Here is a 451122-nt window from a genome sequence, read left to right on the forward strand (position 1 = left end):
TGAGCATCTTGTTGGCAATTAAAATTAGTTAAACTGCATCTTGAACTTCTGAAACACCATAAGAATACTAAGAATTTTAACAGACCAGAATGTAGTTTTATGGCATCAAAGATTAGAACTGTAATTCACACAATGAGAGCAATAAGATTTTTGGATGGGACTGGAAGGCAAGCAAAAATTCATGTTTTCTTGCTACAATTAATACAAAATACATCACTATAAAATTAAGAAAATGTTCCAAGACTGCAAAATTGTATCAAGCAGGGAACTGCCCCTTCCAGAATACTGAAGTCATAATCAAAGCTGTAAGGTACGTAATAACAACATATCTCCTACTGTGTGAAGTTCTGCCACCAGGGGAATCGTGGCTTCCAGACTGAACAGCATCAAAGATCATCAGATAGTTTTAATGGGAAGCATTACAGCTGTATCTCACTTCTGTTACCAGGTTTAAGATGTAAGGAGACGTTAGGAGGAAATTCTTCACTCAGAGGGTGGTGAGGCACTGGCACAGGTTGCCCAGAGAAGCTGTGGATGCCCCATCCCTGGAGGTGTTCAAGGCCAGGCTGGATGGGGCTTTGGGCAACCTGGTCTGGTGGGAGGTGTCCCTGCCCATGGCAGGGGCTGGGACTGGATGGTCTTTAAGGTCCCTTTCAACTTGAGCCATTCTGTGATTCTATAAGGTGAAAAGGCCCTGTCATCCTCCCCCAGGATTAGGGAGGCCAGGTTTGGCCTTGTCCTAGAAGCGAGCAAAAGGAAAGCAAGATGTGGTGACAACCTTGGAGAAGTACGGATACCTCTGATGCGTAATAGCAGCTGCAAAGTATTTTTTCTTTATAGAGTGAGGGCTTACCAGGAGCTGAATTATTTCTACTCCCTCATGCTGCTGACAGTATTCAGATTTACTGTGTTAGCCTTCAGATTTTACTGAATTGTTTATTTTATTCCATTCCTCCAGAAGGTGGGCAAAGAAAAAAATGACATCCTAGATGTCCTAGCTTTGGCTGGGACAGAGTTACTTTTCTTCATAGAGGCTAACACGATGCTGTTTTTTTGGATTTGTGATGAAAATAGGAATGACACCAAAGGGATGTTTCAGTTGCTGCAGAGCAGTGCTCGCACAGAGCCAAGGCCTTTCCTGCTCCTGGTGCTGCCCGGCCAGTGAGGAGGTTGGGGGTGCCCCAGGAGATGGGAAGGGACACGGCCAGGACAGCTGGCCCAGGCTGCCCAAAAGGATGTACCGCACCGTGTGGCACTGTGCTCAGCGATAGCAGCTGGGGGAAAGAAGAAGACAGGGGGATCGTTGGGGTGATGGCATTTGTCTCCCCAAGGAGCTGTGCTGCGGGGTGAGCCCTGCTCTCCTGAAGGTGGCTGTTGCAGGCACGTAGCAAGCAAAACCAAGCCTGACAGGACAGAAGATGCCCTCCTCCCATTGAGAGGGAAACCTACATGTAATTGCCAGAAAGACAACAAACAGAGCTGTGCTGAGCACTTAAAACACAAATTCACAGTATTAGTCAAAGTGCTCAGTGACCCATGGATGAAAGGCAGACTCGAAAACCCTTAGAGCTGCAGTTAAATTTACTGGCTTTTGGATGTACAATGCATGTAAACGCAAGGGCACTGAGTCACACTGGGCAGAATATTCAGTCTGGCTTGGAATTAGCACTCTTAACTAGGAATAAACAGCTTCAGTCAAAGGGTGAGTGAGTAAACAGTGCAGAAAGACTGAAGCATATCTGAGAGGGTCTTAGTGATAGTATGGCAGCAAAACTTCACGTGGTGTTAAGAACATGCCACACAAGACCAGTGCTAATAGGGGAGTGGATGGATCGCTACTTCCCAGGAAATCTGTCCCTAACATCAGCCACTCGAGGCAGTGTCCTTTATATTTAACCTTTTTCCAATATATAGGTCACTTCCATATACCTGCCAGAAATTATACATTCCTATGATTAAGTTTTTTGTTTTTACTTTCATGCATGTTTGAGATGTTACTAAGGTGTGGATTGCAACATCCTTACATATCCATTCACTAGAGACTACTAGCTCTGAGACAAACAGGTTAATGGTAAAACTCCCAACACTTACATCAAGGCATCAACACGCAGCAATCCAAATGAGAGGTAAGTACCTAAACTCCTTAATAAATGAATGTCATGGGATGATTCAGTTGCTTAACAAAACATCTAGAGCTATTTGCAACATGAGACCCCCTGCACCCCACCCTGGCCTCCAGCTACCAGGCTGGAGAAGCATGACTTTTACAGTCAGAGCAACATCTTAGATACACTATAGCACCTCTAAGGCCTAAGGCGCCTGTTTCAGCAAATGGCTCCGTTGTCCTCAATGGCACTAAGCCCGTATAACAGAGCTCCTGCCCAATAGTCATGTCTCAGAGCCCCCTTTGAGCTATAAATCAGAAAACATAAATAGAAATTAAAATCAAAAAAGGACAAAATAAACAATGTTTTTTAAAAAAAAGTATTTTATTTATTCACAGTACAAAAAATACTTTCTTTCCATGCCCCTGCGGTTTGTCTTGCACACACCCCTGGACCACACACACACACCACACTTTGGACACCACTGTCTTCGGTCTCATGCCCCACACTAACACTGACCCACCTCATAAGCACGTTTGTGTTTACAGGTGGTACATGTAGAGAAGCCAGCTAATTAAAAAGAAGTGCAGTAGCAAATTAATCCCTGGTGGAACAAACCATGCCACGTCAAGTCAGCGAACTGTCTCTGTACTTTGCAAGTAGTTGCAGGAGAAGTTGCAGAGGACGTAATAGATATATGATCAAATTTTGTAAGAGATGGAGCATTAGCCATAGAGGTGGTATAAATATATTTACAGAGGTAAATTTCAACAGGCACTCCAAAAAAAAGGTAGCTTTTTAAAAAAAAGGTATGTTTACCCACTACTTATTGACAGTGAACTATGGTAAATAGTTTGGTACAGGAAGGTGGGTATTAATTTGCAATTTAAGCAACTAAGAAAATACCCAGTTTTCTACTAAGGTAAGAACTAAAACTGAAGAGTTACAGATTCATCTGGACAGAAGTGTTTTGACTGAAGATCAAAACTACAGGTTAACGCCAGTGTTGTGCTTTTCCAGGGCCCCTGAAACTTAGTTCAAGGCATAATTTAAGTCTAGAAAATGTTACGTTAGGGTCACAGTCCATCCATTTAATGTTTCACACCCAACAGATTCCAGGAAGAGGTAGTAAAGGCATCCTTTAAGGAATCTTCTCTGATGTTAAGACCCGAGAAGCATGGCAGCGAGCCTAAAAAAAAGTGTGGGTAGGGGAGTGAGAAAGGAGAGAGAACAGTTTAATGAACTATTACACCATTTTAAACCATTAATTTGAAAAGTTTACTAACATATAAGAGGTTATATTTCATCTGTGATTTTTCTAGATAAAACTCAAAACAAATACAATTTTAAAAATTAAATCAAACCTTTGGAAGGAAGAAACACCCAACCCTACAAGACACACTTCCTTAATTACAGTGACCTGAATTCTAATGCTTTTGCCAGTAAGGGTAAGAGAGAGTGTGTGTCTTGCTGCTATTTCTGACATGTTCAGGGACAGGAAGCACTTAGATAATGTCTCATTTCAATATACAGCTGTTAAAGACACTTCAGCGGGTGACTCAGACAACAGTTATTTCATAATTTACACATAAAGTCTGTCCTTAAGTTTGGAGATGCTGAATAGCGTGCATAAGATACCACGGAGTCTGAACATGGATCCAGCAAATCGATTTGTTAATGTAGGAAAGTGGAAATTTAAGAAAAAGAACACATCTGACATTCAGCTGAAAGAACTTCAAGGTCCAAAGAACTTACAATGCCCAATGTGAATCATCTAGACAGGATTTATAACAAATGTTGACAGCTTGAACATATTAAGGTAATCAGAGCTGCATGTTGAATACTTTACATTCTAACTACTCTTAGAAAGCAGAACGTGCTAGTTCTAGTACCCAAGATGAAGAGACATTGAGTGGTTAGGCTTCAGTATCCATGTGCCTTTTTCTTCAACTATAAAATGCTGATAGATGTCACACAGCTTTATAAAGTTGAAATAGAAACACCCTGAATGTACTTTTGTGCTATGAATGCTCTGCATGTAACTTATATGCCTATGATAAGCTATTTAGAATACTACAAAAAATGCAAAAAAAAAAAAAAAGCCTAATTTACATAGGCAACCAAGTGCAAGCTTCATAAGAGATTTCTAAGCTGTCAGTTATATCAAGGTAGCACCCATTTACATGCAAAACTGTTCTGTTCTGGATATCCTAATGATTACTCAATTAACAGAGAATATGCAGAAAGTAGAGGAAACAAAGAATGAGGAAACTGAATAGGTGAAAACAAATCACCATGTGACCACACACACACTTGAGTCTGAAAGAGAAGATGCAGATTCTTGTACATTTTCTTACAAAAACTATTTCCTGAAATACTTACCGTTTTCTCTTCCAGTGTGAGGATGCCATCTACAGCAACTATCTGGTACTGCTTTTCTTTTAAGCCACTCACAAATCTCCGAAGTAGTTTGAGACCAGTACCATCGGTGCTTTGTTTTAAGAGTTTCTGCATTTCTTGAGAAGGACATCCCGGGTCAAACAGTAGTAAACATAAGGTTTTATTTTTCTTCTCTTCTATTCCAACAACAGTACGACTGTGACCTAGTTTCAAAACAGATTTTCAGTATTTTAGACACACATAAAATTCAATTTACTTGTTTGTAGCATACTATTTATTTTCAAATCAAGGAACATAATACTTGAAATTTAATAAGGTAATTTTAAGTATAGAGCAGACGTCAACATGCTGAGATCCTGCTCATGCCCAGCTTTTCGTTCAGTAAAAATAAAAGCTTTTTAATGTTACATTTACTTCCTAGAAGTTTAACAGTAAACAAAGCTAGGCCTTCAATTAAATGAAGATGGAACGTATGACGCTGCTCTGAATTGCAGCACATACAGTTGAAGATAGAGGATAGTAAGAAACCAGTACACTGTGATGCTGACCTTGATGCTGCAAGTAGACAGGTGGTCTGGAAGTACACACTACCTTTGTAGCACCTTCATTATCTGTAGAATAGTAACGCAAAATCCACTCAAACAAACGAGGGTGCGTACCCGCGGGACCAGTTGGTTTGTGAAAGTCAATAATTTGACACCTATAAAACATTTAAAATAAAAGCAACAGATACATTTGAAACAGGTTGTTTTTTTGTTGTTGTTGCTGTTTTTGTTTTAAATTTCACTTCAGTCCCTTCCTCCTACAACAAAAATATTTTGTAAACAACAGTAATTGCAGGCATCAAGTGGTAATTGTCACTATTTTTTTTTAAATAAATACAGGCTTAGAAGATATATACACGTAAGTACAAAGCAATGCAGTATGCACTGTTCAAGACCACAGTATTTACTCAGTGGCAAAGAATTACTCTACTCTGTTCAGCCTAATAAGCTTATGAAGTCTGCCAAAATTAAAACATTTGATTTTTGTAGAATTACAGCACAGAGACAAATTAAGAATTCTAAATACGCAAAGTGACTAGCTGAAATTCAGATTCTTCTTGAGACTAAACCTAGAGCGAAAGTAAGCTTTTAATATTTGATTTTATGCCTATGTGGCACAATTCCTCAACCAAGTCTCAATGACCAAAACAGTTAATTCAATTTACGTATCTGCGTAAGTAGATACATACATTCACACTGAAGTAGATACATAAATTCACAGTAGATACATCTTCACACTGCACTAAATCTTATCCACTTATAGGCAGTTTAAACATAAAGCCACTATGATGGCTTCTGCTTAATAGTTTAATTCTTACCTTAATTCTGACCCTTAAAAGATACATGCTTAATTATCACTTAAAAAAAAAAAAAACATCAGAAAAAGTAATACTTACTTTATCCTGAGACTGGTTAACAGTGAATAAATTTCACATGCTCCTATCCATGCCTTGGAACCACGTAATCTGTTGTTGAAGTGAGATGCCCCATGAGGATCAAAGCCTTCTTTCCAGGCATCTTCAATCATGGACTGAATCTTCGGTATACTAGGAATTAGTGCAGTATCTGAAACAGAAAAGCTTTTGAACTGTAGCAACAGTTACTGAAATAGCACATCAAACCCATCCAGCCTCTTTTGTAAGAGCTAATTGACGTTACAAAGATAACCCCCCAAAAAAACCCAAAGGTTAAGCTTCAGCCACATAATGCCTTGCCAATAGTCATGCCTTTGATTCTTTTCACAGTATGGTCTAGTGTCAATAGGAAACATTTAATGGGATACCCATTAAATGGTATAAAAATGGGTATCCCAATGGGTATGCCACTAGTAAGCCTTGTTGTATAAATGAAAGAGTAAAACACAGATCAATAGGTTGTCATTGAAGACGTGCAAAATAAGTAGTCAGGATTCTGATTAATACCTCTCAAGCAGTCACTATACAAGCTGTTTTGCAGCAGCGAGGAAAGGAGCATTTGGAAATTCCTGTAACCACAACCCCAGCCTTTGTCACCCAAAGATGAGTGGAAGTGATCTACTCCTGCTGAAAGCCAAACACGTCTCACATCTTTGTTTTCATTCTGATAGTACTTGCACAATGCTTCAATTACTCCTAGAAGAACAAATATGAAGTTTATCTGTAAAAAACATTACTTTTCCAGAAACAGATTACAACTAACTGAAACACAATATAAAAAGCAGCTATGAATTTTAACAGCTAAAGTAGGTTAGGAAGCCAAACTAAGTAGCAAACAAGCATATTCCCAAAGACAACCCTCATGCAGTAAGAGATTTTCAACTTCTGATGCATATTGCATTTGGGCCCTTACCTTGCTTCCAAGGTTTCACAAGTCTTCAGGTTCGATAAAGGATTAAAAATATGTCAAACTTAAATTTAATTATTAAACTAAGTTGTCACAGATTAGTATTATTTGCATCCTAATTCTAATCCTAAGTAATGAAATACTTTGTTAAAAACTGCTTTGGTCATCAAATGCATTGACTAAAAGCTACATGCTTAGTTGCTGAAATGCATTTGTACCTGAGGTTTTTGTTTTCCCATCATCTATACCAACAGCCAAACTTTCCATCATGTCAGCTTTTCTCTTGTGATATTCAAAAGGCTGCATCCTTCCTCTATCAACTTCCCTTTCCATATTCTTTAGGAATTGTTGCTTGTAGCCTCCAGAACTATCCAAGCCATACTGCCTCTGTCAGGGATAGAACGTGCATGATTAAAATCACATTTTAAAAATTCTTGTTTAATGATGTAAGAAGCTGCATGCACAATCAGTAACAATGAAAAACAGTGAACACTGAGACATAAGATCTTCAGATTTACGACCTTTTAGAGCTGAAGACCAAGCTTCACTCCTGACTAGAAATGCAGAGTTAGGACAGCTATCCCTGGAAGAGCAGACATCTCCCTGCTCCCCCTTGAGCTGACAGCCATAGGCAGAGGCAGTCAATTACCAGGAGGTAGCAAGTGCAGAAACCGATGCTATCAGTGCTGTCAAGTAGGAGACAGAGGGAATCTAGTGGTGGGGTACTCACTAAAGCAGATGATGGTGTCCAGAAAGAGGACAGCCAGGATGCTCAAGGCCTCAGGTACTCTGCCAGGTAATATACTCCAGGCTGTGTCAAAAGGCAGAGCACTAGAGCTGGGTGGGGTGCAGTATGGGGTGGCAGGGTGCCTGGTGAGAGCAGTGCAACACGCACAGGTAGCACTTGGCCCAGGGTAGCAGTAAAGTCAAGTAGCTTGAGGTAGGCATGCCTCACACCAGTGCCAAGATCAGGGTTGCTGAGAATTTGCCTGCAAGCCACTCCTGCACCAACACTTCAGCACAGTCTGCCTGACTGGCATTACTAGCTCACACCTGTGCATTCTTATTTTCATGTAATCCAGGAAACAAAACATAACAAATTCAACATGATCAGCTTCTAATGGCACATCTCTTCAACATTTTGCCATTTTGAAACATTACGGTACCTGTAGCTTTTTAAATTCTTCCTTCTCCCGCTTCTCTTCTTCGAGCCTCTGCTGCTTATCTTCTTCATGTTGGAGCTGTTGAGCCAGTTCTAGATCTCTCATGTTTCCACCTATTCAGGAGTAACGATTCAAGAACAGAGGACTTGATCAGGAGGTTAACAATACTTTGATGGATCATTTAAAGATTCTTTTCTAAGCAGACATAAACTAGGCACTACTTTTCAGAGAGGGATCCCACAGTGTATTAAGCTATTAGCAAGGAGTACTAAACAGGACTGACAACATTCAGTCTACTAAGACTCAGACTCCTGACTTCCACAAAACGTATGCAGAGTCACGGAGCTGTTGCTTGGCAAATAGTTCAAGTAACACCTCTACTATTAGTAAAACTTTTGTTTACTATGTTTCACTTAATTATTAGCAAGAAATCCTAGTTTCCTGAACATCACAGACCTATTAGCTTCTAGGATTGCTGTTAGCAACCTCGTAATGCAGTGACAAAAAGAAATAGGTTCAGAGGACTGGGTAAGGAATTTCTAGATTACTATTAGCCATGCATATAAGGCAAACTTATTTTGATTCCTTTACCTTATCACTATGACTGTTGAACAAGCATGAACATTTGGAGTAAAGAATTGAGTAAAAAAAAAAAAATAGACATTACCAAAAGGTATAGATTTTAAACTCTTTACATGGATATTTACCACTCTAAACCCTGTACCATAGGATCACTGAATGGTTTAGGTTGGAAGGGACCTGAAAGACCATCTAATTCCAACTCCCTGCCATGGGCAGGGATGCCTCCCACCAGACCAGGTTGCTCAAAACCCCACCCAATCAAGCCTTGAACACTTTCCAGGGATGGGACAGCCACAACTTTTCTGGGAAATATGTGCATAATCCTCCAACAGAGCTAGGAAAATATATGTAATACTGCTATCTTTTACATATTTTCCGCTCTAAGTTTTAGTTTTGTCTAACACATAGTAAACTTATTTAACAAGCATGGATAGACATACTTCTGCATATGTAGAGCACTTGGGCAAGCAATAATACTTAGTATAAATTTCATTACAGGTGTATTCAGTTCTCTTTTTATAGAAACGCTTACTCTACATTTTGTATGAAATTCTATACTGCAACATGCAAATACTGCAAATGCTTTCAAAGATTATCAAGCTTGTATCCTTTCACATACCTTCTGAAAAGCTATGTTCCTCTAGGTGTAAATCCACGTGTTCTTCAAGAAACTGAAGGTTTGTACAGGTAAGACTGCATATGGGACATTCGTATAGCTGTTCACCATTTCCCGTGTCTAAAAAAGAAATGCAGTTTCTTGCTTAATGCAATTCCTGGTTTTGTGTGGTTTTCTTTTTGAGAGAGAATCATCCCCCAATTGATATATACAGTCTAAAATAAATATACAGTAAGAAATTTTATATTGCCATTGAAATTCCTCACAGAAAGGCAGCACATGCTAAACAGCTATTACTGTTAACCATTTTACAACTCATAAATACCTGACAAGTCTGAAAACCTTTTCCTTCTATTAATCAAGTTTTATCCCATTTAACTTACCACGGTCCTTGTAACATTTTTATTTAGACGTGCCTAGTCTGAATTGTCAGATCTTTAATAAAAAGATCTGTGCTGTTGATGGAAGAATACTTAGAATAACATAGAAATAGGATAACACAGAAATAGAATAACATAGAACAGTTAAGGTTCAAACGAACTTATAGAAATCATTTCGTCCCTCAATTCAGGGTCAGGCCAAACAGGTTCGGGTTCTCAGAGCCTTTTCCAGTCACTTTTCAAGTAAGTTCAATGACAGAAACATCACAACATTGTTGGACAACTTGTTCCAGTGACTGACCACTCTCACAGTAAGAAGTGTTCCTGAGTTTAAGTGGTATTTCCTGTATTTCACTCACAGCCTGGCATCCTGTCTGTCACTGGTCAGCACTGAGACAAAGCCAACCCTATCTTCAGCGCTCTCTTTTTGAGTCACTTCCACTTTCTTAAATTCACAAAACGCAGGATGTAATATGCTTATGTTAACTTGTTGTGGAGAACATTTGCCCAAGCTAAAAGCTCGTGACTGGCTGGAAGGGAATTTGATGTTATAATAACCTGAGCTCACCTGCAACGTTTTGGATAACACTCCAAGTGTTTCAGGAACCGACATGAATGCATTATGTACGTTTAAAAAAAAAAACAAATAACCACCTTTAATACAGATATTTTGAAAAGAGAAGTTTGTACGTATGCAATTAACTTATTCAAAGCCTGCATTATTTACACCAACAGAAATAATATATAATCGCTACCTCCAGCTGAGAGCCGACCAGCGCTGCAGGCACCCCAGCACCCAGCCGGTTTCGGGGGCGATGCCCAACCCTCACGACCACCGCCACCTCCCTCAGCGGGTCCCCCCCATCCCCTCCGCCGCTCACCCGCAGCGGGGGCACCCAGCAGCCTCCACCCATGCGCTCCCGGCTCCCTCCCCGCCGCCTCCGGCCGGGCCGTAACTGAGGGCCGCCGGAGCCGCTGGCAGGGCGGGCAGCGAGGGTACCGCCGCGCCGCCTCGCAGGGCAGCGCCCGCCCGCAGCCATCGCACACCAACATGGCGGCCGCCGCCTCAGCGCCTCACAGGGGCCGCCGCCATTCCCCAGCGGGACGCCGAGCCCGGTGCCGCCTCCTCCTCCTCCTCCTCCTCCCGCCGAGGCTGCTGGGAGCGGCTGAGCCCGCCCCCGGGCGGGGCGGCGGCCGCCATCTTACGCCGGGAGCCGGGCGCCGTTTCTCCTGTGGAGGCGGCGGGCGCCGAGCGGCTGCGCCTCGATGGGTGAGTCCCCGGTCACCGCCTCGTGGGGGTGAGGGGCTGCGGGAGCCGCTGTGCGCCCCTGGCACGGGGCGGGCGTCCTGCCGGTCAGGGGTCGGAGGCTGCTGCGAGGGGAGGGGAGAGGGCAGCAGCTGAGGGAGCCGGGCTCGGCTCGGCTCGGCCGGGGGGGTCGGGCCGGTAACGGGGCGGTGCGCGACAGGTGGGGGGGGGCCGTGCTGAGGGCCTGTTTCCAGCCTGTGTTTGTTACTAAGCAGTCCTCGGTACTGCTGCTATTGCAAATAAAAAGACAAATCTCACTGTGGAAGTTGACAGAGACGTGTGGCACAGCTGTAGAAGTGTAGTTCAGGTGTTCTTCTGCATGTGGTCTTGTTGTGGAAGAATTTCATGCGACTGAGTTTGCTTGGAGTCTTGAACCGTATTTTTGACGGTTAATTATTCCTCAGGTGAAGGCTTCGGTTCTAGCTTTGAAAATTAACACTGGGTTATTAACAACCTTTCTTCAGTCAGTTTGATCATTTCGGTGACAGATCACGTTGTATCGCTTTTATCTTTCCACAACTGATGCGTCTGAAATGATGGGCAGATTCCCATCCTCTTTATACATCAAAAGAGACGTTAATTAAAATGAGTCAATTTTTTTTTAACTTAGAATTGAAAAGGGTATGCCTTTCTGGGTGCTGCTGACCCCCTTTTTTTCCGTGGAGTTTTTTCTGTATACAGATTAAAAGGAGACTTAGCATAACCCTTAGATCCTGCTTTGTGTTTGTGCAATTGGCATTAAAAAAAAAAAAAGAAGCAGTGCAGTGGGATGTTAAATGAAGCAGTAATTACTGCAGGTTTTCTTCTAGGATTTGTCCTTATTTTTGAATACACTTGATGTCTACTTTCTGAGAGGGAAAAACAAGCTCCTGGATTTGCTGACAGTTCCTTCAAATCTATGTCAAAATTCAGCAAAATAGTGTTTTTGCTTTTACTGTGTAAAAATTTACAGTTTGCTCATAAGACCAGTAACTTCATCTGGCACTAGGTTATGCCCTTTAATGAAGTGTCTGATCGCTGCGATGACCTGCAATTTAATCTGCAGTTTAGAAATGACTGTCTAGGCAAAGATTTTTCTCTGATTTCTCTCTTGGAGATATTTGTTGACGAACTGGATATCGCCAACAGCTACAGGTGTACATATAGGTGTTGCTAGATACTTCTGTAGCACAGGAGATGGCAGGTTTGCTTTCTTGTTGTCCTCTTGAAGTAATTCTTTCTCTTTAATAGACAACATGTCAAGCCCGGGGAAGGATAACTTCAGAATGAAAAGCTACAAGAATAATGCACTTAATCCTCAAGAAATGCGCAGACGAAGAGAAGAGGAAGGAATCCAGCTTCGGAAACAGAAAAGGGAAGAACAGGTAAGCACCTCCATGAACTGTTGACTGTTAAGTGCTTGTGAAGTTAAATTCACATATGTGAAAGGCCTTGACTAGATACTTCCTGTGAAGCAGAATCCAAAGCATGAGGTTTTCTGTGCAATCTTGGGGAGCACCAGGTACCTCTCTGTCAGATCATAAAGCAAAAACAGTGAGCCGAGGCCCTTCTAAATCAGAAGGGTACACGAGGAGATACGTGTGGCTTAAATTTAGCCTCTAATCTAGGTTTAGACATGTAGGACTGTGCTGAAAGATACCCTTGTATCTAATAAGGATCAGAAAACCTGGATTCCATTCTAGAGTTTGGACCAAAGATGTAGTGCTAGGGGTGAGGGCAGCTTTCATCTTTGAAGCTGTACTTCAGGTTGCTCAAGGGCTTTTATCAGTAGCCTAGTAAAGTAGCCAACAAATAGCGGTCTCTAGACTCTCTTTTTCTAATATTTGCAGCTGTCCTTACCGAATTATTAGTGATCCGAGTACATTATATAGTGTTATGGTTGGTGGTAGTTGCTTTTCCAAAATGTTTAGTAGTTTGTTGTCTGGAAAGTGAGGAATACAGTTTGCTTTTCTGCTTGGTCTAAAGTGGCAGACTTGTGTCTCCCAACACCTAGAGAGTGTCCCAGGCACTGATCTACAGTCTCCTCTGAGGCGGGAATGCTTACCTTTCTCCTGGGAGAGTGGTGCTACTGCTTGGAAAAAGAATTTGTATTAGTTGGGTCAGATAGGTAAGAAAAGGAAGTAGAATCCTACTGGAGTATTTACCTGTGAATGAATTCATCTGAATTGCAGCTTCTGGTGAAAGTTTTGTGAATTTTGTAATAAATACTACGTAGTTAAATTTTATATATAAATAAAGGGGTTGTTTCCCATGCTGGTTTTTGTAACAGTGAGAATGAGAATACCTTAATCTTAATCGTTAGACTAGTGTTGTCAGCAGTTTTTGCACTGTCAGGAACAAGTTTATGCAGGGAAAAGAGACTGTTTTGCTCCAGTAAAAGTTATGAATTGTAGATAGGCCGTGTTCCTAAACAAAAAACAGTTTGTTTCAAGCAGGATCTTGCTTGTCATTGCTGAATGTTAGAAAGAACAGCTGGTCCTCTAAAAAGAGGAATATTGTTTCTTCTTCCATTTGTGGATTTAAATGTAATTAAAACTTGTTTGTGTCCAGGATTCTGCAGTTGTTTAGTGCCTAGGTTTGTGCTCAATCCAGAAATGTGTTGAATGAGGGAGATAATGCTTTGTTTTAGGTTCCTGTTTGTATGGCTAGATGTAAACGTGGAGCTGCTTACTCAGTTTTGGGCATATGTGACAGCTGAAATGTAGGTATCTATAGGCAACTTTCAGGACAAAATGTTCTTCAGAACTTAGTAGGAGGTTTCACTATTATGCTTAGAAGTGAAATCTGAGACACTCCGTGGATTCTCATGTTTATTTTTTAAGGATACCAACATCATAGTCTCAGAATTGTTGATTATTACAGACTGTAAGTGTAGTAGTGGATTCAGGACTAAACAAAATAATAAATAGGTTTGGTTTCTGGAAGAAAACAGGGTAATGAATGCTATGTTTGCATGCCAGAAAATGATGAGGCACTCATTAAGTATAGCCTGTTAAACACTACAGTGCAGGTATGTATTTTAAGCATAGTCAGTTCATGAAGCCAAAGTGATTTTTGGACACACAAAACATTTAAGGTTACATAATTTGAAAGTTCACCTTGAAATTATACCATGTTTTCCTCCAACTATATTAAAAGTGTTTTATTTTTTCTAAAACTGTGTGCTAGATGTAGGTACATAGAGTTTAGACTTTCCCCCTTTAACAGAATGTGGTGTGCTGAAACACAGACTGTGGCTCTGCGTTGATGATTTCAGCCTACGAACTAAGTAGCTTGTGGAATACTATTTTCTGCTTAAATATAAATGCTGAATTATGAGGGATAAAACAATGGAAGACCTGCATCTTGCTTGCCAGAGTTAAAGAAGCATTTGGACTATGCTCTTAGTCATATGGTCTGAATTTTTGGGTAGACCTGTGTCTACCAGGAGTTGGGCTCGATGATCCTTGTGGGACCCTTCCAACTTGGGATGTTCTATGATTCTTTTTCCTACATTTGAGACATTTATAGATCTTTTCTAATTAAAAAAGAACTTAAGGGTTTCCCTGGAGGCTTACAGTGCTGTTTATGTATAGTAGTGTTTTTCTCCTTTCTGTTCTTCAAACTTTACTGTACCCAACCGTTTGCATGGATGAGTGGGAAGGTGAGTAGTTGAAACACTTTGGCTAATATTGGTGAAAACATTTGCTCAAGTATGTCATCAGTACCCTTTCTATGCTAAGTTTTGATATATTCCCAACAATTTTTTCTTTGTTCAGTTGTTTAAACGCCGAAATGTTTCTCTCCCGGGAAATGAAGAATCTATGGTAGAAAGTCCAATTCAGGATCCTGATGTCAGTTCTACTGTACCTATTCCAGAGGTAATTACTCTAGAATATATTTAGAATATTAGCTGTTTATGTGCTGTGTACTAGACCTAAGAAGTCCTCCTTTCATTTCTAGGAAGAAGTTATTACAGTAGATATGGTGCAGATGATTTTCTCAGATGATCCTGATCAGCAGCTCACAGCAACTCAGAAATTCAGAAAATTGCTATCTAAAGGTATGTAAACATTGCTTTTTTGTTTGTTTATTTCTATGTTGTTATGATTGCTAGTCATATAGAATCAGTTAACATGTAGTTTTGTTTCACTTTAAAATAGTTTGCTGATGCTTCAAGTGTTGTTTATAGCAAAGCATTAACAAATCCATTCAAACCTAATGGCTAAATACAAAAGACTTCATTATTCTAATGTTAAATTTTTCAGGCAAAGTAACAAAAGCAAGGATGCTTTGATTAAAGTGTCCAGGGCAGTAACAAACTACTCACTAACAGTACTTAGTGCTTGTGTCAGTGATTGAATTTCTGATTCTAGTTCTGTGTTTGAGGGGGTGAAAGTGATATGCCTGTCAAAGAATGGTGTTAATTTTGTTGTTCTTAAAATTCAAGACGTTAAATAAATAGACCAGCAGTCTTTAATGCTGGTATTTGTACAGTCTGCTGTACAAGGGTATGTTTGTTCATATAAAGTAGTATGTAACAGTAACTGCTGATCTGAGTTCCTGATTGAAGGAACAGTGTTGTAACAAGCTACTAACATGCCAATGGGTAATTGTGTGTGTTACTATTATTATACACAATAGGGTGTTTACCGAATTATAGCACTTCATGGAGATGATCCAGCAGTCTTCTGAAGCCAAAAATTTAGTTCTCTCTTTTGAGATTAAAATGATTGCTAAACGTTTATGGTAAGAACTTCCTGAGAATCATATTCTTGCTTTGTGTCGTACTGAAAAAATAATGTCTGTGGTCTTTTCCATTAGACTTACGCAAATATGTTTGTTTTTGTAATCTAGAACCTAATCCACCCATAGATGAAGTCATCCAAAAACCAGGAGTAGTACAGAGATTTGTGAAATTTCTAGAGAGGAATGAGAATTACACACTGCAGGTGAGTTTGGCTGGTACTAATTTATGGTTCGGAATGGGATTAGAAACACCCAGAACAGTTTTGGAAAGCATAATTAAATTATTTTTGTATATCCAAGCTGTAAGTTTCAGTTGTCTGAAGCGTTAATTATTGCCACTGAAATTGTGGCCCAACTTGTGAATTTCACAGTAGTCTTTAGGGTGATGTATTCAGCTGGTCAAATTCTTGGATGTGGAAAACAGGCTTTGCTCAAGAGAGTGGTGTATTGAGAGCATCAGCGTTGATGTGTGAGTGGAATCTGCTTTATGTTTTGGGTATAGCGTAGTACCTTTTTTCTTTCGTGAAATTTTAGCTGTAAAAATACATGAAACCAAAAGACTAAATTCTTAGAAGAAAATTAAATAACGTGTGATAGGTGTAATTAGTAATTGCCTATTTCTGGTAGCCAGCTAAATTGCACTTAGGCATGGTGCACGTGGATATTAGAACAAATAATTCAACTGTATGTAGCATAAACAAAAGGAATTTGTGCCAGTCAGTAAAGATTATGGTAGTTTCCATAGAAGAAAATAATAGTAATAACTGCATTTCAGTGGAAAGGAAAAAAGTTGGAAAAGTCACCTCTGCAACTCTCATGTCAAACTGTTTTCAGTGAATTTATTCTTTTTTATGCTGAGTTGTTTGAGATAGTATTCTTTCTGCTCCTCAACAGTTTGAAGCAGCTTGGGCTTTGACAAACATAGCCTCTGGAACTTTTCTACACACCAAAGTCGTAATTGAAACTGGAGCTGTTCCAATTTTTATTAAGTTGCTTAGTTCAGAACATGAAGATGTCCAGGAGCAGGTAACTGTTTCCTTTCAGTGTTTTGTAACTATAAAATCAATTTATGAATCTTTTTTTGTCTGGTTAAAGAGGTCTTGAGTTCCATTTTACTGATCTGGCTCCAGAAAGATAGGAATTCACCTTCAGTGTATTTTTTTCCCTCATGCTATTTTTTCCCTGTTTCTTTCAAGTCCCTTTGAACCTGTTTTTTATTTTATGTTACTTAATGCTTTGAAAAGCACCTCACTTCTCGTGCTATTTATAGGCTGAGAGGATCTAAAACACTAAAATACAAAAAATGTAGTAGAAAACAGTGTTTGTGGATTTTTTTTTCTAAGTTTCCATGCAGCTTAATTTCCTATATCCTTCTACCTTATTGTTTTACAGTCTTCATTAATCTTTTTTTTTTTTGGCTTGTTTGTTTTTCTTTATTTCTTTTTATGTTTAAGAGAGGCTGCAACTTACTGGCTTTTATTTAGCATGAGTTTGGAATGTTTGAAAATTTAAGTTAGTGATTTAACTTTTTTATTCCTTAAACGTTGTGTGCAGCTTTGAGCCAGCTTTAGTACATCAGTGAATGCATAGTGAGCAAATGTAACTATTGAAAAGATTTTATATGTTTTTTATTGAAAAGCATCTAAATCAGTGTACTTTCAGAACAGAAGACTCTGTTTTCTTGAAAGTATAACTTCAAATGTAGGTAATTTTTTTTGTGAACTTACACAAAGTCCTATATAAATCAGTAGTCTTCTGAAATTTTATAGTCAGAGTGATACTGCAGACTTTGATGATTCCATAGCATTTGCTGTAAAAATACTTACATTATCTGTAAATGTTGATTTGCAAGCGTGTATAAACTCACTTGGATGCTTTACTTTTTAAGGCAGTGTGGGCTCTTGGTAACATCGCTGGTGATAATGCAGAGTGCAGAGACTTTGTTTTAAACTGTGGAATATTACCACCACTCTTGGAGTAAGTATTTCAAATTGTTACTGATACGGGTAATGCTAAACTTCAACTTAAGACTTAAAGGTTCTTGCTAAATTGAGAATATTTCTCGTTTTATTTCTATGAGCCTAACATTTTGGATTATCTGAGTTTCGTGTATATCTTTAATTCATCTGTGACTAGAAGCTTTCAAATATCTGCAAAAAGAGAATAGTTTCATATCACTAGTATGAAGTTTCTGTGATGTGTGGAATTCTTTCAGAGTTCTGGATATGTAGACTGGGAGAGAGGTGGTTTAAGTCATACGTATGTTTCTGTGATTCCAGCGGGTTGTGCGGTAGGCTGTCCGCCCTGGCTTCCCTGCTCTTGTCCAGTAGCTCCAAGCTCCAGTCCTGCTGTCTATTTGGTTGTTGAGATGAGCTGTGTGGACTAGTTGTTACACCAGAAGGTTCCACTAGGATTATTGTTCCAGTATTTACTGTACACTTATAACGAGATGTAAAGGAGCTTCATTGCAGGGAAAAACTTCACCCAACACAAATACTCTTCAATTTATTCTTGCTTGAAATACTATAAAACATTTGTAAAATAGCTTAAAATTATCTTCCTCAAAGACTTAAGGGTTTAAAGATTTCAAACAATTTGGTATGTATCTGAAAGTGAACCTGATTTTTCAGGTATTGAATCTTTCACAGTCTATTCAGCAAAAACAGTAAAACATTAGTGTGTTTTTTTTTTTTTTTTTTTAGGTCTTTTAAGTTCTAATATTTTATGGATCCTTTTTAAAATTATTAATTTCATCTTCTGAATGAAAACATCAAAGTTAACTTGAAGGTGTATTGTGTTTCCAGATTCCCTCTCTGAAAAGATTAAACGATTTGCCACCTGAGCAGTGCTTTGCTTTATATGCATATATACTTGATTTAGGAATGAGACGTCCATACAAAATATTCAGTCCCTTCTAAGAGAATACTTGCATCATGTCAGCTATGAAGAGAAACAAACTGAAACTAGTACCCAATAATAGGATTTTTTTCCTGTTATGAGGCATTGTTGGTAATAATAGAAGAGAAAAAGACGTAACTTTTTCAATGAAAAGCGACTATTTTTTAATTAATATTATTGCATCTCTTTGACAGACTGTTAACAAATTCAAATCGTCTTACAACAACTAGAAATGCAGTCTGGGCGCTCTCAAATCTCTGTAGAGGAAAGAATCCACCTCCAGACTTCAGTAAGGTATAATGAAGTACTCATTTCAAGAAATCAGAAAAATGAAGATTTACATTTGTAATATGTTGTTAGACACAATCTTTGAATCTGGAGATAGACTTGATTTTATCTTGTCAGTGTGATCACACAGTTTTGTCCATCTCTTGTATCTGCACAAAATCATCTACTTTGACACCTGTCAGGCAAAAAAAATTAAACTACTTAAAAGCCTGAGATCTTACTTAGTCAGATGCAGGTAGTCATTCATTGCTATGAAATGATGGACAAGTAATTCAGCGAGGACCAAACCCCTTTGAGCTGTGTTTTCTCCAGAACTTTTTAGAGGATGTGAGTTATAACTAAAGCTTTTCTTCTTTATTAATTTTATGGTTGCTTAATAAGATGTGAGTTCATGCTGCAGAAATAAGGTATTTCTTGTAGTCACAGAGCAGAAAATTGAATTAATTCAGACTGCTATGATAGAGGTCATTTGCTTATATGCTCTCCACTTCCACCTCTCTCCGGTTAGGAAGGCAGTGATGTAAAGACTAGTAGAGGTATTAGCTTCTTATTTTGAGTATGAAATTAATTTCTGGTAATGTTAGTGACAATATAAGATAGAATTGAACACTGGATATTATGGTAGATTAGGCCAATATTAAATACTCATTAAAGGTAATTTGGAGAGAATGTGCTGAAAGTTAGGGAATAGTGATTACTGTTATTGCTACTTAAAAATTCTTGGAGAGAGGTTAACAGGAAGGGGGATCTCTGATGTCAATTAATCACCTCGCTATTGCTCTACCCAATTTTTATATCTGTAAGTAGTATTTTGTTCCAGTAGCAAAAAAGCAAGGTTTCTTGCTGCTTAAACCTTTTTAACCTTGTTGGAAAAAGGATAGCCTGTGGGTAGCTGCTAGTAAGAATAACTTCAATAGCACCAGCTGGATACATAAAGGAGGCTGAATTGTATAACCAAGGCAAGGTAAAGAATTAAGTTCTACAAAGAGTGTGAGATTGTGAGATTCATCTGTATAGCTAAAACATGTCAGGTTTCAACTGATAGTAAGATGGTCTGGTTCAGTTTGCTCCATATGTTTGTGTGGAGGACATGAGGGTCAGGGCTAACAGTTGAAATTAGGTTAGCCATAGCTTATTTGATTTATTCCAGTGAATGTTGATTTTACTCTGAGATTCTTTATGTTAAAACAACTGTAAACTGGTTATTATAAATAACCTCTGGTACTTCTATATCAAAAAGCATTGTTACTGTGAATTTCTATTCTCTAAGTGATTTTAAAAAAGGATCAGTAATTTCCGATCATCTAGTTACATGTAAAAGCAGGTTTTGTTTTAAGCCGTGCAATTACGTAGATACTACACTAGGTATATAAATAAGTAGTCTCTTAAAAACTTAGCCAATCCACCAATTTGATTTGGTTATCTTGTTTAATCAGGATATGTTTCACCTAGGTCCTAGTTCATTATTGAACTCATGTGCTTTGGCAGTAAATAGTTTTGCAGAGTTATTCCTTTTCAGAATGTTCTCTGAAAGATTAAAAATATAAAACACTGAATTTTGCAACATTTTTCTTTAACCTAGGTTGCTCCTTGCTTAAATGTTTTATCAAGACTGTTGTTTAGCAGTGACCCGGATGTATTAGCAGATGCTTGCTGGGCCCTCTCTTACCTTTCAGATGGACCTAATGATAAAATCCAAGCTGTTATTGATTCTGGAGTGTGTCGAAGATTGGTGGAGTTGTTGATGTAAGTCCCCTCTTCGCCATTAACTGTCCTATAGCGATATTAATATTAAGGAGTTCAAACTTAGTTTTGTTTTTTCACTTATAGTTTGAATTTATTTCATGAGGCATAATGAGCTTGATTTCAGTCTGACACCTTTTCACTTGCTTGCTAGGTTTCTTGACTCCTGGAAATTTTCCAGGAATCAATGAAACAATGAAAAATGCTTTCTCTAAAGTAGTCTTTTATATTTCAAAAAAAAATTAATTCTTCTACATAATTTTACTTACGTGGAAGAATAGGAAGGTGACAACTGAAGATGAAGCTTTAATTGTAACTAAATTTCTCAGCTCAAGTGTTTTAATGTTGTTATATTTTGTTTCCTTACCTTTCTAGGAGATGTAGTTGAAAGAATTTTTGAACTCACAAAGTCTAGAGGCAGGCTTGGGCTGCTTTTGAACTATTCCAGTATGTTTGTTTTATGGTTCGTTATTTTCCTAGAAAGGGAGACTAAGTTCCTGTGTTTACGTGGGGACTACAGAGTAGGTCAGAGATGGTAGTTCCCAACACTGACAGTTTAGCACAATTCCCTGTGAAAAGCTCATTTGTACAGCTCTCAGGAGAGGGCGAGGTTGCTTTCTCTTGTGTAGATGCTGTAGGACAGCTGAATAGGTTTTCTTCCCCTACATATCATATACTTGAATGTGGGAATGGGGGCTTCAGATACGGGTTTCTAAGATTATTGACTTACAAAAGGGGAAAGTTCTCTTACAAAAGAGGGCTGCTAAGTTTTAGTATACACTTCCTGTGGATGATGCAGGTTCCAGTATTGTATTCAATAATTGAGCTGGGTGAAGTGAGTCTGTTGAACAGATAAATTACTCTGTTTTGTCATTCCACAGAGGTTCCCCGTTCTTTGGTTGCATTTCTTAAACTTGGTTAAATAGGACAAAATAATGCTGTTTTCTCTATAACTAAAAATTTAGTACCTGAAGTAAACATTTGTTCACTGAAAATGCAAAATTATGCTGTAGCACTTGGTAATACCAAGCAATATTTCTCTCCAGGCATAATGATTACAAGGTGGTATCCCCTGCATTAAGAGCAGTTGGAAATATTGTTACGGGAGATGATATTCAAACACAGGTAAGACTAATTCATTAAAGAAAAATAAGTTGGCAGGAAGAAAAATGGTTACAAATCTTTGTATAAATTATTTTTTTTAAAAGCTTGCAATAAAATACACACCTAATACAGCTATTTGTGTGCATCAGTGAAGGAAACTCTGTCCAAATCTATGCTGTTAATTTGGCAGTCAGTTTGAACTGGTATTTTAATCATTAAATTACTGCAAGAATGAACATTTTCTTACAGCACTGTGTGCAGCAGATTACTTCATTTCTGTATGCAACATTGAATGCTGATTTCCGTTGATAAGGAAAAGAACTTTTTTCCCTTAGTTGGGATTCACTTTTCCATTCTAATTCCCTTTTTCAAGTATTCAAATGTAGTCAGAGTTCTCATTTTTTGGAAGCAATACTCATACTTGATTTGTCCTTGAATTTTGTATGTATGATACATGGTATCTATTTGTATGACAAACCGACTGATGCAATTTGTTAAATATTTATTTTTTAATCCTAAAAAACAGAATTGAGCTTGAAGCTATGCAGGAAAATTAAGGTCCTTTTTTGAAGAAAATTGTGCTTAAAAGGCTTATAGTACTAGAGTAGAGGGTAAATAATGAAATCAGTTAATTACATAATTTATTTTAAGCTCTTTGGGAGTGGACTTCACTAAAGACTTAAATAGAAAATATCTGTTGCTTTAAAAACAAGCGAGCAAGCAACTGAACAAATAAAATTTACAGTTCTTGGTGGTGTAAAAGTTGATACTCAAGTCTTAAACAGCCTTACATAGCCTTCCTGTCTTTATTCTTCTGGTGTTAACTTAGTTGAGGGCATTCTTTCCAATTTATCTATCCAATTGGATCGTCTATTCAAACACTACCATATTGAGCATTTTAATTTTGCAGGATGTTATCTTTCATACTTCTAAGTAGTGTAAATGTGTTGCAAAATACATTTCTTATGACGTTATCCATAACGTGATTTATATATGCATATACATACAAAACAATTTTCAATTCTCAAATTTTTCTAGGTGATTCTGAACTGCTCTGCGTTACCCTGTCTCTTGCACTTGCTTAGTAGTCCCAAGGAATCTATTCGGAAAGAAGCCTGCTGGACTGTTTCTAATATTACTGCAGGAAATAGAGCTCAGATTCAGGTATAGCTTGTAAAAGCATTGTTATACATTGTAATATACCTGTTATTAAAGTAATAAGCAATGTTACTTTAATAAAATTGGAATGTTTCACTGGACTAGTTTGTGTGAAAAGGACAATTCTACCAATTCCACCTATTGGGAAATGTTGAGCATTTGGCTGAAATTGGATGATGTCATCAGTACTGAATTACCTTGTCGTTAACTATGAAATCCTGCCGGTTTCTCTAGGTGTCTGGAATTTCCTGGAAAAAAAGGTTCTGTTTGACAAAAATGAGAAATCAGAATTGGAATACATTTAAGTATGATTTTTTTAATTCTCCTTGAATTAGAGATGAAAATGTTATACAGTCTCCAATTACAGAAATGGTCTTTTCTATGGAGATGACAAACCTGAATAAAATGGCCAAACTTTTGCTGAGATCAAGTGAAGCTTGATCTCCGATTCAAAAACTCAGATTTAGAGCTTATGTTACATGATTTTTTAACAGGTCTATCCAGTAAAAAGGTCATCAACTGTTCACCAGAGAGAAGCCAACAAATTGCAATGTTAGAGTAGTTAGAATTTCGGTTTAGCATTTCTAATCAGTGTGGTGCCTTCTAACAAAACAGCGTTTCTTTTGCTATGAAGAGGCATTACTGACTTCTGTAGTGAGCGTATTGATCTTCTTGCTCTTTGTATACTCAGTCTTTAGTAATTATTATTAAAAGTCCTCATTTTATCTCTTAGGCTGTTATAGATGCAAATATTTTTCCAATATTGATTGAAATTCTTCAGAAAGCTGAATTTCGCACCAGAAAAGAAGCAGCATGGGCCATAACTAATGCAACGTCAGGAGGAACCCCTGAACAGATTAGGTAAGATTGTGTATGTTTTTTTTCTGCCTAAGTACCTTTTCTGAGGCATTTTTTTTCTGCAATTGAATCCTAACAAACGAGCAAGAAAAACCTGCAAACTAATTTCTTGAAACTCTGTGTACATTGACAATCACCTAGAAGCTCAGAAAGATAAGTAGAATATACGCAGTAGAATTGATAAATTGACTGAAGCCATTTGGTTTCAGGGGTGTTATGCCTAAAGCCTTCATGAAGTTATTTTATAGAGTTTGTATTATGTTGTCAGACACAATTTCAACAGTTAACGAACAGTTTCAGTGTTTGGAAATTGAAAGCCTTCGGAGAGTTGTTTAGAAAACTTACGCAGTTGGATTGCATCTCTCTGTGGAGAGGCTTCAGCAAATTTAATGTTTTCTTTGCACACTCTAAAGTCACTGTCAATGTTACATTAAAGCAGATACCTGTGTTTTTTCCGAAATGGAGTTTAATTAAAATTCTACTCTCTGTGGCTATTAAAAATACTACAAAGAGTGGATTTCTTGAATAACCGGAATAAAATGCTCTCTAGTTTCTCTGAATGCCATTAACATACTAAACAATTTGAATCAGTAGTTCATCTTGAAATGACAGTATAAAATATTAAAATTTAAAAGCCTGAAAGTCCAGTTACGAATATGCATATCAAATTTTCCCATTAGGATAAAGTAGAGTATTAATTGTATTTCAGACTAAGGTTTTAGAAAATTTTTATTTCAGACTTTTTTTGACAAAATAATAACCAATGTGTGTGAGAGTAGTGTATCAGAATAAAAGTACTGGTTTATCAGTCCTCCTTCCCCCACCTCCCCTAACCCCTTTTGTTCTTCTGCTGTTCTAAAGGTATTTAGTAGCACTAGGTTGTACCAAGCCTCTTTGTGACCTCCTGACTGTGATGGATTCAAAAATAGTACAGGTGGCTTTGAATGGACTTGAAAATATTCTGCGTCTTGGAGAGCAGGAGTCTAAGCAAAATGGAATGGGCATTAATCCTTATTGTGCCCTTATAGAGGAAGCATATGGTAAGAAATTACTTACTTTAAAACTGCACACCTAAATTTCTATATTTTGGGTTCTAAATCCCTTATGAACCATTTTGAAATTTGTAGGTGAGTTTAATGTAATATTTCTTCTTTTCAAGCATAAGTGGACATTAAATGACTAAAAAAAAATAACAGCATGGTGGGAAAAGTGATTAAATACAGAAAATGTTAAGATGTTTTTGTCTGCAGTCAGTTTCTGAAATGTACCTTAAGTGAAACATTCTCAGAAATATTTAACGAACAGGTAGGTTTTCTAGTCTATTGGAACCATGGTTTGCAACACTATCACCCAATCCCAAAATATAGTTTAGTATATAATCCTGTCTGGTAGTTTCATTACCAATAGGGATGCGAGATCAAAGTTTGTTTTACTTCTTCACAAAGTCAACAACTTCTTAGTGTAGTAAATATCAGTACTAGCAAGAATCCACTTCAGATGATAAAATTACTAAGTTTGTTTTTTTGTGAAAGTACCTTTTTCTGTTGTTTTGTTTGTTATTTTTTTAAGACTTGGAGTTAAACCGCATATTAAAAGCAGATTATCAAAACTAAAATTGCATTTGTAGAATTTAATGACTGGATACTGCTGATTTAACAAAATTTATGTTAAAACTGGCTCCTAATGAATCCAGCATTATTTATGGAGGCTTATCTTGTAGTTTCTGACAAGAAAGGAATTGGTAGGTGTTTGTGTTTCAGTCAGCTAGAACTGTTAATAGCTGATGCTATGTTACATCTGACTAGATAGTACTAATTTTTCTGCAAAGTAACCAGTAAATCTGAATTCCCTGTTAAGGAGTTGTATTTCTAAAATCATGCATACCTGAAGAACATACTTTTGCAATCTAATGTATAAGAGGAATAAGTATTGGAGAGTTTAAAGGAATTTATTCTTGTCAAGATCTTGAGTCTGTTCAAAACTTCACCTACTGAATGTCTAGTTCCTTTTTTTGTTGTTAGTTGAGTAGGCAACTGAAACTGTAGAGTAGGACAAGTTCAGTAGGGGAAACAGCTGATGACATCACCCTTATTTCTTTGTCCTCTGTTTTCATTGGAAGGGTTTCTTACAAGCTCTTCCTAATCCAACATAAATGAAAACTGAGTTATCTTAAACAGCTAGAAAGGAGTTCTGAGTCCTAACCTAACTCACCTCCAGGCACTTTTCTGCCAGCAGAGCAGAGGTTATTCCCTCCAGCTTGCAAATGATAAGTCTTTGGAAAAGACAGCATTTTCAAATCATAGAACTAAATTTGAAAAAAAGTAACAGGCTGTGCCCAGAGACACCTCCATAACAGGAGATAGAATTTAGAGTTGTGGAAGACTGCAGGAGTAAAAGAAAAGAAATGGGGATTTTGGAAATTGCTACAGGAAGCAGTGTGTTATCCTGACTCCCTACTTTGCTTTCTTTGTACATAAGGAATGCTTCTTTTTAGAAAGGGTAGCTGCCGTCGCATCTTAACTGCTACTCATTTGCTATAGTTTTAAAACCAGTTTGAACAGCAGAAGGTGCTGTAAAAAATTAAACCTAGAAATACATGGGTTAAGGAATTCCTTAATTTATCCATTAGGATCATTTAGCGTGGAAGAAAAGGCATATTACTTGGCAGAAAGAATGGAGAGAGAGGAAAAAAGCAATTATGTGTGAAGATCATTGATATTGAATTAATTTAGATGGTTTGGGGTTGCCTTTTTATTTTAATGTGAGTACCACCACTAAGTCTTCATACTTACATTAGCCTTTGCATTCATTATTCTTCTGAAGCAATTAGATTTTGAAAATGTTTTGTTTTGAATTTAGGACTTGATAAAATTGAATTTCTTCAGAGGCATGAAAACCAAGAAATCTACCAAAAGGCTTTTGAACTCATAGAGCATTACTTTGGTGTTGAAGAAGAGGATTCCAGTATTGCACCTCAGGTGGATGAAATTCAACAGCAGTTTGTGTTCCAACAGCAGGAGGCTCCAATGGAGGGATTTCAGCTGTAAACTATTAAAGTGAAGACAAGCATAAAATGTAAACACATGTAGTTTTTTGTTTTTTTTTTCTAGAGGTCTTTTCTTTATGGTCAAAGTTAGAGAAGTTGAGTATGTTTTGCAGAAATAGATGAAGAAAGCAGCTCATGCACTTTTATATATTGTTAGATACAACTGTTCTTTGTTTTGTATTTGTGTTTTTTTTCATTCTCATATGTACAGAAAACAACCGTGAGTAATGCCTAAAGTAAAGCATTTAAATGTGATTTAACAAGAACTGTTAAGCTAAGACTCGGTAGGATTTTAGGCAGTGGTTCTGACTCTTTCATGTAGTCTCAAACTGCATATCAGCAATACAGTTACTGACAGTTGTGTTTTTGGCAGTAGGCTTGACTTGCCCAGTCTATCAAATCTACCTCTTGTATTGAAGCGAAAACTTTGCTTCAGAACTAAGGCATGAAATAAAGATGAGCTTGTAAGAAGCTGAATTGGAATGTGAAAAATATTTATTTAAATTGTGAAACTTCTTACATTATTTACTTTACAACACACTGTTGGAATTTATTTATAAAATGTATTTAAAGACATAATAGATATATATATAATGCTAATTACGCAATATAACAAACATATTTCTGAATCATTTGGGAAGAGAACTGTTTCAGAGGTTTCCAAATTGGAATCAGCGGAGAGCTTGCTTGTCATTTGATGTGTGCTCTGTAACTAAAGCTGCTAAATGGCATTAGAAGTTAGCCACAAATACAGTACTTTGCTGTGAAAGCAGTTGCTGTAGTTACCACAAGAATGCTGCAATTATGAATGACAGAGATGGTCATCTGCAAAGCTGGAAATACAAAGCAGATGGTTTACAGCTGTCTCCTGCCAAACACCACTTTAGTTTGAGAAACATTGCAATGTTTGCCTCTCTAGTAACAGTAGCCTCTTAAAAGTTGAGACAGTAGGTGTTACGTTTTTGACCAAATACTGCTACTGCCACTTGAATTGCTCTTTCAATTAGATAAGTCGGTTTTCATTTGGTTAGAAATACTGCGGTGAAGAATGAATAGAGAATCACTCCAGCTGAATGAAAACTTGTTGTACTGTAAATAGCATTAGGTGTGTGGACACCAAAACTAACTAGAAGTTACTGTATTCTAAATATTTAGGCTCTACAATACACAGTGTTTGCTGTTTAAACACTAAAAGAAACAAAATTCTAATATTGGTATCAACAGTTTTGAATACAGAAAAATGTATGCTGTGCTTGGACTTGCATATAGTGTTTCTGGAATATTAGTAGTATGTCTCATTTGGAGAAATTCTTTGGGTTAACTAAAGTATGTTTCTTTACCTGTAATTAATGTATTAACATCGAACTCCTGGGTTAAGTGAAATCTTTGGAATATGGCAGCATTTCATACTTCATAAAAAGCTGCAATTCAAACACCAAATTACTTATCCTATGGCACTGTGCTTGTCACTAATCAGTATCTTAATGCACTGAAAAATACAGGTTCAAGGTGGTATCATTTACCGTATCATTTTATATTTAGAATTTTTGTATGTGCAAGTTAAGATTCTAAGACGTTTCACTTTGATGTTACAGCAATATATACTATATTGTATTTGAATGTGGGACTTGAAGTGGATTTTTTAAGATTAATGGTCAGTTTTGACTAAGATGTAACTGGCAGGAAAGAAACCTCTTTTTGAAGTCTTTTTACTGGAATTTAGAGGTGTAAGAAGTGTGTATATAAGGAGTGCTGTTACTTCACAAACTCTGGATAATGAGATATTTTAGCAAATGACACTTTAAACCTAGATTTGTACAGCATACAACAATTTTGAGTAGTGTGATAATACTGAGTACAGCTGCCAAATTTTCAGATGTTAGATGATTGTATTTGTGCCCTTTTTATTCTTAGAGTTTTAGGATTTCATATACTGACCTTCCTTCCCCCCATTGGTTCAAAGTACAGGGTAGTGATCATGGAAGTCTACCAGGATTACTAGTAAGTGCTAAATTCCAATGCTCTTCTAGTGTTTAAAAAATATATAAAAATTATTCAGGTAACAGGGTATTCCATTGTGTCTAACAAACTTGTTTTGATAATGTTACATAACCAGCTGTGCCTGCTTTTATTTGGAGGACCCTGTAAACATTACATTTATAAGCCCCTCTGACTTAAACCAAATCTGAACTATAAAGATCTTGATTAAAAGACTTGAAAATTTAAGGAGGGGATATATGAAGTATTATATTTGTTTTGAAAAAATGTCTTCACTTTTGTGGATATATTAATCTGTGAACAGTTAGTGACTGCACTTTATGCATTTAGAAAAATATATTTCATGCCTCTGATATATTTAAGTGTAGTAGTTTAAAAGGGAACTAAAATTGATGGACTTTGGCTAATGAAACCATTAATTAAACTCAACACTTGCTTTACCCTAAAGTTAAATATATATATATATCATTAGTTATTCTTTAAACTATAAAATACGATATGGCCTTTCCTGTTTTATCATTGGATTTATTTCATATTTTGTTTAAAAGCACATTAATTAACAGTATAAAGCCAGAGATGATGTCTTACGGACAGCTCTGGTGTAGTCATTTGCACGTAGGGGTGTGAACATGATGTTGCCTAAGCAGATGAAAATAGGAGAGGCAGGGGAGTATTTGGGCATTTTATGATGTACTGAAGTGCCCCATTATTTACAAAGTTTGTTTCAAAATCCAGGGTTTTGGTTTAGGGGGGTCTTGGTATTAAAAGGGTACCACTTGTTCTGCTTAAATGTGAATACCAGCTAGCTAATCTATGCAACTATGCAAAGCATAAGATTATTTTTCAGTTCCCTACTCTTGATACACTGAATCATATCTAATTTCTTCATCATTGCACTTTTCTCTGAGGACTGGTTCATACAGCTTTTTAATTTTCTAGTATTTGCTTTAAACACTGTTGCTAGCAGCAATCAGAAAATAATAATAATGTTGGCACAGAAATAAGTTAGCTGTAGAACAAGTTTGCAACTGGAAAATATTTATTGTCGGTCTGTCTTCAAAAAAATAAAAAAGATGCACTATTGTCTTTCTTACTATTTCTCAGTTGGTTTAAAGTTATGAAATTTTACAACTGAGGACTTTTGTAATAGGTCTACCAATTGATATGTAAAGTTTAACTTCGACCTCAAGAGTTCACTGAAATTTCAAATGAGATATTTTAGTTTTATTTACAGCACAAGATCTTCATATAATGTGTAGAAACTAAAATACCTGTATTGACTTCAGATAGTAATAGTGCATCTTTAAATCCAGGCCAAAGGCCCATTACTGTAACAAAACACATGAGTAGTATGCAATATTGTGGAATGTTAAATCTACAAATACCATACAGAAAACAATAAAACCTATTTTGCAGAAGTTTATTGTATTTATTTAATGTTTTAATAAATGCGGCTTCTTAAAGTAGGAAAAAATGCAATTTTGAATACAACATTGAGGCAAATGAATTCAAAATGGCTGTTTTCTGCACTGTAAAGCTATGTAGTACCACCAGACAGAAACCTTCTTGGTTGGATATTTACAAAACATATTTAAACACATGCTTATATGATACTCACAGCCCTGTCTTCACATGCAGAACCAACCACTTGTGGGAATTCTCATGAATTTTGTAAGGACTTGAGAAATCATGGGATTACCAATCTGTTTCCCTTACCCTCACTTACCCCAATCTCCCTTCGGTATATAAAACTTGAAATGTTCTGGCTGATAAATTTGTTATGTACTTAGAATTGCATGTCTTATTTTTGCAATTTCAGTACTTTCATAGAAGGGCTTGGATTGGAAGGGACCTCAAAGATTATCTAGTTCCAACCCCCTTGTCATAGGCAGGGACACCCACTAGATCAGGTTGCCCAGGGGCCTCATCCAGCCTGGCCTTGAACACCTCCAGGGATGGGGCATCCACAGCTTCTCCGGACAACCTCTGCCAGGGCCTCACCACCCTCTGAGTGAAGAATTTCCTCCTAGCCCTTAATCTAAATCTTTTAGTTTAAATCCATTCCCCCTTGTCTTATCATTATCAGACTGAGCAGAGTTATTCCCCATCTTTTGTAAGTCCCCTTCAGGTACTGAAAGGTTGCAATAAGGTTCCCCCCAGACTCTTCTCTTCTGTAGGCTGGACAGCCCCAGCTCTCAGCCTTTCTACGTAGGAGAGAACTGCTTGGTCTTTGCTGTATTTAATCTTTCATTCCAAAAATACAACTAATCTTTCAGTAAGGAACTTTAATCTAACAGAGCTCAAAATCAAGCCTGAAAGAAGAGTTTTAGGGCAGACAGTGGAAACTAGGTCAGCCCATTACCTTCCATACTCAGGAAACTACCTCATCATCTTTGATATTAATTACTGGTTTTAATCATATGCAACAGGTAGGTACAGTATCTTTTAAGAAGACCTCAATTTCTTTCTGTGATCTTGTAATTACTATTGTTAGCTCCCTAGTGTGTGTAATAGTGCAGTTGCCCATTTATTGGTGAAATCCCTAACTGTTCTTGATAACAGTTAACTTTCCTTGTACAACAACATTTGGCACCTCACGTAAAGTTACTTCGTCTTTGACTCCGCTGCTAGCGCAGCCTCTTCCCGCCACTTGGCCTTCTTTGCCAAATTCAAGCTTGTTAACGACTCGTGACGTGCAGCAGCCTGCAGAAGCAAAGCACCTCCTTAAGAGTAATGTTGTGAATACCATCACTTGGGGAATGCTATCAGATCTTGGGAACCACCACCCACTTACTGCTTTATTTCCAGGGTAACAGGAACATTACCTGAGATTATGGCAGCTGTAAGTTGCTGCTCTTTGAATTTTCTCCATTAATTTCTCTCTGAATTACATCATTTCTAAATATGCTACATGTTAGCTAGCTAGCAATGTACTCACCTTCTTTGCTGAAGCAATCACTGCAAAACAGGCAACAATGGAAAGGCCAATCATGATGTAACAAGCTTTAACTCGAGCTTTGTTCCTTGCCCTGTCTAGCATCTCTGGCCTGCAATTAAAGTTTTTGAGTTGAATCATTTAAAAAAAAAAAAAAATCTCTCAAAACATCATGAACATCACCACTACAGAGTAAAAAATAAAGTAGCTTGTAAAGCAAGCATCTTTAGATTGCTATGATGTTTAGTTTTTTGCCACCCAAGAGCTTTGTATTTTGTGACCCTAATCCATTTCCAATAGAAAAACAACATGTAGTGTATTTAGGAACATTTTGAGCTAGGAAAAAAATGTTTATTGGTGTAGTAAGTATTTGCACTTAAATATTTGGGCTAATTGTACCAGAAATCCCACCTTAAATTCTATGTAAACATCGTGAAATGGGGGGAAGGTTATCTATTTTAATCTGATAGAAGAATACATGTATATGTGGTGTTAACAAGAAATGATGGAAGCAAGTTCCATGATTATTCAAAATAATCTTTATAAATAAATTGCTGTCGTACCTAACCTGTTAAGATGTCATCCTGTACACTGTAGGTTAGGGACTTTACATGCTTAGATTATGTGATTATAACAGTCTGTGTTGCTCTGAGCTAGAACTTTTAGTCAGTTCTTTAAAAAAGCCGCAGCTTTATTGTTTAAAGTTGGCAGCTGATGTCAGCCTGCTTGCTATTACAAGAACGCATACCTAAAGATTAATTTTCCTCATCATCAAAGGCAAAAGTAATGAAATCCGCCCTTGCTTTTGGCTGTAGTTGCTGTCAGAGAGGCATTCTGCAGCCCAGCAAGCTCTGTTGGTGCAGCTCCCGCTCACACAGTTTTTGGTTCCGAGTTTTTGGCTGCGTGCTGCTGAGCACCAGGAGTGCGGGACGTCTCCATATCACTACAGTCCTCACAAGGCTTTCAGCTAAGCCATCTCCTGAGCCAGGAGTTATACTTGGGAGTACTGTTTTTAGGATTTTCCAATGTAATACTGGCTACTGTGCACAATTTTCATATTTTCTTAAATTGACTTTATGTATGCACACATATATCCATTACTTCTCTAGAAGGCTTAATGGAATGGTGGAGGACAAGTCATGAGCAGCTATGCCACACTACCCCCATGCCCAACAACACACACACACACACACACGTTGTGTGTGGCAGGTTTCTTGTTGATAGCTGACAGTGCCTGTGGTTTTAAGTCACCACTTTTGTGGTGTACAGTGGTAAACACAACCTCTTTAAAACAAACCGCACTACAGATCAGTGCATAAAACCATTAATCTAGGATCCATTTGTAAGAACAAAAGCAAAACTGCAAATGTTATTAGTCTGGCTTATTAACCTAATCATATTTCATAGTACACTAATTGAAAATCTTCTGAAGCAGATTTTCACTTTCTCCTTGCTTTCTGCCTCTGCTTTAAGGAAAGCAGACCTTATTATCATCTCTAATTGCACATTAGGGCCTGTGTTACTCAACCCTTCATCGAGACTCTGGCTAAACCTGTGAATTCATAACAGCTCTTTGCTGTTTTTTTAAAAACATTTTGACCAAGGGCTACAGATTTGAGCCTTAGTACAAAATATCTTCAGTGGCTAGATTTTGTTTAAAGGTAACAGTATCTTGCATTCTTTATTGACAGTTAAACAGTGACACTGTTCAGCTTCAATGTCGTAAAATTAGCTTCATTTAGCATATTATGATGATTTTTAAAAAGACATCACTTGTGCAGAAAACAGAAAGTGGTGACATACCAGAAGCAAGCTGTTTGCATGTGTGTGGATCAGCAGAGGCATGAGCCTTTACAAACACCTCTCCACTATTTCAATTGTCCAGCCACTCAAAGCTTTTATAGCTGCCTGAACCTTTCCCTAAGGGAAGACTGTGGGATAAACATGGAGCAAGAGATGTCAGACCCTCTAGAAAGCTGCTGCCCAGCTTGGGAAACAGCAGCATTGCAGTCAGGAACAAACAGTAAGAGGAGCAGCTAGAGGATGCACTTGCTGTGCATGGCTCTGTATCCTGCTTGTGCTGAACCTACCACCCTAGGCAGGGACGTACTGTGATGACAAAAAGCCATGTCCCGGAGAGAGACACCATGGCAAGGCACCACAGCCTAAGAAAAAGGCAGCAGTTGGCATTGCAGGGGTTTCATACCTTCCCTTGGGGAACAGTAACTTCCACCAAGTTGAGGTGAGAAGCAGGTCAACGCAAGGCTAAGACCATGTCAAGTACTTGGTTTTCCTTGGATTTGCCTTGGGGAGGAAAAGATGTTTTTCTCATAACCTTTGTATCTATTTTTTTTTTCCATCAAATTCTTCTTCAAGCAATAATAAATTCTAATTTGGTTGATGTAATCATTCTGGGACTGTCAGCTCCCTTAGAGCCTTTATGGGAGCTATAAACAGAACACAGTTTACTAACAACTTCCTTCTCTGGTTACACATTAGGAATAAACAAAATAAACAAGCCATTTTATATATACACACACACACACACATTATCTACACAAACATACATGTGCACACAAACACACACATATATATATGACCAAGGCTATCTACCCGTGACCCAGTTCTTAAGCATAGACTCTGAGGTCTCCAATAAGGGATTCTTTTTCTTTCTAACCTATAACCTGCACAGGAAACTCTTCTGCCCTCTAATTTGTCTCAAAGCTTTTGGTATTGGAGCTGCTGGCTGGTTCAAACCCCTCGGAAAAGCTTCAGCTCAGGCACACCCCACCTCTTTCCCTTCGGCTCAGCAGGACCATGTCAGGACACTTACGGGATCCTTGGAGGAATCTCTTCTTCCGTCTTGAAGCGACCAGTCCAGAGGAGGATTTTTCTGTCGAACTTGGAGGGTTTGTAACTCGCAACCACCTTGTGAGCCTGCTCAGCTTGGAGATGAAAAACAAACAGCCCATGGCACCGAGGGAGCCTGCCAAGGGTGGGGTGGGAAGGGAACCCCTCTTCCAGCCCATTCTGGTCGCTGGGGGACTCAGCCGCCAGCGGGCATCTCCGGGGCTCTCCCCCTCCCTCCCACCTCACCTCTGGCCACCTGGGCCAGGAGGCGAAGAGAGGCGAAGAAGCCCCGAGCTGCCTCGCCCCACACCGTCCCCATCCCGCCTGGGAGCCCCGGTGTGACCGCGGCCCCCCGCAGCACCCCTGCCCTTACCGCGGCCGGCTCCGGGTCCCCGGGCGGGCCCCCCTCCGGTGGCGGCCGGGCGGCTCGGCGGGGCTGGCAGCAGCCGCCTGGGGCGGAGGCACGGCGGGAGCATGGCCGGGCCTGGCTCTGCACGGACACCGACACGGACACGGACACGGACACCGACACGGCCAGGGCTCCGCCTTGAGGGGCCGCCGGGGAAGCCGTCCCCCGAGGGGGGCCGCGGGCAGCCCGCTGCGAGGGGCGGCCCCTTGGGCCTCGAAGCCGGCCCCGAGAAGCCGCCTCTCGCCTCGCCTCGCCTCGCCTCGCCCGGCGCTGCCCTGCAAGCGTCGAGATGAAAACCACGCGAAAAGGGGGCCTCGGCGCAGGGTTGGCCCGGGTCCCTCAACACAGACCCGCGCCCATCACTGCCCCCGGGGGTCCCAGCACTGCCCCCGGGGGTCCCAGACCCCACACGACACGCTCTAGTGCTTATTTCAGTTGGAAAAGGGGGTTTTGGTGCTGTATTGTTTTGTCTGGGGGACTGGTTATGCATGTATTTGCTTTCAAGTCCTGGTCAGAGTTAACCTTTATTTCAAATAAAGACCAAAAATATCATCGGGGAAAATAAACAAGCAAACAACCGCAACAAATACTAAGAGAAAGACAAAAAGTCAGTGTAGAACTGAAGGCACGAGTCTGAAGCCTTGCATCGTTGGCAAGCCAGAACTTTGTTCCCTGTTTTCCAGCAACAGAGCCTGAGGTAGACAGCTCTTTCTGAAAGCAAGTTGTTGAGTAGAGAAAATCACAATCTTTTTCATCAGAATGGGTTCTAGCATCGTTGATATTAATCTATATATATACATATATATCTTTTGAACAACATTTCATTCTGGAAAAACATTCAAGAAAACTATTTTTTTTTTTTTTATTCAGTAAATAGTCCCGTGTTGATATTTTCTTACTCACACATAGTTTGCATTCTGAAATCATCAAAATAACTAAATGTCCTTATTATTGGAAAACCATCAAAGCCATTCCATTATCTAATACAAAAAAAAAAAATCCTCCCACATTTTATTTTGGAATTGAATTTCTTCCTGAAAACGAGCCATTATACATACAGAAAAACACGTTTCTTTGAGCCCTGTATAAAAGCCACACTCTGTCTTTCTCTTGTCTATGAAAAATACTGGTGATGAAGAACAAGTGCCTCTCTGCACACACACAGAGCAGCTCTGCCTTGTTTCAGAATGTCCTGAGGGAGACGGAGGAGCACCAAAAGAAACAACCTAGAGGATAAGACCAGGGTTATAGTCTGCCTGTAGCTCTTCTTCCAGCTCAGAGAGGCATAACATCATTCCTTGCTCCTGGAGACCCAGCTGGGAAGGGTGGGAAGATCCAGAACGGCTGGGGTGGGTCTGCTCAGCTCCACACACTGTGAGCAGCATCCCAGATCCTGCTCTTAGTCACTAGTAATGCTGGCGCCCTGTGCTTTCACTCATTGCTGTTCCAGCTGCAGTTGGCACAAGTGTAGGGAGGAAGCCCAGAGCTCAGGTAAGCAGTTCACAGCTGTTGCCAAAGGACATCAGAGCACAGAATGGTGCCAAAGATGAGGGACACCTGTGCTCCTGACATCTGCTGCTGCTGACATTGCTGCAGACATCTTCAGGGAGTTGTGCCCTGGAGGAGAGGGCTTGAGAAATTGGTGACCTTCACAGTCTTCATTCTCTCTAAGGATGTTGCACAGTTTCTGATACTGGCTTTAGAGGGCATTCAGTATTATTACAAGAAATAACATAAAACCATAATAGAGCAGCCTCCCACGGACGTCAACAAATAGCACTTCTATGCTTGACTTCTCTGGACAGCACTGTATTTGGGGACCATATGTCCTCTCCATCACTTTCAGAATTGAAAAACACAAAGATGGACGCGTTAGCACTCTGACCATTTGTGTTGGGTTCTTTTCAAAGTAAGAAAGCAGAGTGTGCCCTGAGCCAGAAAGAAGAGCAAACCTCTTCAGCCTACGCAGTCTGACCAATACAGACATTTAAAAACATACACAACACAGCTTGGTATCTCTCTCCCTCTCTCTTTTTCCTGCCAAGGCTAGCTAGTAAATCTGTTACATCCTCTCATCTAGATCTCATTGATTGTGCTTTACAGAGAAGATATGAGTAGCTGGAGAGGCAGACATAGCACACAGAAGTCATTAACAGAGGGGACTTGGTGGCACTACTGAAGTGGAGAAGTTTGTATGCAGTGGAGAGCTTCCTAGGAGAGGAGGAGGCATGGGATGTATTTAAAACTAGATCAGTAAGAAGAACAAAAACTTTTTTTTTTTCTTTTTTTTTTTTTTTCTTTTCATGCTTATTATTTTATGCTCTTCCCTTGGAATTCTGCCCCATGTGATGCCCTTCCTTAAAGATCACCTTTATAGACACCTTCATAGTGCTGTCATAGCTCTCCCAAGGCACTTTCCTCTATGTCCTGCAGGGGGAATCGCCCTCCCATGCTTGGCTGCCAACCTGAAGGACACTTGCAAAAAGCTCACAGATTTGCCAGGTGGAAGCACTGCTCAGGTAGGTGTGTTGCTGCAGTTCAAGGCCAACCCAAAGTTCATAGGGAGAGGTAAGGAAATTAAATAAACAAGCTCAATGTTAAATAACAACATGGCTTTAATCATCCCGTTTTTCGAGACATGATATGCTCACCACTTTTGAGAACAATAAATACACGTACAACGTTCTAGCCAAATTAGCTTTTCTAACCAGCTTAGCACTGAAAGTCACTGTGTGATGTAAGCTTCGTTTTCCTCTTTGAGGGAGAGACATTTTGCTGCACTGGCAGCCAAACTGTAGGAACTTTAACCTTAATCATACATAGCTTCGTATACCGAACAGTACTCATAACAACTGATGCATAAACAGCATTTATCACATAAATGTATGTGCATAAACCTTCATTCTTCTAATCAGCTACAGAAATAACATAACTGCTGAAATTTATATGTAATTTGGACTCTTGCCATTTAAATTACTTTAAAATGTCTTCACAGATGCATACAACGTATATGCTGACATCAAATAATTTCATTACCTGTGTCCATTGCTGAAATGTGATCCATAGATATTTTTAACAGAATCTTAGGAAAATCATATAGACATGGGTTGCAACATATAAACAGAAATGATAGAAAAACAGATATATTGTAGAAAACAATGTTTTATGTCTGTGTAACATCAAGTCTACTGAACTTCATTCTGGCTTGCCAGAGTGTCCAATTATTCCTGATCTAAACAAATGGACAAAACTGAAGAAGTTAGCATTCTTTCCCAGTAACACCCATAGAACATAAAACTGCAAACTATGATTTCTCTGGTCCAGGCTAGGGGTTTTATGAACACAGACAAGAGCTCTTCCCAGTCCCAGACTGGCACCACTGCTCTGCTGTTTAGTGTTTGAAGAACCCTTCCAGCCGTGGCCTTCTCAGCATGAGAAAGACTTTGCCATTCTTTGCCTTAGAGAGGCAGAACAGTTGTCCACTGAAAAATTCCTCCTTCTCGGAGTGTACCACTCGCACAGAAGATGCTGCGTACCTATAGTCACGGAGCCTCAGAGACTCTGCCAGTGCAGTTGACTGCAGTTCATTCCTGCATGATTTTGATGTATTGGAATAGTGCATTACTGTGTTCTTGTTGAAAATTAGATTTTTTTTTTAAACGTGTATCAAGGAAACTAAAATTCCCAGGATGCATTCATGTTGATTCTGGTCATTGCATTATTCATGCTAAATTGATGTTCATAAGTTTTGAACTGACAGCACACCTGGGGACATGCATAACAGGTCCTCTCTCTGCATGAGTCACAGGAGTTGCATGAGATGAATCAATGTGTCTCCTCTTAGTATAGGTAAAAAGTAGATGAACACACATTTAACTATAGAGCACCAGAGAAATCCTTCAATTTTTATATAGACCTATCTCTAGCTCATTTTCACCCTGGTAAATACACGGAATTTTGAAAGTTGCTGTAGCACACATCTGGAATAAGGCATGTAATTTTGGGCAGAGATTTATTTATTTATTTATTTATTTAAAGAAAAAGGATTCACATGTACCAAATGAAAATGGTTACTCTTGGATGTTCATAAGAATGGAAAGCTTATCTTAAAAGTGGAGATTAAAGGACTGAGCTTGTTTATCCTAGCAAAACAAAGGCTAGGAGGGAGCTCTGTTTGATCTGTAAAACAGACCTGGGTGAGAAGAAAACCTCCTTAACCAATTGGGCAGCAAAGACATAAGAAAAGGTGGTGTAAGCCCATATGTGCATGCCTATTTTTCTGTGAGAAGTAAAACCTTCCTAACACTTCTGCCTGGCTCAGAGGGCCTGTGGGTTGGGAGTGGGATGGGGAAAAGGAGGGAGATGCTGGACCCTGTGACCAGGCAAAGCCTTTCAAGCTTATCAATAAGTAACTGCTAAAGTGCTGGAGGAATTTCGGGTGGTCTGTTCTCCTTGGGGGGTACCGAAAGGAGGGAGACCTGAAAAAGGAATGGCTCACTAAAATAGCTTTTCATCCTCCAATATTTCAGCGCTGACCAGTCATATGCTGGACAGTCTTTTCCTGGACACACGCCTTACTGCACTTTTAGGAAGAATTTTCTCTTTTATTTGCTTCTGCCCAGGCACTTGAAAATGGCAGTTTCCATTTGCAGAGTTTTTCTCAGCTTTACAGGAGCCTGAGACGGTAGCTTGGGAACTGGAAGACTTTGAATCCAAGGAAATCTGGCTAACAGCAACGCTGCCTGCGCTCTTGGAAGAGTACGTGTAAATCATCTTGAGAAAGGCAGACTTCGTGTTTGTTTCTTGCTTGTAAATTATGATATAGCACTTAGGAAGAAACGTACAACAGAGAATCCCATAATTGGATATTAAAACAACAATGATTTCCACTGCTGGCAGGTATTTGCCAAACGTAGTTGCATAGACAGGGATAAATACAATCCATGCTATAAAGTAGATTAGCATGCCAAAGGTTATGAACTTAGCTTCATTGTAGTTCTCTGGTAACTTCCTGCCTTTAAAGGCAAATATGAAACAGATGAAGGCTAGAGCAGCTATGTAGCCCAACATAATCCCAAAAGCTACAATAGAGCCCTCATTACACTCCAGAATTATTGATCTTGGAATTGAGAAATTTTGCATTACGAAAGGCGTCCTAAATACTAGCCAGCAGGTGCAAATGATAACTTGAATCCCAGTGCAGGTGACCACAATGGGAATAGGTTTATATGCACATTTCAGGACATTCTGCAGCTTGGGATCAAAACTAAAGGCTAGTAAAATTTTTAGCGACTTTATTAAAATACATGAAACACAAAGTGCAAAGCTTATGCCAAAGAGGGATTGCCTAGTTTTGCATTTGAGTTCTGTGGGTTCACCTATGAAGAAGATGGTGCTTAAAAAAATGCAGAAGTGGCTGAGGAGGATAACATAGCAGACAGTTAAACCTCCGGATGCCTTTACAACCGGCGTGTTCAAGTTTTTAGTAAATATGATACTGATGGAGAAAATCAGCACAACCCCAAAGCTAGAGAGGAGGAGCAGGAAAATAGCAAACCAGTCAGTCCAGCTGAGGAACTGGATCGTCTTCCTGTAGCACGTAGTACTGTTCACAGGAGCCCAGTAGGTTTTGTTGTGGCACCGGTAGCAGTAATCCATATCTGAAAGCAGAAAAAAGGAAGATAAATTCAGAACCCACAGTAAATCTGATGGCTCTGGCTGCTGCTGACACAGTCCTGGCAGAGGAGCTGGGGCCCCAGGGAGCCAGCAGTGGCTAGCTCTGGAAAGACACAGTGAAACCAGGGTGGTAGTTTGGGATTGAATTGGTTGTCCACCCAGAAAGGAACTGTGTTTCTTTCATCCACCTAGTCTTACAAGAAAAAAATACTTTCTCTTCTCAGAGATTTTTTGAAATACAACAGCAAGAATAAACATTGCTGTAGATTATGCTTTCAAAGAGAGCTTTTTCTGTAAAATTCCTATTGCCCAATAGGGAGAAATTTCATTATTATTTGAGTAGAAAAGGGGATAAAAAGTAATTTCTTTCTGCTAGCTATCAATATTTTTAAAGACACCAAATTTCTTAATTTCTTCTCTCTCCTCTGTATTTACTCTCTGACATTTAAAAACTTTACTCACACTACAAATGAACCGGCAGTAAAGTACACATCGGATTTGACACTAGAAAATACTACTGTATGGTCATATCTGACTTCACAGTGCTCCTGTTTAAGATTAAAAAAAAAAAAAAAAAGTGCCAGCATGCAAAATAGTTAACTTCATATTTCCACTAGGCTGGCTGTCCTGCAGAAAGATATGGAAGCAAGGCTCTATTTTCATGTGGTCTCAGGAATGTCAGCCAGACTTTCCATCCAAATCAAGGATAGTGCTAGTCAACTGTAAAATCTGATTGTTTAAAGCTTGGTCTTCTAAAAGTATTTAAACCAAGTTTTATATGTTGAAGAGTGTTCTTCCCTTTCATATTTCTGAAACCAAGCATAAACAAATATTTTAATCTCATTCCAAAATTATACCCAAGGTTTCCAAGGCTCGTTATACACAAACCAAACAATTCCATTGATTTCTAAATCAGCTTTTATTTGGATCACAATTCTTTTACCTGTTTGATTGCTGTAATGGTTTTCCGGGCAGTAAACACATTCGTAGCAGCATGTGTGTGGACTTTCTGTAACCTTTTTCATCTGTCCTGGTCTGCAATGCTGGGAACATGTTGATCGAACCTTCTGCAGTGAGCAGAGAATGAAATATATATCAATCAGCTCAGGTGTTACTAATTACAATGAACTCTTAAAATAGCCCTCCAGTAACACTATGGTTTGAAATCTCTTTTTGTATCTAACATATTGTAAGGGAATCTGAAAATGATGTTGTAAAAAGGCAATGTAGGCAATGTTTCTTGCATTTTCTCCACACGCTCAAGAAGTGACAGGATGGGGCATTATCTACCTGATAATTTTATTATTTTTTTTGGCCCTACTTCAGTGTGATTTTCTATACCTTTAAAAATCCACATCCAGCTTTGAAACTAGAAGTTAGGCTTCTAGGATCCATATCCATATCCAGAGAAAGCCCAGAAGCCTCTGAGAGGGGAGTCGGGTGGACCACATCACAAGTGCGGTCCTGACACCCCGGGACATACACCCCAGCTCTGTGGGTGCATTGAACCACAGCTCTAACATGCCTCACCCTCAGCAGACCACCCCTGAATTTCCAAGCCCCACTCTTAAGTGTGTGATCAGGGCCTTCTCACAAGGCCTGAGTTCAGGTCCTTCTTCCAAAGACAAGTTTTATAAAATGGAGAAGCAGTCCTGAGGGACACTGCTGTTTCTTCTCCCTCCCAGATGGGGCTCACAAACAGATGGAGGCATTTCCTTGCCATCCTGGGCTGTGCCACAAAAAGGGACAAAATGTGAAGTCCTCTTCTATCCTCAGCCTTTCCTGCTGGCTGAGGCTTCACATAAAAACTATATTCATCCCACCCAGTGAACTGCCTTTCCTCTGTCCTATTAGCAGCGAGTGCTTTGCAGCACAGCCACATTCGGTTAGAGCTACACAATAAACCAAAGCCTTCACCCATGCACAGATGACATTACCCAGCTGGAACTGGCTGGGGCCACCCACCAGTCCTGTCTACACCAGTGCCAGGGCTCCAGATGGTGCTGCCTACCTCATACTCTTTCAATTGTGCTGACCCCAGCTCTAACAGGAGTAAATAATCAACAAGACTTTTTTTTTTTTTTCTTTTTTTTTTTTTTTCCCCAACATTAAAGTCAGCAGATATGAGTCTTCATGTACAAAACAAATGGTTGCCTTATGTAAGAGAGGGTACATTTATAAGTATTTTCCATTTTAAAACCCAATTCAAGATTCTGGAATAGCATCCTTAGGACAGATTAGCTTCGAAACCTCTCAAGAGCATTCTGGAGAAATAACTCAATTTCAAATCACTGAGCCTGCTTACAGGCTCAAGTACTTCTCAAAATATATAATGGTAGTTGAATATATCCAGAGAGGATGCTTCACTCCAAATGGAAAACATGAAAGTACATGAGAGATTTCTAGCTGACACATATTTTAGTTGTGACTAACAGAGGAAGAAAAACACATATGAAGCAAATTTCAGGTGTTATGTCAACAAACTGAAGGTTACCTTTAAGTTCAGAAATTCTTTCTTTTTCTCATCATCCTCAAAGATAAAGTCACCTTTCTCTGTGTCATATTCTGCCATAGTGGTGATTTCCATGTGACCATCAATTTCTTTCCAGAGAAGTACATCATAACTAGTTCTCATATCTCCTTTGGAGTCAAACTTGATTTTTTTATCATCATCGATGACTCTAACTTTTTTGAGTTCTTCAAGGAGCTGAACAGAAGAAATGATGACATATCAATATCATTTCAGTGGGATACACTCAATACTTTTAGATATATATGCTAATATCAAATGAAAAAAATATATTGCTTTTTAGGAGTGAAAAAAAATCTTAAAAGGGATCTGTATAACTGTTAATCTGACATCCTATACAGATTTACATTATTCTGACAAACCTGTTGGCTTAAAAAAAAAATACTATTAAGCACAAATAATCATTTCTTAATTCTATGCAATGTCTACAAATAGCCATGTTCATATTTTCCTTTCCAGCCTTGGAGGTTTTGGTAAAATGTTGGGAAAAAAAAGATTTTGCCTTCAGGAAACAATGGCCTTTGGGACTTCCCTTCTTGTAAAGAATGACTGTGAATGAAGCTCCTGTTGTTACTGTACTGTCAGCAAAGTAGATATGGACAACATTTCCTTCCAGAGTAAGGAAGGAAATTGGCAACCCAGACTTCTTCACCCAGACTTCCTCCCCCAGGGTCTGGAAATATCTACTTTAGTATTGTTTTCACCCGTGACTCTTATACTTATTGCAAGGTGGGACACCAAGTCGTGAAATGAACACTAAATGCCAGCTTGCTCAGATGAGGTGGTATACAATAACAATGGACAGCAAGGCTATATTTGATAAATCACAGGAAATATCAAAGCAAGCACTCTTTGATAAGACAACTATCCAGCTTAATGTTACAACCCATTCTGTACAGTAGGGTGAAATTTCTCTTTACATTATCACAAACAGTTTAAAAAGTTCTGTGTGAATCTAGAGAAGGAGAGATTAAGGCTCATATTACCTTCTCCCCATTGACAAGGAGACCATAAAAAGTCCTTCATTAGCCACTATGGCTCCTAATTAAAGCAAAGGCTTTATCCCTTTGCTAGCTTAACAATTTTTAGTAATAGGGGTTAATTAATGAGAAAAAACTCCAAGGTTTTGGTGAATGGCTGAATGTAACTGCCTTTTGAAAAGCACAATCTTACATAGATCTTTCTGTGATAGTCGTAGCATTTAAAGAAAATGCTGACAAATATATGACTTTAAAAGTCTCTGGCATATATATGTATAAACAAATCTGGCATGTGTTATTTTTTCAGATATAACATCACTTTTATGAGAGTTCATACATTCTCACTGCATATCTACAAATTTATGAAAAACGTAAGTGTGCTTTTAAATGATATTTCATTTTAGTTGAACATTGCAAAGTCTTGTGGGATTGAACAGGATTTTTTTATTGTTGTTGTTCTGTATCCTCAGGCTACTCATTTATTTTTTTCTCATCTCCACTTTTTCAATTTCCCTAAAAAACTATGGAAACAATAAAACTTTTGGAATACATCTTGAGCTTCAGACAGAAAGAGCTAATAACTAGCTACAGTATGATTTAATTGATATTTATTTTTGCATGTGTTTAATAGCAATAACAGTGCTGTTTCTCTGTATGTGGAGATAAGTGATAAGGATTAGTTGCATCCCTAGCTTTAAGTATGCTGATTTCTGAAGGGTTTTAGTTTAGTGTAGAGAAAATGTATTATGAAAACAGCACAGGGAGAATAACTCTCTTTTGGTTTACTTCATGAGTTCTAAGCCTCTTAACAGGACTTTTAATTTAGGTGGTTTGGGATTTAATTCAGTAATGATGAATTCAACATCCCCTGTAGATCAGTCCTGAATTTGTCCCATCTGCATTTACAAATTCATGTAGGAGTTTGATTGTTACTGGGTGTTTTTTTTTGGGGGGGGAGGGGTTGTTTGTTTTTTTTCAAATCTCCTATCTTGGTTTGACCTGCCCTGACCCATGATAAGAGGTCAGAGCAAGTCAGAGTGGTTCAGTAGATGTTTGACTTTTAAATGAACTTTTGTTTAATCCTCTGAGTAAAAGTGTGTAAAAGTGAATACTTCTGAGCAGGTTCTCAGGTAAAAGGTCAGGTCAGGTTTACTCGTCTGATTTTTCCTGTCCTTTTCCCACTCAGTAGAGTCTGATAACAAGTACCTAACCCATCTTAAGAATTGTGCCACATTTTCCTACCAGTCACTTCAATATAAATCAAGATCAGAAAGAAGAATGGTCTGTTGCTTTTTCAATTTCAAGTAAAGATTCGTTATAGAGGTATATAAGCTGGACATGGACAAACTGGGGACACAGAGGGGGAAATTGAAACTCTTTGGGAAACTCCTCTTCTGTACCATCCCTGTCACTCAAGAGCACTTGGTGCTGAGTGTTACAGTGGTTTGCAGCAACAAGGCCAACCATCAGTAGCAGAACAGATGATAAGTCAGCCATAGATTGACTATAGATTTCTATTCTATCCTGCACAGGTAGCTAGTAAGTTAGCAAGCAGACTACAGACTGGAGCCTTCATCCAAGCTGGTGCCTTCTCTGCATGCCCTTTAAAGGTGATGTGGGAAGAGTTGGGGTAGCTATTGAAGCCCAGCAGCTAACGATCCCATCCACATTGGTGGAGACAGGCATTTCCAGCTGCTGCTGCTGTATCCATGAGGAAGGAGATGGTGGGTGTGAATTGCAGTAATTCTTCTCTATCTATAGCAGGACACAGCCATAGCTTAGCACCTGGAGCTTCTGTGTCTGCAGGGGCCAAAACAAGGAAGGCAAAACTGGCTTTCAACACTGCAGCAATTGGCAACTGTTGCTCTGGCAGAAGGATTGTGATTTCAGTTGGCCCATGCAGTGGTGAAGAAAGGCAGGAACAGGAATAAAAAGGCATTTTGGTACAAGGACCAAGCCAGCAAACCCAGGAATGTGGGAGGAAAAATGAGAAGGAAGTTACGTAGAGAGAATGACACCTGAAAGAATTAACATCATACCTCCCAGGGAGTGAAAGCAGAGGGATCCTTGCAGTTTCTGTCTTTGCATTGCCCTTTAATGGCGTGAGCAATGGCATAGACTGCAAGTATAGTACTATGGATAAATCCAGGTTCAATGTTGGCATTCAAAAAGTCATCTCTCCAGATGTGTTGTTTATTCTCAACATTTTGCATCAGATCATCCTGGGATTGATTTGAAATGCACATTTGAAAATCATAATATTCCAGGTGTGCACAGACTGACAAAAGCATAATATATTCACCTAAAAACTTGTTGTTTTCAGTGGGCTTTTCATGAAGGTTCTTCAGAAAGTCTTGGAATGTGGATATGTCTCCACTCTTAAATCCAAATCCCACAACAGTTCCCAGCTGTCTGATATTGGGCATCGTACTGATTTTCACTGCTGTTGACCAGTTATCACTTGCAATCCAGATTTTATTTACATTTCTCTCAATTGCCTTCTTAAATAGCTTGAGCACGTGGAACTGTCTCATAAAGACTACAATAACATTTACTCTCGTTTCCTTGACAATCTTCTCGACTGCATGATCAACTTTGGTGTGAAAGGTTTTGTCAGAGAGATAGGCAGGCAGCAGTTCTTTAAAAGCTATGCAAACATTGTTTGACATGGCCTGGACCCCAAAGCTCTCCAGAGCAAAGCGCCCGTTGTCATCATCAGTGACTATTACTCCGATCCAATTCCACCCAGACTCACGGATCAGGTGGGCCATTGCTCTAGTCTGGTGGAAATCACTGGGGATAGTCCTGAAGAATGAAGGAAACCGGATTTTGTCACTGAGGATTTCAGCCGACGATGCAGGACTGACCTAAGGAGGAGAGAACAGTTAGGTTATGGAAGAGCTCTCCTCCAAAGGATGCTGAGACACCCAAAGCTGCCACGACTTCTTCATCCCACCTGACCCGGGGCTCCCTCCTCCCGTGACTAAGCATGACCAAGGTGCACCCAACTGGGGCAGAATTCCTCACCCTGCTGTTAGGATGCAGACCCATGCCTGGTACCATTTCCACTCTTTTCATCCTCATGCACCTAATTGCTTTGGTGAAGGCAGAGAATAAAACCTTTCAAAATACTTATGACAGGTATGCTGGTATAAGGATTTTGCTTTAATCTGTTGAGATACCATCAGCATGCTGTTCAAGACAACACTTAAAACACTAGAAGTGCTCAAATGTTGTTGGAGTTATTCAAATTTCTAGTACACTTACATTTTGCAGTATTTTTCTAACACTGAGTATATTATATTTCACCCACCATATACTTTCTCTCCAAAATTTAATTAGTGTATTTTAGAGGGGTCATAAGGTCTGTTAGAAGAGCCTACTGGAAAAAAAAAAAAAAGGTACTGAAGAATAATATAATCATTCTTAATTCTTTCATGTAAAGAAATTATTCTTTTTTTGTTTTGTTTTGTTTTTGTTTTTGTTTTTGTTTTCTCTTGTGAATGTAGCAAGAAAAAATATAGTTGGAAAGTTTTTATTAAAATCTATTTGCTTTTTGATACTTGTATAATTCCTTCCTTCCTTCTTTCCTTTTTCCCTATACTTGTGTTTCCTACATTGCTTGACAGTTCCTAAACAATAAATCTAAACTTTCCAAAATGAGAGCCACCTATTTGGAGAGATTGCCAAACTTAATGCTGTCAGCAGATTACTATCAGTATTAATCCCCTATTGATAATAGTCTACTATTGACAATGTCAGATGTTATAGATGAGAAAAATCTGCTGAGTCACCTTTTCCATCTCCATGTCACAATACATATTTGTTTCATCACTTGCCTTTTAATTAAGTTGAAGTGTGGCATTTTAATTTATATATCAACTATAGTTCCTATGGTGAATCTGGAGATCATAATTATTTCCTACAATTGCAGAGGAAAAGATTCAGTTAGAATTATATTTAGTTCAGATTTTAAGTATTTTGCAGGTTTATTTAATATGTTGCTACTTTGCAGTAAGATAATATATGTTAAATTACCATACCTAACTTGTGGCAGAAGATGGTGTGGAGGTGGATCTCCTGTTTCATTGTTGACAGCAAGTCCTGGCTTTGACCCCAACTTCTCTACAGGAGTTAAAGTGGTAGCAGAAGCACTGGCCTAAGTGCGAGCATGGGACTGTATGCACTAGTACTAGCACTAGACAGGTTGGAAATAGAGAAGGGTGTTTTGGGAAGGACCAGTGCAAATCTACAGGGTTGTATTCCTTCTCTTCTGCAGCTCCTTGAAGAGCAGCAGAACTAAAACTGTATTTTAGAGCAACATTTCTCTAAACATTTCCAGACTCCAAAATCCAATCTCTCACAGGCAGGAGAGAATTTCCAAATTCTGGCTGAATTAGATTGTGCCTTGGCTTTTAACTTGGGATTGGGCATTTTTATATTCACTGCCAGCTAAACTAGACACAGTGGGTGCAATTTGGTTGCCTGAACAAAGGCACTGAGTGGCAACTGAAGTACTCTAAAGTAACCATCACAGCAAAGCAGGACAATCCAGTGGTGCTGCCAGGCTGATAAAAACACAGTGCCATGCTTGAAGACCATATGGAGGGGTGTACCTTGGGCATATAAAACAGCCCTACCTGCCTTTGTTTAGGCAAGTGGATCAAGCCTTCCATTTGGAGTTCAATCTCACCTCTCCTGATGTTCTCAGGCTGAGTCAAATCCTGCTGTATAACAAAGATGTGACTCGCAATCCCTCTAATCAGAGCCACGTCTTCTTCTAGCCATGGTAAATTTGACCCTCTGTCCAAAATGAAATAATTCCCTCAGACCTACCTGTGGGATTAGTTGCAATGCCAGCAGCCTTGAAACTGCCATTGACACCTCAGAGTAACTGGCTCCAGCGACTGCCTTAATTCTTGGTATGTAGTCTGAATAGTTACACTTGAACTCTACAATATCCTTAGAAGAATTGAATTTAGACAGGAACCTCAGAGTAGATGCCATGGCTTTTGTAACTTCTGCACAGGTGTCATAGATTTCATAGCCCAGAGTAACTCCAGATAATAATGTCGAATTGTTGATCATTTCAATAGCATGTATCATTGCAAGTGTCTGAAGAAAAACTTGAATTTCGAAGCTGTCAGGAAACACACAAGTTTCGTTTTAGAAAAACATTTCTAGGATTAAGGCTGAAGCACAGTTTGTTTGTGTGTTTGTTTGTTTGTTCTTTGAGCATATCCTTTAGAATTTGACAGTTATTGAAAGAAAATTACATTTAATGCAATTTGCTTGGGTTTAGTGTACAAAACAAACAAACAAACAAACAAGTGAACAAAAAACCAGAAATCATATATTTTGTCTCACCTAAATAGAAAAACAAGCAAAGTCAAAAAAAAAAAAAAGTAAACTATGCTTGAATAAAAATGCTTTTCTGAAAAATTGGTGCTAAAACCATTTTTTTTTTACAGTATGTGAAAATTTGCAAGTGATATCAACAAGTATTTGTCAAAGCCAGTGAGGCTGTTGCAATTTGTTCCATCTGACCCAGCAAGCATATTTTTAAAAAATGAATTTATTTTCAACAAAAGCTTGAAGCAAAGAGATGACTAAATATTTCAGAATAGAAGAAGAAATTTCAGAGGTTGATGTCTTCCAGTGGTTGCATAAACATTCCTAAAGCCTCTGTAAACCTGACAAATTTAGTACAGCTTTTGTCCTCCCTGCCAGTGGACATGATAACACTTTCTTAATCAGAAATGTGCTACAACAGGCTGCCTGCAATGCAACCAATGGTCATCTCAGGTTAGGGTTTCTGAAGTTACAAGTCTTACAAACCAAAATAAATTTCAAATAGTCTTGAGACAACTTAAGACTTATTTTGATGTACATTCGAAAGCTGAACTCGCACATGACATGGTGTCTGTGTTTCCTATCCCGTAACATAATGTCGTAATTTTAGTACAAGATGTAATAACTACAGTGATTACAACAATTACAATCTAGTCAGCAATGTGCTATCACAGATTATAAGTGATCTGCCCTGTGGGGTGAGCTACATACTTCTGTATGTGCTTAGATAAAATAGAGAAGACTGCTTGTGATCAAACCAGCTGGTTGCAACTTCATAACAAATAATGAACTGCACAGCAGACTAGTTTAGACATATAGCCAAAAATTGGTATTTACAGGGCAATTAAATGATTGTTCAGCACAAACCTCAAAGGCTATTTGATTAAATATGAAGACTGAAATAGGATCAAATAATCATTCCCTTCATCAGACAGCCATAATATTTTCTACTGTAATTTTCCCATTCTTTGTCATTGTGTTACATAATTATTGATTTATTTGATGTCTAACGTCTTCTTAAAGACTGAGAAATGCAAGAGAAACAGATTTTGTTGATCTTAATATGAGAAGTGTAAGCCAGATGCCAGTGATCTCTTCTGTAATGTATGTAATTTTCATGTTACTCACCCAGCACAGTTCTGAATGACTGGCTTGATGGGATGCTCTTCTGGATGCAGCATTTCACTGTGAACTGCAAACAAGCCTCCTATAACAATGTCTCCTGGAGAACTGGCACCCACAAAGTCATCTGTATTCTGGCAAGAGGAGGCGATGTCAGCGCTGATCACAAAGCAGACGATCAGAAAGCTAAATATTGCCATGTTTCTAGTTCACTTGTTCACTACCAGCTTTAAGTCCATTAAGCTAGCCACAGTGCCAACAAGTGTTCCTATGTCATCTATAAACAGCAGCGAAAGAAAAAGTCTGTGCTCAAAAGTTAGTCACACCTCATAAGGTGCTTGTATTTGCTTGACTGACTCAGGCTATTTTGCTGTCACAGAAAGCGTGAGGGTGCAGGGGCGTGAGAGTAAAAGAGGGAGGGAAAAAAATAAATGAGTTCAGGAGGAAGTGCTAAACGTTGAATCTATTCTGCCGTGTCCAAAGATTATTGGACTTACATGTAATCTGAAAAATGCAGTAAGTATTTTGGTGTAAATTTGGGCTTGACTTGAACACTTTCCAGCTGAGTGCAGGGCAATGAGTCACCACATAACATGGCAGTGATATTACTGTGGTTAGGTCTAGTCCAAACAGTACTGCAAAAAAAGACCCTCTCACCACAGTGGGCTTCAGATCAGACTGTGGTCTAAAAACAGGCAAACAGGAAAAATTAAAAAAAATATATAAAAAAATCTACCTTTCTCTTTTTTTTTCAACCAATTTTATTTTATTTGTACAAAAATGGTTTGGAAAAGCTTATCTTCATGGTTCTGATGCAATGCAGCTTTCTGTGACTTCAGCCAGCTTTGGATCAGGTTCTGTATTACAAACCAGACTATGAAAGGGGGGAAGCACACTTTCTTCCCCCTCTGTCTGAGGATACCAGTACATGTAAGCAGCTCCTGTACCGGGGAGGATCAACCCTTCTCAGTGCCATCATTCCACTCAGATCTGCAGGAATTCCACTTGCAGAATAGGATTCTGTGCCAGGAAGGAACTGAAGAGAAGCAGAGGACATTCAACTTTCATAGACTCCAACCGCAGACATCAAAGAGAACCTCTTTAGGACAGAAACATTACTGATGCTGCTAAACAATACCAACTTATGTAAGAGACACAGATTTGACAATAACTCTTTTACTGATACTGGCTTTTCTATTTACGTATAATGTCTTCTTCATATTTTGCTTCTTTTGGCAGCATGCCAAAACAGTGTCAAAGGAATGGGGTCAGTCATAGTACTGATTGTCTCTGACTGTATTATAAGAAAACTGGCCTGTACCTAGAAATTTTGAATCAAGCTTTGTTTTCTTGCAAGCAAAACAGAGAAATGGGGTATCTGTTACATATTCTTTCTGATAAACATGATGCATACTATATAACTGATTTGGATTATTACGTTTTGCCTTGTTTCTCACTAGTTTCTTTGTAATTACAGTACCCATTTACAACAGAGATACTACTTGCAAATGCAAATGATAATCCCCAGTTAAGTCACCATTCAGCATCTTTTTTTTTTTTTTTTTTTCTTTTTTAATCATATAAAAGCTTATGTTTCTTTCATCTGCCTTCTTTCTTTCTGTGTGATATTCTCACTGCTGGTTCAGGGCAAACAGATGCTTGCATTTTTCTTAATGTGTCTAATGACGTGTGTTTATGAGGAGATTAGTATAGCAGTTTATTCTGCTTCTATACTGACTTGTAAAAATTCCATTTATTCCAAAATTATTCCTCTTGACTTATAGCAGCATAAGTATATTCTGATTCTGACCTTGACTTATGAGATCCACTTGCAAATATTCATGTACCTGTTTCTCTCCACCTAAGTAATTCTCACTCAAGCCTTGCTCCATATACTCAGGTGTTTCATTTTCCCTGACTTTGCATAAAACTTCCTCTAAGCTTTCTGCCAAATAATGCCTAATGTAGTTAAAGCTTGGGATCAGAACTAATCATTTTGTTAAGCAAGCTACAAGAAATATTAAGGTATATGCCTCTAGTATAAAGTAAAGCGTTTGAGGAGCTAAGTATTGCATTAAAGATTCAATCGAAATACAGTACTGATAATTTGAAACTTTACACTTATTATAATCTATGATTTGAAGCAGTAAATAAACTCTACTCTGCCCAGTCCCTAGAAAGCTATTAATTTGTATAGAGGAGGATTTTACCTAGAAAAAAAATCATTACTTGGTCATTCTGGAAAGTAGAAGTTGACAAAATAAACATTACATATAGTTAGTGCCTAATTTCATGTTATGTATAAAAACACAATGAAATGAGGCGTGCTTTAAATTCAACTACATTGGATTTGTGTCACAGTGTAACATATTTTCACAGGGAGGCATTTTTTTATTATTTATTTTTTTTTATTGTTATTGCTTGTTTTCAAGAACTACATCTCACAATTGTTAGTGGTGAGAAGTACTTCAAAACACTATTGAGATAGGTAAGCCTAATCGGGTACTGCAGAATTAACAGGAAGTGTTTGCAAATAATTTTTCATTGATTCTTAAGTACCGATAGAAATAAGTGTATAATACAAAATGTTATTCACTTAAAATTTAATTATAAAATTTAATTATTATTTAAAATTATTATTATAGTGTCAGTAGAATTTCACAGTTGTCTGCATAGGAGTATTTCTTTGGAAAAATATAAGAGGATGTGATACCTCCATAAGTCAAATGCAAAATAGCAAGTAGAATCAGTTGTAAGATTCAGGGGAATTCTTGATGTATCATCATGTCTAAGAAGCAGCCTTTAATGAACCATGGAAAAGCAGAAAAAATAAATAAATACCAAACCCAAAGATGTAATGAGAGTCACAGCTGAATTCTACGAGCCTTTAAAGGAACTGGTGGCATACAGAAATACTCTGTTAGGGTCATTGTATGTCCCAAAATTACCTGCTACCATGCCAGAATGACTGCTTCTTCCACCTGGTCTTTGGCTTCCCTTGGAGAAGGACCAGAATAGGTGGTTTTGAAGAGAGCCCTGCCAAGTTCAGCGTTGATCCAGCAGGTGACTTCTTGTGAATTTACAGTTAACAATTTTTTTTTGCAACAGTGCCACACCTTTGGCAAAGTCTTCACAATCCAGGATGTGCAAGAGAAGCCAGAGGGCTATCATTTGTAAGGAAGCTAATGCTGACATGAGTTAAGAGGAACCACCTCTTCTCACATTGCTCCCATGGAAATTATGAGCCACAAAATGAGGAAGCTAAGCCACAGTTTTAAAGCCCTGAACTGAGTAGCTTGTCCCCAGTTCTACCACTAACTTGTGTCTGATCTGCACAGACTTCCAACATAACTTCCCAACCCAAGCCTGTCATTTACAGTCAGGTTTCTGAAAACCTCCATCACTCTCTCAAATGAATTAGTACTGAAATGCCTTGAAACTCTAGAATTAACCTTCTATTGATGTATATCTTATCTGTAAAATGGCAGACAATATTGCCTTTCCATTTAGATCATAAGCACCATAGAATAACTACTGTCCTAAAGTTATGGTGAGCCCCCAGGTAAAGTGGGGTATTTTGATACAAGTAAGAAATAACATAATGATAAGGCAGGACAAAACCAGCTAAACTAAGACAAGTCCTTGCACTAATCAGTGCTACATTAGAGGAACATACCTTACACACGCATAAGCCTTAACCCCCTAGAAAGCTGTTCTGTACCAATGCCGGTGACTGCTGCCATCTCCCACCTACCCAAGAGATGACATGGCATCCCTTTGCTTTGGCCAACAAGACAATCCTTGGCTTGCCTTTGTTTGGGGGCAGTAAGCAGCATGCATGTAAGACTCACACATGGCCCACAGCTCCCTCACAGTCTTGCTGAAGCCCATGGGAGCTGCTGTGCTTCACAACCATAGATGAAAGGCTGGTTGAAGGCCAACATACTGATGAAAAAAAGAGTCAGCATGGAGCTCAATATATATTGACTATGAGTACTTTGGTACTCTTCAAAAACCTGAAATGCCAAGAAAAATAGTGTGGAACAGTTCTCCAAAATAAACACACACACACAAAAAAAAAAAAAAAAAAAAAAGTGCAATTGGAAACAACATTTGTTTCCTGCAGAGAAGCCATTACAAATGATTGCATAACACCTTCCAGGCTACCAAGAAGGTATTGTCCCTTGCGAAATCATTTTATTTTCAATTAATTAATTAATCCAGTTTAAGGAGATGTTATCTTTCAGTATCATGGTCTGCATCTATATTAATAAAGACATGAGAGAGCAGTGAAGTCAAAATACCACAAGGAGACAATATTGGTTGGGATTGCCACCTTTCTAGACTAATAGAACTGCTATATTTTACCCAAAGATTTTATATTGCACAGTTTTTGTGAAGAAAGTTTACACAATGGAGCAGAAATAGAGGCAGGTATTACATTACTTCATTTTTATTATCTTTAAAAAAATATCTACTAACTGAGAACTCTCTAAGCTTAATATCAGATAATAAAATTAAATAATAGAAAGGAAAATATCCATTATTTTTATTTGTATCCAATTAAAAAATAAATAAACATTACCAAAAAAAATCAACAATGAAATGGAGCTTGGATGAAAGCCAAACAACATTAATTCCTGAGAAACAAACTAACTCAATTTTCAAGTTCACTGGGTTTGTCCTCTGGAGCATGTCAGCTGAGCTGCATGATGGAGAGGACAAATCCTTTTTTTCTCTATTAGGTCACAGTATTGTAATGTGCCCCTTGACGTTCTCTGAAAGTTGGATTTCCTTCTAGTGTAAATGATTTGGTTGGAGTAGTTCTGGTAGACAGCTGAAATGCTGGAATATTTGCCTAGAGGAGGGCTACAACAGTGCCTTTAGCCTCCTGCCCTGACTGTTGGGGCAGTACTGAGCAGCCCCACAGTAATTCCTTTTACAGAAAGGATTTTACTCAATAGTCAGTGATGTGCATGTTCAGTGCACTTCTGCTGTTTATACTGCCATAGACCTATAAGAAACTGAAGTAGTTCTGGTTCAGCAGAGTTGCAAAGGGAGAAATTAAAGCTTATTTCTACAATATTTTGAGTTCAGAGTGAAGATATTAGTTTCTTTCAACTTCTCTAATATCTTAATATACTTAGATTAAAGTTCAAGTTAAATATATTCTTGAAATGAAAAGAAATAGCTATTCCAATTTTCATTTATTTTCTATAAATAAATGTTTTTTGTTGTTCGTTGTTTGTTTTGTTTTGTTTTCAAAATATTCTAGCAAGTCAGTTCCTATCCTACCCAACCAAGATAGTAATCAGCTGTGCAGGACAGATGCAGAACAATTTTTCATAAGTACAGCAAGGTAGTCATGACCCAGTTGATCAAAGCAACTTGATTGCAGAATTATTCACCAGGTTTAATTTTTCTCCTTTGCTCCATCTCCTCTTGTCTTAATTGGAAAACAAGTGAGTAAAAATGTCATTCACCTATTGACAATATAAACATTTGGGCCCAACCTGTAGTACAAGGGCCATCCAGAGGGAAAGAAAACCTCTAGCCTAGATATTTGGGCTTTCTCCCAAAAGGCTGGAGGCCTGAGGGGCAGCCCTTCTGTCAATGACAGCTTGCTGTTGGACAGTGAGACCTTTGCTACTTAAAGAAGGGGTCTGAGATCTCTTGGTCCCAGTGCCCCATACTCATTGAAATGCCACTGAGGATTTTTTTGAGAAAGTCCTGGTAGCCCGATAATCAGGCACCCTCCTCAGACAGTCATTATGTTCAGAAATTCCTTGGTGTGTACTGCTTGTGGTGCCTTGTGTATTATTCATATTCTAGAAATTCCCACATGCAAGAAAGTCAGGCTGGGAGTCATTTCACATGAAAATATCAGGAGCAAGTAGGTATGAAGTTGATGCTGATTCTCTCAGTGTTATTAGTAATGAACAAACCTTAAAATAGAAAACAAGGCTTTTAGTTTTTGAGTTTTAAAATATAAGTGGTTATGATTTTTAGATATCTTAAAATGAATTGGTTGTGGAGGATCTGAGGGTCTTAGCTTTGAACATAGACTCTTCATGGGACAGCTAGTTACCTAAATCCAAATAGTTGCCTTGGTGACCTTGTGCTTATTCTCACTAAATCACGTTTGCAAATAGTACTTAGCATTTTGTTTGCTTGTTTGTTTGTTTAACTCTTACAGTACTTGTCCCGTATAAGTTCCTCTAAAAAAATGTGTGTTTTTCTTCAGCTGTTTTGGAGCTGGTATAGATTTAATAATATTAAGCAGTAATTAGAATAAGAGAAATTAAATAGTACTGTTTTAGGAGCATGGAGTGAAAGTTAGGTAGACCCTATTTTTTAGGGAATGCCTTCAGCACTAAGAGATATCGTGGAATTATTCGCATTCACCTTGGCCAGAGCCTTCAATTATTCAGTGCAAATACCAGCACAGGAAAGAATGATAACTCATTTTCATCCCTTTCTCAACATACTTTATCAAGTACAATTCTGGAAATTATGAGTTTAAAAATCTTCAGATAGGAAAATAGAAAATAGGAAAATAGAGACCATGTTTCCAAAACATGTTGGCTGGCAGTATCTAGTACGATACACCAGGGAAAGAACTGTTTTTCACATAACCTGATTTCATGGAATCATAGAATGGAAGGGACCTTAAAGATCATCTAACTCCAATCCTTCTGCCATAGGCAGGGATGTCACCCACTAGATCAAGTTGTCCAAGGCCACATCCAGCCTGGCCTTGAACACCTCAAGGATGCCCCAAGAATGGGGCATCCACAACTTCTCTGGGCAACCTGTTCCAGTGCCTCACTACCCTTACAGTGAAGAATTTCCTCCTGAAGTCTAATCTAAATCTATCCTCTTTTAGTTTAAGGACATTTCCCCGTGTTCTATCATTATCCATCCAGTGAATAGTCCTTCTTCATCCCTTTTATAAGACCTCTTTAAGTATTGAATGGGAACTTAATTTCATAAAAGTCCCCTTCTTGTTACTGTCTTGAAAACACATACCTGAGCCAATACATATGTGTTTACCTTCTTCCAGAACACAGCTATTAGAAACAGGGAAAGATAAGTTAGGGTTTGACTGCATGATTTCCAGAGGTCCTTTCAACTGCAACTATTCTCTGATTCTGTGATAGTACTGCTTCCAGCAGTGTTTTGAGGGAAGGACTGGTGTCCATTGGTGCTGAACTATAGAAGAGATAATTGAGATTTAAGGCTTTTCTCAGTATTTATTACTGGCAATTGTAGGCAGTCCTGAGCTCAGCTGGCTCATCTTGGGGGACCCCATTTCAGGGAATCTATACCTCCTTCACTTCATACTGGAGACCAAGGTCTTGAATTGAGCTGTATGGAACTTTGAAGGCAAGCAAAGGCAGAGAATTACCTTATTGAAAGTAAATAGAGTTTGCCGCAGCTAATGTAGTTCAAGTTTGATATTTAAATACATTTTAAACTGACTCCAAAAAGTTTGGACACCATCTCTCAACTTTTTTTTTTTTTTTTTTTTTTTTTTTTTTTTTTTTGAGAATTGGTTCAAGGTTGTCACTGTCACCCTTTTTCTGGACTTTTGAAATTTATTTTCTCTTTCTTTTGAAATCTTAAAAGATCTCAGCTCACCTTACAAGGCTGAACTGTGTGTGTTATAAAAGTAAACATACATCTGCAAAGAGAGTACAGGCAGAACAGGTGACACTCGTAAAAATTCCTTTCAGATAAGGAAAAGAACCCCCAACAGCAAACCTGCAAGACACACTCTGGAGACTGACTTCAATCTTCAGAGTGAAAGACTGAGAAAAAAAAACCAACAAAGTTTCACAACTTAAGACTATTGGGAAATGTTCACTCTTAAATCTCATGGAGTAGCATTCAACGTTCTTTCTACAGAATATTTTACATTGTCAATTAAGGAGGGTTCATATACACAAAAATACTGCATAACTAGCTTTGGCTAAACAAGGAATGGGAAAAAAATCTGCTTGAAATTGTTCCTCCTCACTGACAATAAACTGTCTTTGAAGACATACCACAAGAATGGACAAAATCAGTAATCTGCAGTTACATCTTCACATGTGTTCATCTTTATTAAATACAGTACAAAGTAGTTAACAATACACAAAAATATTCTTTATCTTAAACTTTGTATTAAACCTCTTTGCGATCATCCAGCCTCAGAAGTTGTGGGTGGTAGAACGACTACCATTACCTTCATTAATGGGAAGCAGGAATAACTCGTGTCAACAGCTAATCAAAAGACTAAAAGAATTGGCTAGAATCTACCAAGATGCAAAGAAAAAGGCATCTGAGGAATCGGCTATGTGATTTTTGAAGCTTTTTAAGTTATATCTCTCCAGAGTAGATTTTCAGGCATTCAGTTCCCTGCAGTTTTCAGGTTCCCTCATTGTGACCAATATTGACAAAACCATCATTTTCACACTGAAAGAGTGAAATCGCATGATTTCATAATTAATTAATTAATTAAAAAATTAAAAAGAAATGCAGTTGTATTTTTGGTTGGTTTTGTTTTGTTTCATTTTTTGTTGTTTTCAAAGTTGGTATTTTTAAAAGTTTACTTCTTTTACCAATGTTTTGTAATAAATTGTCCCACTTTAAAATCTGAAAGGATAATCATGAAACTTTTTGCTACAAGTTACTTTAACAACTTCCCACGCTTCAACAGCAAAGAATTTTGTATCAGCTTTGTAATCCCAAGAGACAGAGAGCAAAAAGAACTTCAGAAGACTGAGACCACTGCACGTAGTGCTTCCCCATCTGTTTTGTTCTTATTTTAAAATCGGCATGGTTTCCTTCTTTTCATACATCAACTTTTTTGCATAGATTTCCATCACTCACTGGGAAATTCCTGTTTTCACTTTGTTTCTAGTGATTAGAAAAATCATATTTGTGGGCACCTTAAAAGACCAAAATATGAAGTCAAAAAAAAAAACCACCTCCTGATTTAAAAGAAATGACAGCTGTTAATTCATAACCAATGGCTGCCCGAGTTCTTGTCCATGATGTAATAATAACTTCCATATCCAGAGCAGTTAAAATCCTTCACCTACTTCTACTACACTGAAATGAGATTTATTACAGTTTCCAAGGACTATAGAATAAATGTTCTAGTTCACATGAATGCAAAATTCTTTAACATATATTTGTCTAAGAATTTGTAGGTGGGCAACAGGTTCTGGAGGTTTTGCTTTTTACAAGGTAATTTCATTATTATTTTCACAATAAAAATGTGATGATGGTGATGATGGTGGTGGGTTGCATTTCCATCAGTTCTCTGGCATGTAAGTCAGTAGACTCTGCGAATGTATTTATAGGTTGATGAAAGGTGATACATAATTACATGATTCCAAGAAGTGAGGCAGTAGGAAAGGGCACACAGGCACAATACCTAGTCCTATCTCATTAGCGAAAAAATAGGAAACAGAAAACAAAATTCTGTTCTGAATTACACCAGAGCAATTTACAACTTGACTCTGTGGAGGTGTCTTGTTTCCACTAGACTGCTCTGTATGCTCCAGGACTGAAGTGTGACAGACCTTCTCATGACAGATCTTGTCATGAGTACAACTTATTTTAATATAGTGTTTCTGATGCATCATTCAGTATATGTACATCAAATAGTTCCTTATTCCTGCCATCCACTGTCCTTCCACAGGTCGTGATCACACACTGATGATTCATGCTCATTGGTTGACTGGTTTAGAAGTAAAACAAATATGGTTTTGTTGTTGCTGTTGCTGTTTGATTTTGTTTTCAGGAAAAAGCAAGAGGTTACCATACATAAAAGAAGTAGACAATGAGATGTTAAGTTTGAATGCCAGTTAGATGCCGCCTTATTTGTATTTATATATTCCAAGATGACAATAATACTATTACAGGTTCTCTTGCACAAACAAACAAAAACCTTCATCTACAATCATAAGCGAATCTCCTTAGTAGGAATTATTATGCAACCTTACTTTTGATACTAAATGACTTGTCCACTAGTGGATAAATAAATCCCCTTCCCTACCAATACTGAGAAGAATTGCATCAAGAACTAAATTGGTTTATTAACAACAGAACACTTTTAAATAGTACATTCTCTGAAGGGAGGCATAAAGAAGAGGTGGATGAATACATGAACTTGATCTAACTTCTTCCCAGATGCCCAACATGACGTGATATCCTTGAGCCAAACAATGATGGTTGTATCACCTGTCCTACCTTTCATCAATAACAGAGAAATTCCTTTAAAGTAAGGTAACAAAAATAAATGCTCATCTTGGGCCTGTTCACCTCTGGACAGTGATCTCCACTAAGAATGGTGAAATCCTCTATAGCAGTTTGCACAGAAAATCCCAAACTCTGGCCGCAGAAGGTTGCAGATAGCATGCTTCTCCAGGTTTGAAATCACCCTGTGTTTTCTGGCACAGTAACCACGTAGTAATCAGAGAATACAAATGGATGAGACATTCAAAACTAGAGTAGAGGGCATCTATTTAAATGAATATTCACTTTAAAAATAATTTCATTCTCTGAGATAAGAGGATGAAAGCAAAACATTTCTGGTTCATGTTCAATAATTGGAAAATTGTGTTTCAGAGGATTTAACATAGATGCAACATCTCTGGCAATCTCTCTCCTAACTCCTTTTGCACATTTTGTACATGGTTTCCTCTATGCTTACATTACAGATAATAACCTCATTTGAAGACTAACTTAGGCACACACATTTTAAAAGTAATTCTTCAAACTGCCTTTCCAGGACTACTTTAATAGAGGATTTGAGGAAGTTCCTGTTGTTTCTGTAATCATTAATATGTCTATTGTGAGATATATAAAGTGCCAGAGGGAGGAAAAAAATGCACTTGTAGGTGTTTAACAAAAATCTCGTACGTGAACTTTTAGAGTTGTTTATTCTCATCAATACAACACAAAATATTTTGAAAAAGAAACATCATGTCCAAAGTTTCTCATCATGAATTTAATTCCCAAGAGATCTTTCTCATCAGGTCTAGCCCTTTTTCAGTCTGTTTTATTTATGTTCTTTCCCATTTGTAAACAGTGCATGTCTAAGTGCCTTGCTTTTAATGAAGTGTATCAGTAGCATTTGATTGGAATTTAGATAAATGAGAAGATAAATCCATCTGTTTTCTTGAGGTTAAGTGCATATATATGAGAAATTAAAAAGGTAACTAAATAAAGACACCAAATGCTGGTCTTTGTTACAACGTCTTATCATTTTGCACCCCAAAATAGACAGGATAAACAAATTTCTTTATGAGATTCCCCTTAATTTTGAAATAAAAATGTTATCATATAATCTACTGTGGAGTCCTTATAAAGAATAATAGGAGGATTGCATTGAAGAGTCAGAAAAATATATATATATATAACTACAAAAATAAGTTTGTCTTGTGCAAAAAAGAAGAAGTAGTTCTTCCCCTCAAAGATTTACAAGCTATCTGAACTCCAGGAGACATTTAACTTTATTTTACAGACACGGCAGGTGACTTTTCCAAGGGCAAATCAGACATACGGAAAGCAAGCCATAAAACCTGTCTTTTATAGCACCCTTTGCCATGTACCATCATAATAATCCACTCTTTTCTGGCAGGCAACAAAAATATCCCTGTCAAAGCTTTGACAGGAAGTGTGTGGACAGATAAAAGTTTGGATGAATCTCTGCTCAGAGGATGCAAAGCCACTGTAATTTTTTTCACTTTCAAGATGTGAATCAAGACATTTTACAGAGGACTTCAGTCACTCAGGAGCTGATGCATAATCAGCCTGCTGCAAGTGTCTTGCTTTGTCAGGATGTGGGTGCTGGAATGGAGACAGAGAAATACTTCAAACTGCGGTATCATTTTGGTACACCATGAATCAGAGCATGCAGTCATTCAAATTACTGTGGGACGGGGTGCTCAATCCTGCACAAATGTCCTGTTCACTCATTCTGTTTATAAGATACACAGCAAAGACCTGTCTAATGTTTTCACAACATTTAGCAGGTTGAACAGGTGCTGGTGAAGGTGTTCTAGGTAAAGGAGGGAACTAGCTGAGGCTGGCTGGGTCCGAGGAGGTATTCAGCCTCCTTCGACTCAGTGTGTTAAACAGAGTAGGAAATAAGCAAGACTGCTTGTTTAACGTTGGTTGTTTGGAAAGTGCCCTGCCTACCAGCAACCTGACCATTACTTAACATATCTGGTATTCTACCAAGCAGCACAAGTCAACTCAGATCTCTCTGTCCTCTGCAGCATGTGAGGCTCCACACAGCTCCCTCCCCCGGACACAGCTGGTTTTCTGCCCACTACCCAAGCCCTGATTGAAAAATAAAAAATAAAAGGTTAGTTAAATGTGTTACAGCAAGTGTAATATTGCACAGTATCTGTGTGAGATAATTTGTTCAAAGAAGGCTGCATGAATCTAATAAGGATCTTTTGCCAGATGCACGTTATCTGTTACAGCCATGAACAGGTCTGTGGTTCCACACTCAGTTTAGCAGATCTAGCAGCTTATTGCTGCACAAGGCAGAGAGAAGGAAAACAACCCTTTTTCAGCAGTGGTGAGCTGTCTGTGAAATGCAGTGTCTTATGGAGCTGCTTATGGGCTCTACCAACTGGTGATAGAGCCCTTGGGACCTGATTTTACATAAAGAGAATAGTCCCTTGACTTTAGTGTTTTGCTTCTCTTAACACCTATTTAGCAGTTATTTGCAGATAGGCTAGATATACAAGAACAAGTGTTGCTAATAGCGCTGTTTGGAGTATCTACAGAAACTCTCAAGACCACTTCTTCAAGGGTGAACATATTCTCTAACCTCAGCTCTATTCTTGGATCATTCCCAGAAAAACTGGAGATGTTTGTATAGCTGTCCAGATTAAAATTCAGCTGGCCTGTGACTTTTCTTCCCATGGATGCTGCCCACCAAAGCACAATGCAAATACACGAATAGTGAAGTGGCTGTTCAGTCCGCAAGCTTGTCGGAGCATGTACTTGTATGAATACAAACATTTTCTCACAATCTGGCAAAGAGAAAACATTTCCTCTGAAAAAACAGTGTTTTAAAACTAAGATAAGTAACCCAAGATAACTAACGAACCCTTGAGAGAGGTAAGCATAGGCAATTTTTACTTCCATGCAGCGCCTTAAGGTCAGGCTATGAAGTCCCCAGCTGTGGTTTGCCTCGGCCCCCTACAGACTGTGGAATCTCCCTGGGTTTGTAGAGGCTGGAGATACGTCAGCTGTGAAGGGGCTACTATAATACAGATGCATAATGATGGTTTGTTTATTTCGAAATCTGCTTGGAGAGGGGGTGGTGAACACACAGAACTATCAACTTCTGTACAAAAGAGAATGGTTTTTAAGTTACAGGTTTTAAGAGCAGGAAATAAGTAAAATGCACAAGTAAAAATAGAGGCAGACAGGTCTGGCTGTATCAGCTGGAGTGAGAGCAGAAAATACATTATTAAACATCACCATCTACTGGATGCCAACATCTCTTCCTTGCAAAGGGATCCCTAAGCTCCTACAGCGAATGTCAGGCAAGCCTCTGCTTTCACTGACCTGACACTGCTCATGCAGTTGCTGGCAGGCCAAGGTCTGTGGACCTTTTTAGCACTAAGATGGAAAAGCTTTTCAATGATTTGAAATCACACATGAAATATTCCGGGTGATATAATACAGACTGAAATTGTTGATAAAACAGAATGGCAACTTAAAAAAAAAAAATCCATGTTTTTGACCATTATCTGCTCACTCTCTTGGCTGCACAGCTACTCCCCAACCACATTTGTGTAATTTTGCACCATCAGAACTAGCAGCAGGGCTCACAGAGCTTGCTGGGGCACTCGTGCAGGTCGCACTGCCTTGCTGCAGCATCTGCTCAGTGAAGGATGCTCCCTCATTTCCCCACAAAGGTCAGAAGTCCCCAGCCCCACAGTTAAGTTCTTGTTCAAACTATTGGGAATTAAAACTGTTCCTAGTAATGAGTCGCAGGGAATCAGAAATGGATTTCAAAAGCATATTTGAAAAGAAATAGGTGTTAGTGCACACCAAATAGCCCTGACATCAACACCGTATCAGAGCTTCTGTGTAGTTCATTTTCCTGGAGAGGATATGAAGTGAAACAGTTTCCAGCACTTATGTAAATATCATGAAGTTACACGAGAACAAATCAATAACAAATTGTTTTTCTATTGCTTCATTTATCTTCAAAACATTTTTCAGTTAAACACACAGAATCCCTCAAGATGTTATTGGCAAGTCACACAGATGTAAATGAAGTTGAAAACATTTTTCTGCTGTGTGATGTGTTGGAAAAACAATAACAAGGGACACTGAAGCAAGATGAAATGCTGCAATACCTGGGTGCTGATATAAAAGTTTTTTCACATGTAAATCATAAACAAGAACTCTATTGTGCTACAGATCACATATATCTGAGCATCTTATCCAGATTGTTGAATTTTGGTGGGATTAAACCAATATAAAATTCACATAAAACCATGTGAGGCTTCCTCACTACAGACGTGGAAGAGAAACAGATTTGTGAGAGGATGATTTCTTCCAAGGGGTAGTGTGACTCGTATCAGTTATCCCTATGAGACAACCTTGTTTCTCCACTGGCTGCAAAGGGAGACTGAGGTGAGAAGATGGGACTCAGAAAACTAACTCTGAGGCAGTTACAGAAGATGTCTTCCCATAATTCCTGTCCAGGGACAAATAACATGATTGCAATTTAATAATAATAAAAAAGTGCAATTTTGAAACAGGAAAATAATAAAGAAACAGTTTCTGTGGATACTTCAACAGTTTTACTTCATAATTTATCTTTCATTCAGCATTGATGAGACCACAATTCTCAGTGTGCACAACACCAAATGATATTAAAATTCCTAACAATGCTCTAATGTTCATGCTATTATCCTGTATGTCCCCAGCTAGCCCAATTCTGCATCTGCACCCTTCCTTCCATCTCCCAAAGACCAAGATCACAAATCTTGGGTAAACTGTCCACAACAGCCATACAGGGCTCAAATGGGAGAATAGGATTGTCTAGCTGCCTTAGCTTTCGGTGTCTCTCCTTTGCTCCAGCAAAGAGCTGGAACACCTATTTCCACTGCTCAGGATTGGGTATGTGGATCTCAAAAGAGGTTGAGGTGGTGATTTTGTGCTGGGTTAGTCAGCCTCTGAATCCCAGGAATGGGAGAAAAAAAACAAGGAGGTTTTATCCCCATCTGCTACATTATTTGTTAGATGCTGCTCTACTCAGATGTATGCAGGGAAAAAAGTTGTTCCTGCTTCAGGAGGGTTAGTCCAGGAATCTATTCTGATTGTTAGATGGGCAACAGATCAAAACTTGAGCTAAATTGTGAAGATTTGTTTCTAGCATGAAAACCATTCTGAAAACGTCAGTTTTGCTGTTCATAGATGTTTGCTAGAAAGAACTCAGAGCACTTTTCTAGTCATGATACTAGCCTTGGAAGACAGGACACGGATAAGAATACTAAGTGATAATGAAAGCACTGTGTTTTGTTTATATGAAATATGACCTTTCCATCAGGATGAATGCTTCTGAGATTGCATCAAACAGCAGAAAACTAGGAATTAACTCCTTCAGGTAAAAAGAGTATTATAGAGTGTGATAGTTATTTTGCAAGAAACCTTTTCAGTTGCCTTAAATCAACACTTTCAATAGGCAGGTGTGACAACTTCTCACTTTTAAGGTTCAGTAAACAGAAGATGGACTTTTGATAGTTTGCTAATGCTGGATTAAGTGCTTCAGAATGCATTAGTGAGGCAAAGGCAATAGAGAAGCCAGGCAAATAAACATAAATAATAGCAAAGGTGTCACTGAAGGCAGAGCTGAAACGAGATCTGCTCATCAGACTGGTAAATGGATTTGAAAATGGAAGTGATGTGGTACAAAGAGAGGGGTAGGAATTGTCTGAAAGAAGGTGGAGGGGTGAAATAAGTAAGATAAAAGGTGAAGACCAAAGCAAGGGTAACTCTTCTAGTTCCAATAATGTAAAGGCATCATTATTTCTGAGGAAGTTACAATGAAAATTGTAAAGTGGCAAAAAAAATTACTTGCAGGCTGCAAATCTGTGGACAGCTCCCTGGGCTATTTGGCTGGGTTTGGCAGTCCATGTCAGGAGTTCCTCGGTGCCAGTAAATACCACAGATGTCCCACACCAGTATCTGAAATGTGACGTTTAAAACTACTCTGAGAACTCCCTGACTACAAAGCATGACACGATGACTGCTGAGCAGGTATACTCTGAGGAATGGAAAACTTACATGGTGAAACAAAAGGGCAAAAATAAGTTCAGGAAAAGAGAAAAAATATGTTCCTTTTCCACTCTGCTGTTCAAAATACTATCACAAATAAGATCTAGCCTGCTGGGATAGAGGAATATGGGGTGTTGGAAGGTCTTTCCTGTTGAAGGGAGATTGTTTGACACCAGTAAACATTTTTTGCTGACAGATGTTCAGGATATGATGTGACCTGCCCTCACTGGAGAGCTTTAAGGACCAGGGAGACAAACTGTTCTAGGAATCATATAAAGATACCTTTCTATAATCCTGCCTTGTTTTCATGGGAAGGGAGGGGCGGGACAATATGATTTCTTTCAACCTTTTGTCTTTTGGCACTACTTTCCATTACTGTGAAAATGATGCAGTATGAGAAAAAAAAAACAAAATTTCAAGAACACCAGCAGGAATGCTGTAGCAGAGGATAAGACACAAAACAAGCTAACCCAGACTTCATGATTGTACATCCTCACGACCATGCAAACCTACACACTAGTGCCAATAGGAGGGGCACGATATATCATGACAAGAGTAATAGGCTCTGCTGGGCAGCAATCCCTGTGACTTCGTCCCAGACACAGCAGCCATCTCCAACCTCGTGCACAGTAGACAATGTGGAGAAAAATATTTTCTTTAAAGCAGAGGGATTTGGTTATAATATTGCTGTATGAGTGAACAGTTTAAACACAAGAATTTCTCTTTGCATACTGGGATTAATCTTCCTCTGCTATTAATTAGTTTCATTGTCAAAGATTTTGTATGGAAACTTTTTAAAACAATTTGAGTTTATTAAAGGACACTGTCATATAAGAATATTTTACTGTATGTTACTTATTAAAAAAATGCCATATTTCTATTAAATACAGAGCAGATACTTTTCCTCACATATTGGCAGTGGATGATGTACTTTTCTCATGCAGGCTTTAAACATTATATGTTTACTTAGGAGCACTGGCTTACTTTTTTTTTTTTTTTTTTTTTTTTTTTTTTTTCCTTTACCGCTGCAAACATATGCTTGGTTTCATACAAAGCAGATAACACTACACCATAATCATTCACTGGCTTTGAAAGAACAAGTAGAGGAGTGTTTGTATGAGCCAGAAAAAGTTACTAAATCCAATGAGAACATCTATTTACCAAAATGGCTCTTAAATCATCAATTTTAGGTAAAGCTAATTAAAGCAGTTTCTGGCCCTCAGAAACAGCAGGAAGGGACTATAAATGGTCACTGCCCTAGGGTGCAAACTAGCTGGTCCCTGGACCAGACCCCTCACACAGTTAATCCCTGTGTGGTGATGGCTGGAATTTGTTAGTGTCATCAAAGATGTTCTGAAGAAATGGTAAGAGAGGATCCTGCTCTTACACAATAAATGATACATTTAGTTCTATATTACCAGGAAGACATAGAATTGTGTAGATTCATCACAACAGTTAGTAGCTGGGAGGTTTTATTATACTGTAGAAATACCAATCTTCAAGGGCCAGGCTCTAAAGTAGTCAGATCAGCCAAAAATCACAGAGAAGTTAAAGGGCCAAATGTGATTTTGCTGCAACTTCAAAACAAAGCTATCGAAAATAGAGGCTGAACTGTCTCAAAGAGTTATGCTGAGAACTGGTGCACGGGCAGAATTTTGTGCGGGCATAGCCATATGGACAATGTCAATATAGCATCACATATGAAGTAAGAAGGAGACGTGGTAACTGTGAAGAAATGTTTAAATAGAGCAACCAGTAAGGAAGGAAGTTTATTTTACATAGGTATGGGCAGAGGAGTAAATGGCAGCAGCAGAAAGTTCGTGCTAAATGTCATTTTTGACTCTGGGACTATCCCACAGGTGTTTGTCATTTCAGAAGCTTGTCGCTCATCCTTGTGAAGCCGTTTGAGGCCTTTGGCAGATATGGGCACAACTGTGGTTTTGTTAAATATCAATTCGATAGGTGATATCTGGTCTGCTGATGTATCTGTGCAGGAGTGGAAATGATAATATTCGATCGCTTTGTACCGCTGGTGGGACCGATGAGCTGAGGTGTGATGGAAGAGTGGAGATGTGAGAACAGCCCCTTGCAAGCCTCGTGCCTGTGACAGCCCAGCACTACCTCAGGGCTGGAAGAGCCTCTGACATTCATCTGGCAGCACACCCCAGGGCTGGTCACCACCACAAGCCATGCTGGAATCTCCCAGCCTTTATATAGAAAAGAGCACAGGGCCCGGGATTTTGCTCTGACGAGGACGTACTAAAACAGGGGATGCTGCAGTGGTGATGCTAATTTTGCATCCAGCTGACAGCTGTCGAGTAGAAGAAGCTGTTCCATCAGCATGTTATGGTCCCTGGCCACCTCTCCGGGTGAAAAACATACTGAAAAAAAATACTGAAAAACACCGGCACGATTTATTTGCGCAAACCCAAGACGTGCTGTTCCAGCACCAACAGTTAAACCAGGCAATAAAGAATCACGACGACTTAAGGAGCAGGTGCCGGGGGGGTGCCTCCTCCTCGGCCCTCACAGGCTGGGGACGAGCAGAGCCCCCCGGGGCCGCCCTGGGAGGAGATGGCGGCGGGGCGCCGCTCCCTCACGCCGCCGGCAGTTAATCATTAAGCCCCCCCCGAGCCTCCCCGCACCTCGGCGGAGCCCCGTCCCCTCGGCACCGACCTCCCCCGGCTGCCGTGAGGAGGGAGGGCCGGCCCGGGGGCACGCCTGCCCCTCCTCGCCTCCACTCAGGCTCCCGGAGAGCCGCTGAGGAGCCCATGGGGCGCGGCAGGTGCCGGTGAGGAGCATGGCCGAGGGAGCCGAGGCGGAGGGAGCCTTCCTGCGCCTCCCGGCCGGGCAGGACGAGCGCTACGCCGAGCTGCTGGCCGCCGGCTTGCTGCCCTGCGCCCGGGACGGGGCGGGCGCCGAGAGGGGGCTCCCCGAGCCATCCGCCATCAAGTCAGGTAAGGGGCCCGTGGGGAGGGCGCCGTTAAACGGGAGCCGCGGGGAGGTAGCGGCCCTAACGGAGCCCTCCCCGCCCCCCCAACCGGGCATCTCCGCTTCTTCCCTTCCCCGGCTCGCAGAGCTCCGTGCGGGCAGCGACAGCCTCTCGGAGGACGACGAGGATGGGGACGGCCGCGACGGCAAGCTGAAGGGCGCGGGAGGCAGCCCGGCGGCGAAGAGGAGCGTGGCGCAGATGATGAAGGACAAGAAGAAGCAGACGCAGCTCACCCTGCAGTGGTAGGGCCGGCCGGGCGCGGGGCTGCCTCTGACAGGGGGCTGGGGGCTTTCTGGGCTCACTGCCATCAGCCCCGGTACAAAGCAGCTCCTCCTTCCCCCTAAATTTCCGATTTTTTATTTTTATTTTTTAATTAGCAGAAGTTTATCCGTTAACAGAGATCTCTGTCACACCCGCACTGGCTGGGAAAAAGCGGGAAAGACCGAATTTATGCAAGAGAAAAATCACCAAGTATCGGCTTACTGCGCCTGAACCGACGGTGCAAGCATCCAGCAGAGACCTGGCAGGAGCTTACAAAGCTTCTCGTCCCGGGTGTGCGGGAACACGGTAGTAATCAACACATGGACAGCCGATTATACGTTATTTTGTTCCCGTAAAATCGGGTTATTCCTTCTTCCCAGAAAGGATAAGCCCAAAAGTCTTGAAAAATGCAGAAATGAAAAGTTACCTCAGGCTTCCCATTTGCAAATGGATGCTTTAATTACCTTGTATGTCCATGGCTGTTCGGCTTCCATCGTCTCACTATATATATTTTTACATTATATTCTACCATCCACAGACACCCTACCTTTATTTTATCTGGGCAAAAATTAAACAAATAGGAGGTCAAATTCTGCAGACTTCAATTCATATAGTCTTTACTAAAATAGTCCTGAAGTTAGGGAGCTAATATTGAATTAAATGGGAACTTGGTTACCAAGTACAGACTGTAAATTTAGAGTTTTCCTTCCATCTGAAAAACAAACAAGAATAATACAGATAGCCCAAATTTTTAATTTAGTTTACATCTGACTTCTTAGAGCAGACATTAAATTGTAAGGAATTGAGTCTTGTGAGTCAGTGCAAAATTATTTGGCATGCAGGGTTTATTATATAGTATTTTCATATATATTGTTGTAATTTGAAAAGAAACAAATTTATTACAAATCATTCTGGGAGTAGCAGATAATGGAGACTGATAAAGAAAAGAAACAGACAAGAGTGGAATACCTAGCTGTTACCAAGAGTTCAGTTAAAGGGAAGACAGACAATTTTTACTTGTTTTTAAAATTAAACTTTGATGACCTTCGCCTAAGCACTTGACTTTTGTAAACTGATGTGTAAAAGTGCATACCCTTCAGAAAATGTCAGATGTTTGATTTTCAGTATGGTTTGGTCAAGAAATAGCTTCAGGTCCAGTGTGGAAATTAAAAAGCAAAAGTAGGAAGAAAAGAGACATAACTCTAGGTATTAAAGATAAAGAAGGTGCAAGTTCAAGCCCCTGATCTGGTCAGAGGACAGCCTTAAACCCATTTTTTTCACAGTATAGTTAGTACTCATATTTTCGGAGCAAGGCTGCCTCTGAGGTGGTAGTCATTTAAATCAATATTATTTAAAGCAAAAGTGTATAGACTTTGAAAAAGGCTCATTAAGAATAAGGGACCTTATGTTTGAATAACATATATGTTTGTAATATATTTGAAAACCCCATGTTTTCCATGTTCTGTAACTACCCTAAGCATGAAATGTGGAGTCAGTCTCTTGTGCCTGTCTTGTTCATTAGAAACTCATCTGTGTGCTGTCATGGATATCTTCAGTAAAATGAAAAAGAGGGCAGTGCCATAAAAACAGAAGGAAAGTAAATTGGAGAGACATGATATGTTGCTTTTTACTCTTGCAGTTTCTTTCTCTATACAGGCTGGAAGAAAACTACATTGTCTGTGAAGGAGTTTGTTTACCGAGATGCATCCTTTATGCACATTATTTAGACTTCTGCAGAAAAGAGAAGTTAGAACCTGCTTGTGCTGCAACTTTTGGGAAGGTAAAGAGTAAAAGTCTTCATAATTCATTAGACTAATTATCAGAGATTCTAAAACTAATAGTTTGGTACACCTGTGTCAGGTACACCTGTTAAATTATTTTTATTTTTTTTCCTACTGCTAATGCAGATGGAGTCAAACTAATTACTACTATAACATATGGAAGGATTTCATGACAACAGCTTTAGGGGAATGAAACTGAAGTTCCCTTTGATTTCTCTCTCTCTTTTTTTTTTTTTTTTTTTTTCTTTTTCTTTTTAATGGTGACATTAATAGGGCTCATTCCACAGATCTGATATGGAAGACACTTTTAATTATACTAAAGGCAGTGTAAAGTGAGAAGTGACACAATAAGCAATATAAGAAGAGGAATAAAAATTAATAACACAAAGAGCTCCTGAATAAAAAATTGTTGATTCATCCTCTTTTCTACCCTTCCCTACAATTAATCCTGAAATCATTTAATGAAAGGGAGATGTGAACTCTCCGAATTAAACCCTGAGTGAAACAGGAAACCAAAAATGTTTCAAGGATCATCTTTTTTTAAACACTCCTGATCTGTTCATTGTTCATAGATAGCAAAATGCATTAATTTAATTAAATAATAATAATGGATGTAAAATCCAGTTAATAAAATAAACTTACTTTTTCCTCTCAAATTTGATATACTGAGAAAGTATATGTCTAATTTTCATTACATAGTTTCAGTACAAATGAGGAAGACTGTAGCTTTCCATTTAAACATTGTTTTGACCATGATCTAGCTTTTAGATCAAGCTATTAGTTCTACCTCTATTACTGAATTAGTTTTTTTACTTAATAAACCGTTTCCCTTAAGCATCATTTACAGGAAGAGTGGAATATTTTTAGGACACTAATCTCAATCTCAGGAGTCCAGTGACCAAACAGTTTTCTTGATTTGGATTAAATCACAAAACATGTTGTGTTTTTTTTTATATATGCAACATGGAGCATAACCAAAATTTCATAGGGTTTCAGAGCGGATAAGTATGTTTAAGCCTGTGCAGCCTTTTGATAGTGAAGGAGATAGAAATGCCCACAGGGTAAATATTTGCTTGCCTTAATCTTCAGATCACAATTTTCTAAACAGAAATCACTTTTTTAGCTGTTTGACTTTCAAAATGGAATACCTAGCAGCCAAATCTTTCCCTTGCTTCTGTTTAGATCCCTGAAGCGAAAGACACAGTTGTACTTTAGGGACCTGAATGGGGTAGGATCACAGTGAAGAAAACTAGACTTCATATTGTAAAAGGGAAAATTGAAAGGAAGAACAGACAAAAAGGGTGGAAAAACTGGGGGTATACAGTGAGATGGACAAGGATGGAAGGACCCCTGCAGTGTAAAACATGCTTAACTGTTTATGTTGTGGCTTACATGTCACAAATACTTATTCATGAAGTACAGTAGATTGCGTATTTATCCTCCGGTTTCTTCCATGAAGAGTTTGCTTTAAAAAAAAAAAAAAAAAGTATACCATTGTGAGAAATTAATACTGTTATTTTCTCTTTAGACCATTCGCCAGAAATTCCCTCTCCTTACCACAAGGCGGCTTGGAACAAGAGGCCATTCAAAGTAAGGCACAACTATCTGTGTATCCACTTACAGAATACATTCTAGGAATTAAATACATTTCCATGCCTCCATAATGTGTAGTAATTGGTAGAGGAGATATTCAGATGGAAAGTTGTTAGTGTTAACTTTCATGCACCTGATGAAACCGATACAGTGTTTGAATTTGAAAACATTACTGCAGGCATAGTTACTAAAACTAAACTGATTATGCTTCTAAAACATCATCATTTTCAAAGAGCCTTGCATTGGTTGCAAATAACGTGTCAAGATGTTATATATGTACATATATGTATAAAAAAATCATATAACATATTGTTACAGCTGTTCATCTTTCTATAAATAATGTGCTATTTAACTGATTTGCCTTTTGCAAATATGATAATTTTCAATCTGTTCTCTTGATAACAATAGTGATTTAATTCAAGGCACCAGAAAAAAGTATCTTCTTAAATTTAGAAGAAATTATATATTTGCACTTTGTTATGGATAATTTTTAAAAGCTCTAATCAGTACACAGTCTGTAGTGTAGGCATTTCATGTATAATGTATCCAGTTGATTTGTATATTTCAACTGTGGAATGTTAGGCTGTGGGAATAGATATTTATGCATCACCTATGGCAAAATATTTTGATAATTCAGGTTCTGGCATTATGCTTTAGGCCATGACAAAGTTAGTGTAAAACTGTGGAGAACAGTTGGAACAACATCCCTTACATCCACTGTCCCATCAGTGCCCTCATACCAAGACTGCTGAGGAAGTACTGCTGAACTGTCCCCAGTCTGACTTTTTTTTTTAATTTAGAATGCTCTTTCTTAAGGAAATAAAATAATAATAATTTAAAAAAAAAAAAATGTGGTGTATTGATGTAAAGAACATAGAGAAGTCAAAATAATGCTGTAGGGTATTGCTGATGTCAAGGTAGGAATTAGGTAATTTTAGGAAACCTCTGCCCTTGTTTGGGGAGTCACGAATACAAAAGTGCTATGTATTGCTCCAAACCAACACAGGTTCTGAGCTTTTCTTAGTGTTGTTCATTAAATTGTAGTTTCAATGTTTATTAATCTCTGTTTATTAAACAAACAAACAAAAATATGTTTAAACTTACTGTGCCTGTACCATTCTACATAAAATAAGGCTAGTTAAATAGTTTTATTCTTTTTAAGTAACTTTCAAAAAACTTTAAATTTGGGCTTTCAGTCCCAAATCTAATTCAGATCAGATCCTTATCTGTAAATGTCTATTGATTGCAAAATAGGTTTGTCCTAAAAATAAGACAATGCTATGAGGAGCAAATTAAGACAGGTATTGTGTCCAGCTTTCTATGTATACATAGAAGTCAAACATTTATTATTAATGCTTATATTTTGAGATATACATGCCTTTAAAAATGCAAGTAGGATTGTTCTCATGCTTAAAATTACAAATGTTTATGTAGATTCTGAGTAAGACTCAGGAAATTAGCCTTATAAAAGAAAGTATAAAGAGTTGATGTTTTACTAAAGCATAACTGGAGACCAAAAAAAATATCAAAGAACAACTTTGCTAATCAATAAGATAGAAAACTAGAATATTGGTACTAAAAAGAGAAAAACAGCCATTTGCTTTGTTTAGGAAAACTATTTTTGAAAGGCTTAGCCTTAAAAGACAAAGGTACTCTTGTCTTTCATTAGTCTATAAGCAAAACTTAAAATGAAAGGAGGCTGAAAGAAAAAAAAAAACTTACAAGATTGTGGTTTTCCTAAGTGCTTTGTAATATAATAGGAATGTCTGGAAGATGCACTGTTTACTTTTACAATTCTGGAGGGGTTGTTTCATGTTGTTATGCTCGCCTCTTTTCCTACCTTAGAAATATCAGAAATAAGCAGGTAAGACCACCCTATTTTTGATGAAGAATGCACTGGAGATGCTATTAACGAATTTTAGGTTTTGTTGTATATACAAAGATGGGAAATAATTTCAATTACAATTTTTAAAAGACATTATTTCTTTAGTATATCTCATACATTTATTTTAATAAATCATTAATAAAAACAAATCCAAAGGAAAGCCTACATAGAATGTTTTCCTTTCTATAATACAGGACAATTATTGTTTAGCTTCTGTCACAGTCTTACAAATTTGTAATCCATTGATTTTTTTTCAGGAAAAAGTAGTATAAAATCTATTTTGTAGTTGCTGAATAGAGAATTTTTGAGGAGAGTTACATTTAGAAGGGTAGTTTATAGGGGAAAGAGATTTAATGGAGTGTCTGCTGTGGTAAAGTTAAGCTATAGTTACAGGCATAAGCTACTGTAGATTTAGTCAGCTTTGCAGATGGACAATTGCTGTTGTGTTTAAGTTTTTAGGAGATCTGGCATTTATAGTCCCCAGGAATATTTGACAACCTACTTGTTCGTCAATGTCTCGGTTAAGTCTTACATTCATAACCCAATGTATTTGGAGAACTACTTTCAAGTCATAATGAATGAGAGAATACAAGGGGAAAAGTCTGCCAAATGCTCATTATATTTTTGATCTGACATATCTAATACATTGATAAACAAGATCCAATCAGGATCCAAACTTCCAAAAATGTCATGTATCTGCATAATTTAAAGTAAAGTACATGCTTCAAAACATGTTTTTGACATGGGAATCTCACCACAAAATTAATCGTGTCAGTGTAATTCAATTTTCTCCAAGACTATCACAGAAATGGGCAGCTTTTCTTCAGCAGATCCAATAGTCCTACTGACCTTGGTGGTATTATGTGCCATATTTTCATATGGATTAACTGTTCTTGAGCAATTTCCTCAAAGGGATGAGGCATCAGCAGGTTTTGTTTGAACATCTGGCATTTGTTTCTCCTTTTTTTTTTTAAACTAGGTTTTTCCTCAGAGACTTTTTGTCTGCAGTTCTCTTTTCCACTACAGTAGATTTACATTGTTCTGGCTGTGCAGAAAAGAGCCTCGTAAAAGGCACAAGTGACAATATCTCCAGTTCAGAGACTGAATACAGCAGCAAGTAGTCACAGAGAAGCAATAGTATAAGCAATAACCAGTATCTCTGATGTTGTGGATCATATCAGAACCATAGTCTCACTAATAAGGAACAAAGTCATTTCTGCTTTGGCCAGGTAGCAGTTAGTTGTACAAGTATCATTTATGGAAGTATTTCCATTAAATTAATATGTAAGGTAAGGGGCAGTTCCATTAAATGACTAGTTACTCTCTGCTTTTATCAGCTTGAACTCTAGATGTTATAAGCTGTGTTACTGGGACTGGTAAGAGACACTTCTTACTAGTGGTTAAATTCTACTTTTTTAAGCATGATAGTGGAGTGACATTGTTTTAGTTCTGTTGTTACTGTCGTTGTTTTGCTATAATATTAGGAGGAGTAGTAATAGAACTAACTATTCCTGACAGAGATGTTTAGTGTGGTGGCATTGCCTAGGAGGCAATCAATGTCCAGTACTCAGATGTTGCAGAAGCATGAAAGGAAAAAGACAATTACTTTCTAATGGAATCGTTATTCTTATAGTGCTAAGAAAAGCTATCTCCCTAGGAATAAAGCACCTTACTGCATACTGTATGCATACTCAGTAACACACTGATAGAGCCTGGCTGTGGACAGAAGAAAACAAAGAAAGTCGGTTCCCTCTTCCAACCATTCCAAGGTGACAGCCATTGTTTTTCTTCCACACCAAAACAAGTCCAAGCTCTTTCTAAAATTCACATGTACTGAACTTCAGAAAGCATTGCTGATCTAAGCTGAGACACAGGTGCTGCTCTAATGTGCAAGAACTTACATCAATGTTAGTTCTGAGCAGCATTTGTCATCTGAGGTTCTGGATAAAGGAGGGCCTTAAAATGGCTCTAATAAACACTTTTGATTACTTGAATACTTTTGATTATTGAGAACTGTCCTCAGAGTCTCTCTCCCTCTGTGTTTACATACAACCTATTTGCACAGAGTGCACACACTCATTTAAAGAGTTGACCAAGAAAGTACAAAAAACTAAACTCAATTTTGTTAGCAACACTACCCATGCTGCTTACTCCAGATTGCTGAATAGCAGGGGAAGACTTCTGTATCCCTGCTGAATGGCAGAAGACCCAAACGTGGAGCAGGTTCCAAATCCACCTTTTTGCATAGGCAATGTTGAACATGCTATGCTACTACTAGAATTTAGTTATATTTTTCATGGTACATGAATTACCTGGAGCAGCTATTCAGGAAAATGAGCATACTGCTCAGACCATACACACAGAAGGCTGTTTGAGCTCAAGTTACAATTTAATTTCTTTGTAGACTTTGATCAATGTTGAATCTTAGCTTTTATCCATGATGTCTGAAAACTATTATCTTATTTATTAGGAGTGATTTAGTGGGTTAATAAAACTGATATGGCAGCTGGCCCCATGATAACAAGTTATTGCAAGTCCCTGAACAGCTTAAGCCTATCATTTCCTTATCAGCTATCATTTCTGTCAGTGTATGCTAAAATCAGGACTACTAGCTACATAGGAACATATGTTATAATAAGCCACTGAAATTAAGAGAAAATTAGTTTAGTTTGTTCTTTAAAAGGTTTGTTACAAAAATAGGGAATAAGTTCCATATGATGACTGTTTTCCTTTTATGAATTATACAATAGAAATATGAGTGGAATGCACATATACTGTACATAAACATATAAATACACACATAAAGAGATAGAAGGTACTTGAAGATGTAGGTTAAATGAGTCTACTTCAATCAGCAGGGAGTAAAAAGTCTAAAAAGTCAAAAATCAACAGGGAGTCAAAGCTATTCTTCTAAGAACTTTGGAGTATAAGAGAATAAAGATCTTTATACCTTATTCCTCTGTGGAGTACTCCAGATAGAACTTTAAAAGTACAGATTATAATTTATTTATTCTTTTATTGTTTCTGTGTCATGACTGGAAAGCTGTACTTTTCTAGTACTAAAAATCCAAGGAAATTAGAAGGATAATTTCTGTGCCTTTAAGACACACTGAATAGGTACTGAAAAAAAATAATCTATTCTGCAGTTTAAAAAAAAAGTCACAGTGGTAAATTCTGATATCTTGGGGCATTCCAGAACAGGAACAAGTACTGTACCTGCCATCAGAAACCTGAGCATCCAAATCATACAACAATTCCTGTTTCTAGTCCAAATATGTTTATACTGAATTAGATGTGAATAATCTAGATATTGAATCCTAACTTTGTAAAGAGTTACTGATTTTCTTTGGCCTCTGGCCCACTCCAGCTTTAACAGCAGGGAATTCCAATTTTGTGGTGAAAGTGTGAAGTTTTATTTTTAGAATTTACAAAATGACATGTGATTGAGAGATTTGGTATGTTGGAATGAGATGCAGGCCACTGCTTGTTAACATAGCTAATTACAAAGAAATTACTCTGCCTGTAGCAATTTCAAAGAACTGGTCACAGCTCTATTTAGTTTTTCATCCCGTGCAACTTCAAGTTGAAATAAAAGCTATTATTTCAAAGGATCCATACTTACATATTTTTAAAACTTCTTGTGTCACATTTAAACTAACTGAATTTCCATGAAAGAGGAAAAAATGTTCATGCCTTTAACATTTTTGCCAGAACTCTGTCTAATATTTGGAATTTTCAGATTCAGGTGTTTGGCTCAAGTCCATCTGTTTAATACCCATAAATCAAAGCTGTTGGTTTAAAACCTTCAGGACTTTAATTCATGACAGAGATGACGCACTACTGTATCTGAGATGGAGGCCAACTGTCCAGCATTATGACATTTAATGAAAGGTCACATTTAATGAAAGGCATCCTAAACCACCTTGAAGTGTCTCTTTGATTTGATCAGTCAGCTCTGACTTCACTGGGTAAAAAGAGAACTGTACTGAGCAGATGGTCCTATGAGCTTCTGAGTATGAACAGATATTTTAAAATGCTCTGTTCACCACATCACCATTCATCAGAGAAATATGCTAATGGGGAAAGAAAACTAACAGTAGAGAAATAATCAAGAAACTTTTGGCCTTCCTAAGTGTCACCAGGTACCACTGTGTTCTGGTGGTGTTACGTATACTCATCAATTTCAGATGAACAATAAACCTGTGATGCCATAGGTTTATGCAGCCACTTTATGCCACAATTTCTTGGCTATAAAATCCTGAGTGCATCCAACAGACTGTCCAGAAACAGAATGACTCTTTCTGCCAAGATTTTCAAAGACACCTAGGCTAAGCAAACATATTACCCTAATGAACATCTCCTTAATTATCATTTGTATCTAATGCCTTTAGTCAGCATTGTACATGTAAAGCATTTGAGGTTTTTGTATTTATCTGCAACTATCCTATACAAAAGCAAGCAGAAAGATTGTGAATTTTTGTTTATTTTTGTTTTAAATGGGCATCACCAGGAACAGCAGAGATGAGCTGAAAACTCGTGTGTTCTATAAACTATTGGCCAGAGGATTTGTGTCTTAGGAGTAAACTTTGATGCAAGTCTTTGAGATGTTTCAGTGAAATTAGTGCAATGATGTTGCAATGTATGTTATGTTTGGTTTGCAAGCAAGGTACTTCAACAGCAAGTGGTACTTTGAAGCAGTTTGGTTAAACCTAACTGCTATGGTGTTTTCAAGATGACTTTAGTTAAAACCAAATGATCCTTAATATGCAGTCCATAACATTCTTAGACAAGTTTGGTTTAACTCCACTTTAAATGTACTTTGTTGAATTTATAAGACAGGGCCTATCACCCTTGATAGATGAACTCAAGCAAACTTTGCTATGACTGGAGAAGAAAGAGCTGCCCCCAGCTTGCTCTCCTGCCCTACTCCTGAAGGTCACTTCTTTTGTAGAAAAATCAGTGGAAAGCAGTATCTACAGCATAGCTAGTTTTCTTAGCACCAACCCACTCTCTTCAGTGTCTTTGGTTAAGATGTGCTCAGAAATGCAGAGGCTAAGCAATAAACATTTCCTTCTTTAATTTCTGTTTTTGGAGCAATAATCTCCAGGAGAGCAATGAGGGAAACAATTGATAACTGCTTAAGCAACTAAATAATGAAGCAGTCAGTCAGCCTACAACCTGAGAGATGAGTGGATGAATGAGATATTAACATTTCTAGTCGTAGGGGGCTGAACACTAATTTATAGGGGAGAAAATTACTGGGGAGTTATTTTTAACTGAAAAGTGCTCTGTAGAAGTCTAAACATAACAGCGGTAAGTCTGATAGATTACACCTGATGGATCAAACCCTTGCAACAAACAAAATAAAATGAAAGAGAAAACATGTCAGGGAAAAGAGATGTAACATGTTTCTGGGACATTTGTTCTACCAGAAACATTCTTGAAAGAGAGAAAATGTTTTAAATTTACAGAAGATGCTAGCCTTGAATTTTGGATCAAATCGTGACAATACTGTTTTCTATGAGACCAGATTTTTTCTGTCAGTGAAAGGAATAAGTGGAAACTATAAAGAAAAGCTTTCATGTAGCATCAAAAACCAATCTGACAGTCTGTTTTATGTCACACAGATATAAAAGCACTCCTTTTTTTTTTTTTTTTTTTTTTTTTTTCTTTCTTTCACAGGTATCACTATTATGGCATTGGCATTAAAGAAAGCAGTGCATACTACCACTCCGTGTATTCTGGAAAAGGCTTAACCAGGTACAATAACATAACATCTGAGACATAGCTTCTATCCCTACTTTAGAAAGATGGTCAATAAAAATGTAACTTTAAACTTCCCTGAGGAAATTATAGGACTCTAAATGATATCAGAACTAATATTGTTGTATATGTCAGTGACTGGCATTCACAGATTTAGGCAACGGTTTGCTCTCTAAAGATATTGATTTAATTTAACATCTTGATCTAGATCTTTTGCTTGTGTCTTCCAGTATGGCCCCATTGAAGTCAGAGTAGAGCTGCATCAGTTTACATCATAAGAGGATTTGTTAGTGTAAAGCAGCAAAACATGGTTTCCAGAACACTTGTCTCATTTTGTTTGCTTGTGTGTCACCCTCCGATTTCTTTCCCCAGGACAGCTTCCCATTATGAAACGTCTGGAGAACGGTGTGAAGCTGGCACCTGTGGGCAGGAGGGAGGGGTCAGTGTAGATTAATATTTACAGATCCTTTGACTGGCTAATATCAGTTTAAACCTAACCCAGGAAGCTCTAATTATATTTATTTAAGGGACAGCTAGCAGGATCAATACGTTACGATAGCTGCCTGTTGGTTTGCCAAAGATTAATAGTTCGTAAAACAAATGTCTCTGTTCACATATGGCTTGAATGACGGCTTTCATTATCTACAGCAGTGTGCCTGTATATGTGGGGACTCTGAGAAAAGAAAGGAATAAGGGTTTTTATAAACACACACAGAAAATTCAGTTGCTGGCAGATTCAGGTTATATCCAGAGACTTTTTCCGAACAACAGGGCAAGTGTAAAAATTGAGGGTAATGTTGCCAGTAATGCTGAAAAGGTGGGATCTTTCTACTGCAGGACTTAAGGTATAAAGGACTAGAATATGCCATTTCTCTATCCGTTATTTATCCAGAGCTGTAGTGGTGTTCCTGGTACACAGCTAGATGCAGTTTTTTCCGCAATGCAGCATTATCTTGAACAAATTGCTCATTTAATTGACTAAAAACAGTTATTTTCACTTAAAGGAATATAGTCACTCTTAGTCCTCAGCTTTACGTCAGACAGTTTTCATGAGTATTGAGTACATCAAAATTTTCATTGAGTATATCAAAATTTTCATGAGTACTTACTGTTCTGTCAACCCCTATTTCAAATGAAAGACTCTTACACACCTTTGAAAATCCCACCCTCTACATATCTGTATCTTTAGGCAATTTATGCCAAATCCACCAAAGGAATCATGTCTGGAAATTCCTAAAATTCGGGTAAGTTTTTCCCCCAAGAAATGTACAGATTTCTCTAGTTGTCCCTACAATCATTGTGAAGTGCTTTAAAAATGATCTCTAGAGAGATCAGAAAATAGATAAGTCAGAAGAGCATCTAAGGTGCATCAGTAGCATTCTCACAATGTGTAACAGCACTCTTGATGCTGAGGAACTGAAGCCAATTTGAATCAATCCATCCCAGACATATAAACTGTAAGACGTACTTGGGAAGCTTGTTCTGAATATTGTGCTGCTATTGTGCTGTGATTTCTGATACAGCCTTTATAAAATAGCTTTCTGCTGTACTGCTAGCATTTCTGTTTCACTAACCAAGGCAGAAAGAAATATGAGGAGAGGGACTAGATTCTCAGCTTATGAAGATAAACTGCTTAAGATTCACTAGTAAGGAACCTTTTAGTTGTGTTAGGACTTATGCTCTCATGTTGGAGGTGTTGAATTTCCAGGGTCCAGCAGACACTAACTGGTTTAGAACAGAATCTCAAATACTGACTCTGAACACCGTGGGCCATCACTGTGTTTGGATATGGCTATGTGAAGACAATGATGCGGTAGCCTGGGGTTAACAACAGGCTTCTGAAGAAGAAAAGTTAGGTAGTGTAAGGATTCAAAATAGAGAGTGAATGTGCCAGTTGCTGGATGCTGAATATAATGATCCATCTTAACCTCTGCCCTTTGCCTGATATCTGTTCTAGTAAGTAAGCTATAAAATTGGTTTCTGAGTCAAACTTGGAGCAGAAGTAGGCAGGGAAAATGTATGATTTGATGATGGTATCAGATCACACCATGCCTACCAGCACAAATAATGGCATATGGAGGTCTTTACTACAAGACTTGCATATTAGATAGCAGCTTGTCAAAAGATTAGAAGGGGCCTTGGTTTAGTTGCCTAAATATAGGCCTCTACTGCCATTTCAGATTTAATTGTCATTCTAATATTGATATTTAGGTAATTGAGCTGAGCACAGTAGTCCTTAAATGCAGGGTTGTCAATGCCTGAATCTTTAAATTCTGTTGTAAATTGACCTCCTAGTTACTTTAAATATCAAGCTTTGCAGTGTGAAAGGACCATACCTAACACCAAAATTGTTGGTGTACACATCATTTTGAGAAGCTATAGATAGTGATTAAGGCTCTGGAGGAGTAATGCTAGCAGATGCTGTTTAGTGTTTTTACTGTACATTCTGCGTACTTCATGCCGTACACGTGGAAATCCACAGTCCCTAACAAAAACATTTAGCTGTGAAGCTAATTAGCAGCTCACAGTCAACTGAGTTACACTTTCTTTCATGCTCATCTATCAACAAATCAGGAAATTCTGAAAGTAACATATGATGAATCATCGCATGATGTAAACTGTGCCTAGCCTGGGCAGGTGGAATTCCATAGTCCCTCTGCCTCTGATTTTCTTTTCTGTCAGCAGAGCATCTGAACAGTAGGAAATCACAATATTGCTGCTAGTAATTATAAGACTTCATATTGCCCACACTATCTTATCAGCTAGCAGAACAGGAAATGATGATCAAGCAAGCTGTAGTTATCTTGCGCATCTATTTTTAGACTTATCCTTTAGCATCTCTATCCTTACACACTGTCTAGTGAAGCAACGACAATTTAAAATGTGTGTTTTCTAATTTTTGCATTGAAGAGTTGCCTCATAGTCCAATAACGTCATTGGGAATCTCTGAATTGGACTATTAATAGCACAGTCACTATACTGCAACATATTTTTGACAGCTAATGAATCTTTCATCTCAGAAATGGATTTTGCCTGCATCAGAATAATACTGTGGTGAAAGAGAGTGAAAGATCATTAAATTTTCTTCATTTTTTTCCAATAAGCGTAAATTCTAGATTATTTTTTTCTATTCTGAGTTTTCTCAGCTGTATCAAGAACATTATGAATTTCCTGGACTCATGGACCTGCACCTATGATCCCCTTCTGATATTTGCAAAGTTGCAAAGATTCAGAGAAAAATAGCTGAAACTGAGTTTCATACTTCATTGTTTGTCGATGATCTGAATCTTCATGTTCAAAAGATATCTTCAGCAGGTTTCCCTGATACCCTCAGGCACTTGCATGGCAATGGCAGAAGTTAAGAAACAACAATTTTATTATCATTACATTTGGAGAAACCTAGTCATTTTTCCAGTTGACGTATTTTATATAACTATTTTATATGTATATATAGGTATGTATGTATGCGTATATGCTTGCACGTATGTGTGTGTATATATATGTGTGTATATATATATATATAAATAAAAATGTGCTTATGAAAAAGTAATTAATTATATTTATTTTCAAAGGTTCTCTGGAAGCAAGTTGAAGAATGAGGTAAGTGCTGTAGTCAGTTTCCTTTCACTTCCGTCATAATCAAAATAGTATTTGTGGCCTGTGGTTTTGTTCACATTCATTTCTTTTAAAATTCCAACAGTATCTTGCATTAAAGATTAGACTGCATAACCCTTTTTAATGATGACGAGTATTTGCTCTTCTAAATACTTTAAGAAAAATCAGATTAGAAGGCAGATTCCAGGGTTCATGTTCCAACCTATCTTCCCACAACTGCAGAAGTTTGTAATAGACCCTCCTACAAACAAAGGATCAGTGTCTAGTTTCTTAATTTTTTGCATCAATTAATTTTGTAGGACTTTTTCAGAATCTCATTGGTCTGATTGGAAGTGAGAAAATGCTTTTAATAAACTGAACTTTATACCTTTTCACCAGCACTATCTTTTTATATTTTTGGCTCATCATAACATTTTACTATGATCCTTCTTTATACTGCTTTTGATTGCTAGACAGAACAAACAGCAACTCTATTCACTTTTGATTGGCCTTATAGCCTTTCACTATACTTCACATTTTAATTTTGTTCTAAAAATATATATATATAAAAAAAAAAAATTGTAAAAGGCTTTTTCTAAAAGGCTCCAATTTTTATTGGAAATATCCCTTCTGTTGAATCCTAGAGCTGTGTGTGTGTGTTTCACGAATAACCTACAGTTTCACTACTTTACCCTCTGGGACAGTCACTGTCATTCTGGTCATATTTGTATTACAAAATGACAAATTCTTGCATTCCGATATTAATAGTTAAGGATTGCTCACAGGATCATTCTTTGGCACAGAGTTCAACTACAATGTATAGCCTGTATCCATACTATTAAACTCCTAATCCTACAAAACAACATAGTCACATCTCAGACACAATGCCAAGGAGAAAAGCCCCTAGTATGTAGTAGCTGTTGAAGCGTGTCTGGGAATTGTTGGCATGAGCAAAAACAAGGCCAGGAATAATACTGAATAATACCATTCCAATATTGTCTGGGAATATTTCCTGACTCCATTTAATTTACCAGACTAAATATAGCCTTTGTGATCAACTGATACACAACTGGTTTTCTCCTTTTTCATTTCCAGATAAGCAATTCCTAGCTGATAGCAGAAATTCTTATTGGTCCCTGAGAGTGTAGCTTTACTCTATTGATTTTCACCCCCTTTATTGCCATTATCTCTAAGCCATCCAGGTCTTTCTACGTGACCTCTTGGTCTTCCTCTTTACTGATGATTTCATTAGCTCATGTCAGCAAATTTAATCTATGAAATATTCAATGCCATCAGTCCCAAGTCTGATCTTTGAGAATCTTTACTTCAATTCCTTTTCAGCCCAGAGTTTTCACTGTCAACACAATATGTTAGCATTACAATTAGAGTCAGTTTCTTAAACATTTTACATTCTTCTACTAATCCCTATTCTCACCAGCATAACTAATCATTTCCCATAGTGACACCATGTCAATTATTTTAGTGAGGTTCCAGATTAGATCTGCTCTATTTTCCCCATTCAGATAATCAGCTATCTTATCAAAAAAATGATAGTGCTATGCTGGGGATATCCCCAACATATTCAAGGATTTATGAGCACTGCTAAAACATTTGTTCTTTCAGGGTTGGAGGATGAAAATTTCTGGTTCCCTTGGCATAAATGAATGAATACACACTTTCCTTCCATCTCACATGTGGAATTCTCAATCTATTTGAGAATTCACAGTCCCATAAACCTGTTTTGCTTCTGCCCCACAGTTCAGTGTGTTGGTCCTCCCAGAAAAAGAATCACAAAGAAGTCAGTGGAAATAAATGACAAAAGATATACCAGTATGAGGTTTCAATTGTGTAGCTTTATGTTGTCTGAAATTACTCAGACAGGTTTAAGAGAAAAACAGGCTTCTGTGGTCAAAACTGAATTTCAGTAATCTCAGTTTACTAAAAATTTGGCAAGATGCTTTCCATTAAAGTGAATAGGTGATATATCTTTATTCATTTGCTTGAAAGCATATGCAATTAGGTATTCCAGAAAGATTTACAATGATTGCATAAGGTATAATTCCCAGTAAGAACATAAAGACATTGAAAAGATGTTAAAGCACTGATTGTCTAAATATACTGAGTAAATGGCATTTGAATGAACACTTATTGAGTGCCAGGGACACTGTTTACTTCTGGTATGTTTTATCACGTTTTCTAGTATTCTCGCTGTAGGGGGAGATATCAGCAAATTCTTTTATCTAAACCAGTTAGTGCACCATTAGAGTCTGCATGGTTAATTAGGCAGATAATATTACTGTCATTATCTTAATGTTAAATGGCCATTAGAAACAGATGGCATTAAATTGAAAGGGCAAGTGGCAGTGGGTTAAAATATTAAGCCTAGAGCTGAGGCACAGTCATATAAGTCCATTAGCAAGGTACAAAACATTGCAAATAATCTTCTTTTAAGCCACCCACCACCATCACTGCCTTCTTTTAAAAGAACTAATCTCTTTTAATCAGACATTTTCATATATTTCATGGGTAATTGCATAATAAAGTAATTGAAATTACTCCTATTATTAAACAAAAAAAAACAAAACTCCTGATACTTATAAGCAATTACAAAACTGCAAAAATATTGATGTGAAGAAGTACTAATGCTTTTAAATTTCTCTAATTTCTTGGACTTAGAGTGTATATGTACTTAGATAGTAGATAGCACAGGCAAAGTTTTTTTACATAATGCAAGTACTCATCCTTGGCTATCTGTTTAGGTAGACATACGACCCTATAAAAATAGGGGGTTATATATATATCGAATAAACCAGGTACAGCTATAGTTTTCTGAATTCAGTGTTTGAGATAATTTCACATGAAGCCAGCTTCCAATTGGTGAGTTTTTGGGAAAATATTCTCTTTTGCACTCCTTTATGCTACATTTATCTATATACCTATTATTCCCAGTTAAGTGAAATCTGACTGTACGTAAAAGGGTAGCAAAATACCACTTCAAGTACTATTCAAATGTCTAGGGCATGGCCATAAATTCCATCCATTAGTACAAAAGGAATCTGCATAGAAGTAGTGGATTTACTGCAGGAATATGCAGCAGGCATGCTCAAGCCCCTGTGCAAGGCCTTGACATGAGAACTGGGTGGACTGAAGTGGAACAAAGGGTTTCAGCCAAATAGTCTTCTCCGGATTTGAATGCAATCCTATGAGAATAAGCATGATTCATTCAGTAAGGACAGCATGATAGTATAGATTTCATTGCTTCTCTTGAGGATGAGGGTTTCATCTTATATGGTTTTAGAGCTTAATAAGCATAATGTGGTATGCATTATTAGTATAACCATAGTAATATCATGTAACTACAAAATATGACTGTTATACTTTACGGAGAAAAAGATCAAACCAGATTCTGCGAGAGTATTGTTACAAAACTAAACGAAGATTGATTTACCTTATATTGCTTCTGGTTAATACATGCATGTACAAAGTGGCTGTTGTTTCTTCCTTGGCAAATTTCAGCTCTCCAAAGGCTCATATCTAACTATTCAAGATGTTTTCTCAGTCTGTAACTAGTACAAAATGTGTTTATGATATTTCAGAAGTTACAAGCCAAAGAGGCTAGAGAGGTGAACTCTAAGAACTGCAAGGAACTCTCAGATCAGCAGAATTTAATATGATTCAAGAAAAATTTGTCTTGTCTCCAGGTCAGTGTTGACAGTGCTTCAGCAAAGCAGCTAGAGAACATGAAACCTCTGGGAATACCATAGTTACTGACATATAAAACTGAGATCATATTGTTAATAACCACCCTTTCTATTTTATTTCTCTTTGTTGTTGTTAAAGAGTTAGCTCTAGCAAAATGATATATTCCTTTCCTGTAAGTCCTTTTGAAACTGCATTTCCTCTTTCCAGGCTCAGTCTATGACCTCTGACTTGGAACTTCAGGACTGAGTTGCTGTACAGGGCTCTTTCTATTGTGTAAATCTGTGACTGTATGTGCCTGTACTACCCAGGACAGTTTTATTCTGTTCTTATGGACAAAAGCAAAATGCTCCAAAAATGTTCACAGCACCAAGTCTAGTGTCTCTGAGGTGAATGGCCAAACTTTCGGTCATTTCAACAGATTGTGAGGAAGCCAGTTAAAATCAGTGTCATACCCCAGGAGGGCATGCAGCTCAGGATCCTGCCTTTTTTTCCTACAAAGCTCTTGGTACATATGTTTATGTGTATCTATTTCAGTACAGTAGGTGACAGAACTGGAAGATATTTTCTGGTGCTTCATATCAAGTCTTCCACAATCACAGATAGCTATATAATAAATACATCATTCAGTAATGTCCCTAGGCCCTACATACCATCACACCTATAATGCCATAAAATATTATCAAATTTTATGATAAACTAAAATAGTGGTTATTGTAATAAAACAGCAGAATCCACTACTGTAGTGCTATCAGAGAGCGAAGAGCAGATGAGATCAATAATACCACCAGTACCCTATATCCTTGCACAAGAAAGATACATATTCAGTAAAACTTAGTGTTGCTCTGAGGATGTCACAAGCCTATACTGTAGAGGAGAGTAACAGATTATATTCTACTTTAGTTTATAAACACAAGTTAACTTCAAAGCTTGTAGAATTCCATGAAGTAATGTGTCTCAAAGGCTGTATCATTCTGAAAACTCAAATTGGTAGAATTTAGGTCTAGGCACATCCTTAATTGCCTTTCTGAGCAGAAATCCAGATCTGGATAAGTATCATTATTTTGAAGGATGATCTGAATGTAAATATTCTGGAATGTTGAGAGACCCTTTAAACTTCACAAGTTTAGTATGAATAGTTTGACTCAGTTGAAGCTTTATTAAGTACTTCAATGTTACTGTTTTTCTCTCACATTTCAGGGTGGTTTCACTCGGAAATATTCTCTGAGTTCCAAAACTGGAACTCTCCTCCCAGAGTTTCCAAGTGCTCAACATCTTTTGCTTCAAGGGTGCGTTTCTAAAGACAAGGTAAAATATGAGCTACTTCTCTTCTAACTTACAGATCAAAAATTGCCACAGAATGTTTCTTCGTATCTTAGCCTTTGAGGTATTGACATGAAAGAGCCAGAAATGTCCACAATCAAACAGAGGTGACTGATTTATAGAGGGGGCAAACCTTTACTAACACCGATTAACTGGCTCTCCACTGGAAAGGTGGTTGAATTATTTACCTATTAACTGACCTAGTATTTTACAAACTGATGGTATGTAAGACGGGGAGAGCTAAACAAACAAATAACTCAGAGTTGTATTCATTCCAAATGCCTTTGGATTTAAGGTAAATTTTGTTCTGATTAGATCAGAACAAATAATTCACAACAAATAATTAGGTGAACTTTACACTCATTCATTAATTGTTTGAAAAGAATCAGTGAAAATCTGACTGTATGGGATTTTTGAGATTATCCTAAGGGTCAGTTAGAAGTATTTCTGTAGTATGTTCTATGTCTGACTGATTGCATATGTGTTAAGTCTGTGTTATATTTCTGATCTGCTAAATTCCTGAACTGTGCTAGACATCTTTCTGGTACAAATTGTGAACTCTCCAGTTTAAACACCAGTATGGGTCCTGATGGTGGTTGTCTTGAGATACGTTGCTTTAATGATTTTTGTTTTATAAGCCATACATTGCTTTTAAGTTTGTTCTGTAAAAGTAGTGAAGCCCGGGTTTCCTGATGTGAAAAACTAAACAAAAGGAGCCATCTGTAGAACACAGATCTTAGGTGGAAATCTTACAGGTTCTAAAGAAAGCCCAAGGACTGGTGTCCTCAATAGTGTACATCACCTGCTGCAGTAGACTACATTAGTGAGTTGACTTCTCTCATATATACAGTGTTCTCATAACACATAAATCTGAGTAGAATTTGAGGTTCCTACAGATCCAATACAACATTGTAAGAGAAACTGGATTTTACCCCTCCAGCAATGAACAAAAAGATAAAACACATTTTGTCTTCATTTTGAATTGTCAGTGTGCAGCTGCTCTGGTGTTGGGACCAGGTGACCCAGGGGCCCAAGAGAGCCCGTTGTGGGTGATTTCCTCTGGGAACAGACTTCTGGAATTACAAGGAAGCGTTGGGAAGAGAGATGAATTTATGTGTGTGTCTTCCTCTTTCTCCTTGTTACTTTTTCCTCATTCCTTGTTCTTACTTCCTGTTTTCTTTCTCTATTGTCATTCCCCTCACTCAGCTTATCTGGCCAAGAGTTATTGAAATCTCTCCCGCAGTCCACACTGTTATCCCTTTACTTACAGTCCCATCACTCAGTCCCCTAAATTAAGATTCATCCAAAATACTATGATTACAACAATATTTAAAGCTCTAACAGAGGACAAAAGTTAAATGACCTTTACAAGTCTTTAAAATCAAGGAAATGCCTAAGTGAACTTTAGATACTCCGTTGAAGCATCCACACATGAAGTTAGACTCCTTCATTAAAGGTTTTAAAAATTGTAACTGATTTTTCTGGAGATTGCATAAATGTATCAGTCTGCACTAAAACAAATTGATAATTTCTGCATTTTATGTTTCTGAAGAAAATAACCCAAAATTCAAATTTTTCATAACCCCCCCCCCCCAAAAAAAAAAGCCTCATAATGTTCTTGAATCTCAGCCTTTACCACTCTTTTTCAAAGACATGTAGCTACAAAAGCAGCTGTGAAAGCCAGCAAAACACATTCCAAAGAAATCTGTATGTGAGACCTATTGAAATAAAGCTGTACTAAATTCATTCAAAACCTGGGACTGGTTTGCTGGAGAAGTTCACAAACTGTAACAAAACTTTTCATGATTCTACACAGTAAGAATGGGTTTGCTAACATCCATCTTTCTTTCCTTCAAATATTTAACAAAACTCTTGTTTTGTAACTTACTACAAATTTTAGGACTTACTGTAATTTTTTACAAACTCTTGTAATATCTCTTCAGGGTTATTAAAATAAGGGAACACTCCAGTCAGATAAATTAGCCTGATGAGATGAAAAGGAGTTCTGCTTTTTAAAGTTCAGTTCGTGTAAGGCAGTGATTAAACTTTGACCAAATGACTGGCAGCTATTTTCTCATTTGTCCAACTAGATGATGTTTCAGAACACTCATAGACGCCTATAGTAGCCTAATGATTAACTTGCACTACTCTTTAGGATTAATCTTAGCTTTCAGAAAGTGAATTTACCTTGCCATCTGACTGGCTAATCTAGCTATTGTCTTACTTTGATATCCACATGTTCACATTGTATACAGGATTCAAATGCTCCAGTTCTGACAGTAACATTGAGACTTAGAGATGTGGATAAAAAAGAGAGATGAATGATGTCATCACTTCAAGATATACAGACCCTACTTGTAATTATGCATTGTAATACAGTTTATATTGTATGTTTAAATTCTAGCTACAGAAAGCTACAGATCACTGTAGCAAGAAAGGAGAGAGGGCTAAGAAACTGTTTAATCTTTCTTTCTTCCAAAATAGGTAGATACCCTTATCATGATGTACAAAACACACTGTCAGTGTGTCCTTGACAATGCAATTAATGGGAACTTTGAAGAGGTAAGATTGTTTGAATACACATTCTTGGTATATATGCACAGGCAGACAAGAAAGCATTGTTTATGTCCATGATTCTGGTTCTTTTAGATTCAGCATTTCTTATTACATTTTTGGCAAGGAATGCCTGACCATCTTCTTCCCCTGCTCGAAAATCCTATCATTGTTGACATCTTCTGCGTTTGTGACTCAATTCTGTATAAGGTAAGTTAGGTATTTAGTTCAATGGATAATCTCAGCCATAGTATAGCTTTTGTTTGTGAAAAATAATATCAGTTAGAATATCAGGATGCCATGTTATATAGTTAGAAAGATTGTCATACCCTCTCTAACATGTTTGACAACTACCTGTCAATGGGAAGAAATAATTAATGGCATAATAAAAAACACCTAGCAGTCAAAGGAAGAGAGTTGAGGCTGTTTAGCACCTACTACCTTAGCGTCATACATTTGTCATTCTTTAATGTACAAAAACAGGGGAAAAATACACAAAGGAAAAAAACAGGTATGTCTTAGAAACATATCAAGCTATAAAGTAAGAAGGTGATTAGCACTGAAGATCATAATTACTACCCTGGAGATGAGTCATTAAGCCTCATTTACTTGTAGAGGTTATATTGTACCTTGTGTTTATGAGGCTTTTCCTGCTATAAACCTCATGTCCCAGTAGATCAATACTAACTCTACTTGTAATAAATATGTAAAGTGACAGAAGAAGAAATACTGCAGGAGCCCGAATTAGAAAATTGATAAGGTAGAATTACTCAAAAATCATAAATCTATCATTCTCTCTCTTGTCCATCTCACCATTTCTCACTCATAATCATGTTAGATATTCTTGGCAGAGCAGCTGCCAGAAAGGAGGAGGAGTACTACTGTATTTTTATCAAAGCATTTACAATGCTGGTGGAAACAGATTTTTGGAATATAATCCAACAACTTTGTCTCCTGCAATAAAATGCCCCAGGAGGGAGGCCAGTTGGCAGAGTTTTTTGCCAACACAACTCCTCACTGCATTTAGCCATAAGAGATTTATTCTAAATCCTGAACACCTTCAGTGCCACATGCAGTATGGTAAAAGAATCAAACTGCTAATAGCTCTTGAGAACTTGGGAGATTACTGTAAGATGGGAGTGATAATACTTTATTGTCTTACCAGCACGCTGCAAAGAGGCATATATGAGGGATGGGAGGTATCTAGATATATAATAAATATATATAATAAAGATGTTCCTATCTAATAGTGTTGAGAGAAATCTGGACAGTAGGTTGAATGGCTTTATTCTGTATAAACTCCCTGTCCTTATCACTTTGTAATCTAAGTAGATAAGACATTAATGAGTAAATAGCCAGTGGAAGTTTGCTATCATTTTCTGTTACCTTTTTAAAGGTCCTTACAGATGTACTCATCCCTGCAACAATGCAAGAAATGCCAGAAAGGTAGGTATAATAACTCCATATTCTGATTGCTAGGCATGTTCCACGAAGATATAGAGTAAATAGCAGAAATTATATATCCTAAAGAAATTTTCTCACCATATTTATGTTCATTTTTATAACAGTAGAATGTGTATGACAAAATACTGTCAGCTTTGAGGACAGCTATAGAAGTAGAATGGCCTTAAAATGATAGACACTATTTTAATATCCCATTTCAGTGTCTTGTTGAGTATCTTGAAATATGTTTCTTCTACACTAAAACCCTAGAAGAGGCCCTGCACCTTCCCTACCCCCCCCACTACACCCCCAAAATAAAGGCTCACATTGTATAAAGATACTTTTTTTCCAGAATACTTCTCAGGTTTATGTCCTATGCATAATCATGATATCTAAGCATTATTTTCGGCAAGATATTAATAAGAGGATTGTTATAAATTACCTCTGAATCTTCTCACTTTTCCTTTTTTTTATTTGGAGGTTGTTATGTTTGGAGTTATATGTCTAAGACTTCAAGCTTCAGATATTGCTAAAAGTTCTTGGATTTCTTATGGTTTATTCTTAATGCTAGTGGTTTTCAACCTATTTCTATTAGCATGTGGCTTACTTTTTTTTTTTTTTTTTTTTTTTTTTCCTCTCTCAGAGTGGGTACATATCAAAATATAGTCAGTTTTAGTCTTATGATGATCAGACATCTGTTTCCTTTCAGGATTACCTGAGGAATAATTCACAGATCTGTCCAGAAGCCTGTGTATCACAGACTGAAAACTTTTTTTTTTTTTTTAATTAATGTTTCTCTAAAACATTTTTTGTTGTAGTTTACTGGCAGATATAAGAAATTTTGCAAAAAACTGGGAACAGTGGGTTGTTTCTTCTTTGGAAAATCTACCAGAAATCCTGACAGATAAGAAATTGCCTATTGCACGAAGATTTGTTTCTTCCCTGAAACGACAGACATCATTCTTACACCTAGCACAGGTAAAGAGAATAAGACTTATGCATCAGAAAATTGACAATTACATTCAGTTCATCTTGCTGGCTAGGAGATGTAATGCATCGTTTTAAATCTTCAACATTAGCCATGAAAGACATGCATCTTGTCATTTTCAGCACGTAAGAAAGAAGAGGACAGAAATAGATCTTATCAAGACATTCTGAAATTCAAAAGAAGTAGTAGAAAAGAGAATAAAAAGAGAGGAAAGACTGTGGTTATAGTGAATTAGTGTCGTGGGAACTTTAGGCAATCATATGATAAAGTGGAATTTTTGATATTTGTTCTAGTTCTAAATGGGAAAATATCAGATAATCCTTCACACCTAGCAAAGTTTCACTGTCTTGCCCATTATGTGAACTTACCTCTTTTGCAGTTTGACTGAAAGGAATGTAAGTGATAGGTAGCTGAGTGCTCCAACGCTAAGTTGGCAGGATACAAGTGTCTTCAATTGGGAGACACCTCATAGGATGGTTTGTTGGATTGTAGAAAAGGAAACAGTACCTTTCTGGGAGCTTAAATGCTAACAGCTTGGGCTTTTCAGAGTGTAGCCCTCATGAATAACTGTAGATACACTATGTATTCACCTTGAGTTAGTTTTCTGTTGTATAAATATTAAGACAGACTTGTGTGTGACATTGTGAAAGTGAGCTGAAAGGAAGGCACATTAGAAAAGCATTAGAATTCTAATGGAAGAGAAACATTATCACATTTGACCTATGAAATAGCCATGAAAAGACAACTCATGATTCTTCTCTGAGAATTCTTTCAAGCTTCTCAGCATTTTACTTGTTTTCTCTTACAGATTGCTCGGCCAGCCCTGTTTGATCAGCATGTGGTGAATTCCATGGTGTCAGATATTGAAAAAGTTGATTTGAATAGTATTGGCTCTCAGGCACTCCTTGCAGTCTCAGGGAGCACAGATTCTGATGGGGAAGTCTACAGTGAATGTAAGTCCATGGTGATATATTTGTAACATTAAAAGAAATCTATTCTTTCATTCCTTGCCATGCTACTCTACTTGAAGATGGACTGAGAAAGGGCACAGTGATACCGCATTTTCTGATCTAGCTCAGTGTTAACATTAGTTTAGGAAAAGCAATTTTTTGTCCTAGTATATCCTACAAAAATAGAAGCTTGCACTGGGAAGTCATCCTGGGTAGATGATTTTAAACAGTTGTTGAAAAAATATTTTTCATGTCAGTTGCTAATTGTAACAAAATCCCTTTTGAAGTTTTGTCTTGATCCTGTGGGGATATTAAAGATTATTGAAAAATGTCTCAAAAGTCTACAGTAATTATAGCTTAATTAAATAGATACTTGAGCTACTTTACTTTTTTTTTTTTTTGACTGAAAGTTGATCTTTAAAAACCCATACAATTATCTGTGAAGTGTAATAGCTATTTTCATAGACAAAATAGAATGGAGTAAAGTACAAATTCTGAGGGTGTGGTTTTTGTTGTCGTTGTTGTTTTTTACATGTTGCTATACATACCTATTCTTGAAAAAAAAAAAAAGAAAAAAAAGAAAAGAAAAAGAAAAAAAGAAAAAAAAAAGATTTAGCTGTCTTCTATTTTGAAAATATAACTTTTGTCATAGGAAGCATGATGATCAGAGTTTGGAGAGCTGAAAGAAGAGCAATAGCAATGTGTCATCTTCTAAGGAGTGTTACTTTGATATGAAAGTTTGTTCTCTTAAATAATGGTTCACAATCCTATTCACATTTTAATTCAAGTAGTCCATTTCCTATTTCTTCTGTAATTGCTTTCTATTTTTCTCTTCTGCCACACCGGCTAAGAAAAAAAAAAAAAGGAAAATAACCGGTCTTTCAGGCACTTTCTCCCAAATGGGAAGTAGGGAAGTTAGCTTTACATTATATTGTGAGAAATTTGTAAAACATAAGGAAAACCTTAAGACAGTGTATAAGTCAGCCACATCACAGATAGATCTGTTCTGCTAAACTTAGCAATAGATAATTTTTCAAGACTGAACCTAAAAATGAATGGAAATAGTAGTGTTTTGTGTTTTTTTTTTTTTTTTTTTTCTTATATCTTCTTGTAAATTTATACTGAATCACAGTAATGCTAAAATAATTAAAATGTGTGTGATAAATGTGCGTCTCTTTACTTTGCTGAATAATTATTCATTTCTTCACTGCTCTAATTCTTTGCCTTTCCTTTCCATGCTACAATATTGTCATATGGCTGGTGAGTGGCTTTTTCTCATGTTCAGAATAGCATGCAATGATATGTTCTCCTTTTTACGTGGTAGATGACTCTATTACAGTGTTCCAAGAACTGAAGGACCTTCTAAAGAAGAATGCCACTGTGGAATCATTTATTGAATGGTTGGATACTGTGGTTGAGCAAAGGGTTATCAAGGTACCTGTCAAATATTCTGCTTGACTCAAGACTAAATTCTACTACCCTTATTCTTGATACAGTCCTTTAACTATGCAGTCCCACTAACTTTCTATGTGGGACTCTCATTTCTGCTTCCATATCTTCATAGTGACCAGGGTGTTCTTCATTTGATGTGAAAGGTTTCAGTGCCATTAGTTCTAATTAATCATGTTGAGTGCTGTTGAAAAAACGAAGTCAGTGAAAAAAGTATGTTTATGAAAAAAATATGTATCTTAACTAAAACATGAAAGTGAACACTGTCACAAGCTCTACATGGAAAAAAAAAATAACTTATCTGTGCATGCATGCAGAATTACAGGGGTATTGCCCAGTGAATAAGGTGAGCCAAAGCTGTTCTTTAGAAAACAGATCTTTCCTTCATATTATTCAGATGGTAGTGCATGTGGTATAGGTTAGTGTAGCAGATGGTTTCAGAAGTAGCTAACCTGCAGAAGGATTTCTACAGAAAAAGATGAAAGAGTTTTTAGCTTTTAAGGTGCTTAACTTGGTAATTGAGACTTTTGGTGGGATTTTTTTTCCCTGATTTACAAGATGCTTTCTCATCACAAGTATTTTATATAGATGTAGTTATAAATGATTAAACTATGGTTCAGAACAAAGTGAGTTCTCAGTTATAGCTCAAGGAAGAGATATTAACCTAATTTGCAACACTAATTAATGTAAAGTAGCAGAAAGAAATGTTACACATGATATTGCTTACTACTAACCCTAAAGACTGGTCTTCACATCAGGTACTGTTCTGTCTGGAAATTAAATGTTACCTTGATATGAATGGGTGCAAGAGGCAGAGGCAATGCAGTTAGCTTTGACTGGCTTGCAAAAGAGTTCCTCTGCCACCTACAGAAGTGGGCATGTCATTTTCCCTTTCTTCACCTGTTTTCCCAAATTTCAGTGGAGAGTCATATCTTCTTTCTTTCTAAAGCAGTCTGAATTTACTAATATTTACTGTCATATGCTAGCAGCACAGTGAGGTGTTTTGGGTGAGTCAGGGCAACAAAACCCAACCAAGTCTTCACATGCACTTGCCTAGACACAAAACTCCCAGTGAAGCTGAGCAATCACAGCTTGTTTTAGAACTGAATGATTACAGTCCAGAATTAATTCCACAATTTTAAAACACAATTCTGAATAAACAGACCAGGCAGAAGCACTGAAGCCCTCTCCCATTCAGCATCTTCTATTTAGTACTGTATTATTAAAGTTAACAGGTATGTTTCTTAGCATTGTTTTCCTGTAGTTAGGGGCAAGAAATACCAGCAAGTCCTCAGGAGTCTAGATCTATTAAGTAGGAGCTAATCATTTACAGAACATTGAATTACAGAGACTAATTTTTGTTCCCTGTGGAATAACATGGCACTAGAGGGTGTTTTGTTGTTGTTTTTGTTTTCTTTTTGCTCTGTATACCCATATATTTACAGAACAATTTGCCATCTTCAGTATTAGAATGTAAGCTAATTTATGTTTTCAGAGCACAGCCAGAACCCAAGTGGTAAACAGTTTGCTTCATCTAACATGGTCAGAGCTCTACTCTGTTTGCACTATAAAGAGTGAATGCTGCTGTTTATCACTTTAGGACATATGTTATGAAAACAGTTTGATTCAGGCAGCTTGATCTACTCTACCACATTAGCCTGAGTCAAGAACTCCTTGAACTCTCAAGAATATTCAATTCTCCTTTATCCTCTCCTATGTAGAAAGCAAGTTAGCATACCTACAATATTTTACTACTTCTGTCTTTCAGGCAAGCAAGCAAAATGGGAGGTCATTAAAGAAGAGGGCTCAAGACTTTCTTCTAAAATGGAGTTTTTTTGGTGCTCGGGTGATGCATAACCTAACTCTAAACAACGCATCAAGTTTTGGTACCTGGACTTCGTAAAAACACTCATATTTTGTACATAAGTGCTGGCATTTATCTACCTTCCACTACTTCCTCAGCAGAGAAGCCTGTCATAGTCTAAAGATTCTTTGATCAAAGCCACAAATACTGCGTAATGTGCTTTTCAAACTAACATTTTACAGTAAATGGTAGCAGTAACTTATTGGTGATCTGTGTCACATGTTCATTTTCTGAAAGTATTTCTCTTTTGAATTGTTGTTTGATACTGCTTTGCCATTTAAGAGCTAGAAGCTGTGTTTTGATATGACACTGGAGCTATAACTATGTATCTCAGTAGAAGACTGAAGATTTAAATTACTAGTTTTACATGTGGACCAGTTTGGTAAAACAAACAAGCAAACAAACAAACAAACAAAAAATTGCTGTTCTTGTGCAGAATTTGTTTTCATAATAGCACAATGAATTTGGTAGGTTGCTGGTGTTATTTAATTCTGGGTTCAGCAGACATTTAATTCGACAGTATTTGTGGTTTTAAAAATTAAGGTTCACAGGTCCATCTTTAGAAATGTTTGGCTGGGGAATTCTCAGAATATTTTTTAAGATAGAAAATGTTAGAGAAAATTAAATCCATTTTAAATCCAGTACATCATTTCCCAAGTTGTCTTTGTAGTTTTAGGTACATAATTATCTAAAATTCAGAGGCTATTTGAAATAGCTGTAAGGACAGACACATTTTTAATGTCATATATCCTTGAAATGAGGCCAAAGACTTCACCGGTTATTGTCTGGTTATTTAGCACAAGGCAAACAGAAATAGAGAAGAGGCATTCTGGCAGACTTCAGCCTTATCTAGCTCCACTGTGTGCCCTCTTCAAGTATAAAGCATGTCTCACTTTCATCAGTATTTTTCTTTGATGTAATTAGTGGTCAAATAGCCTACAGGACAGTAAACAATTGAGCTAGGTGGGCCAGTGCAAAGAGAGATTAGAGCTAGAAGTTAGGCACTATTCCTTGTTGGTCTTGCCAGGTCATTTAAAGTCCACAATTATTTGTTTGTTTCACCAGCTTCTTGTAGAGTGGTGAGAGATGGTCACAAAGATAACTCAGCCACTCTCTCTCTCTCTTTCTCCTCCAAAAGGTTCTTTTCATTTGGTCCGCATGCTACTAGATGAGTACATCCTGCTTGCCATGGAGACACAGTTCAATAATGACAAAGAACAAGAACTCCAGAATCTACTAGACAAATACATGAAGAATTTAGGTAACTAGAGCTTGTTTCTTTTGAATGTGTTCCTGCAGTTTTAGAATTTTGCATATTTGTTGAACTTTAAGCAAAAGCAGCCTTACAGTCTTCTGAAGGTGTAGTTCTACGTGACATTGTCAAATTCACCTGAAAAGGTTGTGAACATTCACTCAGCAATTTATTCCCACTGTCAACCATGGTTCACTTAATAATGTTCTGTGGGAATGTGAATACACAGGATTACTGAAGTGATCTTGGGTGCTTCAAACACTTTAGTGGATGCAACTGAAGGACCACAAACTGCAGTGTGAAAAGAAGTGAAATAGAGAGAGCAGGAATTCTCCATCCAGTTTTTCTGCCAAAGCTGAAATATGTAATTACACCTTGAACTAGGAATGTATTAAATGTTAACAAAATGTGAATGTCCCTGCAAGACTGGAACACAAGTTGGAACCCTATTTAGCATCTGACTGAAGTATTTACTATGTGAAAGAAAAACAAAAAGAGCTTAAAATAGTATCTTATATATTTTCCAGCTACCAGGCTTCTTCAGAATTAGACAGTTTGAAGACATATGCTCCAGGTCTTTTATAAGAAATGGATCAAATTCTGGTTCAAGTTAATCCCCCAAAATGCAATGGAACTCCACTGGGTTCTGTTGAATCACTTTTGATTGACATTAACATCTGTAATCAGTTCTTATGTCTTTGGTTGTTGTTACTCTAAATCTGCAGTTTGCTGCAAGAAACTTGCATAGGATTTATTTGAGAGTAGATGGATGCACTTTTTATTTTAAATCATCCTTCAGGAAATTCCTTGTCCTGTGTAGCAATTGCCTTCTCCTTGAACGCTTAGGTGAAGTGCTTGAAACCAGAGGGTGAAGTTACGGTTTCCACTGGAAAATAGCAAAATTTCCACTGATTTTATCAGTATTCTGCAGAAAAATGAAGAACAACCGAGTATAACAAATGCTTTTTTCTATATGTCTGTATGAAAACAAACAGACTTCAAGCATTCTAAAACTCCAATTGTTGATTCTTAAGGCTGAAGTATCATGAGTCTTAGCGTAATTTGCTTGACTTCATTGCTGACATTTATTACAAGGAAATAAATTTGATCCATGTCTTTACTATGATGACTTCAGTAAGGAGCTGATAACACCAAGAGCATCTATTTTGTAGATCTGTGGTCGGGGAATATAATTCAGACAGTTCCTCTGGGAAGATCAAGAGTAGAGCATATTTGTTTTTGACTGCATGCAAAAGATGGAGGCTTCCCTGGGTTTTAAAATAAGCAAGTGAAGTCATGAACAGATCAGGCAGTTCATGTGCTGCCTATATACTAGTGTTTAATTTATGTGCAATGAGCACTCAAAACAGCCACCAACAATTTTCACTTACTCTTCCAGATGCAAGCAAAGCCACCTTCACTGCATCGCCCAGCTCATGCTTCCTAGCAAATCGTAACAAAGCTGCTCCTCTGACCGGTGACACTTCAGTCAAAAATGAGTGCCTAGCAGAGCAAACCTATGTGTCTTTGTCAGCTAGCCAGCCCAACACTGTACCTTCAGGTCTGAATCCCTTTGCCACAGGAGACAGTGAAAATATGCAGCTGACAGGTATGTATCTGTTCTCCTAATCTCTCTTTCTCATATTTGCTTCTTACTCTTTCAGACTACAGTATCACATTAGTGTAAGAGTAACAATGACCATATGTATTTCTGAGGACCTCTAGTAAATAACATTTCATGAGCTCATCTTCTGCACTGATTCATGGAAGGGGGCAACTGTAGAGCCCTGCCAGTAAGAGATCCTCTTGGTACAGTGGTAAAAAATATCCTACATGTCATAGCTTGATGAGGTTCTTGTGAGGTATGAACAGACAACAACATCTTGAGCACACAAGGCTTGTATCTGCTGGAATTTCACACTGAATGTGGAAGCCTCCAATCTGGAAAATGAAATTGGGAAGTTTCCTAGCCCTAAACCATGAATTAAAGAACCAGCATTTTACGGGTGGGAGCCAATGCTGTAAAGATTTCAGATGGTAACATGCACTTCACCAGTGGATTAGTGTCTTAACACATTCCACGTACTCAGCAGTACTGCAATAGTAACACTATTGATGGCTAATGTTTATTATTCCAGGTCAGATGGAGCTGTCTGAAAGCACTGGTCACCTGATGACTCCACCCATTTCACCCGCCCTGGTCAGCCGAGGAAGTGTTATCAACCAGGGGCCGATGGCTGTGAGACCTCCAAGTGTAGGCCCGGTGTTATCCACACATTCACAGTGCTCTTCCTACTCAGAACCCCTTTATCAGACTTTGTCACAAACTAATCAGAATTACTATGGAAACAATTCCAACTACCAGGCTATGTTCAGAACTCAGGCCCATTCCACGCCAGGAGTTTACCACCACAGAGCAGAGCACAGCCGATTCAATGCATTAAGTGAACAGCAGTTCTCCAGAGACTACTTCAACAACAGTTGTGCTGTATCTCCATACAGTGCCAGATCTCCTTCCAGCTATGGTCCCTCATCCATGCCTCAGGACACTCACAGTATGCAGTTTCTGAATACAGGGAGCTTCAATTTCTTGAGCAACTCAGTGTCTACTTGTCCAGGAGCAACTTATGCCCCTAATGCTTCCAACGGTACTAATATATACAAATATATTTTATTTTTCTCTTCTGTTTCTCTTTCTTTGCTGGAGCGAAAGAATCTTTCTATGCTTTTCCCTATGGAAGCATTTTTTCTGCTCTTACTTATACCTTCCCATTTTCCACTTCTCTGATGGCACACATAGATTGCAAAGCAGCTTAACGAGCTACTTCAGGATTTATTTTCCTCTGGGGAATCCTCAGTTTGCCTCAAATGCCTCTGTTGCACCTACGTCAATCTTCTTCTAGTACCATTGCTGTGTCTTGCACAAAGGAAGCAAAACCAGGATGCCTTTGTGATTAGCAATCTCGTGAACAGTCCCCAGAACACCTACTCTGAAGCAGAGCAGGCATAAGATAACTTACTTTGGGGATCAGCATAGTGGGCCATTCTAATCACGGGGTCAAGATGGTGAAAGAGAAATTAATAAAAATTTGCATTAGCATTAGCTTGAGACTTTGGCCCTAATATTTCTCATTCTTCAAGTGTAAAGTTGTTGCCACAATCTGCTTCAGTGATATAGTCAGCAAAAGGCCACTCTCTTCTGGAGGAAAGACACAATGGAAATATTGCTTATATATGAAGTTTTGTATGCTGTATTACCATGCAGAATTTCTATCCATGTATATTTTCCTTGATTGTCAGCTTCAGAAGGGAGCACTGAACTCCCTTCCATGAGTCCACATGACTGATATGAGTCCATACAGTGTCTCTTCTCTCCTCTGATAACAGGCTACTCTTTAATTCTGAACTTAGAATGGAGCTGCAATTCTGTGCTGAAGGCATGACTGCACTCCTAGGATTTTTTACTCCCTTGTTACCTACCCGTCTTTTGGGTCAATCATTGCATGAGCTACTGATGTTATTAGGCTATACGTGTACATAAATAACCTTATTCTTGAGGGATTCAGCCAATAATTACCTATTCCTTTCTTTTCAATAGTAATTTTGCTCTGCTGTCTTTTTTTGTCTTTTTTTTTTTTTTTTTTTTTTCAATTTCCTGTCAATAGGATATTATGGAAACAATATAAATTATCCAGAATCTCACAGACTTGGATCAATGGTTGATCAACATGTTTCTGTAATCAGCAGTGTAAGTAGCATTCGATCATTGCCATCATACAATGATATACATGATCCACTGAATATCTTGGATGACAGCGGAAGAAAACAAACAGGCTCATACTACACAGAGTCCCCACCTTCTATTGTCTGTCGGACTCCTATGCGTAAGTATATCCAGTACTGAGGAACAGCTATGAACTGTTTGGCATCTTAACAAGTGCTGAGAGTTAAACTGTAGCTCACATACACCACATTTAAGATGCAATATAGAGATGAAACAGCTAATACATCCACCTGGAATGTACCATAAGATATTGTTTCCTTAAAATTGCAGGGCAGTGGGTTTAATAACTCTTTGCTCCTGTTAAGAGGGCTGTGATATGTTGTCCATGAGGATTGTAATGGCTGGCCTGAACTGCAGGAAAATTGATATTAGGAAACATTTTCTAACTGTTAAGTGAGCTAATAATGAAGTGGGGTCCTCTAAGGGCTCTTTATGATCCTCTCTGTCAAGCAGATCAAATGAACCCTACGTCAGGGAAGTTTACATACATATTTCCTGTAGTATACTCCCTTTCTGTCCTATGCTTCAACAACCATGTGCATTAGGCAAATCTCCTACTGACAGTGAATTTTAGGTGAAATTACCTAATTTGGTGTGTGTATCAAACAAATGGTAGCTGAGTTTGCTTTTATATTGCCAAAGTGCTTACAAGTATTGCTTGGAAGATGTAAACTAGGGCATAGCCTGTTCATTTCTCCACAAGGTTACCTCTTTCTACTACTTACCTGTTAAGCATGCACAGAAGATCAGTCATTACTTGAAATTTTAAGTCTCTGCAAGAATTCAATAGTCAGTTCTTTTAAGGATGCTAAAGAAGGGGAGAAAGACAGCACCATGCTGAAGGGATTGTGCCCACCAAGCACAGTCTGTGCTGTATTCTGTGTTGATATGTTCCACGTGTTGACAGTGGTACCATCAGTGAATATGGACCTGAATGATACAAGATATGGAATAATGAATATAGCAAATGTAAATAGCTTAGCACTAGAAGATGGCTTATACTCAGCCTGTAATTGTCAGGCCTGTAGCAGGATTTTTAGCTGAGTTCATTGACATGTGATTTTGACCTATACCCTGACGGTTTGAGGAGCCACTGAAGAAAAATTATAGAAGTATAAGTAAATTGAGTGAAGTGTAAGACTGTTGAAATTTCAGTCCTTCAGATGATGCACCTGGTAGATAAGTGCTTCCATCAGATTAAATTGTACCGTGTTTTTTGTTAAATAAAATAGACAGAAAACTTGCAGTGATGATAACCTTTTTTCCCCACAGCTTCAAACATGCAAACCACATCTTCTTCCCAGTGTATGTATGGCACGTCTGGTCAGTTCCCTCCTCAAGAAAATATGGAGTCTCATGGCCCACCAAGCAGAGAGATGGTATCATCTTTACCACCAATCAACACAGTCTTCATGGGAGCAGCTGCTGGGGGAACCTGAACTGGGACAGATGTGTCAGTGCCTTAAGCTTACTTTCCAAATTCAGACATGAAGACCATGATGACAATCTTTTTATGCTGATGAATTAGAAAAGTATTATACATAGGTGTAAAAAGAGCCATTTTAGAGATATTAGCACCCCTCCACATGGAAAAGAAGCTATATTCAGATTGTGTCGTGCTTGTGAATCACTCAGGATTGGTTTCATTACAGCTTTTAAGCCAGAAATTCAGGGTGAGCATAAAGAACCAGTGATTCTTGAAAGCAAGACTAAGTTGTAAAGAAATGATTACATCTCTTCCTAATTTATTAAAAATGCTATTTTAGTCTTTCACTTATATCTTTTTATATAAAAATGTTTATTTAATGCCTGTGTTGCTCATTATTTATTAGGACCACAGAGTAACTGTTTACTTTCTCTTATTTGACAAAATTGTCAAATGTATGTATCCTACCTCCTATGGAAATGTTTACAAGGTCAATTTTTACTGTTTTAAATGAAACTAAACAAAATTCTTTTTTTTTTTTCTTTTTCTTTTTTACCTGTGTTGTGCTCTGGAAAGTCAATTTCAAATGTCTAGTGCCTACTTGTATAAGTGAAAGTCCTCAGGAAATAAATAAAACATATTGTGGGATTTTTTTTTCTTTTAAAATGGACCGCTTTCTCTTAAAATAAAACCAACAAAACATGCGGATATTATAAGCTAAATAATTTCAGTGGCCTGCTACTGTAGCGGGATAGCTGAAACAAATGAAACTATGCCACAAAATGTCATGGGATTTTGATATTACTTGTAGTATGAGCAACAAATTTCTACTGGTGGAAATCCACAAAAAGATGTTCATTGACTTTCATGGGTATAAGATAACTGTGTATATTCAGCCCCAAAGTAGTAAAGATGATCAAAAAATTTTGCAACCCTCCAGATCCACTGTTTTAATTACAAATATTTTACAAGTGCCATGATATTCTACATATAAATAATTCATTTATGTATTTTTTGAAGAAGCCAGGTGAAGAATATTTACTTAATGATATTGAAGAGGACAGAGAAAAGAATATACATATCAAATAAGCTTCTTGCTACACATTCATGAAACTACAGATGTTATTTTATAATCAGATGGACCCAACATTAGATTTAAATTTGAATTTAAATGCAGCCTTCTGAATTGAGCCTATTTAATGTCCATGTTCCTTCCATGTTTTCTGTAATGAAGAGTCTGACCACAGGGAAAAAAAAAAAAAAAGTAATAAAGAACATTGATAGGGTTTGCTAATGAATAATTCATGATGTGAAATATTTGATGCAGAATTGAGACACCATAGTTCAGTAATTAAGATGAAGACTCCAGCTCAATCGCTTCTTAATTCAGGGTGAAGTCTTATGTTGCAACCAAAAATGCTGTACTGATGCAGGAAAGTTTTGGTTTCAACAAAAATTCTCAATGATATTTTGTGGTAATACGAACAAATATTTATTGGGCAGGGCTTTACAGCAAGTGAAGTAACTACTTCAAAAGAGTTATTGCTTCATAATTATTCAAAACAAGAATAAATTCTCCTAAATTCAGGATCTCCATCTACACTGGTCAACACAGATTTCATCTGTTGTTAGTGCAAAGATCCCTCCCATTCCAAGTGGGATAAAATGGGGAAGGGAAGTAGAAAGGGAAGAGATATCCCTGTTCTAAACTACTTAGCTCCCTCTGCTGACAAATGGCATGGCCTAATTACTTTAAACTGGAAACTCCTAGATCATTGAATTTATGAGAGTAAATATGTATAATTTAGAGGAAGTAGGCAACCACTAGCAGAGGGGGTTTTAGGCCATCAGGTCCTACATAAAAAGCACAGTTGGTGGCATATAGTGACTCATATGTAATTTATATGTGTCATTTTCTCTTTTTTTTTTTTTCATGTGAGCCATTTTGCATTGGGGCTTTTTTTTTTTTTTTCTTTTTTTGGGTGGGGCATAAACTACGTTATCTGCTCTGCTCTTTATCTGAGATAAGAAACAACAGCCTTAAATGTGCCGATTCTCATGATGGCTGCAAAACTCAGAGTACCATGAAGGATCACACTGTTGTAAATTTCAGTCCATTATAAACAACAAAGAGCAGGGAAAAAAAAATTAATATTCAAATAGCCAGTTAAGAGGAGTCTCTCACAGAGTCACATAATAAGGAAAAAATATGATAAATGTATCTAACAAAACCAAATGAGAAATGTCCATCTTATGACCAGTTCAGTCGAATATGTGGTTTGATGAATGGAGTAAGTTTTATCTGTGGGAAACACAATCACTCACAGCTTTTGGGGATACCCCATGGGAAGATTCTTACTTTTGGATGTGTGGCAGCATTATAGTAAAATAACATTAAGAATTAATGGAGTGGCCACTTGGTGCTCTGCATTACTCAGTTCAGTTAGTTACACTTTTGTATATGCATTAATATATTGTTTCTAATATATGCATGCAAGGAAATCTGAGATTTAAAAAAAATGTAGATATTGATCACAACCAGTGTCAAATGAATATTACTGAAAAGTGGATCTTTTTGGTGTTTGTTTTGTTTTTCCATGAGAAGGAAAAACAACAAGTGAAATCCTTCTGATCTATTTGCCAATACCCTATATAAAGTCTCAGTTAGTTTTGGCATTAGGGTTAACTTCAGGGGTTGGGTCAACATGGAGTTGAGACCATGAGTAAATATTAGATTTAGAAGCATCAAGCTCAGCTTAAAACTGCTGCTTACAGAGACTCACAAAATGTGCTTAGTTCTAAATGAAATAAAATACAGACCTAATCTATTAATATAGATTAATCTATTAATATAGATTAATATTATAGTTAGAAGTAAAATTTACTTTGTCAGAAAGTGGTGAAATGTGCATTTAGCAGGGACTGTTGAACTCATATGAAACCTGTTTCCAGACCAACAACCTAGATATAATTTTTTCAAGGTCTAGTCTTAAAAGTAAACTTCAAGTTGATTTGAAGTTTACATCTGGAGATGAAAGAAGATGGGCCCTTTAGGTTAAAGTCAGGCCTAGAAGAAACTTTCTAAGTGAGAATAACTTGAGGTTCTAGCTGATGGAGACCATATTGTCAACCACAAGTCTGAGGCTGGCACAGGGGAATTTAAAGTCATGGCTGGGGTTCAGGCCAGCCAAAACAAATGAATCTGAACTAATTATGAATTTAAGATTAGTTAGAGCCTTAAAATTAGTAAAAGCCACAGACACAGTCATTAGCTTCATCTAAGAGTTGGAATAAAAAGCTAGGCCTGGATCAGTAACAGTGTGAGCTAGGATCAGTGTTAAGTCTAGGAGGCATTCCAGAAAAGGGAGAGCAGCTTCCAAAATGTGAGTCTTGGAGTAAATTCTAATGTTATGTCTGGGCTAGTGACTGGCTTTACACTTAGATAGGCTTCAATTTAGGACTGGGGTTTAGATTACCTTAACCTGGTAAACCCAAATTACTTGCAAGCCTGAAAGAAGTCATCAAGCCAGAATAAGGGTCGTTGTCAATGTGGTAGTTTAGCTATACATAACTGACAGGGTATAAGCTTAGGTACATGTATATGGTTAGATTTTGGTTTAGGGTCTGATCTTTCTGACGTTTTAATACAGGACAGACAATATTGACAGAGGAACTCAGTCTATTCCTGGAGCTGTAAAGAGCTTTTAAATTAGTTTCAAGTCTATTTTACTTAAACATTCATAGAATCATAGAACATAGAATGGCTTGAGTTGGAAGGGACCTTAAAGATCAACTAGTTCCAACACCCTGCCATGGCAGGGATGCCACCCACGAGATCAAGATGGCCAAGCCCCCATCCAACCTGGCCTTGAGCACTTCCAGGGATGAGGCATCCACAGCTTCTCTGGGCAACCTGTGACAGTGCCTCACTACACCTTCCAGTGAAGAATTTCTTCCTAATGTCTAATCTAAATCTACCCTCATGTAGTTTAAGACCATTCCCCCTTGCCCTATAATTATCTACCATAGTAAAGAGTCCTTATCCACCCTTTTTATAAGACCCCTTTAAGTATTGAAAGACCTCAGTGAGGTCTCCCTGGAAGGTCTCTCTTCTCCAGGCTGAACACCCCCAGCTCTCCCAGCCTTTCTTCATAGGAGAGAGAAATGTTGTTTAAAGGAACCATGTAGGTGTTTTAAGGGAAAAAGCTGAACCTAGATATAAGTTACTAAAGTCAGCTTTACTGAGATTTGGGGATATTGCTGCAAGGACCCACCTGGTTACATTATCCACACTTGTGTGCCAGATCTGTCATGAGCACAAATTGGAAATCTAATTGCACAGGCAGCCATAGAATTTTGATTGTGGCAAGGGTATTAACAGGTTAATGTTGCAAACAGAGAAAAATGTGTGGATGTGTAAATATAATATCAGGAACTGTAAATGGATGCAAAGGAAAATATCAGAACAAGAAGAGAAGTTGATACCATAAGGTCTGATAAGCAGTGTTCCTGGGGAGTTAAAGCAGAGGTCTGGAGAACAAGAAAATTATTCTGGGTGTTTCTCAAGATGAGCATAGCCATGAAGAATTACAGGATCAAAGAAAATACCAGGTTTGTTTGTAATTTTAAAATGTGAGTGATTGATGCTGGAGGCTGGCTTGTTTTACTTTTTTTTTCTTTTTTTTTTTTTTTTTTCCCTCTTTGATTTCAAGAAAGATCAAATTTGGGTTTAGGCTGAATAATTCTGACAAAAAGTAATGCCACATTCTTCATCATAATCCCCTAAATCATTTATTAAAATGAGGAAGGTTGCTGATCTGTGCTGTTCAGAGCACTCTCCATTCAAACACCCTCAAACTAAAAGTACTTGGAATCCAAAGTTCGTATATTGCCATTACATCGTGATTGCAAGTAGACAGTAGAGAACTGGGCAGATTATCTCCTATTTTTTTCCATTATAAAGACCTCATGCGGAAAATCCTGTCAGAAAATCCCCACTTTTAAAACTGGCTTTTTGGTTTTTAATTTCAACAAAATAAAATGACTGTGGGAAACAAAATAGATTTCCATCACAAGTTAAAAACTTGCAGTAAATTATATGAATCTGAAAAAAAACACAGGGAGAAAAATAATTTTCCAAGTTGCTCCTGAGCTCATTACCTTCCCATCCAATGCTATAACCAGAGGCATGCTCCATCCGTCTATCTCCAAGAGAGAAAGAAGAGCTCTGCCCGGAGTCTCAATGCCAGCCATTCATGGAGACCAGAAATCACCCTCATGATAAGGAAGTCAGAGCCACTCAGCCTCTTCACTGCTCCTACAAACATTTTTGGTCATGTGAGTTATGTTGAATGTTTCCTTCCTATGACATTTAGTACCTCTGGAATCCCAGATAAATTAAACATCCTTCAGTGTTTTCAGAGCAGCTCAGCACATTTCTAAAGAAGCATGGGGTGCTTTGGCACTTGGTTGGAAGATGAAGTTGGAGAATGGAAAACAACTGGTGCCTGCAAAGTAGGACTTAGAAGTCTTTACACTGGTTCTCAATGGGGGCTTCAGGAAGGAGGACAACTGGTCACTGGCTGTTTTGATATATCTATGTGCTCAGTAGCTGAAGATGCTCTGCTGGAAAAAAGGCACATTTTCCACACCCCTAGGTGAGAATGATGTCCCTTATGAAAGGACTATAGGTATCTCTAGCTTCTAAAGAGATGCTGCAACATTGCTAATGATTAGACTGCAGATAATCACCATTACTGTGATGGTGAAAGACCAGGAAAGCAGGAGATCCTGCCACAAAGTATGCTGCTTCCATGGTCACCACACTTTTGAAGCAATTACAAGGTTCAGCAGAATCAATTCTCACTGAGCTTGTCAACAGAGACATGAGCAGGGAGAACAGGGGAAAAGCAGGGCTGGGATCTGAAATGCAGGGAGGCAGGACGTTGTGCCCATTTCATAATTAGTAACACCAGATACCATTTCTCCATATTTTGGGTCCTTCATTATTTACACAGTTTTCTTCCCATTTAACAATGCTGCATGTAGCAATGGTTACACAATTGGAAACACGTAGAAGATTATATTAGCAGTTGAACTAGGAAAATCTACTTTCCTTCCTTTTGGCTTAGTTGATTATTATCCTTGATCAAATAAAGGGCCACATGTTCATACTGCCCTTGTGCCCTGGTTGCTACAGTAGAAAGAGACATACAGTGAAATTCTGCATTTAGAGTTTGATATTATTCATCTTTTTTATTCTTGTCATATTTAATTCTTGCATCATTCAAGTTTTTTCAGAAGATGACTTTTTATGTCAGCTGTTTCTCATCAAGATACATGGAAATCACTCAAAATTTAATTAATTAAAATAATGTGTTTTATAGTATCTACACTACAGCAAAAATACCAAGTCTATATAATACAAAGGTGAACTATAAACAGCCCTTGCTTTGTCTCTAATAGGGTCTTTCCAGGCCTCGTCTTCAGTGCAGTCAGCCTTCAGATCTAGCCCAAGTGTACAGCATCCTCTAACAGCATCTTTACTTTGACTTTACATTTTTTTTCACAAGTAGGTGTGCCATCCACTGCCTGATAAATTGAATGTACATTAATTGTAGAGATTAATTGTAGAGATTAAGTATTACATTAATTGTAAAGATTACATGGCCAACCTCCTGGCATACTTACGATAGCAGCTACCCAGATTCTGGCTCTTGAAGAAATGCTGAAGGACTACCTTCAGTGCTCCAGGTGTAACAGTTCTCTTTCAATTCCACTTCTACCAACACTCATTATTGTATAATTGATAATATAAGTAATTTTAAAAGAATTTTAGAATATAGGAAGTTAGCTATACTAAGATCACAGTGTTTGCTCACTTGGAAGAAAATCAGATCTCAGGTCTTCTCAAGTTAAAGTTTACGTGAAGTGGAACTGTGCCAGCAGAAGAAACTAAGGCCAAATCTGTACTGTCAGATTGGTTTGCCTCTCTGCTTTGTGGAGTGGCCTTTTTCTCTTCATTTTACACTCCATCCTGTACATGTATATCTGCTGGAGTACATCTAGGCTTCACCCCAGAGTCAAGCAGTTCCCTCTGCAGGAAAGTGGTATAAAACAAAAGTTCACCCACTCCAAGGTCTACATGTGCTCTATCTTAATGATATAAACCAGAATTTGCTCTCCAGCCCTTTAGTTTTCAACGGTATCCTCACAGGTCTCCTGCTCTCTTCATGGAGTCAGAAATTAGGTGCACGGTACTTCTGCCAGCAGTCCTGAACCACTTGGACAAGAGTGAAGCTGAACTATGTAGGCCTGGAGCTGTGGCCCTCTCTCTTCTACCTCCCAAGCGGGTATCTGTCCCTGAATAGTACTTTTGCTCAGCAAATCCTTATGCTTAGCACCTGTTCCTCACACAGATTCTTACAGTTTTGACTCATAGGATTTCCATGTGAAACCCAAGCCTGTCCATGCATCATATGGGGACCTTAGACCCTTCAGTTTATGTTGATAAGTCTGGCTGGCAACAGCCCATGCGGTAGTAATGCAGTAAGGTACATGAAAATCTTTACTCCTTTCATGGCCATGGGTCCTGCAAAGTCTCAGTGCAGTCACAGAGATGTGGGCCACACCATGAGTCCCAGCCCCAGGCTGGCTGCAGCCCTGCAACAACCCAACCAAAGAGTGTAACGCCAACCTCAAAGAAATACAGAGCCATTCAGCCAGGCAGATTGAACTGGGCATCACACATCATGTGAGCTGAAACTGGATCATGTCCAGACAGTGTGCGCTGGAGAAGGTGTGTTTTATCAACATCTGGCTATATGTTGCCTGTCCTGGGGGCTAAACTCATGATGAGAAAGATAAGCTAAAAAGTGCCCAAACATTTTTGAATATAGACTTTGGAGTCTGACTTTATTAACACTGAAGGGTGTGAAGAGCTTTTGCTACATGTGAGGATTCAATCCTTAATCCTATAAGTACACAGAAAATACCTACTAAAAATATCAATGTGTCTAATTTAAAGAAAACTTATTCCTATAGGTATACTTATCCAACCATCTTTAAAGAAATATATCTTTCCCTTTCCAGGGCTGAGCATAGCAACATACTAAAAAATGTAAAAAACAAAAAACAAACAAAAACAAACAAACAAAAAAAAACCATGCAACTGTAGGTCCAAAGCCTAAAATTGCTAGCTTTGGTTCTTTCAGCTTACTGACAATTAAAACAGTAACTTAAGGCTTCTACATCTGCATTTAGTTTCTCAATTAAGCAAACAGTTTTCCTAAGGTGTTGCACATTCAGCAGTTCCTGCTTACTGGCATTAATGAAATGAATTTACCAGACAAGGACATGTTGAGGAGCCACAGAGATACAAATAAAATTTGCAGGATGGCGTGGGTGGCTCACACTGTCCTTGCTTCATGTTACTGGCCAACAGCAGCATTGGTTAAAACACTGCCTTTTTTCACAATTACAGCATGGTACAAGGGTCCTTGTTTAGAAAAAGATATAAATAGAAGCATGCCTTTTCTTTAAGGGGAAAAGAAATTGGTGAAACCCAGTATCATCAGTTCCAGTCTTATTAGGGCACACATAAAGGATGTTAAAATGGTTTGTAAGGAGACAGCCAGTGGAGAACTCACAGTGGTTACTGATGTTTTCTGGGATTAAATTAGACAGAATTTCTCACATACCTACAATCATGCTGCATTGGCCAATTTTCTTTCAGCTGCAGGAACTTTGAAGAAATTTTCATTTTCCCGAGGAAGTTTTATAAAGTGAGTTGGTGTGTCTGGCCATGTAAGACACCCCAAAGGGTGGTCAGCCCTTTATCTGCACCTGCAAATGGATTCCTAGTATGTCTGCACTGCTTAACAGCAGAAATCAGCCTCTCTTGAGCACTGTTTTATCTGCTGTCCTCCAGAAGAGCTTCAGAAGCTATAAAGCCAAACAAACTTAGGCTGAGATGAAAGCACAGGCCTATGCAACATGTGTGGCTGCCACGATACGTGGGAGAACAATTGGATCTGATATTCAGGTATGTAGGGTGTTTGCTGTCTGATTTTAGCACCTTCATCTGTTCTGGCAGAAATTTCTTCTTTGTTTGGCAAACTAAAAGAAGAAAAAAAGTGAATTCTATTTAATACAACTGGGAAGATTCCCTACCACTTGTATCTCTAACTCTCAGTCTCCCTGTCTCTTTAAAAAAAAAATACTTTAGGCTCATGACAAGTTGTGAGAGCACATTTCTCTCATACACTGCTCATAGGAGGTCTACACAATCGACTGCCAATAGGAAAATGCAGGTGAATGCACAAAATCAAGGCAAGGTGAAGCAAAATGAAAAGACACTTTTACCTAATGGGTGCAGAAAGATCTCCTGATTTAAATTTAGAGCAGTGAACCGAGAATCAAGAATCCAGACTTCTAAATAGCTTTGCATTTGTAAAACTGGAAAGTCCCTACTTTATCTCAGTACATATTTGATCCACATTTAGTTCTGATGAAACTGCAGACCAAACAAATGTGGTGAAGCAAAACAAAATAAAAGAATCCCACGCAAGTGGGAGAAAGGAAGACATACCATTAATTCATTTTACAGATGCAGAGAAAGACAGCCTGGGGTTTCATACCTAGCAGTATTCCTATCAGAACTGTTTCAGCTAAGATATTTTCTGCATTAACTTCATTACAGTTTTGTAAGTCCAGAATTTGGTGATGCCAGGTGCTAGACCAGTCCAGTTTATTTCTGTGGCAATGCCAAATTGTTAAACCCCCAGGAAGTTTTGCTATGGCTTTCCCCATACAGATTTAGTGCAGTCTGCAGATTAAGGCAAACCCTCAGTGATTTGCCCAACTTAACACAGGCAGTGATGTTACTGCTTAAACAGCATCAAGAATTTCAGAAACAAGGTGCTGGAAGCCTTGGTCAGATGGGGGGATATCCAGGTCACTCATCTGACACAGGTAACTTCACAGAGCCTGCTGCTGCTCTGTCTTCTGCCTTAAGGCTTCCTTCCCTCCCTTTCTCGAAGCACAAGGAGCTCGGTGGTCCCCACATGAGTCACCCCACCACCCTGAGCAAGGAGCGGGCAGAGCTCAACCTGCTAAGGAAGGTGTCCCACCAAGAAGCTGGCTCCTTTACTTCTGGGACCATGGATCAGGAGGAGCCAGGAGTGGAAGTCCTACGTGTACCTCCCCTCACGGCGACCGAACACTCCGTGAGCTTTGGCGCGTTGTCTTAGGAAAAGGAAATGACCCTCATTTTCCCTGCTACCCCCATCATGAGAGGGGCTGTGGAGCTTACTGCTTTGCAATTAAAAACGTTATGGCGTTTTGTTCCCGGAGAGGGGGTGGGGAAATCACCCATGTACCATAACAGATGGTTTAAGTACGGTGATTACAAAATCCTGAAGTTAAAATAGTTTAATTACAAAGTCAATACTGCCTCCAACCTCTGCTAAGCCTTTAGTGTAAAAACAACAGACGGTATAGTGCAAACGGTAGGACAATATTTAACCAGAACTTTGCATTAGCTACTGCAGTACAGCTCTCCATCAGGCCTTCAGTAAACGGAAGATCAACTGATTTTCCCAGCTTGTATTTGTTAACCATCTCTGCTTTAGTATCAATGGGAGGCTGTGAGAGTCACAAACAAACCCAAGGAAACAAAATCTGCAATACTATACCGCAAGCTGAGGCTCAGCAAGATTGCGTTTAAAGTCCAATATTGCAAGCATACAACTGAGATAAATATTAGCACCTGACTAGTAATTAATATAGAGAATAAGAGAAAAAATAGAGCATGTAGGTAAAGTTATCTAGACACAAAATGAAAATGTAATTTGGTGAAATAAGCAACATTTTATTTCAGACCATGGATTTTACAGAAAAAAAAAATAAATAATAATAATAACAGGACATGGGAAGGCATAGGGCAAGGAAAAACTGGGAATGGTGACACAAATCTGGCCATTGCTCCTAATTAGAACCAATGCCACAGCTGGCACAAATTCGACCTTTCACATGTAGGCAAAGCAGCAACTGTATACATCATATGCTAGGAAAGTTTCCCTAAGCTGTGCTCTTGCAGCTGAAAGAACTGGCCCTGTTCTTTCCTGAGTGTGTACGTATTCTGTATATTTAGTAGTTGCAAATCCTCCCTCTGTTGGCTTGTGTCCCTTATAAACATCATCTCAAACACAAAGCTGCAAGAGTCAGAGGAAAGCTGACTCTGCTTTATTAGCAATAAGCTAAAATCTTGTCCCATCTGCTTCCATCGTGACTCATCTTAAGATACTCACCATTCAGACTATGTACAAAGCACAGTGAAACACTGGACTGTTACCACCCAGGACTGATAAAAGCAGGGTCTAACATTCTGGTGACAAGGCATATGGACTCATGAAAGTAAAAGCAAAAATGGACAAGTGTGAGATCATCTTCAACACCCCTTCTCACCCTCTCTGACCCCAAAGCAAAGTCAGAACAGAAAGCAAGAGGGGAAATGGGCTCCAAAAGTTACACTACAACACTGAGGAGTTCTCACAATTCTATTCTCCCTTTATAATCTTTTATAGCATTTGAGAGATGAAGAGAGTCTTTGGATGTCTGAGATCATACTTGCTAAGTCATATAAGAGTTTCTAGCAGGTGATCTCTTTTGGGTTCTTAATAAGGATTAGAGAGCTGCACAGGTTAAAAAGTGGGGGCAGGAAACACCCTTGTGAATCTAAAGAAAAATCTTCTTTAATTATTACGAAGAAAGAATAAAAATTACTAGAGCCTGGTCCTGCAAATTGCTACATATTCCAGTCCTGTTTTTATTAAATTAACTTTACATACATGAGTAGCACCATTGACTTTCAATTAAGACTACGTGCAGGACAAAGTGCTTCGTTTCATTAGAGTGGAACTGATTCTCCATAATAACAGGGGAAAAAAAATAAAAACATGAACAAATATTTTGTTGGAAATCATACGATAACTCTAGCATAGCACTGACAACACAAAAGTAATAAAAGTAATTTGCATTGCTATTCCTTTATGAATGCTTTTGTTACTATATATAATAATAAATAGTCCTTCAGAGCATTTTGTAGAGGCCTTCTGAATTTCTAGGCATTTTTATATTCTTGGACTCACCTCCCTTTTTACCCCAAGTATGTACTTAGTAACTAGGATATCAATCCAAAAAAATTAGGCACAGTCATAGCATTTTTAAAAATCTAAGCCCAAGGCAGAATCCACAAATTTGTGTTAGATCTTTGTCTCTTCCCACAGTGCATGCAGGGCGCAATTGCCATTTTTGCTGCTGGGATAATTCTGTATTTAAATGTACCGCTCTTTAATGACTGCTCTAACCCAGCATAATTATGGCCAAAGTTTAGTACACAATGCCAGAAGCAGAACAGGAGATGAACCTGATTCTGGGTCTTCCCTTGCCTGGGCAGATCACAGAATCACAGAATTGTAGGGGTTGGAAGGGACCTCGAGAGATCATGGAGTCCAACCCCCCTGCCAATGCACGTTCCCTAGAGCAGGTTGCCCAGGTAGGTGTCCAGATGGGCCTTGAATATCTCCAGAGAAGGAGACTCCACAACCTCCCTGGGCAGCCTGTTCCAGTGGTCCATCACCCTCGCTGTGAAGAAGTTCTTTCGCACATTGGTGCAGAACTTTCTGTGCTCCATTCTGTGGACATTTCCCCTTGCCCCGTCCCCACAAACTGCTGAAAAGAAGTTGGCCAAATCCATCTGTCTCCCACACTTAAGATATTTGTAAACACTAATATGATCCCCTCTCAGTCTTCTCTTCTCAAGGCTGAACAGACCCAGGTCTCTCAGCCTTTCCTCATAAGGAAAATGCTCCAGGCCCCGTATCATCTTTGTGGCCCTCTGCTGGACTCTTTCCAGGAGATCCCTGTCTTTCTTGTACCGGGGAGCCCAGAAATGGACACAGTACTCCAGGTGAGGCCTGATCAGGGCAGATACTTCAAGGAAGAAGCTGTCAAAAGAAAGTTCCACTTCCTTCCCCTTCTGAACTCTAAATGGGAATTAAAAGCAAAGGCTGCCTTCTATGAAGAGCCAATTTCTACTAGTAATTGTCAGGTAGATTATATATCTAGTTAGGGGAGTTTGAGTACCTAAATTCTAGCTGGGGTTTGGTATTTACATACTCCTCATCTCACCTGAACTGACACTTTACAGCTGTTTCTGATTCCATTTTTGTTGTTATTATTTGGTTTGTTTTGGTTTTGTGTCCCTACCCTCCACCCCACCCCCAGTATCACATTTAGTGCCCATTGTTTCCCATTGTTTGGAAAAGGTGTTGTACCTTGAGCAGGATAAGAGAAAATACACTGATTTCAGTGATTTCAGCTTAGAGTAGATATTGCTAACCAGAGACATGCTATGAGTTCTGTAGTTAGGCTGGGAATTTTGGCTACCATCATTACTATATAAGCACGTCACCAGGAAAAGCATGCTAACATAGCAGTTATAACATTATTCAAGAAGCAGCTCCTTTGAAGAACATTCTTCTGATGATAAAGTATAGCACTATGTCAAGTATGGCACTATTAAGTCAGGCTGTCAGACAGCAGTCATTTCACATGAAGCACATTCAGTAAAAATTCTGTGGTCCAGCTACAAACTATGCCACCCAAATTCTGCCTTCGTCTGACACACTAAGTCTTGATTTTACTCAGGATTTTGTTAAGTAGACCAGACAGAATTTGGTCCTAATCACAGAAGCGTTGACTTCACACACTTACACATGAGAGTACTGCTGTGGCGATCATGCCATGTGGGAGCTCTGCATTCTGAAGACAGATGATTTCACTCCAAACTCACTGGCACGGCTTTGGATGCACATTGACCACAGAAGTGCTATCGGTGCCGTCATCATTGCTGTTATCTGTGTTCTCAAAGTACTTAGTGACGCTGCCTAGGATTGTGGCTCCGTGGTGCCGGTGGCTCCTCAGGTACACGGGGAAGGAAGGCCAGTACTTAAGCTCGCGGCCTGAAAGTTTGGAGCTGGAATGGCAGCACAGGTTTTTTCAAGGTCCCACAGAAAAACAGGAAATCTGAATTTGGCCCGAAGTATACTTCTCCATTAGAACACAACATACGTTTTTAGTAGAAGATATATAAATAAATAAATAGATCTAAGCAGTAGAAAACCAATTGTTCTAGGTCTGATCTTTTCTTCTCTCAACAAACATTTGCCCAGGGTCCTCTGCAACTTTTGTAATCCATTAGAAAGTGATACTGCTGTTGCATGACATGAACAAACAACCAATGCAGCACAAAGGCCATAACTGTATCTAAAAAGCCTTTGCTTTGTCAAAGCCTTCCACTAATGCTGGCAACAAAATTATTGAGGTCTATAATAAGCTGATCTCCTGACAAATAAGCCTTCTTATGAGCAGTATTAAACTTTATGTCTGCTTTTAAATTAAACACTTTGGGTTTATTAATGTTTCCTTTCCTCTCCAAATTTCTTTGTTGAGAAGAGGTGCCAGAGGAAATGTACTAGCAACAGTAGGATGTGAAGTATAGTTTAGGATACATTAAACATATGTTGATGGGGCCATTAGTGGAGTTTATAGATACCACCACCTGTCTCTTATTCCACTTGCCATTACTTTAGTGACTGAAAACATACTGCAAGAGAGGTGGTATGCTGCCATTAAATCTTTACTACTGTGTTAGAAGGAACCTAAGAGCAAATTCATGCCTTATTGCCAAAAAGATTTTCCAATAATGGCTCACTCATTGAGATAAATAAGCCTAAATAAATAAGCTGGGTGGGGGTAGGGGCAAAAGAATAAATATCACTCTGGTTTGGGATGCAAGGGAGTCACTATGCATTTGTGGGGGAAACACTTGCCGTTATAAAAGTACGGAAGGGTAGGTAATGTTTTACTTGCTCCTGTCAAGCTAGCAAGCATATTTCTTAAATCTTTAGTGTAAAATCCAGTTTTTGGGTGTACAGGAGACAGAAATCAAATGCCGTCATGAAAAACAAATAATAAAGAAAGGAAGAAAGTGTGGTCAGGCATTGGAACGGGTTGCCCTGGGAGGTGGTGGAGTCACCGTCCCCGGGGATGTTCAAGGGAAAGTTGGACGTGGTGCTTAGGAACATGGGTCAGTGGGTGACAGTGGTGGTAGGGGGGTGGTTGGTCCAGATCATCTCGGAGGGCTTTTCCAACCCTGATGATCCTATGACTCTATGACTTTCCTCAGTCTAACAGGCACACACCGGCACAATCTATTTAAACAAGCCAGTGATTTCGGCAGGCCTCCTTCCCCTCCGGGGGCCACAGGAAGGGGACAAAGGGCCCCACAGGCCGGCGGGGCCGGCAGCCACAGCCCCGGGGCGGGGAAGGGCCTGGCATCAGGCCCAGCCCCAGGCCCAGGCGGGGATGGCGGCCGGCCTTAGGGCGTCCCCTGGCGGCGGGGGACGGGGAAGGAAAGGGGCGATGAGCGGTGCGGGGAGGCAGGATGGGGGAAATGGGGCGAGGACCTGCTGGCCCCACAGTCGCCCCTTGAAGGTGGGGCAACAGTGTGCGCATCCCAGAGCGGGGTTTGGATGTGCCAAAAGCACCCCGGAACTCCATGTGGGATTTCCCGAAAGCTGTAGTTCAGAAAGTGTCCCGCGTTCACTGTCCCTCCAGGCAAGGAAGAGGTTGCAAGCCTTGTTCCCTGCCGGGGAAGCGCCAGCTTTGATCGGGAGATGGCAGCACAGCCCTGGAAAGCTCCACAGCCTCCCCGCACACGCTCCGTTTTAGCAAAGACCCGGGAGGTTCACGGAAGCAAAGTACCCTTGTGCCCGCTGGAGGAAGAATTTTAAAGTCAAAACCTTTTATAGGTCTCTGGCAAGTGTCTGGGCTGAACTGCAACGAGTACAGTCAGCGATCAAAACTGCAATTGCTGCTATGCATCACAGGAGTCCCTGTTGCAGCACACCCTGCCTAAAACGCTGTAACCTGCCACAAAAGGCGAAGAAGAGAAAATGGACCAGAGACACCACAGGAGACTTCGTTGCCTCATTGCTTCTACAACCTCACATGGCAGTATGCACATATCACCTGCAGAACTATAAAATTTCATGATAGGAAGATCAATTTTTGAAATCTATCTTCCCTGCTTCCCAGTATTTGTTTCAAATGGCTGAAAAAAAAGAGGAGTAAAATCTGCTGATGTTAGCAGAACTTTGTGTCAGACTCACACGCTGCTTGATGCAGTATTGCCATAATTTTGCTTATTTCATTCCAAAAGAAAAATAAAATAAAATAAAATAAAATAAAAATGAAGATATATCAAAACCAAGCCTGTTGCTAACTCAAATGAGCCTGAACAAACCTGAAGCCACTACAGGCAGGATGTTTCTCACTTATTCCTTGATGAGTTTTCAGTATGAAGCTGCAGGCAGAGGTATTATTTTCAGGCTGTGTATTTTGCTCCTCTCTTGTCTCTGACTTTAGACTTGGTCCATACGTGACTGAGGAATTCCCACAGACCTGCAGGTGTTGCCAGGAAAAAGCCGTGCAATTCATTAGGTGGTGCTGAAACGCCTTGCTGGAAGCACCGTCATATTGACCCTGTCAGCATTTTCTACAGTTGGTCCACCTGAGACCTTAATGGGGGGAGATGATATCGGAAAAGCTGTTTGGAGTTCGTTTGGCACAAACTCTGGCACCTTAGCCAGATTTAAGAGCTTTTGGTATTCACTGAATATACAAATCAGTCCATGTAACCCTTTTTTGTTCTCTCCAACATATCCATAGATCCATCTCATTTCTGACACTTTATTTAGTATCGGAAATATTCAAAGAGCGTAACAAATGGAAATTTAGGACTTAGCCAGATTGTATCAGTTGTTAGTATTGGAACATCAATGGAGCTCAAACAAGTTTCACTTGGCAGGACAATTGCACAAAAGCATTTGATGTTGAATCACAAGCTATTTTCAAGGTTCGCACACACAAAAGAGTTCAAATACAAGCATATTAAAGCCTCACTATTAACAAAATATGTTCTTGCTTCCTTTCCACTTGCCAACTATTTAACCTGGTCAGGAGACAAATTCACGTGGGATTAATTCGTTTAGCCTACCTCGGATTCCTCCTGGGTTTCCTTGAAATGAGGTACCCTTCACTTCCTATCCTGTACGGTTTTGTAATGCAGCTGCACATTGTTGAAAAACTGCCACAATTCATGGCAGGGTGGCTGCACTTCAGCAATGAGAAAAGTTATTTGGAATACATATATCTATATTTGCATGCTTGTGCAGCTTATGTTAAGCTCTAGGAAGATCCTTGATGGACAACGCCATGGTGCATGACGGATGGCAATTAAGCCATTAATATGAGTAAAGAGAGGATGATCCTTAGTCCTGTGACCTCCAAATGAAACTTTGAATACGTTTTGTAATTTGAAAGGGTAAAGGCTCCTGCAGAGAAAATAAATAAATAAATAAAAATGTAGAAGGTAAAGAAGGGGCAAAAATCTTTTCCATTGTGTTTATAACCAAACAAAGGAGACAGAGACCTTTGTGTGCCATGCCATCTAGGGATTTCTCCTTAGATTTGGAGGATGAGGATTTCTCCATACCATACTAACACCTTCCCCTCCATGGCACCTCTGCAGGCAGAGACGGATGGATTCAAGGCCTCCTCTTCTTGCAAGGAGGCACTGTGAATGGAGCAACATCAACACCTCTTCTTCTGGGGCAGGGTGAGAAAAGAGAAGGAGAAATGGACATTGCTACTGTAATGTCAGCCATCCGGCCTTTGCCAGGAAATGAACCACATTCAGCACATTCACAGTGCAGTAAACAGTGACAAGAAATGCAAAGACCTCCCTTGGGAGAGATGCACATGAGGGGTTTGTCCCATGATACACCAGAGGGATGACACCCAGAGACTGCAAAGGGTTTGGCACAGCCTAAGGGATTTTACTCCTCTACATGAAGGTACGATGTATGGGAGAATGCAGAGCTGGGGCTCATTCGGATCCACACAAGACTAGCTAAACACGTGTATCTGCAAACCACATTCATAGACCACGTAGGATCCAACGCAAATTTGACTCAGCTGACTGCTAACTGGGAACTGGAAATAAACTATGCTTGCAGTGCCTAGTGGCTGGCATAGGAATGTGTGCTCAGTCCTTAAAGAAATGTCTCATTGCACCTATTCTGTATGCACTTTTGGTACCCTTATGCCTACACAGGTCCTGAGACAGGTCCTCATCGAGCAGGAGCCCATGCTTTTTTCACTTTTTTTTTAAATCCACATGGGGCATCCAGAGGCATTTTTAAGCCAATGTGATGAGGGCTTCCTCTGAAAAGATGCAATGAGGTGGGCATAGGAGCTCTGATAACACCCTTGAGAGTGCCCCTTCCCCATGGCACTGGATGCAGTGCAGCCAAGCAAGCAAGTCTGTCATTTTTGCCGCTGGTTCATCCCTGGGCTGGCGGAGCCCCATTCGCCATCGGCACGGAAGCTGGGAATGGAAAACAATTTCGACATTCGCAGCCTGGAGTCCTGCCCTTCACAAACACATTTGATGTTCATACATGGTCTCTTGGCTGCTGCTGCTGGGGACCATCTGTTGGGATGGCTTCGTGCCTGATCAAATGGTGGTATGCCAGTTTCACTGGGACATGGAATAGATGCCAAGCAAAACGCGTCTAGTTTTACTTCTATTACTCTGAATTCAAAGCACATGCTAATACTAATCCCCATTTTAACACTGTTGTGGTGCCAGTTAAACCTTCATTTTTTCCCACTATCTGCCAGATTTCTACCACGTATTTAGGCTCTTAATGAAATCCAACAGAAATCAGCTCTGTTAATGTCACACAAACACGGCACTGTTTGCAGGGCTTTGGTGAGACGTGCTAGCACTAATGACAGAGGTGACTGCATGAGAGTTTCCTATGCACAGAACACAGGATTCCTGCAGGAGCTGGATGAAGACATTTCTTTAAAAGTTGCTCCTGAAACCATATCCAGCTGTCATTAAATTTTATCCTTGTTGTAAATATGACTTATCAATTTAACATGACACTGTAAACTAGGCATAGCTTAAAAAAAAAAAAAAAAAAAAAAAAAGACCTCTATCAAATGTGCAAAGGTTTTAAGCATCATGTGAACACCAGTCTGAGATGCTCTAAAGACATTTTCATTTCAATTAGTTATGAGTTGACCATAACTCCAGCCCTGATCTATAGTAAAATCTTCCGTGTTGTGGCTGGATTTGCCGTCTGGGTTTATATGACTAACTCCCTGTGAATGTTCCACATTCAGAGAAGTGTGTGCCTGTCCTCAGCCAAGATGAATATTATTGTCAAAACTGCCATCATTACAGCTACTGTGGTTGTTCAGATTCCTTTAGTGTTTGTGTCTGCTACAGATGTTCCTTTAGGTGATGGATTTTCTTCTCTACTCCCTAAAGGAGCCTAAAAGCCTAAAGGAGCAACTGCTGATGGGTTTCCCTTTCCTCTTAGGCCCTCTGAGGCTGGACATCTTAGACACCTCCTGCCACCTCCTCCTCCCTCTACCCCCAGGCAGGGAGATGACAAAGGGTGGATGCTGGCCCTGCATGGCTGGATCCCCACTCTGGGCAGGGTGGGCAGGATCCAGATTTGCTGATGGAGATTCCCAGTTTTAGGAAGGACTGGGACCTGTCTTTCCATCAGGTGTTCAATTCCTCAACTCCCCAGTTCCTGCATTCAGGATTGTGATTGAAAGCATTTCATTTGTTAATGATGTGTCAGATTCCTATGTTATTATCATTTAATAACCTTAATTAACATTTTAACCACCTTTCTTACATTGCCTTCTTGTATAATTCTAAACTTATTGTTTCTGTGGAAACCTGAAAAAAAAAAATCCAGTAAAAGCAAAAGAAAGGTGGGGAAGACGGAAGTTAGTTTCTTTTGGTTTTGCATTGTAGCAGGGGTGGGGGGTGGAGAATTATTTGAATCTACTAAGTAAATATGGCAGGGCCTGGAGCACAGGCCAATTGATGGCATGTGGACTGGCCATAAAATTAAAAATAAACTTAAGAGTAAATGTGCAGCTAAATGCAGACTGTGGGGATAGGATGTGAACTTCAGCTATTTCCTGGAGCCAGTGTGGTTCCAAAGTTTAACAGCTTTAGCCTTTGGAGACCCGGAGGCGTGCATACTTGTTTTCAGTTTCTCCTCCTTTCATCTCCCCCCACTCGGAGCCCTACCACCCTCCCAGCTGCCCTTCTCGCTCCATCCCTCCCCACACAAGGACACTCCTCTCACGTCCCACATGGCTCCCGCTGTCAGAGCATCACCCTACAGCCTCATTCCTTTCTGTCCTCATGTCTCCCAGCTCTCCAGCAGGACCGGGTAGCTCCCGGTAGGTCAAGGCTCCCACTTCCATTTTGCCCTCAAGACTCACTGGTCTCCAAAGGATTAACCACTACCTGCCAAGTATCACTCAGTGAGATGAGCAACTGCCAGCTGCTTTCTGGGCACACTGGCTCATGCCTAATAATTAAGCTTTTTATGAAGCTTCAATCTTAACTTTTATTTTATTTTATTTTATTTAAGAAACCATAGAGGCCATTGGGAAGGGTTAATGGAGTAGCTAACAAATCTTTGTCCCACAGGGGCTGTATGATAGCAAAGAAATATTTTCAGGCATAAAATTGTTATTGTGGGATGTACTATAAAGCTCAAAAGTATTTCACTAAGCCTAGTTTGAGCCCTGTGTTCTTTTTGCTTGTGGCCCTTGTGCTTGCATAGAGTCAAGGACAAATTCAATTTAAGAATGTGTTTCTAAAGCGTATCCTGATTTCTCTCTCATTTATGGTAAAGCTCTAATTTCATGCTCTTTTCTCATGATGTTGTATAATTGTTCTGCTTGTTAAAACAGAAAAAAAAAAAAAAAAACAAAGAAAAAAAAAAAGCAAATTCTAGTGTAACTCCAAAAATGCCTTGAAAAATCACAGTGAATTATTTTTCCTCATTCAAATCACTTTGTTCAAGCAGTTTCAAACTCCTAAACCAAATCTCCAAGACATGTGCATCCCCACTTCTCCTTGTCAGTGGCACTCAGCAGCCCAGTGGCACTCAGTACTTCACATTAAAACACCATTTCCCCTTGTCACCAGCTGAAATCCTCAAATTGTACATTAACAGACAAAATAGAAAAATAGGTAAATAGCAAAAGAAAACTGGGTCATATTTTCATGAATTTTAAAAAAGGATATTTATATGTTTGAATTGTATAGGAAGAGGAGAAACAAAGGTGTGTACACATAAACTGTATTCAGTCTGTTTCTTGGTTTTGCCTAGAAGAAAACATGTTAAACAAAATTGAAGAATGACGGAATAATGTAAACTACAAGCACTATAGTGGAGGTTTTCTTGTAGGCAGCAGAGATTTAAAAAACACCATAGGCGAGAACAGAATTAAGGACTTCGGATTTCTACATTCAAAACCTGTGCTTTGGTTCTCTATGATACTGCCACAGGTCTCATGATATGCATGTTATTTTCACTGTCTTTCAAGGTAAATTCAACAGATGCTTTCACCTAGCAATGCCCCTAATTGACAGCAGAGCTAAATTTATCTTAATGCACAATCCATAGCAAAATATGTTCTATCCCTAGTCCTTTGTATCACTCCTCCTCCTACACCAAAAAGAAACTTATTATGAGGAAAGGAATGATAACAGGAGACAAATATTTATCCATAATACCCATTCATATTTATAGCATTCTCACTTCCTTACCGCCTTTTCTGAAATGAAGCATAAATAAGTCCATTATGCATTCCCCGCATGAACCAAAATTAAGAATTAGATGTGCAAACATCTTACAGCAACTAATAAACCATAGGTTAAAGTTACCATGGCATAGCAGGGTGAGTTAAAGACACTATGGCAACCATAATATACAAATTTTCTCTCCTCTCCTCTCCTCTCCTCTCCTCTCCTCTCCTCTCCTCTCCTCTCCTCTCCTCTCCTCTCCTCTCCTCTCCTCTCCTCTCCTCTCCTCTCCTCTCCTCTCCTCTCCTCTCCTCTCCTCTCCTCTCCTCTCCTCTCCTCTCCTCTCCTCTCCTCTCCTCTCCTCTCCTCTCCTCTCCCCTCCTCTCCCCTCCTCTCCCCTCCTCTCCCCTCCTCTCCCCTCCTCTCCCCTCCTCTCCTTACCCCAGTATTAATAATTAGTTGATATATAATTTACATATGAACAAACTTGTATTTCCTGTCTATCTAGGTAGCATATATATATATTTATTTACATCTCACATGTTAGTGCTTTCTCCTTTTACACAGAAAATTCTAGTGAAGTGCTGTCATTCATAAACAGTTACTTTTCTGTACCAAAAATTTGGTGCTGTGTAATCGTAATATATCAAAAAATATACTGGCCATTGCTAAAGACCTAGTTTCAGGTAGCAACAAAAAAACATCATCATGTTTCCACGAACAAGATTTACCAAGAGGCAGAAGAGAACTCGATAATGCTCACACCACTGTTTTATTTAACTGTAGAGCCTAAAGGTCCCATTGAGAAACACGGTGATATGGGGAGAAAAAGTGGTCCCTGCTTTATGTGGCTTGCAATCCTTTAAACCAGTTTTCTATATGCACTCTCTCTCAATACTGCTTTATTACAAATGTGATATATAACATATTGTTGATGCAGATACCAGAAAATGACCTAGGTGAACAGCTATATATGGTATTTGTAAATGTTTCTAAGAATTTGACTTATATGAAGGGTTTTCTGTTTCCCCAAAAATAATTACTTCTCCACATTGGATGTCAATATGAGTTTCAGAGAGGACAGAGAAGTCAGAGGCTCACACATGGAATCTGAGAGAGCAAAACATCAGATACCAACAGATTTCTGTTTCTCTTTTTCTTTCTCTCCGGCAATAAAGACTTAATTACAGCCAGACTTTTCCATATGATGCCTTTATTTTTCCGTACCTTTAGCATGCAGCTACACTACCACTGACCCCTTCTGGTCTATCACTGCTTTGAGCTTACAAAGCCATCAATCCTGCAAATGATCTACCCAAGTGATGTCTGGAAGGGGAAAATCCCTCAGCATTATTAAGCCCATGTGGTCGTAACTGAAGCAGTTCTCAAAACAAAGGGTATAGAAGTAATCCTATATTTGGACTACCGATCAGAGTTTCATCACATGAAGTAACCCTTCATCAGTGCAATCAGTCTTCAAAATGTTTCAACAGCTGGGTCTAGTTGTCACTTCCAGCAGAACATTATCACCTGTTAAGGAAATAGGACATTTGGGGACATGCTTCACTAGCAATTTAGGGAGAGCTTTCTTCCCAGGACCGAAAGACAGGGGGGAAGGGAGGGAGCATAGGAGAACAGGGGGAGATATTTTTAGCTATATTATCCAGTATGCAAAATCTAGTAGAAAAAGTAAAAAGTATTTTCTAAGTGCCTTGTTGGAGAAACCATTCCTCTTGAAGCGATATTTTCTATACAAGCTCTGTCATGAACATTCTGCAAAAATAACAGTTTTGCTGAGCGTGTTAATAACACTGGTTTGTACATTACAAAATGTTTCATGTTTTTCACCAGCAAAGATGGAGTTCATTAAAAAATAATTTAAAGTTCTTCTAAAGTCTGAGTTGTAATGGGGAAAATCCAATGTAAGCCAATGACTTCATGCTAACAATTAAAAATTAAAATCACCCAAACGATCTTAATTCTGCTTCATTGTATGTATGCATCATGGCACAGCCTCCAAGTACATCACCATGTACTGCTTCACACTTGCCCCAGCTTGTGTTTCAGCTGGTTCTGATGTAACGATGAAGGGAATATCTGTCGATGCATTGCCTCTTGCACAGTACACTGCAAACTATAGTTCCCCAGCACAGGATTCATCTCTATAAGTCAGCAACCCTACTTCTTTAGCCTCCATAGTCATCTTGCAGTCCTTCCTCCAGAGGGCGATTCATCTGACCTATATCAAACAGCCACTCAGAGTGAGACGTGCCACCCTAATTTAGAGAGTTGCATTTGATGATGAAATGGTTGAGTTAGCATCCTCTGCTTCCAGATCAAACACGAATGTGGTCAAGGATGATCAAATCACTTTTTTTGTGAGACCTTCCAAACTTTTTGTCTAAAAAAAAACCCCATGTCTTCTGAACATTATTTGTGAGAGTTTAGGCTTTCTATACAGTCATTACATTCACTAAAGAAGATAAATGGGTATAAAGATATCAGACTAACAAGGGAGATGATTAAAAGATTTAGTCATGTCTTCTGAACGCTAATACTTGCTGTCGTTTATTTTCAAAGACAAATCACTTGCCATAGCTTACTTCTTTGGTAAAAACAGTGCTCAGTTCCTTGGACTGACATTAATATTCCTGATCAAAACATCTTCAAATGCTGGATGGGCTCAGCAGTCATCACCATTTTTTTTTTTTTTTTTTCACTTCTTTACTGAATTAAAACCAACTTTTATTTTAACTAATTATATTTAACTTTTTTTTTTCTCCTTGATTGTGTAGCCATTTCACCATAGTCATGCAACAACAACATGACAGGATTTTCTTTAGTCACACCCATTTATCAAGCACTGTTCAGAGAAAAAGAAAGAATGTCTCTTCCACACAATTAATGTCCCTAACCTCTACTCCTCACTCTGTCAGAGGCTTCCATGAAGTTGGTCTGAAATCCCTCAGGTTCATCCGTACAAACCAGAGTCTCCAGCTGGGGACTTTGCCTCCCCTGAGCTTCCTTGGCAGTCTCAGGAAAGAGACCCGCACCTCCCTAAGGGTGAGCCCAGTCTGTGACAGGCTGACTCTCCCTTGGAGGCCATCCCTCTCTCCACCTCTGCCTGACCCAGCTTCGCACGCATAGATTTGGACTTGAATCTTCCCCTCCCAGTTAACCTAGAGGCTCACAGTTGCAAAAACTGTATTTTACTGTCTGTATTCTTTGCATGTGTTATGGGTGTCTGTTCTTGGTACTTCTGTCTCATAGTACTACTTACTTCTGCATCATACATACTTATCAACATTGTCTATTAGCAATTACATTCAAAGGTTTGTAGAATGTTTCTGCTTTCCATTCACATATATTTTACACCAAGAGGTAAATAGCATGGCTTAATTTCACATAATCATCCTTCACTTAATCTATTTATTGAAAAATACGAGCTAGAAAATGTGAAGTACGATGTGATTCAGAACTGAAAGTATATCCTGATCTCTACAGAGACTGATGGACCATAAACCCATTTGCTGATATTTCACGTGATATTAAAAAATAAATAAAAATCTGCAAGTTCTATTGAAATATGCTTAAGGCAATCATCTTGCCTCACAGAAGGGCTTTTTTGGCTTTAGAGTTTGCCTTTAAGCTCATTTTCTCTTACCTCTCCTTTTCTAAAGGGTACATGCTTGGAAATTCTTACAATCTGCTCTACTATAAAACCTCATGTATATATAAAAAAAAGAGGGAGTCCAGAGGCAAGGAGTTCAACAGGCACATGACTCCTAACCTGAGCCGAGACACAGGCCACTGAAGCAGTGCAAGTGGCATCCTCCAACAGGCGTTGCAGGCATTTCTCTCATTGGTGGTAAATATCTGGGAAATCTCCCTGCATTTTTGGCACCATAAATCTTACGCTCAGCTATAACTTAGAGATAAATTACAGTACGTTCAGCTGCCATTAGTTTCAAATTAGCAGTGTCATTTAGGTTACTTTTTTGTATAAATATTATTAAAGCTAGAGATTCCAAAAGTTAGGATGTATATTAGCAGAGTGTGCTCACTAATCCCAGGAAGATCATGCCTCCTGCTCCATGGGATTTAGGCTTGTCTCCGATTCAAACAGATTTGTGGTGTGAAATGTTAAACAGTGCTGCTGGTGGCTCATTATTCACAAAAAGCCAACACTGATACCTCATTTTTCTTGTCTTCACACACTCTCAATTGCATTGGAATTGGCTCCTTTAAAAATAAACCAACAAGTGAAAAAGAAAAAAAAAAAAAGCCATGATGTTTTCTTCCATGGTTAGCTGCCAGCAGTTGGCGAAATAAAAGCCTGGGCTGAGGAATGAAGGCTTTTTCTGCTTTTATCCCTGACTGCACTGAAGAGGAATCATGACCTGCCATAGGCATGGGTGGACTCAGAGGCGATTCAGCTCATTGTGCCCTTCAGTGTGAGCTCTGTGCTGCAGCCTGTGAGGGAAGGCTAGAGCAGAGCCAAGTGACAGGGTGCTGACACTGTTTTCTGGTGGCTACCGTCAAAAATCATTTAATTTATATGCTTTGCCATGCATGTACAGCAAGTTCCCTTGGTCCCCGTCAAGACTCTGGGAAGAAGAGCCAAGTCATGTCCCTTGGCTTGGCTCATCCTTGGCAGTTGTTCAAACTTTCGGCTTGCCTTGGAGTAGATGACATTCACTTATAGCTGTCTTTCATAAACATTTGGCTTTCAGAAGATAGAGGTCTCTGCTAGGTTATACTGGTCCTGTTTGAAGCTGCAGTGTTTGAGGCCTGAGTGCCTTTTATCCTTACTGCATGTATTACATGATAACTGGGGAGGTCCGCGTGTTCTCCAGCACATTGAATCAAATGAAAACATTTTTCTAATCATCAGACTTCTGATTAGACATTGAGAGTCGTTCATCTCAGGTACCAAGCCAGCCAGAGATAAGTCAGCGGATATATTCCTGTTAGCACTAAACTGAGACGGAGGCAACAGATGCTACCTCTCAGCAGGGCTTATTAGACCATGCTCAGCAGTGTGCTGACACAGTTACACAGAATCCCAGCCTCCCCTGACCTGCAACTGCTTAGCTCATCACAAAGGTAAAGGAGCAAGCAACTGCATGAAACCTGGCAGACATGCCTTTGCTCTCAGACACTGGGCTCGTAGAAGACTTTTGAAAGTATCAAGGGGAGCTAAAACCTCTGCAGTCCTCTGCAATTATGAAAAATCTCCCCCTTGGTCAGAATACTGATTGCTGCACTTCTTGGCTTTTGAGCCACCTGCATAGGAGACCATTTATTCGTCCTGTAGACAGACTGCAATTGAACACGTGCACTATGGACTGGGTATGTGCAATGGACATCAGGAGATCTCTTACACAGAGCAGGAGTCAGGCCATTCAGCTAGCAAAGAGCAGCTATCAGAGGTAAATGGAATGACAGCTGCACTTTTATCCTCCTTGTCTCCTCCTGCTCCCTGCTGTCATGTAAGCATCCCAGGCTTGTTGTGTACTGCCCTGTGTTGGTGGTTACACCAACAGAGCTTTTCATATGTAGGCAGCAGACACTTGTCTCGTGGGTTCCTCCTGTGGCTTTTGATGCATAAATGGTAAACTATCATTCAATTTGTAATTCAAAATTAATTTTTAGGTGAATTCATTTTTAAATGAATTTTAGCAAAGTCTTATCTTGCCACAGTGACTGCCCAAAGAGCTGTCTTGATGCAAAGTGTTCAAAAGTATTACAGATGCATAATCTGAAACTAAAATAAGGTCATTGTGTATGTTTTATCTAGTGATGATTATAGATGATCCTAATCAATGTTTTCAGCATAGTGTGGAAGGGCAGTTTAAATAAGTCAGAATACAAACAAGGTAGTTCTAGCACTCTTTCAGAGATTTAATCTTATTTAACAATTTGTAATTTTATTTTATTTTATTTTTTTTTTAATGTCTAAGACTTATGGTTTCATAACAAGTCTGCTAAACACATACCTGTGTTGCTTTGTTGAAAATTACAGATAGCAAGCCAAAACCACATGTTCCAACTGACCGGTCTTATGGGAAACTAATTCTGGGATCCATTTCTATCAATGCAATGGTGAATGTCATTGCTAACTGCTTCAGGTGACACAGATCTGCTACCAGGGCTAGATGAGTTGGGAAAAGAAATCTCTGAAAATTATCTACCTCCTTCCAAACTCTTCTGGATCATTCTTGACTGGTTCTGTTTGAAATAAGCCATTTGAAGAGTCTGCCAGTGAAGACTATTCCAGAGACTAACAGATGCACTTTTCCATAAAGTTTATTTTTTCCAGTGTAGTCTTTTCCTTGTATTATTTTTTTCAGTTACTCCAAACTCTACTAAGCTGCCAGAGAAAACAACAGCAGAAATTCTGCAAAAAGGAGAAAGAAGAACTAAAGAAATGGATACAGAGAGAATTCAATCCTATTGCATTTTTTGTAAAAGAACCAAATAAAGGAAAAGATTATTTGGTGAAAGCAGCAGGCAAGTGTGCCACACTTATCATTCTGTCAATTTTTCTCTGAGAGTTGTGAGTTGTTTTCTTTCCAGAGCTTTGTTTCGTTTAACTCAACATTTAGAATGAGCAGAAGGTCTGGGATAATTTGACTCACAGAGCAATAAGATATTTTCATACAGGTCTTCCCTGGGTCAACAGGCACTGATGCAATTGACACTTAGCTGCAGTTAGCTACCAAGTCAACCTTTTGGATAGAAATGACCACTTGGCTCTACCTGTGCCTGTATCTAAAAGGGCAACAAGTAGACAAAAGTTGGATAGCCTCACCATGCCTTGCATGCTTAACACCAATCCCAGAAAACTTGTCTGGCAGGGCTGAATGTGATGGGAGCTCGTGAGCTGTATCGGAAACCATGAAATATAGCCCTGCCCCTGAATGAACTCAAACGTTTATTTCAGCCTATGGCAAGTCAAGCTTCCAGCACCACCAGTCTTCAGGGCCTCTGTTCAGTCATTGTTCAGATCCAAAACAGAAATTTCAGAGCGATCTTTTTACCCTATTGTAGAATTTCACTGGCACCCAAGTCTTACCACCTATTCAGCTGCATGTTTTCCCCAGCACATTCACCAGTATCTGTATTTCTACCATGAAAAATGGTGAAGAGAGAGAAAAATAAACCCTTGCATTAACTCAAGTCCTCTCCTGAGAGTCTGAAAGGGAATACTGCAGAATCCAAATGTTTACAACACCTTTTTGTTTGCTTTGAAATAACTTTTTTTTTTTTTTTAAATCTGTTCTGCAAAATTGTTAGCAAAAGATAAAGTCTCTAGGAAAGAAAAAAAGAAGTGCAAAGTCAGAACAGAGCTAGAAGAGAAAAAAAAATTGCTTGAATCTATGAATATCTGAATTCTTCCATCAACAAGGGAGAAAGCAAATTAATGCTCTGCATTGAAATAAAGTTCTGGCCTGATGCTTTTTATGGAGCATGAGTATTTCAGAGATTCACAGAGTATACCTGCAGATCTCTGCATTCTCTTCAGACCCGCTGGCAATGGTAAATGGGGCTTACTTTCCCTCTGCCAAGTAACTGCTCCTGATTTCCTTAGTGGGGAATGACAACTTTTCAGGAGGGTTATAAAATGAGATGGTATGCAGTAAGGGTCTGTTTTCATAACCAATGTAACTTCCATATTAAAACTGTGCCTAAGGGAACTTGTTGGGAAAAAATGCTAATGTGCAAATAGAGTCTGACAAGCACGCTGAGTTAAAAGGTCTTTTTATTGTTTTCTCCTCAAAATTAGCTGTAATTCCTCTTTGTGAACATTTACATATACTTCTGGCTGGGTGTCTCTGCATTCAGACACATCACATTATGCTACAAACACATGGATTCATGATGTGCTGAGACCAACCTAGCTGTTGGTCTCCCAGACCAACACCTCCCCCAGAAAGGACAGTTTTGCTGTCTCTGATCCTCTGTCTCAATACCTGCCCTGTCCCATGTGTCAGTTCATCCATTGACCACTTTTCTCTCTTTCCAGCTTCAAGCAAGAACAGCCAGCAGAGGTGGCTCAGCCTGCAAATGCAGCAGCTGGGTACATGCGGACAAGATGAGGACACACAACCTCGATCAGAGCAGAAGAAAGCCGTCCTCTTTCTCCATCAGTGGCTCATAGCATAATGGCGCACCTCAAAGCTACCTGACATTACATGATACAAGCAAGTGATCACCTTGTCCTTGGAAATAGAAGACTAATGGGACTGAGTTGTTGCTGCTCATGGCAGTGTCATTCATGCTAAGTAAGCAGTATTTTAGCCTTGTCTTCTACAAGTTTGCTTAGAGGTGTTCTTTTTCTGTGTCAGGTGTGATTTCTGCCATGACCATCAGTACAAAACCAACATAGTGTCCCAAGATAATTGCTGCCAAACCCAATAGGTTTGCTGATTCCCTCAGTTTATCAGAGAACGACAGAAGGGTCTAGGGTGGAAAGGACCTCTGGATGCCATTTGGTCCAACCCCCAGCTCAAGCAGGGACACCTAGAGCAGGATGCCCAGGACTGTGTCCAGACAGCTTTTGAAAATCTCCCAGGAGGGAGATGCCAAACCCTCTACCGGCAACCTGCGCCAGTGCTCAGTCACCCACATAGTAAAGAAATGCTCCCTGATGTTCAGACAGAACCTCTGATGTTTCAGTTTGTTCCCATTGCCTCTTGTCCTAGCACTGGGCATCACTGAAAAGAGCTTGGCTCCATCCACTTTGCACACTCCCTTCAGGTATTTATACACATTCATAAAATCCAAAATTGCTCTTCCAAAGACTGGAGGACTCAGCCCCTTACAGAACCACTCTAGAAACTGCTTCCCTTCAGCAGCTGTTTGTTTTTGCCTCGTGTCTGCCAACAACACAGCTGGAGGTAGGTATTACATGAATACGCAAGAGGACGGAAGTGAGACCCCAAGACAACTGTGACTGTACCTTCTGGAAAGCATTCTCAACAAGACTGTCATATTTCTACTTTTGCATTTGAAAGGTCTTGCGCTCTCTCACATTATAAACACAACAAGTGTCAGTGAATTAAGCTGCACAAGATTTACAGACCACATTCAAGATTTTATTCCGCCCATTTATTTTATTTTTTTAATGGAAAGTGATGTCAGCATAAGCATTCTAATTATATATGAAAAAAAATCTTTCTTATCTCTGAGATAGCATGAGTATAGTTCAGCTAAGTATAGATAGGCTAGGTATTGTGCATTAAGAAAGGTCTTTCAACTCTTTCACTATTCAAAGATGACCAATTTTTTGAGAGTGGAGCTGTATTGTTAATTACACATATTTTGTGTAATTTCTGTCCAACAGTGTTTTGATATACAACACACAGATTGAACTTTCAGCCTTCAACTTGTGATTTTTCTTGACAGTCATCTGAAAAATGTAAAAGCATTGAACCTGGCCACCTTTGAACTACCAATGTTATTGTGGTGATTCAGGTTTTCCTTTGAAAATGCTGAAAGAAGATCACAAATGCTGAAAGAAGATCACACTACAGTGGGAGAAAGATAGGACTCAGTGTTTTTCCTGCTAGTCTTCATAGCACTCACATATTTGTTTCTGTATTGGTAGTGATTCATATCACAAATGCCTTTGTCCATTTCTCTCTTTCTGCTACAATAGCACAAGTAATTAACTAAGTGAAGAGGCTGTCAATTAAACACTGATACTAATCTTGGCATAAAAGCTCCCTTTAGAAACACTGATTTGGAACATATTTTACAGCGTCACCACTGCCTTCATTCAGCTCACTTCTCAGACAATTAAGTGCTCCAAATGTTTGCGTGTCATCCAGGCAACATTAGTAGCACGAACGACCCCTGCTATAGATACAGTCCCTGCAAAGAATGCCCAGGGAATACAATGGCTATTGTGCTTATTTTATCAAGCAAGGGACATTATATAGTTAATTAATGCCAAGATCTTTAATGATAAGATTGTCAAGGACAATTAAGAAGATGACTATAAGTGTCCTTGGTAACAAGAATGTAATACTGATTTTAGCTTACTTTCACTAAGTGTGGCTTAAAGGTCAGTTTCTCTGAAGTGTGAATACTTAAGCATTCCTTGGATAGATGTCATTATACATTAATCTCAGGAGAAAAACTTTTTTTTTTTTTTTCTGAATCCTTCCATGCAGCAAATGAACATTAATGTGAAACTCTTGCTAAAAAATTAAGGGAACATAATTCAATAAGAAATATCTAGCCAGTGTCACATTCTCAGCAAGAGCTCTGGGTCCGCTATCTAAGTTGAAGTCAATGGAAAGACTCACCCTGAATTCAGCTCATCTGGCTCAGGACCCTGGCCATACAACAGGGGGATGCACAGCCCCTCCTAGGTCAGCCCACCCAAGTAAGTTTCTAACTGTTCCTGTCTCTAACCTGTCCAATATTGGATGCAGTTTTACTTTGTCTTTTATTATCTCTTTCTTGTGCACCAAAATCAAGCTCAAATGGCATTTGGTATAAAATGTCTGTGTGAGATAAGCTCACAGAAAAAAAAAAAATAATAAAGAAACAAACAAAAAAAACCCACAAGTGATAGATACTGGTAGCTTGAATGTGGAAATTAAATGAAGAGATTTAAGAGAGATGTCTCTGTCACCTTTAGAACAATTGATTCTACATGGTGATATAGCTGGAAAAGGAATTTGGGAAAAAAAGAACACAAGGAAAATATTTGTTAAAATTACTTATTTTCAGAAACATTAGGTTCAAAGTTACATTCATATTCCTAAAGGATCACCTAAGAAGCTCTTCAGAACAGAATTTGCTTTTGAGTGCTCAATAATAATCTAAGAAAATAACAAAAGGTAGAGAACCCTGCCCACTTTCTACTGTCACTTTTTTTTTAATAGAAAGGGAAAATGACTAAAAATGTTGATTTAAGGAAGTTTGTACCAGTTACCTGGTGTTGATCCTAAGCAAAATAATGAAAGCCAGTTCAAGACCACTGAGAAGGAAGTCTGTTCAAGTCCACCAAGACTAAGAAACTGCAGGCAACAAAAATATGTTTAAAGGTAATTAGCAAGTTTCAAGGAACATGAGTCTTCTTAAACATAAAAAGCAGTAAAACTACGCATTTGGTCAATAATGGTGACAGGTTTACGCTAATATAACTTGGATATGTCCCTGATACAACATCAAATGCCATATTGATTTTAAAGTGCTCGTTCAGTCTGAACTGGAGACACGTTCTGTGTGTAAATTGCCTAGTTTAATGGGTTGGGGCGCCTGTCCCCCACCGTGATGCAAAACAGAATATAACAACAGCATGTGACCTTGAAAGCTCCTTGCATACAACCTTGCTCAGTCACCCCACAGAAAGTACAATCTTTTTAAAAAGCCTTCTCCAGAGGAATCAAGCTCTGGCCCTTCATTTTAGCATAAAAAATGCATTTCACCAGTTTAGAAGAACTGGAAGAAAAACGCTGTTCTGCAATGCAATAAGTTCCCATAAAATATCTCTTCACTTATTTCATACCCAATTCTCTCCACTTCATCTGAGACATTTGTTTTCCAAATATGAGCCCCCGCACCATAAACACCTTCACTAGGGAATGCCTGTCAGTCCCTGAGCTGCTACATGCTGAGGTGTTGTTTCTGCACCTATTTTTATTTCAGAGAGATGATGCCCAGTCATGCACTCAGTCAATCGTGCAAGGTGAGAGCTCACACTACTCTCCCCAAGCATTTGCCAAAAACACAACTGCACACACAGCTCCATGGCTGCATCCCATGATCAGAAATACGGTGCTTTGCATAAGGAGATGAAAGTCTGGAAGCCACCAAAGTGCTCTGTTCACAAACATGCTACATCTCCAAGTTGGCACCTGCAATTTCCCATTTTTTTCCCTTAATTCTTTCATACAGAAGATTCAACCCATCTCTTTGTCAGGTCTTAAGCTAGGAAGACAAGTTATAAAAATGTGTTTAGCTGAACCCTGGCTCAACACCTGGGGGCAGAAACAGAGCTACAAGGTGTTGAAAGTCAAAATTGGGAATAATATTGCTAAATTTCCATTATAGTTGCCTCCACTTCCTCTTTTCTAATCTTTCCTCTCCTCTCCAATTATTATTTCCATTTGATTCTGATCTTTCCTCTGTTTATCTGCACAGACCACAGAAGAGTACTTTGGGCTTTCTGTACAAAAAAATGGATGCATAGTCCAATTTTCAAGAGTGCAAATGTTGGTGTCACTGCATGTACCAGCATGGCTGTCAGAGCATGCCCTTTGCAGTGATATCAGAATATACACCACAAAAACAAACAAACAAACAAACAAACAAACAAACAGACCCTCAAAAGCATAAAATTGCAGCTCACCAGTCAGTGACCCTCCCCAGCTCAGGGGCAGATGGTTTGCTGGTTTACTTCCACACTTGAGAACATTACTGGGTAGTGATGGGACCTCATGAGCAAAAGGCTGAACCCAGAGGCACAGCCACTTAGCCTTCCCACCAGAAATTTTGTGTACACTAGCAGCTTCAGAGCCCACCCTTCCATTTACGTTGCACATTTGGAAAACCAGGAGGTTTGTTTACATGTGAAAAATATGTAGAAATTTTGAAGCACCAGCAGTAGAGGGAAAATACATTGATGCTTTTTTGTTACACAGAAATAAATCTGCTTGCAGGAAGGTGGATTACCTGCTTGCTCAGTGTGAAGAGTAATAGTGAATAAAATGAAAATTGCTCAGCTTTTGCACAGCACTTTTCATATTCTGTATCAGAGCTATTTTGCCATCAAGGATATATTGACATAAGCAGCAGCTGCTACTCAGCAAGTCTGTTATTCCTAACTACCTTATAATTTCTATATTATTAATTAATCACATTTCACACAAAGAAGTTGTAATTCTGATTGCCTACTGATTCAGATCAGCTTTATTCACTGGCTGCCTTCCTCACTAACTGGTGGATTGCTTTTGCTGGCTCAGAAACTTGAACACGCAGCCTCTCTGATGCTGACAGATTCCATCTGCTCCCCTTTAATTAACATCTAATATGTAAACCATCTAATACATGTAACAGTGCATAACAAGGGATTAAGAAATAGAAGGTAACCCTTCATCACAAAGCTGTGCCACCCCTTAGGATCTCATTACAAATGCTAAACAGTACCAAAACAAAATGGGAACTGTACACAAGCAGAAACAGCAACATGTGGGTACTCTCACAATCACTAACATAAACGTACATTAAGACAGATACAGAATAAAGTGGAAGGTGTAACAGCTTTCATAAGTGGATTCACATAGGTACTGCTCCAGCTTGGACATCAGCTGATTTAATGTAATTACAAGTAAGCATGGAAACTACTAATTTGTGTTCCCAATTGTTTTTAGCAAGATAAGAAGCATTTTCCATAAGACTCTGAGGCAATCCATTAAACCCATTAAAAGTGTTAATTAACTCATGTTCTACAAACGAAAGTGTCTGGGCTGCACTCTCTTGTCTAATACCTGCAAGCAGCCAAAAACTGGGGCTGAAAATATACAAAGAGCACCTTATAGGAAAGCCCTGTAACCAAATTAAGATGTCAAAAGTAGGGAAGATAAAATGCTTTTCTGCATCACGGCAGCTGATGTAACAGGCATGAAATTTATGTGGCTGGGGGACAGGGCTTGCCACCATTCATGGCTAGCTGAGTTATGTGAAAGGTCAAGGCTGCTATGTCTTTCTGATAACATCGAAGCTGAACACGTGCATTTGGAGAGTCTCATCCACACATGTATCCAGTGAGATAGATTAAACTCATGCAGAACAGCTGCAACAGGGCTTGCAATGCTCAACAAAAGGCAGGAAGATTAGAGGACATGATAATAAGACATGAAAAACCCTAATGGCAAGAGGAGAAGGGGAGCTGTGCTTGCTAACCCCCAGCAATGACAAAATCATTATTCAAAACTTAGAAATGACTGAAAGAGAGGGGGAGGGATGAACATGGGGACAGTATGAGATCAACACCTCCTGGAAGGGTTGGCCTTTGGTTGTCTGCAGAATGTGAGCTACAGACCTGCGGTAAGAGCTGTTTAGTAGACATTTTTGTTTTATCTTATACCAGTTGTTCTCCATTTGCCCAAAGTGGGTCTGGAAGGCCAGTCCCCTAAAGCACACTCATGTGAAACTGTTTTATGCTGCTGGCTGGCCAGCTCTCTGACAGGAGGGGGGAAGAACTGCTCACATACCATTAAGGCACTTACACATTTATTTGCATTTCCCTCTTTCCTGGTTACACTTTCAGGAAATACGTAATCAATTGTCTTGCTCTAACCCTACATGAGACAGCACAGGAGCACATCACTCCAATATCTTCAGTGGAGCCTGATCAAAAACTTGAGGTGAGAAGCAAAGTTCATAGTGGCATCTATCCATCCTGAGATGGATTGTACAATCACAGTTTTTATCAAAGTGGAAAAAAGTATGTTGTACTAAAATTAGTACAAATCCACACCCACTCTGTTTCTTAGGGCTTGGGTTCCTAATACCATGCATACATGTATTTAAGAAGCAATAAAAATAAAGCTAATATTTGCCACAGTCAAGAGGCAATGAAGTGCCTTGTAAGAACTGTGCCAACTCTACTAACTAATCCAAACTGCTAAGATTGATACTCATTGCTAAGAAAAGACACTGGAGTTCTAGCAGTAAGGGCTGCTCAACAAATCGTTCTCCGAAGTCACAAAGCTTCTCACCTTTGCTTTGTTTTCTGGCCACCTTTCTCAACTTTTCTGTTTACACCACGAAGGTTGTTGAATGCTGGAAATGTGTGTCAGGACCGTCTGTTCATGGCACACTTGTCCTGTCCTTTTCACACCATGGTGGGTGGTAATGTTTATACATTTCCAAATGGCAATGGCTGAGCATTCCTTCAACACTAGTATCAATATTGTTAAAGGAACAAGTTTTGCTTTGTCTGAACAACATAATGTTCAGACATTATGTACTCTGCTATTTACAATTTAGTAATGTCTTGAGAAAAAGCCTAAAGGAAAAGCAAAATAATCTGGCTTATATTCACTTCTTCCTAAGATAGTTGTTGTGTTTTTGTTTGTTTGTTTGTTTGTTTTTCCTGGTTATTACACTTATTTGCTAAACACAGAGATACATTGCTTTCTGACGCCATTGTTTTCTTTGTTTTTGAAGAGAACGAACCTTTTAGTCCACTGATGTGCTGAGATTTGTTTCATAGTAGTTTTAAGATCAGTCCTGTATTTCCTAACCCTTTTCTTTTCCTTTTCTTCCTGCCACAGGCTAAATGCATTAGACGGATACACGATCATCCAGAAACCATTAAATCTTCCTTTTGAGATGAGACTCTGTGGCTAGAGTTTCATTCTTATCTCCCCTTCTGATCGGAGGAGGAAGTTCTGCAACAGAGATTCTGTCTCAAAACCTTCCACCAGCATTGCCTTCTGCAGAAGTGTATTCTCCTCTCTGCGCCCCTGTGGCACCCAAAGACCCCACTAAAACAAGCATCAGTCTCTGTGTTTCCTCTCTTGGGAGTGGTCACACTTACAGTAAACAAGCTAAAGTGCCGATCTGCTGTGGCAGAGCCTTGTTCCTGGCAACATCCCAGACATCACTGGGCAATTTGGTTTGAAGCCATGGTTGCAGGTGTGGTTTGAAGCCATCCTCTTTAGGGGAGGAACCTTGTGCTTGCCTTGTCTAGTGGAGGATGCACTGCAGTAAGGTTGGGGAGGACAGTAGCAGTTAAAGGAGGGCTTTCATACTGATGAAACAAATTGATCAGTATGATACCACAGACTAGATAGTCTTCTGACTACCTTGTGATTTGTCACCACTTATCCTGTTACCCCTATTTGTTTGACTTAATGTCTTGTCCTCCTAACAGTAGCCCTTGAACTCTCTCATACCTTTTATCCATTTTAACCTTAGGGGTTGGGAGAAAAGGAAGGGAAAGGGCTTGTTAAAAAGCAAAACCTGAGGTAGGATTAGAGGCTGATGGAAATGGCCAGTCCAACCCTACCATCAGGAACAGCTGAGGAACTGGAATTTAAGTGAAGTTACCAGTTCTTGTTTTGGGGAAAGTACTTGTATTGGTATGCCTCCTACATCTACCTGACAGCTTTTTCAGGACTTAGGAGTTCAATATCTTGGAGGTCTCTGTTTTTCATTCAGAAGTTTTTGAAATGGACAATAACATGCAACTAGTCACACATACACATTAGACAGCTTACTTGTGTAAAGTTTATGTTTTAGTAAAACAGGCTAATGTGGTTTGAGAGCATGTACATGAAGTCTAGCAACTTTCATGTAAGGCTAGAATATAGTTCTGGAGAAAGGTTTCAATCAATCTTAAATTTTGACTAATATTTGTGGTTTGTTTGATATATATTTTTTCATATTCATTTAGCTATTTCTTTTCTCTTTATTCACCCCAATAGAACTTGACAGTTTTGATGTAACAGTCAATAGCTCTGCACAAATAGACACAGACTGCCACATGCCAAAAGTAGCTGAATATCAAGCTTACATGTATATCTCCAAGTAACTAAACTAAGTTAAGGCATGTGCTTTGTACACCTTGATAGTATTATGTCAATGGAAGGGAAAAAGCTGTGGTCATATGTAGTGAAGTTTTAAAAAGTTTAAACAAACAGAAATTTAATATTTTCCAGCCTAAGAATTGTTTTACTTTAAAATAAAATATAATAATAATAATAATAATAATAATAATAATAATAATAATAATAATAATAATAATAATAATAATAAATCCTTCTCAATTTGAGCAAAGAGTGCAGTGAGTAGAACACATTCCAGTTTCCAAACAGAATAAGTAGCAGAGAAGTTGTCAGCTTCTGTTTCAGACAGCATCACTGGTATATTTCAGGCATTTCTGTCCTATTTAATCACTGTTAACTGCAGCCTGGAATGCTGACACAATGTGTAGTGAAAGCAAAGAGTGTAAATTGGGCACGATAGAGGTTTCTTGATGCAGGAAGGAAGTAACATAAAACTGAACACAGCTCAGATGTCACTGTGAGAACAGAATGAACACATGAACCAGGTCTCTGTCACAAGGCAACAGAGAGCAAAAGCACAAATACATATATTTTTATAAATACAAATATATATATGATCAAAAAGTGGCTTAAATTAAATGTTTCTATTTTACTTTACATCCTAAGCTGATTTTCTAAATACAGGTAGAATGAATACAGCTTCAAAAGCATATTATGTCCTAGTCAAAACAATATTTGATCAATTACATACGCTGTTTCCAGTAAGAAAAATCTTATACTTACATACCAAAATCTTTTTTTCCAAAAGTTTTTAGGAACCCGGCTCTTGTCAGCTCTCAAGGACATTTCCATTCAGAACTTCAGAGAGGGATTTTTAAAGGTGCCTGCTGTTTTGCTAAGAGCCCAGCACACCAGTGTGAATGAGGTCTATTAATATTATAGATTGTTGATGTTTGAGTAAAATTCTTGGAAGCATACTTCTCTGAAAAACAGATGGATGAGGAGGTGCCACATATCACTACCTCGTGCCTTCCCAGAGTCCCCCATACACACAGGCAACAAGTGATTTTGCATGGACCCTCGCAATGATCTGCTGGTCCTCTGTGCCCCCACAGACTGGCCCTTCTCTTCACCCAGCTTGCCTTAGGAAGTTTTCCTTTACTCACTCCCTTGTTTTCAGATGTTGTCTTTCATTCTGGATCTGATATGCTTACTGGGACTCTCATGGGAAGCCACAGCACTAGACCAAGCACCACCCCATGAAGTGAGGACAGCAATCACAGAAAAGAAATACCACTGTCTGAATATCCAGTGCCAAACACTACAGGTTACAGGTTACCCAGAGATGTTGTGGAGTCTCCATACTTGGAGATCTTCAAAACCTGACTGGGCACAGTCCTGGACAACCTGTTGCAGGTGAACCTGGCTTGAGCTGGGGTGTTGGGCAAGGTGATCTCCAGAGATTCATGATTCTGTGAAACCCAGTGAGGCTACTGCAGAGTGCAACTCGTAGCCCTGCTACCTGCTGGCATGTGACACATCTTCACCAGCAGTGTTTGGAGATCCTTCACAGTCACCAGCAAGTGGTTTCCAAAGGCGTGGTGGTAGACCCGTCCTGTCACACAGAGGCTCAGGATCACAGGATGGTTGACATTGGAAGGGACCTCTGGAGGTCATCTGAGTCAACCTCCATGCTCAAGCAGGGCTACCTAGAGCAGGTTGCCTGGGACCATGTGTGGATAGTTCTGAGGATCTCCAAGGAAAGACCCCCTGAGAAACCTGTGCCAGTGCTCAATCACTGACACAGGAAAGAAGTGCTTCCTGATGTTCAAGCAGAACCTCCTGTGCCTCCTGTGTTTTAGCTCGTGTCCATTACCTCTTGTCCTGTCAGTGGGCACCACTGGAAAGAGCCTGGCTCCATCCTCTTTGCACCCTTCCTTCCATATTTGCATACATTTGTAAGACCCATGATGAGCCCCCTCTTCTCTAGGCTAATCAGTCCCAGCTCCCTCAGATCTTCTTTATATGGGAGATGCTCCAGTCCCTTTACCACCTTTGGGGCCTTTTGTTGGACTCTTGCACAGCTCAGTGTCCCTCTTGTACTGAGGACACTACAGCTGGACCCAATACTCCAGGTGTGACTTCACCTGTGCTGAGTAGAGGGAAAGGATCACCTCCCTTGGCCTGCTGGTGATACATTGCCTAATAAAGCCCAGGATACCATTTGTCTTCTTAGCAGCAAGGACATGTTGCTGGCTCATGTTCAATCCCCAGACCCTTTTCTACAGAGTTGCTTTCCAGCTGGGTGGCTCCCAGCATGTAATGGTGCCTGGGGTTGTTCCTCCCCAGGTACAGGACTTGGCACTTCTCCTTGTTGAACTTCACAAGGTTTCTGTCAGGCCATTTCTCCAGCTTGTAAAGGTCCCTCTGGATGACAGCACAACCCTCGGGCATGTCTGCCTTGTCCTTCAGCGTTATGTCATCTGCAAACTTGCTGAGTGCAGATCTTCATCCAGATCATTAATGAAGATTTAAACAGGACTAGACCCAGTATTGACCCCTGGAGTACATCACTAGTTACTAGCCTCTGAGAAGACTTTGCACCCCAGATCACCTCCCTCTGGGCTCTGCCATTCACTCAGTTTTCAATCCACATCACTACCTGAGGTGGATTGTGCAATGATGCTGGTGTTTTAGTGCAGTGAGCCATAGGATCCAGGCACCCAAAATCTCTGTGGAGCTCAGGACAGGCAGTGGTGGCACTTCAAGCTTCCATTAGAACAGGCATAGGGAGAATTAGGCATCCAGGAAGAGGGGTGACAAGAAGCAGCTTGACATTTCACTCAGTCTCCTGTGGTTTTGCTTATGCCACTAAGCCCAAAGCACCGAGACTTCTTGGAAAAAGACTTCAAAATCTTATTGTCTGCAGGGTATTTATTATTAACCCTCAGGTTCAGCTCCACTGGAACCAAAGAAGTTATAGCAAAAGGTTCTTTTCATTGTACTTATCTAAACTCTTACCGCCCTAACAATTTATTTTCTCTGAACCCAGTGAAAAATCTGCAGTGAGAACTCTCCAGGCTTCTGCTGAGCAAGACCAGCTCCTTTGCAAGCAGCCCACCCAGAATTGCCATGATTTAAAATTATGAAAAAGTACTAACCAAATTTACAAATCATTCTTTATTCTAATCCAGTCTTTTCAGAACAAAAATTACCATTTAGCTGTTCTGAGATTGACTGTCCTGTTCCTATATTCAGTACCATATGAAGAACACTGCAGAGAAAACTAACATCAAAGTATGTAGTGTATTTCTTAGAGCTGTTATATTACAGACTCCACATTGTTTGTTGTATCTAGTTACACTACATTACAGAAAAGCTTCTCCTTCTTGTTACATGTATTTGCCATCTCATTCCACCTTCATAAAGAAATATTTAGGTTTCTGTCTTTTTGGATGTGGATTGAATAATAGCACTTTTTGTTTATGAACATATATTTTGAATTTCAACGATAGAACACAAGGACAGACCCAATGAACAGCTCTATTATACCTAAGAAATTGAGTTTCTATTCATAAAGAGCTGAGTAGCTTCTGTGAGATGGTTTGCCATACAAAAAACAGTGAATACCTCCAAATGAGGCTGACTATATCAAAACACTAAAACATGAATAGCATTTCTTCTCAAAGGAAAGAATAAATCAAACTACAACTATACTGATATATCTTCTAATACAGCTATTTACAATTTAAGAAGTACCTTTACCTTGGCTTGGAACCGCTCTGATTTCTGCTATAATGTTTTGTTTTGTTTTTCATAAATATGCACCTTATTACACAGAGGAAGGGCTTCTATAAGTAGTATAAAGGATACATTTACACACCAATTCTTCTGAACAGCATATGATGTTTCCCATGAAATAGAATACTTGCCATTTTTCAGCTTTAGAGCATCTTAACTTTGTGTTCATATTTTAATTGTCTGATCCTACTTTTAAAAAATATGTACACTAACAAAAGTGATTGTTATTAGTTTTGAGAATCATTTTCCAAGAGCTACTCAGGAAAAGAGGAAACCGTAATTCTATGGTTCAGTGCCAAAAACAGTCTCTTGACTGGCAAGTCTTAACCAAAACAAAAGAAGGAAAAAAAAAAAAGAAAAAAAAAAAAAAAAAAAGAAAAGAAGAGGAACAAATATTTCACTTTGTGTAGAAGCTGCATGCAACCTTAGCAAATAATGCATCAGGTAAAAAAAAAAATACAGTCTTGGTAGAAATTTTCAGAGACAGAAATATGCAAACACGTGTTCCAGACAGTACACATGATTGTCTGTTTTCCTAAAGAGAATTTTATCATTTGCAAGGAACGTGCAAAATAAGGTTGATATGTTACTGCTTAATATCCTTTCTGTCTAGTTTGAATGATAGTGCAGCACGCAGAATAATGGAAACATCTGATGCAGCAGTTGTAGTAATCCTTTGCTGAGGATTGAGAAATCATCCCTAATTCAGCTCTGTACTCCCTGAGAGTCTCCTTATGCCTAAAAGGCAGAAAGCAACATCTGGCCTGATGTACTGAGGGATGGCAGGAAGATACAGATTGTGGCTGTTATTCTGGATCTTACAAAACTGAAGCCACAATAACCAATCCACTCATAAGCATCTGATAGACCACATATCAGACAACAGGCTGCCTACTTCAGTTTTAAGTATAAATGAATAATGGATACTTCATTGCAAAGTGAATACAAGCCCAGAGGAAAGAACATGAGTGTTTCTCATCTCCAGCCTAAAGTTTAAAAGGCTTTTTTGTGTGTGATGCCACAAACTATTCTTTTTAAACTTTCTGCCTAAAATGTTTAAGTTCAAGGAGATTTTTTGCTTAAAAGGGTTTTTTGTTGTTGTTGTTTTAAAAGATCTAAAACACTTAAGCAGGGTGGCCATGTGCTTCAACAGAAAAGCCACTTAGAAACAGCGGTATTTCTGCTAATGGAAGCACCGTTCAAAGGAAGAACACTGCTCCTTAGTTTTTCTTCACAGCTACCATTTGCTAGAAGGGAAGAGACATTGACCTCTGGCTTGTGGCGGGTAAATGTTACATTGCATTTAGCAAGCCAAAGTCAAAAGTGCTTTCTATGTTGCTTTTTAGTTAATGGCATCTGCTCTCTGTTATGACAGAGTCTGTTTGTTGATCCTTCTACTCTAAAATACATAGTTTGGTCAGAAAACTGATTCTGATGTATTACAGTGGGAGCAACACACAATGAACACGTGTCCACCTGTTTTAGTTCATTTCTAGATATTAACAAGGGTTACTTTCACTTACAGAGATTACATGGAATAATATATTTATGATGAGCTATTGTTACAGAGTGGCTGTGATCAGTTCTAGACAGATAGGAGGGGGTTATTACCTGTTGTTGATATGTCAGGAGAAGTTGTCAGTGACCGGTAAGCTGCTGCTATGCCCTGCAGAGATTTTGCTCAATAGTCCTGTGGATTGCATTACCTTATAGTGCAGTTCTTTCCCTGTACTTCCCATCCTTGGAGGAAAGGGCAGAACAGGACTGGAGAACCAGCCTTTGACTGTGGGAGACCTTATTTTAGGCTCTTTATGAACATTCTCAAAGTTTCTCAAGGTCAGCTCTACAGAAAGAGGCCATGCTGATGAGCAAAGCCACCTATGATTTCTGCCGCCTTACCTCGCTTAAGTGTTTTCACATAGCCAAGAGTTTAGTGGCCCTACACCTTCTCCCAGGAGGTTCATCTTTTTTGAGTGGGAGCTGACAATTTTCTCTGTTTCTAAATAACACCTCAGAGCATTGAGCCGGGAGTGGGAGGCCCTTGGAGAGGCCTGAGCCCCCAGTGTCTAGCCCGTGGAGAGACGAGCCAGACACTTCCTCTACAGGAGAAGTGTCTGGCCTCCACTGTCCCTGCAGGGCTGTGACATTGCTCAGCCTCCAGCTCAAAGGGTCAACAAGACCAAGGTCATGCAGGCAAGAGCGTGACTCCATAACCAAGTAAGTGCATTCACTAGAGATCAAAGTAGGAGAGGAGGGAGATCTGCTCTGACCTCCAGTTCCTGCCATCAACACTTAATGAAAAATGGGTATGCACTTCAAGGCCCAGGGCCAGAGACCCTCTCTCCCTATGAAGGGACTCCCTCACCAGACTGCTGAGCAAGAGCTTATTTTCTCTCTGACCCCATTAGCCTGATAGTCCTTGCTGAACTATGGCAGAGCCTCAGTGCAGATACAGAGAGTACTTCTGACCCCTTGGTCTCTCTGAGGTGAGGCTTAATGGCTTGCTCTTACATCTTTCCAGGTGCTTTTGTGGACCTGGACTTGAATGTTCCTGTGCCTCAGCTCTCCCTCTCATCTTGTGAAAATAAGCATGCTAACATAGTGAGCTGCACCATGGGAATCACAAAAATAGCAAGATAGCTACAACATCTCCACTCAGCACTGAAAGCAGTTGTCAGTGCACTTCAGCTGGGTATGTAAACAACAGGTCAAAAGATTCATGAAAGGGAAAATAGGTGGCTCCTGGAAGAAGCTTGCGAAATAGTTGCAAAACAGAACAAAATTTCCACAGAAAGGCAGATCTGCCATATCAAAATCTTTAACAAATTCAAGTTTCACCAAGTACAATAAAATTAAAACATTGGGATGCATTGTTTGGTTTAACACCTTCTAAATTTTCAGTTCATAATGACCTTGTCAATGTTGATTCTCACTTCATTTGAAGTCTTGATCCAAAACAAACAAACAAAAAAAAAGCTTTTTGAATAAAACATTTCACTTCAGTTCTTTGATAATGTCATTTTAAATCAGCCTAAGATGATTGTAAAGGTGACTATCAGTTACCTGAATCAAAGTCAAATAACTTTAAACTCTGGATTTATGGGTTGGTTGTCCACTGCATAAGGTCCATATTCCATCTAGTGTGGGCCTAATGCTACATTATGCTGAAACATCCAGAAAACTGAAGGCATAAAATGTATTTTGCATGAAATAAACACCACTTACTACACGCTACTTAATGCGATGTATGGATTTCATTGTCCTGTATGGATTACCATACATTGCCCTGTATGGATTTCACAGCCCCAAGTACAGCCATCACCATGATGACATGACATGGATTCAGGTTCCTCTCAGGATTCCCTGAACCAGCATCAGCAAGCAATTCCAAAGGTGGTTTCATACGTGCTTAGGCAGATTGATGCTGTGATTGCTTCAGGGTGAAACCTAGCAATCCTATAGTTCACCCGCCTGAAACTGAAGGTGCATTATAAGGGCTTAATAAAATAGCGATAACCAGCATTTCAGTCTTTCCTTATTAACACAATAAATTATTTAACAAGTCATGAAGAAACTACTCACCAACAGAGGTTCCCTGAACAGGTAATGTCATATAGGATTGGTAAAGAAACACCCACTGCTTCCTCTCTGCTTCTGTACTTTTTTGGACAAGGTGAGACCAAAGGTAATGCCATACTTGCCCCCCCACCCCTCAGCTGGTTCCAATTTCACTTAAACCACCCTGAGCCATAAATATCATTTAACATACATCAATATTTTAAGGATGTTTGCCTCACCATCTGGCAAAGAATCTGGTACTCTAGGGTTTGTATCCACTCCTGCTTCTTTCCTCTCTGGAGGGGGTCTCCTTCTTCCCACCAACTCCCCAGCAGAGGGATCCAGGTTGTTTCCTTACCACTGAGTAATCCTATAAGCAGGGAGATTTTGGCATTAGTGTGTTTATTTCTTTCTTACTCAACACTGCATTGGAAGGATTAGAGAGAATTTAAGCTGCAAGTGCAAAGTGACAAAATGGGTCTCGGGTTTGCAGGTTTGTAGAACACAATGCAGTTCCTTGGCTTTGTTTTTATTTCCCTTTTCTTCATTTTTCTTAATTTACAGAGAGCACAAGAATTTTAAGAGAATGTAGAATGTCAAAATTGGCATCTTTAATCCTTCCCATACAGGGGAAATGCTTTTCCCGCAACTCCCCTTCCTCCTCTGCCTGGATTAGCCACAGACCAACAAAAGCAGTGGATTTTCGTTAAAGTCTGCTGCCTAAAACAGGGCTGGGTGACATATAAGACAGGCCAGGTGAACTTAATGTTTTGTCTATTGATGTGTTGCCAGTGACACCACTGTATCTTCAAAGGCACCGTGTCACTCAGCTGTCCCTCAGAGGGCTCAGTACTATGTGAACAGATGTGTGGGTAGTTTTAAATCAAAATAAGTTCATACTGACAAAGAGACAACATGTTTCACAACAGCCTCATGCACTCCTCTTCTTCTTTGGAAGGATACATGACTATTTTCTGCCCACATAACCCTTTCCAAGCAGGCCCCTTGGGAACCTAGTTGTATCCAGGCTCCATTCACCTTCCACTGCAGAAGTGCATAATCACAGCTAGCAACAGCTTTTTCCTAAGGCATCTTCTGTTTACCTGGGAATTGGACACCCTCAACATCTTCTGATAACACAGCAAACCCAATTCACAGCCACAGTGACCAGCAGGACCCAGTGATGAATTTCCATCTCTCATTTACATTACAGCACCGGCTCTTGTGTTCTGACACAAATAACACAGGGCATTTGGGTATTACCATGTTTATTAGCAGGTGCCCTCACGCAACCAACTCTTACCTTGCATGTGTTCAGCAGCTTCTGCATAGATGGGGCAGGGCACAAGGGTTTGAGTCAACAATGGGAATGTATGTCCAGAGGCTCAAAATTAGCTGCATTGCTTTAAATTATACCATTAAAGCTATTCTGGAGACAGTGAAATAAAGCAGACCAAACCGTCTCACAGCTGAGAAATCATTCCTTGGCATGTCCGCAAGTTAGTGTCAAAACAACAGTATTTTTAATGCAAATGATATACTCTGGACATCAGTGATACACCTGTGTATAAGATACTTGTGTATCCAGGTGTGTTCAGAAGCAGATAGCATTACTTGTAAGTTACTTTGAAGAAATCTAAGGTAAGTTTGGAAGCAACAGACTAGCAGAGTGTTTGCTCTATTCCTTACACTATGCGGCCTCCTGGTGACAACAAACAGGAAAACTCCTAGCTTGGTTATTATAAAGCAATATTCCAGAAGTGCTGCCATATGAAGACATCATAGAACTGAACTTAGCAGGACACTTAAGACAGCGTTTTAATCCTCCCACTCCTCCCCCCCCCCCAGCTTTTTTTTTTAATAAGTCAGTAATTCCAAGGTTCTGTTTCTTGCATACACCACAACCATTTTAAGACAATTACACCAAAGTTTAACTTTGCCAACCACATCTCATATCGTTCCTTTACCTTTTTATCATGAACAACAACAACAATAAAATAGCTTTTTAAAAATAAGAGTTTTTTTTTTTTTCCCAGTGGAAAACTACATTAACATGTATTATCAATTGTCCAGTAAAATACTTTTTCATTAGCAAACAGGAGGGAAAAGAGAAAACAGTCTTTTATGTACAGGATTAAATACACAGACCAACTATGTACATAGATATATTTGTGTGTGTGTTAGCACTAGTTAAACAGATACAAATGCAGAAAAGCTTTAAAAATAGCAATTACTTCAAAAGCAAAAGCAAAAACAGAAGGCTGCACAACAATCTATATATTTCCCATTTTCTAGCTAAAACACATAACTATGTCCCTATAAAACAGCAGCAATAAGTACACTAGTGGGTAACTAATAAGGTGCATGTTCTCTAATCTGAATGAAAAACTTTCTTTTTCCTCATTCCTCAAAAACATTATATCAAGATGTTGAAATGGTGTCTGACATTAAGCTCCTGTCATCTTATTAGCTAGATGTGTGTAAAGTATTACAATAAGCAGTAGAACGAAACTGCAGTTGTCCAACTGCATCAACATAGGACGTTTTTTTGATGTGCTATTCTTGCTTTCTGGTTGTCATAATTGACCAGAAGCCAGAGTTTTGCAAGTTTTTAGGCAGCAGGCCACTGGTAGTCATGGAGTTTAGGAATCTCCATCAGTAAAATATGGCAAAGAAAGACAGGGCACACAAATACATCTTTTGAAATCTGGAACTAATTGATTTCTAAGATTTCTCCATACACAGCATCTTCCAAATGCAAAGTTATCTGCACCATCCGCACGTCAGGGAATATGCTCAGCAACCTGCCTGTGCAGTGAGTCAGTACCCTTGCAACAACATCTAGGAAGGTACTGGAAAGATGCAAGTCTTGCCTCTATAATGCCAGTCTCTAAACAAGCACCATAAGCTATCTTCTGCCTGCATGTAAAAAATGTTTATAATGAATGTAGACCAAGCCTACCTTTGCATTGTGACACATAAGTGTGTCCTTGATCAAGTCATACTCACTTAGGTCAGGTTATTTGAATAAATACAGGGTCTGTGCATAGAGATCAGTTACAAATATTACTGGAAAGCCAGAAAGGCATATGTACATGTGGTTAAATCTCTGAGCTGACATATGGGAATTTTGTTTTCACATCTTACCTTTATCGTAGATATAACTGTTTGATGCTGGACAAGTGACTTTATTTTGCTATGTTCTACCCATAAGGTAGAAGTAACATCCACAGTACTTTACCTCATCAACCTTGGGCATGATCTTTGCAGAGTCAGAAACAACCTTACGCTGTCTGTTTCAATACGCATTTGACTTCTTCCAAATTGAAAGGGCAGACTTCTCATCAGCAAGGCTGGGAGTGATGGCAAGTCACCTCTAGTTGTGTGAAGTACAACATATGATCCAGGACCCACCTCACTCAGCAGGGGAACCTTTTGTCTTCACTTAACTGTCATTTTCTCACCTATGTCTACTCTTAATCTTTAGGCTCAACTCTATTATAAGTAGTAGGTCAGTGACAGCATGAAACAGAAAGATTTATACCTTCATGGTTCATAGAAGTCAATGGATTTCAAATTCAAACTACAATATGCCATATTATAGTGGATTGCAAACATGATTCAGGAAGTTACAGGCTCATTACTGTTGCTTTTTTTTTTTTTTTTTTCAAAAGTAGATTTTATAACGGTGGTTTATGAAACAGCTTTCAAATAAATAACTCTTGCAGTGAGTGATCTAGAGTGTGTGTCTGAGGCATATTTGTTGTGACATACAAGTACTAGCCATCCATTTAGACTCAGCTGGCAGAGACAGGTTACCAAACTAGATGGGCCTTGGTCTGCCCAGTGTGGCTGACCATATTGCAGCTATATCAAAAAGAAGTGAGACATGAAACAACTTCCCTAAGTCATGTGGCACAGCACATTTAGTCAAAGGGAGGAAAGAGAAAAAAAAATGAGGAAAGAAAACTTATCCAATAGCAATGTGTGAGGGAACAGGAAACATAGGAAAGAGACACAGCACAGGAAAAGGGCAAGTGAAAAGCCATTGCTTCCTTCAGGATGCATGGCAGTGTTCTCTGTGGGGGAAGGAACCAAATTCTTCTTTTTGTAATCAGCATAATCCACCAGAAATAATATATAATTCCTTGTAACTGAACGGCTGTCTCGCAGATGGATGGTGTAATATGTCCCCTGATTCCCTCACTCCTCCCCCTTCCTTTCTTTCCCTCACTGGAAGTTCCTGTAATTGTCACTTTGTAATGTATATTCCAGCACATGGACATGCAGAATGAACACTGCATGCTCATTTTGCACTATAAGTGATGTGTACTGCCTTGTGTCACAAACAGTAAATCCTTTATACCAAAAGCCTGCTCATTTTCACACCATTCACTTGTTCAGTAACAGTTGTCCATATTTTTTAATTCAGCTCCTTACACTAATCCAGCAACTGCTGGTCTTAGACAGGTGCAGGGATCAAACAGGCTCAATAAACTGAAACATCTGGCCTAGAAATGATAATAGGCCCTTTTACTCTCTAAAGCAGAAGCGGAATGCAAAGTTTTCAAATGTTAAATCATGCAATTAGCCCCTGTAATATATATATATATATATATATATATTTAATGAAACAATAGTGTTTTCTATTCAGACTTTCATTCATTGCTTTGGTCCCCACTCTGCTCTGAGGTGAAGAAGTTGACAGACCAACAGAATAAAGATGCCAAATCATCATCATCAAGAAAGAAAGAAAACAAAATCCTTCACAATTGTAGATCTCAGTTATGACATGAGGCCCAGCCATGCTTTGAGACAAAAACTAATCCTGGAGAACGGTTTGTGAGGGCTTATGCCCAGAAAATGGGGAAATCCCTTTATAAACCCAATTTTGTGAAGCCAAGTCATCTTCAGGTACATGAAGGCTGGCAGCAGGACAGAGCTGGTTGTAAGCTGTGAGCCCATTATCTTGTTGAAAACAGCAGCCAGTTGCACACTTCCTCCAGGGCACAGGCTGCTGCTGGAGCCAGACAGAATATTTCAAGCTCTGACAGTGCTTTTGGAAGTGTTTCTTGTAAAGGTTGTCCAAATTTGGAGCAGCTCTCACCACACTTGTGCCTGGGTTTGGTTAGGCTAAGAGGGGCTGGGAGGTTTTTATGCTCTCCTCTGGGCATTGCTCCCAGCCAATGTCCCTCACCTTGGCTTGTATATGGCTGTCACCATGCACCTCAGACCAAAACCAAGACCCTCTGCAGAAAAGGATCGCTGTCAGAAGATTTTATGCCTACAGTTAAGGAGATGTTGCATTCTGGCAGTCCAAGTCTGCAGCCTAGTATTGGGGACAGGTATGTTCCTATGAATGCAATAAAAAAGAAATTTCCATCTGTTATTCAGGAAGCTCTCTATCTTCTCGATGAAAATGTTTTAGCTTTGACTGCATAAATCCTTTTAAAAAAGTTTCGAACAGGCCTCACCTTGACTACTAACAGTCATTAAATAAAATAAAGTAGGTATTTTTATCCAGCATATTTGCCAAACTACAGTCCTGGTAAATCTGCACCGACCAAGTTTTCCTTTACACTTGCAGCTGAACACGGCATGCTTCTCCTGAGTAAACAGGAATGTTCATCTTGGGCCAGAGAAACCTGGAAACAAGGCCCGGGTCCCACTCCAACCTTTGCCTCAAGTTTCCTGTGAGATCTGAATGCTGGACTTTCAAAAGTGCTGTGAGCCTGGTTACACTTTCCTTAGCACATCTGGGACCAGACTTTCAAAGGTATGCTCAGTTCTTCTTATTGACAATCCAGCCCCAAAAACCTGTTTTGACAGACCAAATTCAACTCTGAATGGGCTTCTCCTGAAAATACTTGTCTTTAAGCTCTTATTATTTTTGATCCCAAGAACATCCTTCCTGTGCAGTCCAAAGACCATCAGCTCCTCTTCATCTTGCTACAAGGCTGGATGAGACCTGGAACCAACTGCTGCATGCATCAGCTAAGGGAGCCTAGGTTGATCCCTAAAGGGCAGGATTGCCACAGGCATAATACCTCCATCCAGACCATCATTAGAAGTGGACATGCAGACAACAACCAGCTTAACCCTGTACTCATGTTTAGGAATCAAAGGATGTTAGAAAGTTGTAACCTTACAAAACATGGAAGGAGATTTTATTTTATTTTTTGCATAAGACAGATGGTATGTCTCTGTGCGATCTTTGTTACTTCCAGAAGCCAAGAAAATCCTTATAACCTTTGAAGAAATTATGCAATTAAGAAAAAAAAAATCTGCATTATTACATATGCATCCCATCTCTTAAAAGATTATAACTATATATTTGCCAATTGCAGTTTTAAAAGTTTCTCAGGTTGCATTCACATTTATATTTTCAATGATTTGTTTCAGAAAGACATGCAGGTGAAGAAGTCAGTGTTGTGTATAGTTTTCATATTATGATTTTGTGGTGTTTCAGCTTCCCAGGTAAGCCAAAAATATTTAACTTGTGACAAATCAACCAAGTCATTTACTTTTACCGCTACAGGGAAATGAAACTCCTCAACACATCCTTTGTTGGTCTCTGAAATCAATCTGCAAGTCATATGGCTACTTCAAATAGGTCCAGTGTTCAAAACCAACAGCCTATGGCTAACCTTAAATTCTTTGTGAAGGAAGTTTACACCTCAAGGATGTTAGCAATGGAGATAATGTCAAAGAAAAGTGCAGCAGAACTGTATGGAAGTCTGTGCAAATACCAGGGTGGTGGTGGGGGGAGCATTTCTAAAGTCACAGGTGAGGAAGTAGATGCTCAGCTTCTCTATCTGGTTAGATAGAAATTGCAGGGTCAAGAAAATTTACCAAAGTTGTAACAAAGTGTGACTAAACATTATGAAGATAGAAACAGCCATCTCCAGAAAAAAGAAAAAAAAAAAAAAAAAGTCTTTTTCGCCCAGAAAACAGAGACCAAGTCCTGATTAATTACCATATGGCTTATAGCAGGACCTACCAGCCCCAGCCCCAGTCCTGTAATCTGCGACATGAACAGAGCCTGTGTACTGAGGAGTCACTTGACTTCACTTGGCTTGTTTAACTTGTTTATGGCCACTTGCCATAAATTGCAAGATCAAATTTGTATTTAATATTGACTACTAAGATTAAATGTGAAATGAAATCAAGCCAGAGATGTTTTGTTACCATAGAAATAAAAGACGGCTAATTTTGTGTATACTTCATGAATTCAGTATTTGTTTTTATGTTAGATACTCTTGTTTATTTAGCACTATCATGATGTCCTTACAAGTCTTCAGTTCAAATGCTCACTTCTAGTACACTAAATCCATCCTATATGTCTGTTATAAATAGGGTACTGCACATACAGCAAGTGCAACCCCCACTACCCACCCTTGTACGATCACTTTAAATAGCATGCATATTCTCACGCTATATTTAGTGTTACATCCACGGTAACATATCACCACATCATTATATACAAAATGTCTTCATAAAAACAAATATTGGAGCACAAAAATGAATTTCTTCAGCCCACATTGAAGCCTGCCAAGCCAAAAGCCCTCCCGGTCTGGAAGTTTTATTTTATTTAGTTTAATTCCATTTACATTCATTTTAAAAATCATAGTTTGTTAAAATCCCTAGCAAAGTCACCCCCCAGAAATTCTTTTACCTTAGCAGACATGTCCTATTAGGCATTTTTAAGCACTTGGCTTACCAATTTGTACCATATTTTTAAAACATTCCAGATTTCTTTGGGAACACATGCATAAATGGACAAATATTCAAAAGCATTTGGAAAATCAGACCATAAGCCACAGTGTACACCATGGAAATGTTTTCAAAGACCTGGCTCCAGCTGCAGATACAGGTCATTTGGAGATCTACCCCTGAGTTCCTATTGCAAATTTGTCTCTTTAGGTTACTTGGAATGATGGAGCTCCTGATCTCTCCATACTTTTTTTTTAATTTCTATTTATTGCCCATCTTTTTATCATATCTTACACTATTTAAATTGTGATAAACAACTTTGTAAAAAATGACATTGATGACATTTCTCCATAGTGCTTTTATATTTGAATCTAACAACATAAATGAGCAGGTCAGATAATTTTTACCAATACATATTGCATTCTACTTCCATATGAATCATCATGTCAGCAACTTGCACACCTGACAGCTGCTGGCATAAAGATAAATAAAAATGGAATAGTAACCTCCTTCCCTCTTCCCCCCCAGGTGAGAGTTCTGAACTGGGATGTTGCTCTGTTAGGTATTCCACCATCATACAAGTATAAATGAAGATATCAGCATGAAAAAAGGTACAGTAACACAATGTTTTCTGATGCCTAGATATTTTTCATCATTACTTTTTACCTCTTCTAGGTATCAAAGCCCAAAAAAGTCTTATGAAGTGGTCTCAGGGAGGGTAATAGTATAGATACATGGAATAACTGCATGGTTGAGGGTGTCTTGAAATAGAGCATAAGATGGGAGCTGGCAGGAGGGCACAAGACGAGAAGAAAGTTGAGATTTTGAAAGTGATTATGAACTGTTGGGTCAGGATAAAAAACACCAGGAAGGTCCCTGGATATAAGGTGTTTAATGCAACATCAAAAGGGGTAGATGGTGGAGGCTGGTCAGAGAAGGGTTGTCTGGGAAATGTTATAAGATGAGAAAATGATTTTTAGAACAACACTGATGTAACAGGATGAGGTTTCAAGAACAAAAAAGGTAATTTTGCAGTAACAAAAGCTGTATGGTGAACAGAAGAAAAAACAAACAAACAAACAAACAAACAAAAAACAGTTTGGACAAATTATACAGAAAATTTTCATCTGTTAAGGTGTCTTTCTGTAGCTGCAACTTAAAGCATATACTGTTTTGTCCCCAGGTTTGCCAGTTTTCTGAACAAGCACAGCTCCCTGAACTGCTTCACATGCTGACATCAAAGCATAAAAAGTGTGAAAGAGGAATGAAGATCATGGAACTACATCCGGGGTAGGCAAGGCAGCCAGAGGAGGCTTAGGGTAAGATGCTCCACATTCGCTCATCTGCCAAAAATTGGGAGAGTTGTGAGGCCAAGAACAGTCCCAACCACAAGATGATATGCTGGTACAGTGTTGGGAAGATTAAGTACAGAAAGTAAAAGTGAGGAGTCACATTTTAGCTAGGTAAGTCCTAAAGCGGTGACTAAATATCCATTAAGTGGGTAGGAGATAGAAGACAAGACTTGAACTTGGGCAGGATGAGACAGGTTAGCAATAAAAAGGTAGATCAGTAAGATATTGATATTTTAAATCCTGTTTAAAATAACTCATCTCCAAATGCTTCTGTTTGAAAGGTCACTGGCTTGAATTCAACAGTTGGAAAGATGGATCTCTTTGCTCCTACCTGCAGTCCTTTGTCTTTATAGCCATGATATTACCTTACCTCTTGTACTATTAGTGATGTTTTCTTAAAAACCTATTGCGGAGGACTGGTTGAAAACCCCAAATTTCCTGTTATTATTGCTGTAATTTCTTGTCTTTGGTTATTGCAAGAAGATTGTTTTTAAAATGTTTTCAGCTGCTCCAAAAACAACTTAGACTGGGATTAAACTCATTCCTTCTGGTAGTTAATTCCACTCAGAAGCTTCATCGAGTCATGCTTTTTCCTTAGCTACAAGGAGTTTTATTAGGCACCATTAGCTCTGTTGGCTATAAAGAAGTCCTGCTCCAGCTGAGACACCTTCTAAACTACCCAAGATTTTTCACAGAGACTATGGTGAGAACTTTAGATTGGCCTCAAAAACAAGGGAGCAAGTAGTTTTGTGAAACAAACACATACTGTGGTCCCACTAGGATGTGAAACTGCTGTGCTGCGCAGATCATTACTTTGAAAAAAAATAGCAACTCTCAAAATAAGCTCCACAAAACTAAAAGCAGGCAGAGAAAGGAATAGAAAGTAAAGGCAGGAAGAAGTAGAGTAAGCAAACATGGGGAATGTTGTCTCATAGAGTGCACAATTAAATCATAAATAACTAACTTAAATAACTTTCATGAAGTACTTTAAATTAAGATAACTGAAATTGCACAAGCATCAAGATGTTCTTTCTACATTATGACCAAAGAAGTTTTCACAATCCTAAATTAAAACAAAGGAAACAAGAGCTTTGTAAGAATAACACTGGAATTCTTTTCAACCTTTCATCTTAGAAGAGATACACACCATAAGTGGCCAAGAGAGATGGTCACTGCCCTGCTAAACCAATTCTCAAGAGATTTCCCACAACATAGCCCACATACTCAGGAAAAAGCAACAGAAGGAAGTTCAGCTGCTACTGTCTTTATCATTTTATAGGTAGAAAAAATTATACTGGCTATGGTCTTATTTCAACTATTACTTCATACACAGCTGCACCAGTTTAAGATGTTTAAGCTGCATCAATTTAAGCACCTTTGCTCATTTGTTGTCACATCCACTGCTGAGCAGGTCTTTTGAAAATCTGGCTGAAGCCAGCATGTTCAGTTAGGATGTAATTAGCTCTCATTAGTGTCCTTCTTCACAGGCTGAAGCTTGAGATGCATGCAGTTTGCATATCAGTGTAACAATCTGGAGAGGATTATGGCTCTTCTATAATACCATATCAAATAGGAGCAATGCCGTAAGAATGTTGAGATTTTCACAAAATTTTTCAGATGTACCTGAGTGCATTTTACAGACAATGATCTGCTGTAACAATATCTGTTTCTTCTGTAAGGATACGTTGTCAGACATCAATATCCTGGCTTATTGGCTACCTTTGATCCCAAGATATGGTGTTATGAGCAGCACATTTTCAGAGGACAGAAACAGATTTTTTCATCAAAAATTATCCTCCAAAACCTCTATGAATCTATTATTCAGAGCAGGAGAAATGCTCTGTAACTAACCCATAGAATACTATGGGATGAATTCTGAGATAACTTCTTGTTCCCTCCACAAAGGCTACTGCAGACTTCAGTAAATGACATCAGGTTAAGAAGTTGGTCCCGTTTCTTCAATATCTGTAACAATTTTGTCTGAACAAATTGAACTGTAGGCATCAAAGATATGTTCAAACTCAAATCCCATACTTTAAATACAAGGCTATCTGGCTGCTAGCTCTTATGTATTGGTGGGAGAGTAACGCAATTTCAGGATCCCAGAGGACTGGATTACAAACCAGCTGCACCTGGGAAGCTGTACCAGAACAAGGGTGGCCTCAGTGTTATCCAGAAGCTCTGGAAAGCACATGAAAGAGCATGTGCAAAGAGGTGCTCTTGACACACTCATGTTCAGTTTATAGCAGTTCATCATAGACTCTTTATTGAGTGTGTGTGTGTGTGAACCTTGTTCCTGGATAGCAAAAAACCTTTGCAGTCTAAAAATATTTTCTCTTAGCTAAGAGTGCTGGGATGGAAAGGTCAGATTTCACCTAGACACAGGTGATATATGAATCTGGCATGTCCTAGGGATATCCAAGACTTCCCCATGGAGCTAGCATATTAAACATAGGAACAAGGCTGTGGACAATCTAGAGCTTAAATCACTCTTGACAATCTTATTTAGGCACCTAAGCATATAGGATTCTGACCCAGAAACTCATTATAAACAAATTCAGAGTTGTGGGGTTTTTTTGTTTGTTTGTTTTGTTTGTTTGTTTGTTTGTTTTTAACACAAAGACAGGTTGGGTAAGAGAAGGAAAACTGTCAATGCCATGTGGAAAGAAGGACTGTTGTATGATTTTAGTGCAGACATCAGAAAATTGAGTTTTGAGAAGCAAAGCTTTACTAAACCAAACTTTGCCTGCTCTGCTGCTAGTCAGCTTAACTTTTCAGTCCAAGACTGAAACTTCAGGAGAAAAGTTTGGTTTTGCGCTTGTTATCACTGCTCAGCAAGCCAGCATTCTCAAAATGAACAGTAACTTGTGCTTCTTCAACGTGCAGGCTTACAAATCAACATCTGAATTCATTTTGGGTGCTTTTCTTGGCATGGACAAATGAGTATTTGCTCCTTGACTATAATGTAGGTCAAAGAGTATAAAGGGACACTTCTGTGACTTTGGGAACAAAGGGATGCATTCAGATTGCCTGTTATGGCACTCAGGTTAAAAAGGATTGTTCCAGATTCCAGATGTCCAAGGCTACCAAACGCTGGCTTCCAAATATATAGATGAAAAAAATAAGTAGACATGATACATAACTTACCCATATAGATATATGCACTGCAGATACAGTCTCTATTTATTGCCTCTGGGAGCTGGTAGAGGGATCTGGCAACTCTGGGTATCTAGGGTTGCCTGCACATATGGTTGTCTTGGGTGGATGCACACCTCTGACTACTGCAACTTCTGCATTAGGATGTCTGAGGATAGCTACAGCAATTTTGGTAAAGTCGCCTACCTCTCTGTGCCTCCATTGCTCCATCTACATAATTCATACCCAATCTACATGGAGCTGCAAATGTGAAACGTGATTAATTAAAATAGATGGTATTATAGAACTTCAGACAGAAGGAGCTGAAGGAGTCTAACAAGACCGTTATTATTCCCACACAGTCAACATCTCATATTCAGTGATGAAAGCCTCTTGGAGGAGTAATGCAAACCTATTGCTGGAATTAACACTCCCGCTCAAATTTGATAGTGCCCTTTATACAGGATTTTCATTTGTATTCACAGAAAAACGTAAATAAGTGCTCAGGCTGGCCAATCTATTTCCTCTGTAACTGACAGCATTCACAGTCACTTTATTGTATGAAATAATGTCTTGTTTTTTCCTCCCTTTATCTTGCTTGTGCCTGACCTTCCATTAAAAGTTGCTTGGAAACTGCTTAGAGAATAGTCAGTGGTTCTTCTTATTGATATCTTCCTTTTGTGATTTCTTGCCATTCTACCTTTTTTTATTCCTTCCCAGAAGCTTTTTAAGCTTGAAGATGATGAAAAGAAACCAGAGAATCAAAGCCTAATATTTTTTCTTGTTTAAAAGGATCAGGGAAAACATCCTCCCCGTATACATTGACATGTTAAAGAAGAAAGAAATAATCTTCTAATAAATGTTCCAGCAGGTCTTTAATGTGTGTGTTATTATCAAGTGTTTTACATATTCTCTTTAGCACCTTGGTAATTAAAAGCAAGAGATATAAAGTAAATTGTGTCCCTAAAGACACCTCACTGATGCCATTGTATAGAAATGGTAGAAAATAGGCACCACTATGAGACCCATTTTACCAGAGAGGCTTTGTTAGGCCAGTTTGTACTGTCTGCTCAGAGAAGGAGAAGTGGCTCAGAGGACAACAGTTATCATAGTGCAGAGCAAGAATTTAAGCAGTAGGTTGAGGGAAGGGATTATTCCGTTCTACTCTGCACCCCAGCCAGGAGCAGGGCAGATGGGTAGCAGCTGTGGGGCAGCCCCAGCCCTGGCAGCGGGCATCTCCCTGAGAACAGGGACAGAGCATCAGCCCTGGCCGTGGTGTCCCTGCAGTGCTGTCTAGCAGCCTTTGCCCCTTGTCCCCAGCAAGAAGCTGGCCCTGACCCCAAGCCCAAACCTCCAGGAGGGAGGGTGCTCTCAGGCTGATGTTGTGTCCAGTTTTGCACCTTTGCACTTTTGCACCTTTTCTCCTGTATAAAAGGGATATGGTTAGTATGGGGCAAGTCTGGACCACCAAAACTGTTGGAGATATTGAACACCCAGTATAAAAGGAAAGACTGAGGGACTGTTTTCCAGTGGTGTAGAGAATAAAAACTAAGAGGGTGAATTTAATAGTAGCCTTCAGATGTCTACAGTGGATTACAGGGATATACAGGAAGCCAGAGATATACATGAAAGGACAAGAGGCAATGGTGCCAGTATTAGAAATGCTGACTGGAAATGTAGAAAACATCTTTTATAACAGCCATATTTGAGCACTGAAACACATGTCCAGAAAAGCTGAAAATCTCCATCCTTAAAAACGTGTCTTGGTAAAGCTCTGAGCAACCTGATCTGACTTTGAAGACAGCCCTTCCTTGAGCAGGGGGCTGGACTGGATAACCTTTATTCAACCCAAATTCATTCCATGAAGCTATGGTTCTCTAATCTGAGGGAAATATGTTTAATGTAATAAATTAAAATCAGCTGAAGCTGTGAAGAGATGGTCTGTGGAGAGAAGGCTATCCACACCTAGCCAGAGCAGCAAGTCAGGAGGTTCATTTGATTTGAAGAGATCTTATCCATACCAACAGATCTTACCATTCTTTGCATATGCTTTGTCTTCAGCTTTTGGCCATGTGCTTACCCTACACTTCTGTACTGGGATACCAAAATGTCTCCACACAGACATGAAAGTCTAAATAGCCCTTCTCCCACAAACGTTTTTTCTTCATTCACCCTGAACTACATCATTGCTCTAATGCAAGGACTTGTGACTGTCATGAGCAATATCATTGTACGGGAGACATAAAAAGGCTGTGTCTGGATTTATTAAAATCTGTGGCAAAACTTAATTTTTTGGCTTAACAATACTATGCAATGTTATTGTATAATTAATACAGATTTGGTAGAAAGGAAAAGCCCAACATAAATATCTAAGTTTTATAAGTTTAAAAGAAGCACACATCCTTGAAACTCTGTTACAGTTTACTCTGAAAATAATGATAATAACATTATGGTAACTATAATTTCAAGATGTATTCTTCAAAATTTGGATGTCTTAAAATGTTATTTATCCTGTCAGTATTTCTACTCTTCTGGTTTTAATGAACTAATTAAGTAATTTGCAAGGAGAACATGTGAAGTATGGCATGTGTGTAGACAAAACTAAGTTTTTCACATACTCGAAATTCTTGGAACTGCAGATGCTGCTTTCAGGAAGGTGTGTGACAAGTATACGCTTTTTAATATGATTTAGCATGTAGAAATGAGACAGTAAATCTGACTGGGAAGAAGTCTTTCTGTGAGGAAGTCTGTATACATCATGTAAATATCACTTTGATCTATGTAGAACTGAGGTCATTATCTCTCTCTCTTTTTTTTTTTTTTTTTTTTTTTTTTCCCAGAGGGGTCTTCTTTTCCCCAAATCTAACTCTTGGACATACCTTTGAGACCTTTTTATGCGCTTCTGATCATGATTCTTCATTGATCACAGCCTGATCAGCTTGCAAGGAAAAGGTCACATCAATTCACAAATGTCAACGTGTAGCTCTTAACTGTTTCAATCCAGAAATTCCAGGAAATTATCATGTGGCGTTCTCTGCATGCCCTTCCAGAGCACTTTCAGGCTAATCTTTAATACATGCATTAAAGTGTCTATTTCCCAGGAGAGAAATACTCCAAACCTTTAACCCTGAGAAAATTGTATTTTATTTTATGAATTACTCCAGTTTTGCTCTTTTTCCTCAGCTTTCCCAAATTTCCCTTTATCTGGCTATTACCTCAGAATTATTTTAATAAATGGGCACACTGCTGCCAAAATTTCTTCTCAAAAATGTGGTCCAACTCCAACTTGAGCCTGAAGGCAGGACACAAAGGATTACAGCAATATTTTTCTGGAAACCCAGGCAGTAGTGCTTTACTATTTTTATGTTTGTAGGATATCCTTTCAGCTTTATAATATCTTCAATGATTATAATCTGTATATAAGTTCTCTGAAGGAGGAATATACAAATCCTTGATCTACTTTTCTGCACACAATTGGCAGTATATTTTGTAATCAGCTTTTTTTCTTTCTTTTTTTTCTTTCTTTCTTTTTAAGTGAAAAAAATGCAAAGAGCAACTTTAGGGCACTGACTGTTGAGGCCTGAAAATATTCAGTTTTATGTTAGGGAAAAAAAAAATAAAGCTTTGCTAACTTGTCTTAGGTTGGAAATGTATTTTTATTTTTATTTTTTTCCATCTTCTCTATTCATCTTACATAGTTTCTAAGGACATCTCACATTGTTCACCACATCAGTTAAGCTCAGGTCACCATAGTGACTTAGAGATGTCCTGCCAGAAACCCCAGCAGGATAGATATCTGACACAGAGGAAGAAGATGTGTTTGTAGGAGCCACTGTCAATCTCCCTTCTAGGGCAAGAGTCTGACAAGAAATCAGTGGAAAAATTTACCTGAAAAGCTGAATGGAACTGGGAGTGGTGAAACATGCTCATCAGAGGATGAAGCCACAGGCCTCAGGGAGATGAGAGAAGCAGATACAAGAAGACAGACAGAGATCCTCCTTCAGGAAAGTGGCAGGCTTTCTGCAGATTTGTATGAGTATTTTAACAGCACTAGCAAGAGGTTTTAAAGTTAGTCTTCTGGAATAAGCACAGTCCAGCCAGCTAGGCTTATATCCTTTCAAATCCAATTCTTGATGTCCACAGAGAAGTATCACCACACTGAGACAGTGGGCACCCTCAGCAGCTGGGCAGCTCTTGTTCTGTGGGGCTTGATGCCTGCATGCAACCACAAAGCCTTTTCCCAGTGCCCCTCTCTCCAGACTATAGCTACACCAGATGTATCAGGCAATATTTAAAAGCTAGTGTATTTGCTTCGGAACCAGTGCCATAGAGAGACGTGCACCTGTGCAAACTGGAGACACATTTCAGGCCGAGCTCAGATGCAGGGTGATTCATGCTGGCCAACAAAGACCTCACCAACCCAGGGGAACAACCTCGGCCACACAGGCTCTTTTTTCCTGGCTTGTACAAGGTTCTTTGAACTTCAGATTTAGGTATCCCTCCTAATTAATGATCATTTCACACTGTCTTCAAAAGCCATTGGGTTTTGATTAGCCAACAAATAAAGATGGCTTCATTTTCTCCTCTGGGCACATATTTTCCTGTCTCCTTAGTGCTTAATTGAGTAGGTGAATAATAGTGCGTTCACTCTAACAGGCAGTGTAGGAAGGGCAATACCAGCCTGGTCACCAAGAGAAAGAACTTCACCAGCATTAAGCACTTAGCAAATTTGATCCCCAAAAGGAAGAAGCTGCGTCAGTGCATCCTGTTATATGGAGCGTTGACAGGTCCTGTGCAGCTGGTGCCTTGACAGCACAACACAGCACAGCACGCAGCCTTTCTTTGCAGTGGACGCCACATCTTGCTTGCCCCTCCACCCAGACTTCACCATCGAGGTTACTATAACAGGGAAACAGACAACATCTTCTTGTTTCTCCGCAGCTAAATGTGCAAATACTCACCTCCAGAGATGTCTTAGTCAACTCCACTGAAGCTGATAAGATGACTGTAGCATAACTTAAGGACAGAAATCTGTGAATTGTTGAGATGTTTTTCCTTTTATTTATTACTATCCCTAAGAGGCTGTGCATTTCAACAACTATCCAGGGCAAAACAAGGGCAGAAGTCCCTCGAATATTCTCCTGTTCTCAGCACAGTGGTTATTCAACGTGTGTGGAAACAGTGAATGAACCTGTGAATCTCCCCAATGCACAGATCAGATAAAGCACAGCAAGTGAAATAAACTAAGTGTTAAAACTGTAATGAAGACATCAGGAAGAGGAAGTGCTAAATATCCTTCAGAACATCTTGGTATATGTTACTGACCTATATTAAAATATTCCTCGGGTAGAAAACATGCTGTTATGCTTTCTAACGAGGTGCTAAATCCAGAGGAATAAAATGAGGGAAGGAAAGCTTTCGGCAAGTACCGCTTTTGAATTCTTTTGGCCTTGGAATGTATTAAAGCATTGTATGTATTAAGTGTAAACAGATCCACCTCCGTATACTTGCTTCCACAGCACTTAAAGCAGCCCTTCAACCTTTATAAGGATGAAAGGTGTTTTTATCACTAGCTTCAGGCAAGACCTGAATACCAGGCTCTTTGAACATGGTGGCTTAATGTCATTTCAAAACTCACAGCAAAACTGTGCAGTGATTCAACAAGCAAAAATATTTTTAAACACATTCTGGAATCCTTTTATTGTCCAGTTCTGTTTGTAGAATTGTAATGGAAAACACCTAAAAGTTTCCTGGGAGATCAACAATTGGAAGATGCTTTGGCATTGGCAATAGTTGCACATCTCTTCAAATATATTAAGATACCAGTAACAAAGTGTCATGACATATCTCTTTGGGAAGCTTAATGACCTTGTATTATTTCCATGAACAGGTCCCACGTTACTGTCAGTTTCTTGCTCAGGAACCTGAGTAAATATCTGGCATTGCTTTTCTATTGCCAGCAGGACTGTTGGCAGGCCCTAGGAGAAGCTGTGCATCTTCTCAGCACAAAACAACATGCTGCATCAGGTAACACTGACTCTAAGAAGATAATTGCAGAGGAAATTATCAAAAATAATGATGTAAGTAAAATTATTTAAGTAAACAACTTGTACAAAATAAAGCTTATATATGGGCATCCTGACAGACAAAAGTGGTGGGATCTAGTTTGCGACTGCTAAGGGAGTCAGAATAGTGCTCAAAGTGAAAGGTGATGTAGTCCCAGGATAAGGAACACAGTCAATGACATTGAATTCTGAAAGGCAGAATTCATTTCATTTTGTGTTCAGTGCTAATTACATTACCAACAACAGAAATTCAAACAGAACAGCACTCTGCAATAAAAATAACAAAAAATAACACAACAACAACAAAAACAGCTAAAAAAAATTGAGCAGAGAAACTGTTATGATAAGGTAAACTCATTATGATTTACACAGCTTCCACTTTTCTGATGTGTACTTAATTCAGCACCACAGTAGTGGGTGGCTCTATGTTTTCACATGGCTTTCTTTTTATTTATGTCCCTATTACATTGTGGAGTTCAGTGGTGAAGACCGAGAAAGGACCTTGGTACCAGTCACTGATGGTTGAGGTCAATGAGACAAAGGATACACAGAGAATGGAGGCAGAGTGTCCAGAACATTATGCAACTTAGATTCAAGGACAACCAGGTCTCTGGAGGCACAGGTGTATCACAGAGCAAGAATAAAATTTGCAGTCACCTTATATCTTGTCATAATCTAAATCCATTAAGCATTACCACCTTTCCGAAATTACAAATGCAATCTAGACCATCAGTATTTTAATAGTTTTGAATATGTTCATGTTCCCATTTTCCACTGATTTCAAAACATACTGTATCAGGCCAAAAGTTCTCTTTAAAAGATAAAAAAAAACACAGTAATTATTTCTCTGAGCCCCCTGGTTTGCCTGAATTTTTCAGTCTCTCCTGTAGAAGTACCATAATCTCTGCTTTCTTCAACATCTGTCATAAACTTCTCCTTAAACAAATTATTCCAGTACCCCATGCTTTATTTCCTTGTTGTCACTGATCTGATGAACACAGCTGTAGGTGCTATTAGATCATTGTGACAAGGACCACCTTATTTTCCCCAGGGCAATCTCAGCCTGACCTTTATATGGCAAATTAGTACACCAAAGGCCAGGCTAGTTCTTGTTGCACTGCTGTCAATGGGATGACCCCTTACTTTGATTTAAAATCTTAAAATCTTTGTTATCATCTCTCATGGGTGCCAAATAGATGATCACTTTGGCAATGACATTATTGCCTCAAGATTTGGGAAGCTGAGATGTTCCTTTTTCCCCCAAAGGTTATTAACAATATTGTTTTTGTGAATGTTTCCCATGAGGGGAAGAAAAGAAGAAAGCAAAACTGTGGCATGGTAAGAAGTGTTTACCTTTGTTACCAAAGGGTTATTTCCACTTATTACCAGTGGGCACAGAGCTTGTATCCATTTGTTGTTTCCTAGTCTCAGAGTGCCCTAACCCCTGCTGAGCTCTCCTGCAGCAGTCCCAGCGCAGGGCCATGCTCCACTGCCCAGCGGAGCAGCTGTTGGGCCAGCAGATGCCTCGCAGACCTCTGAACACCTCCTCCCAGGCCACAGCCAGCCTGGCGGGGGGCCAGGAGCTGCTGTCACCACCAGGCCCACAGGCAGTGAGCTGGAGGCACGCTCTCCTCTCGGCTTGTCGCCTGGTGGGATGAGTGGGAGGGGGGCACTGCAGAGGCAGGGATGGGCCCCCTACTCCATCCCAGTGGGGCAGCCTTCCCCAGAGGCACCCCTCCTGCCTCATTTGTATTCTCAGTCCCTTTGTTAACATGGAGCATTTAAAAAAACCTGAACTATGACTTTTCATTGTGGCTGTTTTGTTGCAAATAATTGCAATAGCAAATTGATCTTTGCTTGAAATAAATACCTGGATGTGGGCCTCTGCGTCACTGAGATCTAGATATGATAAATGGCCTGAAATTCAACTTTGAGAATAATATTTCAGGACCTGGCCTTTCAAATCTTTGTACGTCTAACCTGTATACATAGGTAGTCCATCTTTCATACCTTTTAGGGATCTCCTCTCTTGCCATCCCTTGAGTTGATTCATGGAGTTCCCTCATATCCAAAGAAAGTTTAGACCAGACAAGTGACAAGTGCCACCCAGCCTTTCCCTAAAACTGTAAGAAAAAGATATTAGCGAAAGAAAGCTGGACCTGGATAAAAAGCAATTAGAAGCTCATTCTTTAGTGTAAGCCTCAACTTCTTGTACTTTTTTGTTTGTCTGCTTGTTTTTTGCTACCACAACAGAAGTGTGCATCATTTGTTATCATCAGGTTCAAAAATCATTGAAGATTCAAATTTCCTTTCTCTTGTTTTCAGCAGGAAATCAGTTGGATGTATTTATCCCAAATTCAGACATCTTTCTGCACCTGTTTACACCTCCATCTTACACCTGTTAATGGTTTGTACATGTATGTATATGTCCTGTATATAGGTGAGCATTATGAAACTACAGTTTTGTCTGGATTGTTCCCCCTACCTATAAAATGTCATAAGATAAAAATGTCATAAGGTGGGGTGATAGGTGTTTCCAAGGCAAAAGTGATGGAACAACCACATATGCCTGTAGTCTTATCATGTTGTTGCTGCTGTCAGCTGGAGAAGGGGACTTCGAGTCCACAATGCTGGCAGTTACTAACAGGGCCAAGAGAGAAAGAGGAAGAGAACTTGAAGAATGGTTGTAAAGAGCCCAAGCAACAGGCATGCCAAAAGACTTGCCAAAGTACACAGTGCAGCCCTACCAGTAGCACTCCAACTCCAATAGATGTTTAAACATTTATTTTGAGATACAGAATGGGAAGTATTGAAGGGGACTAGGACCTTCCTACTGAAGCACTTGGTCTGTATTACGGGGGCACTGGCTGGCGACTGCTCCAGGGCACTAACTGTTGTCATTCTGATTAATAGCTCCTTTGCTATGGCATGTTTTTATGCCGAGACACGTTTTCATTATCACAGTGGCAATGTGCTCAGGAAGTGCAGAGAACTTGGAAGTGCAGAGAAATCAGGAAATCCCTACAGGGTTTATCCTGAGTTGGCTGGAGGTCACAGATGTTGTTGTCTTTTTTTTTATATATATATATTATTTTTTTATTATTTATTTATTTTTTTTTTCCTGAAGATAAGATACCACCCTGTAGAAAGAAGGATATCCATACCAGATCCTGGGTGGAAAACCACACCATTCAGTGTGCTTGGAAAGAAATTACATGCAGAAACTGGAGCAGCCAAGTTAACAAACTTAGAGCAGATTACCTTTGGAGCCTTATTCATCTGTGAACTTCTAATCAGCCAGTTTAAGACCTAATCTGTGGCCTCAAAAAGAAAAAGAAAAAAAAAAAAGAGATTCATTCTCATTATTTCCCCAAATAAATAAATTTGTTTTGCAGCTTACTCTTCATTCCGAGCTCAGTATTTCCACCTGGTATCAATAGTCAGAATATTCAGAAGAACAGCTGAAAGGAAGTACAATTCATTTTCCCATGAACCTAAGTTCTGAAGCCAGGAAGCAAGGTGGTGCACACTAACAGGCAGCTCTCATCAGCACTCCCTCTGTAGCCTCCTCTTACTGGAGAATTGCATCAGTCTCAGTGGAAAAGGGACACCATCATTCAAAGGAACATAAAAGATCCACACTAGTTAGAAGAGAGTGAGAAAACAGTTTGTTAAAATACACCTCATGCATCATTAAAAAAATATAATAAAAAGAAGAATCCAGTTTGCTATGATCTTGTCATCCAGCTAAGCATCTCACATCAACGGAGTAACAGATTTTGCTTGCACCTCTGGAAGCAGCATACAGGTGGGTCGAAAAGGATGTGTGCTCAGCCTCCGTGTGGTTCAGTGCTTGCATTGCTTTTCCATGCCAGGAGCCTGCATGTCAGGCGTGCACAGCGTGCCAGTCCATCAGGGATTGCATTAGCGTCCAGCACCAGAAGCTAGGGAGCTGGGAGAGGACTGTGGCACTGCAGTGTAACAGGTGCTGCTCCCAGCCCCTGGGTGCTACCAGGCACAGGTTGTGGGACACAGGTGGACAGCTCACATCTGGGGAAGGAGCAGATGGATCAGGGCAGCAGGGTGTTGCAGCTTGTACTGCTGTTTGTCTGACTTAGTAGCTTCCCTGAGGGTGGATATACCTCGCGTGCTGGGGGATGGTGAGAGCAGGGTGGATTGAGCAGCTGCAGTCTGGGGACATGGAGAAGGTCCAGGTGTTTTGCTGAATTCAAGTTTTATGGCTGCAACAGAACACGTGTATGCTGGCTGGGTGTCCAGAGTGCACACTGGAATGAGGAAAACACATCCACAACAAAGCACGGCCCACTCAGCATGGAGAGCCCTGCTCCTTGCTCCGCTTCCCTCCCTGCCAGTGCAGCTCACCCTGGGCATGTGAGGGCAGAGGTGCTGCTTAAAAACAGGAGCGTCCCCTTGCTGGCTGCTTGGTCTCTCCACCCTTTTGCACAGGAGAAGGTTTCTACCAGGGCAGGGCACGGCCACATGCCCGCTGGCACCAGCACACACGCTGCCCGCGACGGGAGCCAGGTCGCAGCGTAGCCGGCCCCCCGCTGCTGTGTCTTGCTGCCTTCAGCTCAGCTGTCCCATCTAGCAGCCCCGGGGCTAGGGTTACAGGACAGTTTCTAACTTTGTGCCTGTCCCAAGGCATCAGGACAGAGGCACATGATTTGTAATTTATGAGGACACCCATAGAGCTGTCACTTGCAAGGCAGGTGTTGAGAAACTGGCACACAGCCCGAGCAAAGAAGACGACTGACCTCACCCTGAAATAATGGTGGCCAACATGGTCACAGGACAGAGAGCATTGACATAAGCAGGCTTTAAAAATAACTAGGTCATCCCACTAGACTAGCTCACTCTCTTATACAAAGAGGCCATGAGGTACCAATTTATAGTAAAACCAGCAGAGTAAACAGCTATTCAAGGGATTGGTGAACCTGTAGCATTTTGAGTCATTTTTTTATTTAGCTTTTTTAATTCCCCTACACAAATACAATTTTAAGTCATATCGCTCAGCATACCATCAAAACAAAGGGCAGTCTTTCAGTGTCTCTGCTAAAAATGAAGCAAAATCTACAAACATGCAAACATTTTGTTGCAGAGGAAAGTTGCAGAATATGTGTTAATGGAGCCTAGACTTAGGAGAAAAAGGAGAGGAAATCCAGACAGGAAATGACTATTTTTCTACCTAATCCAAACTGGAAAAAATCTTAAAACAGACTGTTCTCCATTCAGATTTGAGACAGGGCTGAGTGCTTTCACACAAATGGTGTTTTACAAAAGATGCTTTACACCACCTAAGATCCAGACACTTTGCAGCAACTCATTAGAGGAGAGAAACAGGATTTGGTTTAGCCAGGAAACTCAAATAGTTTCAATAGTCACGAGAGTTACTAGAGGCCAATAATGACTTAAGTCGTGACATCCACATCCATCACAAACCTATTCCTGGATTTATGGCACACAGTTAATTCCACAAACGCTTCAAGAGCACATACTACTGTTGCTACCTTCTCCAATTTAGTCTGTCAGAGAGCAAGAGAAAGAAAAGGTGACTTCCCCACAGAAATCTTTTCAAAATCAAGTCTTTCATAAGACCTGAATGGTGCAAAGGGAAAGGACAAGAACAGGGATTACTTAATGGCCACTGTGGCTCTGCGAGAATACAGACACATGGAACATGAGAATTAAATACATGTACTGGTTACCACTATTGTTTTTGTCAACAGTGTAAGTTCACAGCAAATTCTTATTTTTTGCTTCCAAGGGGAAAATTCCACACACACCCCTCCCCCCAAGAGTATACAGTGCCATTGCTTTTAGTAGAATGGCTTTTCTGAGCCAGGAAAACAGAAACAAATAATAATGACATGGAAAACACTTGCTTTTGCTTTGACCAAGAGTGCCTTTGAGACAGCTATGAATGTTTTGTCACCTGGTGACTACTCCTAGTCTGAGTACCTAAAGAACTACCACAGAAAGTCCAGTATCACTGGCATTAAATTGTTTATCAAGCTTGTAAAACAGTGACCTAACCAAGACATCAAGTTATTGCAGGTAGATAGATTGCTATTTCATGCTAGGTTTTTTCCATGTTCCCTCTAAAAAGTGCTTGCTAATTTTCAGTTTCTCATCTAACCCTTGATGGTGTTGAAAATGTCTTGTTTCAATAGGGCAGCTATTCTGCTGCTTCAGACTTTCACTTTTATCATTTTCAGCTCATCATCCCAGGACAGAGCAATGCCATATCCCATGTACACTATTCAATTCACATTTAATTCTTCCATTGCAACATGCATCATGAGTATTATGATGCTACTGGAAGACCTCAGTAGCTCAGTCCTGAAGATGTTAACATAAATAGGAAGAACAGTAAAAACAAACTAGGTGAATAACAAACAGTATGCACTTTAATGTTTTCATGGTCAAAAAAAAAAAAATGTTTCTTTAACACATTTTGTAAGATAGACTGAAAATGGGCTTTTAAGCAGTTTGCAGCATTTCATGGCAAATTGTAATTGACAGGCCAATTAAAGAAGAAAAAACCTCAACAAAGCAGATTCTGTGAGCCCAAACATCTTATTAAAGTGACAGACCACCTAATTAGCTTCAAACAGAATTAGGAGCTTGCTCCCTCTTTCTTTTCTAGTAATATGGCCGTCCTAATTATCCATATCCTATTACACTTATATTGACAGTAAACACCTTTCCAAGACAATAGATCCCTTCTTAATCAGCGTACTACAGGCTAGGTTTGATGGACCACAATGCCAGTGCAGTTGCTTTAAGTTGCTGCAATGCCCTTAGGTGTTTTCTTTGCTACAATATAACTCAAATTTATAGTGACCAGTCTAATGATTCTAATTTCTGGGTAGGTATCTAGGAAAAAATTGACCCTGGGAAAATGTCATTCCCAGATATGTCAAAGATTTATTACAGGCTGTCATAGAACAGCTTTAGAGTCTACAAAGTGGTGACCACGTAAACTCTGAAATACTTGCAATTTACCCATTTAGTACAGTCAGTAGATGCTTTGCACAGTGTCTTTCCCCAAAAGACTTTTATTTTAAATGATCTTTGCCCATTGTTTTAGTTGCTGTGCTCTGTGTGTCACATTCAGAAAAGGGAAACTAACCTGGGCTTTGACTGTTCATCTGAAATAAGTCCTGGTAGTTTTGACCCTGTGGCAAGAAACAGAATTAAACAAGACATACAGAGACCATTACAGATAAGGTCTCAGCTCTGTCTCAAAATGATTGACACATTTGGTGACAGTCTAGACACAGGAGGATCAAATCCTGTACATAAAACCTACCAGTCCAATGCTCCATAACAATCTTTTACTAGGCATAAATGACTTCCCCGTATATCTAACTGCCCGTTAATTGTGTCTGTCTGGTCTGGTATTGCAATTGAAAATATTGGATAAAAACAATATGAATGGTTATTTTAAAATGTGACATTGGGATTACAGCTGGATCTGTATTTTTTCCCTGTATATGAATCTGATAGAGATTATGTCCTTAAGTAGGGTGAAAGCACAACTACCCTTAACTTTCTCTAGACTTGTGCTGCTACTTAGCAGCAAGTTACTTAGCAAAAGGCAAACCTAACCACTCAGAATCTTGTAAACAGAACAATTATTAAGATCATATTGGAGAAAAAATACAAGGGAGGGCCCATTTAACTAGTTCTCACCATACTGATCCATATCCTGGAAAACCACCCACAGATATCTCCTATGACAGTGAGCACACAGGGGTATCTCTCCAGGCACAGCTCCTTAGTTTACAGCCTGAGTCATTAAACAGAACAGGACTGAACTCAGCCCTTCCAGTGCTCACTGCTGCACGTGACCCCTTTTTTATCACATGTCCAGAGAGTCAGGTAGCAGGGGAGTGAGATTTGGCTTGGACAGCTTTCATACGTAGATAAAAACAAGTTCTGATGAAATTCACTAAAAAAAAAAAAAAAAAAAAAAAAAAGTACAAATCATCGTTCATTTTTGTTTAACCCTACCACAGCTGTGAGTCAACAGTAAACCATCTAGACAGGTTAGAGCTTCACATTTTGGAGTTTTATACTAGACTAGCTAAACATAAATAATCTCCAAACAATAGCCAGAGTTGCTGGGAAGCTACTTGAAGCTTTAGAGATATCCTCATTATGTTACAGGTTAAGTAGGTTACGTGTTTGAAGGTAACCTACCAGCAGACATCTTGATTAGATATTTTCAGGCTGACATCACTCACACATTTCACTTCTTGGTAATTAATTCTGTGCAGCACATGTATTGTTGCAGGCCCATAAAAGCTTTTCTTCTGATCCTGACACCCTTGTTAAGATTGTACTAAATTTTACATGAAAGAAGGGATTCCACATCTTTGTATTTTTAGAAATAGCATACATTCTCCACTCAAAGAACAAGAGCTTTAATTTTGCAAGAGCACTGTATTTTCTACCAAAGGTGCTCACAAAAATACAATCCTGTTTGGTGGAAACACTAGTGTAATGTAAAGACCATGTCAGGCAGAAGAGTGTCTGATTTATTTTACAGCTATATGCTCTATGCCATTTTCTAACTACGTGTTGGTATAATATTTATATACTGTGGTCATATTGATTAAAGCCTGTTTTACAAGAGTGAAAACATACAGTATTTGATATGTATTCTTCTGCTCCACTTCTAATTAACTGAACATGTTAGTGGAGAGACGAGAATAGTTCTACTTCTGATCTCAAGGAAATTCCCTTCTAGTTCTTAAACATCTTTCCTTGTTACAAATGCAGCCAATGAAATGTAAATGCTGTTTTTGATCCAAATGTAGGTTGCAAGTGCTCTCTTAGGCGTATTTTTTCTTTTCCCATATCCTTGCATTTGATGATATTTTCAGCACATATATTATTAGGAAAAGAATACAATATAAATATTGAAGGTGATGTGCACCAAACAAGGTTTAGGAGACTTTCTCACTACCACACGAGCAGACTTCCAGCCAGCTGGGTGGCCAAGAAAGTAATAAATTTGATCCACACAGAGCAGTTGGCTTGGCATGCCTCATTACCAAGAGATGAACACGGGATCCAATTGACTAAATCCTCCTGGCATTCCAGAACACCACACTTCTCCTTCATCTTCATTCAGCAATGTCTGCACTTTGTGGTTGCATCAATGGACTGTCTTTGCTCCCCACTCCTTCTCCTTTCCCTCCACCACTCCAAAGTCAAAAGATTTTCTTTATACCAGCCAAGGGAATTCCTTCATCCCGTCTACTTTCTGGGGCTACTTAGTAGAAGTTTTCCCCTTTAACACATTTACAGCCCTTCATGTCCAGGGCTGCAGAATACTCAGCAACTTGGATTAGGCTACCACTGTTGCAGTGGGTATTCACATTGTGCTTGATACTCTGGTACTAGCAAAGTAATAAAGCATATTTCTAATTATTAAAGATGGTTGATTACAGCTGGCTGAATAGTTGAGTTCTGACTAGGAAGAACACAAAAAAAGCATCTCTACTTAATTCCTCCTATATTCCTCCTCCTATAAAACATTCAAATGTTGAAGTGTTCGGTGTTCAAAACATAAACAGTTTATAATTAACCTCAGAAAGCTACAGTATATGCTCATCACCAGATTCATACCTTCGTTAAAATATATATCTCTTTAATCAGTTATAATAATTTGTACTCTCCTTCCACAAAGAGTTCTGCCCAAGGTGCCATTGCTCTGTTAACACTTGCTATATCCCTAAGGGTTTTGGAAGGATAAACTGCTACAAATTCTAACAAAACAAAATTCTATTATTAAAGCTAATTTCATTAAGGAAACATAAAAATGTTTTGTTTTCTGTGAGAATCAAATCACATTCAGAGAGCATTTACTACACTGAGTACCACAAGCACGCAGGAAACAACATGCTACCTAAAAAAGCCAACAGCCTAAAGTGCTGGTAGAAGCACTCTGGAAGGAAGATTTCTTGGGTTTCAGGAAATATCTTTAGAAAGAAATCACTGTGTTGCACTGCTCGTATTCATAAATATCGGAACTGATTTAAAGAAAAGAATCCAAAGTCTCTGGGAAGTAAGGCCTGGGAGGACAAAGTGGAATGGATATCTCTCAGTGGAGATCTTGTAGGCTCACATTTCACAACCCTGTCTGTCCCCATTAGTTCCAGTTGCTAGCGGGTTTGAACGTACTTCCCATTAAATGTTACATTTAGCTCCCTCCCCCACACCTTTTACTCAAATCTGCTACTCAGAAGACTGCTGAGGCTGAAGCAAATATGAATTGCATGTAAGATTATGTTTTGATATGGACACATAAAGGATTTTTTGAATGCTAAAATGAGAACTACTAGAGATCCATAACCTACATGCACAAATGTGTCAATAGAATTTCATTTGAGGAATTAATATGAGACATTTTTGGAAACAGAAACATGATAGTGATGTGAAATAATATTTATTAGAATTATTTATTTCTTTCAATGAAAGCATAATTGGTCTTTTTATTTGGCAAAATGTATTTTAAACACAGAGGGCACAAAGTTACAAGTTTTCTGACTCTGTGTCCTAAAATCTCCATTACAAGAAGTATTTAATTAAGTGTTTAGATTTCCACCTACTCAAAAAAGCCCTTAGGTGCAGATGAATACATGAACACTTAAGTTATGTCCTTTTATCAATGACAATTCAAAGTTTTAAATCTAAAAAAAAAAAAAAAAAGCTGTGCTTTGAAGTTCAGTGTGCACAGAAGCAATTAGTTTTCACCATTTCTTGTGACCTAAAAAATAGAAAAGGCTTAGTTTGGTTAACTAACTTTGGGCCAAAGCTGTTGACAGCAGCCAGGTTACCAAGGCCTGGCAGGGAATGAAATGTTCTGGCCTCAGTAGTTCACTCTAAGCCTTTCACCTGGAAGTCCTCGGTGTGAGTGAGGCCATCCCCATAGCAGTCAACAGTTGCTGCCTATCATGGTTGCAGCCCATCAGGGAAAACGGGTTGGTGGTCTCATATTTGTGCATGACAAAAATCCCCAGCACTAATTGATACTCTTTATGGTAGAAGTCACAGCAAAAAGAAACAGGAACAAAATCAGCAGATAAATACAATGGTGAGCACAGGACCTGGCTTTCCTCTGAGTGGGAGGATGGGGTGTGAAAGGAAAGATTTCTGGAGCAAGTCATACAATTGGGTCAGAGTGGTAGGAACTGGTGACAGTGTCTAGGCTGTGCCTTTTAGACACACAGAGAACACTGTTTCCCAACGTAGGCTTTTCTAGACAAAGTAAGATTTTGCAAAAAGAAGAAACAGGCAGAACATTATGAACAACACAGGCAGACTGGGGACATCAAACGACCCCTAACTACTTCCGATACCATCTGAAAACAAACAAACAACAACAACAATAAAACAACTGGTCCTGTATTTTCATAGGACAAATAGGGAGCCAGCAACTTGATAACTTACCCCTAAGTCACCTACAAACTCTTCATCACAAATTAAAGTAAAAATCCAGAAATACTAACTCTGCATCCTATCCTGACTCACTACAATTTTGTCAGTGAAATCGAAGTACAGCCAAAGAAAATTTCTTTTTAATTCACCAGATGGCAAAGACAAGGAAGGAAAAAGCAGCAGCCAATTTCTTTTTCCCATCCTTTAGGGAAAAACTGTTCACAAGAACAAAGTATTTATGGTTGATGATGCAGGAATAGTCAAAAGATGGAAAACATCAGGTATTAGGTAACAATCCAGTTCGTCTTATCTAGTTGAAGCACATGTCACCACATTGTCTCCTGCACATTCCCAGCCACCACTAATTCATCACTTGCAGACCAGCCCCTTTTCTCTAAAAATGACAGATGCTGGTGCTAAACAGGGGTCTGCCCAGATGAATCCCAGTGTCGGACCAGCCTCTGCCTGGACAGCCCTGTGAGAGGCTTGATGGCATGGTGAGTTAAGCTTAAGATGCTCAGGATTCCCCACAACATAACAGTAATGCTTCGGAGAGTTTCTGCAGCTTGTTATGGAGGATGCCATGCATGGTTACTAGAGGGTATATTTTCATTTAGTCTGAATACTTGGCACACTCGGACCGTAAACAGAAGCCTAGGTAGAAATAGATGGAATTATTTACTTACACTCACAGTGCTGAAAATGATTAGTCAATTAACTTTACTAATGTACAGTATCTTGTGAGAAGATAAGATGTCAATAAGCAAAGCTAGCCTCCAGCTTGTGTCAAAAAGAACAAGCCCACTGGCATTTAGGCTGATTTATGGTGAACTATGACAAGTATGCAAATTATGAGCATTCCCTTTTATGTTTACATTTGTGCATTTTTCTTTGACTATTTCTGATGATAGGAAGATTAGTACAGCTACTTATAATTTGATCTCATTGACAGAAGTGCATTCAGTTTGGAAAGACTTTCTGCAGCCCCAACTTCCTGTTACTACAACAGACTCAGTGCACCGTGTTGGTAAATAGTTTCAAGGGGAAAATGGCAGCTAAAATTAGCTGTGATGACATTACAGGCATCACTGAAAAAAAGCCCAGATGAAAAAAAGTTTATAACATGAGACAGGTTCAATTAGCTATTCAGTTCATTTAAGTAGTTCAGCTGGACAATTATAGACAGCTACCAATTCCATTACATAACCATGAAGCAATGTCCTCATGAACTTCTATTTGTGCATCACTGTATCTGTCCAGGATCTCTAAATCTCCTTTCAGTTCACTTGTCAAATCCACCCCTCCCCTTGCAGAGGATTCTCTCATTCCAGGGCTGTAATCTAGCATGTGTTACCCGTGCTACATAATTTAATATGTCCATGCCTCAAACCATATAAGAGTTTCAAGCTTTCTCAAACTGAACAGCCAGTTCATGTACCAAACATGGTATAATCATAGATAGCTTAGACCAGAGGTTTGTACTCATTTTATGCAAATGTAACTTCAGCCTCTAACTGTGTGCTTCCATTCACATGGGAGATTTTATTCTTCCCTCTGCTAATCTGCTGCTCTCATTCTACTACATGTTGTGGAGCCCTATATCTTATGGTCAAGCAATGGGGTTCCCTCAGATATATATATCTAAGTAAAACTGGTAAAGGAATGAATTTTACAAACACTTCTTGGGTCAAAACTGCCCCAGATTCTCAGTTAGACAAAAGTCACATGAGAAGTCCTGACACAGAAACACTGTGAACTCTACATTTCTTTGATTTCAAAGGGTAATTTTGGTGAAGAATAAACCCAACTAGTATGTTCTTCAGAGGGTGTGCCTCAGAGATTTCCTGTGAATATTCATGCTTCATCTTTGACAAGAGACACTTAGCAATTTGGACAAGTTTTGACTCTTTAGAGTATTGTGTGTCCTTTTAGATAACCAAGATATCCAAGAGTATCCTCTTGGATACCAAGAGGATAACCAAGGTCTCACTGCAAGTGATGACCAACACAGTTCAGAATTAGAAAAATAACAAGCCTACCCTTGTCCACATGCCTTTTGGACAAACCTCGTTCCCTTGTCCTATTTAAAACAAGGTCCAAGGCAACTTTGCTCATAGGAGTCTGGTTTTAATTGCCCAGACTCAAAATTCACTATGCTAGTGGAGAAAATGCAGTTCCTCCTGTCCTGCTTCTGCTGCAGCTGCAGAGACACAGCATACCACCACAGCCATGTGTCAGTGCTTCTGGGCTTCCCTCCATGCTCCTGCTGGAGAGAAGTCCAGCACATGTTGTGTGGGGCACTGTGGTGCTGCAGGTGTCAAAGTGCAACAAGGCTGCCCTTGCAGGGGGACAGGCTGGGAGCTGAGGCTGGCCACAGTGCAAGCTGTTCCCTCACCAACAAGCCCCATCCCACAGTGTCTGAACATGGTGGGCAGAGCTGGGGACTGCAACAGGTCCATCGGCAGCCCCCCGACATGGAAAGTGATGAACCAGGGCCAGGTCCAAACAGAATGTCTCATTGGGAGTAAAAGGAGACAGGGACAGAGATGAGGCTAAAACATCCAGGAGACAGGCCCGCAAGAGTTCTATGTGCAGCCAGATGGTGACCAGAGATGGTGACCAGCACTGCTGCAGCGTCTCCCGGGCAGGGGCTGATGTCCCTAGAGGGTTGAAGTAGAGTCATGAACTATGTGCAGGACAGTGGGAGGCCCCGGGGTGCAGACAGGAATGGCAAGGGCTGACAGTACCCTCAGGACCATGACACAGGAAGGCTCAAATCTACTTCTTTTTTTTTTGGCCATTTCTGCACACCTGGACATCTCATACATTCTAGCACTGGCATATATGGTCTGGCCTCATCAGCAAGCAAAAATTTGTGACAATGAGTATCCTTCGCTTTGGTGTATCTGCTTGCAAGGACATTTCATTGCACATTTGTCAGGACAGTCTGAGGTGAAAGTCAGGCCATGAAAAATACAAAATACTAAACATCTAATATTGAAATGAGGTGTAGTACCTATGTAATCAGTTGCTGATTGCTGGTTCACCTCACAGCAAACAGGAATATATTAAAGCAGCTCTTCAGCCACAACTGTAGGGACTCATATTTTAATTTCATTGTGTTCCCCAAAGGGGCCCAAGCCATAGATCAAAATGGCCCTGCAACAGTACGTTAAGTGGTGGTAACAAAGCAAATCCACTTCTAGATCTTGTCAGATTGCACTTAACTGAATGCTTTTTTTACCTGTCATGTTTTTGTTGTTTATGGCATTTGTCTTTAATGCACTGTGCTATAAGATGTAGAAGAGCTTTCAATATTATCATCTACTAATTCATATTTTTTCATTTATGTGTGGTAGTCCTCTCCCCATCCTGATTTTTTTTTTAAATAAAAATAAATAAAATTAAAGTTTGCATACATATTAATTTAGTGTAGTTATGTGCAAAATAGTTGTTGATTTTAAAAGTCATTGCATCATCAGGAAAAATAAAATTTCCCATTGTGAGGCTGCATGAATTATTTGGAAGACCTTCTCTCTTGAAATTAAATAATGCTCAGCATCACAGCACTAACCATTGCTGCTGCCTTCCCCCAAAAAGCTGAAAGGCAGTTCAAAGGGCAAGCCTACCTTAGCACAGGCAGAAAAAACTTCAGCTTAATTTTTCTACCAAATATAATGCTTCAAGATGACCTACAAAGCTACATGGACACTAGCATTCCCAGCCACCAGTGAGGGTTTGCAAGGTGTGCAGATACAGGAAAGTCAATAGTGAGCTTCCCAGCACAGCCTCTCCATTTCCAGCCCTTTCCCATTCCCAGTGAGATGATAAAGGCTCCTCCTTTGGCCTTGGCCAACAGTCGGATATGAAACCTGCCGGCAGCCCCAGGGCTTGTTACCCTGTGACACAGTTTCCACCCAGGGGAGTTTCCAGTCCTTGCACCACCAGGTAGGAGCCAGACTCTGGGATTTTTCCAGGCTGTAAGCCAGGGAAAGGAAAGATGGGAAGTGCCCACCCAGATTTGAGTCACTGGAGGTGAATTTCAACCTAAGGAACAGGACGGGAGTCCCCAGGGACACAGATTACTGTCGCTCTCTCCCTTATCTGACAGACAGACTGCCTGAAAGCACAGGGCACACAGCCTGAGTCTTTGTGGCCACATACGGTCAGTGGTCAGAGGTCGCCCCATGATAGCAAAGCCCTTGCTGGTAGCCCCAGACCCTTCATCTCAGTTATTCATTCAAGGGCTGTGTGTTTGAGTATCTTCTCCCTGGCCATGGGTTCTTCCACTTTAACAGAAATATACTAATACTAATGCTAATGTTAATATTAATACTAATACTAGTACTAGTACTAGTGTCATTAATGACATAAATGGAGGAAAAGAAAAACACCTCACACTTCTGTAGTCAAGCAATGTTATAGTAGACAACTGTTGGCAAGAACATGACCTGAGCAACCCAGATTACTCAGATATGATTCCAGCCTGAACCTCTGATATATGTCAAAAAGTTGGAAGGGGGTTCAAAGGGAAGCCTACCTTAACATAGACAGAATGTTCAGCTAAAGTTTAATTTTCTGCACTGAACACTTTCTACAAAGCTACCTATCCAGTGGCATCCCCAGATATAAGCTGTGAACTGAAGTTCACATCTCAACACTCCCAAGGCTTCAGATCTAAACTTTCAGTCCACGTGTATAAGGATGAAGCAAAAAATGTCTCATCTGAGTGAATCCTAAGTATGGTCACAATTTCTTCAGGGGGACACAAGTATTTCCATAACATCTTCCACATGAGTGAAGGGGAAGAGGCAAGGTAACACCACCAGTCTTTGCCCTTTCATACAACTGCCACATGCTCCATGTGTTCCATGTGGCAGCAACATCCTCTGAGCTGATCACTACTTGGGAGTATAGCACTTCTGCTGGGCTCCTATGGCTTTTTTAAAGGTGTTGGGATCTGAGAGAAAACCTGTAAACTTTAGCATATGAAGCTGTATTCTTCAAATATTATTTTTTTTATTTTTTATTTTTTTCCCTGTGGATGGCTGAAAAAATGGAAAATTGGAAAAAAAATAAAAGGGAACATTTCCCACAGAAGAAATACTTTCACTTGGAATGAACAGTGAGAGAATCTCCAGAGCACCTTCTTAAAGCACATAGCTGCTGAACAACAAGCAGTCAATTTTCCCTCCATAGACATTAAGATATTCACACGGTGTTATTTCACTGAAGAAAAAAAAAAGAAAAAATAAATAATAAAAAAAAAAGTACAGCAGCTAAAGTACAACTTTGTGTTATTAAAATTCCTCTATTCCTGAGGTCAAATGACTATTGTGCAATGTTAACAATACAAAAATATTGCCACATACATTTTCATGGAGTATAGCTGAGTGTTAGCTATCAGCTCTATTTTCACTATTCAAACCTGAATCACACATATATAAACATAAAATTTTCATGAAGATGTGATACATTTTAGTAGACAAGCAGAAGAAAGACATTACTTTTCTTGCAAAGTTTGTATCTCTTCTATCTATAAATCACACAGGACTGAACACTAGTAATACCACTATATCCACTATTCCCACATAGACACCTGTTTGTTGTTTTTTTTCTTAACTAAAAGCAAAATTCACATCATTGAAGTAAATTAATAATAATAATAATAATAATAATAATAATAATAATAATAATAATAATAATAATAATAATAATAATGGTAGCAAGTACATAGTCCACACTTAACTTTCAAACCTCGGTTACTAGAAAATGAACAACTGCCATAAAACCTGATAAACCTTGGGAAGGAATGTGTCTTTGTAGGACTTCAAAAGTTCCAGAAATTTTGCATCTCCAAATCTGACTAGGAGCCAACAGAATTTACATTTGGAAAAATATAGAATCAAAAAATATATGAAAGAAACTGCTTAATGAATAAATAGTTTTGAGCATTTGTTTGAACCATGTTATGGTTCAGTCAGTCACATAACAATGGAACATACTTGATTCACACAAGAGAGAGATATGCCCAGTGTTATTAAGCAAAGGCTGTTTCAGAAGTTGAAACGAAAGAGGAATCAAGTATTGTTCCTACTGTGGAAACAAAACAGGCACTGTCAGGATGATATTATTTGCATAACTCCCTCCTTTTTTAATAGAAAGGAAGAAAACAAGAGTAAAGTCAGTGATTCTGAGGAATACTAGTCCCTTGCTGCTGTCATGAATTCCTATCTACACAAGTCACTTGAAGGCATATGGCTGCAGGTCCCTGTGTTCTTGCCAAGCTTCTAGTACATCTCTTGTATAACGGAAATCACGTTAAATGAAAATGTGAGCTCATCATCATGAACTCATTTATCCTACTGGGCCCTGAGAACAGTAGTGTGGAATGGAAACAAAGGCTGGGGAGTACCTATCATTAATACCTAAAATGAATGGTCATGAGCTGGATGCCTGACTTCATTTTATTTTTAACTTGCAGATGGTGAAACTGCATGAAGACTGAACACAATTATCAGATGAGCAGCATCTTGTTAAGCTATCAAAGTGCTTAGGCACTATCCTTTGATTCAGCTGTCCACTGGTGCCCTTCCGTAAGATTACATTTATTCTAACACAATTTGTATGTAGAAGCTTATCTGACATGTCATATATGTCACAAGTGTGATGCCCTGTATAATGTTTGTGTCCCACTCTTTGTTGCAGCACAGTAATAGGTACTGATGAGGTGATACCAGACACAAGCACAACTCAGGGCTATGTGTTAAGGATGCACTTAGCAAGTATATTGTTCAGTTACACAGGAATAACATATTTCCCTCAACATCCAGGCTGGTGTCAGCTTTCAAAGATGGCTTTTTATGTTTTTGTGTCAACAGGTTGAGTCTTAGCCTGGTTTCTACAGACTTAGCCAAGACCTCAAATATCCTGCCTGCTGATCTACAGCAGTAGTGAAAAGTGTAGCCATAGGCTCCAGACTAGGACCCACTGATTTTATTGTCCATGTTAGGTGCTCAAGCATGTCTAAAATTCAGGTTGCTGAATTTTGAATTTGCTAAGTTTTGAATTAAAACAGTCAGGGTCTTAATAAATGCTCTCTTTTTACCTTATCTATGGGTAAGTCACATGCAATGAGGCATGCAGTCAAATTTTTCAGGAGTCAGTAATAAGACAGTTATTTCTTAAAATCAGTTTATTGCTTAAAAAAAAAAAAAAAAAAAAAGGAAAAAAAAAAAAGTGGAAAAGTTTGTAGGAAACTTATTAGTAGAGGCTTCAAGACTCGGCCTTTGGATGCAGTCAGAGTTTCAGCAATAAGAGGAGCTAAGTCTTTCATAGGAGCCAGTCTGTGCCACTATGGAGCAACCTCCCTCCATAACCACTGACCAAGATTAAATGAAACAGTCTCTGCTACACATACACAGCACATTTCATACACATTTGGCCGTGCAGCAATGTGTGCATGTGTCCACACATTACTTTTGATATATCAAAACAAAAGATATAAAAAGATCTCAGATGTACATATCCTTCTGGGGAAAAATATCAGAAAACTAACATGCGATAAGTGTTAATTACATTGCATGAAGCAGTACTTTAAGACATTTGGGCAGTCTAATGATGAATATGGTAACTGAATATATGGGGAGCAGAACTGAATTTTAGCATAATATCTCTTGGATGGAATTTGTGTAATCAAACTCTGTAAACCATGTCTAGACTTGCCTGCTGCTAAGAATAGTACAGATCTGAACATAAAGAAAACTATATTAATTTCTGTGTGCACTGTAGTTGAGATCATGCATATGTTTGTGCATTTTAAAGGCAAAGTATGGTATGCAGTTGTCTTCATTACTGATCTAGCCCAGAAAAACAACTTTAAACACACTTTGGACCTGAGGAACTGTTTGCTGAATGAAGGCCTGGTGTGGCTAGTGCATGAAATGAGAGTTTCAGAAGCACAGGGCAGATGCTCCTATAAAACTAACTTTGCAGGACAGCAACAGGCACCTCTCCACTTACACATGCAGCTGCTCCAGAAATACTCACTTGTTTACTGTCGGCAGTGCGTGCACAAGGAGAGCGCGCCTCCGCTCCTGTGCCACAATTCAAAGGCACACGTAACAAGGGAGTGCGTGCCTGCTGAATCCTCCTGTCAGCAGATCTTCTCAGTTTTCACCTCTTCTTCACTACTTTACAAACTCTCAGCTATTTTTTCCCAAGTTGTAACGTGGGGGCTCTTGGAGATTGTTGCCATTCTCCTCCCGCCTGTCATACACCTTGTTTCCAAGTATGGTCACTATGAGGGGACTGTCGCTTGGGGACTTTGTGGAAAATTAATGGCAGACAGGAAAGGGCAAAAAAGACAGGACAGATGGCTCTGTCACCACCACCAGCCTGATGCCACGAGAGAGCTTCAGTGCCTTTTCAAATGCCACTCTGTTCCGTAGACTTACTCTGAAGTTGATCCGATTGCACCCTTGCCAGCTGTCTTTCTTCTTTTTCATAAGATTTTTCCTTGTCCTTCTGCTTACCGGGCTCATCCACGTGGCAAATGCAAAAGGTCAGTTTTTAAATTAGTGACTGGGTGCTGATGGTCTGAAATACTGTTTAACTACAGGCATACTGGAATCTTGCTAGAAGTGGTGTTGAATAGTGTTGTTAATCGGGCTTGTTTACTTGCTGGTTAAAATCCAAATCAGGTCAGCTGAGACCCGAAGGGGAATGAGTAAACTTCTAAATTAGTAGGTGAACGGAGTGATGTCACCTTACTTTATTCTTTAAACAGCATTCTGTCTAGTTTCACTTTCACAGGGAAACACACACCCGTAATATTTTGGGTGCACATTGGAAGCCTGAAGAGATGTGTTTCCTTATGTGAGCAGTGCCAGACAAACTGTAGTTCGTTTTATGCTCATACTCATGTAAAGATATGATTAGGATTTTATGCGTTTAAAACACGATGAACTTCAGTAGGGTTAATAAGTTGTGATGTGACACTGGACTGTGCAGTCGGAGTCTACAGAGAGAAAGCTAATACCCTGTCCTCTGGAGAAGCAGGGTTATAATCTCTAGTTATGTAGTTTCAGCCCATACAATTGTAATTATAGGAAAAGTTCTGCATTGCACACATCCCAGACAGTACAACAAAGTTTGCAGTTAGGAAAGAACAACTTATGCCAGGCATATTTGCTTCCAAAGACAGGTATATTTGTAGTACTTTGTTAACTCGATGCAAGATTGAATGTTTTCTATATCCACCACTTTTGATATTGCTGGAGAATGTTTCCAGGACTGGACAAAGTTATAAAGTGGGAGAATTAGACTGTCAACCAGAAAAGTTAACACTCTGGAGAAATTTGGAGTGGAACCTTGTGTCTACATGTGAAAACGTGTCACTGTCACAAATCTAAAGATGGGATTTGGCTGTGGCCACTTGATGTGAAGGAATATCAGAGATCTTGCACTTTCCTGGGGACATTAATGGGATGTCTGAGACAAAAGTAAACATTCATCACTAGGAATTCTTGCCATCCCTGAATCTCACTCCTGAAGAGAGATACAGGGTGTTTACCTACAGACAGGTCTAGCCCCTGCTTGATGTCAGCTTTTCACATGATGACTTTGCAACAAACACCAACACTACTGAGTATTGGAACATACTCTGCTGGAAACATAGTTGCAGATTGCTTGCAGGAAGACAGCTGACACTCCAGCTTTTGGAGTGGAAAGAGCGTTTTCTATTGCTGTAAAGAGGGTTATTTTTGCTGCCACAGCAGTGTGTCACTAAGCCAATGATATCATTTCTTATGCAGAATCCTGTTATTCCAGGTACTCTAACAGAATATTTTTTTCTTTTCTCTTTTTTCTTTTCTCTTTTTCTTTTTTTTTTTTTTTCCCTCCTAATTAAGCTGATTAAACAAGCTTCCTTCAATACAAAGCTACAGTATTGAAGTTTTAAGATCAGATGAAGCTCTAATTTGGGGGAAAAAAAATGTTCATTCTGTAGTGATGAGTTCCAACTATGACTGGCTTTGAAGTATTAAAAGAATATACATGATCTGTCTGGAAAATAGATCTGAAACACTGGAGCATTTCTATGTTGCAGCACTGAGATTGCCAGCACCCATCTTTGTGCTGGCATAGTCCACATATCAAAAGATGAAATGAGAGGAAAGGAGTGGAGAGGAGAGGACGGGAGAGGACTGGACAGGATGAGTTCAGTTGGAAGGGACATACAAAGATCATCTGGTACAACTGCCTGACCACTTAAGAGCTAACTATAATTTAAGCATGTTATTAAGGGCATTACCGAAGCATCTCCTGAACACTGGCAGGTGTTGAACACTGGGCATCAACCACATCTCTAGGAAGCCTGTTCCAGTGTTTTACCACCGTTATGGTAAAGTATTTTTTCCTAATATTTAGTCTGAACCTCCCAGGAGAAGATCACTTGGTGACAACCTGTAACAAGAATAATCTCTGGGTTTGTGTAAACAGCAGTATGTAGCAGTAGGATTTCAGGAATGTCTAGGGTAAGTCTCTCTTCATGCCATAAAGCAGTCTGATAAATTTCCTGGGTTCATTTGAATCAGTCTGTATTCCTCCTGCTTCTCTGAGCAGTAACAAGTTCTAGCGTGGTTGCACCATTTCCAACTCACTTCTGCTTCATATTCAGAAAGATTAGAATGGGAGTGGATTTTATCTTTGGGATTTACAATGCACGATGGTGTGCAGTGACAATGTCACTTACTAGACTAAACAGGGAAATATGTAAGCCATTGTCTGCTTAACAAAATGGTGGCCTGATCTTCTCTTGCCTTCAGTAATATATCAGTGCTCCATGCCATGAACAATCAACACACTGCTCAGTTAGTTGCAAAGCCTAAAGTAGACACCCCTATTGAATCTGTTGCAATCAAAACAAACACCCAGAGCTATTCACTTCCAGGCTGAAGTCTGATCTGCTTGTGTATTCATCACCCCATCATAAATTTCTTCAGGGGCTGAAAGCAAAGAAAGAGCTGAGAAGGTGGCAAAAACACAAATGTAGGCTAATATTCACACTTAGTACTGGACATGCTGTGTATGTGAGGTACTATGCTGCAGTATCTGGTGTAGGAATGCTGAATTAATTCATAGGTACAATTTCATGTCTCATATTATTTCTGCAGGCAACTTCAACACTCTCTAAATTCCCTCAGGGTCGTTTTCTTTTAATTTTCCAAGATGAGCCAGAATTATCCACCTTCCTTTCCTGATATTTTTGCATCATTATCTCTATTCCTCTTCCTTCTCCTCTGTCTTGAAACTTTCCCTATAACATTACCCCCACTCCACCTCTTTAACTGGTCATATAGTCTACCCTTTGCCCAGTTGGATGACATGGCTTTCTCAGTCCTTGCCTAGATGTGACATTTCGACTTGTTGTCCTTGCAGAACATAAATAATAAAGGCTTATCCATAGAAGACAAGCACAGGACTTCTGTTTTTGTAGATGGAAGCTTTTGTTCATGTATCCACCTGCTCGATATCACTTAGACGTATCAAAATGCACAAGATAATTTCCTACTATTACATTTCGTTCTCAGCAAATGCTATAATCCCCACAGGAAAGTAAAGTCATGATGAATGGGAAGGAAGAATCCCCCACAATCTCCACATGAGGACAGGTCCTGTGCCATTCCTTAGCTTCACTGTCACACACAAGATCACGGCCACCTTGACAATGTTCAGCTCTTGTTCTGTGTTCCCTACTTAAACGGTTCTAAGTATATATCACTGCCACGAGATCTCACTAGGATGGTTGCAGAGGGAGTTTAGGTATATCAGGTTCTTAGGCAATCCACAAAGCCTAACATGAGGTTACTTTTTCCAGGCTGCAAGCCTGAGTCAGGTGCTTAATGGAGAGTAGCTAAATAACATCTGCCAGCTTAGAGCATATGTTTGAAAAACAAAGGTGTTGTTAGAGTAAGCCTGGAGTTATGTGCACAAACTTGGACTGCAATTCCTTTCCTTGGCAGTGAGCCTTGGTCCTTTGAAGAGCCTACATGAGGCCCATTGAAAATGCACTGTAAAAAATGAATCCACAGTACTTGTGAATTTAATTATTTCACTTAACTGATAGGCAAGGAAAGGACATTTTCACAGAAAGAACCTCAAATTTGATGATGAGGTTATATCTCAAGATGGAATGTGTGTGGTAACTCCTCACTGGCAATGTCCAGAGGATAAGCAAGACTGTTTTAGAAATGGGTAAACTCACTGGGAATGGGGAGATGGAGCCAACTTTACATGTTCGCGTGGAAAGACAAGATGGGCTCCCTCTGCAAGCCAGAGATTGCCGCCTGGAGGTGTAGACACAATGAACCAAAAAGAGCTCCTGAAATAGCTGTGGAAAAACTCATTGTCTCTCCTCATCAGTCATGTCTCCTTTTTTCTCCTATTTTCCTGCTCCACCCAGCCTTCTGGGACAGCAACCCAAGTGCTGCTAGTGTTGTGGCAAGAGAAAAGGAGATGGAGTTTAACAAGTGGGTAAAGACTCTCCATCTTTACTACTCCAAAATTTACAAGCAATACTGATGAGCTACTGCTAGTTGTAGCTTATTAGGAGAGATCCCATTCTCCCCTTTTTTCCTCTAACAAAAAATATCTGTATTTATAAGCAGAAGCCAGCCATCTCCCTCCCCTAAATTCAGAAGTCCTGTGAGTTAGAAGTGATTTAGAAACATGGGCAGTCATACCACAGTGACAGTGGACCCATTTCACTGCCTGCCTGATGTAAAACTGCCTTGTACTCTTTGTAGTCTGGGGAAAACAGAAAGACAAGGGTTACGCAAAATACTGCCTCCCAAAATTCTCATCAGACAGACTGTGTTGCAGCCAAGGCCTGGAAATAAGGTCATGTGCAGTGACTCAGAAGTCATCTTCAGTGTAAACAAGTAGTAGAGAGGAAGGGACAAGAATGGGGCTGATGCATAGGACTGGTGAAGAAAATGTTAGAAGTCAGGACCATATAAACGTGACATGCTCATGGTCTTAGTTATACAGGATGCTTAGAATGGACAGGATGCCTAGGAGGACACAACCAAGGTGTTGGATAACAAGTTGCTAAAGGTCAAGTGAATGATAATGTGTCCTAAACTGGGTCAGGTGAGTGCTAATTAATTATGCCTGTGTCAGCAAAATGGGTAGGCACTTAGAGTTGCTCTAGAAAAACATTTAAATGAGATTGAACAAGATGTCCATATCACCTGGACAATGAGGACAAGAGATGTGGCTTGCATGATGTGATGGTTACAATGGCTTTGTGAGGCACATTTAGTTCTTACAAGTGACAAACAAGGAAAAACATGTAGGCTGTTATTGAAATTGTACAATAGGAAACTAATGCAGTGAGAAATTTTACCTGTATTGCTTTTGTAATAAAGGAAATTGAATCAAAAAGCAAATCTTATGTAAAGTATGGTGTATATGGGTTTACAGGCATGTGTAAGGAAAAGAGGTGAAGAAAAATAGTGGCCCCTAAAAGAAAGCACAACCTGATTACCCCCAACACTAACCTTATCTGTTCTCTAGTATTAAAGATGCACTGCTCTAATATTCCTTCAAGAAGTCTGCATTACCCTGCTAAGTTTGTGGATATCCCACAGCTCTTATGCCACAGGCTGTTTCTTGTTTTCCAAAATAAATATTTTGAAGAGGAAGCCTGCTGAACACATTTTCTTCATCAGTTTGGAAACACTGTGTAGCTACCTATCTCTGAAATTGGTTTTGGAAGAGTTCAAGAACCAGAAAAGTGACACTGGAAAGCAACAGGAAAAACAAAGCAAAGGAAAGTTCACCAACAGCTCTGACCACAGAAAGTTCCTCTAGTCAACCTGAATGGGCCACCTCATGGGGACAGTTTTTGACCAAGCAGGAAAAGTCAAGGATGGATCTGGGAGCTCCAGCCTGCACACAATTTAGACAAGAAGGGAACTGTGATAATAACTCACAGCAGTCTGCAAGGTTCCTCATGCTTCATTTTTCCCTTCTGCCACTCCCTTTCTCAAAGGGTGTAGGGAAGCTTTGTTTCCAAAGAAGGGTGCTGTCAATGGCACGTGCACAGAAGTGAAAGTAGTGAATAAGCACACTTTTGGAACATTGCCTACACAATAATTCTAATGCACAGTGAAAGGGAAGATGTCAAACCAATGAAAATAATTCTTCCACATTTCCAAGGGCCCAGGGAGTTCAGAGTGTTGCTTAACCACCAACAGCTTTTATTATTTGATCTGACTCTTAAAACTTTGGCAGTAGCAATTAGTTGATACACATATTCAGAAAAACAAGCATCAATAATGTCAGCCAAAAGAGATATGTGAGTAGCTTCTGTATATAGATGACATTTGTTACTACTGTGGAGACTGAGATGCATAGCTGTGTGTGACTAGGCACAGACCACAGGCTCTTCATGTTTGCAGAAGATCTCCTTAATGGCAATTCAGCCATCTACACTAATATATATTTTTAAACTTAGTCAGAAAGCCACAATAAGAATGCTGTTTAATTAACTGACAGCAAAGCCCATCTCCATTAAACATGTGTTACAGAAAGTCCACAGTGAAAAGAAGTAGGCAACCCAGAGGTGGCACAGGAAATACCAGCTGGGCCAGCGCTGCTCAGGTCAACTGGCAATAGTAAGTGGGGGAGCTGAGACCTAAAAGCAAAGAGAATGGATTCAAAAAAAAAAAAAAATCAGAAAACCCCCTTATACAATTAAACCTGGTGTGTTTGAAATGATTTAGCAGTTCAATGCAAATAAGTAATGTAAATGCTTGAGTATTTGAGGGAGGAATTCTTCTGGCCTTTTCCAGACGTTCATGACCTCTCTGTGTCCTTGTTCTTCCATAGTCTTAAGCAAAACAAATTTTGTCCTTTCACCATGTTCATAGAAGAGCACGTATAAACCAGTTCTTGAATTTTTTTACTCCTTGTTTGGACAAAATGACTACAGTGATGAGATTAAGTAAAAAAATTGCTCTTGTACAAAGAACTGAAGATGGGAGTCTTGTTTTGAGAAAACTGTTGAAGTGATGGTTTAATGAACCGTTCAAGATCCTAAGCTATTTCTTCCAATGAGACAGGAATCTGTAGCACCTCTTGTAGTAACTTATTCCAAACAATCAGAAGCAAATGAGTGATGCTTTGTAGGCCAACATTTAAATTTATTTTGATGAGGAAATATCAATTTTCTTGCAGAGGAAGTCAAATGTTCTGAGTGCAGAGAAAAGAAGTGCTAACGTGTGTTTTATGGTACTCAAAGAACAATTTATATCCTATATCTTTTAAAAAAAACATATTACTATTACATTTTAGTATTTTGAAACTATATTCTACTGTCAAAATATTTCAAACAACTTGACTGAAAGATAGTCAAGCAGAAGGTTTAAATCTTTAAGAGTTAGCATCCCACTAATGAGGATGTATGTATAATCACTAACCAGGTCTAAAACCAGCAGCTTCTCTCACCCTGCTCCCCTTGGTGACAGTCCCCTTGCCAGTTGGACAGGTCATCTCTGTCTTGCCTGGAATTTTCTTGATCTTCTCTCTTGAGTGGCAGCTGCTGGCACCCTGTGAGCAAGAGGAATTCACTGGCATATTGTGGGGCAAGCACAGTGGACTCCTGAGCACAACAGAAAAACCAGTTGAGACCCTGCTAGTAGAGGGCAAACAGCACTCAAGAGAGAAAGGAAAGGGGGAAGTTTGTTGCACCAGACCTGAACCACTAGTGATTCTTTAACTAGTTTCTGTCCAAACAGTAACCAACACCATGTGCCATTTTTTGCCTGCCACATATTTATTAACCCAACTGCAATGGCAGCATGTTAAAACATCCACATATGCACATTTACATGCAAGCCCCTTGCCTGCAAAAGTCAGACGCCAACAGGCACAACCAACTCTCCATTGTGCAGCAGGCTGGAACATCCCATATAATCAAAAAGCCTAAATTACTGCCTTGGGGTTGAGGGGTGAGTTTCAGTCTGTGGTCCCCCCATCTAGGTCTGTGTGGGCTTATTTAGTATGGGCACTGTGCTACGTGCAGACCTGGAGCCAGCTCAGGGCCAGCTCCAGGGCACCTGCTTCACGCTGCACCCTGAGCCAAAGGGAAGGTAGGAACATTGTGCCAAGGTGTCTGACATGGATCTGCCTTGGCCTCTTCCTATCCAAAGTGTAGCTAGCATGCTTTGTCACACCTGAGCCAGCACCTGGAATTTCTCTGCCTCTGTGGCATTGCTTACATAATTGCATTACACAAAGAGTAATCAGCCCACAAGTATCAGTTGTATTTCCTTTGGCTTCAAAGCTTTCATTAGACTGGAAGCATTTAAAATACCAGACTGTTAATAATGGCAGACATTTGCAAAAGCATATCAGGCACATTTCTTACTGCTCCTTTGCTTAGTAAGTGTATTTCTTATTAAATACAAGTGTCTTGCTTTGTGCTATAACTGACGACCTCTTTGAGATTTCTGTTAGAATAATGTACCTCAGGCCGTCTCCTTAGTGGTTTTCTACAACAAATGTGCTATTCCAACCTGTGTTACCTACCCCATTTTTCTCAGTGTAAAACCCAAGCCTTGTTTTTAACACACACATTTAGGCACCTTGTGGGCTAGTTAGTTGTTTCGTTATGCCACTAGCAGAATCAGCCCAGACAGCTATGCCATACAGCCCAGACTAGGTCCAGCAAACTACTTCTAGCCAGGAGTGCTTGGAGGAGTTCTGGTTCTCCACCTCACCAGCACAACTGGCAGAGACCAAAGCGCAGCTGAGACAATTACAAAATCTAAAATCTTTCATGGAAGAGACTGAAGGATATATAAATTCACCTTCATTTTCAAAAGTCTTTAAACTCGCATAAGGTTGAGAAGACTGACTTGAGCAGGTGGCTGTGCAATGCAAGGGCTCATTGCATAACAGAGCAGATCAGTTTGATCTTCACATCACCATCAGACTTCTTAATTCAGAATCATGAGTTCGTAACACAGAGGTTAGTGGTGATGAGAAAGGCTGCAGAGTCTATGTGAAAAAGTGTGTTCACTTCTTAAAGTACTGTAATTAAATGAAACACCAACCACTACAATAGCCAACTCACCCAGCCTGATATTCCCTAGCCAATTTCTGAGATACACCTCAACATACAGAAAAGGCTTAGGAAAGGATTTCAAGGACAGATAATTTCATGAAATAAGGCCATTTCAGGCTGTGGAAATAAGATAAAGCCTAGAGAGCTGTGTGGGACCTTGCCAAATGGGCTGCCATGGCCAGAGTCACCAGCCAAGTGGATGGAGGTAAGTGTGACACAAGAGGATACAAGCGTAATAGCACTGCATCCTAGTGCTGCATCCAATAAAATAGTCCATACATGCACAATAAGTTTGGCTCATTTATTTTGGTAAATGAAAACTTCTGATTACCAAGCAAGCCAAAATGTCTACTTTCTAACCAGCTGGTCTGCTGATGTTTCAATTTAAAATAAACTTTCCCAGTTAAAGTACAGCTTTGTAGAAACCAGGTGTCCGAGTTCTTCATTCTCAGGTCAGAAGAATTTGTCCATCATATGACTAAATCAGGGCAGGGTAAGAAGTGAAGGCGATGCACTTCTACCATGAAAAAAAAAATAATGGCATAATCTCGTCTTTAACAATCATTATAGGAAGTCTGGTCAGAGGAAGCCAGAAAAGACTTCTAAGTCTTCTCTGCAAGATAGATCAGCTGCTATATCCATTATAGGAGCCCAAACTGATGAATTACACACGGCGCTGACATTAAATCTTGGGGCGTCTCGCTCTTTTTTGGTTTTTAAATATGTCTACCCTCCGTTGGAGAGTCAGCATGTGTTGTCACAGCTCGGCTGCCTAATTTTAACCACTAATGGGGCTCGCTTATCCCCAGGATCCAGATTCAGGCCAGAAATAGGAAGCCGAGTGATGGTCATGTGTTTGACAAGGAGCCGGGCAGTGGGCCAAAACACATTTGAGCTGGATGGAATTTCTTGCCCCTGTGAAAATGCAGCGCTAAATCTTCCTCCCCCACTTGCCTCTTTACACACAAGTGGATGTCTCTAGTACAGTGAACTGTCACCCGAAACTAACAAGGAGGATGTGTCTCCCAGAAATCTGAGCTTCGGTCAAAAGTTCACCACTTGCCAGCTCTATGCCAACTTGGACCCAGATTTCTGGAATGGTTAGAAAAATATTTTAATGTAATTCACCTTGCTAAGCTATTTCATTAATAACCTCTAAAAATGCAAAGAGTGCGGCCTTAAAATTCCTTGACATCCTCAGCATATGACTAATAATAATGAAACTTTTTTGCTGTCAGTGGAGCCACTCTGTGAATGCTCTCTTTTCCCTGGAGGTTCATGGGGCCTTAAGTAAATGCAGTACATTTGCCATGTCCATTTTTTACAGCCCAGTAACCGCTGTTCAGCCAGGCTCATCTGAGCTGGCTCTTTGTCCACCCCACTCAACTGCGCTTTCACTTCTCCCTGCACGGTGCTATTTTTCTCACAGAATATTTCGTCCAGGCATAATTTGGACGTGCGTGAAATACTCCTTTACACATTACGTCTTTCTTATTTTCTCTATATTTGTTTTGAATCCAGTCTCTCAATGTCTTCCAAAATATGTTGTCCATGCGAAGCATGGAGTTGTTACCAGTTCAGGATTGTGTGTGCTCTGTACTGTGTTGAGTGAAAAGGGCTCAGCCATCGGATGGAGGCAGAGCATGTCTGACATGCCATTATATAATATGAAACCAATGTATACAAGACTGTCTTTAAAAGAAGATTTTACAGAGATCCCTATTTTTATATCTTGCTTTAAGCATTTCTCTTTAAAGTTTCTCTTAGTCTTTTGGGAGTCAGTGGATGAGATTCTTCTCACTCAGGGTAAATCCAGTGCCACCAGACTGTTTTCTGCTTGATGTGTGGATTCAGACTGACAGAACCAGGAGTTTATAAACTCTGGATGGTATCTAGAATTAAATTAACACTCCCAGTGGCAAAACCAGAGCATGGAGTCAAAAGTGTTTGGTTCTCAACACGTTCCAAACTTGGCCATCTTGCGAAGTTTTTGGATAACAATTATTTTACACCTTTCATTTGATAAAGCTAGTAATAAACCAGAAATCCTCTTGTCCTCAGGTTCTCCAAAGCATGTACCAAGGCCTGATTATGGTCCACATAGTGTACACCCTGTCCATCGTCGGTAGGTCTGTTTCCATTGCACAGCCAAATCTAATGGGATTAGCTGACACACAAGTACTTGGAGATGCTGTGATAGTTTGTTGGAACACATACTTTACCCAACCAAAGACTTCTTTGTGCCTGGAAGATTTGCAAATACGTAGTTATTCTTTGGAGGTGATGATTTTCCCACCACAAGAAGTATTTGAAATCAAATCAGGAGTGCAACCAAAAATCATGAGAAGTTATAATGCAAACATATTCTCTCCAGCAAGCTTAGCGACTGGTTCTCTGTGGGGCATCCTATGCAATGCCCTACTGCCCAGCTGCCCTATTTTGCAATGGGGGTCTGTTCATGCAAAGAGAGGTAATAGGGTAGATCCAACAGAATGTGGAATGAGGAAGTCGCTTAGAATTACACATAACCTGGTGAGCTTCTACTGCATTTTTTCAAAATTATCACTTTAATAATGAATCCCATTTTCCTAACCATTCTCCAAGCCTGCCTTAATTCACTTTTAGATTAAATGTGATGTTTACAAGACATGCCACATACAATGTGAACTTCTTTCTGAGAGCTTCACTCACTAAAACACATAATGTAGCCCAGGTGATTGTTTTGCCAGTGAAAGTGTTTTCCAGAGGTTAAATGAAAAGGAATTTATTTTTTCACAAATATTTCCCTGTTTGCTCAGTATTTTCCTATTTATTCATAAATTGGTCCCAGGGAAAAATTGGAACTTTTCAACCTGCTCTAGAAGTAAACAAAAACTAGGGGAAACCAAACAAAACTTTATCAAGGTAGTTTAAGAACATTTTAGAGTCCAGAATATTAATGAAGCTATTAATATTCCCAGCCCTGGTGTCCTTGGATTTTGAAATAACACTGACAATTCACAGTGGGCTTGAGAGTGAATTTTTTGTGATGTGGATGTTTGATTTGTAGAAAACAGAGACCAGCTTTCCTCCAAAGTATGGACAATTGTTACTCTTACATCAAACGTGAGTACATGAACACTGTTCTGTTTCTTCTTTCCGTAGGCTTGTCCAACATCTCCAGTCACCATTTATAAACCTGTGGTACGTGGTGAAGGAGCAGCTGCAGCCTGAGAGCTCCTGCAGAGGGGAGGAAGCAGTCGCCTGCAGATGGGCTCTGGGAACAGCTTATTTCCATGACCTCCAGGAAATAAATGTTTCTGGCATCTTCTGGTTTCAGAGAAACATCAGTTACTTGACTGGCCACATGCCTTATGTTGAGCTTGTTCTTCAACCAAAAAGGTTTTACCTTTTAAATTTTTTTTTTAAAGTGTAATTCTCCCAGGTTTTGGTAGTTTTTAATGAACAATTCATTGATTGCTGACAATTCTCATCTCCAGAGTTTCATTACGGTTGCCAGAAAATGCAAAAAAATGTGTGTATACATACTTTATATAAATATATATAATATATATTTAAAATATATGTGTGTGTATGTTCATGTATATTTGTACAGGTATATGCACACAGACTTTTTAACTACTTTTACTTTCTTATTCATAATAAATGATTCTACTCATTGTCCATTTGTCACATTATGCCAAAATACATTTATCTGAGAGCACATGCCAAGTGGCTGGTGTAGCAGTGGTGCACCTTTCTGAGTAGTCGCAAACACCATTTAACCAGTAAAGCCAAATGTGCATGTATTTGTAAGCTCAGTGGAAAGCAGCCAATGCATGTAAATTAACCAAGAAAACAGTTTTGAGAAAGATCTGTGTATATAACAAGTGTTTCTGCAGGCTTAGTCTTACTGCACTTGCTGTTGGTCCATAGCATGAAAGCTCATTTAGTGTGCTTCTGAAAACTTCTTGTCTTCCTCTACACCTTTTCTTTTCCCTTTGCTAGAGGTGCCACCTATAGCAAACCATTTTCTTGTTTTTCCAACTGTTGTTCCCTCTGGGTCAGCAAGCCTGTGGAGCTGGAAACCCCAGTGCAGGTGGGAGCAGGCTGTCAGGAGCATTTTTCACACATCAACGAGACCTGCCCTGAGGTTTACAGAACAAGGTGTCAAGGGAGGTTGTAACAGCCAGCTGGCCATACCCACTGGGAATGCTGCTTACACTGGCAGTGCTGATATGAGGATGCAGGTTTCTAGAAAAATATCCCAACCCAAACCAGGCCTGCAGAAGTGAGGATTGCCTACTGAAGGTACACACACAGCAAGATCTCTCCATGGAAACTGATGGAACCATAACAGGAACTCCAGGGGCTGTGACTTCAGCTGACTACAACAAGATGGGTGGGCAGGATGACTCTGGTGGAGGAGAAGGGCATAAGGGGAAAGCTCCACCCATGACAGCATGGCAAGCATGAGACAGCAACATCATGAAAAGCTCTGTAAACACTATCAAATGCAACACTAAATACAGAACTGAATGGTGATCAGCTGTAGTTCATATTGTATTTCATATATACAAATAATATATATGATATTCACTAAATATATACACCCTGGAAAGCCAAAGTGCTTTTTCCACCATCAGTTTAGCAATTCCCCTCTCATGCCTTTTAGATCTGAAGGCCTGGCTTCTAGGTATTAGGAGGTGAGATTTCCCTTTCCATTAAATCCCTTTCAAATTGCCTCTACCTAGGTACTTGGTCACAGAAATTTGTATAATAAGCTATTAGGTAGGCAGGTAGGTAGATCTGTAGGGAGGTAGGTATGTAGGAAGGTAGAAATATACATAAATAGATAAATAATCTCAGTGGGATTAATCTAGCAGACATGTAAACTACAACTTCCAGCTCTTCAGTGTGAAAGTCACTGCATATTTTTTGTGCATATTTTCATATATATTCTAAATATACGTTATTCTTTCTGTAAAGCAAAAGGATTGATTCTTTGTATGGACAAAGAAATTTGGAAATGATTTCGGTTTTAGGATAAATAATGAGTAGAAAGAAAAAAGCTGGAGAATACAGAGAAACATATTTGAAGAAGAAGAAAAAAAAATGTTGGTTTAGAAATAGCTGCATTTCTACTAAGTTAATGAGAATTATAGAATATTTTTGTCCTTAGTGTTTCTTGTGTGTAGAGTCAATATTGCACCATGAGCTTGCCCAGATACAGAAGAAAGAACAGTTCTGACCAAAGCACTTACAACTACTTGGATGAAAACATGCAGTCTCAGGATGCCCTGAATACCCTTTGGAAAGTTCATTTTACCCTTGTGCCAGGTTTCTCTCATCTATGTAAAAGCTGTGAGGCAGCATCACTGATTTAGGAGATTAACACTGATACGATTCATAGAGCAGGAGTCATCTTGCTTTTCTCAAATAACAGAAACACACAGAGCAGTGTTGTGGAGCAGTCACTTTTGGGATGCTACTAGGAGGAACGTGAGTTTTTCAGAGAGCTTCAGGAAAAGTCCCTGGATAGGGCAAACTGCAGAAAGCTGAATGGATGAACACTACCCTATTTTTATGGGGTGGCTGCCTTCTGACAAATTCTGACGATTTGGGCAATGCACAAATGTCACATGAAAAAGGACGTGCAGACAACTTCTGAAACTCCAGTGAAGAGCATGAGGGGATGCTCACCTGGAAAAGAGCACGGCACCCGTTAATCTGTGCTGGGTTTCCCCTGGGGCATGACAGCAAGCTCTGCTCTGTACTGGTAGGGGCAGGAGTGGGGTGTCCCGCGCTGCGGGAATGCAAGGACTGTGGAGTTTGCATGGTGCTGGAAGGCGAGAGACTGAAGTATGGCTTGGCACGCACATGCTGGAAAGACACGGCATACTGAAAGACATGCTTCTGTCCTCGGCTGTGCAGGAGGCTGGGACGCAGCACAGGGTGTGTGGGAGAGGAAGGAGCTGGAGATTCCCGGAGCTTCTGCTCTTCCTCTCAAGCGTGGAGCTGATGGCAGAGTTTCCCCACCAACTTTTTCCTGCCCGTTTCTGATTTCCCTGGAAATCCCCCTCAGCCCCTGCTTCTTCTGCTACCAGCTGCCCTGGGAAGGCACTTGAGGGCATCCCTGCACCGCAGAGCAGCTCCCACAGCAATGCCAGGTCAGGAATAGAGGGGCACATGAGGACAAGGTCCACACAGACTGATAATTGTAAAATTGTTCCCCATGATCAGCAATAGGCAGTATAACAAAAAGCAGTGCCTTAATGGAGGGCAAGCCAGTTTATCTAGTGTGGCAGTTGTATTATTTCAACAGCCAGGGACACATAAATAGTTTTGTGCTGCCTTTCCATTCCACTCTGGGTTTGGCCAGCTCTTCAGCATTCATGCTATCTTCTACAATACACCATTCTCCCGCCTGGTCAGTGTACTCTGTGAGTAAAAATCAATTTCTGCAAACCACTATTCAAAAAGTAATGGCAAGTTCTGAGCCTAAGCAAAGCTCTGCCTATCCACTTCTTGTGAAACAGCAGCTCCAAGTATCTGTTACCCTGTGTGCACAGCTCTTACCAGCCTTACAGAACTCCAGCAGAGCTTGCATTCTCTATTATCTAGTCTAAAAATCATAAATCAGCTTGATCCATAAACTCGATCTGCATTTCAAAAACTTAATTTGTTAGGATGCTCTCTCCATAAATTTCACTCCACAGACCAGAAGTACTTTAATGCATGCAAGTCATCCTTGGAAGACTTCATAAGGAAGTCATGGGAGGAGTACGAAATGGTTTAGTTTCTCTAAATTGATGGTTCATACCCCATCTACCAGACCACTGGCTGATTTATATGTACATGTAAAACACTTTGCAGTTCAGGGAAGTATCTACCTCAGCATGAGAATAAATCTATCCTGAAAATGTACAGCCATCGTGTCTGAAGATCCCAGCACATGAACCCCAGTATGCACATTATGATTTCCGTTTGACAGTGTGTTTATGGCATGGATTTTCATAATTTCTTCCTTATTCTAGCATTTTTGTGTACAAGCAGGGAAACAGGGGATGAGTTACGTATCCTCAATAAAGTCTGAGACAACTTTATTAATTACAAATAATTAATCTGCATACTATTTTCTTATTCTTCTGTATTAAATGAGCTAAATCTACATCAATACAAATATGACAGTATAGCTGACTTTCCAGCTGGACTACAATATCGTTTTATATGCACTAGTTTCCAGCAGGTTGGGCTACAATAGATAGATGTTATTAAGAAAATCAAAGGACATTTTATTTTGTCCCATCCTCCCACATATGGATTGGGTGCATATTGGCAGTTGCAACACCTTCCTTTCTTCCTTTTTTAACATATTCCTCTTTCTTTCTTGTTTGTTTTCCCAACTTTACCTCTAATGATTAGATGGGCTTTTGCAAACATTAGGACTAAGTTCTCTATTATGACCATCAACTTTTTTAAGTGTGGGCTCTGCTCAGTTTCAGAAAGTCAGGATATTTTCCAGCCTCTGAAATCACACCTATCTGCACTCAAGCCAGGAGCTACATTGTCTGGGGCAACTCCAGGAGATCAGAACACAATTCCCTGTACCATGGCTCCACCTCCAGTATTTTGTTGTGAATTTTCCTTTTACTTATTTTTGCCTTTAATTTATTTAAAATTTATAGTTAACATTTTCTAGTAGCATTTTCTCAAGGCTTAGCCAAATACACAATGAAGAGAGCTGAAGTGAACCAGTGAGCACCTCCAGTATAATATAATATTGCTCTGAGCAGTAGAAGTTTCCACTCCTGTGAGACTTGAGAGTGGAAGAAAATGTGAGTCTTTCTTTTTCCCAGCCTAGATATGTGCTGTGACTGTTATACAAAAGTCAGAATAGGCAAAAAAGCATATACTTTACCATTTTGTACTCTACTAAAAATCTGATAATCCTGTCATTTTCTTGCACTGAGCCACTTCCTCTCTCAAGCTGTGGTCTTTCTCTGCCACCTACCTCCCTGTCTGAAATATTATCTACAATACTGGAAGGAAGAACACTTCCAAAATGAAAACTTTTATAGGAACTGAGATTTTCACGTTATAAGACTTGTGTTTTGTTTTTTGTTTCAAAACAAAGCACACAAATGTATAACTGTGTGCCATCAAACTCACTGAGCCTGGGTATTGCAGAGGAGCTACATGTCACATTTACGTCAAGAGCTGACTGCTTGCATTATATTAATTAAGCTGGTGCTTAGGTAACTTCTACGCAGCTCAGAAACAATCTGTTTCTACTTTTACCTCATGCTGACAAAAACATGCAAAACAAAGCAGAAAAAAAATGTGTTGTGCATGGAGATCCTTTTAAGGAACATTTTGCCTGATATTGCCTCTTTGTCCTGAGCACAGCTGAGGAAATATGTACTCTATATTTTCTATATAAATACAAAATAATATGTAGAGAGTCTTGGAGAACACATCTTAGAACAAACCTGATGTGATGGCTTGGTGGCTCTGGTGATTCAGTGCCTGCACAGAGATTCTGCTCGGATCCTAATGCCCTGTGACACAAGCATCACAAAAGCTGCTAGCTCTGCCTCTGAGGACCAAACCAAGCCTATTCCCCTATTGATCATGAAAAAAAAAAAACTTCTGTGAGCTTTAATACTGCAAAAGCCAGCTCTACGTTCAATGGGTTCTGTGTGTTCCCACACACTTTAATCTATCCCCTCATGACAGCTCTAGGTTCCCCTTCCAGCCCTGCATAATGATCTCTTCATCTGCCGCAATCAGTAGAGGAGAGACAGGTGATGCCCCAGCCTGTGAGCCGGCGCACACAGCGAGGATTGGGCAGGAGCAATGAGTGACATGCACCAGATGCTGCACCCGCACCCGGGCTGCAGCTCCCCTCTAAATACATCATTGAGGAAAAATCACCGCATATGGTCCAGCTGCTGCAGGGCCTGTCACAGAGCAGGCACGGTGTCACATACGGCACCAAATAATAGCTGTGCATGTTGTTAATTTGCAGCTAGCAGTTAATTCATAGAGCCATAGGAAAGGAAAAATAAAGGGGAAAAAATATAATTTAAAAAAAAAAGTCCCTCAAAGGAAGATCAAAATTAACTATAGAAATGTCTTTGAGATTGAAAATTAAATATAAAACAAAACTGGGTTCCACAGGGCAGTGAATGAGACAAGGAAGTCAGTGATATGTTCCCTCATTCTGTTTTACCATGCTGATTTTTGTCTTTAAGTTTCATAAATTCAGTACCCATAAATGCTACCAAACTAGCAGCTCCTGAGCCCGAAGTCTTCTTCACCCATGCAGACCTAGAGACTGCACCTCAAAAACATCCCTGAGAAAACCATGGTAGCAGTTGCCAAGTCCTAAAAAGAAACAAAAAGCTTGTAGGGAGATTGAGCACAGAGACTACAAAGACCAAGAAGAAGAACAGGGTTATCGATCATTTTAGCCAAATTTCACCATTGCAAATCCACAAGTAGAACATCCAAAGTTGGATACTTTAACTTAAGTATGTGATGAATCTTTCATTTCATGACATTTGAGAATAAAATAAGAGCACAGAAATAAGAAGCCTACTGAAACCGGAGTTACATTCTCGTAAAGGAAATGCTACACAAAAAACGAAGCACGTGGCAAATGGACAAAAAAATGCATAAAACTGGAGTCAACAGAAAAATCTTTATTATATAAGAGTGTTCATATTAGATTGTGAACTACATGTATTCAGGATGTTCATTGATAGCCTGATATTTGGTATAAAGTCTCACCAATAAATTTTGGGGGTAACATAGTGGCAAAAATGCCAGCAAATGGAATGAGAAATGGGAAAGACCTGAGTCTGCTGATAAGCCTACTGGCACTTTCAAGCAAACAACAAATGAATGGAGCCACTAACGGTGTTGCACATCTAGGAACACAGTAGGCAGGCTGTGGAAAGGGTCCTGGAAAGAATGACTCCAGAAGTATCATGAGCAGGTGTCATCTGATCACATGGCATCACCAAAGCTTTGAGTTGGTTGCTTGCAATCTCAGTCAGCTACGTAACAGCTCAGAAGAAACATCAGAAATAGCCTTGTGCCATCTGTTAACCACCACAAAACATCCCACTGTTTTTACAAACTCATAATAATGATTCTGAAAACGTGTAGTGCCCACAGTGGGAAAGTGGATCAGTGTGAGTTCCTTGTCTTTAAACCTCTGCTATGTGGGGGTAAAAAAGGTAATCTTCAAACATAAACAGATTTTGCTAAGAAGATATTTTGTGTATACCTTCTGCAAGAGAGATATTAGAACAGTAACAAGTTCTTGTGTGAATATTTTTAAAATGTTAAAAAAAAAAAAAATAGTACAGGGTTAAAGTAAAAAAAAAAAAAAGTACAAAAACTCTCTAAGGTACAAAAATCTCTCTAGAGAAATTGCCACAGAAAAGTAAGGAGCTGCATCTGTCTCTTTTGGCAGGGAAAAAAATATACATATAGTGTGGAATAACATAAGTTTTATAAAATATTATGTATGAAAGAACTCTTTAGCTAAGTGCAGTAAGGCATTACATGAAGCAACAGCTGGAAGCTGAAGCCAGATCCGCTCAAACTGGAAGTGGGAAACACTGAAGGCTGTTAAGCACAGCGACAAACTGCTAAAGCAAGGGCTGCATTCTCCAACCAGCTTGAGATATCTCTCAGTAAGGACAGCGTGCCTTTCTGGAGTCAGCAGAATTTTCCCTGAACTTCTGAGAGAGGATGGCATCAACAGCATGAAGTATCCACGTGGCCAGATTCAAAACCAGAATGGTGCTTTCTGGCTAATAAATGTTTCCGCCTTGGATCAGACGTGAGGTTGGCTGACCAAACCTGCATGCAGAGGGTGGACACACTGGGGTTGCATGGAGGATGTCCAGAGCAGGTGAGCAGCACAGGGAGTTGGTCCTACCATGTTTCCATTGCTTTTTTGTCCTAGTGTCTCTGAGTGTTAACACCTTGTTGGATGGGTTTTTTGGGTGTCCAGATCTTCATTGTAACACACAGTTCTTATTTTGTGTAAGGTTACAGAATAATGAGAAGGTAACTTTGAATCGCATTATAGGAATGCTTTCCAAGGCACATTGTAACTCTCCTCATGGTGCTGTTGTGAAGAACTATGGGTATATGAATGTAGGATAGAGGCCATTGCCAATGATTAAGTGTACAAAGCCAACTGTAATGCATGTCCTTCCTAAATGTGTTCTTCCCTTCATTGCTGTCATAATTTTCTCTGTAAGATATCTCAGCTGCCTTTCTTTTTTTTCCAAGGCTTTGTTATTTCTTTTGTGATGCAACACACCTAAGGTTCTTTGGTTGGGACCAAGAAAAGATATTTATATATAATTGTACATATGTAGTGAGATCATTAGTGAATATAGTTCTGACCCATGGTTTCCAGGATCATTTCTTACATTGGGACCGATTTCAGAGAGCATACTGAAAAGGCAAAACAATGCCAGCACTTTGCTATGAATGCTTGCATTGCTCTGCCTTAAGGCACTACAGTTTGGTCATGTTTGGACAGTTTCACTGTCAAATGACTGTAAAAGAAATTGCATTCACTCCAAGCCACATCAGACCTACTTGTGTGTGAGGTAAAACCACTAAATTCAGCCCTGGAGAGGTTCTCCAGGGGACACAACCTAGGCTCTCTGCCACATCACAGCACCCAGTCTCGTATTGCTATTGCACTTTGGATTTTTCCTTCATACAGAGCACGTGCTTCACCACGACACATGCCAGGTGTCAACTCATGGTGTTGCACAAAGCCATTGAAGAAGTGCTTGTGCAAACAGCAGGGGAATATGTGGTGTTTGGGGATTGCATGTCCAAGGCATACTCACCTCCTGAGAAATGGGCATCCTTTTCGGACTGCCACCCAGCATGCTGCTGCCTTCAGAACAGGCACAGATCTCCCGGTGATGGGAGAACTGCCAGGCCCCCGACCCCTGGAGCAAGGGCACACTAGTGGCAGCAGAAGTGAGATCCCATGGCCCCGGTGAGGTCCCGCAGCCCCCAGTCACAAGGACTGAGGGGCGCTCCCTTGCTGGCAGAAGTGCTTTGGATGCTCACCACAGAGTGAGCCCTTCCCTCCACGGTGCCTGTTTGCTTTCTGCTCAGGAGAAACAAAATGATAGAGTGTGAGACACGTTTCCTTTCTGAGGCTGGATACCGACAGTTCCTCCCCTTGTTCTCATCTCAGCCACTGGCACAAAATTTGGTGTGAAGGAGGACTGAGCGGTGCCGGGGCTAAACCACGCAGCCACGAAGTTCCAGGTCACATTTCCATACAGAAAACAAATTTACCAAACTAGAAGAGCGAGAAACAAATGTTTTAAATATGAATTGAAAACCTTGCCCCCGGTTAAGAAAAAAATATGCTCGTTAGGCACTGAAATATGATTTTTGGCAAAGAGTGGGCATTCAGAACAATTCCTGAAATTTGAAACATAAGATTAGTTTTTTCTGACAAACAAACAAAACAGAGGCAAATGCTAACCTTTTTAATTATGAGGATTTCCTACTAAAGTTCGGTTAAAGAATTCCGGGTCTTCAAAATCCAAAGCATTCATTCTTTTCAGATTTTTTTTTCCCCATGATTTTTGTTAATAATCGGCATTTGAAAAGTAAGCGATATTCTTTCACTTTTCCTTTATTTTCAGCTTTATTACAAGAGGTTAAAAATAATTTAGAAGGTACGAAGAAGCCGGCAGTCTGAAAGGGCTGCTGCTGAGCTGAGGACTCACAGCGCTGCCTTGGGAGCCGCTTTCCCTCCTGGGCATCGCGGGTGAGGGTACGGCCACCTGCGTGCGCCTGGGGGGCACCCAGCGGGCAGCTGGGGAGCAAACCCCGCTTACCTGCACCAGGATTTGCTCTTTCCACGCGAACCGCGGCGTCGTTTTGGTTTCCGTTCAAAAAGCATCCTCGCTCCCGCGACGTTTCTGGGGAGGTTCCTCCTCCACAGGCAACTTTTTTCCCACCTTGACCGGCCAGACCTGGGAATTCCCGCAACTCCGCGGCAGCGTTTTGGGGCTCACACTGCTCCCCTGGGGGCTTGGGGGGGCTTCACCCACGTTCCCCCCTAGCCGGGCAGTACCAGGAACCCCTCCCGCTCCCCATTTGCCCCATTTTGGCGGCTGCATGGGCGGGGAGGGAGCACGGAGAAACCCCCCCGGAGCGATAGCAAAAATGCTGCTGGGGGTCCTGCCCGGCTACCCCCGCCCCTGCCCCGGGGCCGAAGCCCCCCGGCGCGGTTGCGGGTGGTTTTGGGATCCGGGAGGGAACCGTGCGGCGGGGGGAGGCAGGGCAGGGGGGGCAGCTCATCCCCCCTCACTCCTCCCACCGAGGAGCGGTGCCTCTTAACCCCCCGGATCCTCCCTCCGTCCCGCCGAGCACAGCTCCGCTTTGCAGAGCAAAAAACGAAATTTCGGCGGCGGCCAGCCATGAGCTGCCTGGATGTTATGTACCAAGTGTACGGGCCGCCCCAGGCGTACTTCGCGGCAGCCTACAGCCCCTATCCCCAGGTACGTGCGGGCTGCAGGGTGGGAGGGGTGTCGGCGGGAGGATGGCCGTCTGGGGCCTCACCAAAAGGAAAAAGGGAAAAGGAGAAGGGGAGGGGACGGGGTGGGGGAGAAGCTCCGGCAGCCTGCGATGGTGAGCGGAGCAGAGCCGCATCCCACCTCGGTGCGGGGCTCGGCGCGGTACGTACCCCGGCTGGGCGCCCCGGGAGCGGGAGCACGACATGAACCCTGCGATGGCTTTTTTAGGGATTTTTTAGGGATTTTTTTTTAAATTTATTTTTTTCCCCTTTGCCTGGACGGGCTCCATCCGAGCGCGACTGGAGGGAGGGGACAGTGATTCTCCAGCTTTGCGGGGAGCCCGTGCAGGGACCGGCGGGGAAGCGCTGCCCGAGGTGTCCCCGGCATCCCGCAGCGCGCCCCCGCTTGCGGGACCTTCCCTCGGGAAACGGAGACAGCGCCGGGAGGCCGGGGCGAGAGCCGAGGCCCCGACGGGAGCCGAGGCTGCGGTGCCGCCGGGGATGCTCCAGCCCCCGAGGAACAGGCGGGTGCCCTGAGGGGGTCGAGGGTACCTTTGGTGGCATCTGCAGCCCCTCTGCGCTGTGGCCTCGTCGAATCGGGGTGCGCGCTCCTTCTCCTCGGGCTGCACCTGATGCACGGCGCTACCACTCGTTTGCTCGTGGGGTGTGGGTTTGTTGTTTTTTTTTATTATTATTTTTATTTTTATTTTTATTTTTCTTCCTGCCCTTTAGTCCTTCCAAAGCCGGAAGGCGGAATTTCCCTGCAAACGAAAAAGGGGAGCGGAGGAGGCAGAAGAGCCCCGGGCTGGCGGCAGCCCCCGGCCCCGCTCCTCGTCCCCACGGCGTGGCCACCCGGGTGGCACCTCGGGCGGCTGGCAGCGGGGCCGGAATACCTGTTACAAATAGCAAATGATGTCTTCCCCCACCTTGCCCTCCCCCCCTCGGCCCGTCCGCACACGGGTGACATTATTTAGGGGGATGATTATTACCTCAATGGCCGAGCCGGCAGCCAAGTGGAAAGGCGGCAGTCACGACGTGACTCTCAGCCGGATTTCGAGCCATGGTTCAGCTATGAAATACCCCGCGGGGCTCAGCCCGGGGCTCCCTCCTTCCCTACCTGCCTCCCCCCGGCTCTCGGTGCTGCTTCTCCCTACCCTCAGCGGCCGGGAAGAGAAGGGTCTCGGCGCCCCATAGCTTATTTCTAAGAAAGTCCCAGCGGCTGCGGGTGCTTTGAGGCGGGTGCAGAGGGCACGGGGAACACCCAGCAAACTTCCCAGCGCCCGCGGCTTTCTTCCCCCGGCGGAACCCAGCAGAAGCAGCAAAAGCTTGTAGGAAATACCTGAGGCTTCTCGCCGGCTGAGGCGGTGCTTTTTGCCCTGAAAAGTGTTTGAGGCTGCTGGAGTTGGGTCATTTATTTATTATTTTTTTTCTTTTTCCCCTTCCTCCTCCTCGCCGCCGTGCACTCGGTGTGCAGCCCGTCGCCGTTCGCCTCCCCCCGCTGCCAGCACCGCCGCTGCCTTTCGCCCCCTCGGTACTTCCCCTCCTGTGCGCCAGGGTTTCTTCGTGGTTTTGCATCCTTTTGCCACTTTTTGCATCCTTTTGCAACCCCTCGCATCCTTTTGCGGGAGCACGGAGGGAGCGCCGAGCCCCGGGCACCTCGGCGCTCTGCACGGCGTGACCGGCTCGTTTCTCCCTCCCTGCCTCCCCCTTCCTCCAGAAACTCGCCTTTTACTCCAAAATGCAAGAAGCCCCGGAGAGCGGCAGCAGCGCCAGCACCAGCAGCTCCTTCTCCGGCCACGCCGCCGCCAGCATCAAGGAGGAGGACTGCAGCCCCGAGAAGGAGCGACCCCCCGAGGCCGAGTACATCAGCTCCCGCTGCGTGCTCTTCACCTACTTCCAGGGGGACATCAGCGCCGTGGTGGACGAGCACTTCAGCCGGGCCCTCAGCCAGCCCAGCAGCTTCTCCCTCGGCAGCGCCAAGGCGAGGAACGCCGGCTCCTGGCGGGGTGAGCGCGGTGCGGGGTGAGGGGGTGTAGGGTGAAGGGTTGGAGGGCTGCGGGACCTGGCTCGGCCACCGCGGCTTTGGGCTCGGTGAGGTGGGGAGTGGAGATGGGAGCAGAAGGACAAGAGGCCCTGGGAAGGAGCTCAGCAGGTTCCCACCGCTGCAAATTGGAAGATGCATGACCCCGTGCATCATCCAATGTGTGTCATTGACATGGTCAGAGGCAAGGACCCGAAATTGCAGAGATTCTCCATAGCTGTGCACTGTTTTACCCTAGACGGACTCATGGGGTACTCGATATGGCAGGGAAAAACCTGTCCTGCTTTCCGGGACCCCCATCGCCAGGCCAGATGCAGTCTCTTCATGAAATTCCCATTGGTGACTTCTAAGACTGCCATGCTAGTTGAAGTATTTCATGGGTGGAAGGCACTCAGTGCTGAAAGAAGAGAGATTTCCTTGTCCGTCATGAACTGCTTCCCCTTCTCCTGAGTAATTTCAGGGCTCTGAGCTAATTTACCTCCCCAGAAAATGTGGATTAAGGGCACGTTTTCATTTGTTTCAGCAACACTGTGCATTCCCGACCAGCCATGCGTAGCACCTATCTCTGTGTCAGCAATCACTATTCCACCTCACACATGGCTTACTGAACAAGGAAAATGCAGGAGCCTTGTCCTTCACCCTGCCAATCCCTAAAGATCCACAGAATGCTTCCCAGATATGTTAGCGGTATATCCAATAAACAGGCACAAGCCCAATGGGGAAAAAATTGCCAAAAAAAATATTCCCCAGATGTTTAGAAAATTCAAGCTGGCACATAGTCACATCTCACAGTGTTGCTGTCCACTCTGAAACTTCACCAAGGAAGCAGTAGCTTTCCTGTCAGGGTTGGGGCATCCTCTGAGGTGTTGGGCATAAATGTTTGGACAGTGAGATTAGGACAAAACAAACAAACAAACAAGAGAAATCCAGCCCAGAAACTTACTGTGGAGCACAATAACTGACTCAGTTTTCACTACTGAGGGAAAGAGGTATTTCCCTTGCCTTAAGTAAGAGTCTTTTCCTTAAGCAGCTACTAAAAGAAACCTGGAGCAAATTGCTCCATTTTCATGGATCATCCCTGGGCTAGGCATGTTGGATATGTGGCTGGAGAGGAATCTGTTCTTGTGGGGAGCAGCTCCTTGTGTTCAGCAGTGGTCTGGGGGATAAAGACATCACTGGGTGCTCACCTCCCTTTCTTCTCTTCTCTCCCGCACTAGACGGCTCCTTCCCAATGAGCCAGCGCAGCTTCCCCCCATCCTTCTGGAACAGCACCTACCAGCCCTCCTCAGTCCCTGCCACCCTCAGCAGCCCCCTGGCCGCCGCCGCCCACAGCGAGTTGCCCTTCGCCGCTGCCACTGACCCCTACGCGCCGGCCTCCCTGCACGGCCACCTGCACCAGGGTGGCCCCGAGGCCTGGCACCATGCCCACCACCACCACCATCACCACCACCACCACCCCTACCTCGGGACACAGAGCACCGCCTACCCTCGCCCCGCTGCCGTGCATGAGGTCTACGGCCCCCACTTCGACCCCCGCTACGGCTCACTGCTGGTGCCCACCGCCTCTGTCCGCCCCCACCGCCTCACACCCGCCGCCGTGCCCACGCCAGTCAGCCCCCCCTGCGACCTGGGAAAGGCCGAGGCAGGTGCCACTGCCACTTGGACAACACCAGCACCCTTCCCCAATGCGGCGGGGGACATGGCACAAAGCCTCGGCCTCAACGTGGACCCAGGTGAAGAGCAGCCCCCAGCCCCTTTTTGTCCCCCTGGCTCAGGGCCACCCCCATGAAGATGGTAGGACGGGAGGACCCAGTGTGGTGGGGCCCTAAGGGGAAATAAATTGGGGTTGGAAGCCACCAGCTCCAGCCCGTGTGCCCTTCTTGCTTTGGAGCCCTTTTGCCCTGTCCTTGCGAGGGCTGGCAGTAGGACGGAGCCCCAAGGGCCATCACTGGGCTCCTGCCATGGAGCAGGTGTGCAGGCAGCTGCATGGCTCTGTAAAGTACTGTAGGTTTATAAACAACCCCAGCTACTTTTTTTTTTTTTTTTTTCTCCCAGTCTTTGAAAAGAAATGTACCCTTGCATTTGCCCAGCAAAAATAATAACAACAGAAAAAGGGCAATGGTTATTGCTGTGGCCAGTGAGGCTGGTACTGGTGTCCAGCGTCTGTCTAGTCAGATGCCTGGACGTAAGGCCTGTAGCCATGACAGAGAGGTGACAGACTTGCCAAAGAGGTGACTCCTCAGCCAGTGGCAGCAGAGGCGAGGAAAGCCTGCTCCAGCTTCCTCTGGCTGAAGTTTGGTGACCACAGCCACAAATGGCTCCATAAGGTGGCCTTGCTTCAGGTTCAACAGGGATGCATGCCTGCCGCTGGAGAAGCCCAGGCTCTTCTCGCCTCACTGCTTTCTTCCAGCCCTGCTTTAGGAGCCCATGACTTAGGCTGAGCCTTCAATCTCGTGTGGCAGAAATGAAGTTTGTCTTTCTCTGTCCTTAAACACCTGTTTCTATTTTTCTTCTTCCTTTTTTTTTCTTCTCTCCATTCTCAGGTTTGCAGCCTCAGGACAAAAGCAAGGATCTGTACTGGTTTTAGAGCTGTCCTTCACTCTTCCTCCCCTGGCTCTCCCCTCTAGATCTCTGCCTGTTAGGCATGGTGGCATTCGGAGCTGAAGTCGGGTCACTTTGTAACAGCTTCTGGTCTTGGTTTGCAGCTCGACGTTACTCCTTCTGTGGTGGATCCCTTCTGAGCTGATGAGCTGACTCAAAGCCTCCCAGACCCCCCTTGCCCTTTTCCAAGCCCACCGTGGCCCTGCAGCCTGGGGAAAGACAACGGGACTTAAAGCAACCTGGCATCGCAAGGACGGTCCTTTAGACTTATTTTGGAGAGGAAAACTCTTCTGTTGAGAGAGGAGAGCCAAAGACCATGAACTTCTATTTAACCAAACTCCACTCCCTGAACTGCAGTTGGACTGCTTTAAAAGAGTTGAATGACATCATGTACAGTGATGCAAAACCACTGGCCTTCATACAGGAGACAGAGGAAATTGTTTTTTTGTTGTTGTTGGTTTTTTTTTTTTTTTTTTTCAGTGGTGTGAATATTTTTTTATGGCCGTGAAAATTATTTCTAGAATGCAACATGGGAAAATCTATTTAGCAGTTTTGAACTGGATTTTTACTTTACATTATAGAAAAGTAAAAGGAGGAGAAACTGGAACTCATGAACGTTTTCGGACTACCAAGGAACTGGTCAGATTTTTCAGCTTTGTGGTAATGAGTGGCAAGCGTCTAGCTTGGGCCACCTGCCTTGGGCTTGCAGAAATGCAGCTGTTCTGTGGACAACTGTTCAAACTCCAGAAATACAAAAACCAAGGTGGCACTTCTCAGAGTTTGGCATTTGCATTGGATACGTAACAGTTGTTTGTTTTCTTTCTTTTTTTTTTTTTTCCTTTTTTTTTACAAGAAACATTTTATGGTGAAAGCTAAACCCTCTTAAAGAAGTGGGGGAAGGAAACAAAAAACTGCTTGCCCTCAACCCAACAATTTTAAGGAAAAGCCCGTGATGGACAATAGGTCTGGGTTTAACATTTCCCTTTGTCTACTTGTTGCTGTCATTTTGTCACTTTAATAGCTGTTTCGTTTTGTTTTGAAAGAGGGAATAAGATATCTATTTAACAGTAGGAAAGCTGCATTAAAGGTATCTCTTTCACCCTGTGTGCTTTTATGAAGAATTAAAACAAAGAGAAATGAGGCAGACTAGAAACTTCAGGATGAAATAGGAAAAATACCTGTAGTGTGGATGAAGTGAGTTATTTTATTACTTCGCATTAAAGCTAAATAGAAATCTTAGCAGTTGAAAGTATTTTCCTAATGAGTAAAAAATAAGGTGATAAATGCAAAAGATATGAAAATGCAAAACTGTGGCAACACTACATTTTAGTGTACATTGTATTTTTAAGGTGGGTTAAAACAAAGGTGGTACCCTGTAATAAGAGATGCTTCTTCACAAAGCCAATAGAAGAAAGGACTGTAACAATCAGCATGGTTATTTTGCACTGGTAAGTTAAAATGCTATTACAGAGTGATGAATGGCTAATGAAACAGTGCAAAAGTGGCAATTTCCCCCTATACTTAAAAGCTAATGTTTTTACATGCAAAGCATCTGATCCCAACAGTATGGCTTTTTTTCTTTTTTTCTTAATGTAATGTCTTTGAAGGCTGACAAAGTTCAGTGTGTGTGAGAAGACAGTCCTCTCACTAGGAGAAGCAGTGTTAGAAAATGGACTTTTGTACTGTTCTGAGGGTATTCACTTTCCAAAACCTGGTGTAATGTGGCAAAGTGTTGAATAACCAGAGCGCTTGCTCCTCCTAGGTCAGCAATAAATGAGAGAAAGAATTTATGGGAAAGAACAGGAGTGTTAAGAACAAGAAAATAAGAAACCAGTGTGAACAAATATTGTGAGAATCTTTCTTATTTCTTATTAAGCAAAGGAGGGGCTTCGAAATACCAAGTGTGCAGAGCATACCCAGCCAGAGCTGGGCAAATGGCAGGAGGTGACTTGCCATGGTCACTTCAGCCAGACTCACGGGCATTTCATCCTCAGTCAGCCAGATGCCAAAACTTTTTTTTTTTTTTTTTTTTTTTTTTTTTTAGGATTAGTTGGGCTCTAACATTGGTTGTGCTTCAGTGCAATTTCTTTCTTTTTTTTTTTGTCTTTCTCATTTTCTCTCTCTCCTCCTAGTGAGGATGACTGGGTAATACAGCCCAAATATATTTGGAAGCATTTTTATAAATAAAAAACACTTGTTTACTTCATAGGCATTTACAATTCATTTTGATTTTGAACATTTTCAAGCATGAGGATTTATACAATGAATACACGAATATTGCTATTGATATTCGCTCTCCAAGTACTTATCGTCATATCATGGAAACATCCAAACACTAAAGTCAGGATTGTGGCTTATAGCATTAGGTGCTATGCAAACCAGCTTTTTAAAGTGCTCCTACTCCAGATGCGCTGCAGCCTGGAGCTGTACATGTATGTGCCCTGTTTTGCCTAAGCCTTGCAGAGCTTGGCTCTGTGGGTTATCCTGACTGCGGGGGCTGCTCACAGCTCCCACCTTTAGGCTTGGGAGTGAGGCTTTGCAGGACTGGGGCTGCAGCTCATGTTGCTAGAGGAGGAACTTCATCCTGTGCTACAGACTGCCTGGCACAGGGGAGGGGAGTCTCCTCGTGCAATAACCTCAGTGCCATTTCATAAATCTGCATTATTCCTCTTTGCATCACAGTTTAATTGCTTAATCCTGAATGTTTGCAAGAAATCTGAAAATGCAAAAGGTATGCTTTTTATATGTTCTTATACGTTACGTTTGTCTTATACGCCACGTGCTGATCCCACACCAGAAGAGCAAGGCTGTTGGTCCCAGTCCTGCAGCCTGAGGAGCATACCCTCCAGGTGCCCCTCCTGTGAGCGTAGCATGCAGATTAGCACCATTTGCTGCTCTCCAGCTATGCCCTAACAAACAAACACCACTCATGGCCCATCCACGCAGACACCAGGACAGGAGGTGAAGGGCCTGGGGTGGCAGCAGGTTGGCACCAAAGGAGGCACAGAGGTGAATCTGCTCAGCCACTGAGTGTCAGTGTGTGGAGTGAGCTCCAGGCATGTTTGCTGCAGACATTTCATCCCTGCTCTGAAAATAACTGAAACTGAGTGCAGCACAGAGTAAAATTGTTTTAGTGAATGCAGAGGCTGACGGTGATATTTGCGGGAGAAACTGGGGAGGGGACGCAGTATTTGTGGCCGCAGTCTCCTCTGTATTTTACCAAAGGTCTCCCTGTGGAATAGCCGCAGTTGCAAGAAGGCAGTGCAGGGCTCCTAAGAGACAAATATATATGTCCCTGCATTTGAAGTCTCATGTCAGCTCACTTTAGGGTAAATGTTCCTCCCTTCCTGCTGCCTGTCCCACTGGGTCACCCACTGGAGCCCCCAGGGGAGCGGGAGGGGAGGAGAAAGCTGAAAACCCCTCCACGCCTTCCTTGGATTGTGCTCTGCCCGTCTCCAGGGAAATGTATCTGCCCTGTCTCCTCCTTGGGTCAGAAGCCATCCCTTCTCGCTTTACCTTTGAAGTCCTATTTAGGTTCGTGACAAGCCATAGAGAGGGCTTAAAGGTTGGTCCCTTCCTAGAAGGGAGGAAAATGCTACGGGTGGCTTTAGATGCAGCAGGGGCCTCTGACTGGCAGTTCCCATGCATCTTTTTCTGGGCAATGGCTGTAATTAAGATGCCCTTTTGATTACAGAAAGGCGAGTCAGCTCCTCTGGGGGATTGTGGTGTCCTGGCTGGCTTCCCTGGCCTGCCACCCAGAGGAGCAGTTGCAGCAGGGGAAGGAGAGAGACGTGGTGTGATTATTTGGAGGAGTGAGGCACTTGTTTTGCAGTTTAAGCAATTCTGCACAGGGAAATAGGACTATAAGGTAGTGCAAGAAAAAGGAAAAAAAAATAGAACAAGAAAGAGGAAAAAAATAAGAAAAAGGGAAAGAAAAAGAGAAAGAAGAAAAATAAAAGAGAAAAATGAAAGAAAAAAATAGACAAGAAAGAGGAAAAAAGAAAGAAGAAAATAAAAAGAAAAATAAAAGGGAATAAGAAAAATGAAAGAAAAAAGAAAAAGGAAAAGGAAAAGAAAAAGAAAAATGTGAAGAAGAAGAAGAATGAACAAACATAAAAATGAAATAGAAAAAGAAATTAAAAAAAAAAAAAAGAAAAAAAAGAAAAAAATTTAAAAAGAAAATGAAAGATAAAAGAAAAAAAAAGTAAGAAAAAAAAAGAAAAATGAAAAGAGAAAAGGAAAAAGAAAAGGGAAAAAGAAAAGAAAATAGGAAAATAAATTAAAAATAAAAAAAAAAAAAAAAGAAAAAGAAAGAAAAATGTTAAAGGAAAAGAAAGAAAAGAGAAAAAGAAAAAGCCTTATTTCAGTCAGCCCTTAAGCTTTCAGGGTACAGCCTTGGGAAGTGATCCATTCCTTTAGCTCCACCACAGTTAGCCTGCTCTCTAACCCGACTGCACTGACAAGCAGCTCGGACCAGAAATGTCTTACCATTTGTGTCCGTCTCTAACCACACAGAAGGAGTTGTTTTGCAGCACACCTTCTACCGCCTCCCCAAGCAGGGACACCCCATGAATGCTGTGCCCTGCACCCTTGAGCAGATTGCATCGGAGAGTTGTGTGCCCTCTCCTCCTCCCTGAGCCCCCTGGGTGCAGCCCTCCTGCCCCACCTGGCACAGTGCCTCTGGGCTCAGCACCCCCACCTCTGTCTTCTTCATCTTCTCCACTTCTCCTCCTCTCCCCAGACATCGGCTCCATTCCCCAACCTCCATCCACAGCTGCCCTGCCTCAGGCAGCCTCTCCCCTCACACACCTACCCACCCGGCACCATGAGGAGCAAAGGGGCAGCAGTAGGTGTTTGAAGTGTTAGTACTTGTACAAGAAACAGAGCTGAACAAAAAGAGCCAGCACCTTGGCCTCCAGTCCTGCTCCCTGGTAGCAGGAACCAGCTCTGAACCCCTGGCCCAGCAGAGCCAGGGATTTTTTTATTTATTTTTTTTCCACAAGCAGAGTCCTAAAGAGCTGTGACAGCCCCTCTTGCACACGGACACAAATGATTATTCTCTCTTGACAGACCTGCACAGCTCCGTCTGTGTATTTAACTGCAGTCACAGGGAGCTGGATCAGGAAAGAGACACTTGATAGCTGCTGTTTCCGTGGTTGAAATATTTGTGAAGTTAGCGCATAATCTGAAAGCAGAAGCTAATAAATTATAGGGTGCTAATTGGGGCCGGAGTGGAGCTGTCAATCATATTTATCCTAAACACACAGAGACCCTCATAACCTAAAAAGGCAAGAGAGACTCCAGGAACAGCTCCCAGTTGTCACTAGCCATGACCTCCACTTCAGTGAGAGCACAGAGCCAAGGCAGAGAGTTTGTTCTGCTACGAAGATGCAAATCCTGTGCCTAAGAGGGCACTTGTATGTGTTTTTGTTTACCCTCTTCTGGCGGTGCATTTCCCAGAACACTTTATTGTTTTGCAATACTCTTGCAATTTTAAAAAACATAAAAACATGTAGATCAGATAAGAATTTGCAATGCCTGTATTCGCACAGCCCTTAGAGTAACAGGCACAAGTTTTGTCACTGTCCAGTCCCATATAAGCCTCTCTTCTAAAAGTTACCATATTGCTCCATTTCTTTTTTTTTGTTTCTCATGCCCTAGAAACATGTATATTTCCTGAAGTCTGCAGGGGTCTATGATCTGAGCCAAAACAGAACAGTGCAAACATCATAGCAGTAGGACACTTGCAGTCACTCCATTGCCTCATTTTCCTATATTGTTTCCATCAAGATCTTTGCATGTTACTCATCATATAGCACAAAATTGACTCAAAGACTGCTGAAGAGGATCTTAGCAACACGTTTCCCCTAGAAATTCATGCCTACATTAAGACTAGAAGGCATTTCAGGAAGTGCTCCTTGGAAAAAAAGATCCTAAAAAATTTTAGGAACAACCCAAAAGCAAGAGATGGGAAAGCTGGTTGTTACTGACAGCCTGACTGCTGCATGCACACCTGAGAACTGAGCTGCAATAAGGTCAAACCCTTTTCCTTCCTGGTGGTAGACACTTCACCAGGCCCTTAGAGACTCTCTAGACTAACTGCTGCAAGGCCACATGATACATGCATGAAGTTTTTTAAACTTTTAAAGTTTTTCTAAATGGGTCATTTTTTCCCCATTTTTTGATGCCTGATTTAATTACTTAATGTTTTAATTCAATGTTGAATTAAAAACTATTTAGCCTTTAATAGCATTTAATTTAACATTGAATACTGGCAAGCAGCGGAACCAACAGTCCCTTCTCAGATGGCTTCCATGAAATGACAGCACCAAACCTGGCTATGGTGCTACTGCAGCCAAGAGCCACCCCTGGGTGGACCAGGTGTGAGGACATGTTTGACAGCTGGCTCTGCTTTATCTCGGCCATCTTCTCCCTGACATCTCTGTGCAAAGCAGGACAGCAGGGCTGTTTGCATCTGCTCAACATATGGTTGCAATAGCAAGTCTTAAAGAATGGCAGTGGGAAAAGGACAGAAAAGTAATCTTAATTCACCTGTACTCAAAATGCAGCTAAGTGGGATATTAAAAAAATAATAATAATAATTAAAAAAAAAAATGTTAATTCCTTAATTACTTTTTATTTTCCAACAGCAAGTATGCGGGAAGGTTCACATGAGGATTAAGCCTGTGTGTGATGTACACTGACTGCTTCTGTCTTCTTTCCAAAATCAGTCCATGATCACCAGCAAAACCTAATCATCTTCATTCCCAGTCTATGGCAACGCTCTCAGTGTGTCACACTGTTGTCACATCTGACACTGCATTTAGGTTTTGAGAAGTTTTTTTAATGAATTAGAATCACACAACCATACACAAACTAAAGTGTGAATACAAACCAATGTTTTTTTAAATTTTGGAAATTAAACAAGTGAGTATAACAACAGCCATATAACTATAACTATACTATACTATAAATATAACTATAACACATAACTACACAAGCTAGTGCTGCCCTCCTCTCCCTTTCAGTGGAGAGGTGTACTTAGAAGCTCCTGTACACTGGTACTGAGAGCTGAACCTCTCCTGATACAGCAATCCTCAGACATTCAGCTATAATTCACCCAGACTCCTACAGATTCCAACAGAATTTGCTTATATCGGTACTTTCTGTCAGGACCTCACCCCTAGAGTAAACATTTATTCTTCAAGATATGCACTTCTGGCACAGGGAGTCTTCTCAGAGCTTTCTCAAAATTAGTAAAACGCTGTCTGCAAATGCAGAGTAGTTTTAATGAAAAAAAAATAAAAAGCCTAGCAGGTATAAGATTTGGGTATCTGTATGTGTGGTGTTTGTACACACAGATCATACTATTAATTTTATTTTAGCAGATTAAGGCAGAGAATAATTCTTATTGCCTTAAGCGCTAAACTCAAAAATTATAGAGTGATATCTTTATTAAGATGGCAAAGACTATGTCAGCAAACAAACTGAGGAAAGCACAAAGCTGGCAAGATCCTACTTGAAGACCATAGGGCTGGACTGTGTGGGTTGATTTCCATCCTTGGGGATGTAGTGAGATCAGACTAAAGAAATATGAAGATGTGAGAGAAGATATTCTTATAGGAGGTTAATTCTGTGACTCCCAGAGTTCTGCCACTTCTGTTTTTCTGTAATAGAAAGCCAAATATATTTGTGACTGGAAATTACTGAGAACTTAGGCATGGTCAGGACTCCTGGAAAGGTGTGAAAATTGGATACGTGAAGAGAAATACACTAGGAGATTAAACAGGGTACTGAGATTTTGGTGCCATAAAACAATGTTGAAACTACACTTAATTTTCTATGGAATGAACAGGAAAGAAACTGTAGTTGCTTACTGTACTACATCAGACCACAGAGGTATTTTAGTGGCCTCATCTCTAACAGTCACTGAGTGACTTATACTGTTAGGGAAGATAGGAGGGAGAAAAAGAAAGGGGAAAGAAAAAAAAAAGAGAGAGAAAAAAAAAAAAGAAGAAAAAAAAAAAAAAAGAGACAGCTATGTCAACAGCATTGCAAAAGAGATTGGTATCCACACTGAGAGTGGCTATTTTACAGCTCACTTCTTACCGTAAAAGATAGAAGGCAGTGATGAACGTCCTCCAAATGGAAGACGTCATCTGAAGAAGTTAACACATTATAAAAAAGGTTATTTTATACGGTAGTATCAGTCATGCCACTGGCAATAATGACAATATTTTGGCATCATCACTTGGCTTTGAAGCACAGGGTTTCTGGTTATTTATTAGAGTTAAAACATAATATCAGCTAGAGGTGCCAAGTGTCATTATAAATAGAGCCATGATCGTTTGAAAAATCCACCTGGTATGCAAGCTCCTGCAACTCACTCCAGTGTGCATGTGTAAGAAAAACTTTCAAGAATCAATTAAAATAAATGAAGGTGAAATAAGACTTTTCATCCACTGACAGAGTTGTTAGGGCTATTTTACAGACATTCTTCACTGTAACGACTATTTTCATCTCTGTTAGAGCCAAATTAAGATCATCTTTGTGTAGAAAGAGGTAAATTTGCTACTAGAAGAAATCTTGCCTTCATGGTTTTATTAAAATGCATTGTCCTAAACTCAAACCATGGAGAATCAGTTTCACCCAGTTATGCTTAGTGGAGCCAAATATGAGGACTGAATCCATCATAGGCAGCAATTTATAGATATAAAAGAAAAGAAAGAAGAAAAAAAAAAAAAAGAGAGAGAGAGAGACAGTCAATTCAAATAGATGATAAAACTTTATTTGATGAAAACTGCTGCAGGGTCTCATGCTATAGTGCAGTGCCCCTGCTGTGAGTCCTTTGTGCCCCTTCATAAAAGTAGTGAGGAAACCAAATTTTGAGGGATCTTGTGTTCTGGAGGATGTAACTAGTCTCTGTTATCTAGGGCACCAGGAAAGTTGAGGAACACCAACTTACTCTCAGCTCTGGGCCCTGGCTAGAGCTTCTCAGATAAGTGAGGCTGTGGTGGATTCAGCTTACCTTCCTTGTCCCCACCACTTACTGTTTTTTACAGGTAATGAAGACAAGTAGAAAACACTCAGGACAGCAGTTAAGCTGCACAAGCTTTTGCATTTCTTGTTATCGCCTTAAAGTTCTTTGAATCTTGGGATGATGCCATTGAACCACAGACAACAGAGTCTCCCAAAGAAGAGAGACATGAACATTAAGTATAAAAAAAAGAAAGAAAGGCATCTTAATGTCCCGCATTTTTCAGTCCAATGTGATACGTTGTAAAGAAACAATGATACACAAACACCTCTTTTGCCTTTTATTTCACCTCTCAAGAATACCATTTTTCAAGCCATATGCTTCCAGTTCAGAGCTCTTGACAGGCACATTCCCCGAGCTCATGTTAAGTGGCTGAGCACTCTCTTTGGAGCACATGGGAAGAACTGAGTAATCCCACTGGAGCTTGGCATATCTCTCCTCAGCAGCTACACATAAACTTTCCACAACCTTCTCTTTGACCTGGTAAGGACTCAATAATTCTGTCAAAAAGTGTTGGGTTTTGCTTTGTAGGTTATTGTGTTTCCAAATTAAAAAAAAAAAAAAAAAAAAAAAAAAAAAGAAAGTGAGACAAACAGTTTTGGGACATCTTTGGTCACCAGTATGCACTAACTCAAAAGCTCAACCCCCAAACCCAGAAGTGCACAATTATTTGGGTGTTACTGCCTTCTGCAGACCAAACCACTGCGGTGTCTGAGGACAGCAGACCTAGAAGTGAGGCCACCGAAAATGCTGCCTTAGTAAATAAGTAACATCTGCTCTGGCCCTTCCAATTTACAAAATAAATTACAAACATTAATTGATCACCACAGCATTGATGTTATGCCATGGTAAATAATGTTCATAGGTAGCAGTAAATATTTCTCATCCACCCCTATTAATATATTTTATACCTAAAACACAATACCGTGCACATATGTAGGGGATTTTCAGCTTTCTGAATTTCTGTCTTAGTAGGGGTTCTTACCACAATATGAAAAAGACAGATTAGAAAGTAAAAAGCCACCAGATGCTGAAAGTTTCAATGCTGATATTCAAATCAATTTACTTGGCAAAATCTAACATCCTCTTACAAAGGGCATTTCCACCTCACAAACTAATAAACTTATCTGAACTGATCAAACATGGGTAAGGATGATCCAGTTGATATGGTTGATGTGAATTTCCAAAAGGCTATCTACAAAGTCCTCCACCAAAGACTGTTAAGGAAGCTAAGCTTTCCATATAAGGAAGGGTCCTCACCTGGATACATATTTTGTTAAAAGCTCGGAGACAAAAGATAGGCATAAATGATCAGTTCTTGGAGGGAAATGAGCTCACCAGGGGAGCCAGTTATGCTGGGACTTGTGCCATTTGGCATAGTCAGGAAGAACATGGTGGGAGGGTATAAAGAGTTAAACTAGGCCAGTGAGGAAGAGGCCCAGGTCTGAGGAGGTGCAGAGGACCTCACGCACCTCAGTGACTAGGCAATAAAACAGCAGCCAAAATTCAAATACGGAGTGATTGAAAGATGAAATAAAGTACACAGTAAACTGTAATCATTACTTCACAAATTAGTGGATGGGATCCAGGAAGGCCATTAGATACAACATAGATACAACATTTGCGGATTATAATCATAGAATATCTGAGTTGGAAGAGACCCACAAGGATCATAAAGTCCAACTCCTGGGTCCCCAAAGGACCACCCAAAAAGAAAAAAAAAAACTGATCATGTGTCTGAGAATGTTGTCCAAGTGGTTTTTGGTCTCCAGCAGGCTCAGTGCTGTGACCACCACCCTGGGGAGCCTGTCCCAGTGCCCGACCACCCTGTCATTGAAGAACCTTTTCCTAAAACCACCTGAACCACCCCTGCCACAGCTTCAAGCTGTTCACTCAGGTCCTATCACTGGTCACCAGAGAGAAGAGATCAGTGCCTACCTCTCCACTCCCCCTAATAATATAATCCCATGAATATGATGTATAATTCACATATATATTATATCCCATGGTATAATATTCTGTGATAAGTATATGTATATATCCCATGAATATTTAATCTCACTACTCAGAGTGGTCAAAACCCATAAGAAACAACATGATTGATTAAGAAAGGAATGGAGAAGAAAGCTGAAAACACCTACAAATCTTGAATGCTCTGCGTGTTCCTGATCTGCTCTCAGAAAGGAGCTTGTAGAACTGAGCACAGTTTGGAGAAGAAAAGTGAGGATGGCCAAAGGGATCAAAGACCACAAGAGATCTTGTAAGATAACAACGCACCAGGCTAGGAGCCTCCAGTGTGGGGAACAGTTGCTGCTTGTGGGTGAGTGTGGGAGTGACAGAGCTCTGTAGAGTTGCAATACCATGAAACAGGAGAAGGAGCAACTGTTCCCCCACTTCTCTCTCTATTATAAAAAGGAAGTCTACTCCAAACTAATTTCCTGGACTCCTTCTGTGTTCAGTGAAATAGTCCCCTCCAACGGGTGGCATTTGAGCAGACCTTGCTCCTTCCACAGTCCAGCTATTTATGGAGAACCAGCAGTCATTTGTGAGAGAAGACGAGCCACGTAGTTGGGTGAACACAGCTCTACACTAGATCAGAATTTGCTTCACCAATTCCTCCAATGTCACTTTAGGACAGAGAAGGAAATGTGCAAACAGCCCTACAGGAAATGCTCCCCAGAATGTTGTATGCCAGAAGGAATATTCACCAGAGAGAAAGCAGCCTGGATCCCCATGGAGCGGGAACAGGGAGAACTGTGCAGCCACTCAGCCACATTGATGATGCCATATCATGACCAAGGAAGGAAGAAGGAGGTGTTTAACACTCTGCGAACTTCCGATAAACCCCAAAGTGATGTAGGAGACAGGAAAAAGAAAAAAAAAAAAAAAAAAGAAAAAAAAAAGTGTGCATTAGGGTTGTTCATTACTGGAGAGGAAGATTTAGCTTTTCTTTCACGTACTCTTTTCTAGAGTTACAACATACATAAGCAACATAAAATACCTCTTGGCATTGAGTTTTGATAATATCCCCTCTTAGATCTTTACTTCTCAGGTTCTTGGGATGTTATTTTTGCACTGTTCTACAGGGAACTAGTCAAAGCTGGTAGTGTGAACATTGCCAGCTTTGCTGGGTGCATGCACTGCCTTACTGCAGTATCATATCAACCGGACTACAGCTGACGTAGCGCTGTTATTCCCACTCCCCAACATTTCCAATTCTTATCTGAACAAAGACTTTTCAAGACCGTGCCAGTCATACTTTCTATAAGGCTGGTGATACTGAGGCCAGGACTTTACACTGCACTGAAACAATCAAAATTTACTTTGTAATAACTAAAGCAGTATTTGCCGAACTCATGCCAAATCTTGAGAATCTGCTCCCCTACTGGAGGCAGTTTCTCCACTGCTGTGCATCAGCCTATCTTAGCATATTTAACCTGATTTGCAGCAGGTGAAGACTGGGACCATCTGCTTTATACAAACCACAGAACAATGCTCTTGTTAAGAAGCTTTCAGAATTGCCAGCAGGAATTCCTGTGCATTTATGATTCAGATTCCAAACACCTCTTTCTAGTTCCTCCAGGTCATGCAGAAAGAATCTTCACAGGAATGGTTTCTCATTTATTTGGGTGGCTTCCTCTGGCTTATAAGGGAAATCAGGAAGAATTCCTCTTGCTGTATAGATAGTACACCCTACACTCATTCTCAATGTATGTCTTAAACAAGGAAATGCACAATATTAGCTCTACACTCGAGGATGAGACTCTCAGCAGTATGTCACATGTGTTGTCATAATGACATTCATTTGTACCCTTATCTCAAATTTAACCTTTTTGATACATCAAGATTCTTTTTTTTCCCCTAAATACATATCTCTTTAAAAAGACAGTATAATCCTTAAACCCGTTTACACTTATTTAAAAAGTCAAGACACTTAAATTCAAGGCTTTCTTAAAGTGCCCTTTGCACCTAATCACTATAGATCACTGGTCAATATCCTGAGTATCATTTATTGGCAGTGCATTAAACCTGACATTTTCTTCCTCAGCATGCTGTGATAAATGCTCCATCAATTCTAGTTTTGTCTTACAGCACTTAGAAAATGCAAACAAAGCAACACATCTTCTCCAGGCTGAACAGGCCCATCTTCACTGGGCCTGTTCAGCCTGGAGAAGAGGAGGCTGAGGGGAGACCTCATCACAGCCTACAACTTCCTCGTAAGGGGGTGTCGAGAGGCAGGAGACCTTTTCTCCATTAACACTAGTGACAGGACCCGCGGGAACGGGGTTAAGCTGAGGCAGGGGAAATTTAGGCTGGACGTCAGGAGGGGGTTCTTCACAGAGAGGGTGGTTGCACACTGGAACAGGCTCCCCAGGGAAGTGGTCACTGCACCGAGCCTGTCTGAATTTAAGAAGAGATTGGACTGTGAACTTAGGCACATGGTCTGAACTTTTGGGTAGACCTGTGCGGTGTCAAGAGTTGGACTTGATGATCCTTAAGGGTCCCTTCCAACTCAGGATATTCTATGATTCTATGATTCTATGATTCTATGATCTTCCCTCTGCTCTCTCTGTGCAGCTCTGGATATGTGTGACTATGTCAAGAACTCAAGGGTTCTTCTGACTGCTCCCTCACTGGCATTCACCTTATCCACTAACCCAATTTACCCATGTTGAATAGGCTCTTACATGATCCTTTTCCAACTCAGACCAACATAAGAGTGAATCGACCTCAGTTATCATATCACAGACCTCGTCATGAGGCTTGGGAATGGTGCTGCCTAGACAAGCTTCTTGACAGGGTTGAAGGCTTCTCCTGCTAATGAAAAAGATATCATATGAAGTCAGGTTGTTTTTCAAACTTTTGTTTGCAGCTGGCTGATTAAGCATTCCTCTTCAGTTAGATTGAATTACACATGCATGTAAATTCATCCAGGTAGAGTGACTACAAAACTGAGATCTTCCTGGTTTCTGGATAGCATATTTTACTGGTTAGTAAACATTATTCATGTTTAAGTTACTGAAATGTAAGGTACAATCAACTGCTGTACAATCAATCAGACAGCACTTGAAGAGAGAGGAAACATTATACAGTATTTATTTATCTGTCATTCATGGCCTGGTGAGCATAATTTAAGAACCAAAAAAAAAAAAAGATAGAAATGCTGCAACTGTATTAGTAAATGTTGCTTGTGCATGTACAAATGTGGTTAATCTGCAAATGAGAAAAACATTGTTCTATATTTACAGACTACTTTGACTCTTTTTGCCAGAGAATTTTAAAGAATCATAATTCAAAATCCCTCATTTTTTATTAAATTTCAAGTAAAAAGTCAAAAATCAAATCTATCATTTACCTATGTTGATTCTCCATTTAAGAATCCTTTGGAATTTAATTTCAGTGGAGGTGCAGTTTAAAAATGTCTACATTCTGACTTCAGATGGTGCCTTTACTACTCTCCAGCACCCCCCATGATCAAATATTTGCATAAAAGTGGGCATGATTCTATCTTCCTGACAGATGCCAACGAATAACTGCAAAACTTGCAAATTGTTATTCATGATGAAACATTCCTTAGAGCTTATTTCTGTCTTTTATTCAGTAATGATTTATATATTGTTTTATTATATATTTTAATTAGATCTCCAAGCACAACCAGGAAAAGTATTTCCTTTTATCCAGTCTAAAAGGAAATAAGAGGATGATCAATGTTATAAAGGGAAAGATAAGGAAAGGGAAAAGGAAAGGTAAGAAAAAACATTCATTTTGATTCACAGATTGGTTGCTGTGCCATTTACATTCAAGATGATTGCAAGCACTTGTTTAAATTAAATAATAAAATAGACCATCCCGTACAGTGAACAACCTAGCCACCTTTCGTCAGTTGCTTACAGATTTGGAGTTCATAAAAATACAACTATAACATATTATTTTTTCCATTTGTACATCCTTGTGTGCATACAATGGAGCTAGACTTCAATGTGTTTTTTTTCTTTTTTTTTTCATGAGCAAGTTGGTCCATTCTGTGAGACAGTATACTAGTTCTTCTGTTTTGGAATGAATGTCTATGTCTGTGGGGAATGTGGCAGCATAAATTTAATCAGCAGCACAGTAAAATTATTTGCTCTTTGATTAAAAAATTTATTTCCTTAAACTATTTATTGTGAAACGCCTGAACCATAACATTTAGAAAATCAAAAAGTATATAATTGTTGTCTTAGTCTACACATCATTCAATACCTTATGACATTCTCTGGTAGTTACATTACTATAAGCATGATAAAGTGCAGAATATTTTCTTTGGCTTACGTCGTCTTTGGTAGAGCATTCTGTTCTGTCCTCAAACAGAGGGAATCAGACTGAACTAAGTTCCTCAGAACTGATGCTCCCTTGATCTTGGTCGCTGTCTTTGACCACTACCAAATAATTTAAGCCTTCTTGATCCCTTGTTTCCATTAGCGTAGTTGAAAGAATACTGTCCGAATCTGCATTTAAAAAAATAATAATAAAAAAACACAATCATACAGTTATATACATGTAGTATTTGAAAGCATGCAAAGTCAGCTGGTGGAGAAAGTTGGTCTAGTGACTGCATAAAGAGTGACTGATGAGTCAAACTTATTTCTGCTATTGCCTGTGTGGATTATATCTTCAGCCAAATCACTTACGGACACTTGTTTGTCACCATTCATACCTTCATGGGCAGCAGTACGGTTATGAATAAAACTTGTTTCTTTTGGTAGTAAAGAAACACCTCCTGTATAAAACCAAAGCAGTTTTAATCTGTATCTCTGTGTAACTCTGCTAACAATACAATAATACTGCTGAAAAGTCCTGTAACATAGGCAGTTTTCTACCTACTGAATTGTAATATCCTCTCTTTCTAGAGGAATTGTAATACTCTGTCTTTCAAGAAGCTTGAAGTTGGCAATTAAGTGTGCTTTGTCAATTCCTAAAAACTATGTTTTTTTCTTATTTTGATAGTGTTCACATATACATGGTTGCCTGAAAACCATTTCAGGGGCTATATCTTAAAAAAATATTAAAAATGTAAAAGTGATTAACTAAAGGCTCAAGTTATAATTGTTGCTATTTTGTACATTTATTCTTAGTAACGCATACCTTTTTTTATTACACTCTCTCCTTATTTTACTTCACAACTGGAAAATGAAGCATGTGACATTCACAGTTCTCTACTCAAGGCTCGCAAGCATTGTGCTGTTGCGGCGGGCAACATACAATTTATTATGTCACTACAATCACGCACACAACAGTTACAAAGTCAAAAGTCATTTCCACATGCTAGAGTCTATTAGGAAATGTTACGAAGGAAAATATGAAAGAGAATTTGGAGTTTAGAAACCTGTTAGCAAGATGGGGATTGGGACAGAACAAACTGTCTTCACATACCACAGTGACTGACAGCTACGAAAAATCATTTGATACTCACTTTGTTAGTTCAGGACTATTATGGCAATATTTAGTAACTCGATCCCAACCAAGCCTTCACCAAACAGTACAGCTCTTCTTTGTATGTGTTTTTTGTTCAATAGTTCTTTTAATGGAAACCCTCAGGCGCAAGCTGCTTTGGAAAAGGCACGCTGGTAAATGCTGAGGGCATGTTTGCGGCAAACTCTTAAGAGAGAAACCTTAAAATAAGGACCCAAGTAAAACTGGGTATTTAGAGACCAGACATATGCCGGCTGACCTGCCTAAGTATAGAACACTAGAGGAGCATTCAGATTTGTTTCCTGTATAAGTATCTGGAACTGATGAGGTGATGTTTACACAAATGTGAGTATGAGGTCACTGAGATATTTTTACCAGATATATAGATACATTACTAATTCTTTCCCCAACAGGTCTGAAGAAGTACAGAATATATAAAATATAATCCTTTCTTATCCTATATACTGCTGCATTTCTCATTACAGAGAAAAAGAGCTAAAAATCAAATATCTTGCCTCGGTTTTATTTCTTGAGCTTCGGAAACAAAATCAGCAAGAAAGACTATTTATTGTGGAATACTCTTTCCCTATCAAAAAGCAGAAGAAGTATACAACATCAATACCCTTTCTTCTCTGACATGACACATACAAGCTACATAGCCATTGTTGTAATGAGATTTTTGACTACAAGTGCCCTTTCCTTTGCTGTTGTGTCATCTCCTCTTACCACAGCATTCAGCACCCATGGAAGCTTAGCACCATTCTGATGTACAAGCCAAAAAACCTATGCAAAGATGTCAGGTTACACAGTACAATGCTTGCCTCTCATGCAAAGCAAGCAAGCAATTTCTGCTCACTTCGTAATATGATGGACGGAGACAGAAGAAAATGAAAATGAGCAGTTAAGAAAAAATCATTATGTGCTGTGAAATTCTCCCAGAAATGTGAGAACTAGAAGCATCACCAACACCCTGGGAAGCCATAAGCCAACATAGAGAAGTCTGAATAATCTTAGGAAGACCCTTCCAAAAAACGTTAAGAATTTGAAGGAAGATAGAGAGAAGCTGGAGTGGGGAGGCAGGTCAGCATATTCATGAGATATCATTCTTTTCTTTTCAGTTTTAACATTGCTAAAATTAGTTGATTGATGTATAGTCATGCTGGGTTATACGTGAGTAAATGCAGGATAAACCATGTGATGTGATCCCCTCAGATTTCACAAGCAAAGCCTGGCTGAGCCAACAAAATGCCCCGAGAGGAGGCGTCCAAGGAACACCTTCATGGAATCTGAAGTCGTGCTGGGGAGTGGACTCCAAACACTTAAATCCTGAGGGGTTGTCTACACTGGAACTGCTGCATAGTGTAGAGTTACCCACATTCACTTCAAACAACTTACCTCAGGGCATGAGGCAGGCTAGCTCTAGCAGCCCAGAGAACAACTGGGCTGTACTGGCAGAGAATAACTCTGCTGAGGAGTAGGTCCCCACTAAGCTCTGTGTGCCCTCAGGTAGACTGTTTCCAGTAATAAAATGGCACCTTCAAAGCTCTGTACTGTAGCTGTGTAGATACCTGTCTCAGGTCCTAAATGCATGTCACCCCAACCTTTCTGGACATTTTCCCAAATAGCCATTGCAAGCATAACATCTGAGCCAAACTTCAGGTAAATTAATTACAATGCACCTCTCCAGGGGTAGTAGAACCATGTTCTAAAGAGCCTTGCATTAAGTGACACAAGAAACGATGATCGCCTGACTCATGCTCATGAGGAATGGAGTTTGCTTGCTTAGCTTCCTCTGAGGAGACTGGTCCTGACCTGATAAAATCTGTGCTTCCCCCCTCCAGATCTCAGCATCTCGGTTGGCTGTTTCCTGTCGCGGGGCAGCCAGAGCACGGAGCATCACCATCGCACAGAGCATTTCACTGCCTTCTCTTTAGGCTGTGCGGGCTCACAGCATGCTTTGAAATCCTGCCTGGAAGGGTGCAAATTTTTATGATGTCTTGATAAGCAGATGGCTTGGAGGGGAGGGGGGGCGTTAATTTCAGAAGGTGACAATGTAGAAGAGGAAGCAAAGTCATTAGAAAAGCTGATTAGTAGGGAGTGAACAAACTGATCTTAGAGATGTTGGTCTTCTGATAGAGCTGTTTCATGGCCAGATCCTCAGCAAGCACAAATTAACAAAGCCGGATAGAAAACAGTGGGACATCACTGTCTTACACCAGCTAAGTATCTGGCCTGAGACATTATTCATTCCAGGCAACACAATCATATGCAATGCTTAGCACCTTCAACAGGGTAAGGATCACTTCTTTGGAAGTGCGGTCACATTTACTTTTTCCCACTAGCATCCTCTTGTTTTTCTCATACATATTCTGCCTTTTGTCCCTTCTGCACAATTTACGTGCAGGTGAAGAAGAGACTGGCTGACTTGCTGGCATGGCAGAAAGATGTACTGCACTCTGAAAGCATTCAAAAGAAGCGCTTGATGATGTATCTTTGTTCGGGGAGAAAAAGGTGGTTACTGAACCCTGACTGCTCTTTCTCAGCTGTGTCAGTTAGCTCAAGGAGACAGTTCCTGTATATGGAGTGTTTTACTGATACCTGTTGGCCACCTGGAGCTGGAGGTGCTGTGTTTCAGTGTCTGCACATTACCAGTACGAATATAAATAGAACAAATATATATCCGTTTTAATACCCCACTCTGTATTATATATCAGTGGAGATATATCTGTGTTTCCTGTCTAATGAAGCATATGATCTCGCATGGCTTGAGGGTGACTCACCAACCTTGCTATTCTGTCAGACATTAAAGATGCTAAAAACAACAATTTTGCTCATCCTGCACTTTTACACTTTTTAGACTAATGTTTTTTATTTTTATTTGAATAGTGTTTTTTTTAAGAGTTGTGGACTGAACCCCGTGTGCAAGATTCTGTCTTGAGAAACACAGATATAAATCTGTTTATTAACTAGTTTTATCATTTATCATATCATTTTTAATATAAGAGTACCAAAAAAGACCAGTTTCACACTTACTGCAATACAATATGTCTATATATATATAAAAGCAGAGAAGCATCCCCATTCCCTAGGTCACAAAGTAGGAGTCATTTTACCAAGTTTTAATTACTCAGATCTTATGTGCCTAGTTTAGGCTCCTTGTCCAGACTCCCTTTACAGTCAATGTAGAGAGAAAAGAGGGATGAGTCATTTTGCTGAGATGCTTATTTTTCACACTTACCTTTACACAGTAACGTCCCCTGAACATGTCTACAACTCTCTGGTGACTTTCAAACAGCTTAGACAGCCAGTATAAACATGGTACTTAATTTTCATTTGGTTATATCTTTACACCCATACAAAAGAAATCAGATAATCTAATTTTATTTTATTTTTCCCTCGGTCCAAGGCAAAGTAGTAACATTACTTTTCTTGCAAAGTCATATGGCTCATGTGTGCTGTCTGGAATCAAACAGCATTAGTCTAGGTTACACATATGAAATGGTCACACCACTAACTTTACCTTTCCCTTCAGTGTTGTAACCACGCACTGTTTTGGAAGAAGTCTTTTCACTGACCTCCACAGGCTCTGGGTCAGGCACTCACTAAGCTAAGTGGGGAAGAGGATTACTGAATTTCAGAAAAATACAAAGGAGGCTAGATACAAGGTTTAAAAAATGTCTCTTATCAACACATCTGCTTCAGAGGAGCTTCCGTTTGTCCAAGTGATTACTTTAAGTCCAGAGAGGTGTGCAGAACAGTTTTTAAAAGGCAGCTGGTTTTAGGAAAATAAACTGATTACTCTTGCACAGGGAACAGCAATCCAGCACTACTCAGCCAGCAGAGAAGGCAGCTGTTATCTTTAATGGTGAGATCACTGATCCCAGATTTTAATACCAAACCCCCTCAATTAAAAGTTTTGCAGTGAATTTAAAAATAAATAAATAAAAAAAAAAAAAGCAAGAAAGCAAAAGAAAGCAAGAAAGAAAGCAGGAGAGAGAGAGAGAAAGAGAGAGAGAAAGCAAGAGAGCAAGAAAGCAAGAAAGCAAAAGAAAGACTCTTAGCAAGTACCTTAATTGAGAAAGAAAAAAAAAAAAAAAAAAAGCACACTGAGTAACTGGTTTTGGAAAAAAAGGAGGAATTGCAAAAATCTCTTTTATCTTCCAACATATTTCAAAAGGCAGCTCCAGTTAAGGGATTAAAAAATGATCTTTTTGAGGCCAAATGTGTTTCCTTTAGTCTTTCTAAACAAAAATATTTATGGCTCTTAAACAAAACAAAATACTGTGGGCAAATGTAACCATCCTTTGGGTGTTGTTTTTTTTTCCTGTAGATGCTGTTTCTGTCCAGTCATGCCAGAACTCCTCTCCTCACCAAATGTTTCCATTCAAAGAATGAACCAAAAAAAAAAAATCTATTATCCACATGGTTCTACCAAAGGTACAACTCTCAACACATTAACAGCCTTTTAAAAAGTGATTTAAAAAAAAAGTCACCACAGAAGAAATGTTGTCAGTTGAAGGTAAAAGTTCCCTGCTATCTACAGGATAACTACAAGGTATCCATGGAAATTGGCACAGCAGGCTGGCCTGGAATTTCCTCAGGGACCCTCTAAGAACCTTATAGCTGCTCTTGTAAGAGGAGACACTTCTAGCAGGAACAGCACAGTGCTCTGACAAAGTTTCTGAGCAGTTTGACGTTTTCTCCTTACAGGTCCAAAATGGACTGGGGAGAGCAGCACTGATAAGAATAGTCCCACTGGGTCATAAAGGCAAGGAGCTGCTCCAGCTGCTTAATGCCCAGTTGTCTGATGTCGGCAAAGACATTTGCCAAAACAAACAGGTGTTTCCATCAGTAAAGGGGAATGTTTAGGACCTGAAAAAATATCACGCTGTCTTGCATGTACACATGTAAAAAGTTGTGTCTGAAAATAAACGGTCTGGTTATTTTTACAGCAATGCAGGATCATCTTTTTAGCATGCTGATTTATGAATCCTTTATACATCTCCTTTGCACTTTTTGCAACTGGGACAAGAGCAGCCAATGTGTCAGTAATGGATGGGCATCTGTTGAATCACTTCCCATGTGATTCAAAGGCATAAAGGTAACCCACAAATGTCTCAGTTCTCCTGATGGAAAGTGCTTCCCTCACTCTAAAAATGTTAATTCTTCTTGCCTGCCCACAATCAATGCCCCAGGAAAGCCTGTAAGAGCAAGAAGAAAAAACTCTAAGCTGGTAGATTTCTAGGCCCTTTACATTGCCATGATACAGAGCACTTGTAATGATTGCTGGGACTGGTATTGTGCCCAGCTGCTGAAATGCAGCAGTAACAGGGTACAGGCAGATTTAAGTACATAACTCTCATTGATAAGGGTTTCATTGGAAATCAGTGAGAGGTAGGTAAGGAAATACCCATAGAGACCCAACAGAAATGCTGAAAACATTGAGTGGAACTGAGGCTTAATAAAGTATTCATTGCAGCACTTACTTTGCAGACTGACATCCCAAACAAACTCATGTTCTCCTGACTGTGACGTTTATTTCTGTAAAAATAATACTGTTTTTAGACCACTGCTGCTGGAGCCTGAGGACCAATCTGCACATCCTGGTGGGCTGCTGCCTGTTCCTCCAGTGCTGCAAGAGTTACTGTTGCGTATAGCCAGCGATTCCCACTATCCTTTAATCAACGCACTGAAGTCAGACTCTTGCTGGGTTTCCTTCCCTCCCTTCCTAAGCAGCAGTGCCAGGACCTGCCGGTATTGCTTGGGTGCTCCTGGCCTCCTTTAGAAGGTAGCAGTAACAAAGCTGGTGTCCCTTTTGCCATCCCTACACTATCCTGTTAGCATACGGTCCAGAACACTAACATACTCCTTATATTAATTCACCCATACTTGCAGTCTGCATGACATACCACACCAGTATTAATGTTAATACAGAAATCTAATATTTTCCAGCCCTTCCACCTATGAAATAGTGCTAACAGCATGTATGGACCTGCGACAGGTGCGACTAACTACAAGCAGGTAAGGTTCAACCAAATTTGGAAGATGGATGATTCCATATAGGGCTAAGTATCATGGTTATTTTGAGGTCTACCATTTCACTTTGCTTGACATTTGGCTCTTTCTTTTGGAACCACGTCTCCTGGTGAGAGCAAGCATTTCTTGGCGGGAGGCTCATGACAGGAGTTTCATTACACACAAAGGCCAATGACTGCGTAACATTTTTGGAAAATGTTGTCCAGGACAATCCATCATGGAACAGTATTTTGGTTTATTTGTTCTGGCTGTCATGTTTCTACTACTCCTACAAACAAAAGAAGTGCTCCATTTAGTACCAGATAAAAATGAATCCAAGGTTACCGTTATTTTAAAAACCACTTACTTGTCACTTATACAGCATTTTATAAATCACTGACTGAGACTTACTCTGTGTCCCAAACCATGTATGACAGGGTTATGAAAGAGTGTGTGTTTTAGTCTGGAAGGCTGACTAGAACCTGAATTGCTAGTTCTTGCTTAAATCAACCATACTTCCAGAACCGGCATTACACTGAACTCCACTGCAGGGGGTTTACATTGAAGGCAGAAAAATAGTTCAATAATTTCAAGGCTGGAGATCTACGGAAAACTGATGTGCATGGTTCTCTGATCAGATAATCCAACAACATTAAAGTATCGACAGGACTCCAGTCAAGTATGCAGTAGACAGTTTTAATGGACTTATAAAGACCCTTTCGGGGAAAGATGGAAATAGCTGACAGATTAACTATGAATACATGGGTAAATAAGTATGTTTGTCATAGAGACTTGTAAAGAGCTTATCAAGTGTTTAGTAACTTAAAATGCAATCATATGAAAGGACAATATGTAGATGAATAAATCTCAAGCCATACTGTTAACATTCAAGCTACACTATTTTCTGATGGACATTCTCTGTGTGAAAATCACCACATGAGCCTGGGGAGAAGTTAAGGAGGAATTTTGAGAACTGGAACATGAAAAGATGAAACTGAAGCATTAAAAAGAGTTCCTTTGTCTTCCTGTCGTAATGCAGATGCAACAGTGAGTCTATGACAACACCAGGTGGGCAGACACAATGCTAAGGAAAGAACAGAGGGAATCTTTGAGAGGGAATAGGGCAGCTAATTGGGAAAAGGGTAAGACCAGGGAAGAGAGTGTGCTGAGCAAAATATTCTCTGGTTCTGAGAGATACTGCCAGGAATTGATCTGCTTGCCATAGCGGGTCAGATTTTACCAACTAGGCTATCACAAACAGGCCTGATTGAACCTAATTTAAAAAAATGGCCACTACCAACAGATTCCCTGTAACGTACATTATAGAGTACCACTATTATTAAAACTGCCGTAAAAACCCCACTACACAACCATGTTTTCTGTAGTAAACTGTTTTACAAACATTAGTTATTCAAACCAAACTTTTCATGTCAGTCTCAATCCATATTTTCCTTCTCAATAAATTCACCATTTCTAAGAACACCGTTTTTGTCCATGGCAAAGAAATAAATCATAAAAGTTTCTCTGAGATTTCTGCAGTATGGCAGAACCTACAATTTTGGCATAAGGATGATTTTTATATTAAGAACATGTATTTGTCATCCCAGTGAAAGCAATGCCTAGCTTGAGCAAGTTAAGAGCAGGGCAAAGATCACAGTTGGAGAATGCTAAATTGAGACTTACAATGAAACTAAGCTCATTGCACATTACATCTGTGTCATGCCAGCTCCACCAAAAGAATGACAATCTAAATTCCTGTCTGTTCCCCAACAGCAAGCAGCAGAAAAGCAGGGTGCACATGTAAAATTTCAGCCCTGCTGAAGTTCTTTAACAGGTATTGATTTAATGCCACAGTACTGCCTTAGCTCCCTTAGTTTTCATGTCTTCTTTCTTCTCATGGAGTCAGGGAACACACAGATTTCTAAATTAGGAAATCAAACTAGCTCAGGAGTAGATGGAAGCAGCCAAATCAGCACAGCCCTGTGTCCAGTGCATGTTGTTTTTCTGTAACCTTCTGAAAATTAAACATCTAATCCAAATCATATCCAAATCCAGTACAATGATTCATCTAGAAGCCAGTTATTGTCAGTGGAGAGAAAGGCAAAAGGTGACTCCTTTCCTGCTTTGATACATGCCTAAAACATGAGAGTCATCACTTTCTGGACATGGCTGTCTCTCCTTCTGGCCACAGAAATACCTTGTTGAATATCTTAGATGACGCTGCTAGCTTCTAGACAGCTGCATTTAGGTGAGGTAACATCCATCCAAAATTTAAGACCTATTAGCTTGGATAAAGTGTCTAATTAATTGGCTGTACTCATTTCCTGAGCTAATGCCAGGTTTAGATTTTTGCAGATTAAGTATCTCTTCCCTGAACTCCACTATTCTGAGCAAAGATGCCCTTAAAGAAACTAGGAAATTATATGAATATACACATAGCACAAAGCTCTTCATTATAGGATAAGAATGCAAAACAAACTATTAATTAAAAAAAAAGAAAAAAAGGAAGTTATAGGTTATCAATGCTAAATGCTAGATTACTTTGGTCCATCATGTCAAAAGTCCATCACGATAAAGTCTTTAGCCTTAGTCTTTACAATCTTTACACATAAACATATCATGCACAGAGTGAATCTGACAGAAAGAGAAATCATGATGGGTAAATTAGGATAGGCTCACAACTATAAAGCTACATCGAATGGTAAAGATTAGCAAAATATAGAACAAACTATCATTAACCAAGCATTGGACGATGCCATGGAATTGAACACAGATAGAATATCTAGAAAAAAATTACTACAAAATTGTGTAGTTGAATACTGCATAATCCCTGGAATGGATCAGCAATTTACTTCTTTATTTATTTAGAAAATCACAATATACTGATGTATAAAAACTGTTTATGAAACAGGGTGAGTTCGCAGTTCAATGTCATTTTGTGAGGGGGAAAAAAAAAAACATCTTTAGAAATTTTATAAACAAGTAGTTTTTTCTTTTTTAGAATTGGAAGAACTTTTCTTACAAGATTTTTTTTTTTTTCCCACAAGAAGGTTAAACTAAAAAAGACTGATAAATAAAAGAGAAATCAATAAAGAAAACTTTCTTTTTGGAGATTTTCAGATCACACTGTTTACAAAGACTACTTTTCCCTCTATTTAGCCAGGAATTACTGCAGGACTGGAAAAGCTCCTGCTTCTGTTCCAGTCAGTTGTTTTCATTTCCATGTTTATATGCTCCAAATCATAGTTGCACAGGCAACTTCAAATTTGGCATCACCTATTTTTTAAATTCTTGCCTTCACAACCTTAACAATGTTATTCTCTGATTGGACTTTGTTGTGTAGACTATATCTTCCCTAACAACACCTTGTTTTATTCATTCACAGTGTGCAGAACACACGCACACTGTGATTCCTGACCGAAGCTATCACCATTCAGGCTAGGATAAAGCCTGCCTTATTTAGGTACCTAATTTATGTTCCCCTTCCGGCAACTGCTGAATCAGTACTCCTAAAGTAAGTGCCCAACTGCTGCCTTTAGTTAATGGAGAAATCGAAATTTAGGTGCAAGTTGGATATGTCTTGTGAGGCAGACTCAGTCTCAACCTCACAGGGTTGTTGGTTTTGTTTGTTTGTTTGTTTGTTTTTTGTTTTGTTTTTGTTTTTTTTTGGCTTGGTAGTCTTATATACGCACTTTATCTAATGCATCATACACAATGACACCTAATGCATCTTTACAAGTTCATTATGAGAGAAGTCAGTCTCTTCTGTTCCCAATTTATAGGCAGAGAATTTGCAGCAGTGACTAATGAAAAGAACTGCTGAATCACATTTTGTTGCAGTTTGTGGGGCTGAGGCTGTGAGGACAGCAGGTGCTGCCCAGACTTACCCTCAAAAGCTTGGTTGATGATTCCAGTTGCTGCCTCTTTGTCTTCAAGGCAGTGGTTGAAGCACAGTGGAGAATGTCTTATCTCTTGCAGTTTGTCCTGAATATAAAAGAAAGTAGGTCTGTTCTGAGGCTCTTGGGCCCAGCATCTTGTGATTAAATCACATCTGGAAAGGAAAAAAAGTGTTAAAATACAAAAATTAAAGATAATAGTCATCCATCTCATCACTTGTCATTAAATCATCTGACAAGCAAGTTCAGCCTAGGTTTTCAACTTCTGTTTTCAACCCATGTGGTGCAAAGATTATCACCAGCTGCTGAGGGAAGGAAAAGTAGATTAAAGGTCCGTTGTCGGGAATACTCATTGTGAATACTTCCAATTTTTCAACAATGGGCATTTTTGAGATTGGGAGCATCTATAACATTGCAGGAAAAAAAAAAAAAAAAAAAAAAAAGTAAAGAAAAGTCACTTTTGCTATTAATACCTGCTCTCACCACTCTCACCTAAAAACTCACCAGCATTTTCTGAGAAAGGTGACAAGGAAATAAACCTCTCACAGAAAAAAAAACTCACTAAAACCAAACATGAACTTGAGGTTATCAACTTAATTAATTATTCTTCAACTCACATCACCTCAACTTCAGGGGAAAAAGCAAATCCTCCAGCACAGAAAAGTTAATTTAGACTTCTTCCTCCAGACTAAAGCAAATAGGAGTATTTTCCCATCAAAGGCAAAAATGGCATGAGTTTCCTCTGGGTGCATGGATACCAGCCTGCCTTGAACAAAACTGTCGGTACCATTCCGAAGAAAAATTGCCGTTCTTGTTTGTCTAAAGGATAGGGCTGATTTACATTGCTCACTTGAAGGCATGAAATGTAGCAAGTCCTGGCTACACAAAACCAAATCCTACAAAAGCCAGGGGGAGCCTGGTTGAAAACCAAAATGCAGCCAGCACCTGGATACACCAAGTGCTGAGAGAGGAGAGGTGTCTTAGGGTTTCAGAACTAGAGTGCAGCATTTAAGCAGTCAGTGAAAGGATGGTTCAGGAAGCTGTTACGGGAATGCAGAGTATTCACCTCTAAGCCCTAAGTTCAAATCCTCCCTGACAAACAGCTTCAGAGACTTGCTGCTATGTGATACCAGGCGTTACTGAGTTATGCGAAATGAATTGGCTTGCTCGGATCCTCACTTATCCATGTTAAAAAGGAGACAGCTGTCCTTCACCACAATTCAGTGTTTTACAAAACTCTTGGTGACAGCTGAGAGAAATCTCTCTATTTCTGATTTTTGATGATATTTTTCCTCAAAAAAAAAATATAAAAATAGTTTCAGAATGACATTTCATCAACCCGTATAATGCAGTTGCAGAGCTGACAGTGATTTTGGCTTTTCAAAAGAATTCAATGAAATCTTGAAAAATTGTTTTAAGAATCTAAAAAGTGATAGTGACTGCCTGACACTCTGAATCACTTCCTCTCTTACCTACTTTCAGGTGAACTGGTTATTGATGACACTGGAAATATAGATGGAAAAGTACTGAACTGGACTCAAAATGAGGTGAACTAATCTGGTTTTCCTTCTGCTGACAAAAAATGTCTGTCACATTCAACTCAAAAGCCAGTCTTGGATGCTGGAAGCCAAATGATCGACTTTGTTGTCAGGCTGATTTGCAGTATATCCAAGAAAAGAACAAGAGCTCAGGTGCTGTGCTCCAGGTTAGCACCTGGACCCTGAAGAACAAAGCCTTGTGCAAGGTGTAGCAATGAAGTGTTCAGAGCTTGCTTTATACACTGCTGCTCAGATAGAAAGGAATAAACAGCCATTAGCCAGCAGAGGGAGAAAGAAATAAGAAATGATATATGAGTCACTTATGAAACAAAAACTTGACAAATGTAGATTCTGAATATTTTTGCTTTCCTAAGACCAACCTCTGTCTTTTTAAATAACTAATCTTTTTATTGGACAATCTGCTTTACAAAGCCATTCAGCTTTGTTACAGGGAGGAGATATTCAATGAAGAAAACAAACAAACAAAAAAAAGAACTGGCATTTTCTCATTTTGATTATGTTCCAAAGTCTTATTTCTTAAATCAAATTACTTGAATTACTTTCTGGTTGTCTTAAAATATTAATACTGGGTAGAATAGATATAGTCCATAAAGTATTTAATTTAGATAAGGTTTTGGTTTCTAATGACTGAAGTCGGAAAATATCTGCAAATTTTGCAGGGACAGCTATTTATGGCATGATGTTTAGATTTCAAGGCATATTGTAGCATCTGAAGCTTTAAGTCACATGGCATAAACTTTACTAGTCTGCAAATGCACCAACATGAGACCTATCAAGAGGGTGAAAGCCAGGCTAATGTGCCAAGATGTACATGAATGACAGCTTAAACGCTTTCCTGTATTTTCTTGGGGGCCAAACATGCACTAGCAAATATCATATTGCTTTAGTATGAGGATCAGAATCAGAGGATTGCCCTACATCTTGGGGAAAGCCTTTCAAGAAGAAATGAAAAATAACAATTCCAAACACATCATCAGTTTTATGTTAGATTTAAGAACTAGCCTGTACACCTAGATGTACACTTACATATGACAGCTGTGTTTTATCTGGGCTGGACAGCAGGTAGCCATATGTCCAACAGAGCTGCATTTGTGGAGAACCTAAGAGCCTGGAAAACCAAAGAACTAATATAGAGTAGCTGACACTGGGGGTTGAAAGTGAACTGCTCCTGAAATTTGCTTTAGTGCACAAAATCTACAGGACATTACCAATTTTCTCACACACAAAATGGAAAATATCATTGATGCGGGGACTTCCTTAGAAAATTAGAAAATTTGTCGGAATAAAATAGAGTCCTTGCCCTCACTTGATGCACTCTGAGCAAGCCTTTCTTGTCCCCCACCCTCCAAAACCTCCAGGGGAACTTTCCTACAATTGAAGAGCAAAAGTCTGTAGTTATCAAAAGTTTCTTCAGCAAACTCAGTCATACAACTCTGCAAGGGTGAGAGCATTTGGTGAAACTGCAGCTTCATGTCAGTAACTGGCACTGCACTTGTATAAATTCTTCTGATTACAATTGCAGCTTTTCATGATTTCATGAACCTCACCACGCTCTTCCATGCAAGCCTCACACTGAGGTGAACAGATGCATGTCTCTGACTGCAAAACTAGTACCACTCATATATCTGATTCATATTTCAATAAACATAGCCCATTTACAGATCCCAAAGCCACTTTTTCAATTTATTACCAAGCTTTACATATCCATACTTCTCTAGAGGAAAGCAGATGATTACTTCTTGAAGTAATATCTTGTGGACCTAGAATCATATCCTGGGGAAATGAGGGGCAGAACCTGTCTCCCTTTGCTTCCCCAAAAAAATAAATACAAACCCACTTCCTTAATGCCTTTTACACCCCGAGGTTTCTGTGTCAGCCCTACTTGCCCTTGCAGTGTAAGCCTACCACAGATTCCTAAACACTTCTCAGCTGAAGTAGTTTGGCCTTTGAACTCTCTTCCTATCAGTGATGGTTTGTTTTGTCAAATGACAATGAGCAAGCCAAAGTGCAGAGGAGACAATTACTGACTGCTGATGTCCTGATGCAGGTTCAAAACCACATGGAGGAAAGCAGGAATGTCAAGAATCCCAGCATGCCATTAATGACTGAACAAAGTAGCAAAAAGCTATTTAGGCTACTGACAGAAGCTGTATGCAGGTGCTGAGTGTTGACCAAATGAGATAAAAAGATGGTACAAGAATCTAAGAGCTCATTCAGCCCCTTGGCTTTCAAAAACTAGGTTACAGCTATTAGGTCCTGATCCTTCAAGTTACAACATGTGGACCTGTGTTTAAGGCCTACCTGCTATACTAATTTCTGAGATCTGTGACTTTAAAAAAAAGAAAAAAAGAAAACTTCAAAGTTTCCTTGGTTATGCTGAAGATCTGGTCAACCATTTTAAAGGCAGCTTATAAGCCTCCGTGTAGGTCTGAATATCAAACTAGTTTCATGAGTATACCTTACCTACCATGCTTTTATAGTCAAAGGTCAAGTGTGAGTCAATCTCTTACAGAAATATTTTTCAGCAGAAAATACTGATACAGAAATTGTTCTTGGGCTCTCATTTGTTCTGTCACTTCCAGTTTGAACTCTGTTCTTAAACAAAATCCTAATGTCTTTAGTTCTTCCAAGTGTTGAAGTTTCTTCCCCTCCTCCCTCTTTTTTTTTTTTTTATTGTTAATATAGTATTTCATCTATACCCAGATAAATTATCATACCTTCTGGAACTGAGAACATTGTAATTGATGCAAGACCTATCACAGAGATGTGGGCTTGCCAATCATAGAATTACTCTCAAACCATTTTCTCAGCTCCAGGAGTAAGAATTGTGCACTTTGAGTAGCCTTTTCTTCCATTTGTAGAACCAGCTGTCAAGTGCATGGCTGAGACTGCTTATGCAGAGTGGGCGTATAGAAACTGAGACACAAAATTAGACAATATTGAGTGACCACTGGGCTCAGGTTCAACTTACTCCTTCATACACCTCTGGCCAATATGAGTTTGATCCACTACTTTTTTCTTTTTTTTTTTTTCTTTTAATTGCATCTGTGCTCAAGAAACAGTTGGAAATTGAAAGCTTTGTTTATCCAGCTCAGTTAAAGACTAACCAGAAGTGCAGAATTCACTTTTGTTGTTTAGCTTCAATTTTTATTGTTGTCTTTTTTGACAGAGATTTGCAAAGAGAGTACGGTTTATTTTCCGTATATATAATCTAACGTTAGCCTATTTTCTACAGCTATCAATGAGAAAGCCAGTTATATCTGCTACTGTAGGCACATGGTGTAAGAGGGACAGATAAAATCTTCCTTACAGTCATCTTAACTTCTAACCAATACTGAATTGGTTGATCAGGCATTCTCAGCCTCTTATCGCATTACTGCTGGATTCATGTACAAGATTGAATTTATATTATCTCTGAAATCCTGTTTAAAAGACCAATATGTATCAGCCTTTCAACTTCAAGACTTAATTTGCAGCTGAAGTTCACATTCACAGGCTGCACTACTGGATGAGTTAGTAGCAAGTTGGCAGCTACAAGTGCAAGCTCTTCTGTCTAAAAACAACAACAACAACTAAAAAGTAGGTTGTTGAACTCTGAATGGGTGTAAGTAGACTTTCAAAATGATGGTCTGCTGGCAATAACACTCTTGATGTCTCATAAATATTACCAAGAATATTTAAACAAAATTAACTTACAGGTCATCAGGACAGTTACTTGGAGATTCCAACCTTCCTCCTGATCGTACATGGTGTAAAACTTCCATATTGGAGAGACCTGGATATGGCTGTTGACCCAAGGTTAATGTTTCCCACATTAAGACTCCAAAAGACCTAAGAAGCACCAACAATGCATTTTAATTACCAATGTGATGACAATCAAGCTCCCTGTCAACAGTTAACTAAAATGACTCTAATTGAAGAATAAGACTCAGAAAAAATAAGAGTAAGTAGTTTTAATTTTATGTGAAACAATTCATACATCCTTTAGCCAGCCTCTGAAATAGCTAAAGTAAATATGTGGAACAGACACATTTTCCCAGACTGAGATGGAGCTTAGAAGACACTGAGTACCCACAGCTTCCCTGGGCACTACTCTCTGCTTGAGCATGCCCTCAGTTAAACAGGTATTTAGAAATATCTGGAGTTGTCATTGGAAATATAGACACCTACAAGGTCTCTTAAGCACCACTCATAAAGCAATCAGTGCCTCATTGGGTTTGGTATAGAGCATGAAATAGTTTTCTTAGATAAATGCAAGAGTGGTAATTAAACTAAGAGCTGCAGACCTCAGCAAGAATAGTGTGCTACAGCCAACCCTTTCTTATCCACAGTTACCCAATCTAAAATCATGTGAAACTCAAGTTTAAAGGATCTGTTTTGTTTTGGTTTGGTTTTCTCTAGGCCTCCTGGCAGCGTGTCTCTGCTTCTTCACTAAAAACCCAAGCCCATCCATATATGCACTTCAAGTAAACCAACACAGCAAACTACTGTGAACTTCCCCTGATGATGCTGAGAAGATTGGGCTTCAAAACAGCAAAGTTGCCAGAACATGATAAAATGATAAGGGGAAAGTATTTGCTGGTAGGAAGGAAATGTCAATTAACCTAATGGAAAACTAAGTGGAAAGAACAGGATGCAAGCAGTCAATTCACTGCTCAAGCAAGCAAAAAATCACATTGTAGGTCTTGTACAAAATTATTTGATTGAGTGACACTAATTCTTTCCAGCCAGAATCCAAGGCTAGAGCTTAAACAGTAAGTAAAGAAATACTTCCACGCGGGTACTGTCCTGGTGCCAAAGTTTTTGTTAGCTCATGAAAATATCACTTAGGAAGAAATCTGCCTTGGCTTATAAATTATTAGAGCTGGAAATACACAAACTTATTATTGCTGCTACAAACCAGTATTTTCTTACCGTGGGATTTAGTATTACTATCCCTGCTGTTCTTGCCTGCTATAACTCACCAGACATCAGAGCGATTTGTGAAGACACCATCAATGAGGCTTTCAGGAGCCATCCATCTGACAGGGAGTAGGCCTTCTCCTCTTTTCCTGTAATAATCATTTTTATAGATATCTCTGGCAAGTCCAAAATCACCAATCTTTACTACCCGGGAGCAGCTCTCATAGCCCTTTTCAGACACAAGGCAGTTGCGAGCAGCCAGGTCCCTGATTTGTAAGGCAAAAAACAAGAGGATGGAGTTAACATTGCAGAATAATTCAGGTCAGAAGAGACCTCTGGAGATCAGCTGCTTCAACACCCTGTTCAGAAGAGTGTCCACCTCAAGATTAGATCAGGTGTCTGGGGCATCACCCAGTTAGGTTTCACATATCTCCAAGTTTGGAGATGCCACAGCTTTGCTGGACAACACATTACAGTGATTGATCCTGCTCATTGTGAGCAATATTATCTAATTTCCCTTGCTGCAGCTTATTCCTATCACCTCTCATTGTTTCCCTCTGCACCTTTGAGTCTGATGTGGTGTCCTCTACGATCATCCATTTAGACAGATGAAGACAATAAAAGGATCTGCCCACTTGCCCTTCTCTTTGTTGTAAGGGATAGGATTCTTGCTTAGAGTGCAATGGGTCCTGGGTAAGCAATTTCAACAGAAAAGCATCACATTATTTTAATCCAGTGCTCTCACTTTTCCTGTTACATTGTGACACCTTTCCCAGATAATTACTCCTGTAAGATAACTACTCCTGATACTGTGGGTAAGCCTTGGAAGGCTAACGAAATAAGTTCTGTACCTGTGTATGAAATGCATTTTCTCTAAATAGACACAGCCTTTGCAAATATCCAAGCATATATCCAAGAGGTCAGTCACTGTCAGTAAGGAACTCTGGAGCTACAAAAAACAAAGGCAGAAGTTACCCATGACTTCCAGCTTTACAGACTCAGAATAACAGCCTCCCTGTACAAAAGCAGTATTGTTTTCTCTTTGAAATTTATAGGATTTTTCCAAAACAGGTGCAAACTATCTGTATGCCAATAGAGCAGATGCTAATTACTTGCAGGGTAAACTGCTAAATCACAGCACTGCAAGGCAGGTGAACACATCCTGTTCTTTGATTTGGGGTTAAGAATATCCTAGGGACTTCAGAATCACTTCGTTGTTTTAGTTGCAGAAATGGGACACCAAAACTTTCCTCCCACTATCATATCAGGTTTGCTTGCTGCTGTATTAAGAGAATATATTATTCCAGTAGAATACATATTGATAGACTACGGATTGATAGAATATTACCTCAATAATGACTGTGGATTTGATGCGATCATCTACACAAATTAGATGATTGCTACGATGCTATAAAATTCCAGTGTCAAGCCCCTTTGACATATAATCCTACCATTCATACTTTAAATCTACATTCTACTTATGAAAATTAATTAACCTCTTTCTTAATTAAAGAGATCTATTCTTTATTCTTTTCTTTTCTTTACTGTAAAGACTTTATGGATACAGGCACAAGGACAGTATCTTCTTATGTGCTTGGATTCTGCTTATCACATTATGAATATTTCCACTATTCAAAGCAGAAAAAAAAAAAAAAAAAGAGGTCTAGTGGACCAGATACACGATGTATCATATGTATGATGATCAGATATCATTATGTATAATCATTTTTCAAGACACTGTTCATGGTGTTCATAGAAAGGAACTCAGCAGACATATCATGACTGAAAAAAAAAAAAAAAAAGAGAACAATTTCAGTCTGATGACATTTAACACAACATTCAATCTTCTTCACAACATGCTTGGTCAGCACTCAACACTGAGGTCCCAGGGCATTAAGGAACAACCAGGTCTGAGCTTGCAGATGCAGAAAAGCTGGACATCAGCATGACCTTTGAGGAAGATTAAAACTGAGAAACAGTGTGAAGCTACAGGTTAAAAATAGAACCCTCAGGGTCTTTATCCTACCTTTTGCTTTCTGGCTCCTCGTAAATAGCTAAGGAGATCCCCTCCTTCCATCAGCTCCAGTATAAGGTACTGAGGTTCATTTAACAGGCACACTCCAAGTAACTTCAGAATGTGGGGGTGATCAAATTTACTAAAGAAAAGGAAATGATGTAAGATTATGTATGAAAAGTCCAATTGGTTGACAGTTAATAATTTTCATATAGCTCCAAGAAATGAATGAGCAGTTTAGGATTTACAAGCCTGCCTCTGCCGACATCATGATTTAATAACTTAAAATGCCAGAACTTGCTCACTAAGGGGACAATTTCACGGACAGCCTTTCAAAATACAGATTTACACTGTACTTTGACAAGCACTCTAATATATGCACACATGTTAAAAGCAGACGTCATCATGTTTACAGGAAGCAAGGCAAGGTAGCCAAATGGCAGTCTCATTTAGGAATAACATGAATTGCCATCTGTACATTAAAGGTATCTCTATTATTTTAATAGAGTATTTTTACTACAGTAATCACAGTTGAACTATTGATTTGAACTATTGAGAAGAATGACAGTACATTTTCCAGAGAAACAAAATATGCACAAGAACCTGCAGATATGCTAGTAATGCCTGTGTCCAGAAAAATGGGATTATGACAGAGCAATCAGTCCTCTGAGATCTAGCACTTTTCAAGGAATGAAGAACATTTATACACTCCATCAGTGCCCGTGTTTTTACAACCACATTTGTTGTGTTTAAAAATGGTTTTCTCTTCACTCTGCTGTGTAAAAGGACTTACACCATCAGACAGAGAAACCTGACTCTGTTGCGGAAACTGATGGTGTCTAAAGGGCTGTCAAACGTACCAGAGTAAACAAACAAATACAACAGAGGAACATTTTCCTTCTAACCTCTTTCAATTTGCGTAATCTTAGGTGTGGGCAAAAACTCTTTAGGAACAAGTATGATTTTGAATTTGACAGTCCCACCCCCCCCAGCCTCCAGCACATACCTCAATCAGACAAACTTTAGCACTCTCAAGAACAAAAACAGAGAAAGGAACACCTGGCACTTTCCTTACAGCTCACACAGCCCTTTCTCTACTGAGCTGTCATTCCTTAGTTCCCAAGTGATGGGATACACCCAGGAATTTGCTACATATATTTGTACACAAATGACCCACCAATCACCAATATCAAATGACTGTTTGAAATACGGATACTCACAGCTTTGCATAACAATAATAGAAGAAGCCAATAGTCCTTGTTTAACCAGGACAGCATAACACCACTGCTGAATTTTAACACACTTCCAAGAGGCAAGCAACTTTTAAAGAATGAACATCAGAGTTTGTAAACAGTCAGGTCAATTTATGTGCCTTTTCTACGTTTGGTTTAATTTGAGGCCTCATAGATGAGCATCAAAAAAAGTGCCTAAGCCCTCCAGGAGGAAACTAAATCACTCTTTATCACATCAAAAATAAATGAATAAATAAATAAAACATGCTTTTTTATTATTATTATTTAAAGACTCCCATGAATATGTAACACTTGAACTTTCCTATTCTCTTCGTTTCTTTGTCTCATTGGATTGTTATATTCATGGGCCCACATTAGTGCTTACATTTAAATGTAATTTCCAATAACATATTTTTCCAGGAATTCTCATTTTGGATTAATAGCTGGAGGAAAAAAAAAAGCAAAAAGAAAAAAAAAAAAGGGGGGGGGTGGGGGAAGCTTTAGGGACTTTCATATAATTTTCATACTACACAGAAAAGTGTCCCTAACCAGGTTTATGACTGCCAAATAGATAGACTGTAGGAAGTTTACACTCAACTCTTACTCTTCATCATAAATTTAGATTGTAATGACATGATTTCCTTTTAGTTTTCACAAGCCTTTTCCATCATTCAATGTATAGTGTATAATAACACTCAAAGTAATGCAAGATTTAAAAAAAAAAAACAAACAAGTAAACCAAAAAAAGACTACTGTGTAAAACAATTTCAAATATAGAATAGCATTTATCCTGTACAGGAAGAAGTCTTTCACTTTTTAAAATATTATAATCCTGCACTCATGAAACAGAAGTCAAAGAAGTGCAGATCAGCACATCTGAAACCCTAACTGTACTCTTAGTTTTATGCTATCAGCTGAAAACTTTGGTTCAACTTCTACTGTTCTCTCTAGAAACTCTGGAAAACCAGACTTCTAGCTAACACACTGACTTTTCTATGTGAAGTTATTGCACAGTCTATACACATTATTTTTTGGGGTACACCTTAGTAGAAGAAGCATGTGGCAGCCTCTAGTGGCAATTTATACACATTTAAAAAAAAAAAAAAAAAAAACTCCACAGCAAATTGAAACTGCAAGGCATCAGTTTGTTTTGGTATATTTATTTTCATAAATATAATATTAAAACAATATTAGACAAATGTTGCCCATTTACCTTTAACAACTAACTTAATTCTAGTAAAGCAAAGATATTGAAATATTTTTCAGGTCCAAAAACCAAAAGATCCATGACTCGAACTTGCAGTCTGCATCTTAAATTCTGTAAAAGTCTTACAGCTTTATTTTCATGAGATTCATCAGTAGTATTTTTTTTTTATCAGAAACATGAGAACACCCCAAAATGCCACACTAATTTGTTTAGAGAAAAGTGTTGCTCTCATTCCTCTTCAAGGCCACCACCCTCATATAATAACAGCTTTAAATGGTACCGAATGGCAAAGCTATTCCTACCTCATTAAGTGTGCCTCCTTCAAGAATTCACTCTTCTCTTGGTCTGTTGCACCCTTCTTCAAAGTCTACTCAACAAAAAGCACAAGTGTAATAACACTTAGGTCACCACCACCATTATCACACAGTGCTTAAGAAAAGCAACCAGACCTAGACACAGCCTTTCCTACACAGTATTTTCCAGCAATCATTACAAAGTGATAGGTTCAGCTTTAAGCGACTTGCAAGAAATCCTGCAAGAAAATATACAAATCTTGCAATGCCTGTTTTGGTGGTATAACGTCTGAGCCAAATCTCTCTGCCCATCCATTCTGTTGCCAGAGCACTGTACAGCTGCAATTACCTTGACTGCTACTTTGGTTTCTCCTCTTCCATCTGCCAGGATATCTACTGCAGTTCCTTCGTACACCTCTCCAAAGGCTCCACTTCCTAACAATTTGTGTAAGTTCAGTTTGTCCCGGGGGAAAGCTGGCAATAAGTCAATCTCAGCTTGAGAAGGAAGAATGCTACAAAACAGCAATACTAGTCACTTGTTAATATTTAAACATGCTTGAAATGTTATTAAATTTACTTCTCAAATGAATCTGGTACTACTTGTCTCATCGGGTGCATTTAAGGGGAGTTCAGATGAGATCTAGATGTTCTGGAATTTACTGGAAAACACCATGTCTCCTTCCCTGCCCCTGCATTTGCATTTCTTGCCAAAGTGAGTGTGCAGGGTGGGCTAAAGGCAATCCGGGCCAGGATATGCACCAGGGAGGCAGCATGGCAGGGCATGCTTCAGAGCAGACCTGCCCTGCTGTGCAGACGTGGCCCTCAACATCATGTCAAGGCATCAGGGATGGGCGCACTGATAAAAAAAAACAGTCCAGTGAAGTCCTTTTACATATTTTTGTCCAGAAAATGTATTTGCTTCAAGGACATACCTGACAGCATAACAGGCATTGGCTAGTCCCACTGCTTCAGCCATCCCCCTGAGTTGAGCTAATTCTTTATCTTCCTTAACAAGCACTATCTGCCCGATTAAGGACGGTTTTCTGGATTTCCTTCTTTGGTACCATACTGGAACAGAGAAGAAGACCACCAGATATTTCACTCTGAGAGTACACCAGTAAGTGAGTAGACTACAAGTGTTTTTTTATTGTTGTTATTCTGTTCAGCATGATCCCCCTTGTGTAAGTAAGACATTTCCATCTGGCCACCACCTTTTCCCATGGAAGACAGTCAACTAAGAGATCAGTCACGTGCCCACTTGTGAATGTGGCAAGACCCAATCCCAAAGGGCTGGTGCAATACCCCAGGGAGAAGACTAGGAATGAGAGGGCAGGGCCATTAACCCAGGGTAATCTCTGCATCCTTCCTTCAGGGACAAAGTAGAAGAGGAAAAAAATGGAAACTTTTGAAGAACAAGTGCAGTACCCAACTCGAGAATTACAAAGTACAAGTTTTCATAAGGATACAGGAATGTCAGAGCTCCTTCAACATTTCTGTGCTCTCCCTGCAAGGAATCAATGGCAAGAAATGCCTGAGGATGGAATCCTAGATACTGAAAGTGTAACCAACTATCTCTAGGGTTTTGAAAGACGAAAGCTCACAAATTCCCCCCAGCTCCCACACTGGGGATTGTTCAGCATTTCCCTAAACCTGGAGGCCCATTATCCCCTGTTGTCTGTACTACCTTTTTCTGGGGTCTGGCAAACCAAAGATATGCAAAAAAATTCAGCCACATACCGAAACCGAACAGCATAACCATACACAAGCCCAGCACAACCGCTCCAATCACAGCAACAATATCAATGATGTCTGGGTAGGTCACAGTATCTGTTAAATAGAAGAGGAAAACTGGTAAATCCCTGTGTACATGAACCGTATCAATATGACAGAGCTGAGTAAACCTGAGAGGACCCTTTAGCTGCTTGTTGTTTAAATGTTTTGCTTTCTACAAAGCTCTCTTATAGACTATATGGAGACATCTACATTTGGTCAAACTAATTCTCCTCCCCTAGGTCTGGAGTATTTTTGCTGTGATGACCTACTGCATGTATGTAACAAGAAAGCACTAATCGCTTGACCACTCACAATGGGATTTTCAAAAACGCCTCCAGTGTGTAGGTCTAACATTCTGGCTGGTGGCAAGAAGTAATTTTCACATCTTAACCCATCACAGAAGCTTGCATTTACTTCAAGAATCATACCATGATGCATAATGTAGGGCCACAAAGACAAATCAATATAACGGAGCAGAAACAAAGTTCAGGCCCATGGTGAGCTAGGCTCACCATATGAATGCTACCATATGATCAGCCACTTAGACACATTATTTTACTTGTGCAGCAAATTCATCATAAAATAGCAGGTCTCTCTTCAGAAATAAGTATAATTACTCTGAATAAAACACTTGATTAACAGAATAAGAAAGTGCAGGACATACCTTTACTCAACACAATATCCTTGCTCGTGTCACTGTATTCACCAAGGCCAAGCACATTTGCAGCTGCTGCTCTAAACTGGAAAGTTCCTTCTAGGTTCTTGGCCTTCCATGTGCAAATACTGGCACAGGAGCCATTATAAACCACCACCCACAAGGACTTCATTTTGTTGGTGCTGTCAGTCTGCTTCCTACAACAGGCACATCAAAATTACCTCTGTATGTTAATGCAGCGAGGGCTGCTTACTGCTTCTTCCCCCTTCTTCAGTTCCACAGCCTTCACAAAATCTCTCTGCCTGCATGAAAGCTCAATCTAGTCATGGAGTTTTGGCTACAGCGCAGAAAATTGCACCATGCCATTTCAGCCATGCTAGGAATCACAGATCTTTCGCTTGTCATGGGAAATGTAATATTAGAACATTTTAGACATACAAAGCTACAACACATTTTCACCTGTTTCAGTGCACAGCTTAGAGCCAAGATTTCAAAACATTCTTATTTAGCTTTCAGGAAAAAAAAAAAAATGTGTACTGTTAGAAGTTTTTGCTTTCCTGGGCCTAGAGTAACTCAGTGGCTCTTGTGCATCAGGTTTCACAAGCTAAACAGGAAGCAAGTCATTGGCAGTGAAGACACAATTCTTTAGCTAGTCAGTTTCCCATAGTATCTGCTGACTGCTGCGTATATTTCTTCCTTTCCCCATTGGACTGAGATTGATTGCTCACAATAAATTCAGAGGTGATTATTCACCAACCAAAAGAAGACCACGTATTTAAACTTGAAAGGCCATATCTGAAATATCATTTCATGTCACACAGGACTGTAATATTTCATGTGAAATGACCTTCGTAAGCATGTCAATCATTCTGCCAACATACTTCAATGCAGAAAAAAAAAAAAAAAAAAAAAAAGGCCAAAGATTTCTAAACCAAAAAGACATGTGAAAACTATATGTTCATGTTCACATCCCTATCATAGCTGTATGAAAAACAGGGGTTGTTTCAAAGGGCTACGCAAATATGTTCTAGAATACTATAGGTATGACTTTACCTTTTTCTAACTGGTGTAAAAGTACCATGAAGTTCAAAGTCAAAGTCAAAAACACCAGTGTATGCACATTCAAACTGCATGACAAAAGCATATTTTGTTAAACTAAAAAAAAATCCTCGTTGATACAGTACAATTCAGAGATGAATACGAAGCTGGGCCTGGAGAACACAGCGGCTAAAGCACCGCCCCAACACAGGCCAAGGGACTGTCCTTTCTTTTCCCATCCAAAGCAAGCCAGGTACAATGTGGCTGCTGGCATATCAAAATTATTGTGGTCTCATAGCATGCAGGTCAGTGCTGATGTACACTCACAGAACTGTATGGAAGCTTACAGCACCAGGAAAATATGTCTGGGTGAAAACTTATATAAGTAAAGTATGCTCAACTCCACAGCGCTGTCAGTCCTTAACTTTCATAAGCACCAAGTTAACTGAGGAAAAATAAATACCAGCTGAGTTTAAAACCGTGCTTCCCTCTATCACTGCTCATTTAAAACATTATAGGAATATCCCAGCAAATGGAATCTCTTCAGTTTTAAATAGTGCCTAAATTAAGCCTTGCACTGACTGCCTTAAACAGATCTCTCCAGAGTTGTGGTCAAAAAAATAAGAAATTTCAAAGTCACTGCCTCATTAATATACTGTAACTCATCCATACAACCTTGACAATGCTAGTGCAGGAATAAGTGTGAATTAACACTCCGTGGATGCCTAATGAGTGTTATATGTATACTCCAGAAGATCTGAATTTGCTGACAGAGCACTATAAAGATTATCTAGTCATCCCATGTTGATGGGAATAGCTTATGATCAATTTTAGCAACTTTATAACAGCTTTCTGTGGGCCCCTTGAATGCTAATATATTTCTACATACATTTTAGCTTTGAATATTTACTGAATGCTAGAAAATTCAGATTTGAAAGTATTTCTGAGTCTTCTAATCAACAATATATATCCAAATATATGTATCTGGATACAACCATGTATTTCAGGGTTGGTCTGGAAATGTTGCTAGTTTATATTTTCTTCTATGTTTCCTAGAAATTTATGGAAACAATGGCTACTTGTACTACCCAAGGAAGAGATCCTATGGGAATGGCTGTTTCCATCATTGACATTTCACTCTTCCCACCAGGACCAAAGCAAAAGCCCTTGAGATCTCAGATCCATATTTCCAAAAATGATTAGTTGTATCAGGCATACTTCAAATTTTCCAGTTTCAAAAAAAAGTGATGAAGCCTAATTTTAACACAGCCCCATAAACCTTCTGAAAAATCAGAACAAATTCAATTGTCTCAAGTTGGATACTTAAAATGGAGAAAACAAAAAGTGTTAGTCACCTCAGAAATTTCATACTTCTGCTCTTAGTCTGTACAAAAGTCCAAGCAAAGATAATTTTAAAAACATAAGCAATAAACTCTGAGGGATTTTCCAAAATCTCCATATTGGTTTGGGCTCAAAGGGCAGCTCAAAACTTATTTCTTAGCTAGCACACCAAAGTTGAGGCATGTGTTGCAGGCCTAGCCTGTGACTGCTATGCTAATTTCCCAAGACACAGGCTTGCAGACCATGTGAGTTGTCTGGCAGTGGCAGAGTAGCCATCCTGCTCTCTGTAGCTTTCTACAGCCCACCCTCCCATCACCCTTGTCTTCACAACATGCAGCTTTCACAGCCAGGTACTGCTGGGAGGCTTTGTCTGCCTCTCAACAGGGAGAGCATGCATGCAGAATATCTGCTGCTTCCCATGGACCTCGCTCACATCGCTTCTGGTTGCCCTTTTCTCTCAGAGGTAGACAGAGATTTTCCCTGACCTGTGAATGAACAGCACTCCAGTGCTTCCTTGGAAGGAAGTGGATGACTATAGCATCCTTGGCACCCAAATTAGCCCACCTGTGCATGTAGCTGGAACAGCCAGACACAACTGCTAGGAAAGCCTCCCCCTGCTTACCCAGGTTTGTTCTGGGCTGCTCCTTAGGTGAAGAGTGTCTGCACACATGGCTTACCTGCTTTCTAAGATGTAGTAGGTCAGGTTGCTCCCATTGTCTTCAGCCTTTTCCCACTGTACAGAGTTTTTTGTGTATTCTGCTCTTTTGGGAGTTCCTGGCTTACTAGGAACACCAGCTTTGACCAAACAGGGAAGAAACAAAACATTTAAAACATGTATACCAAGACAAAGAGCTAACAGACATGGAACAAAATTTGGACATGTCCATGGCTGTTTGTATGTTCAGGTGAACCAAGAATCTATATTAATAATCCCTATGGAGAATGAATCTTTGGCTTTCTCTTTGTGATGGCCAAATTTCAAAATTTTCACTCCCATGCAGCCTTTCACAAGTAGCTGTGAGTTCACATGTATATAGATATTTCAATTTCCCTCACTCTTTTTTTTTCACTCTTTTTTTTGGCATTACTTTTGCCAAGATGGTACATTGTTATTTATTTTTCAAACACACAAAACTATTGTCTCTTAGTATAAAAAAAAAATTGCCTGCTTTTCAAAATATTGTGTTTGATTATTCATGTCCTAAAAATAGTCTTAGAATCTTGTTATTTTACACTATGTCCTTACCTGTTGTTTTAAAGATTGTTGAAGAGGAAGTACTTTTCACTCCCGTAACATATACTACTGTCACTCTTACAAGATAGTTGGTAGAAGGAAGAGTTCCTGTGAGATTACACGTGTAAATAAGACCTGCGGTGCTGCATGTAGTGCTTGCAGGAGAAAACCAGTCACTTTTTGTTTGCCACTAGAAAAATAAAGTATCATCATGGTCAACATTCTTGCTCTATTGAAAGTAAGTCCATCTCTGGATATATTAACCACTTTACCACCTTTTATTATAATAGGGGAGAGATTATGCATGTGTTGTTTCAATTACAGGACTTCGTCTTCTTAGAGACCAAGGACACAAAAACTAGGTTTTTTTCTTTGTTTTCAGGAGACCTACAAATCTTGGCAGCCATAAAGGACAACAGATTAAGTGACCCCTTTGCACAGCCAAAAGGAGCCTTCCCCTTGCTTAGCTCTGTGCAGTTTATATTTCTGGATCACTGTGGTGACATGCCCATGAGTTCAGCTTGCCACGATGCAATTGAATGGAGACAGTTTAGTTGAATTGTGCTATGACATTTGTTTTAGGGCATATGGGAAATGTCTGGTATAGGCCTAATGGATCTGATTATCTATATTAAGGAATCTATGTGATCCAGATTAGCATATGACATTTTCTGTGTCCAGTGGTCCAGAAAGTAAAACCTGAAGCTTCCATCCATGCTGCTGTCACTGCAGCACTTCACCAGTCTGCACAACCAGGCCTGTTTTTCTCTTCAACATTTCTCCTAACCTCTCTAACAGGAAAATAAAATGCCAGGTTGTAGCTGACATTTAGTGCTGAAAATCCTTTTCTTTACTTTCTTGTGCAGAGTGGACATACGATTTGTAACTACCAGCTGGGTTGGGGGAGGGCAGTGAGGAAAGAGGGAGGGGACTATACTGAAACAGGAGACCCAGGAGGAATTCTGGATGGGTCATCCAGGATGTCCTTTGGCACTGTGGAGCATTGAATGCTGCAGCTGCACTCCCCCCTTGTTCCTGGCAAATGCTGCCTCCATCCTGCCCCTTCTGAGTCACTAAGTCTGACGTCACCATGCCCAAATTAACCACTGAGGTTCTTCATAGATGTCCTGCCACCCTGTCTCGCTCACCAGGAGAGAAGTGGGTTAAGTTTGATCTGGAAAAAAAAAAAAAAATATATATATATATATATATACACAAACACCTCAGGAGTATTTTTACCTTACGCAGCTCAAACCAGAAGCTGGTTCCATTGACATGCAGAGGAGCTTGCCATTCTAGCTGGAAACTGGTATTTCTGGGGAATATGTTGACAGGTGCAGGTGGAGTCTCAAAAGTTTTTGCAGTAACAGGGACACTTTCAGAAAACCAGTTCTCATTGGGATGAAAAGCAAGAACCTAGTAAGGAAAGAAATGAACTGCACAGTACCAGACCAGTTGGAAAAGGTAGCTTTAACAACTCAAAATGTTTGGAAGAATAGCTGTTTTCAATCAACACAATATTCAGGCAATATAGGATGAAACATTTTGAGTTCCACATCTTCAGCATTACTAATCTTCAGGCTGGAAGTTCATGGTTTCTGGAGTCCCCCTCCTCAGAGTCTCTTCTGAGTTTCTCATTCCATCTTTCTACCAAGACTCTTCTCTTTTTAGACCTTTCCTAATTTCATAGGCTCTTACACCAGCATGCAGATGTTACATGTGCACATGCTGGTCAGCGTTCTACAATCACAAAAACATGAGGTGAGAATGTGCCTTAGCACACTGCCTTCCAGTAAACCACAACTAAATATGACGTGTTTGGGTATGCATACTTACATACATTCATATAGGTTTATATGTGTATGTATATATATATATATATATATTCCTCATTACACCACCTAAATTATTAACAAAAGCACAAAATCAAATTTAGGACAGAACAGATCCCCTCCAGCCGTCAGCTGAATGTTCTCGTAGGCCAAGGGTGAATTCTGAAAACCACTCTAACTACGTGCATTTGTGATGGATTCTGCAGTGTGAATTCGGCAGACAACATGTACTTGGCTGACTTCTAAAATGTCTCTCTGATGATAATCCTGTTGTCCAGGTACGTCATTTATTCTTTTCCTTTTAACATAAAATTGTCATCTGTAAAGGAGGAAGCAGTATGTTTTGTTCTTATGAACTCGCACTGCACATTTTTATTCCCGTATTTTCCTCTAGTTGCTTGTGTACCAATTATTTATCATTTTGTTCAAATGTAGTCCTACTGAAAATATACATAATAATGCATTCAGCTATCAAAGTTACACAAAGTGGTCTATAATTTCCTTTTTGAAGCTAGGCATTTTCTTTTTGCTAATTCAATGGGACTTCCTTGCTTCCAAAAATTATAGAAGATAATCTTGAATGTTCACAGACAATTTTTAAACAGATCCTTGATGTTTTAAATACATCAACTTTTATAAGTATTCTTTAAGCTGATCTTTCATCCAAATTTATTGTGCAACACTTGGTTTCATGCCATTGTGTTAAATACCTAGATATAGGTGTCCTGTTCTTCAAAAAAAAAAAAAAAAAAAAAAAATTAAAAACTACTAGATACTGCAACCAATTCTTCCTACATTTTCTTGGTTTTGTCACCACATTAAACTATTTTCTCTTATTCTTACGGCAGTGACATGTGCTCAGGCAGGTAGGCTGCTCCCCCTGCCCCAGTTGCCCACACAACCTGTCTGCCTGAGTTACTGTCTGACACCATAACCACACAAGCCACCAAAGTTTTCATGTGATGTTGATATGGGAGTACACATGAACTGCAGTCACTGACAGATGAATATTCCATTCTGCTAATCATCCTGGGGCAGGTCTATTATTATATTTTCAATATTCCTCTAAAAAACTTTCTGCTTCAAATTGATAGTTGAAAAACATGGATCTTCTTCTGTCTGTGACTTGCCTAGACAGTGGAAAAGAACTATTTTTTCTACTGTACTGATAGCATCATATGCCAACAAAATCCAAAATCAGATGGTTTGCAACCACCTTTCAATATTCTTGTCTACAGAAATTTTCTTAAAAGTCCTCCAAAGAATGAAGCCCATGCTTACATTTTTAAGTTATAGTCATAGTTAATCTTCTTCATTTGTTAAAGGGTCAACATTGATATCTTGGTTTTGTTGTGAAGCTTGCAAGCAAGCTATATAATATGCTGTTATTTTAAAAGGTGGCTGCTGCAAAACAGAATCAGCATTATGTACTGTCAGCTATTAATTCAATCATCACTTATATCTCCATGGACCTGTCAGATACTTTTTTGTTTTATTGGACTAAGAGAATTTTTTTTCCCCCTAAGGAAAAACTATTTGTTACATTTAAAAAAAAAAAAAAAAAAAAAAAAAAAAAAACTGGTGAAATGGCTGAGCCTGCTATTAATAGTAACAATAGAGAGTTCCCTGGTATTGAAATGTTCAGACCTTTTGCTTTCCCAAGAAAAAAAAATAAAATCATTTGACTGTGACCTATTTGCATAGCCGTGTTTATTGCATTTTGCAAGCATTTTACAATTAGGCCACAGTTCTAGGCCTCCTCCTTGGAGAACAGAGGTTTTCCATCAGTTGACCCTCTCTTAGCATGTTCAGAGTAATTCCAGCAACTATCAGAGCAATTACAGCAGGATTACAGCAGAATCTCCTATTTACTTTTGAAAGCTGTGATATGGTCACCTAATAAAAAAGATCTCTGTTTTAAGGATTTCACCTGATAAACCCATGTAGGAATAAGCTGTTATACTTAATTTTCCTTAATCAGAAGAGTAAAAGACTGAGAGAACTCTGCCAAGTTTTGAATTCATATTTTCAAAACACGAATATAGATTTATAGAATGGCAATTTAACAAATTCCAGGTTAGTGAACAAACAGGTTTTGATTATACTGTTTATCATTATACCTTGAATAAATTGTTTGTTCCGGACTGGAGTCCAGTGACAGACCAAGCAAGTGTCCCATTTGGAAATTCACTTTTTCGTAAGGGTGTTGCTGGGAAAGGAGATAAAAAATTGACAGATATTTGATAGCGGATGGATTCCAGAGGTCCATTTGGCTTCAGAGGTTCACTCCAAGATATGTTGATAGTGGTATCAGACAAAACCACTGCCTTAATGGAATCAACTGCCTCTGGTACTGAAACAAAAAGGAAAATGTATCTACCTTTAAATATCAGTCTCACTAGAGTTGTTTTGTTTGTTTTATTTTTAGAGAAATAAAGACATGTCATTGAGGAAGAAAAACAAATTATAAATATGTGTATATGGTAGTATCCTTGGCTACCGTACCATGTAAGTAAGCAAAAAAAAAAAAAAAAAAAAAAAAAAAGTCATATACCTATATGTCCTATACCATTATAGTCATATCGCAAAACTCCTCTTCTCTCCTACTTTACTAATCAGTGTCAGATGTGAGTTTGTGATGATGTTTACTTGGTTATACACTAAAGAAGTACCTGTACACTATCCCAATTGGAAAGTCTTTTTTTAAACACAAAAGTCTGAAAGAAGAAAAACCTAAATTTGAAAATATCTTGCAATACTAGTTAAAAGATACATTCAAAGATACATTAAATCACTGAGCTTGGGCTCTAAAAATTGTGCAGTTCCAATATGGTGTGAAACTGATTTATTTTTTGTCTGATCTAAAAGTTAGAAGTTAGAAGTTAAAGTTTCACTTTATACCAAAACCCCTAGAAAAAATAAGTTATTGCATAGATTCTATGTATTCTTCTTTCTTTAAAAGACATCATTAAACACAGGACATATCATGAGCTAGGCCTTTGACAGAGAGTTTAAATTCACCTAAGATGTCACTGTTAATCGTAATTCAAGAGAAGATAGATAATAACACAGCAAAACATTGCATTTCCACCTAATATAATAAGCTTTCTAAATGTTGGAGATGCATTAAATCCATTATCTGTGGTGAACAGAAATACTGTATTTTGGACTGCCAGTAACTTACACACACACACACAAAAAAAAAAAAAAAAAAAAAAAAGCAAATACACCATGTAAGCATGATGGAATTAAAAGGGCTATTAGATAAAAAAAAAGGACCCCCCAAGCTCATTTTTCATCAGTCCATATATTCTTCAATTATTTGTTTTGTCCAGTTTAGAATGTAAAAAACTGGGTTGTTGTAGGTTTGTTGTCCATGCCAGCTGGTTAGTCACTAATCTGTTTTTGAAAAAAGCGATCCTTCTATTGAATCTTTGAGATAACAAACTTTGAACTGGTATATGGAATGCCCCAACTCGGCTTTTTTTTTTTTTTTTCTATTGAATTTCTGGATAGGTAAAAAGCTAAAGTTTGCTACACTATCTAGGTTCCCAACATATCAGAATGATGAGAATGTATGCTATAATTTATACATCCCCAGCAAGACTGCAGGTTATTTAAGTGAAATGTGCAGAAGCTGCAGTGGTAAGGAAGACAAATTTCTTGTTTCACTAGCTAAAAGATATGTGGAGGAAGAGTGACACTCTGTGGCAAGAGCAATGCATTTATTTTTCCAAGTTTTTTTTTTTTTTCATTCCTCTGTCTTACTGTTTGTTTAAAAGTAAAGATTAATCCAAGCTTCTTTCATTTCATTACAGAATTGAGGGAAAGACAGAGGGAATGCACACAGCTTCAGAGGTGCGAAATAGCATACACACTTCAAGTGGCTCTAGTAGCGTCTGATTACAATTTAAACTAGCAGTTACATTCATGAAATTGAGAACATAGGTGCTGGGACACATACACATTCTAGTCACAGCCAGTTGGAAAATTTTCAACAAACTGTGAAAAGATCTGAATGTTGATAAAAATACCTATTAAAATGCTCACGTTTTGGGATATGTTTTTTTGCTTGTTTTTTTTTTTTTTTTTTTTTTGTTTGTTTGTTTGTTTTGTTTTGTTCTAGGACTTTATTTTGCTTTGGTCATACTGTTTTATTTTGCCCCAACTAGAGAAGCCTGTTCTGAGTTTCATGTTTCATTTGACTTGAGCCTGAAAAATTCCATTTCAGTGGTGCAACCCAGTCTCCCATTTCATATTCTACCTTTATATTCCTCCATGGAAAGTGTGTACATTGCTGTAGGATGGCTCAGTTTACTACACAAAGGAGCAAAAGTGTGAATTCCTGCCTCAGTAATATTCAATCTTATTCAATCAGTGGATCATACAAATTTTACAGTGGATTTCCCTGCAAAGAATTGAAATCCACTGATCATTGGCCATCTTTTCTTACCTTCTGCAATGGACTATTTAGAGATATGCTAATAGTATTCAGAGATCTACAAAGGATGTGACTCTATTTGCGTGATGCTGCAGACACTGAGAAATCCAATTAAGTGATAAAAAAATAGCAGGGTTGGAAGATAACTTCCAAAGTCTGGTACCAAAAAGAGGAGTGGCAGCATGCCTCCATCTCTTGTTTCACTTTTCTTTCTGGGACTTGACAAGAGCTTCAGGGAAACTGGGACGGTAGCTGTTCAACAGTGCAAACAGGAGAGTGATGTAGGGGGTGGGCAGAAGTATTTTCCTGCCCTGATTAAGGCATTTCAAACTATAGCAGACAACTAGCTCAGACTAGTAAGGTTATCAAATAAAATTAAAGCTTAAATTGTCTTCCTACAAATCTCAGTTGCCCTTTTGGCATTTGAGGGCCATTTTGGTATCAAGGCAGATGGGGGCAAGACCCACATCTACATTAAAGTGCAGCAGAGTCAAGTTTCCTCCCTATGCCATGTCCCATGTTTCATCAACTATGACAAGATAAGCAGTTGGTAGGTTTGCACTCAAATAAGGGTCTGAATCCACCAACTAAAACATTATTGTTTTTTTCTAGTTAGAAAGGGAACTAACGCAGCATCAGACCTCTGTTCTGCATTGGGAACTCCAGAACAGGGTGGAGAGGATAACTGTGAAGGTAAAGGGTGGAGAATAAATGTAAGAAAGTGAGGAGAAGAAACAGTAAGATACATGCTAGTGATCAGACAAAATAGTAGCATGCTACCTGCAGCTGAATAATTAACATTGGCTGAGTAGTCATAAATTCCCCATAACGTAACACAGTCCACAGATCAACAGCATAAGTGTTAAAGAAATTCCTCATATCCTGTTCTGGAGAATGTGTCCTAAATAAGTGTATTTAACATGACAGTTATCTAAAAGAGCACTGAAGTGACAAACAGTCCTTTGGAGTATATCAGTAGAAAGGGAGACTTGCAAAATCCTACACTCAAAGCAGAAAGTAGAGGAGATGTTAACCAAAACACTTTTCTTGAGCTCATCATCAGCTAATACACAAATATATTATGTGAGGTGAATACTGACTTCATAAACTAGACACACTACAGAAGCACAGGTCCAGCTCTGAAATAATAAAAAAAAACAGACTGAATAACAAGCTATATATATATGTACATTAACCATTCTTGACCACTCTTTCTTTTCTCTTTACTTTAATTTCTCATTCTTCTTTCAAAAGCAACTTTGCACTTAGCGGAAGACCCTTAAAACAAAATACACCTTTCACTTTCACTGTCTTGTCTCTTATGGAGAGCACTGAGCAGGTTTTCCCAAATGCAGCCTTGGCCTGTCATTTTGTAAATGCTTCATGCTTTTCCAGAAAGGGAGCTGTGCTCCTGTCATCTTTTTCTAGGGTGGAGTTACCTGTTTCCTTAGACACTGCTACAAGCTTATGGCCCTGTCCTCTCCCACTGCATCAGTGGGTCACACCTCATCACGCAGCACAGAGATAGCTGTGCTTCAGTAAAACTGCTTTTAGCTGCCTAGTCATCATATCTTAGGCTCTAGCCTTCACCCATACTTCCCTCAACTGTCCTCTCCCACTCAAGTTTCTTAGCAGTCTACTGCCATAATTAGAGAAATTGACAAATGTATTTATTTATCTATTTTAGCTAATCCCTAATAAGTCATCTCTCAACACTAAATGGCACAGTGAACGCTCAAGTCAAAAGGACTATTCTAACTTTCTTCTTCTAATATGAAAGGGACTGAGGAGGGCACAACAAAATTTTTACAACCTCCAGAAGAGATGCTATTGGCACTCAGACAAAGAGACGTAAAAATGAAGTGTTGTCTCTATAGACTGATTTACAATGAAACAATTTTGCATTGTCCTAAAAACCAGTAATTATGAGTACAATGTCAATCCAAGGGAAAAAGTCGTAATGCTGCATATCTAACACACATTTAAATATATATAATTGCACATACACTCAAACAAAACTTATTGAAAATATGATCTAAGGCAGAAACTGCAACTGCTTAGTCATTTTATCCATAGTTTATCTTTCCACAGGAAGCCAATAAGTGAAAACATTAAAGAGCATACACATTTATTATGACTTTTACAGATTCATCAAGTTTGGTCTCCAAATCCTTCTGAAGATCTAGATAGGTTATATTTTGAGCAGAGAATTTATCTACTTTCTGATCTGCAAACCAAACACTTTCTTTAAATGAGATGAGAATTCTATTTAAAACTAGAATAAAATGTGAAACAAACCTCCATATAGAGTTGTGCCAATTGTCTCCTTTCCCATGGCCAGCTCTTCATGATCTGAATAGTAGTTTTTCACTGCAGCTTGTATGACATAACTTGAAAATGGCTGTAGGTTGTCTATGACATCTATAGGTCCCTGAAATTCCTGTGATTAGAAATCAGATAACAAATATGTATTGTCAGAAAAGACTCACTTGTCACACCAATTATCTGTCAATGAATCAAAGAACAATAGAATGGTTTGGGTTGGGAGGGACATTAAAGATCATCTAGTCCCAACAGGATTTTAGCAAGGACGTGTTAAAAGGTAGAGGAGTACTTGTACAAAGAAAAGCTAAGGAATTTACCACTTAGCAAACACAAATCAGAAATTAGAATTACTATGGGATATGTAGAACTGGAAAAACTCTCTGCTAGAAAGTTACAGAATGGTTTATAAAATGATTAGAAGTATTAGAAGTGGTATCATGCCCAGTTCATATATGATAGCAGATGTATTTTTGTTCCAAAACAACCATACCAATGTTTTTTGCTGTAGAGTAGACAAACGATAGGATGAGTTCCTGGTGTTGTTAGTCATTTCTCTGAGAAATACCAGATATGTTGGTGTAGGCTGGGATATGCCAGGGCATAGCTGCTGTGGTGTGACAGATGGCAAGCTTACTGTAAAACTGGTGTTCGTTGTATCAAGGATAGAAGGTTTCTCAGTGTCTAGCAATGGAATCAAGCAACTCTTATCTAAGAAAGACATCAAAAAATATAAATAAACAATTACTATTGGACCAATCCAAATTCTCATGGGATTCTACTATGATTCATATGAGAAGGCATAAGCACAAAGTATTCTCTTTGCTTTCACAAATAGAAACAGAATAAATTACCACTTGGATATACTATATTTAATTACGTTCGTAGACATAAAGATAACAGTCACCAAAGTAAAGGCTTGTTTATCTTTGATAAGATCTGAGCTCTTACAGTATTTAGGCTATTCTTTAGATATCTAAAGAAAATCCACACCTGGAAATCCACACCTTAATTGCTATGCTATTGAGGGTAGTACACACTGATGAGTTTGAACTTGCTTGTCACAGAAAAGGCAGATAGGCAGAGTACAAAGTAACTTTCCCTCACAATTAAATCTCTCTTTTCTTCCAATCAGCTTCTCACTTGTAAAGTTCATTGTAACAACAGGGAATGGAGTGACAAGTTTTGGAAGGAAAAAAGTGGTCTCTAAGGAGAAAACAATAGAAAAATATTCAATGACAGTATACAAAAAGTAACAAAAGATACACCTTACCATTTGATATACTTTAAAAATAATAATAATAATATTTAAAATACATTACTTGCTGCCAAGAAGGCAAAGATGGTGCAAGGACAAATGTTTGCCCTTCGGCCAGAACAACTGACCACATTGTTAAGATCTTTCCTCCCTAAATGAGCAACCCTGTCACTCCTGCCAAAAGCTGGCTCATGCACGTAAGGGAAGATGAATCAGAAAGCCTGTTTGATGGAAATAAGTGTAATGTTGAGTCTTTTTCAATTTATATATTCTTAGAGTAGTAAAACTCTCATGGGAAAAATCTCAGGTGGAATAAAGATCTGAGTCATTTTCAGAACTAAAGTTTCTGTCAGGCAATTCCATAGAAATGTGTTTATCCTCACAAAAAATCCTTCACTGCATATTCAGTCCCTTTCCTCCTAACCCAGCAGAGAAATCATTCTCTCACAGAATCTGTGACAGGACGATAATTTTCACTGAGTACTTCTGATGTGTTAAATGATCAACTGACATCACTTCTTTGGATGGCAATTAAATAGGTTAGAGTGAAAGGAAAGTAACAGTACTACTTGCACACATCACTAAAATAAAAAAAAAATTAAAAAATAGCATATCAGTCAACACAGCTGGTCTTTGCAAACATCACTGTCTCACATACACCCCATTTGCTTTCATTACAAAAAAAAAAAAAAATCTTATTTTAATATTTTCATTTCCTTTTATCTTAAATAATTCTGTGCAATGCTTTTTTTTTTTTTTTTTTTCATTAAATCCCATATCTGTGTGTTCCTCTAAATATACTTGCAGAAGTCCAGTCTCCAATAAGAAGAGCTCTGTGGGGATCTTTAGATAGAAACAATCCCTTCGGATTTAAGTTGTTCTTTCTGCACCAGGTAAGTCTAGGGCTCTTGCAGGGAGCCCATTCCCTCAGGAGAGGGATTGGTACATTTTGTACTAGGGCCAAACCAAGCTCCTGTACCAATGCCAAGCCCACACAGACCTCATGTGAATAAACTTGCTCAAAGTGCTGGTAAGAATAGGCTGGGTGTTGGTCAGAGCAGCTATACTCAGGAAGCTCTGCTAGCTACCAAAAACTGCATAAAATTCTTTCATTCCAAAGAAGTCCATCCCATTAAAATATTCTCTTGTATATATACCTGACTTTTATGTAAAAAAATGAGGTTAAAGAATTATTTTAACACATTCAAATTGCTAGTAGCTGTTATAAACCTCAGCACTTACAAGTATAGTCCTTATATCTACAATGAATCCTGGATTTGTGTTGAAACTAATTTTTCTTTCTTTCATTATCACTCCAGTATTGTTTAAAACATTAGGAGTTGTAAGTGGAGCCTGAGACTACTAGCAAGTAAGCTGTAATTGCCTCTCAGGCACTTCTTTATAAATCACTTTAATAAGTGGAGGTCTTATCTGTTTGCCTTTGGAAGCACATACATTTGTTTTCAGCGTTGCATACTTATGAAAAATAGCAGAAATCTGTGTCATAACAGGGATCATTAACAAACTCGTTGCAACAACACCTTGTAGCTACAAATCATCTTAAGGACACAATGTTTGCTCTGTTTCTGTGTTTTAATGTTCACCACCTTTTTTTAAGTCTCTAGGTTCAACATAACTTTGAAAATAGGTATGGTTTGGTATAATCACCCTGAGCCATTGAAACACAGGCAATATTTACACCATTGTGAACTTCCATGCAACACATGGCCAGTCCTTATTTCCATCCTTTTAAAAATGTACATAGTGAATTTTTTCCCTCCAGAAGGTATCTGAATCCATAAAGCATATTTTCCTAAGTACATATAGCATGATCTGCAACTAAAATACAAGCTCTGAAATAGATTTATTACATTTACAGAACAACTCAAATCCCCACTACCTGGGTATGATTGCATTGCTGTGCTGTAGGCTAAGATTTTCAGCTCATGATTTGTTTTCATTTGAAGAGAGTGTCTTGTGGTTTCTTTATTTGCCAGATAAATTTCAGTATATTTCTTCGTTTCAATGCTCCAATATAAAAACTGTTTATCTACAGTCAAGCTGCCAATTTTCTTATCTGTAAGAAAACATTGTAGAGTTAAGCTTCAGCATTAGCACTGAGCAGCCAATTTTACAAGAGCAGATGGATGCTTTTATTCACATTGAGTCAATATGGGTCAGTATCTCAGCCACACTGTAATGTCAAAGACATTTCCTGGAAAAGAGGTTTCTGATATATTCCAATAGGTCTCATGAAGCTGAGACACTTTGGTATTTCTCTTTACAAGTGTAGATTTGGGGGCTTTTTATTATCTTTAGTCATGACAACTACAATTCTGTTTGTTTGTTGTTGTTTTTTTTTTTTTTTTTTAATAGCAAATAAAGCAAATAATAACAACATAAAAAATAATAAAATAAAAATAATAATAATAACTTAAAAAAAAAAAAAAAAAAGAGCAAGAGTTGTCCAAAGAAACTTTCATAATTTTTCCAAGATTAAAACACTGTTTTGCCCTCTCCCAGGAACAACAAGGCAGCTCCTTTGGTAGAGGGACAGCTTTACCAGCACTATTGCAGAACTGAGCTGAAAACTGAGCAACCAAGATTAAGCATTATCATTACAAGAAGTGAAACATAGATAAGCTGTCATACAAGACTCTACATACGTGAAGTACCCTCCCCACATCTAATATTGAAGTGTTCAGTGCCACTTTCAGATATGACCTAAGATGTTATGGTAATTTTTCATTGAGATAAACTGTAATAGGTGTATCTAATATTAAACCCCAACAAAACAATGTCTTAATACTATAAGTGAAATTTATTTACAAGTAGTGTGTGAGGCTGTAGCATCTCCATTCTACTGACATCTTAATAGAATGCAGGCTTAATTCTCCTGGTTGCTATCAACAGGGTACACAACTGGAAATATAGGACACAACATTTTTTGTTGATCTAGCCTACAGATTAATAAATTTTATATGGAAAGTACTTCATCAATGTTATTTTGCTGAAATTAACATTGTTGTTGTAAGAAACAGAACTAATCACAAACTACCTAGAAATTTAAAAGAGCACTCAGACCTTGAATACTTGGTATTCTGGTAAGTCTCCAGCAATGGCAACCATCCACATCTGAGGCCCATATTTCATCTCTTCCTCTGATAAAGAGCAGCTGGGGGTTCTTGGAGTCAGACACATCCATACTCATAGATCTTCCTAGTTCTGCTTCTGTCACGTTACAGCTGCAGTAGTTCCTCATTTGTTCTTCCACTGATATGTATCCCAAAATGTGTTGCACAGTGTTATTCAGAATATCATAATAAAACATGCGGCTGCCATAATCAAGCTCTTCCATCCAGTACAAGCGGCTATCAAATAAAATGCATTGCTTACAGTAGAAAAACTTCAAGCTGAACAGTCTGAACTAAATGCACTCTTGTAAGTAAATATAGTTACAAACCTCCCAAATATTTCAAACAGTGCAACTAAAGCAGCATACTTCCAGAGAGATTCTAGGTGTTTAAAGGAAATTTTTGAATGGAAGATTGCAATAACAGACTATTCCAGAATAAACGTTTCCAGTTATGTTATCTTAATGACTACATGGTGCTGACTTCCATTTGCATCACCTGAACAGAACAGCCTACCAGGATTTAAGTAACATTTGAAATTTTTACTCACACAGACATTTTTTTTTTTTAATTAAATATATATCCAAGGTCAAGTAGAAGTATATAAGCAGAACTACACACAGAAGTATCTGAGAGTTACACAATGAAAAAAAATATATATATATATTTATATTATATATTTATATATTTTTATATATATATATTTATATATGTATATAAATATACATATATATTTATATTATATATATTATATATTTATATATATTTATATATATATAAATATATATATTTATATATATATATTTATATATTTATATATATAATATATATAATATATATATGAAATATATATATATATATGAAATATATATTTCATTTTTTTCATATATATATATGAAAAATATATATCACGGAATCACAGAATTTCTAGGTTGGAAGAGACCTCAAGATCATCGAGTCTAACCTCTGACCTAACACTAACAGTCCTCCACTAAACCATATCCCTAAACTCTACATCTATCATATAAGAAGTCCTTCTGGGTCCTTAAGAGCTGATGTTTCATGAAAATCATGTTCCAAATATATTTTAAAGAAGTTATTAGCAATTTATGTCTTACCTTAAGAGAGGATACGACAACAGAGACGATACAGTTGAATTATGGTTACCCAGTTGTACGTTCAAGGCTTGTAAAGACTTTTTCTTGAGTTCCAGATCAATAAAAAATATTTGAGTTTCATTCCATGATGTTTTCAGGGCAACAAAGAGATGTCTTGCAATCCAGTCTACTGTGATGGCGGTGACATTGTGAAGAAATGCATCTTTGAAAAACTTAAGGGTTAAAAAGAATTATTAAAACTGCTTAAGAGCAGAATTATCCTACCTGATGCTAGGACACTGTGAAATCAGATTTGTTTCCCAAGTCATTACTACTTGGAAAATAGAAGTCAAAATATAGAGAGATGCCATGGAGTGAAGGTTCCAATATTTTTATACAAACAAAATCTGTTGTTTCACTAATATTAATAATTCCTTCCATGTTGATTCAGTTTTCTTGAAATCAGAAAGAAAACAAGTTAAATTAAAATACATTTCATACAAAAATTACTTTTCTTGTATTTAATAGTATGAATTTTAAATTAAATATTTGTTGAAATGTCTCATGAACAAAGCAGATGTCAGTAAAATCATACATGTTTAACAGGAAAACTATACCAATGGCATACTCAGGCTTGTTTCAATCACTATAGATGACCAAAAAAAAAAAAAATGGAAGTCCAAATTTCATTATATTATACATATTTGTATTGCAGTGTTAGAAAGGGCCACTCATCTCCTTCATATAAGCATTTCATATGAACAAACAGTCATTAAGAAAATTGTATCTCTCCAGTTCTGTTTTCCCCCACTTCATTTTGCCATTAAATGCGCTTTGTTCATCATGCTGCTTTCTTCTGTTTTCAGCATGCAGTTCTGACTTCTTTAAAATCATGATTAGAGCCAAAATAACAGCAAAAACGGCCACATACATGTATTTCCTTCAAGCAAGATAATGGACAAATGAATACCTGAAACACTGAAGTAGTCTGTACGTTCAGAAGAAAAAGAGAGTCTTCTAGGATATAGTACATTGTGTCATCATTAGCAGTATAACAGATGTCCTTTATATTGGTCTTTGCCAAAAGTTCCCATATGGTATGATTATTGTCTATGTCAGTAAGAAACAACTTGTTGGCAGAAACAGTTATAAGAGTTGGGACAGGGAAAAGATCTGGAAGGAAAAGGGCACAGCAGAATTTACACCAAACATTCTAGACAATAGTAGTCATTCATAATGAAAGCAAGTACAAAAATAAATGATGGCCCCACACAAATTATATTTGGTCATATGTCACAGCAAATAAATACAATAATGATATGCACAGATTGATGTTGCCTTCTTGTCATCACATGCAAACTTCTAACAATTTTTCAGTGCTATTCTGGATGCTTACCCAGCAACTTTAAGCCTAGTAAAAATAGATTTGTTCTCTTAATTACCTGTCACAGCCCAATTAGAAATAACCTGTGATCCCTAGCCCAGTTACAAATGACCTATACTGTTGTAGTAGAATGCAGACTACAGATGAAAGACTGCTGCTCTGTGCTATGCTGGTGCTGCCTAGAAAAGTTAATCTCACCTACTTCTGAGAAAAGGCTTGAAATTCCCCAAATTTAAGCTAAAGAAATGTGTTAATAATTTCCTGTCAAACTATCTGCTGTAGCCATCTCCTCTGTGCTGTCTACCATAGGGTAGAACAAACATCACCCAGTTGTCAGACAATTTATCAGATTACTAAGTTTCTGTACTGTCGAGTTTGCCAACTATTAAACACAAACCGTGAAGAGGCACCCGTAGTGTCATCCGTACCTGATGAATTCCTCTGTACTATATCAGACAAAGGTCCTGGACCCACAGAGGTGAAAGCTTGCACCTGTGAGACAGGAGGTTGTTACATATGTTAAACAGCATAAAATATTCCATTACAGAGCCGACAGAGTCGCAATTAATGACAAGACAACCAGATCCCCTGACTGCTCAGCTAGGAACATATATGTATGTGCTCTGCTCTGGTGGTCAGTTCAAATGCTACATTGAAGGCTGGACCATGACTATGAATAAAATTTTATGTTGTGGCTCATAGAGTGGCAATTCAGGCTGCATTTATCAATTGGTACTCGAAGAAAGCCAGACAATCTTCTTTCTTTGCCCAGGCTGGAGCAGTTTCCTACTGTTGGTTGATGTTGCAACCCACATAGTGTTCTCCCCTATCTACCTGGCCTGTTACGTACTTTCATGTTTCCAGCTTGCCTTTCACACATTCTGGGTGTTCCAGGTCTTTTATCATGATGGAAACGTGACCTCCTGACAAGTTTTATATGTAAGTCTCCTATTACAGATATCAAGTGAGTTCTTGTATTTCCCCAGAAGTGAAACATTTCTTGATCTAGTGGCTCTGTTTTACTGGTCTGTGACCCTCCACCAGCTCAGCAGAATCTGTGTTGAACTTGTATCTTTTAGCATTGGCTTTGGGAGACCTTTAGAAAAGTTTCTTTTGAGCCTCAGCAAACCTGTATAATATTGCAGTATTGTTTTTCACTTTATGTAATGAGCAATACAACATATAGAAAGGTTAAGCCAGGTATCCAAGGGTGAGTCAGTAAATCAGCAGTTCCAAAAGCAGAAACCACAACCTCTTGCCCCAAGCCCTAGACAAACACATGAAGCTGCGTGAACAACATCTGAGATGAGCTCAGTAATTTTTCTTACCTGAAACCTTACTGTGAGGTGGGGAAGCACATCTCTGAGAGAAAAGAGCAACACATTGTGTTTGACATTGCTCACATTCCACTCCATGAGAGTGTCAGCAGTGTCATTCTGACACAACAGTTGATAGTAAACCCTGAAGTGTGTTAGTACTCCATTGTCCCTTTCAGGCTTGTTCCACCTGAACTCCACACGGATTTTCTCTTCACCTTCATGCAGGTTATTATGTAACACATATATTCTAGGGTTTGTAGGGGCTGAAGGAACTGCATTCAAAAAATAAATAAATAAATAAACACAGAATTAGATATTTCTATTGAAACATAGTCTGTACCCTGTAATTTAGTTTTGAGCCTTGACAACTTTAATGCTGAAAGAGAAAAATAAATAGCAAGTGGTGAGGTGTAAATTAGAGGAGTATTTAAAATTTCATGGTAATTGCTTTCTGTTTTTCATCAATATATATGTATCTGCTTTTAATTTGCTTAGGAAAAAAAAAAAAAAGAGCTATATCAGCAGCACTCTGTGTCTCAGATTGGGACATTTCTATTTAGCCAAATACTATAGGTAACAGTGGAACTGCAAGAATTCTCACAATATAGAATATACTCTATCCACTCTCCTGCCCACTTCAAAATCTACTGCAGCTCATAAGCTTTCTCAATGCACCAGTCATTCAGCACTATATCTTAGCTGACTTTAGCTGACTTAACTTTGACCTGCTTGAGATCAAAACCAAACACAAGTAAAAAGTGCATAACATTTCTTAAAAATTTACAAAGTGGTTAATATATTACATGCAGCCTTTGATGGTCACTATAATGAATCTCAATTTCTCTTTATTACTCATTGTCATAGGTGCCTGGTGCATATATTGTCATGCTCTTGCTGTTTCAAATTCTGTTACTGCAACTGCATGCATTTATGTGTGCAACAGATAACTGCCAAAGATAAGCAAGAACAAGTCCTTGCAACTCTGTCTATGGTCACTGAGCCCTGAAAGCTCCTCATTCCTCTCTAGACAGGGTTCCACATGCTAACATAGACCTGGGCCCAGCACGCACTACAGATTAGGAATGGGATTTGAAATTCCGGTACCTCCTTCTGGAGCTCGAAGGAATACAGATGTTGTTGGTGCCTTGCCCCAGTATGTGTATGGAGTCACACTAAAATCAAAGAGTTCAAATGGTTCCAGCCAATCAACTTGGTAGGATGGAACTGTCAGGTTATGGGGTTGGAGGCACTGTTCATTCTCCAAAGACTGTGAATGAAATTAAATGAAACAAAATGAAACAAAACAGACCTTCAGTTTTCTAAATCCTTCTCATCAATCTGGTCAACAAAATCAAGACAGAGCTACTCTTCCTCTGAGTGATCATTGTTTCACCAACTCCTGTAGCACTGTAGTGCATAGCAATCTGCTAGCAATCTGCCCTTTGAATTTAACATACAGCTCACCAAATGTGCTAAACTTAAGTGTGGGTGAAGGCTAGATTTCACATTTGGACAAAGGCTGTCCCACTAGCAGCTCAGAGGACACTTTTGTCTTTGCGTTACTGTGAACGGCTTTCTCACACATCTTTGGGCCCTGAGAGCTCCTCGCCTTGCATTTCACACTCCATAAGCTGGTCCAGAGCTGCTGCTAAGCCCATATTTCTCCAGTGCTGGCCTCAGTGGTGGGGAAATGGGACAGCTTGCTTTATATTTACATTTTGGTTTGATTGTTTGACCAATTTCTAACTTCTGGAGAAGAAACAAACTATGTTTCTGTTTTAAAATAGATATGTGAGTGACTAGAGGCAGCAATACATGTAGATAATATGGAGGGATTGTATGAGTACCCTCACTTGTAGAGCTTTTGATCCCACGCAGTAAAAGACAGTTCCCCATTCCACATTTGCAGAGGCACTCCAAACGATGTTAAAATTTGAAGAATTTCCTTTAATCCTAAAGGAAGATACTGGTACTGCATTTGGAATCACTTTTGGTGTAAAGGAAAAATTTCCTGTCCATAATGGGAAGAAAAAAATAATAACAATTTAAAGAACAAGAGGAATAGGTGGAGATTTCAAACCTGATTTAAAACATGAAGGAGCTATGGGTAATCAAGTAAAATGCTATTGAATAGAAATAAGGGCCTATGAAAAACAACATTTTGTATTCTTATTAGCCATACCCATTAGCTTTTGTAATTGCACATTATGTAGCTATAGCTTGATATACTCATTAATAAGTTGCTGTTGTTGTTCTTATGTCAAATGGCTAAATTTTAAGAGTGGAGAGTTACAGGCTGACAGTGAATATCCTTACTGAGGGGCTTAAATAAGGAAAATAATGTACCTGGCAAAGGTTTAAGTGATGTGTGAACAAGGGTGAAGGCTGCAAACTTTGCTGGCTCTGAAAAGGGAATGCTAATGCTCTGATTGACTTCTTGTGTTGTAATGAATTGAAGATTATTAATCCAGAACAGACGACCACTGTAGTACTCCAGTGTACTCTGAGATGTTTCTGAAATACTCCATGCTGCAAATTCTGTGACTATGACATTACCACAACTGTGAAAACATATATGAAAACAGCAAGCTGAAAACACATAGTGTAAAGAGAACAGGATTTATGCAACACATGACCCATTAATAAGTTTCTCGTCATTCAAATTCTTAATACTCATGTAGGAGGCAGGAAAAAAAATTTAAAAGTTTTCAAGTTCTCTAGAGCACAACATTTTTCAAAATAAAAGTAGCACCCTTGAAACAAATCCTTCATTCCTTTGATTTCATTAGAAGATAAATGTTAAATGGCTTAGTATTATGACATATGGATGTAGAAAATTGAGTATTTCAGAAAATCAGCCTAACTTCTCTCAACTACTCCACTGAAACAATGGAGACTACTTTACAGCTTAAGATTCTTTTTACTTCATTAGAGCAGATTCTCAGATGAATTTGACCCTGCTAGTTTCCTCAATAACCTTCCATTATTTATTAAACTCTATTAACACTTTTCTCCATTGGTATCAATGATAATTTAATTTGTCTAGTTACTTTAATGTCAGAACTTACAGGCCCTTTTTGATCCCAATTTATCTTCTCAGAAAGAGATGAAATACATTTTAAGAGGCATCATTTTAGCATCTTAGAAATATCTTTCAGCTTAGACAAGTGCTATCCAAAGCAAATTCAGAAAATCTTTGACGCACCATCAGGACCATTAGGATGGATTACTTCTAATCTCTCTGTTCTGGCATGCCAGAGATGATGATTTACGACTGCCAATTGGTTCCCAATGGAGCTGCATGTTCTAGCTAAAACTAATCAACATATTTTGATGCTTTAAATGCTTACCATTAATCATGGCAAGTCTAAAATCAGTCAGAGAATTCATCTGATTCCACTCACAGCCATCTTGTGATATTATGAACACATGTAAATACAGATACTGTCCAATTAAGTTTAAGAGGTTTGATTTCATGCTTGTAAAAAAGCAGCACTCTCCCCATATGAAAAGGAGTAAAAATGTAGTTTCATGAGCTACTACAAATCAACACTGGCAAATAGCTTCTGTATGATGCGCTTGGCACGTATGCAACAAATTATCATTTTTCTCAAGGTCTTATCAGCATATATTTGAATTCTTCCATAAACACAATTTTGTACTTTTTTTTTTTTTTTAATTGCCTTTGAGAAATAAGGAAGCTGTTTTATGTTCAGGATTATCAAGCGGAAACCCTGCTGAGCACTGATTCTCTGAGAAAGTGGTGTCAATTCAAGTCCTAAGCTCCATGTAAGATAAACAAGTTACAGCCCTAGGCACTTGAAAACCATCAGGTGTTGTAAATACCAAGATAAAACAGACAATTAATAGTAATTAGTTCCTAAAGCTAAGTTTAAAAATTGATGAGCATGACCTAAGTTCATCTGAGCATCCATACTGTGTTTCTCTCACTGTAAAAGCATGCTAACAATGATCTGAACACAGGGTTTGCCATCACCTAGGTGTGATCATCAGCTCTTTTTGTTTATTGTGCAATTAGTAACTGGTGTGTTCAGCACCAATCTGTTTTTAAATAGAGTCTCATCCCCCACCCCCCTAAAAAAAAAAAAAAAAAGGAAGAAAATAAAGACTTTCTTACCTGTGCTATACATTTACTTACCCTTCTTTGCAAAGAGAAATTCTGTATAGATTTAGACATAGACTCTCTTGTACAAGCCAGTAAAGAAAACCATGGCTGACATCCAATGCTAAACCAACTACCTAAGAAACAAAAAGTTCAAACAGCAATTTGCATATACTTTCACTTCTGGGCTAAAAGTCCTTAAGCATCAATGTTGTCCAGGCAGCATGATGGGTAGCTCTTTATTGGAAAAAATAACATTATTACCATGAACATTTATTCTAACACTAAAAGAGGTAACACTAGAAAATAATCAGGTCCTTGGTGGGTACTTATTTATAGCAGCTGATGATTTTCTAGATAACATTTTATGAGCATCTGTCACAGTGTTCATTCCTAGAGCATCTGAGTACTTCAGATATGATGGCAATCGTGTATCAAGTGATTAGTGAAACTACCTATCAAAATTTCCAAAGCACCTCTGGTATTTTAATATTCTTTCTCTAAAACAGATGGTTGATATCCAGACTGAAAGTCAGAATCACTTTTTGAAAGAAGTGTTTCAGACCTTTTGTCTTTGTTTTCTAGCTTTGATTTTATGCATAGAATATTTAATGTGTTGCATTATTTATGGAAAATATATGCATTTTTATTGATGTATTCAGTTAAACAGGATGTTCAAATGTTTACATTTTAGTAAATCGTTTATTATTGAATGAGTCAAGGGAAAAAATGTTCATCACTTCAATATATCATCTTAATTTAAGCTAGGTGTAGGATTTTTGTTTATTTTAAATTGGATTTAATATCCAAAATAAAGCTTTCTTGCTTTTGCAATAAACAACAGATTCAATACCATATGCAAGAATAATAGAAATCAGACATCTAATAACGTGTTCTGTGACTGACAAAGAATTTGCTTCGAGAAGTTATTCTGCTAAATGTTATCAAGTTCAGTCCATGTCATGTCATTAGCACAGTTTACAAGTTGTTAGGGGCCTTTCTGAGAACATTTTTCCTGCTGCTCCCAAACTTTACATCCAAAAACTAGTTGTAGTTACTCTTTTATAAGGTTGGATTTCTATTAGGAATGTAAGTGGAGCACCTTTTTTTTTTTTTTTTTAACTCTTCATTAATAAGCTGCAGAAGATGATGACAGGAAAGCAAATGCTGTGTCACTTTGTTGTCTGCTGGTCCTTATGTAATCACATTCTTGACATATTTCTGTTGACATTGTATGTCAGAAAATCAAGGTTTGAGTGATTGCTCCTGTAGGTTTTGCTGTTAAAAATATCTCACAGTATGTATATGCCTTAGTGCATATTCAACCGAGCATGTTATATTTTATCCCATTTACCTATTCTCCCATCCATGTTCAACACCAAATTACATATTCCTGAATCTACCTTGCTTTTTTAAACATTTAGATCTTCATTTCTTGCCCTGTTTTCTTTTTGCAGCTGTTACATTTTCCCACAGACGGGCCCATCTTCTTTCTCCTAATCCCTGTATCCCCATTAATAAAAGGAAAAAAGAAAAAAAAAAAAAAAAAAAGAAACATTTGTACTGTTCAGGAGTTAGGCAATAATTTAACACCTCCCTTCCCTTATGCTTCAAAAAATAGACAGTCTTCTTCCATTTCCTGAGAGGTATCGGTCTCTGGACATGATAAATTTAGCTACTTGAAATGCCCCTTGACTAGCAATGGTAAGAGGCAACTCCTAAAAAGACATGGACCCTCCTGCATACAGTGCACTGTGCTACTTTATAAATTACTTTTGTTCCAGGCAAATTGTACAGTGTAAACTACTTAAGTGCTTTGAATATTCTGGGCCAGATCCTAAACTGAAATAAATCAGAATAACTCTGCCAAAATCAATCAAACCATACACACCAACTAGGCTATGCAACTGATTGCAGAATAAAATAATTGTCACAAAAACATCTAGTTCCTGCCAAAGAACTTTCAAAGCTTTGCTTTCATATATTTTGGGAAGCCTATTGTCTCCATACTAGCTATCTTCTATTCCCATCGCTGAAATTTCATGCTAAAAGAGGTGCAGCCCTATACTGCTGAAGGTCCCATACTGAGCAGCTGAACAGCAGTTCTTCATTAGAAAAGCAGCTAGTAGTTTCCAGTAAGAAACAGTTATGTAGAAAACATGCTCTAACTGTTGCATAACACCAATTATCTATTACATCTGTGTTTTAAACTGAGTTAAACAGTTTAAACTGTTTAATCTGAGTTAAAAGGTACTCTTCTCAAGATAAAGGACTCCATTGCACAAGGAAGATACATACTATTACTTGTACAAACAGGCATTTGCATATTTATATGGAATAATTACGCCAATAAACAATATTGTACAGCCTTTTTTGGATGAGTTATTTGGGGTTTTATTTTAATAAAATAATCACCTGTCAGTTAAAATTGGTCACTCCTCATTCTAGACATTTTTACTTGGCTTTTTTCCTGTATGTATCACAGCAGGAGGCTGAGTTCAAGAAGTCAGTGCATAGATTAGGGGCAACACAGAAGCAGGAGAGGAGATGTTTGTTTGTAGGAGGTGTGAATAAGTAGATGGTTGAAGGCTGGTATCACTGACATAGAGAAAAGTGCAGAAAAAAATGACAGCAGCAGACAGGCAGTCTTATTGCTGCCAAGGGCCTTGAAGCTGAGAACAAAAAATTGAGGTTAGAATGAGGTGATTTAGAGAAACAGGTCATATGTCAAAAGAGAAGGGTAGGAAAGGTGACTTTTGCCACTTAGGCTACACTGCAATTTGTCAGTCCTTCACAACAGATCACCCGGAAGATATGAGATAAGTGCAAGTGTGCTGTTGAGCCTAGGCAACATACCTTTTCCCACGAAGACAGTCCATACTATTCAGCTTCTGTAGAGAGGTGTGAGGCTAGTACTGGAAAATACAGTGGCCCAAATGCAACACAGTATTGTTCTCTATGTGTGACAAAAGTTGTTCAGTTCTTCTGTGTTTAGTTTTACAATTATAGCAGGTGCCACACCAGAAACAGCTTTCCCTGTCTTCACCAAGCCCTCTTGCAAAGTGAATGTAACAGAGACCTGTGAGATCAGCTGGCCTTTCCAAATGTTAATCACCTTTCAGAGACTAAATCAGACCCGTTTTGTTTTGTTTGTCTGTTTGTATTGTTTCTTTTTCATGTTTTTTTTTTTTTTTTTTTTGTGTGTGTGTGTATTCTTTTGTTGTTGTGGTGGTTTTTGTTTGTTTGTTTTGATTTTTTTGTTTTGATTTTTTAAACAGAGAAACACCAGCCTCTTTTCCTCTTGGAGAGGGAGATTGAAGTGTTCTGGGCAATGATACAAAGCTAACCAAGAGACGTAGATCTCTAAAGTTTTGGAAGGCTTTTTAATAGAGAACCTGTTTTCAGGTAAAACAGGGGCATAAGTTGTAGGATGGGTAGATTTTTTTTTAAAGGCTTTTTTATCAAGAGCTATGCTCTAAAGAATGACGTTGAAGCCATAATAAATCTAAGTTGATGTCTTTTGTAGCAGTCAAACTGTGCCTTACTACCATGCTTGGGACAGAGAGTGAAACCCTACACAGGCTGTGGTTTCAGGTGGGGATCATTCAACTTTTCTTTGATAGAGACTCCACAGAGTAAAAGCCTTGAAAGAGGACAGTCCCTCAGCCTGCCCCAAAGACAGAGCCTGGAAGAGTTTCGTCAAATATGATGTGCTTCACTGATTCTGCAATCCCAATCAAACTGACTCCCAGACTCTTCCTGTCCCCATTATGGTAAAGAAGTGTTTTCTTGCCATGGAAATGGGTCATCCCTCACTTCTTTCCCAGCTACACGACAAGATGGAAGAAAGAAAGAGAAGGAAGGAAGCACATATATGCAACTGCTGTGACCCTGGCTGATCTTTTCACAAACCAGTCTCAGAGTTCCTTGGCTGCATAGGCAACACTGAATCCCACCTTGCAAGTCCCTTGCATGGCAAATCCCACATGGTGGCAGTGTCAGAATGGGTTTGTGAAAGGCAAGGATGATCTATAGGGAGCCAGAAGTGAACTTAAAAGTCTTGGTAGGACATCAGAGAAGGGTATATGGAGAAGAAAGACATGAAGAGGTCAGCAAAGAAACAGCTTGTTTGAGAGAACCTCAGATCACACCAGGAGATCTCCAGGTAGGAAAGGGAAGGACGTAACAGGATTCCATAATTTGCAGAGGCTTTGCTGAGCTCTGGGAGCCATGGCATGTCTCCACTCTACCAGCATATATCTTCATGGGATCCATTATCCACCCTAATGAAACTCAAATAAGAACCCCTACCCTTCCCTCCACACACAGACACACCTTATACCATCTTTCCTCATTCTTTCAAGAAGCCCCTTCTCTCCTCCCAGATGAGCTCCTCTCCTCTGTATCAGCCTCTCCTCAGCCCTCAGGAGCTCCCCAAGCAAAGGAAGAGGAGCCAAGTTGGGGCCAGGCCTCCAGCTTACTGGGGCAACTGAGAAAGAGAAGACTGGGAAGAGCAGGAGCAAACTGCGGGGTAGAGACCTCAAAGATCCCCAAAGCACAGGGCTTGCTGCTCTTGCTGTCATGCAAGAAACAGGAGCAGGCAGGATGGGAATTGTCAGTGATAAAGCTGGCCCCGTCACTGGCACAGTGGCAACAGAATTAGGGGCCAAAGTTTTGGTACAGTTATAAGATTTAATTCTTACCCTGCTTCCTGCTCTCAAAAGGACAAAACAATATTGCTAGAAGAGCATGCTGTTTTTCTGGTTATAACATGGTGATTTTGACAACCATGAACACTGACTATACCCAAGAGGAGATCTAACCACTAAAACACACTGATTAATAATAATAATAATAATAATAATAATAATAATAATAATAATAATAATAATAATAATAATACAGTTACCTGTTTACCAGAAAACTGTAGCTGTTCTTGTAACAAAAGGTACTCTTCTCCATTCAGTCTTGCACTCTCCACTGAATACATCGTAGCCCAATACAAGTAGCCATTTACTGAATCTACTACTAAATCCTTCACTAGGTACACAACATGAGCCACAACGTCCATATGGCCTCCCAGCAGTGATTTTCTGTAGATCTAGGGACAACAGAATTGCTTTTAGCACCACACTTAAATTGTCAGCCATGATCAATTGAGTATACACAAGTGATTTTCCCACAGCCATATATCACAAGTTTATGCAAGCCTTAGGCTTCCAAAACTTAAACCTTTTCATTCAAAATGGAAGAACAAGGCAAAATTATTAGTTAATGTTTGTCAGAAAGTAACAAAAGAAAAAGCTGAAATATCTACACCCCTCGGCTTTACAAGTTTCAGCAGCCTTCTGTCTGACAGAGTTTCTCACCCACTTCTTATTCACTATTCACGAGTGTAAATGAGGGTGCAAGGCAGTGTGAAATCTGGCCTTCTAGCTCCAGTTTTTAAAAAAAGCTTCTGACTTTGCACTTACAAGAAATGAAAGGCATAATTTGACAGCACTGCATAAATTAGCACTGCAATTTTGAAGTCAGATACCTTTTAAATAATTCACATGTCAGTGTTTCTGATATGAGAGTGTACAAAGTGCAATTGTAATTATTTTTTATCTACAGTGATCTGCAAAATATCACAGTACAGAAGCCAATCTTGAAAATCTTTGTGTAAACAAGTCATGCTAATGTGCTACATATATAAGGATTAAAATAAAGTCCATGTCCCTCATGGCTGAGATGGACTTGGCAGCCTTTGTTTTTACCATCTTCACTCATTTTAACAATGTTGAATTCTACAAAACTGTTGATAACATATTTGCCTGTTTTGCACCTGCAGTTCAGTATCCTGCATTAGTCAATATTAGTTAATATTTTACCATAGACATTCATATAAGACTGGAAAATCACATTAAAAAAGCCTCCTCTTTATATATTATGATAGCAAAGGTACAAATGCATCTCAGGTTGCAGGTAATAAAGACTGTCTTCTCAAATACTGTTTTACAGTCTTCTTATTGACTTCATTTACATATATATATTTTTAAGTACTACTCTACCCTACCGTATTTGCTTTGCCAGCCCAATATAAACATTGTCCCAACCAATCGAAGGCCAACATTCTTGCATTTCTGATGTCAGATATATAAGGATTCTCAGCGGTACTCTCTCTCTTGTTCAATGACCAGGCCTGAACTTTCCCCATGGAATTACTCCAATACAGAGTGCCATTATACCAGTCGAGATCTTGAAGGAAAAAAAAAAAAAAAAAAAAAAAAAAAAAGATATTAAGCATTTCACAAGCATGTAAATAAAACAACACACAAATATATATAGCATATATATATTTAAAAATAAAAAGGAACCAAACATTTTAGTTTTTAAAGAGGAATGCAAATGAACGCTTAGTCTCAGTTAACATGAAGATAAATATTTCTTTATAGGAATCACAAATTTTTATACATATCACTCTGACAAATATAAAAGTATGACATCTGTACTGGGATGCTGGAGGCACAACCATTTGGTTCAGAGAGTTGATTACAGCTCTGCTGTTACTGTGATGACATCAGTATCAGCCTGAATAAGAAAAGGCTCTGGGGAGACCTCATTGCAACTTTTCAATTCTTAAAGGGTGCTTATAAAAGAGGGAGTAACTTTTTACTTGGGAAGATAATGATAGGACAAAGGGGAATAGTTTTAAACTAAAAGAGAAGAGATTTAGATTAGATGTAAGGAGGAAATTCTTCACTGTAAGGGTGGTGAGGCACTGTCACGGGTTGCCCAGGGAAGCTGTGGATACCCCATCCCTGGAGGTGTTCAAGGCCAGGCTGGATGGGGCTTTGGCAACCTGGTCTGGTGGGAGGTGTCCCTGCCCAAGGCAGGGGGGTTGGGGCTGGGTGGTCTTTGAGGTCCAACCCAAGCAATTCTATGATTCTATAATCAGTAGCATTTCACCAAGGACTAATTTGATCCAGAAAGTAGAAGAAAGAGGATGGACTCTAAGGTTTGGCTCAGTGAAGCTGCTTCACTACACCTTCAAGTCTAGACTGCTGTAATGAAAGCTCTTGCCTTTCAAGTTGATAATATTTATGAAGACCTCAGAAATGCCAATATACAGCAGCAACACCCAGTTTGGTGAGTATTTACCTGAAATATTTCTTATATTGGGAGAAAGGAATTCTCCTGGCCCATAGGTGTCCAACCACTGCCTCCAGAGCCCTTCAGCCCCCACTGCCAATATATATGCTTCCTCTTCAGCTGGTAAAGAAAGAAAATTAAGAAAATTGCAGTTGTGTACACCAACAAACAACTAACTTACTATATTTGTATTTTAATTATCTTAGCAGGGGTTCCTGTTTCTGGGAAATTACTGAAGTACATAGTTAAAATTGGCCTTTGTTAAGGAATAATGGACAAAAAGGACAGGAATGAAAATATCACAGTTTGAGAAAGTTACAGATTCAGGGCTGACAATTTGGAACCCTATTAGATACCTAAACACTACTGCAGGTTTGGACCTTGCCTACCAAAGTCAATTAAAATCCCAGATTTCAACTGCCAGCCCAGTACATTAAATAGAAACTTTTTTTTTTCCCCTCAGACATAGGTTAGTACAGGTGAAATAGGTATCAAAAAGCATTTCAAAGATCTACTAATCTTAGACATTGTTCAGATGCCCATTTCTCCCATTATCTTCATTAAAACCAAGGAGTATCAGTTTTTAGTGAACCTGCACTCTCCTGTAAACTGGCATTAATACCTAAAACACTACTCAAACCACTTCATCACAGAAAGTGCTTTACAGAGCAAAAAGCACTCCTTGTATACCTGTTTTTTTTCCATGTATCAAAAAATATGTTTGACAGTGTATTTGCATTAGAAAAAATATATTTATACATATATATATAAACATGAATAATAAATACATTCTATGTAGTACCATCATTGTAGTTTGAGAATCTTATTTAACTAAATTCAAATTAATTTACCTGTAATCTTTAACGTTTCTAACATAATCCTTTTTGTGCCCTCTAGTTGCAGTCCTTGCTCAAAGCCTGGACTTCACCAGGTGGAAAGCTGTACACATGATTCATTCATCATTTCTCCTGGATGACAAAGAAATTCTCACCTTCTTCTAATGTCATGCCTCTGAATGACTCTGACCACGGCCCTTCACCAGCAGGAGACACAGCTCTGACAGACATTTCATACGCTGTGAAGCTGGCCAGTTTCTTCACCATAAACCTGGTGTCACTAATGTTTGAGATAACCTGTTCCTTCTCAGAAGGATTTTGAGATGACACTTTCACATCATAAGTCCAGTTCTGCCAAGCAGAAGGACCTGTGAGATGCAAACAATTATGTTATTGCAGAGTAGATGACTGTAGTGGGAGATGTGTGTTCTTTGAGAAAACTGTAAGTTTGTAAGTTCAAAGTTCATTTCAAAAATACCAGTACCAGAAGTATTAAAAAAAGAGATGAATTAAAAATTTATATTCCCCATCTCTGTGACCAACCAAGAATAGTGGCTCAGCTCCCCATGAAGAAAGAAGTTGGAAGAACCAAAATTTTCCTCAATCAGGTAGATTATAGCACTGATTAAAAGCCACTAAGTCACTGGCATGCATTTTCTGTGTGGTATCATCAGCAAATATTCCATACCTTGGTTAAGATGGAGCCTTGCTCACAATCCCTTGCAAGTGACAGATGAGCTACTCACCTATATAAACTTTTTTTTTAATTATTTATTTATTTATTTATTTATGCAGACAATTCAGGTATTTTACTGGCAAATCTTGAGTTAAATTTTTCAGACTGAGGTAAATCTTCCATCAGAACTGGCTATTGAAGTCACTGAAGTCTAACATCAGGGACAGGAAAACACAAGAAGTTATTCCCCTAGAAAGAAAAGGACTGGTCTTTCAGAAATAAAAGCTGAACTTACTAGTTCCAATAGTGTGTTCAGGTGATCTCCAGCTAATCACAGCTTGATGCAATCCAAATAGCACTGTGACAAACCGCGGAGGAGTTGGTAAAGGAAAAGGTTGAGTTGATGCCCCATAGAAAAGCAAATTGCCAAAGCCAGAGTACTCTGGACAATCCAAACTGCAATCCACAACATACTCATTGAAGCTAGACTTTCCATCTGGAGAGACCTCCTCCTGGAAAACTGCCCAGCCATCCGTGACAGTAAACATGTTATCTTCATAAACAAAGCTCTCCATGTCATCAAGCGTCACGTGTGATCGCAGCATATGAAATTCTGAACCATCAAGAAAACCCGACACAAAGGCCTGTTCTGTTTTGTTGAAGAAAATAAGTCTCTTAGACTGGAAGTTGATCACAAAGTCTCTCAGAGCACTGGATTTCACAACTAGTGAAGCTGCAGAGGCAGTGTCAGGAAAGGGTGGAAGGTTTGCTCTGTATATACCATCCTCCAAGAGACAGAAAATATACCTGGTCATGGAGCAAAATATACCCAAGTAACTACAAAGCAAGAACTTTATGGATGAGTCACAAATATTTTAACAGCTTGAAGATGTGCCTGACTTTACGCAGACAATAAGAAAATGCTTTTGGTACTATTAATATACATCCTAGGAGAATTAAGCACATCACTTTTTACCTTCTGGGGATCTGGCTGGCAGATCACTAGAGAATATTCTTCTATAATACCTCAAGTATTAAGCAAGGACATTTAAAATGCAAAGAGCATTATACTTGTAAATACACCAAATGTCTAAAAAACAAATTTCTGTATGGGAAATACTTTATCTCCTCTGATAACACCCTAGGGAAGAAAATGCAGAAACAATACTGCAAGGTGTCACTTTTGTTCCAACAGTTTTATAGTTTGTTATTTGTTGCCATTGCACTTTTGTTTTGGTAGGGGTTTGAAACAGGAACTAGATGACTACTGAAGTGGAGACAATTAGAGGAGCTTTATAGCACCTTTGACACCAAACGCTCACAGGAGGACACTCACCCATTATAGGGATCAGCTACAACCTTCCTAGGGGATGTCACATAAAGAGGAGTGATGTCTTCAGCTGCTGTGCAGTTCTCTAAATGACAAACATGTATCTGGGGAATGAGAAGAGAAACTGCTGATGCATAGGGCATTTGCTAACAAGCAAACAAGCTGACTGGGGATTCTTTCAGGTGAACCCAACAACAAAATACCTCTCTCACAAGCCTACATCCTTCTGAGCTCCTGTGTTGTCAGACACCCGAGTATATCAGTGTAGCACATACAAATACATTCATGACAACTTACCCTGAAAGAGCTCTTTGCCAGTCATCTTCATCCTAGCTTGCTGCCTCTGAGCTGGAGGGAGAAGCCTAATTTTGGGGTACTGACAAACTGTGTTTTGGAAATGATCTAGTACAGTAGGACAAAGAGAGAAGAAAGTGCTTTTCTGATGCTGGGGGCAATACCTGTGGACTTCTCTAATCTTCAATGGCTTCAGAAAGCTCTGCCATCAGTGTGTTCATCTACAGCTGCTTTTGTATTGTTTTCTCACTACTAAATTTCTCACTAAGAGCAACAAGAAGCTAGCAAAATAAACAAACAAAAAACAACAAAACACTAACCATTTAGGACAGCTTTCTAGTCCTTTGTGCATTAGAGCAATACAAAGGTACATGCAAAATCTGGCCATTAATGTAATTAATGTTTCACCAGTAGGGAATCAAGTGCAGAGTTGCTATCTATAATTTTACTTCAGGTTGAAACAGTAGTAATTTCAGCTGTCATCACTTTCCCTCTTAAACTTTTGCCATCTATGAAGAGCGTTGTAATCACTGACTAGTTACCACACCATCTTCCTAAGGAAGAGTAGGAACCAAAGGAGGTAGATAGAGAACCCAGCAGCAAGAACAAAGTTATTAATATCAGGTATGAGCTGGACATGAAGCCAGTCTCAAAAATAAATAAATAAATAAATAAACTAAAATAAAGCTGTTAAAACTAAAGCCTTTTATGCCCTGAGGGAAAAAAATAAGACAAGAAGACAGAGTTCTGTATAACCTGTTTGCTTAAATGTGACTAGATATTCCTTTTTTTTTTTCTTTTTTTTTTTTTTTTAATCTGTGAAATATGTGAATATTATTGAAGTTAAAGCTCTATTTCTACAATTATATTTTGTGTATGATAAATATAAAACAGAATTTCTCAAGTGAATTAAACTGTAGGAGTGGTTCAAATAAAATAAGAAATTAATTAAGCCCAAGAGCGCTACCTTTTCATTCATGACAAAGTATATCCTCTGGTAAAGCCAGTCTACTGAGATTGATGTTATATTCCCCCGGCCAGCATAAAAGAGCATTACGTCAGATGTGTCAGACATATCTGCAGCTCCTTTCACCCAGATGGAATTCCCCTCAGAAAAATAGACAACTTGCTGATAAACATTCACTGAAATTCCTAAAAAATAGAAAAATATGTGCACACAAATAATATAAGAAATATGTCTCAGTTTTTCAGATACTCTTTCCTAATTGCCTTAAAAAGAAGTACTTTTCAATCTGTAACCCAGCTTCATAGGAGAGTAGTTAACTTTTTCTCTCCTCCACTTCTAGTCATTCAGATAACAAAACTTTCCCATCTCCTATGTAAGTGATATTATTGTAGACAATTGCCTTTCACAAAGGTAATCAGACAGAAAAAGAATATATAAAATGCAAACCAACTGACACCAGTTCCTCCTCTCCAGGGCAAAGAGATGCAGTTTGTATCTGCTCACAAAGCACCATGTACTCTAATTTAAGCTAGACATTATCTGTGCCACTCCTGTACTATCACAGAGTATTTAGTCTGGGGCAACGTTCATTCTCTGGCGTCTTTGTGGCTCTGCGAACTGCAGAAGATAAACTCAGATTTCCACACTGTCTCCAAGGACCACATACAGCACCAGTGTAGATAACAGACCTTACAGTGGCACGTAATTTGAGATAACATGGTAGTCTGGTGACTTAGGCTACTGAAATGTCTTGTTCAGAAGCAATATGCCCCAGACTTGCTAACATACCACATTAGCATACACTCCAGCCAGCATCTTTTGACACTGTATTAAGTCTTCAGCTTGAACCACTTTACTTTCTCATATTCATGCTGAGAAAATGCAGTCACCAGTCATAGGGAAACATCTGCTTTGGCTTCACCTTACCTCAATTTGTATATCTACTATATAAAAGTCCACCTCTGAACTAGATGCCTAGATTCAGTGAAGAGGTAATGCTGGGGAGAAAAATTTATCTCAACCTGATGCCTGTCATTTCAAACGGGTCAAATCACATCCTGAAAGTTCACACTTCTCAGAATCACAGAAACACACAGAATCGTCTAGGTTGGAAGAGACCTTCAAGATCATCGAGTCCAACCTCTGACCTAACACTAACATGTCCTCCACTAAACCATATCACTAAGCTCTACATCTAAACATCTTTTAAAGACCCCCAGGGATGGTGTCTCAACCACTTCCTTGGGCAGCCCATTCCAATGCCTAACAACCCTTTCAGAAAAGAAGTTCTTCCTAACATCCAACCTAAACCTCCCCTGACACAACTTTAACCCATTCCCCCTCGTCCTGTCGCCAGGCACATGGGAGAATAGACCAACCCCCACCTCGCTACAACCTCCTTCAAGGTACCTATAGAGAGCAATAAGGTCACCCCTGAGCTTCCTCTTCTCTAGGCTGAATAATCCCAGCTCCCTCAGCCGCTCCTCGTAGGACTTGTTCTCCAGACCCCTCACCAGCTTCGTCGCCCTTCTCTGGACCCGCTCAAGCACCTCGATGTCCTTCCTGTAGTGAGGGGCCCAAAACTGAACACAGTACTCGAGGTGCAGCCTCACCAGAACCAAGTACAGGGGGACAATCACTTCCCTAGCCTTGCTGGCCACACTGCTTCTTAGGCAAGCCAGGATGCTGTTGGCCTTCTTGGCCACCTCAGCACACTGCTGGCTCATATTCAGCTGACTATCAACCAATGGTCTCAGGTCCTTCTCTGCCAGGCAGCTCTCCAACCACTCATCTCCCATCCTGTAGCTCTGCTTGGGGTTATTGCGCCCCAGGTGCAGGACCCGGCACTTGGCCTTGTTAAACTTCATGCAGTTGACCTCAGCCCATTGGTCCAGCCTATCCAGATCCTCCTGCAGACCCTTCCTACCCTTGATCAGATCAACACAAGCACCTAACTTGGTGTCATCTGCAAACTTACTGAGGATGCATTCTCCCCACTGATTATAAAAGGAGGCCAATACTCTCTCAGACTAGGTGAGGTTCATTCTGTCCTTGGCAAACACAGAGGTGTAAGTTACACCTGAGAGAGAGAGACCAATTAAATTTTACCTGTAATGTTGTGGTGTATTATACCATTTGGAAGGCACTGGGCTGCTTCGAGGAAATGTTCCATGTATCTTTTCCTTAAAGATTGGTTCCTGGATAGGAAGAGCCATTTTGCCTTTTCCTTAACTAAAAATAAATAAATTAATTAATTAATTAAAAAAAAAATAAAAGAAGAAGAAGAAGAAGAAATTCATAATATAGAGAGATGACTGCAGCACAAAATAATGTTAAGTCAGACACATCATTAACAGAAATGCATATGCGTATGCACACACATATATACACACATACATTCTTATGGTAGCAATTACTAACTAAAACTTAAACTCTTTGAGTGTTGTAAGTGGATGGAGTTATTCACCACTATACCAAGACCATCTGACTACTTGTCCAGGGTGAGAATGAACCACCTGAATTTCACACCATTATTTCCTGTAACATGAGAGTCCTTAGTGAAGGAAAGTGAGCTGGGGCAAATGAGGACCTAAGGATTCCTGGGAACAGAACACACTAAGACATCCATATCACCTTGAAATCCAGTGGAAGACAGATATTTAACTCCCCTTGGCCTCTTCGAAAACCGCAGTCAAAGTATAATATCCCACAACGCCCAGCCTGACCCTCCCCTGGTCCAGCTTTGTGCCGTTCCCTCATGTCCTGCCATTGGTGACCAGGGAGTAGCGGCCAGTACCTCCCTCCCCACTTTCCCTGCTCTAGGAGTTGCAGAGAGCAACAAGGTCACCTCTCGGCCTCCTCTTCTCCAGAGCAGACAACCCAAGTGCCCTCAGCCTCTCCTCACAGGACATACCTTCACGCCCAGCTTTGTTGCCCTCCTCTGGATGCTTTTAAGGATCATAACATCCTTTTTATATTGTGGAGCCCAGAACCGCACGCAATGTGGAAGGTGAGGCCATACCAACACTAAATATAATAGGAGCATCACCTCTTTTGACTGGCTGGCTGTGCTCTGCTTAATGCACCCCTCAGTGCCATTTGCCCTCTGGCTGCCAGGGCAGGCTGCTGGCTCACATTGAGCCTGCTGTCACTAGCACCCTCCGTTCCTTTCTGCTCTCCCAGCCTGTGCCTGTGTCTGGCACTACTCCAACCCAAATGCAGCACTGAGCATTTTCCTTTGTACATTTACCTTTGTACCTAGTATAAGAGACTAGTGTCACTTCCTCATCTTTCTTCCAGTGTCATTTCTTACAGTTTAGTCCAGAGATTGGATTCCTTCTCTGACACAGTAAAACCATTTCTGAATGTGATACATGCAGAAAGGGGAGATCCTGTTCACCCGAGCACGCACAAAAAGTGCACCCTGGTGCAACTCTCAGCAATCAACTCTTTTAAGTAGCAGCTAGGACAGGGGTGGGGGAGAGACTCCCCACGCCAGAAGTTGTTCTGGCAGGGAGGGTTGTCTGTTTGTTTTCTACTTTAAATTAACTTGTTGCAAATTGACTTGACTTAATGAACTCAATGAGAGGTACTAGTCTGGACAATTTACAAATGGCACAAATGTTTGTGGCTCAGAGTCACCAAGCTCTAAAGTATAGTAAGCAAGCTCTCCACCTCTATGGAGCCTCCAGATGAAGACATACCACTGTGATAGCTAACTCAAGCTATTACATAAAAATGTAAGACATATTTTTGAAAAAGCACCACTGAAGCTAAAGGACTAATTTTGCCAACATGTAGCAAATGACTACTGATTTTTAGATTTAGAGACACACTTAAAGTGTTTGCTAGAGCTTGGTTAAGAACTTCCAAGTACTTGACAACAGGGATTTCTTCAGGAAGGGAAGAGTCTTATGTTTTCTTTTCTAAAGATACATTTTCATAACAGTGAATTCATTTTCATTTGTGATTTATGTCAACATAAACCTTTCTCTGGCAACTAATAAATGTTTCTGTAATTTTTTGAGTGATACTTAAAGTGCATCATTATTTTTATTACAAGTAAGTGAATATAGTAAAAATAAAAACAGCAATAAAAACAACAAAAAAGATAGTGCAGTTCCACATATTTTGCATGAGATTACTGAGGACATTTTGACAGGAGACTTTCATATGACATATTCAATGTTATTAAAAGGAATATGTTTGTGTATCAAAATCTTGTAGAAAATGAAAGCATGTCTTCTCAGTCACTGCCTTGGACCACTGACATGTTTTTCACCTGTAGAACAACCCAAGATGAATTTGTTTGGGTCTACCAACATCTCAGATTATTACTGTGCTGTGTAGCCCAATAATGCTACAGCCAAAGAACAGGACTGTCTCTGATGTACTATTAGTTCCTTAGAGTATAACTTCTTGTTGTGTTCTGTTTGCAGTCTAAATATTGTTCTCTTCTGCAGGGTACACGACAACCCAGTGAATGTGATTTTGTCCCCAGATACAGACAGTGATAAGGACTCTGCTGCTCCTGTACCTTTAGATTCTGGTGTCGTGATGTTGGCTTCTGCGGGGGGTCCAGCTCCAGCCTCATTAACCGCTACAATGCTGAACCTATGGTAAATCAAAGAGATGGGTTTGGTTTTAGGGGTTTCTTTTGAGTGATTGATTGAGAAGCATTTTATATAGAAGGGCAGGTGCTACAGAAGTGTTTTCCTTTTGGAAAACATACATTTAAATAGAATGTTATTGGAAATTTGTAACAAAAATACAATCAACCAGAATCTGATTTCTCTAACTCTGAAAAGTGAAGCAACAGCAATATCCTCCAAGTAAAAATTTCAGATGGGATTTTAGACTTAGAAGAACTCAATTTCATTTCAAAGGAAGATCTGTATTTACCACTGAAGTAGAATGCAGACCCTGGTGTTTAATAAAAATGAAGGAAATTTTTCTAATGTTTAAATAGAGAGGACTGCTCTATCACTCCCTGAATACACTGAAAACATGCTACACAAGCTAATATATATATTTATGTTAAGAAAATGCAGCTTATTGGCCGTATATCAAAATGTTTTTCCTTCCTCCCCACCTGGATTACATATAAATATAAGCAGCCTACCCAACCAGAATAACTTCATTATCTCAGGGAAGGTACCTCTGCTTTTGGCAAGAACATAATTAAGAAACACAATTGTGCAGAAGTGGTATTCAGGCACACCCTCTTATATCTGGGCAAGAAGTGGTACAGCACTCTTGGTCATGTTGGTTATCTTTTCTTATTGTACCTGTAAGTGCTGTTTGGGAAGGTAGAGTAGAACTGAAAGCTATGCCCTCTTGATGCTCTCAAGAGTTTATGATTCTCACTGGTCAAGAGCAAGTTATATCCAATAATCAATCCATTGGGAAAAAGTGGTGGAGACCAACTAACTTCGACAGTGTTTGGACTTGAACTCTGAATATCTTTAATGATAGGAGCTGTAGTAGGAGCTGCAAAAGACAGAAATAATTGACACTGTTGTGGCATTTAAGACATGAACAGCTTTTCATTTTTTCAAGTACTATTTTAGTTTTTATACCTGGTAAGATGGTTACCAATAATAATATATTATTATAAAATAATTAATAAATATTATATAAGTTGTTGAAAAGTTATACATCAGGTCCAGAACATATTTTCTAAAGGATTGTGAAGAAAAGCTAGCCTCCTTGTATTTTGCAGAAGACAACTAATTTCACATTTTGAGTGTACATGTATAACCTTTCAGCTCTTCATTCTCATATTTCAGTTTGCTCCATGTAACAAGGAACAGAACAGGAACAGTCTGCCCTGTGAATCTTCTAAATTATGCCTTTTCAGTGCTGCATCCACATCATATTTTCACTGAAGTTTATTTGGTATCTATACAGTGACCTTGTTGTAAAAAGAAAAAAAGAAGAAGACCAAGCCTTACAAGGTTGGAGAACATTTAATTTCTCACATATCTGTGATCTCCACCACAGTGTACTTGGGAATCCGCTGAGAGCCAAGTCTCAGCTTCCATAGTCTTTTCCCTATATTGTATTCTCTGGTCAGAGGGATTTGTCACAATCTATAATATAGAAACCCTGGAGGTTTTTTCCTTCTATCTTCTATATTGAGGTTTTGTTAATTTTCTTTGTTTTCCTAAACAGGAGATGCAAGGTGGGGGAAAAAAAAAAAGTATGTCATTTAGGAACATGAACAAGACTTTTGAAGTTAGGTCCTGCAGCAGTAATGTTTCAGCATTAAGCTCAGTGAAGCTGGAAAACAAAGTAACTTAAAAACATGAAGAATATTAATTTTTTCTATGAAATTATGTACACTATGCCATGGGATGCAAACTAAAACGCTGTGACACCTCCCCTAATGCCTTACTCAAGGGTATATATAGTTCTCAATATGAAACTGCATATATCACTAAGAGAAAGGAAATAGTATCAGTGCAAAGTAAAATATTTTTTAATTTCAGTTCCATTAAATGTTGATAACATGACCGTGACATCATATGTTGTCTGTAAGACAATAACAGACCAGGAATTTATATTCAAATACTATAATTTTATTTACCTTCTCATATCACTGATGTCGTAACTAAGGAATATTGTAAATGTAATTTCTGTCTCATGATAACAAAGTACGGGGAGGTTCCGTCTTTCTGTTGTAGATATATAGATTTTTGAGCAAAATAATTGGCGTGTTGTAAAAAAAAAAAAAAAAAAAAAAACAGCAACCATATTTTTCTTTCTTAAAGGTCCAGGAAAACATTTGCATTTCATTCAAAACATTATTGTGTGTAATTATGCACAAAAGTATTCAATGTGCCCTTACAATTTGACCATGTACATTTCTGTCTACATTTTTAAAACCAGAAGACGCAAACAGCCCTAAATCTTGTAGTTCAAATAAAAAGAGCCTCAGTCTTCTTAGTTCAGACTTCTGCAGCTAACTAGCAGACAACAAACGTAGTTCTTTAGATTAAGCAGCAGCTTTTTTTTTTTTTTTCTGTGAAGGAAGCAAGAAACAAGGAAATCTAAATGTTTCTGATATGGTCCTTAAAGAAGTGATTAATAGTGCAATATATTACCTCCGAAAGCATGGGTCCGGTAACTGGGACTTGGCGGAGAATGGAGCTGCAGCTGAGATGTTATAATCCAAACTACTCGAAACACATACTCTGTGAAGGCTTGAAGGTCTTTGACTGTGTACGAAGTTTCAGATACTACCTAGATCAATGTATAAACACATCCATTTTCCTTCTTCCTCCATCTGGAGTTATTACATAGGGTGTTATCTGATCAAAAGAAATCTGATACAGCAGCATACACATTTCAAGATACTAGAGTGCAGTATCGTAAGTTTTAATAAGAATAAATTCTAAGTGCTATTTGTATCACAGAATTTGATTTTTCTTCGTTTCAGAACTTATTACCACCTCTTTTCTTTAGAAAATCTAATTTTTTACTAAATCTAAGCAGTGAGTGGATGTGGGTGGATGGATGCAACAGTAAGTTTGAAGAATAAGGTTAATAATAATAATAATGACAACAATGACAACAACAACACAGGCAATATATTTTAAACTTTTGATATATATATTAAATGTTGATCCAATGGCTCCTAGATACCCTAAAGTATTTACAGTCTGAAGTCATTGCTCCACATTATTTCACCAATGATTAATTCAAAAAAACTTCCTGGTTATCAAATGGTTTTCATGCTTTTTTGTACCAACTCACCATGCTTCAGAAATTGGTCCAATAGAGATGATGACAAGATAACAAGAATGCAGTTGACACAAAAGAGCATGATCAAAGAATGACTGCACTGAGTCAAAACAATATACATAGCCAAGTATCGTGCCTTTTACAAGAAACAAAAAAAATATATATATATATATATATATATATTTTTATATATATATATATATATATATATATATATATATATATATATATAAGGTAGAATACCCGGAGGAAGGAGAGGGGGAATAAAAATAAAAATAGCATGCAATTATATTTCTCTAGAATAATCACAGTCTTGACATTTTATAAGTATGGATCAACATAAAAAAATTGCAATGTTTATATTTACTAGAACTCAATTTTTTCTTCCATTGAATTGTCCAGTCACTTTTGAACCCTATTTTGTAATTTAAATAATTTTAATATTTATTAATTTAAATTTAGTAATTTAACTTCCACACATGTCAGGAAACATTTTAACTAAATATTCTGCAATGAAATACCTTTGTGTGCTTGTTTTGAATTTTCCACCAAGGTCCCTAGTTCTTATGTTGGAGGAAAAGAAATAATTGTTCAGTTCTTAGCTTCTCTATGCTATCCATGATATTCACAAACCTCTCTTATGTGCCTAATACATTATCAAATTATTTTCTAAAATAAAGCAAAGAGCAGACAATAAATGTAACCTTTGCCCTGCAAGTACATTAAGAATCCTGGTATGTTTTACCAGTCTTAGCAAACTGCTAGAAAACAATGAAGGAGCCACTAAATTACAGCCACTTGTGTTGCAAAATCTGGCTGTTACTTTCTTTCCTCACGTGTTTTTTGACATGATTACACTCTATTAATAAATGACCTGAAGAGAGGGATAATAATAAATGAAGAGAGGGATCTGGGGGTCGTGGTAGACAGCAAGTTGAATATGAGCCAGCAGTGTGCCCTGGCAGCCAGGAGGGCCAACCGTGTCCTGGGGTGCATCAAGCATGGCATCGCTAGTAGGTCAAGGGAGGTGATTGTCCCGCTCTACTCTGCGCTGGTGCGGCCTCACCTCGAGTACTGTGTGCAGTTCTGGGCACCACAGTATAAAAAGGACATGAAACTGTTGGAAAGTGTCCAGAGGAGGGCTACGAAGATGGTGAAAGGCCTGGAGGGGAAGACGTACGAGGAACGGCTGAGGTCACTGGGCCTGTTCAGCCTGGAGAAGAGGAGACTGAGGGGAGACCTCATCACAGTCTACAACTTCCTCGTAAGGGGGTGTCGAGAGGCAGGAGACCTTTTCTCCATTAACACTAGTGACAGGACCCGCGGGAACGGGGTTAAGCTGAGGCAGGGGAAATTTAGGCTGGACGTCAGGAGGGGGTTCTTCACAGAGAGGGTGGTTGCACACTGGAACAGGCTCCCCAGGGAAGTGGTCACTGCACCGAGCCTGGCTGAATTTAAGAAGAGATTGGACTGTGCACTTAGTCACATGGTCTGAACTTTTGGGTAGACCTGTGCGGTGTCAAGAGTTGGACTTGATGATCCTTAAGGGTCCCTTCCAACTCAGGATATTCTATGATTCTATGATTCTATGACCTTCTTTTTTCCCCAGTGAAGCAGGAATGGATTATAAATGTGAAGAACCTTTTCCCTTGCAAAGTAAAAGGAATTGTCCCTTTTACCTCAGTGTATCTCCAGTCCCCAGGGAGCTGATTGAACTTCCACTGGATAATATATTTCACCTCAGAGATGTTAGCTGGCTTCCAACCTAGCGTGACATTGTGGCTTCCAATGGTAGATGCAAATGGCGGTCCAGGGTTGTTCAAATATTCTGAGAGGAAAACATAACACAATAGTGAGACAAAATCCTTTCATGATAATCTCTGTGTCTATTACCTCATGCACCTGATAGCTGTGAAGCCAACAAAAACTCATAAAATAATATATTTAAACTGTTGGTGAATGAATCACATGACATTTTAAAAGTAGTTTGATAAAAAGGCTTGAACAGGCCAAGCTCAATCTGAGCAAATGTGACTACAACTCTGCACTTGGGTAAATGTACTTTTAGTTATAGGTACCTAGCAAAGGTCTGATGAGTAGAGAAAGTATGGGAAACCTCTGAAGAGAGGATATGCACCGAGCCTATTTCAACACCACTGTATTAACCTAATTATTACCATTTAAGTCACGGAAGATTTTGGCAATGATTTCAATGGAACAGTCAGGTCAAGGATGAGTGCATCATCTTAAGTAGTTGAGAATGAATTCAAAAAGTCTCAAGTTCATGAAAGGGAGGGGGAAAATGTTCTACTGTAAAGCAAAGTTAACTTCTTTTTTTTTTTTTGTTAGAAGAAAAAAGAAGAGAATGATAGGTTTCCAATGAATCAAAAAAAAAACACAAAACATCCCTATTTTTTCCAAAGAAATCCAGATCACAAAGCAAGACTGTAATCTTAAAATGGAATTTATCAGACTGTGAGTTAGACACAGGACTATGTTTAGACTTACCCTGTGCTTCAACACCGTATGCATCCTCTGCACGGCTACAGCCAAACTTGCAGGAAATTGTCTGTGTAGGATACCAAAATCACTGCTTAGTTTTGTAGAAATGCATACATTTTAAATACATAGAAACCCTCTGGACATTTTGAATACATTAAAATCTTGTAGAAATAATTACATTCATTTTTTAAAATGGCAGTACCATGATATCATTCCAGAGATTTTCCTGAGAGCCATTCTATCAACTTCACTGGGCACTGAATGAGGGCTTTTGTCCTTACACACTGTCCCTTTGTGGAAAGCACAAATATGGAGCTGTGTTAAAGCTGGAAAAAGAATTTGGTGACAACCATGGATTTAGAAAATATTTTTTTTTTTAACTTGTTGGCGATGTATTCTACATTTGGGGTTTCACCCTTTCCCACTTCATGTATTGCTCATGAATGAAGCATACTCTTACAAATGTAATTCCAGAGATTTTTCAAAATGCTTGAATCCAACTTGTCAGAGAAGCCCGGCTAATTCACATTTCCTTGGTAGTAGTTACTACTTCTGCTACAATCATGTCTACAAGCTGAAATCATGACAATACGCCAGGGCAGTGAGCACTCACATCCTAAGAACAGAAAAATTCTGAAATGTTTCAGTCTAGGTAGGGAACCTAGGGGTAGCATTACCCTGTTTTATAGGCAGAGAACATAAAAAGAGGTAGTAACATTTCCCAGATGCATCGCAGCAGCTTAAAAATCACTTTTAAGACTGAGTCTCCAGGAAATTAAAAAAAAAAATGAGAAGTGATGGTTTCATTTTTTTTCTAGACAGGCATTTTATTTGGGCTCATTTTACTGTGTGAGTTTATTTGGCCTATAAACCTTGAAGTTTGCTTCATACATCAGCCATCTTTCAAGTGATAATTAACATTTAGACCATTCAGAGGGAATTCATTATATTAACTGAGCAATTTTCCTCAATTGCACTCTTTCTAAGATTCCAGGATACCCACTTCTGGTACCCTATCAGTGTCTACTGATAAGGCATACAACTTCAGAAAAGTCAATTGCTGCTGAGATAGATTTCAAAACTTCCCTAGCAGTATATCCTTATTATACATTACCTGAAATCTAGGCATTAGCTGTTAAGTACAAGCATTTCAAAAGTTTTTCCAATGCTTTCATGTTCAGAGAAATAAAATACTTCCAGGTGAATTACAATGACTACTAGCAGGCAAAGGTCTGGGTATAAGTAAATATTACTTATCAGCTGTAAATTGCAGCTTGTCTTTACAACCAAGTATTGTTTAGTTTGCAGGGGATCACTTTGTCAGTTTAACAAGCTGATTCATCGTGCTTTCTGCTTCATTTAACACAGACATTTTCAACCATTTGTGTTTTGCATTGTTTTTCCTTCTTCTTCTGATCTTTGTCAGAACCATAAATCCAATTTTTGCTTTAGGTAAAAGGATTACAGAAGCTCCAACCCTTAGAAATTTTGAGGAAAAATTGCCATCTGCTCTGCCTGAAAAGAAGAAATCCTCATATATTCTCCATCATAGGAACTGTCCCTTCCTATGCATATTCCCACTGAATTCAGAGGCATTCCCCTGATCCTAGCTAGGAGTAATACCATCCTAGGAGATCCTAGGAGTAATACCATCAGGCTTTAATCCCAGGGTGTAGTCACACAACAGAGCTAAACCAATCCCAAAGAAAATGTCCTGCTCTTGTGACTCTTCCTTTCCCCTGAGGACTTCAATGACCTGATCCCCTGCACGCAGTGAACTGGTGCTTGCCTGACCACATGGGGAGTCAAGTCAACCAGCTGATCCAGCGTAAGGATAATCCTGAAAAGCCCTCACAGAGTTTGTGAATATAACATTGGCATTTTGTATGGCCAGACAAGCAAAAACAAACAAAACCACTATTTCTGTGCTTCTGCAGAAGTTGGTTACTTCTTAGGCTGTTCCTATGCTCTAAAAACATTTTATCTGTAAGCCATTTAGCTTACTTGCAAACTATTGTCATGTTCACAGTTTCACAGATCAAGAAGCACACCACCACCACCCCAAAAAATCAATCCTTTCAATCAGATTTCCAGACTCCCAGCAGGTTTGTGTTCTACTTGGGATTCTTTCCAGCTCCTCTACTGCCAGTTTGCCTCCAACTGGATGCAACAACTGGCCTCAGCAGTGCCAGACATTGTCCTGCAATAATCACTGTCCCATCCTACACTCTATGTTCAAGTTAAAAGGCCCCTGTAAGGCACTGTCTCCTCAACAGCATTTTGTTGTCTTATGCTTATCAAAGTAAGGGCCACTCCATCTGCAGCACAGATGAGGCATTCTCTCTCCAAAGAGCAACGCACCGTGCCTTACTGAATTACATTTTATTTGTTTCATATCCTCTTCCCAGTCAAGAGCATGTATTGCCTTCTAGTCTATCTCCCACTCCTTCTAGTCTAGCTTCCACCTCTCCCCAGTCAATGCCATACCAGCCTGAATAAGCATTCTCCCTGGTTTATCTTTGATGGTATCAATGAAAAATTGAATGGAACAAGACCCTGGGAGAGCCCAGAAAATAACTGAAGTCGGTCTCTATTGTGTCCTATGCTGGTGAGATTAGATTGCTTTCTTTAAAGCAACACTCCTTGCTACAGAGCAGTCTTCAATGTAAACATGCCCTTAGCAAACATGCTGGGAAGAAGGGATTGTATATTCAAATACTTAAGTCATTCTTCAGCTTTAGGGAACACAAAACAATTAGATCTGGATTGATAATCTTGTGTATCTACATTATATTTCTTAGCACTGTATGCACACTGTAAGAACTGAAATTATGATCTTTTTGTTTGTTTGTATCAATCTGATAGCATTTAACTTACCTCACATGCTCTGGTGTATGTCTTGTTCTGCCAAGAAGCAAATTAGTGAAAAGCAGGATTAGCATAAATATAATCACAGAGTATTTTAACAGATAATATCAATTAATTAGAAATTTCTTATATTAAAAGTATACTCAAAAATCTTACCATTGGTAAATAGTGAAAAAAAAAAGGAAAACCCACACTTTGGGGGATAAATAAATAAATAAATAAATAAATAAATAAATAAATAAATGAAACCATCATTAAGATGACGCCCAGACTGAATGAGCTTCAGTTTTTCAGGTAGGTCCAAAAAGATCAGCTTAAAAACTCATGGCAGTTTTCCTAGACCCATGCTAATTTTTCCCCATTTGGTTTGCTAAAAGCAAGAAAACAATCTAGTGAAGACATGAGCTACATTTATATCTGATATACGCCCCAGAAGAGTAAAATCCTGAAAATCACTAGTTCTCTCTCAGTGCTTGAAAATCTGGGTAAGTGGTTGAGCTGAATAAACTCTAAAGTGTCCCCATATTGTGACAAATACATTTTAAACCTCTGATTTTACAGGCAACTCCTACACTAAGAATTATTATTTTTGATCTCTGTGGGTCACTTCCAATTTGGGATAGTCTATGATTCTATGATTAGTTTCCCAATGGAGATACTATAAATATACTGAAAAAAAAAATATATAGACCTTAATTCTTTTCATAAAAACACTGCTCTCGTTAGGTTTTCCACATCTGCTGTTAGATAATGTACTTGATGGACTGGAGACAACTGCTATAAAGCCAAGGTTAAGGCAATACTCACACATTTCAGAGGGCAACTGAGTTGCACTGTTGCATTCCAAAACTGACATCCTTGTGTGCACTGCAAAGACAGATGGTGGCTTTAAAAAGGACTTTGAAATCACATTTTTAAAGAGAAGGGAAACTCCAGTGCTAAGGGTGAGGAGAACATTTCAGAAATGCTTGTTCACTGGGTAGAAGTGTCAGATATGCATTATGCAGCACAGCCAGGAACAGTGGAAAGCCATTCAAATAAAAGCCTCTTGCTCTCCAACATGCAAGGCATAGGCTTTAAAACAATGAGTTTTCAAAGATGTGATAAATCTTATGTGATTTGAATTTGATGTTGGACCTGTCTTGTTTGTTCTGTCCCATCCACCTTTTAATGTTCCTGTACATTTTTCTTTTTAAAGGGAAGCTGGAAGGGAATTACATTAGAAGTGTGACAACTCTGACATCGAGTACTGAAAAGCCTCATGAAAAAAAAAACAAATAGCAAGAATTAATAACACTGAGAAAAGATACACAGTAACCTAGTCAAGTCAACTATGTACTGTCATGACAACACAGCCTTTTACTATCCCATCATCATAAATGAGCCAGGTGCTGAGGTTGCTTCTCGCTAATCTCTGCAGAAAGTACTGATACCTAAATTCTCCACAGCTCTTCCAAGAATACATATATAACTTCCAGAATGAACTGCACATGAAATCAGAAGTAGGAGAACATCAGCTAATGTCCTCACAGGATTGCTGCTATGGAAAGCTCATGTTAAGCTAAAGAGCCTCCTGCTACAAGCACAAGCATTTGAAGTCCTACAGAACTCTGAATTTTAAACATTTATCAGCTTAAGTTTTCCCCCATCAAATCACTGACAAAACAAAATAAGTATACTTAATTGTACAAAGCGAGCTGAATAAAAGTCTTAATGATTTTAATTTTAGAGAAAACACTAGTTTTGACTCACTTTCTAAAAAGTTATTGATTATGAATTTTGTAGATCACAAACCTGGACGCAATTAACAGCAGAGAATCAGACACTTTACACAGAATTTTCTTTAAAAAAAAAAAAATAAAATAATAATTAAAAAAAAGATGGTTGTCTCTTTAATAATTTGAGCCAAATTTAAGTACATGATTTACTGACAGTGGCAGGCAGAGAACTGTACACATTTGCATGAAGTCTTTGACAATATGGTCATTGTACCCATATTACCAAATAGCAGTTATGTAAATTGCCAGTAATTAACAAAGTAAACCATTACTCACCGCCCCATTGATGTCACTAACATTGCAAAGGTTTGCAATTCCAAGTTCTCCTTCCTATAAGAGAAATACATGTGTTTTTACAAAAAGTCTAAACGTTCCTCCCCCAAAAAATTTTTCAAATATAACAAAATATCAGTTTCTTGTAAAACAAGTTTTCTTTTACTAATATTTATTCATATGAATAAATGTATTGTTGACACACAAGTAGCTTCTCACTTGAGACTAATTGCAGAGCACTGCTAAAACAAAGACTTGGCAGAATCAGCTAGTGTTAATTTAATTATCTCAGGTATGAATTTGGCCCTCGTCTCCTGATTCTGGTTCACAGAGTCAATAACAAATGCTTCATAAATATGTTGGGCATAAATAACGCAGCCAAGTGGCTTTGACCTCTGGGGAGCAGAAAGACTTTCCTTCGAGCTAAGTGCCTTTTGTCTAGCCTCCTTTTGAAGGGATTGTATGCAGCCATATGGTGGCCAGCTTTCCTCTGCTGCCAGAAGGGCTTTCCAGCCAAGGTGCCTCTTTTTTCACATCATTCAAAATGTGTAAAACCAGTCATCTCCTGTGAAGTGCAAATGATTTAGGGATGTATCTAATAACCTTTGAGAAGCTGAATGTTAGTTCTTTAGTTTGGTCCTGCAAGCAAGTAAGAACATCCTTAACAAGACAACCCTCGGGAAGACATTTCAGCACACCAGGCATAACGTGACAATAGGTAGTACCCCAGACCCACATAAAGGTGTCACAAAACAAATGTGAACACAACAAGTAGATAGAAGGAGAAAAATTAAATTTACATCTCTTAGGCTCCAAGATTATATTTTTCTCATCTGAATCCCTAACACAATACATTCACTGAACATGAACGTGATTTTCCTGTCTTTCAAAGCTGATAGGAAGAAAAACTTATTTCTTATTCTGAATTAATTTAAGCTTAAATCAAAGGAAGGATCCCCATTAAAGTTATCATAGCATGCTAGGCTTCCACCAGGGAAGTCAATTAACTCTTTCACTGATGCCAGAGTTAGAAATAGTTTTAAAGGAACCGTCAGACAAATGTATGAAACAAAAAGGAGCAGGTGATAGTCTTTTGCAGGAGGTTTACACAGTTAATTAGCCTGAAGGCACAAAATGTCCTTTTTACTGAGCAAAGGTACATGATCTTCTAAAAACATCAATGTTTCAAGCAAATAGAAACAAGCAGCTAACTCCTGAAAGTCTGGGGCAGATCTGTCATTTGGATTTGAGAGCTTTTGCTTATCTTTGTTGTGCATCGGTAGAAGGAAAAATAATAAATTCCACTCGACTACTCAAAGGAACACTAAGAAAGCATAAGATTAAGGATTTAGCCTCTTACTTTGCTTCTTAAAGAAATATCTACAATTTAAAGCATAAATGATTTAAAAAAGAACTGAAACTAGTATGGGATAATTGTGCAAGCCACAGATTCCCAGGCAATTTCTTATGAATTTAAAGGTTTTCTAAGTTTACATAAGAAAAGTCAGGCTAGACAGAAACCTGTAAGCAAAGTGAATAAACTGAAAGACCAAAGGTTGCTCTCCTCCACTATCCAGGGTCTTTAGAATTTACAGTAATTTCAGGAGCTGCTGAAACGAAAGTATAATATGAAAACCCATGCAACCTAGTTAAAGGGATTTTTTCTTTACCAGGTTCTACAAATTCTAATGTAAAATATTAGTTCTCAAACCCTGCTTTTACTCAAATACATTCTGTAAAAGAATTTTTAAAGACTCGATCATTAATTTAAAAAAAAAAAAATCTTACAGTGTTAATGATCGGATACATTTCAACAGATTAAGAAGAGTTTTTCAGAACTTACCAAGTTACTTGTACACAGGTTTTGACAATTTTTTGAGAAAGTACAATACACTGCAGAAATCCATACAAAGTAAAAAGTAGCAAGTCTGTTTAGTGGATGATCCCACAGGCAAGTGTTCCTCATAACTTGAACAATTTCATCTGGCAGTCTGATTCTTTTCTTGACTTGGCCATACAAACTCCTTTAAGTCTCGATGATGGAGAAACAACTGTGAGATTTCACTTTTCAGTATATTAAATATCTTTAAGTCTTTGTTTAGTCCATTGTTTGTACAACTTTTCAGCTTCCTGGAGCACTTGTCCTGAAATTGCACAACACCTATTTCATAGTTTCTTATTAAGCCACTGAAACAAATGAGGTGACCAATGAAAGTCAGCGTATCTCCTTACATAAATATCATTAATGTGAAGAGGAAACTGCGTAACACTTTGAGCCAGGTGCTGCAAAAAACACGGAAACAGGGAAAGCCTGAGAGAAAACTTCCCTAATCTTCATTTCTACTGTGATTAAGCTATTTCTAAATATTTTCAAGTGGCTATAACTAAGAAAATTTGTTCGTGATGACGAATGACTTTGTTAGAACACTAACCAGTCAGTCCAAAAATATTAATTAATTATATTTTAAGAAGTTTGTACCCATGTCATGGAAGATAGTAGAAGTGGATAGATAAATCATATATCTGATTTGGAGAGAGGTGAAGAATCCTATCTACAGTTGGAGACATTAAAGAAGTGAGAGGGAATTCAAGCTTGAGATAAACACAACTTCCAGTCTCTGGCACATTTCTGTTGTTCTAGCAGAGCTATCCCCAGAGTAGTTCTATGAACTGCAACAGGAAATAAATCCACACACACACAAATATATATGTATAAATAAATGCTATGTCATTTTTGTGCATGTGTATTATGTGTTTTTGTGTACATATTTGCACAGACATGACAATAACATAGCATTTTAAAGATCTGTCGCATCCTGTCAATGCTACTATCCCCTCATACCTAAATGCTCCTTTATCTTCCCACATCTGACTCATTTAACAATCAAATATTCATGCGTTCATGCAAAGGAGCAGGCTGGGAATCTGGTTAATGCTAACCCAACACCAACAGAAACAAGTTGTTTAGCATTAACCTGATGCTGTTGTCTCCGATTCAGGTCACAGTGCAGCCCCATGTGTTGCTGTGCCCATGCATGGTAGCTGAAAGGAGCCAACAGCTCTGATGAGAGTAAGACCATGAGCTTTCAGGTACACTGATGAGGGGGAGATTGCCCTATTTGCTTGTCACCTCTCCACTCCAGATGGATGCTGCCCCCCTCCAACCTACCAGCAAAGCTGCTCAAGAGGAAACTCCTTAGCTCCAGCCAAAATAAGCCAGGTTAGTCTGGCTGCTTAAATAGTAGCTCTTTGCTAATCCAGCTCAGCTTGGCTGAAGAAGCTTTGTCAGTGCTCACAGGAGAAGCATAACCAAAGAGGGAGCTGGTGACAGGCAGCTGTAGACTGTGATATCTTCTGGAAACAGAGCAGTCTGTGCTTTGTGTAGATCTTTAGGAAATTCTTGGACTCTCAGGCAGTAAATTAAATGTACCCATGCCAACACTCTAGCATCCAGACCAGGTGTCACAGGAAAACCCACATCCACACTTTACAGCTCTGCCACACTCCAGAAGAGGATGGCCACAAGCAGTCTAGGAGGTTTCTGGAGAGCGTGGAAGATAGCTTCCTGACGCAGCTGGTTAGTGAACCTACCAGGGGTGGTGCCCCGCTAGACCTTCTCTTCACAAACAGAGAAGGACTGGTGGAGGACGTGATCGTCGGGAGCTGTCTTGGGCAGAGTGACCACGCAATGGTGGAGTTCACTATTCTTGGCGAGGCCAGGAAGGGGACCAGTAAAACCGCTGTATTGGACTTTCGAAGGGCTGACTTTGAGCTGCTCAGGACACTGGTTGGTGGAGTCCCTTGGGAGGTGGTTCTGAAGGGCAGAGGGGTCCAGGAAGGCTGGGCGCTCTTCAAGAGGGAAGTCTTAATGGCGCAGGAACGGTCTGTCCCCACGTGCCCAAAGACGAGCTGGCGGGGAAGAAGACCGGCCTGGCTCAACAGAGAATTGTGGCTTGATCTTAGGAGGAAAAAGAGGGTTTATAAGCTTTGGAAAAGTGGGCAGGCCACTAAGGAGGACTTTAAAGAAGTAGCGAGGCTGTGCAGGGACAAAATTAGGAAGGCCAAAGCTCATCTGGAGCTCAATCTGGCTACTGCCGTTAAAGATAACAAAAAACGTTTCTATAAATACATCAACACAAAAAGGAGGACTAAGGAGAATCTCCATCCTTTACTGGATGCGGGGGGAAACTTAGTTACAAGAGATGAGGAAAAGGCAGAGGTGCTCAATGCCTTCTTTGCCTCAGTCTTTAGCGGCAATACCGGATGTTCTCTGGATACTCAGTACCCTGAGCTGGTGGAAGGCGATGGGGAGCAGGATGTGGCCCTCATTATCCATGAAGAACTGGTTGGTGACCTGCTACGGCACTTAGATGTGCACAAGTCGATGGGGCCGGATGGGATCCACCCAAGGGTACTGAGGGAACTGGCAGAGGAGCTGGCCAAGCCACTTTCCATCATTTATCAACAGTCCTGGCTATCAGGGGAGGTTCCAATCGACTGGCGGCTAGCAAACGTGACGCCCATCTACAAGAAGGGCCGGAGGGCAGACCCGGGAAACTACAGGCCTGTCAGTTTGACCTCAGTGCCAGGAAAGCTCATGGAGCAGATCCTCCTGAGAGTCATCATGCAGCAATTGCAGGGGAAGCAGGCGATCAGGCCCAGTCAGCATGGCTTTATGAAAGGCAGGTCATGCCTGACGAACCTGATCTCCTTCTATGACAGAGTGACGCGCTGGGTGGATGAGGGAAAGGCTGTGGATGTGGTCTACCTTGACTTCAGCAAGGCTTTTGACACCGTCTCCCACAGCATTCTCCTCAAGAAACTGGCTGCTCTTGGCTTGGACTGGCGCACGCTTCGCTGGGTTAGAAACTGGCTGGATAGCCGGGCCCAAAGAGTCGTGGTGAATGGAGCCAAGTCCAGTTGGAGGCCAGTCACTAGTGGCGTCCCCCAGGGCTCGGTGCTGGGGCCGGTCCTCTTTAATATCTTCATCGATGATCTGGACGAGGGCATCGAGTGCACCCTCAGTAAGTTCGCAGATGACACCAAGTTAGGTGCGTGTGTCGATCTGCTCGAGGGTAGGAAAGCTCTGCAGGAGGATCTGGATAGGCTGCACCGATGGGCTGAGGTCAACTGCATGAAGTTCAACAAGGCCAAGTGCCGGGTCCTGCACCTGGGGCGCAATAACCCCAAGCAGAGCTACAGACTGGGAGAGGAATGGTTGGAGAGCTGCCTGGCAGAGAAGGACCTGGGAGTGATGGTGGATAGTCAGCTGAATATGAGCCAGCAGTGTGCTCAGGTGGCCAAGAAGGCCAACGGCATCCTGGCTTGTATCAGGAACAGCGTGACCAGCAGGGCGAGGGAGGTGATCATCCCCCTGTACTCAGCTCTGGTGAGGCCGCACCTCGAGTACTGTGTTCAGTTTTGGGCCCCTCGCTACAAGAAGGACATCGAGGTGCTTGAGCGGGTGCAGAGAAGGGCGACGAAGCTGGTGAGGGGTCTGGAGAACAAGTCCTACGAGGAGCGGCTGAGGGAGCTGGGCTTGTTCAGCCTGGAGAAGAGGAGGCTCAGGGGTGACCTTATCGCTCTTTTTAGGTACCTCAAGGGAGGCTGTAGCGAGGTGGGGGTTGGTCTGTTCTCCCATGTGCCTGGTGACAGGACGAGGGGGAATGGGCTTAAGTTGAGCCAGGGGAGTTTTAGGTTAGATGTTAGGAAGAACTTCTTCACTGAAAGGGTTGTTAGACATTGGAACAGGCTGCCCAGGGAAGTGGTGGAGTCACCATCCCTGGAAGTCTTCAAAAGACGTTTAGATGTAGAGCTTAGGGATATGGTTTAGTGGAGGGCTGTTGGCGTTAGGTTGGAGGTTGGACTCGATGACCTTGGGGTCTCTTCCAACCTAGAAATTCTGTGATTCTGTGACAACTGAAATGCCTGTGGAGGATGGCCCCTAAATTACTGACTCCTAAATTATCCCTGGAATATGTGGTCATTTGAGATTAGGCATGGCTTTAAATCACAGGTTTAGGTGTATTCTGACTAAATAATATGTCTGAATTTTATCTTTTAAAAAATAAATAAATAAATAACAATAAAAAATTAAAATGAATCGTGTTTAGTTATTCCTTGTTTCTTGTTTTTTCATTTAATCAACTAGTTGATTTTGTTACCCCAAAAGGAGTAGGGGAGACAAAAGACACCATACCTGTGTGGTACTAAATCTATACAAACTATGAAGAAACGTGCAGCTTGCCTCCCCTGTGCCTCCTACAAGGACTGCCAGTGTTAGTGCTCCTCAGCCCTTTCTCAATCCCATTTACTCCAGGTAGCCCATGGCAGGGGTGGCAAGAGGCACAGCACCAGCTAGTGTCAGGTCCCACGAGGCCCGTCAGTGACCATGCTCTTGGACTGTCAAGGGTAGGAGGATCACATTATTCCCCTGGTTGTGCCACTGAATCCAGGCCTCCGCTCTGTAGTGATACATACCAGATGCAGCTAGTTGGCAAGGCACAGGGCACACTGAATAGCCACAGCCAACATGTAAGGGCCAAAGACATACTACAGCAAAAATGTCAGTATAGCTCCTCCCACCCTACTGGAGGGAAGAGACATTGGTCTGACTCTGCAAGCCCTTCACAGGTCTGGGGTTATCTGAAGCCTGGAGTGGGTGCAGATGGGGCTGGGGAATTAGGGTGGAGAAGGCTCAGTAGATAGGAAGAACTAGGTTGGGATACTGGAGAATGTCTTTGGTGTTTTGGGGGATGTATAGGGAGGAGCAGTTGGAGGTAGAAGGAAAGCTCAAGTTAAGATCCTGGTTAGGAATGGAATATAGGTGCATTTGAAAGCCAGAGGTTGGCAGCCATTTAAAAATGTTGGCATTTGGATCCTAGGGCAAGGAAATTGGGCTGCTATCAATTACATGTAACTAACACTTTCCCTGTAACTGGAAACAATGTGATTACTGATGCTGATAATTCTTGTACATGACCATTTGCACATCAGTGTACATGCCTTGCACAAACGTGCTCAAACCATTAACACAATACAGATAATTAATAAAATATTAATATCAAAAACGGTATGAACGATTCGTTTTAAAAAACAGAATTTTCTCTTAGACTTCCAACACTTTTCCACCAGGTGTCACTGTAACATGCCATAAACCAGGACTTTCAGAGGAAAAAAGTACTGAAATGTCTCCTTACTTAATTCTTTCTAGCACATTGGTCAAATAAATACAAGTAGTCATCTGAGGCTCTGGATTTTTCACCTAAATACCAACAACTGCCTCCAGGGAGAGAGTATTTATGGGCTTCAGAAACCATGCTTTAAAATGAGGGTTTGTAAAATCTGTAAATAATGGAATATTAAGTATTATTTTTTAGGGTATCTCTTCCATAAAATTGCATTCTGGCATAGAACTAGGGACACAAAATCTGTGAGAGTTCTTTAATAAAACTTATCCTTTATATTGTAGATCTATGTACAGTACATCATTTCCTTCAACCCAAAGACCATTATAAGCACAGAAAATTCTAGGATCTGCAATGGAGAACAGTATGAATGAGCAGAAAAATAAGTGTAGTGAATAAGAGAGAAGAGCAGACTCCATTACAATTCCCTATGTGAATTGCAATATATTTCAGAGCACCTCACAAACTGTGGATTCATCTTTTAAATTCCTTTGAGAGTGATAGAAATATATACAGATGAATGATGAACCTTGACAGTAATGAATAAGGGTTATTATAACTTGAGGAGAAAAATGCACATTATAGTTGCCTGCTAGGCAAGTAACTAATTTGTGCTGTATACCTGGGATGGTTATGAACAGTAAAGACAAATCCTTCCTGTATGTGAGCATGTACACGTTTGTACATATGTACACGTGAATGGTATAATATATGCAGGGTAATGATATAAGACACCAGGTTTTAGGGCTCCAATGCACTTACAGCAGAAAACTGATTTTTTTTTGCTGAGGAGAGCTGGCAGCCTCCCCTGCATACACCCCAGTGCATAGACACAAGCTTCTTACCCCCACAGCCAGAATGATCTGTTGGGCAGCATCTCCTAAACTGCCAAAGGTTATAGTCCAAGACATTAACATAAACTGATGCCAACTTTAGATTATTTTCATACCCCAGAGTGAAAGCTCTCAAATTTCAGAGCCAGGAGCTATCCCATCATCCCTGCCCCAGTGGCAGCAGCCTCCACCAAAAGGTAGACCTGTCAGCTCAGGTGGCCCACTCCAGCCACCTAATTTTAATCTTCTCCCACATGCAAATCAGGCTCCTAAAACCTCATCAAATTAAACACTTGACCACACAGTGCCATCTGAAAACAGCTATACATAGTTTCACAGAACCACAGCACGCAGCAGCAATTGGAAAGGCTGTGGAAAAAGAAAGAAGTATGCCTGAGGAGGCAAGGAAGGGCACACACCAAGGCCCCAAAATGTCAGTGTCTAATCTGGACTGCTTGTGCCCTGTTTCATAGAAATAAAACTTCCATGAAACTTTGACCACATTCATGTGCCCTATCTTGGTGGGGAGGAAAACTGGAGAGGTGAAAAAGGAGAGACTGTCAATCCCACCACCAGTCTACAGGGCACAGAAATTAAAAGGAAAATCTGTGTTACTTATCTAACCTTTTTGTCTGTCGGGAATAGACTTGAAAAGATATGCAGATGTGAAGCTCTCACTAGTGGTGACTGATTTTCACTCTTTTCCAAAGATCACAGATTATTCTCATTTTCCCAACAGCAATGGGCCCTCATTAGCTTTTGAATTTCTCTGTAAAGTAAGTGAACAAGGACCCTAAGGGCAAAGAGCTTCCCTCCACTGCCCCTGCCTCCCTTCTCTTTTATTTGTTAGTGCAACTGCTAAGGCAGCTGCTTGTCTGGCAGTCACAGCCAGTCCATCAGGGAACACTTTGCACAAACAGAGGGAATACCGTACAAGAGAAACCCCTTGGAGTCTGGCTCAAGATTTATATCTGTCTCTGCAGATTAGAGAAGGGGGAGGGAAAAAAAAAAAAAAAAAAAAAAAGCAGACTTAAACTGGATCAAATTGGAAAGACAGTCATGCGTGAGATATTTAGCTAAACTAGTCAGGAGACAGGGATTTGTTTCTATTGATCTGCAGTAATGATGACTGGAGAAATGTCTCATTAAATGATGTACAATGATGGATATCAGACTAGGCAAGTTTGAACTGTGGAAATTAACAATAGTGAGAGATCTGAAAGCTAGGCCAGGACAGAAATTATAAGGAATGTTAAAGAATAATATCTATCAATGCCAAGAGTATATTATGGTTAATTACAAAAAAGATCGGGCTTTAAAAAATATTCTTGGTTGCTACAATATGCATATATATATATATATATATATATAAGTATATATATATATATCAGAGTTTACTAAACTACATTTGTGTAATCATCCTATATGACATCAGGGAGAAAGAGTGACACAAAAGTGAGTGTTACAAAGTGACAATGAAAGCCTTACTGTTATGTAGGTAAAACTCACATTGCATTTTGTATTGCCTTCAAGATGATAAATTGGCAAAGTATTTGCAAAACTCTTCAGTGATTTGTTCAACTGCATTATCTCCTAGATATCTTCTGACTGTTAATAATCAATTGTGCAATCTGAAATTTGAAGAAAACTAGGTTTCAACACACGCAAGCAGCACACAGAGCAACAGAGCAAGTGTGAAATGGGTATATGCAGCATGTCTGAAGAGGACTGCATGGAAAAGATTTGTAAAGGTTTTTTAGAGAGGAACAGAAGGAAAAGAAGATTGCCTTCTGCAGAGGGAGTGACTTACTGCTCTGAGCATGTAGATCAGTGCATGAGAAGGTGTAAAGCCAAGATTAGGAGAAAAAGACAAAAGGAACTGCAGCAGTTGTATAGATTACATGATCTTTGTACAGGGTCTTCAGTCTGCATAAACATCTCCCATACCTTTTACCTCTAACACCTCCTGGTTTCCATGGTGTTCCAAAATACCTGAACATTTCATTTCCTGGCACTTTCATAAAAAGAAACTGCTCAGCCAGCAATCCAGGAGTGAGCCCATATGCATGGAGTCTGTGACAGCCTGAGAAGCAGCAGAGCCCACCTGGGGGGGACGTAGCAGAGGCTGGGTTCAGCCATCTCCACAACCTGCTTGTGAAGGGGTTTGGATGCACTACTTACTAAACTTTCTGTAAAAATCTAGTGTTTCAGAACCTGTTCCCCAGTAACTTCCAAGGACAAAAATCAAAATAACGTAAAATAAAGTAAAATAAAGTAAAATACAGTAAAATAAAATACAGTAAAAAACAGTAAAATGAAATGAAATGAAATGAAATGAAATGAAATAAAATAAAATAAAATAAAATAAAATAAAATAAAATAAAATAAAATAAAATAAAATAAAATAAAATAAAATAAAATAAAATAAAATAAAATAAATAAAATGAGAGCCTGCTCTTCCCTCTCATTGGTTTAGTAGTTCTCCTCTTTTCAAGCTAAAAACCCTGTGAGGGAAACATTCAACTGGGTAAAAATACAGTTACCAGACCTACTAACATGAGAAACTTCTGGGGATGATAACCCAACATGTAATTTTCACATGCATTAACAGGTCAAAAGGTAAATGCTGTGGGAAGGCCAATATTTTGTCTTGACTTGCTAACATGTGCTAACACCACAGACAGCCAAGTCCACTCTTAAGGTTTTATCCTCTAAAGGTTTCAAAGCCTGTCTGGAGGACCAGCTGCTGCCACAGCTGAAGAGGCTGCATCACCTCAGGAGAAAATTGTCACCGTCATGGGGTTTGCTGCCCAGGTCTGCTTGTGGAGAAAAAGGCACAAGCATGCCTCCAACAGCCCCCAGACTTGGATAAATGCTGGGAGACAGCCCCAAAATATCAGCAACAGCACACCAGCACCTGTCAGCATGCAAGGTCCCCTCTGTGGAGTAGCCCACAGTGACTCCACTTGCCCATGACAAGCCTCTGCTTGGTCCCATAACATGAACACATCTTCCTAGGGACACACAAAACTGTACCCAGGGCTGGGGCACCATGTGCCACAGCTCCACCGGGGCAGCCAGAGGGCAGCAGGCACCTCCCTGCGGTCAGGGATGGGCCAATGCCAAGATGTGGGCTTGCAAGTGGGCCATGGCCAGGCCAGGTAGGGCTGTGTGGAGCTGGAGCCCAGTCCTGCTGCAGCCTCGTTGGAGCAGGGACTGATGGCCCCAGGGCTGGTATGGGGTCCTGGGCAGGTGGCAGAACCCCCAAGGCAGGAACAGGCAGGCCTGGGGGTACCCTCGGGCCACAGGCAGGCTGGTGTCACCCCACACTAATGGAGCCCAATTCAGGCAAGGGCAGGCAAGGCCAGGCACATAGGTGCTCCACCTGAAAACTAAAAATGAGGATACACACTGAAACTGAGATGATCTTTGCTCTGTGAAAGAAAACAGCCCTGCTCCTAATGTTTTCTCTCCCTGTTTCCATCCCATCAGGTTCCCAGATCTCACTCTCCTTTGCCCTGCCCTAGCTGTGTGGTCATTCCCCTTCACACCAGCTCTGGTGCTTTTTTTGGTCGTGTACCGAAATAATTCATCTCCCTGACACAGCAGAAATCCATTCACCTTGTGGTCAAGAAATTTTTCTGCTGGCTCAGCAAGTTGAAATGGCTCAACACGAGATCAGGTGAGTAACAGGAAGAAGGGAAGTAAGGCCAAAAAAGGAACCCTTTGACCCGACTTGTTTGAACCTTCACTTTAACAGCTGCTATTGTTAACTAAATTTAGGTCTAAGGCTACATCATTGTCCCTTAATAGAGAGAAGCCTGGGGAGTGGGGTCTGCTGCTTATGATGTGTTTGAATGTGATCTTGCACAATAGGGCAGTGACCTCTCCTTGCATTATGATAATACAAATAACAAGAGCTGGCCTCTAATTGTGAGCACATCTGGACTCCCAAATGATTTGCAAAACAATGACATGCTTAAACTGTAATAACAAATACTATGTCAAGGTAAAGCAGGATAAGAGAGAAGCATTAAACAAGGGATGTCATACCAGTTCATAAGTTTATGCTCCCTAGATTAAAGATATAAATTGGTTTATGAAAAGTATTTCATTTTTCCAGTATTACTTACATGAACAAGAACACATGTACACACATCTCTTCCAATAGTGAAAGGATTCAGACAAGCTCAAGGACAAAAGGAGTAAATTAGGAAGGGAAAATCTCTAGGTCAAATCAGATATAACAGCATTACTTATTTTATAAGAAGTGATACTGTATAACTATTTCTGAGAATATCTTACTTTTTTTTTTTTTTTCTAGCAACGTGTGGGATATGGACTAAATTATAAACCAGAGAAGAACTATTCTGTGGGAAAAAAAAAAAAAAGAAGAAAAGAAAAAAAAAAAAAGTGTCCTTTTGTGATAATCCACAGTAAAGACCACTGGAGACCACATCTTTCAATCTCCAGAGCCATTTGTGTTCACAGTGCAGTATACTGGTGCACACCCATCCCAACAGCAATTTAAGCGAAGGTCAAACAGCTGAGGTACAGGTGTGTGCTCTCTTTGCTGGTTTGTAGATTGAAGAAGCTGAGCAGAGTAGAGAGGCATAGGCACAACAAAATTTGAACCACTACAGTAAGATCCATCTGAACTTGAGAAGTAAGGGCCCCAAAGAGCACTTGGTGCTGATGTCAACACAGACTACCTGGTATCTTCCAGGTTCCTTGAATTAGATCCAAGAATTAAGCTGAAGGCAGAGACTCTGCCCAGGCATGATTAAATAGAAATGCTTCCTTTGGTAGAGTTTCCAGGTCCAGCACATGCTCTTTTGCATGTGCTTTTTAGATAAAGACGATACATATGAAAAACTGTCTATATGTGTATTTCTATAAGACCAGTAAAATAAAATAGCTTTAAATGTTTTTGTTGTGTAACAACAAGTTAGCCTTTGCTTGGTAGAGGAGTCATCAACAAATGTTATTATAATTGTTCTCTGGCTGTGGTATCTCTGTCACATTGTTTTTGTTTCTTTTGCTTCAGTGTTTGCTATTTTATTGCATTAATGTAATTCCACAGGTCAAAACAACAACAAATTCCCCAGGACAAGGAACATCAACAAAAAAATACTGCTCGTAGGATGCAGGGCAGTAAGTGAAGGTTCATGGTCCACCAAATTCACCATCTGCAACCACAGGAAACCAATGTAGGATAAGCTACATGTGCTCCAAGAGTGGTTTATAATTAAGAAGCAGCTGAAAAGCAACGTCTTCCTGCTCCTGCTTGTCTAGAAGTGGTGAAGTAGGCAAACTGAGGAGTCATAATTCACCACCATTCTAGTAATAGGAGTAGATGTTGTGGTACAGAGGATATTTGACCATAATTTTTTCTGACATGGCCTCTCTAGGTCATAGAATCATAGGATGACTCAAGTTGAAAAGGATCTTAAAGATACTCCTGTTCCAACCCTCCTGCCATGGGCAAAGATGCCACCTACTAGATCAGGTTGTCCAGGGCCTCATCCAACCTGGTCTTGAACACCTCCAGGGACGGGGCATCCACAGCTTCTCTGGGCAACCTGTTCCACCTTACCACCCTCTGAATGAAGAATTTCCTCCTAACATCTAATCCAAATCTTCTCTCATTTAGTTTAAAACCATTCCCCCTTGTCCTATCATTATCTGTCCAAGCAAAAAGTTGTTCTCCATCTCTTTTATAAGCCCCCTTTATGTATTGAAAAACTGCAATGAGGTCTCCCTGGAGCCTTCTTTTCTTCAGGCTGAACATCCCCAGCTCTCTCAGCCTTTCTTCATAGGAGAGATGCTCCAGCCTTCTGATCATCTTCATGGCCCTCCTCTGGACCCACTCTAACGGATCCACATCCTTGTTGTGCTGGCACCCCCACCTGGGTGCAGCACTCCAAGTGGGGCCTCACAAGGTCAGAGCAGAGGGGGACAATCCCCTCCCTTCACCTGCTGGCCACTCCTGTGTTGATGCAGTTGGCCTTCTGGGTTGCAAGCATGCACTGCTGGCTCATGTCAAGCTTTTTATCCAACAGAACCCTCAATCATTCTCAGCAGGGCTGCTCTCAGTGAATTCTTCTTCAAGAAGACCCCTAGGAATGAGGGCATATTGGTGGGACTGTAGGAAAGGGAACACTTTATGCCATGTGAATGAATCAAAATCCATTTGATCTCTCCTTTTTCAAAGTAAAGTTTTAGATTTTGACTGACTCAGTGAAAGCCTGACCCATCCCTAATCTCTGCTGTTCATGCAGGTGAGCAGCCCACGGAAGGTGAATTCATGGTTTAACCTATGCAAGGCAGTGGGTCTGACCCCACCATCCTGCATGAAAATCACCATTGAGCTCAAGAGCTGGAGAGCATATCATATGTGATTTTTGTGGGCAAGTGCCACACTGGATGTGGAACAATTAAAATAATAGGCTCAATTTAAGCCTAGGAGGCAGACCTAACTAGGTCATAACTTCAAATATCATATCTTGAAAATCCTTTAGGACCACTTGTAAACCCCTAGGCCAAAAACAACCACCATTATGCATGTCTTGCATAACTAAGAGTATAGTATCTTTAACAAAAAGGAGACAGTAGGATGCCAAAAGTTCTTACTTTGAGAAGACATATTTGAGAAATGATATGGTCCACGTGAACCTACCTTTAAGTCATAAAAATTTCAAGCTATTGATCATTTATCATGTTATGAGAAATGAAGGTTTAAAATTGATCAGAGTATTTATCACTCTGCTAAGTTCCTGTTATACAAATAGGGTAGGCTCTCATTTTTGCTTCACAGTTTCCATAATACATTGAATACTGCAATTAAATTTTGAGAAAATATTAAAATTCAAGCCCATATTTTTTGAAGTTATGTTAAAAAATGGACACAAAGACCCGCCTTCACAAAGACAAATGATGACAGTTAATCACTTTTTTTACATTTAATACATAGTCTGGCCTTAAAAGCAATTGACAGAGAACCCTTAAACTATATATACAGTTGTAATTCGCAGCTGTGGCAGTTATGAATTACAAGAATTTGACCTTGCAATTCATTGGTGTTATGCCCCAATGCTATGTGGAAAAGTTGCACAAGAAGCTTTTTCTCCACACATAATGATTATTGCAGATTTATGACCCATGCCTCCTCTATGCATAACTGGCTTACTTCTGTGAAGCTCTCGAGGAATGCAGACTTTCATAGGTTTCAAAACGAGCATGGGGAGGGGAGGGAAAATCCCACCCATCACACCCATCACTAATTACTGAATTAATAAGCATGATTCCCATCCCTCTCTCTTCAAAGTAATAAGCTGAACGAAATGAAAAGTATCTCTGGACTTACTGTTCAACCCCTGAGGCTTTCTTGCCTGAGTTCATGACATGCCCTGCAAAACAACAAACTGCAACGTGGCATGAAAAGTTGAAATTGAAAAGATGGGCTAGGTCTGGTGTAAAATGACTGATTTCAGCTAAATCAGTCAATTGTTCAGATCACGCTTGTATTTGCCTGCAGGTCTCTAAGCTCTTATTCATATAACTGGAGGTATAGTGGTCAATAAAACAGCACGTAAGCTACCCTCTATGCTACACATGAGAGCAAGAGTCACACATACAGTACCAAAAATGGTTAAGCCCTGCTTACTTGCATTCACCATCCATTACTCCACACTTTTGTTTGGTAAGAATTGGAAGAATATAGCTAGACTAATAACTGTCTTTATTAAAAAGGCATGTGATTCAAACGCAATTGGTCATTCCTGTAAGTGACCACTGGATTGCTTTATATTTTGCAGAAGTAATTCCCTGCTTTTCCTTGGATGTAGCCTCATAAATATGAGTAAGTAACTAAGACTACTTGTTTCTCATGGAAAAAAAATGCAGACTATGCAGATTCAGCTGTGAACTCCCCCTCAAAATCATGCTATAGTTTAAAATTACATACTACCTATGGATTAAAGGGGAAAAGTTGTAATGTTTTAAATGTGTGAGAGCTAATACCTTATAGAAACAGGAAAATTATTTTAAACATCCATAAAAAGCAATGAGAGCCTTGTCTCTGACAAATCGATCAAGGGTACTGCCAACTAGCAAGTTATAAAATAGTAGGCTCTGTTTTGACAAAGAATGTCATGAATCTTTAGATCATAATATTTTTCAAGGCAACCTTAAAACAATATGTTTAAATGAAAAGGAACATTCTGTCCCATATTTCTTGACAGAATTAAAAACGACAGCATGGCACGTTTGGTTGATTATCTTCAAAACCAGGATGATTAGAAACTTGATTTCATTTTGTCTGAAAGTAAGAAAAATGATGACACAAGACTGCCAAGCATCTGTGAGAAACTGCAAAATGCGTGGCAGTGGGACAAGCGATTAGTCTTGAGCTTGATCTCATAATTGCATCATAAAAGGTGACAAGATTGGGTAGGTTACAGTAATTAAAGTGATGAAGGGTGCGCATTCATCTCCTATACGGCTCTCATTAGAGCTACACCCAACTGTTGTTGCAGTGAATGAGGCCCTGTATCCTCCTTAGTATCCAATTAGCACAGGCTCACCCTGTGCCACTGCTGGGAAGAGCCCTGCTGCTGCTGCCACTCCTGCCTGGGCAACATCTCTGCTGCCAAAAAATAATGAAAAAATGTCCTGAGGCCTGCTAGAGTTGGGTTTTCTCTCCTGGAGGCTGTTACCTAAATTGCCTGCAATTTCTTCTTCGGTGCTCTTATGGTCAAAGAATATTCTCAGTCCCTCCACCAAGGGTTTCTGCTCTCAGTGTCATGGCACGATGCCACTGCTATGGCTCCAGCTCAGCGTGGGGACAACAGCCCGTGCCCTTGCCAGTTAGGTTGTTTCTCCTTTCCAAAGTTTTCTCCCATCTGATTTTTGATTCGTGTTTCTCTTCAAGTAATGAAGCACTCAGTTGCAGTAGAGTTTGAGTTATTTGCTCAGATCTGTTTGAAAAGAGGAGATGTTTTCCTAACTCCTTCACCCCTGTGCAAGCATGCGTTTTCACACCTGAAGAGCAATGCTTGCACAGAGCAAAAAGTGAAAAAGAGCCTCACCTGAGCCATGTCTGACTCTGACAGGGGGAGCTCGGTCCTGCAATCTGCCACAGATGATGGACAGTGGCAGTTACATGATGATGAGCAGTGGCAGTTATGTGAATATCCAGAAGCCCAGGGGAGTTCTGTAGATCAGCTCTCTCCAACTAGTTTAAGAGGATGCAGCCCTTAAAGAAGGGCAGCAGTGTATGGGCCAAAATGTCTTTGCTGCTCTATGAGCATGGCCTTAACCTTACACTGTTACCGGGATATTGTATCCAGTAAGTACTCTGTGTATCTGGAATATCTCAGCTGTGTCTCAATGAACTTGGTGGACTTTCTAAGCCATGTCATGAAATGGTACTGACTTTGCAGTAGCCTAACTATTTTTAACAAGGAGGGCTCCCCATATGTCATACACAAATCCTGAATCTAGCCATATTTCGGGCTTTTTCTTTAAATGTTTCCTCTCCTGATATATATATGTATATATATATATATATATATATATATATAATTCTACAACGATAAAGTACACTTCCAGCAGAAGGCAGCACCTGGAAACACAGGGATCAGAGTATTTTGTTCTCAGCTTTATCCTGCAGCTCTATGACTATTTGCACTACACCAATGCAAATGCAAAACGTGCCCCATGTATAAAGACTGTTCAGAGGCCTCTCAATCTGCAAGCTACCCTTCAGCTAAATGACGAGATTAACATACCTCTCAAAGTCTAGAATTGTTCCTGCACTTTGTGATTTGTGACCTTGGGTCTGCTACACTTCATTGTGCTGTGTGATTCCTCCCCCTTCTCCTGCACAGTCAGCAAAGAAAGCGCTTAAAATTTCTGAGGAACGGGAACTTCCCTGTTAGCCATACAAAAGCAAGGTTGCTCCGCTAAGCTGAAACTTAAACCTCTCTGTGTAAATTAGTTCTTCGCCTTTTCTTTTCCCCCTAGAACAACTGTATGAAACAAGATGCTTTTCAAAGAAAGTATGTATACAGTGTCAAGCTTACAAGATAAGCCTAGGGAAACTCCTCAGTGCGATGCGTTTCTCTTTCCTCCTCTGCCTCCTCCCCCAGAAAAAGCTACCAACCTAGCTCAAGTCCAAAGGGCACACAAGGCCTCATCACATGCTTTAGGTCTGCTTAGAAGCAGCTCTTTCAGTGCGTTATATACAAGTATGTACCAAGTATAGATAAGCAGATAAACCCATGAAGCCATAGATAACATAAAAGTCTAAGATTTTAACTTGGGTATGTCCCCAGCATGCTGGTCCACCACATTCTAAAGTATATTGAGCTGATTTCATCCTGAAGTCCTGTCTTGCTCTTCATCCTGGGACTGGATTACTCATTGGTAGGTGTCTGCACAGTAAAGGTATACATATAAGGAATAGTAGATGAGATACACTATCCAGTTGTAGGTGACTCAGTTAATTACCACTAAGTAAACGCGCAAAATGCTCCTAACATCCTTGGAAAAACTAACTGTAAAGGAAAAGAGTGTCCTCATGCTAAAACAAAACAAACAAAAACAAACAAACAAACAAACAAAAACAAAAACAAACAAACAAAAAACAAACAAAAAACAAACAAACAGGTTGCCCACATCACTGTGTGAATCCTGTCTCTCTGAAGTTAAGTCAGTGTTAGTGAACAACATCAGCTGCACTAAGCTCTCAAGAAGTGATCTGCCGGGGAGTTTTCATATTGTGAAGCACCCACTGAGAGGCATCCTCACAAGGTGTTAGCTAGGCTCCATGTATGCTTTCTTTCTGAATAAATCTTTTGCCTTGACTCAAAGTCCTTGCCTTTAAAACTGCATTTATGTAAAAGCTGGTCTTAATTCTCCTTCTCACAAAGGGAAGTTTGAAAAAGTATGTATAAACTGATGTAGCAATGTGATGGGGGTTACATGAGTCCCTGAATAATAGCTTTGAGAGCTATCTACTACTTCATTCATCTTAATGATTATTTAATCTTGGGAGCTGACAGTAAGTTCCTTGCCTACAGCATATTGAAAACTGACAGAGAGAGGGCATGATAAAGTAATGTGAATTTAATAGCAAAATAAATAATACAGAAGCTTCAGCACTGATTACGTTATTCATTACCGTGCTGAAGTCAATAGGAAACCTGCGCTTCCAACACCTTCTGGAAGAGGTGTGGAGTTTCCACCTGAGCACTGAGCACATTTGCAAGAGGAAACACGTGGCTGGAACCCAGGGCCGTGGGAAGACTGAGGAGACGGGCTGCTTGCCCTTCCTCCTGCAAGTGCTCTCCTGCACAGCAAACTCCTTCAGCAGTCATGAAAGGAAAACAAATACCGCTCCCAGGTATTTTACAGCCCTAGTCTCCAGGGCGTGACTTATTGTTCCTCTACAAATTGCTGGAATAAAAATAACCATGAAGCAAATTATTCTCTAGCTATCCATCCCAGAGGGTATTGTCAAGCCTCTAGTGCCCAGGAGAAGGAGAAAGCTTCCTTTCCCAGCATGTGCCAACCCACCTTCCTTCTCCCTCTGAAACCCTTAAAGGTGGGTGACAGACAAAAGCCTCTTTGGCCTTCTAAGGCTGCTTACCTGCCTGCACCAACTGCCAAGATCTGCTGAGAGCTCAGCACCAGCAATATTACCTGCAAGCACCATGACAGAGGTTTTTGCTTATTAAATTGCACAAGATCACCAAACCTGGTTTATTGCAACACTGCATCCCTAAGGTGACTTGAAATTGACTTTGCAGGGTGGGTTTTTTTTGTTTTGTTTTGCCTATATTTGTCATAACACTTAACAAATATAATTGCAACTAAAACCTGACCCTATTATGAAAGAACATATTCTAGCTCTCAGCCAATGGAATGCAAATCAGTGTAATTACCAGTACAACCCCATGTGTGAGTCACTGGTTTTGATGGCCCACCAAAACTGATACTAAACAATGTATGCTAGGATGCTGTTATATTGCTTTTCAATAACTGCAACTCATTCAAATGTAGATGCTGCAGAGGATGTATCAGTGTGCAATTTGTTTCCTCTCCCTGGTGTTTTCATTTTGTCGAGTCTCATTTGTAGATTTTAAAACAATATTTGGTATAGGAGAAGCTATTTTCTTTAACTACAATATTTTTAGAGTCATAGGACCACAGAATGGCTTGGGTTGGAAGGGACCTTAAAGGCCATCTTGTTCCAACCCCTCACCATGGGCAGGGACACCTCCCACAAGTCCAGGCTGCTCAATTCTGCATTACCAGCTTTACCAATTCTGTGTTATTTTTAAATTCAGACTTGAAGCTGTTGCAGAGTTTGACTTTCTCGCCCCTTTCCATCCATAGTCTCCTTCATCTGTATGGATCTGTTCCTGACAATCTGCGAGACGAGTCCATGAACAGGCCCCTTGCATTCCCATGGACACACTCCTCTTCCAAAGTCTCTCAGGCTTCAGCTCCTCGAGGCCAGGCACCCACCACAGCCTCCCTGGTTCAGCCAGCCCGATTCTGGCTCTCGCTGATGAGGTCCAGCGAGAATTCCTCTAAACTGCTGCAGTAACAAACACCCCGCCTTGTGCCAGGTCTAATGTTTTAGATGAGACTTCACACCCTCCTTTGTAAGGAAAGGGTAAGTCTTGAGTACTAAAAATCTGTGTTAAATTCGTGTATGTAGGAATGTAATGTACTGGGTAAAAAACGTGCCTGGTGACTATGTATAACAGTGCCTGTAAGGAAGTTAACAAACAGATGTTACCATTTGCGAAACACGAGCTCAGTTAGGATAAAGGTTATAGGCTTGCCCTTCCCTAAAGTCCTGTAGGAGCTAATAACCACCGGTTGTCTCCAAGACTCCAGGTGGGTTGCAAGTAGGCTCCTTTTGGGGGCCAGCAGCCGCCTCAGCAGCGCACGGGGCCGCCCCCACCTGTGCCATAGGTCCCCCCCCCTGGGGCCGGGCAGGTCCGGAGGGGTTTAGCTTGTAGGCGGCGAAAAGCAGCGGCAGGGCGGAGCAGCAACCCCGGGAGGGGGCAGCGGGGCTGGCGGGAGAAGGAAAAGGAGGAGGAGGAGGAGGAGAAGGAGGCAGCCCGATGGGAAGGGCGGCGCTGCCCCTTCTCCCGCTTCCTCTCTCCACCCCCAGCCCGGGCAGGCGGCGGCAGCGCTGCAGCGCGGCTCGGGGGGGGCACCCGTGCGGCCCCTGCTCCTGCTCGGCACCTGCAGCAGAGGGATGCGAAGGGGCGGCCGCCCCCCTCGGAGGGCAGGAGGGCCGGCCCCGGGGCCGCCCCGGCGAGGAGGAGGAGGAAAGGAAGAGAAAGGAGCGGGAGGGAAGCGGGGAAGTTGTGCCGGAGCCATGAGCCCCGCCGGGGGGGCGCGGGCCGCCCCCTCGCTGCTGCTCTCGCTGCTGCTGGGAGCCTCGGCCCCGCTCTGGCTGCGGGCGGAGAAGCTGGGTGAGTCCGGGGGCAGGGGCAGCCGGGGGGGGTCGCCCCCCTCCTGGGAGCCGGCAGCTGCCCTCGCCCCGGGGAGAGGGTCCGGGGGGTCCGGGGGGGGTCCGTGGGCTGCGCGCTGCTGACCCGGTTAATCCCCGCCGCCCTTATCCCCGCTCCGAGGAGCTGCGAGATTACGGCGGTAACCGGCCTGAGGGCGAGCGTGTCTTCCCGCTCCCCTCGTCCTCCGCTAGTCGGGGGGTGTTCCTCGTGGGTCCCTTCTGCTCTTCTTTTCCCGAAGTCGCGGCAGCGGGGAAAAGTCCCCGGCAAGTTGGAGGCGCGGCGCCTGCGGCCCCGGGGGCGCCCGGGCTCGGCACCGGCTCTGCTCCGGCACCGGCGGTGGGGATGGGATGGGATGAGGATGAGGATGGGGATGGAGATGAAGATGGGGATGGGGCTGCTGCAGGGGCCCGAGCCCATTCCCGGTACCGGCAGCCCCCGCCCCGCAGCCCGGGCTGCTCACCTGCAGCCCCGCCGGGAAGAGCAGCGCCTGCTCCGGCCGAGACAAAGTTTGGTGGGGATTTCGCTGGGATCCCGCAGCTTGGTGAAACGAGGGCCCGGGAGCTGCTCTGTTTGCCCTCTGTTTGTGTGCGACTCCCACTTGAGCTTCCCGTGTGAATTGTGAATCCAGCTGGCTTTTGCTGCGGGGCAACTGCGAGCTGCCGGCTGTGGCATTGCCCGGCCCGGTGCATCCATCTTAGAGGAGTTCACTGACAGCTACCGCCGAAGTAGTGCTGGAAGTTAGGCATAGTAATGAGCCTGACAGCAAACTTCAGGCAAGCTGATAGTCCCCGTATCAAATCTGGCTGCAAATTCCAACACCCGGTGCTCTGGGTTAGTGTAGCACCCAGGCAGTGCCACAAAGCACTTTATTTGGCTGATTTATACCTTTTTTTTTCCCCCTAACTTCCTAGTTATGGGGATTTCTGATACAAACTTCCACTGGGGAAAAATTGGTACAAGCCAAGTGACATTTCCACTTATCAGCTTCATGCGATAGCTTTGTTTTTCCTCTTGAAACTTTGCTGTGCTATCCTCAATATGTATTTCCCAGTTTTGAGACTCCAATTTGATATGATCTGGGAAACAGAGATGGTTAAAAAAAACTTCCTCTCTATCCATCTGTGTTCTGTTGTGGTGGTGTGTGTTTTTGCCTCCTCTCGTACCAATGTTTTGTCATGATGACCTCAAGGACAAAGTCACTTGGAGAGTTGGTTAGTAAGTTTGCTGGGATTTCTGGGGGTTTTAGTGCATGCAGTGTCACTTCAGCAATTAAGCATGACTCCGACTCCTTGTCTGTATTCCAAAACTGAGTGGTAAAGGCGCTTTTGTTGTTTCTTACTCATGTCTGAAATGTTTCTGCCATCAAACCAACAGCACAGAAACAGAAGTCCTAAGACAACCAGGTAAACCGTATTCCTAAACTCACATTTACAAGTCTGCCCAGCATTTAGAGACCGGAAGAGATTTTGACCCAAATCTTCCCTTTCTCCTTAGGGGGGCATTATTCTACTTGTTTGTTTATTGATATTGCCCTATAAATTAGGGGCTAAGTGTTCTGCAGCCGCACCAGTGGAGGGAGGTGATAAGGATAAGTGGAGACAAACTTCCTGTTACACAAGCTTCTCACCTTGACTTAAAAGTTGTAATGGAGCATGAGAAGTGGCAGAGTGAATCAGGCCTGAGTTTCAGCTAATTCTGAATCGTGACCACTGGTGTCTCCCACCAGCTGGTTCCTGGAAAGATGTACCGATTTAAATATATTGATTTAAATATATTTATATTATATAAAGTAGTGCAGTTTTCTGTCATCTAATGAACTGACTGTGCAGTCTGCTTTTTTCCATGACCAGAACCCACAGGTAACAAGTTCACATGTCTTCTCAGTCTATCCCGAGGGATGCTACAAAACAAGGGTGAAGCTGCCATTATATCTTTTCTTTTAAGTCTTAAATCAGGGAAAGGCCCCTTTTTCACTGTGGTGTTGCTTCGTAGTGTAGCTCATACTGAGGTGACTGTGCAGAGCCTGTGTGTCAGCTCTTTTTCTGCTCGTGTTAAAGATGTACATTGTCTGAGGACATCTATGAAACACAGCATTTTGTTTTTCATAGACTGATGACAGGAAAGGACGTGTGATTAGGGAACTGGTTTTAATTAAAACATATTTGTGAGCTTAGTACATCTTACCTGGGGACAAATGTCATACCTATGACTGTGAACGAGTGATAAAATAACTATGGGATTTATAATAAAAGGGAAAATAAGCACATTTTAATTATGCTGTATGCTGATCTTGACTTCTCTTGTGGTTTCACTTGCCAGTTCTTTGCTGACAACCACAGATTATACCTTGTACCCCACCTGCCCAGCCTCACACAACCACACTAGACCTGGTGCCCCTTTTCAAGGTCTCCTTCCAGCAGGTCAAGACCAAGGTAGAAGGGAGGCAGATCTGAACACGTTACCTTTGCCATTCACTGTTCTCCAGTTTTTCTTCTGGTCTCATTGAGCAGGAGACTGAAATATGTAACTTTGGGCAGCAGCTACCTAAATCAGAGTCAAATTTGAGTCTTCCTTCTTCAGAGTTTTAAGTAATCTTCAATTACATTTCTTAAGCAAATTCTGGCCAGTTGGATTTAAAAAACAATCTGTGGGTTGGTTATTTGTAGGAAGGCGAATAGGAAAGGGGGATTTCACTCTATTAAGAGCAAGACTGAAGCCACCACTCTTGGTATAACTCATTTATTTTCACTTCAAATGAAGCACGGCGGTGACACTAGCTAATGTGGGATTTGCAGATCAGCATCCAAATGTGAACTTTGGTTGCAGTGTTTCTGGGTCTGTTTACAGTTGCACCCAATGCTCATCTTTTTCGCATAAGTTGGAAGAATTTAGGGGCAGTAGGGTTTTGAGTCAGGGCTGTTACTTGATGTGGCAACAGTGTGTGCAGTAATTATGAGAGACTACGCCTGTTCTCAGGGACTTGCACAAAACACGTACTGAAGAATATTGGTGTGATAATGCTAATCCAGTCTGCATACCCACTTCCAGCAGTTTGCAATGCAGATAAAGATGAATCTTTCTTGTATGCACACACCCCACACCCTCCACAGATTCTGCATATAACCGATTGGTAAATTTTTCAGTTTGTTTGCATTTTGTCCTTATGTCTACTTCCTTCCTTGGCTCCCCCTGTGTCGCGTTGTGAATGCTGACTAGAATCACTGAAGACGGAGGCAACAGTTTTCCGGTTGCAGTTCATAAGTGCTGTGTATACCCACCACATGAAAACTGCCATGTTTTTAGTTGCACAGACTTTGCTATAAATAGCTCTAAGCCCTTTATATGTACTTCTCTTTAGGTTACCAGAGGACATATTTCAAACAAAATCAGAGACAGGGAGGCCTCTGGGAGTCTCACTGACAAAGGAGGGAGGAAAAAGATGCCTTGGGAAAGCTCTTCCCTGAAATATCAACACATGCACATAACATGCATGGCTGTTGAATAATATTTCATACAAATTATATGTTGATTTACATATGCAAAATTCATTAATTTGTATTTATCAGACCATGCCACCTATAGTCCACTGGAGCTATGTGTTTAGCACAGTAAAAAATAGTTTAAAAACAAACAAACAACAACAACAAAAAAAACATGTTTGAGGATGCTTATACTACATAGAGATACTTAAGGTACCTTCTCAAAGCCATTTTGGGCACCAGAAGTATGACAGTTTAGAAAGCTCGCCTGAGACAACACACCATGCTGAGAAGCGTGCTCCTGAGTGGTGGTGTGCGCTGAAGTCCTCAGTGTAGACATTGCTGGAGGTTTGGGGCTGACTGTATCGTATCAGATGCTCTCCTGTGGCATGTACTTATCAACACATGGGTTTGCACCATCTGTTAAGAATAAAACAAGCCAGACAAAATCAAAATAAAATCCTCCTGACTGGATTCAGTGGAATGGCATTGGATCCCAACTATCTGCAATTAAAAAAAAAATAAAAATGTTAATAGCAGTGCATAAGAATAAGCACACAGCTTTCCCAAAAGGCTTAATTAGAATTACCACTGGGATTAGGAAACTTCAAACTGGGACAATGCACTAGTGATGTTAAAAAAATAAATAATAATAATATTATGCTAAATTAAAAAAAAAAAAAAAAGTCAAATGGCTTGACTAATTTTAAGAGTATGAAGTTATTTTCATTTATTCTAAAAGCAAAAATTATGAATTATCTAATTAAACCCATTTTGTCTGTGAAAAATGTGTGAATGCTAAAGCCATATTTCTGAGGTCTACTGGACACTTGTACATAGGGAGGCTTCCAGTAGTTAGGATTTTTTATGCTGTGTAATTAAGTCCAAGAGCTGAGAGCATTAGTAGAAAGGTAGGAATTCCCTCTTTGCCTGCCTCTTCTTTTGACAGAGCTAGGACATGCCTCTCAGGAGTTTCCTTCCAAGATATGAAGGTTTAGTTTGGTGGTGATGGGGCTTTCTCATCCTTCCTGACTAGCACTTCCAGTCCCAGAGTGACCTTGCTCATTATTTCCATTTCCCTGGTGGGATGGGTTGCTGCCTGGCCACAGCAGCTGCCTCTACAACAGCCCCACACCGCTCCTCTGCATAGGCAGAGCTTGTTCAGCCCATATTCTCTCTGCTCATCTCCGAGGAGCTCCAGTAAAGGTGTTTTCAAACACCCTGAAAAAAAAAAAGGAAGGAGAATAAATGGGGAAGGCAGAGCAGGTCAAAGCTAGAAACGCAGATCCATAGCCTCTTCCAGAGCAGAATCTTTGTTTTGGTATTTAGTATCACATTTAGGCTTAAGCTGCTACTGTAATTGCAGTAATTTCTTTGGGCAGTTACAAGTTTGTTGTGTTATTCCTCCACCCCACCTTTAGCAGAGCTCCAAACTGTTGTTCCTTCCCTCAGCTGCTGCAGAAACCTTGTTTCCATCACAGTTTTAATCTGCCATATTCAAGTTTCTGGCATTCCCACCGCAAATTGTTCAACAGTATTGGATTTCAGTCTAGCACTTTGACATTACAGTTCAAGTCATGTTGATGTCATCTTCCAGATGTTCATGTCTACTGAATAAAAATTGTGTTTATTTGCTTTATTTCAAATTACAAAAACGCATGGGGAATTCTGGATGTGATCTCTCATACTATACAAAGGCCTGTGTGTCCTGTAAGAAATCAAACAAACCTTTTCTTCATGGTGTAGTAAGGAGAGACCTCAAAACACTGGAAACATAGGTGGGTTTCTTCATCTATCCAAACAGAATCACTTTATTACATGGTTGAGCCTTGTTGTTGCAGCTGCACAGAGTAGAAATTTGCAGATTCTTGAAACCACTTACATCTATTTTATTTAGGTGCCGTACCAGTACCATGGCGGTGGATTGCTTTGACTTAACAGTCAGCCATGCTTTCTTTGCAAAACAAGCTCAGAATAAAAAAAATAAAATAATAATAATAAAAAAGTCAATGTTCTCCTCTGAGTATGAAAAAAAAAATATCTATCTAAACCTGTAAAGATCCTGAGGGTGCCCCTCCACTGGGAGGATTTAGCAGCAAGTTCCACAGCTAACACCAGAGACATTGCCCTCCATCCACATTGTCTCAGCTTGTTCCCAAAGCCAGGGATTTGTATTATCCCATGCTTCCCATGTCAGGGAAGGGAGAATTAAAGCTGAAATGCCTTGGAGCCATAGGCTCTGTGCCCCCACTAAATGCTTTAAAACAGAATTTTTGTAGGTAAGCTGTAATATGAATTGTTGTGTCATGTATGATGAGAAGCTGGGCAGTCAGAACTGTCAACATTTTCAAGCCCAAGGAGTCAGCTTTTTCTGATCTATTAGTATTTCATCACAGGTAGAAGAGGCATAGTTAAACTTGTCTATAAAACACATATCTGAGAACTTACTGATTTTCAGGAAGTGCTAATGCTTGTGCTTTGAAAATGAATCTCCTGTTTTTTAGAAGAAATTAGTTCTCTTTGTTCCCTACGTGGAAAGCAAAATAATGTTTTATCAAAATAAATTAGTGTCTGAGCAGTTGCACCGAAGTATTCACTCTTAAGGTGAGTGAAAAATCGCATACCTTTCTACCATACACTGTATGAAAACATGAGAACAAGATTGGGGCTAATCAAAAATAAATACATAAATAAAAAAATCCAGTCAAATAAAAGCAAAATATGGAGTTGCAGTGTAAGTAGTGTACACAGAGTGGTATAAAAACAGTCTCTTGTGCATTGTTTTTCACTTCTATTTGCAAATACGTTTTACACAATCTCATATTAACAAGTCACAGAAGACTGAAAGTGGCAGAAATGATGCTGTGGTTCATACACGGTGTCACAACCAGTAATGTAGTACTTAAGTAATTCTATGGCTAGTAAAATTTTTATTTTTAGAATTGGAAATATAGTTCACACCAACTAGATATAACCACAACAAACCAGGGAGACTGCAACGTTTCATGTTTCACTGAGATTCTGAGTGTAGCATTCTGGTTAATGCCTTGATGATGAGTATCAGGCAGGCTAGTAGCATGGGAATACTGGAAGAAAACATTTCTTTCCTTCAGTGCTCCAGGTCAGAAGCCTGATGTACATCTTTGATGGTAGATGTGTCTTAGTTCAGTTAGCTTTACTGCCATTTCTGCTGGAGTTGCAGGGAATCACTTGCTGTTCGATTGCAATAATTATGGTAGAAAGAGCTGGTTTCCTATAAGTTAAATGAGTCAAAAGGCAAAGCGGAACATTGAGTCTTGTGAATAAATGGCAATTATTTTCCCTCACAAACCAATTTTCTCTTGAGATATTTAGTAACTTATACCTTGTGGATTAAGTAGGATTTACATAATTTGCTTTGACAGAAGTAGTGTGCTTTCTGTTGTCCTTTCAATCACATACCACAACAAATCACATATTAAATCTAGTCATACAAGCAAAAGGAAGTGGATGTGTGATTGTGCTAATAAGTCAGGACAGGTTTGATTTTAAGAAAATCGACCAGCCTTAATTACTGATAAATATCAGTCTTTCCTGGCTTGTGTCACACTAACAAGGGAGTTGCATATTAAAAACAAAAGGTGGTGGTGGTGGGGTTTCATCCTATCATGTTCAGACATTTGCTCTTACCCAAATTAAAGCTGTTGTGAAATCTTGCCTTCCCACCTGCTACCTTATCTGGGACAGCTCTACTTCAGCCTCTTTTTAACCTGGTGTCTCCGAGTTTCCTGTCCCTGTGGGTTTGCCAGTACTTACCACGGCTGTGAATATTCCTATTTCTGTGCTACCCAATATTCGAGTTTGGCCCTGAGCTTGCAGCATATGTTTCCCACACAGTCCTAGTTCAGTGCAATATACTGTAAGTTAATCTCCACTAAAGCATAGCAAAGAGAAAAACCTAGGGAAAAAAAAAAAAAAAAACACAGATGGAGAAAGTAGAGCAAGCAATTTGCATATATATGATATGTCTCTCAGTTAAGATTAGCATTTCCTACTTTGCCTGAAAAGCCCTTAATAGAAATCCAACTGCATGTTTGCCCCACATTAGGGGAATCAAAGAAGGTGCCCTGATAGTAGAAGAGCCCCACCAAACCCAGGGGGGCCAGCATGGGGTAGTGGGAGCTCCACTTCCCACTTTGTTCCTGCTGCACTGCTGCGGTATTGTGGGCAGAGGGATAGGAAATAAGTGTCTGCTTGTAGGCTATTTATTCCCTTTTAGTCTTTACAGTACTGGAGCTTCCCCAAGGTTCACTCTACATGAGTAGCTGGTGGAGGAGCATGACCACATTTCCACTTACTAACAGTCCTCCGAGATTCCTTCTCAGTGTGCAGCTACAACCAGTGCTTGGGCAGTGAACCGAGTGCTTGTGCCTTCTCAGCACCTCTGCATTTGAGGATGGACACCTTAACATGGGGTCCATGTATTTTCAGGTAGGCAGATGTTTGCTGGAAAATAAAAAAATCAACTTCTGGCTTGCAAAATGGGGACCCTACACTTGTGATTCCTCTGAAACATCCATAAGTATGTAGATCCATTCTCACATCTGTTCCCCAAAATTCACAGTGTAATAAAGTGTTGAGGTGATGAGTCACAGCAGCATGCACATTCGTAAAAGAAAGGCATTGATAAATATTATATGCAGCTATGCAGTGAATAAATAAATAAATAAGTAAAAGTCTTTTTTGTTGCAGCAGTTAAAAGGCATAGAGAAGTTTTCTCACACCCACAGGCTCAAGATTGCTGTATTTAGAATGCTGAAAAGCAAATTCCAGTGCTGAAACTTGCTTCTCTGTAGGACTACATTTGGGTACACTGCCTAAGTCCTGGAAGCAGTGACTAAAACATGCTTATTTTTGACATGTACTCTGGTACTGTCTGTCTTTCACAGATTGTGATGGAACCAGATAGTCCTCCTGAAAAGCAAAGGCAAGCCTCTTTTGCTACTACTTCTGAGTATTCGATAGAAGCGAAGCAAGAGAACTGTATGATGCTATTTTAATTTTTGTGTAAACCTTGTCCCTTACATGTTGCACGATCTTGTTCTTTATGGAATGCAGCAACTTCTTAATCCTGTGTCCTCATAAATAATTTATATGAAAGGCACTATCAAGGCTGTAGCTACTGTTTTCTCTTTCTGGTACTGTAATTTCTAGGGTAATCTTGAGTTTTCTTGTCACTTACTCTCATGCATAGATGTAGCCCAGGTAGCGTTCGGCTTCATCATGACACAAGTCTCTAAGATGTATATATTCACAGGACATGGTTGGTCTCCAGAAAGTTAATTGTTTAAATGACAAAAGTAATTAAATCTTTAACTATACAGAGAAACTGGAAGGGTTTTAGCGTGTGAGTTTCTGGTTCACATTTGTGTTAGTTTAAGTGAAACTTATTCTATTCCTCGTTAAGGTTGTGAGCCTGAATGCTAAGTATAAAGTTGCCTCTTTACTGAAAAGTGGTTTCCTGTTGATAGATGAAATTGCTCAAAAGGAGATTTCAGCTTTTGTTTTACACATTAGCAGCTAAATAAATGAAAGCTCCAGTCTTGAGAGACTAATCTCTGCAAACTTCTGCAAATGTGAGAGCTTTCTGGGGTAGTAAAGGCTGCCCACGTTGTTTGTGGCAATCCATTGAAGTACTGCCATGTAGGTCAGCACAGCTAAAAGGATTTCCCTTGCTACTGCTAACTATTGCTAAAAAAAAAATCTAATTTTGAAAAATGGTAATATGGTTGGAAGCTACTTTGTTATATAAGGAATATAAAAATGGTTGTCAGTTTTGTTGTTGTTGTTTTTTAAATATACTTGATGATGGCAATCCAACTGGTTACCAAAATGACTTCTTACACATCTGAGACAGGGCATCCCCCGAGGCTGGTTGCAGGAAAGCCAAGGGGAAAGCCAGCCCCTAGCCACTGCCAAATGGCTGGGGGGGGGCAATCACAGCTGGGCGCATGGGAGGAATCTGTGATTTATAGAACCGCTGTGGAACCAATTTGAGATCATTTGCTGCATTCTCATTCCTACTTTAAGAGAGACATTACAGTAAATAATGTCTGCGAGGAGGAGGGAAAAACACTGGTTTGTTTGACCTCCTTCTCCTTTTGCATCCCTTTGAAGTCAGTAAGTAAATAATTTGGGCTACGAAATCAGCACTGTACAATGTTCCTTTGTTTCTTCTGCTGCTCTACCTTCCCTTCCTGCCCTCAGCCCCCCTCCCAGCACTCCTCACCTCCCGCTTGGTTAGATTTGGCAGCAAAATGAGTGTTGTGAGGGACAGCTGCAGCACAGGGGTTAAAATGTTTCCTGGGGACCCTATGGAGTCAAACAAATGAGAATGCAATTCAAAGAAAAAGTTTAGACCGTATTTATTATTCCATCTGCAGTCGGGCGTAATGCAAAGTGGGGGATTTCTTTCCTTGAAAACATTAATACTAATATAAAGTCCATGGAAGATTGCAGTCATTGTTTTTTCAGATGATTATAGACTTGCCTTAATTTCCCATAGTTTCTTTCATCATTTTAAATTCTCTTTGCAGTCTCCACAAAATGCTGTGAAGAATCTGAAGCTGGACTTCTGAAAAAAGCACTGCTGTGGATTTTTATATACTTCTTTGCACACAGGGCTTGATCAGCTGCTCCACTGGCGTCAATGGCATCTGTGTGCCAACACCACCAGGGAGGCAATGTGGAGGGCTGGCGATGCTCGCCCACACAGAAATGCCTCAGGCCCACGATGTTGCCCTGTGTTTTTGTTAGCCACTTGAGCCCATTGCCAGGAAAAGCAAAGAGGTCTGAGATTTTTGTTGTTCTATGGAAAAGTGATGGGTTTAGGTCTTGATGGTGTGGTGACCTCTCTGTTCCATTGTAATGGCCCAGTAAAAAGCTAGCACTCCTCACTCAGGTTTCTAGGTGGAGAGGTGAGAGGTGAAGTGCTTAACTCCGAGCCTCACTTGATCAATCACAGAGTGATGAAAGCACAAACCCACTTTCATTTGCAGGGTGCATGCTTCTGTAAGTGACAAAGGTCGTAGCAGATGTATGGAAACCTAGCATGTTGTCAAGACTGCATCAGTGGTTTGGGTGGCATCTTGCAACAAATCTTGTTTTTCCCTTGGTCTGTTCTCCTATCCCATGTGATCAGAGAGGGCACAGGTCTGACTGGAAAGATTTGATTTCTTATTTAGATATTCATCTGCTTTTATGCACAACTCAAATCTTTCAACCATGGGCACAGAACTCTTTCTTAACAGTTATTACTGTATCTTTTAATAAGCTGGAATTATTACTTCAGGGAAAGCAACATGGAAGATGAGCTGAATCTCATGTCTCCATGTGTGGGGATTATCAACAAAGCCCCATCCTCAGTTCAGTGGCATTTTCTTTGCTTTGGCTGCATTTTCTTGCAGGCTGTAGCTCTCCAGAAAATGCTGATTTTTGGCTGAATCCAGAATATAGGAACTGGCAGACAAGCTCCATGCTCTCAGGAGCAGGAGGAGTGGGAAGGAAGAGGACAGACCAGCAGCTCTGCACCCAGGCCTCCATGTGGGCAGGGGAAGGTGGGGAGATGGTGCTCAATTTGCCTCGAGCATCTCTGTGAAGGCGGAAAATGCAGGCATCCAGATGGGGAGAGATGAGGCAGAGATGGAAATAGGGCTGGTTTGGGGGTCTTCATTGTGGTGAGAAGGCAGCCAAGGGCAGGGTGGCATTGGGAATCAGTAACCAGGAGAGAAATGTTTGCGCCCAGAGGGGCGGCGGAGCATGCGGGCCCGGCCGTGTGCCTGAGCACGCTTGGGAATAGAACGTATTTAGCACTGGAGCGAGGCCAAGCCGGTTATTAATTGCTTAGTGAATGTGAATCAGAGGGATGAAAAAGGCAGCTGTTTTCTGCCAGGACATTGTAGCAGCGCTTCTGAAAACATACTTTGATACCATGCCTTGTAACAATTTTGTAGTTGGCGGTATAAACATCGTTCAATAAAAGCTGCAGCGCATGAAACCTTCCTACAGCAGGCATTTGAGAACAGTAGCCTCTTCCCTAGTGCAGGGGGCAGTGCTCCGAGCCCATGGATAAAGGCAGTGTGCACCCCCTGTGTGTGTGGGCCAAGGGTGGGCAAGCCCAGGGGAAAGAGAAGCTCAACCCACAAGCTGGCCTGCGGGAAGAGACAGGAGCAGGGAGGCATCCAGGTGATATAGGATGGCAGGAAGGTGCCGTGAGGAACCAGTGTTATTTTCAGAGCTCTCCAGCTCTGTTGCTTCTGGGACTGACACTATTTAGTGAAAGGCATCCCATTCCCAGCCACAGTTCCTGGGGCAGCTCGTGGTGCTGGGTCTCATTCATGGGCACAGGTTTCACCACTGATGTCCCTCCAGGGCAGGGGACCCTCCTGCCCATGAGCCAGCCACCATGGCCAGGCCCAGCCCAGACATGGCCACCCAGGGATACTCCCTTCACCTTTTTTCACACACATCCACCATGCAGGCAGATAAGGGGGAGAAATACTACCACCCATCAGTACATCCCCTCACACTCTCCACAGAGGTAGCATGGCCCACATCCTGAGGTCCTCTGGGTGAGCCCAGGCTGGATTTTACACGTACGCGTTACTCTCAGCAGAGGCAAAGGGCAAGCAGGGGGACCTGGTTCTGCAGCAGAAGGTGCTGGTTGCACCTCCCAGTCCTCGGGGAGGTATTTCCATCATCTCCCACAGGAGACTATTTTTATCTTCATGGTAAACAGTCTTAATTCCAACGCTGTGTGATCTTTCGTACAACCTGAGCGTAGGCCAACAGGCGGGTGCCCTCAATCCAGAGGCTGCGATCTTGATCTTGATTCAAATGCCCGTGGGAACACAGTTTACAAAGCATGTTTGATGTGCTTTTAGGAACTTCTGGTGCTGAGGAGAGATTTTATTAAATCTAAGCATGTTTAGACTTTCTGGCTGCTGAATACCTTGTGCTCAAATATTTTGCTTAGCTTGAGTCCAGTGGGAAGCGATGAAACCTGGATGTCTGAGGCAAGGCCATCAACTTCTTGCCAGATGGGGTGATAGAAAACAGCACCCAAAAGCAATGCTAAATGAAAACTTAATGTGAACAAGAAACCCTACTTTGAACTGACCGGTTAAATACACTTATTTCCAGCCAGAAGAGCTGTGCCTATATGAAAGAATGTGACATGAGAAACTCGAACTGTAGTTTTAATAAGGACAAGCAGTTGGATTTAAAACTCAATGTATTTGAGGTTTGGCCAATGCATTTCTATTGAAAAACTAAATTTCACGTAAAAATACCAATAAGAACAAAACTAATGATAACCTTATTCATATTTTTTATTTGAAATTTTGAACAGCGATACAGGGATACATCTTGAATTCCTTTCAATCAGCCTCCGTTCCTGAGCCTTTTGGTTTATAGTAGAGTTATACTTTATACATTTATTTTTCTGCATTTTGTCTTAAAATCTATTTGAATTAGCAGATCCTGAACTTTATTCTGCTTTGCTTCCATACCTTCAGACTCCTTCACTGGGGTGCATTTTCCAGTAAATTTCAGTGTAACTTTTTATTTTCTTCTGGTAATTCTGCTGCAAAATTCAAAATGTAGAGCTGGAGTCATAAAGGATAGTTACTAGTACTCGGCCTGACTTTTTGTACATTGCTTCAGTTCTTTTGGCAGATGAGCTTTTGCCGTGACCTATTCCTTTGAGGGAGGCAGGCAGAGCAGAGGCAGTGAGGCATGTTACAGGTGCAAGATGATGCTGCGCTTGCCTCTCATCAGCTGGAGTACTTGAATGACTGTGCTATCTACATTGCACAAGTGAAAAGTTGGAAAATAGCAAATATGCTTTCTTAGTTCTAAAGATGTTCTGGTCTTAATACATTTGAATGCTGACTCACAGACAGATTTTTAAAAAGGATTTTCCCTAGGGACCAGACCTTGTATAACCTCCAAAGAGGGGGATGGCAGGCTGAGGTCTCTGCACAGTTTTGCCTGCACACTTTCTGCAGAAATACAGTGCTCTGTGACCTGTACAGTTGTCAGCATCTCACCATGAGAGTGACGTCTCTTCAGCTTTTTTAGGAGAGCTGTACCATAGAGGATCCTCGGGATTTTACTGAGGTGACACAGGCCAGAATGTGACCCAGTGAGATGAAGGCAATGCAAACACTGGACTTTTTGTTTTAAGGAGTTTGTCCCCGTAACATTTTGCTGTGGATGTATAACTTTTTTTCCTTTTGTTTTCCCTCTTCCCTCACCAATGAGTACAAGCAGCAAACCAAGACTACAGACTGCAGTGACTTTACTTTCATCAGCCCAATTAAAATAATGCTTACAGTTAGAAATGTGGTTAAAAAAAAAAAAAAAAAAAAAGCCATGGGCAGCTCTTTTTTGCTACACAGGCTGCAGGATTGTCCTGTGTCCTCCCCACAGTGATCTGTTTTTATGCTGCCTGGACCTCCCCAGACTCCTCTCTGGATCAAGAAAGTTGACAGCATATGTAGTGTATTGCTCCTCATATTTTAATTCCTGCTGCAGAAAGTTTCCATTAAAAAGATGATTTTCTCAAGAGACCAGTTTGCCTTTCATCTTTAGCATTTTCCCATGCATTCTAAAATCAATAGAGCTAGGATAACAAACTTTAACAACAGCTATTTTTTCAAGCATATGAACAAAAAGATCTGAAAAAACATATTTAATGTGTTTTATGGCGATACGATTTTGGGTCTATGTCTCCTATTCACCTCTATTCCAAGCATGAACCTTTGACAGAATTAAATAGCAGGCAACAAAGCTAGAAATAATGATAAAGCTTCAAAATAAACGCTCTTGCCTGTGAAAAAGCAGTTGAGTGAGTTGCATGAAATGGCAGTGTAATTATATAGTAGTGAGTCAAAGTTTGATAGCTTGGAGCTTATCTTTGCACAGCATGCCACTTTCCCCCAGCCCCCAGTATGGTACATTTCTTTATCAACACTTCATTTCTAGTTGTTTACTTTTAAACAATCTTCCCAAATCTTAAGTATGTTCCTCCACGTGATTGTGGAAGGAAATTCAGGTAGTAATTAAAATGGCCAGGTCAAAACAGTTTAACCAAAACATCCCCAAAAATAAAATTATGGGTAAAGTAAACATGAATTCGCAGCTCTTCAGGATTCTCTGTTTTAACACTTTTAGAGTTAGTATCAATTTTGTAGTGATAAAGGGTAACAGAACATAAGACTTCTATGTAAAGAGCGCCTGTGCCCTAACTGACCTAAACCTGAGGACTGCTACATGCACATAGATATGGCACTAATTCCACTGTTGTGATAGTTTCCATTATTTGAAAGATTCAGCAGATTCTTTCAAATAATTCTAGCTTTAATATATAGATTTCACATTACTGGTATACTTTTAAATAGTTCACTAAAAATTGCTTCCTTTAGTCGTCAAGGTCTCTTATCTGATACCTGCTTCCTTCCCCTCCGTGGATGCATCCTGTTTTCCATGTCAGCCCCCACATCCCCCCAGTATTTCCATGTGCCTTTTCCTGTTGTCATATGTTCTGCTGCAGCTGCTCTTCAGATGCTTCTCCACCAAGGAAAGTCCCCAAAGCTGAGCTCACTCCTACACATGGCCACAAAAAAAAAAAAAAACTACTTTGCCAGTGGCAGCATTCTTCCCATGCTGGAGCAGGCAAGCACCGCCCCATGACCTGTTAGCAAGGAGGCAGCAGCACTGATATTTCCAGGGATGCTTCTGTGAAGTAGCCTGTGTGTAGGGCTGATGATACTCGTCCCACCTTTCTGTGTTTGCCTTGTCCCCACTGCTTTTTGTACTGTGCAAGTGGAGCAAGAGAACCATCAGGAAAGTAAGATGAGTCAGGTCTGTGATAGTATGCAGTTAAGTCATGTTTGTGCTTTCAGGCGTGATTCAGTTACCCTCTCCCTGATGGCTCTTTCTGTGGAAATAAAATATGGAATGATAATTGAGAGAAAACTCTTTAAGGAGGGATCCTACCTATTACATGTGAAATTGCGTCTTTAAGTTTTCAGTAGGGTTTGGCTGTAAAACAAAACCAGAAAGACTGTTTATATAGGACTGTCAAATACATCTTAATTCATGAGTGTTTCCAACCCTCTTTTCTACTGCTTTACAAGATAAATATGACTCCATTTATTTTAATTACCTGTTCTCCAACAACTGCATAACTAAGGTGGAGCATTACAAAATATTTTTTAGAATGCAGAGTGCATATGAGATGATTTTGTGGTCAGCATTTTATTACAGATTTTATTTTATTACAGTTTTTTTTTATTGAGGAGTACATTTTGGTTTTCTTCATTGTTTCTTCTTCTGCAGGGGATGGATGTGGGCACATGGTGATGTATCAAGACAGTGGGACCCTGGCATCCAAGAACTATCCTGGGACATACCCAAACTACACTCTTTGTGAAAAGAAAATCCAAGTACCTCAGGGAAAACGCTTGATCTTAAAAATTGGAGACCTGGACATTGAATCACAGAAATGTGAATCCAGCTACCTTAGCATCCTCAGTTCTTCAACAGTCCATGGTACGTAAAAGATAAAGCAATGGTAAATACATGAACTATGAGAAGTGTGAGTAAATCCCAGCTCAGCAAAGCACAAGGAATGTTACCCTTTTTTCTTTCCTCCTCCTTTCCATATTCAAGTGTTTTGTTCCGGGCATGCAGAGCCATTGCTCTCACACTTCATGTGCTGACAAGGCTGGGAATGCTGCAGGGGGGCTGCTGGTCCTCAGGGGCTGTGCCCTCCTCTGGCACACGCATCCACAGGGCTCTGCCCTCAGGCCTATGGAGCTGTGCCCTAAGGCCTGTGGAGCTATCATGGTTGTGATACAGTGAACACATGGATCTATATCAGCACTACATACTTCTCTGGTCAAGAAAGAGCTAGCTCACCAACTACACAGAGATGAGAAGTTGGAGCCCACTGTCTTTCATCTCTCTATTTCCTAGTCTGTCAAGGCCTTGGAGAGGAGAGAAGATAACCTTTATTATTGCGAGTTGTTAGTCACTGATATCCTTTGCTAACACACAGGCTTTAACACTTGCAGATATTAAACTTGTGCAGCCAGGCTACACTCGTGTTAAGAGTTTTGCACAAGAGGATAGGTGATTAAATATGTTTTAAATGTGCACTTAAAACAATAATAACAAAATTCTCCTAAGAGAACTGGCGGCCTTCTTCAAATTAGTTTTCCCAGTCAGTTTTTGCTGAGGCTTTTGTTCTCTAGCAGAGTCAAACAGATTTTCAGGACAGTGAGCTCTTTTTCAGAAGTCAGATTTAAATCCAAAGACATGGAGCTGCAAAGGAGTTCTGCAATACTGGAATAAACATGTGAATAACAAGTTTGTAAGATTTTGCCAGCTGTGAGCAGGCTGTAGCCTCCAGTCAGCTGCAGTTGAATGTGCTATGCTGGACATTACAGGCAGAACAGGTTCAGTGGAAAAAGCAAATGAAGAGATAAGCTACACAGAGCTTTTGCAGGTTTTCAAGGTCACCCAGCTCATTGCTTGTCTCAGTGAAGTGTGTGGTTCTCCCAGACTCAGGACTCATAATAGTAAAGAGGGATGATTGCCTTTCATTCACGAGCATGATAGGCCTATAACTCATCTGGTAAGATAAGATCAGGTGAGGTACTAAAGCTTCTCTCACAAACGAAGGTAAAGGTAATTATTGTTCATCAGGAGGGAGGTATTATATTTTGAAGCAGCCTTCAACAAGAGTGAACCCTGACATGCTGATATCTAAGCCTTGTGTATAGCTTGATTTGAGGCATAAGGAACACTTCTGTTTGTGTGTGCTTGGATTTATGTATTTTGTATTTATGTTTATGTTCGTTTACCTGTAAGTAACGAATTCTGTTCACCTGAAGCATGTTGTCTGTACTTGGCAGTGAGTGTTACGTGTTTAGTGTTGCATTATCATAACTTTGAATAATTTTTACTGATATTATCTTAACATTTCTAATCAAAGGCTTATCTAGGAAACAAGGATAAATCAATATATTGTTTTTTGAAGTGAAAAATGAAGCTTGAATGCTGATTGAAATTTTGGCTCCTTACACACCGGCCCCAAGGCATCTTCACATAGTTCAGTCACGCAGTTATTCAGCCTATAAACGGAATACTGGTGTATTATGCAATCAAATCCATGTAATGAATTTCTTTCAAGTATTCCCACACCCATTTTCATACCTGATTGGTAATGTCTGATGCATGTGGACTATAATTTGCATTCTCAGTAATGAACTGCACAATTAGCAGATTTTGCTTATATCTGATTAAACACGTTTTGTGGCTTAAGCAGACGTTATCTGCAATAGTTTTTCTGGTCTGCAGCTTGCTGTAGACTTTCACACTAGCCTACGTACAGAGACTTCGCTTTACTTTCAGGTGAATCTGTGCAGTGAGGAAATAGGGCTGTATGCATAAATTCACAGCACCATTTGTGTTTTAAAAGGCATGGGAATTTACAAATGAGATTAGGACTTCTCTAAGTGAGTTGTTTCAACAGTTTTGCTATAGTTCTGGGATTTAATATGCATTTGTGTAAGCAAAAGAAGCTCTGGGAGTAGGCATGGCTAAGTACAGTCAGTTTTGTTGTGTGTCCTTTTAGGTAGCTGTTCTGAGCCTAGATCTCCTTTCCACAGCTCTCTCCTCTTCACAATAATTTACAAGCAGGTCAGCATCTTCCCTTCAGCCAAGAAGATATTGAGCTTTGCCACTGAAATTCCTTAATAGGATAATGGAGATTTTAAAAATGTTTTTCAGTCATTGAAAACATCGGAACAATTAAAAACTAATGTTTGAATGCTTGGGGGTGTCTGTATTTGACCTGGGTTTAAAAAGGAAAATCCAAAAAGCTAACTATGAAGCCTGGCACTTTGAATATTGCTCATACTTCAAATTAGCCAGACAGCCTCTGCTCTTTGAGGTATGCAATTATCAGAAAATAAGGTCCAAAGGGAAATACGGTTTAAATACTATTCTGGTCTCTTAAATTCCACAGAACACAGGAGAGGCAACATCAGTATGCATACAGTCTCCTGTTCAGGAGTGTATCTGAAGCTTAGAAAATTGGTCAGAGGCAAAGCATCACACTATATGCATGTAAATACAACATTAGTGTAAACAAGTCTTCAGATGGCAAAATATTCTTTTCATTTCAGATTTCTCCCACAACTCTTTATATATAACACTGATTCATTCATCATTATAAACTTCTGGGATTCATGGAATACACAAGGAGCAACTCTGTTCACATTCAGGGTATTTATGTTCCATGCCCTAAAGGGAAGCTGTTATACACAAATGAGTGGATTCATGGATTTATGTTAGCCAGGTGATTTCTTCACTTTAGTATGCCCGTGACTACAGATTACACAGCAGAACACTAATTTGGGAGTTTTATTTAGGTTCAGGGCATTCCTCTAATTTTGTAGTCTGACCCCAAGAGTACTGTGGACTTAATTCCTTCCTGCAAAAGCACGTAGCGTTGTGTACACTGATTTACTAAAGCCTCCCTGCTCAGCTGGAACACAAACTTTACACCACAGCTCTTCTCACCTTTGATACTTCTCAGCTTTGATGAACCTGTGAAGGCAGCCATTGCATTTATATTTCTATGATATTGCCATCAAAAGATAGTCATTAAGTAATCTTAATGAAGCTCTAAAATTGGAGACATAAAGTGGCTGAACACTGTATTTCAGGGTTATTATTCTGCACACTATTTTCCTCTATGTTAACCAGAAGAACAACCCTGTAACAAGTCTTTTCTTTCAAACTGCTACCTTTGTATCCAGACTTAGATGTGAAAACATTAATCATCAGTCGGCAAAGGTAGTCTAACACCAGTCTTGGTGAAACTGAGTCACCTTTGACAAATCTTTCAATGTTAACACATCTTTGCACATGCTGTCTCCAGGAGAACTAAATATATTATAAAGTCCCTTTTCAAAGGCATGGCTTTGCACTGGATGAAAATAGGGTGGTGTTTGTTTATTTATTTTACTCCCACAAAAGGAATCTAGAATAGATGATAATAGAAAGCATGATCTCACAGCATGGACAAGGTGCAGCCTTTACTGAAATGCCTTTCTTCTAGAGTTAATTGCATTAGCTGAGCATATTAAAAATACTGAGCTCTGAAAAGAGCTTTTGATTTTTTAATTAGTTAAAGGGATATGTGAAAACAAGATTAACCATGTGGTCCCTGTCGTTCTCAAGCACACAGCAGCCATTGCTGCACTGCTCATGAATGTATTAACATGCATGTTCTTAAAGTTCAACAGGAACGGCTTTTAGTCAGCTCCTTTTCATGACTTTATCAGATTCCTGTATTTCTTTTGACCCTTTTTCTTGCTTTCTTCACTCTTTCCCCATCTAAGGGTTTAGCATCTTTTCCCTTAATTTTGTGAGATGATCATCAGCCTTGACTGGAAAGAGATTAAAGAACAGATAAGTGCCTACTTAGTTCTCCATTCACTTGCAGTCAGTAGGAGGTTGATGCGTTCCTCTGGGGTGGATGTCAGATCTGCTGAGTGACTAGTAATAATTTGGAGAGTTAGTGCAGTTAACTTGTTCTTGCATAATTTGCAGTCAGTAACTAGTGTGAAATAGCAAGAGAAATTACTGAAAATGCTTTCTCCTCTCCGCAGCCAGTCTCTAAGGGTTGTTAGGGAAATTGAGCATTTACTGATGTGTGAGTGTCTGATGGCTGCTGAGAGTGAGTGTGCACGTGTGTGTGTGTGTGTGTGTGTGTGTGTGTGTGTGTGTGTGTGCGTGCAGGTGTGCAGGAGATCCAAGTGCCTTCCAACGCCTCATACCTGTCATCGTGGCTGAAGGCGATTCATCGAACCAGTCTTTCCGTATTATAGATTGTAATAAGTGTCTTGCTTGAATAAAGGGTGTGCCCAGGTTTCTTTTTCACCCCTCAAAGGAAACTTGTTATTACAGTATTGTTTCTGGTATTTCAGGAAATCCAGTGAAATGCCCAGACAAGTTCTCGCTGAAGATCAAGTTAAGCGGTTTCTTAACAGTCAAAGCTCTTTTAACAGTTGGGTTTCACCTGAGGGGTTACAGAAGCCCAAGGTTTTAGCTTTGGAAAGATTTACTTATAGAGCAAAGAAGGCCTGCTTTTCTTTTATCAAATGACCTTTTAGTCCTTTTAGATGCATAAATTATATTGTGTATTTTTCTGGGTTTTATTTTGTTGTTGCTGTTGTTAAACAGGTATAGCTCCTTACTAAAGGTTCCTAGCTGTTGCTATGCTTCTGTCTGTGGGTTTAGCTAAAACCACAGTACAAGGGGAGATCTCATTTGGGGTCAAGCAGGCAGACCTACAGACTGTGGGAGCAGGTGGCCCAGATCTTTCATTTTTAAACTGTAATTACTTCTCCAGCCCAATTCTATTTGGATACTTTTTTCTTTCCTTTATCACAATCTTTGGCAACCTTTTAGACACAAACTAAAAGTTATATATTTTTTCTTAAAACAAGAACCACTTACACTCATTCTGAGGTCAGCCTGTGTTGTACAGTTAAATGTTGAATAACCAGACTGTTTCATCCTGACTAATGAGTGTGACTACCCTATCAACTCATATCTACTGAGCTTTAACACCACCTTCCCCATGTCCTGCAGAGAAGGACGTGAACCTGCACTTTTCATCTTGTGGCACATCCTTGTGGGTGGTGCTGGTTACCCCAGCGCTTGTTCATCACAGGTTCAGAGCAAAGAAGAGGTTTCTCTTCTCTCTTTCTTGGTAATAGGAGAGGAAGAACTACTGGTTATGCTCAGCTACTTCTTATGAAAGTGAAGCATTTCTGTGAACGTGGGATGGAGACAAATTTCAAGAATGCATATGTTTTCATAAAACAGCCTTGCAGTTTTTGTGAGCTGTTTGTGAAAGACTTGCACACTGGCTGAGTTTTTAGCTCAGAAATGAAGCAAGCATAATCCACGTTCATCGCATCCCCTGTTCTTACCCTACTATTGAGGTACTTTCGAGTCATATTGTTTGACAAAAGGGAAGATGACAATTTAAAACATTTCCCATACAAACTCTTTAGGAAATGATAATTCTGGAGAAGCATAACCCTAGGATCATTGCACACATTGCTCATAAGATGTGTTGCTCTTCAAGTCTAATGTTAAAGACAGAAAGCAGAAAGGGAGATTGTCCGTGGAACCATAGGTCTTTATGAGTTTATATCTAAACTGAGTTTTCTAGTGATCTCTTCAAACATCCAAGTGGAGAATTCAAATGAAGATGAGGAATTTGAAAGCAGAATGGCCCAGACGCGCAATAGGCAAAGACAAAAAGAATTGCTTTTAAAAGAAAGAAAAAAGCCTTACAGAAAAGAAAAAAAAGAAAAAAAAAAAAGCAGAAAATAGCAAATACTACAGAAACAAGCAGCATGTAGGCATTGCCAGTTGGTGTGAAAGAAGTGAGTCCTCTAGGCACAGTGCTTCTTGAGGGAAGTAGAAAGAATAAAGGAGCACAACTCAACAAAGTAATCTCAGGAAATATGCCAGAGACTGGCTGACAGCAGAAGTAAACTAGACTTCATAAAAGCAGACAATGCTGTAAAGATCATCAGATTTGCAAGACAACACTATTATGAAAAAGACAAAAGCAGTAGACTATTGCTTAAATTTAAAAAATAAACAAAGCATAAAATAATCTCATCTGTCTCCAGACACGCCAGCCAAAGGATATCCATGAGACAATTTACTGTGTATTTCACAGGATGTTAATACTGTTTGGAGACAATAATTTCAAAATAAGAGTATTTCATTTAAGCCACCTAAACCATATCAACAGATCAGGAGTTCTGGAGGAAAGGCATTAAATGTTAATTTAATTATAGAGAATATTAAAATAGGTACATTCACAATCCATAAGCTCCTAATAGCTCTCTTGCAGAATTTAAAAAAAATACATATATATTAATGAATCTGGAGTGAACAGACGGAACTACACTTGGGTCAGCTCATTAGTGAGACACCAAAAGAAAAAAAGGCCCTGGCATGTGGATATAGTAACACTGAAATGTGAAGAACACCTACTCAGTTTCAGGACATGTAACACATCTGTTTATTAAATCAAAATCCTTTCTTTGTTCTTAGTAAACAAACCAAATAATCCTGCCTACTTAGCCTAGCAGACATCCCACAGAGTCGCTTAAACAGGAAACAGAGAGAGAGATCAACATTGGTGACTCGTTTGTCAAGCCGAATATGCAAAGCAACCCACTTCACAACATCAGAAGATTAAAAACTGATAACGGGATCTGGCGATTTTAAAAGGGGATCTTAAAATCTTCTGGCTTAGTCCCAAGTTTAGAAATTAAATTTTTGTGCAGAGTCAAGTCAAAATGCTGCAGTAAAAGTTAACAGGGCTCTTTAAACAAGCCCCTTCATTGTATACACGCACAAACCAAGGCTTGTGCCTTCATCCCTCCTCCCCACTGAGGTTGTTCAGTTATTCATATAGACAGCCTGGAGAAGTCAACAGATCCTTGGTGAAATGGACAGAGAAGACAGGGAGCACATACGAGTCTTAAAAGTAGATGCTAAAACTGTATTTTTGACGTGTGATCTTGTCACTTCAATCACAATTCAAAAATACTGCCTAAGACAGGCTGTTTTCAGATTAAGTCCAATCACTGCATGTGCTGAGTGGTTTTAGTCTTAACGTCTATGAAATCTTACAGTAAGTACATTGATGGGAGACTAGGTAAGTCAATGGAGAACAACCATGCTGGGTGTTACTATGTGTAGTGTAAGTGCATCTAACTCTGGCACACCATGAGCTGAAACGTTGGAAGCGTGGGAGAGTAACCTTTCTCTGCCTTTTTCAACATGAAATTAGATGGAGAATTACTGTATGGAAGTACACAGGAAAGAGTACACGTGGTTAAGAACAATCATATTTTTCTGAAGGAAATTCGAAAACGGATCAAAGTGTAAAATTCTCTGTCAAAACTGAACTCAAAGAACTGCCTTGACCCTGAAGAGTTTTGTTTTCTAAGCACTACCGGTTATTACCTGGGGAATTTCTTGAAAAACTGTCAATGTGTAATGAATTGACTGAGAGGAAAATGAGAATCAGAGGTCAAAAAGGCCACTCTGCAAACACAGGGCAAAAGAGAGGAGCTGCTAAACAGAAAACTGTATTATTAAGTAATTTAAATATGCTTACATTGGTCAATTTTGGTCATTATAAGCACTAAAGAGCAAGAAATAACACCTTTTCATAAAAACTGACTGCACATCTGTTGTGCTTTCATGTAGTAAAGGCAAAACTATCTCCAAAAACAAAAATTACATGTGAGTTAATGCTTTTTTTTTTTCCTAAACCTTAGCCCTGAGTGCTAATTTCTGTATTTGGTAGCCTGGAATTAAGCTTTACTAGATCTCACGGAAGGCTGAAGACTTGGTTGTGTATTGCTGATACTAACTGAATTCTTGAGAAGAGCTGTGTCGAAATATGTGCAAGGCTTCATCTGTTTGGAACAAAGAACAAGTGAATGCTCTCTGGTGTTTATAAATGCCTTTTTTTTTTTTTTTTTTTTTTTTAATCTATGCAGATAGATAACTGATAAACATTTGGAAAGATATTAATCCCTGCAGTGGATTCTACTTCTTGCTTTTATATCCTTGAAGTAATTAGTCCTGGGTTCCCTTAGTGTGGAGCTACCCATTGGAGTCTCTGGGTACACCAGACCTGCATAACTTGGCATAACTGTGAGATAACGATAGCTTTGTAACCCATATTGGATTTAATACTTAACAGTAGAAACTTCTCTTCAGGCATTGCATGCTGATTTCTTAAGTTGATTGTATCTGAATTACTGGCTTTCATATTATACAACTCTATGAGTCTAGATTTTTTTTATTTTATCATTTTTTCTTGTTATGTGTGATTTGTTTGTATAATTACCTGGGACACATGTAGACTTGCTGCTGAAGGAGACACACAGTCCTGCTCCAGCCAGTGTGCGGTTGAGTGAGTCAGCGATCTAAATTATACCTACAGAGTTGATAGGTCACTGCAAATCGCTGCAAGGGAAAAAGCCAAAGAGCATTGGTGAGAAAACATGTAGTCAGTCCCTGAGAGAAGAAAAAGATTAAAGCTTTCTCAATCTTGCTATTTTGAAGAAACACAATGCCTTCCTTTCTTCTTCCCCTTTCTCTCTCTCTTTCTCCACTCTGGAGAAAAAAAAAAAAAAAAAAGTAAAATTTTAAGTTAGCACTTTACTTCTCCCACTGCAATCTGACACAAAAGACCTTCTCAAATAAATCACTCGTGCAGTTGTCTGGTATGACACAGTGTCAAATGCTGTCTTTTTGATAAGTTCATTTCCTAAGCAATTTGTTTAACCCTTTTTATAGACATTGTTTTCTCTGACTAAGTCGTGAGTCATTTTCAACACAGGAGTACTCGAGGGAAATGTCACAATTGTCACTTGTTTCTCTGCCTGCCTGGCTTTGCCTTATAATTTTTATAAGCCAAAAGACAGAGTTCCTCCTTTAATTTGTCCCACTCTGCTGACAGCTGGTTGTCATTGCCTCTGACTGGGCTACTCTATGGGCTGATCTTGTAGTTGCTTTAAAGTTGGTGAACTATTTGGGAAAGACACCTCCCCACCCCCAAAGAATATCAAATAAAATGAAGAGGCTTTTAGAAGCCTGTTTTACTACACACAAAATTTGTGCTGCGCTTTGACTATAGCTTCTTGTACATGTATCTCAGAAGTCAGTTCCAAGTTACCATAAGGTGTCCACCACCACCAAGAAAATGAGATTGTCCAGGAAAAATCAAAGGGATCATTTTTTATCCTAACAACTTGCTTTAGTATACAGAAGCTGTCATACACTTCAAGAAAACACGTGGTCTGAGGGCTTTTAAAGGGTCTTGTTTGTTTTTTCTCTTAGGAAAAAATGTTTGTCATTTTACAAAACCTCTTATTTAGTGGTTTATATTGTAAGCATCACCATAAATTCAAAGAAGCAGACCCAAATTGCTTATGATTTTCTACATCTGACGGCAGCCAGGGACAAGTGTTTGCACCCAGGCGTGGTGACAGAAGAGCAAAGACTATGGTGATTTCAAAAGCAAGTTCCCCTCAGGAACTGACTTCTGAAGGAGCAAATGTAGTCACAAAGAGTCCCAGACATGCTGCTGTGGCAACAAAGGAGTGTCCTGAGGAGCGCTCCAACGTATTGCAGTTGGTAGCTATAAAACTCTTATCTAATTCAACGTAGGTGCAAGACTCGTGTCTCCTTTTCCTGCTCCCTTCCCCTTCCTCTTCCTCTTTATTTCATCTAAAACTCTGGAAACTTGAACTCTGTGTTTCAATGGACTGATGATGTTTTTAAAAGGCAAATAAATGCAGAAATTTTCTGAGCAAAGCAGTACTGCTTAGTTGTACAACATGACTCGTGGCACACACATCCCTTAAGACCAGGTACACTGTTTGTGATCTTAGCCTTTTCTGAATAGCTGCTATGCTGAAGCAGCCTCAGCTGTATGCATCTGGAGAGTTTATCTAGCACACCCTGTGTAGATCCCTTGGATTGCTTTTAAATGTTCTCTTTATTCTTTTCTCTAATGAATTACTGCTGCTTTTAAGAACACTGTACTTCAAAGGTGGAAGAGCATTAATCATTCTCTTGAGGCTTATGCAATGAGAGATCTTAATACTAGAATTTATGCCATGAAGAGACAATTGGATTCTTGCCATTCTTTGTCAGGGTAACGCTGGAGCTCATACCCATAAAGGACTGAAGTTCAAACCCTCTTGTCAACATTTGGATTATACTGAAGGAGAATGAGCATGTTATGAAACTCTCTGCTAATCACAAGAATACTCCAGCCTAACTATCTCATCTAAACTCTGAAATCTCCGTTCTGTCTGTAGGGCCCTACTGTGGTAATATGATGCCTGTCCCCAAAGAAATCATTCTGGACAGCAACGAAGCGACTATTCGCTTTGAGAGTGGATCCCACGTGTCAGGACGAGGCTTTCTGTTGTCCTACGCCAGTAGTGATCATCCAGGTAAAGTACTGTTTCTGAAGGATAAGCAGCATTTTACTCTCTATTTCATTATCTTCCCTACGCATAAACTTTGTCCCAAATGTTTGGTCCTAAATATTTTTGGTATCTTATTAGCATGAACCATCGTATTTTTAATAGCTTGTGTGCAAGAAGCAATTGTAACATTAAGCAGATCTAACAGCTGCTGAAATCTTGCCTAGATAATTCGCAGTACAGGCCCGGTGAAAAAGAAAATACCTTTGGTATTTTGGGCTTTTACCACACTGTGATAGGATGAAGAGATTGTAAAGGTTAAGATACAAATCCTACATTTAATATTCTGGGGATCTGTGCATCTTTGATGAAGGGGCATAAAGCATGAGTAGAAGAGGGAGATGAAAAGAATGAGGGAAATCCTTAGATGTTGTTTTACTTCTAATAAAGTTGTGCAAGTATTACAGAGAGGTCTTCAAATGCAATTTTATGTTTAGCCAAATGTTCTTCTATATTTCCTTGTCCTCTGGCTGGGATTGACATTTGTAAACTTTTCACAGATCTAATCACATGTTTGGAACGAGCAAACCACTACACAAAGACTGAATACAGGTAAAGAAGTTTTACACCACTCTGTGCTGTCGTTTACTTTTCTGGCATCTTGTCTAATTGTTGTAAAATGTCACCTAAGACATATACAGTCTTAGTTGTCTGGAGGAGTTTTTGAGCTACAACGCCATAATAGTGTCAGGCCTGGCTATGAGAAGCAGTAGTACAGAATGAAAGTCTGCAGCCCAGGAAAACAAGTTCCTCTGCCGAGTTACAGAGCTCTCAGCAATTCTCATTTGGGCATACATGCGTATGGTATATGTAAAAAGAGTTTCCACTTTGAAATTCAAAGTAGCCTTGAATTCCATTGCGTCTCCTGAGAGCAGATCACGCCCCAGCTGATAAAAGATTATCTGAGGACAAGCTATAATTTCTTGGCTCCTTGATAGGATTTGAAATGGTAATAAATTGTACTTTGCTGGTTACCGCCTGGATGTGCATGCAGGCTTCTTATCTGGGCTGGGCTGCAAGCGTGCATAATAGCATTTCTAGAACAACAGAACTGAACAAAAATGCACTTGGAAAACTGCTGTTTTGATTCTTTGTGTGCTGCTATGTGCAGTCTATTCAGGGCCACTTTTATTTACCCTCTATAGTCAATGATATGTGATGAGCCAGAACTTACTGCTAAAATAACTGTGGGTTTGAGAGCATTTCTTTTGCATGGGTTTGTTTCTGTGTGCCATCATTACAGTCCAGTTTTTTAAGCAAGCCTCTGTTCTTTTACTACAGCAGATACTGTCCTGCTGGCTGCAGAGACATTGCAGGCGACATTTCTGGGAATATAGGAGAAGGATACAGAGATGTAAGTACTCAGGATAATGAGGGAAAAAATGAAAAAAAATATATATAAATAAATAAATAAAAAAGAATCTGTTGCTCAGTTGTATAGCACAACTTGGTCTCAATTTTTGCTGCTTGGTTTTTGTCAATAATTCTTCCCATCTGTGTTAGATATACCTTTTACTATCAGTATATTGGTGTGTTATCAGTGTATAAGCACACCGAGACACTTTTCAAACAGGCTAATCAATCGTGTGAGAACAAAGTCCACTGATTGTCGACTAAACTTGCTATAGTTTTCTGGCTTTTTGGCTGCACGGGGTTTTTCCCTCTTGAGGGAGTGCTCTTCAATGTACTAAATATTCCTGTGACTTCATTTTTTACTTGTTTGGAGTCCGTGTGCATTTCTTTTCTAAAGTTATCTCGTGCAGGAATAAAAAGCATTTCAGTAACTTGTGGGTTTTCTTTAAGATTTTGTTTGCAGTATCCCAGGAATCTGCTCTGAGATGAAATAAATATTATACTCTGCTTAATCACATCCCACTGATAACTAAAAACCTCTTGGATCATTTTTTATTAACTGCTTGATCTTTAAAATGAATTTGCCCGAGTGGTTTTACCCGCAGTTCGTACCACACATTGTTCTGCCTTCTCTGTGCCCCTCGCCTCCCTCCCTTCATGCCTCTGAAATCTTCACGTCTTTCACAGCAGAGTAAGCTGAATCCTATCACTGAAGCAAAATCCCACCCTATCACAAGTAAAGCAGTTGCTGAGTTTCCAAAATGCCCGTGTTCACGTCCAACCTGTCTGTCCAGTTACTCAAGCACACCGCCCCATCCCAGAGAACAGCAGAGCTGAAAAAACAAAGAAATGCCACATCGCCCTCTAATTAGCTGGAGTTATTCCTGCTGTACAGGGCGATTAGAAAAGAACAGCAGCACATGGCATGACCTCATGCAGATCTTATCTAGGCAGAGGAATTTTTGAAAGAAAATTTCCCTCCGCCGTGAACAAGGGATTCAGCTTTCTGATGGGAAGGGCCTTCAGGGCTCCACGTGCTCTGCTGCCTCTGTGTCCCCAGAGCACCCAGCCCTCCCTGGAGGGGACAGTCAGGCACCCCAGCTTGGAAAGTGGTGGAGGTGCCCATGTGAATGACACACAGTTTAATTTCCCAGTGCATACCATGCCTCAAATCCTAAGGCAGTACACAGTAACAGACAGGTCTGCCTTCAGGTAAGTTCAGGAAGTAATTCTGATTTTCCCTTTGCAAAGAAGGCTGGTCGTGTTGCCTTTGACTTTGTTTTCCTGAGGCAGGCCAGGTATTTATTAGGTTAAAACCTTATAGCACCTTCCCAGAACCAGATCATTAGCTTTCTTGTTTGCAAAAATAAAAATAAAAATAAAAATCATATGTTGGAAACAGATGTATTTTGTTTCAAAGATTCCTGTTGTGCGTGCCCCCCCATACACACACTTGCTATTGCTCTTGTGCCTGTGCAGGCTGTTCTGTGCTCCAACACTTCCCTAAGAGTGGCTTGGGAGTGGGAGCATTACTGTTTTTTCAGCCCCATCCCCTGAGTGTTTTGGTGTGCTGCCTTCTGCCTTTCAGACGTCGCTGCTGTGCAAGTCAGCGATACACGCGGGCATCATCGCAGATGAGCTGGGCGGGCAGATCAGCGTCACCCAGCAGAAGGGCATCAGCCGCTATGAAGGTGTCGTCGCCAACGGTGTCCCCTCGCATGAGTGAGTACCACCAGCGCCCGACGCTGGCTCTGGGGGCGATCCCCGGAGCATAATGCGCTGAGCAGGTCAGCAGAAGCAGGTGGGACACCACACCGATGTTTTTTTGGGGAAGGAGAAGATGTTGGGTGTGGGTCTCGGGGCTTTTGGGGCTTGTTTCTATGGCTGTACTAAAATTGTGCTGGCGCAGATTGTAGGAGAACATTCCAAGTTTATGTGGCTTTATGCAGCACAGGGCTGTATTTTCTTTCTCTTTTTTGCTTTTCCTTCCAAAACACATTTGCAAATTACCTTGTTAGCAGATACATGAAAGTACGATGTTCTGCAACAAACACCTTTAATCGATGTGCTAATAAATCATGCTAAATTCATGTTAGAGTTAAAAAAAAACCTAGGAAGCATGAATAAATAAAAAGTGCCGTTGAGCCATAGGGGATTCAGTGAATACCTTCTTAAACGTTGTGCTTTTGACATGTTCAGAATTCTTCTCTTTTAGAATATTTATAGCAAGGGTGTTATATTTACCACTTATCTTCTGACTTTTAATTGTGCTGTTGTTGAAGTAGAAATAAATCCTCTAATTTCTATCCAGTACAGTAAGCCCTTCTAGCAACTGCCTCTGTCATTCCTGCTGGTTCATATTTTTTAATTTTAAAATGTTATCTGGATTTCGCAAGATCCATTTTTTTTTTTTTTTTTTTGTGGAAAGGGAAATGTCTTCAGTCCCATAAACTAAAGGAGCTAAGACAATATGACTCTTTCATTTTGAAACAAGAACTACTACAAACTACAACAAACTACAGTACCATATCAGCCATTTTGTATGCATTCAGTCTCACTTCTCTCAGTGAAACAGAAATAGCCAAACCAACTACAGGATCACCATGATACATAGTGGTGGTAAAACTGAAACTAATTTAAAGCTCTCCATGTATGCATTTCACTTCTGCCAGCTGATGAGCAAATTTATGTAATCAAATGTTTAATTTTTAAGTCTCGAACCCCGTGACCCGGGCCATATTTGCATGTCAACCTATGGAAAACATAAGCAGTCATCTGATCTGTTGCTGTTATTAACCTTAAGTATAGGTTGAATGACTTTGTATCTTGGCACTGGAATACACAAAATGGGTAGCATGTACATCACTGGGTAGCACATTGACCTCTAGCAGAAGGCCCCTAAAGCCTAAATATTTTCTATTTTTCTTAAACATGTTAGATAGCTAAAATATTTGGAAAAATACTATAATTTTCTCTGAAGCAAAGCAGGACTGAGAGCTCAGCTCAGGCATTGAGCCTTTCCATAGAGCAAACAATACAAATTCTTTCTGTCACACATGCCAGCTTTGTGAAACCCTTAGAAATTAAATATTTGGTGCTGTAGCTAAAGATGTCGTAGAACCATTTATATACATTTGTGTGTGTGTGTGTGTGATCCTTGAGAATCCCAGGAGTAACTCAGACAGTAGCACATAAAATGTTATAATGAAAGACAGCTGGGATTCCCACTTGTATTTTCTCACAGTACAAGAGTTAGTGAGCAACGAATGAAGCGTAGAAGACAGCAAATGTACATGTGCTGGGGGAAAACACTGTTTGCATAATTAACCCGTGAACTTAACCGCCAAGTGTCCTTTTAACGCTGCTACTCACATAATGTCTTATAAATTTCACATGAGTAATGAAGGTGCCCACAGAGACGAAGACTCATCTCTGTTACACCAAGTGGTACAACTCCCACTGGCTCCAGCGAGAGCCAAGATGTGTGCTCCCAGGCTGAAATGAGCCATCCAGGCTCATATTCATCACCCTTATACAGGGCACCCTAATGAGGAGCATTGTCACCCTAACTCTCCTGCATCCCGGGGCAGAAGGGGCGCTCCTTGAGGACGATGCATTTCTCAAAGGGACTGGTTTGCCCCAAGGAGCCATCCACATCTCTGCAGATTATTCAGGCAGCCAAAGGTGAATGGGCTCATGATGGGAACCCTACAAGTGAGATGGTGTGATTTTTAGAAAAGTAGGAGGGTGAGCACAGCCATTCCCAGGATGCTTCTGCTGCTCCTGGCAGCTGGGGCGATCCCAGGAGCTGATGAACTGCTGGTGTGATCCCATTATTCTGGGAGAGGTACATGGGAGGATGCAGGGAAATCATTGTATTTCAAATGGAAATGTGTCCCTAGAAACAGTGGGCATGTTTGCTAAGAAAATGAACCAGTGCATTTCATGCTTTAAAAAGGCTTTTATGAGATGTATTTCCAAAGCTGCCTACTTTCACCGTCCTCGGGTACCTCTGTGCTACAATACGTTCCTCCGAACAGCCAGCGTCAGCAAGGAAAGAACGATGCTTAGACAGCAGTGTCATCACAGCTCTTTGCACTCCCTTAAACGAAAGCTTACTTGAGTTTTTAAAATCTCATTTCTAGTGGATTCCAGTATTAAAGATTTAAATTATCTAGTGACTTGAGCTGAAACTGACCTCATCCAAAGCCGCTGCTTGTGTGCATTGGGCTGTTACATATCTGTATTATAATGTAACAGCAGAATTATGAATCGCTCACTTGCCAGCCCTTAAGACCTGACCTTGGCTTCCCTGACTTCATTTTTCAGTGCGCTTGTTATGTCCTGTTATCTATGAGATTTTCAGCTCCCGTGCCCCATGTGCGGACCTGAACCCGCAAATGATATAATGAAGATCAAGTGGCTGGATTTATTGGACAGTTCTGCTACCCGAGTACAAATATACGGGGTTTTAACTTTGTAATGTGAGCTGCCTGTGGAGGCCCGTGACTGTACATCTGCACATGTGAAATCATTTGTCTTTGAAAATGGAAGAGCCCACATGCTCATGAATTGTGAAATATGTGATGTGGTGTTAACCCGCGCTGCTTATAAGAAGCTTCCTTGGGACTGACTCTGGAAAAAATGGATCTGAGATTTACACACATTTATCATGTAAAGCAGCATCCTTTTTTTTTTTTTTCTTTTATTTCAGAGGCACCAGCACAGGTGTGCCATGCTGTCACTGATGCTGTTGGCTAGGCAGGATCCTGAAGGTTGCCAGGAAAATGAGGAGCACAGGGTGATGCCATTCCTTAAAGGACAAAGTGAAATTTGTGTGACAAATGCCACCTGTCACATTACGAAATTGATGAATTACCACTCACTGAATTAGTTTGTCCTCCTTGGTGACTTGCGGAATTATAGCAGAAATATTTCAGCTTGATTTTATAGCTTTATAGATCCTGGGAATGCTAACCTCCTCCCTTTCATTGCTAAAATTGCAGACCTGTAGTTTGAAAGGGACCTCAGTGACTTTTTTATTATGAAGGGATAGTGTATAAATATAAATAAGCATTTGAGGAGTGCTGTGATTTCTGTTTTGGGGAGGTTTTACTGATCACTGCGTGTTTTCCTTTTCTTTTCCTCTTTTGAATTGGATCGCTTTGCATTCACTAAGAAAGCAAAAATAGTTTTGGCTGTAGTTCCAAACTGGCTTGTAGCAAGCAGAGCACATCTGATGGCCCGTGAGGATCGCCTGGGGGGAAGATGTGGGAGGGGAGGGGTTGAGTTTCTCAGTAGCTACTCCACCGCCTACATGCCCAAATAAATCAGCTCCCTCCCCACGCCCTCCATCATCCCTGAAGGACTTTGTTTGCCTGTAGGTGTTAACTTTCCCTCGGTGACAAAAAAAAAAAAGCAGTGTTTTTCTTGACCTTGACATGGGACCACTTTCTACTTCCCCATTTGCAGGACTCTCTAAACATATGGCCGTGTGCATCACTGTTAGGCTATGGGCTGATGGACTCTTATAGGTAATCTTTGGGGAAATTCTCCTGGCTGACAACAAAGGGCAGCCTGAAGGGGAGCTGTCTTGAACTGCAGTTGTTTTACTGCTCTGCTCAGTTGTGCTGGCCACGATTCTTAAAAAAGGGCACCTGATGCATGCAGCCACTTGAAACAGCATTGAAGGTGTCAGATTTTCAGAAAATACGCAGGAATTCCAGGTTAAAGCCCATGCTTTCATTTTGAATATGCAGCCAGTCTAAGGGATTGTTTTTGGAAAAAGATCTCAGGGCATCTCAGTGGGTATCAGAAAGGAAAGTGGCTCTCTGGATGGACAAGGAGTGCACAGCTTTCCCTTGCTATGGTTACTTCGTGGTGGTCTGAGTTGTGCAGGGCTGTGCTGAGTGGCCAAAGGATTGGCTAGTAAAGTAGTTGGTTACAAGGAGGGACAAAAGGGAAGCCACAGATATGCTGCTGTTAGCAAAGACAAAAGAACAACTCCTAATAAGAGCTGTTGGACATGGTTATAACAGATTATAACAGATTACATATTGTTAACCAGAACATAATCTGTTTAATCTGAATCAGATTAAACCAAGCAACAGTTTGCATTGTCTGACTGATGCGCATGCTTAGCCAACATGGGAATGGCCAGAGCTAATGTGGCTTAGTCACAACCAAGCATAATTTAAGGACAGATTTTCTTCAAACTAGATGTGGACTTACATCAACAGAAGTTCACTGATTTCACTGAAGTTGCTCTAAATGGATGGGAGAAGAGCATTTAGCCCCACGCTGGAGCAGGCATTGTAGGTAGTGCAAGTCCCTGTTGGCTTTCTAGCTCCTGGCTTCTTTTGCATGCTTTTATTTGGCTGGTCTGAGGAGCAGGGGGTGAAGGATTTCGGAGAAGCCATAAGGGCCCTGTACAGAGGAGTGAAGCAGAAGTGCACAGGAAGAGTAACAGGCTGGTGAGATGGGGACTCGGTCACCTTAAAGCACAGCAGATGATCAAAACTGCTGTTAGTGACCTGAATACACAGCACGAGATGCACGAGAGTGTTCTTAGGGGGTAGGTGGTCAAGCAGCAAAGTAAGCAGTTATCTGGCCAGAGATATTTTGCTAGATAAAATGTGATTTTGTGCCACAATGAAACCACCCATGTTATGGCACTCCTATGGCTGGTTCCCGAAAGGCTGAAATACTTTCTTTTTTCTTACAGTGGTTCCTTGTCAGATAAGCGGTTTATATTTACTTCAAATGGTAAGAATAATGCCTTTCTTCTTATATGTTCACATTTTACCTTTTTATTTAAGTATTTTCCTAAAAGTTTTGAAAAGTAATCAGATTGTAAATGTTAGATTGTGTCCAGTAAGGATATTTTAGGACAACAATTTTTTAAATTGGCAAGTTGGATAAAAAAAAAAAATAATGAGGGGATATGAAGTGAGCTAGAAAAAAAATAGAATAGGAATAGGTCATATGCACATAGATGAGAAACAGAAATAGCATTCTGATGCTACGTTTCTGGTGCTCGCATATGAAAAATGGCAATCAGATAATTCTATTTTTATGTACTTTAGGTGGCAGAAAATGAAAGCAGTTTTTCTTCAGATATTTATAAGTTCCATCTTCATTATACCAGAACTAAAACACACAGAGGAATGAAAATATATTTACATTGAACTTACACAGAGCTACCTTTGTTTATGAGTTTCAAAGAAGCAAAAGCATCTTTAATCCGTCAAGCTGTTAATTTACATAAAACACAGGAAAGTGGGGGGAAAAGTTCGTGCTCATTCATTCGAGTTATATTTCAGTCATTTTAGATAAAATCATTTACTGTTCCACTGAAAACTGTTGAACATAGATAGGCCTTTGAAATTGCCAGGAAATTATTTTTAACTTCATTGAAACCATATCACATTGGCCCGTTTTTTCTGAGGAACCTTGATGTGTAGAATTTTGTGGGTTCTTTGGTGGATTTTATAATACTTGCCTGCAGCTATTACCTTCATGATATCACCTCTTGGCAGCAGTATCAAGGAGCTTCTCTAATGAGTAACTTTCCTAGTCCTCACTGCAGGTGAAAATGGTGAAATATTTACAGTAAAGTATTCCTTTCAGTACAGTGCCTTCATCTTAGAAAAGTTTTGTACAGCAAAATTAGTGAATGCCAAATTCTAAACACAAATATTATGTTTCAGAAGGAAAAATAAATAAATAAATATAAGCAGTCTTCACATGAACAACAATAAAAATATTCAGAGATTAAAAAACAAAAGGGCAAATTAAAAATAACAGATGTAGTCAGAAGGTGTCGTGTATGTAGGAGCTGAGTTGGTAATGGAGAGGGACTCCATCCCACTACTGCATTATCCACTATAAATTGACGGGCAAACACCACAGTTAATGGACAGCATCAGGTTAGCACCAGATTAAGCAACATCTGACTTGGCTGTTGTGGGCGGTCTTCATATGTTGCTAGCCTAATGTAAAAATATGCTGTGAAAGCACAAAATAACTGCTTATGTCTGTCTGTGTTGGGACTCCTAGGCTGCAATAAATCCCTCAGTCTGGATGAAGCATTCCTCTCCAAGAGCCAGATCACTGCATCTTCCTACTGGGAGGAGACCAACGAATTTGGACAACTGTTCCAGTGGTCTCCTGACAAGGCTTGGCTTCAAGTCCAGGGGCTGGCCTGGGCCTCTAACCACAGCAGTAACCGTGAATGGTTAGAGATAGACTTGGGAGAGAAGAAGAGAATAACAGGTAGATCACACTGATTATTAGAAGCTGTTTTTTCTGCTGGAGAAAGAACCCAATACAGCTGAAAAGCTAATAATGCACTAATGCAATCTTTCTTTCAATAAATGCTATGTATCAAGGGATATTGTTTTCATATTAAAAAAATTACAGCAATTCACAAGACTGGTCTTCCTATAATAATAAAGGGTTGGACTCACTTTAATACATGCATGATTTGTAAGGATGCTGTAGGCTCAGAACAAAATATTTACACAGAGACCAGTAGAATCTGGATGTATGGTAAATGATTGCTTAGGATCTATTGAGAATGCTTTTCTTAAATCAATAAGAAAGGTTTCAAAGTCACAGAATTTGAAATAATGGCCCTGGTGAAAGAGATTCCTGTTTTCAACTCCATGTTTAGTGATTAAAAAAGTAAATTAAAGTTGCTGCTGAAAGTGTAAAGACTTCTGGTATTGACCATAATGTCAAAACACAAACAAACTATTACTATTTTTGGAGTCATTAACTTGGGTTCTGTTTAAAGCTCTGTTTTTTGAAATTAACAGTTGAGCGATGATTTCCATTCTTGCCCCAACTTTTAAACTTAGTGACAACCCTTGAATTCCAAACATAGTTTGAAAAGTAAATTAAGGCTTTGAAGGCAAAGGTCTCTGAATTGTTTTTTCTTGTGTGTTTGCATTTGAAAATCTTCCTTTGAGAAGGAAACCTAACTTGAAAATGTCTTCTGCATTCTGTTACTAGGAATTAAAACCACTGGTTCTGGATCTACTACACTGAATTTTAACTTTTATGTAAAGACATTTATAATGAACTACAAAAATAACAACTCGAAATGGAGAACTTACAAAGGAATTCTAAGCAATGAAGAAAAGGTAAGAGAAAGTGGGAAAAGCACAGAGAAAAAAATACATATTCTGCCTTGACATTGAAGGACAGGCTTTCAGTGTCAAGAAAGATTAGGAGTTTCAAACTTGTCTGGACTTAGACAGCCTTCACCAGGGTAATTTACAGCTATGGAGTAGATAGAGAGCTTGTCGAAACAAGGAATCTATCCAGGGCTTGCTGAAGTCCTGAGATATACAGAGGCATGTGAGTGTGTGTAGCATTTTTATTTAAAAAAAAAAAAAGTGTAATTGAAGCTGTACAAAAGGCTATTTGGACAAGTATTTAGCTCAGCTCAGCAGTTGTACTGTATCAGCAAAGCTGAGGTTCAGATTGAAATGCACCAGGATGGCGCAAAACAAAAAAGTACAAAAGCAAAACAGCCGTCATGGGGAGAAGCACAGCTCTGCAGGTGGAGCTGCACCTGCAGACTGAGCTTCTCTTTGGGTGGCATTGGGGGCTGCCCCATTTCCTGCCCCACACATGCATGACTCTCCTGACAAAAGTCTGTAGGAATCAATATCATTGCACTTAAAATAAATGCTCATAAACCGAAAAACCTGTACACACAACAGCTGTCACAGACTCTGAATGATTTTGACAATGAACTGATAAAAGCAGCACAACTAGCTCCTGCAAGCAGTGGGTGTGCTGCACAAGTCAGTATGCAAACACGTTTCTGTGAAAAACTCATGTTTCAAAAGCCCCTCTGCTCCTGCAGCTCCAGATCACTAATCCTTTTTGGGGGAGATTAGCTTGTTCCAGGGTAAGGCTTCACCTGGTCCTGAGTCTTGACTCTAGTTTTTAGAAACTTGTGAGACCTGTGGAGAGATTTCTAATAGCTCTCATTTTCTTAGCTTGTACAGAAAGGAATGTCACTGCACAATGTTAATTGGCTTAAGATTTTTTAAGTGATAAATGTTAAACTTAGGGGATGTTGGCCCAAAAAGTGAAAAGTCAACCTAGTAACAGGTGAACTTCTTGAATGCTAGCCATTTAAAATCTGCTGTTTTGCAGTTTTCCATTGTTAATTGTTATTTACAAATAAAATTATGGAAGTATTATTATATATGATGTGTTTCAGCTATGGAGCATGACAAAACCTGTCCCATCTGAACCCTGTGTGGCCTGCTGTCTTATCTAAGATATGCTGAGCTTGCTTCCCTATCTGATCAGGCTCTTAAATTCGCATAGGCCATGCCGAAACATCTCCAAGAACTAATTTTGCAAGGGCTACTGTTCTGCATGCAGGCTGAACCGATCCTGGGAAACACTGTATAAGTACAGAGAGAAAGAGATACAGCTACATAGCTAATAGGCAGTCTTCAATCTTGGTACAGAAAGCTGACAAATTTACTAAAATGTCTAAAAATATTTCACTTTAAATAAATAAATACTTTGGTCGGGTTATTTTTCTTTTTACATTTGTATCCCCCATTGCCCAAGGAAGGGCACTGCAGTGCTATTAAATAAAAAATGATAGCATTATACCAGCATACATTAACTAGAAATTACACAGAATTGAAAAGAATGATCATCTTTCTTCTCCAAGTTAATAGGAAAATGTGATCGTCTGTCAGAACTGAAAAGACTGTTTCTCTTCAGAGCTCCCATTTCCAAAAGTCTTGTGGCTACAGCCCAGATGATCGATATATTTGGTTTTGGATAACGAAAATGATAGAGGGTGGAAGTCAGGAGCATTTTTGAGAAAGACGTTTAAAACACAGCAAATAACGTGCTTGCATTTTGTTGCAGGTATTCCAAGGCAACTCCAATTCTGGTGACATCGTGCGCAATAATTTCATCCCCCCGATAGTGGCCCGCTACGTGCGGATCATCCCTCAGACTTGGAACCAACGCATAGCACTGAAGCTTGAGCTGATCGGCTGTCGAATAATGCAAGGTATGGGGTAAGCAGTGCTTCCCAGGCACAGTGCCCCAAAAGTGCACCGTGCTACCATGACACAACTGATCCCCTGCTCTCTGTTGCAGTGAACAGTTCATTTACGCATTCAATGTGGCAAAAAACAAGTCAGAGCACTGAAACGTCCCTCGGAAAAGAAGACAGAACTGTTACAGAGCCCATCCCATCAGAAGAAACCAATTTAGGTAATGCTACACATCACTACATTTTCTCTACGATACATCATGTCTTCATCCCAGCCTGAGCAAACTTTTAAGTTTCTCACAAATCAAAACTTTTATTTTACCTTCAGACTTTTTTAATGATTAACTACAGAGAGAAAAGGGAGGAGCATAGCTTGTTTTTGTCTTAAGGCACAGAAAAAAATGGAAAGCCTTAATTTCCTTGATGTGAGAAATATCAGGCTTTCTTTTCCCTGTCACGTTGGTTATTTTCTGTGCTTGGTAGGCTCAATGGACTATGCTGAACGCTCATTAGCACTTTTGGAGGAGCTCTCGTCTTCTTCACTCCCTCCCTCTATTTTCTAATTTTTGTAACATACAAGACAGTGGTCTCACAAAAGTGTTACCTTAACTCCTCCCAGATCAAGCATTACTCCTCCCAGAGCAGGTCCCCAGCACCAAGCACCGTACAGTAGTGCACAATCATGTAATTAAACATTTTTTCATAATGCTTATGTTCATGGGTCTCAGACAAGCTACATTCCCATACTTCTCCCTCAGTGCCTTAGTTTGCAATCTTTATCCTTTAATGTTGTGGAGGTAGCTTCTTAGATCTTAATACAGCAAACAGATAAAATTTCTTGTTTAGGCTATCTGGTGGATCCATAGCCAGGCAGGAATTGAGACCCACCACACCAAACGCTGCTACCAGTTGGGTAGCTGATGGTTGTAGTGCTGTCTCAAACTGGTTGCAAGAAGTGATCACTATAAGAAAAAAAAGATTTGAAACTTCATTTCTCTTGCCAAGAGAAAGCTCAGTTCATCTGTGCAGTGATATGGGTAAATTTTATCCATCTTCACTGAAAATGAGATCTTTAGAGATTTTATCTGCTAAATTGTAAATACCCTGTGGACATGTGCACTGCCTTATTCTCAAAGCCTTGTAAGTGTCTGCAGGAATAGCGAAATGCACACTCCTGACACAAAAGCCACCCCACAGATAATTCCCAAATCCCTGCTCAAAACCATTTTTGTTTAACACAAGCAAAACATTTTTCCCTGTCTCCAGTCTTGGAAATCTTTGAACTATTTTGAGTGAAATGTTTCAACCAGTTCAGCGGGAGCCAGATACTTGGCATAGAGAATCGCAGCTTTATTTAGCAGCTTCATAAGCAACTGAAAACAGCGTTGCTGTAAGGGGCCTTTTAAAAAAGTTACCTAGCATGTAATAAGAAAGAGCTGCTCTTTGTAAGGATGTGTATAGATAGTAAACCAAGTGTCAGCCTTGAGAAATGCAATTAACTCTTCTGACTCAGCACTGTACATGGCAGCTAAGAATGGCTGAGGAGCAGTTTTGCAGTTTTATGATTTTACATCTTCATGCCCTCTCGCAAGGAGCATTCTTGCAAGATTATCTGCCTTTTGCTGTGTTCTCTGCAGTAAAAAAATAGCTAGCTTCAGAGTAATTTGCCTTTTTAACTTTTATCCATTTATTTCTTCATGCAGGCTTAAAGCTTACAGCTATAATTGTCCCAATCCTCATAGTGCTGTGTCTGTTCCTGTTCTCTGGAATTTGTATCTGTGCAGCCCTACGAAAGTAAGATACTGTCTTTTGTCATTGGAGGTATTTGTGGCTACCTAGCTGGTGCTTCCAACTACATGCCCTCTTTCCAGAGCCTCTCTACCAGGAAACTGGAAATTAATATCTTTTGGAAGTCGTCCTTCCAAATAGAACCCACACTGGGTCTCTGTAAATTGTACTTCTCAACCAACCCCTGGTCAGACGAAACCCAAGGTGAACTAAATCACAACTGCACCCCCCAATTTACAGTCAATGCAACTGGCTGGTCCCTTCAGCCTACGTATACCCACAAGTGCTAAGACGTGGTGAAGTCAAAGATGGAACAGTTTGCACACCAAACCAGAGCAAAAATTCAGTAAGGGGAACGTCTGAGCTATCTGAAGTGTTTTCCCTCCTTTTTCTCCTGTTGTGTTTCTGCTTCCTGGTCACTGAGGGCACTTAACCGTGCAGGCTGAAATTGCAGCCGATCTATAAGGAGTTGCACACACACACTGAGATAAGCAGATAAAACTAAGCCACTTCATTTCACAAGTCAGAGGATTGGAAGAAGCATTGCTAGCTTTGGGTCCCACTAGCTGTCCTTTCCTACAAACCTGCCTTCGAATGCAGAACAGGGAAATGCATCTGTCAGCAGGTAGGGATTTGGAAGTATAAGCAAAGCTCCAGCAATGCCGCTTCTTCTCTAGCAGCATCCAGCCCTGCCCTGAATTTCCAGTAAAATCTACAAACTAGTCAAAGAATTCAGAAGAGCAGACCCCAAATATAACCTAGAGTGACAGATAAGGACATGCACACATCAGCTCAACGAGTGCCAGACAGAAGGAGCTTGAACAGCAGCACTCAGGACGTACATACAGATGGGGAAATAACCGAGCGTCAAAATCCTGGTTTGCATGCCTTGCAGTCTAATAAACGCCATCCTCCAGAAACTAAAAGCGAACAGTTGTTCTCAGCTGCTAAACACAGATTCTCTGCTGAAGCAAAGGAGTGAAGATGAAATGCTGTGAGTACAGAAGTTTATAAATGCTTTCCTCTTCTCGCAGGCAAGAAGCCAAAGGACTTTCTTATGGATTTTCCAATGCTCAGAAATCAGGTTAGTGGAGAACGGTGAGCTTTGCCCTGTCCTGTCGTGTCTGCTGGGCCAATGGGAAGGGTTTTATGCCACTGCACGTGAAATGCTTCTCAAAGAACAGCCACGTTCCCTCATTCAAATTCACTATTTCATACAAGGGAAATGGCAAGCGATAGTCCCACTTGTGTCATCCTAGCACAGTGCCCAGAGAAACAATGTAATTTGGTTTCTATGACAGAAAGGCAATTAGCAAAAGATCTATTATACCAGGCGCATAAATTAGCATATAAGAGTGCTCCCAGGTGCCCTCCCTTTCCTTCGCTCCTCCAAAACACCTATTTTGCAGAAAATTGCTACTTTCCTCCTTTTCCCCACAGCAGAGGGGATTGCTGTTCTCCAAGAGAGCAAGGGCTAATAAATTTTTTATGGCTTTAGTGTTTCCATCTTGCTGCCCTCCCTGATTGGGACTGTATTTATGAAGCTTATCAAAACTGATTTGTACTTCACATGTAAAATCAGAGCAGAAGATTGGCTTGAGGACTCTGCTTTAGTTGATGCCTGCAAAACCCTGGTGAAGTAACATACTTTGTCTTGCTCAATTATGCTTTCTAGGGCAGGATCTCTTCCCAGCCTGGAAGTTGGGGTTTAGCTGTTTTTCCTGGTGGGCCAACTCTGCAGAGGAATATCCTTCTGAATCTCGGCTTTCCATAAAAAAAGAAACCACTAAGCCATTTGTGTGTCTCTTGACACGTCTCTTGCAACAGCTCAGCTCCAAAATTTCATCCCTCAGCAGGTGCTGACAACAGGGAAAGGGACTCTGTTACCCATTTCAGCTCACCCTCATTAGAAAATTAATTTGTACTTAACATCATATTTTCTAATATGGTTTTTCAAGGTCACATCATAATCCTTTCTTACTTGCTAATGAGGACAAATCCCATGAAATTGGAGATAGCCTCTTACCCACTCAGTTCATTTGTAGAGTATGCGCTCCATAAATCAAGTTCCTAAACACTGTGAACCAGGCTTGGGACTCAGCAAGCTGGGAGCTGTCCCCACCTCTCCATAAACCTCTCATCACCTCCATAAACCTCACGTTACAGGAAGCAGGCAGGGAACTGACACTGCGGATGTTCTTTCTTCTGCCTCACGAGGATGTTGTGAGGACAAATTAATTGATAGGCGCAGGTGATGAGATATCAGGTAAACAGAAACTATATCATGCTACTGAAAAAAAAAAATAAAAAAAATTCAAACATTATTTTTGCTACTTAAATGATTCAGCTGTTTAAAGCTGGTATTTTACTGATACACCTTGTTAAGGTATAAATATAGGCACCTACAGAGTTTAAGCCCTTCTTGACAAGAAAGACAAATGAGAAAAATCCTCTACATAGCATAGTTTTTACTTGAAAATCTCAGCTGATAATTCACTTTCTCACCCTCCAAATTTAGGGGGCTTTTTTTTTTTTTTTTGATACCAATGAGTACAACAACAATTTAACTTTCTGATCAGCCTTCTGATTTTAAGCATTTAGCTTTCTGATGTCTTCTATTTTTATTTCTTTATCACAGGTTGTTGGAAACAAATCAAGCAGCCCTTCACCCGACATCAGTCGACTGAATTTACCATTAGCTATAGTAATGAGAAGGAGACACCGCAAAAACTAGATCTGGTCACAAGTGACATGGCAGGTAACAGTCACTCCGCCCCCCGATACACTCACTTTATTTTGTGCACAGAATGGGTAACAAGGAGCGACAAACCAGCAATATTAGAAACTCCAATTTCCATGAAAGCTGAGGCCAAGGAACAGATTTATCTCTTTCTATCCCAGATGTATAGTGAAGCAGCACTGGGGGGAGGACACTAGCTGAACCTTCTCTTTTATAGGATTTTTTTCTTGTAGGTATTGGCAAAAAAATCCCTCACTCTGAAATACTCACAATTCAAGGTAAGCGTGGAAGGCACTCAGGCAGAGATGCAGTGCAAGGGTGTGCCTAGGATAGAGTAGTTTGACTTTGCTGACTAATTTCTATGTTTCTGCTTAAACTCAAACATCTCTGGCAGGGGTACAAAATAGAATGCCTCTTGCTGCTGATCAAATAGAAAAATTGCTTAGTTGGTTTGTGGTGGGATTTCATGCCCAGCTGGACGTCGTGCTGAGACCTGTGTGCAGTGGTCCTGGTGCCTGAACTATTTTGGAGATGAGACCTCCTGAAGTAGCAGTGGGTAGATGAGAGAGCAGAAAAGAACACCACAGTGCTCCTCTCCTCTTCTGCCTTGGCTCCAGGTCACTCAGGTCACTGTCTGGATAGAGCAGATCCCTGCACCAGTACTATTTGTATCCCAAACGGGTGGGTTCTTAATTCATCCTCTTAGCAAATCTTATCCCTGACTGTTTTTCTCTGTCTGGAAAGGCTAGACCAAACAGCCATTTTATGGTAGCAGTCATCAGCAATCTTCCTGAAAAATTAGTTTTCTGTTTCCAACCTTCAGACATTAGGAATTCCTTAATTCCTGAGGATTTCTCCAATGTGCTTCTCAGAGAGAAATCTATTAAAAGGAAAAAAAAAAAAAAAAAAAAAAAAAAAAGATCATTGTAATTCCATATGGTGCTATCCCTGGATATCTGTCAAAGACAGTTTGAATGCTTTACAGAAACTTTCAATATAAATATGCAGAGACCTATAAAGCAGTTTTATTTCATGAAGGAAAGGGTGTGAGCAAAGGTTCCTTAAAACTCATGGTTATCCAGCTACCCTGGCTGTGTGCAGGGAGCCTCTGTTCTCCCCAGCCTTTCCTCCTGCAGTGTGAAAATTCATACCTCTCCTTCTGTCCTGACAGCTCCCAAGGCTTTGCATTTCACCTACAGCCTCCTTAAAAATAAGAAACATGAAATAAAAACTGTGAGCACAGCCCAGAAATGTGCAGCAAACGCTATTTCACAATTAAATTGCAGAGGGCATGCACCTTGCATGTAGGGCACCATCCCACGTGAAATTGTTCCCCTCGAAATTCCCTGCTGTTTGCTGCTCCTCATGGCAGCCCAGAGCAAGTGGGGACGCTTCTTGCTGAGCGAGTGAGATTACTCAGAGTAGCAGCAGCAATGCTGGCGAGAGCTGCATCACTTAGTGACATATCCTAACACCTTCACCCTACATGCTGAAGTTTGGGAAGTCGCCAGGAACTGCCAGAAAAATCTTTCACAGGACATATGGGATTGAATTTGACGCTCATGTCAGATGAACTATGATGCCAAAACAGAAACTGAGCTAACTTTCTTCACGCCTGCGCCAAAACACAATACTTTATCAGTGTCACTTACTGGAGCTGTTCAGGCCACCGTATCTATCAGGAAGCGATTTTCACTAGCACCAAAGTGAAAAAGTTGGAAGGCTGAATTCCCTCGTGATAATTTTCCGTGATGTTTTGAAAACCCGGTTAGCTCAGATCTCTCTCCTACACGGCAGCCTGCTATCCTCTTTGACTAGAGGCGTGTACATGCACTTCATGAGCAGGCTGCACTCCCTGGGTCTCACTGCGTGCTCCTGCTCAGGTCCTTTCCCCGTGGCCAGTGCAGTTCTGCCCCCTCGATGGGGTTAGCCATCCCCTTGGTGGGGTTAACCATCCCGTTCCCCTGGCCGCGCTGCTCCTGCTGCTTGCCTTCTGGCTTGCCCTCCTCGTGCGCACGCTTCAGCTCTGAGCTGACTTCACACATTTCACACTTCCCTTGACTCTCTTGGCTGCCATTCCGCCTAACTTTATCTTCCCTGTCAGTCAGCTACTGTGAGATTCCTTTTAAATAGAGCCGGCACTTGCGCTCGTTAAGAATCCTCCCGGCATCTTAATTATTCCCAAAGTGGAACGAACGCGTGCTTTGAGAACTTCTCCTCCGTGGAACTTCATGCAAAGTCCTCTCTCTGGCTTGCTGGTGATATTTTGTTAACTTCTGCCTTTTTTTAGGGCTTTGGAGTATACTCCAGAAACGATGATAATGTGTTTGGGGGGGTAGATGGGGAAAGGCAGGCAGGGAGCGAGGCAAGGGCTGGCAGATTGGAGCTCCTCCGCAGAGCAGCTTCTGCCAGGCTCTGCAGTGCTTGCACTGAAGGAGGGTGCAGAGCCAGACCTGGGGCAATGTTTCTTCGCATCCTTGGTAATCACAGATCCGATATAATAACCAAGTCATTTTCTGCCATCTACTACGTAAAATAATCCACCTATGTACTATTGAGCAGCTCATACTTCTTTTTAGATTATCAGCAGCCTCTCATGATTGGAACTGGAACAGTAACACGGAAAGGATCTACTTTCAGACCCATGGACACTGAAGAGGAGGGAAGAAGGGGGAGCGCAGAGTTTGAAAACCACTACCACTGTCCGCTCAGAGCTAACCGGCACGAATACGCGCTGCCCCTGACCAGCCAAGAACCTGAATACGCCACCCCGATCATAGAGCGGCACGTCACCAGAGAAAATAACTTCCCCTCTGAAAACGGCTACAACGTACCTGTAATCTCGTCGCAGAAGCATTCCCTCTCCGCCGGCAGTTTCTCTAGCTCATGCAAAACCGATATGAGGAACGGAGACTATCAGACACCCCAGAGTGTAATAAACTATGATAAACCTAAAGTTAACAGTATTCTGACCTCCGTGAGCTACAGTACGGACTACCAGAAACCTCAGACAAATTCACTAGGGAGCGAGGGTTACTCAACCCCCAGAGACTGCCTCAAACCAATAAGCCAGACAGCAATGACAGCTCTCTTGTGATGTGCTGAGCAAGAGAGACGTGGTGCACAGGAATGTCGCTGCACAGCTTCCGAAGTGAAAACAGAGTTTTAAAGGATTCTGCTGTGGAAGGCAGAAGGCAAACAAACCCTGTGTACATAATATTGCAGTCTTGCTGGGTTCTGACATCTGAAGAAAGCATATGCTGTTTATCACTGTTTATAGCAAGAGAGATGTTACCAGTGAAGACTGTATATCTTATTTTCTGTAACTGATCTCAGTGCTCCGTTTGCAATGTGTGCAATTTGTACATAGCTTTTATTTAAGGAGAATTTCTTAAGTTTCCTTTGCACCTGTGGAATTGAAAGGAGAAAAAAAAACAACAAAAACATTACTGCAGAAATGCCTGTTTAAGAAAAAAACCTCTTTCTCCCTCTATTTTATATGCAGTTGTACTGACAGCTGTATATGTTGTATCTTAAGGTTGTTGTATCTTAAGGTTGTGGTGCTTCAGTTCCTTTCCTATGAAAACTGAAGATAGGGCATCACTATAGTTCTTCTTGGGAAGGTAGAAGTAAAACTACTTGAAGCATGAAGTGCACAAGAGAAGGCAGCTGAGCATTTAAATACCATGTTCAATTTCACCTGCCCAGCTACTTTTTCACAGCAGTTCTTAGATGCTTGAATTTGATCTAGTTTTTGAGCTGAGCCTATCTTGCTATTCACGTCAAAAACAGGTAGAAAAGTGGAACCAGCATTGGATTCAAGCCATGGTGATCACTTTGCAGACACATCTGCAATAAAAAAAAAAAATCAACACCTGCCGATATGTTTTTTAAGAAATGTGTGTGGAAACAAAATGTGAATTTACAGCTAAGAATTAAATCCTGTTCAAGCCCTAGCTGATGCTGTTGCTGCTAAACTATAAGGAAACTCATTCCTTGACACAAAGCAGCGTAGTTTCTGAACTCTTAATTATTCCACTGGGTATTTTTCTGTCTTGCAAATTTAGTGTAACATTTCCATTTGAAATATTTAGTCAAAGTAAAATGCAGCGTGTGTTTGGCTTACTGTTGCATTTAAATTTGCAAGACAGCAGATCAGCACAGTTGTTTTCAAATAGTTTTTCTTTTGCAGCAGATGTTATCATGAATTCCATTTTTGGACAAACTTGAAAAAGCTTGGGGATGGGTGCAATGTATTGCACAGTAGTTGGCTCCTCTTTCAGCAGAGGCGTCATTGAAGCTAAACAGCTTCAGTGGTGACTGGGACCATCCGCTGCCCTTCTACTCGCAGCAGAAGGAGCCTTACCTTAACTTTGAAAGCGTGTCCTAAAATAGCAAGAAGTTATATACTATTGGGAAGGAAGAACGGTGCTATATTTAAGGCACAGGGATGGGAAATTAGACCACTAAACGTGAGCTCTGGGAAAGTCACCGTTTCAAGGCGCTCTGTTTTCTTACGTGTAAATGGGATCGTTTGCAAAGGATGCAGCAAAGATTTGCTGTTTGCTCGTAAAGCGCTTTCAGATCCTGGGATGGAAAGTGCTGTAAGAATACAGAACAGCTGTAGTGACACTACACACAAATCTTGCTAACTCAAGCCATATCTGACCTTAAGAAAAGCTCTTAGTGGGTTCTTCACGTATGCTTGTTTCGTGGCCTCAGTGGTGCAGTTCTGTCACGCCGATGCACATTGCATGCAATTCCTGTGCAAAGACGAAAGAGTCGAGCTAACCTTGTAGTCCTCCTGTGTTCACTGTCAATACAGTTTCTGTGAAATGTATAAAACACCTCAGGTTCTGAAGCGAAGCAGCAGCAGCCTGTTTGTTAGACTGAGCTGGGTGGTGTTGTTTACCTTCTGTTGTTTACATGTCTATGTAAATAAAGCACACTGGTATTTGTAAATCAGTCACACAGGCCTGGTACTTAACTTGGTGACTTTATCATCACTGCACACCCACTCTTGTCACATATCCTGCAGGGTGAGAAATAAGTGTTCCTTACTCTCTGCAAAAGTGCCAGTTGCGAGGCTGCAATTTACGTTCTCAGTATGACAGGCTAAAAAAAGATTATCTCGGTGCCCCATTTAGCCTGGCTTCTCTGTCCATAATCTCTAGAGAAGAAGCGCCCACGAACAAACTTCTGCGCCCAACCCTGCTGCTGGAAGCACATAATTGAGGAGAGGATAAGGATGCCCCCCCAGTGATCCTGTAACCAATACTGCACCCACACAGCTGATTAGCCTGACTTGTCACTTCACAAACAAGCAGAGCTCAGTAATCAGAGCTATTCCCCACCTAATGAGGCACCAAGATAATGTAGCAGTGCAACAGCAGCAGGCAATCGATGCCATGGCTTGTATTATAACCTTTTGGCATGCCTCAGCCACATGTGTCCTGCATCTGCGGCATGCTACAAGTGCCATAGCGGCATTCTCCCCGTCAGCCTGGGAAACAGTTTTTGGTGACCCTAACAGCAGATATGCACATAATTTCCTACCTGTGTAGTCTCTCCATTCTGATGGTGGCAGAGATACTAAACCCTGATGTAGGAAGGAAAGGGGTTGCCCGAATCTCCCAGCTGTGCTGTCTCGTCCTCATGCTCCGCCTCAGAATGGCTCCTCCGGCTTGTCTGCCCCAGCCTGTTTTCACAGCCAAAACCAGCTGCAGGTATAACACAGCCAGACTTAGCAAACGCCACATAATTAAAAATTAAAATCTTCCTTCTAAGACAAAGGTTAGAACAGGCCCTGTTTCAAAACATTAACACAGTAGGAAGGGCTGCATTTGCACTGGGTCTCCCTCCAATGTTGCTAGATATTGTGGCAGAGCAGAGTCTAACCTCTTTATGAGGCTGACCATCTGGTTAACGGAGACTTTCAGCAGTGATTCAGTACCAAACTCCTCTCCTGAGCAGGTGCTCCCAGTAGGCTGGAACAGTAAAACCGCACCAGAGTTCACAAGAAGGTTAAATATTAACTGGTCACAGCCCTAAGGGTCTACCTGTTCCAGCCGCCGTTGATAGCAAGCCTCTGACTGTGCTATGAACAGGGTCACACATTGTCAATGCTCGTCTCTAACCGAAGGAACCGAAGAAAGACTCCTGAGGTAAGAAAGTGCAAAAGACGGTGACTTAAATTAAAAAAGAACCACCACTGCCACCCCAATAAATAAATAAATAAATAAATAAAATTAGATTCTCCAAACACCACAACAAATACACACATGTGTATGTAGCCTACATGCCCACATCTCAGGAGCATTGGGACTGCTGAGGTAACTGTGGTCGAGGGATCCCTGCTTCATTCTTAAAAAACAAAAACCACGAGGTTGGAGCCCAGCCATTACAAGCAGGTTATGAATCCCACAGCTCGTCTGGCCTGGCTAAACCCCAGGAAGACTGAGTTTTAATACAGACTTTCTTCAGATTATTCCCGTTATTGACCATCATTTGGCAGCTCCCCACTCTGCGCAGATATCCATGGAGGCCAGTCTAAGGCACAAACTTTCCCTGCCCAGGATGGGAATGTCAGGCTGTAGGCCCCATGACAGAAGCAGACACTTGACTGATTAAGTGCTTGGTGGGTCACTATCATTGACAGGTATTATTTGTTTTTCTGTGGTGCTGGAGTCTTCTCTCCCGTGCAGATGTATGACACGGATTGCTGTGCCCTCCCCAGTGCCACCCTGTCATTGCCAGGCTTTTGGGACACTGCCAGCTGAGCTGCTGTGGGATGCTTCTCTACTGCATGGGCAGAAAATGGACTTGTGGCCATACAGCAGACGGGAGAAGGCAGCAGAGGCCTTACAGTGCTCAGATGATCTATCTAACCTGCAGTTGCAATGCAGAGCAAGCCAGGTGCCCAATGTCAGTAAGTGGCAGAGCCCACACCTCTGGAGAGGAGCTAAGGGAGCCCCCAGGCCATCGCTGTTGTGACCCGCCCAGGCAGCCTCCATTTTGTGTCTGTTTAGCACAGGTGGCGACTGCTGCCGCCATCCAGCACGAGGCCTCACTCACCCAGTACCTCTGAAGAATCTAAAAACCACAGCAAAGAAGTGCAGTTGCCATAACAAAGTTTACTATTTGCACTAAGTTACGCTTAAACCTCTTGACCTTAAAACAGTAGCGTTGCATTGCAGCAACACCTTCACAACTGTGCATATAAAGTCACCACTGAGGTAGTTAATAAACATTAAACAAAGTGTAATTATTTGTCTGTGTCCTGGCTTTTGCCAAAGTCAGGCAGTTTTTGTTGTTGTTGTTGTTTTGTTTTTTTTGGTTTGTGTTAGTTTGGTTTTGCTAAACCAGTAGTTTCTCTGCGTGCAGCTCAAATTCATTTCACCGGAGGTGAGTAACAAAAAGCAATTACCTCTGAACAAGAGGTTTGTGACCTCTAAGAAATGAGCCAGAGGTCTCATAGAAGTTCTGCAGGGTCAGGTATCCACTGAAAACCAACCTTGTAAAAATCCATCAGTGTTCTTCCATTAATCCTCTCTCCAAACCAGGTTAGGTTTGGTCAGCAAGCGTGTGTCCAAACAGTTCCCTTTAGCCTGTAATCAGTCTGGACTGTAGGAATGACAAGGTCATGTTGCTGCATTCTTTTTTTCTTTATTTTTTTTTTCCATAAAAGTAAGTCCATTCTACTTGCTTCTTTCCAATGTCAGCGATGATGTAAGCCTGTACTGACCTCCAACCCCCTCTGCAATAGTACAGCATGGGGTAAATGAGCAGAATTTATCTTTTCACTTGAACCTCATCAGTAGTGTTGAACCTGACATGTATACTAAAAAATACCCTGCTATAGCTGCGTGGGGTTAACAAGACAAACGTTATAAAGGAGCAGTGGCAATGTCTATGAATTATTGAAGACTGAATAAGTTTCAAGGAACGTGCTTATTTAAAGGGAAGGTGCCATTACTGCACAATAACTTTGAAACTCAAAATAGAAACCACTCCTGATAGCTTTTTTTTTTTTTTTTTGAAGCCCCTTGGTGCAGTCCTACCAGCTACAAAGGGCATACAAGAAGGGGTCAAAGTGTTTCTAAACTAGATAAAGACAAGAGGGGAGACATCCTTAGTTGGGGAAACCTCGTGCTGTAAATGATAAGGAGGACGCCTAGCATCTGCCTTTCTGTGTTATCTCATTGTATAGTCTGCACATGAGAATTTGGAGGATTTTCATTCAAATTTCACCATATTTGTTTAGGCTTGGCATCACATTATGGATCTGAAAAGTCCTGAAAAACATTCTCCACTTACTTTATGCAGAGGTTATTCAGTAAGCTGTTGTTTCAGGCTGAGTTAATTCATTATTTATTTAGCCACTAGCAACGCCTCTACCAAGAGCCCACGCAACATCCAAGAGATTATCAACCCACTTGCTTTTATACAGACAGAGGTATCCGAAAGAGAAATTCAGGAAGGAGACAACTTAATTAATTTACAGCACAACATCATTTTTCAGCATAGCTAAAAATATAAGCCCACGTTGGTGACATGCTGCTGTAACTAAGGCTCCCATGTCCTGACCACTATCCAGGACTGACCTCAGGAATCCATAGTTTTGGGTAGATACAAACTTTCTAATTGATCTGACTGGAAAAGCTCCCTTAACGATCTGCATTATCTGCCCACTTGAAGATAAGCAATAACTCTGAATATCAAGCATTTCCTAATGTGAGTCTGAGCTAGTAAAAGGAGTGAGAAAATCTGCAAAATAACAAGTTACTCGGACTGCAAAATTCTCTCAATTGAATCAGATATTAACAGACAATAACAGACCGTAAAACATACACTTTTTCTCTTGTAGGTAGACAAGAAATAAAGCCAAAGTTCTAGCCATCAAAGAAATACTAGCGACAATTTAACACAAACAATACAGAAACATCCAGCAGTGGCGGAAGCCTGATGCACCCACGGAGAGCTTATCAGAAGTCTCCCAAAGAGCTACATGAGGAGTGACAGAGAGCAGAGATGTTGACACTGGCCATAAAAGAACGGAACAACAGGCTGAATAGGACAACAGGCTAGAAAGACAGCAAGTTACATGAGCCACTACCAAGCCATTGGTTTGAACAATTTGATGCCATGGGCACATACGAGAAACTTCAGCCTTCCCAAATGTATTTTGCATGTCTAAACTTCTGCGGCCCAGGCAACCCATTCCACAGATGTACTAACTGAGACAGACAGATATGCTGCCACTTGTCCAGAGCTGTATCAACTAATCAAGCCCACCCAAAAACGTAAAGATCTTTGAGAACACCAATCACAAACCTGTTAAAAACTCTCTGTCATGCAGGGAGACAAGACATAGGTGATAAAGCCTGAGATGCGCTAGCAGACCTTACTTGAAGAGGCGGCTTTTCTTCACATCTATGGCTAAGCTTTTTATCCTTAAGTGACACCATCTGCTCTGACAGACAGTTTTATAAAATTTGAATCTGGTGACCTGGATAAAGTAGGCCTGTAACATGGAAACATGAGAGTCATACGTGGATGTGAAAAGGTTGTGGACAGCTCTTACTTTCTCTTCCACACATGCCTTAGTGCATACAGCGCTGTGTCACAAAAGACAGGACCCATCTTTTTTTGACACTTGCAACACAAAGCCACCCATGATTTTGGTAAAAAATGCTACAATAACTTTTCTACTATCTTACACATGCCTAGCATATGGCGTCATAAAGATTCCCCTTTAGAGTCCATAGTTCATAGTTAACTTCCCAACAGATTGTCACACTTTATCCCCCCTTATTATAGTACAGTCACTTCACTATATAAGGACCAGCATCAAGGACATAAATATTTTATGCAAAAGAACATTTGGCTGAGAAGTTCACTGATCACCTGGTTACTGACAGACGTGTTTGGGAACTGCTCTACCATTTGGTAGTCATTGGAAACCAACAGTGGTAGAGAAAACATGACGTGTGGGTCAGTGTGAACAGATCTTCCTCTTCTCCTGATTAAAATAAAATAAATTTAAAATTAAAACCTTCAGTCTGAAACTAAACAAGAGCAAAATGCAATGTTCTCCCTTTTTTCGCTTCTCCTCACTGCCAATCTCAACGTGGTTGGACGTGATGGGTGGCCTCTGTCCCAGCAAAGGTGCCAGGAATGTGATGAGGCCAGTTGCACACCATGATTGAAAGGCACAGGCAAAGTGCAGGCAGGAGAGTCTACAGACTGACCCAGTAAGTCATTTTGTGTTTTAACAATGCTCTTGGCCCCTTCTTTTGGAAATACTTAATCCACCCACAAACACAGAACTAAAAAGCACACATAAGCACTGAAAGTTAAAAAAGCACTCATTTTTAAAGTAGTAGATGGATATATTTAAGCAGTATTCAACAAATCACGAATCCAGAGCTATATGAAATAATTGTGTGTGTCTGTGTTCAAGTTTGCTTGTACATATACTGCACAGATGCAGAGAACAATGTTTACTGTAAATTGTGTCACCTGAACAGTGCTTGCAACAGGATGCTAGCTAGACTGGATGTTTGCTCTTTTAAGAGTAAACGTTACTAATAATAGTATAAAGAACAGCAACAAATAAATAAATAAATTGAAGTTTTTTATTTAATTAAAAAAAGAATCTCTTCCAGTCTCGTGAATGCTGAAGATTTGAAGGAAGCTGCTGCCCCCTTCTGGTTCTACATAAAAGTGCAAATACTCAGCACTAAAAATGTGTAGGATTCTGGTCACAAATTAGAATTACCAAGTAATAGACATGTTTTGATTTTGAAAATCGCATAAAACTGAGGTGGCCCAAACTACACTTTCATATTTAATTAGAGCACTCAAGACAACTACTTTAAGTTACTATAAGACAAAACAGTCTTGCCAATACAAAAGGTTCAGACAGGATGTTAAGGAAAATTTCTTTACTGTGAGGGTGGTCAAACACTGGAACAGGCTTCCTGGAGAGGTGTTTGATGCTCCGTACCTGTCAGCATTCAAGAGGCATTTGAGGCATGTTTGGACAATGCCCTCAATATCATGCTGTAACTTTTGGCTAGCCCTGAAGTGGTCGGACAGTTGGGACTTAATCTTTGTAGGTCCCCTAACTAAATTATTCCATTCCATGTGTTTGCCTAGAGCAGGATGCCCAGGACTATGCATGTCCAGGTGGCTGTTGAAGGTCTCTGAGGAGGGAGACTCCACGAGTTCTCTGGGCAACCTGTTCCAGTGAGGCTGTCACAGCAAACATGCTGCAGTGAAAGATGCAACTCCTCTGTGTCCATACTTACTAATTCCAGAGATGTCACCTTTTTCACCCAGCCTGGAAACAGACCCACATAGAATCAGAAACTTCAGGAGACTGGCACCTTCTCTGACTGCAAGGCTAAACCAGGCATGAAACCCAGAACACAGAAAAAAAAATCATCACCTGCCCTTAGCAAATGGAAGGCCAACAGCAGCACGCTCCCCACAGGTTGTTCCAAGAGGGATTGAACTGGGACATCCCATTTCTGTTGCAAGGAAAAAGTATTCAAAGCAAACACGTTTCCAGAAGCATAAGCCCAGTGAACAGGGTAATTATCTGCTCTGGTTCAGCAGCCTGAACGTTAATCCTTTCATTCCCAAAATAAAATGATAACACACACTTGGACAATATCAAAGATCATTAGATAAAATTATCTCACTCTGCTTTATTCCATTTTATGGAATTGTTACTCTTTCAAGTATTGAGATACTTGATGGGAAATTTCAGATTTAATCAAGAGGAGTTTTGTTAACAATATGAAGACTTAACTGAAAAATTACCGGGTGTCACCCAAGCCTCCCTGATTTCTGGCATTTTCTTATGGATAATCACATCTATGAATGTCTGTAGTTTAGCTTCGTTTGTTTTTTTTACACCCTCCTGTTTGAGTCTGAGCCACGGAAAACCAGTCAGCGGAGAGCTGATGGCTACACAACTGGTGAAGGGAAACGCTAGGGAGATGGATCAGGCTGTAGTTCATGGGTTTCTGCCAACGAAGATTAAACATCTTTAAAAGAAGTTTAGCTTAGTGATATGGTTTAGTGAAGGACTTGTTAGTGTTAGGTCAGAGGTTGGACTGGGTGATCTTGGAGGTCTCTTCCAACCTAGACAATCCTGTGATTAAGTTTTCCATTCAAAAGGGAAAACTATCGAAAAACATTGCTTAGCCCGTATTCATCCATCTGGCCTCAAAACCATGGTTATAAACAATGAAGCACTGCTGTGGGCATCAGGAGCAGACATCAAATTACTTCACCAGGAGTACACAAGCAAACAAGGCAAGGCTAGTCTTAAGTGTATGGAGGAACAACTGCCTTGATTAGAACAAAGGGGGAAAAAATGAGAAAAAAAAAAAAAAAGTTGAGCATTTTCCCTTCAAAGACAGTAAAAAGTTTGCCCCTTCTTAGTGCCTGGATTGCACTCGAATCAAGACACTGTGTGTCAAGTCACACTTGTGACTTTTGCCTTTTGAACAAAAGGCAAGTTTGAAATCACAGAATCACAGAATTTTCTAGGTTGGAAGAGACCTCAAGATCATCGAGTCCGACCTCTGACCTAACGCTAACAGTCCCCACTAAACCATATCACTAAGCTCTACATCTAAATGTCTTTTAAAGACTTCCAGGGATGGTGACTCCACCACTTCCCTGGGCAGCCTGTTCCAATGTCTAACAACCCTTTCAGTAAAGAAGTTCTTCCTAACATCCAGCCTAAAACTCCCCTGGCTCAACTTTAGCCCATTCCCCCTCATCCTGTCACCAGGCACATGGGAGAACAGACCAACCCCCACCTCGCTACAGCCTCCTTTAAGGTACCTGTAGAGAGCAATAAGGTCACCCCTGAGCCTCCTCTTCTCCAGCCTGAACAAGCCCAGCTCCCTCAGCCGCTCCTCGTAGGACTTGTTCTCCAGACCCCTCACCAGTGTTGTCGCCCTTCTCTGGACAATTTAGGTACTTTTATTTTGAAGTCATTGGGCTCAGGTTCTACCCAGCAAAAAGTGAATTTATACTCCTGTATTGAGTCAGGATGTGTTTCTCTTCTATCAAGTATGGATCTCTGGAAAAAAAAATTAATGCAGAGGCCCTATTCATTACAGCCCCAGGCAGCAGCCAGGTCATTCAGCTGGGCACTGGGTCACCAAGACATTTTGAACAATCTTCCTTCACCCCAGCTGGCATACAAATATTTTTACTCCTCTCTCCATCTGTTTCTCTCTTTGTTCATAGATCCTCCTCTTGCTTTATTGCAAAGGTTACACCTCAGCCACGTGTAACAAGTTCTCTCTCCTTTCCCTGTTCCTTCCATCTACTTGTCACCTAAACCCTTTAAAAATTAGTTTAAAAAAGTAAGTATTACAGTTCTAGCTCTCACCAGTTGTGCATTACCAATCTTTTCATACAAGATGACTCAGACTTGTCTACTGAGACAGTTCCTACCTTTACGGTCTCTCTACTCAGACGTTCTCAAGTACTGCCACAGCTACACTCTCACCACAACTACCATAATGTTATCTTTTATTTAAGTTCTGTTTGGTCTCCAGCTCTGGATGAACTTGCTTCTATAAGGCAGGAAGACCACTAAGTATAGGTGAGAGATTATTTAAAAGATAAAACTTTTTTTTTTTTAATCCCACTTCAGTATCAGGACTAAGAACAAATGTCTTGTAACTTCAGTAAAAAAAAAAAAAGTCTATTACTCCTAATGCAGAGCAAACTCAAAGGAAAAAAAAGCAGTTTCCACAATTTTACCCAAATGACTTAATCCTTTGACAGGTTTGGGACTTTGTAACTTCTACCCACAGGCCACAGAATATTTATGGTATTATTATACAGCCAGAGTAACACTGCAAATTTTGCATTTTTTTCTTTTACTGAAAAACATTCAGCAGGAAATGCTTCTCAAGTAAAAGGTTCTTGAGACATGTCCTATAATTCTCACTCTTAAAATGTAATTTGTTATTAACCATTGCTGGCCAAGACTAGGTTAGTGTCAAACTTCACATTATGCAGTTTTAATTTTCCTCATTTGTCAGCTTTTTGCCTGCGTGTGGATTACGTGCTTAACAAAAAGATCACACACAGGGTTAGGTATCTGTATTTTATATATAAAAACAGAAGAAAATGAAATATTCTGAATTAGGTACAGAAGTCACTGAAATGCAGAAGAATATTTACAGGCTAATAAAAATATTTTCAGTTTAGCCAGATATAATACATATGTTGCAAAACGTTATACCTCCTAAAGGAATAAGAGTAATCACATATGGATGTTTGGACATATACAATACTTGTATTTCATTTAATATAACTGTTGATTAACACATATTGAGATGGATACAAACCACCTTCTTTGCCACAAATACACTTTTACAAAGGAAATACTACATATGGTCTTTGATCAGAATTAAATTTATTGCCATTAAGCACTTTCCTTAACTTGCATGCTCTTAATTAACATTGGTCCCAGACGCCAAGAAGCACTGTCTACCTTTAGCTTAAAATACAGTTGTCTCAATGAAGTTTTCTTTTTAATAGGCAAGGAATTATCTACTAAAAAATTGCACCGTTCTCTTTAGAATATTATTTTATTTTTGAAGTAAAAATATATATACACACACACACCAGTAAACCGTTTTACACTTTAAAAAATAAAAATGAAGTCTGAATACTGACTTGCCTCGGAAATTCTTCCGAGTCTAATTCATCCAACCTCTGGGAATCAGCAGTCTTCCAGTTTCTGACAAAGTGGGAAATACACATTTGTCTATTGAATCTGGAAATCCTGACTTGCAAAACTTTTCTCAGTTTAAATATTAATCTCAAAGCATCTCAGTATGACTACAGTAAATCAGTATGTTAAATCTGCTGGTAGGAAGTGTGTAGTACAGCCATGCTGTAGTGTCTGAGCAAAGTCTTCCCATTCAGGGCTTTCTAAACAAAGATTATAAAAACTGCAGGGAAGGAAATACAGTGATAATTTACTGCTACCTGATTTGTCTACTCCTAGTCATTTTCCTTGGCAATCGTTCCTTCTGTTATCTCAGATACAGGTCAAAAATAGACAAGGTAACAGAGAAAGGGTCCAGCAACTTCCAGACAATAAAGAAAAGCACATAGCATCATAAGAAACAGGTGGACAAGGAATGTCAGGACAGTAACTCCAGAAACATTCTCCCACTCCAGGCTTAAACAGATCAAAAGTGAAAAATGAGGCGTGCCAGGAAGTGAGAACAAATAAATTAAAAATTGAATCTTTCCCTCAGCTACGTGGAAACTGTACAGGCAAATTACTTTTTAAGTTATCGGACTAGTTGGACCAGCTTCATTTCCTACAACCGCATCAAAATTTCATACAGCTATGATCTCCAAAGCCAAGATCACTACTTGGCTTTGAGCTATGCTCTTTACCACAGAGGATACAGAATGTCCCAGACCACAGACTGTTTCAGAGTTCACTCTACTTACTGTGGGATGCACTTACTTAGCACACCTACTGACTGGGAAAAACAGAAATCTGGATGCAAAGTTATGGCAGTGGATTTATCTGCTAATATGTAGCCAACGTGTCCTAAAATTTCTGAAGCTTTAAAGAAAAGAAACGTGTCTGGGGACCTGTTTCTTCTTTAAAGGGATTTATTTTTAAATACTAGTTTCTGTGTGCTGAAAATTGTACAACTTTGACTATTCTAAAAGCCTTCAACGCCATGCCATATGACAGGGACTGTTACAAAAAATGAACCAAATAATGTAATTCCACTGAGTGGAACTCATGCATACACGCACACTTAACGATCCTGTAAATAGCGAAGTTAGGGGTTTTATAAATAGCAAAATCTTTGAATAAATTATATACATTTTTATGATTTTTCTATAAACATATATATAGTGCTCCTAGGAGAAACAAGTAACTGTGTTCTACATCACAATTTTGAATGTAAAATTAATTGATAATACTCTAAAGGCCTTTGAGTTTTTTTTGCTATATATGTATATCCTACACACTAACACTTGCGAAGATGCCTTCTCACATAAGCTCCACTCTCAAATTACAAACTCTTTTCACATTACAGTTCCACAGCCTGAAGAGCAGTTAACAGGAAAGCTGCCTTTGCAGGCTGAAACAATAGATGCGATCACAATGCAAAAGTTTGCATATGGAGAGTGTTGCACTTACAGATCTCCAAGTTCAGTTCTTGTATATCTACAGATACAAGAGTATGAGAAACTGGTCAAGAAGCCATGCTCAACATTCCCACCTGCAACCATGCCACAAACCTTTAGATGTACACCAATTAAAAGCTATTTTGAGATACACTGCTCTTACAAAGGGAATAATGTTTTGTTTCAACAATAAGACAATTACAGGTTAATACAACTGCCAAAATTAACAGATAGGGCCGGACACTGTATGATTTTGAGTACCTCCTATAAAGCACCGTGCACTTTACTTTCACTTCTTTAAAGATTATTTTAATGTGAAATGAATATGTCCAGTACTTATTAAAAACACTGAGCATTTCCTAAATTCAAGCTAATAATGACCAACTCAGACAACTCCACATGGGCAGTAACCACATCCATTCAAGAATGTATGCTAAATTTATGATGCTTGGGAAAAAAAATGCCAAAGGGAACACAACTGTGAGTGCTTTTTAAGCAAATTTTGCTTGTAAAACCCTGTAATACTCTGTCTAAATACTTTTAGAGCAAGTTTCATTTGGCAGTGAATTAATTAAAACAATAATGCCAAAAATCTCACCCATAAAATTATCACGGGCTGCAGGATCACAATTAGCAAGTACTCCACTGTCCAATTATGGTTTTGATGGTCTTTGCTCAAGTAAAATCTGGTTTTTGCTGTTCTCAGAAAACAATTTTTGTTTGTTTTTAAAGTTACAGCTCAAAAATCCCAAGTGGAAAACTCAGGTATGCAACAGTACAATTCCCCCCCACACCTTCTCGAGTCAAAGTTTGTTTCACAACAGACTTAACATTGTTCTCCCTTTAAAACAGTTTCAAATGAAGATGGCCACATCTTATTCTCTTTCCCTGGGGACATCAATGAGATTAAAAGTTGAAGGTATTGAGGTTATCATTTTTAGAAATCCCATGCTTTGGTACTTATTATTAAAAGGAAATTCATTTAACATGCCATGTGTTAAGTAACTATTGTGTGTCACGCAAAAGACAGTTTTCCACATTTAGAATTGCTCACGATGAAGCCCTGAGGTAACTGCCTTTTATCCAGGCAACAGTAATACAGGTCCCTTTGACTTTTAATCTTCCTTTTACAACCTACACTTGTATATGCAACTTGGAACAGTCACTATTGATTATCAATTGTTCCCAAAGATGGGATCTGTCCAGTTGTGGGTTTTTGTTTGTTTGTTTTTTAGGATAAAGACTCAGCAGAACGGCTTAATTTGGGTGCAGCGTCTTCTAACGGAGCTTCAACTGAATTCCTCAGGTCTCCATTTTCATGTCCATCAATACCTGGTTTCTTATCAAACACTGCAAGTTAAAAAAAAATACATTTAAGGAAGAGAACCAGTCTTAGGAATCACAGATTAATAAGATTTATTTCACAATCTGGAAAGTTTACTGAAATAATTACTAAAAATATGAGCTAATAAGCTTTTGGTAAAACGCAGTATGGCAGGAAAACAAACCATTTCTTCATGCCTCTGATCTATAAAAACATACTTGAAACCAACAACAAAATAATGGCTAAAGGGGAATTAACTACTCCTAAAGAAGAGTAGGGAAAATATACGAATAATTGGGAAAAGACAATCAGGAAGAAAAAAACAGCAGAAGTTTTACTTAAATAGAACAGACCAATGAGTAAGGGCCCAACCAGTAGAGCTGACAACCTACTAGTAGGTCAATTGAATTAAAAGATTAATTTTACAAAATAAAACGCGTTTTCCAGAAATTGGTTTGCACAGTGAGACTTCAGAGTTAAAACTGCATAACACTTTTTAGAAAGTTTACCTTGCGAAGGTTTGACATCCACAATTGCTTCTTTCCTATTAGAACTTGAATTTGCACCTTCTTCCAATTCCTCAAGATATAAACGATAGCGGTGTCCACTTTCATCCTCATATTCTACATTTTCATCATCTGAATCAACTTCTGGAGCAACATACACTACTTCAAATTCAATCTCTCCTCTCTAGAATGCAAACAAAATTACAAATTTACTTACTACTACACTGTTACATAACGGGTTTACCAAATCAGCTGGGCTGCTGCAACAAGTAGATTTAACTGAACAGTTGTGTTGAATGTTTTAGGCATGTACCTGAATTAAGCTTTAATGGTTAAAGAAGTGCAGCTCTACAGCAAAGATTTACCTAAGTCAACTGAATTTTTCATTATGTACCAGTGCATTTAAACAGTAACTTTTTTAAACAGTATCTAAGAGCAAGCTTTCTGACAAATTTAAACCTACTAATTGTCTGAAAATGAGAAGCAATGCAGCAAGATGATTCTAGACCACACAGCATATCAAGAACATTGTTTAGCTGCAGCTGTCCACTCATAAAAAAACAGGCATCACTATTTCCCGATAACAAGATTTCCATTAGCCTTACTGGAGGATCATCGGTCACTAGAGATTTAACTCAGTCATTACTGACCCAGCCTTTTTCTCCTAGATTGCAAGACACAAGAGGATTAAGCGTAAGGCAACGGAGGTTCAGGAATCACTGTAGCTTTGCACAATACTGTGCTTGACTGAAAACGTTAAAATCCAAGGTAAATCAGTAGGCAGAACAAAGGAAGCACATAAATATGCCTATGGATAACAGGTTCCAACTGACCTGTTGGGAAAGGATAGTTACAGCTTCTTTATGCTTGGCATCTCTTAGATTAACTCCATTCACTGCCAGAATGGCATCACCAACATGCAGTCCTCCACATCGATCAGCAGGTTGTCCAGGATGGATTTCAGAGATCAGTATTGGAACACCATGCTCCTTCCCACCCTACGGGAAAAGTGGATTTTAATTACTTGAAATGTACGTAAGCATGAAATCAGCATCCCAACAGTCGCTCTTACAGTGCTTATTTCATCTTCTATTATAGAACATTAAAAAGCATGCTCTGGACAAAAAGAATGCTTAAGAAGATGGAATGAGATGCTTCTCTTAATTCTTCGCCCCCCCAAAAGAATGGCCTAATTTCAAATATATACTCAGAGTAAAAGGAGACAGTTCTGAATAATACTAAATGTATTTTAGATCACAGACAAGCTCAAGACAACATCAAAACCTCAATAAAAAGCAGACACCATATTGACTTGCAAGGAAAAAAAAACAGTATTTAGAATAAAAGCGTAATAGTCTGAATTTTCAAAGTTTGGCGTAAAAAGTTAACATGGCTTTTGTTAGGTGTGAAATGCCAATAACAAGAAAAAACAACACAAAACTATCCTATAATTACAACAGCTAAGCTTTATAAGTTAGTTCTCAGACTGTTTCTGTTTTTTTACAGACTTATGACACCAGAAATTCATTACTGGCTAATCTACTATAGGACCCAAACCCTAAATATGAGTTGAAACCGTAAGTTTTACATGAACTAGCAGTTGACAATCTCAAAATCTATCAAAATGAGTTGTATTCTTCAAGTCATATAATTATACCTGTGAATTTACATAATGCGACCCTATGCTTTTTTGTGTGTGTTACATTCTAACAATACACTTACTGTTCTCCAAATATTTTACGAAGTACAAATACAAAGTTAAATTGCTTCTGGTGTGTCATAGAAAATAAATGTAAGCATTTACTGTGATTGAAATTCCTAGTCCTTCATGGTCTTCTTTCACTAGCAGAACTTTTCGGATTGGACCAACACCTTGACTCTTCTTTAAGGCATCTGGATCCTAGTTTGATTAAAAAAAATACATACATAGTATAAATATAAACGCGATGCATTTTTTTTTTTTAGTTGTAGAAAGACAGTGTATTGGCAGCAGAGTCTTAGATTATCTCCATGCAGGCAGGACAAACTTACAGTGCCCATTTACAGAAAGACTAAAATCAGAAGGTTTCTCACTATGCATTCCTGGCAAGAACAATTATTTCAATTATTTCAGTGCTGAGTGATGCACAACACAGAGTTTAACTTCAAAAGAAGGAAATCTGCCAAATTAAAAATATAAATGGACTACATAAAGGAATGCTGATCGCTGCTGAAAAGTTATATGACAAACAGTAATTTAAAGCTAATCAAATGGTAGATGTAATACAGTCCCAAAGAAAAGGTTGCTCACTCTACTTTATTTTTGTTATATTAAAAAAACACCATTTCACAAGCTATTCAACTCAAACCTAAAAAAGAGGCTAAGTAAATCATGGTATTTATTTTGCTTCTGTTAAGCTGTTGTTGCTATTATTCATACCCTTAAAATCACACACATACCTATTTATCCACCAATATTTTATATGCTATTAATAACATTAGTAGGATCCACCTGACCAACTAAGGTATTTAGAACAGACCAAAGTAATGCCCTTCTTCCCTCAAGGTGTTCCATTTTATGCACTGAAAACTGGGGATAACAGTTCACGTGCCCAGATAGGTGAGGTAAGGTCTATGCCAAAGTCACACATGCTTTTAAAAATTTTATTTTAAAAAGTATCTTTTGGAGGGGAAAAAAAAATTTATAGAGTGTCAATTTATCTGGCCTTAAAAGAAATAAAAGATGAATTTCAGTTCAAATTTAATCCTAAAAAAATTATTCTTCGCAGTTTCCCCAAGTAATTTAGCTCCTTATTTTGAGAAACTTAACAAAAATTATGCTGTTAAATTCACATCTATACACAGCGAAATTTTCAAAAGGGCTGCATATTCCTACGTAAGTCAACAGAATTTTATTATCTTTCACAATCATTTACGGTAACATGCTATTTAGGATGGAACTATCCTTTAACATATCCAGCTCTGAGCTTCCCAGAACAAGAAAGACATGGGTCTATTAGAGCAGGTCTAAAGGAGGGCCACAAAAATGTTCAGAGGGCTGAAACGCCTCTCCTGTGAGGAGAATTAGGGTTGTTTAGCATGGAGAAGAGAAGGCAGAAGTCTTGGACTAGATGAATTTTGAAGGTTCCTTTCAACTCAAAGCATTTTCTGATATGAAAGAAATACATACATTAAAGGGACAGTTAAAATAATTCAGTATTTGAAGTGAAAACAAACAAAAATGAACAAACTCCTGTATTTTTTCCACATACACCAGAAATTATGGACTCTCCTTCCAACTTACATGTCCTGGTGGTGCTTGCATTGGTCGCTTCAGATCATTCCGACCTCGACAAGCTCTAATAACAGTTTTGTGACGGTGAAGGTGTATTTCTGCTTCGAGTTGATTCCAGAGTTTGTCATGAGCAGGTCCCTTCATATCTCGGCCAAGTAACTGAATCTGCTGAACCCTATGTAACAATGAAGAGAATAAACAACATGATAAAATACAACTGAAAAAATCAGTGCATTGTACAACTCATCCTTCACATGGCTACAGCACACAGCCATTCAGCAACTAGTGCAAGTGCAGTAACTGCATGGAATTGTGACAGCGTTGAGTACATGTATGTTAAATACAGGTGTACTTACAAGTTCTCCGTAAAATTTAAAGCACTTAAGATTCATTTCATTCACAGCACCCAGAAAAATTAATTAAAAAGTGTGTGGCTCTACTTTGGAAAGTGAGCGATTTTTGGTTCCTTCCTTTTGTTGAATTAATGGCAAATGTGAGACTTTTCCTACTAACTCTTAATTTTGGATCCGTCTCTGGGGATGCAAAAGAAGAGAACAAACAGGATTGCAAAAGTGACCGTTTCTGTGTCTGATATTTCTGTGTCAGACAAAATAAACACAAAACTGCAAATAATAGAAGTAAATGGCTGGGCTCACGCCGTGACCAAAGGGACCAAGCCCTGTTCTCAGAAGCCTTACAAGGCTATTTTGTTTTTCATTAAATCATAATAGAGGCACATTTTGATGAAGTGGAATAAATAATGTAATTTTTGTAAGAGGAAATTTAAATCTAGCTGTAATGGCAGCAAGAGTCTCAGACCCACAAGAAAAGATCTAAACGACCAGTCCAGCTCCAGCATAAAGTATTTAATAGTGCTTATCATAAGACAAAAAGTAATTTATTGCTTAATTGTTACACAAACATAGCTAGCAAATTAGTGGGTAATTGGACGAGTAACGCAAGAATGTGGTTAAGACAGCTGCAGAACAGGGCCAAAATGGCCCTGTTCAGTCAGATCAAAACTGCCTTATCACAGACAAAGAACAGTCTTCCTGGATAAGCTCAGGATGACTCGGGCACCTCCATGCCCCAGGCGTGGGCTCCATGGAGCCTTGCAGACTCTGGTGGGCCTGGAGAGCTCAGGAATCTGAGCATAATTTGAACATTATGCTGCTAACAGTGATGATGATCAAATACTGTTAAGTTTATTAAAGTTATCTACAGCTTATTATCACAGTTATGTCATAGAAATATTGCAGTCATACGCTGATGAATTTAAACAAGCGTAATTGGCGTTAGTGTACCTGCCCTGCATGCTTGAGCTGTCAGAGCTGTATGTTACCATGTAAGTTATTACAGAGCACTACATGTACACTTTAGATATTCACAGATTCTTTTCTTGCCAGAGCATACCTCTGTGCACTTATCTCCCTGCTAACGATTTTAAAAGTTAACAAGACAAAGGTTTATAAAATAAACCAGGAATAACTCATTCTTAAAAATGTGGTAATGAAGGCTTTGGAATAAGATTATTTAGTAGGAAGGGAGAGCTTAAATCTTTTAAAACTTCTGAAGACTAGCAAGATTTTTGACTGTCTTCATTGTCATCACTCTATTATATAAATCCCTAAGAAAACAGAATCGGTGATACTTATCAACATAAACAATCCAAAGGCTAGGAAAAGAGAAGTTAACAAATCCTAATAGAAGATGCTGGTTGCAGTGAAGAAGATAGTGAGCAAGAAAAAGCCCAATTTCTATTCAATAGAATACAAATAGGTCAAGAAACCTACAGCATTTATGTCTAACCCTTCTCAAACTGTGATTTCTATATACATTCATTGATATTGCCACAGTGTTAAGAAATGTTAGGCATAAATCAAGACTCACTGAAGCTGTATGATTTGCAGTATTAAAAAAAAAACACTTTGTAACAACAACAAAACCCCACGCTAGGGACATGGATTGATTTTACGTACCTGCCAGCTAGTTCCTTATCTAAGTACTTGGCTGCCAATCTTGCTCCATAAACCTCAGCCTGAAGCACAGCTATGTGTCGACGAAGAGCTTCATTCTCCTTCCTCAGCAATTTCACCTCAGCTTCCAGCTGAGCTTCCTTCACTTTTTCTTTCTTGCTAGCTTCAAGTTCTCTCTCCTTAAAATAAATAAGAAATTGAAAAGCTTTTATCAAAGTTGGCAATGAAAAGAGTACTTACTGCTTCTGTAAACCAATGTGAAATAATTCTGACTATAGGACATGCAGGAAAAGAAGCGAAAGAAGCAACTCTGTCACTGCAGCTACTGATTTCCTTACTCCTCTCTGGAGAGAGTTGGCCTTGTACTCAACTTTGTGCTCCCAATATGATTTTTATCCTGTTTACAACTCCTGTACAAAATGCATATACTAGCTTAAAGTCCAAGGACTAAAATTAGCAACACTGCTTCTCCCTCTCACAGATAGGTAGCAAAATGTTACATAGTCTGAATAGCATCCTTGCTTTTTCCTGTGTTCAAATGGGATACTTGTACAATGAGAAAGAACAGATTATTTTTAAAATAATAAAAAAATACAACCATTATATATTTCAAGCTGATAATATTCTTTAACTATTTTAATATGATCAGATGTTCTAGAAGTTCTTAAAATGACAATTATTTTCATGCAAACAACCAAGAAATGTCCAGCCAGGGGTATTTCCAAATTAGACTCTCAAGACCACAAGAGGAAAAAAAAAAAAGCCAGACATTCTACACATGCTGATGCATACCCTATGAGATTAGAAGAGAGATTAATGCAAAATAGCATCCTTAATAATAACAAAACAAACAAAAAACACATTAAAAAATCTATCCTTCCTCATTGCTTTTTTTTTTCCCCAACATGAAAAAGGAATTATGGAAATATAAATTACTTCCATAGTGCTCCATCATAAATGGACAGATAACACATAGCCATTATCTTTTCTAAAATCCAGAAAAAGGAGGAGCTAAAAGGAGGTAGTATGGTCAACTCAGATTACTATCCTACAAAACGTACTATACAAAGAGCTCGTTTGATTACTTGTACCTTTTATATCTTGCTTTTTTCCCCCACTTTCTAAAAGGGATATAAACAAAGCAAACGAGGAAAACTACGCAGACATAGGTTCTGTTACTATTCCCTTTTAAATTACAGTTGCCAACTGAATAAGCAATAAATACTATGTTCACCGTAACCAGTTTTTGAGGATATTCAGAGCACCTAAAAAGTGTTCTTTGTATTTGTATCAATTACACCATTAAAATCACAAGGTGCAACTACAGAAGCAACAGGACAAGCAACATTTTACAGAACTGGCAAGACAAATCTGTTATGAAACAGTGAATATCCTTATTCACTATTCCAAGTGAAAAATAACAAAACCATGGATATGACAGGAATTACCACATTTGAGATATTAAGTAGGTTGGCACACATAAACCAAAGAAAGGTATTTTCACAGCAGATATTTGGCAAAGAGCTACAAATGCCTGCAAAGACAACTGTCAGTTTGACAGACCCTACTTCTGTCTCACCTGTTAAATACCTGTTGGATATTGGACTATGGATATATTGCACCTGGGCTGGATGAATGGAGCACGTAACACAGATGTACATACTGGCCAAGAATTGCCTAGCACACTGCTCAGGAGGGGTGACACAAAGGGTGCTTGATATTGTTACCTCTCCGCTTCCTGCAATTCTCCCATCAACCCAGTTTCACATCAGGCTTGATGTATATAAGAAAGCCTGCCACACGAAGCCACACCAGGTCTGTCTTCTGGGTTTGTCTTGTGAGATGACTCCCATTATTTTTCAACAAATCTCTTTATGAACTGCAGAATACACTCATAAGTCAAGAATTCTGGCTCATCTACATTTGAAGAATAGGAATTTCTAAAATTATACCAAGTCCCTCTCCCTGCTGTAGTAAGTCTTGGGCTATTTTAACTCATGTTTACTGCCAGTAGCCAGAGGGCAATTACAAGAATTCAAGAGTGCAAAGACACCGTGTTGCCTCTGACACATGTATTAAATCTGAACTGTGATACTTCTTACAGCTAAAGCTAGTTTTATAGTAGTTGGAAAGTCTGTCTACAGCTACAGTGTTCCTACAGAATTTATGTTAGTTATATACATATTGCCAGGACTGCATCCAGGTGCTCAGAATTGAACAGGCTCATTATTTGTGGAAGTACTCTATTTTAGGACTACTTCTATTCGACAAGCATAAAAAATTAAAAGACTAGAATTTGAGGCAGACATATGAATGCATATGATTCATGTTATTACATTTTCATTAGATATCATTAATTAGCCAGCTTAAAAACACTCATCACAGTCCTAAATTTGATTCACCACCTAAATCAAACTTAAACAAACCAAAAAAAAAGTTACTTTCCTAAGTGAAATCATTTTTAGTAGTGCATTTTAAACATATATCTAAAATATAAGGAACAACGTAGTCCCCATGAACATTCCTATTCTCTCCATTACTGTGACTATTGTTCTGTGACCTAGGAGGAAAATTACACGCCGAAGCCACTCCTCTGGACTGTCTTCAACTGACCACCACACAAAGAGGTTTGCAATGCCTGAAGATATACTGAAAGGACATGTCTTCTTCTGAGCAACTGGTACGAGATGTGACAAGAGTCTCCAAATAGGTTTAAAATAATGAGGAATTTAAAGATCAGATGTAATGCTTTGTAGTGCTCATAGTTTTGCATAGGTCCTGCAAAATAGAAAGAACTGTATTTTCCACTGGTAATAAAAAGAAGCAACTGCCACGTTGAAGATGAAGGCTTTGAGCTAAGCACAGCTAACCTGTGGCTTTTCAAAGAACAAACACTGAGTAATGTTAGCTAGGTACACAATGTAATAAAAGAGAAGCTGTTCAAAAATTGTCAAGTCTATCACTGGGAAAGACTGAAAGAAGTTCACTTTGCATCACTTTTTCTTCGTATCTATGCATTATTGAGTTTATATGCCTTAGGCTGTCCTATGCCTTAGGTCAGTAAAGTAGATTAAATCATGCCCATAAAAAGAGCCAAGAAAAGTGAAAACAAGGAAAAATAGACAGGATTTAAAAAAATATATAATATATAAAACATTTCACAGCATATATTGCTTGATGTTTACTTTAATTATGGCTTAGAAATTGTGTAATGCCATAAAATTGTTTGGAGATGTTGCCAGAACAATCTTTTAGAATATTAAATTCAAGGTATCATCATAAATTAGCACTAACAATAATACACATGGACATAGGAAAGTGGGTACTTAAGCTAAGAAAGAAAAACAAAAGAAAACACAAAGAAAGTTCTTTACACAGCATCTTGCCAACTGACAGGAAGGAGGAACAAGACAGATCTGTTTTGCCAGTTTCTGAGGCCAACAATATAAAATGTTACACAAAGCAAAACCACTTAAGCATAACAACAAAAAAAAGGGCAATCAGCATACTTACCATTTCATCCACAGAAAGGACAGACTTAAGACAGAAGAAAAGAGTTCCATAATTAGAGAAATAGGTAATAGGAACTTTAAGAAAATGCAGTAACATAAATGACTTATTCCAAAAGAAATGCACTAGCAGACTATGCATTTTATTAGAAGACATAAAAAACACGCACATTGCTGTGACTGTACCTAGAAACAATTTTGACATTTTTCAGTGAAAATCATTTTTAAAAAAATCCTTGCTTCATTGTAGCACTGAAAACACTACTTTCTCCTAAAATACCAAGGATCTCCACAAAGAGCAGCAAGATAACATGGTAAGTATTGTAACATTTGACTGAGAGGAAAAAAATATCTCCAAAAGAAGGCGGCACATTTACTTCTTGGCTGTACTCAACTAACGGCTAAATAATTTATAGAACACTTCTCTGAAAGTATCACAGAAAATACTTTCTATAATACAGTATATGATACAGGCAGTAGACTTTTTCCTTTCAGAAAGGATGAGAAAATACATATTGCATGAGTGTCATACAGGATGGGGAGAGACAGCAATAAAGGTATATGAACTGCTGAAGACAAAAAAAAAAATCCTAAAAAAAAATAGGAAACTTCATTCTCTTACAACAAAAAAGAGTTATTGTGCCTGGACTAAGCAAATACACCACTCCTAAAAAGGGATTCAAGCTAAACCACATGATGCAATCAATTATCTCGCAATCTGGAACATTTGAAAGTGTCTTTGTTCATCATCATGTACAATTTTACAGTGTGTAGAATATACATTTATGCTAAGAATTTACATACAAAAGAAGAGTGGTTCTTAACAAGGAAAACAGGTAGTTAACTTCTCCAGAACTTTACTTCCCCATCACCTATTCTGTTGACATAGTCTCTCTTTGGCCTAGAGGTTTCTGACTGCCAGAAGGTCAGCGTGACAGTTTTTATTTACCTAAAACTCAAACTTCCCATTTTATTGTCATTTAAGCAAGTTCAATTTTGCTTGTTCAAGCTGCCAGAGCTTTACAGCTTTCCGTATCTACAACAGTTTAAAGGCGAGTTTCTCTCCATTGAAACTATAAAAATGCTAAAGGTGAAGTAAAACACACTCAAAAGATTAGACCTGATGTTTATAAAAAAGGAGTAGCTATATGGAATTAAAGAGAATAATAGCCTATGATGATAAGAAATTCAACTTCAACATGGATAAAATCTGAAGCAATACAAGAAAAGTTTACTTATTGTTAGTTGTCTGAAACTGATGTCACTTTTATGGAGATTTAATATATCTTTAGAAATTGCTTGTAACAAAGTAAGGGGAAACAAATGTTTGAAGTAGGATTACATCACTCTGAAAATTAAGTCTCATTAATGGAATTTAGGGACCAAAATTATTCACAATTTGGGCTGGCTAAAAATTTTGCTTCATGTAAGCCTGAAGGCCAACCCTTACAATATGTGGGTTGTATTTGACTAATTCTTATTTTCAGGTCCAATTAATAACAACTCATACGTAAGGTATATTTCAATACAGAATAAATGATGATCAGACAACCCAGAAAACATTACTCTTTATACTGAGCATGCATGAAAGTATGTAGACCTAAGAACAAACCTGTAATTCAGATACGGATTTTTAAATCTGAACCAGAAAGAATTTGGGTTACCCCTGTTATTTAGCGATGCACCTAGGCTTTTAAGCCTGACAGTCTTTTACTGTGTTTTATTATACATTTAATTAAGAGGGCAAATATAGCAGAGGAGACTAATCTAACGCACCACAGCTGTTGGGACTACATATTTGGAACCAACATACCAATTTTAAGAACAGCTAGGCTTTGAATTATGACAAGAGTTGGAAACCACAATCTATACAGCATTACTTCATTTTTTAATTTAAAAAGTCTCAGTATTAGAGCTTGAATCTGTGCTGCAGCTAGTAGGCGTACTATACTCTGGATATCAATTGATGTCAACTAACTGCATAATTAGTTATGGTTATCTTCTGGTGCATTTTTAAAAGGTCTATGTTTCTCAGAAACATATTTCACAAGATTATCACTGGTCTACTAAGTCCTTTTGTGATAAGTCTGCTCAATGTAGAAATGGTGGAGAGCAAAACAATCCCATTCTTACTCTTACCAGAATATACCTACAACAAGAACAAGCCCTCTTTAGGCTTTTTTACAACACGTGAAGATTTGGTTGTAGTTTTATACTGGAAGCTGTCTTTGCAAATTCTGCCTATTTAAAAGCAATATCATCTAACAAAATATATATCTTTTTATTTCAACAAACCCCTTAGAAAAGGGGTATGTAAAACAACATAAGCTCTTATTCATTATTCTGATGTTATTTACATTTTTAATGGTTCCTAGCAACCAATCATAAGCTTTATTTAAAAGAGAAAAAGCAATCTCTCTCCAACGTTTTTAAGGTGAAAATTTGTAATCGGCTTATTCATAACTTTCAAGAAAAAACTTCAGCCAGGAGAAGGAAGAGGCTATAATCCTCAACTCAAGCCACCATACTCACCAGTTTTGCCTTAATAGCCCCAGAATCAACATTCTGACCAGTTTTGGCGTGTAGCTGAAGCTGAACAGCATGGAGTTGCAGGAGCTGATCATGGACTTCTTTTTCCAATACTGCTTTCTCTGCCTGTGTTTCCGTCAGTTCAGACTTCAGATCAACTAATTGTGCCTGGAAGATATAATCCATCATAGTAATTAGAACGATAATTAAATGGGGTCATCAGAACTATGATACATAAATACATATTTTGCTGGCACATTTTACAGCCAAATGCTGTAAGACAGATAAGAGTTCGTGCTGATCCTCTCTAGCCCTATTTAAGGGCTACATCACCTGCAGGCTTTTCTCCTCCTCAATTGCCACCACGTTCATTCATCCACAGAACAAGCATCAAACCACCATACTGCTGAAAGTAACAGTGGCTGGGTTTTTCTCATACAGGCAATGGAATCTCATCCTGACTCTCTGACACAAGGCAATGGCATTAAAACCACAACGGGATTTACAACCACAGCACTGTAAACACAATGTACATTTTCATATGACTAAATCTTACTGGAAAAGAAAAAAAAGATCGAAGTAAAATGGCAATTATTAATGCAGTGCAGAAATCAAGCAACCCAATTTACAATTGGTCTACTATCAACAACTGAGTTGAAACAGTCAATTAGGTAGGCAAACCAGGAACCATGAATTAACATGCCCCTAAAAACGTTTGTAGAAAATCGCAAATAATAGCTATTAACTCAAGAAAAAAAATATTTGAAACATTTTAAATACAGTTTACATGTAGTATTTGTATCTAGAATAAAAGAACAAGTTTACATTTTTACCAGGCTCCTTAAGTTCAAGTAGCATTTTAAAAAGTGAAATCATATCTGGAATACTTTAAGGCCATATTACTTTAGAGAAATGGGTTGCTTACAAAACCTTATCATTCTCCCCAGTAAACAGCCGTGCCTCAAGTCTCTCTGCTGTGCATTATCTGCCCCCAGGCAAAGACAGCACACACCTGAACTGAAGCAGCAAAAGGATGTCACCAGTATGAGGTGATAACACAGCAGATAACTAAGACCTTAATAAGGAAGGTACAGTTCGACTCAGTCACAATTCCATATAATGTAGAGCAATATTACTTTTAATTATTATATAGTGCATAATTATATTACTATATCCTTTAAGACACTCCTTTCATATGGGTACTAATACATAGTTAACATAACTTTCATTACATTTTACCCTCCCACACAAACTCAGGTGTTCTAGTTCAGAATGTCTGGATAAGCAGAAAGTAGTGGAGCAGATAAATCACAGTCTAATTTTGTCCAGCCTCACCTGGCCTATAAGGGACAGAGCAGAGTTTAGAAAAGAAGCACATCTGCATCTCTGTGCAAATTACAAGAGCAAGAAGGATGGCTACTGGTTTTACACCATGGATGATCCTCCAAAGAGATTACAAAGAGACTGTTAAACTCGCAATAAAGAAACAAACAAACAATCAACAACAAAGAAACCATGCAGTACTCTCTGTAGACGACCTAGAATTTAAAAACCTATCTTAATGTTTTAATAAAAAGCAAAATGAGAAATGGTACCAGTGCACACCACTGAAATAATCTATTTACACATTATAGAAGGTCATAAACCTATTCCAGGAACAGATGCAGGTACAAGTCACACCCAAAAGGAAATATAATAAGCTGGTTTCGAATCCTATGTTCTACTTCTATGAAGGATCATAAATCTTCACATTATTTCACAGAAATCCTGCCTTTCTCAGCTTGGCCTGTTCACCTAATTCTCCAGATCAATTTAGCATAATCAGAGAAATCTGTTTCTAATACTCGAAGATATTTCCTGTATGACACACGATGAGGGGCCCTCGTATGACTCCTACCAGCGCTGTTTTTCGATTCCCTGTTCCCTCAGTTACGTTATAAAAGAATCACATGGAAAGCCCACCGGAAAATCAGCAGCTCTATGTTCCCTTTTGGAAGGCACCCAGTAAAACCGGAGAGGGGGCAGAGGCAGGAGACAAAACAAGGAGCACAAACCAGACCCATGGACATCTACTTGCTCCTAGAGCACCGCTCGCTGCAGGGGGCCAGGGCTCCACGCAGCCGGGTGCTGCCAGCCCCTGTAACGATCGTGTTTCAACCTCCATCAGCAAAACCAGGATGAATTAATGCTGCAGACGCAGCTGTACCAATCCTTGCATCAGCAACTTCTTGGATGCTCTCTCCAACAAGGCTGTCGGAGGAGAGACACCACACATCTCTCTGTACACATACCTGTAAGCGTGCTGTGCTCAGGGCAGGTCACCCACGGCCGCCCTCGGAGCTGCCAAAAGCCAGGTGGGGGCAGCGGTAACAGGCGGCCGCCCATGGGTACCCCTCAGCTTCACGGCTGGGAGAGCTGAGGAGAAGCCACCGAGCAACAGACAGAGAACAGAAACTTCTGCTGGGGAACCGTCGGGGGCAGAGCTTGCGGGGAGGGCAGGATGTTCGACTTCATTTTGTCCTTGAACGCGAACTTGGTGATTCAGCCAGGAGAAGAAATAGGGGAGGGGGCTTCTAAGCAAACAGCAATTCCTTCAAACATTTACTTTATGTGGCATGTGAAGCCAGTGGTACAAATTAAAATACAGTTATAGTTTACGCACCTGAAATAACACTGGGAGGTGTAGCCACAACAAATTTTTATAAAATCCCTACTCCATAATTAGGGAGTATCACTGGAGTACACATGGGAAATTCTAAAAAAACGCCACCCTGCTGCTAATTTTCTATCCTTATTATTAACAGAATAACTGGTTTTATTGTTTTATTTCTAGATTGACACAGGGGAACCAACATGACTCTTATTCTGAAGTTAACGTTACACAACTTCAAACCAAAGGATTTCCACAAAGTAAGCACTATAAAAATGCTCTAAATGTGAATATCTAACCAAATACAGAAAGCATGTTATTTCCACTAAAAAAAATACACAACAAGCTGATCTATCATCAGTCTTACAAGTGATCGTACAAAGCACATGCCCCTAATAGTAACAGACATGGTGACACTGTAATGCTCAACAAATTAACTTAAAGACACAAAAATTATTACAGGGCAATGATTTTTAGAAGTTCTAAAATGTTTCAGTATACTCTTATTGCAAGAAGCTCCCAAAACAGAAGCAGGAATCATATACAATTTAATTCAAAAGCTCATAAACTTAAAAGTCTTTCATTTGATCTTCCAAAAATTACATACCTTAAAAAAAAAACACACACATTTGCACTATTAGGAATGAAATGCTGTGCATCGTTCCCACCTGAACTGGAAGAGGCACTTGAGTCATCTGCTACTAACCCAGTCGAGTAAATACTCACAGTCTATCAAGGCCACAAACAGCAAAGATGTTAGTTTTATAACACCAATACTACATGCCGTGCAGAGGTAGAAGATGCCCTTCTGAGGCCCAGAGACACCAAAGGAGAGTGCAAATAGAGGAGGAATTAATTTACAGTCAAAGTTTCTAAAATTGCAGTAACTACTCATGTTCATGGCAGGAAATACAAGGTCATCTATCCTCTTCCACCAAGGCACAAAATCCTCTTTATTACAGCATACTACCGTGCAGATTTGCAATTCTTGCACGTGATTTTATCAAAAGCAAGACAGCACTTAAGTTTTTCTCCGCTAACTCACTTGTGAGCCCAAACTCTAAGCAATGTACAGTAGGACTGGGCTGTGGCTCTTGGAAGTATGATTTAATCACAGCAATTACTCGTTTAATTTAATCACAGCATTACTAGTCGTGGCTTTCTATTTACCCTTCCTACTGCAACCATCCTACTCACTCACGCAGCCAGTTATACCAGAATTACTCCTTGTTTTCCAACCTTCTCCTCCTCACTACTGTGAATAAAACAAGCAAACCTTGAAGACTGAGGTGAGGAGAAGGATGGTAAATCCAAAAGCATTTTTTTTTTGTTCTGTTCCTACCCAAAGTACCAGAAAGCACATGCTATTTTAGAAAGAGCAATTGCTTCAGATTACTATCACGTTGGTCTTATAATCAATCTCCCTTTAAACTCTTAAAAAAAAAAACATGCAATTCAAGTGAATTGCGGATCTTAGTCAAATTAATCAAACTTTAAAACGGAGTATTTATCTTCCAAACAATCTGAAACACACAGATGATAACAGAAGAATAGTTAAAAAATGCTAACTAAATACTTAATTCTGGGGCATATTTTGCTATTTACCATGTGTTTGTACTTCAGAGATCTTATACCTATGAGAATCACAGCCAAATTTAACTTGAAATAACTCAAGAACTTATAAATTACTGTTTTTCCCCCCATAGGAGATAAAAGAAAATAGATCATGGCATTAAGCAACAAATTCACTTGTTCCACAGAGCATTCAAAAATACTATTACAAGTGAAAAAAAAAGAACCTCTCAACAAAACAGTGCAGACATAACGACCTTCTATTTTTAATCAACAGTTCATATTTCTTGTTTAAACAGTTATGAGTTATCAAAAAATTGTGTTTGATATAAATGGTCTTATGCTAAATATGTATGTTAAGCTGTCGATATAATAATTTCAGTTTACATGCTGGAATTGACTGCATTTACTATAATGGAGTCTTAACTAATTGTTTTCATCTGGAGGGAGAGAATTTATGCGTCTTAGAAACAAAACCATCACAGTGCTCTTCTGATTACTTTATATCATATCCTGTAATTTTTCCATATGTAGGTCATATCCTGTGATTTTTTCATATGTTGGTCAGAACCAAAAAAAAAAATTCATTCATCTGCTTGTACATTTTTCACAGAAAAGGGAGTGTTAGAATAATTAACCAAAACTCATGGGTTTGTTTCTGTAAGATCTCAGAGCCATCCTCAGAGCCTATGCTAAGCATTACACATACCAAAAACATAAGCCTTGCCCCAGACAACTTACAAAGTAAATGTAAGAAGGAAACGACGAATAAATTCAACATGAAAGAGAAGTACAGAGACATTTGTGTATAGAGCTGCACAACAGGAAGCAGGCAGATGGCACGCTAAAACCACAAGTTTTTCGTAATCATCAGTGCTTGAATGAAGAACTAGAAGGTGACAATATCAGGGGCTCCTAGATACAAAGCATTAGAGGAAGCACACAATTATAAAATTTTACGTAAATGTTAGGGCAGGTGGCAAGCAGAGAGCTGGCGCTGGCAGAAAAAACAGCAGCAATGTTCTTAGCAATGTTCAGGAAAACCTTTTTCATCTTCTGAGCTATCATCCCAATAATTTCTGCAGAATGAACAAGAGTTGTATTTGAGTTAGTAGCTATGGAGAAGTATCTAAACCTTAGCCATTGCCCACATATGAGAACTCATAGCAGAGCCTGGCTGAATTGGAAAGCCATCTTATAGGCCTGAGTATGAGTACGGCAAGGCAGTGGCATTACCACAATCAATAAAAATGAGAGAAAGGCCTGAATTCTCTCTATACAGAAGTGTAAGAAGTGCTTTTGGAGGCTTGTGATAATACACTTTTCACTACCTCAATTTCTAGTTTGTGTTAAGAATCTTTTAAGTATTTCAAAAATGACTAGGCACAACATTAGGAAAAAAACATACAACAGATTTTTGGCCAATGAAAGCTACTTACATAGAAAAACTTCCATTGTACTACCAGCCTCCAAGTAACCAAAACTCATAAGCACTCATTAAATGCTTTTAAGGTAACAAATATTATTTCATCATTTTTTTTTTTTCATTTTCTTTTAATTTCTAGCCTTTGGAGTGTACCTAGTCTATTACCAAGCTTCTTCTAAATTCCTGAGTGCCTAATAACTTTATTAAAGGAAGATTTTTTTTTTTTCCATCATAGCATCACTAAATTCCAGCAGCTAGGACTTCAAGAAATATCTAAACCAAGCAGACTAGCAATAAAGAAACACAAGAACTGGTAACATCTCTTTTCTGTCTTGGTTTCCTATACAAGACAGCCTTGTGCAGCCGTTTTATTTATGTGGCTAATTCTCTCTATTCCACCCTCCTCTGCTAATCAGAGCTGAATCCATTTTTGAGGTTCAGAACAAATTCATCAGAGGGGTACAGGTGTGTTATGATCAAAGTTCCTACTACACATAAGTCTTACCCAAAACAGCAAGAAAGAGCAACTGATCCGTGCCCTTGCTGAGGGAAAAGCAAGACTTTAGCTCATTTCTTTAATCCACCCACAGACAAGAACTCAAAGCCAGGTGGCAAAGCAGCATCCATGCACTTCTGAGCTGGTAGACCGTGCTGCTGCCTCTGGTCTAGACAACAAACCAAAAACATACATAGACAAATGATGGTGTAGCATGGAAACTCAGATCACAGGAGAGAACCTGGGGTACCTGAATCAGAAGGTCTCAATGACTTAGGAGTGTACTTGCTGTTTACATTAGGGGAAAACAAACAAACAAAAAAAAAAAAAAAAACTAACAAAACACCAGCTTTCTGGAAAAGCAGAAAGTGCAATTTCACTAGGTTCATCGATTCTGTTAAACACCTAAGGGTGCACCTTTTACAACAGCAAAGATTACAGTAAAGGTCCCTGTTGATTAATCTTGCTGTGGGATCAAATCCAAATCAATACGAGATTCTTTTATTTTTTTTTCCATCAGCATGTCCTCATGTAATTTATACTAGACTCCAGAAAGTTTACCAACATCTGTGTTCATCTATTTAAACATTCACTCCTGACCAGGATTATTAAGCTGATTTAAAAGCTGAAGGATCTAAGACCATAAAGCAAACACTGCAACTGCTCTTCATCTTCTGCCTTAGTATAAGCACAAAAAAGGAATAGAAATATCAAGATGTAATTTTTTTTTTAAGACAGAAATGTTGCTTTAAGGCAAAAGTAAGTTAAGAAAACCTGATGTTTTACAAACAATGAAACCATTATTCCTAAGCGTTCCCATAACATTACACAACTGCAGGATAGAAATCAAATTGCCAAGACATGACATCTGTAGCTCCTACAGCCGGAGGCCTAAACATACTCGCAGACAGCAGACACACAAGTGCTGGTGGTTCAGCAGCAGAAGAGCCTGTGGCGGATGCTCACAAAACATGCAGCCAACACACTAATAACTTTTCCTGGAGACCCCTGACTTTGGCAGCAGCCCCTAGATGTGACGTGGTTGAAGCTCCTTGAGTATTATGTTTCTCTAATTGCTGGAAGAAACTATTTTCTCCTTTATTCCACCCGTGTCACTTCAGTGCTGAAATTTGTTTAGCCTACAGCTCCCTGAAAGACAAGCCTGCTCTGCCCCGGCCTCAGGCTTGGCTGTTTGGCTCTTCCTTCGCACTAAACACCACTCACTGCAACGCTTCACACAATCCTACCACGTTTATGGGACTTGTCTGAAACAGAAACCATGAAACAGATCAGAGCCTTACTGCTCTCACTGTGCTCCTTGCAAAGCCGAAGTGACAGCACTGCACAAAATACGAGTTTCTGAATAACAGAGACACTTTGGAGTGATAGCCCTTGTTGACTAAAAAACCCTGCCTGCAACAAAACCAACTTACCACTTCTCCATGAACGAGTAGCCTGTTTCAAATTACTTTAATAGCCTGTATTTACAGATTCTGTAATGAAATTGAAAGTACTTACTGCATTATTTTTGTGCCCCCTCCCCCCCCCAAAAAAGGGCATGTGACTTAAATTTAAAGCTTTAACTAAAAAATGTACAAAAAGTTCTTTATCATATGGCTAATAAGAATACTGACACCAAAATTTTTAAGTATGAATTCCCTAAATAAAGACTAGAGCCAGAAGCAAATGGAAAAAAAGAACTCAATTCTCCCTTGAGTGTACACTTACAGCTACTGATGGCAAAACTGCAGTGAAAAAGTGAATGCAGAAATTAGTTATAGATCGTTTTATCCATCCTTAATAGATCCCATACAGAAAGTAAACTGTAAGAGACACCTACAGACGCATTGCTCCATTCCTCAGATACCACTGTGATCCTGACAAATCATTCAGAACACTGGTCAGCAAATCAGAAGGATGCAAAACAACGTGGATATTAATTTTTATCTTCTTTGCTAAGACCCTTCTGGATTTGCAATTACTTGCACGCTCTTCCTCCCAACAGTTAAACAATTGATAACACCATAACGCATGTAAAACATCTTAAAATTTGTTTCCATTTTTATTTAGGCTGATATATCACCTAAGGTTTATATGCCAATCATTGATCTTTTTCATTGCTATCATTAAAATAGCTGGTAGTACAGCACCGTACTATTACTGCCTTGGCTTTAGGTACTGTTTCTTGCCACTGTTTGGCTTTGTATTTGACTGAATCGTTGTACCTACTTGCAGGAGAACAGGCCCGTGCTTTTATGTAATCACTGCCAGTACACTTTGCTGCCAGCACCAAATTCCTGGCTGCCTCACAAAGACGCTTTTTTTCAGGCTGTCCATGCCTCTAATTGCTTATGAAGAATACATAAATCCATTTTTAGAAGTCATATTGGTAGCTTTATGATTGCCATAATTTTGGAAGTCAGACTAGCTATGCAGCATAATTCAGTAAATAAAACTACGAATTCTGAACCAAAACACTAGCTCCCTATTGCTTACTCTTTGGCAGCTCCAAATAAATAAGAAGAAAATACAGTTGCACTTTACTACACACAGACTAAAACTAAAGTAAGGTAGTTAAACCTCTAGAATGCCAGGGCTCCTGATACAGGAAAATACAACTTAGGTCATCCCTTTAGAAAGCTGTAGTTATTATGAGAAAAAAAAAAAAAAAGGGATCAAAAGTATGACATAATATAAACCAACTGAAAATTTTACTGCATTTCCGCTAGCTGAACATCTGAAAATCAGTTGAATTCTAGAATACAAAATGAGCTGGATCAAGTCTCATTCACAACAGACCACATTCCATCTAGAAACAACAGATTCCAAAAGAGAAAAACTTTCAAAAGGTAAGAGTGTTATAAATAAAATAACAATTCAGTAAAATACTGGAAATTTTTAGAACATTTGAAAAAAATAATTTTCTCATTGAAGTATTATAAGTATGTTCCCAGTTTTATAGGCACATCTGTCATGGGACCAAGAAACATCTTGGCATTTCACAGAGGCATTTCTTGTTACAAAACAAAATGGGGATAAGGATTAAAGGACCTCAAAAGAAGGTATGTGCTCCTACCATGTTTAAAAAGTCCTCCTAATCAACCAAGCAGGTACAGTTCTAAAGCATGCTCCAAAAGCTGGACTTGCACACTGTGTGAAAAAACCACCCCATACATAATATACAAGTAAAATTGAAATAAACATAGGTGACTTGTAATTTTGTAAGTATCTTTACATTACCTACATGCACTATATATGCTTTAGCTGATGTAGTAACAAGCCACTTACAGAAGAATTCGGCTCAAAGGAAGAAGTTCCCTAAACCCGATTCCAAGATCATCAAGGACATAACATTAAACATGCAAATAACCTAAAACATATTCTTAACTGTTTTCCCAAACCCCAGCATGTCCATGGGCTCACCCAAGTGCCAAGACCCAGGGTGTGCTCTAGCAGACATTCCATTCTAGCTCGTTCACTTAAAATTACAGGATCAGATTGGCAGCCAAAGTACCAACGTCAAGCTCAGTTTGCACTGGCCTCTTAACCTACTACTTTTACATCTACAGAACTTTTATTTTCTGAAAGAAACATTAAAACAGCGCCAGTCAGCATTGTATTTCTTTCAGCTCAAACAACGGTCAAACACAAGAAACAATTCCCATGAACTTCCCCTCAATTAAGAATCTCCTTAAACCTCACACTGCCTGCCAGCCTGCATCTGCTGATTATAACTCTGGGAGACAAAGCCCAACAAAAATCTCTTCCAAAATGGCTGTCACCTCCTTTTGTTCTAACAGCCTTAGGCCCTTACTGTCCTTCAGCAAGATACACTCCTTCGTTCGTTTAGTCAAGCTGGTCTCACAAAAAGACAGAGGCTGCCATCACCCAACACTGTTTTCCTCTTTGGTAGGTTACTTAATTCAACTCTGCCCCTCTGGGACCAGCAGGGAAAAAACTAAGAAAACAAACCCTCCTTCCCTTTAGTTTAGTTCATTTGGGACCATAAATGTTATTAGCACAGCAGTACAATTATCACCTTTCATCACTATAAAGCCCAACTAAACTGATCTGCATACATCTGCTGTGCATCTGCATGCCGTCAGGTTCCTTCCAAAAATAACTTACCTCTCAACCAGCCGTGTGTAACTCCCTCTCTGGAAACTACAGGCTGCCTGGAATGCTTCCTTCCCTCTTCTGAAACATCCCTCACACTGTATTTTACCTAAACTCCTCTCTCTAGCAGTAGGTATACATACCGGTCATGCCAGAACGTTTTTACACCAAACTCCCAAAGCAGGAGCTTCCATCCACCAAACCAATTACCTTGCATCTCTGAAAAGTGGTTGTATCAATCAGAGAATGCATATTTAGCTGATTGAGTTGATAAAGCGAGTTCTGAAACCACATTTTTCATTTCTTGTCTGTAAAACCATAGCAAGACCAGATAATTCTGCTTAAATAAACAATTCACAATCAATAGAATAATATTGGTAATTTTTGTTAATTTAGTTTTCCTTTAGAAAACAGTACCACTCATTCAGTAAGGTGAGAGCAAGCAAATGTAGCTGCAGGAGTAAGGTCTTAGCTCTTAACTAACATATCAAAGTATTATTTTCATCCAAACAAAGGCATGTTTCCACAGACAGTTTTACCTCATTGGCTTGACAAGTATCTGTACCTACATAAGCTATGACTAACAACAGTCATGAATGTGATGAAAGCTTCATATAAAAATGCACAAGCACTATAAAATTACAACTGTCAGCTATTAAGAAATAATTGCAGTTTTAAAAATCATGAAATACAGTAACTTGTACCATTAAAAGTAAAGCTACTGATCACATCCTAAACTTCAGTGTTCATGTTAGCGACTTCTTTCAAAACAGGTAACATTTTGGACAATGAGGCTTCTGACCAGAAGTCTGTGCATGTGAAAACACTCATTCTCAACAGAAGTGGCAGTTTCCGTTTCAAATTTATGACTCTAATAATGAGATCCTAAAATTAACAACACTATAACCTTCTAAAGGCCTATTTGAAATAAAAATTGCTTTACAGGTATGAAGCCTAATACCAGTATCAGGAACAAAAATAATTCACAAGGTAAAAGGATTTTAGTCACCAGTTCAGGCTTCTCAGTATCGTTTTTTTTTTTTTATCAAACATTTAGTTCTCACACTTAGCCATATACAATAATCATGATATTTAAACTGCGCTCCTTTGCTCTTCAACTCATTCAAGATTAAAGCACAGGCAATTGTTGTTTCGATGCCAGGTCCCCTGATGATTGTAATTAGATACCAAAATATCTCTCAGGATCTTTGTTTCATCTTTTCCTTTCAAAATGGAAAGCTTGAAACAATGTTTCAAAGAAATATTTACCAAGTATCAACTCATTCTCTTAAAATAACCTGAAAACTCATCTGCTTTACAAGTCTGTACACAATGCCCACCTTCCCTGTGCAGTATGCAATAAGCACTGATTGTCCACTGCCAACTCTTATATTTTATTTTACTACACTGGTACAATTAAGCGCACTGTACAGCTTGACAGTATGCATGCAAGCTGAATACTAAAGCATCTATGACAACACAGCAACATAAAGAACACTGTAAACACCACTACAATAAGTACTCTGGTGAAATAAAGACTGCAATGAACAAAGCTGCTTGGTTAATGGCATCTTTATTCTACCAAGAAATAAACCAATTCTCAGCTAAACTCTATGGACAGTTTGCATAACAAGGTCCTCACTCCAGGAAGAGATCAGATTAAAACCAAAGCTCATTTACTTCACTTCCTACCGCAAGGCGGACCTTCAGAAGAGCAAGTCACTATCTGAAGACTCTTCGATCTCTTTATTATAAAACTAAAATACAAAGGGCTTGAAGAACTGACATTTGTGGCTTGTCATAGTTTCTAAGAAGTTCTTCCCTTTGCTCCTATGTATTTCAAAAATACTAGAACAAACTAATGAAACTCTAAAAAGCACAGCCTACAAGAGATACTGAAAAAAAAAAACGTTTTTTTTTTAGCCCAGGGAAAATATAACTTAGAGAAGACTTATCAGCACAGTCCTATAAAATATTAAAAGACAAGAGATCGCCTAACATCCACAACTGTCAAGGACATGACAAATGGCAACCAAACCTACAAAAACAAAGCCTCAGGTTGCAGTAGTTACAAGAAGGCTGTAAAATTCCCCAGAATCTCCTTCCAGAGCGCTCCGGTTCTTGCACAAGTCACAGGACCCGGAGCCTCTTGAGCAACATCAGCACCAGCCAGCTTGGCTCCTGCGAATGCTTCTTCCTTCCCACCCTTACTAAAACGCTGGTTTAGGCATGAAGACGACTTCCCAGCAGTACTGACGGTCGTTATTCTCCTCACAGAATACAAAATCTCCACTATTTAAGGAGACCAAGTTCAGCAGAGACCTATCCGACCTCCTTTGGAGCATGAGGGAACAGGAGGACCTGCCAAGTCTATCCCAAACCCATTTTTTCCTTCTGTTCACATGTAAAAAGGCATAACATCCTCCTTTAAACTGCTGACTACCCTTAAGGTATCTTAAAGATATATCTTCGCCCCCTTTCACGCCGGCTTACCGAACTCCCCAGGGACCTAACGCAAACGCAGGACCCCTGGGAGGCATCTGCTGCTCCACACCGCTCCTTCCAACACCCCAGAGGCCCTGAGGAGCCTGTGGGGCAGGAGGTTAACCCAACGCCACCCCGCCGCCCCGCAGCCCCTCACCTCCAGCTTGTGGTTGATCTGCGACACGGTCTGCGCCTTGTGGCAGAGCTGGGCGAAGCAGGAGCTGAGGCTGGTCATCTTCTGCCGCCCCTCGTAGGTGATGTCGGCCTGGTCGGGGTCGATCTCGCCCAGCAGCAGGTCCACGTCCACGAAGGCCTTGTCGAACTCCTTCTCCAGCACCTCCAGCCAGCGGAACATGGACACCCCCCCGCCCGACGAAGGCGACGGCGACGGCACCGGGGCCCCGCCGCCCACCCCCCCGACCCCGCAGGCCGCTCCGCCCGGCCCGCAGGAGCCGCCACCGCCGCCGCCCGCCGCCGCCGCCATCCCCGCGCCTCGCCTCGCCTCGCACGGCCTCGCCTCGCCTCACCCGGCCCCGGCCCCGGCCCCGGCCCCCGAGCGGCGGCGGCGGGCCCGGAGCTGGCGGCGCCGCCACGCAGCGCAGCGAGAGGAGGGAGCCCCGCGCGCATGCGCCGCGGCGCTGCCAGGAGGCAGCGGCCGAGCGCCGAGCGCACGATGGCGGCCGCGCCCCGCCCCCGCGGCGGGAGGGAGGCGCAGCGATGTGGCGGGGAGGGGCCGGCGGGCAGGGCCTCTCACGGCACCTCCCTCCCTCCCGCCCTCCCCTCGTATTATTTCTCCCGTGGAAGACTTACACCTCTGTCAGGCTCCAACGCAGGTGGCGTGCTAATAAAGTTACTAAAACGCATACGTTCACCCCGCCCCTGAGACGAGGAGGTCCTTCCTCGCCACAGTTGTCACAAGCACTTTAATTAGGGCCAAACCCCAAAGCTGCATGTGCAGTGCCACCATGGCCGCTCTGGCGCTGCACAGAGGCAAAGCTGGCAGTGTTGGGCAAAAAGAAGCGTCACGGGCACCTGTGCACATGGGCAAGTGCAGTTATACCAACAGGGAAGGTATCCGCATTTCCTAGCTCATTCTGCTTCTGAAATACATAAATCAATCAATCAATCAATCAATCAATAAATAAATAAATAATCAGGGAACAAGCATACACTACATGGATACCACAGCGCTTTTTGGGGCATTCTAGTGACACCTGGCTTCCTTGAAAATATTCTGTTTGATCCTGATGTTGATTTCAGAGGGAGCTTCATTAGCGGGTCTCATGGAGATCTCTCGCGCTAAATTTCCACTTCAGAAGAGAAAAAGGATGATATAAATCCAGGTCAGGACCCTAGTCCTGCCTACAACACAGCCCCAGAAACAGGAGCAGGACTGCCCCGGCTGCAGCAGATGCCAAAAAAATGGCAATGGCACCAGGATCCTCCATGCACTGCTCCCTGGTGTAAGGTGGCCTCCACTGAGTGTCTGTCATGGCTCCACTTTGCATAAATACCTGATTTCGACACAGAGAGACAGAAGGATAGCACTTGACAGCTCAGTGGTTAGACCACTCTCCTGGAACACAAAGAGAGATGTTAAAGCAGGAAAGCATTGTACTTCCAACAGTCTGTGCTTTCAGGAGAGCTGGATAAAAGCCCTTCACCACTAGCAGTAGGTATCACATCGCCTCTGGGATCTGATATCGCAGGCTTGACAAGAAGCTTCCAGATTGTTATTACTAAGCTGCTCATTTTCCCTTTACTGTTCAGATTGCCTGCACTGTAATTTGAGGTAGGACGGGGAACCTAAGAGAGGTACTCTTACTGTTAAGCCCATCTATGATGGAAACAAAAGCTACAAATCCTTTTAGATGACCCCACAGAAAGAAATCTACTGGCTCAGTACATTGGGGTACCCAGATTCTGTCTGAGCAAAGGGTTTGAGTGTCTAAATTTTAGACTGTCGCCCAAGTGCTTCGTAATGAGCCAAGTTTAGTACAGCATTTATTCAACCTTCTTTCTAACGTTTGTTCTCTGTGGCTATTTTGACTTTATACCAGCAAGGTCTGAGCGGGAATCAAAGTATTTGCTGTAGTAAAAGCTAAGCTATCACATTGTTTAAATTAGTTCGATCACACAAGCAAATATGTTGCTTCAGGACTATTTTTTTTTAATGGAACAGTAATCTAACTTAGCTAAGCATAAACATTTTTTGCTCATGTATTTCAATCATGTATTTAAGGAGCACCTGCTTATCTTGAGAAGGAAGTGTCCCGTAGTTACTATGTAACGTATCTATAGCAACTACTGCCTTTAAAGACTTATAGTTGATATAGTTTATGTATGATTATCTCTTTTAAAGAATTACACACTCTCTGCTTTTTAATGTCCTTTCCCTTCAGCTTAGGGCTGGTCTATCTTAAATTGTGTTTATCTACAGTGGTATCAGAGTTTTGTAGTCATTAATTTGAATTCTTTCATCTCTCATCAGCACTACCTTTGTTTTGCAAGTCCTTACATTTCACAAGTCAAACAAGGTTTTGTCTCTGCTTCTTTCACTCAAAGATTAGCTTCTCAAATATGACTCTTTAGAGACCTACCTGTAGGATAATAGCTAATACTTGCTGGACTATGGATAAATGAGAAGGAATGCTATATATAATTAAGAAAATCTGCAGTTGTGACATGAAATCTTAGTAAATGTAGTTAACATTAGGAACTATTTATGTTTCTCACCAGAAATACTGTGTGAAAAGGGGGTTGAAAATAAAAGCAGATATCACTAATATAAGGGTAAACACAAGAATAGTTTAATTATCTCAAAACTATACTTTTAAGAGCCCTAGAAAATTCTGATCAATTCCAGTTACCCTTGAAATGTCTGCCAAAAGCACCCACACAACCTTAACTCCGTTCTGTCAGCAAGCCATGCAGTCATTATGCAATTGAACCTAAGAAAGCTTAGCAGTTTTGGCCTTCAATTAGATTAAATTTATTTTAAGTAAACTGTAGTATATACCACCCTGATAACACCAATAAAATAATCAAAGAATATTTAAAGAACAGCGATCATTTGAATCAACTGGTCTGTCAGTAAGAATCCTTGATGTGTGGACACAGCTCTGCTACGCCCAAGAAACATTTCTATCAAATAGTTGCAGGAAATTTTGCCAAAATAAATAAATAAATAACTGAATACTTTTTATGTCAAAAGGACTTCACTGAAAGTTTCCTGATCTGCTCATTTGACCTTACCTATCATGTGGCATAGCTAGGTGAAGCTTATCACAGGCTAATTTCATCATATATAATTGATATAATTTCAATTATTTTAGACAAGGTGGAGCATAAAGAATGTGAAGTTTCTGTGCTACTCTGCTATTAAGCATATTTGAGTACAAACAGTATTTTATAAATTCAAATCTACATATTTTGACTTATCACTGGAGTACCTGATGAAATATCTGAAAAATTACTTTGTTTTCAAAGAGTAGATGACCTTCTGCATGGGGAGGGCACATTTTCATATAAGACAAAGCAAAGCAATACCCAAAGCAAAAGGAAAAGACATAAATAATACTCTGACCAGCATCTTCCTTGCTGTATATTTCATACTCGGTGTCCATGCCAAGACTGTGAAACTGTTGTGTGAGATACTCTACAAATCTTTGGTTAGACCTAGCCTCTGGGCAAAGAATTTACAACAAAAACATGTGTGTTTGCACATGAGGGTCAGCTCACCTGTAAACCTCTGTAATTGCAGCTGCCCAGCTGTGCACGCTGGGCTGCAGCGTGTGCACATGTCAAGGCCAACTTTTGTGTGGTTAGTGCTGAAGCAGAGAGGGGTTTGATTGTCCGGCTGGTTGTACAGTTACAAGCAGGGGCACCAGAAAGGAAACACCAAAAACAAAGAATATTTTGCAATATTGAAGAGTGGGAGATAACTTGAGATGATAAAGCAAGGATTTCTTGTTCTAAAAGTGGAGTTAGGCTAGGTGATTGGAAAGTACTTTTCTAAAGCACGCTACAGAGGATGATATTATCCAGACACGCTGAAACTTAGAGAGATTTTTTTGTTGTCATTACAGAAAATTTCTGCTAACAAAACTGAAGCCTTTTAGATTTTTATGCTTTAGACAATTCCTTCTCTGCAGGTTTAGGGACTTCATATTTGGCTGCCTTCTACAGTCTGTGCAGTGATTCCATGCAAGCAACAATTCGCTCATGACTATTTTGAGGGCACATTCTTGCCCTTTTTGATCTCTCTTCACACAACTTCCACGAGTCACTTCTTTGGACCAGCTTTTCTTTTTTACGGTGCTTACTGAGGTCTTCTTCCCATGCTTATTTCTACATATCCATTTAAGCTTAACTCTTGTCATCCTGAATTTTTGTTTTATTTTTAAAAATCAGTAAAATGTGCTAAAAATATTTGACTTTTACAGTGTGGAAGAATGAAGCCCTCTTTTTGTGCACATGGTGGGTATAATTTAGGAAGCTGCTCTTTCAGACTCCTCCATGTCTGACAGTTTCAACAGCAGACAATTTTTACACAATTTAAGCTCCATTCTGGTTCTGTTTGATGAGCAGTCACTAGCAGACTCTTCTTAAAGGCTAAAGATACCCACAGAAGCCGGGAGAGCGAGTACTAGCTCACTTCATGCAGGCCTGTGAGAAGCCCTTGCAGGTCACCATTGTTAACTACTGATCTGAAACAGTTTTGAATGAGCAAAGCCCTTGAAAGAGAATTTCTGTGGTTCCGATATCAATTGCACAATCCATCCCTGCCTCTCTATTTTTAGGTGGCACTGCAAGAGGCGCAGTCTCGAATAGAGTAATTACAGATCTTACATAAACGTTCCTATACAGAAGACCCATGTATTTAAATTCTGAGTTGAGAATGGATTCAACAATTTTATCTGCCCTCTTTATTCCCCACTCCTCATTCCTTTTGGGACTAACTTGGAATAACATAAAATATTATAAAAATAATATCAATGAAACTGTCAGCATACTAATCTGTGGTTTTATGGTCACTGCTCTTGATGGCTCAGTAATTAACGAATAACAGTTCTCCAGCAAGAAGATGCCATTAGTAAGGATACTTTGAAGGCCAGCTATGGCAGCATTGATGGGATTTGTGTATGAAATTATTTAAACTGACCTCCTCCAGGTGGGTGCTGATTATTTGTTGTTTAGGGTGTCTTCCACAGCTACACCTGATCTTGGTTGGCATTCCTCAGTACTGACATAAAACCAGCGGTAACTGAAACTCTTGGATATGTGGATTTTTGTTTAACAAAGTTTTATTCCTTTGCAATAGGCTTCGCTCTGCTAGTTCCTCTGGAATACACAAATGCCACAGACAGGCAAAATGTGAGAAATTCAAAAGGGGTTATCACTTTCATCTGCTCTATGTAGCCAATGCAGAAGAAGAAAAAGCTACCTACTTAAACGTGGAGGAAAAGTCTGCTTTAAGTCATTCAGCAGCTGTTCCTGGTGCATGAAGATGAACTCGCCTGGAGTTAGAAAGCATATTCTCCACACACTGTGAAAGCAGATAATAAATATTTCCACAAAAATTTTAGCTTATGAAGAAGATTGAGACACCTTTTTCAGACAGGCTTCTGATTGTCTGCAAAACTCTACTTGCAGTTTTATTTTGTAGGAAGAAACACAAAATCGATGTTGATAAATGTATAACCCTTACATCAATTAGATATAAATCATTTGTCTACAATGTGTCTAGGTTGACATTCTTAATTCAGTCTAACACTCTGATGCTCTTTGTTTAAGAAACAATCCTGGAAAGCAGTTTAAATTATTTCAACAGATGATCAAGGGAAGCGTAATATTTCTAAAAATGTTATGATTGTTTCTCTTAGCAGACCTATCCTCTCTGGCAAGAAGAGTTTGATTGGAGGCAACCTTTGCGGCAGATAACTGCCATTTGTTGTCCCTATGAAAAACTGGTCCAAATCCAAGTTAAAAACCACCAGAAAAAATAATTATAAATTCACACGTCCTCCATAGCAGGCACTTGATAGCATATGGCAGCTAAATATGCCAAGGATTCTTTCAAGCATACGCCATCACTTAGCGGCTCCCAGTTGCCAAACTACTTGTGGGTGTGATATCCCTCAGGGTCCAAGCTCCTACCCATGCCCTCTGCAGCTCTTAAACTGGTCTTTTCCTGCAATGTCTCCTTTCCAAAGGCAAGGACCACACTGATTGCAAGAGCTCAGCTTCTGTGTCTTCTGTGGTAGGAATGCACATTCGCTTGTGCAGTTTGTACCATCAAGCACATTATAAAGGATCCACCTTCAGCTTTTATCACCTATCTTAATTCAGAAATTTCTAAACTTCTAAAATAGTTTTGCAATTTTTTCTTCTAATTTTAATGTTGCCTTAGTTTTAGTTGATTTTCTAAAGGCAATCTTACGTCAAATGTACAAAAATTACATCTTAACATATGTACATGAAGAGTATTGCACCTTCCTGTGGTTCTGCCTTGTAACTACAGCCGTAACTTCTAACATCAGCTGAGTTGTTTCCAGTTTACAAAATAGGGAAGGATGCAACACATGGTTCTTATTTAAAGGAATTTTCAGTCCGACTCTGCAGGACTCTAGAGCTCTATACTGCAAAGCTTAAGGTTTGATCTGCCTTTCCTTTGACCCTTTGGAGCAAAAAGTATTTGCTTTTTGATGGCATTTTTGAGGAATATGAATACCTACGTAAGATCCTGAACATTACTGTCTTACTGAGCTCAGCATTTAAATTGTAGTGAGTGGAAAAAGTAGGGTCAAAGACAGTTCTGGGACATGCTAAAATATACCACAAGGAGTTGTCAGCATGCTGAAAGATTTTACACTTTTGTATTCTGATTCTTTTAGAAGACAACAAAATGAAGAATAAAAACAGCTACCAAACCCTACATCACAATATGTTAAAATGTTTGTTTGAAAACACCATTGCTAATCCTGCTCACCCACTCATTTTTGCTTACTTGATCACTATGGCAGAAGTCAGGCAGGATTTTTCTGGACACATTAAAAATGCCAGTTCAACGCATTGTTTTAGGAATAGGTTTTCTGCTCTCGCTGCTTGGTTTAGCAGACACTGAGTTGCAGTTCTGTCCTTGCAGTATAGGGGAAAAAGGAGAAAGGAAGGATCTCCAGTAAGGAATATGACAATTGTCTGGTGGAAAACCAGCAGCAAGAAATAAGCATTCCCATTGAGGACTGTCCCCAGTTTAGGTATCCCTTTGTCACATCAACTTGACATCATTGTCTGTTCAGAAAAATAACCAGACTGGTTCTGAAATCAGGAAATAGGATCACTGAAAATATGATAGAGAGGATGGAAGGAAGGAAACGGATAACAAAACAAAGCAGATCGGAGTGATAAGATAGAAGGGTTTCCTAGGTGCACTGCTTGGTGAGCTGTAAACTGCTGAATACAAAGGAGAAAAAAATAAAAATGAAAAATAAAAAACACATTGAAGATTCCTAAAATCATCTCTTGCCAAAATGTAAGCCTTTCAAAACTTTACATCTCTAGCTGGCAGAGATAATAGATACATGAGAAAAGCACTAATAAGTAGAGATTAAACAGAGGGGAACCTTAGTGTTCTCCACCTGCCATGAGGTGCATGGTCTTATTTCATTGATCATCCACCACTCGATTTATACAAAATGTTTTCCAATATTCCACATCTGTAATTTTCAAATGCAAGAACACTTAAACTTTGATTTATGTGAATTAAATGAGCATGGGTAATTTAGGTTTTTGCACAATCTTTAAAACATGCATACAGCAGCTGTACCACAGACATCCAGAGAGACAACAGAATGTTTTAGTTTTAAAATAATAGCTGAATAGCTGCCTGGGTTGTTATTTTTTCATTTGTTTGTTTGTTTTTTTTTGGTCTGAACAATGCACAAAGAAGAGTGAAAAAGCTTCTGTGTTGGTTGTAGTGATTTTTCACAGTTTCTGATGCTGGGTCACAGAAGATACGCTGGTTTTACAGCCCCGCTATAAAACAACCCTTTATCTTTTCTCCACTAATTCTGTGGTGGCACATTTAACAAAACTAGGAAACTGGAGATAATATGGATGTTTGCAGATTAGATGTCAGGTAATAAATAACACTAATTTCGCATACCTGCAAATGTAAAGTTGCCTTATCACTGTTTAAGTTTCTCACTCTTTGTAATGCCTGCCAACATTTTAACCTAGGCAAATTACGGTATTGTTTTTGCTGTTTTTTCACTGGGATAAAATACACAGTCATAATATCCTTTTATCAGTTTTCATGGTATAAAAGGACTTTGGTGCTTAATTCACACTATGTGCTGCTGAGACAATTTGGGAGCTCCTATTTTGGAAGATGCATTTATCTTACCTTTTAGTCTTTTTGTTTTCTTTTCACTGTGGTTTGAGTACCACTTGCCCAAGAAGATGCAGCTGTGACTCTGCCCAGTCAGTGCAATGCTACAGGGCTACAGAGATCCCCCGAGAGATTCCTTCCACTACCAGGAGGCTCTACATCAGCCACAGCAAAATTAAACGACTCCAGGTAGGAAGAAATCCAGTATAAATACTTGCAGTATAAATACGTGCACTGTAACTGAAAGATGCGTTTCCCAGGTGGTGATGACTTTGAAGAGAAGGGAGAATCTTATTCCAGGTTCTAAAAACCGATAAAATGGTGCAAGATATGGTTTTGGTTTACCTTTATAAATATATGTAAATATGTATTCATAGTGCTTTCATTATCCTGTGGTCCCTAAGCACTGGCTCATACTGTCACAAAGGTTTTTTATATGCAACTCAAAAAATAGTAATTCATAACAAGGAGCCAAATGTTGACTTCTTTTTATAGGGTCAAATAACCATTCTGTTGAAGAGTTATTTTTTAATTTGCTGAAAGCTTTTGCTGCTCTTGATACAATGCCATACTTTTCCATAGTGAAGGAAAAGGTTTTACATAGCTAGGATGAAAGTGAGGGTTTCTTTCCCTGCTTGCATTGCAAATTTCAAGCACAGCTGCTACTAGAAATGACAGCAGAGTTAGTAATCAGGACTCGGTCATGCATTGTTAGACTCCAAGGCAGACTGTGAGATGTTTATAAAAGCAATGCTAGGCCTATTTAAAACCCATATAAACAATAGCTTCTAATTGAAGCTGCCAACTGTGTTCCTGAAAATGTTTATTCTAGGTTTCTTAAGGCATCACTGAATTATTAAAGTCATTACTAGTTTATGCTCCATCTGCACTGGACTCCAGAGCAGTGCTTTTCTGTTTCCCACCCTATTTATTTAATAGAATTAGATTTTTCTATAGATAGACACAAGGGAAATGTAACTACCTATATTGTACATAATTGCTGTGTATCAATTTACTACAATTACAAGAAATGTTGTTTGAAAGAGATACATTTGCTCTTAAGTGTACTTGTCCTCTTACAAAGAACATATCCTGAACTGCTCCGAAATGCATGTTTGATTTTGCTCCCAGGATTGAATAAAATGGGCTAAAAGGCAGCTGAAAGCAACATCTGGGACACCTGCTGCCCAGTGAGAAACAGCCTGAGTAATTCTGCTATTTAACCCTGGGGAAGAGTTTACTTCTCTTTTAGCTGTTACTGGTATCTGTGGTTTTCTTACTGTAGCTCACGCACCTAAAAGAGTCATAGTTCATTGGTATGATTTAGCTATATCAGTGTACTCTTGTTAAAGTAATAGTTTACTGAATGAATTATTATCAGGAAATATATCTTCTTGCAAAAAGAAGATCGTTTTCTTTCTGAAATAATGAAGATGAGCCATTTTTCCTTTCTCAGGCTGGTTGCCCCAACCTGCTGTAAAACCTTCAGTCACTACTAAAGCAGTCCTAGGGTCTGACTAAAGAAGGCAGATATTTGTGATAAAGCATTTAAACATTGGTTATAAGTGAACAAAGCAATAGAATAAAAAAAAATGTTTTATGACTGCTCAGAACCAACAGGGTGTAAAACCATCTAAGGAGAGTTTTTCTCTTTATACGTTGATTTAACTGAGCAATCAGTATGCCTTACTTCTATTACTGAAAGGAAATAAGCCCTTTTATGCTAGCTGCCTGTAATTATGGAGATTCTTTATTTAAGATTAAATGGGGTCTGTGAATATATTTTTCAGTTTTCTCTCCATGAGACAAATCATGCATTTGAGATCCTGACATCGTAAATGCATATACTTAATTAACTCAGTTGAACAATTCCCTTGGCACACATAATAGTGTTTGTAGGAACAGGTTTTGATTTCTGCTTGTAAACTATGTGTCTGGAAGTGCTAAAGGAACTCTATAGTGTGTGTCTTTTTTTTTCCTTCCTTTTTAATTACTTCAATTGTCTCAATTTAGAGAAAAGAAAATATTTTCAAAAAGAAATTGAATGTAAGCCTAGACTTTCCACAGCTGACCTCTAACAGGCTTTTATATGGTTTGGCAATTAGCAGCCTCAGGAGAATAAACAAATATTCTTTCTAACTGAGCACCGATTACTTTTGGACATCTCTTTGCACTTGTTAATATTCAAATGGTAAAGAAATTTAAAGAAGATATGTTTATATGTTAAACCACTATGTTCTCAAGAAAAGGAAGAAGAAAAGCAGATCTGTTTTACTCAGATCAACTTTACTTTTTTTTTTCTTTTTTTTTTTTTTTTCTAGACAGGATTGATTATCATTGAAAAGATTGGCTGGGGTTTTTGTTTTTGGTATTTTTGTAACCTGGGATTTGTTACAAACAGAGCCTGTAGTAACAAAATTAGACTATTTCTAGCATCTTTTTTTTTTACAATAATTTCTGCCTTATCCTTGATTTGAAGAGCTACTACAACCTTTTTACACTCACTTTAACATTTATGTTATTTCTAACTATATTAATATTTTGTTGTGGTTTTGTTTTGTTTAATCTGCTAAAAGAAAATTGCTTCTTTAACCCCCACAATAGGGGACTACTTTAAGGAACTGCTTATAACAAATTCCAGTCCACAAAAAATCAAAAAAAAAAAAAAAAAAAAGTAAAAAATGAAAATAAAAAAGGACAAAATGATGAAAAAGTTTCTATTACAACAGTCTCTTAGATCCATTTTCAGGAGATATTTTTAAAATGTAAAACCCTATTACTGACATTTTACTGTCAGTCTAGTTAGAGAATAAAACATCATTTTGAAGCAAAAAGGCGGCCAATAATCTTTCAAATATGTCTTGATTCCAATTAGAAAGACTGTCTGGTTTGCAACAGCATGGATACATGTTTAAGTCTCAAAACTGCACTGCCACAAAGCCTGGCAAAGCCTACCAAATAGGTGGAAAATAGAAATTATAGTAATCCACATTAAGAAGGCTAAATCCTCCATCACAGAATGAATGTCTGTACGTTGACCTTCGCATAGCTCGCTGCCACTTAATAAGATGAAAATTAAGCTTCTTACAGATACAGATATACTGCCATCAACTGAGGAAAAGCAGGAAATACTGCTTTTGAACTAATAGAAGAAAATGTGTTGAACCTACAAAGGTTTACATTTGTTTCAATTTCCTTAGGACTGTTTCATCACTTGTGTGTGAATATTCCTTTCTGCTCTCGAGCAATGCAGTTCATTCCTATCGGACTTCTCATGATGAACCTTTGCAAGGTTAGCCTCCCGGCCATGACCAAAACTGGACACACAATTCTACAGTTGCTTTATAACAAATCAATGAGCATATATATATTACAAAACTGCAATTATAGGAGATCAGTAAATGGCCAGCTTTGTTATTTAGTCATGAGAATTTAGTCATGAGTGAGTACATTCCCTCACTGAAGTCAAGTGTAACTGCTAGAGAAACCTGCATCAGTAGAGGCTCCGTATCTACACTTTCCCACTAACTGCATTAAAATCTTGCAGTGCTCAGAAACAACTTTACAAGGCAAACTGAACATAGCTAGAATCTAGTCACACCTGGGGATACCAAAGCCAAATAAAATCTGAATGAAAATGAAAATGAAATTCAAAATGAATTCCTCTTTCACAGCTGTGTGGGCTCAAATTTTAACAGAAGTTAAAATGGAGAGTTTGTAGGTAAGGTAAAGAGATACCACTCAAACAAACATGAGGGAATTGGATAAATGAAGGAACCTTTTAACAGTCACTTTCTTCAGCTGTTTCAAGATACACAGTTATGATAGTTAAATGCATTCAGTGAGGATTGTAAAACAAAACTACTGTACAGTACCTTATCTGCAAAAGGATTTGTACTGCTTTCCTTGTAGATTCCTCATTGGGATATGGGATTATGCTGTAGAACATGTTTGTAGTGCTACTCAATGAGAGTAAAATGTGCTGGTACCTAATGAGCTCTGGGGGAAATAGCATGCAGGCTGTTGTGTTAGTTTAACATCTGTTACTGATGTGTACTGAGATCTGCAGAGAGATGTTTACCAGACACCTGAAGGAAAACTAACTGAAGAATACCCCTTCCTGCCTCTCCCATGCAGAACACCTGCTCATTTTACTCTGAGCTTTCTGTGATTCCCATATAAATGCATTTTTTAAAATCGAGCACCTAGGTCAACGGGCAGCATCTCTGAAAATTTCAAAGAATTACTGTTTAAGTAACTGGTGTGCTCTGACAACTCCTTTACTTACCCTCATTCCATGTTTCCTCATTTCTTGGCTTAGAGGAGGCTGCCAGATTCATTTAGGTTTGTTTCTTAACTTGAGACACAAGATGGAAAGCATGATAAGCAAGCAGGTTCCAACAAAGCACAAAAATAATGAAAAAATCACTATGCCCCTATATATTATGGTCCCAGTCAACGTCTAAGTTTCATTTACCACCACAAAGCATCTGTTTACTACTAAGTAACAAAAACTAAGTTGCTGTAAAAGCAATTTGTACCATTCACATTAGTTTCAGAACAAATTTACATGTTTGGTTTGGTCATCTCCAAATGTGAAGTGTTTACCTTAAGGAACAGGAGAGAGAGCAGAAGGAATGAAGAAATACAGGTGTCAGATTTTCGTTTCCTGCCAAAAAATCATAGTAGGGAGAAGAAATGATATCCACTCATCTGGGGAATACGTGCTGCAGTGGTGATACAGAGAAATGGCTGTCTGATGAACCCAGACCTGCACCAGCAAGCTCTGCTGAGCACAGTGAACATACAGCAACCATCTACCCTTTGTAAGGACCTCTGCCACTGCTGACATTTAGCTAAACATTTGACATAAGTATCTGCCAGCCAGAAATAAAAGAAAAACTCCTTCTTCAGACCTGAGCCTTTGCTCAAAACTAGACACAAGATAGGCTTCAGACAATTCTAGAAATGTAAGTAAATTCTGTCAAACTGCAGGTGCCTACAGTGACACCTCTACCATTACTGCTCCATTTCTCTTAGTTTCTCATTCTTTATGAATATCAGCCAGCAATGGTCAGAGCACCCAGAAGAAGTAATCAGTGAGGAGATTCATGAATACTGTGTACTGTCACATGAATTATTTTTATCTCTTTAAGATTACTGACTTCAGAAGAATGTCGGCCCTTGAAGAGCTGGTCCTGTCATGCAGTGGCACAGAATCGATAGAAAACAACACTTTCAAAGCCCTGAACACTTTGAAGTCCCTAGAACTCTACAAAAATCAGCTAAAGCAAATACCCACCTGCCTCCCATCCGGCCTTGAGATTTTAAAACTCGCTGATAATTCCATCACCACTTTGCACGCATCGGATTTTGAAGGTTTGATGAAACTAAGGGTGCTTGATATCCGGAACAACCTGATTGCGACTCTGCCTTGGAGTGTGTTTTCTTCCCTCTGCAACTTACAGAGTCTGATTCTGGATGGCAACGACATGGAATCTGTGTCTGCACCACTCCAGCTGCCTAGGCTGCAGTATCTGAGTATGGCTGATAATAAACTAAACTCCTTCCCAACCAGCTTTTTTGCATCTTTCCAAAACCTACAGTTTCTCAGTTTAAGCGGCAACTTGCTGACAAAAGTGCCTCTTGACCTACCTAAGTCCTTGCTCTCACTAAAATTAGAGAAGAACCGGCTCAAAACAGTACGACTCCGAGACATGAAACACCTAGAAAACCTGACCGAGTTCTTCCTTTCAGAAAACCAGCTTACATCAGTAGATGGTGCCCAGCTTCTTCCTAACTTAACAACGCTGGAGCTGTCTAAGAACCAGCTCCAGGCCATGCCACCCAGGCTGCCAGGCAGGCTGCAGAAACTTGACTGCAGCAATAACCTGATTCAGAGGGTGACAGCGCAGGACTTCCAAGGACTACAAGACCTCAAACACTTGTTCCTTGACAACAATGCTGTCAGCACGTTTGAGGCAGGAGCTCTGCAGCAGTGTGCACAGCTTTCTAACCTGGCACTGGAACAGAATCTCCTGATTTCTATCCCACTGAGGTAAGTGACTCCAAGGATAGCTGCTTCACAGGTGTCATCTCTCCCCCCTTACATTGCGAGAATGAGAGCCAAACTGAGAAAATATTTGCATTCAGACCTGGTCCTAGTAGAAGTCCATCCATACCATAAACCCACTGCCATAACTGGCACTATTAAGCACTCCTGCTAGCAGTCAGCATAGTACTGCAGCTGCTTTCATTACATCTGTGGCCCCCAGTGATCCTCCTCCTTTCTCATCTCTCGCTGCCAGTAAGACTACTTTGTTTAATCAACACATGAATAGGAGGAATCTGCTGGGAGAGTATAACAGTGATTACAGATTAGTTACACTGCTGCTCACATTTGTCTTCTCCCATAACACAAAATAAATAGAGCATTCAGTAAAACAGAAAGATGGCAATTTTAAAGCTGATGTTTCCACCAACCCGCACTGAGTTTATTATTGTCAGAGTATTAAGATTGCTGGAGCTGAGTCCGGTCAAAACTAATATGTTTCTTCAGTGGATATTACCATCCCCAACTTCATTAAATGCACACATTACAAGGTATTTGGAAGGCTTATAACTGTCCTGCTTCAGGCTATAAGCAAAATTCCAGTCAAAGTAGCACAGAAGAAACATCCCCTGGGCACACTGGATTCCTTAATGCCTTGCTCACAGGTTCTCTCACATTCATCTGAGTGATGGCCCTGGCCATTATCAGTGGTGCTGTGTTAAGCCAAATGGAGGCTGCTCTGATATAAAGTGGCAATTTTGTTATTTCAAAAAAAACTGTGCAATAAGATGGCATAAAAATAGTAATGTAATTCCATTAACATCAGCTTTTTTAACACAACCACACTAGTAAATTTTATTTTTATGGCTTGTGGACAGGTTTAACTGGCCCAAATAAATAATGCAGTAAAATTTCAATTTGCTTAGAACGAGGTCCTTTAGCATTTGAATCTATTTGGTTGAAGCTTTATAATCAGAAAGTGATTTAGTGGTGTATAAATATTTGATTTCAGTCTGCCTTGACAGGAATGTTTAATGCTTTCTAGTTACATTAGTATTGTCTAATCCATCTTATTTTACAACCTTTGTAGTCACAAGAATTAACAGGAAGGAGTCCTCTATTAGCCTTTAAACAGTGAAGCTTTTAGGGAGATATTGGGTCTTTTATTTTCAACTCAGCAATGCACACAGATTTCAAGGGGAGGCTATAAACATGAAGTGGGAAAGAAATGACAAGAAGTAAAATTTATGTACCTAATTTAATTGTGTGTGTCCACGCATCTACCTGTTGATCACCAGTTGCAAGGACATACAGAAATAAAAGTATTACTCTATAGCTATGTGAGAACTACCAGTTACCTGCGTCACAGGTTAAAGAATATAGTTAATTTGCCACAGTTACCGAGTCTTAGTGGTTGTTTAGTGGGAATTGGAAAAAAGAAAGGTTCTTTCCTTTTATTCTGAAAAGGAAACAATGATATGAAATTGTCTCCATCAGAACTTATATCCATAACATGTCCAAGTATTTCATGACTCATACAGAAGAGCCCAAACTCCAGAAAATCTTGCAGGGAGCAGTCAGAATGCACGGAAGAGCCTGATGATATTCCCTGGAGTGGCAGTGGTATGGCTGCTGCGGTGAGCTCCTGAATGCACGCGGCTTCTCTGCCAGTAGCAGGATCATTAATCACATGCTCCGATGTAGTTATTTCCTCAAGATCAACAAAAGCTAAAGTCAAGCAGTACATCTGCAAAGCCTTTACAGGTTTACACTGTACAGGTTTTAGCCTGTAATCTGTTTGGATAAATATCTCAAATGATATCCTATTGACTTTGATATTATTGGCTCTAGGATTTCACCACAGACTAGCTCCTTTTGTCACATTAAGCAACTATTATCACTGACTATGGTTACGTTTCAACACAAGTTGATTGCAGCCACAAGCGCTGGTAAGACCAGGGTCTGTGCAATGACTCAGATATGTGAGAATTTCAACATGTGAAATCCTCATCTCACCTAGGAAATATAGCACAATGCAGAACTGCCTTACTCTTGAAATATTCCCAATGAAGTTGTGAGATTTGCACAAATATGGCAATTGCCTTTCAGCCTAAGAGGTCAAACTCAGCTTCACAAAAACCTGCCAGTGAGGGTCACAGTGTACCCTCTAATTTTCAAAGGTATCTCAAATCATTACATTGAGATAAACCCACCTCATCCTTCACTGGTTGTGGGACACTGCTGTTCAATTCTAAATAGTTCTTGGTGTTATTATTTATATTTTGCCTTACAGTTATATTGAGTAAATTTCCTTAAAGTCTCTAACCTTGGCTCTTAACCTCATCACCTTGCATACTACAGTAGTAAAATGATTTTTAGTTAACATCAAATTGAATTTATTAAAAACATTCCACACCAATTAAATGGCTTTTCTGTTAAACAGCTTTCACTGACTAGAGCAGGAGAAAAAAAAAAAAAAAGATCGTAAATAAACTATATTTAAAAACTTTTGTTATTGTATGGCTGGACTAAAATTGCTGTTAGGCTCAGCTGCACACACATGTACAGTTCAGAACTGCAGTAATTTGGGAAAACAGCTCAAGTGTCCATAGATAGTATTCCAACAACTTTAGAATAGAAAAAGAAACAAACAAACAAACAAAAAATAATATTAACATTTCAGAACCACCACTTTTTTATTTTATTTTATTTCCAAAAGACTACACTTTTGTTAGTGGTAGTTTTATTTAATATGTAAGATGTGCTTGGACAAGCAGAATCAATATAATGAACATAACATATTCCTGTTGTTTTATTTTTATTCAGACTTCCAGATACCCTTGCTAGATTGGATCTAAAGGGGAATGACATAGAGGACGTTGGAGAACAAGAACTGAAAGACTTGAAACAGCTTCAGGTTTTAAATTTACGGAACAACAAGATATCTGCCTTGGATCGCAAAGTCTTGGAGTATTTACCTCGCCTCCGGCATCTCTATTTAGACGGAAACCCCTGGAACTGCACCTGTGACCTTCTCAGGACCAGAAGAGTGCTGATGGCCAAAGGAACGGATGTCAGGGGAGGGCAGTGCGCGGCACCAGCAGAGAGCCGAGGAGAAAGCTGGATGTCTTCCAAAAAGATTCTGCAGCACTGTGAAGATAATCTGTCTTCCATGGAAAAAGGCAAAGAGGACAGAAAGAAAATGAAACTCAATGAGGCCGCTAGCGTCGCAGTAAACACAGACGATGATTACTATGATTATGAACTAGATTAACCCCGCGGTTAGTCTACGGTGAATCTGAAGGCTGTCTAGAGCTGCCCACCACCACCAGTATCACTACTGACAACCAGCCTGCTGGGCTGCCATTAAATTTTCCTCTTTAATTCATAGTATAAATGTTAATAGCTGGTGACAGAAGGGCTATAATAACGATGCCATTGTAAACTGAAAATTGTAAAAGAATTGGCCGTTTTTCAATGCCATTAGTACTATGTAGCTTGAGGGAAATAAGAATACAATAACAATCTCTTAGAAAAGCACTCTGTAACTCTGTATGGACCTTTTTATAGTAGAGCATTCTTAGAGTTGCATAAAAACCCCATAAATAAAATCCTGCAATACTGCAAGATGCTATTACCTGTAGTCTGGCATTCAATGCATTTAAACTCAGTTTGAGATGGAGAGTTACACTGACGTGGGTAATTTCTCAGGATTGTTTAGAGATCCTTGCTTTTGAAAAATGAATTTCAGTTTTCCAGAAATAATTTCCTCTTTTATTTATTTTAGACTATTTTAAATGACATTAGACTAAATTAACTGAGCTCCAGGCAGAGCACAGAAGGCTCATCTAGCAACTACAACAAACAGAAGAATCAGTCCTGGTTAATGAGATTTAGTACTTGTTCCAAAGTTAATTAATAGCGATGCATAAAAACACTGGGGTGAGTTTGACCCATTTCTATGACTGTAAACAGAAAAAGGGATATTCTCAGGAAACAGCTTTCTACCCCTGCCAAATATCAGGATAAGGTCCAATGAGACAAAGTTATTTCAAGAGTTTATTTTGGTAGCTGAATAGCTAATTGACTACCGCATAGCTCCAGTTGCAGTATGTATAATACTTTGGGGTTCACACACTGCAAGTGCCCCCTTTCCCTGGTGGGAACCTTCCAGGCTTTTGCAACACAAAAGGGCTCCACGCATGCATCATCTCTGATGTATGTGCAAATATTATCAAGCGATTCCCAAAGCGCTTGAAAATTAAACAAAATTGGAATACCAAGACCACTAAAACCAGTGAATTACAAACAGTAATCTAAGGGGCTTCCTGGCAGTTCATAAATCTCCACTGATAAGTAAGGAGCAATAACACCAGCAAATTACTTTTCAAAGCAAACAGTTTCTATTATTCTTTATCTTCTGCTGGCATTCAGTAACCGAATAATCACTCACATTCATAAAGTCTGTTTTGCCAGATGTCAGAGTGCAGCTAGTTCGTTACAGCACCGAGGCAAAAGAACTGGTGCTTGGGTTTCTTAGGCACCCAAACATTAAGCTGCACAACTTAAACAAAGAGACGAAAGTTAATTTAGGTTTACAGTTCAACTTTTGAATGTGTCAGCAGCTATGCTGATGGTAGGAGAAGATTTAGATGTTTATAGAACAGCACATGCAGCCCTAGCAGTTTCAGTGTTATTTCTGTTGGGTGTTGCTCTTTGTTGGGTATTGCCTGAGGATGATTTATTTACTTTCTCAACACGAGAAAACGTTTTCATGGTACGGGATTTCTCATTTGATTTTGTATTGATGGAGCATTTCAGTAGAGTGCTTTAGGTGCCTGTGACGTTTGAGCCTTCCCATCTGTTTGGGAGCACTTGAGAGCTCCTGCTCCGTGTTTTGCTTGTGAGGAACTGAGCTTGTGCCTTCAGGGCTTTTGGGCTGGGGGTTGTTACAAGGCAGGGCAGGAAGGCTCCAAAAAACGAGGGGTTCACGTAGGAGACGCAATTCTCCCAGGTAGACCTCCTGGACCAGCTGCCGGCCGTGGGCAGCCCCCGTGGGACCCCCACAAGATGGCCGACCCTGGGGGCGGGGGCGCCGCCATGATGGCTGCCGGGCACACCTGGCTGCCGCCTCCCGCCCTCACCATTAGGCCACGCCCCTCTGCCTTAAGCCCCGCCCACCAGCAGCGGGCCCCACCCATTCCCCTTAGGCCACGCCCCTCCCACCTCCTCCCCTCCCGTCCCCTCCCCGCAGCGCCACGTCACTCGCCCCCGTGGGCGGAAGTGACGTAGGCCGAGCGGGCGGCCAACGGCGTGCGGGCGCGTGTGGGGGTGAGAGGGGAAGGGGCCGGGACATGGCGGCGCGGGCGGCGGCAGCGGCGGCGGTCGGGCGGGGGCCACGGGCTCCCTGAGGCGATGGCGGGGCGGGCGGCGGCCCCCTCCTGAAGGTGGCGGCACCCCCCGGCCTTCCCCTGCCCCTCCCGGCCCGCTCCGCCTCGGAGCCGTTAACCGTTGCGGCCGTTGCAGCCGTTGGCGCCGCCGCCGCTGCCGCTGCGCGCGCCCCCATGAGCGGCGCGGGGGGCCTGGCGTGGCGCGCGCTGCACGCCCTGCTGCGCGCCCTGCTCTGCCTGCAGCGCGCCCTGCTCGCCGCCCCGCGCGCCGCCGCCGCCGTCGTCGCCGCCTCCTGCGCCCTGCTCGCCCCCGCCGCGCTCGCCCTGCGGCCGGCCGGCCCCGCGCCGCGGCGGGAATGCGGCGGGGGGAGGACGAAGAGGAGGAGGCCCCGCGGAGCGGCGCTGGGCCGGCAGCGCTGGCGGCCCGACGGGAGGGCGCTGCGCAAGCTGCCGGTGCACGTGGGGCTGGTGGTGACCGAGGAGGAGCCGAGCTACGCGGACATGGCCAGCCTGGTGGTGTGGTGCATGGCGGTGGGCATCTCCTACGTCAGCGTCTATGACCATAACGGTGAGTTATGCCTGGCCCCGAGCTGGACAGAGCCCCTGGCACCCGGGCGCCGTGCCCTTTGGGGTCTGCTGGTGGAGAGCTGAGGGTTTCATGTGCTTACGGGTTGAGTTTAAGCAGGGTACGGACATCCAGGACTGGGTGTGGGTGTTAGTAGCCACCTGTCTTCTTGCATTTCTTCTCCTGGGAAGAGACAGTGCTGACAGGTAGTTGAACTTGAATGGGTATGGCCTGCTGGTGTGGTGAGATGAAAGAAATGGTCTGCATTCAGCATAAGCCCCTGTGGTACATGAAGCTTGAGTTAGCCCTGGGCCAGCACCTGTGAAAGCTCTGGTGGTGTTTGTGTCTGATCTGTGTTCATTTGTTCTTGGGTCTCAGGTTTGAGGCCGTCACACTCTTTTGTAAATACCTTGATTCCACTTCACTCAGAATCATAAAGATTAGATCTGACTTTCTTGTCAGAAGCAATCTGAGCAAGCAGATTGCTCAGATTCTGTGCAGCAATCCTGAAAAAGTCATCCTCGTGCTGTTTCCTGTTGAGGAGATGAAACCAGCCGCATTCAAGATTTCCTTAGCTGAACTTCCTGCCCAGCTGCTGAGGGATAATCTGCAACTGAGACTAGGCAAGCTTTCAGCTCAGAAGAGCTGGTAATCCCACGGATAGATGGCCTCCTATGTTCCTGTCCTCTCTAAAGGAGAAAGCTTCACACTGAAGATCTTGGTGCGCTTAGTGTCAGTGGTGGGACTGTCAGACACCAATGTTCAGCTGTTGTTTTGAGCCACTTCTGATGGCCATCTAGAGATGTCATGTAAATTAGACCAGCTCTGTATATTTATGGAAGGTAGAGGTATCATCTGTAACACTTGTCTTCTAGTGGTCTTTCAGGAGAAATGCAGCTGTGCATCCTACCAAATAGGTGATACCTGTTGTGATCAAGGGAGCAAAAGCATCTGAGGAGGCCTTTCCCTGAGCATAGGCTTCTGTGTTTTTTTCTTAATGACTGCCACTGACAGCTCTTGTTTGTGTCTGGTCCTTCATATGAAATACATGACTCAAGTGGCCTGACTTTCACCAAACTTTCCAAGATCTTTATAAGTACCTGGGCTTAATACCAGTCACCAACTTAAACTGACCTGTGTAGGGTAGTTGCAGAACTTGGTTATATTGTGTTTCAGTGGGAGAATACTTGCTTCCTCGTTTGGAAGCCAAGCAACAGTATAAAATGTTTGCCCGTCATCTCAAGGACAGAGAAGACAGTGCCTTCTGAGAAGCCATTTATGTGTTGATGTTTTTGCTCTCAGCTTGGAAAGCGTTCAACCAGACCAAACGGAGCAGACCCAATATTGGTAGTAAACAAGAGTAGGAATTTCCCTCATGTCCTGAAGAGAGACTTGGAGGTTTGACAGAAAATACAGGGACCCTCAAGTATTTGCAATATTGCCTATTGCTTATGTACACTTAATCTCTTTAGATCTCTGCATTGTGCTCTGCAAATATGTACGTGAGCTGACCTGAGGAACAGATCGAGCTGAGAATCACGTTTCTTAGTGCTCTTGCTTTTCAGATTTGAATGGTTACAAAGTGAACAGCACTGAGCAGGGAGACAGCACTCGCAGCCGCTGTCACTGAGATCCTGTCTGGAAAGGAGATGTCAGCACTTCTATCACGTATGTTTTCACTGTGGAAAAGCTACTTCTGCTTCTCCAGAACACGTGTTGAGATCCAGTCAGATCCGAGTCTGACTGTTACAGGACTGTAAAGATGATGGCCAGAAATGACGTGGTTATGACCTCTGAAGAGGATTGCAGTTAACATAACCTTGCAGAACAATTGTCTTTGTCAGCAGTTCAGAAATAAATGACTTTGTGTAGAGTTTGTTTGCTGTTCCCATGTATTAGTTCCTAGCACACAACTTAAGCATGGGTGTAAGTTTTGTTAATACCCTTAAAATTTGAAAATGTAGGTGTGATCTCATGACTTCCAGCTCAGGAAATATTTTTCCATAGCTAATGCTATTAGTTCCTTCAATATGCTGGTTTAATTAGCAGCTTGCGTTCCAATTTGTTGGTACATAATTGATGAAGGCAAGCCTTAATCCACAGCAATGAAGTAGTTTTAAATCATTAGCTTTTGCCAAACTCTCAGACTTGATGAGACTAGCCTGCTATTACACATCCATGTTCTTCACAGGCTTTCAGAGCATTTCCTGGGATAGCAGCCATATCTGTTCTGCACAGCAAAAGGAATTTGAGCCTTCTAAAACTGTGTCAGAGAGTGAGCTCTGAGCAAGTAGTCATTCACATGGCTTGAGTGTACAGGGACTGTTGGTGATAGCAGGTATTAGCCTTTCTCTCTGTGCTAAGCCCCTTACGCTTCCTGGATTGAACACTGAGTGCTTCCAGATGGGCTTATGGCTAAGTAGGGCGTTGTAGTGCCTTGCAGACTTGTTGCTAAATCCAGTTCTGAATGGTAGCGACGGATGGAGGGAGCCCTCAGCAGTAATGCTAGTAAGTGAAGCTGAAGAAAATCACTCACTGTGTGCTGCCCTCAGTAGCAGAGGGTGAACCTTAGTTATGCTTTGCTCGTTTTCATCTTCTCAGGTGGTGGGACTTACCTGTGGTGTGCCGAGCTGCTGCTGTGGAGGGCTGTGCTCATACAGCTGTACCAGCCATTGACCCAGCAAAGGTGTGACCAGGGCTCTGCTTCTCAGTTAGATGGAGTGGAGTGTGCTTTGATTCTTCCTTCACTGCGTGCTTGTAGTAGTGAGATTTTTCCTGTTGAAGCAGGAAACGTTATTTACAGGACTGCTTTTCCATGGCTGTGTCCTCTGGAAGGAAATTGTTTTTGTCAGCTTCCTGTAGAAGGCTTAAATTAAAAATGTGACCTTAATTGGATCGCCTAGGGGAAAAAGGGGGAAGTGTGGCATTCTTCTGAGAAGAAATAGCAGATAAGCTGGTTGTGTGTTTATAGTAGTGACTTTCTGTATTTTTGACAAACTGACTAAAGAGAAGATACCCTTTGTTCTTCAAAATAAGTAACTGCATCCCAGCTCACCCTGGTGTGTTGCAGCAGCTGCACTAGTAACTCTAAGGGCAGCTTGTCTGCAGTTAACTGTGTCTCATGGATGATGGCAAGAGAACCCAGTACGGTACAGAGACACCAAGTAGTATTTGTGGAACCTTACCAGGTACCTGGCTGTCTCCTCTGAATCTGCAAAAATCAGTATTCCAGAAGACTGGAGTAAGAGTCCTTGCATAATGCAAGACAACTGTAATACAGATAGCTGCCTTGTGCCATAATAAATGTGGTGTGATAGGTCCTGTGGTGTGCAAAACAAACATTTTTCCCAAGCAGAACCTAAGATGGCATTCTTACGTCGCCTGGTGTTTAGGGGCCTTTTTCTTTCTCCCAATTTTCAAAATACTTTGTGACTATGCAACAAAACAAAGCACTAATAAGGTTTGTGCTACGGTGTGTGCATTGATCGTCAAATTCAGATTGACTAGTTATTGATTTAAATAGGTTTTTGATCAAGGATTTGTTTTTGTGGACTTCTGCATTCCCAGCCCTGTTACTGGGTAGATATCCATCTGTGCTAGTCAAGATCTTATCTTGGAGGAAATAATGCAGCTCTCCCGCAGTCAGAAGGCTGTGGCTGCAGTTACGTAGCAGCAGCTGAGCCAACCTGCTGGGTAGCCTTTGACCGGTATTAGATACCTTCTCCTGTTAAAGTTATTTGCTAGTCATGAGATGTTCCTTGAGTGTTATTTCTGTTATCAGAAGCTTTCCTGAAATAGTCTGGGACAAGGCTAGAGCATTTTCAGGGGGCATGCAGAGCCTTGGCATTTCAATACTTAGAGCTCCTGAAGAGATGCTTCTGCTTGAAGTCTTGTTAAAGCCTGTAGTACTACTTACTCTGTTGAGAACTTGAGTTTCCTTATACGGGATTTAGCTCTGTGAGTGAGCTTTTACTTCTGACCAATTTTCTTTTAGAAATTCTTTGGAAGAATAAAGTACAGTAGGAAACCAGATACATTTTTATTAGCTGCAAGCTAGACTTGTAGGCTCCCCCAGACTATTTGGTAGTTGAGTAGATGTGATCAATGCATAGAACTGTTTGTGTACTCGGTGTGCTCACTTAGATGGGGGAGACAAGTGTAATATGTATTATGGTCTACTAGACATATGTAATACGGCCTAATGCTAATCTGTACAAGGTGATCTTCTTACAGGCCTGGGTAGTATGGAAGCAGTAATATTTTGTCTTGCCTGCTGGTGAGCTCTTGCTGTCCTGGCACATCGCGTCCCTTCAAGAAGAAATGTGGGAGGAGTGGTTGCCTAGTGCTGCTCTGAATTCTTCCTGCTTGGTTAGCTATGGCTTCAGTGGCTTCAATTTGGATGAAACTGAAGTGACTTCAGCTATTTTCAAACAAGGCTTGGAGTTTTTTCTGGGATCTTGGAGTAGAAGAGCCTAGGCGTTTCCTAGCTCTTAGCGTCCTGTGAGGTCTAATGACACAAACCCTACTTTCTTCCACTAAACTGCAGCCAGCATGATCCAACGTGGGGATGTAGGCAGAAGTTGGTCATGTGTTATAACAGTTTCTTGCAAGTACGTTATTTGAACTGGGTTGAGGTCTGATGCTTCTCACATTGGATGACTCTGTTGGCACTAGAAGAGAGTTGAGGAAAAAGCAAGTATCTGAAATGCTATGGAGATGTGTTCTTCCCTATGCCTAGCTTTAGTAAGGTTCTCTTGTAGGGAAGAGACTCTTCTCCCGTGTCTTACCAGACTGTGCTGCTTTAAATAGCAGGGCAGCTGAGAGTGTTGAACCCCATGGGGCTACCAGGCTGTGAGCAGGCAGTGGCTGTGGTTGTCCAGCTGGATGAGTGGCTGACACCATCTGGTGCTCCTGGGGGCCGGGGGTTCCCCCAGTTCTGTGCCTTGCTTCTGCTGCACCTGCGGACCTTCATGATCTGTTTGTTGGTCTCTAACTGATGGTCTCTACACAGCAGCACCACAGCTGATTGCGAATGGTGTGGCTTCTAACTACTCTACAGTAGAGCCCATGGTGTGTTATGGAAAAAGACCTGTGTAATGGCAGGGCTACGGCAGAAAGCCCAAGTTCCTCTGGTTTGCCTCGGCTGTAGAGTGGCTGGGAACTAACGATAAGTAGTGGGCTTGCAGCTTGTGCTGTAGAAAGAACTATACCTAGAAATAGCTAACACATTCTCAGTATTTGTTTTAAAAGAATAAAATAAATGAAGTTTTATATTCTTTTGCTTTGGGAGTGGTAGTGCTTAAATATGCATAATTCCTAACACACTTAACTTGCTGGAATATACACACTCCTCTAGCATGCTTTTCAGAAACAAGAATTATTTCTAATTAGGAATAGTGAAAATCTCATGTTTGGTCTATACCAGAAACCCTGGTAGTGCTGGAATCTTCCCTGCTTACCAGCAAACAGTTAACAGTAGTAGTAGAAATCATTAAAGCTCTCGTCAAATAACTTTCCTATTAAAATCATATTATGGGCTCACTTTCAACTTGTATGGAAGGCTGAACAAAATTGGAAGGTAGTATTAAATGAAGGCTTACTTCACTGCCTTGGGACACTGGAGTTGTGTTATTGCTATAATTGCTATACTCACACTTTTTCACTATGTTTATCATGCATAAGTTAGCAACAGCGTCTTCAGAACTGGCTTGAATATATTTTCAAATTAAGTTTTTAAAAAAAATCACCTTGTAGACACATTGAATTTCTGAGATGCTGTAAGGGAAAGGGGTGTGTATCTGAGCTACAACCACATGCATAATTTTTCATGTCAAATGTGAGTTTGGTCCGTGTGTGCTGCTGCCTACAGCTACGCTATCCTGTGCAGCCATAAGAAAAAGTCTCTTGTGCGTTGAGTGAGAAAAGAGTGACAGAGTGAAGTTCCCAGATGCTATTGATTTTAAATGAAATCCCTCTGATGTGCTTCGGGGTCATCTCTGCAGGCAAACTGCAGCTGTGTCAAGATTGGTGGATCAGTTGGCATTCAGTGCGGAGGTCCTTCTCAAAAGATATGCTACAAATGCACAATACAACTGCAACAGGCTACAGCTTACCTGCTATTCCAAGAACAAAATAGGACCTAGATTTGAACAACTAAGGAGATGGATGAGCTAAATGCGAGTAGAAGTGAGCTCTAGCTGATCATCACCAGCGTTTCATCGATGCATGTGGTAATGTCTTCAGCATGTTCTGTGTGTGTGAAGGACTTCTTTGTTTTGGAGCTCAGTAAGCACCTTAGTTTGTTCTCCTGTCTGTTCTCCTCAGAGTCTTCATTTAGTAAAGAGCTGAAGAGCGGATCCTTAAATCTGGCCCACCAGTCTTTGACTGGAATAGCAATACCTTCTCATGAAAATGAATTGATGGTGTTAGTGTTGGGTGTGGAAGGAAACAGCAGCTGTTTCCCAGATCAGGAGCTTTCCCTGATTATGCCAACTCTTTTTGTGAATATTGAAGGTTATGTTTTGATCTTGGAGTGGCTGGAAACCAAGCGACTTGCTATAGGTGTGAGGCACACGCAGCCTTCTTGAAGATTGCCCTGAATTAGCAGCATTGTAGCTACACTGGTGCTGACCTGAAGTGTAAGGAAGACATTAAGTGCTAATGCTAGCGCAAAGCAGGCTCACCCGAGTAGTCCTATCCAGCAGTATTGCACAAAGCAATCTCATCATCTGCTATATATGAATATACGCTGGTAAGCAGGAGCACAAAGTATAACAATTGTGATGAATTCAATATCAGTGAAAGTGTTGTCTGATGCATGTGTCCATCAAGATTGCTACTGAGATTTGCTCAACTGTCAGTATGTGAAATCAGTTATAAGCATCCCTAAGATGTGTAATGAAGTAAGTTACATCTTTTGCAGGGATTGGCTAGGGTGTGAAGAAAAACACATGTGTTAACCACCTACTAGAACCTCGAATGAAGTCTGTGTAGACCCACAATCTCACTAGTATATTAAACGCATTGCATGTCTTCATGTTGCAAATTAACTCCTAATGTATCATGGTCTTAACCCAAAGCTTCTGTGCTACTTGGCCCACTACTGATGTGGAAACTGCTGTTTGTGGCAGCTTCTAATCCCAGAATTAGGTTGAGGTGATTAAATCATAAGCATGACTGGGAAGTTGGGTACAAATTCGGTGTTTCTTGAGTGGTAAGCTGATTGTGTGTGCGCATGCTTTTAGAGTGGTCAGCAAAAGTCCTTGATATAGGATCCCTGAATGAAACTTAAGCTCTTAGTAACAACCCCGAATGCCAAGTGATAAAGGCATTATCAGTTTCTAAGTAAATATGCTTAGCCACGCTCTTTCATTGTAAATATTTAAGCTTTAACACTTTACTGTGGCTTGAGGTTAGAAATAGTTGCGTGGCATCATTATTAAAAGCTAGAATGTACTTCAGAACAGAAATCCAAGTATGTTTGCCTAACCAAGTTCTTGTAGTCTCTTGTGCTCAAAATGCATCTACACTAAGTGTACAAGTATCAAGAAGGCCTTGGGGACTGCATTGCTCCTCGCAATACGTAGCTTGTGAAATTCTCATATTAGGAAATCTGAGGCATTGCAATGTCACCTGGCACGCTGATGTAGCCTTCTGGCTCACTTTGTGGTGACTTGCTTTGATAGCCCATGGCCTTAATAATGTGGCAGTAAGCAGTAGTTGATGTTGATAGCGAATCCCTGGCAGTGTGGGGCAGCGATAAAAATCGGTGTTAAGGTGACTTGGTCTTCCTGTGCTGGTAGGGTATTGCTATTAAACTGGTGCTCAGCATACCAAGGACAGTGAAGTGATTCTTAAACTATCTGTTATGCAATTGCGGCTTGCTACTTAAACCAGGCTGAGTAGAAGAGGAACATTTTGAAAAAGAGGAACACATGAGAGTTGTCTCCCTGCATATGTTCCTGCAAGGTCACTGAAATTAGTCACGTGCAGTAGCATTTGCTTTGGATTCTTACCATACTCATGAAATCCAGTTAGAAACCAGCACTGACCGCCCGATTCTTTTTTCCTCCTGCACAGTGTCAGATTTGTTTTTGTAGTACTCTACAGAAGGTGGCTGACATGCAACCTTTTTATTTTTTTAAAGGTATTTTCAAGAGGAATAATTCAAGACTGATGGATGAAATTTTGAAACAGCAGCAGGAACTCTTAGGACTAGATTGTTCCAAATACACCATGGAATTTGCAAATCAAGAGAAAGCTGATCAAGGTAAGGTGAATTGTGGCTGGGCAGGGAATTGGTATGACTTTAAATAGCTGTATATCAATCATAACTGCTTTTACTTAAGTACATTTCTCTGTACTATGACCTTTTTTTTCATAACCTACTGATTATCAGAACATGTACGGCCTTCCTGAGCTAGTATTAAACTTTCATTGTGATTGCTTGTTCGTAACTAATAGTGAGGTGTTATTCTTCCCTGCTCCTAGCAATCATTACTGCCTAGGTGAATCTTCCCTTTAGCCTGGGTATTGTGCTGCACACTTTAACAGATCAGTGTAGCTCAATTTCTCGTGGTTAGAGTGAGAAATTATCTTGCTGAGACTTGAAAGAACGCACTTGAGCTCGAGTAAGGGAATTGATGTTAGGCTACAGTGCATGTACTTCCACCTTGCCAACCTTATGCTCATACGTCAAAGTTGGGAGGGAGAAGGGGAAGATCAATATCATTGGTTGCCATATTAATGGGTAACCAGGAAAGGGCTTACAAAATAATCTTTTGATAGTAGTTTTTGTAAGAAGTAGAAAACAAGAAAATATTTCAAGGTGAATGTTCCTTATTCAATACCATCTGTTGTAAATATTCACTTTTAATGAAGTATGCTGATAGACATACATACTAGGAGTCCATGTAAATGTATTAAATTACTTTAAAATTAGGACTGTGCCTCAGAGGGACGGGCTGATATTTACAGCTTTCCTAACTACAATTCATCATATTTAAACGGAGCATAAGTTTTAATAATAGATATAAGACAATCATATTTTTCATTTTTCTGTAAGTCTTCCTACTACATCTTGCTAACAGAATTTTGCTTCCCCTACAATAGCGTATAGGGCAATGTGAAGTCCAGTGTTGCAGCATTAAGTTACCTTTGTAAGCACCTTAGGCTAAGATGCTAGCATTTACATGGAAACATCTGTGTTTAGCATTCTTTTTATTCCTGTGAAGGCTGAAATAACTAGTAAAGTGCAGAGTAGACCTGCTGTTAATGTCTTAAACTCTAGCATGCTTAGCTGCACTTACCTCAACTGGGATATTTATGTCCAGTTCAAATGAACTACTGAAAGACTTCTCAGACTTCCTGACTGAAAGGATACATTTAAATCTCAGGAATTTTTCGTACTGGAAGTCATGAAAAGCAGAGGTGTCTTCTGTTATCTTTAGATAGAATCCTTTATTCTTACACAGAGGGCTCCATTGCCAGACCAGATGCTTCATACTTCGAACAAACTGGTATCTGTCCAGTTTATAATAGGAAACAATTTCTCATTTCTTGCCAAAAGTAAAGCTACATGTCTTTCATCCATCAATACTGATGGGATGTTAAAGATTATTTCTCTATATGACAAGTAAATCGAATGTTTTCAAGAAAATTATTGTCGTGACCTTTGATAGACTGAGCTTTTTTGAGTGTTCTTATGACTGCATTCTGTCTTTTGTAGTCAGATTCTGCAGTTTTAAGAAATACTGGGTTTTAAGTAACTGTGATATGTTTTGTATCAGTCTAATGTGTGCACAGATACAAAGCACAGTAACAGTGCTAGTATTTAACCCAGTTACCTCAAGCTGGGTTTAGTACACTGGTGATTTGTAGTCTGCAGCATCCTTTGTAAGTCTGCCTCCTAGGTACTGTATCAGAACGTACTGTGACGAAAGTTGTGTTGGGTGAGAGGATTCCACTTCTGCCTCACAATAGTGTAGACATGGATAAGGTTGTTGTGAAATGTCCTCTTTAATTACAGTCATAATTACAGACTGATGAGTAAATTCTGGTACTATTACCTAGTTTCTCTGTAGTAATCTTATATCAATATTGCAACTCTTGCATCAAGGATGAAGTGCTATGGATATCCTGTTATCATATTCAGGGAGGGCCTCGACTTACTCATACTGTCACATGAATGTTCAAAGTAGCTGTTAAAACACCTTCCTCATATAGGATAAGAATTGGATTTTCTTTTTCTTCACTGAACTGCAAGTCTTTCTGCATTGCTTGCCACCCTCAAGTCAGTAGCTCTGCAGCCTGGTCTTACTGCTTTTGCCTGGCAGCGTGATAAAAACCAACGTAAATTCCCTGGAACAGTCTCTGCATTTCAAGAACAACTTTAATTAAACGGCATCTCACAAGACTCCTCAAAATAGTTGCTTCAAGCTTGCTTTTCAGTAATACAGCAAATCTGGATGTTTCTTACCCGTTTCTGTAATAGCTGGATGATGTATGCTTCTGACTAGTTGTACAATATATGAAGTTACTTTCAGTATTTAAAGCACGTTCAAAGCAACCATATTTCTGTTGCTTTTAAACTGTGTTTTGTACTTTCAGTTTTAAATTGCCAATCTACATTGAAGGTGCTGTCTCCAGAAGATGGAAAAGCAGACATAATAAAAGCTGCTCAGAACTTTTGTCAGTTGGTAGCACAGCAGCAAAGAACATATACAGACCTGGACGTGAACGAGTTAGACAACTTGTTAAGTAGTAAGTATGACACCGTCTGTGGGGGGGAGGGGATGTTAATCTGTGTTCTTACCATGATAAGCATTGCTTTCAGACTTATGCTAAACCTTTCTTGATTTTTTTTTGCTGTTTTCTGTTTAAATAAAGAGCCTGAAAGGAAACCCTAAGCTAAATTGGGAGTCTGATCTTTACAGAACATCCCACAGAGCTTGTAACTTATGTAATGAACTTTCTGAAAAAAGCACTGCTGAGATCAGTTGAAACTAGATTTATACCTAAGATTAATTCTTTAGAAGATAGCAAGCTGCAAGCCTGTGTGAGTCTTTTTCTAGATTTAGTTAGGGGAATTAAAGCTCTTTCTGCTGCCGAACTATTGCCCTGGGTGCAAATGATAGTGCACTTGCTGATCTTTTGCTTCCATGTAACTCATGTTAGTTATTTCCATTACTAATCCATGGAGATCACTGACTCTGCACTGAGGTGCATGGCTGCATGCAATAGCTGTGGAAAGGGCAGGGCTGCCCTCGTCTCACATGAAGGAGGAGCAGTTTAGATAAAGCCTTCAAATTCCTTGTCACACTACAGAACTGGAATACTTCTTTCCTAGAAGATCCATGCATGTTAATTGTGACTGGCTAGCCTGGCAAGGTTTGAGTTTCAGTTAGCACGCTCGAACTTGGATGTCTGCAGGCACGCTGTTAACATGTGGTTTCCATTAACTGGAATCTGAGTTTTTTTTTTTTTTTCTCAAATAATTGATCAGCCGAATTGCTGGGCAGATTGACTGCAGTGGGAGTTGAGACGCTATAATCTTAATGTCAAACTAAATTCTATCCCTTCAGCGTACTGCATGATACTTCCTCACTGTAATGGAGTGTTTAAACAGGTGTTTAATATGACACCTCAGGGAGTAATGTAGATGTCTTAGATAACTATTATACCCCAAAGGTGACTTAAGGAAGTGAATAATTGCTTCTCTAAAACAGTTGCTCATTGGCACCAGTTCTTCACAGTGATGCCCATGTATGTGTTTTGGCCAGTGCTGCTGAACTGAAGCTTCTCAAACACATGTTTCTGATCTTCTATCCTTGTACTTGAAGTGTCTGCATATCTTAAACGTTAGGTCTAGTCTGCGTAGCCTTAAAAATCAAGCAGATGTATTGTTCAAGTAACGCATGATAGCTGAACACAGGAAAAGAAATCTTGGTTTTTAGACTGTCAAAACTGTAAACTTCTCAAAGTAGGCAGCTTAACCTGTTGCTTGTAACTAAGCATAGTACCTATAACTAGTACTGCTTATTAATTTGCTTGGTTTTAATGTTTAGGACAGTTGGAAAACCATTCTTCGATGACCAATTTAGCTGTTGAAACTGCTTGTTTTAGTTGTAGTCAGGCTTAGCTTCCGTGCATCCTTAATTTCAAGGTATGGAATGTGAAGGTCTGAGTTGCTGATCTAAATTGAGAGGGAATTCTGAAAAAGCAATATTTGAGTAGCTATGTTCTTAGGGGTCACGGTGACCTCTGTAAATCTTTTTCTTTTTTTCAGATCTTAATTTAAATACCTGGTAATGTAGTTTTATAATTCCTCAAGTTCAGGATGCTGTTATTGAAGTTCGGTTCTAAAATGGTGCAGTTCTGGGTTGTCATGTGGAAATTTGGGGTTCTTTATCCATTCTTGCTCCGATTCTTACAGCCTGGGTTTTCTTCACTGTAAGTGAGTGTACTTTATTCTGAGCAGTGCCTCAGCTAACCAGCTTTTTATCAGAAAAGCAGGTGCCACTGCATTACAGTATTGTCTCTGCTTGCTGTCCACCTTCCCAGTACAGAATATGATTACAAAGCTGTAAGTTGCCCTAAAAAATCTATGTGGAGAAGGGTGGTGCTACCAACTCTACAAACTTTCATGTTTTCCTTATAGAATTCCTGATATAGAAGGGATGTTGCCAGATTCCTGTCCCTTGGTTGTCCAAGTCTTTTGGCTTTCTGTTCAGATTCTGCTCTCAAATCCTTCTGTCTTTTGTGTGCTAAACTTGAGCACTTTAACCTTAGCAGCTCTGAGAGTGTTGCCACACATAAGTAGCTACATTGTCATGTTGATATTTGAAGGCAGAGAAATGGATGCAGGGTGGAAAGCACAGTACTGTGTTTAAATAGGCTGTTCTGACAGTAATGCTACAGCGTCCGTTCTCGTTTTGCTTCTTCAGATAGGAACCAGAAGGAAATATTAGAATTAACTGGGCTCTCTGAAGGTCTTTTCCTGTTTGAAAAGTCATTGCAGTGTTGAAGATCCTGCTGCTGAACTGGCCAGCTGAGGAGTACTCAGCTTCTGAATCAGCTGATGAGTAAAGCTGTCCGCTTCCACCAGAATCCCTACTTTAAGTATTCACTGCTTCCCTGCAAAGCTGTTTCAGACTAACATACTAGCTTCCCAACAAATCAGCAGCTTCTGCTTTATGTTTCTCTCTTTGAGATAAGCTCTGAGTGGTGGCACAAGGCATTCTTGTATCTAAATACTTCATTAGAAACGCACACACTTGGGAAAATAGCTTATTTACCTCTGGCAGAAAGATTACTATTGCAGTGATTCAGTGACAAGGGAGGATGCAGACTTTTTTGAAATCTTGAGTTTCAAAACCTGGGGGGAGGGAAATCAGATGGGACCTTAATTCCCTGTTTTGTTCTTCCAGTGTAAGTTCCTCTATGAGTAATTTTAGGCTTGTATAAGGTTCCTGATTGCTTAAAAAAAAGTGAGAAAATTGGTAGATAACATCTGAAGTGGGTATGGAGTGGGTAGACAGCATTAAGCTTTTCATCTGCTGAAGGCAGAGATTATGCAGCCTAAGCACTCCTGCAGTTAACTTGTGGAATTAATGGATAATGGGAGGGGTAACGGGACGTACCGTGCAGTACTTGTGACTAGATGTAGCCTTGTAGCAAAGTAGAGCTATGAATGCTGGAACACTTTTTCAGGTGAGCTGGGTAGGTGCATGAAAGCCAACTTACTTTTTTGGTCCCCCTTGGTGTTAAATTGTTTTCCACAAGTTGCCCTAAGCAACTTGCAAGAATTAGCAGAGAAAGCTGGACTAAGCCTGTTCTAAGCTTATTGCCTGTCGGTCAGAGCTAGGCTGGAGTAGTTTAGGCATGGCAGAAGCGTATGGAAAGTGGATAAAGTCATTTGGCCACTGATTGCCTTCAGCCTCAGAAGATCAGCAGGAAGCTCTCATGTTGAGCAAGACAGCAAGCTACTGAAGAGTTAATTAGCTTCACTTACCTTGGGGACACTTCACTGTGTATCAAACCACAGTATTTGCTCTTATCTTTTTGGGGAATGAAATGGAGCTTTTTGGTTTTTAAACACCTGTTTGTATGCACAGTTCCAGAGCCTGGGCAGAGATAATGAGGTCATCGGAGTTGGGATTAGAGTAGTTGAATAACAGTGACTGGGGTCGGGTCTTAAGGTATGGGTAGTAAGGATGTGGGCACCTAGCAAACTCCTTCAGCACCATCTAGACCTGCCCTGGGGTGGATCATGCTGTCTGCTTACTAACAGGAAGAACAAGGTAACGTGTTTGGTGTTTTTTTTTGTTTTTTTTTTTTTTTTGCTCACTCATCTAACCAGACAGATGTCACCTGCAACAGTTTGTCTGAAACTTTGTTGTAAAAGTTTTTTAAACTGCATGTCTAGCTAAATACAGAGAGATCTAAGACTGTGGATCTGACAGGATATTTATTACAAGATGTTTTCTTGATAGACTGATATCAATTTATTTTTTCAATGGAATCTGAGTTTTTTTTTTTTTAGTGGTCCTTTTAATGTATTTGACAGCAAATCCACATTAAGACTAGTAAGTATGGGTCAGGGTGCAGCATGTTCTATGCTACTGAAATCAAGTTTGCTGAGACAGAACTAGAACAGGTTGGTTTTAGCAGCAGTGTTGTTATGGTTTGCTGTTATTCAAAACAATCCAACTGCTCATATCGCTGCCTTACCAAGTCTTAAACTTCTGACATAAAGTCCATCTGGGCCTGCAGTGAGTGGCTAAGCTTTTGCTCAGTTAGTTCTGTTCAGGCTGTGCAAGAATGTGCAAGAACAGTCTGTTCTCTTGACCTCTTAATTATTGACTCCTCAGGAGCTTTATTTTATTTAAAAAAAAAAAAAAAAAAAACAGTAACAATGCATTCAATTAAAAAACAGATGCTTTAGGACTTAAAATAAATAAATAATCTGGTGAATTTGACAAAACCTAATTTAACTTGTTCTTACAGGTACAAATGGATTTCCAGATCCTGATTTAGTCTTGAAGTTTGGTCCTGTGGACAGCACATTAGGGTTCCTTCCATGGCACATCAGACTGACAGAGATCATGTGAGTTGCTTATAATTCTTGTGGGAGCAGGTTGAAATATCTTACTAGTCTTTAATACATCACCTACCTTACAGAAATAGCCGTAAGAAAAAATGTCTAAACAAAGATGTCCAGAGTTTGATATGAGGATTTAAGAGCTGTTAAATGAGAACCTGTCATACTTCCAGGCTTTGTTGCTATATCAGTCATCATTAGACAATAGCAAGCTTTACTTCTCAGGTTTAACAAACAACTTCTGCCACCTTCTAGTCTGAACAACTTGATTCAGGTTCTGTTGGGGTTCCTTACATGGTTTTTTGAGTCCTATGCAGGTTTCTATTTCCTGTATAATATTACTGCATTATCCAATCAGACAGATGAGATGATAATGCCTCTGGATTGCTTTGCCTCTTTGGCAGTAACTAAACTGACTGTACATGCTGTATGTCTCATACATACATGCTCTCAGAGAGCACTTATAGGACACTTAAAATGTGTGGAAAGACCTTTGCTTCTCCAGCTCTTGCACAAATTGGAAGTGCTGTATGTACCTCAATGGATAGGCTTTTTTTTAATTCAGAGGGTGATGCAATACTGGCAGCTAGTTAGGGAGCTGTATGACAACTACAGCATTGAGAATAACTTTTCCAGGTTATGAAGTAGTGGTATTCCTTACTGGCCGTATACATCGTATGTTTATAAAAGCTTATTTTAACTTTTTCTAACTTGCTTTCTCAGTTCTTTGCCTTCCCACCAGAACATCAGCTATGAAGACTTTTTCTCTGCCCTCCATCGCTATGCAGCCTGTGAGCAACGCTGGGGAAAGTGACTGTTGGCTGAGCGCACTGAGTCATGCTTTCCACAGAAAGGGATTGATGTCTGTTTACAAGCACCTGTGACCCATAAGTCTGGTTCATAGTCCTTTCTTAATTTATCAACCAATTCAATAAAGTGTCTTACCTTTCTAAAGAGTCTGTGTGAATGCGTGAGAATACGTGGGGAAGGGGAGATTCACAGGTTTGCTTGATGAAAATGACAGTTGCTGCAAGCAAAGCTGGTCAAAGCTGAATTAACCTCACTTTCATGTCCCAGTGACCAAAAGAGCATGTAAAGATTTGGTTGTGTCAAACTCAGAGGATGATGTAAACAAGAATTCTGTCTCTGGACATTCTTAAATCTGAGGAAGACCTCTCATGTGCATCAGCTTTATATTTTTTTTAAATTATTCATGGTCAGGATT

The 451122-nt window shown here is 39.8% G+C and overlaps 10 protein-coding genes across 11 annotated transcripts; 5 read left to right on the top strand and 5 right to left on the bottom strand.

The window, feature by feature from the left end:
- Positions 1 to 2532: 2532 nt before the first annotated feature.
- ZUP1 (zinc finger containing ubiquitin peptidase 1) lies at positions 2533 to 10723 on the bottom strand. Its single transcript, XM_084283761.1, has 9 exons — positions 10494 to 10723; positions 9236 to 9352; positions 8038 to 8147; positions 7090 to 7258; positions 6472 to 6660; positions 5947 to 6115; positions 5054 to 5205; positions 4488 to 4708; positions 2533 to 3294 (listed from the first exon to the last, which is right to left on the bottom strand). The coding sequence occupies exons 1-9, from the start codon at positions 10663 to 10665 to the stop codon at positions 3247 to 3249; spliced, it is 1347 nt and encodes a 448-aa protein (XP_084139887.1). The 5' UTR covers positions 10666 to 10723; the 3' UTR covers positions 2533 to 3246.
- A 68-nt stretch (positions 10724 to 10791) lies between these two features.
- On the top strand, positions 10792 to 30157 carry KPNA5 (karyopherin subunit alpha 5). The gene is made up of 14 exons (XM_084283851.1): positions 10792 to 10882; positions 12149 to 12282; positions 14677 to 14778; positions 14861 to 14960; positions 15755 to 15849; positions 16541 to 16672; positions 17535 to 17623; positions 18739 to 18838; positions 20415 to 20578; positions 21622 to 21700; positions 22718 to 22843; positions 23571 to 23698; positions 24557 to 24735; positions 26555 to 30157. The coding sequence occupies exons 1-14, from the start codon at positions 10879 to 10881 to the stop codon at positions 26740 to 26742; spliced, it is 1620 nt and encodes a 539-aa protein (XP_084139977.1). The 5' UTR covers positions 10792 to 10878; the 3' UTR covers positions 26743 to 30157.
- A 1186-nt stretch (positions 30158 to 31343) lies between these two features.
- Positions 31344 to 35015, bottom strand: FAM162B (family with sequence similarity 162 member B; the record flags this gene model as incomplete). The annotated part of the gene is made up of 4 exons (XM_084285309.1): positions 34898 to 35015; positions 34508 to 34619; positions 31678 to 31786; positions 31344 to 31442 (listed from the first exon to the last, which is right to left on the bottom strand). The coding sequence occupies exons 1-4, from the start codon at positions 34998 to 35000 to the stop codon at positions 31344 to 31346; spliced, it is 423 nt and encodes a 140-aa protein (XP_084141435.1). The 5' UTR covers positions 35001 to 35015.
- A 4457-nt stretch (positions 35016 to 39472) lies between these two features.
- Positions 39473 to 50793, bottom strand: GPRC6A (G protein-coupled receptor class C group 6 member A; the record flags this gene model as incomplete). Its single annotated transcript, XM_084283506.1, has 6 exons — positions 39473 to 40593; positions 41553 to 41676; positions 43104 to 43316; positions 46159 to 46986; positions 48956 to 49259; positions 50600 to 50793. 6 exons carry the CDS (start codon positions 50791 to 50793, stop codon positions 39473 to 39475), a joined length of 2784 nt encoding a protein of 927 aa, XP_084139632.1.
- A 19304-nt stretch (positions 50794 to 70097) lies between these two features.
- On the top strand, positions 70098 to 105517 carry RFX6 (regulatory factor X6; the record flags this gene model as incomplete). The annotated part of the gene is made up of 18 exons (XM_084284047.1): positions 70098 to 70138; positions 71814 to 71937; positions 73467 to 73528; positions 81099 to 81176; positions 84752 to 84779; positions 89673 to 89780; positions 92280 to 92357; positions 92445 to 92558; positions 93745 to 93794; positions 94610 to 94769; positions 95588 to 95732; positions 97069 to 97163; positions 98947 to 99064; positions 100181 to 100303; positions 101694 to 101903; positions 102433 to 102942; positions 103960 to 104178; positions 105351 to 105517. The coding sequence occupies 18 exons, from the start codon at positions 70098 to 70100 to the stop codon at positions 105515 to 105517; spliced, it is 2430 nt and encodes an 809-aa protein (XP_084140173.1).
- Positions 105518 to 210785: 105268 nt separating this feature from the next.
- DCBLD1 (discoidin, CUB and LCCL domain containing 1) lies at positions 210786 to 375424 on the top strand (the record flags this gene model as incomplete). Its single annotated transcript, XM_084284566.1, has 16 exons — positions 210786 to 211582; positions 213314 to 213602; positions 344616 to 344828; positions 355232 to 355369; positions 355903 to 355954; positions 356684 to 356756; positions 358344 to 358477; positions 363480 to 363520; positions 364814 to 365029; positions 365771 to 365901; positions 367667 to 367814; positions 367904 to 368020; positions 369503 to 369593; positions 370622 to 370671; positions 372226 to 372345; positions 374907 to 375424. The coding sequence occupies exons 1-16, from the start codon at positions 211502 to 211504 to the stop codon at positions 375422 to 375424; spliced, it is 2412 nt and encodes an 803-aa protein (XP_084140692.1). The 5' UTR covers positions 210786 to 211501.
- Positions 231630 to 309163, bottom strand: ROS1 (ROS proto-oncogene 1, receptor tyrosine kinase; the record flags this gene model as incomplete). The annotated part of the gene is made up of 44 exons (XM_084283919.1): positions 231630 to 231760; positions 242627 to 242790; positions 247891 to 248025; positions 249159 to 249362; positions 249948 to 250045; positions 251123 to 251252; positions 253852 to 253916; positions 254192 to 254354; positions 254775 to 254910; positions 255580 to 255669; positions 256280 to 256467; positions 259327 to 259444; positions 259896 to 260073; positions 261123 to 261299; positions 263836 to 264068; positions 268455 to 268596; positions 268972 to 269189; positions 271637 to 271813; positions 272821 to 273107; positions 273989 to 274200; positions 274938 to 275140; positions 275780 to 275843; positions 276680 to 276942; positions 277775 to 277937; positions 278518 to 278681; positions 279017 to 279231; positions 280830 to 280930; positions 285703 to 285894; positions 286852 to 287033; positions 287937 to 288047; positions 288919 to 289131; positions 289735 to 290246; positions 290776 to 290873; positions 292031 to 292215; positions 294140 to 294262; positions 296568 to 296644; positions 297319 to 297520; positions 299137 to 299275; positions 301456 to 301604; positions 302285 to 302345; positions 305156 to 305182; positions 305954 to 306013; positions 307201 to 307254; positions 309041 to 309163. The coding sequence occupies 44 exons, from the start codon at positions 309161 to 309163 to the stop codon at positions 231630 to 231632; spliced, it is 6927 nt and encodes a 2308-aa protein (XP_084140045.1).
- Positions 375425 to 386941: 11517 nt separating the features above from the next.
- On the bottom strand, positions 386942 to 414882 carry GOPC (golgi associated PDZ and coiled-coil motif containing; the record flags this gene model as incomplete). Its single annotated transcript, XM_084284446.1, has 9 exons — positions 386942 to 389886; positions 390370 to 390550; positions 391200 to 391364; positions 392171 to 392266; positions 393650 to 393815; positions 395620 to 395795; positions 399130 to 399153; positions 401658 to 401822; positions 414556 to 414882. 9 exons carry the CDS (start codon positions 414880 to 414882, stop codon positions 389768 to 389770), a joined length of 1419 nt encoding a protein of 472 aa, XP_084140572.1. The 3' UTR covers positions 386942 to 389767.
- Positions 414883 to 415363: 481 nt separating this feature from the next.
- LOC311208030 (nephrocan-like) lies at positions 415364 to 432116 on the top strand (the record flags this gene model as incomplete). Its single annotated transcript, XM_084284447.1, has 5 exons — positions 415364 to 415469; positions 416169 to 416190; positions 422844 to 422979; positions 427947 to 428848; positions 431669 to 432116. The coding sequence occupies 5 exons, from the start codon at positions 415364 to 415366 to the stop codon at positions 432114 to 432116; spliced, it is 1614 nt and encodes a 537-aa protein (XP_084140573.1).
- Positions 432117 to 434139: 2023 nt separating this feature from the next.
- Positions 434140 to 450851, top strand: NUS1 (NUS1 dehydrodolichyl diphosphate synthase subunit). 2 transcript variants are annotated; one of them, XM_084283854.1, is made up of 5 exons: positions 434145 to 434800; positions 442944 to 443066; positions 445406 to 445558; positions 449804 to 449903; positions 450621 to 450851. In XM_084283854.1, exons 1-5 carry the CDS (start codon positions 434407 to 434409, stop codon positions 450709 to 450711), a joined length of 861 nt encoding a protein of 286 aa, XP_084139980.1. In that variant the 5' UTR covers positions 434145 to 434406; the 3' UTR covers positions 450712 to 450851. The 2 variants fall into 2 exon arrangements, with proteins under 2 accessions (XP_084139981.1, XP_084139980.1); XM_084283855.1 differs by lacking the exons at positions 449804 to 449903; positions 450621 to 450851 and adding an exon at positions 447742 to 449705 and having other exon boundaries at positions 434140 to 434800.
- Positions 450852 to 451122: the final 271 nt, after the last annotated feature.

This window comes from Netta rufina, assembly GCF_964035555.1.
Source record: "Netta rufina genome assembly, chromosome: 3".
In the NCBI taxonomy this organism is placed as follows: domain Eukaryota; kingdom Metazoa; phylum Chordata; class Aves; order Anseriformes; family Anatidae; genus Netta; species Netta rufina.

Coding starts and splice junctions, on each gene's coding strand:
- ZUP1 (XM_084283761.1), bottom strand. CDS start 10,665: ATGTTGGTGTGCGATGGCTGCGGGCGGGCGCTGCCCTGCGAGGCGGCG. Junction 6,116..6,471: donor GTATAGTGACTGCTTGAGAG/GTATTAATCAGA, acceptor TTTCTGTTTCAG/ATACTGCACTAATTCCTAGT. Junction 5,206..5,946: donor TTAACCAGTCTCAGGATAAA/GTAAGTATTACT, acceptor AATGTTTTATAG/GTGTCAAATTATTGACTTTC.
- KPNA5 (XM_084283851.1), top strand. Junction 12,283..14,676: donor AACAGAAAAGGGAAGAACAG/GTAAGCACCTCC, acceptor TTCTTTGTTCAG/TTGTTTAAACGCCGAAATGT. Junction 22,844..23,570: donor GAAATAGAGCTCAGATTCAG/GTATAGCTTGTA, acceptor TTTATCTCTTAG/GCTGTTATAGATGCAAATAT.
- NUS1 (XM_084283854.1), top strand. CDS start 434,407: ATGAGCGGCGCGGGGGGCCTGGCGTGGCGCGCGCTGCACGCCCTGCTG. Junction 434,801..442,943: donor CAGCGTCTATGACCATAACG/GTGAGTTATGCC, acceptor ATTTTTTTAAAG/GTATTTTCAAGAGGAATAAT. Junction 443,067..445,405: donor TCAAGAGAAAGCTGATCAAG/GTAAGGTGAATT, acceptor TTGTACTTTCAG/TTTTAAATTGCCAATCTACA.